Source organism: Drosophila pseudoobscura, chromosome 2 (genome assembly GCF_009870125.1).
Source record: "Drosophila pseudoobscura strain MV-25-SWS-2005 chromosome 2, UCI_Dpse_MV25, whole genome shotgun sequence".
Taxonomy (NCBI): domain Eukaryota; kingdom Metazoa; phylum Arthropoda; class Insecta; order Diptera; family Drosophilidae; genus Drosophila; species Drosophila pseudoobscura.
This window is the reverse complement of record NC_046679.1, coordinates 26,948,654-27,467,177: the sequence shown is the minus strand read 5'-3', so window position 1 is coordinate 27,467,177 and position 518,524 is coordinate 26,948,654. Positions and strand designations below refer to the sequence as shown.

At 44.5% G+C, this 518,524-nt stretch overlaps 68 protein-coding genes, 7 long non-coding RNA genes and 2 other non-coding genes across 168 annotated transcripts; 35 read left to right on the top strand and 42 right to left on the bottom strand.

Moving 5' to 3' along the window:
• Positions 1-14,978: 14,978 nt before the first annotated feature.
• Positions 14,979-17,395, bottom strand: wa-cup (walker cup). The gene is made up of 8 exons (XM_001359729.4): positions 17,011-17,395; positions 16,779-16,948; positions 16,570-16,713; positions 16,293-16,502; positions 16,051-16,227; positions 15,701-15,999; positions 15,493-15,638; positions 14,979-15,420 (listed from the first exon to the last, which is right to left on the bottom strand). Exons 1-8 carry the CDS (start codon positions 17,291-17,293, stop codon positions 15,152-15,154), a joined length of 1,698 nt encoding a protein of 565 aa, XP_001359766.2. The 5' UTR covers positions 17,294-17,395; the 3' UTR covers positions 14,979-15,151.
• An 88-nt stretch (positions 17,396-17,483) lies between these two features.
• On the bottom strand, positions 17,484-19,345 carry LOC4802944 (modular serine protease-like). The gene is made up of 4 exons (XM_033385944.1): positions 19,239-19,345; positions 18,894-19,179; positions 17,764-18,837; positions 17,484-17,708 (listed from the first exon to the last, which is right to left on the bottom strand). The coding sequence occupies exons 1-4, from the start codon at positions 19,297-19,299 to the stop codon at positions 17,516-17,518; spliced, it is 1,614 nt and encodes a 537-aa protein (XP_033241835.1). The 5' UTR covers positions 19,300-19,345; the 3' UTR covers positions 17,484-17,515.
• Positions 19,346-27,537: 8,192 nt separating this feature from the next.
• Positions 27,538-30,522, bottom strand: Ir84a (Ionotropic receptor 84a). Its single transcript, XM_001359728.5, has 5 exons — positions 29,582-30,522; positions 29,338-29,521; positions 29,140-29,270; positions 28,902-29,072; positions 27,538-28,834 (listed from the first exon to the last, which is right to left on the bottom strand). The coding sequence occupies exons 1-5, from the start codon at positions 30,112-30,114 to the stop codon at positions 27,904-27,906; spliced, it is 1,950 nt and encodes a 649-aa protein (XP_001359765.4). The 5' UTR covers positions 30,115-30,522; the 3' UTR covers positions 27,538-27,903.
• Positions 30,523-43,738: 13,216 nt separating this feature from the next.
• On the bottom strand, positions 43,739-44,600 carry LOC13036349 (uncharacterized). Its single transcript, XM_003736822.3, has 3 exons — positions 44,164-44,600; positions 43,974-44,096; positions 43,739-43,917 (listed from the first exon to the last, which is right to left on the bottom strand). Exons 1-3 carry the CDS (start codon positions 44,499-44,501, stop codon positions 43,776-43,778), a joined length of 603 nt encoding a protein of 200 aa, XP_003736870.2. The 5' UTR covers positions 44,502-44,600; the 3' UTR covers positions 43,739-43,775.
• A 23,830-nt stretch (positions 44,601-68,430) lies between these two features.
• Positions 68,431-69,310, top strand: LOC6897858 (uncharacterized). Its single transcript, XM_002137925.3, has 2 exons — positions 68,431-68,590; positions 68,659-69,310. Exon 2 carries the CDS (start codon positions 68,681-68,683, stop codon positions 69,254-69,256), a length of 576 nt encoding a protein of 191 aa, XP_002137961.3. The 5' UTR covers positions 68,431-68,590; positions 68,659-68,680; the 3' UTR covers positions 69,257-69,310.
• A 6,790-nt stretch (positions 69,311-76,100) lies between these two features.
• Positions 76,101-76,666, top strand: LOC6897857 (uncharacterized). Its single transcript, XM_002137924.2, has one exon. It carries the CDS (start codon positions 76,184-76,186, stop codon positions 76,535-76,537), a length of 354 nt encoding a protein of 117 aa, XP_002137960.2. The 5' UTR covers positions 76,101-76,183; the 3' UTR covers positions 76,538-76,666.
• A 1,428-nt stretch (positions 76,667-78,094) lies between these two features.
• On the bottom strand, positions 78,095-79,191 carry LOC4802951 (classical arabinogalactan protein 9). Its single transcript, XM_001359727.4, has 2 exons — positions 78,955-79,191; positions 78,095-78,895 (listed from the first exon to the last, which is right to left on the bottom strand). The coding sequence occupies exons 1-2, from the start codon at positions 79,070-79,072 to the stop codon at positions 78,138-78,140; spliced, it is 876 nt and encodes a 291-aa protein (XP_001359764.3). The 5' UTR covers positions 79,073-79,191; the 3' UTR covers positions 78,095-78,137.
• Positions 79,192-96,191: 17,000 nt separating this feature from the next.
• On the bottom strand, positions 96,192-96,445 carry LOC117183315 (long non-coding RNA:CR44335). Its single transcript, XM_033376768.1, is given in 3 exon segments — positions 96,192-96,285; positions 96,317-96,402; positions 96,404-96,445. Coding segments are annotated over 3 exon segments (222 nt in total).
• A 7,448-nt stretch (positions 96,446-103,893) lies between these two features.
• On the bottom strand, positions 103,894-104,651 carry LOC26533715 (uncharacterized). Its single transcript, XR_004468393.1, has 2 exons — positions 104,051-104,651; positions 103,894-103,999 (listed from the first exon to the last, which is right to left on the bottom strand). It is a non-coding gene; the product is annotated as an uncharacterized lncRNA (long non-coding RNA).
• Positions 104,652-104,748: 97 nt separating this feature from the next.
• LOC4802950 (endoplasmic reticulum resident protein 44) lies at positions 104,749-106,114 on the top strand. The gene has a single exon (XM_001359726.4). The coding sequence runs from the start codon at positions 104,791-104,793 to the stop codon at positions 106,024-106,026; it is 1,236 nt and encodes a 411-aa protein (XP_001359763.3). The 5' UTR covers positions 104,749-104,790; the 3' UTR covers positions 106,027-106,114.
• A 6,174-nt stretch (positions 106,115-112,288) lies between these two features.
• On the top strand, positions 112,289-147,873 carry rn (rotund). 9 transcript variants are annotated; one of them, XM_033380617.1, is made up of 9 exons: positions 112,289-112,808; positions 113,673-114,364; positions 120,973-121,491; positions 126,285-126,386; positions 127,788-127,827; positions 129,648-129,698; positions 129,828-130,132; positions 145,325-146,390; positions 146,467-147,624. In XM_033380617.1, the coding sequence occupies exons 2-9, from the start codon at positions 113,876-113,878 to the stop codon at positions 146,781-146,783; spliced, it is 2,889 nt and encodes a 962-aa protein (XP_033236508.1). In that variant the 5' UTR covers positions 112,289-112,808; positions 113,673-113,875; the 3' UTR covers positions 146,784-147,624. The 9 variants fall into 9 exon arrangements, with proteins under 9 accessions (XP_033236508.1, XP_033236502.1, XP_033236501.1 ...); XM_033380611.1 differs by having other exon boundaries at positions 112,289-112,951; XM_033380610.1 differs by having other exon boundaries at positions 112,289-113,004; positions 113,723-114,364.
• On the bottom strand, positions 133,248-135,601 carry RacGAP84C (Rac GTPase activating protein at 84C). 2 transcript variants are annotated; one of them, XM_015182718.2, is made up of 5 exons: positions 135,385-135,599; positions 135,131-135,322; positions 134,274-135,075; positions 133,993-134,217; positions 133,248-133,919 (listed from the first exon to the last, which is right to left on the bottom strand). In XM_015182718.2, the coding sequence occupies exons 2-4, from the start codon at positions 135,283-135,285 to the stop codon at positions 134,194-134,196; spliced, it is 981 nt and encodes a 326-aa protein (XP_015038204.1). In that variant the 5' UTR covers positions 135,286-135,322; positions 135,385-135,599; the 3' UTR covers positions 133,248-133,919; positions 133,993-134,193. The 2 variants fall into 2 exon arrangements, with proteins under 2 accessions (XP_015038204.1, XP_001359760.5); XM_001359723.5 differs by having other exon boundaries at positions 135,131-135,601.
• On the bottom strand, positions 147,675-150,035 carry LOC6897854 (modular serine protease-like). Its single transcript, XM_002137921.4, has 4 exons — positions 149,895-150,035; positions 149,402-149,696; positions 148,308-149,342; positions 147,675-148,255 (listed from the first exon to the last, which is right to left on the bottom strand). Exons 1-4 carry the CDS (start codon positions 149,932-149,934, stop codon positions 147,982-147,984), a joined length of 1,644 nt encoding a protein of 547 aa, XP_002137957.4. The 5' UTR covers positions 149,935-150,035; the 3' UTR covers positions 147,675-147,981.
• Positions 150,036-150,583: 548 nt separating this feature from the next.
• Syt4 (Synaptotagmin 4) lies at positions 150,584-154,537 on the bottom strand. 2 transcript variants are annotated; one of them, XM_015182717.2, is made up of 5 exons: positions 154,383-154,537; positions 153,638-153,748; positions 152,130-153,343; positions 151,969-152,043; positions 150,584-151,892 (listed from the first exon to the last, which is right to left on the bottom strand). In XM_015182717.2, exons 2-5 carry the CDS (start codon positions 153,678-153,680, stop codon positions 151,773-151,775), a joined length of 1,452 nt encoding a protein of 483 aa, XP_015038203.2. In that variant the 5' UTR covers positions 153,681-153,748; positions 154,383-154,537; the 3' UTR covers positions 150,584-151,772. The 2 variants fall into 2 exon arrangements, with proteins under 2 accessions (XP_015038203.2, XP_002137956.3); XM_002137920.3 differs by lacking the exon at positions 154,383-154,537 and adding an exon at positions 153,864-154,180.
• Positions 154,538-154,960: 423 nt separating this feature from the next.
• On the top strand, positions 154,961-166,639 carry Gld (Glucose dehydrogenase). Of its 2 annotated transcripts, none has more exons than XM_015182715.2 (4): positions 154,961-155,099; positions 162,238-162,420; positions 162,497-162,617; positions 164,727-166,639. In XM_015182715.2, the coding sequence occupies exons 2-4, from the start codon at positions 162,253-162,255 to the stop codon at positions 166,274-166,276; spliced, it is 1,839 nt and encodes a 612-aa protein (XP_015038201.2). In that variant the 5' UTR covers positions 154,961-155,099; positions 162,238-162,252; the 3' UTR covers positions 166,277-166,639. The 2 variants fall into 2 exon arrangements, with proteins under 2 accessions (XP_015038201.2, XP_015038202.2); XM_015182716.2 differs by having other exon boundaries at positions 154,961-155,333.
• A 103-nt stretch (positions 166,640-166,742) lies between these two features.
• Obp84a (Odorant-binding protein 84a) lies at positions 166,743-167,949 on the top strand. 4 transcript variants are annotated; one of them, XM_001359718.4, is made up of 5 exons: positions 166,743-166,913; positions 167,151-167,375; positions 167,439-167,500; positions 167,562-167,688; positions 167,749-167,949. In XM_001359718.4, exons 1-5 carry the CDS (start codon positions 166,760-166,762, stop codon positions 167,841-167,843), a joined length of 663 nt encoding a protein of 220 aa, XP_001359755.3. In that variant the 5' UTR covers positions 166,743-166,759; the 3' UTR covers positions 167,844-167,949. The 4 variants fall into 4 exon arrangements, with proteins under 4 accessions (XP_001359755.3, XP_015038200.2, XP_033235850.1 ...); XM_015182714.2 differs by lacking the exon at positions 167,151-167,375; XM_033379959.1 differs by lacking the exon at positions 166,743-166,913 and having other exon boundaries at positions 167,119-167,375.
• Positions 167,852-168,929, bottom strand: Dtwd2 (DTW domain containing 2). Its single transcript, XM_001359717.4, has 2 exons — positions 168,719-168,929; positions 167,852-168,654 (listed from the first exon to the last, which is right to left on the bottom strand). The coding sequence occupies exons 1-2, from the start codon at positions 168,805-168,807 to the stop codon at positions 167,976-167,978; spliced, it is 768 nt and encodes a 255-aa protein (XP_001359754.3). The 5' UTR covers positions 168,808-168,929; the 3' UTR covers positions 167,852-167,975.
• A 35-nt stretch (positions 168,930-168,964) lies between these two features.
• On the top strand, positions 168,965-170,619 carry LOC4802938 (serine/threonine-protein kinase 16). Its single transcript, XM_001359716.5, has 4 exons — positions 168,965-169,403; positions 169,466-170,060; positions 170,118-170,252; positions 170,315-170,619. Exons 1-4 carry the CDS (start codon positions 169,294-169,296, stop codon positions 170,429-170,431), a joined length of 957 nt encoding a protein of 318 aa, XP_001359753.1. The 5' UTR covers positions 168,965-169,293; the 3' UTR covers positions 170,432-170,619.
• LOC4802937 (G patch domain-containing protein 11) lies at positions 170,537-171,569 on the bottom strand. Its single transcript, XM_001359715.5, has 2 exons — positions 171,441-171,569; positions 170,537-171,389 (listed from the first exon to the last, which is right to left on the bottom strand). The coding sequence occupies exons 1-2, from the start codon at positions 171,485-171,487 to the stop codon at positions 170,627-170,629; spliced, it is 810 nt and encodes a 269-aa protein (XP_001359752.2). The 5' UTR covers positions 171,488-171,569; the 3' UTR covers positions 170,537-170,626.
• A 29-nt stretch (positions 171,570-171,598) lies between these two features.
• Positions 171,599-174,422, top strand: Noc3 (Nucleolar complex protein 3). Its single transcript, XM_001359714.3, has 4 exons — positions 171,599-171,702; positions 171,765-173,389; positions 173,450-174,073; positions 174,133-174,422. The coding sequence occupies exons 1-4, from the start codon at positions 171,694-171,696 to the stop codon at positions 174,353-174,355; spliced, it is 2,481 nt and encodes an 826-aa protein (XP_001359751.1). The 5' UTR covers positions 171,599-171,693; the 3' UTR covers positions 174,356-174,422.
• Positions 174,423-174,502: 80 nt separating this feature from the next.
• Positions 174,503-176,797, bottom strand: LOC4802935 (uncharacterized). The gene is made up of 3 exons (XM_001359713.4): positions 176,647-176,797; positions 175,879-175,925; positions 174,503-175,814 (listed from the first exon to the last, which is right to left on the bottom strand). Exons 1-3 carry the CDS (start codon positions 176,681-176,683, stop codon positions 174,687-174,689), a joined length of 1,212 nt encoding a protein of 403 aa, XP_001359750.3. The 5' UTR covers positions 176,684-176,797; the 3' UTR covers positions 174,503-174,686.
• Positions 176,798-177,670: 873 nt separating this feature from the next.
• Positions 177,671-195,733, bottom strand: thw (chitin-binding domain protein thawb). 4 transcript variants are annotated; one of them, XM_033379529.1, is made up of 6 exons: positions 195,569-195,733; positions 194,839-195,184; positions 183,506-183,553; positions 181,898-181,944; positions 181,565-181,831; positions 177,671-181,508 (listed from the first exon to the last, which is right to left on the bottom strand). In XM_033379529.1, exons 2-6 carry the CDS (start codon positions 194,858-194,860, stop codon positions 178,212-178,214), a joined length of 3,681 nt encoding a protein of 1,226 aa, XP_033235420.1. In that variant the 5' UTR covers positions 194,861-195,184; positions 195,569-195,733; the 3' UTR covers positions 177,671-178,211. The 4 variants fall into 4 exon arrangements, with proteins under 4 accessions (XP_033235420.1, XP_033235390.1, XP_033235477.1 ...); XM_033379499.1 differs by having other exon boundaries at positions 195,605-195,733; XM_033379586.1 differs by having other exon boundaries at positions 195,612-195,733.
• Positions 195,734-201,070: 5,337 nt separating this feature from the next.
• On the top strand, positions 201,071-203,579 carry LOC4802933 (facilitated trehalose transporter Tret1-like). The gene is made up of 7 exons (XM_001359711.5): positions 201,071-201,252; positions 201,319-201,436; positions 201,496-201,607; positions 201,689-201,819; positions 202,126-202,478; positions 202,546-202,958; positions 203,016-203,579. Exons 1-7 carry the CDS (start codon positions 201,171-201,173, stop codon positions 203,211-203,213), a joined length of 1,407 nt encoding a protein of 468 aa, XP_001359748.5. The 5' UTR covers positions 201,071-201,170; the 3' UTR covers positions 203,214-203,579.
• A 2,665-nt stretch (positions 203,580-206,244) lies between these two features.
• LOC117183253 (uncharacterized) lies at positions 206,245-207,077 on the top strand. Its single transcript, XR_004468395.1, has 2 exons — positions 206,245-206,620; positions 206,698-207,077. It is a non-coding gene; the product is annotated as an uncharacterized lncRNA (long non-coding RNA).
• Positions 207,078-209,082: 2,005 nt separating this feature from the next.
• On the top strand, positions 209,083-210,230 carry LOC6897852 (uncharacterized). Of its 3 annotated transcripts, XR_004468399.1 has the most exons (3): positions 209,083-209,828; positions 209,883-210,066; positions 210,129-210,230. XR_004468399.1 is itself a non-coding variant. In XM_033376562.1 (2 exons), the coding sequence occupies exons 1-2, from the start codon at positions 209,333-209,335 to the stop codon at positions 209,972-209,974; spliced, it is 588 nt and encodes a 195-aa protein (XP_033232453.1). In that variant the 5' UTR covers positions 209,083-209,332; the 3' UTR covers positions 209,975-210,230. The 3 variants fall into 3 exon arrangements, 2 of the variants coding, with proteins under 2 accessions (XP_033232453.1, XP_002137955.3); XM_033376562.1 differs by having other exon boundaries at positions 209,883-210,230; XM_002137919.3 differs by having other exon boundaries at positions 209,084-209,828; positions 209,893-210,217.
• Positions 210,231-214,444: 4,214 nt separating this feature from the next.
• Positions 214,445-216,921, bottom strand: LOC4802931 (uncharacterized). Its single transcript, XM_001359710.3, has 7 exons — positions 216,596-216,921; positions 216,230-216,537; positions 215,609-216,171; positions 215,401-215,547; positions 215,236-215,346; positions 215,016-215,173; positions 214,445-214,964 (listed from the first exon to the last, which is right to left on the bottom strand). The coding sequence occupies exons 1-7, from the start codon at positions 216,804-216,806 to the stop codon at positions 214,678-214,680; spliced, it is 1,785 nt and encodes a 594-aa protein (XP_001359747.1). The 5' UTR covers positions 216,807-216,921; the 3' UTR covers positions 214,445-214,677.
• A 2,637-nt stretch (positions 216,922-219,558) lies between these two features.
• lap (phosphatidylinositol-binding clathrin assembly protein lap) lies at positions 219,559-232,109 on the bottom strand. Of its 23 annotated transcripts, none has more exons than XM_033376770.1 (16): positions 231,500-232,109; positions 229,100-229,242; positions 227,824-227,899; positions 227,438-227,473; positions 227,081-227,183; positions 226,883-227,004; positions 226,622-226,815; positions 226,421-226,557; positions 226,084-226,249; positions 225,676-226,012; positions 224,991-225,086; positions 224,273-224,518; positions 222,525-222,852; positions 222,030-222,129; positions 220,750-220,839; positions 219,559-219,993 (listed from the first exon to the last, which is right to left on the bottom strand). In XM_033376770.1, exons 1-16 carry the CDS (start codon positions 231,633-231,635, stop codon positions 219,811-219,813), a joined length of 2,493 nt encoding a protein of 830 aa, XP_033232661.1. In that variant the 5' UTR covers positions 231,636-232,109; the 3' UTR covers positions 219,559-219,810. The 23 variants fall into 23 exon arrangements, with proteins under 23 accessions (XP_033232661.1, XP_033232673.1, XP_033232679.1 ...); XM_033376780.1 differs by having other exon boundaries at positions 219,811-219,993; positions 222,525-222,780; XM_033376775.1 differs by having other exon boundaries at positions 219,811-219,993; positions 225,718-226,012.
• Positions 232,110-232,466: 357 nt separating this feature from the next.
• On the top strand, positions 232,467-234,807 carry LOC4802929 (protein SHQ1 homolog). The gene is made up of 3 exons (XM_001359708.5): positions 232,467-232,867; positions 232,944-233,349; positions 233,405-234,807. Exons 1-3 carry the CDS (start codon positions 232,572-232,574, stop codon positions 234,635-234,637), a joined length of 1,935 nt encoding a protein of 644 aa, XP_001359745.3. The 5' UTR covers positions 232,467-232,571; the 3' UTR covers positions 234,638-234,807.
• Positions 234,808-235,520: 713 nt separating this feature from the next.
• Positions 235,521-257,079, bottom strand: sas (stranded at second). 5 transcript variants are annotated; one of them, XR_004468470.1, is made up of 10 exons: positions 254,761-255,121; positions 243,327-244,651; positions 240,598-240,892; positions 239,704-240,351; positions 239,392-239,634; positions 238,031-239,041; positions 236,684-237,709; positions 236,248-236,472; positions 235,938-236,194; positions 235,521-235,874 (listed from the first exon to the last, which is right to left on the bottom strand). XR_004468470.1 is itself a non-coding variant. In XM_015182700.2 (10 exons), the coding sequence occupies exons 2-10, from the start codon at positions 255,119-255,121 to the stop codon at positions 236,139-236,141; spliced, it is 5,190 nt and encodes a 1,729-aa protein (XP_015038186.2). In that variant the 5' UTR covers positions 255,122-255,190; positions 256,979-257,079; the 3' UTR covers positions 235,521-236,138. The 5 variants fall into 5 exon arrangements, 4 of the variants coding, with proteins under 4 accessions (XP_015038186.2, XP_003736861.3, XP_033232660.1 ...); XM_015182700.2 differs by adding an exon at positions 256,979-257,079 and having other exon boundaries at positions 235,521-236,194; positions 254,761-255,190; XM_003736813.3 differs by lacking the exon at positions 238,031-239,041 and adding an exon at positions 256,979-257,078 and having other exon boundaries at positions 235,521-236,194; positions 254,761-255,190.
• An 8,514-nt stretch (positions 257,080-265,593) lies between these two features.
• On the top strand, positions 265,594-266,570 carry MAGE (necdin, MAGE family member). 2 transcript variants are annotated; one of them, XM_015182698.2, is made up of 2 exons: positions 265,594-265,687; positions 265,810-266,570. In XM_015182698.2, the coding sequence occupies exon 2, from the start codon at positions 265,810-265,812 to the stop codon at positions 266,533-266,535; it is 726 nt and encodes a 241-aa protein (XP_015038184.2). In that variant the 5' UTR covers positions 265,594-265,687; the 3' UTR covers positions 266,536-266,570. The 2 variants fall into 2 exon arrangements, with proteins under 2 accessions (XP_015038184.2, XP_015038185.2); XM_015182699.2 differs by having other exon boundaries at positions 265,613-265,687; positions 265,781-266,570.
• On the bottom strand, positions 266,546-269,523 carry Sas-4 (spindle assembly abnormal 4). Its single transcript, XM_002137917.4, has 2 exons — positions 267,520-269,523; positions 266,546-267,459 (listed from the first exon to the last, which is right to left on the bottom strand). The coding sequence occupies exons 1-2, from the start codon at positions 269,398-269,400 to the stop codon at positions 266,569-266,571; spliced, it is 2,772 nt and encodes a 923-aa protein (XP_002137953.2). The 5' UTR covers positions 269,401-269,523; the 3' UTR covers positions 266,546-266,568.
• A 32-nt stretch (positions 269,524-269,555) lies between these two features.
• Positions 269,556-274,951, bottom strand: LOC4802923 (GPN-loop GTPase 3). The gene is made up of 3 exons (XM_001359706.5): positions 274,832-274,951; positions 274,122-274,780; positions 269,556-269,782 (listed from the first exon to the last, which is right to left on the bottom strand). Exons 1-3 carry the CDS (start codon positions 274,874-274,876, stop codon positions 269,626-269,628), a joined length of 861 nt encoding a protein of 286 aa, XP_001359743.3. The 5' UTR covers positions 274,877-274,951; the 3' UTR covers positions 269,556-269,625.
• On the top strand, positions 269,835-274,031 carry gfzf (GST-containing FLYWCH zinc-finger protein). 2 transcript variants are annotated; one of them, XM_002137916.3, is made up of 4 exons: positions 269,835-270,640; positions 270,713-272,649; positions 273,238-273,385; positions 273,453-274,031. In XM_002137916.3, the coding sequence occupies exons 1-4, from the start codon at positions 270,170-270,172 to the stop codon at positions 274,014-274,016; spliced, it is 3,120 nt and encodes a 1,039-aa protein (XP_002137952.2). In that variant the 5' UTR covers positions 269,835-270,169; the 3' UTR covers positions 274,017-274,031. The 2 variants fall into 2 exon arrangements, with proteins under 2 accessions (XP_002137952.2, XP_003736860.1); XM_003736812.3 differs by lacking the exons at positions 269,835-270,640; positions 270,713-272,649 and adding an exon at positions 272,901-273,005.
• Positions 274,952-276,367: 1,416 nt separating the features above from the next.
• On the bottom strand, positions 276,368-281,518 carry Fer1 (48 related 1). 2 transcript variants are annotated; one of them, XM_033376460.1, is made up of 5 exons: positions 281,218-281,518; positions 280,005-280,382; positions 279,770-279,947; positions 279,496-279,640; positions 276,368-276,860 (listed from the first exon to the last, which is right to left on the bottom strand). In XM_033376460.1, the coding sequence occupies exons 2-5, from the start codon at positions 280,193-280,195 to the stop codon at positions 276,601-276,603; spliced, it is 774 nt and encodes a 257-aa protein (XP_033232351.1). In that variant the 5' UTR covers positions 280,196-280,382; positions 281,218-281,518; the 3' UTR covers positions 276,368-276,600. The 2 variants fall into 2 exon arrangements, with proteins under 2 accessions (XP_033232351.1, XP_002137951.1); XM_002137915.3 differs by having other exon boundaries at positions 279,770-279,935.
• A 1,963-nt stretch (positions 281,519-283,481) lies between these two features.
• LOC4802920 (uncharacterized) lies at positions 283,482-284,439 on the bottom strand. The gene is made up of 3 exons (XM_001359705.4): positions 284,294-284,439; positions 284,059-284,241; positions 283,482-283,994 (listed from the first exon to the last, which is right to left on the bottom strand). The coding sequence occupies exons 1-3, from the start codon at positions 284,369-284,371 to the stop codon at positions 283,584-283,586; spliced, it is 672 nt and encodes a 223-aa protein (XP_001359742.3). The 5' UTR covers positions 284,372-284,439; the 3' UTR covers positions 283,482-283,583.
• Positions 284,440-284,756: 317 nt separating this feature from the next.
• TRNAG-UCC (transfer RNA glycine (anticodon UCC)) lies at positions 284,757-284,828 on the top strand. Its single transcript has one exon. It is a non-coding gene; the product is annotated as a tRNA-Gly (tRNA).
• A 184-nt stretch (positions 284,829-285,012) lies between these two features.
• LOC4802919 (uncharacterized) lies at positions 285,013-288,041 on the bottom strand. Its single transcript, XM_001359704.4, has 6 exons — positions 287,685-288,041; positions 287,459-287,630; positions 286,608-287,390; positions 286,481-286,533; positions 285,987-286,175; positions 285,013-285,931 (listed from the first exon to the last, which is right to left on the bottom strand). Exons 3-6 carry the CDS (start codon positions 286,648-286,650, stop codon positions 285,461-285,463), a joined length of 756 nt encoding a protein of 251 aa, XP_001359741.2. The 5' UTR covers positions 286,651-287,390; positions 287,459-287,630; positions 287,685-288,041; the 3' UTR covers positions 285,013-285,460.
• TRNAG-UCC (transfer RNA glycine (anticodon UCC)) lies at positions 286,226-286,297 on the bottom strand. Its single transcript has one exon. It is a non-coding gene; the product is annotated as a tRNA-Gly (tRNA).
• Positions 288,042-289,401: 1,360 nt separating the features above from the next.
• Positions 289,402-290,640, top strand: LOC4802918 (ELMO domain-containing protein 2). The gene is made up of 2 exons (XM_001359703.4): positions 289,402-289,848; positions 289,907-290,640. Exons 1-2 carry the CDS (start codon positions 289,599-289,601, stop codon positions 290,605-290,607), a joined length of 951 nt encoding a protein of 316 aa, XP_001359740.2. The 5' UTR covers positions 289,402-289,598; the 3' UTR covers positions 290,608-290,640.
• A 158-nt stretch (positions 290,641-290,798) lies between these two features.
• LOC4802917 (secernin-2) lies at positions 290,799-292,579 on the bottom strand. Its single transcript, XM_001359702.4, has 3 exons — positions 292,188-292,579; positions 291,931-292,121; positions 290,799-291,870 (listed from the first exon to the last, which is right to left on the bottom strand). The coding sequence occupies exons 1-3, from the start codon at positions 292,338-292,340 to the stop codon at positions 291,144-291,146; spliced, it is 1,071 nt and encodes a 356-aa protein (XP_001359739.3). The 5' UTR covers positions 292,341-292,579; the 3' UTR covers positions 290,799-291,143.
• A 265-nt stretch (positions 292,580-292,844) lies between these two features.
• On the top strand, positions 292,845-323,697 carry Alh (coiled coil domain containing protein Alhambra). Of its 10 annotated transcripts, none has more exons than XM_033377002.1 (13): positions 292,845-293,156; positions 295,269-295,747; positions 295,807-296,003; positions 296,064-297,541; positions 297,831-297,918; positions 317,420-317,930; positions 317,989-318,379; positions 319,995-320,694; positions 320,760-320,940; positions 321,012-321,170; positions 322,238-322,562; positions 322,637-323,165; positions 323,613-323,697. In XM_033377002.1, the coding sequence occupies exons 1-13, from the start codon at positions 293,122-293,124 to the stop codon at positions 323,652-323,654; spliced, it is 5,115 nt and encodes a 1,704-aa protein (XP_033232893.1). In that variant the 5' UTR covers positions 292,845-293,121; the 3' UTR covers positions 323,655-323,697. The 10 variants fall into 10 exon arrangements, with proteins under 10 accessions (XP_033232893.1, XP_033232890.1, XP_033232894.1 ...); XM_033376999.1 differs by having other exon boundaries at positions 322,235-322,562; XM_033377003.1 differs by having other exon boundaries at positions 322,145-322,562; positions 322,637-322,944.
• LOC26534115 (uncharacterized) lies at positions 298,761-306,086 on the bottom strand. Its single transcript, XR_004468524.1, has 2 exons — positions 305,554-306,086; positions 298,761-298,922 (listed from the first exon to the last, which is right to left on the bottom strand). It is a non-coding gene; the product is annotated as an uncharacterized lncRNA (long non-coding RNA).
• Positions 299,155-304,140, top strand: Mlp84B (Muscle LIM protein at 84B). 2 transcript variants are annotated; one of them, XM_015182695.2, is made up of 2 exons: positions 299,155-299,288; positions 301,754-304,140. In XM_015182695.2, exon 2 carries the CDS (start codon positions 301,828-301,830, stop codon positions 303,310-303,312), a length of 1,485 nt encoding a protein of 494 aa, XP_015038181.1. In that variant the 5' UTR covers positions 299,155-299,288; positions 301,754-301,827; the 3' UTR covers positions 303,313-304,140. The 2 variants fall into 2 exon arrangements, with proteins under 2 accessions (XP_015038181.1, XP_002137949.1); XM_002137913.3 differs by lacking the exon at positions 299,155-299,288 and adding an exon at positions 300,693-300,773.
• A 1,104-nt stretch (positions 323,698-324,801) lies between the features above and the next one.
• Positions 324,802-325,530, bottom strand: e(y)2b (enhancer of yellow 2b). The gene is made up of 3 exons (XM_001359701.3): positions 325,324-325,530; positions 325,117-325,261; positions 324,802-325,055 (listed from the first exon to the last, which is right to left on the bottom strand). Exons 1-3 carry the CDS (start codon positions 325,398-325,400, stop codon positions 324,969-324,971), a joined length of 309 nt encoding a protein of 102 aa, XP_001359738.1. The 5' UTR covers positions 325,401-325,530; the 3' UTR covers positions 324,802-324,968.
• A 1,889-nt stretch (positions 325,531-327,419) lies between these two features.
• Positions 327,420-329,669, bottom strand: alphaTub84B (alpha-Tubulin at 84B). The gene is made up of 2 exons (XM_001359700.4): positions 329,501-329,669; positions 327,420-329,038 (listed from the first exon to the last, which is right to left on the bottom strand). Exons 1-2 carry the CDS (start codon positions 329,501-329,503, stop codon positions 327,689-327,691), a joined length of 1,353 nt encoding a protein of 450 aa, XP_001359737.1. The 5' UTR covers positions 329,504-329,669; the 3' UTR covers positions 327,420-327,688.
• Positions 329,670-330,090: 421 nt separating this feature from the next.
• Mrm2 (Mitochondrial rRNA methyltransferase 2) lies at positions 330,091-331,020 on the top strand. The gene has a single exon (XM_001359699.4). It carries the CDS (start codon positions 330,173-330,175, stop codon positions 330,953-330,955), a length of 783 nt encoding a protein of 260 aa, XP_001359736.3. The 5' UTR covers positions 330,091-330,172; the 3' UTR covers positions 330,956-331,020.
• Positions 330,953-332,737, bottom strand: LOC4802909 (venom serine carboxypeptidase). The gene is made up of 2 exons (XM_001359698.4): positions 332,601-332,737; positions 330,953-332,532 (listed from the first exon to the last, which is right to left on the bottom strand). Exon 2 carries the CDS (start codon positions 332,496-332,498, stop codon positions 331,047-331,049), a length of 1,452 nt encoding a protein of 483 aa, XP_001359735.2. The 5' UTR covers positions 332,499-332,532; positions 332,601-332,737; the 3' UTR covers positions 330,953-331,046.
• Positions 332,738-332,746: 9 nt separating this feature from the next.
• Positions 332,747-334,490, top strand: LOC4802908 (transmembrane protein 256 homolog). 2 transcript variants are annotated; one of them, XM_015182694.2, is made up of 4 exons: positions 332,747-332,880; positions 332,940-332,994; positions 333,054-333,362; positions 334,145-334,485. In XM_015182694.2, the coding sequence occupies exons 3-4, from the start codon at positions 333,108-333,110 to the stop codon at positions 334,286-334,288; spliced, it is 399 nt and encodes a 132-aa protein (XP_015038180.2). In that variant the 5' UTR covers positions 332,747-332,880; positions 332,940-332,994; positions 333,054-333,107; the 3' UTR covers positions 334,289-334,485. The 2 variants fall into 2 exon arrangements, with proteins under 2 accessions (XP_015038180.2, XP_001359734.3); XM_001359697.4 differs by having other exon boundaries at positions 332,768-332,994; positions 334,145-334,490.
• A 362-nt stretch (positions 334,491-334,852) lies between these two features.
• On the bottom strand, positions 334,853-341,912 carry Mrp5 (Multidrug resistance protein 5). The gene is given in 9 exon segments (XM_033377027.1): positions 334,853-335,321; positions 335,323-336,523; positions 336,584-337,077; positions 337,135-338,726; positions 338,797-338,978; positions 339,065-339,267; positions 339,340-339,499; positions 341,617-341,702; positions 341,774-341,912. Coding segments are annotated over 9 exon segments (4,239 nt in total). The 5' UTR covers positions 341,851-341,912; the 3' UTR covers positions 334,853-335,077.
• On the bottom strand, positions 334,853-344,304 carry LOC4802907 (zinc finger homeobox protein 3). Its single transcript, XM_033377043.1, has 11 exons — positions 344,132-344,304; positions 342,811-344,064; positions 341,774-341,912; positions 341,617-341,702; positions 339,340-339,499; positions 339,065-339,267; positions 338,797-338,978; positions 337,135-338,726; positions 336,584-337,077; positions 335,328-336,523; positions 334,853-335,254 (listed from the first exon to the last, which is right to left on the bottom strand). Exons 1-2 carry the CDS (start codon positions 344,193-344,195, stop codon positions 343,145-343,147), a joined length of 984 nt encoding a protein of 327 aa, XP_033232934.1. The 5' UTR covers positions 344,196-344,304; the 3' UTR covers positions 334,853-335,254; positions 335,328-336,523; positions 336,584-337,077; positions 337,135-338,726; positions 338,797-338,978; positions 339,065-339,267; positions 339,340-339,499; positions 341,617-341,702; positions 341,774-341,912; positions 342,811-343,144.
• Positions 344,305-344,332: 28 nt separating this feature from the next.
• Positions 344,333-345,896, top strand: Arc42 (Activator-recruited cofactor subunit 42). The gene is made up of 3 exons (XM_001359694.4): positions 344,333-344,497; positions 344,586-344,795; positions 344,853-345,896. The coding sequence occupies exons 1-3, from the start codon at positions 344,464-344,466 to the stop codon at positions 345,824-345,826; spliced, it is 1,218 nt and encodes a 405-aa protein (XP_001359731.2). The 5' UTR covers positions 344,333-344,463; the 3' UTR covers positions 345,827-345,896.
• A 119-nt stretch (positions 345,897-346,015) lies between these two features.
• LOC6897841 (zinc finger protein 568-like) lies at positions 346,016-348,620 on the top strand. Of its 2 annotated transcripts, XM_033377035.1 has the most exons (5): positions 346,016-346,201; positions 346,318-346,494; positions 346,545-347,324; positions 347,384-347,458; positions 347,518-348,620. In XM_033377035.1, exons 2-5 carry the CDS (start codon positions 346,355-346,357, stop codon positions 347,912-347,914), a joined length of 1,392 nt encoding a protein of 463 aa, XP_033232926.1. In that variant the 5' UTR covers positions 346,016-346,201; positions 346,318-346,354; the 3' UTR covers positions 347,915-348,620. The 2 variants fall into 2 exon arrangements, with proteins under 2 accessions (XP_033232926.1, XP_002137946.4); XM_002137910.4 differs by having other exon boundaries at positions 346,016-346,494.
• A 370-nt stretch (positions 348,621-348,990) lies between these two features.
• Positions 348,991-354,598, top strand: Ask1 (apoptotic signal-regulating kinase 1). Its single transcript, XM_001359693.5, has 10 exons — positions 348,991-349,378; positions 349,451-349,645; positions 349,990-350,156; positions 350,215-351,112; positions 351,171-351,509; positions 351,718-352,520; positions 352,580-352,726; positions 352,788-353,678; positions 353,734-354,006; positions 354,068-354,598. The coding sequence occupies exons 1-10, from the start codon at positions 349,259-349,261 to the stop codon at positions 354,306-354,308; spliced, it is 4,074 nt and encodes a 1,357-aa protein (XP_001359730.3). The 5' UTR covers positions 348,991-349,258; the 3' UTR covers positions 354,309-354,598.
• On the bottom strand, positions 354,589-355,210 carry LOC26533977 (uncharacterized). The gene is made up of 3 exons (XR_001451946.2): positions 354,956-355,210; positions 354,822-354,891; positions 354,589-354,751 (listed from the first exon to the last, which is right to left on the bottom strand). It is a non-coding gene; the product is annotated as an uncharacterized lncRNA (long non-coding RNA).
• Positions 355,211-355,705: 495 nt separating this feature from the next.
• On the bottom strand, positions 355,706-357,933 carry ninaE (neither inactivation nor afterpotential E). The gene is made up of 5 exons (XM_001359692.4): positions 357,725-357,933; positions 357,106-357,666; positions 356,581-356,728; positions 356,233-356,510; positions 355,706-356,172 (listed from the first exon to the last, which is right to left on the bottom strand). The coding sequence occupies exons 1-5, from the start codon at positions 357,730-357,732 to the stop codon at positions 356,046-356,048; spliced, it is 1,122 nt and encodes a 373-aa protein (XP_001359729.2). The 5' UTR covers positions 357,733-357,933; the 3' UTR covers positions 355,706-356,045.
• Positions 357,934-360,372: 2,439 nt separating this feature from the next.
• Positions 360,373-368,446, top strand: LOC4802901 (serine/threonine protein phosphatase 2A regulatory subunit B''alpha). 3 transcript variants are annotated; one of them, XM_015182693.2, is made up of 9 exons: positions 360,373-360,559; positions 361,657-363,248; positions 363,369-363,496; positions 366,653-366,741; positions 366,808-367,041; positions 367,108-367,378; positions 367,442-367,891; positions 367,945-368,103; positions 368,166-368,446. In XM_015182693.2, the coding sequence occupies exons 2-9, from the start codon at positions 361,919-361,921 to the stop codon at positions 368,229-368,231; spliced, it is 2,727 nt and encodes a 908-aa protein (XP_015038179.2). In that variant the 5' UTR covers positions 360,373-360,559; positions 361,657-361,918; the 3' UTR covers positions 368,232-368,446. The 3 variants fall into 3 exon arrangements, with proteins under 3 accessions (XP_015038179.2, XP_001359728.3, XP_033232456.1); XM_001359691.4 differs by having other exon boundaries at positions 360,373-360,797; XM_033376565.1 differs by lacking the exon at positions 360,373-360,559 and having other exon boundaries at positions 361,642-363,248.
• An 868-nt stretch (positions 368,447-369,314) lies between these two features.
• On the bottom strand, positions 369,315-373,808 carry ClpX (Caseinolytic protease chaperone subunit). Its single transcript, XM_015179689.2, has 6 exons — positions 373,037-373,808; positions 370,553-371,895; positions 370,334-370,489; positions 370,053-370,274; positions 369,794-369,997; positions 369,315-369,563 (listed from the first exon to the last, which is right to left on the bottom strand). The coding sequence occupies exons 1-6, from the start codon at positions 373,092-373,094 to the stop codon at positions 369,528-369,530; spliced, it is 2,019 nt and encodes a 672-aa protein (XP_015035175.2). The 5' UTR covers positions 373,095-373,808; the 3' UTR covers positions 369,315-369,527.
• A 38-nt stretch (positions 373,809-373,846) lies between these two features.
• On the bottom strand, positions 373,847-375,045 carry Surf6 (Surfeit locus protein 6). Its single transcript, XM_002136518.3, has 2 exons — positions 374,816-375,045; positions 373,847-374,757 (listed from the first exon to the last, which is right to left on the bottom strand). The coding sequence occupies exons 1-2, from the start codon at positions 374,988-374,990 to the stop codon at positions 373,952-373,954; spliced, it is 981 nt and encodes a 326-aa protein (XP_002136554.2). The 5' UTR covers positions 374,991-375,045; the 3' UTR covers positions 373,847-373,951.
• A 19-nt stretch (positions 375,046-375,064) lies between these two features.
• Polr2G (DNA-directed RNA polymerase II subunit Rpb7) lies at positions 375,065-376,020 on the top strand. The gene is made up of 4 exons (XM_001359688.3): positions 375,065-375,203; positions 375,258-375,578; positions 375,638-375,775; positions 375,834-376,020. Exons 1-4 carry the CDS (start codon positions 375,192-375,194, stop codon positions 375,882-375,884), a joined length of 522 nt encoding a protein of 173 aa, XP_001359725.1. The 5' UTR covers positions 375,065-375,191; the 3' UTR covers positions 375,885-376,020.
• A 139-nt stretch (positions 376,021-376,159) lies between these two features.
• LOC4802897 (small G protein signaling modulator 3 homolog) lies at positions 376,160-379,101 on the bottom strand. 2 transcript variants are annotated; one of them, XM_015182691.2, is made up of 3 exons: positions 378,879-379,101; positions 378,259-378,781; positions 376,160-378,199 (listed from the first exon to the last, which is right to left on the bottom strand). In XM_015182691.2, exons 1-3 carry the CDS (start codon positions 378,948-378,950, stop codon positions 376,374-376,376), a joined length of 2,421 nt encoding a protein of 806 aa, XP_015038177.1. In that variant the 5' UTR covers positions 378,951-379,101; the 3' UTR covers positions 376,160-376,373. The 2 variants fall into 2 exon arrangements, with proteins under 2 accessions (XP_015038177.1, XP_001359724.1); XM_001359687.4 differs by having other exon boundaries at positions 378,885-379,101.
• Positions 379,102-379,215: 114 nt separating this feature from the next.
• On the top strand, positions 379,216-383,364 carry SIDL (SIDL trafficking protein particle complex subunit 10). Of its 2 annotated transcripts, XM_015182690.2 has the most exons (7): positions 379,216-379,379; positions 379,433-379,656; positions 379,709-381,712; positions 381,770-382,381; positions 382,439-382,781; positions 382,878-382,883; positions 383,069-383,364. In XM_015182690.2, exons 1-7 carry the CDS (start codon positions 379,355-379,357, stop codon positions 383,296-383,298), a joined length of 3,444 nt encoding a protein of 1,147 aa, XP_015038176.2. In that variant the 5' UTR covers positions 379,216-379,354; the 3' UTR covers positions 383,299-383,364. The 2 variants fall into 2 exon arrangements, with proteins under 2 accessions (XP_015038176.2, XP_001359723.3); XM_001359686.4 differs by lacking the exon at positions 382,878-382,883.
• On the bottom strand, positions 382,974-384,424 carry LOC4802895 (diamine acetyltransferase 2). Its single transcript, XM_001359685.4, has 4 exons — positions 384,103-384,424; positions 383,989-384,040; positions 383,850-383,925; positions 382,974-383,714 (listed from the first exon to the last, which is right to left on the bottom strand). The coding sequence occupies exons 1-4, from the start codon at positions 384,175-384,177 to the stop codon at positions 383,393-383,395; spliced, it is 525 nt and encodes a 174-aa protein (XP_001359722.2). The 5' UTR covers positions 384,178-384,424; the 3' UTR covers positions 382,974-383,392.
• A 2,577-nt stretch (positions 384,425-387,001) lies between these two features.
• Positions 387,002-405,400, top strand: srp (serpent). Of its 6 annotated transcripts, none has more exons than XM_015182689.2 (8): positions 387,008-387,812; positions 394,800-396,530; positions 400,986-401,442; positions 401,511-401,730; positions 402,870-403,105; positions 403,319-403,483; positions 403,548-403,701; positions 404,297-404,675. In XM_015182689.2, the coding sequence occupies exons 2-8, from the start codon at positions 394,972-394,974 to the stop codon at positions 404,611-404,613; spliced, it is 3,108 nt and encodes a 1,035-aa protein (XP_015038175.2). In that variant the 5' UTR covers positions 387,008-387,812; positions 394,800-394,971; the 3' UTR covers positions 404,614-404,675. The 6 variants fall into 6 exon arrangements, with proteins under 6 accessions (XP_033232430.1, XP_015038175.2, XP_033232419.1 ...); XM_033376528.1 differs by having other exon boundaries at positions 387,009-387,812; positions 403,779-405,400; XM_003736808.3 differs by lacking the exon at positions 402,870-403,105 and adding an exon at positions 402,237-402,409 and having other exon boundaries at positions 387,009-387,812; positions 403,779-405,400.
• Positions 405,401-411,454: 6,054 nt separating this feature from the next.
• Positions 411,455-422,588, top strand: GATAe (endoderm-specific GATA factor). 2 transcript variants are annotated; one of them, XM_001359684.5, is made up of 6 exons: positions 411,455-411,819; positions 419,618-419,988; positions 420,062-420,974; positions 421,039-421,540; positions 421,720-422,050; positions 422,120-422,588. In XM_001359684.5, exons 1-6 carry the CDS (start codon positions 411,778-411,780, stop codon positions 422,226-422,228), a joined length of 2,268 nt encoding a protein of 755 aa, XP_001359721.4. In that variant the 5' UTR covers positions 411,455-411,777; the 3' UTR covers positions 422,229-422,588. The 2 variants fall into 2 exon arrangements, with proteins under 2 accessions (XP_001359721.4, XP_033232463.1); XM_033376572.1 differs by lacking the exon at positions 411,455-411,819 and adding an exon at positions 415,496-416,045.
• Positions 422,589-430,425: 7,837 nt separating this feature from the next.
• Positions 430,426-445,591, top strand: pnr (pannier). Of its 3 annotated transcripts, none has more exons than XM_003736807.3 (4): positions 430,426-431,255; positions 443,363-443,956; positions 444,020-444,296; positions 444,372-445,591. In XM_003736807.3, the coding sequence occupies exons 2-4, from the start codon at positions 443,453-443,455 to the stop codon at positions 445,070-445,072; spliced, it is 1,482 nt and encodes a 493-aa protein (XP_003736855.2). In that variant the 5' UTR covers positions 430,426-431,255; positions 443,363-443,452; the 3' UTR covers positions 445,073-445,591. The 3 variants fall into 3 exon arrangements, with proteins under 3 accessions (XP_003736855.2, XP_033232432.1, XP_033232431.1); XM_033376541.1 differs by lacking the exon at positions 430,426-431,255 and adding an exon at positions 439,475-440,012 and having other exon boundaries at positions 443,363-443,947; positions 444,372-445,562; XM_033376540.1 differs by lacking the exon at positions 430,426-431,255 and adding an exon at positions 439,475-440,012 and having other exon boundaries at positions 444,372-445,562.
• A 647-nt stretch (positions 445,592-446,238) lies between these two features.
• On the top strand, positions 446,239-448,835 carry Jhbp4 (Juvenile hormone binding protein 4). The gene is made up of 4 exons (XM_001359682.4): positions 446,239-446,742; positions 446,827-448,006; positions 448,081-448,321; positions 448,380-448,835. The coding sequence occupies exons 2-4, from the start codon at positions 447,877-447,879 to the stop codon at positions 448,816-448,818; spliced, it is 810 nt and encodes a 269-aa protein (XP_001359719.3). The 5' UTR covers positions 446,239-446,742; positions 446,827-447,876; the 3' UTR covers positions 448,819-448,835.
• Positions 448,836-448,855: 20 nt separating this feature from the next.
• Positions 448,856-450,041, bottom strand: Jhbp5 (Juvenile hormone binding protein 5). The gene is made up of 4 exons (XM_001359681.3): positions 449,849-450,041; positions 449,460-449,779; positions 449,341-449,395; positions 448,856-449,282 (listed from the first exon to the last, which is right to left on the bottom strand). Exons 1-4 carry the CDS (start codon positions 449,958-449,960, stop codon positions 448,972-448,974), a joined length of 798 nt encoding a protein of 265 aa, XP_001359718.1. The 5' UTR covers positions 449,961-450,041; the 3' UTR covers positions 448,856-448,971.
• A 646-nt stretch (positions 450,042-450,687) lies between these two features.
• Positions 450,688-453,379, bottom strand: IKKbeta (I-kappaB kinase beta). The gene is made up of 5 exons (XM_001359680.4): positions 453,244-453,379; positions 451,519-452,996; positions 451,295-451,461; positions 450,837-451,235; positions 450,688-450,773 (listed from the first exon to the last, which is right to left on the bottom strand). Exons 1-5 carry the CDS (start codon positions 453,341-453,343, stop codon positions 450,740-450,742), a joined length of 2,178 nt encoding a protein of 725 aa, XP_001359717.3. The 5' UTR covers positions 453,344-453,379; the 3' UTR covers positions 450,688-450,739.
• A 384-nt stretch (positions 453,380-453,763) lies between these two features.
• Positions 453,764-454,620, top strand: LOC4802888 (methyltransferase-like protein 23). The gene is made up of 2 exons (XM_001359679.4): positions 453,764-453,928; positions 453,995-454,620. The coding sequence occupies exons 1-2, from the start codon at positions 453,797-453,799 to the stop codon at positions 454,607-454,609; spliced, it is 747 nt and encodes a 248-aa protein (XP_001359716.3). The 5' UTR covers positions 453,764-453,796; the 3' UTR covers positions 454,610-454,620.
• Positions 454,621-455,068: 448 nt separating this feature from the next.
• Positions 455,069-466,164, top strand: msps (msps cytoskeleton-associated protein 5). 8 transcript variants are annotated; one of them, XM_003736806.3, is made up of 17 exons: positions 455,069-455,415; positions 457,556-458,315; positions 458,382-458,452; positions 458,769-459,088; positions 459,152-461,682; positions 461,749-461,986; positions 462,061-462,590; positions 463,100-463,177; positions 463,347-463,706; positions 463,772-463,961; positions 464,028-464,281; positions 464,343-464,673; positions 464,742-464,915; positions 464,974-465,121; positions 465,251-465,496; positions 465,602-465,873; positions 465,940-466,164. In XM_003736806.3, exons 2-17 carry the CDS (start codon positions 457,627-457,629, stop codon positions 466,018-466,020), a joined length of 6,513 nt encoding a protein of 2,170 aa, XP_003736854.3. In that variant the 5' UTR covers positions 455,069-455,415; positions 457,556-457,626; the 3' UTR covers positions 466,021-466,164. The 8 variants fall into 8 exon arrangements, with proteins under 8 accessions (XP_003736854.3, XP_015038172.2, XP_015038171.2 ...); XM_015182686.2 differs by having other exon boundaries at positions 465,227-465,496; positions 465,626-465,873; XM_015182685.2 differs by having other exon boundaries at positions 465,227-465,496.
• LOC117183255 (uncharacterized) lies at positions 455,232-456,221 on the bottom strand. Its single transcript, XR_004468396.1, has 2 exons — positions 456,104-456,221; positions 455,232-456,037 (listed from the first exon to the last, which is right to left on the bottom strand). It is a non-coding gene; the product is annotated as an uncharacterized lncRNA (long non-coding RNA).
• LOC26533602 (uncharacterized) lies at positions 462,697-463,347 on the bottom strand. Its single transcript, XR_001451944.2, has 2 exons — positions 462,948-463,347; positions 462,697-462,870 (listed from the first exon to the last, which is right to left on the bottom strand). It is a non-coding gene; the product is annotated as an uncharacterized lncRNA (long non-coding RNA).
• A 377-nt stretch (positions 466,165-466,541) lies between the features above and the next one.
• On the bottom strand, positions 466,542-473,410 carry LOC4802886 (NACHT and WD repeat domain-containing protein 2). The gene is made up of 12 exons (XM_001359677.4): positions 473,281-473,410; positions 472,761-473,170; positions 472,553-472,697; positions 472,273-472,498; positions 471,774-472,215; positions 471,505-471,705; positions 469,935-470,783; positions 469,485-469,877; positions 469,111-469,424; positions 468,940-469,043; positions 467,774-468,880; positions 466,542-467,718 (listed from the first exon to the last, which is right to left on the bottom strand). The coding sequence occupies exons 1-12, from the start codon at positions 473,381-473,383 to the stop codon at positions 466,832-466,834; spliced, it is 5,181 nt and encodes a 1,726-aa protein (XP_001359714.3). The 5' UTR covers positions 473,384-473,410; the 3' UTR covers positions 466,542-466,831.
• Positions 473,411-474,247: 837 nt separating this feature from the next.
• LOC26534295 (uncharacterized) lies at positions 474,248-475,284 on the top strand. Its single transcript, XR_001451943.2, has 3 exons — positions 474,248-474,665; positions 474,723-475,034; positions 475,091-475,284. It is a non-coding gene; the product is annotated as an uncharacterized lncRNA (long non-coding RNA).
• Positions 475,285-477,333: 2,049 nt separating this feature from the next.
• Positions 477,334-510,340, bottom strand: Mhcl (Myosin heavy chain-like). Of its 12 annotated transcripts, XM_015182676.2 has the most exons (19): positions 510,138-510,340; positions 508,709-509,231; positions 508,459-508,646; positions 507,819-508,401; positions 507,620-507,763; positions 501,007-501,471; positions 500,710-500,896; positions 499,824-499,990; positions 498,850-499,760; positions 498,185-498,788; positions 497,925-498,119; positions 486,569-486,703; positions 486,273-486,500; positions 481,717-482,082; positions 481,355-481,633; positions 479,151-480,109; positions 478,684-479,067; positions 478,463-478,624; positions 477,334-477,877 (listed from the first exon to the last, which is right to left on the bottom strand). In XM_015182676.2, the coding sequence occupies exons 2-19, from the start codon at positions 509,174-509,176 to the stop codon at positions 477,658-477,660; spliced, it is 6,645 nt and encodes a 2,214-aa protein (XP_015038162.2). In that variant the 5' UTR covers positions 509,177-509,231; positions 510,138-510,340; the 3' UTR covers positions 477,334-477,657. The 12 variants fall into 12 exon arrangements, with proteins under 12 accessions (XP_015038162.2, XP_015038160.2, XP_003736851.3 ...); XM_015182674.2 differs by having other exon boundaries at positions 507,819-508,646; XM_003736803.3 differs by lacking the exon at positions 510,138-510,340 and adding an exon at positions 509,862-510,109 and having other exon boundaries at positions 507,819-508,646.
• Positions 495,837-513,172, top strand: sxe2 (sex-specific enzyme 2). 2 transcript variants are annotated; one of them, XM_033376667.1, is made up of 4 exons: positions 495,837-496,150; positions 496,236-496,491; positions 496,557-497,213; positions 512,989-513,172. In XM_033376667.1, exons 1-4 carry the CDS (start codon positions 496,096-496,098, stop codon positions 513,155-513,157), a joined length of 1,137 nt encoding a protein of 378 aa, XP_033232558.1. In that variant the 5' UTR covers positions 495,837-496,095; the 3' UTR covers positions 513,158-513,172. The 2 variants fall into 2 exon arrangements, with proteins under 2 accessions (XP_033232558.1, XP_001359713.5); XM_001359676.5 differs by lacking the exon at positions 512,989-513,172 and having other exon boundaries at positions 495,838-496,150; positions 496,557-497,537.
• A 581-nt stretch (positions 513,173-513,753) lies between these two features.
• Positions 513,754-517,376, top strand: Akt (Akt kinase). The gene is made up of 6 exons (XM_001359674.5): positions 513,754-514,614; positions 514,687-514,884; positions 514,952-515,341; positions 515,402-515,635; positions 515,731-515,877; positions 515,947-517,376. Exons 1-6 carry the CDS (start codon positions 514,075-514,077, stop codon positions 516,028-516,030), a joined length of 1,593 nt encoding a protein of 530 aa, XP_001359711.3. The 5' UTR covers positions 513,754-514,074; the 3' UTR covers positions 516,031-517,376.
• The last annotated feature ends 1,148 nt before the right edge of the window (positions 517,377-518,524 follow it).

The following is a 518,524-nucleotide window of genomic DNA, read 5'->3' as shown; positions in this document are numbered from 1 at the left end:
GCACGAGTATCTGGCTCTGGTGATAAGGTGCGAGGGATGTCACATACTCACAGATGTTTCATTTCGTTTTCGGGGAGGATGAGCGGATGTAATTTTGAACATTTTGTCAGCAGTTTGCATAAATTTGGCTAAAAACGTAGCAGCAGGTTTGTGTCACTTCCTCATACACACTCGTACTGGGGGAGTGTACGAGTATAGCCAAAGATTGATTTTATTTCCAATTCTTAATTGATTTTAATGGGATTCGCAGCAGCAGGAGGGAACCTGTCTGTATTCTTGTCTTTTGTGTCTATCAAGTGGAACTCCCTCATTTGCATCTAGATTGTGGGGAGCACACTCATTTAATGGAGTGAAAGCAAATTAGTGCCAATTACTCCAGTTCTGCCGATACCAGATCCAGATTCACATCAAAGCTCAAGCCTATGTATGATAGAGCCACCCAGTCGCTGGGTTTATTACCTCAATTTCATTTGATACATCTTCAATTTATGCAAATTGTATGAGCGTTGATTTTTGTGTGCGTGTGTGTATTTGTGCTTGTGCAAAGGCTCTCTGCAAAGGCACATAAATTATCAGCAGCATTAGACCCCAGCCAATAGCTGTGCCAACCGGATTTCTTCAGTTTTGTATCTTGTTCGGTTTTGTGCGTTGAGATTAATTGCTCAGCAGCCCATTGTCAAGATTCGTGTGGTATTTTTCTGATAAGAAATACCAAAATAGTTTTAATTTCGTATTGTGTTGTGTGTTGTCCAAAGTGTTTGGCTAGTTAAGTGGATACATTTTTCAGCAGATACCAATCGCATTGCCAAGGAGCAATGTAGTGCGCTTTTAGCGGTCTTTATTTAGCATTTTAAAGATTCGCCAGGCATTCGAGAAATAATTTATCAAATGGTGAATACAGTATAAATGTACTCCCAAGGGGTCCACCGTTAATTACTGTATTGTTTGGTTTATTGAAAATTCACGTGCCTCAAATGCATCAAAAGGAAATTATTGATGCCAACCTGAAACGGCTGAATGGCTCCAAGTATTTTACTTACCCAAAAATTGCCATTGCGTATCCGTTCTCTCTCTCTCTCCCTCTGTCGACCTTTTTTATTTGCTCCTGTGGCATTGTGATTGTTTTCGATTGCGCTATACACAGGACTCGATATTCCGACTCCATTTCCCGTGTGCTTTTCCATGCCTCTTATTTATTTATATGTATTTATTTATATTTATGTGTGGGGGAGTATGTATGCGATAAGGGATACCAAGAGCTGTATGGAGTCCTTTGGGCCAGTCGCGTACATTCAATTGTCTTTATGTAAGCCTCTGACCCCAGCATTGGCACTTCTGCTGCTGCTGCTGCTGTTGTTGTGGCATAAAAATCGAAAATTGTTGTTGTTTTACACAGAAGGACGATGCGTGTCAAGGCGTGACATAAACAATGCTTATATATGTATGAAATCGAACCTCAAACTCACCGAGAGGAATGAAAATTTAAGCAAAACAACAGATGTCTCGATGTGAAGACTCTGCTGGTCCTGCTACAAAAATTGATTTGAATATTTCATAAATTGCGGTTATTCCCAACTGTCATTGGCGTAGACATCGGCACCACATACATCATTTTTCATACACAAGTGAAAGTCCAGTCTAAAACAATTGAAGCCTTTAGCATTTTGCTGTTGGCATAATTAATGAAGCCTTTGGAGCTTGAGGTATGAAAGTCCTTGCCTGGGGGCTCTTGAGGAAGAGAATTTCAAGGGCACCCACAGTAAATGATCTCAGAGTCTTTGCCTTTGAGCTGGTTCGTTTTGAAAGAGTACGTTTTTTGGATGGAGTAAGCTACTTGTTGTTTCAAGCCGGCACTTCACAAGCAAACAAGTGCTGTGTAGATGTCGGGGAGAGAGAGAGCGAACTTAAAGGAATCCAAACCGGACTTCCTACCTGCTTGGCCAGAATATGTACTGGCACTTTTGGCCAGCCAGCTCGAGGTTGTTTTGCCTGCCAGTCTGTTTGTCCCTCGGCTCATGGAACCTGCTGCCGGTTGGCTTTGTCTTTTCTTGGAGTCGTCCCTGTACCTCCCTTCCTCTCTAGAGCTGGTGTCCCTGGCTCTCTGGCTCCTTGGCTCCCTGACTCTCTGGTTGCCTGCCTGAATGCCGTTTACAACTTCCTGGTCATGCTTCTGGCCTGGCCTGGCCTGGCCTTGCCTTTTGGCTTGTCGTTGACTCTTTGTTTTTCGCCTGCTTCTTTTTGTAGTTGTTGTAGCTGGTGTTTTGTTGGCCTTTATGGTTATCGTCGCTTTCTGGTTGCCTGTTTGTTGTTCTTGGCCGCAAGTTTGTTTTCGGCTGTTGCCAAGTGGAGTGCGCCGTCCATCAGCGTTGCTTCCCCTGTAATTAGCACAAAAAATCATGGATGGAGGAGAGCCAGAGAGAGAGAGAGAGGCAGAGAGTCATGGATGGAGGATGCACCCCGAAAAATGTTTGCAACTTGAAGTTCTCTCGGTCTTGTTCTTGGTTCTGGTTCTGGTTCTCTCTCTCTGACTTGGGTGCCTGGTCCCGCTGTGCTGCTGCTGTTGCAGTTGCATGATTTGCGGGGCTCCGAAAGTCAAGTCAAACTCAAGGCACTCGCACAGCGCGCACTCGAAAGTCATAAAGTGCAAAAATTGTTACACTCAGGCAGAAATGAATTATGAAAGTTGTTTCCAGTTGCAGTTGCAGGAGAGAGAGATGGTTACGATTCCTTTCTGCCTTATTTGGGTTACCCGTTGCCCTTACTCCCATCTGCCTTTCCCTTTCGAGCCGAGCCCAGCCGAGCCCCAGCGAAAGTTCAGTTTTCAGAGAAAGTTCTGTTTGCGAGTCGAGTGCATATTATTTAATTCAATTTGAATGGGAAACTTAAAAAATATTGCAAACTTAAGAGCAAACCAACGGATAGTTTTTTTGTTGTCTTCTATTTTCATTCAGAAATGCTTACTGGAGAGTTGGCTAAGTTTTATTTCGATTCGAAGCAGCCTCATCGCTCAAGACCCTTGGGGTCCAATGCAGAAATGAATTGGGCTTACATTAATTTTGTTTCTTGACCGAAAGGGTTTGGTCCACCGTCATAGTTTTTAGTTGAAGCAGAACAAATTTTATTAACAGATCCCCGGTCATTGCAGTTGAGTAAATCAAGTGACTTTTCCAACAAAATATAACAAAGAAGATGGCCTCTAGGACCAGTTGGTTTGTTAAAGTTCTCTTTATTCCGCCACTAACACTTTGACCTTCTAATTGGGAGCCTAATTGGCAGATACCTAATTAAAATCCGACTTCAGTATGCCTGCATAATCGGAACCAACCGCGCACCTCAACACCAGCGCCAAAAACAGCAGCAGAGCAGAACAAAAATATATTACGCATTGCGCCTAAAAGCCGACACCGAAAACTTTTCCCTTACCAAATACAAACACGGTGAGAACTTGACAACTTTTCGGGAATGCAACAACTTTAATTAGAAAGTTTTGTCACACATGCAGGATGGCAGGATGGCGGCGGCTATACTATATATAGTGGGTGTGTAGGATGTTGTGTGTTGCCCGAAAAATTGGCCCCCTGTACTACCAACCAGAGCCACCAGAGTCAAACTACACTCTGAAACATTGTGCATTTTTGAAGAGATTTTTCCCAACCCATCCACGCTTGCCAGTATCTCTTCCTGACTCAACGACCACACACAGACAATCTAAACTTTTCAAATCAATTTTAATTACCATAAATATTGTTGAACTTTTCGCTCAGTGCAGACAGAGCAACGTTTTCAACCTGGCCGTCAGTCAGCCAGTCAGTCAGTCTGCCCCGTCACTCAGTGTGTCTGTCATTCCCTGCCAAAAAAAGTGAGGTCGCGTACTTCGTCATTTCTGTGCCGCACTAGGGAACTGGAAGTTTTGTATCTTTTTGTCTCACAATGTATCTGCGTGTGTGTGTGTGTCTGTGTGTGCAATTTGCTTACATAGATTTCTGTTTACTCTGCGCACAACATTTTGCGTTTGCAATTTATTCCCACTGTCATGGCAACATGCGGGCCAGAAAAGGGAATTCCAGAAGGCAGGGCCAGGGCAGGTTTTTGGGGCAGAAGCATTTGAAAAATTGGCTCGAATGACAGACAAAAGTGTTGCGATTGCAAGTGAACTTTGTCTACAGCCATAAATGTTAACCCATGTGCGGGTTCAATAGGTTGTTAGAAGAGACACTCATGTATAGTTTTGGTTTTTGCTGTATTTCTGCACTCGGAATTTTTGGCATTTTTGGGATTTTATTTGTAGTCCTTCTACCGCACTCAACTGAGCAAACGAAATCGAGCAACGCTTCACCTTTTTGGCACCTAAAAGTTTTACGAACTTCTCATCGGCTGCTGCTGTTGCTGCAGCTGCTGCAAATGTGACCTGTGGCCGTCGAATCACGTAGCCACTCAGGTTCCCAATACACAAATGAGTTTATAGTTTTCGTTAGTCATTATTTAAGGAAGGACAGAGAGACGAAAGAACAGGTGCCCCTTTGGACAGCGACAACTCCTTCAACAATGTTGCAAAATTTCATTAAGAACAGACCACTGGGGAATGGCTTTAGGTGGAAAAGGTGGAAAGTTGTGGATTCTGTGCGGTGCTGGGCTGAGTGGATTTTCCTCCACTGACAGACTTTGTTTCCTTCCAGACGACTTGGACTGGCTGGTACTTGCAATTAATAGGCAAAATGTGTTACAATATTTTTGATGGCTTTTGTGCGGTCGTTCGTTTTGCCTGTTTTATGGCACGGCTTATGACTCTCAACTTAACTCAGTTCGGGGCAAACCTCTAGGAGAACGTGCTGAATTTTAATTAGTATCGTTTTAATGGGTTGTGGTAATTTACTTAGTAGGGCGAAGAGTGCCCACTTAAAGACATTCTTAAAGCAGCTCTCAAAGCGAGAATTTGCACAAAAAAAAAACGCAATCAAAGATATCATAAGCAAAATAAATTCCTTATAAATGTCACAACATAATGCCGCTGACCCCAAGGAAGCAAAACAAGAGAGAAGAAAACCAGAAAAACCCTAAGCTGAATTACACGCATGAATCATCAGAATTATCAATCATACTTGAGTGGCAAACAACTGTTGGGCGGCGGCAAAGAAATATGAAACTGTAACCGAGCTGGGGAAAACTGTCAGCGCTGATAGATATACCAGACCCAGATAGAAAATACATGCCATACAGCGTTCTAGATTGCGGTGGGGTTGTGGGTGGAAGTCGTGTTCACATTAAGTGCTCCATAAGTGGAAATCAACAAATATAATCTAAATAAGTGCTTGTTAAACAAAATTTTTGTGTGCTTCCTTTTCGATTTCCCATCTGTGAGAGGGGTTACAAGTAGAAAACAAAAAGAAAAATGGTAAGGAAAGTGGGAAATGGTTTTGTGTTGACATTGTATGAATTTGTCTTTTCACAGGGCTGCTTGCTGTCAACTATAATGGACCCTTCCTATCTCGTCGAGATATATTGGAAATGAGAGTCAAAGCAAGAACCGAAAGGCAAGGGCAAACATCATGCCACCAAATTGAATCAGAAATGCTAATGTGCATATCACGTGAAGCAATCAGCGCCCAACTGGCAAGTAATCAACAATTTGGATTGAAAACGAAACGAAAGCGAGAGCGAGAGCAAATGAAAATGAAAACCTAAATAAAGTGCTGAAAACGCTGAAACGTCCCAACCACTTAAGAGTGGTGCGCAGACGGGGCAGGCAGACGAGAGGCAGCGGCAACCAACCAGGCTTTAAATTTAATGCTAACCATCCAGGATGGCAACGGCAATGATGATGAGTTGGCAAAATAAAACAGGAAATGACCGACAACGTGGCCAGAACAGAACAGAACAGGACAGCAGAAGACCAGTGCACGGCACAGAAGCGTACCCCGGACGGATGGATGGACATGCCACACGAATGAACGGACCCCACCGGACGCAGGCAAGTGGCAAAACTTTCATTGCTTTTATTCGCTTATTTAACACAAATTTTTCGGTTATTTTGCAAAGCGTTTTATGTCATTGTTTGAGTGTGAGTGTGAGTGTGGGTTAGCATAGAGAATTTGCACAAATTTGCATTGTCATTTTGGGACAATTAGTCGCCCAGAAGCAGGAGAGCCAACCACAGCCACAGAGCAGCAAATTCACGTCATCCGTGTCGTATGAGCAATGTTCATGATATTCATAGAGCACAACACAAAAATATAATGAAGCTGCTGTTCATTTCAGTTACGGAGAAAAGAAAAAGAGAGAGAGAGAGGGAGAGAGAGAGAGAGGTACACATAAATTAATTAGTTGGGTAAACTACTTTTGTTCTGCTCTATGGGTTCCCAATCATTGAAAGTCATGGAAACGTCTGGAGAAATATGAGAAGTGATTTAATAAATTTGGAATATCAGCATAATACTAATTTTTAAATAAATATCAACCTGAATCTGTACCAGCATCGTGCATGTCCTTGAGGAAATAGTTAAATAGGTTAATGATCGGCTAATGGAGCGCGGTTAAATGAAGAGGCATGTATGAGAGGGCCCCGCCATGACATGCTTGGTACACTGATTTATCTGCGAGACTGCTAACAAATAATGGATATTTATAGTCCTCAAATGAAAAGCCCCTTTGTGCTTTTGTGTGTGTGGCGGCGACCATCATAAATAATCTCATTTCGAAACATCATTTTGGCTGACCACGAAAAGGGTAGGTAGATATAACAACCAACAAACAAAAATATAAAAGAAGAAAATCAGTTAGTCAGAGAAGAACGTGTTGCGGGCAATCGATTGCAATTTATACCCAAAATTCGACAATTTATTTCGACGAAAATTGATTTTTTCCCGCTGCCATAGTTGAGGATGAGTGGCGTGGCAGACATGAGGAAGGGTTCTAGAGGTTTCAGGTTCAACTGCACATTTTCGATGCCGCACACGTAAAGCGTTCTAACAATTCAATCAGTTAGCGTTGGCGAGAAAAAATCGTTAGCCATAGAAATTGATAATATTTGAATGCAGCCAGCACATTGGAAAAATACTGAGAAATACTGGCACAAAAATTTCCACTGCAATGGCCAGCGACAAAATGATGGTCAGACAGAAACAAAATCAAGACAGCAAAAGAGGAGCAGACGGTGGAAGAGGAACACTTCTCGAAGTATCCAAAAGTGCAATGGCACGACTTCGACACAAGTCGAGCTGAAAATTTCTGTTGAGAAAACTTCCATTTTCGTTGGTTTATTTTCTATTTGTCGGTTACCTGGTTGAGCAAAGTTTTTCCCCGTCAGTTGGCAAAAGTTTTAAATTTGAATTTGAACATGAATTTCTCATGTAATCAGCGCCGTAGCGAAAGAAAAGAGAAAATGTAACAACTTGCCCACACGAGCAGAGCACTTCATTAATGTGGAAAATGGCGAACGGCAATGGCAATGGCAATGGCAATGGCAGTGGGCCCCTGCCAGCGGGAAATGGAAAATGGCCACCCGCCCTGAATGACCAGAGATGGTGGTAGGGGGCAAATCTCTCCAAGGATTGTTAATAAGCGAAGGTGCAGTGGATAGATGCTGGACGCTGGACTCTGGATAGTGTACCGGAAATGGAGTGGAGTGCTGGTCGAAGTCGGGATGCACGTATTGGTCGTGATTTGTGGACGTTTTGTGCTTCGTTAGAAGAGCAAGTGGCGTGGCCAGGTGGCGATTGACCGTTCAATATGCCAAACCACCAAACGAACTTTGTCTGTTGACTTACAGAAAATCACTTGCATATTCCTAGTAAATTGCCAGCAGTGTAGGGACAATGGAAAATGGAGAATCCTAATTGCCATGGGTTTGGAAGAGACAGAAATCGCGTTGCTTTGGAGTATCTCGATCATGCCATGTTCTGCATTTGTAAGTGTTAAATGAGAGTGAAACACTCTCTACTCACTTTCCAGCCTTTGTTGTACTGGCAACAAAAGAAAGAAAAAGAAAAAAAGGCGACAATCACCCAAGACACATGCGACTTTGGGCAAACAAGGGCTCCAATTGCTCACAACTATGCAATTTCCATGCATTTTTATTCAAATTCCGAAACAAAACGTTGAAAAACAAAGGCAAGTTTTAAGCTTTTTCATCGTTTTGTGTGTTGGGCCATTTGAAAACGGAAACCTTTGTCATTATGTACCTACAACAGAAATGTCAAAAGCAAAAACCAAAAAAAGCAAAAAAAAAGAACACCAAAATGGGTGGAGGTGGGTAGGCATGTTTTATATTTTTGCAACAAAACTCACTAATTTTCTTTTATGTGGAGACAGAAGAGACGGCAGGCAACACGAGAGCTCTGGTAGGCAGGCAGTCGGCTGTCGGCGCAAAAAAAAGAAAGAAAAATGCTAAAAGCGAAATGGCAAAACACTGTCCTTTCGTTGTGTGTGTGTGTGTGTATGGGTGAGAGAGCGTTAGTATCTATGCGAGTGTGGGTGTAGTCTTGTGGAAAAGAAAAAGATGGCTGCAGTGTGACACAAAAATCAGTGAAAAGAGAGCAACAGCAAAAGAACAGAACAGGAACAAATGGCAAACGGGAAAACACAAACAAATGTCACTCAACAATTTTTATGAGTCTGACAAAAGTGAATTATACGAATGGACCCGGGGACACCGACGCCCCTTTTTCTAACGCAATTTATCTATGTTAAGCGACAACGGCGACCGGAGTCGTATACCCGGAGTCCGCCTCCTGCTGCCGCAGTCCCAAGTCCCAAGTCCCAATCCTTTTCCTACCAATTCCCTTTTGGAAAAGTGTTGAATATTTGCTGCATTTTGTCGCCATGGTTTGCTTTTAATTCTTCTTGTTTTTTGTTTGTTGTTTGAAGACATCAGAGCAAATGAATTACACTACACAACTCCTTGGCCACAGATACAAAAAGCTTTGACTCATAATTTTCACTGGTTGTGTGGCATAAAAATGGGGCAGTGCAGGCAGCAGCACCAGACCAGCACCTTGCCACCACCGACTGACCCTTGCGTATGTGGGTTGACTTTTATATTTATGTTTTTAATTTCCTTTTGTTTGGATTGTGTTTTTCAGTGCTTTTGCTTCTTCTTTTTCCCCTTTTCATAGTCATGCATATTTCTGGGGCCAATTTCTTGGAGAGCTTTGTCAATGTCCAGCCCTGCATTTCGGGTTGCTTGTCATTTTATGGTTTATTGGCTGAGATTCATTTTATTTTTGTATCTTTTTTGATGAAGTTTTGTTTGGTGAATACTTCGGAGGGTTGTGAAATATGTGTGGGGGAATGGTGCTGCTTTTTTCAGCAATTTCTGAAATTCGATCTATAAATCATTCTGTATTGCATTATCTAAGAATCAATTAAATTGCTCTAAATAATTTTTAATGGTATTAATTCATCGGGCTTATTTTCTTTTATTTATATCTCAAATTCATCATCCAAGTATATTTTTTTCAGCTTTGTTTGAACGTCCGCTGAGTGGTCCATGGTTATTCATTTAAAATATTTTCTGCAAAAAAGGCATCATGCCTTTTAATGGCCTTCAATTGCGATGGCCATCGAAAGGCAAGAGAGCGTAAGCAATGACAGCTAAAGCAATGAAAATAAATGCAAATGCAAATGCAGTTGCAGACCGTGAGGGAGTGGGAGGAAAAGAGCCACTCGAACTGTGACAAACGACAGCCGATGGCAAATTAAAGCAGCTAACAATATAAGCCATGCCATGAAACTATATTGAAATAGTTGACAATTGCTAAAGCGTTTAATTGAAAAATGAGCAAAAACGGCAATCGGAAAAACTGTTTCAGCCATTACGCAATATGCGTGGGTAATTTCCATTGGAAACTCATCAGGCGATGAATACGAAAATAAGCAAGCACACAACATTTCCATTTCCATTTCGGGTGGTTTGTTTGTTTGTTTTTCGTTGTTTGGTTTTTGATAAAAATAAAAACAAATATAAAATATTAATAAAAAGCGAGCGCTCTGACATATGGCAGCCACGTGCTTACGATATATCTTGATGCATACAATTTTTTAGTATCCGTCGAGTAACAGCAGCAGACTCGCTCTCGAGCACTAATGTGTCGGGAGCCGTATTCGGGTGCCGGGAAAACCTTTTAAGAGCACCCATTAAACTTGTCTCGGCTATGAAACAAAATGGCGCTAAGGATACCCACACAATGGCACGGGGCAGCACCCGTACATTCATACATACATACATACACAGGAAGAGAGCCAGCGGGTTATTGCTAATCAACTCACGTTTTCGCTGCTCGTTTGAAAATGTATTTTGTGACGCCATTTTGAACTGAAGTCGAGTCGAAGAACGTCTGCCGCGGCGCCGCCTTATCACCCGGGGCTTATCAAATTCATCGTTATCCCCCAGCTAAAGGTGGGCGGCATAAGGGTAGGGGTCTCGGTTTTGCTCTGGCTCGAGGCCAAGGAGACAGACACACTATTACGTTTCCCTTTTAATAGTTGGGCGTCGCTGCCAGTCGCTGATTAAAATGAAGTTGACTTCAAGTACATCCGTCAGTTGTTCAGTCAAGTCACGCATTGAATTGTCTTTCGTTTCGGGCGTTTTTTTTTTGGGCATGGCATGGCCATTCATTTATAAGCTTTGTCTTTGTATAAATGGGTGGAGCGCCCAGACCAGAGCCATTTGCATTGAATGCTATCTGTCAGCGGCATGCGAAAGCTCATTTGATTTACTTTTTGCTCTTAAAGAAATCAAACTTAAGGACCTGGATGTGGTATGGGGATTGGCTTCAAGGGATGTGAAGTTTATTACTGCTGCACTGCCTCGGAAGGTTCTTTCTGGCTTTTGTTTCAACTCACAAAGAAGCACCGCAGGATATGCCTGAACTACAGTGGAATGCACGGCCTTTTTCAGCGGGGAATATATAATTTCTTATATAAATGAGTTGATATGCTTCCACTGTTCACGCAGCTCATTTGGCAAATAAATACTCGTATGTGTGCATGTTCTTCTGGCATTTCATCTATTTTTGTATGTTTTCCTCCTTCGCTGACACACAATACTCGTACCCCCGTTGGACTTTTTCTTTGTCGCGTAATCGCTGCGCTGCTGTGCGAGTCTCATAAGAAATGCTCATACCAAAATAATCCGAATATGACATCTGAGCTGTCAGGGGACTTTATTATCTAGACATCGTCGGGAGAAAGGCAAGACTCAACCGAACAGAACTGTCAGAAGCAGCCGCATATTCCCTCCACGAATCGAAGGACACCCTACCCTACACCCTACTTTGCATTTACTCTTACTCGTACTCGTCCTACCCTTATATGTGTGTGTATGCATATTTTACTTAATCTTGCCTGTGTGCCTGAGCTGTCCACCTTTTTCATGTCGTGTGACGGCACAGTCTGGGCACAAAAGGAGGTTGAAATGCCACAATTACAATTTAAGAATGCCAGGTCGCAAATAATTTCATCTGGTCACGTGTCATAAATACAGTTTGCAATCCACCCAACAATCGGTTTGCCAGCACGTAGCAGTAGTTTTCGGGGGAGGAGCACTGGGAGAGTGGAATCTAATTTTCCGCAGATTTCCCTGGGATTTTTTGCAGCCAATCCTCCAGGAGTGCATCGTTCCCTTTCCGTTCGAGGCGGCTGTGGCTTAGTTATCCTTGTCGCTTGGCTGGACAACGGATTGGCCCCATTGCTACCTCGCCCGAATCTAATTTGCATGCATTCAACACACAACCCGTAACCCACAACCCACAGCCCACTCTGCCTCACAGTTTAAGTTGTCCCCCAAAGAATTGGCCGCAACAGGGACTCTGGACTGGATTGGGTCGATGCTGGGACATCGTTTTGTGTATGTGTTTGGGCGGTCCTGTCTTCGATGCATTAACCTACAAAATGTAACTACTCGTACATTCACCACTATACAGCCGCCCAGCTGCTGCTTCAGTTGCAGCCATAAAATTGGCTCTCTGCCTGGCAGATTTAAGTGTCCGGCGGTTTGACAGATTGAGCCAGTTTCGGGTGCATCGAATGGATATGAAATTGGATGAGATTGGCAGAAGATTTGGCAAGCAGGATTGCTTCAGTTCTGGTAGGTGTTTTGCGAAAAAGTCCACCCTGAGAATATTCCCAGGGTAATTGTCTTAATCCATTTATTACATGCTAAATATTATTGCTTCATTTTAAACGTTTTCGTGGTGGCATTTATCATTGCCACTGGATCCGAATAGCACTCTCCTGGCGCTCTTCTTCTCACGCTCTTAGTCAGCTATAAATCTTGCCAGCCGGCATTGTCCTGCCGCTCCTGCCATTGCTACTACTGCCTACTGCTTGCAACGCAGCCTTTGAAATGCCAGTTCAACTTGCCCCATAAGTGGCTTAAATGTTGAATTTCACATACAATGCGAGCGGACCAGAGAGAGTGCTGTCCCAGAGGGAGCCTTAGAGTAAGGAAAAAAAAAAAAAAACTAAAACAGGACACATGGCCGCACCGGATGGGGGCAGAACGGAGCTGTTCGCATTGTGCCGAGTGCCAAGTTATGTGCCTGGGCCTCTCTCCCATCGCCATCGCCGTGTGCCATGAATGTCCTTATAAATTGTCTGCAATGTTAAATGTTGCATGTGTCTGCCTGGCCCAAGTCTTCCTTGCGCCCACTCTTTCTCTCCCACTACTCGTATTACTATCATTCTGGCTTGTTCCTGTGTGTGGGGGTGGGGTCTCATCTGGTTTGGTTGCCTTTGACTTTGGCTGCAGTTTTGCCTGCAGCTCAGGAATTTATGGCTCTGCCTCTCTGCTTCCAGGCCCTGCCTCTGTCTCTGGCTCTGGCATTGGGGGTGTGTGTGTGCCTGGCTGTACGAGTATGTGCCACTAATCAGCACACGTTTTAGCAGCCATCCAGTTTGCAGGAAGTGGAAGTTGAAATTGTTAAAAGCAATAAAGCTAATAAGTGATGTGGCAAATGTGCGGCCTCGCTTTGGTTAGGTGTATGTGTATGTGTGTGTGTGTGTGTGAAGTTTCTGTGTGCGCTCATGGGGGATGGTCACACTGTTTCCGTTCTTAGTGATGCAATCGGTAGTTTGTGGCATTCACCCTACCCTTCCATCGCTAGTTTTTCAGACCGTTTCCATAGCCAGCGGCACGGGAAATCAGCAATTAGTGGCAGACAAAACGCCCCAAGCATAAGCAATGGCACAGGCCCAGGCCCACGCCCAGGATACTGGTCCAGGCTTCGACACATACATATACTATATACGTATGCAAGTGCATGTGTGTGAGTGAGGGAGATGGCACGCATTTCCGTCACCGCCAACTGCTTCCGGCGTCTCTTAGTGCACTTCGACTTGGCCACTGGGGAGCCTCCCTCTGTCGGACCACCTCTGCTATGTTTGCCAGACCTTTGTTCGACTTTCTCCCGTCGTCCTGCGTCCGTGTAATTTTATGACTAATTAGTCAGCTAGTACGTCAAGTTGGTAACTACAGCAAGGCAGTAAGGCAGCTCCTGCGACAAGCCAGCTCCTGCCATCTGCAGCAACAGCCACTGACGACTCCGTTTAGCTTAAGTCTATTACAGTTGTGGGGCGTTGATCGTGGGCGTGGCCATTTATTTGCCTTGCTGCGCTTTTAATTGCTTGCAAGCAATTTCTTTGGCCTTTTTATGGCATGCAACAGACCAACAGCAGCCGCAGTGGCAGTTGCAACAAGAGCAACAGCCTCCGGTGTGTCTACAAAGTTGAGTTTCAATTTTAGTTGGCTCCTTGCTGCTGCTGTCGGAGGCTGCTGCTGCTGCTGCTGTTTCTCTTTGTTGCCTGCCTCTGCATTCTTTGTTCTTATTTGGCTTTGTGTAGTTTTGCCTCATAAAACACACAAAGCACAATGCAGACATTCCCCGATGCTTACCATGCTGCCACTCTGATGATGGGGATCTGAACATTTTGCGGTGGCCTTAAAGCTCCTTTTAAAGTGGATAATGAGGCCCTTAGGGTGCAGCGTAATGTCATGGCAAATATACACAAGATAGAGAACAATTTCAACCTACTTAGCATTCAGTATTTCAATCTTGAGAGCTTCACCATGTAATTAATCTCAACCGAAGAGGCAGGTGAAAATATTGCTAAATTAACAGCTGACAAAAAGGTCGACAAATGATTTCCGCTGCTGAATTCTCCACTTCCGTTGCATGTAGCTGTAGCATCATTTGTAGCACGTACATCACCTTCTGCAGAACGAAACAGGGGCCAAAAGTCGAGGAAGAGCGGAAAGTTTTTGGCGTGCCGGATTTAAAAATCCACTCAAAACACACGAAGCCCGAAGCTCTCGGACGATGCGAGGGGAAAAATTTAAATGACAAGCAAGTAATGGGAACTGCCAACAATTTTCAAAGGCAGAGGTGGTGCTGGTGCTGGTGCTGCCAGGTGGTGCAAAACTTTGCCACCTTTTGGCCAAACCTTTGCATCGAAAATCAGCTAAAAACACAACAAATGGCTTCATTTATTTGCGTCTTTTGTGTGCGATGCTGCTCGGAACTTCCTGCCGCCGCCAGGTGGCAAGACACCAGGAAAAACTAGCGGCAGAGAGGAAGAGTCTGATTCACGCTTAGATCCCAGCTTTCCCCCTCTGAAATCCGAAATTGTTGGCAAAGTTTACACTGAAAAGGTTGCCGCCTCCAACAGCACGACGCAGCACGGAATCAAGAGGAAAGTCGGAGTCGGAGTCGGAAAGGAAAGGAAGGCAGTATCAACTATTTATATATAAGAACCAGTTGGCAGAGCAGTACTTGCTCTGCTCTGCAGCTGCACTTTGCTGTGATTGAATGGCCAACACCAGCAGCCGTTAATGTGTTTGAGGTTTCTCTCATTGAGATAAAGTTTTTGGCCTGCCGGAAATACAAGAGGAAAGTCGCACTTTAAAGTTTTTTCCGGCGACAAACTTGTGCCACTAGTACAACCAGACCCCCACAGACCCCCAGTAACTCATTAAGCTTAAAAAGTATTATAAAATAATAGATTACATACGGAATATATTTCCCTGTCACATTTACAGATTCTACAGTTTCTTCTATGTAATTTAGCTGTGACTTTTCGTGGTATCCATCAAGGGGCATTGGCCCGAAGCGTGTCTCAAAACCGGGAGGACATTTAGCGTCTTCTTTAGAATTGCAGCTTAGTCGATACCATCATCAGAAGAATCCCGACCCGACTTCATGCCCGTTCTTCTTATTGTCATCCTCTTTATCAGTAATTCCTCTGCATTGACCTTCATGCATATATCGATGAACAGGCACAGATCCAGGTTCTTGAGGCGTTTGGCCAACTCAAAGGCTTCGGCGAGTACATCCTTCTGGTTCTCGACTTTCTCCATAATTGCGTGCGCCTTGCAGATGACTATCAGACTCAGGAAGCACCACACAATGCTGTTGCATCTGGTGGCCTCTGTCGAACGTGAGATTTGGAATTGGAATTTATATGTATCTAGCTCTAATCGTAATCACACTCCTGACTCACCCTCCATTGCCTTGCGAGCCAGTGAAACAGCCATATTAAATGAATTATTGTTCATATGGGCTAGGGCCAGCTCATGCAGCAGATAGGCACGCTCTATGGGATACTTGGCGAATCTCATGCGGCTCTCATAGCGAGCAGATAGCTTCCTGGAAAAGCAATTAAATAACAATTCAATCAGAGTGCAAAAGCAGAGCAATGTAATACCCACTTGAATAACTCAGTCTTGGGATCCCTCAAATCGGTTCTTGGTACGTTCATCGTTTTTTTCTGCTTCGGATTCTCTTTAAGCGCATTTATATTCATTTCATGGGGCAGTCCAAAGAGTGTCAATAGACGTTGTTTGCCCTTTAAGACGGTCATATCGCTGGGAATTTTGTATTCATTAATGCGGGCCAAACCCAAGTAGTTGTAGACCTCATTAATGAATTCAAATTTCCATGGCATTGTGCGATGCGTCTTAACGGTAACATAATCGCCCATAACCTCCTCAACAAATGTTGACAGTTTCTGGGGGAGGTAGCATTCGAAAAAAGACCCAAAACCAAAAGAAATACTCACATCTAATGAACCGACTTGTATCAAATGCCGAATGCTTCGCAAAATCTTGAACATATTTCTCCTCGTCTGATACTGAATTCTGTATAGATTTTCCTCCTGTTGTTTATGATGCAGTTCCTCGTTGGGATATCGTTGGTAATACTTGGCGTACATGGGGCAACGTGCTTGCAGCATTTTCTATATACAAAAACAATCCGATTCTTAGGAGCACTCAAAATGGATGAAAATGAAAGTGGTCAAACCGTTAAAGTGCGCGCTGATGTGTAATTTGTATCCATCAGATTCTTCAAATAGGGCGAAGATTTTTTTGAGTGTTTCGGCAGCACATTGGGGTTGCCACGCAGATCCTTGAGGTAGGCCATATCCAGCCAGCATTTATCCAGATACGTCTGATTGTAGATATTGAAACATCGCTTACGTCTGGCTTGTTCCAGTGGAGAGACAAATACTTCCTACATTTGAGACACAGAAAACATTAGAGATCTCAGAGATTACATAGATTAATATTAATTGGCTCACCGGAACTTCCAAAATGCTAACAACATCGCAATCATCCGCGACTGGCTTTGGCTGCCTGGCCTGATCGGTAATCATGCGACGGATCAGGCGCTGCACTGCCGGTGAGGTCTCGTCACTCAACATCTCCTTAAAGTTCTCATCGACCTGAATAAGAAGTGAGAGATTGCACTGAGGATTTGGGGATCGGGGATTGATTGTTCTGAGCATACCACTTCCAGTCGGTTGATACTGGGCTTGGCCTGGGCGCCACTGAACAGGCCCAAAGAATTGTGAAGATTCATCTTGGCATCCTCGAAGCGATTCGACTCGTAGAGTGCATCAGAGATCTCAATTCTAACATGTGGATTGGCAATGTCACCCATCGACCATCCCAGGATGGCTGAAGTCACTCAAAAAAACTTAGTAAACGTGATTCTATATTACATCAAAGATCGTTCATACCTTCTGCCTGGGTACAGTCCTTGAGGGCTTCGGGGGCCAAGCCCCTCAACCGTTTGACTTTACTGCGTCTCATTAGAGTATTCGTGTCGTTGGCATTGATGTCCAAGGCTTTATTCAAATAATGAATGCCTTGGGCGAAGCGCTGATGGCGAGTAAAGTACAGTCCCCAGTCTGAGTAGATGCCTCCGAGCTGCTCTTGGGACCAAGCAATCACTTCCCATGGCCTCAGGTGCGGTACAATACCGGCTGTCGGTGCTCGCAATTCAGATGTTATGGATGCCATTATTAATTATTTAATTAAGTGAAATACAACTAATAAAAAACTAATAGCAAAGTAAACGTAAAAAAGAACAATGTAGAACAATTACATGGATTTGTTTGTGTCTAACTTTTTGATAGAAAAATCGGTGATCTATGATTATGGTTTTTAAACGGGGAAATGGAAATAGCCTCGAAATTAGAGATTTCAGAAATTATCTTTTCGTTATATTTTTTTTTATTTATGTCAGTGAGAATCCATGTTTATCTGTTTCAATATTGATTCTTCGATACTGACTAAACTATATTTATTCTGAGTATCCGAAGTAATAGTGAGTTCCGAAGAATTCGTATGGTATTCCCTTGACGGCATGCAAATTGGTCGCACCGACGTCGAAAGTATCAGGGGATTAACCAATTTTAGAAGCGATATTTTTTGGCTGCAAAGATATTGGATTAAGGTTAATGATCGGACTATATGTTTAGAAAGCATACCTATTAAATATACTGGCCACGTTGTGGAGCATATAGGAATGCTCCCCATTTTTCATAAAGCTGGCCAATTGAATTCCTTCGGCAATGGCATACCGCATCGGATTCTCCTCATTGATGCAGAGTCTTACAGCGATAACATGCCATGGACTGACGATTATGCCACGGCATTTGAAAGTATAGTTCGACAATGTGACATCACTTTGAAATATGCTAACAAGCCAGGGATCATTTTTAACGGTTGGATGAATTTTGCCGCAGTCTGGAATGCAGTGTAATCGAGTTGGTTTTATGAACTTCCAGTCTGCGATTCCAGAACTAGCCTGCTTCTCGCATAAGCGGATCTCTAAAGTGATTATATCAGTGGGCTTGTAGCCGGGAGCACAAGTTACAGTGACTGAGGTCCCAATGGTGTTCTGGGTCTTGCAGTTCCTGATCTCATCCTTGTACATGCAGAAAGCCCGAATGGAGAGATCTTTGTTGAATGGTCTGAGCGAGCAGGTGGGAATGCACTCGGGCCAGGGTCCCTGCCAAATGCCATGGAGACAGTGGTTTATATCGTTGCCATTTAGCTGGCTATTCCCATAGCAGCTCAATCGCACCACAACCGCATCGGATATCGATGAGCCAAACGTATAGGGCAGCACATTGAAGAGTGTTTTCAGATGCAGATTCTTGAGGCTGCTAGGAACGATGCAACTACCATTGACGGACGAAGGCTCAGGGGCACTCGAGGCAGTTTTCACTTTTGGATAAACTAACACTGGCGATGTGGTCCGGCTTGTGGTATTCCTTCTCGGGATGTGACTGGGCCACAAATTGCCCTGCGGTTTTCCCCGCATTTCAAAGCATATGAATGGCACTTCATCGGTTCCGTCCCAGCAATCTATTTCATGATCACAGGCCTTCGCATTTTCCAGACAGCCGCCGTAGGCGCACCGAAATGTGCCACTGGGGCATGTAGTAGCAATGCAGTTCCCATTGGTTTCATCGCTGCCATCCGGGCAATCCCTGATGCCGTCGCAGAAATACTTCTTATCCAAACACTCCGTTTTAGAGCATCTACTCTGATTCTCCCTAGAAAACACTATTAATTAGGCGCTTTGCGGTCATCACTACATCGATTTCTTTACAAGCATCTCTCCTGGATAAAAGTCTTCATGGGTTCTGGTTCTGTCATTAGCTCTTTGTTACAGAAGTGTGGATGCTCATCCGTCTTGTCCCAGCAGTCAGGGGTGCCATCGCACAGCTGGCTCTCGCTGAAGCAGCCGCCATACGAGCACTGATGCTCTGTGCAGTTCTCTTTGTGGCATTCGAGAAAGGTTTCATCAGTGCCATCAGAACAGTCTATTCGGGCATCGCATCTCTTGCTGAAGGCGCTCAGCTCTTGTCCATCATTACATTTCCAGGTAGCATGCACTTTGAATTAAATATACATTCAAATGTGCCATTATTGTCTTCACATTTTGTCTACGCACCAATAGTGAAGGTCATGAAAAACAACCAACAAATTAAAAGCAAAACTTCGCAATTAAACATTTTCAGAGATGTTACAACGACCTTCTCTACTCAACGATCACAAGAGTAATGAAATGCGATCGAATGAAAAATCTTATGGTTTGAGAAATCTACAGCACAGAGGGCACAAGCTAAAAGAGCACAATTAATTGTACAGAGAGTCCGTTCTCTTTTCCTGAGAGCTCTTTTACTGTACGATTTTGTATGATGATGATTCTTCTGGCAGTTTGTTTCTTTTCATGTGCTCTGATAAACAACATTTTTGAGCACTTTCGGCTGCAAAGCATGCAAGTCAATAAAAAAATGCATTTTGAATAACCATGAATTTGAAATAAGTGGCTGCCAGAATGGTTGTTGGCCTGCTGAATGCTTTGGCTATGCCAAAAAAATGTGCACCACAAATTGAAGTTAATCAAAGAAATGTTTGCTGATAGAGTCTTTTGCAGACAGGGGCAAATAGTTATTTTCCCCTCTCTAAAACAACAGATTAAGTCCCATAGAGTAGCTGGATAGCCGAATAGCTTAATCGGCTTACATCGCTGTGAATCGCTGTTGATTTTAGAGTACATATTGATGAAACTCTTTGACGACATGTTCGAGTGTTGAATTATAAATTAAAATCCCAACAGCATGTACCAAATGGATAGAGGCAGCAGCAACAACTGACAATGGTATTGTTTTGTGTTCCGTGTTCTAACAAAATGGCAGGCAACATCGACAAATGCAAAGACAGCTACAAACTGCATTCGGTAGGCGGCATGGGGCATAGCCGAAGGGGCGACATGGAGCGAATGGCGGCAACGGAGCACACCAGTGCATTGACAAATGAGCACAAATCGCACTGCCATTCTGTCGGTGTTTCTATATCCTTGATTCCTTCTATATATACATATATATTTTTTTGCTGTGTGTATTTTATGTGTTCACGAAAGCGGCTTCTAGGGAGATGGATAGGGAAATGGTAGCGTATTTGCATTAAAGTTGCTTTGATTGGAGATTCTTTTGTGTTTCTTTCATATGAGATTGTAAACCATATAGACAGAATCTATTAGTATCCTAATCCAAATCAGTACCATTTCCTTAAAAATTACAAAGCTTAAATAATAAAATATAGTATTTATCGTATTGCTCCGCCATTCACAGACGCTCGGGGGTATATGTATACATCCGTTAAAAATGCAAATCCAACAAAGCGAAAACCTTATCAAATGTGACGTAAATTGGTTTGAAGTCGTATTTATCAAGTGAGAGCAAAGTTTTATACTTATGGGAATATGCCAATCAGCGTTGAATTGCACTATCGAGAAAGCAAGAAACACTCTAATCTTGAGACCAGAGTGCTTGCATTTTGGGTCTTTGGAAAAGCAAGATAATCAGGAGAAATTACTCAGGGTTCACCGAGGACATAATCACAGTCTTACGAGATCAATTCCACGGCACCAACCAGAAACCAGGAAAAATGTTGCCTGAACTTTGGGGCTGGCTAACTTTATGGGCCAGCGAGTGGTAGTGCAAAGTTTCGCCTAGCGGGCTCTTATCCAATTAAGTCATAACTCAATATGTGCTGAGAGATATGCACTTGGCCATTACTTAGGCAAAAGGCAAAAATTTGCTCTAATAACTTTTGAGTTTGCGCTTTCTTCCGCTTTCTTCTTTGCCGCTTTGCCAAGGAGATAATTTTCACACCAGAGCCATGTAATTTGCTCTGCTCCTCTTTGGTCTTGGCATGCTGTTGGGGAGAGAGAGGGTAGAGAGGGGAGTGGTTTTTCGGTGCAAACGATTTTAGTTTATGCAGAGCAACAGCTTCCCGTTTGCCTTCCCGTTTGCCTTGTTCTCTTTTATGGCACCAGCGAGACGTTGCCACAACTCATTTGGCATTGACCAGGATTGGACGTTGCCGCAGTCCTCCGTGACTGTGTCTATGGGTGGCAGGAGTCTGCAGTGGCTCCCATTCCCATACCCACACCCATACCCATTCCCATCTATATCCCACATCCATCTGCCGTTGAGAGCGCGCGCATAAATTATTCATTTGTAATGTGCAGCCTCAGTCTCTGTCTGGGTTTCGGAGTCTCGACCCGACTCGACTGGGGCTTGGCGCTTGGCTCTCGGTTATGGGTCTGGCCTGGGGTCTGGTGTTCTGTGTGCACTTTTGGCACAGGATATGACACTGACACTCAGCGCCGGCGCTCGTCCTGCGTCAACAACTTCCTTGGCTGCTCTTGGCGTTTACTTTGGTTTGTAATTTCCTTCTGGAGTTTGTGCCGTGGCTAAAAGAAAAACAGCAAGGAGTGCCACACAAAAAACCCCACCGACCCCAAAGAAATACATACTCGGTCGTACTGTGGAACGGAACAGTAGTATTCCAATTGCAGCTGGACCTCACCACCCTCCTGCTCGGCCCCCCTCTCTCCTGGTTTACCACTTTACATTGGGGAACTGCTGCTGCTTCTGCTGCTGCTGTTGGTGCAAAGTTTAAAGTTTGCTCTCCTTTTTTGTATAAAGCGTGTGTGTGTGTGTGTGTCAAAAGTTTCATTTGTGAATTGAAAAATTATTTTTCGTTTCATATGCAGAGTGTGTCATTTACAGGAGGTTCATGCCACTAACCCGCACTCTAACTCCGACCCTAACTCTGCCTTTTTTTAGCTTTAGCTGCAGCTGCAGCTCATTGACAAAATAGAAAGTTGTTGACTCAGTTTTCAGCTTCTTTGGCTCTCCTTTGGCTGAGCATAAGTTTTCGTTTAGGACGATGGCAACACACCCACACACACATACACACACACTTTTTAATTACGTGCCTACATGCCGGGTTTAGTTTTAATACTTTGTCTGGTTGCTGCCTTCTTAGCCGTAAACTGTGCCACAGGCCCCTACCACATATAGTATGTGCTACATATGAAGACATTAATTAATTAAAAACCGCAATGGGAAAACTTAATGAAGCCAAGGCTTAGGCTAAACCGTGAGGCAGGAAAATAAATGGCCAGCCTCATAAAGTTGCAGGTTGGGCAGAGAAATTGCAGTTGCTAGTGGAGACATTTCCCTGGTAAAACGTAGCATTTAAAAAGTTAAAAGCCACAAAATGGACCTTATAATTAAGTTTGATAAGTTATACAAAATAATTTTGCTAAAATTTATTTTATATTCAATTATTATTTTTGGAATAAATGTGCTCTTGTCGAAACACGTAGTTGGGAAACTTTGAGAATGAAATTTGTGGACGAAAAGTTAAATGAATCGGTTTATTGGAGAGCTCGAAATGTCTATAATTGGTACCTTTTTCCTTCTCCCACATCTTTTGGGTTGACATATCAGCAATTTGGTCACACTGTATTCCTGTTGACTTCAGTTGACCACAAAATTGTCAACAGTCACCCACAATCCCTCACACAGACATGCAAAACTCATGGCCAAAAGCCGCAGACACGCACTCGCCATGCAAAAGGCGGAAACGGAATCGGCAACGGCAACGGCTGCGCGGTCCCCGGGTCCCCCGTCTGTGGACACATGTGTGTGTTTGTATGCGCATGTATGCGCTTGGGTTGTACTATATTGACGTTCGCACAGTCTTTGACAATTATTTAGTTGCAGTTTTTGTATGCTTGTGTGGACGTCAAACGAATGCAAAAGTTTTTTGTTTTTTAAATAAGAAAAAAATACGAATGCGCTTGGAAATACCACTCTCCTAATTACCAGACTTTTCATTGCTATCAGGATAAATTAAAGCTAATAGAAATCAGGTATGTAACTTAATATTAATACAAAACTCTATTATAATGATGGATTACAGGAGAAACTATGTACTGTTTGGCCGCCAATTGCGGCAAGCCCCATTACGGGGGCAGCCAGGAGCAAAGCGATTTTGTCCGCACTTTATTTGACTGGACAAACAGTTGACCGGAAACAGCCGTCAAATCAGAGTCTATCTCTCTCTGCCCATAACCAGAGCCACAGCCAGGGGCTGCTTTTGACAGGACATTGCCTAATTAAAATGGCAAATCGTCAGCCACAACAAGAACGTTGGCAACACTGGTCAAAAAGGAGCGTCCCAACAGGATGAGGAGAAGGAGGAGGGGATCGGCAGAGGCAATGGACAGCAACCAATTGAGATGCAAATTTATGCGCCGCCTGGTCGACAAAACAAACGAAAAATGACCAAAAAATCTCTTCGAAACGAACCATCAAAATTATGCGGACACGTACGCAGATACTCGTACACATGGACACATTTAGATACAGATACATCCAGTGGATGCTGGTATCTGCAGGATTTTACACTGGCTACCATGATAAATTTGCTGGACCATGTCTGCGCTGCAGTTTCGGGCCAAAATACGAAATAAATTTTAATTTGATTAACGATTTTTTGGGCCATTTGCAGCATTCCATTTGTCGCAGACGAAAATTGATTGGTTGGCTCTGCTCTCTGGCTTCCCGTTAACTTTTTTCGGTGCGTTTAACTTTTGCTGTGGCGAAAGTTTTCTGAACTAGTTTGGTAATTAATTTTCATATGGTTGCAAGTGGGTTACGATTCATTAACTTGGTCTTGGACCAGGGACTGGGCCAGGGCTTGGGCTTGGGCGAATTTGCTGTTGGGAGTTTGCAGCTAGCTTCTTTTGTCGGGCGACAGGTTGTTTGCTTTCCATTTCGCGAACAGGTCAGCAGCAGAAGCAGCAGCAGTAGCAGTAGGGCCCTTGCCATCCTTGTCACGTTCTGTGGAATGGACCAAAACGCGTTGCACCCTGATTATCGGCCGGCTGTCGCTGCTGTACTGCTTGTTTACTGGGTCAACATTCCGCTTGAATGGAATGTAGTACCTTCTTGCAGGTAAATGCACAAGCAAATCAGTGCAAACTGCCTTCAAACCTAATCAGTATGATGCTGGGAATGCGAAATCCTGTCGGTTGGTTTTGGTCATCGCAAATTGATTATATCCCAATATCGGCACGTGTTTGCGCTTAGAATACATGGAATATTGGGTAATTGATATGCGATAATCGCTGTCAGTGCAGTGATATCTTAAAGTGCGATGGGTAATGCTCGTGGAACAGCAGCAGAGATCCCTAAAAGTAACCAGCACTATTAAAGGAAACTCTACAGTCAAACACACTCATGGAAAACCCCACACTCAAACGGTTTTTACACCCACATGGACATTGACTAAAGGGCCATTCATGGCTCGTTGGCAGGGTGTCGGTGTCAGTGTCCATGCCTCTATCAAGGGTCCTGCGTGTCCTGGGTGTCCTGCTTCCTGTTTATAGCTGGCCAACACTTGTCATACTCCGTGGCATGCAAAAATGGATGGGTCTTCACTCTGGCACAACCGTAGCACAACGGTGCAGGGCATTTTTAAAGAGACTTTTGGCTGTTTTGGCTAGGGGATACATCAATTTAAGTGCAGCTGGAGCTGAAGTTGGAGCTGTAGGGCACATGTCATACACATAGATCATGTCCAGTGCCAGGGCCTGCCCGGGGGTTCAAGATACGAATAGGTTTTGAACTCCTAATAGAGTCATTCTGTGGCTTGACAATTAAGTCAATGCTAACGATGCTGCCTACACAGATACTAGCACGCACACACACACAGATGGGGCATTCAAACAGACAGTCCGACAGACAGAGGCACATTCATTCTGTAGCACAAAAATTACACAGACAGCAATAATTAATTAGATACACAATAAATTACTCATATGCCAGTGGCAGCCCACAAGTAGAATGAAGACAAAATGAATTTGTGTGTGTCGTGTCGTGTCGGTCTGTGGGTAGAGCATAATGGAGCACACACAGAGTAGATACCCACGTAAAAAATAACTATTCGGAGACTTTCCTTCAATTTATGTAGAGTTTTTTAAGCTTGAGGCAATCATTACTATGTTATTTCATTCCTTGGAGACACTTATATATGAGTAATCAAGCGCAAAAAAGGAGAACGAAAAGCCACAACTATTAAGAACACAAAAGCGAGTGAACAATGTAGGGGAAAAAGCGCAGAAATCACAGAGGTCCAAGAGGGAGAGAGGATAACAACGGGGCAAAGATTGCAGACCAAAGCAGAGCAACAAGAACTATAATTTCCTAAAGGACTTAATTATTTTATAATAAGCACATAACACAAGGCGAGCAGTCCTACGACTGGGGGATGGGACTGAGGACTGGGGACAGAAAGCACGACTACAGGCATTAGCTGTACAGAACGAGACAATTCGGTCTCAGGGAAGGAGGGATGCCGCACAAATGCAGCAAGCGGCAAAAGTTGCAAAAGTTTTTCCTCGATTCGACAATCGGTCAAAAGAGTGGAAAGCGGAAAAGTATTAAAGCGTCGAGAGAAAACCACAGCAGCAGAAATTGTGAAAATATTACAGATTGTTGTTTCGCTTTTCTTTTTTGTTTTCTTTCTTATTAATAAATTTATGGATGAGTGAATTCCAGAAATTAATATTGATTTGCCCGAAGTTGTTGTGGCTATTTGGTGAGATTTTGGTTTGGGGTTTAAGAAGAAAATTTCCCTGGAATTCAACATTTTCCTGCTGTCTATTAGCCTCGAATTAAAGTTGACTTTGTCTTATTTAATTATCACTTATATCAAAATCTTCCCCCTCCAAGTGTTATTTGCATAAACTTCAATCTCTTGCCATTGAAGTGAGGAAATTGCCATTGGAGTATTTCTCTCTTTCATCTGCATATTTCCACCCCAGCCCAGTCCAGTATTAACATTAAGCCTGCATAAATTCGCATTACGCATACGGCCCGGCCCGGCCCGCATACGGCAAGCCAGGCGCTGTGACAAACATGGACAAACATTTAAACACTTCAAAAACAATATAAATTCATTCAGAGTGCGGGCATGCCTCTATCCCCACTATAACCATAAGCAATAAAATACACAGACCACCATGCAGACATCGGATAGGCCACACCAGGATAGGAGAGGACTACAGAGGACATGGACTACAGGACATCGACTACAACGAAGGCAACAACAATGCATAAATAAAGACCAATGCCAAACAATTGATACTTCGACCAACAGAACAGAGCAAACGGCCATCGAACGATTTGTACGAATTTATATAACCAAAGCGGAAGTGTGGGATCGACAGGGGAAAGTACGACAGACAGACAGACAGACAGACAAACACACACAACTAAACATTGAAACAAACATGCCAAATGTGCAGAGGGGAGTGAGAGTCCCAGTGTCAGACCCAAGTCCCAGTCCTTTGTCCCATGCCCCAGTCCCCAGCCCCCAGTCCCAGAGCCAAAACCCCCTCCGGATCTGAAGCAAATTCATTTGAATTGCAAAACAAACACAGGCGGAGACCCAACCGTTGACGACATTGAGGCCTACTTACTCCGAGTTTGGACGGGAGTCCGGCTAAACGAGCTTAATCATGTTGTAAATTTGCATAATTTGACATGTGTATGTGTGTGAGGGCAGGGTCCTTTTCATATTCGTGTGGGTGTGTGTGGAATCGAATAGATATGTACATATTATTGGTTATAAGGTCTATATAAGAAATACTTTCTAAATTTAAATTTTATTGGAATAATTAGGACTACTTACAGCACGACTGCATTTAGGGCTATCCCCCAAAGGAGACTCATTATATTCAACCGATTTATACAAGTCTTATCCGCGTCCTCGGACTGTGTTGCAATTGCTGAACCAGTCATGATCATGCCATTGCACAATCTCGTTCTAAACTACCCATATAGATGTGATTATATTGCTGTAGAAGTCCGGATTGTCCCCTGTTTCATCGTCCCCTAACCGTTGTACCGTTGTCCGTGACTGTCAGACATTATGACAACTTAATTGAAGGTTATGCGTGACCACAGTCAGATGGGAGCTTCTCATGCGTCGGGTCGGTCGTCTCTTGGTTAGCGGTGGGGCAGGGGCAACGACAACGCATTCAAGTGCAACAAATGTGATTACTTTTACAATTAGGTTTGCGATTGCTCCAACAATTTTCTGACGCATTTATTAAGATATTGTAATCGAATGGGAGTGGAACAACATGAGGATTCTAAGGTCAATTACAATGCATTTGATAATATATTATTCATTATATAAGATATTATTCACAGAAATACATAGGTAGATATATTCTTCCATCTAGGAAGCAGCCGTCGAGCGAACCCTTTCCTGGTTAGCTCTTGAATTTCAGGGGTTTTCCCCCCTTAAAAGCTTGTCTGTTAATAGAAAACAAGTGACATTCTCCCACTTCTTCTCCTCCTCCACCAGGCTTCATAATTAAGTCTAAATGAAGAGCTTGCTTCGTGTAGAAAACTTGGCTTGACCCCCATACCAGGGTGATGGGGAGGGCGAAGGATGAGGGTTATAGTGAGGGTGACGGTGATGGTGGCGGGAGAGTACATGCAAGTGTTTGCAGTTTAATGGAATTTTTAATTTCTGCGCTGTTCTGCGTTGGAGAGACCAGCAATGGGAATAGCTGCAAGCGCCCGAAGCTGACATTATTACAAATTTTTTATTATTATTAAAAATGCAGAAAACATTAAAAGCGACACAAATTTGTAGCCGAAAGTCGTGCCAGGACCAAGCCGGGCGCTCTGCAAGCTGATTACGTAAATGGACATCGCGCCTGGCGGCCCACACCCATCTTAACTTGGACGGAAGGGAGCCAGCCTGGAGAACATCAGCTCCAGCAGAAACACCAATGCACTGGCTATCATGGCCAGCACTAGGGCGAAGAGAGCCGGGGCAAAGTGCTCCAGATCCACCTCCACCTGGGAGGCCTTGAAGAGGCTGCAGTCCGGCTTGGGCACCGACCACAAGCGGTCGTTGTACTGCATCAGGGCAGTGGCCTTCAGGTGGAGAATGGCATGGGCCAGATGTTCGCGCCAGGGTGAGCCTTTGGCCATCACGGAGGCAGCCGCATAGGGGGGATTGAACATTATTTCCTGAAGTTCGCAGAACTCGTGCTCCTCCATCCGCATCTCGAGGAGCAGCCTGTACAGACGATCGATGGCCGCATGAAATGCAAAACGACCCTTTATAATCCGCTCGGCTCCCTGCTCCAAGGTGATAACATTGTGCTCTCCAGATCGACAGATCTTCTTGCTGTATACATCTCTTACGAGCTGTCCACTGGTGTTGCCAAACACCGCAAAGTTATACGAGATGTTCTCCATGCCGATGTCCAGGTTGCTCTCGAACAGCGCCTGCAGATTGACAATGCTTCTGGGGCTGTCCGAGAGCAGGGATCCCACAATGAAGGCTCCATAGAACTGCATCAACATGAAGCTGAAGATGCAGCTGGCGCTGATCAGCAAACGGGTGGACATCAGTCGGAAGAGCTCGGTGGCCGGGCCCTGCTGCAGGTAAGTCTCCAGCATGGTGAACCACACAAAGGCCACACGTGTCTCCACAAGATTTCCATTCTGTAGTGCCTCATGGCGGATGAGGAGCACCAGCAGCAGGATGCTGAATGTAATCAGGACCAGGACGCACCACCACACCTGAGAGCTAAGTGGCTCAAAGAATATGTTCCGAATGTGACTGTGCCGCGGATGGCGGAACAAAAAGTGAATGCTGCAAGAAAAGAGGGGGGTTTGAGTTGGACCACCACCTAATCGAAGGATAACAAGTATCTGCTCACGGCTGGGTGTGGAGAACGGGTGAATACTGCACATGGAGCTGCCTTTCGGGTACAAAGCGAATGGGACACACGGCAAAGTCGGCCTCCCCGTTGGTTATCTGACCCATCACACCCGACCATCTGCCGTTGGCCAGCTGCTGGCCCCAGTTGTCCGTGAAGCTTATGGCCAGGCTGAAAAGTTGGCTTATTAGCGCGTACTCTGGTGCACTTTTTGGAGGCCGCTCCGACCCACTCCCACCTGAGATTGTACATCCGCTCGACGAGTCTGAACAATTGATAGGTCTTTCGCTGCATGGGATCCAGTTGCAGGAGCTGCTTATCGTTGGCCAGGTACGCCATGTCATCATAGCCCGAAGGTTTCTCCGTTACCTGTGTGCATTTGGAGGAGAGATGAGAGAAGCCGCTACCCAAAAAGGTGTGCCATAAGTTTGCCTACCGCCGTGCTGCCTCGCAGGGTGACATTGCGAAAGTTGCGCCTTCGAATTATCCAGCTCCTGCGGAAGGTGTCCATCAGCTTGTATCCCCGCGCTGGAGACCACTCTCCTTTTCTCTCCACAATCAGGGGGGCACTTGACACTTGCTGATCAATCCTGTAGACATCATAAAGCCGCCACGAGGTGCTGCAAGTTATCGGAAATATGACCAGCATTCCCACAAAGTTACCTCATTATTTGCCCAACTTATCTCTGGCCTTCAAGGCCACAGTGATATCCACATCAATTCCCATCTTGTAGCCACCCAAATTTTCTGTAATTTGTGCCTCATCTAGTTGGGATGCCCGACTGGTGCCAAGCATAAACCATGCCAGTGAATTGTTGAAGTATCCAGCCTTAGAGGCCACTGTATAGACCCACTGCTTGACAAGACGGTGCTCGAACTTTAGCACCAGAACCGCTGTACGCGGCGCCCCATAGTACATGAGATCTTCGAAATTGTGGGAAATTCCTGGCTGATAATATTGCACACGATAGTTGGCCAACAATTTCTGGTGGCATTCAATTTTCCAGTCGCCATCCTCGTCGCCGTCGCCATCGCCATCTCGTCCTTTGACACGGACTACGAGCGACTGCTGCAAGTGCTGCGACCGCAGAAAGTCCTCGAAGGCTGCCAGCTCAAGGAAATTGGTATTTATGCTTTCAATTTGTGGCGTGCATAAAAATCCTGTTAAAATTATAAAAACCCATGAAATAACTTTCACTTGCAACTTAATCATTTTATATGGCCACTTTCACTTTGACTCAAAGCTCAGTTTCGCTTCTTTCACTCGGCGGATTGTGTTGGCTTTGTGTGTGTGGCGACGGGCTTTCGCCTCCGGCGCTTTTATAGGGTTTCATACTCTGTCTGCATGTGCATAATTTATACACATTTATCATATCAGCAATATATACGTTTATCCTGGACACACACGCAAATTGTGCGGTTGACAAGAAAAGTGTCCTGAAAGGAATGGCGAAAATTGCTGGTATTATTGCTGAATGTGCGTAATAAAAAGTATGAGATTGGATTTAATTTTCTGGAAAATTAAGCGTAACGCAGATAAAGATATTTCCAATATACTTCTGTCAAATCGTCATCAAGTTCCCTTTCCTCAATTGGTAAGCCATTTTAAAAATGAGGGTGGGACAAAGGCACTCTAAGGGCATGCTCCGTAATTTTTTCTTTGATTAAAAAATATCAGTTGCAAAATTTTTGGCAATTGAATCACAGAATAAGAAATCCTCTCGCTATTAAGTAAACCGAGTTTCATGCCATCCAGTCTCCCGCTTTCTTGCGGATCCAACGGGTGTTTCACTGCCTCCATCAGACACATGACAGTATGGCTGTTCTAGATCAGATCAAATATAAGCTTACTGGTTGTATTAAACATGCTGTATAACAGCACAAAAATGATATGCAGAGTTGAGTATAGAAATTATTTCTACAGTTCTTACCTTGGCATGTTTTTGCGCTGTTTACCCAAAAATTACTGAAACAAATATTTGGTATGCACTAGAAGGCAGAGCCCACGAAATGGGGAAATGTTAAAGCAAATGCTCGACAAATTATTACAAAGCCACCACTGATTCAATCTTTCAAAAACTATCGAGTATATTTTTAGCATATGCCGCGATTTCGACTCCATTTCAAACGACTATTCATCAATTTCCCTCCACCTAGAACCTTAAAGTGAGCGTACAGCCGAAATCCAATAACTAGACGCAACATTAAGCAGGACAAAGCTGGTGGCATTAGCGTGACATTATCCGACTGCAGCCAAGAAGCTACAAGAAACGGCAAAAACGCGTGTTAGCATCCACGAAGCGAAGCCAAGGACCTTAGCGTGTGTCCCTTGTGCAACTGTGTATGTATTTGTACCTCTTTGTGTGTGTGTGTGTGTGTGGCACGGAAAATTTTGTGAAACTTGAAAGCAAATCCTGCAGCTTGCAACTTAATTTCGTGGCACGCGGCTGCGCTGCCGCGTTTCATGCAGCGACTTCATTCGGGCAATTTGCTTCACGACAGCTTGCCACGTGCTACACACAGAGAGAGAGAGAAAGGAAGAAGAAGGAGGCAGAAAGAAAGTGCAAAAAATGGCAGCGAGATAGAGTCCTGCAAGGACTTTAAGACTGCTTTGAAATTAAAAGGAATTACATTCAATTTGTTGACATTTTTGCGGATGCGGATGTAGCAGAAGCTGCAGCTGCAGCCTTTATCCTATCTCCTCCCCCCCTTTGTTTTTTTCGGCTCTCTTTTGTGTTCGTGGGGGTGTGGTAATGACAAGAAACATTTTCCACAAGGCCAAATGCAAATGAGCAGCAGCAGCACATACAACTAGTCCACTCAAATGTATTCATTGCAAGAGGAAAGTTTGCCCAACATTTTATTGCAAGATTTTCCCATCGAATACGCGAGTTGCATGCAGAAGACAGCCAGCGATTCACTTTCTCTCTATCTCTTGAGCAGAGAAATTGTGCCATTAAAGCGAAGCCCACACACTCTGACACACACTCAAACGCAGGCGGGGAATCGCAAAAACAAAAAGAGAATGATACTGAAAATTGCGCATACGCCATGCTGCACGCTTAAATATTTCGCTTTTAAATTTTGTGCTGCTTTTTCCAGTCTTGCCGTTCTTTCAATTCGTTTCTTGACATTTTCTCACACATGCCAGACATTTGCACATTTGTATGTGCGAAAAAGTTTCATTTAATTTCTCATATGAAAATATTATTTGTCCATGCCATCCTTCGGGAGGGGATCCTTCGTTCCACACATCAGGGGCACACACACTTCAGAGCTGCAGGTGAAATTTATCTTTAATGTTTTTCCTAGAAACGCGCATTTTGATGTCTGATTTGCCGGCTGACGTGGCATGTTTTGACAGTTAATAAATGCTCAACTGTGCCAACGAAAAGGGAGTGAAAGAAACAATTAAATTACAGGCCGAAAAGGTTTATGATAATGTGTAAATATACTGCGTAATGTTGGGCGTATGTATACTTGTATTATAATTTAATTTCATTTAAATTCAAGTCACAAACAAATATAAAGCTTTATTTCTTTTCTTTTTATATACTAAACATATTTTCTCTACACCCAGAAAATGTAGCTGAAAAGAAGCAACAGAGAATAAACAGCGGAAAATTTTTAATTAATTTCACTCCCAAAAAAGAGGATATTATTGTTATTATTGTATAAGATTCTTTGACAACAACAACAAAAATGAAAAAAATCTTCCTTTTTGCATTTCACGTTGTATTCGTATTTTTCTTGATAATTATTTTTACATTCCAACTGCGAGGGATTTTAATTGTAGGTAAGTATGCTGCCAACCGACAAAACTTGTCCATGGGCCAAAAACAAAAGAAACAAACAACAAAAAAAAGGAAAGAACAGAAAAGGAAAGCGGAAAATCCCCTGCAGCCATGGGACGATGCTCGAAATAAATCCCTCAAAATGGGACGACAATATGCGACTTTCGCTGCTCGTTGGGCAAAAGCCAGGAGCGGGTATTGAGGAATAAAATTTAGTTTAATTAAATAATTTTGGAAAACTTTTAAATTATATATTTTCCATCCGTCCTGTTATTTCCGACGTGAAGTTTTCCCTTCGTTAGTTTCCACACTTCATAGTTGCTTAATGTTGGCGTGAACAGTTTTATTTGCCAACAGCAATGAGCGAAAATTTTCATCTGCATCTGGCACTGGGAGTAGGACAGAGCTTGGGCCCTGGAAGTCGGTCTGGTCCTGGTCCTGCTCCTGGTCTACTGGTCTCCTGGCCAGCATAAAGTCAACTCATTATGAAATTACTGCTAAAAACTAAGCTTTCCCCAAACGGAACGGAACGGAAAGGAAAGTACGGTACGGAGGAAGTGCAAAAAAGAGACGATGACGATGACTGGCAGCGGAGAAAGCCGGCAAGGAAAACAAATTAAATTTAATCGATTTGTGAAAAGCTGCCAGACAACAACTGCAAGTAGTGCTCGGGCTGTGTTGATGGGTTGCATGGTAAATTAAGTGAGGGCGTGTCCGGACTGCGGACTTGGCCAGAAGCACTTGGCCACTTGGCGTGCAATGCCTCTAAGCGCATTCTAAACAAATTAAAATTCAATTAAAAAGATGAAATGCCATTTCAGGGCTTAGAATGCTTCAGGGCTCTGGGCTCTGCGCTCTGACTCTGGCATTCCACAGTTGAATTTGCTTCTGTCTGAGTGAGTTAGTTGCCATTGGAATTGGCGCCGTTGCCGTTGCTGTTCCTATTTCTGTTGCTTCTGCTTAATCTCAGCTAAAAGGCATCTCACATTCAATTCATTTAGCGGCAACACGTTGTCGCAGTCAACCATCATTATCGTCATCCTGCTGCTACTGCTGCTGCTGCTGCTGGACAACAATTTCTGGCTGCAGCATCATTAATCCCTCGCCCGCAACTTAAGTGCGACTCGAGCATCATTTCCAATTACCAGACTTCCGACCAGACGGCCCAAGATGCTTTGGCGGCGGCTCTCTTTGGCGACATTTTTCGTTGATAATTTTTGGTAGTAGTCCGCCTCCATCCTCCCTCTGGCTTGGTCACGGCCATCGATGTGGCAGTGGCAGCTCTCATTATGGCCACTGCTGCTGTTGTGGCAGTGGCCTCAGGCAGTGTAACCGCCAACTCTTATTTGCCATGCTGTCGTTTCTTTCATGCATTAAAATCAGCGCCCCATCAGCGCCTCTCACACCATTTCGCGGATACTCATTCCCGATTCCCTTTGTTGCTTTGTGGGGGGGACGTCCTTTTTTCCATTCAGTAGTCCTAGCTCTTTTCGCTTTGGCATAATGGCTGGAAGCCAACCCAGAGTACATCCCCTATTCCCCCATCTACTTTCTGTAATGAATTGGCTGTAACGGAGAGTCCTGGCTCTCGTGGTTGGCTCACTGACTTTCAAATGGCCAGAGTTCAAGTTGAGGCGTGAAATTGTCTGAAGTTTGTCTTGGCAGAGGCGTTCATTTTCATAAACTTGATTAAAATATAAAGCTGGCAGACAAATATTTAGTATCCATTCCTCTTCAGGGCTTTCCAAATGGCTTAGCAGCCAGCAGAAGCCTCTTCTGGCTGTCCACTTGAAGGACTGATCGGAAAATCATCTCTGGTCCAATTAAAGTCCATTCCTTCTTTCCGTTTGGGTCACTTGAGGCAATTAAAGGGCTTGACAATCATCGCACCGCAAGAGGTATTGGCCCTGGCTGCTCCTCCTGGATGCTCTCCCCCTTTTAGCCAGCAATAAAGGAGCTTAATTTAAAATTTAAACCCTTTTTGCTGGAGGCGGCGACCGCAACGTTTCCTGTCGTCGTCCCTGACCGGTTGGTCCCGGCGATGCAATGATGAAAAAATATTTTCCGCCCTTCTGGGCAACACGGAGACGAGCAACGGCAGTCCGATCAAGGGGCTCGGGCTCCTTTTGCAGGACGACAGCAGAGCAAAAAATTTTCACAAATTATACGCTCACATGCCAACTGCGAAAAAGGAAAGACAAACAGAAGTGGAGAGCAAAAATTATATAGAGTCCCCGTCCCGGTCCTGTTCCTGGGGAAAAAGGGCAAAAATCAGGCGATATCCTTTGGGGGAATGGCAATAACAAGTCCGACCGATGATTGGGTCCGCAGCCGGACTCGTCTCGACTCGATTGACTGCACCAATAATAACTTCAAACAATGGATCGCCCAAGTTGCTCCACCACCACCGTGCTCTCTCTCTCTCCCTGTTGGTCATTTCCGCTGTCGGCCATGTTTGTTTAATTTTTGCCACCGCTGCGTCTTGATTTCCTGCCACGGCCACTGCCGCTGCTACCGCTGCTGCCTTTGCTGCAATTGTTCCAATCGGCCGCCAACTGCTCGTTTCCGCTTTTGTTTTTCGCTTTGGCTTTTCTTCTACTTGGGCAACAAACAGGCTTCAAATTGAACGGAAGCAGGGGCACGAGTTATGCACCCCAATGCCTGCTCCACCCACGCCACGCCACGCCAGTTCAATCTCCACCCACCGCTCATCTCCGGCCCAAGGGCAGAGCGAGAGGCCGAGTCAGAGGCATTGTTCCATGTCATGGCTCCTTCGGCCATTCCCAGCATCTTTTGTTGTTTCTATGGATGCAGGGTGGAGAAGGAGGAGGATGGAGGCTGCCTGCTCCGGAGCCGCCCTTTTGTCGTTGCGCTTCCGCTTTTCCACATTTTTCTGCCTTAGACCAGCGCCCCGTGCCGTTGCCGGTGCCGGCCCAATTTTTCCTGCTGCGCTGCTTCGTTTGATTTGCGCTGATTTCTTTTCCACTGAGTCCGAGTCTGAATCCGAGGTCGGCAGCGCTTCTGAGTGTCCTTTAAAGCTTATTCTTGTTCTTGCTCTGTTTTTTGTCTTGCGTTTTTTTTTTCTCCATCAATTTGATTTTGTTAGTTTCCATTTCATTGAATTCTCACATATCCGCATTCGGAACCAAGCAAGGGATCCCCCGGATCCCAGGATCCCCAGTATTCCAACATCCAGCTAGTTGGTTAAATTGTGCCATTAGTTGGGCCGTTGTCCTTGCTTTCCCTTTTTTTTTTTGTCGGTATTATACTATTCTATGCCACTGACAGTCGAGTCTTTCTTTTTTGTTGCAGCATTGTCTGCCGCGTTGTCGTGTTATCCTCCCGGTGCCCCGTGCCACACACAACAAAAGGGTTTCGGCCATAAAATAACCAATTTGCATAGTTTAGTTAGTTGGGCGCTTCCGCCAGTGACACTTTTGATGGTGAAATGGAACGTGGATGGGGAGGGGAACGACGGTGCTGGTCGCAGGGAGCCGGAACGGCCTATCCTATGCGATCCATGGCATGGCCTGGCCATAATTGATGACTGTTGGTAACGAACAACAACAGGAAGAGCCAAAAACACTGACGAATTTTAAATTGTTTCTTTCTTTCCTTTTGTTAAATACTATATATTATTTGGGATTGTGATATGGAAAATATTGGAAAGAGCTTTTTGAAGAAAAAGTTAATGGAAAAATTTGACAATATAAATGTATTACTAATAGTCGTAGTTTCTGTATTCTTATGTAAAGCTTGCAGTCAATTTTATTGAAATGTAACCAAATTAAGTCTGGAATTAACTTCAGTTTGTTTAAACCAAAAACTTACTCAATTATATTCTTTTTGCTCCATCAATGATTTGTGATGTGATTATGCAAATCATTCATCCTACTAGTAATATATTCATTAATAAATTTCCTGATTTATTTCAATAAATATGTAAATTCCATGGTTAAATATAATTAAATAAGCGCTTTGATTGCAATTTTCAATGAACGTTTTTTCCGCAAAGAGAGAGTACGAGTACTTCTTGAACCGACTCGCAAAAGGAAAACTCTTGAAAACTGTTAGGGCGTGACCTGCGGCAGCTGCCAAAGCCGAATCCGAAGCCGGGTCTGCAGACCAGGCCAAGCCATTACCCCTGAGGTCATTGCGGAGGGTACTGCCAACAATTTTCATAATCATTTAACGGCTTCGCGAGGCATCGAAGCAGGGAAAGAGGTAGAGGATTGGAGGAGTGTAGGAGTGTAAAAGCTTGGGCCAGGGCCTCTCTCAATGGCCATTAAGTTTATCGAAGAACGTTCGAAGAGTGCGCACTCGAGATGTGGCTGCACCTCTGTACCTTCTACCGACCGGCCCGCCTCTTGCCTCTCACCTTTTTGGCCATTTTTGGCGCACACAAAACCGCACACTCGACTCAACAAGGTGGCAGCTTCCACCTGGCCCTGGCCTAATGCGGCTGGCCGGGGCGGGGCAGGAAATTCCAGACTTCAGCCACCAGCCACCAGACTTCAGCGACTGGCCACTTGAGAATCAGTCGACCAAGAAACGCGGAAATGGCACAGAGCATCATCGTCTTGTCGTGGGCCCCGACTTGAGCCCCACCCGGCCGGAAGCGTCAGCGAGAAGTTTGAAGAAGTTTAAAGCACTCGAGACACTTTTGCAACTTTCTTTTCGGGGCGATGGGGAAATGGGAAGACCCAAGGGTTTATCAAACTAACGACCTTTGTTGATGAGTGGCTGCTCTGCCGTCCCTAGCAATTTTATTGATTTTTCTTTCCAATATGGAATATGAAGCCTAAAGAAGAATGCAGCTGCATAATTGGAAGCCATTCAGTGAGTTATGCAAAATCAATGGGGTGCCAGGCTGAAGAGCAGTCTGACACATTAGACGCTTACCAGCGATAAGCCTGGCAAATAAATGGAATAAAACTGCACTTAACGTCAACACATTTGACAGGTGCGGAAGGTGGGAAGATGGGAGGTGGTGGGTGCAGGTGGGCATGTGATCCCGGGGTCCGACAAGGAGAAAGCTGGTTAAACCCTTAAAATGCTTTTTCCCGCCTGCCACTCTCTACACTCTTTTTAAAAGTGGGCTTGGCTCATAGCTCAATCTCTCACACAGCTCTCCCGCGCAGTCTTTCCCTCGTTTCTTTTTTTTGTTATAACAAATTGGATTTGGGAAAAATCGCTCACCTTTCATTTCACGTGGATTAATGGCGTCGAAGCGAACGATGACGTAGCCCTCGCACACAATGAGAGAATGTCGAACGCTAAGTGTTGGGCGGAAGGGTAGGGTGTTGCTACTTCCTGATGCCCGCGGGGTGCGAGTTTCCACCAGCCATCTGGCAGATGTGTTTTTGTGTTACCTTTTTTGTTAGCCCCCGACTCGCGAACGGTGGACTCGTCGGGATTTGGCACGCTGATTGGGCGAGCTGCCAGTTTGGACACCTGTAATACAATGAATAAATTAAGTGGTTAAGGTTAAGTAATTGAAAAGCGATTAAGTTGGATACACTAGCTGCGTGGATGGAGGATTGGACGGTTTTAAATTGGATTTCTTTGTGTAAGCGGGGAATATTTTTAGACAGTTGAAAAAAGTTGATGGCATTACAACAATGCAAAAATAGCGAAAAATATCGAAAGAAATCTGAATTTCCCAAAGAAATTTTCCCTAGAATTGTGACAGAAATTTTAAGGGAATATTCGGGGTGTCCCGCAACTATTAAACCCTTTCCATACTATAGTATAGTAAGCTCTATATATTTATATACTATAAATAGTAAATGACTCTTACAAAAGATGTCGATTATTTGGTTGGCTTCATTTTTCTCTCTCAATAAACATAATTGTCGCCATTTTCACTGCCTGCATAATATATATATTCTGGTTAGATATCTTGTTACTATACTCCCACACACAATGGCCAATATTTTTGGACCAAAAATTTTCCGCTTTTTGTGTGTCAGTGCAGTCCATGCTAATGGCATGGCCGCTCCTGTCCGCTCCCCGTCCACAGCCTTCAGTCATTGTTGTTAGCGTTATTTGCATATTCTGTGTAAAGTGTACTTCCTTTCATTCATTCAATCCCATTGCAAGCGAAGACCCGACTAGAACAAGGCATAGACTATTCAACAAAAGAAGGAAATGACAGGATGGAACTTAGGAGTAGTACTCGCATTGCCATCTAGTGACACAACCCCATCCCCATTCCCAGACCCAGACCCAGTTTTTATTTCGATTTCCAGTACAAGAGGGCCACAATAAACTTTAGTTAACTCTTTTCCCCAATCCCCAAAATGTGAAGTGAAACAGAAAATCGGCAGAGAAAAAGCGGCCCAGGCAATGTGCATAAATAAGCAACACAAAAAGCGGAATTGGGAAAGTGGAAAATCGAGGGGTGAACTTTCTTTCTTACCGTCTAAAGGCACAGACACAGACACAGATATCGCTTCAGTTGCCATTTAATTTTTACATTTTTCTCCCCAATTGTTGCATAATCAAGGCATTAAAACGGAACGCTTACACCAATTTGGCCCTCATCCTCAATACTCAGTCCTCAGTTTTCAACCCAATGGCTTCTTCAATTGGCAACATCAAAGTCTGGCATAAATATTTCCTTTCGCCCCTTCGTTTTGTTTGTGTATTCAGTTTTGTGTTACAGGTGATTGCATTTTCCCTTCCGGTTTTTCCCGTTTTCCTTTTCCTTTCACTCTGTTTGTTTAGGTAACAATATCTTGCCAGTTATGCGGTGGGGGTGGGAGTGGGGGTGGGGGTCTATGGTTTAACCTTTAGGGTTGAAAGCGAAGAAAAGTCATTGTGGAGTTGTCAGCGAAGATGATGGTTGGTTCTTCGGATTTTGCGTTCAAATATTTGTATGAATTATGAAAATTTAATGGTTTACGTGAGAAATTTCATAAATATTTAAACATATACAGATATTTAAGCCAATTTTAAAGTCAGTTAAAGTTTCTTTAGGTTGCCCCAGCAGAGAGCATACATCACCTTGGCAATATATAAATTGCTTGGGCAAAGGATGCAATCGAAATTAAATCCAAAGCGAAAGAGTACATAAATATAGCCACATGGAATGGTAGAATTATTTCCTCAGGTCATTCAGACGCATACACGAAACGATAAATTGCAAGTGCAATGTTAGCAATTGCTGTTAGCCATTACGTATACGCCGCGTTGCACCAAAAACAAGCAGCAATGGAAGCAGTAGCCACAGCAGCAGCGGCAGCGGAGTGCTGTATAAAAAGCACACTTGATTGATGAAAAACCTTTGCGAAATGTCAATCCAACATAATTGAGTCATGTGCCCCATAAAAAAGGAGAAAAAACTAAAAGAGAAAACGAGGGAAAACGTGAAAAGTGGCAGAGCTATACATAAAAAGTAGAAAAGAGAGTGCACTGCGTACACAGGAAGGTTGGAGGATGGATATCAATGCTCTCGGGGAGCGACCATATACATATATAAGCCACGCTGAACATTGGCCAAAACCATCATTACCAACGCCATACGTCGCGACTGGCACAGCTTAAAGTCACTCACGTGTGGCAGCCAAGGCGAAATGCACATTATAAACCGCATCAAACCCAGAGAAGGTCGCGTGACTCACGTGGCCATCGTGCGGGATCTGCTGCCAGTTCGGGTTCTCATCTAAGGTGCTCCATCACGGCCTCAGAGCTGAAAGGTAATGCTAGCCAAGTAAATGTTACTGACTGCAATCCCAGAGGACAGAGGACTGAGCGACCAAAACGATATAGTTGACGATGCTGATGGCAGGACGATGGAACACAACCAATGGAAGGAAAATCAAGCTCTCTCCCTCTATCCTTTCTCACTCTCCACCTCCATTTCTATCCTGCTATAGACCGCAGAACAAGTGGCAGCCAAAGTCGTTTCAAGTAAGTGTGACAAAATATAAATCTTTCTTCCTGTAAGAGTACACTGTGTGTGTGTGTAGTGTGTGTATGTGTGTGTGTGTGTGTATGGAGGATAAAGTAACCTGAACACATAAGCTGCAGTTGGTCAGGTGCGCTCGTTAAAGTGGACAGCCCTGCTCTACACCCCGTACTCCATCGTATACAAGTAGTTGTTGCTGGCAGAGCCGAAGAAGGACGCAGGGGACCGCATCAGCTGCAGCTGTTTACGACCTACACCAAGAGAGTTCTACTAGAGGGCTCTCATTTGTAGAGAGAGTATGTTTTTGGGGCATGGCACTTGTTAGGATTTGACAAAGTTCCATTTAAGGGGTGGAAAATGTACCCAGTATTTGACAAAGAGGGGAAATATTGCTCCGCTTTTCGAAGTTCTTATTTTTAAGAAAGTAAACCCCATAAAAGTTATATGTCTTTATATTTGAATAAGATTAAAACCTGCTCATCGGTAAACTATGACTCTACATCCCAATTGACTTTGCAGCTGGAAATCCTAGACCTAATCTAATTGAGCTCTAATTGGGATTAGCATTCACTAAAAGAGTTCCAGATTCTCGTAAATCCAAGTATAACTTGAACATAAAATATCCCACTATTTTATAGAAGACTCTCTCATGGATGGTTCTGCGCATGCCCCACTCTGCCAATGGCTTTCTCTCGTGAATGACAATTACGAACCACCTCAAATCGGTGGCTAAAATGGCGCTTTCACGGGCAAACATTCTGTCGCTCTCTCGGGCTCTCTCATTTTCGTATGAATTTTCACGAAAGTAAAAACAAATCCAGCGAGGAGCATTATAGCAAAAAGAGAAACCGAGCGACATGGATTTTCTTTCACTACTGATACTTTGCCTCTGTGTGTGGAGCGGTGCCTGTAGAGTTGCAAGAAGCACACACATGCTGTGGCACGGCACTGCTGACTTGGCTTCAATGCATATGCTTGGCACACAAATACACATGGCAGCGATGGAAAGCGACCCAAAGACAGAAATATGCAACGCAATCCCTTTAGGATTTTTGCGGACTGTTTGCGCGCACTCTCAAAAACTTGAATGCACCTTAAACTGCCGCCGACTGCTTGCTGCTTGCTGCTTACTGCTTGCTCCCGCCTCTCGAACTTTGACAATCTAAGCAGTTTACTGTGTCAATATGTTACGTTTGCAGCCCCAAAACTCCGCATAACTTATGCATGCAAATTTCGCCATTCCCATTTCCCCAGCCCCATTCCCCCATTCCCCCAGCACCGTTTCCCCATCCTCAATCCCCCACTCTGTTGACTTCGAAAAGGTAGAAAAGACTAGAGGGACAAAGGGTGAGGACTACGAAATTGTACCAAATGCGGTTATTGCAGCGATTATTTTAATGGCTCTTCTCGGTTTGTTTGATGCCCCCAGAAGTTCGAGGCGGATGGGTGCTTATGCTGTGCATGATTTCCGTGTTTGTTTTTATGCCCTCTACGCCCCACCTCCCTTGCCATCGCTGGATCGGTGACACCATTGCAGGCGTATTTAACACCTGCAAAACTTTTGGCTCCGAAATGTCATTCATGGTGCTTTCCACTGCACTTTCCACTGCAGTTTGGCTGAAAGTCATTTGTCAGCCCGTTTCCATTGAGTACAACTTGGTATCAGTCCAATGGGTGGGGTGGGTACTTGTAGAAGAGTGATCTGCAGGCCGATTTGAAATTCAAATTTTCAACTTGCTGCAAAACTGAAAAGTTGCGGGTGAAAACCGAACTAAATGCTCGATGGCAAAGTTTTTGCGAGCAAGCCAAAGTTTCTGGGGAAAAACACTTTGGTGTAGGGCTATTGATATGTTTTTAATACGAAATGTTACAGATTTTCTCCGCCATGCTTTAAATAATCCCATCGATTGGAAATATATAAAATATGGGCTGGGCTCTGGGTTGGTTTGCCACCAAAAAATATATTTCCACAAAATTAAGCACAGAGCGGAAATTTGCAAATATTTGTGGCACAAATGTGACAACAGACTTCATAATTCACACAAAAGTTCATGCACAATTTCGTTTTCCTCAACTGCTTTCCTTTTAATTTACACTAAATGTTGCAACGTCGTCTGAAGCGACGCGAAACGACACAACGGGGCACAGCTGCAGTGGTTACCCTTCCCCTTCCCCTGGTGACTGGTGCCTGGTGCATGCCACACCAACGATTCTTCTCCGCTTGCTTATATTTTATTTGTGGCTAAAAATTGCATTCATGAATAATTCAGTGAAGTGAAAAATTTGGGGTTTTCTTCTTTTCCTCTCTCCCTCATTGGTTTCTTTTTATTAACAAAAATAAGCCCCGCCAAAAAGGAATTCATTTTTTATTTTTAATATGCAGCTTCCGCTTTTCTTCTTCCTGGTCCGGCCACATCCACTCCTCTCAAAGGACCCCCGACACGTTTTGTAATATGTGCGGGCTATCAACATTTTGGGTTAATATTTAATGCAATTGACAGACAGACCGCCGCGCTGCGGCCAGCATTATGGTCGCGTTGATGATGCCTCGGACCATGGATCCCAGAAGCCCTGTCCCGGATTCCTTGTTCCGTGTGCCGTGTCTGGCAGACTCCTCCCGAAAGTTATGCGCAGTTTTGCATAAAAGCAGAGAAACCAAACCATGTTGGATCTCCCCAAAATACGTACAATGTAAATGACTTTGCCAGGAAATGGAGACTGTTTATGCAGATCGAATATACAGTGAATACTTGCGAATGTTTATGTTCCTGGATTTATGAAACTGTTTTTGCCACTCTTTTCCACTATTTCCACTCTTTCCCTATCTTCCCTGCCTGCCCTGCCTCTTGACTGTGTGGCAAATAAACTCCCAACTATTCTATAAATTATAATTGTAAAAATATTCAGTTTTTTTCAGTGTCTACTACTCGGCAAGAACTTTGCGACATTTTGCATTGCAATGACACAAGGACTGGACTGCACTGTCTGTATGCTCTCTGGGATCTTTGTCTGTGCAATTTGTTTATTTCTTTTGCATTTTACTGAAGTACGAATATTAATGCAATAAATACTGGAGACTCTAGACAGTTGGACAGCAATAAATTGGTATTCGCTGAAGAAAAAAACCTAAGTTTGGCTTCTTTTCTTTAATATTTAAGGAATTACATTTCATTTTGATTTGTACGGCATACCAGTAATTTTTGTGAACCTCTTTTGCTCTTTTGGGGTCAAACGAAAGAATTTCCGAGATGTACTGTCGATTTCCGATTCATTGTGATAAGGTGGCCATAGCGTGGTAAATGCCATTACTCTATAAAGGAAGAGTATTGAGAATAATTATGGCATTGTGTACATTCCATGACTTACCGCACAAGATAGGCTGCCTCGATGGCGGAACACTGGTAGTCAATGAGTTTCCTCATCTCGTTCTTGAACAGACGATTATACCTTATTGTACATTCCTTATATCGTGACAAACATTGGGATTCCCTGTTGACAATTTGTGTGTAAGTAGAGAATAAATGTTTACTATATCCGATACGTTGGGGAATCTTACAAGGGTGATTTGAATTTACTATAGCTGGGCTGCTGATCAATGAAATCAAGTGCATCTGGATCTTTAGCTTTGCATATATAGATGTTATCACTATCAAATTCAGTGCTGTCAAAGTCTCCAATATACTTGGCGTCATTCGGGTGGCGCTTGCATAGACTTTGTAATAGCACATCTGATTTATTTTTATTGTGGATGGGTATTTCATATTTTTGACTAGGTTTGTGGTATGTCGTATATGTGGAACGTCTTAACTGTGTTGTGCGTCGTGGGCGTGTGGACAGTGTTGACAGTTTTCGCCCGTTATCAAAAGTTTCTTCGGTCTCTTTATTTTGTTCCATGGCGAGTATTGTGTATGGTATTTTTTAGAAAAACAAAGACTAAATTTAACTATTCCGTATCATTTTGAGTTAACGTTAAATGAAAGGGTTGCTAGATAACTACGAAATAAATTATCTATACATCGATCGCATAAATCTTTCATTCTGATGATAAAATGCAGCCCCGGAAAGCCATTTGCCGCTGTATTATGTTGCTCCAAACAATATCATTTGGAATCATCAATCAAATTTGCGAATGGTGTTCAGAAAAAGGGTCTAAATCTGGATCCGTGACGATGAGAAAGCATGAGAAAAATCACTGGATCTGTTTGGGTGGAACAGAACCACAAGCACCGTGATACGAGATTTGTATTTATTTGATGGATCTTTTATCCCAGTTTAATCAACATATTCTGCAATAAGCCAAATGACTGAAAGACTACAAATATTTCATGCATCTCAAGTAGCTGAAGAAATCAATAGACACTGAAGCACAATGAAATACTCAACTATCTTGAGTACTCATAACCCAGCCAACAATGACTCCCGATTCACCCTACAGTTTCCACTAGAATAATCCTCCCGCAACAAAGCCATGCCACACAGAGTGGCATACTCGAATGGCTCGCCTCCAGGCGCCAGGCGATACATACTTTGTGCGTTAAAAATATGTAAAGTATTTTAACCGAAAACCTTTCAAAAGATTGGAGAGCAGGCGAATCTGAAGCTGTTCATGTGTGCATACGTGGCGTATGCGTTATGTTATTAAGCGACCCGAAGTCAGTTGTGTGGTGTATGTATGTCCGTTGCTTGATAGCATTGATTCCATCCCCAAGTAAAACCACGAAGATCCCACATAAAAATGCCTTGCCTTCTTCCTCTGGAGGCAAATTTGCTTGGAATTTAAGGTTCTTTCGTTGGGCCTGGAAAGAGCTGTGAAAACGGTGAAGAATTGACAACATGCAGACACTTCATAAACTTGAAAGAGAAAAGGATTGCAGAGGCTTCCTTAGGATTATGAAATTATTCAATCGATGGAATAGCCAAACAACTTTAAGTGTTTTTCCATGAGAGTAAAGTATAATTCAACCGCTCAACTCCTAAGTGGACTATTAAATTATAATTAAAGACGGCGGACTCTAACACTTAGACCTCTCACTTTTTTATTTGTGGCACTATGATCCTTTGCTCTGGTACTACCCCAATTTATGGCTTTAATCTTTGAGATAGAAATTATACTTGTTCTCCCATTTGGTATTAACACACAAAATTCTTCTGTCTCTCCCCCGGTTTCTATTCAAGCTGTGTTTAGGCTTTATGGCTCAAGGACGTGGCGCTAGCGCACATCTCAAGGACCGAATTTGGATTTGTGTTTTCATTAAGAGCTCCAAGGAGGTCTGCTTCCGAATGGGGGCGTTCCTTAGCTGCATTCCACCGAAAATTGAGTGGGGATACACACACAACACACACACAGTGGCAAAAACCAAAACAGAATAAAAATACAGCAAATAAATCAAATTAAATGAAATGAAATAGTTGCGGATTTCGAGGCGCTGACAATGGAATCCTGCCGCCATATTTAAGCTGCCAGTTCTCTTATTTTTTTGTGTGGTCTCTTTTTCCATGGACTGGAGGCGGTACGGCAGCTGAAAGTGAAAGCAAAATCCACCAACCCCCACTCAAATGTGTCCCGAAGTGTCCTTAGACATTGGTTGACATCTTGTCTGTTTATTCCCAAGGACCAAAGGCAGGTCATTCCGTGTGTCCCTTCGCCAAATAGAGGGTTTCTGACTAATAAAGCGACTGCTAAGTGAGTCTGGTTAAAAGGGACATTCCATATGGAAGTGGAAGTGAAGTTTTTTCATATTTGATCAGATTTTATTTCATTTCAGCGCCCATTCGAACTGACATTAATGGGTTAAACATGATTGATTTATTCCACTTTATGCACATGCTAAAATATTTAACACGATAACATGCATTCGGGGCAAATTGTATTACATTACACTGACACTTTTTCACTAACAATCGTTGCTGCCTAAATGGTATCGGGAGAGTGCATTCAGACATGCTCCCACTGCCAGCCCCCCCGCACCATGATTGGCCACGTGGCACAGTTTCGAATGCAATTCTCCGCCAATCGCCCGGCAATTCATATCCTGCTGCTGCACAAACACAAACGCAATCGACACAACGGCCCACATCCACATCCTGGCTGCCTGCACTGACAGTACCAGTACCAGTACCAGTTCCAGTTTTACCCTGCAGGCACCGAAAACATAGCACAAAACACACTCGAGAATATTAAACAAAATGTCAATTTTGTGGCAGTTTTAGTGCCAAACAAGGTCGAACAGAGGAGAAAAGGGTGGTGGGGTGGGGCAACGGCAACGGCAACGGTTGGCAGTGGGCCTTAAGGACCTGTTCAAAAAATTGGGCAAAAATCAAATCAAATTGCACACTTAAGCTGCAGTTGCAGCAGCAGCAGCAGCAACGACAGAAATCAAAGATAAGTTTTTGGGGGAAGGACACGGACATGGACTCGAAATCAGAATGGAAATGGACTATCAAATGACCAGAGGAGGTTCGGTGCCATCATTCGTCCTTTCAGTTGCCCCGTTATGGGCGCAGGGACAGGACGGCACAGGACAGCGCGAAAACGAAGCGGAAATAAAATCAAGCAAATTGAATGCGATGGCTTGGACGTGGGAATACGTGCCAACTGATGTCATAACAACGAGGCAGGACGCGCGGCGATAAAAAACACTTGAGATCAACGGTAATTGCTGCCGACAAACTCATGGATATTCCTCGGGTATTCTCGGGTATCTCCCCGAGTATAGGAGACAAAAGCTGAACACGCGCCACACCGAATCCATAACAAGCCGCCAACAATGCGTGCCAAAGCCATGCGAAATTTTCAAGACATCTCCCCGCCCATCCACCCATCCACCCATCAGCATTCTCGGCGCTGAAGTCCCGGCGCTGACGTATCTGCAGCATGTCACCGCGAGGCGTCCTGGACAAATGATGGTCTTTCCCACTCCAACTGCCACTCTTATTCCCATTCCCATCGGGCAAACTTTTGCCCCCGACAATTGACATTTAGCTACCTACCCATCGTCGCCGCTTCCGTGTCCACATCTATTTGTGCGTCTGCCCGTCTGTCTGTCCACCAAGCTTGTTGTCGCATTTTAGCCGGTTCCGTGGACGTGAACGTGAACGTGGCTGGCACTGCTCTTGCCACCTGCTCTCTTGTCTATTGCCATTCATCAACATCAGGACTGAAATTAGAAATGTTTTTCGTTTGGCTTCCGGCAAGACTCAGACTCGGCTTCAGTACCAGCCCCAGGTTAAGCCCCATCCTCAGACCACCGACATCATCGACAGTGACAACGGCCATCGACATAGTTTCATGCCATTTGGGCAGCTTTTGGCGATGGGGGCAGGCATCGCTAATGTCGTGCCTCTGCCGCTTTCTGATTTGTTTGCCTTTTCAATTGAATTCGTGTTGCGAACGGCGCCCATTTCAATTACACTCTTCCACAAATTGCGAAAAGGCAGGTATGCAAAGCTCTTCCAATATAAAGTCTTTTGCACTAGCCTTTAGTGCCCCACAACTGCTCCACACTTTTGCTGACGAGTGTGTCCTGTGAGAGGCAACGTAAATATCCAGAAACGTGTAGAAAATTTGGCAATAGATAACTACAACTCCATTCGATGGAAGGGGTTCTTTCCTTTATGGCCAGCAGCTAAATGAGAAAGTTCTTCGGCTATTTATGGTTTAAAGAGTTTAAGATGCAGCCGTAAACATACGTCCTGCAACATGGCCAAGACGTGATTTCTCTGCTGGCCACACAGCCACACCGAGCCAAATATATCAATAGCCCCACACAGACGTGCCATCTGCACAATGAGTGGCAACAGAATTTACGGCTATTTCTCTATTAGGCCAAAGTGAATGCAATATTTTTTGGGGACGGGGAAGTCTTCGGGACCTGGGTTTAGGTACCCAATCGACTGACTTGATGCTGACGATTATTGCTGAGTTTTTACGACAATTTGTCTGGATGTGGCTACACCCGAATGGGAATATTTCCCTCCCGGCGGGGGTCAAGGACTTGGCCTTGTCATGCTTCTCCGCCTACGAGCCAACGGAAACAATGCGGAGGCGCCTAGCGCTAGCCTAGTGCCTCAAGGACACAATCGAAATGGCTTAAAACTTTTCCAAGAGCTAAGCGAAACGAAAGCAGCGAATATTTCAATAAATAAGGCTGCTATGCGATGCGATGCGAGGCGAGGCGAGGGTCTGGGGCTAAAGGATATTGAAAATGGCTCCGTGGTATGGCGCTATCGGGTGATCGGATGGGGCGCCAGCATATGGAAACTGTTGCTGGAAACGGCCATAAATAGCGGAAGTAACGTTGTGTGAGCTATGCTCAAATTTATTGCTTTCCGCATAAAATCCTTGAGATTTTTATGTGCAGCCAGCAAGGTGAACGGATTGAGGTGGCATCTCCTACCCCTACCTCTGCCACAGGATCAGACTGCTTTTGAGGACTCTTGCCGTCCGCTGATTGTGGATTATTTCCGATTCCCACTTGAAATCAGAACTTACATTAAGTTGGGTGTTATATTTAAAAACAAACTTTAATCCGGCCATCAATCAATGAGCTTATTTAATGGCTTTTCTGCCGCCCAATGCCTATCAGCCGGACTAAGTCCTTCAGCGTGAAAAGTGTGTCAGGCACATACTTAACTCCATCATGGAATCGAATGGAAAATCCTGGCTAAATTGAGACCTATTTAAGCTGAACAGCTCCACAGCCAGACACACAAACAGACAAAAGCCAGGCAGGCATTTGGTTTTGGTTTAAATAAACATGCGAATTATGACCGGGAGGGAACGGTACGGAACGGAATGCCTTTGCTACTCTCGGGAGCGAATAGGTCCGAGCAGAATGCAAAGAGTGTTGTCTACCTAAAACCTGAAAATCAGGTGAATGAGCACTTTAAGTCTTTGTTTCGGCGAATTGAAATGAAACAACAAACAAAGGCGCCTGACAGCAGCTGAAACAGCAGGAGCTGGAAGAGCTGAAGGAGGGTGAAGGGCAGGCGTACTACTAGCAAAAAGGTAGCTTGCTGGCGTTTTAATAGGATTACAACAACGACAACCAACATGGCAACAAAACTGCCAGCAATTGGCAAAGGCTACAACACACAGAAAAAGCGCTATGCGAAAAGTTAGTGAAACGGAAGCTAACCGCCGCTGTGGTGGTAGTACCTCCTCTCCTATCCCCTATGGTGTTCTTGTTACTGTTGTACCTGTTAGCCAATTGTTCTACTGAATGTCGCCTGTACGGGAGGATAGTGGCTGCTCATCTTGCTGTTGTTGTCGGTAGTCCAGCCCTCTTGTTTGGGGACAAACCGTTGACAGGGAGTCCTTTAGGAAGGAGGTCCATAACAATGAGAAAGACACGCTGTGTGATAACAGATGAAGCTTAAAATTATTAAGGGAAAGCCCCAAACATATCTGATCTTAACCAAACCGATCGGTAAACTAAGGTCTTTCAATGAAGATCATTTGAGAAAGCTACGCAACTCTCCATCCAGCCCTCGCTAAAGTGAAATTTCCAATTTAAGTGGAGGCAATTGGTCAACAACTTGGCCGAGATGTAGTCCATCCCCTCTCTCTGTGTGTCCCTGTGCGGAGCTGCTTTGTTCGTCTGTGAATTTGAATGCTCCACGGAAACGGATGTGTTGATTGTTAGCATTTGGAGAGGGGACCAACAGCAGCAGGAGCAGCAGGAAGAGGGCCTTCGCTTGGACTTTGTTGATCCAACAACTGTGCCTCTGCTGTGAACTGGTCACTGAACACTGGTTACTGGCTTCTGGGTGCTGGACCCCTGGTTACTACTGGGAAACGAAACAGAGACGGAGTTGTCATCAGCAGATGACTATGATGATAATGGGCATCAGAATGAAGCCTGATCATGGTTTACTGACACGTAATGACAGCTAAACTTTCAACACTCGACACAGTTACATTTTGGCAGGCAGGACAACGAAAGCGAAACGGGGGAAAGGACACCATGGACTCGGACTCGGACTCGGACTCGGTAATCGTCAGAGTAGGCCCATCATTAAAATCGCTGTTCGGAGCAGTAGAGGTGGAAGCTGAGGCCCAGCAAATGGCTCGTGCAGGTCGGCTTTTGTCAGTCGTAACTGTAAATGCGTGACTTTTGGCCATTTAATGATGTTTCGACGTCATTGTGCACAAATAAACAATCATCATCATCCGTATCAGAAAGCAGAGGATGAGAACGAGGCTGAGGATAACAACGACAAAAACAACGACGACGATGGAAACAACGATGGGGATGAGGATGAGGTTTTGTCCTGGCTCATTTGATGACACGGCCTTTCAATGGCGCTGGTTATTAATGCGCTTGTTTGTTCCCTTGGCCAACAATAACGCATTTAAAACAACAATAACACAATGAGCAAGTAATAGCCATGAACCAGGACTCCCCCCGCTGCTTTCGAGCCCTAACGAGGCCCGATTAGGCCACGGACCAGAGCGGATGGAACTTTCAGTGAGTGCTCGTGGGCTGGACGCCCACTCCACGGTCCAAGCTTGTGATTTGTATGGCTAATACGCTGCTGGTGACAATTCCTTCACTGGGAAATGCTACAGTTCATTGTTCTGCCAGCAAGACTGCTAAACAACTCATTTGGCCAACAATTTGATGAAATTTGATTGAGATTTGTCTTGCGTTGCAGTAAATAATTTATAGAATATTAAATGCAAAATGTATTCCCAGGCCAGAGATAAAATTTATCTTTAATTACATGGAAATTAAAGCAAAGAAAAAGTGGTTGACATGTTCATGGCACAAAGGTTTTCCTTTTCCGAGTTTCTGTCGCATGATTTATGCTTAATTCCTGCTAATAATTCATTGAAATTAATAAAATATGCAGCTTCCTGCATACGGTTTATAATTTCAACAGACGACACGGATATCCCCAGGACAAGTTTATTGCATTGACAGTCGTGTTCTGGCTGTGCAATCGACGTGCTGATCAACATCCACATTCACATTCACATCCACATCCACTCTCCATTCATTCCATTTCGACCCAGATTTCGGTACTTCATAAATACTTGGCCTTAAACCAAAGGTGCACGCTCCACTAAACGCGCTCAAAAATAGACCCAAAAGGGTCTCTCTCTCAGTCCCAGTCCCAGACACGGGTTGAGTACATTGACTTGGCCTTTGCAGTGAGTGGAGTAGAGTGGAGTTCGAGACTTGGCCAAGAGCAGCTGTTGGTCCGGCCAACTTGGTCCGGCTCTTATTTAAAGTTGAGCGCTGGTCAGTCATGTGTACGGAAGCGAATTGAAGGAGAAGGAGGACCAAGTGCAAGTGGTAATGGTAATGGAAGTGGAAAGGATGTAGTGGAAGTGTAGGTAGGATGTGGCTCCAGAGGCAGCGTTGGACTGCTGTTTAGCAGTTTGTGTCAGGGCCAAGCGCGAGCATTTTATTTCTTAATTTTGTTTTCGTCTAATACTAATTCGATTTTGCTGTAAGCAGCAGATGGAACAGGAACAGGACCAGCATCAGAAGCAGCATCAGAAGCAGCATCACCAAGCTTATTGACCCGTGTCAATTTGGCTTTTACTTTTTTTTCTCATATCCCATGCTTCCATCTAGTTTCTATTTTAGTTCTGTGCATTGCCAATTTGCATTGGGATGGCCATTAGGGCACTGGCTTGCGGGTCAGTGGCAGTCCGTAAGTTGATGTTCTTTATTGTTGTGTGGCAGTTGTGTGCAGCGTCCTCTCGTTATTAGCCGCCCGTGTCAGCCAGTTTGTCGTACATAATGAAAGACATAGCTTTCCATTGCTCCTGCATCTCCAATCCCTTGGCTGTTTGCTGTTGGCTGTGTCCTTGCATCCGTCCCCACATAGAGGAGAGTGCCCTTCACGTCATTTGAATTTGTCCTTTCTGTTGCTGTTGCTGTGGATGCTGATGCTGATGCTATGGCTGGCATTGCATACAAATACGTAATTGAAAAATGCACATATCTCCGAGATGCTTATTGACTTTTATTGGACAGCTAGAGGGCTCTCGCGGGTGGCTCTCGTTGTTAGCTTGTTGGCATGTTAAAATGCTTAGCATAAGTCAGTTTTCGCATGGTTGAAAGTCAATTGCATGGAAATTTAATGCAAGACTTTGTCCGGAAGCCAACGCAGTGTGTTATAATTTAAGAAATCATATGAAACAATTTTAAATCTAACGTTTAAGTATTTGTTTTGGCTACTCCGGATGTAAGGAAGTTGAAATACGAACCAACCAAAGTGTATAAAATCCATTGGTTAAGAAAAACAAAAGGCAGCTGAAGCGAAAAGCTGTATTGGAATTTTGAATAAAAGAAAATTCAATCTCCCACAAAGACATCATGCGTGTGTGTGTGTGTGGTGTGAAAATGTGAATTATTATTGCCATTGCGTAAATAACAATCATTCCAGTCCGGCTGACTGAACCGAGAGAGAGAGAGAGGGCTTCTTCTGGGGGTGTGGGGTGTGGACCTGACCTCTTCCACTCTTTAGGTATTTTTATTAAAAAATTCTACGAGTATGCCCCGCATAAAGCAAATTGCAGCCAGAGCCAGCAAAATGGCTATGGCCATGGCTACGTTGAATGGTTCCTCCGAATGGCCCGGAGCTGACGCGAACATGGCCGGCGCAAAAAACTTTTTGGCCTCTAACTTTTAATTATAAATAATTTTCAACATTTTAAATATGTCGCTGGCACGCAAATCTGTGCAGCGAATGTTAGAAATGTCCATCCACAGGGGCAAAAAATATATATGTACGTACATACATACATATATATGGGAAAGGAGGATAAATGGAAAATACGAAGAGCAGGAATCGAGAGATGTTCTGGCCTGGCCTAAACTGGTGTATATTTTTTGGCAGCGGCTGCCAAATGCAGTTTTTTATGGCTTCGAAACTGCTTGAAATAATTCTTTTTCCTTTTCCCTCTTTTTATGCCTGGGTCAGAGCCATAGCCATGTGAGAGAAGCGAACGACTCCAAACTCTGGTTACGGCTTCAGCTACGACTCGGACTCCGGCTCCGGCTCCGGCTCCGATCCTGAATCCGACTGTGACTGAGACTGCGGTTAAAAGTGCGGAAATACATTGAAATGACAATAAAACTAAAAGTTGCCTGCTGCTGCTTCGTATTTCAGTTTTTTGTGCTGCCTCAATTTTAAAGTTTATGGCCTGACGGCGACCATGTGCAGGCAGCAGCAACAACACGAATACGAGGACGAGGACGAGTACGAGGACGAGGAAATGTTGTCCAAATATTTATTTTATTTTATATTTATTCGTACTGCTCGTATTTTTTGGTCCTGCTCTTGATATGCATTTAGTTTAAATGCGCTGCTAATAGAAATTTGTGCTTGTTCTGATGTTTCGGGTTGGATTTAAATTTTGTCGAATGCTGGATGTTTTTTGCACAAGCCCAAGTGATAAAACTGAAATCTGTTCTTTTTCGAATTAAATGAAATTAAACTTTAATTAAATAAAGAGAAAAATGTAGCATGTATTAAGCTTAAGCAAACTAAAGTGAATGATATTTTCTGTGTTAATATTAACTCTTGTCTTTTTCTTTGACCAATAAAAGTTCTAAGCTATGTTTCTTTGTTTAATTTTCTATGCAATTGCAAACAATTGATATTATTTTATGCTTTATGGTGCCATTCAGACAATTGGTTTGAATTATGAATAGATAAGCAGTTGAATGTGGGTGGAAAGTAAGAGTTTCCTGACTGAAAATCGATAGATAAATTAATGTGAATTCATTGTAAGTTCTAAGTCACTGGCACATTTCTTATCTATATTACAGCAGGGGTCCATATCTGTAGTTAGTTGAAGCCAAAAAATACTATTGATCAGCTTTAATGACATTTTTCATCCACTGACACACTGACCCCCACGCCCTGACACTCCAACGCAAAGCATAAATCTGAAATTTCATTCAAAAGGGAGTGGCAGGCGAAGGACTTGGACTTCCAGGACTTGCATTTCGCCATGTTCTGTTTGCAGGCATGTACAAGCTGCCGCCAGGAGCTTTGATGTGTGTCTGTGTGTGTGTGTGTGTCTATTGAGAGAGACAACAACAGCAGCAACTGTATCAGGTAGCCGACATCCAAGACATGGCCACAATGCAAACATGACTTTGCAATTAAGTTATTGTCGGGTACAAGGAACGGGCTGCACTATCCAGGACCAGGAGCAACCAACAGCCAGCATCATAGCTGCAATCCTTGGAGTCTTTCTTGACCTCCTTCTACCCGCTCAAACTTCGGCTCTCAACCAACTGAAAAAGAAGCTTTCATTTGATTTATTGCCACTTGCATTGGCTGCAGCAGTACCCTAAATCATGGTCCAACTCCGACTCCGTGCTCCTGTTTCTGTTCCTGTGATCCACCTATATCCACCCTTTCATCCTCTAGTGGCAGCTGTTGGCTTGCCTGTTATTTAAACCAAAAATTGTTGCTTACGCATTCACTCAGTAATAATTCCTCGGGAGTTTAAAGTGCAAGAAAGTGATATTTAAATTGAAATGAATTGCTATGCAAATTTTTGTGTCGTTGTCTTAGCCATGCCATGGCAATCGGTTAGGATGCACTCCTGCCTGACCATCCATCCACCCGTCCATTAATCCATCCTCCTACAGCTCTGATTTGAGCCACGGCCATCTGCCGCATCTGTGCCTGTGACTGACGTTTAATTTAGGCTCCATTCCCGTGATTGACACTACCCAAAAATATGCGACTGTTGATACAATTTAATTGCCGAGCCATTTTTTTTCTCTCTCTCTCTCTCTCTCTCTCTCTCACTCTCTCGCACTTTCTGATTTTGTTCTGTTTCTGCGTCTGTCTCTGCAGATCAATTTGGGAAATATTTCATCTCTGTGGGTGGTGGAAATTGCAGGAACGTGTCGTCTGTGGCAGTGGCAGTGGCAGTGGAAACCACAAATTCTTGCAAAATGGAAAAGTATTTTGGGAATGGAAATAGGAATGTGAGAATGGTAGAACTTTTTGTCAAATTTAACTTCGAGTTTGTTTTCGATTTCCTTGGCAAGATAAAGCGAAAATTAAACTGATTTATTTTCGTTATCAACTTTATTTAAATATACATTTTCCATCTGTAATATTACACAAGCAAATAGGTAAATAAATCGTCAAATTTTCCATTAAAATTTAATTCAATTTTATTTGCATTTTAGTTTGTCTCTTGATTTTTTCCATCTCTCAGCAGGATGCCAGTGGAAAATATTCAATTTCTGGCCTCGGTTTTCATTTATTTTTCGTATTGTTTTTTGTTAGACGCGTTGCAACAGAACAAAATATTTGCAATAAAGAATTGCAAAAAATAAAGGCACACAATGCCGTAACTAGCTTTCATATCGGTGGTGCCGGTGCTTGTGCCTGGGACAAACATTTGTATTACGTATTCGCGACGTTGGCTCGGCTCTACAACCGTGTGTATGCCAGACATGTGCAGCATCCGCAGTGTGAGAGAGATAGACAGGGATAGAGAAGGATAGAGAGACAGGCCATGCATTTGATATATTAAACTTTTGAACTATAACTCAACATTTATAGTGAATATTTGATTGTTTTTATTGCCAGCGAAATCAAAAATTGAACAAACTTGTTAGCGAACAAAATAGAATAAAGGAAATTTTTTTGTGTGTCTGAACTCACAAAGTTTCCACTCGCTTCGCTACAGCTTTACGGACTCCACTTTCAATGGATATTTCAGGGAAAAACTAATCGAAAAAGCCGACTTGAATTGGTTTCCATATTGAGCGTCCAATTACATATTTATTCACACTTGCAACAGGGTGAAAGTAGGTGAAAGGTGTAATCGGGGCAATATATGCCCTATATAAATATCCAATACATTATACGCACATGTCCCCTGACCTCAATGAAGTGTTAGGGCTGGCCCCCGAAACAGAAAAAAGGAAAATGTGGTGGGAGGGGAGGGCAAAAAGCTGAGCGGAAATTATTGCAGCTCAATAAAACATGGAGGCAAACAAACAGAAGAGTGAAATTGTAATAAGGGGCACGTATCAGGTGGATCAGACAGTCAGAGGTGGAGCAGCAGCAGAGGTGTAGAAGGAGAGAAGCTGTGAAACAATTCGAAATACATTTGTCAATAACCACACACACGTAAAATGAAGCAGGAACGAGCCCTGCCCCATGGCTCTGCCCCCTGGCATATGTGTGTTCTGTGGCTTGAATGGGCGTGTTAAGTTATTGAGCGCTTGTTTGTGGGCGCAACAACTTGTAAGTGTGGTCAGGGCATGGAAATGACCAGGAAGACAGAAAGAGATAGAGGGAGAGGGAGAGTATCGATGGGACGAGGCAGCATTGTCACACCTGCGGCAGGAATCTATTATATTTCAATAATGCTTCGACTATCGCATAAATAAACAACCGCAGTCGGACAAACACATGGCTACAACATAAATCTGTTTATTCATTTCCATTTCCATGAAACATCAACTGTATCATAAGGGTATTTTTATTTTGTCTTGCAGCATGCAGCATGAAGCTTGCAGCATACAGCATACAGTCTGTGTGCTGAAAATATCGTACTGTCGATAATGGTTTGACAAAGCCAATAAACTGCACGAAATCCTCGTGTGAAATTCATAGAAAAATACAATCCAATAGCAACGAATTGAATTGAATTTCGTCCATGGCTATCGGCGAAATTGTGTAAAACTTTAATTGATTTATTAATTCATATTGATGTAACTTTAAAAATGTACCAAAGCAATTTCAATGGATATATTTGGAAATTGTTTTTATTGACAGTTTTTGCTGCCTTGGATGTTTGCCCAACTGAAATAAATTCCACGCTTCAGCGGCCATCATCATCATCTTCATCATCGTCATTGTCTCTGGCCCACAGTGCGTATACATTATTTTGTTTAGCTTACGTGCTGTCTGCCTCACAGTCATGGTTGACTTGCAGCTGCCTTCAGTTATCGACATCTTTTCGCAAACTTTTGCCGCACCAACAAAAACTTAAAGGCGTCTACGAATTGGCAACAGGATTGGCAAAAAAAAGAAGATTGCTCAATTGAATTAAGTTGCCATTTGTCATGGAAAAGTGGAAAAGGAGTAGGAGCAGTGTACAAGGAAAAAATACAAATTCAATGCCGCGTGGCAGACAAATCGAATAGACCATAAACAAATTGTGAACATTGGGGAAATATTAACAGCAATATAAATATTATTCTCCAAAACAAATAATCGTTAAATTGTATTCTATTTTACATTCGGCAACATCATGTTTAGATAAAGAATTTCCTTTGGTAGTCACAAAAAGTAGCTAAGCGGTGATGATTACCCTACAGGGATTTCTTCGCACAGTTGAAAACAAGAAGAAGTATTCCTGCGATAAAGGTTGCTCGAATTAGAAACATAAGTTGCGAATAGCTGTAGCTCCTTTGCTTGTCCCATACGTCGAGTCAAACCCCTTTCTTCTGTGGAAATTCGCCACAACGTCACGTAGATTACCACCATTCCCTTGGTCTGCTTGGTAGGACACGTAAGAGACTGGCATTCGCATCTGGAGTATGTCCGTGCATCAATTGGTTGAGTCAAAGGGCCCTCACATGTCCTGCTGTGGGGCTTTGCATGTCGCACGCCCTGGGGCTGAAATATTACATGGCGGCATTTTCATTTTCATCTTTGTCTTTGTCTCCTCTCCCGCCTGTTATATTGTTTATCGCGAAAGTAACAGGACATTATAGCTTTTTATGCCGTTTACGTTTTACTTCGTGTTTTGGCACAAAGTAAAGTCGTCAAGGCGATCGACAGCAGGAGATGATGGGGCACTGAAAATGTAGCATTTTCCGTTTTTTTGGGTAGTTTATGACTGATATATGATACTCCTACTCATACGGTACTCGTTTCCGTTCCCGTTCCCCTACTGACCAACTTTCGGTTGCTCTTTGTTTTGTTTTTTTTTTGGTCATTACGGCGCACACGCACCATGGAGTGGCATGGAGCCAAGGAATTTGTCCTCGTGTTTCGTGCCTTTGTTTTATGCCTTGTATCATATTTTTTTTTGGTATGGCTTTTTAATATCATGTGACTCTGGGCGGATGTCGTGGCACGTAAATGTTTTTAATGTCCAATAAAATTATCGTTTCAGATAAAGCTGTTCGGCAGAAACAAAGCACCACCAGACATGTGTATAAATATACACGATACTTAAGTTCAGGAAATTGCGCAATGCTATGACAAGTGTTGATTGCTCTCGTACTCATTCTTATAGCTCTCGCATATAACATTCCTCGAGCAATAAATATGCAAATTCCAGGGAAACCGAAGCGAAATGCTCGCAAATTTGCTCAACTCTTTGCGAAACTTTCCTGCACCTTTGCCCATGTCAAAAGTGTTTTGTGTCAGCCTTGATATTCATTCCTTGACCATTTATTGACCACAGCTAAAAAGTTTTTTACCTTCGGAGAAGTTTAACAAATTGCCAACAAAGTGGAAAAAATCATCCAGGGATAAGTCGAAGTTTACGGTGGATGGAAAAACTTGAACTTCCAGAAAACGATAATTGAATAAATAAAAAAATCTATAAAAATATATGCACGTATATAAAAAGGGGAGCACAAATATTTCCGTATTACGTTTATTAAATATCCAATTAATTTACCTTCAATTCCATTTCACTGCCACACAAAAAACGGCCTTTTTTAGGGTATCCCTGCACTTGGCAAATTGTCTCAAATTTTTGACAAAGGATTCGTAATTCGCCGGCGTTTCCTTTTTTTGTGTTGCGTGCGAGAAAGTTTAAATGCAAACGCAAAACTTTTTTGCTCCTATTCTCGCTTTTTGCGTGCATATCATTTTTCTTTTCCTACACTGACCAACAAAAACACAAAGAGATAGGACAGACACAGGGACGCTCACACATTACGCATGTCGCCTAATTGACAAGGGTTGAAAATGCGGCGGCAGCACAACTTTTTTTGCTGAAATATTTCAAACGTCATGTTTAAAGGGGCAAAAGTTTTTCCTAGTTTCCGTTTAAGCCCTTTTTTGGCATAAAAATGCTGAAATGTTGAGGAATTAAAAACTTATTTGGTAAAATCCTTACCACATGAAATACTTGTGGAAATATCTTTGATGCACAGTTGGAAAAGTCATTTTTGACCTATGCTCACCTGTCTGCAGTTTATTTCGACGACCTTTTTCGACTACACTCTAGAGTAATGTGATATAATGACAAATGTAGCTGAATTACAATGAAAATTTATCAAAATGCAATGCCAATGGTCATTTTCCTCTGACTGGAAAAGCGAGCAACTTGAGCAACTTCCAGCAGCTGGAAACCCAGAGGTAAACAATATTTTTCAGTTCATTGAACGGAATAAGCTTGTTTCCGATAAGGAAAGCCAACCAGCGAGACTAGCAGGGCAACAAAAAACCACACATGGCTAATACATAGACACGCATTTGTGTGCTTCTGGCTCACAGACATTGTTGTTCTGGCTCCGGCTGTCCGCTGTCCACGCTGGCCTGTCTATTGGTCTGTCTTACATTGCGTTCTGTGTTTGCGTCGACCGACGTGAACATGCCACAAGAGCAGCAGCAAGTGGAGAGGATGAGCAGCAGCATCAACAAGGAGCTACTACCGTACTCCAAAAGTAGAGAATTTATCCAAGAGCCCATTCTAAGATACGGGGGCGATTGAGAATTAAAGCTTTTGATATCGGAAGCGGGCTTGCAGTTTCGTAAAACAAAGTAGAAAGCATTTGTACTTTCTATTTTCGACTGGCGTTCGTTTCGTGGGGATCTGTAATTTTATCTGTTCTTTGGCTTTGGCTCCACGGACAGTTGTCAGTGAAACTTGTATCGATTGTGTTTATACACATCGTACGGGTTGTTTATTACACAATTCTTTTGACTTTTCCCAGCCGTTGTTGCAGCGCGGGGGAAACTTTCTTTTTGTTTAGTTTTGTACATTCGATAAATTCGGTCATGCTTAAGCCATAATTTCCAACAGCTGACATCAAATCCTAGCGAGTTATGCAATCTGTACACTAACCAACGAAACAAATCAGTTTGCCGCACACCTGTGTGTTACACCTTAGTTCTCCAACAGCTCTCTCCTTTAGCCCGGTTGAGCTGCTCAAATAAGCAAATCACGTGCTTTTTGTCAGCTCAACTAAACCAAAAACCCCCCAAAAACAAGCAGAAACACATTCCATCCACTCTACAACAGAAATTAATGTGTGTTTGTAAAATGTGCAAAATATTATGCGAGCAACAAAAAGTTCATGGGCACACTGTGCCATAAACTAGAAATTGAGGAGGTATCGTAAAGGATAGAAGACATATTGCAACTCAAATAATGAAAATAATATACGCATATTTATAGAACATTTTATCAACCATTCCCAACATTACCTAGAAGGAGAGCACTCTTATAAAAGGTGGTACAAAAATTTAGCTAACTTTACAAATAACCTCAACCACTGTTGCTAACAGATATATGTAGTATCTGGCTGAGGGAATGGGTGCTGTCAGGGGATAAGCCAACAATGCCGTGGCATCAGAAATAAGTAATAAGCGTGTGTGGAAACTACTTCGGGTACTTAACGTGAACAGATGATGCGACATGTGTAAAATCCGCGACATGGCAGCTGCATAACATATCACTGGTAGGGTGTCATTCGTGTGAGGGTGCTGGAGATAACTAATACGACATGTTGTGCGACTTGCAAATTTATCTGCTTAATAATAGTCGAGCAGCAATGGAAGGTGCTGTGGGGCAGCACTGTTACAGCATTTCACTATTGGAATGGCAGCGACTTTTTGTCAAAGACATTTCTACCAAAATAGTAGAAAGGGCGAAAAGCTTGTACTAACAACGGTGGCACGTCCAACTTCAAATGTCCGGCAGAGTAAGCAACATTTGAAATTCGACCAAAACCATACAAAAAGAGGGACACACACACACACACGCAGGCAGAAAGAGGGCGACTGGGAGCGGATATGTTGTGCTGCACATGTGACAAGTTTTTGTGTGTTGGAGTGCGCGAGCGGGGGGACTTCTGTGTGATGTTGCCGTCGAAAGCGGCAAAAACAGTTCAGCTGCCACAGCTCGAGTCTCGTTCGGTTAGGTTTCCAGTTAAGGTGAACTGCCATTTTACAGTTTGTATATCAAACTGCTAACCCAGAAGAGGGACGTGGGAGGGAGCGCACACAAAAAATTGCCTTGCATACTGCGCGGGGTCACGGCTTCAAATCGTCGCCGTCACACAAAACCGTGAAACTTTTTTCCAGTGCACTCTCTTCGCGTTTTTTTTGTTGGTCACCGCCGAGGCAACTTCCAAAATGCATTTCACTGTGGCTTTCATTTTCGTGCTTGCTGGCCACTCCCACAATGCCACACTATCCATCCCCATGACTCCTTTCGGTGCCGCAGCATCGCCTCGTGTTGGTTATAAATTTAAGCCCTGTGTGGTTTTAATTTTTTTGAGGTTTAGTTTTCTGTTTGTTCTTACTCCTGCTCGTAGTAGACCCTCATCCTCCCATCCCACCCAAGAGCAAATCTTGAGCTGGAGCCCAGGTTCAATTCCCACATGTCCTCGTTGTGTCGCTGTTCGGGTCAAACGTGTGCTCTCGGTTCAGTTGGGGTTTAAACGGTTAAGTGCTGGCTAAATTGTTTCATTCTTTCGTTGCTTACCTTTGGCCCCGAAAAGCAACCGGTTTTTGCTCTCTATTCCACCCCTATTCCACACATTCTAGATACCTTTTGTATCTTTTGTTCGAAAGCATCCGTCTGTCCGACGTGCGTGTCTAAGGTTAAATTGCACATGTTGCCCCATGCGTTTTCCTTTCGCTTCTACATATCCACATATATCCTTGCTGCTCTCTTACTGCCTCTGCTTCAGCTACTGCTTCTGCCTGATGGTTTTGTACTTTCGGGTTTAACCTCAAGGTGTTAAGCTGACGTGTAGCTGCCATTTTTTTCAGGTTTTCCACCTGGCGAGTGTATTGATTCTGCAAGATAGACAAGACTGTCTGTGGGCGTAATTGCCAAATGATGTAGTTGCAATGGCCAAGACAAAGAACGAAGGCAGTGGGGGAGTGCAATGCAGGGAATACAAAAGAGTGCAGGTGAAGCGATTATCTGCAGGAAATCTTTCCAGTGAAAGGAGAATATGCCACTCCCGGCCACCTTTTACTCTTTGTTCGTTTCCCCGTTCTGGATCCCTGCCTTTTTAATTATGAGCACGCATGGTAGGGCCTGCCCAAAGTCAAATAAACCACTGGAGCAGCAGGCAGTAAATAAAAACGCATACGCACCGTTGACAATAGATCGTTGCCCTTGCCCCTGGCTTTATTCGAAACAATACAAAGGCCGTGGGATAGTGCAATATACCATGTTGAAGGAGGAATGGCACTGGCGGCACTGTCTGGTGAAATCCTACTGAATCAGTGGAAGTTGATGAAGCTGCCGAAGGCCACGAAAACTCAACTCATAACCGAACCATTGTGGATTTTGGCTGACTAGAATAGTGCCTGTGTGAGTGCCAGTACTCCAAACTCCAGGCAGAGGCAGCGCCTTTGAGGCCAGCTCTAGTTTTGCAATCGCAGCTGCAGGTGCAGATGTGGAACTGACCCGCGCACACGACAATGTGTCCTGAGATAATACGCACAGTGCCAGCCAGTGGGGATTTTAGCCCGTGGCTGGCCGTTTTTGAAAAATTATTTTCATTTTGCATTCTCCGGCTACACATTGCGCCGCAACAACAAAGAGAGATCCTGGGACTGGCCTATACCTGAATATCTTTCATTTTTGCATATCCACCGCAGAACTCGTGATATTCCACTGGCCGCGCCACTCGACCATGGAATGGATACACGGGGATTGAACTAAACCACTCAGCGAGGACTCATATCCGGAATAGGCTGACAGAGTGGAGTGTAACCAAAGGACCAGCTCTACTATATCCCAAGCAAAAGGATGAAGCTCAAAGATTGGCCCAAAAGGGAAAAAGGATTAATTTCAATATGCCAATCATTTTAATTAGTTTCTCAACATTGCTTCCGTTGCGACGACATTTTGACAAATTAATTTCCGTTTTTTATGCTAATTATCTTATGATTCATTTGCTTAGAAAACAGAACACTGTTTTCGTGTTCAAGAAAATGCTACAAGAAAGTATCCTTTGGCATTTAATTTAACCTTTCAGGTCACTGTGCAATGAATGGGCCTTTTGGTCTGATTTGAAGCGTGAAAAGAAGGAAACGGGAAATTGTTCGTTAAAAACATTCGATTGCACGCTGAGTTGGGTAAACGATACGGATATACGTATCAGAGATGTAACGAGTCAATATCCAAGAGGATAAGGCGGAAGTACGAGTACGTCTTGCTGACAAAAGGGCACGTAATGTGAGGCAGGAAAGCGTACATCATTTGTGAATATTCTTAACAAGTAAGACTGCAGCTTTATAGATATTCTCGGAGATAAATACGAGTTTGTTAAATTGATGAATGAAAATATGCTGTAAAACAGTAAACAACTTTTGAAAAACCTGCAACATTGATGAATGAAGAGATCCGGCTCTTCAGTCCGTTGCTCGGCATCACCATCACCATCACCATCATCGTTATCCCCACCAGTCCCATCTCGTTGCCCATCCATCCTTAACGTTACAAGTAAATCTGTGAAATTAAAACAAAATGTCAAACAAAATGTGGCCCAGACCCACAGACAGACGGAGGCGAGGCTCGTTTTGCGTTTGTTTTGCTGTTGTGGTTGTTGTCGGTGGTTTTTCCCACTCCACATGTGGCAGGGGGCACAGGAACATCCGTCAACTTTTCATTTTTGTATTGCACACACATACGTATGCAGATAAAATATAAATACGATACACATACGGTTACTGCTGGTGGCTCTTGTCATTTTACATGTCTGAGACTTACACCCAAGCAGAGGGATGCGCCCAACTCCTCCCCATACCCATCCTGTTCGCGTATTCATATTCCACGAAGTGGAAAGAAAAGGTGTTGCAGGTGTATGTAATTGGCATTCATTGTATTGACAGCAGTAGAAGTGTGTATGTACAAATGGGTTGCATCAGTAAGATTAATATAATTTTGGCTAGTATTTTTTACTAATAAAGGCCACAAACGACACTTCCGGTTGATGGCATCATCATAATTTTGCAATGACACCTAATCTACCTTTTTTGGGTCCTCCTCTATTTATTTGATTTTATATTCTGCCATTTTGCAGCATTTTTATAGCATTTTTGCGATGGTGTGCAAGCAACGACAATTTCGAGCTCATTAAAAATTTTCAACTGAAATATTTTGCCGGAAGCGTTGTGTGTGTGTGTGTATGTGCACCCTCGACGAGGCACGTTCGCCACATGTGCTTGTTTGCCAGTAGCTACAGTGATCTATAAAAGTATACCACACTTAGATTTTGAAGAGAATTATAAAAATAAAGGATGTACAAATGGAATAGCCATCGTAGAATCTATTTCTATGTAAACATTTCTTGCTAATCTAATGTTTTTAGTTGTTTACCATTTGTAGCCACTGTTCGCATGCAAATGTGCTTGCGTATTTGTATTTTAGTTTTCCCCACATCTACTGGAATTAAACTACAAAATTACACACGGATATATTTAATTAGATGACATACCCCTATTATGTTTTATTTAGGACTTGGTTCCGTGCCCCCCACACACATGTCACAAGCCCCACACACCGACCGCATCACAGACTGTTCAGCAGTTTTTGCAACGTGATTTGTGTTCGAGTCACATCCGCGCAGGTGAAAATTAAGCCACCACATTTAAATGTGAATGTTAAGTAATATTTGTGGTCCTGCGAATGTGCGGCAGCCGACAGTCGGCGTGGGGTTGGGGTCAATGACTCAACCGAGATATAACCGATGCGATGCTGTTTAAAAGTTATAACACCCATACAAGTGTGAGTGTGCTCTGAGAATTCTATATTTTTTGTTGTCTCGTCTACGTCATTACCACTTTTATTGCCATACTCTGTGTCTGGATGGGTTTCCTGTATCGATGGGTCGAACGATATATCAATGACACACACAAGAACCGGATATCCACTATTCCCTCCTCTGGTTTCCATTTCAAGACAACTGGACCGAGTTTTTTTATACGTATAGAAATATTTCTTAGAACTATTGCTTGGCCTGGGGGAGGCGGTGTACTTTTTTCTTGTGCACTTTTTTGTGACATAAAACTCACAATCAGTCGCCATCTTAGTTGGTTGGCTTTTTGTCTGCGCTTCATTTCATTCCATTGTTAACATGATTCGATTTTTATTGCACCAGAAAAAGGATTTGCTCCATTTACCTCAAATGCTTTAGTGCTCACCCCCGCAGCACCCACCACCTCTTGCTCAACTCCTGCCGCCTGCCGGAATGGAATGGAATGGAAAGTGCTGTCGTCTTCATTTGGGTGGCAACTTAATTCATTTGATGCATTATTTAAATTGCAGCGCCAGCAGTGTCCTGGAAATCCGCAAAAGAGCCACAAAGCTTACGGTTCAATTCATTTGTTAGTGTGAACGTGAACCCCGGCAATCCCTAAACTGATTGGTTTCTCCTCCCATTGTCTGAAGGTTAAGCAAAGGATGTGCTAAGCCTCAGGGACTTTGCTTTGATAACAATTACTCATGAACACATCCGAGATTGAAGTGAATCGCACTCGGCCCCCGAAAGTAGTGCATTGAACTCTAGCTTTAAAGGAATTTGATCCATTCCATTCCCCATTAACAACGCGCACAGAAGTGTTTTATGGACTATTTTAATATTTCTGTAGTTTTTCCCTGCATTTTTACTTGAAAGTCTTGAAAAATTCAAAGTGATTTTGACAACACATGACTTTTTTTGACCAAGGTACTGCGTTTGCTCCAAACCAAAACCATATAAATCTGAAAAACAGCCATCAAGTTATCTATGAATGTTGTTTGTCCTTATGTCAATCCCTGGCTCTACTGTTTCCCCACATATTTTCTCATTCCCATTCGGCAGCTCTTAGAGAAAACAACTAAAGTTTTTGTCTAGTTTCAACATTTTTTGTTAAGTCTCAAATTTTTTGTTCGGTTCAAGGTAAACAAACATTTCCAAAATTCCTATAACAAAATAAATTTACTAAAGTAAATAATACAAATTTTTTGGTCAAAATATTTTGTAGAACTTTAACGGCTTAAACATGTGCGGACCTTGCTGTGGACCTTGCGGACCCTGTGGCCCATGCTGTGGACCCTGTTGCAGCCCTTGCTGTAGCCCATGCTGTGGACCTTGCGGACCCTGTGGTCCTTGCTGTGGACCCTGTGGACCCTGCTGTGGTCCTTGTGGAGGCTGTGGTCCATGCTGTGGCCCCTGTGGACCCTGTGGACCCTGCTGCGGACCTTGCGGACCGTGCGGACCTTGCTGATGCCATCGAAGGATCTCCGTCCAACACCTGCCTGCACCATGAACCACGAACTTAAATTTGAGACGACAATAGACAGGGATTAAAGCTTTCAAATTTCGAAAACCCAACAAAAAGGCAACATTGTCTCATTACGGGGTATGTGGAAAGCAGTTGGGGCACTGAGTTAAAGAACTGAATGTGCTTGATGAGTGGATGGGACTGGAGGCAGAAGACCTCATTAAAAAATCAAGCAAGCGCAGCCATGCTAATGGCAATGCGTAGACGCTGGAGTGGGGGCTTGACTTACCGATGACATGCACACAGACAACTCACAGATACACATACACACACGTGGGGTATCCATAGACCAGCACACACTTGTGTTGTTGTTTGGTAGCTGGGCTAATGGCAAATGCCAAACGAAATCGCAAAGAGAGAAGGATCCCAGAGTCCGACAATGGTTCTGCTTCAGGTTGAGTCTGGAAACTTGCAACATGCAACGCACACACACACACACTCAAGTACCATGGGGACAAAGGAAGCAGTTAATTTATGCCAACATGCTCAGGGTAATTGCCCCAATGCAGCTGAAGAATAAAAGTAGTCAAGGCAAGGCAAGAGAGTCAGTCGCAGTCGCAGCATTTAAATTAGCCAACTAGGGGATTTTAATTAGTGTCAAGTGCCTCAAAATAAATGGACGCCCGTCACTGCAGTGGTGCAGAGCAGTGGGCGTTGCAGGGAGCCAATCAAAGTGGATTACAAGTCAAGTCACTCATACGCCCTGTGAGCCCACTCTCCACTGCACAGTCAATTATTAATGGGAGCTCCCACCACTCGGGAGTGCAGTGTGGCAAAAGGGCTGACTGCTGACATCTCAATTCATTCTGGAAATCAGAAAAACCAGGCAAAATTGTTTATTGTATACTTGTATTAGAATGCCAGTGGTAAATGCCTGGGGAACTGATTTTCATCATTCATTTTCCGAGTCGACTTTTCCACTTTCAACGCTGAATTATGAAGGCTTCGCATCCCCATGAAGCCTGCATGTGAGTCAGTGGCCAGAACAAGCACAACTTGATGACGCAGTGCTGGGAATACGTCGAGATGGGGGAAATGTGAGAGATCGACTAAGGTGGCGGGCGACGGAGGCATGGTATCTGAGTGGCATGCAAATGGATTGCCCCATCGTGCAATTCGAGAAGCAGCAGCAGCAGCAGCAGAACTAGCACCAGCACCAGCAGGAGCCAGAAAGGGCTCCAATTTGAGCTTTACTGTGGCTGGGTGGCATCCAAGTCGAAACGCCTAATCAGGGTCATATGGATTTCCACGCGAATGAGCAAACCAGCAATCCGAGGACACCCATATGCCTCATCAATGTTAATTGGACTTGTTTTGGGAATTACATTCCCCAACCAACATAGATATCAATCTACCAATGAAATTCTTGTTCAAACATGTCAACGTTTTATTTTTCTGCCATTCCAGAGGTACGAGTATCTGGAAATTGTAGTAAATTGTCTGTTGTGGCTTATCATCACATCCAAAATTCAATCCGTTTATTTTTTGAATTCTTCTGAAAGGTACGACTGTTTTAATTCTGTAGTTACTGTGTGGCGTATCTTTTTAGACGTTGGTATTAAAATTTCAGTCTGTTGCAAAGTCCATCCCTAATGTCTCTACCGCCGGAAATACATCAAATAGACATCAACGATCGTCGCTACAGAGAACTTATCTCTCGGTATTATGGCGAAGCATTTCTCATGGCAACAGAGGCCTTAACGATTGGCGATGGCCTGCATGTGCGTGCTGGCCGAGGACCAAATTTTCCACCTGAGGAGTTCCGCATTATGCATGAGATCTTGAACTTTGATCTTGATGGGCCAAACGCACCACGCAACTTAGGCGCAGGCGATGCCCCGATCAGACAAATAAACCCCCATTCTTTATTTAACGACATCGACCACCAGCAGTCTGAGCAGGATGAAGTTCAGTTGGAGGACTTCGAAGAAGACGATGGTCCACTCAACTTGGGATTGTTCTCCATGGGCCGCCATTGGGGAGAAGCACAGCCTTACTTCAGTCCCCAACAGATTGCGCCTCGACGCCAGGCCCTGGAGCTGCGATTCACTGTCACGATTGACTTGAACTGGAGCTATTATAAGCAGATCTCCAAAATATTCGCCAAGATGGGATGGTGGGCGGCCTTGCGTTTGTCCTACTCTGAGCTCTTCTTCAATTTAGAGTAGGGTTCCAGCTCTTAACTAATGCAATAAAGAAACTATCAGAGCATTATATTCGAATCGAAAGTTGCCGTCGCTCTGTAAAACCCAATCCCAAAAGACAGCTTCATGCATATGCAGCACATCAGCATACGCCACCCGGCCCACATTATCATTTGTCCCCCACTGGCTTATGCCCCAGAACTCTCGGGGTCCACTCCCGCTCTGCTGCAGGTTACTTTTGTTGTCCAGGATCTTAAGCTACGCCACGGCATTCGCCATTCGCCGTTCGCCGCTGTTGTGCATTTATGGAAATGCCCCTGTGCCTGTGTCCTCCTGTTCGTGCGGCAGTGGGGCAACTTCGTGGCCGAACTAAACAAAAACACAGGAACAAAGCTGCTATTGGAGATAGCTGACTTTTGAATACCCTCACTCATGAAATATTGTATCTGTTTAAAGCCAAATAGAACGGGGAAATCCCCCATTATTCAGTTAGGGTATCCATTTATCGGTATCTCGCTACCCGCGCCTCTTTCGCATGCCGCAACTTTTACACAACGCACCCGAAATAACAAGCGATGAACAGCGCGCACAACACGCATGCATGTGGATACCGCATACACACTGTGGCACACGCACACACAGCACACAGTCATACCACACACACACACATACTCATATGGGAAAGACGCGCTGCGTTCATTTTGCGCCTTATCTGCGGTCGCAAGTGTTGCGCCATCGCAGCCCGAGTGCCTGAAATTATGCTAATTTTTGGGTTTTTATGCAGCCAGCGACGATGCCAACATGGGGCAGAAATCTGCATCGCATCCCCCAGCGTCGGAAGAGCCATCCGCTGCCTGCTCCACCAGCTCCACCAGCTCCAGCAGCTGCTGTTGTCGGTTGCTGCTGCTGCTGGTGCTGCTCCGGCTCCGGCTCCGGCTGTGCATTTTGTGGCGGCCATGGAGAAGAGAACGTGGAAATTTACAGTCAATGGGTGTACGAGTGGGAGTGCGAGGGAGGTTGGACAACTGATAACGCAGCATTAATAACACCCTCTTGGCCTGCTTTCTCTTTCTTGATGATTGAAAATCTTCAGTAAACAGCGCGCCCCAAAGTATGCAACATTCATTTACTTATCAGGCTCAGGGGGCACTTTCTGCTCAGCACAGGCATCGGCACAGAACAGAACAGGACAGGACAGGACTGCCGCTCTGGCTCGGTATTTGTGGTACATTTGGGAGCTAAGCAGCCACAAAAAGATGGGCAAAAAAAAAAGTCAAGCATCTGCTGCCCAATGGCTGGCATTGCCATTGCCACTGGTCTTGTTGCGGCCAGTGTTAACATAAAACTTGTCCAGCGATAAACTCTTGCCCGGCCTCGGACATTGTCCAGCAAACATTTGTTACCCATCCCATCCGCAGCCTCTCTTGCTGCCATTTCTACGATTGCTCCTGCTCGTTGTAGTAGTAGTGCTGTTTCTGCTGCATATTCAACGCCTTTTCCATTTCACTTTGCTCGGCCCAACATTTGAAATTTTCAAATTTCTGTTGCCAGGACTCTCCAGTGGCTACTTAGATACTCGACGAGTGGGTTGTCCTTGTTTTGTATTTTCTACATTAATACCTTTAGAAAAGTCCGATAGTTGTTGCAACCAGCATATTAAACCTTGGTAAATCACTGGCAAAGCAGGATTTCCTCACCACACAGTACTCGATCTGAAGCCAACGGAAGGCCTACAAGTCCCTGATTTTCGAGCATGATTCAGGCTTCATTCATATTCATACATGGGCTCATCTGGCTGCTGCTGCTGCTGCCGTTTCTCTGCAACTCTTATTTTCTGTAAATCAACACAATGGCGGGTAACAAAAAGGAAACTTTTCCCCGAACTGCCAGCCTTATCACTGGATCACCACAGGGTCAAGGGTTAATGAATTTCAACCGTAATTACTTGTTGGCCGAAAAGGGGGAGTGACTACCTCCCTCACGAGCCCTGTGTGCCGCCCCATCTTCCGCCTGATGGTTATTACCGCCGCCGACCAAGGGATCCTTTTAATTATTGTTTATAACCGTCGGATGCAACTTTATCTTGTTTATTTTATTATATTCATTTTTGTTTTTTTGTTTTTGTGTTCGCTTGTTTTTGCTCTCGTTCTGCCATTTAAATATTCAAACTGCGGTGAAAGTTTCGATTGTGTTTGCAGTTTTTCCGCTGAATATTTATACAATTGATATTGTTCCGTTCCGGCAAATTGTACTTTTGTTTTGCATTTATTTATGGGTTCGATTTCAGTTGCATATTTAATTGAAAGATTCGCGTTTTCTCCCTTTTCGGTCTGGTCTTGTTATGCAATTAAGTCAATTGTGGGGAATGCGAAACTTCGTTCTTCGGCGGTTCTTAGGTTCTTTATGGCAGGCCAAAGCCGATAACCTTTTGGGGGGGGATATCGCCCTTCCCATTTATATCCACCCCACAGTGGCGCAACCACCTGCCCTCCCCCTTCTGCCATATTTCAATGCGTCAACGTCTGTGTCTGCTTCGCTTGTCATGCATTTTACGCATGAGAAAATATTTTCAGTTAACAAGTGCGAGGCGAGGGTTGAGAGCCAAACAGAGGAGAAAAAAAACAGAGAGGGAGAGAGATGCAAAAGCAAAATGCACAAGAAAATTCCCATAAAAATAAATCGAAATAAGGCAAAGTTGCAAAACGGTGGCGTCGACGGGTAACAAACGATGCTCCATGCCAACGAGGCCAGCGGTCGGTCGCGCAGTCAGAAAGATTGGGGGGACAGCAGAGACTTCTGGGTTTGTTTATGGCGCGATATGAATGACACGTGACTGGGAGACACACCAGACAAGGGTAGAAGAAGGGGAAGGAGCAACAGCAGCAGGAAGAGCCACAGCAGACGCTGGTAAAAATTATGAAATTTAGCGCAAGCCACAGAGCTGGCTGGCTGGCTGGCTGGCAGGGAAAAAAATATACATTCAGCACAGACACAGATACCTTACACACCCATACACACAGTGACACATCCAGCTATATGACAGCTTTACCATATCGCACCTGCTGCACACACTCTCCAATGCAAGGACCATCGGAGGATGGGTGTGAGGCACGGAGCCTCGACTCGACTCGACTGACGGCCAATGCGCTTAGCACTTTCATTTCGTTTGCTGAAAATTGCTTAACCACAATCCATATGTATGCAGAATGGTGTCTCACACACACACACACCTCTGGAAATGATGGCATTAGCAACGTGAGCTTTACCGGGTTTTTTCCCGATGCCTTCCGCTCCCACTTAGCAAGCAACACGGCGAGCAACGCAACTGTTGCAAGGTGTCGCCACCAGCTGCTGCTGTGCGGCTCAATCCAACAGCTCCAACGGCTTAACACCTAGCTGTTCCTTTTTGGAATACCCTTGAAAAGGGTATTATAATTTTGCGCAGATACTTCGAAATCACGGAAAGAAAAATCTTCCCGCGAACTTGGCAAATGCTTTTTCCAGCAATAAAGAATTCCAGGCAAATGTCTAAATCATATAGCTGATCAATCCGCAAGGGTATAAAAAAGTTCCACCTTACTTACTGGTTCCCTCTGCCTTTTTTATTAGGTTTTCTTTCGCTATACCAACACGAAGAAGTGCCATATGTAAAGCATAATACAAGTATCACTCATTTGCAGTTGCTGGGCAGGCAGATAGACAGACAGAAACTGGCGGAATACTGAACAGTGTTGAATGACAAATAAAAACGTATTTCAATGTAATTAGTCAAAGGTTCGCCTTCGTAATACTTTGTAATTCCCCGCAAGCTTCAAAGTTTACGATACACCCCCATTTCACTCCCAATTTCCATATCCATTCTCTGGGTATATTTTGATTTATTCACAATCCTATTTATTTTCCATCAGCACCGTTTTCCTGACTGACTCTATTTTCCCCATTTGAATCGGCGCATGATGTAATTTATTTCCGTTTTTTCTTTGACTGAGTGAAGGAGAGTATGCGTGTGTGTGTGACAGGATTTCTCTCTTAAATAGGTAACGATTTCTTAGGCAATCCCTGTTGTAAGCTCTTATGCTCTTGTGTTTGAGTGTGTGTTTGTGTTTGTGTAGGGGCGTCCTTAATACGCATTAGTGTAGGTGTATATAGGCTGATTATGCCGCTGTGTATGCATTCGCATAAAATCTTTTATGCTGAAAATTCGCAAATGGAAATGTAAATTCGCCAAAGAACAGCTTAAAGCTCAAGAAAGGAAGGAAATTAAATGGATTTTTCTCTTATTTTATCACTCTATTTTCTTTATGAACCAACTAAACACAAAACAAATTCCCCGGCAATCAATTATAAAAGTTTCTTCCTCCTTTAGTTTCTTTAAACTTTCCCGTTAGCCGTTTAATGTGGAAGTTGCACCCTCCTTGACAAATCGGTATAATCGCTCTTGATTATTATTTGGCCAGTTGGTCGATGCCATTAATACTCGTATTTCCCCTGCCTCCCAGGGTTTGCTGGTGATTATGATTTGTGGTTTCGTGTTGCTTTATGGCCTGCCTGATTGTTGCATCTGAAAGTCCTTATAGTATATCTCGAAAAGTTAATTTCCCAATTTAGAATACAACTCAAGAACACAGCTCCAGCTGTTGGTGTTGACCCGAGGCAGGCCCTCATTTGTGGACTCATTTCGTCATGTGGAACTGCTGAAACATGACAAAGTCACTTAATTATTAGATGTCTGGAGGGTAATTGTAATAAAGTGGAACTGATTATGGTCCCAGAGCGTTTTTCTACTACCCAGAAGGTGACTAACGAATGGAAAAACGAATTGAAAACTCCATAATATATGATGTAAGTTGTACAAATATTCGTTCTTCAGTTCAAGCTACCAGATAACTATTCAGAAGGCCTACCATTTCCACCATAATTGGGTGGAAATAGGAGCTGTTTCTATCAATAAATAAATTCAGCTATAAATCATGGGCCGAACCCAGTTAGAATATAGTTTAAGGAGCCACTCGTAGCTAACCCTCTAAGCTACAGGAAGGAACATGTCAGTTGCATCAGACTCTCGCCTCGGCCTTTGGCCAACCACAGGACACGCTACCTCCTCGCACATGAACAGACACTCGCACAGGTGCCCCTCGAGTCAGGTGCGCCACCCATTTCCCACTCCACAGGACAGCAGCAGCAACAGCAGCAGTAGCAACCACAATGCCATGCCATTCGCACGCAAGCCACTCGCACTTCCTGTTTTTTGTTTCCATGGGCCACAAAGTCAAACGTCGCATATTAAACAACATTTGTCTGTCGCTCTTCGTGCGGATAAAGTGGCAAATGGAAGCAGCCCCCGACTGTGGCTATTCGCCCACATATCCCTATAAATCGTACATATATATTTAGACATCCCAACAGTTTCTCATTCCGCAATATATGTGTACACATATCTGTATGGAAAAAACTTGGAGATGGCCATAGAGTCCGAAGTGATTCAAGTGTCAATTTGATTAATTGAGCGTGCTGTTGAGGGGTTTCCAACGGATCCATTGAACGCGTATATACCATTGAGGAACAAAACATTCAGGCCAAATGATAATTCAATAAAAATGTTGCATAATGTTGGCCTTGCTTTTTATAGAATTTCATACACCAGCCAGACCCTCAGGCCCTCCTCCTCCGCGTCCACTATTTCAATGGCTAAAACGGAAATGAATTTTTCCGCTTGACCTAAATCCCACACATGCATAAATCTGTTGTTTGTGCTAGGATGGGATATTCTCTTGTATCAATTTAAGCTTTAAGTTTCTACATAATTTGAGGTTATTTTTTCTCTGTGCCGTGGCTGTGCCTCTCAATTGCCCCTCGAGTCTCGGAATTGACAGGATAATTTATGCTGAAAGTGTTGAACGTGTTGAGTGGGAACGTGAAGGCTGAAGGACCCAAAGTACACCAACAAATGGCCCTCGAGGATGGGGTACTAGAGAGTTTAGCTAATTGGGAATATCATTTTAATAGTCGGTGATGCCATGGCATTCGTTCCATTTTTGCCAGACAGACAGCTAGAAAGACAGATAGACAGACAGACAGGCATCCACTTGCAGCTGCAGCCTGTTCGCACAGCTGATATATTGTCATTCATATGTTGTGTCAGCAATTTGTTAGCTTTATGGCTGCTGCCACGCCCCCAGCTGCCACAGCCACAGCCACACAGAGCCAGACCTCCACAGAGAGAGCCCCGACAGAGCAAAGAAAGGGTGCAAAAAAACATAAAACTTGCATACATAAATTGTATTTATGCACTCCACACTCTGCATTCTGTCATTTCCTGATTTCCATGTGTGGTGTGTGTGATGTGTGTGATGTCTGTGCCACTACTGATGTTCCTGTCCCTGGAAAAAGGGCGAATTAAAAAGGATAAGCTCCACAATTTCCATCTAATTTGAGATGGCAAGTAAGTATTTTTACAATTCCAATTCCAATTTCCCAATCTCTGGGTTACTTTCCGCATCGATCCCTCACGAATTTTGATTCCTCTTTTGGCTGTCCAACAATTCGAACTCTTTGGAGTTTTATCGTCCCTGTTTTATACTTATACTCGTATGTTCATGTGTCTGTTTGCTACCTTGATTACAGTTCAACTTATTTTCTTTTGGCCCCATGCGTTACGGGGAAAGGGGCGTTGGCGGAGGTTACTAAAAAGTTAGTTTTGTTGGAGTTTTCTCGGTTTCAGTGCAAAATGTTTTTATATGCCAAAGTTTTTTATATTGCAATTTAAGAAAACTATAAATTGCATTTGCTCATAAGTTGCGCCGGACTTGCAACTTCTCTCAGAGCAAATTAGACTGGCAAACAATCAAATATTCGTAAGTCAAGTTGGCTTCGAATTCGAAGCAATAATCATTGAGGAAAATCAAATTAAATTTAAGAATCCTGGACAATATACAAGCTATACAATTCTCAATGCAGGATCCACGCAAAAACGATCTAAAAAAGCTGACCAACGCCATCAGCTTCCTCCAAAAGCGCAAGGAATCTCATGAGCAGGAGCTCCTATTCGAAGAGAATCAACTGAAGAGGATTCTGGCCGTGCAGGATGCAGCCCACAAGAAAATCGAGCAAATGGCAAAGATGCAGGACTTGCAGTGGCTACTGTCACAGGATCGTCATGAGCTGAACAAACTCATGGAAACTCTAAAGACCTTCCTGGACATGAACCAGGATATGCAGGATACAGGGTTCTACAAGGCAGCCACCATCTACATCGACGAGCACTGCAATGAGTCGGAACTTAAGGCACCACAGCTACCGCAGTAACTTTCTTATTCCTGATCCCCCGTTGAGCCACACGCAGAAAAAAACTTGTTAATCTCAGTTCTATGGCCAAAAGTTATGATAATAAAAGAACAACTAAATGGGGTCTTGCTGTCCGCATGGAAACATAAATCCGTGAAGGACAAAACTTCCTGTTGAGATCTTAATTATGCACTTTTTCTGCGGACGGATTACCTTAGAGCATGCACTCTTCGTACTCTTTGGGTACTCCTGGGGACTACCGCTGCCTCTCTCTACTATCTACTATCTCGCTTCCCTGTATCTTTTTCTTGCTGGGCAGTTGACCTGAAAAAAAGTATGCAGCCCGAACCGCATGCTGAAGTAATTTCTACTTAGCCACAACTAACTACGACCGGCATGGAAAAGTGTTGGGAAAAACTGAAGAGGAAACTTTGGAACGCCTCAAAAATTAAAATAAAGTGCCAAGAAAGTGAAAAGCGAGTGCCGGTTGCCGGTCTGCCCCATGCTACTTCGTGAAGCTCGTGCCTCGTGCTACGGTGCAGGACGGACCCAGCAGCATCTTGAAGTTGGCCAAAGCCGCGGCCAAAGCTAAAGCCAGGCCAGAGGCAGCAACAGCAGCAGCGGCAGTAGCGGCAACTTCCGTTCCTGGGGCCAGCCCCAACCACTTCTTGTTTCCATTAGTTTCCCCTTTTTCCCTGCGGCCGGTATGGAAAAACTGTTGCCAGTGTGTGTGTGTGTGTGTGTGTGTGTGTCTGTGTGTGGGCGGTCGTGTCCATGTCCATGCCTCTCTTAATAATTTGTAACTCATTTTGTACTCGGCGCAGCAACAACGGCAAACGCTTCACCTTTTGAGTCCCGCTCTAGTCGTAGCGACAAAGCACAAAGTGAAAAGTGTGGGAAATGGAAAGTTGTGTGCCCAAAAGTCGACGAAATAAATGGGAATTCTTCTGGTTTCTGTGAAAGGACATTGCATTTGGGTTAACAGGCAAATTACATAATTGAAGTGGTCCAAAAACAAGTGCAAAAGTGTGTGAGAATGCATGAGAGCCCTTTGACCTTCGTGGGTTTCCTCAAACATCTCAAAATTCAAATACCAATGCAAGCCGTAACGGCTCAGGCTCAGTGGCGCCGCGACGAACCGAACAGCGTGACGCGGATGTTTCCAAAACTACAAGTGCGCTTCTGGCGGCAAAATTTACTTACTCTAGCGCTATTTCTCCACGTAGTCTAAATTTTTCGTCTTACAGGTTTAGAGCAACTGAAAAAAGTGAACGGATATTGAAATATTGAAGACACGCGACACCTAGTGGCGTACAGCCACCTGTCGTCTTTTCTGTAAGAAATAAATATTGCGCCCTAAGGAAAATAGCGGCAATAAATAACAACCGATTTAGATTCGTAGATAATTTGTTGGTGTAAATGTAAGGTGCGTGTAGATATATGGGCGCGAAGTTCAAATGTGCGGGCCACTCTTGTGATAATTTTCGGTGCTCAGCATGGAACCCATCCCGCTCTGATAAAGATATTTTTAAGATCACAGATGATGCATTATTATTATTATTATTTATTGTTCAAGAGTTCAAAGTTAAGGTTAAGGTTTAATGTTAAGCAACAGGTTAATTCAGAAAGCCTTATAGCTATAGAATATCGCGATAATGACAAGAATTCCCTGGGGAATCATCAGCGATGCGGCCGATGATTTCTTTTTCGGATAGTAGACGGTTTTCTTCGAGAGCACAATCACGTGGGGCGTTTGGCCAGGGGCTGGATTAGGCTGTGCCGTCTGCTGGGAGGTCGGTTGGGCAACAACAGGAGCAGGGGCTGCCACATGTGCAGCTCCATTGTGACCAGGCTGTGCTGGAAGCGCAGGAATAGCCGACGAAGAATTGGAGGAATTGCTAGCGACCGAAGCCGTGGGTGCAACCCAGCCGGCAGCAGGTGCTGGAGAAGGAGCAGGAGCAGCCGTAGCCGCTGGGACTGGAAGAACTGGTGAAGGTTGTGGCATCACCGGAACAAATGCTGCACTCGGCGACATGGCAATGGCAGGAGCCGGCTGATGGGCTTGTGTCAGGGTGGGGCAGATCAGATGCTCGGTTTCCGTGTAGGTTTTCGGGTGGCCTGGATTGGGCTCTCTGATAGTCTGCTTGTAGCAGCCATTGGCATCGGGCTGACCCGTTTCGATTACCGTCAACTTCCTGGGATCGGGTGTGGTCTGCATGACTATTTGGACTGGAGCTGCTGGTGCGCCCGCTGGATAGTAATGGTGGACCTGGGCCACAGGAGCTGGTGCTGGTGCTGAGGCTGCAGCTGGCGACTGGCTTTTGGCAACCGCATGGCCAATCATGCCACCCGCCAGGACGCCACCCAACATGCCCACGCCTGCAGTAAAGGAGAGTTTATTGAGGAGGATCTTTCACATTAAGAGGAAAGTGTCTCACCAAAAGCCCGTTTGCGTCCACGTCCAGGGCGTGCCTGGCTAAAAGGCACCAGCGTCAGTCCGAGGAGGGCTACGAGGAATAAAACTTGGACCAAACGACGTCCAGACATGGTGGTCATTGAAAGAATGAGCACGAGTTCTGCTAGGTATATTTGGCGAAATCGGCGTTCAGACCAGAACTGATCGGAATAATGGAACGCTTCTGACTCAGTGCCAGCCGAAGGTGTCGAAGAATGTTTTTTCCACAGCGCAAATGTTTGAACAGTTGCTTTTGGAAAGTTCAAGAAATATATTTTTGTGATGCTTTAATTGAATTTTATGCGGCACATGAAACGCTCATTACCACGGCTGTGCTGTGTGAGTCTTATACCACTTCAAGGTGTACTTGGGGTTCGATTCTCTTATTTGATTTTTCTATGAGAGGTGTGTATAAGAGTATCGCTTATGTCATCTTATATATATATCTTTAGGCTGTTCACTCTATAGACAAAGATCAGTGTTATTCGCATTCCGAGGGTTATTTGAAGCAAAGAAATGAATCCCGCCTGACTTTCTTCCTCTAAATGAAGCAGAGTACTGTACGGTTATTTCTTTAATGGTGTTCTCCTGTAACCCTCCCAGAATCCATGCATGACATTCCGATTGCCTCGCCTCATCAGAGACCCGTCAGTCCATGCCTTTGGCTGCCATTGTTCTGCTGTCATAAGTCAATTGTTGCCAGTTTGAAGATACATATATCAAAATATGAGCAGAATATGATGCGGCAACAATGAAGTGGCAGCCCCCGTAGTACACATAATGGAGAACGTGTACGTGGCTTAAAGTGGTGTGATTTAAGGCCAAAAGTTGCCAAAAAATAATAATGGAGTCTGAAAAAAGACCAAAACTTTAATTGTTTAATGAGACTCGGTCTGTCCGTGTCTCCTGGTAGACGCCCTTTTGGATTTCTTTTCTGCTGTGGCCAACAGGAGTCGTACCAGCTGGCAGACTGGTTGTTAAGTCCGGCATATGGCACGTGAGGCACCAAATACGAGGACTGCTCCGTTTAATTTTCATAATCTTTGGAGCCAAACGCAGGAAGGACACGCAATATGGTTTTGGTTAAGGAACACAAGGAAATGAAAGGCAACGAATGGAGCGATGGTCTCCTTTCCTTGGCTCTTGGGCAACGGTATTGATTAAATCGGCTTAAAGCTTTGACTAATGATGACAGAAGAGATCTCTGGCTCTAGCTCGACTCTGGCTGGAGGAGAACATGAGGCGTTAGAGCGCATAATTCGCTGGTGGAAAGCGCCAACTCATTGAGCGAAGGGTGGGGCAGCGGCAATCGCTTTGGTGTCGAAATGACCTGCATCAAATGTTCAGGGCAGAGCCATGAGAAATCTCCAGTCATTTGTATTCGGGGGATTTGCCGGCAATTTGTGAGACGCGACTTTAATTCGCTTAATAAATATTTGTTTAGTTTCTCGACTACTCTCGCCCAGGTTGCGGTCATGGGGAAAAGGATCTGCTCTCCGGCACATGCACACAAACACACACACACAAAGGACAATTGTCAATTGCAGGACATTCTTTGCCTTGGGGGTGCGGGTGCGACACTTGAGTTCCACTTCCTTGCCGGCCATAAATCACTCGCTGAACGCTGAACCGAGATGACGACGAAAATGTCAGAGACAGGATGCGCAAGGATAGCGTAGCGAAGGAGGACCGACGACGGTAAGGAGGCAGTGCAGCACAGTTGATGGACATGGACATGAGCGAACGTCTTGGGGCCATAGACCTTCCACTCCCGGAAGGATAATGATGCGCAAATCGCTGGCAGTCATCGCTGTCCATCAGCCAGCCCTCGGCTCTGCTTTGTTTCATGTTTTCGGCTGTTCGGCTGTGGCTGTGGCACTGGCACTGGCTCTTAGCCGCCTCTATTATCCTTAATGCGAGTCACTTTGTTAGAAACGTCAGTCGGCCTGCAAGCGCCATTATCATCATCGTGTTGCCGGACGGCTATCCTGGCTGGAGGAAAAAAATATGATTCGGAAAATGTGCAGACACACTGGCCCCGCCTTGTCTTTTCCTTTTCCTTTGCCTTTTCCTTTACCCCCCATTCTTGCTTTATGCTTTTCCCCAACCGAAAATGCACGAAAATAAAGATAAAACATGACAGGCGGGTTCACATTCAGTCATTTATAATAAGCCCAATATGACCATGTGGCTCCCGCTCCTGCTACTCGTTCAGGCCCTCCCACCCCTCCATAGTTTATATCTGCTTAGCCTCCAGTTACAGTCCGACCTGGCACATAATGCACTGCAGATTGCAGACGGTTAAGCCTGCTGCTGGAAAACCTAATGAAATAATTGATGTGAGCTATTTACAAGCATCTAATTCCGATTCGATGGCCAGTCAATAAAAATATGCCATAATTATATAGAACTGTTGCTGCCTCTCGTCTGACGTCTCCCCTTCGGGCCTGGGCTTAGGTTAACCAGACCAAAACCAGTCCACGGCACTGGCTGCAATGTTAATGACATAATTTAAAAAGCATTTCATTAATAGCTGATGTCAGAGGCCCAGGAAGAGTCTGCACTCTGGGGCAATTAAAATGCGGACAAAGAAAGCCAGAGGACAACGTTGTGATTGGAAATTCAAAATGCTGGATAGGCCAGAATGTTAATGGTAATTAAAAGCTGTTCGAATAGGAGACGAATGAATAAGTTGTAGGCTCTTTAAAGGAGAGCCTCTGAATGAAGGAGGCTCTGCTCCTTTGGCGATGCCTGGCGAGGATTTTTTACCATGAGCAAATGCTTATCTTGAACTTTGGCATCGGCTTGGTGCCGGCGCTGGCGGCGGGTACACAAAATATGTTTGCTATGCAACCCCCCGGAAGGTCCTGAGATGTCGTCCCGATGTCCCCTGGTCTTGGCCACAAGCAAAGAGCATGTCAAATCATTTGTATATAATTCACATCCTTTTGGCTCTTTGTGCCTGCCCCAGTGATTTATGGGCTGCGCTGCTCTTCTGCTCTTCTTGCTGCTGCCATGTTTAGAAATGTTGTTTCGTTTCTCTTGTAAATACCCACGAGTACGGGTCCTCGTCCCCGTCCTCGTGCTTGTTCTTGTTCTCGTTTTGGGACACATTCCAAATTGGTCCGTGCAAATTGTTTGCCTCAGCACTATTATCCTTTTCGCAGGATGTCGCTGCTGTTGCTGCTGCTGCTGCTTGCCTCTCTTTTTAAGTAATTGCTGACTTCTGCCATTTCGGCGGTGAGTTATACGTTTTCGATACGAAAATTTGATATTCCGACCACATGCTGTGATTAAATTGCTTATGCCATCTACTGGTCCTCGCCCGGCCCTCATATCATAGTATCGCATCTCCAGGAGGTGTCCTACGGTTTGTTTTGGTTCATTTTGTTTATTTGGTTCCTGTAATTGAAAATAGTTTTTGGCATTGAGAGAGTGGGAGGAGGCGTGACTGCGATTACAGTTGTAGATTACAATTTGATCCAAAGTATGGATGGGATGATCACTTATAGGGTATCAAATGTGGCACCGCCGCAAAGCTATCTCTAATTGTTTCCTATGTTTTATAATTTTCAACTTTTGAACCCGCCTGCTGTGCCATTTATCATAACTAAAAACAACACTAAAACCTTTATGCAATACTTGAAAATGTAAATTTTAGTAAATTGAAAATCGAGTCTCGAGCATTGCGAAACCGCAAAACCCATCGCCCAATAAGTTTTCCAACCGAGCAGCAGCAGCCCTGTCCGGCCAAAAACTTCAAGACGAACACGAACATGTGCATTTGTCATAAATTAGAAACTGTAACTTGTATGGGGGCTTGGGCTTCGACTGACTGACTTTTTGTGCTCTCCTCTCGGTCCAGGTCCAGCCAACACTTAAATTTATTGCAAATAACTCTTTCCCTTCATAACTTTTTCTGGCCACCCATTGGACCGAGTACGAGTATGGTTTGCATTTGCTTGCTGTTGGGTTAATTTTTTAGCTAAGCAAACTAATCAACGCCCCTAATTCGGACACTGTGGAATGTTGGGTCGCAGATTGGAATGGAGACGGAGATGGCTCTGGGTATGAGGCAATGGCCAGGGGCTAAATGAAGTGTGCACAGACCCCTTTCAATTAAGAGTATAACTACAACGAGTATTCGTATCTTTCTGTGTGTGCACTCAAAAGTGAACAAACAACAAAATCTGAGCCGGTCAACGCATATAAATCTTGGCCTAAGTGTTGTGGTCATTTAGCAAATGTCCAGCACTGTCCAGCCATGCAAATTTGTAACCAACACCCTTACCTTATCGCTTCTGAAGATGGGTGCTCTTTGGCTGTGATTTATAAAATGTATTAATTAAAGTGTCCCAAGTGGCGTACACAAAACAATGGGCGGGGGAGATGGATCGTCGTGGCAAGGGAGAGTCTCGTTTCAGAGAGGAGAGCATTAAAGCCAGCATCTTTTGCCATTTTGCTTTAATTCTAAAATCTTACAAGAAAGATTAAAAATATGGCCAATAAAAATATCATTTATCCGCCTGGGGACAATTTTCCAGACATCTTTCTCATCGCCCACACTTTCTTTTTCTCTACGTCTGTCCCCACTTCTCTTCCCGAGATTCGCTCCTCCTTCCACACATAAACACATAAGTGGTAGTCCTGTCAAAGTCAAAAATAAACGCAGCGACAATAATGATTTATGTGAACCGAGTCGAAAAAGCAAGGATCCTTGCTTGGTGAAAGGAAGCCAAGACGCAGGAATGGGGGCTGGTCTGGGACCCCATATGAGAATCTCGCGGAATATGCTAAAGTAGGACGGAACCAAATTGGAGTTGGAAAAGCGCGACAAATGTGAGTATAATTTGTAAGACAGCAAATGGGGGATAGAGACTGAAACAACAGACCTCTCGCAGTGGGATATTGAAATCATTTCTGTAATTATTAAATACGAATAAAGCCATAAATCTTGCCAAAAATATTAGACCAATCATGAAGACTCGGGAAGTAATTCTCTTTAAATATATTCAACTTAAATAGTTATTCTCTCCATTTCCCCAAGGGTCGTAAGTGCCAATAAAAAGTTTTGCGCCGGACAGGAAAAGTTTTCCCCCTTTGGGTGTGAAATTGTCGATAATATTTGGTCATAAAACGATTTGCAGATATTGACTGTTGGAGCCGAAAAAAATTCTGTGGGAAAATACTTTTCAGAAATGGTATACATCCCAAAACAAATTAACTGCCTTTAAAGAAATTCTTCTGAAAAATTTAAAGCATTTAATTGATTTCCACAGACATTGGCAGAAAAAGTGCCGACAAGCATTACCGAAATTTGAATTTTCCAAAAAGCAAAGCCAATCAGACGGCCCGCGCACCCCCTCTTCTGGCCAGATGCCGTGCCAGTTCATAAGCCACAGATAGAAGGAGGAAGAGAGAGAGAGAGAGAGAGAAATGCAAAACCGCCATAATAAAGGATAATGTCGGCGCATATTAAATAAATGACTTCCGTTCGCCTCTCAGTCGTCGTCGTTGTCGTAGTCATCGTCTAGGTCTCGAACCGAACCCCACAACGTTTACTCCAAAGGGAAAACAAGCGAAAGGATATTGAAATGAGTTGGTGAGGAGAAGGAAAATGCAAATTCATGCCGGGCGGGAAATGACGTGTGCAAAATTTCACAGGATGATGATGGGGCGAATACCCCGTTCGGTTACCCGCTTTCAAGTGCTTAATTAAAAACTTCAACACATTTAAAAGAGCATTAAAGGAGGACAGGAAGTGGCCATCATTCCTCGCGGCTGTGATTTCTTTTTTGGCAAGGACAGGACAGAACAAGGCTTTAGGCATCGCTTTGACCTGTTGCCCCACTAAATGCAGAAGTTCTCACAGCTCCGTCGATCGTCTGTCGCTAATTACAAGCGACCCATGTGGCAGACCAAGCCTAATCGCTGTTTAAGTACACGGTAGTGGCTTTGGCTTAAACGCGAATTACGCCCAATGTCCGCAAAGAACGGCTCGACGCGGATCGACTCCGCAACTCCGCAACTCTGCACAGCGGCACAGCAGTAGACTCATGACCATTTAATGTAAACAATAATTAAAAGTCACAGTCAGAGCCACAGTCAGTGGCAGAGTAAGAGTCCCGGCCAAGACTCTGCAGCCGGTACCTCCCGACTCCAGAGCCGAGGCTCTCTGGAAGAATCTCTCTCTCTTTCTCCCCCTCAGATTTTATGGCTTAATAGCTGCAAAGTGCCAGCCAGGCTGTTTCTGGTGGGTTTCTGTGGCTTGATTATAGTGCTTACTGGCTATAAGAGTACTATGCTTATAGCCATCGCTGGTACTGGCCGGCGCCATATTCAGACGTAGTCACACCAGCGGAACGGAGGAGAGCTCTGACAGCGAAGGGTATGATTATATTACCTGATCTGGATCATTGTTAAGTCAGTGATATATTGGAGTGACATCCCTCATACATAGTCATGATCTATCCATTCTATGTTTGTTATATCTTAGTTCTTGGAATACGTTGGAATGTAGCAGTTGTAGGGTTTCGCAGCTAAAAACCATTATCTATACAATTTGAGTATATCCTTCTATCGTTGCCCTCAAGAAACCACTTTCCGAATCAAGAAAATCCTTAACTTTTTGTCCCATCCTTATCGTGGTAGCAGATCAAGAGGATATTTCATTGTATGTTCTATTAAAATTATACAAAGTATCAATAATAACGTCTCTTCTAAAAACAGTTCAAGATGATAGCTAGTTTTGTATCCTAAAAAAGGATCTATGCAAAGAACTTTCTAAATTGAACTCTTTCTAACTTCCTCTCTCCAGCCACTCTTTGTCGTAGCTCCTCCACCTTCACGGTTCAGGATATGCCTCTCATGCTGATATCAATGTCAACTTTGTTGTTTGCCATTTGCACTGAACATTTTCCAAGTCACTTGTTTTTTGCTGGACTGTGTGGAAATTGGAAATTCGTTTATTATTAAATTCACCCTCCGTTCAACTTGAACTTGTTCTTTTTGTTGCACTTTTTGGGTGAGTGCGACAGGGGCGTGGCTCAACTTGGCAGAGACTTGCGCACCCGAAAAGTTCTCCTCCAGCCGAAGGTGTGGTAGGCGTCTATGCAGATTTTGCAGACGCTGCAAGGACACTCGTCATCGCTCATATGCGCTCTGGGCAACGCCCACAAGGGACGCAAATGGTTCGTGTTCTCTTTGGGGGTTGTATTGGGATTTATTCTGGGGGCAAATGCATTTCGGAAAATTCACTCCGAGTTTTTTCTGCATAAGTTTTGATTAAAAAGTTGATTAGAAAACCTTAAGCCTTTGCTTAAATTTAATTATATTCACTTTTAGAAAACTTATTTCCTTAAGCTCCAACAAGTATAAACCATTTACTTTAAACTCTTTACACTTTCCATACGACATGAACAGACCTTCCGATACCCCCGAAAAACCAAAGACCTGAATACGTGCATTTTATTATCTGGTAGACCCCATGGAATCCCTCTCTCTCTCTCTCTCTCTCTCTCTCTCTGAGGAACATTTATCAAAACTACTCTATGTACGTGCAAAGGCAAGCTCTCGTTGCAGATACGGATGTGGATAAGGCGGCCAGGCCACATCTCTGACGTCTCTGAAGCAGGAGAGCCCAAGAGCCCATCGAGTGCGAGAGTACGAGAGTACGAGTATTTTTCAAACCAAAATATTTTTGCATAAATTACAATAACAGGGAGCCCCAGATCCAGATACAACAATAAGCAAGATGTCTACCAGAAACGGCGACCAGCGAACGAGCACACATTCTTGGCACATAATTTAGTGTCGCTTATGAAATAAACTTATCTAAGCGGAAATAGAAGCCTTCTCTGAGTGTGTGGGTGTGTGGAAAACAGGTTGTTTTCCAGCAAGCCCCTACTCAAACACACACATGCAGCGCATAAATTTCGCTTTGCGGCTAAAAAAGTATCTCAAGTATCTGTGAGATGGCGTGGCGTTGAAATTTAAATTCCTAAGAAAGTCGTAAATTATTTTTAGTGGTTTATAAAGTCAAGGTACATTGTGTATGTGAAAGCGGTTTACAACAAGTTATGTGGGAGTGGATAGAGGGAGAGAGCATCCAAAGGGAGAGCAGACCTTGAGATAGGCTGTTGTTTTTTGAGTTAATTGCCTTGGCGCTTTACTTGAATAACTCATTACAGCTTCCGCTGTTGCTACCTCGAGGTGCCTCGGGCTGCTCACATTCTATGCAGCAGCTCCTTGACAAATGATCTAGCCACCAGGCTAGTCAAGGGGGCACCAGCACCACCACCACCACCACAACATCTCTCACTCAGGGGCGCCTTTCATTCATCAACCATCACTGTGGGGCAGCAGCAGGCAGGCTGGTTGGCAGGCAATCGACAAACTACAAACTGTACAAATATTGCGATGCTCTGGCTAGTAATTAAGGCGACAAACACTCGTCTGTGGGCGTGGCCGGGGCCCATCTGGCATGTGTGATGATGTATGGCCTGCATTTAGGCGCATCTGCGGTGAGATTGCTACCAACTGGAGGCTGGAGACCAGAGACTGAAGTGCAAGCGCCAAGATGAAAGACATATTTCTGTGATTTATATCACTGGAGGCGCTACTGTCGTCTGGGGTAGGACGACAGCATTAATATGAATGGATTGCCTTGTCCACCAATTCTTTTCGTATATCCAAATGAGGCGTATGTGTGATTTTAGCTTAAAAAGATGTCAATCACTTGGCTCTCAATCATCTTAAAACTCAAGAGAGTACCTTTATAAATTGTTTCAAATTCAATAGCACATTAAGTGGCGCTATAAAGACGCCTCATTTAAATCACTTGCCAAAGTCGTCTCCACACAATGAATCCCCCCAAAGAGTCGCGACTCGCGAGACAACTGGCAGACAGTCAGTCTCAACCAGCTACCAGCAACTGCCATCCGTTTTCTGGTAAACTGTTTAACATAATCCTGTCTTGTCCTGTCCCGATCCGAGCCGTAAAGACTGACAAAATGCGTCGGCAATTTGTTTATTGGCGCTGGCTCTCGTCTTTTGTCGGCGAACATGCCGCGCCACAAACTACGCGCTGCAAATAAATCACCAAAAATATTTCAACTACACTCCTTCGCTGCTTGGGAACAGGGTCTCTTCGATGGTGTGGTGTTGTGGGTCTGGTGGTGGGTTATCTACCCACACTGCCGGCATATGTTTTCATGTTGTTCTGTTCCTTGGCCTGTCGGAAGTTTGCAATGTTTCAACAGGAAGCCCTTGATTGTTTGTATGACTTGTTTGCTTGTTTGTCGATTTGTTTGTATGGCTATTTCTGTATAGAGTGGTATATGGCACTGCTCTGGCAACTGTTATTTTGACTTTGGCCTGACACTTTGACTTTGGCATTGAAAGACATGCATTGTATCGCATATTGTGAGTGAACTGAGAGCTAATTCATTTGTCAAGTGGCTCTGTGAATCATCGGTTTTCTGTCTGGTCAATGAACTGTGGAATTTTCGGATAGATATTCAGAGCCAGAATCTTAATTTTCAATCTCCTTTTAATGGTATATTATGGCTGGTTCCATTCCTGACTTTCCACGCAAATAAATCAGTGTGAAATTCTTTGAAGCAAAAAAAAGGTGGCAAAGGAATTTCTGCATTTTCACGGCATTGTTTCACTTTCCCGGCACGCTGTTTTTGTATTCAGATTTTCACTCACCTTCTGTCATAGTAACTTTTGCCCTGGCAACATATGGCACATAAATTATTGGGGAGCACACACACACGGATTGAGGGAAAAACATTTGTAAGCCGCGAGTAAAAACCGTAATGAAAAGAATGAACTTTTCCTTAGAATGGGGTTGAACCTCAGCGGAGCGCTTTTTATTTCCATTTTAATTAATGTGAGGAAGGGTATTCCTAAGTGATAAGCTCCAAAGAGCTTCAAAGATTCCTAAGAGCATTACCTTAAAGTAAACAAATAGGAATAAATCCTGAAGCTTTGACCTACAAAACGAGTAACGAGATTAATGTTTTGGCTATTTTTCCAACTCACAAAATCTGATCAAATTAAAGGTAACAATTCCGGGGCAATCTGTCATAAAGAAGGAGCCATGGACATGGACTGGCTGTCCATCTAAGTATCCTGTGCAAATGATCCAAGGATTAAGATGCGAGTAGCAGTTGCTGCCGGCCATCGGGGGGCTTAATGACCATAATGACCAACAAGAAGACCATCATCTGGGCCACAGGACAACGCCGAAGTCCGTTGATGATGATGATGATGATGGTGGGCAGATTGTCCGACCCCGACCCCCAAAACACACATGATGTGGCTGAAAAATGGTACAAATTACTTTAACCACAACTGCGTGGAAGGTTTTCCTTTTCCATTTGCAATGGAATCATTTTCGTGTAGCATTTCTCCTGTTTGCTTAGGCCCGTCGGGGTCTGCAGGAGGGGTTGCAGGACGAACCTTTTTATTAATGATTCACAATTTTATGTTGCACGTATTTATCACATCTGAGTAGTAGGTTTCACACACACACACACAAACACAACCACCATCGGCGACAGGTATTTTGTAAGCTGAAAACTTGACAGACTTGTTTCTGATCCTTTTTGTATTTTTTTTGTTTTTGTACATATGCGAGTATGTTGTGTGTTGCATGGTGTTGCTGTTGTTATGACAAACGTGCGGCAAGAACAAGGGAGGAAACGGCACGGGCTTGGGCTCCGGCGACATGTTTTGCAGTTTTCCGGTTGACCGCAACAAAAGACAGCCTGTCACGCTGCCTCTGCGAGTGTGTCTCCCATGTCTGTCACCCTCCCCGGCCCACCCGTGGCCTCCATTCGGTGTATGTGTCTTGTAACAGCAGCAACAATGGCAGCGCGCCCCAGGGTCCTGGACAACTTTTGTCAACACACAAACACTCCGGAGTCATGGCTGTGCCTCGGCCTGTGCATGTGTGTGTGTGTATGTGTTTGGTGTCAATTGTAACGTAGTCAAAAGGTCGGACTTAAGTGACTTTATTAAGCGGTTTAAAAAGGGGCAGGTTACACACACACTCTCAGGCATACCTGACATGTCTGTGGCAGGCAGGCAGAATGTCCTAAGCCTAATATTTGAAACGCTTTTGTGGGGGTCTTTTGTGTGTGACAACTGGCTTAGAGCTATATTTCCTGGAGCATGAAATGAACAAATTATGTGGAAATTTTTAGAAATTTGTGACCGCTAGAGTTTTGAATATGCAATAATCCATTTCTACAGTTTCTTTGGCATTTCTTGGGCTATCCCCTTGATGATTCAGATCGGTACTTCAGGGTATTTCTTCTGAGTTAGTCATCGATCAAAACTGGGCTCTATATCAAGGGCATGGTCTGGGTCTAAACAATAGCATTAAGAGTGTCGTGCGTGTCGGTAGACATCAAAGTCAAAGCGGGCCTCGAGTTCAGTCCATAGCTTTGACAATGTTTCAGTTCCAGTTTCAGTTCCAGTTCCCATTGCGATTGCGGTATCAAGTGTTTGATCATAATCGTGGTCATCATCATCTTCATCGTGGGCATCATCGAGAGCATCATTGTCGCAAAATGCTTTTGAGACTGCCGCCGCCAGCAGCAGCAGCTGCTGCTCCAGGGCTCCAACTAATGTTCGACGATGGACTACACTCCACTCCACTCCATCTCTCCAGTCTATCCATTGGTTTAGCCCAGTTTGGTCTACATCTACGCATAATTAGTGCAATGCGAGACTCTGACTCTGACTCTGAGATCGACCGACTGACTCTGGCTGCTCATGATTAATTCGGTTTAATTAGAAGTGCAGACAATGACGACTAAAATTAATTCAATAAAAATGCCAAAGGATCCCTCGGCTGGCTGGCTGGCTGGCTGGCTGGCTGTAGCATTTTTGTCCCAGGCCAAAGATCGCAATCTAATAAATTATCATTTGCACTGCAATCGTCAGTGTTGTCCCTTAGCCTTCAATCAAGTTTGGGGGCCTTTGATCAGCTGCCGTTTGCTCCGTCCTTCGATCTCCTTTGATCTCCTGTGTCCCTCCTCTGGAGCTCGGTCTCCTTTTTGGCTGCTGATCAAAATTCTGTCCACCGTCGACTGAGTGACAGACGTTTACTTAGTTGTTATCATTCTACTCGTGTTGATGTTTTATTGGCCTTTTTGCTGTTTGCTGTATTATATTTTGAGCTCTGGGTCCGCACACATTCCAGGGCTACAGTCTGGCCGACGAAACACCAAAAACCCAATACGTCACTTCTTGAATTTGATGATCCTTTGATGGATTTCTTTCGTGGGCCTTCGCAAAACGCCGTTAGCAACCGCCAAACTTTTCGCTAATCTGAGGGACAAATATTTCAAATATATTTTTGTCTGCCCCGAGAAGAAAAGGAGACAACGTTCGCCGAGCAATGTGTGGCATCCATGTGAAGGGCAAATAACTTTCGATGGGATGGTCCGGATTTTGGCCTTACTCTCCGCGCCCTATTTGGCCCTAATTGGCCAAGCGGCTGGGAGCTCGGCCCTGTTTAGTTCGGCCTAAAAGAATTATGTTTGATTAAACAAATGATGAACAAATGTTTCCATATTGTTAGCACATTGATGCATCGCTGCGTTTGACACCTATTCCTCCCCCCGCCCGTTCCCTCCTTGGAGAGCTGTGTAATTGCAACACTTTCAGCTTCCGTTTTGGAAAATACTTTTTTCTGAAACGTAATTGAAAGTGGTCATTCGAGCGGATAGCCACAGCCATTCAAATACCAGTATTCAAATGTGCGACACGACACGACACGCCACTTTCATTTTCATTCGGTTTCGTCATATAAAAGAGATCATGAGAATTTATTTGTTAATTAGATTTCCGACCATCAAACACTCGATATCATCTCAATTAAATTCCGCTAACAATCAATCAGTATATTTATTGTTTCGAGGGGGGAGCACAAAAACTGGGATCATAACTCAACACTTCACACAGTCCTTTTATAAGCATTTTCCCATGTCAATCTGCCACACAATCTACGAATGCGAATGTATAAGTAACAGTTTTTTGTCAGACAACCTGTGTCCCGTGGCTGTGTGTGTGTATGTGTCTCCTATTAAGCTATGAATTTTCATGTTATTGCAACTAATTTTCATTTAATGCGTTTGTCGCGGACAGCAGGCCCAGTGGTTTAGTTGGCAAGGGGTCTAAAGACGCCAGACTGCAACCCCTTCGTGAACCACAGCTCTGTGTGGGACATACACTTTTAATTGTAGATCATAAACTATCGTATCGCATATGCGTATCGCATCTAATGCCCCGCCGAAACGAGTTTGCAGAGGAAACCGCTCAGACATGGACATTAGATTTGCCCGACTCCCAATAGTCCCCGGTCCCCAGTGCTCAGTGCTCAGTGCTCAGTCCCGGAGCTCCAGCTACAGCAACCACATCTCAGATTCACACAGTCACCAATCGGCAATGTCCGCTGGCTAACGAAAGTGGTTGCACCCGATTCGAGCACCAGTTGTCTACCGTCTGTCAGTCAAGGCACCAGCAGCAGCAGCAGTGGCAGCAATAACAGCAGTAACCATTCAGTCAAACGCTCATTCATGCATGTCGCAGAGCTTCGACTCCAACTCCATCTGCAGCTTGAGCGACTCCGTTTCCAACTCTGGTTGGGGCATAATTCAATTTCCGCTGCTCGGAGTCCGCTCCAGAGTGTATCAGTTACCCATATTGACACTTTGATTTAGTGCTTACATGCACCGTTGGCCATTTGCTACGATATTGATTTATATTTAAAGCTATTGATACATTTATTTTGAGCTCGCTCCATTCGATTGAGCGATTAATGCTGCAAGGAGCTCCAAAGTTTGTCAACTTATGTCAGAGGCCGCTGAAAGCCTTCAATCGTGATAGAAGGGGCTGTGTGCTGTGCGTTCTTTTGTTGCATGCTACTCACTGATTATGCCGCACTTTACAAAGCAACACCTCTGAGCAGCAACTATGATTGGGCCTATGATTATTGCCTGCCTGGCTGGCTGCGTGTGTATCTAACAGCAGCCATCGCGTGCAGCGTGTGGGCTCGTGCTGCCGTGCCTCCTCTCCGCTTGGGTAATGATGATGATAGCTTTTTGATGCTAATGATAGACAACAGATACGATACAGAGAAAGGCCCAACACACAAACTGCGGGAAAGATAGCCACATCCACAGATTCTATGTTCACTTCACTGTAATCCCAATCGGAAGTCCCACAATTGCTGCCTCCGACTGAAAGTGAAATGTGGCATGAGTTTTGCTCAACGATAATCGTTCAATCAATTAAGGTTAATTACAATTGACCAAATCTGCATGGGAAAGCATTGGTCCCTGGTCCCTGGTCCCTGGTCCCTGGCCCCTGGTATCTCGATTATGCAAAATCGAAGAACAACAGTTATGTTCCCGAAACGCGATGATCGGCAGCCAATTTCGTGGACGTTCGTGCCTTGAACCAATTTTATTTAGCGGCGGCAAACCACCAAAAACCTCCGAAATTGCAGTAGCCATCGATGAGCAGAGCAAAAAAAAATTTTGATATTCTAATTTTCGTAGCTGCATTATGATTTATAATTTGAAATTATTGGAGCTACTGGCTTTTGCCCCCGGGGCCATGGCTGTGCCTGTGCCATGCAAATTTTGGATCCCTAACGGGAATGCGTTTTGTGGCCAAAAGTTCAGTGCGTGAGTTAGTTGGTAGCTGATGGCAAATGTATGTGTTTATCTGTCTGGCCCATTTGCATATGTATCAAGAAAAATACTAGTAATTGAGGAGTGGCTTTTGGCTTTGGCTTCAGCTTCGGCTTCGGCTTTTTATGAGTATACTCTCATATATGATATAAAAAGTATGAGGACCGTTCAAGGTTAATCGGGACTTCGATTAGGGTGTGACACAAAGTTGAAGCAGGATATCCAGAGCACTCTTCATTATATTTAATTTAGCAACGCAGCCCCTAACCAAACTTACAATGACTGGCCAAAACAAAGAACAGGATGAGTTCTGAAAGTGCCATAATTTGATGAGTAATTAATGTCAAAAATTTGTAAAGTGGCCTTATCGAGGGGGCCATCATCGTCTCTCTCTTTCTCTTTTATCAACTCGCTCTAGATCTAAGGCCAAAAGTGAAATGATGATACTCGTGCCTAAGTGAAAGCAGCTGTCAGGACAAAACAATTAAACTGTCATCAGTTTTGTGCCAAAAATTGTTGGGTACATTTTTGAAATTTGATTTTAATTGGCCAAAATGTGGGCGCAGCTGTCACAGGAACAGAACGAAACCAACCCCTTGGGGCATTTAGCATAAACCGCTAAAACTAATTTCCTTATTGGTGGTGATGGTGGTGGTGGCAGTGTTGCAGTTGCGCCATTTTGCCACTTAACGCATCATCACTTTGGTTAATTTGTTGCCATTTGCCGTTGGGGGCTGGGGCTGGTGCTGGAGCTGTTGCTGTTGCCCCCTTCCGATACTGATTGCCTCATCGATCTGCCTGCTATGACCTTGGTCAAGCTAATGATGCAGCCAGCAGCCATCAGCCACAGACCGAGCCGAACCGAACCGATGCTGATGGAGCTGTAAATTTGCAACACAAATGCAAACAGTAAACGGCCATGCCACAGCAACCGATTGCAATCAACGGCGCTGCATCTCTATCACAGCGCATTGCATCGAACCGTTGATGCAGCAGCGGCAGCTTGCATCATTACCAATGACTCGGATTGGGGTTCGCGTTCGCTCCTTCGTTGCAGCATCCGTCGTTCCGACATTGGTCTTGGGCTTACTCTGCTTTACGCGCTTCAATGACTTGGTGGCGGATGCCGCAACATGGTCTTGATTCGTCTCTCGGGCTCTGCCTCTGCCTCTTCCCGATTAAACGTATGCAACTCTTAACCTTCGCTTAAATCTGCTCTGATTGACAACATCAATCGATCGAACGAACCAGCAAAACGTTGCAAGATCAATGCTTGCAGACTCAGACACAGATACACGGAGGTACAGAGGCGCAGATACAGACGCGGAATCGGCCAACGGTTTCTGTTTGCCCAGTTTGTAACCCGCTGTTGTAAGTAAATTTGTTTTGCGGTTCACCATGTGTTTGTTGGCTCCTCTCATCTGCTAATTGTGTGAGATGTAAAGCGGAAACTCTATATTTAAAAATTCTATCACACATCATACCAATAAACAGTCTTCATAAGCAATCTCTCTCTCGAAAGGACTTCTTTTTAGACCCATAATTATAGCCCTTGTATGAAGTTTTCCATTAGCCTTTGGCCATGGCATTCGACAGACAATTTAAGCACGTTAAGCACACTTAATTACCAGAACCACCCAGAAGTCTGTCCGTGTGTGTGGCAGCCAAACACTAGTAGCCAGCGTTGGTGCTTAGCACAAATTACCAACTTTAATGCGACAGCCGGTTCGCGCTCGCAGGCTAGGCCTGCAAGAGTTCGCAAAATTGACATGACAACGGCAATACTTCAATACAGAATTCAAAGAAAGCCGTAGCTAAAAAGCCAGTGCGAGACATACTCGTATTTTTGGTGTTAAAATGGATATAGCTGCATTTTATTATGATTATTATGATTTTCGACTGGCGGCGGGCATCGCCGGCCAGGCACCGCGCAGCAGGAAAAAATTACAAATCATTGACGAGTGAGCGGCACTAAACTCATCAGCAGAGGAAGCGATGGTTGGAGATGGGGGTTCCTAGGGTGTGGACGTGGATGTGGCAGGGAGCAACCGGTAGCAACGGTAGCCGATCGGTGGCAAGTGCAAGCGACTCGACTCGCGTTAATGGCCAAAAGCAGACAGACAGAAACGAAGCCAGCGTTTCGGGCAGCTTCTTCAATGTGAATTCCGTGCATTTGCAATCGCACTTGGCTGGCGACTACGTCCGGTCGTGGCCACAGTGAATGCTGTAGCCCAAGAAGAACGAGATTTTAGACGAAGTCATATATCAGCAATCTTCTTGCCGAATCCCCACTGTAGACAGTCGCTTCAGCTGCTGCTACTGCTGCTGATGACGACGTTGAAATCTTTAACGCGTCTTGCGCCCTGGCATGATCATTATCGCTGGTTTCGTTTTACGCAACTCTTTGCCACTCATTTGGCTCTGGTTTCCACTGCAACTGCTACGGCAGCAGCAGCAGCAGCAACGTACGAGAACGAGTACTGACAATGGTCGTCTGGGGCAGCAGTCAGATGGTTTTGGGTGATCCATCAATTGTACTCCCAGTTGTGTCCCAGTGTCCAAATGCAACAGTTGTCCATGATGTATGCTCATTGCATTGGCTCTGCTCTGCTCTCCCGCCCGTTTCTGGACCCCCATTCTGGCTCGTTCTTTGTTGGCCAATTTGATTTGCTACCATTTGGAAGACAAGTTGGCGGCTCCTGATTGCTTGTTGTGGTGGGCATCAAAAACAAATAAAAGCTTAAATTGTTTTCGGATCATAAAGCAAAAAGGGTTTAACCCATTGATTGTACGTTGATTGCCATTTATTGCCCCCCTTTTCGGCGGACGAAGGATGTCTTTGTGGGAAATGGGTGGTTTCCTCTCGTTTTCCTTTTTGGCGGTTTTACAACTTCACAGTTATGATTGCGACTAATGAGTGGATGGAAGCGGCAGCAGCAGCAGCAGCGGCAAATCAGACCCATAATCTTTGGTAATTGTGTGAAACGATTAGCCCAGCAGCTGTTCTGATACAGGGAGACACATTTTCTGAATCGTACTTTCTGCGGAGTACTCAACGAAACTCCTCTGTGGCACAGACATTACGTATACTAGGTGGGCTTGCACTGTAATTAAAATCAACATGATGGAAACAGAGCAGACAAGACATTTACGAGCCATAAACTCTCAAGGCTTACATTGTAACGGGCCACAAAAACTAATTGGGTCAAAAACGAGATGTTACGCACTCGTCCGAGAGGGAGAGAGATAGAGATGGAGAGAGAGAGAGAGAGAGGGTCACGACTGTAGCACCTGTTGGCAGGTGAGCCGCAATGACGTTTCACTTAGGTTGCGCCGCAAATGCATTTGCAATACTCAAATAAATAAATACAATTTTGACAGAAAGATGACACCACAAATGTGGGATCGAATGGGGGAAGATGATGACAATAGAAGTGATGTGACATGGCCGATAGTGTCCCTTCCACACTGCCTTGATGTTGGCCATCTCACAGCACCAGGAGTGACGTTCTGTGGCGCACCTTTGGCTCTACCTTTAACTCTAATTGTGCCAGGCCTCTGTTTTTGGGGGCACTCACTGCCTGGTGTACACTCTTCGTCGTTTTCAGTTGGCAAATGGCATAAATTTAAATTTTAATTTACTGCGTCGTCAATTGAAGTCGTGCTCGGGCACTTGGAACTCGTCTCCATCGCGAGTCCCAGTCCCTGTCTCGGGCTCTGGCTCTGGCTCTTTCTGTGGCTGTGGCTCTCTCCTGGTCTGCTATTTCATTTCATTTATTTATTTTGAGCTACTTGCAAAATAATTGCATAAATAAATATTTTAAAAAAGGTATCCAGCCTGTCTCCAGCTCTCCCTCTTCTCACGCACACACCGCCTCCTCTCTCTCCTTAATTTGTTGTATTTTGATTACAATCGTTCGTCCGGCTGGCAGATGTGGCAGCAGGAGAACGACTGGCAGCCCGCCCGTCAATGCCTCCTCGCACCAGTAGATTGAAGTGCGGTGATTATCTCTGTGTGTGTGTGTGTGTGTGTGTACGAGTACCTGTCCACTGGCCCAGATCTCTCTCTCTCTCTCTCTCTCTAAATCTCTCTGGATTCACATGGGTTCGCATGGGACAATTTATCAATGAAACGATGGATTTGTCGGTGTGAGTGTCTGTCTCTAGCATTAGGTGCATGTAAATTTCGGCACAGATTTGCAAAATGTCAACGCAAATTGGAGGCAAACAAACAAAAAAAACTAACTAAATACATATTTCATTGAATAAAAATATTATTCACCTTACACTGAGAGAAAAATTATAGTTAAAATATACGAACACACATATTTGAATTAAAAATTCGGCTTTTAAATAAAAACATAATCAAATTAAATATAATTCTAATTAGTTTGAACATAAATGTATTAAACGTGTTTTTAATAAATATTTCAGGAAATATATTTTATTAAAAAAAAATATTTAATTAGAATATGAAATATATTTATTTTTAAATATGAAATATATTTAGATTAGATATTTTCATAATAATTCATAATAATGTCAAAATGTTAATATAACCGGGAAGTGATTTTTAAATTTTTCCCTTTTGGTACATATGTATATAATGGTAAGTATAAATATTAAAATCCAAGTGAAGCTATTCAGGACTCAGGGATTTTTCCTCTCCGTGTAATAACCAAGACATTCCCCATTCACCTGTGAGCAGTCATAACATCTAAAAACATCTCAATCCCCCAAAACAGACATCCCAAGACAAATCTTATCTGAAGACGACACCACATTGACATATGCACACACGATTAACAAGTGTTTAAATCACAATAAAACTTTAAATCCCCACAGATGAAGCAATAAAACCATATAAAAAGCCAACTTCAAGAAAAGAAAACCCAAAATAAACCAAACAACAAATCCCGAATTCGATCCCTGGACCGGCGGTGGCATGCAAAAAACTTCCATATAGAAAAAAATCAAGAACTTACGCACCCAAAAATTGGTCAATAAAATCAACGACAAAACTTTTGTTTGGCCAAAGAAGAGTACAAAGGACACCCAGCCACAAAAGCCAAACGAAGATGCTCTGAAGAACAAAGCGAGGGATGGGACATGATCTGGATGGAGATGAAGAGAAAAAAAGTTTTTTTGCGGGGCGTGTGCTCCGAACAAGTGGACAAAAAACATTCCCAGGGCAATAAAAATGACAACAGTTACAAAGTGGCAGTGGCAGTGGCGGTGGCAGCAGCAGCTACAAATACAAATACATAGGAGTATTACAAAAGCCAGAGCAGACAGAGAAACAGTCCAGAGGCACACACAGGCAGGGAGACAGACAGAGCAGTCGCACACTGAGACGGGGATTAAGCCAATTTAACAGATGCTTAAAGTCAGAACACTCGTAATCACATATTGGATTAACGCAGCCTAGTGTGAACCGCGAAGTGACTGACGTATGAAGCTGCGGCATAAGGCACAAGGGGCACAGATATGAGCATCGCATCCAAAGTGAGTCACATTCAGGATGGGAAGAGTCTGGGTGCGACTATCTGCGGATTGGGAAATACCCTGCAGAGTAAGTTTTGTCTTCTTACTTGGATAGAGGAACATGAAAGATGGAAGCTCTTAAGCTAAAGGGATCACAAAATACCTGCTTGGAAAATACTTCAGAATTAAAACATCTTTAGGATGATTTGTTGTATACTGTGCAGATCGACAAATCTGTTCGTATTTCTAATCAAATTCATAACGATTTCCACTCATAATTCTATTCTGTAGCGCATTCCTTCTTCGGTTAGACTCTAGGCTAAAAATCTTCACCCAAAAAGTCTTCAAATTTATTTCGTTGACATATGCGGGCTACCGAATACGCGACTTCTCTTCTGACTTCTGCCGCCACCGCCATAAGCCCGCATTCTCCCTGCATTTATTTCACTTTTATTATTTTTTTTTTACTTTAAAATCGCGGCATAAATTCCCAAATATACGAGATATACTCGTACGAACGAGTATATCCACACACAGCCGTGGTCTTGGCTCAGCAAATTTTTGGGTCTCTCTCCTTTTGGCTTTTTGCTTGTGTCCACAGCTACTTTGTCTTTGCCGTTTGCCTGCCTGCTGCCATGGGGCAAATCCTTTAGACGACGTCGCATGTTTGCCTTTTTTTGGCACTCTGTTTTTATATGATTTCATTTAATTTTTTTCTGCGTTGCGTTTACTTTGGGTTTGACTTTGCCCATTTGCGGCGTTTTGATATGTTACCCGGTAGCTCGCTCGGTGGACCTCTTCTCCTTTCGTTTTTGTTTCCTTCTGGTGTTGGTTTGCTGCCTGCGGCTATGGCTGGGCAAGGACCCACGACCCGTACCGGTACCCATCTCCAATCTGCAATCCTCATACGTTTACTGGTGCTCGTAGCCCCCAAAATGAGCCACTTAAAGCGATGAGATTTTTGGCGTCTGACGGCGGCGTTTATCAAATAAATATCTTTGAAATATATAACAAATAATGAAATGCTGTCGAATGAGTCTCGGATTGGTGTTATTAATTGTGGGCAATTGATTTGATTTGTTTTGTGGGATGTTCCGCTACAAAGGACCACAGATAGAAACCCCATGCATCATCCTTAAAGATCATCTAATGTTATCGCATATGTAAGGACCACCCAGCAACCCAACATCATTAGCAGCAGTCTCTCCCCCTAGACATCTGGGGTCTGTGGGACAAATGAATTAATTGAAACATTACCTAAGCAAATGTTGAGCGAACGAATGAGACCAACCCGAAATTTCTCAGGCTAATTGAATTTCCTTTTCGCTTCTGTCCACGTGTCCCTACCTCGTATATCCTTCGTGCTGCTGTTTGTAGAAAAATGGTTGACTCGCATTTTAAGTGTGGTTATTTTTTTTTGTTGGGGCATTGTTGTTCTGTGTTTTCACGCATAAAAATTAAAGTCCCCAAGCTTGGGACTTCCCCTGCTGTTCATCTGCCTCTGCAACAATTGGCTTTTGTTGTAAATGTTGGCCATCATTAGTTGGCCGGCTTCTAACACGACATTGATGTGGCTTAATTATGCCAGAGATGATTCTATCTGAGGCATAGAAGGAGCTTACAAGGGGGGACATTAGTACGAAGAGAAGTGTAACTGAGAAAACATATACATTTCTGGTTTAAATTACTGTTGAGCTCCCCCTTTTGGCTCCGCCCATGTTCCCGCTTTAATTACATTCAGAACAGCTCGAAACTCTTAGTCGCATACGAGTACGAGAGTCAGATAATTCATTAAACCTCCAAAACTGGCAACAACAGCTTCATAAAGGTTTTGGCCAGCCGGGCCACACCCATCCCCCACGAAAGCGTTAATGATGGTAGACGATTGTGATTGCTAATGTCCCTGGAATGGTTGGATAGATGGCCAAGAGAAAGATAGAATGGAAGAATGAACGAACAGGAGGGGTAAGGGAGGGCGGCATGGCTTTGCCTGGTTGACACTCGTCTCACAGAGTTCAAGTGGCTGCCCGGTGGCATCTCAATCTCTAGATTGACTAATGGAGAATGAGGACGACGTGTTGATTGATTGTTTTTCCATGTAAATCGTGGGACAAATTAATCAATGCTAATGACACTTTTCTCAAAAGCAACTTTGCCTTTGCTGCGTCAAACGGAAATGTCTAGCCAAAAAGATTGAGAGAGCGGAAAAAAGAAGAAACTAAATTGTCTACAAATTGCATTTTAAGCGGATTCATGGTCGTGGTGCGCAATGCAATTTTTCACCAAAGGATTTGGTGTCCTCTTTCTGCGAAGATAACCTTGATTTAGGTTTGTGTTGTTTTGCGTTAATTACCCATAAGATACTTATGCTCATTAAAACAAACATACAGATACGCATTCCGGTACTCTGGCCATTGCCAGCAGAAATTCTTTATCTTAATCATGATTTTATGCTAATGTGTCGCAGCGTCTTGTAGTAGCTGCAAGATTACAAGATACCAAACGGCGACAACTCAACTCTTACCAGCTGGAGAGCGTGTGTCCCACAGATACACCCAGTCGACGACTCTGAATGCATCTCAGACCCTCCACAATTATGGGGAAACCGCGCGTCGGTTTACGCCCACTTGGCTACTATGTTTTTTGTGGGTCGTGCCAACCCTTTTGCAGTACCTTGACTTTGTTTTCCCATTCACCATTTAGCATATACCATTTACCATTTACCAGTTCCCTTCTTTCATTGTTGGTTTGTTAGTTTCTTAGCCATCCGCTGCATGTTTGGGGGTTGCTTTGTCCTGTGTGCGTTGCATTTTGGGTGTGGGCTCGACTCCAGCAGAACTACCAGTACAAGTACATCTATAATTACGTCACCTTGCCTTGTGGCAGTCATGGCCCGAAACACCCAACAACTTGGAAGGTAGAAAGGAGTGGGGGAATAAGGGCTTAAAGGTTTCTCTTTAAAGACACCCTCCGTTTGACCACAACTGAGAGCTGAAGATGCACTAGTTATATCTCCCACATGACTTGTCAATAAGCTGCTTTCTTCTAGAAGGGAAAATATTGCTCAAAAATTTATAAGCGGCTTCCCCGAGCCGAAAAAGGAACACTTTCGGGTTGGGTTGTGAGGACGCTGCCGGCCACAGGCAAAGTTTTTCCTAAAGTTGATTTATATCTGGCACTGGAGTGCCTCTGATGTCGGCTGAAGAGATGGTACCACAAGTTGACACGTCTTGTGGTCAGGCCAAAAGATAATAACGAGAACGGGATGGCACGGCACAGCACGGCACATGTGAGCTTTTCCTTTTCCACAATGGAAATGGGAGCCTTGGTGGGGCGCCGGCAGTTATCAGGTTTTATACCCGATACTCAAAATGAGTATAGGGGTATATTAGATTTGTGGTGACAATGGATGTGTGTAACGTCCAGAAGGAATCGTTTCCGACCCCATAAAGTATATATATTCTTAATCAGCATCAATAGCCGAGTCGATTGAGACCCAAATCTTATTATTATTATTATAATTATTATTATATATGTATGTACATACATTACATAATTATTATTTTTGATTTTTGTTGTATAATTATTATTATAATTGTTATTCTCGATTTTTATGGAATAATTATTATTTTGATTTTTATTGAATAATTATTATTATAATTGTTATTCTTGATTATTATGGAATAATTATTATTTTGATTTTTATTGAATAATTATTATTATAATTGTTATTATTATTCAATAAAAATCAAAATAATAATTATTCCATAAAAATCAAGAATAACAATTATAATAATAATTATACAAAAAAATCAAAAATAATAATTATTCAATAAAAATCAAGAATAACAATTATAATAATAATTATACAATAAAAATCAAAAATAATAATTATACAATAAAAATCAAAAATAATAATTATTCAATAAAAATCAAGAATAATAATTATTATAATTATTATTATAATAAATAATATAATATAATTATTATATTATACAATAAAAATCAAAAATAATAATTATAATAATAATTATGCAATAAAAGTCAAGAATAATAATTATTATTATTATAAGTATTATTTTTGATTTTTATTGAATAATAATTATTTAATAATAAAAATCAAAAATAATAATTATACAATAAGAATAAAAAATAATGATTATACAACAAAAATGAGAAATGTCTGAGAATACGAGAAAACCAAAAACGCAGAATCGTAGAGAAAGGCTATATTTTCTAGACTGCATAAACCAGATCGTTTAATTTTTATAGCCTGAATCAAGAAAACAATTTCATTCTCTCTCGGCTTTGCCTATTGCAAAATGTGAGTTCTTAGATCTCAGAGACTATAAGAGCTAGAGCAACCAAATTTGGTGTCCACACTCCTGTGATATCTAACCTTGACAAGTTTATTTCGAAATTTCGCCACACGCACTTCCGCCCCCGCAAAGAACGAAGATCAGTGACATCCCCAGATCTCAGAGACTATTAAGGCTAGAATGTTCAATGTCAGCGCCGTCTGCCGGAGGAGAGCCATACTGACTAAGTATCGGGTATACAAATGTAAATGTAGAGTTGCGGTCTCCGCAGCAACTCACAACGTTCCCCCTCGCTTTTTCTGGGAAGTTGGCCTCGTTTTTGCTGATTTTCCACACTTGCTTGGGCCTGGTCCGTTGTCCTGCTATTGCTTCCCAGCAACAGCTGGCAGAGGCCAACTGTTTTTCCCTTTTTTTTATTATTAATATTTTTTCCGTTCCTATTTTGGTCACGTTTGATAAGCTCCAACTAATAATTCATGAATGGACACGCGCACGGGTCAAGCTGTTGCTGCTGTTGGATGATTTTTAAATATGATTCGAATGAGTTTATAAGTTTTCTTACTTATTTAAGGAGCAGAGCCGAACGTTTGTACACATCTGATGAAGGCGGTGGGGCAGTCACTGCGTATCCTCCCTTGGGGGTGGTTTCACTTTAGCTTCGGATTGATTGATGTCTTTGCTGGCAAACGTCTCTCAGACAATCATTAGCTTCGGATTGTCGATTCCCTTACTCTTTGGGTTAGGTATATATGTATATCCTACCCTGTGTGCCACGCCCACCATTCGCACAGTGAGTGGCGTTGACAGCTTGCCAAATTGTCTGCTGAAATTCGACGTCGAAAGCTCCAGACATCGTCCCATGACCATGACGCATCATTAGCATCCATCCAATTGCGAGTATCTATGCCTGTATCTGGACAGAGTTTGTGTTTGGATTTGCAATGAGATATTTAATTCAAATTTATCAGTGGTTGAAGCATTTCTTAAGGCAGAATGTGGTAGGAAGGTAAGATAACAATTTTCCAGACATACAATCCCGATTGGAGGCTAAGTAATATAATAATTGTATACCAATTGATTAAAGTTCGTTTTTCTTTCAAAGTGTTTCTTCCTTTTAGAGCGTCTACCATGCCCAGAAGAACAATGAAAACAACCAATATCAAGTTCTTTAAGCACTTCGACTCCCACGTAGACGTATCGAATGGATTGGAAAGCCGAACATAATGCAAATTTCACAGTTTCAATTAAGCAACTTCGCCATCGATTACCGATCAATGGGAAAACATCGTTGTTCAAGTACAAATGGCCTTTAAAAATCTTTCCGGCTGTTGGACTATCCTGCTGATCTTGGGGTGCCACCATCTGGCACCCATTGCTGGTAATTCCGTGACTGTGGGCCAGCACAATATAGATCAAATACTCGAGTCGACCGAATTGGTGCTGCTCAACTTTTACACGGACTGGTGCCCCTTTAGTATCCGATTGGCACCCATCTTCGAGGAGGCAGCCAGACAGATAAATAACACGTTCTGGGAGTCGGGGCGGGTGACGATAGGCAAGGTCAACTGCGACAAGGAGGAGAATGTGGCCCTCAAATTCGAAATCATTAAGTATCCCACACTAAAGATTTTACGCAATGGAATGGTTGTCAATAGTGAATACCGTGGCCAGAGGTCAGTGGAGGCGTTCTACCAGTTCGTGGCACAGGAACTCGCCGATCCCATCAAGGAGTTCCGCACACTCGAAGAGCTGCATGACATCAATGACGACACCGGCTTGCTCATTGGCTACTTCATGGAGAAAAATAGCACGGAGTATGACAACTTTCGCAAGGTGGCGAACTTTTTGAAGAAGGAATGCCAGTTTCTAGCGGGCTTTGGCGAGGTGACGGAGGGTCTGCGTCCAGATGGACAGAATCTGATCATCTTTCGTGCCGACTCCACTCTTTCCAGCCACAGAGAGTACTACAGTGAGTATTCGGGGAATTTGAGTAGCTTTGATGACCTGATGGCCTGGACGGATGACAAGTGCATCCAACTGGTGCGGGAAATCACCTTCAACAATGCCGAGGAAATCACCGAGGAGGGTCTACCTTTCGTCATGCTCTTCTACGACAAGAACAATCTTCAGCACGTGCAGGAGTTCAAGACGGTAGTGGAGACCAAATTATCGAATTCGTCTCTTGTAAACTATTTGACTGCCGATGGACAACTATTCCAGTACCCGCTCATGCATTTGGGTAAATCTGTGGCCGATCTGCCCGTTATAGCCATCGACTCGTTCCGCCACATGTATGTGTTCCCCCGCTACGAGGACATCCACAAGCCGGGCGTGCTGCAGGCATTCATCGACAGTCTGTTCAATGGGAAGCTGCACCATCAGCTCCACTACGGTCCCGAACCATCCACAGCGGTGTGGGAGAACGACACCAGCAAGGCTGACACTGTTCCAGCAGTGGTGCCCGAATCGCAGTTCAAACAGTTGCTGCCCTCCCCGCATCGCTATACATTACTCAACAGAACTAGAGATGAGCTGTAACTCTAAATAGAAATGTTAATTTCCGCAACCATTGAATATTAAAGATTTCCTAGGCTAGATCCCCAACAGCTGAGGCACAGAAGTGAAATATTTCAACAGCTCCTTTCTGGGGGCCAGAGAGCGGCATTCGAATGCCCGTTTCTGGCGGCTGTGACAAATCGAACACCCATCCGATATGGACATTGCTTCTCGGGCTCCAACTCTAGAGAGTCCGACGCGTGCCTTGATATCGATATTTCCAGGAAGCCCAAAGCAGAGGCAGTCCAGAATGGGAGTGGAATGGTCATTCCATTTGAATATTCCTGCCTCTGGCAGACGGATCGAACCATATAAATGCTAATAAACTCATTAGTCAAGCATTTTAGACTGAAATCTCAAATGCAGTGCGTTGCAATGCATTAAGGCAATGCTCGAATATCAGAGAATAAGCTAATTTTGTGGAAAAATGAGTTGTATAATTAGTACCGTTCTGTATTCCACTGTATTCTTGGATATCTCTGGTATGTTTCTGGCAAATCCTCGAGGGAGTGCACCATTCCGCACCACTCCTCTTATGGCATTGCAGCAGACCAAACACTTTTACTCCAATATTGTCATAATTAATAATATTTTTATGGTCTTATATATGTAGACAAACGAGCGTGACTCGAAGCGACTGGAGACTGAAGACTGAAGACTGGAGTCGAGTCGATGCAAGTCGCTCTGCAGCGTGCAGCTGCAGCTCTAATCAGCGTCAGGAGCGCGTGCCAGTCGCGTTGTCACCTGCACAATTATAGAATTTTCCATAGTCGGGCAATGCGCAGCCACCAAAATGGCAAGACTCCAAAAAGGTGCGCCACAACAGAGCGAGCAAGCTCTCTGTCCGCGCGAGAAGTGTCCGCCATAAATAACTGCCAATAAATGTCAACGTTTTTGGCGCATTAACATAACAGCTAAGCCGATTTCGTTGACAGGGGCCTGTCTCTCTCTCTCTCTCTTTCTGTCTGTCTCTATCCTGAGGAGGAGCATCTTCCATCCATCCATCCATCCAGTGCCTTCTACCATCATTATTTCTGTGCACCCATCTTCTGCACAATTGAAATAATCGTCTTTTAATCGCCTACGCCTCGACGGACTGTCTGGGTCTCCAATTACCGCTTCAATCGTTAACTTCTGAGGCTGTCAGAGGGAGAGCGGGTTTTCGGTTGGGATGGGATGGTTGGGTGCCAAGATCTCTAGTTGGAGAGGTCTTCAATGGATGCTGTGATGGTGATGCTCATCAGTGCAGATCGACAATTGCTGCCGCGGAGGAAGTCACGTGCGGAAGTTTTTCGGAAAACTTTCTCAGTTTTAATGGATCGTTGTTCTAAATTAGAGTGAAGAAAACTTCCGTTTATAATTTGGATGGAAAATTTCACTGGTTTTTTAAGGGTACTCGTATTAACCTAGTTTTATAGATTGTTCTGCCCATTTCCTATATCCCAAAAGCAGACACCATGTCTCTTCCGCAACACAAGCACATCCACAATCTGCAATTTCCAGCCTCTAAATGTGTGATATTTCAATTAAAATTTAACGGCGCAAGTCATTAAATGACAAGTACGACTTGCACTGCAGAAGAGCGGTACTAGAGGGGCCAACAAGATGCCGCAAAAAGCTCAAATGTCAGAGCAGAACGACATTTGGACAGACGAACAATCGACAACGACAACAACCATTTGAGAGAGCTCAACATATTCAAAGTTGTGCACGAGCGGGATTCCAATTTCATTTTGTGCTGCTCGATGGCAAAAAAGCAAAAACCGTTTGCTCGTCCAACGTGCAACAAATAAAAAAACACAAACAAAACGTTTTTGTTTAATTAAATTAACAAAATACGCGACGGATGAACAGCAGCAGAGCCAGAGCAGAGTCAGAGGCAGAGGCATCGGCAGCCAGTGGAGGCGCAAAAACTCAGTTATTTTGCACGCAGGCCAACACGCCAACACGTGTTGCAAGGGCCAGCCGCCTGGCTAAGAGAGAGAGGCCTGCCTGCCACAAGGCGCGCTCTCTTAAGGCCAGAGGCTTGCTCACTCGCACCAACAAAAGCTCTTATGCAGTCTCGCTCGAGCCTCCATTGAAACGTCTGTCTCTCGCTCCCACTTTGGGGTAGCGTAGCCATACACCATAACCGTCTCACTCTTTGGCTGCCTTTAGCCCGTTTTGGCCAATCAGGGGAAAGCGCCTCAATGCGCCATGCGCGCATACAACAAAAGGCGGAGTCCGGTTTCGGACCTTCAATGCAGTTGCCCCTCGCGTCCCACACTCCACTCATTTCAGTGCGGGACGGGACCCAGCCCTATAGCCTGCCCCTGCGCCATTGCCGCTTCTGCCGCTTCTTCTGGACTGTCTGTCAACCATTTGGCGTCCATGACCAACCATGACGGCTGCTCTCGGCCTGGCTATGGCTTTGGCTTTGGCTTCACTACGGCTGGCATTTTGACATTTCGCTCGGAGGCAATGAAGTCCATGGCGCCGCACAGTAGCATCTGCAACCGCCATGGCATCTGCAGCAGCATCACTTATCTGTCTGGCAGCGGTTTGAGGCGAGAAATATATATCTCATCATGCAACTGGAGTAGGATTTTGCATGGCATTGCGGTTGCAACTGATACATTTTGAATTTAAATGGATATTTTGGTGTTCACGTGCTTGTTGGAGTCGAGTAATTGCTTTTTGGAGAACGAATTTCCAGATATATGGTCCTAAAAAAGCACAAATAAATGTTAAATATATTGTTTCTTTGACCGCCAAGCATTTCCAAACATTTAAACAGAAGATATGTTACTGATTAACTTTAAAAATTCAAGATTTTTGACTCACACACAGAGTTGGCGATAGAAAATATAATTATTTTCACAAAAAACAAGGAATTACCACATTTTTTGAATCGCAAAAGTAAAGAAAAATGTAGAAGTATAGAAGAGTACAGTGAAAATCCCTGAACCCAAATAGTCAGACTTCGATTTTAATATTTATGCCATTATATATGCAGATATGCAGCCGAGAGAGTAAATATTAAAACGAAAGAGTTATCACTTACATTTTAACTTAAAAATTAAAATATTTTGATCTAAATACGGAAAATATACAGATGTCTTTCATTTAAATATGAAATATATTTCGTAATTCACCAACTGAGAACGGCTGGGCCGATTTGGCTCAAATTTGTTTGCAGTGGCTTGTATTTGACGGAAGAAGGTTTTTACGAAAGAAAATTTTCAGAAAACACACCCGCAATCACCGCAATTACGCAATTTTAGCCGCAGGTTGCGAAGAGCTAATTGTCATAGTCGGAGATCAGTTCCAAACTCGCGGGAATATTCTCCATCGACGAAACAATCCCCTTTTATCCACAATGTGCGCCACAGCGAGATATGGCAGGGCCCGCAAGTAAAATATATATCTTTTTAAAAAGTTATTGCCGTATTAAAAAGACATTCTAATATATATCATAATGTAAATGTCTTCTGGAATGCAGAATCTAGCTTTGGTTGAAACTTTTACAATTTAATCTCACATAAGATACGGTAAAGAAGAGAAGGTGCTCGATTTTTGATGAAAAGAATAAATTGGACGCAAAACTGCATTTCTCCCTGAAATTAGTACTAGTATTCTTTGATGTTGTTTGCATTATTGCCGTTGGGGGGGGAAAGAAAAAGCCGTCAAAAATAAATCTATTCAATTAATAAAACGCATTTGATTACCATACCCATACTCACAGTCATGGCTGGCTCTTATCACATTCGAATCGCTTCAAATGTCTGCTCGTATGCAAATACCAAATGGCATTGATGACAGTGCAAACAAGGAAATTTTGTATGGCACTCAAGTAAATGAAAGCCCGCACGAAGAGCTCATAAAAAATACGAATATACTTCTAAATGACAAGTCATAAAAAATAGTTAATTGCAGTGGTGGGTGGCAAATTGTTGGCATAATCAAATTAGTCGATAAACTGCAACGGAAACTTTCATTTTATGTACATATGTATGTATGTATGTATGTACATGCATGTATATGCAGTGGCAGCCAATGGCCGACCGACCTCCCGCCGGCAGGCCATGGCAGAACAAAGCGCTAAATGAAGCAATTTCCTAGTAATTCAAAAATGGAGAAGACTGCAACATTGTAGGGGCAATGCCTACAGCATATTTGACATACTCCATTCAGACCTATGGGTATTCTGCGGCCCAGGTGGACGACGGGCCAATTGCATTGATTAACTGAAATAAACGGCCTTCCTATGCTGCGAAGCTGCAGGAGCTGCAGTTTAATTTCATGTATTTCGACTGGCTCTTGTGTCCCCCAGGGAATAACAGTTGCAGTTGTCACAGAGCCGAGCCGAGCCGAAAATCGGGAAAAATCTTCCTCCAGGCGATGGCCGATTCCCACCCGCCAGCGACACATGTCTCTGCCCATAAAAAATGCCTTGTCAAAAGGAAACAAAACAAAAAAAATACGTACAAAAAAAGAATGCCAATCCAAAGGCAAGCAGCAGAAAAAGAAATAAACCAAGTGCTCCAATAAAAATTCCACCGCCTTCGCCTGAATGCCGCTACTACTCGCTCACTCGCACATACTCTATTGCTCTCTCTCGCTCTATCATGCTCTCTCTTTCTTTTTGTCTCTCTTTTTTGTGCCGGCGTCTTTTTTAAGAGCGCGTTTGCTTGCCTTGTGGTTTTTGTGCGGCTTGCTCTTGAGCTTGGTTTACATTGCGTATGAGTGATATGCTTTTTTCCGCCTGTGGGATGCCGCCGGTTGAAATGAATATGTGTGCGATTATTAGCTGTAAAAAAATTGCATTCCGTTTTTGTTGGCTGCCTTCTGCGGGGTTTTTGTGGATTTTTAATTTGAATATTACATGTATTAAAAACTCATTACTACGCGTACGATGCGCCATCGAAGTTGGTCAATGGGCTAATGGGCGACGGATGCCGATTTTTTGTGTGCGGGCTTTTTGCTCTTTCGTTTGCTTGAAAATTATGAAAATTATGCACTTGAGAGGGGATGTAGATGTCGAATGTTTTTCTCATTCCACTTTGAAATGGTTTGAAGATAGAGTTTTTAAGGTTACCCAGCACACTTTCCATTAAAACACATCTATACTCGTATTTTTGCTTGGTCACTTCAAAAATTTATTTGATAAAACAATTATGCAATCGAATTTTGTTTACATCAAAATTCAGTCAGCATCCAGGCCACGAAGCTTCCAAAGCAAAAGAATACGATCCCTCGACCCAATTCCCAATAGTCTCGATCATTATGGGGCTCGTTCTGCTTATTCTCGGGATTTTTCTGCTTGTCTTTATCTGAATTTTGCTTCTCCGACGTTTGCGGCTTTGAATCTTCTAGGAGTTGCCGGCTGCCAGACTGAGAGGGTTCCTTGCTAACGGCCGTGGGGGATACCTTTATATTAGCTTCGGAGCCTCCCTTTCCATCAGCTGCGGCCTCTTCCTTCTTCTCGGCTTCCGCTGGGATCTGCTGTGACCCTTCACCTGCGGCATTGTCATCCTTCACCTCATCAGACATATTGAAACAAAAAGATGGCAAAACCGCAAACTAAATTGGAACAAAATTTACGAAAACAATTTTCTGATGTTCTGTTGGTGTTATTTTACGAGAGACTGAAACTTCACTAAAGGAAAACAAACTCCAAGATTTCTTGATGAATATGTTTTAATTCATGATTCGGGTGTCATTTTTTCATTTTTCCTTCATTGAACTTTCATTTTTAGTCATTATAACGCCCACGCCTCCTTGCTATAAAGATTTAGCCATAAAAACAGCGCGGAACATGCTCATTCATGCTCAAAGTCAAGAGAAAAGGAAATCCACTCAAGCAAAAAGACCAAAATCAAATCAGAGTTTGCTCAAGAGACGCGGCACAAAAACCCAAGCAACGAAGCACACGAAAAACCACAAACAATTTTTTAGAGAGACTGAAAGACAGAGAGAGAGAGGGAGAAAAAAGAGAGACCAACAGAGACAGAGAGAGAACTAGTTTTTTGTTTGCAGAAGGAGTAAAAAGCTGTTGCGCATGCGTCGCCGTCTGCCCCAAAAGCTGCCCCATGACTGAGCTGCGAGACTGGCTGCCTGCCCCCGTCAGAGCGAGAGCGAGAGCGAGTGTGCCACTGCTGCAGCAAGAGAGCAGGTAAAAGAGGGACAGAGAGCACTGGAGAGAAAGAGAGAACGAGAGCTGTGGGGCTGCCTGCCGCTGCTGATTCTGCTATCGTCGTCGTCGTCGCTGCGATTTGGCGGCGAGCCGTACCGTGCGAGGCATTTGAATGTTTTTTTCGTGGCCGCACTCAGCATTCGAGTTCGGAATTCTTGCGAGCTGGCAGCAACTTTTTTGCCTGCTGCTGCTGTGCCGCCTTCCAGCCGTCTTCTTCTGCCTGCCGCTAAGCCAAATTAAGCCCCGGCCTGTACGACCTGGCCCGAACTGAACTGAACTGAACTGAACTACTGGCCACTGTCCACAAGCCACTTTCGCGCGCGCGTTACAGCCAAGTGCACTCATCGACGACTGCAGTGGCAGTCTTTCTCGTGGTGCCAGCCCCAGTCCCAGTGGCAGTCCCAGTGCCAGTCCCAGTGCCTGTTTGCAGTCCAGTCCCTGCTTCTGCTTCTGTTTCTGTTTCAGTCCCAACGCCAGTGCCAGTGCCAGTTTTTGCCCCGCGAATCCGTGAAGAATTCTGTCGCAAAGTGCAATGCATTTTCATCATTCCGCGAGTGCAGCTGTTTCTGTATCACAATTAAAAAATCGAGTAAAGTGAAGTTGAAAATTGTTATCACCACACGTCAGGAGCAATAATCCTCAAAAGGGTAGAAAGACCCAAGTGTCAATACACTGAGAGCCGAAAAAACGGGTTTAATAAAGTGTTCAACTGTGAATAAAGTGAATGCAAGTGTATGAATATTGAATATTCTGATCATTCCAAGTGGTCCCCCCCATTCTGAGTGGTACTTATGGGAAATAAATGAAGTGTGGATGAAAGAAAAAGTCAAATGGTTAAGCAATGTATTAGAAATCCAGAAAAATTATAAGAAATATTGGTTAACTAACGATTGTATTAGAATACAGAACAAAAAAAGTGTCGGTCATCTTACAGTACAGACTATAGTTTTTATAATATACAAGAAAACCAATTTTCAGCGCTTCTTAGCTAGAAAACCCTTCTTAGAGTGAGGATAAGTCCAGAACATTCTATAAGGATTGTTTAAACATATCTTGAGGTCGATACAAAGTTGTTCACTATGTTGAATGCCTTTCCTTTATAGGGATCGTTCAACCATATACCAAACTCCATTCGTATATAATTTCTATGGGATAATTTCCATGATAGGCAATTTCGACAGTCCTCCAGTATTTAATGGCGGCTTTTGGTTGGCTTTTTTATACCGGGTGAGACTTCATCAACATAAATGGAAAGCCTATTGAGAAAGAAGCCTTTTGTGGAGTCCAGGTCAGTCGTCAAATAAACTACATAATCAATTAAGGTTACGCCATCGTTTTAGGACCGTATTCCTTTGGGGTTTCTCATTCAATTGCCAAACTTTTCCAAAGATGAACTATGTATTTCATAGGCCAATTGTTTTTGCACTGGTTAACCAATTGACTTTCTCCATAGCCCCATTTTCCAAGCAAATTTCTCAAACAAAGTGATTGCGAACATTCCAGTTTAAATACTCGTATATCAATTTAAGACCAAAACCAAAGCCTAATGGAAAGCTCAATTGAATATTGATTACACACAAGCCAAGAGAAGAGTGCCAGGCGATTTAGTAGGAAAGTGAGCTTCGCTTCACACAACCGCCAATCGAACTTGCTTAAATGATTATGCATGGTACCTGGTACAAAGGACCACAGTTGGCGCATCATCCACACACCCATCACGGAGCAGCCGGCCACAGCCACCACAGTGACTACCATCAGTTTCGCTCGTATCCCTCGTTCGTGGTGACACCCTACCATGATGGACATGCTCCGGGCCCGGCCACGCCCACACCGGCAACGCCCTGCAACATTGGTCCAACAGTTGGAGTCATCGGTGCCTGTCAGAGTGGCGGCGAGGGGCAGCCACTAATCGTTGAGGGGACCTTTGCCGCCGCCGCAGCAGCCGCCGCCGCCGCAGCTGCTGCAGCAGCCACCGTTGCCTCGAACGGAGGAGCCAACAACGCCAACAACAACACGCCCCTGCTGGCCAGTCCATCGATCAAGATCGAGCAGGTCTTTGGCGATCAGGCATCGTCTCTGGGAGCCGTCGTCGAGGATTATTCCCTGAGCCTTGACTGCCCCGTCGAGCATACGCATAACTTTCGGGTGAGTACGCGAACGAGTACGAGTATTCGTAGAGATAATGTTATTATGTTAAATAGGGGGTTAGTACTAGGCTCAGAAAAACCCCATTCGAGCAGCTGCTGCACTTGCACGCACCCTCCCAGCCCCGCACACACACACTCACACCGAACAGGGGGCGTGCCCCAAATCAATTTCCATAAAATCATCCAATAACACTTAAAACTCGAGTGGGGGCAACACAACAGCAAAAAACTCCGACAGACGCAAGTGGGAAGCGAGCAAAAAATACGAAAACAAACACGCCCCCAACACGAAGAGCACATGAAAGAGCACACACACACCCCCCGCTCTCTTATGGGGGAGTGTGTAAGAGTGCCTGAGCGCCAGAGGGCAGTGGAAGAGAGCGAGTGCTTTCGAGTGGCATTTTTCGGGGGAAAAACACTCAAGCTTTGGCGGGGGGATTTTATGGGCTTGCCAAGGATACTTTTTGTCGCCCTGCGTCTGGTTCGTGCACAGGATATGCCATAATTATATGGCTTTCAGAGCTTTTCGCCATCTAATGGCAATTGACTCGAAGGGTTTGCTTCTAATGGTTTGGAGGTCAAGTGGCGAAACGCCTAAAGGACTTCAACAGGTTGCCATATGAAAGGTGTAAATAGGAGGGGGGGGGTGTGCTTACAAAGCTTAGTTATGGCAAGTAGTTGCAAGCAAGCCACTTGTGGAGTCTCCGAATATGAAATGTCTTAGGGAAATACAATTGTAAGAATAGAAGTTCTTACCATTTTTGATGCGAATCTGCAAGAACATTCCAAGGATATTCTTTAGAGGAAATTACCTTTTCCAGCTAAGAGTATCCATTTACATTTACGAGTACATCTTCCTGTTCATAGACAGACCTTTTATCTGTTTAACCCCACCCCAGGACACACACACATCCTCTGGCATACATTTCAATTATCAGCGAAAAGCAATTCCTTTTGCCATATCTTCATTGCACTCCCTTGCATGTGTCTTAAAGGCCAAGACCATTTTCTTTGCTCTCCCGCAATGCAAAAAGGACGCACGTTCCTTACTCTTATCAGCCATTTCACAAGGATACTGCACTCCCACACACACACACACACGCCAGTGTGGTATGTGTTAGTTGTAAAAAGGGCAGCTGGAAATCCTTGCACATAAAAAGGAAAACAGGAAAAACAGAAAAACATATGCTCCTGAACAGGATTTAGGTTCTGTTATTCCCCCGTTTCCACCATGCGCTGGCTTGCTGCCGGCGCAGCGTCAACTGCGGCGCCAGCAGCTCTGCAAATGCAACTCCAACAGAGGTTGGGGCAGAGACTCCCTGCCGTTTGTCATAGTTCCTTTTGAGCAAATCGGCTTAGGAAAATGCATTGCAGGAAAGTAATCTTAGATATACTTTAGAAATCCATCATGTCAAACTGATGGAGTGACCAAGTGATTATAAGATCTACTGAAGATATCATCCTTATCAACCCAGGAGGTATAACAACGTTTTCAGTTAAAGAACAATGACAAACAATTCTGCGATACTATTATCAATTATCAGAATAGAATAAAGTTAGGAATTCTAAAAGCAGACTTTGAAGTATTGTGTTATATAAGATATATCTTTTATAGAGCAATGTTTTCATCCAAAGAATAAATATTTCTCAGCAGAAGCAACATACGTATAATCCGGAAAAACCTTTAAATAATCTTGATCTAGTTTTGACCTGGCAATACGTGACTGATTTTCGATGGCCTCCCCATCTCCCCCCTCGCAAAACAAATCTCGATTTAAATAGAGAAAAAATGCAAACAGAAAATAGGGGAAAAAATTCAGAGGAAGCACAACAGCACACTTAAGGTTGGTTGCATGGTTCGAAAAAAATGGTATGAAGAAAAACGAAAAATAATATAAACAAAATGAAGGAAAAGAAATTGGCGCTCGTGAAATGTTAAGGGACAGGAACGGGGCCCAGGATATAGCGCTGAACAGCGGAACGGAACGTTGGAGCTGGAGCTGAGGACGAACGCTGGCAGCGCAGCGGCGTTGACGACAACGGCGTCGTTGACGTCGGGCAGCAGCTCTGAATGGTTTTTATCCTTTCTTCGATGTGTCGTCGCGGCGTTGCCTCTGCTGGTATCCTCTGTATGTATCGGTGTATGTGTGTGCCTCTATGTGTGCGCCAGGACATCACACGGTTTCGCTTTTCTTTTACAACTTTTTGTTATTATTTCGTTTTTTTTCTCGACGTTGCCCGCTGCCTGCAATGTATTTCTTTCAGTTTGCTGCCGTTTTTTGTGCTTCATGTGCAAGAAAAAATACAATTTTACTTGGGTTTTTTTATGTCCATGTGAATGTATGTGTGTGTGTGAGTGTTTGTTACGGCTGGCGCCCCTGCCCCTCTGCTCCTTTGTCCTACCTCGCCCTGCTCCTGCTGCAGAGCTCTACTTCTTGAGTTTCCTTTTCGCGCGCGCCATTTCGCTGCTGATTCTGCTGCTGCTTCTGCTCCTGCTACTTACAACAAACAGGGCCATAAGTCGCTGGAGCTGTAGCCCGCCCCGCAACTAGCGTAAGTCCCGAGACCGGACCAAATAGCTCGCTTCCGCTGTCTGTTTTCCATTTTTGTTTTTTTTTTTTTTGTCCTGCTCTGCCGCTGCCTCTGCCACTGTCGCTGCTGATGCCGCTGCTCCTGGCAAGACTCTGTCGCAGTCAACGCCGACGCTGGGATTGTTGCATGTGGCACAGCCCGAGTTTGTTGCCTTTGGCGGGAGTGCAACTGTCGTTGTCTTCAGTTCGCCAGGGTTTGGCCAAATCTATTGGTCGCGGTGCCACGTTGCTCGCTCGCTCGCGTTCGCGTCTCCGTGCTGCGGCTTTTTGCTACGTGGTGAACGGTTTCGCGGTTGACAGCAGCAGCTGCAGCAGAAGACAGCACCAGCTGCGGCGATTACACAGTAGATGGCGCCACAAGGCATCTGTAGGCAGGGTTGCAATCGTAATTAATCAAGACAGGACGAGGGGATATCCGTATGATGGAAGATATAAGGGTCAATTGGATTAAGAGGGATTTCGCTTTCAATCTTTGCCAAAGTGAAATGATAGTAGTGGGACTCCAAAGAGAATGGTATTCCAACAGAATTCATCTTAAAGAGGAGATCTGATCACGGAAGGAGTTGTCTCCTGATCCATGTCTGGTTTGGTTTTCTAAAGATCTAAAAGACTTAGATGAAAGCAGATGGAAGCTGATGAAAGACAGATTAAAAATAAAGTTCTTAGAGTTTGGTCAGTGAAATCTAACAATCCTCTAGCAATATATGACGGTTTTGGTCTCAAAATCCTTCAATAACATATTTTCATAGGATTTTATTTTGCACACCATTCATATTTTTCGTAACTTGGCAGCGAATTGCCTCCTGACTGAACTTTGGCTGCCTTTCAAGTCCACCGCAATACCAAAAACTGATTCCGGGGTCACTCAATTGTAAAAGGAAATGTGGCACATGCTGTTATTGTTGTCCACGCCTACGGCCATCGCATCTATAGAATAGAAGGGCCCCCATCACATCTAAAGAGAATCTATACAGAAGGACACATAGAGCTTCAGTTCCTAAAGAACCTACACATACACCTACACTCGCTCACAGGAGCGCAAAAAGAGAGGAATCAAAATAATAAAAATCACAAACATGAGCAAACCGTATAAAAGAAAATCAATCTGTCTTGCAAGAGCACCTACGTTCTACCCTCCTGCCCAACCACCCACCCCTTAGCGTCACTCAGCGTCGCGCAAATTCAGCTTTTATTTTCTTCAATTTTTTCCTCCATTCTTCGTTTTGCTTCTTACAAGGAAAATGCTGCAGTGGCGCGCTGAAACTGCAAATGTATGTCTTTATAACGGGGCAGCGTGCATATAAAAAGGGGCCAAGGGGGAGAATTATAAAATAAAATAGGAAAAAGAAACAGGAGAACAAGCTCTAGAAACAACAAAAAGCAGGAGCAGCAGGACGAAGCAGGAAAGAGCAGCATGCAGCAGAGCTTGAAGGAAGGTTACGGTGGAGGAGCAACAAAACATTCACAACACACAAGAGTCCCCGTTAACACATACACGTTATCTGTGTGTGTGGTGTGTGTGTGTGTGTATGTGTGTTTGTATATACATTTGGTTCGCGCGCGCTCGCAATTTTCTTTTGCCGCAGCTTCCCAGCTTCATGCCTCTTCAGTTGCTTGCTGCTAATGCACTTTGAGTTCCAGTTCGGTTTTTCAGTTGTTGCAAGCTATCCCACGCTTGCTGGCTGCCCCTGACGTAGACGGACGCAGACGGACACACACGGACGGGATACAAAACACACACACACACAGAGACAGAAGCGTACATAATCCTGGCAACAAAATGAGTATCTTTAACTGAAACTACAGCCTCGCCTGATACTATAAGTGAACGAAACAGCAACCGGCTTAAATGTGATATGCAAACCGTTAAAACGTCTCGGCGGGAACGACCGGTACCGTGTCGGTGGCGTATACGCGATGCTCGTTTCTCTTCGCAAGAAAAGATACACCCCATCCACTCTCTTCCCTCCACAGTGGCCGAGATACAATCGAGCGCTTAAATGAAGTTCCTTTATGAAACAAAAAACATAAAAAGAGAATACTAAATACAACTATGTAATCTTATAGTCTATAAATCAACCAAAAATGCAACGCAAAGTTCCTATCACGTAGTGCAAAAGTCTATATTTATAAATCAAATCTACAATATTTATATTTAAAATAAAATAAACACATATCCGTAACATATACGCAAATATATCCAAAAATTATATAAACCAAAAATTGCTAAACAAATTGCAAATATTTAAAAAGAATTTTCCTAAAACATGGTAAACCTCTCATGGGATCACGTTTATTCACTCATCGTGTGACAAATATAACCTAAGCTCCTGCCACGCCACACATCAAACGGCCACAAAATGAAACCATCATAAATGAAAAGAAAACCAACAAACTGACAAATAAAGAACCCATCCGAACAAATAAATCATCATAGAGAGACCCGCAGTTGTTTGTTTGCTAAAAAAAAAAATAAACAAAAAATCCACAACAAATAGGAATAGCAAAATATTCAAAATAATACAAGAACAGATCTCTCCACATGCCTATCAGGGAAACCCCCTCACACACACATAGAAAAATCGTAATAAAAAACTAAGAAACAACTTTTTCAAGGTCATCTGTGGCAAGTTTCTGGTGGTGGCAAATCATTTCCATTTGTTTCAATTTCTCGACGGGTAGAACAAGTTTTTGAAGTGCAATACACCACGTTCTAAAATAAAATAAAAGTTAAGCCAAAATAAAATGACATCGAATTCTGTGGAAAAGTTTTTCCCAACTCTTTTTTGTGTGTGCCTGTGTGTGTGTTTGTGGGAAAAATCAAACAAACTGAGCTTCAGTTAGATAAATTGTTGTAAGCGGGCTTCCCACTACCCGCTTTTCCCCAGCATTTGAAAGTGAAATCGACGGCAAGGACTACAAAAGGAACATAAAAACGGTTGCCTACATTTGGGCGCTTCAGCGCTTGGGCGTTTGTCATGCACGAAGTCATAAGCAAATACAACCATACGAGCCATCCGGACAGGGACATGGACATGGACATGGAGAGGCTGAAGGATCATCTGAAGCGGCACCAGACCCAAGAGGTCACCCACTACATGGGCGCCTCTTCATCCCCGTCCCCTTTCCTGATGCCCGCCGAATTCTACAAGAGCCTGCTGGCCAGCGCCGTTCTCCAGCAGCAGCAGCAGCAGAAGTGCGACGCCATCCGCTTCTACTCCCAAACGCCATCGCCCATCCTAGCGTCGAGTGCGACACCATCTCCGTCCTCCGCCCGCTCACATCTGCCCACCAATTTGTTATTCTCCTCGGCGGCTGCGGCGGCTGTTTGTGCTGCGGCCGCAGAGTCCGCATCGGCGTCAGCGAAGCGCAGCCACCAGGTGAAGACGGAGCAGGATGAGCAGGAGCCGCAGGAACCACAGGGAGATGTTAGCCAGGAGGAGGAGCAGCATGTGATTGAGAAGAGCACTGGACGACAGCATGTTAGTATGGCTACTGGGGTTGGCCAGGCTCTATTTGTATAAAAATGCTAAGAAAAGCCATTTCGGTACCATCTCGAGTGCCTTAAACGCTTAATACTATATCAACCTTTGCTGAACCTTTTGTTGAATGGGTGATAATTAAGAGCTTTGCACAGGCCAATTTCTGTTTTTTATACAGAAAGGTCAAGGCTTCACAGACTCTTTCCAATAAAGTGTTTTGCTGAATTTCAACCACCACTAAGAGCTACTTTTACATACATATACTCGTACTTATATCTCGCCCCCATTTTATCAGCAATTAAAATTACATCCCAAAAAGCCTGATTAGATATGTAACCCTGCAGGAAGTTCTCCAAAAAGGGAAGGTCTAGCCGCCAACAATAATATCATCAAAAATGTTCAACTCCATTCATTCAATTTCATTTTTCATACCCGATACATTAACCAGCACACATCTCTCTCTACGCAAATGTTGAACAAAACGCAAAAAAAAAACCCTTTTCACTAAAACAAGGAACAATTTTTCATTGCAGAAACCCCACAGCAACAACAACAACAACAACAACAATAGCTACTCCTGGTCATCCAACAACAACGAAGTCGTTCCAACAACACCACCAACGCCACCCATCGAAGGCAACGCCACCCAAGCGACTTCAGTGTCCGCAATTAATTTGAATCAGACCCAACCCGCATCACAGACGCGTCCGAACTTTGGCAGCTCCATAAAGTCACCACCAGAACCGGCGAACGCCACCACCACCGCCGCCACATCGGCAGCCGCCACGTGCAAAAGCCAGGAGCACCACTCCGGCTCCGGCTCTGGCTCCAGCTCGAGCTCCAACCCAAATTCGAGGGCCGCCTCTGTGGCCGCTGCCGCCGCTGCTGCTGCCGCCGCCAATATGCCGATCGGCGGTGTTCAGGGTCAGAACCCCACCCAGGGACTGGTCCACTGGATGAGCGCCGTGATGGCCGAGCACATGACGGGCCAGACGCATCACGATCCCACCGCAGCCGTGGGCATGCACTACATGTGGAATGGCAATGTGGATGTGAGTATGAGGATCATAAGGATAACGTCGTCGAAGGCGTGGCACTTGTTAATTCCAGCAACTTTCGACTTGTCGCCAAAGTTTGTCTTCTGATTTTTCTCCCCTCTTTTTGCAAGGACAAACTTTTGGTAGTTAAGGAGAGCGAATGAGGGTGAAAAGTAAGGGAAAAGTTTTATACTTCCCTCTGCAGTTGGCACTTGCAGTTGCCACTCGCTGGCCCGAGTCCAATAAAGGGACTTTCCTTCTCTAGTATCTCCATAATTAATATGCAAGCGGACTTCTTTTGCTAACAGAATTAAATAAGTGATGCATACTAAAAAATGAGCCATTGCTAACGGGTTTTAAGACTAACTTAATATAATTTTAAGATTTTTCTCAACTAGTTTTTGAATTAACACTTTATCACGTTGCTGTTGGATCTTATCAGACTTTGTATCCCATAGCTTCTGCTGCTGCTGGAAAGTTATTCCAAGTTCACTTGCAAAAGACAACGACCTTAACCCTCAGCGAAGTTGAAAGCCCAGCTTCAGGTCAACTCATTACAGAACCCATTCCCACGGACTGGAGACTCGCAACCCTTTTTTCAGCAGCTCATCTATAGCGATTTGTTACGCCGCCAAGTTGGGCAAAGACCCTGCCCAACCACCCACTTCCTCTCCTCTCCCCTTTGAGGCTGCACTTTCACTCGACAAAACTTCGGGCCAACAACTGGCCGGAACTCAAACCATTTACTGTCTGTTGCTACATGCCCAAAACCGTACCCGAAGCTAAGCCAGAGCATCCTACCCCATTCTACGAGAGCCCTTGCTCCTTCCCCTGCCACAGCAGACGCGACGCTGAAAAAAATCCTTTTGAGCAGCGTGGTCTTCCTCCCCTCCTCCTTATTTCTCGCAGTCCGTCTCCTTTGCAGTTTTTCCTCTCTCCTGTTTTTGCCTTCCTTCTGCTCCTGCCACAAAAACTCCTTGAACGCGTCGCGCTCTCTGCACGCGTGCCACGGGAGTAACGGGGGCGGGGGCGTACTACGTTTTTTCTATAGAATTTTTTCTGCGTTTTTCAAGATGTAAACAAGTTTTTCTTTGCGCAACGCGTTAAACATTGTTTTTGTTGAGTTTTTCCCATTTTCTTTGTGTTTTTTTTTTGTTTTCCTTATTTTCCCTTTTGCTTTTCATTGAGCTTCAGCGAGTTTTTTGTCAGTTTTTCCACATTTTTTTTATGGAAGCAGCAGCGAAATTATTGTTTTGAATGGAGATTGATTGTCTCCAAGGACAACGACGTGTCCAGGCAGAAACGTTCACCTTCACTAGCCTCTCTTTCTGACTTTATATTTTTCTATCTTTCTATCTCTCTCTCTCTCTCTCACTGTACCTATCTCTCCTTCTCACTCTCTTGTGCCCCATTGAGTTGACTCGTTAGCAAAGTCTCTGGGAAAAACCATTTAAAAACTTTGCTACACCCGCATGATTCTTAAAGGATAGTTAATTAATTTTTAAAGTTGAACAATGGTCTCTTGCCCTCTCTTTCTTTCCATCTCGTTCTCTCGCTCCTACTTTCTCTCTCTCTCTCTCTCCCTCTGTCTCTGTTGGTTCAACAATCAGGATATTTTTTGCTGTTGTTGTCACTTGCATTAGCGAAATTAGTTAGCCAGTAGAGAAGCAGAGCAAAGTTGGCAGCAAAGCTCACTAATTAATTTTGAAAGCAATTGCACTTAATTTTTTCCCTGTCCAAAGACTTGACTTGTAAGAAATTGGATTTGTTTAGCGTGATTCTATGGGGAAATTCGAAGAAAAGACATTTATTTGTAAAGAAAATCATTGTGTTATATAAACCATAGTTATTTGAGGTTTCAAATGAAATTTTTGAAGAGGAATTTCCTTAGATAGCTTAAACAAGAATCCAATAGACTCCATTAATTAATAACTTCCAAAACCGAAACAAAAAAAGTGTACCCTTAACCACGGCACGTTTTCGAACAAAGCTTTGCAATTAATACTTATGCTTCAATTAGAGGCGAACAGAACCCGTCAATGTGATGCCAAACAAAAAAGTGAAATGCGAAATGAGAAACGAAATGAAAGCCAGTCCATGAACTCCCAAAACTCTGACAGGAATCGTGTCCAAGTCCAGAACGGAGGCTGTAGCTGTAGCTCTGACTAATGGGGCCAGAGTCGAATCGCGGCACAACGAATCGGGAATGGAGTTAGACCAGAAAAAAAGAAAAAGAAAAACGACCTGGGTAAGAGAAAAAGAGAACCGCCAAAACCGCAAGCAACTTCAATTTTTTAAAGTAATTGCTGCAAAGTTCAACACAATTTTTGTGAGACAACAAAATCAGCAAGGACCTATTGCTAACCTCAGAGCTCCCGGCAGCCGCAGGACGCAGCAGTTTGGCGACAAAAAAAAAAAAAAACAAAAGATGAAACACAAGTGCGGATGGTCAAACATTTGAACACAAAACAACAACAACAAAATTCAGTTCTAAAATGCGAAAAAAATCAATAGAAGCAGACAGTGGCAACATGACTAAAAAGATGTGAGGGCAAAAGAAGTTAAATAAAAATGAAATGCACAGAGGAGTGTAAAAATAAAAATAAAAAAAAACCCCAATGCAAAACCAAGGTGAGGGCAGAGCAGGGCACGTCTTGGGAGTATGGGGGCGTGGATCTCCGCAAAGGTCGCTACAATGTTCCCAACGCGCATTGGGGTTTGAGTCTCTGTTAAAGTCTGGACGTGCAATTGCAAAAAAAATTTAAAAAAAGAGGAAGAAAACAACCGAAAAAAGAGAATTTTTCAACGTTTTCCGCCTAATTTTTTGCACTTTTTTATATTGCATAGAAGCAGCCGCCTTTCTGCCTTGCCCTCTGTCCAGCAGCCCCAACTCCCCTCCGTACCACCCAACCATCCAACCATCCTTTGGCTCTGCCCCAAGTCGACGTCTCTGCTCTGCTGCTGCTTTTGCTGCTACTGCTGCTCCCTGCGAAGGGGTTAAAAAATTTGTTTTGATTTTTTTCCTCTAGAAATTTTTTTACGTTTTCGCTGTTTTGGAGCTTCAAAAGGGGAGCAGGAGAAGAAAAATGCCACAGTGTCTCTGTGTGTGTGTGAGGCAGAGAGAGAAAGAGAAAGCTGCTGCTGCGCTGTACCATTTTTTTCTTTTCGAAAATTTTCTTTGGTTCTCCTTCTTTTTTTTTTTGTTCATTTTTGCTGCGTGCTGGAAACCCAAACTCCGGATGGTCGTCGCGGGTGACGGAGTGTATGGGGCCAGGCGATGCCTTCCTATTGCTGGCTGTATGGCTGGCAATGTTGGTTAGAGAGGACTTCCGTCCATGTCCACAGCCATGTCCATGGCTCTGGTCATCTTCATCAGCAGCTGCGTGTGTGCGAGTGTGCGTGTGTGCGTGTGTCTGTCTGTCTGTCTCTGTTTGCATTTTTTCCTAGCCCACCTACTAACTAGTCATGGCTGCAGCTTCACGATGGCCAGAGTGTGAGCGAGAGGGCAGAGATGGAGAAAGAAAGAGACAGAAAGAATGGCAAAGAAAAGAGAGAGGTGAGGTGGATGGGTAGTTGGTCGGTCCCCCATCCGAGAGGATGGTCAACTATGAACCTCCACAAAAGCAACTAAAACAACAAAAGTGCTAACGCTCAGCGGTTCACACCCACACACACACACACGCACACACACACGCTTCGCATCACATATGTGAGAGCCTATCACACACTGGCCAACTCCCCCTTGCGCTATGCACCACTTTTTTTAGTTTTATTTGGTTTTACTCCTGCTGCTGTTTCTTCTATTTTTTGTGTTGTTGTTGTTGTTGTTTTTGTTGTTGCTTTTGACCAACACCAAAAGCCGCCGCACTTTTGCCGGTCTCCTCGGCATCGCCGTCGCCGTCGCTTTGACACCTCGATTGCGTGGCACGCGGTTTTCTATTTCAATTGACACTCACATTTATTTGTATTAGTCTTTCGAGCTTTTGACCCCACTCTTTTTTTCTTGTGACTTCTCTTCCTGGTTTCAAGTTCGAGCATTGGTGACATTTTTTTTTTTTGGGGATTTATTGGGATTTTACCAAAAAATTAGGCCGTGGTTTTGAGTAGATCAATGGGTAAAGGTTTCCATTGTTTGGAATGTTATAAAACAAACACTTGAAAATAGAAACTTTGGATTAATGCTTATGAAATCAGATACATACATATTTGTAAATGATTTGTAATTGGTTGAAGTGGCACAAACACAAGCTGCATATAAAAACTTTGAATTAATTTAGAACTAGCAAAGGGAAAAATGGAAACAATTTTGTTAACCAACTAAAAAAAAGAAGCGAATAAGTAAAGCATACAAAAAAGATCAACTTCCACTATATTTTTTCATATTTTATAGCTTCAAAAAAACTAGAAATTATACCAAGCAAATAAGTTTTAATTTAAATGAATTGGATGGTTGAAATGCCATTAAGATATGTGCTCTTAGGTGTACAAAAATTAGTTGATATAAAACTAAAAATTATTCATTCTATTAATTAAAAAATTAGGAAGGGAACCCAAAAAATATGTCAAAGGTATATCTGAGATATCCTAACTTCTTTAATCATGTGAAACATGAGCAACATCCTGCTGTAGATTTCCACACATCACGCCATGGCGTCTCTTTTGTTTACTAACTCCCAACGAGCATCCCAATCTAAATTGTTCATCCCATATTTCGCTTTTCTATTTCCATATGCCGCCACTAATTGACCAACAAAACGCTGGCCATAAAACAAAACCAAACATGGAAAAAAAAAAAAAAAAAACCACAGCATGCCAAAGACATAAGCGATTACAATCTTTGGCCGCCGACGCCGCGCAGTCATCAGCATGCCAGCGAGCATCATCCAATGTCCCTGAAACAGGAATACGAGGTAAGTGTCCACCCCATATCTGTATGTGCATATAAATATCTAAGTGTGTGTGTGGGTTTATCTATAGATCCGTATCAAAATGTTAGCAAAACAAACGGGGGAATAACTTTATGGCATATGCATACCCCTCCCCGCTGTTCGCCAACAACCACACAGCGGAAAACGAGAGCAGAACAAACAAATTCTAAGCTCGCGTGCCGCCATCGTTTTGGATTTGTTTTGCTCTTCCTTTTATGCAACCTCTCCCTCCATTCCCCCCAGTCGGAACCGGCTCCTCCCTGGCACCCGCCCCCTATTACCACCCCCTACACACAAACGCCTGGTTTATATACTTTTATAGCTGACTGTGTCTGGTCGCTGCCAGACTCGCTCTATGCTTTTGGCCTTCCTATTGTTGCCGCTGCAATATTTGTATTCGTATTTATATTTTCTTGTTGCATTTTAAGGGGGGAAACCCCTGACCCAGCTCTCTTCCTCTAAGCATATTGAAATTGTTTAGAAAAAAAGCCGGCTGTCATTTATTTTTTGACAGCAAGCCAGCCAGCGGCATGCGGCGTTTCATTGGGAGTTTATTTTATTTGATTTCCATTTTCCAGGCATCGATATAGATAGTCCTTCCGTCCGTCTATCCGTCTGTCCGTCCCTCTGTCTGTGTGTTTGTCTGGGGTTTGTCCTAGGTCATGTCCGGTGGCTAAAGGACTTTAACCCATATTCACAATTTACATGCAATCGAAAGCTGTGCGCCATTTTTTCTATGCTACTCGTACTATTTTCTCTGGGTTTTACTCGCATTCCTCGTTTTATCTCTCACTCTCGCTTTGCCGTCGGTTAGAATTTTTATTTATATTTTCTCGCCGGGATTTTCTGTCATTGCATTTGACGGCTCGCTATGGGTTTCACGGGTCTTTGGCTATGGGTTTGATGGGTTCTTTTACTATTCGATTTGATGGGTCTACCAGTTTTTGTCACGCATTCGATTTGCTTTTTCCCCGATTCATTTATCGCTTTGCTGGCGCTTTGACGCGTCCTGACAGCTGGCGAAAACATTTGTTTTGCCAAATGACATTTTGTTTTCCATGTGCAACATTTTTAATACGATTAGCCGAATCATTAGGAAATTTTGTTTAAATATTTTGACAGCATTCTGCAAATTGTTTTATGGCCATTTGATTGGAGCACACTAACGGTGGCGGGGCGAGGGGCAAAATGAATATTTGATAATAATGTTAGGGTTGATGAGGTTAATTAAAAGTGTGTGGAATATTTATGAATTGACATTAAACAACAAGCAATTAGCGGGTATTTGTTGGATTAGACACTACACTAGTCGCAAATCGAATCAATTGAATCCCTACAAAGCCAACGCTTCTGATTAGTCATCAATTATCCTCTCCCTTTCAGGCCAAAATGAACGATCACCACCACAACCAATTGCAGAAAGGTGAGTCATTGCGGAATTGCGGAACGCGGACTGTCCCTTTTAGCGGACTGCGGACTGTGGACCTATCCCAATCACTTGACCTACCCAAAAACCTGACTGACAACAATGCGCTTGTTAATTAATTGCTCAGAAAAACATCGAACGATAATCACGAATTTGCACAGGGACTGCGATCTCAATGGAGTCAGATTCAGATCGCGGCGCGCGAACCAGAGATCTCCACCAGATACCGATCTCAAAGATACTCTCGTACTCGTACTCGTACTCGTACTGAATGCTGCAAAAGGGGCAAGAATGCAAAAGTAAAATTGGAAAACGCGTGCGGGCCGCGGAACAACAAAAGCCTCGAAAGACAATGTACTCCCACGGAGTATCCATAGCCGCAAAGCAGCCCAAAAATTGACCTTTAACAGCAGTTGTTGTTGCCGTTGCTGCTGCTGATGCTGCTGTTGCAAGATGCTTACAAGATGTTTACATAAATTCCTAAAATGCAAACAACATTTTAGTTGTTGCTACTGCTGCTCCTTTTACTGCTGCTGCTGCTGCTGCAACATTGACAGCAACACGCTCCCGTTTGCAGACTGGAGAACGGAGACTGTGGGCCATAGGCTGGAGGAGCTGGAGGAGGCTGAACGCTGGAGGCTGGACCCCCGAGTGCTTGTTGGCGTTGACGTTGGCGGCAATGATCTCAGTCCGATAATGTCAACGCTAGGCAATTGGCCAATAAGGTTGTTGTTGCTGCTGTTGATCTTGCTGCTGCCTCTGATGCTGCTGCTGCAACTGCGATAAGCATCTGGCCACATTGTTACCATCGATGTAGATGTACTCGGATCTGTGTGCGATTCTGTGGCAAACTCTCGATCTTTCTCTCTCCTTCTCTCCTTTCGAACAAATTAACAAAAAGGCAACATTTACCAGTACTATGATGGGCCATGGGTCTACCTACATATACTCGTATCTGTTGCTCATATTGCCAGTGGTCTCTCATTTGAAATGCCGCAAATGGTTGGCGCCACTTGGCCAGCTTTTGTAATTAACACAAGTTTATAGGGAGGAGGATATAGTGTTTATGCCCAAGCAATTATGTACCTGCAAATGTTTTATTAGAGAAATGTTTTTGACATAGCTGCTGGGGCGCCACAAGTGGGGGATTATTAAAGAATTTCCTCATTAACCATTGAGCAGAGCTGGCCAATTATGTTCATAACTAGATGATTGTCCTAAATCCTGCTAAACCCTTGCACAGCACAGCACAGCACAGCACAGACACAGCCACAGACAAACTCATTAACAGATTCACACAATTTTTGCACGCAAATGGCCTAAGCAACCAACCACCGGCGGCCTCAGGCAGGCAGTCAGTCGAGAAAAAAATTCTAAAACCCGTGCAAATGTGAAACTATTTTCACATAATTCCTCACCGCAGCAGCGGCAGCAGCAACAGCAGCAGCAGCAGCACAGTCGAGCGATTTCCCAGTGGCAATCAGTGAGGCCAACTAATGTCTCAGTTTAATTAGAGGCAAAAAGCAGGCAACGGACAACGGAAAACGAGTAGGAGCCAGGAGACGCCACAGTAAAGAGGATGATGTGGTGGCAGCGCTGGTCAGGTGGCGACATGGTCAACGTGAGTGAACGTTAACGTTTGCGGCAACATCAGACTCCGACTCGCGCTGAACCGAACCGAACTGAAGCATAACCAGACTTGATGGACAACCATGGGGCAGCATTAGACGGCGCCACACGGCTGACATACACAACTCGCTCGTCGCGAGTCTCAAGTCGCAAGTCCAAGTAATGTTACAACTCAATTGCCATTGCAGGTCACTTTCTGGATGACAATCGTCTGGAGCATCATGCGGTGGCCGGACAAGGTGAGTTACATGTGGCAGCATCTGTTAAGACAGCCCCATCCAAGAGGGGGAGATGAGTCATCTTCGGGGTTGTATAAGCTCTGGATCACATTTCATTCGGAACCTCTCCTTTCACCGCTTTTGTTGCAGGTGGCCTGGGTCTGGGAAGTGCCGCCAATGGCGGTGCGGGTGGTGGTACCTCTGGCGGTGGCAACTCCAGCCTGGTCGCCCCTTCACATCATGGGAATCATGTGAGCGCCGCAGCCGCTGCTGCTGCCCATCATCACAGCTCTGCAGTGGCAGCTGCCTCGGCGGCGGCTTCTCTTCTCGTCGTGCCCCAACCCATCAATGCCAGCAAAATGGGCGGCGGCCCGGGAGGTGTCGGTGCGGGGACCGGTGGACATGCCCCAGGCGGTGGCAGTGGACGCAAGTATCAGTGCAAAATGTGCCCGCAGGTGAGTCCATAAACGATTATCCCGATTCCCAATTTTTCCCCCACCCCCGCCTGTTGTTGCTGTTTGTATCTTAAGGGTAGTGCCTGCAACAGTTAAATTATGCTGATGCCGATGGCAACCGTTGGTTGCATGAATCCTGGCCCCATTCGGCGTCGGATTCGTGGCCTCAGAGGACCCCGGACGAGACACCAGCTTTTGTTTACAATTTTCCAGTTGATTAATTCGGGGAAAAGTTTCGAATTTCAATACCCCACTCTCATATCGAATTCCCCTTTTTCTCACATTCATTCACGGCTCACAGTGCCCCACGCACTCTTTGGCATGACACTCAAGCCAGGACAAGAGCCAGAACCAGAGCCGGGAGCTGAGCATGGGCCAGGGCGCAGAACAGCTGCAGTTGCCTCGTAAAATGTCAATTATGCATCGGCCCTTTGCATGTGTTGATTGCTGCTAATTGAGCTTATTGTTTTTTAACGGTTATTTGTGGCAGAACACTCGCAAAGGGCAAGGCAGGTGCCAGCTGCCACAGGTGAGAATATGCTGCTGCTCCTGCTGCTGCAGCTGAAAGGAATCTCTGGTAGAGTGTCAGCGATATGCGTGGGACACAGCCTTGGGTGGGCTCAAGATCTGATGAGAGATCACAAAGATCTTTACAGTAGCTGCAGTTTACAGAACAACATAATACCTTTCTGTATTCAATTATGCAATAAAAGAAACTTTCACTGTATGCCACAAAAAGGATGAAACAATAAGAAAGAACAAAAAGTGTATTGTAGTTACAGTTTTGTTGTGCAGCACAACACCAGCATTGACAGAGTACGAATTTTTGGACGAATGATGTGTCCGGCCAGATATGCCACACCCACAATGCCCACAAATTGCGGTGCGGAGCTAACAGAATTTGCAGCGCTGATGAGCGGTGCACACACACACACACATATATATATATAAAAGCGAAAAAGGCTGTAGCAGGGGGCCAGCCTGGGCGGAGAGGTGTTCATTTGTGCGAGACAAAGTGAAATAGCAGCATGCCTAAAAGTATGCTACACTCCCATTTTTTTCTTCTGCCAGCTGCCTGCATGCGTTTTCCTGTGTGTGTGAGAGCTGTCCATTGCGTGCTTGTATGAGTGTGTCAATTTTGCGTTTCCTCTTTGGCACACATACTACTGTGTGTATGTTGCACTACAGAAAATTAGTGCGTTTCTACGCTCAAAAGCGGCTGCTGCTACTTTTTTAATTACCCACACTTTCTTTTTTTCCGATCCTGCCACTGCCACTGACGCCGCTGTTGCTGTTGCTGCTCCTGTAGCTGGACTTTGGCAGTCAGGACTCGGCCTCGGCCTCGGTCTCGGCTCGGTACCCAGTCCCAGCCTCAATTGGAATTACTACACTTGGCACTCTCATCTGCACATTGGGATGGCCGAACAAAAAGCCAGCATCAGCTCTTCGTTTTTTATGCTTTTCCCTGGCACTGGCCACATATTCCGTATGTACCCTGCCCCACGCTTATGTGTGAGTGAGAGCCAGCCTATCATGTTAGTGTGTACTCGGCTCTGCCACTTTCTTTGCATCGTTTTTTGTGTCGAATGAAAATGGAGGGAAGGGGCAGCCTTGCACTGCAATCTCCACCTCTTCTTTTTATGGAGTTGGCCAAAAAATTATGTTCACCATTTTTTGGGGCGCATGTCAGGAGGGTCTTCATTTTATATGTTTTTTGCATAGCAGCGGGAAGCGCGAAGAATATATAATATTTTAAAATTATTTGTTTAAAATAAAAATTGAATCAGAATAAAGATTGAATGCAGAAATTGCTGAAATATAAATACTTTAACCAGGAACAGAAACAGCGAGAGACTGTGCCGAATGGAATGATTAAATGGGCTTCAAAGTGATGGGAATGCCATTGAGAAAAAGTACTTTGCACCGCCAATCCTTTATGCATAAATTCCACACTGTATACCTATGATTTTTGAATTCCATTAGCCATTCAACCTAAGTCCTTTAGCACTAAAATTAATCATGTACTTGCACTAACCTTTTTTTGTAACAAAATATTTGTCTTGTGAACAAAAACAAAAATAACTATTTGGTTAAAATAAAAGGGCGCGCTGTATATGGACCGCATGCCGCGCCCACTTGTTTCGGTCGACCGCCACACGGTTTACATAAAATTATAGAACACGCCTAGCAAAGGGGGCAAAAAAAAACAGTGGAATTAACTGAAATAAGCATAAAAGTATGCAACGGTTTTTGCACCATGTTATTATTAGCGCAACGCCACTCATGTGTCTGTATGTGTGTGTGTGTGAGAGAGAGAGAGAGAGAGAGACTCCTCTGCACACACACCCTCACACATACGCATAATACGCTTTTATTATTTTTAACGTGCATTTTTTAGTTTTATTTGACATTTGCATTTACTTTTTTTCCACCATTCTTCTTTGCTGCACTTTCAACATTTCCTGTTTGTGTGTGTGTGTGTCCAGTCACTAACACGATTACACGAGTGGCCAGCTAAAGGGGATAAGGGGGTGTGAGTGCCTGGTGTGTAGGTTGGTGAGACCATGGGGTGGGGGGGCAAGGGCTCACACTATCAATTAGTGAATTACATGCGAAACAACGATCGTAAAATGCTCTCGACCCAACATACACAACGCGGAAAAACTGCTGAGAAAATAGAAAAATTGTGAAAAATTTGTTGCGCATACCAAAGCAGGGGGTGGGTGGGTGGCCATACAAATGCATAGTCAGAGCAGCACACACATACACATACTCACGCTCTCTCATGTTATGCCTGTACATATGTACTGGTACAATTGTGGCGGCTTGTGTCTGTTATTCCCCTCATTTAATTAACAATAAAAATAGGCTAAAAAAGTCTAAAAAATAAAGTAAAAACTGCCTGCGAATTATGCATGCACACGCACACGCACACACTTGCATATATTGCAATCATGCCATTTGTTAAACAATTTCCCACACGCGCCCCCAAGTAGGCAACGCTTCTGTTGCCGCTGCAGCAGCAGCAGCTCACACATACATTCGCATAGACAGGGGCCGGACTACGGCAGGCATTAAAATTTGATCCGATATAATACATGAATTATGTAAACTATTTTTATTTTTGTTTTGCTTATTTATTTTTCTGTTTTTCTCTTTTTTTTGTTTTGTTATTTTTGTGCGCTGCACTTTTCTGCCACGGTATTGGTGCACGTTGCAGTTGCAGTTGCCCCTGACTGGGTATCATCAGTGTGTGTGCGTGTGTGTGGCATTAGCATTTGGTTAACGTTAACGTGGCAGATGGAGCAACTGCAACTGCAGCCCATTTTTAGCGGTTAGCAACAGAATCGCATTGCACTCTGTCGCCGTCTCGCTTTAGGTTTATTTTTGATTTTATTATACATTATTTTATACCCCTCAATGGTTGTGGTGGTGTGTATGAGTGTGCGTATGGGTCTATTTATGCACTCGTCCAACGCATTCGAGTGCTTTGTTTTGCTTTGCTTGTTTTTTGCATTTAATGGCCACACACACATACAGACATTCCGCATTTTTTGCCAGCACTCAGCAAATTGTTTTTAAAACGCCAAACTAACTTTTTTCTTAGCGCCTTCACTTCTTTCTGTATAGCTTCGTTCCATACACCCATCGGTGGCATAATATTTTACTTTGTGTTTTGGTTTACGCTTCACATAAACATAAATACTCGTATGGCCAAATGGAAATTATTAATTTTTTACATCGCTTTTTGCCCTCGCTTTAGGTTGGGGAATTAATCAACATTCAGCTAAAAAAGTGGAAATTCAATTTAAAATTTTAATAAATGTTTCAATATTCCAAATATATTGTCGATAGCTTACCAAGCTTTGGGCCATGCTATATTATTTATATCTGGCGAAAATGATTTCCAACTGCGTTCTTATTTTATTTGGAAAACTTCATAACAAAATCATAAAAAAAAAAATTGTAATTTAATTTCAAATTTATAGTTTTAACGTAATTTAAAATGATTTTGAGCAGATGTTTTCACGTGTAATTTTTTCGAGTTTAAATTCAATCATTCATCTGATTGTGGAGAGATTCACCTGCAATACAGAATAACATTAATAAATGCTTCAAGGTGCAGACTATATCTACTTACCATAGATCTAAAATAGGTTTTAACATTGCTCCAACGCCTGTTGTGATGGTGATCCCATTGTCTATGTGTATACCGGTCATCGTCCGTGTAATCGCTGGACTGAGGCGCAGGCTGCACCTCCAGAAACTGAACCCAAAAGACATGCGGCAGCAGGAGCAGCTCCTTCAGCACCTTGGTCCAGGTGGTCACATTCTCGACCGTCAGGTCGAGATCACCGAACAGGGTTGGGGCCAATATAAGGGCCAGATTGTTGATAGACATCCTTACATTCGGACTGTCAGCCACACGCTTCCAGTGCAGCATGAGGTAGGCGAGAGTGTCGCGATGGGCCTGCTGCAGCATATGCATTACGTGATAGACCTGCTCCTCCACTTCCTCGGGATTACTGTGGCTCGTGGCCCTCTCAAAGTCGCGCCTGTGGTAGATGGGTATCAAGGGATGCACCAGACGGCGAAGGAACTCCTTGATGCAGCAGCACAGGGTGTTTGTGTCCTTGCTACCAAGATGCGGTGTCCACTTGCCACGCAGCAGCTTCTGCCGCAATTGCTTGCACTTCTCCCGCGTCGAGGACAGTCGATAGAGCCCCTCCTGCTGCAGCCCACGCTCCTCGATCTCCGTCACACAATGGACTATCAAAGCCGGCACCATGGGCGCCACCGTGGGTGCATAATCACTGAGGCTCCCACGCTTATTGCTCATCTGCGGCTGTGGGATGCAGTTGACTGTAAGCTGGCGAGAGCAGCCGATGTGGCAGCGCAGCGGACAGGCCCGACAACGCAGGCAAGCCGTTCCAAAGCCGATCCTATTAAGAGCACAGTGAGATGATGATCTCTCCAGTGACGCGATGTGTGACTCACCTTTTCTCGCAGTGAACACAGTTGCCCACGTGGAAGTAATTGGACTTCACCTTGAAATTGTGCTCACGCAGTAGACCGGAGTGGGACTGCGAGCAGGTGGTATAGCAGTCGTCCAGGCCATCTCTGGACAGTCCATCGCCGGTACTCGGATTCATGTCAATTGCATTGTCCAGCGTCTCAATGGATTGAGATCTGTACATGCGAAAATGTTCGGTTAGATCATGGTAGGAGCTAAACTCCCTCAACAATCCCACTCTGCTCTGCATGGCTTGACGTTCGGGCACCAAATGAAAAAGTCCAAGAAAACGTTCTGAATCCAGCTGTTTGTTGTTTTTCAGTTGTTGCCGTTTACCTCCGATTTGAGTCAGCGGCTGAAAGGTTTTCGTTTCGTTATGCTTCTCAGAATCTATTAGCTCCGAATTGTTTATTTAGACGTTTCGCCGTCAGCCTACTGAAATACACTCCTATGTTTTGTATAAACAAACATTCGTTTGACACATGATCGCTATCTGAGTATGTTTACAGGAAATTTCAAATGTTTTATCCATAATTGGAGCATTGCTTGCTGCTTAAAAGCTGATGTCTTTCATATTTTCCACAGAAATGCCACTGATAAAAATTTTCTGTATATTAAACCAATTGAAATACAGATTTCAAGTTCATTTAAAGTCTTTACAATAAATAGAGAACCAACTTTCCCCTCTTTGCTGGTTCAATGTCACTCTACAAACTTGCAAATCCACCGAAATAAAAGGGAAAACTCCTGTAAAAAACAATTTGCTAAAGTATCAATGAATTCTAAGCGCCCTGAAAATGGCTCAATGGCAACGCTAAATGGATGAAAAATTCATGGAAAAACGTTTTGCGGCCACCAGACAGGGAAAACAACCAGGAAAAATATTGTACGAAAAAAATGGAGTGAACTTCATGGGAACCAAATTCGGATTTTGTACGGATAGATATGTATATCGTAACAGAAAGCAAATATGCTGAAGCTCAAAAACAAAACTAGAAATAGAAAAAACTGCAGGAGAGATAGGAATGGCTCAATCGAAGACTGCGAATGGGAAGGGGAGTCTGATCTTCATGTTAAGATAATGGTTCTACTGTTCCCCATCTATTCAGATCTTTGGGAGTCCGTGGGTGGAGGTATTGAGAGCTGAGAGAGTGCCTGCAAAACGGAATATAATTGTTCAGTTATTCGTATGTATTTTTTTTTTTTTTTTTTGACTGCCCTGCCAGAGTGAAATTAACGAACAGGGCGGGGAATTTGATTTTTATATTTTTTGTAGTCGTTTTTTAGGCGTCAGCTGCTGCAGCGACGCCGCTTCCGTGTCGGTGTGACTGCGTCACGGGGGGTGGGATCGGGGTACGGAGTGATGACTGGGGTGGAGTGTGGGAGGGGATGAGTGAGGAGTGGTCGCCACATTGAATTCGTAGTTATTAATGCGTATTGAAATGCACATGTGAGTGTGAGTGAGAGTGTTGCTCTCTATCTGTGAGTGAGAGTGTATATCTCTCTCTTTCTCTTTGTGTGGGGTATCCAGATTTTCACTTGCATGTGTGTGTGTGTGTGTGCGTTGTGTGTGTGTGTACTATCTATGTGTTCGAGTGACTGTTTTGTTTGTATTCAAAGTCCACAAATGCCAGTCACGCATCGCAATAAGCCCATGCAGTCAGCCCTAGCCATAGCCCCTGTGTATAGGCCCCTCTCATTCCATCTTCTGACCAAAACGTACTTTTTTGTACTTTTTCTACCCATGACCGTTTGCATGTGTGTGTGTTTGTAAATACGTTAGTGTACAATCTGTGCGTGTATGTGTGTGACTGTCCATTGCGTTGCGTATTCAAAAAACAAAACAGCATAAAAAATTCTTGGACATGCAACAAAACATGTGCAAAAAAAAGAAGCAGAGCCGAGCGAAAAACGAATGCTTAAAAAATGGCATCAAAGCACGTTGACAGTGTTGCCACGTGGTGATAATTAATTTTTCACACACGCCAGAGTTGACTTTTGAGCGATCAAAAAAGTTTTTGAACAGCACTACAGCTGCTACAAAAATATTAGATTCCCGAACGTTGTGGTAACAAAAGTACATTTTTAAAGACTACACAAATGGTGCAAATATATGGAATATATTTCAAAAGGTAATTTCTAAAGAAAGAGTAAAATTACCATTGGAAAACAATATCTTAAGGCAGATGATCCTCCATCTGTAATTAACCTAGCATAATTATCCCTATTTCATCATCAAATATCCATCTTAGTTGAATATCCTTTTTCTGTACAACCTTCTGCTACAATTGGCACATTGTTTAACCCAATTCTACAATTTATAATAAATTATATTTTTCAATGGCAACTCTGCAATTTTTTGCAAGATTCTCTTGCCCCATCGAGAAGCGAAACACATGCAGCAGCAACAGAAACAGCAAAAAAAGAGACCTAAAAAACAAAAATCTAAAAGCGAAAATACAACAGCAAATGCAACAAAAGCAGCAACACCACTCATCCCTCTAAAGGGGCCGAGGGAGGTCCTGGGGAAATGGCAGGCAAAAAAATGATTGTGTTTTGCGAATGGGGGGGGGGTCAAAATGCACAAGGCATCCTTGCAGAGCGTGCAAGCGGGATGGCATGAGCTAAAGGAAAAAATTTATTTCCTGTGGCAAGAAAAAAATGGGTGGTGTGGGAAAGAAGAAGGCGGAGAGAGAGGGACAAACTAAAGGGGCGGCTGCGAGAAAAAAATGCACAGCGAATGGAAATGGAAAAAATTCTGGAAAAAATGTGCAAAGTGAGAGAGACCGAGCGCAGGTGGAATGGGGTGGCTGAGAAGAAGTTGAGGCAAGGTTGCAATGCGAAAAAAAGAACTTAGAAATAGCAGGAGCAGGAGCAGCAGCAGCAGCAGCAACGTCGACAACGTCAGACACAAGCGTCGACGTCAGCAGAAGAGTCAGAGTGGGCGGGAGAGTGTGGGTTGCATGGGTGAATGGATGAGTGGGTGGTTGAATGCTCGATGTGAGGTGGTTGCTGTTGGCAGTTAAGCCAACGCGGTGGCTTAGGTCAGGGCGGAGGCTGCCTGAGGTGTGTGCCGGTGTGTGCCAGTGTGTGCCGGGGCTGCTTCCTCCTTTCCATTCTTTTCCATTCTGTTTGGGTTTTTTTTTTTTCCTGCATTTGCATTTGCTCTCAAGTTGTTTTGGGACATTCCTTTTTCCCCAGACTGATTGAGTGCTGGAAAGCGCAACCACAGAAATGAGGCACCGAGTCGCATCCACAGGCAGACAGCTCTGCCTACTTATTGGGGGCACATTTCTGATTAATTTGCCACCCAATGGTAACAAATGTTTTATCTCGAAAATAATTCTGTTAATTGTTGAGCAGCTCTTAAAAAAAATTAAACAAAAAATTGCCAAAAACCAAAACACAATTTGCAAAGTCAAAAAATATTCGCTCTCTCTCTCTCTCTCCATCTGGTTTCTCTTCTCTCTCTCAATAAAAAAAAAGCAAACGCTCGCATCAAAGTCGAACAAAACAAAATGCAAAAAACGAGTGGGTGGAGTGGGAGGTGGGCAGACAGGATATTTGGGGCGGCAAAGGCTAACAGCGAAAAAATTTTCGCTCTGCATTGGTATGAGTGTACTGGCATGTCGGTGTCTCTCTCTATCTTTCTCTTTCTCTCTCCATCTCTCTCTCTCTCCCCCCTCCCTTTCTCTTGCTGTGTGTGTGTGTGTGTGCGTGGGTTTGTCGCCGGCGCAAAAATTCCCCTTTTTATTTTTTTACACAATTTTTTTCCGCGTTTTTTAGAGCCCCCTTCAACCCCCATTCCCCTCTTTTTGGGTTTGGGTCAATGTTGGCGCTCTGCTGATGTTGCTGCTTTGGCAGGTGGCTGCGCTGCCGGCTTCGCAGCATTTGAATAGCGCCAGCATTGGCGCTGGCTTCGACGCCGGCGCCTGCCGCCGCCGCCTATGCAACCAAAACTTTTTTTTTGCCTCTGTGTGCGTGTGGCGTACTTTTTTCGGTTTTTTTTTTTGCTTTTCGCTTAGTTTGTTGTTGTTGCCGCTGCTGCTGCTGCTGCTGCGGCCGCCGCTTTTTTTTACCGCTTGATTGTGTTTGTGTGAGTGGGGTTTTTCCCAATGATGCTGCCTGATCCCCCTTCTGATGTAGCTGCTGCCTCTCTGGCTCTTGTTGTTGTCTGTGTCGGCCGGCGGCGGCCTTTAGTAAGAGAGGCCGCCACACCACCCACCCACACATACACATACACATAAACACATACTCGTACACGTACACAGACTCTGCTGCCGCTGCTGCTGCGTTTTGAAATGCTGCGTTGGTGTTAGTGCGCGTTTTGTCTGTCTGCCTTCTGCGGCCTGTCGATGCTTTGGCCAGCAGCTCTCTGCCGCCTCGCTTTGCATCTCTCTATCTGTATCTGCGTGTGTGTGTGTGTGTGAGAGTTCTGGTGCTGGCGCCCCCCAAAAATATATTGTTTCAGATTTTTTCATCATCGCTTTAGTTGAGTTTTTACATTGGTGACGGATCGTGCTCTCGGCTCCGGCACGCGCTGCCTGCTCCAAAACCGCTCGGCCGCTCGCTAAAGCTCGTCCTAAAGACCCGTCCAAAGGCGCGCCAACAACATTTCCATTCAGTCTGCCGTTAGTTTTTTCTGTGTGCGCAACATGTTCCTTGAGACCGAGACACCGACAACACCGACACCGAGACCGTCAATGATAACAGTAACCACTACACAAACGTCTTCGGACTGCGGCCCGGCCTCGTACTCCTTTACCGCCTTCTCACGGCAGCGTTAAGAAAAAGTAGCAGCAAAAGAAAAAGTGGTGGCAGCAACAGCAGCAGCAAGGCGCAAAGAAAGAAAGCAACACAACAACAACAGCAGCAGCAGCAGCAGCAAGAGAAAGACGATTTTTTTCTTGACTTGGGTTTCGGTTTCCGTTTCCGGTGGAACGTGTGCGCGCTTTTAGACATTTTCCGGCTTCGCCTCCTGCTCTCTCACACCGCTCTCTCGCGCGCGCTCTTTCCATTCGATTTCCTTGCAGTGTGTGTTTATTTATTGTTTGGCCAAGAAAAAATATCAAACGCTATATGTGTGTGTATGTCTGTGTGTAGCTTTCTCCTTGCCATCTCTGTATGTGTGTGTGTGTTAAGGATACGCGAGTTTTTCTAACGCAATGCGTCCTTGTCTTGGTCGTTGGCATCATCGTCGTCGTCGTCACGTGCAGACACTAAGAAGAAAGTCAAGCAGCCAGCAGCTGGCTTTGTTTTGCTTTCCACACTCCCTATGTGTGTGTGTGTGAGGCAGCTGGCGGGCTTTTCATATAAATAATAAATGTACTTCGCCGGTCTCCCCCTCTGTGCCGCCCTGTGTGTCTGTGCGTCTGTGTTTGTACAGCATATCAGCTGTTTCTTGTGTTCAATATCAAGGTCAGGATAAATCTCAAACAGCCAGTGCCACCACCTGTACGCGAAACAGCATAATTTCTTACACATAAATTTAAAAGAAATTTAAAATTGTACACTTTAAAGACGTTCCATCGAACTGCCACTGAGGTCATACATTTTAGTAGGCTTTGGGTATTAAAAAATGCAAAATAATTTAACTTCCATTGTCCGGAACTTCTTTAGAGATTAATTTATACATTTATTTGACTATTTTTTATACTTTTTACTTGACTTCTAGAACCGTTTACAAGTCGAACATTTCTTATGAATTTCATAAGTTTAATTTGGAAAAAATCAATCATTTAACTTGTATTTGTTTAGATTTAATTGAATTAATAGATGTACCTTTTATCACATTCTTTTTTCTGATTTATTTCCTTGACTTTTTCTTAACAATTGACTACTTTTTGATTTCGTTTAATCTATTTCCTTAAGTATTCTGAAACCATTATTATTGATATTACCTTTTATTCCCTACAAGTTCTTTGATCTCCAAAGCTCGCTGACTTGTCACCCCGTTTCCCAACTTAAATTCATTTTGAACATCAAACCCTTGTGCTTAACCCAAACTCTTGTGAGTATAATCCCATAAGCTCGTTGACCAAATATTGTTCTAGTTGACTTGACTAACTCGAGACCCGAGTTATCTGCTCTCCTGGCGGATCCAATCAACTCGAAACTAATTGGGCAGCAGAAAACACCTGATTCCGGAGCTGGTCCAGCCTGATTTTCGGGCAACCGATTCGATATTTGATATGCTGAGAAGATCTTTTTCGGGCCCACACCGCAAGAGCAGAGCAGTAAGATTGGCATAAACGGCTGCTCCCAGGGAATGAGCCGTTAGTGAAACCCTTTTGACCAGCTGTTGGCTGTTCGCTGTTCGGTGTTCGCTGTTCCCTGTTCTGGCCATGAATTCGATGCTCTGGCCTCGTTTGAGCGATCAGTTTATCAAAGACTAGCGCGCGGTGCACATCGTTTACGCGGGTAATCGGGGCAGAGACGGACGTACGCTTCTAATAGGCTGCAAAACATAATTTTTAATTAAGAGACAACACGGAATATTAATTGCATATTTTAAGTGATGTGAAATTAATTAATGATTAGTGCAAACAGGCAGACAAAACAAACTCCAATCGCGAATGTGAAATTAAATATCATTAAAATGCATAAGAAACCAGCGATGTAAAAAAGGATACTGGACGCAAAAATACAAAAAAATAAAAATTATATCGCATAACATCAAGCCAATGCATTTTTCATCTACTGTGTGCAAAAAGTGGCAGAAAAAGTGTAAAAATGCGGAAATATTTTTAGTGATGCCGGTGCACATAAGTTGATACAAAAACCTAAAGAGTAGTGTGAAAAATGCATTAATCAGAATTAAACAAAAACCAGAAAAACGCAACAACAAAAACAATTATGAATAATAAAAGAGCGCGCAAATTTTTTACACATTTTTCAATTAATAACATCCCACGCAATGCGCGAGGAAAGAGATGGGAATGTGCACGGGGACGGGGACGAAGAACCCCAGTGAAAATATTGCCAAACCACTAAATGTTAATTAGTTAAAAGCCCCAAACTACGCATTAACACAGCCCTGATGACCCCAAAGAGCCCAAACTTCAACCCCAAAGGAACTCAAACCCGAAGCGAAACACCAAAACTCAAACCCCCAATGCAAATGCAAACACAGACAGAGAGCATCATAATTTCCCCAGTTTTATACAATTTTTCCGTTTTTATTTTTGTGATTTTTATGCAGTTTTTCCTTTTTTTGTTTACGGGTTTTAGGCCTGGGTTACATTATGTATATGCAATCCGCTTATATACTTTCCCACACACTGAATGTTTGCTCAGCCTGCTATATAAATTAAATGGCCGTGTCGTAAAAAAGTCAATATTTAGCTAACCAATAAACGAGGAAAGAAATCGCTGTCCAGCGATTGGGTCCAGACAAAGTGTGGGAATAGATTTATATAGGAAGTTCTTTGGATGGAAATTGAATGAAAAATTGATTACCTAATAGCCATCGATTAATGCTTTGAAAACCACTACGATCGAAACATATTACAATCACTATTTCGTTAGAAAGCACTTTAAAACTGTACTAATATAAAAAGGAACTCCATGCAATAAGCTATTAATTAATTGCAGGAATTTAACGAAAAGAATATTCATTAAAATTCTGTTCACATTTCACAGACTCGTATTTCACACAGCACAGCAATTCCTCCTCCACTTATGTATTACCATGTCAATTAAATCTCAGAGAACCTCTCAACTCTTGCATTTCAATTCCATAAATAATTTGTTAATCATGCATTAACACTTGTTATAATTAAAGCAAAGCGCAGAAATTGTGTCCGCCCCCAATCTGCATGTCAAATGCCAAAACTGTTGACAAATCTAGTTTGTTTTTTCTCCACCATTTTTCGAAATATGCTAAATCTAACCCACAAATCACCGTTCAAGGTCAATGTTGTGCATGGACACAAAAAATCCGTCTACAAATTCAATCTAAACGCTACACAAAAAGCAAACAAAAACATTCAAATAAAAACAAATAAAATACTCCACAAATAAATGAATAATTTGTCGCGCTTAGAACTAGAGAATCTCAAATTGGAGCATTACAAAATGGAACAACAAAAACGGGCCAACCATTGAGGACTTTCACCTGGAAAAGTCCACAGGATGTCTGCGGCATGTCTGCGCGCCGCCAACGTGTATACAAATATATAGAAAAAATCTAATCGAAGCCAGCAGAAAAAGATGAAAAAACGCATAGAAAATAGAAAAGCTGAAGAGCGGAAAACGCGTGCTAAAAAGTCAAATACAAGTCAAATTCGTGTGGAAAAAATACTTCCGTCGCGCCAAAAGCGTTGCGGCAAAAAAAAATATGTGAACAGGCATAGCAATTGAAAATGCGAAATAAAAAGTGAACTCGGTGGAAAAAATAGCGGAATAGCGTTAGATTTAGGAAAACAAAAGCAAAGACAAAAAGTCCTTTCCGGCTTCGCGGTGCAGCCAGCCGAGACCAAAGCGTTTTTGTGGTCTCGTCTCACAGGTTTCCCAGCCCTCTTCTTTTTTCTTCTTTCTGTTATTTTTCCCTTTATTTAATATTGGCTTTGGCAGTTGTGGCAGAATGTCAACAGAGAGTTAAAAGATATTCAACATTTTCACGCTTCGCTTTCTTGTAAAGACTGTAGCTTTTAAATTGTTTGGGTTTTAGGGAAGATTAGCGATAAATTCTGGTAGAAAAATATGAGATTTGAAAGAATATTAATGGATATAAATATAGGTGATTTTTAATCGCCATCAATATATTTTTCTTAGTACCTACTTAAGTACATAAAAGCTTTGAGCAGTGTAAATGAGTTTTAAATTAATCATGAAGACACAAATAGATAAAAATAAAACTAAAGCGACCATACAAAATATGTTATCGAAAACAGATCAAAGTTAGGTATTATTTCAGTCATAACAAGTTTTTAGGAATCTTTTTAAAATTATCAAACTTTTTTTGTGTCGAAATTCGTTTTTTTTTTCATTACTTTTTCAATACTTGAACTCAACAGAACTAAAAAAAAACTGTGTGTTTTTCTACTTTAAATCAAAAAAGTTGTAAAAAATCTCAAAATAAAAGCAAAATATCGTCGATATCACGTATACGCCAAGTAAGCCAACTGATTGTAGTGAATTAATTTTTCAGATATCATAAGTGCTTAGACAATTAATAAAAGAATACACCAGATTCAACAAAAAAAGTGATAAAATAAAAAGTGTAATGGAAGGACGTCTAATAGAATATCGACCCATTGGAGGGGGCCTCGATTACCATCACAATTCTCCCCTCATTGGGGAGATACCACCCGCTGGCGGAGATTACTCCCATGCAGTTCATAGATCCATAGATCATTTGCGAAACAGTTTAAACGAACGAGTGGCCTTGGGTCCGCTTAGTGTATTCTCGAATACGGCCGATTTAAGGAGCTCCGTTCTCAGCTATAGTCAACAGCCACACCAGCCACACCAGCCACACCAGCCTCACCATCAACCGCCGCCGCAGCAACAGCAGCAGCAGCACCAGCAACAACACCAGCAGCAACAGCATCAGTACCACCTGAGTGGCGGTGGAGTGGAGCCACTGGTGCAACAGCCGAAGCCGAGCATAACCACTCTAGAGAGCAGTGGTGTGCCCTCCTCCGCGATATCGGGCTCCAACAGCCAGAAGCACGTGAACGATGCTGTCGTGAGCAGCAGCAGCGGCGGTGGCGGCGGCGGCAGCTCCACGGCCACCGGGAATACTCCCACGGGATCCACTCGTGGTCGCAAGTCACGCATCTATCCCAATCCCAATCAACACATCATCGTGACGAGCAATAGTGTGGACAATGGCGGCATCCGGATGCAGAATGCAACTATCAATGAGAGGAATGGCCAGAATACAGGTGGAGTGGCAGTGCCAGGAGTAGCACCTGTTATAGCCGTTGGCGGTGTTGTACCCACAGCGGCGGCTCCTGGTAATGGCATCTCCTCCTCCACCAGTTCGCCTCATCATATGACACAGTTGGATGTGAAGGATACGAAGGTGAAGGGAGGGAAATATAAACTTTTATTTGCAGATTTTCTAGAATTAAGAATCGAAACTCTCCTTCAAACAGCAACAATATTCCCTGCCCATCTTTGATTTCCCCATAACTTACCTTTATTCTGATCTGCTCCATGCTTTTTTCCAGATCTTTAGCTCCAAGGCGGACCTGCAGCTGCACACCCAGATTCATATGAGGGAGGCCAAGCCGTACAAGTGCACCCAGTGCTCAAAGGCCTTTGCCAACTCGTCGTATCTGTCGCAGCATACGCGAATCCATTTGGGCATCAAGCCGTACCGCTGCGAGATCTGTCAGCGAAAATTCACCCAATTGTCGCACCTGCAGCAGCACATACGGACCCACACGGGCGACAAGCCGTACAAGTGCCGCCATCCCGGCTGCCAGAAGGCCTTCTCCCAGCTCTCTAATCTGCAGTCGCACTCGCGCTGCCACCAGACGGACAAGCCGTTCAAGTGCAACTCCTGCTACAAATGCTTCTCGGATGAGCCCTCGCTGCTGGAGCACATACCCAAGCATAAGGAGTCCAAGCATCTGAAGACACACATTTGCCAGTACTGCGGCAAGTCGTACACGCAGGAGACCTACCTGACGAAGCACATGCAGAAGCATGCAGAGCGCACGGACAAGCGGCCACCGATTGCGCCGGGAAGTGCAGCAGCCATTGCTGCCGCTGCTGCAGCCGCCGCTTCGGGCAGTTCAGGAGGGGGGCCCACGGGACCTCCAACGGCCAGCAATCCTGCCCAGCACCAACGCAACAATCTGGGACTGCCACCGGTTTCGATAGCCCCCAGCGAGAGTAGCTACTGGCCAAAGGTGAGCCCTGATTCGGCTGCCGCTGCCAATGCCATGGAAGTGATGCACCAGCAACAGCAGCAGCAGCAGCAACAACAGCAACAACAGCAGCAGCAACAACAGCAGCAGCAGCAACAACAGCAACAGCAGCAGCAACATCAGACGCATCACCATCATCCGCAACACGGAGTTCCACCGCAGCAACATGTCCCGCCACAACAGCAGCAACAGCAACAGCCCCCGCATCATCACCATCCGCAGCAGCAGCAGCCGCCACCGCAGCACAGCATGGAGGGGCACTATGTCCAGCCGACGGCGCCAAACAGTGCCCAAAGCAATGGCCATGGACCAGAGTTGCAGCCACATCATCGCATGCCCGATCCGGTGAGGGAGGATATAGGTAAGACCAACCAACCATTAATAGATAATTCTTGAAAGCATCCCATCATAAGTTGCTCTCTTTTCCTGCAAAACAGTCTCCACACCCAGTGCTGTGGGTCCATATGATGCCGCATCCCTGACGAAAACCACCAGCAATTCGGCCTTTACGCCAATCAACTCAATGCCGCCGCACTTGAACTCGCTGAGCCACCATCCGATGGCCCAGCGACCCTATCTCTACGATGCCATCAGTTTCCCCAATAAGAATGTCAACCAGAACAATGCGAATGCCTTCCCCAACCAGCTGATCTCGCTGCATCAGATCCGCAACTATGCGCACCAGCCGGCGGGTCTGATGGCTGGGGAGCATCTGCTGGGCGTGAGTGTCGGTCCGGGGAAGGAGAAAGGGTAGCTAGGGTCCTACTTTTAAGTTTGGTAATTATCCACATTACTACTCAAATTAATTGTATCATTTGACGAGGCGTGCATTCCTGTACAGTATTGATTTGTAGTTAGTCTTAGCGCCTAAGCGAAATTTAGATCTTATATTTGGTTTAAGTTATTTGTGAATGGCCAGCGATACGTATTCTTACTTGAATAACACCGTCCATACCTAAGTTTATACTCCTGACTCTAAACATACGGATTCTGAATCTTTTCAACCATCCAAAAGCTTAGTTCTCTTTTCCACAGACCTCGTCGATTGCAGACCATGTAAATATAGAATTGAATGGAAAATGTATTTATATTTGAATGCACAAACGGATCTCGCAGTCTTGAATCAAATAGCAACTGCAAACTAAAACCGATATATATGTACATATATATAGAACCTAAAGGATACTTATTCCAAAACGTAATTTACATTCATACATATACTATATATTTGTTTAGGTGTATTTCCGTATTGAATACAGAAAGATTTCTGAAAGAAACTTTTCCGACATAAGTATATAAGAGCACACACAAATTTCACGAAAATCAAATGTGTTTACAACTATAGATGGAACTATGCGATAGATACAAGAAAACTATTTTGAAAGAACTAATACATTTTCTAATTATATGTTGGCAATTGCAAAAAAGAAAATAGAGATGTTGTAATACTTTTTGGAAAGACTGAAGTGATCAAAATTAAAGAAAAAACCAAACAAACCACAAACCAGACGTACATTGTAGATGCGAGAGAAAAAAACGTTTTTACAGCAGTTACTAAGCAAACTGAATGTGTCCTATAAAAAAATCATACTAAATGGCAGACAAAAAACTAAAAAACTAAATCTAAAATACGAGTATAGCAACATCAAATGTAATGTATTATTTAATAAAGTAATTGTAATTGTAATTTAAATTTAAATTTATCAAGAAATAACCTACTAATAGATAGTGTTTAACTCCAGAATGCAATCTCAATGTAATGAATGGATCCAGGCAGCAAAGTGAATAGCGAATCGAAATCGGAACACATTTAAATAGAAACATTAAACAATTGCCTATAAATACATACAATATACGAGTATAATTGTCAATAGTAGGTGTGTGTTTCCTTCAGTTGTACATGTACATTGATTTCTGAGTAACCACGAAAACGCAACCCATAATAAAGTGAATTAAATGTTTCCCCTCTCTTGGCACTCGGCTATATAATTTCGTATGGGTTCAATGAAGTCACTTATGTTATACTTGTCCGTTTTGTTGCCCAAAATTTGAGTAAGTTTGTATCGATTGGACTCATCGACGCTGACGATCGCCTCACCCATCATCGTCCCATTAGTCTCCACCAATTTGCTGGGCGTTTCACTGGACAGGCAAATGGGACGCACTCGCACACTAAATTCCAGCGGTTGCAACAACTGCACCAAGGCCAAGGAATGATTAGTTTCCCTGAAAGATGAGAATGTTAGAAATCGCTAAGGTATGGATATTTCTCTCCTACGTGACGTTGTGTATAAAGGATACGTTGTGGAGCTTGTAGCCATGTTCGTCGTTTGTCCAGAAGGTGCTCGAATAGGCCTGGCCCTCGGCCACCGTATAGAGCACTGGCTCTGTGGCTAAAGCAAACTTGATCGTTTTATGTTGGAAGCATTCCGCCGATGTAATCAGTACATAGTGTGACAAAATGGTGGCCAGGCATCGAAACTCAAACAGAGGCTCAACGCCGCGCTGAAAAATGCTAACCATCCATGGGGGGGCCTGCTCCTTGGCCTTGTCCTTCAATTTCCACACACCACAGGTGGGTTCGCATTTGGGCAACTCCTCCTCCACGACCCAACTGCCATTTCCATGACACACTTGTACACCGGACTTTTCATTCGCCTCATATCCAGAGCTGCAGGAAACTACCATTCGGGTCCCCATCGGCAGCACGGCCTGATCACAGTCAATCAGGCGTCCTTGGCGAGTGCACTGCCCCTCGTGCAGGATATTGCCGGTTTGCTGGCAGTGGGGCACGCATTTGGCCAGCTCGTGTTGCCACTTTTCGCCAATGCAAATGTTCTTCTGCTCCCCGATCAGGACATGGCCGTAGGAACAGCTGAGAGTCACTACGGTCTGGTCGCGAACCGTCGAATTGCTCTGATAGGTGGTGCTGCCCACGTAGTTCTTCGCAATCAGGGATCCCGATTGATCCTCTAGCCTGCAGTGCCTCACCTCCCACGTAAGCGTAAGACCCTGCTGCGTATCTCCTGCTACTTCTGGCCCTCCTGTTGCTTCTGGCCCTACTGGAGGCTCTTGCCCCATTATTTTGACACATATTCCTGGCAGCTCATCAGAGGCATCAAAGCAATCTGGTATGTGGTTGCACAAGGCAGCAGCACTGATGCAGCCGCCATAGAGGCATCTGAATGATGGATGCGGACAGTCGATTTTTGAACACAGAGTGCTATTCTCATCAAGACCATCCTGGCAATCGATTTGGCCATCACACACCTGACTCCAGTTTACGCACTTCTCCTGGCAACTGAGTTGGCCCCTGAAGTTAATTGGATTCAGACATTATACATCCCCAAATTATCCCTCCTACCGACTCACTCGCAGTCTTCTCTCCTATCTATCTCATCGTAAAGTGCATTCAAGTATTCATCGTTCTGGCATTCCAATGGATTTTCATCACTGGAATCCCAGCAATCAGTGATTTGATCACATTTTCTCGCTATATCCAAACAGCCGCCGTAGGTACAGCGAAATAATTTTTCATCATCGCAGGTGTTATTAAAACACAACTCGAACATTTCGTCGCTTTTATCCACGCAGTCAATAATTCCATTGCATATCTGAATCTCCTGAATGAGTTCATTGGTTTTGGTGAGGCATTGAAATGCGAATCCTTGCGAAATCATTAAAGAAAAAATGGACGTTAAAAAATTGCAATCATTGAAAATTCTCTATCAGCAACTCTATTTAAAGAACAGCAGCACATAAATGTATGTGTATTCCAGCTGCCATTAACCGCATAATGATAACCTTTGCTATTCAAGAACACAATTCAAGATATTCGCAAGCACTATTCCATATTCCACCCTACCTATGAGACATAAAAATGACAAAACGGTAATCACTTTCATAGCAGATATCGTAGCTTTATCTAAAATATATAGAATATATTGAAAATGAACAACAGAACAGCAGTATTATTGGTCCGATCACGACGAGAGCTAAAAACGAACTGATAAGATGAGATGAATACGCGACTTAGGATGGAATTTGTATGCTATCAGTAGAGAATTACAATATATATAGAAAATTGCTTCCTTATTGCAAGACGCTTCTCAATTGTATTTTGTATATGTTTTTTATTTACTGAAATTAACCATTTGATGTTTGTTTGCTTACAATTACTATTTCATTATAATATAGAATTATACACATCTCATATATACGAGTAAGTTGGGGGTTCCATGACATACATATGAATCGATTACTGCCACCATTAATTATTATTGTTTTCCCTTTTAGACGAATTGAAGTTTTGAGTGGACACAAATTTAAGTTATATTTTCTATGGTTGTATATCTTTATGCGGTATGTAAGTATGTAGATACATCTATGTATAATTGGGAGTTCATGCTCGAGCATTCATCTTACAAAATATACGGTAAAAGCGCAGGCTGATGTCTGTATAGATCTATCATAGTATAAGTTGTTCATAATTTGCATTCAGTACGCTGGATAATGTGTGTGGTGTGTCGCATTTTCTTCAAGCTATGCTTTGTCTTTGTGTGGGATGGGATCTTTATAAGTAATGCCAAGAGATACACATTCGAGTGATTATTGCATTCGGTTTTTGAGCTATTCGTGGGTTTTATGTATACTCTAGAATACATATGCTATAAGTATTTTTGCTTTCTACATGTCCTATGTTTTTCTTAAATTATTGTATCGTATTGTGTTTTTATTTGGTTTCTCTTCGTGAATTTCCGTCGCTTTTTTTGTTTTTTCGTTTGTGGGTGTGTGGATTTTTGTATCTTTTTGGTGCTAAGCATTCAGCTGCGTGTCCGTCTCTAGATTCAATTAGGTTTCATCATCTATTTTAATCTTTAATGTTTTCATTTTTTAAGAATACGTACGTATAAAGTGTTAAGCAGTAAGCAATTTTTTTTTGGATCGATCTACCATCTGGAGACACTTTGAGAGCTTTCTGTCGGTGCTGTTTCGGATCATTATTTCTTTACAATTGAACAGAAAGCCGCAAAAAAACAAATAGTGAGAAAAAAACAGTGTACTCAAAGAATTATGCTTAAGAGTTAGGGGTATTATATCATAAATATATTATACATGTTAATATGCCTGGGGATTAATATTTTGTATCATGAAAATCCAATTTATTTTCTCGATGCAAATGTCTTCATGGTGGGCACATTTAATGGTTATTCTTCAATCGATTGATATGGAAAACAATAGCAAACAATCCAGATTTTTAAAGCGGAGAATTCAGGTTCTATACAGCAACATAATCGGTGTCCATTACACATACACATATACGTAGGTTGACCTGTTTCCTTTATATATATTACGATTAAGATGTCGTGGAATTATCTTACACTTACATGCATTTTTATGTCCTAAACATTTTCTAATACATTTAATTTACTTGGGGGTTTTGGGTTTTGGTTAATATTATAATTATAATTCTGCTCCACATCTCTTTTTGGGTGTATGCCTCGCATACAAACTTAAGCGATTTTAAGGGAACAAAATTTTTAACAAATTATAAAAATAAAAAAATATATAAAATTATATGCTATATAGAAAACGAATCATAAATGAATAGCAAGCGAGCTCATACTCATGAATCGTATGACTCTCGGGTCCGTTTTCCTGCTTGGCTTCTCTTCTCCAAAAATGGCGCCAGCGCCGGGGCTGCACTCGTTCCAGGCGGTGGTTGTAGTTGCACGCATCTCAATTACTCGTTTAATTTGTGCCACTCGGCAATCTGGCGGCGTGGGGAGTTGCACACCTCGTTCCAGTGATTCAGGGCGGTGCTGCTGGATGTCGGTCCACCCAACTCCAGGCGACCAATGACCTAAGCCCCAACAAGAACCCAAGCAATTAGTTTGGCATTAGTCAGAGAACGAGTCCGACCTTAACCCTGAACTTACCTCATTCTTGGTCACGCGATCCCAGTCGAGTAACATCAGCTCCAGGGAGACGCCCTCCAGACTGGCGCCAGTGCCCTGGAATGTCAACAAAAATACATTTACATGTTTAGAGTAATGTAAAACTCCCCTCTCCCCATTTGTACGAGTGTTTCCTGACTCACCTCTGCAGCGGGAATATCAAATGCGAAACTCTCGTTGAATACTGGGCTCAGAGTGCGCTTCTTTACGTGCGTCTTCTTCTTGGCAATGCGCTGACCATTGTACAACAGATAGATCTTCACGTAGGGATCGGCCAGACCTGTGACATCCATACGGGGCAAATTCCGGGCCTTGAGCAACACCACAGTCAGGCGTCCGGCAGCCGGCTGCCAGCAGAGAGAGATTAAAAGCTCGCCTCGTCCCTGGGCACGTATCTTTAGGCTGCGCGGCTGGATCTCCTTGCTGATGGAGAGGGCCTCCTTGGAAATGTCACCGATCTCAATGGAGGACAATGGGCAGACCACTTCGCCAATCACATCGTCCCGCGAATACCGATCGAAGCTGAGTATGACAAAGTGCAGCGACATGTTCTGCAGATCGTTGATGTTCAGGCCGTAGAATGTAAAGTCCTCGTCGTACACTGGATTCCGGGTATTCCGCACCACGCGGGTCTTCACTTTGTGCTGCTTGTCGGGCAACAGTTGCAGCTTCACATAGGGATCGGTGGCCGCCTGCGTGCGTCCGTTCATGCCAGTGGGTATGTCGCCAGTGCCGCCCGATCCGCCTTTGCAGGGCAATCCGCGGCAGCGAATGATCGAAACCATCAAGGCATTCCTCTCGGCCAGATAGCGTAACTTGAAGTAGATCGTTCCCAGTTTTCCATACTGATCGGCTATCACGAGCTCCTTGCCGTTGGTCAGTGCATGGTCGTCCAAGGTGATTGTCACATTCCCATTGGCAATCGTCTCCACCGGCGAATGGTGATGATTGTGCAGCGACTGCTTCATCCCGTTTCCATCCACAACCGTCAGCTTGTTTCCCATCTGATGCTGCTGTGCCTGCTGCTGTTGTTGTTGTTGTTGTTCCTGCTGCATGGGTACCTCATCCTCTTCGGTGTATTTCATATTCGGTGGTGCTGTCGGTGAGGTCGACTGGTCCTGCATGGGCGACAGCAGACCCATCTGCTTGCCGTTCGTTGGCGATGGAGACTTCTTCAGATAATGCGGCGGCTGGCCGCTGGGCGATCGAACTGCGGTCGGCCGTCGGGTCGGTTGGAATGGGAATGAGGCATCATGATGGTTCTGCTTCTTGTTCCGAATGCGCATCTGTTTGGCACAGATGCAGGCCACCGACGACAGGACTGCAGCTGCCGTCAGTCCCAATATGGCGGGCAAAACTAAAAGGAAACAGAGCACAAGATGTTAGGGAATAAATCGAAAAAATTCAACACCACTGCATAAAAACTCCTACATGTCTAAGTACTAACAGAAAATCCCACCTCTATTTGTATGGCCTTCCATAAAAAAAAGGTTACATCAACCAGGTCTCTCCTTTCTCTTCCTTATTTTATTATTCATTAAGGAGAATTGAAAAAGTTTCAAAAAAAAACTTCTCGCAACTCTCAATGAAACTTCATAATGAGTAGATTTGGAAAGGGACCTCACAAATAAAGATGCAATATGTTACTTACTTGTGTCCATCATGCTGACATCTGGTATATATTCTTCAGCCATTTTTAATGGATTCGGATTCGGCTTCAGCCTCTCTTGGATTTTTCTTCCCTCTGGAAGTTGCTGCGTAGCTGTGTGGAATAACAATTAGTCACATTTTGTACGAGGAAAGTTGGTAAGAAAACTTTTTTTTGGTGTGACTGGCTTTAAGTGTTTTTTTTTGTGGCACGTGAAAAATTTTCGTACATCGATTTTGCGCACAAATGTATGCTCTTTTCATCGGCAGTAGGTAGGTAGCAGCTGCCAGGTTATGCTTGATGATGGTTGGGTTTTGTTGTTATTTGCATTACTTGAAGTTGCCAAAGAGAGAGAGAGAGAGAGATAGAGAGGGAGATGATACTCTTCCTGCCATACACACGCACGCTAAGTACATATATGGGTGCTCTCGTCTGGGTGCCTGGGTGCACGCATGAATCATCACAGCCCCCGCATATTCACTGGGGTTCACTTTTTCTTAATCTTTTTATATCTTTCGAGTTTAAATTAAATTATGTTCTTTTGGAAATCCACATAAAAAGTCGAATTCCATTCGTATTAATATTAATATCATGAAGCACACCAAGAGTTTTCTTATCTATTTGTTTTTTTTTTTTCAAAGCATACATGACTCTACTTTTCTTTGGTTTCATATCACTTTTTGGAAGTTCTCAACTCTCAAATACAAAGTATATTCTTAACTAGTATTATTACATATTACTATCTTACTTTTTTATCAAAACCTTTACAAATATTTTTCCACTTTCAATGCCCAGGCTTGGCGAAAACAACAATACTAGAACGTAGTTCCACTCAGAGGTACTTTATTTTACCTCTGTTCGGTCCGCTTGGAAATCGTTAAACCAGCGCAGGCGCTCTCCGCGGAAACAGTGCCTTTTTGTGTGGGCTGTGTGCTGTCTGAGAGCGGGGGTTGAAGAAACCTGTGACGTCTTATTGAAGCATGGGGGTGGTTGGCTGCCATTATCAAGAATTTTGCAGCACTGTCAAAGCTGTATGAGTCATCAAATATTCAGTAAAGTTCTTATAGAAATAAAGCTTTTAATGCATAGTTTTTATTTTGATTGTTATTTTTAGAAGTTGTAGAATGAATTGTATTTGTATTTACAAAAAGAAATCTCTCTTTTGATTAACAACAAAACCCAACTTAACGAAGCCAAAGAGCGCAGCGCGCAAGCAAGCTTTCTAACCAGCTTTAAGCTGTCGTTTCGTCAAATGAAACCTTCGTTAAGCCAAAAGCTTACCTCAGTGGCGCAGCGCGGCTTTTGGGAAGCTTAAAAAGCCTCGCGCTCGCCGGCCGGAGACTGAGTCGGTAACGGTCTGCGTCTGCGCGCAGTTCAAAACAGGTTGAAAAAAACGAGGCCCAGTGCTTAAAAGAAGGGAACACTAAAAACCCTAGAAGGCAGCCCAACAAATACCGTTGTACGCGTGAGTGTCTTTGTGTTGTGTCCAAGAAAATAAGAAAAAGAAGAAACTGCAACAAGAAACGTTTAAATAAATTGTTTACAATTGTGCATTTTTTACGAGTCGAACAGTTCGTTTTTATCATCTCCATGCCATTGAGCAATTGGCCTAGAGGCATTTCTATTTTCAATAAGGAATAAATAATTAAATTTTCAAAAATTTAACAAACAGAAAAGGAAACCTGAACCTACATAGACCGTAAGTTGATGCAATCGCCTGATGCCCGATACCTGATGGCTGATGCCTGATGCCTGAGTTTTTCTTTTATTTCGCTGATTTTCTGCGGTGTTTCGGCCATGTCCGTTTTTGGCATTGAGGAAGCTAAACGAAAACTGTTTTGGCCAGCCTCTGCCTCTTGGACTGCTGGAAATTTTACCATTGTCATAAGCCCAAGACCCAAGAAACGGAACTTCAACAGAGTCTTGTGCTGTGTCTATTGGTCTTCTGATGCCTCATGGCGATAAATTGAGTTGCACTTTTATTGTATTTTTGTTTTTTGCAATAGCTCCAATTCCAATTCGATTCGTTTTGTTTGCCGTCAGTCAGTACATGTCTCACGATTTTTCTGCCTCTAGAGTCTAGACACGTTTCTAATCTTAGTTGCTGGTTTCTTTTTCCACACACATCAAATCGGTCACCCATTGTCTGGTTTTGCCTTCCATATGATCACTAATCTGTTCGATTTTTGTGCTCAATTACATGGCGTATTATTCGTATTCGTACTGTGAGTGTGTCTCTGTGCCACAGACTCTCATATTAAGGTGTTTCACGATGCCAGTTCATTAAACGTTCATTACTGTGTAATAGGAAATTAGCCCGGTTTCGTCGCCCCACCACAAAACCAGCCTCTGTTGCATTTCCACCACATTTGTTTTCGACGGAAGCCCGTGGTATTACGCTTATTTATGGTGGGTACAATTCGCCTTTTGATCCAAAATGAATGGGAATATCCGTTATGCGCTGGCTTTTCTTTTCAAGCCCCCAAAGGGGAAATCAGCTTAGATTTTCTTAGAGTTTTTAAGCTGGAGCCAAGTCGATGCTGGTCTGGTGATATGTTAATGTTCATGAGGTGAAAATGGGCATACAACCTTTAGAAATATGGTCATGAGGTATGAATATTACGGGAAATGATGGCATATTAGCCATGAGGACAAGAAATTTATTATTTAATGTGACTTTCTAATATCCAAAGAAATTACAAATTTCTTGCAAGAAAATTAACATCAAAGTTTTTGTCATAAGGGTATGAAAATAATTCCATCAAAAGTGATTCCCAAAAACCCAAAGAAAATACAAATACTCGCAAATAATTCCACGAAAAATACCAAAATATTTTGCCAAATAAGGATGACTCTTTCTTGAAAAAGTGATTCCCAAATACCCCAAGAAATTACTAATACTAAAATAAAACAAACACTGGCTATAATTATACAGTGAGCAATATTCCTAGAGTATGATTAAAAACCATTAAATATCTCCTCATAAATTAGAAGCCAATCAACCAAAGAAAGTGCCAAAAACTCATCTAATCTGTCAGCTGACAAAAACTCAAAGTAAAAGCAATCAAAGCTCAAACAATAAAGTTCAGCAAATCAAAAAGAATTTCATATTAACATTTGCTCTGCTCTGATTTCATGCATGAACTCATTAAAAAACAACAAAAAAAAGAGTCATTCGAAAGGCTTGCGACTGCTGTGAAGATAATTTTGTTCGATTTGCATATCAAATTTGATGTACATTTGGAGGAGATCTTTTTAATTTTTCTACCACACAAAATTTCGTTGAGTGCAAAATTAAAGTAGACGGCGATGATCCATCAAAATTGGTATTGAGGGCAAACAGTGGCCAATGAGCATTTCAATATAAAAATTGGTATTAATATTCGTAGCTACCTATGTATATGTGAGGGGTTTCGGTGGGCGGCAGGCAATGGAGAGCAGAGTGCTTTGACCGGCTGACACCCACGCCCAGGGGCCCCGCAGCGCTTTCTTTTCTGTAGCACACGAAAAAAAACCTCCAAAAACGGCAACGAAAACTATTTGCACACGAGTCCCCGTCCACCCATAGTCCCATAGTTGAAGTCATGTTCAAATGTCAGCAGCAGATAAAAATTTGTATGTCTCCATGTTTTGGGAGCGTGCTGTCGCCGCTATATCGTATCTCGTGTTCGTTGGGTTTGGGGGGGCCCTGGCTCTTACCCTCTGGTATAGAAAAGATTTTGCCTTTTGTTGCTCCTCTTCAAAGACATCGATTGACTTTTGCTGCCTGTTGTTTGTTTTTGTGTTGTTGTTTGTTGTTTTGCTCCCTTTTTTGGGTTTTGGCCATTCGTTCATTCATTCAATGCTGCAGCATGTGGCGATGTGGCGAGTAGTATGTTCGTTCCCCTTCGCTGCCTTTTACTTGCCTCCTTTTGTGTGTCTCTTTATGTGTGTCCGATCTGTTGCTTGGGATCTCTGCCATTTGCCATTTAAATGTTGTTGTGCTTTTTTATTTGTTAACAATTCGTTATGGCACATTTGCAGGCCAAAAAGACAGCCGTTGGAACGTGAGGGGACAAAATTTTCATAAGAAGTTGATTAGCATATTTGGTGAAATGATGGACTATCCTACAGACTATCCCATTGCCACATAGAAGAAGAGGTATCTATCGCCAGCCCCTAAGGTGTCGGCTATCCTTTTCGCAAAGCGTGAGAAATTTTGGCAAAACATCAATTACGGCCACGGCGACTACAAAACCCTGTTAACAAATTCACTCATTTAGCAATGAAACTAAAAGTGTTGTTACTGTCCCGAAGAGCCCCGAGGAGATCGCAAATCCATGGAACGGCAACCCAGTTGACAGGCAGCTCCCGAACAACGTCGTTGAGTGGGCTCCGCATCCGCCTCGGGGGCCACTAAAGAGATGCTGCTGCTGCTGCTGCTGATGTTGCTGATTTTTGTTTCTTACCTTATCCAGCACGTAACCAGCGATCAATCACGGCACAAAGCCAGCCTCATCTGGCGAGTCTTTGACAATCGCCCGAATGATGCGCACAGCTCACCGCAATTGCAGAATTTCACTTGAAACTTAATTGTGTGGCTGCCACGTAATTGGCAAACGCCAAGGGTATTACATGCAGAGTTGCCGCAACATTTTGTGTGTTTTCTTTTTTCGGCGAAATGCAACAAAATGTTGTAAATATTCAATCACGTATTTCGTGCAACATAGGATCCACACAAAAAACACACTAAATTTAAATAAATTTTGTAAAGCAGTTTGGTTTTTTTCAACTGCTGCTGCTTTCGAAATTTTCTACAAAAATTGTAGCCCCACAGCTTGGGGCATTTCCGTTTCTGTTTCTGGGAGAGTGGAAATATCCATTCGAAAATCGTGCCGGCCAATGCCATCTAAATAAATTATAATGCGCAATTATCTGGAAAAATAAATAAAAATACAATTACCAATCAATGCAGATGTACACGAGTTCCGTTTTTATTGTTTTTCCCCCCGAGTTTTATTGATCTTAATCAGTATTGAAATGGACTTAATGAACAATGGAGCTACAAACTTTAAGCACAGGGGATATAGCACAAGTGCATTGCTAGAATTCAGTCAATAAAAATCTTGGAAATCTCGGACAATTAAACACCATCATTGTTGGCCATAAAACATAAAGCAAAGTGCATTAACCAAATATTGCTATGATGAGGCAGAAGACGATGAAGCAAAAACCAGCAACAGATTCTCATACAACAAAAAATATTCGCACATTGTTGACAGAGACAACCCACAAGGAAAGAAACTACAAGAAAAACTAAAGAAAAACTACAAGAAAAGCCCAAAGTGGGTTTACAGTTTGGGCAGTAGATTTTGTGGCTGTTGTTGCATTTCTATTTGCCGCCACGCGCATGACGAATGAAAGTGAAAATAGGAAGTCAAGAGATGGCCAAAGAGCCATGAGAGACCGGCAATGGTTGCAGCAGCAGCAGCGGCGGCGGGAACAACCAAATGCAACATCAGCCTCAGACTTTGAGTCAGACATTGGCCAAGTTGGCCAGATACAGAGACACAGAGACAGACATTGCGAGGCAGTTTCCTCTCTGACTATTGCCAATGCAATTGCCGCCGCTGCCGCCGCCAGTTGCAGGTTGCACGTTGTAGTTGCAACTTGGAGCTCCACACTCTTTTGATTTCTTGGTCTTGGCCAATTTCTAATGGTCAGAGCACACTGTGAGCGCACTGCGTAACGTCAATATTGTGTTTGCATTTGCAGCCTCGTTATCCTCTCCATGGGGGCACCCGAGGATGGATGGTGTTGTTGCTGGTGTTAATTTATTGCTGCACTCTGTGGAAGACCGGCGGCAACATGTTGCACCTACATTTTCGTACGTGCTTCGCTTTATTTATTAACTTTTTCCCTCCTCCTAATCGCCCCACTCCTCCCCATTATCTATTTACATTGTCTTTACCCGTTTTTGCATTTGGCTCTTTCGCGCTAATATATTCATACGCATTGCCAGAGAGCTCTTGTCAATTTGATGCTCGAACGTGCAAGACTTTATGGCCAGTGTTTTATTTTGTCTCTTTATTGGTTTTTCTTTCTTTTTGCTACTTTTTTGCTCGTTTACAGTTAAGATTTAGATAGAAAAAGCGGATAAAAGCCGTACAAAAATCAGACCAAAACCCGTTCCAGTTCATAGTTGGAGGTCCATTGGCCAAATGAATGACTACAATTTGCCGCAATGTGTTTGAGCATTAAATTTGCTATAGTTTTTATCCACTGATTATGTTCGAGTTTTTAAGCGGAGGGGAAGTTGAAAATTGCTGGTCTCCAAATTGACTCCAAAGTAGATGTGAAATTTCTTGAAATGATGTGAATTTTTCTCAGTTTAATTGAATGATGGATTGCCAATGGATGCCAATGAAGTTCTTCAAATTATTGGGTGTGAAAGTCTCACAAATTTTGTGAATTTGATGGGGAAGCTATTATTATGACAGGTCCAAAGATCTCACCCCATCCAAAGAGCCAAAGACAGAGCCCTTACACAATCCCCGCACTATAATCACATGGTTTTATCTGGCGCCTTTGTCATGGCACGCATAAATTGCATTACTTTATGATTATAATTCTAATAAATGCACAGTTCCCACATTAATAAGCGCCCTCGCCCTCCCCTACTCAGAAACCATAGCTAAACATATGGCAAGGAGGTACAACTACAACTTCAACCAAACCCAAAAAAAAACTCTATCTCTGTCTGCGGTATTGTTCACACCCCTGAGCACAAGACCGACTTACTGACTGACTGACTGGCTGACTGACTGACTCACTAACTGACTGATTGACTGACTGGCAGACTGGCAGACTGGCAGCTCAAAGAAACCTTCAAATGCAACGGCAGCAATGAAGACAATGCCAAGCGATATCAATACAAAAACCACAAGAAGACAACTGCAACGCAACTACGATTATAATCGACATGCGGGATCGGATCGGGTTGGATCGCTTCAGTGCACAAGATATTATGTACATCCGATAAAATTGTTAATACAAAAAAAACAAGCTGTTCATAATTATGAAAAAAAAAACTCACAGATAACATTGTTGTCGCAAAAGGAAGTGTGAATAGGCCAAAGAAGAGACACAAAAAGTGTCATTAATTAATTGAATAATTACAGAGACATGACAGAGAGCAGCACTTGCTTAGGATTTCCCTTTAGTTTTCCATCGATTTCCATGCCACAATACTGGAAAAACAAAACTTGTCCCGAACAACTTTTAATTTTCTGATTGCTGCACGACTTTTGCACGCGTTTTTCTTTGGCTTTTGTGAAGTTCGCCTGTACTTGTACCCGTAGCCATAGCCTGCCTGGAAAACTTGTTGCGAGGTCAACTGCCTCTCTTTTAGCCACAGTTGCGTATGCACTCTGGCTTTAGTTTGGCTTTGCTTTACTTTCGTGGAATCCTTCAACTTTAAAACAAGAAAGACACCAAAATCCCATTCAAATTGAATGAAAAATCGTGTTTCAAATGTCAAATGCGAACACCAAAGAAACAAAAAAAAAACAGACGAACTGTAGCAATTGTAGCATGATCTTCTCTGGTGATTCTCTGGCTCTGACTTTTTGGGTTTCATTTTCAGTTTCGGGCTTTGGTGGTTGTTTTTGTTTTTGGCTTCCACTTTTGGTTTGGTTGCAAATTGCAATTTGATTGCTTTAAGCCGTTTCGATTTAATTGAGGTCAAAAACGTTGTCGCATTCTTCCCAAAAATGTGCTGATTTGTGGGTTGGGTTTTGGGATTTAAAAGTACATATTTGTCTAATTGTCATGCCTGGATGTGGTGTGTAGCAACTTTATCGGTCTCCCCAAAACTCTCACTTAAAAATCACTCAAATCTCACCCGCCCAGAGGTCATCAAAACGTTTGCAAATGACATAATTATAATGGACATTACTCAATCTCTCATTGCTTCTGTTTTAGGCAGTAGGCCCCAGCAGAGAGTACGAGTAATTTTGAAATTTCAAATAGGAAAAGAGCCAGAGCCCGAGCCCCTCGTCTGGGGCTAAGGTCATGTGAAACTATGTAGCTGACTGAACAAAAGCCAAGAGCTAAGACCCAACCAAGATGATGAGCTCTGTCTGTCTGACTTGGCCTTTTGGTAATTGCCAATGCTGCTGCTGCTGCTGGCGGCAGTTGCCGTTTGCCAAATGCCCAACGATATCAAAAAAGTATCTTTTTCTGATTTTAATTCCATTTTATTCAGCGTTTGTTTTACTTCTTCGACTGCGATGACGCCCATTGTCTGCTGCGGTTGGTACTTTTATTAATTGCAGTACTGCTGCTGCTGCTGCTGGAGAATTACTTAGATGATTTTTTGTCTTTGTCTTCCATGCCATGCCCCATGGATCGGCAAGGTTAAACAGAAGTTTGGAATTGCGGAATTTGGAATTATATTTATGATTTTGCCCTTTGGCTTTGGTTTTGTGTTTAATCAACGGCAAATTATTAAAACAAACAAAAATACGAGTAGATACATTTAAATATTGAATTATAATTTCTGAAGATTTGTTTCTCAAGTTCGTTTCTTAAATCTTTCGTTTTCTGCTCTTTTCATTCCACAGCACAGCCTTATCATAATGGCCACCAGTCCATCCTCCTGCGATTGTTTGGTGGGCGTACCCACGGGGCCCACCCTCGCCTCCACCTGCGGCGGCAGCGCCTTCATGCTCTTCATGGGCCTTTTGGAGGTCTTCATACGCTCCCAATGCGACCTCGAGGATCCTTGCGGACGGGCCAGCACGCGGGTAAGCCAAAGATCCGTATATGGTCAAGACGTGTGGCTAACCAGATCACATTCAATCCAATCCATTTTGTTGGCAGTTTCGTTCGGAGCCGGATTACGAGTACGATTTCATTGTCATTGGCGGCGGCTCGGCCGGCTCTGTGGTTGCCTCACGTCTCTCCGAGGTGCCCCAGTGGAAGGTGTTGCTGATCGAAGCCGGTAAGTGTTGTTGTTTCGTCTCTCGCGTGTGTGTGGGTGTGTGTGAGTGTTGCATGCAACATGTTGCCAGCCGCACTGTGCTCACGGGCAATTAGATGCACGTTATGTATGTGGCATTTGTTTAGAAGTAATTGAAGCCTAACAGCACCAGCAGCAGCAGAAGCACCAGCAGCAGCTAAGACTTGGGCAACCGCAACTCTGCCACGAGCATTATGTAAACTAAACGAGCTGCTGCCACTGCCACCTAGAGCAGCGGCTCCATTGCTGCCCCCAAGGCAGTTCCCCATGCAAATGTCTTCTTGCTATATAGGATTTGCTGCATGCCCCCGCCAATGCCTCATGGAGGTTTTTTACGTTCCGCTTGACTTGACTTTTTTGCATTGGAATAATTGTTGGTTTTTTGTACCTTACATTTTTTTATGAATGAATTATAATGCATGAACAATACGGGGAACGTGGAACTTCGGAACGAGTGTGTAGGGCATTCACTTTTCCTTAACGAGAAGCAAATATGCGGTAAACTCTGCTGAAGAGGCTTTTTAGCACTGAATAATTTTACATTTAATTTGCGAAATTTTAAAACTGGATCTATAGCACCAGTTATTAGAGGAAAGCATTAGCAAATCACTTAAATCATTTATGGAATATATTACAATCGTTTAAAAACCAAAAAAACAAAACGAAAATCCCTCTATTTGGTCGGAGCACCAAAAAACACCTCATTAAACATCATAATTTTTCGCCATTCATCACTAATAACTTAATTAGTTATTCAGGTGTCTAGAAAATCACTTAATACCTCTCTCTATCGCTGGGAAAACATTCTCATAGATCCCATTAGACCCGTCTTATCAGCATTCTTCTTTCTGGTTGGCTTACTTTGTGGGTTACCGTCTATTCGTCGTTTTCAATTGTATACGTGACAATTTTTATGCCCAGTCACTAATTACACTAATTGCATAATGAAACCCTCGAGGAAAGAGAAACATTTTCAAAGTTGTCAATGCGTTGGCGTTACTTATACAATGCCCCAGTCAGGCTGCAGTTAAGTGCAATTAGTTGTGGCCATTACTTGGCTTATTGTCTATGAAAACTACACTTTCAAAGACTCCAAACTCATGCTCATCACAAGTATGGTTTAATCTTGGGTTGACATTAGACATGCAATTCATCAAATGTTTAGTCAATGTCAAAATGAAACCGGAAAAATGAAGGTACAGCTAAGCAAGTTCTTGTCTTAAAGAGATTTGCATTAGGCTGATAGAAATGACCCTCAATTGTGATGGCTAATGGCTTAATTTTGTGCATAGTTTGTGCGCTGAGTTTTTTTTTAAGACAAATATTAAATGTTTTTAATTAAAATTAAGAAGGTGGTTTGTTGGCTTTTAAAGATTGTACAAAAATAAATCTACTAAAGAGAAAACATTTCTGTGCTGTGTTGAAAGTCAATGTTAATGGTTTATGATACCGCCAATCGTTTGTTACTTTCTTAAAAAAATAAAACAGCATGCTCAGCATGTTTATACAGATCATATATATTTAAAGATGTTTTTATCTTGTTTATTGTCTTTGAGGGGGGTTATATTCTCAGCTAATTAGAATACGTCTCGCTGCGGTGCTAATTGTTGTCTCTTATTTCTTATTTCGTTTGTTTTTTGGCTGCTGGAGAACAAGTTATGAACAATATGGGGAACATATATAACGCTAATACTGAATGAATCAGACGGGGTATTGGTTATTTGCTATTTTCTTGAATTTCTTTTGTGTGCGATTTGTGATTTTTGCGGCTACAACTTTCGGCTCCCACGCTGTGGTTAAAACAATCAAAGATTCCATCTGTGATTGGATTTAATTAATTACGAGTCGTGGACTCTTCGAATCGGAAATTCTTTCGAGTAGAATGCTGATTGGAGCAATACAAATTATAATCGATTAGCCAGGGGTTAAGCGAAAGCGTGCCTCAGATGTTGCAAGCATCTAATTGAGATGCCACCCAGACGCAGAAGGTTACTGAAGTCGAGTTTTAAAGTGACTCTTAATCGGGGGGTGGATACGGTGTCTGACTCCTCACGACTAAACCAAAAATTCGTATTGTTTGTACCATTTCAGGTGGCGATGAACCGGTGGGTGCACAGATCCCCTCCATGTTCCTGAATTTCATTGGCAGTGACATTGACTATCGCTACAATACGGAGCCCGAGAGGATGGCCTGCTTGTCCTCCATGGAGCAGCGTTGCTACTGGCCTCGTGGCAAGGTCCTAGGCGGCACTTCGGTGATGAATGGCATGATGTACATACGCGGCAATCGCGAGGACTACGACGATTGGGCGGCCCAGGGAAATCCGGGTTGGTCCTACCAGGATGTCCTGCCGTTCTTCAAGAAATCAGAGGATAATCTCGAATTGGATGCCGTGGGCACCGAGTACCATGCCAAGGGCGGTCTTTTGCCAGTGGGCAAGTTCCCCTACAATCCGCCACTGTCTTATGCCCTGCTGAAGGCCGGCGAGGAGATGGGCTTCTCGGTGCAGGATCTAAACGGACAGAATTCGACAGGCTTCATGATTGCCCAGATGACGGCCAGGAATGGCATTCGCTATAGCTCGGCCAGGGCTTTCCTAAGACCCGCTCGCATGCGTAACAATCTGCACATATTGCTGAACACCACAGTGACCAAGGTGCTCATCCATCCGGGAACCAAAAACGTTGTGGGTGTGGAGGTTAGCGATCAGTTTGGCAGCATGCGCAAGATCCTTGTCAAGAAGGAGGTGATCGTCAGTGGTGGTGCAGTGAACTCGCCACAGATCCTGCTGCTGAGTGGCGTAGGACCCAAAGAGGATCTGCAAAAGGTGAATGTCCGTCCAGTCCATCATCTCCCGGGCGTGGGAAAGAACCTCCAGAACCATGTGGCTTACTTCACGAACTTCTTCATCGATGATGCGGATACGGCGCCCCTCAACTGGGCCACGGCCATGGAGTACTTGCTCTTCCGCGATGGCCTGATGTCGGGCACTGGCATCTCCGATGTCACCGCAAAGATGGCCACCCGCTGGGCCGATCGCCCCAATCTGCCCGATCTGCAGCTCTATTTTGGCGGCTACCTGGCCAGCTGTGCCCGCACCGGACAGGTGGGAGAACTCCTCTCGAACAACTCTCGAGCCATACAGATATTCCCGGCTGTACTCAACCCCAAGTCTCGTGGTTATATTACCCTGCGCTCGGCCGATCCCCTGGATCCCCCCCGCATCTTTGCCAACTATCTGACGGATGAGCGCGATGTTAAGACCCTGGTGGAGGGCATCAAGTTCGCCATAAGGCTGTCGCAGACGTCACCCTTGAAGCAGTACGGCATGCGGCTGGACAAGACCGTGGTGAAGGGCTGTGAGTCGCACGCCTTCGCGAGCGATGCCTACTGGGAGTGCGCTGTGCGCCAGAACACCGGGCCGGAGAATCATCAGGCGGGCTCCTGTAAAATGGGTCCCTCCCACGATCCCATGGCGGTGGTTAATCACGAGCTGAGGGTCCATGGCGTGCGGGGACTGCGCGTGATGGACACCAGCATTATGCCCAAGGTGACGGCGGGCAATACCCATGCACCGGCGGTGATGATTGCGGAGAAGGGCGCCTATCTGCTGAAGCGGGCCTGGGGTGCCAAGGTCTGACGCGTGGATGCGACGTGGACGTTGCATAGAGTAATTTAATCAAATTCCAACGAAAATTACTACAAATTCAAATTTAAGCGAAAATTATTATTAAGGAAGCTCTGAACTTTTTCTATACCTATTATAAAACCTTTTTGGCCCGATCCAATCCGATCTGAACCCATGCCCCACTCTAAGCACTCTGCGTTGCGCAATCTACGACTCGACAATGCTCTCGATAAGTTTAACCATCTAACAGTACTATTATTTAAACTAATTCTTGTTAAAAACCCATTGAAATATCGAAATTTCGAATATCACTCTTTCGCTATATAATTCATGTATTTATTGTTCGATTAAAGTGCAACAACTATTTAGTTTAAATATTTAATGATCTCATCAATTGGAAAACATTTATCACATGATCACGGCTCGAAAGATCATATAAAAGGGGTGCGTATATCTCCAAAACCAGTCAGAGTATCTCTGGGTTGCAGTTGAAAAATGTTTCGTACTATTTTTGTGATTGGTTTTTTATCTTTGATACTGGTTTTTGGCCAGGATATAGTGACCGATAGTCCTGAAAAGCAGCAGGAAATGCATGCATTTTTCAAAACGATCAGGGGGCAATGTGCGGATGAGAACTTGATTCCATATGGTAAGAGAGGCATACAAATTATTACAATAGATGATCTTTAATTGAGCAATCTATGGAGGTGGAATGTGTGCTCTTTTGTGTGTGAATTGTAGGGCAATTTCAGCAAATATTATTCAAAATTATTGCAACAGTGCATTGCATGTTCGAAACCATCAAAATATTTCCTATAAAAGGGCAGCAATCCCTAGCCAAAACCAAACCAGAAATCATTTTACTTCGAAATGCTTTCAATACTGTTCAAAACGTTGGCGGTCGTTGCTCTGTTGAGCCTCAGTTTGTGTACTATAAAGGCCCTGCAGGATCATGCCAAGGATAATGGCGACATATTCATTATAAACTATGACAGTTTCGATGGCGATGTGGATGATATATCCACTACGACAATAGCCCCCAGGGCAGCTGATTATGTGGATTTTGATGAAGTCATGCACTACTGCAATGCAAGTTTTATCACACCAATGTGTGAGTCAAGGAGAGGGAACCAAAGGATGAAGATGTGGGGTATTAATATATTGACTCTTTCAGCGAATGTCCTGCAGTTCAATACCACTGGGGCTCTGCCAGATGAGAATGATAAAACGAGCATGGTAAGGGCGACTCAACGCACACTTTTGATTGAGATTCTATGTGTTCCAATGCTTCTTCTAGTGCTATTTCCATTGCTTCTTTGAAAAAGCCGGCCTAATGGATAACTATAAACTAAATGCGGATCTTGTGCGCAAATATGTTTGGCCAGCCACTGGAGATTCCATCGAAGTCTGCGAGAATGAGGGAAGTAAGTAATCCCACGCAGAAAAAGTGATCCAAAATACATTAAAAACTTAAATTCCCATAGAGGACGTAACGAATTCCTGTGGGAGAGGCTTTGCCATCATCAAGTGCGTTGTCCTACGCGCTCTCACAGATGCCAGGAACAATCCCGTTGTGTAATATACTCGTTTTTGGGTATAAAATTACAAATTATTTGTATTAAATGGCTAAATATTGCTATGGCCGTGCACAGAAGCTCACTATAAAACTACGTAAAAAGCATAAACCACACTGTTTACCGGTGTCTCTCTATCACGTCTCCTTCTCCGCGGATCCACAAACTGTTTGGTTGAGCAGGCGACTCAATCTCTTGCCAATTGGCTTGGGATATTGATTGGTCTTCATCAGGAACTCCTTCGACTGATGCTCGACGGCGCCGTTGTCTAGTTGATATTTGCACAAGGCGTGCAGTGGACGCACCAGCACCTGTCGCAGATCTGGCTGTGCTTCCAAAACGGCCAGACATTGAGCCGCCGTCTCCAGAGTGCTCAGACAGCCCTCCGTGGGCTGGGTGCGTATAATATAGTCGCTGGTGCCCACTGATATGAGCTTCACCTGACGCAGGCGGTGCAAGGCGGGACTGCTAGCGTAGATCGCCTTTGCCTGCGGCCAGGTTCCATCGATGAGCACCAAAGTGTAGGGACCGCCACTGCGATCGATCTCCTCCAAAGGCACAGAGTCTTTACTAGGATACAGGACCAGCGTCTGTGGCGAATCAAAGATTTGCTGCAGTTCCGCATGGTTTTTGTGATTGGGAAAGCGTTTCCCCTTGTAGACAACACATTTTCCCGGCTCCAGGCCCAGCTGGAGCATCAGGGCAGTGCGAAGGGAACGCTTCTCTTCGGCAGGGTGCTGTAGTATCACGATTTGTGAGGCCACCGCCAGCGGCGGCTGCGGTAGGGCGGGACACCAGCAGACGACAGCAGGTCGCCTGCAGAAAAAAAAACACCACAATTGTGAAATTTCTCATGAATATTAAGGCACCTCCCACACACTTGCACTGTTCGCACTTGTCGCGTCTGTCGGGCGGATCTGCACTAATGCCAATGAGATCCTGCCAGGCGTCATCCTCCATTGTTGTCATTGATTAAATAAAGAAAAATTAAATAATTGAATGGTCGACAATGCCTTTAATCAGCTGTTTTTGTCCTACTCTTGTAAACCGCTCACGTTGACAGATGTTTCGTTATCGGTTGGCAACGCTCTGCAGCCACATGTCCATAATAACAGCCCTGTCTTTCAAACAGCTGCAAAGCGCGAATAGGTTTTCTGGTTATGCGTTTGCATATTCATGATTTTAGAAAACTATAATTAATCATCCTCAAAGAAGCTATTTATTAAAGAAAATACAAACAATTCTACCAAAAGCAATACTGCTCAGCTTTAAGTCATACAAATCATAACCAGAAAACACAAAGAACCTTAAATCTAGTTCACAATCATTGATTATAGGGAACATTGCCACGCATAAACATGTTAATAGCTCCGAACTGTTTTATTAGGTTTTGTATATGAATTAAACTAGTTGTTAAGCTTAAAATTATCAAGTAAATAGTGTAATAGAGACAAAATGCAAAGCATTGGTTGGACCCTGATTATGAAACGTGGCTGCTTTTGCAGAAAAGAGACGCTCAACATCAATGGCTCACGATATACGATTCGCGAAAGGCTGGCCCAAGGGTAACAATCTCTCTTTTCGATGAACCTGGAAATATCTTATCTATTCCTATCTATCTGTGCAGGGGCTTCAGTCTAATAGACCTTGGGGAGAATCCCGCCACCCGACGGAGCTACGCGATAAAGCGCATCACCTGCCACAGCATCGACGACCAGAACATTGCTCTGCGGGAAATTGAAAATTGTAGAAAAATCGACTCGGAAAATGTGATCCGGGTCGTTGATTACGAGCTAAAGGGTCAGGCAGATATCGTCATCAATACAACGAGCACATTGTACATTGTGCTGCCGTACTACAAGCATGGCGCACTCTTGGATCATCTGCAGTTGCGGGCAAGAAAGCAAGACCACATGCCGGAGGCACAGATCGTGCAAATCTTTTTGGGCGTCTGCGAGGGTGTCAAAGCCATCCATGAAGCTAAGCCTGTGCCCCTGGCCCATCGTGATCTGAAAACAGCCAATATATGCTTATCGGATTCGTTTGAGCCCATTATAGTGGATCTGGGCTCCATGACGGAGGCACGCTTGCAGATTGTTAGCCAATCGGATGCCCAGCGGCTGCAGGATGAGGCCGAGGAGCGCAGCTCAATTGTGTATCGAGCCCCGGAGTTGTTTTCCGTGAAAAGCTACTGCACCATTGACGAAAGAACGGATATATGGGTGAGTAATTATTTCTGATGATAGCTAAACATTTGAAAATGCTATTCTCCATTTCAGAGTCTTGGTTGTGTGCTGTATGCCATGTGCTACTTCAACTCACCATTCGATCCCATCTATGAGCGTGGTGACAGCGTTGCCTTGGCCGTACTCAGCGGCAATATAAACATTCCCGAGGATTCCATTTATACAGAGGTTGGAGGAAACCTTCTTAAGCTCTGCTGCTCTTTTCTTATTTTTTGTATAATCTTTTTCAGGACATGCATGATCTGATAAACTATATGCTGCGCACGGATCCCATGGAGCGGCCGTTCATCTACAGCGTCATCGAACGCACTCACGATCTGATACAGAAACTAGAGGGTCGCGTATAGCTTCTCTGTTGCTCATTTAACACACACCAAACCACCACATCGATTCCAACTCGTCTATAGAACCCTTTCTTGTATACAGTAACCGAACCCTAACACACCGCTAAATGTTTTTTGACTACGTATTATTGTAAAATACTTGTAAAAGTGCAGAGATTTTTGTGAACTTATATATATTTACTAACTCGAAATGTTTTTTTAATGATCATCGCGTGTGAGTCCAGGGCAGTTGGTCTCCAGATCTTCGCCACTTTCGTAGCGTGTGCCACACCAGTAGCAAAAGGAATAGGCAGTGCGAAGATAGCCCGTAAGCAGTTCCAGCTGCTCGGAGGCACTGTATAGCTCCTCCTTTGGGAGTTCCTCATCTTCTTCAGGCAAGTCCTGCTCTGCTTCACTGCCGCTCTCCTCCTTCTCCTTTGGTTTTGGTTGCCAGAAGAACTCCAGATCAGGCTCCTGAACATCCGCGGCAACATCTAGGGATTCACATGTCTGCTGGCATCGCCTTATATCATACTGAAGCTTGCGTTCCTCTGCCTTTAGCATGGCTCTCTTTCGGTATGCCTCTGTGCTGATCTCTTCGCTCGAATCGATGCCCGCCCTGTGCAGCAGATGAGCTCTCCGTAGCTCCTGTCGCTTGGCGGTTAGCTCCGCGATGGCTGCCTCTCTTCCCAAGCCGCCGCGATCGTTTTTTATGGTTATTCCAATGGGTTCGAGGCGGGCATCCGCCTGTTTGCCAAGACCACTGCCCGCCTTGTAGCCCATTTTGGCCAGCAGCTGGAATCCCTTGTTATCCGCAGCCAGGGGCTTATTGAGGTCCTGCTGCAGCCGTTCATTGTTCAGGTTGGACCTGGTCGCAGCAGTCTCTCGTTGCCGCTTATGGTGTTCCTGCTGCTTGGCCTGGACTTTGATGGCGCGTTTTTTCCCGCGATCTTGCACTAAGCTGGGGCGCACATCCTGCAGGCTGTGGGGGATCATTAGTTTCGGGTTGCAGAAGTGTTTGGGTCATAGTTACCCCGCCAGGAACTTGTCCGACATGTAATCCTCTTCATCTTCAGACATAATTTTTGTTTTGGTTTGTTTTTGTTGTTGTGTGACACGGAAACACCGGACGTGGTGGCAGCGCTGTTTACTTAAATTAATCGATCTGGCAGCACCCACAGCTGTTGCACTTCTCCGCAGAGTGGCAGCCCCATTTATTTGCCATGTGCTCACAAATCAACATTTAAAATTTGTATTTACGCGTTTTATAAATTAAATAAACTATAATGGGGGCTGTAAGTACTTAACTAAATATAATTACCCTCAAATTACTCAGATGCAACTGTTCTACCCACAGAAAAAGGTGAAAATAAGCTCGGTGAAGCGTGCGGCACATCTGAAGTCCAAGAAAACGCCGCTCACCAAACAGCAACAAAATAAAATTAAACAAAAACGTGATCAAGTGAGCTCCAAACGCGAAAACGGCCCCAGTATATTCTCCCAAAAGGCACGCAAGCGTGATAATTTGGCACAGCGCAAGAAGCACAATAAATTATCATCCTTGGGATTGGATCCTCTAGAGGCGGACGACGACGACGGTGACGATGATCTGCTGCTTGATAATATTGCGGATATGCTGGATGGCGATGATCTGGCGCTGCTCAATGAAAACAAACGCAAAAGAAAGGCCAAGGCAGTCGAAGATGTGGATGATCAGCAGCAATCTGTGGGCCTGGAAATGGCCTACGCCACGGCCAGCAAAAAGGAAGAGGAAACGCAAAAGATTAAGGTGAATCTGCTGCCCATCAAGTCCAGGGAAGGCGAGATTATAACCAGGACCACAGAAGTGGACTACGTGCCCAAACCGAAGCTGCAGAAGCAAGAGGAGGAGGCGGATTCGGATGTGGAGGTTAACGAAGAGGAGGACGACGACGCCAGTGTATATATGGACAGCGATGATGATGTAGTCAACGATGAAGCTGGAGTGCCCATACCGGCCACAAAGAAAATGATTTCAACCACAGATCTGCTGATTGCCCGCCAGCAGGAGCTCGAGCGTCAAAAGTATCGCATCGGAATCATCTGTTCGGGAATGCTGGAGAAGCCAGAGGACAAGATGCGCAATTTTCATGCTCTCTACGAGCTCATGGATGAAATAAACCCTGCCAGTGGGGTGCCCAACCTAATGCCTGTGCGTAAGCTGGCCATGATCTCGGTTACGGAGATCTTTAAGGACATCCTGCCCGAATATCGTGTGGGACAAGTGGATACCAAAATGCAAACGGTGCGCAAGGCCACGCTGGAGCGTGTCACCTTTGAAAATGCCCTCCTGCAGCAGTTCAAGAAGTTTCTGCAAAAGCTGGAACAGTTCACGGCGCAGGTGAACAAAAGAGGAGGCGTGAAGAACCCACAAACCGTGAAAATGGCCACCGTGGCCGTCCAGTGCATGTGCGACCTGCTGGAGGCCCATCCGTACTTCAATTACGTTCAGAACATTGCCCAGCTGCTGGTCTACATGCTCAACTGCCACTATGGCACCATGCGTCAAGCAGTCAATAAATGCTTTCGCTCGCTTTTTGCCAACGACAAGAAGTTGGACATGAGTCTGTTTATTGTGCGTCGCATCAATCATTTGATCAAAACGAAGCAGAACAATGTCCATGTGGAGTGCATCACCTGCATGATGGGTCTCAAGATCAAGAATGTCAATCTGGATGCCGAGAAGGAGAACGAGCTGAAGCAAAAGAAGCTGGAATCGCATCGCCAGCGATTGATCAGCATGTCCAAAAAGGAACGTAAGCGGAGAAAGAAGCTGACGGAGTTGAACAAGGAGCTCGAAGAGACCCGCGCTGAGGAGAACAAGCAAGTGAAGCTACAGAAGCTCACGGAGATCATTAAAATGGTATTCACCATCTATTTTCGTGTGCTAAAAAATGATCCCACATCACGTGTTCTGAGTGCTATACTGGAAGGTCTAGCAGAGTGAGTTTTGCTCTTAATGCCACCCTTGAAGCCCACCTAATCTTTTGATTTCTCTTTCAGATTTGCTCATGTCATCAATCTGGACTTTTTCTCAGACCTTATCAACGTGCTCAATAAGATACTCGAAGAACAGGACGAATTGGGCTATCGGGAGCGTCTGCACTGCATACAAACCATCTTTGTTATCCTCTCTGGACAGGGGGAGGTCCTCAACATTGATCCTATACGTTTCTACCAGCACTTTTATCGGAATATGCTGGCCGTGCAGGCGGGCAAGAATCACGATGATTTTACCATCATTCTGCGCACTCTGGACGAGGTGCTGGTCAAGCGGCGACGCAACATGAGCCAGCAGCGTCTGATGGCGTTTGTGAAGCGTCTGCTCACAGGCAGCTTGTATCTGCTACATAATGGCACTCTGGCGACACTGGGAACCATCAAGCAGACATTCCAGCTGACTTCCGTGCTGGATGCCCTGCTCGACACGGACTGCACCATTGGCTCGGGTCGCTATGATCCTGAATTGGAGGATCCCGAGTACTGCAATGCGGCTGCAACGTCGCTGTACGAGCTCACCATCCTGGCACGTCATTATCATCCCACGGTGCGACGCCTGGCTATGCATATTGCCAATGGTGTGCCCGCATCGGGTGATGGAGCACTGCCCACGGATATTGGCAAACTGTAAGTGAACCATGAAATGTTATTTTCATTTGATTTTAACCTTTATTTCCTTTTTCTAGCACCTCGCATGAACTTTTTACACAGTACGACAGCACGCAAATGGCTTTTAATCCAGCGATAGCGCTGCCCAAAGCAGGACAACCCAAGCTGAAAAAGGGCAAGCCCATGTTTATCCGGTCGGATTTCAAACAGGAATACAACAAGCTGCTGAAAGAAGGGAAATTGGCCCTCTCTAAAGACAAACAAACATTGCAATTGGATTTTCTGAGTGCGCTTCAATAAAAACTGAATGGAAAGCAGTAGAAAAAGATTATAGAAGGTACTGTAAGAGCTAAAATTAGAGAATTTATATGCGTTTTGCTCGTTTAAGAGGAATGCGTGTATATCATCGTTTTTACATCAAAATCCTTCCAAAAAAGGTACAAACAATTTCACAGTAAAAAAGATTCTTTATGGTATATTTAAAATGGAATGGAAAGTACAACGATTCTGATACTAAATTGTGTATGTTTTGGAGCTCCTAACAATCTAGTAAGATGTTGCAAATGTCGCTAAGCCTAGGGATGCACAGTGTCTATTGCCATATAACCGGGTACAGGTGCCAGAGGGTCTCCTACACGGCGCCTCGTTGACGCTGTCCAGCGTTCGCTGGCGGCAGATATTCTCGGTTGCCACCTGCCACAATCGGTTGCTGCCCAAAGCCGCCCACCACTCCATTGTCGGGCAGGACACCAGCGGCTGTGGCCAGAAGACCGGCAGCTGCGCCAGTGGGTGCCAGACGATTGGTTACCGAGGAAGCCTGGACATTGCCTGGTAGAATGGCTGGACGAATAAGAGCACTTGTCCCATACGGAGATTGAGATTGAGCCGTCGGCGTGGGTGTGGGCGAGGGATAGGATCCGCGACCGGCATTGTAGCCGGCGACCTGGGGCACTCCAGTGGCTCTCAAGGCACCGCCACCTGTTGCAGTGGCCGACACTGGAGCTCCATATGCCGTCGTAGCCGCGACTTGTCCCTGACGATAGCCTTGATTCGCATTGACATTGGCGCCACTGCCTCCGGAATAGTCGTATATGTAGGCATTGTTTGCATACAAACTGGGGGCCGAGACGCAATCGTACTGATTCCACCACACGCAGACGAGTGTCTCCTGGCTGAAGACCGTGCCATTGGGGCAGAGGAAGGAGTAGGTCCGGTTGAGGGCGCAGATGTGGAAGACCTGACACTGGGCTTCGATATCCGCATAGTATCCGGGCAGTGGCTGCTGAGTGCAGTCGAAGTTTGTGCGTGGCACTTGCGCGTAGACGGGATAATCCACTCCCGGCGTGCCCGGAATGGCCGAATAGTCGCCATCTCCATCGCTGTAATCGCCTTCGCTGCCTGTTCCACTTGACACACGTCCAGCGGACACTTGAGCATTGCCGTACTGAGAGGTCTGTGGTCCATAGGGTCCACTGCGAGAGGGCGCCGTTGGAATGCCTCCTGGCGAGGGTCTCCTGGGGAGACTTCCTGTTCCGGGAACAATGGCAGGTGCTCCAAAAGCAGTCGTCGCCTGTCCGCTTGGCGTGTAGCCCACAGCGGGAGAAGGGAACAAACCCGCTCCATAGGCTGTCGTGGCGGGGGCGGGGGTCAGAGGCAAGGCTGTTCCTGTGGGATACGCGCCCGGAGAGAGCCGTCCCCCGGCCGTAACACCTCCGGCACTGGCCAGCTCTGGTCGCCCATAGTTGTAGCCACTTTGCGCCTGCTCAACAAAACACATTTCATTGGTATGAGACGTATGCCAGGGGACTCTTTTACAGACTCACCTGGACTTGCAATTGGGCTAGGCTTCCGCTCCAGAGCAGCACCAGAACTGGAACAAACATTAGAAAGCGATTATCGTGAGTGGGAGTGGAAACTCTGGCTAAGATCTGCTCCGTGCTGTGGGCCAGTCGACGCACCAAATCGAAATGAACGCCACAGCCACACATCGACAGCAAACCGAAGCGAAGTGAAGATTTTCGTGTCCGTATTAAGGCCAAGTACGTTGCGATTCTAGCGTGCTGATAGCGCGGTCTTAGACGGTTCTGCATTGCGATCTTTATTTATCAGCTTCCTACTCAGCCAGAGGCACACAGTGGTACAAGAATTATTGGAATTTTGGAAGGTTTTTTCTTTGGAGAAAGAAAGATGGTAACTATCCAAAGATGAGTCTCGAAATGAGAGGAAAAAGAACCAGTACTATGCCTCCGATTACTCTGTAATTTCATAGTGTAATGCATCCTTTACTAGAATTGTATCTTTTGCGTAGAATCAAATTCCACTGTGCCTATTGCAACAATAACGCACTCCAACATCAATTGGCTGCCAACAACAATCTCCAGAGCTCTGAGCTCTGCCCCAAGACGCATGCATCGTAAATATGCAAGGCAGCAAAAACTTAGACAGACAGACGCCCTCCAAAAAGGAAGTGCTAATAATGATGGGGCGGACAGCCGATCGCTCGTCACTGTTGAGTACCGCCCAAGCCCAGGCCTACGGGTGAACTGGGAGTGGGTCTGGGTCAGCACAACGCATTGGCCAAGACTACTCACCTGCCAAAACGCCACAGCAGCAACGATGGACTTGCATAATTTCGTCCAAAATGAGGATGATTCTGTGTGATTTGATATCCTTTCAATCCTTGGGTACGTGGCTCACTCTGGCACTCGTCGACAGCAACTGTAGGCGAAGCAAGAACGTTGTTAGAAATTTATACCAATTTCAGAAATTCGCTGCAGTTCTCAGCCAATGCGATGGATGCTGCATCTTTGCCATATTTATGTGGCAGCTGCCCACAGACCAAAGACGACGACGACGACGACGACAGTTCGTCAGTTCGTTTGGTGACTGCGCTTTAGCAGATTTATGACCCCTGGATTATCCATTGTTGTTATGGGGGCTTCAGTTTACCAGTTATCAGAATTCATATATCACCGACCGGACCCTATACCATTTGTACAGGCAATAAAATGCATTACGTATACGTAATATTTACTTACATAGACGCCGCGATCAATTGAATATTATGGCCATTTCAAGTGCAATACAATTTCAATCTGATTCGGCCTGTCCTTCAACGATTTTTTAGAATGGATGCTGCAGAATTAGTGTGTCTTGCGAAAATGACAAAAATATTTAAATTTCGTTTGATTACATTGTGGATTTGTATGACTTTTGTTCTGTTCTGACCTTCCCGATACGGCGTCTTCAAGATTTATATTAGAGCTGGGAAAAACAGCAGCAATCACACTCGTATTTGTGTCAAGGAGACATCTTTGGATGTGTTTCTTTGGGATAACAGAAGAGGAGTAATGGCAAGTTCTGACTAATATGGTAATGGTTTAATCAGTTCAGTGGAGGATTGTCAAGCTTTAAAACATTCCGATTGTCCTAAATTTCTTCATTTATCTCTCTTTCAAGAAATATTTTCTTCAGAGGCCTAAGAAGTAAACCGCTTTGAAGGGTTTTGGGTTTAAACAAAGTGGAATTTTCTGAAGCCCAATTCTTCCATTTATTTATTTCACACACGCCTCTCAATTTCTCAGACAAAAGAAACCTTGTATTTAATATATTTTTTCTTTATTTTTATATGTACTTTATTAAGTTTAAATAAATATTTACAAACAGAACAGCAAGACATACAGATAGTTCAAAATAGATCGCTCATACTGGATACTGGATGGAAAAGTGGTTTGTTTTTTTTTGTTTTCTTTAGTTAAAACTAAAATATGAAACTAATTTAATACATCGCTCGATTATATAGTAAATTGTATACTTAATACGGAAACTGCTTGGCTGGGCATTCAGGAATAACCAAGTCTATGCCTCGAGTATTTCAGGGGAGTATTTCGTTTCATTTCATTTCGTTTCGTTTCGAACTTTTACATATTTACAAACTAATATTTGCGAAAATTGCATTGGCTAAACGAAATTAATTAACAAGAGAGTGGAAAAGTGTGGAAAAATCATGAGGAAAATCGTTAGAATTAAATTATAAAATATCAAACTGAAAAGTGGAGAAAGGATGGAATGTGGAGTGGAGTTGACTAAAAGTTAGGCATTAACTCGCAAAGTTTTCGCATATCGCTAGGAACCCGCCAACGATCTCCGGCCCGGCCTACCGCCTGCTGCTGAACTTCGATGCCAGCGAATATAATGACTTGAGCAGCTCCAGGGCCCGTCGATCCGAGTTGCCCTCGAGAGGCAACAGCGTGGGTGCCATCGTTGTCGCCGCCGCCCCCAAGTCATCCTCAATGTCCTCGACGCGTATCTCGAATTTGGTCGTCTCCTCGTTGCTGCCCGACCCCGTTGTAGTGCTGAACAAAGGCACATCTGTCGTGGTGGTGTACCCTGGCGTGGTGCTGGTAAAGTACTCGCCTCCACCATTTCGTCGGAATGTAGTCACCGGAATGCGTGTGGTGGTGGTGGCCAGCCTCTGCCTGGACGATTTCCCTGCCGCTGGCACTTTGCTATCAATATCGATGAGAGCATTGAGCAGATGCTTCCTGGATCGCTCCAGCGCCTTTCCATTGTGATCGTCGCACGTCTGGATGAGAAGCAGCAGCAGACTCAACACCTGGCGATCGTGCTCCGCCTTGGCCATTACATTGCGCAGATGCAGGGCCTCCTGCTCGTTGAGGCCCCCGAACAACTTGTTGGCAATGCGCTGGAGGCCGCTACTGGAAGGCAACGCATCCCTGGGGATGTCATAGCTCCTGAAAATGTCCTCCCACTCAAAGCGCGAGGGTGTGGGCGTTGTGGTTCCTACGCCCGATAGCAGCCTTGGAAGGTATGTAAATGGTGCCTTGGTTGTTGTTGTGGTCGTTGTGGTGCGTTGCTCCTTCATCAGACCGTCGTTGATGGTTAGAGGATCAAGGAAATCGGTCTGAGACTTCAAGGCCCAGGGATGCTCTGTGGGTTTGAGGGTGGTGATCAGCTTCTGGGGCCTGGAGTCCTTCAACAGATCATTGCGGGACTTCACAAAGGACTGGGTTTGCTGTTGCTGCAGGAACTCGTCTCCCTCTCCGGAGTCCGCACTGGGCGGGGAGAGCTCTGCTGAAAGTTCCAGTTCCTGTCCACGGCTCGTACTAATCTCGTACAGCTCTGTCGTGGTGGAGTACTCTGGTGCCGGTGTCGAATCGAATTTGTGATTGATTTCCACCGCAATGCTCTGTGGCGTGGGTGTGGTGGCCACGGGTATGGATTTGGTGGGCAGATAGTACTTGGCCGTGCCATCGCTGAAGAGCGAAGAGTCCGTGGTGGTTACTGGCTTGAAGTTGGGCGTAACCGGTGGCTCTGTGGGACGTGCACGGGCCGCTAGTTCAGCGCGGAATGTGGCGGGATTATCCAGATAGCTGGACAAGGCATTGGAGAAGATCTGGGCAATCTTACGCGACTCCGGCTTCTCGGCCAGAGCACCAATGGAAGAGCCAGTAGTGCCAATCTGAGGGAACTGCTGGTACTTTGAGCCCTGCTCCGATTCCGGCAAAGATTTCGTATCATTTTTATTGGGCGAGAGCAGGCCAGAGCTGATGTCCGTCTCCCCAGCGACACGACCCTTCGCGGGCTTCAATCCAAAGAGGCTGCTGTATTTCTGAACTGTGTTGTCACTCAAAAGGCTATGCTTGATGTCATCCGCATCCTCGCTGATGGCTGGCGGATTCTCGGAGGTTGTCAGAATGGCTGTGGTGTCCGATGGCTTGGCTGTTGGCAGCGGTGGTGGCTTCACTGACAGTTTCGTCTTTGTCTTTTCAGGTTTTGCGGACTTCTCTGGCTTTCCCAGGGCATTGCTCGTTTCGTTGTGTTCCTGGGCGAAATATTTGGCCAGAGAAACCAAGGCATCTGGTCCGGATGAGGGTGGTATCTCCAGGCCAACTCGTGCTGGTGCCGCTGCCGCTCCAGTCAGCTCCACATCCTCAAACTGATCTTTAAGCAGGTTCATGGTCTTCAGCATCTCCTGCACATTTCGGAAGACGGACTCATCTTTCACTGGATTGGGGGCAAAGAGCAGGGCATCTTCTCCTGCTGCTGCTGCATTTCCTCTGGGGGATATGGCGCTCTTTGGCAGATACGTGGGTCCACTGCTCGTGGCCGATGGCGATGGCGTCGTTGGCAGATAATCGCGACTCTCGCTGGGCTTGCTTGGAGGTCGGAACTCCCCGGAACTTGCCACATCATAGTGATGTCTCATACCAATAATCACCGGCTTGTAGGTGCTGTCTAACTCGATGCTCCCACTGGATGTGGGCTTGATCTTAGGGGCCACCGACGATTCCAGGAATATAACAGAGCTGGCGCCTCCAAAACGATTCGGATTTGGTGTCGTGGCAGAGTGTCCTCCCTTAATGTAGTTCAGCTTTCCCTCCGTGGTCTTGGATTTGACCAGACTCGGAACAGTGGGCGTGTAGAAGGGCGTGGATTTGCTTGGTTCAAGGCGACGGGCGGTGGAGTAGCTTCCAGCCGTGAAGTAAGGAGTCGTGTGTTGAACGGAGCGCGTGGAGTGGGCCTCGTAGAACTCTGGTTTGTCCTTCAGTTGGGAACTGGGCTTATCCTTCAGTTGGGAGCCAGAGATTGGTTTGTCCTTCTGTTGCGAGCTGGCGGTGGGTTTCTCTTTCTGTTGGGAGCTGGAGGTGGGTTTCTCTTTGAGTTGAAGAACGGGCTTTTCCCTCTCTCTCTCCTTGCTGTGCTCTTCGCTGCCACTTTCCCTCCATCTATGCTGCCCACGCTGTCCATTTCTTGCCCGCTCTGTGGATTCGCCACGTGGTACTCCTCTTTCCTGAGAGGCGGCCAGTGGAGCCCTCTCCTGTGAGGCCAGAGGTGCCCTTTCCTGTGATGCCTGAGAGGCCAATGGAGTCCTTTCTTGAGAGACCAATGGCGTCCTACTCCTTGAGGGTTTCAGCACAGTTATATCATCGTTGCTGTTCCTGTTGGAGTCGCTGCCTTTGTTGTTGCGACGCTTGCCCGAGCCGCTCACAAAGGAGGAGCTCTCGGCGGTGATCTGGGTCTCATGATCGTTGCTATTATTATCGATGCTGGGCAGAACCTTGCGCTGTTTCTCTCCGGAAACATCGTCAAAGTCCACGCTCTCCACGGAGGCGGGCACATCCTCCGTGGAATCGATGCGTCTGTCGGGCTTGCTCCGTGGACCAGCTCTCGCTTGACCAGCGACTGGAGTGACCTTAGGCTTGATGTTCAGGCCGCCGCCGACAATATTGAATCCCTGGACAGGCACTGAGGGACGCACTCGATGGACACGCTGCTTGTTGAGTATTTCAGAGCTCTCTGCATAGTAGCCCGAGGATCCCAAACAGTTCACCTTGAACCACCAGTCGCAGGTGAGTTCGCTCTGCTGGAATATGGTGCCATTTGGACAGAGGAAAGAGATCTTGCGTCCCTCTTCGCAGATGTGAAAGACCTAAAATGGGAGTAAATTAATCACAAGACTCTCTGAGGCCTAGTTGCACCACTCACCTGACAATCCGTTTCCATGTCGGCAAAGTAGCCATTGCCAAAGGAGCGACAGCTAAAGGAAGTCTTGGGTATCCTTGGATAGATGGGAAAATCAATGCCAGGTCTTCCCACCACGCCCTGATATACCTCATAGTCCACATCCTCGTCGGAGGCGCGCTTCTTCAGATGATGCTTGTGCTCGTTGCAGTTCGTGTGCGTCTCGTAGCGCTCCTCCTCGAATTGTGTGGCACCCGTTTGCTTGGCCAAAATGCGGGCAGGTGTGCGGTACTGAAACCAGAACATAGACGATATGTTTACGGATGTATTGGATATAATTGTTGGGGATATTCTTACCTTGGACTCTGCGCTTGTGTGGCCCAGAAATGCCAGTAGGAGAAGAGCTGAAATAGAATCCAAGGAATGCATAAATGAGAGCAGTACATAAACGGTACCATAATTTCTAGAAAATAATACAACTTTTCTTCCTACTCGTGAATTATTTTCATAGTTTCTGAGACTTTAAATGAACAATTATACGGATACTTTAATTATGTCTAGTTCATCAAGTTTTTAGCTACGGATTCTCCTTCTGTTTAGAATGTCGACTAACGGACCTTGACTTTTCCATTCGAAAAATCTCATATGCAGACATTGCCAAATTACGCAAGCGGTGTCTGTGAATGGAATGGGGATGGGGATTAAATGTGACTGACCTTAGGTAACCGTCTACTCTACGAGTATTCCTAGTAATGCAATAATTAAATCTTAAACCATAAAAACAATTAAAGAAAGAAACAGAAATAAAAAGTCATGATGTAGCCGCCAGAAGAAGATGTCAGCGACACCACCAGATGCACAGACTGTCCAAATAAGAGGGGAGGCTATTGAATAACCAAAATAACCACCACAGATTCAAGGTCCACTTGATGCATAATCACAGTGATTATATGAATCATCGGTGGATGGATGGATGGATGGATGTACGGATGTATGGGATGGGAGACCCCGCGAACGAAGAAGACGTCGAGGGTGTTTGCTGTTGCTGCTATTGCTGCCTTAAACAAATTAAACAATTGCCCATAATTTATGTCCGTTGATTGGCAACCGGGTCTCAAAATTCGATTCGGCCCAATCGCATTAACCATACGCCACACAGCACATCAATTCGGGGTATCTTTCGGTTTGGTTTCTTCGATTCGTGAGCCTCACAGCGGGTCACACAGCGTATGGTCTTGCCAGAGCTTAATTGAGAGGCGCTGTCGATGGGCGCGTAATTACTCACAGACGGGGCTCCAAAACTATCGGACTATTGTTGACTTTGCCTACTCTGCCACTCACGGGAGATGAGCTGTCACTTATGCGTCTGGGGCCGATTCCGATCGCTCTGGCATTTGGGTCTCGGCCGCTCCGCCAATGTGTCCGTGTCCGTGTCCGTCCTAATGAGCCGTTAAAAATTGCATTTCTCAAGCATTCATCTCGTCCAATCCATTAATTCAAATCAAAGTCACATTTAATCTAAGTCTCCCTCTACTTTTTTTGTTCCAAGCAATATTTGTCGCACGCCAAAACAAAACAGACGAAAAACTAAGACACGGCTAAGACAGCACACGCAACTGCTGGCTAAGACAAAGGCATATTAACGCAATCTTGGCCGGGTTTGTGTTTGGGTTTGGGCCGCAGCCGCCCCCGCCATGGCACACGCATGCGGCCAAAATGCGTTGCGTTTGGCTGTCAAGAGCGAAGAGTGGATGTGCCATTGGGTGGAAGATCTATCATGGGAAAAATTATGAGACCTGACAAGGTCAAGGATGTCATAGTTTATGTCATGATAGAGTTGGGAACGATTTTTTCTTTAGTTGTATTATCAGTTTTTACAAGTTTCTTGACGACAGAAGAATATATGGGAATTTTGTGAAAACAAGAAAATTGATTGGTAAAAACTTCTTAGCCATAACCACTTACCGCACAACAAATTGAGCTGCGTACACCGCATTTTGTATTTGGAATTGCCTGGAATAGAAAGAAGGAGAAACAATAATTTAGCTGGTTAACAAAATTATGAATATTTATTGCACAAGATCGTGGGAGAAGCCGAAAAACGTAAACAAAATAAATAATTATTAGCAGAAACACGTACACGCCGGCAGGTACCTTATTGGGCAATAGAAATTATACAAACAGAAAATAATAAATGTACTCTGGGGCTTGCACAAATCAGAGAAGCAAGACCAAGAGTTGTCAATGTGCCGAACGCAGACGAACAAAGCGAAAAAAGGCTCACAGCCGATTGCATAATTTGTGGAGAGAGAGAGAGAGAGAGAGAGAGATACACGCCCACAGACGCATGCAGAAGATGCGAAATTTATGGCAGAGAGCTAGCGATCTCTACACCTTATATAGATAGTCGGATGGGCAGATTGGGCAGGGGAGATATGCAGATTGGGAAGGGTAGATATGCAGATTGGGGGAGATTGCATTTTGGGTACGGTGTACCACAGGGCGTATGCGCTATAAATTATTACATTTTAGGTCTGACCAGGAACTGCAGGCAGCTGCTATGCCTCCAACTAGGATTGCTGGATGCAGTCCAGCAGTCAGTCAGTTAGTCAGTCAGTCATTCAGCCATTCAGCCATTCAGTAAGGCAGTCAGTCAATCCAGTCCCCTCCTCAGACATTCACTTTGGGGTATCGTATCGCTGGCTTCCGTCAGCTCGTTTCTGCAGCTGTTGTTGTCGCTGAGTTTGTTGCCGCCGCCGCTGCTGCTGTTGTTCCCGTAGTTTCTGCGTACTTTGCATAATTTCATATAATTGTTTTAATTTGCACAACACAGCAAACAATATCAAAAGTTGGGGAGGCAACACGAGAGATCAACACCAACCAGCGAACCGAACCGGCTTGGCGCCCAGTGACACTCTTTTGATTTCAAAACATTTTCAATGGTTTAAGTCATTTATTTGCTTTACGTAATCCCACAAATAAACACGTAGCTATATTTTCAATAACAATAACATCAATCGAACAGAAATCTCGAAACGAAATGAAACATAAATTTAAATTGAAATTAGCTACAGCGGTGGAGGAGGAGGAGGAGTGGGAGTAGGAGTAGGAGGAGGCTGCTGCTGAGATTCTGCCTTTCAGCATTGTCTATCTGTTGGATATTCTTCGGTTGCCGAAATTGCTTTTTGTATTTAAATTAGTTGATTGCCTTGGGGGTTGGGGTTTGGGGCTGGGGCTGGGGGGCATTGCTTCTCTTCAGCATTGCAAATATTCTCACACCTAAATTTAAGTTTCATCAAAATAACGTAACGTAATGTACACAAAACTAAATTGCGGCAGTGTCGTCATGCAACGGCGTTGCAGCAGACTTGACATTAAAATTTTAATAAAAGATGGTAAATTAAGTCGATTAGCCCAAACATTTAGTTAAAGTTCAAGAGTTTTTGCCTCGCGGACTCTCTCGTTTTGTCTGCTCAGATTTTAATTTCAATTCACGATTTTCAATTTGCAAATTACACGACCCAAAGAGGGGCTTTTTTGTCATTGTCAAGGCTTTTGGGCATTGAATGGATTTAAATTGGCGATCAATTGATGAAGGTTGAATCGGTTGGAGTGGGTTTATGGTTAGAGAAATCTATGGAAATCACAGAAATCCATGAAAGAAGTTCAATCATCTTTGGAAAAACTACACAGAGAAGGCCACAGAAGAAGTGCAATCAAGCTTCAGGGAAAGCAAAGAGCGGGAAAAATTTCGATGCTCAAGTTACAGGCACAAAAAATTGTCAACGACAACAATGACAAATAAGGAAGTTTCTCCGCTAAATCTACCAGCATCATCGCCAGCAGCAACACCAGCAGCAGCAATAGCAGCAGCAGCAACGAAAAAATTGTCAACGCCATGGCATGGACCATGGCAACAGCAGGTGTTGGAGCGAACAACCAATGCGGCACCAACAAAAATAATAAGCTAGCGCCAGTTAACTGTCAGCAACAGAGGTTGCATTTTCCTTGAGGCATGCCGCACGCCGAACGCCACCGCGCTGAGGGTCTCTGCAATCAAACATTTGGTTCCGCCTTCAACACATGCGCCATGCCATGCCATGCCTTGAGCAGATATCACCCAAAGACAAAGTTGGGGGCAGCAAATGGAAGCTGGAAAGATGGAGATATGAAGAGATGCTGAGCTGAACTGAGCTGAGAGATGGATATGCTAAGGACGCAGTCGATGATGCACCAGTGGATCAGTGCCTGGCTCTCTCGGATTGCAGCCAAATGTCTGTTAAATCGTTTTAACCTTTTTGTCAAGTTGGCGCTTAACCTTTACGGTCGCTGGAGCTGACATGAAGGAAGCATTTGTTGTACTTTTTTTTGCACATTGTCTTGTGGCACACACTCAGAGAGTGGAGTGTTGAAACCCGTACAATCCACAGAAACTAAGGCAAAAATTTGCGGGATGTCGTATACGTGTTATTCCAAGATTTGATTTATTTGTTTTAGCTTTTCGTGTTTTCGTATTGTTAGGGGCTTATCCGGTGGTGGTTTATTTGCCGAAAGCCAACCTTTCTTGCACTGACTCTTGTGTGGCCTTCTCAGCAGATAAATACTCCTACCCGTAGTTTTTATTTTATTTTATCTGTAGCTCGTGTGCAAGGAAAATTTCACCTTTAGCGAAAATTCATTATGAAACGGCAGGCAAAGGCCTGGCTCCCTGGCCAATTCCTGTTGCATAAAATTGCATAAAGTCAGCCGAAGCGCATCTTCAAACTAAACAAAATCTAAAACTTGATTGGGGGGACTTTTTCTGTGTGTGGTTTTTTGTTGGCGACTGGGAGTGCCATGCAGGTGCGGATGGATATGCTGGTCATTTGGCTAATGGTGGGAGAGAAATTTCGAAAGCAAGTCAAGTGGAGAGGCCACTGGCATCCTTGGGAACTCAAATGTTTGGCGATATCAAATGAATGATATTCAGAGAATGGTTTTTGCCGGTTCTGCTCAGCCCCTTTCCAGTTTCCTGTTTCTAGTGTTAAACTTTGACACAAGCAAATGTTATGCTAATTTGTTCATAATTAATTACCTATCACCAAAGTGCTACCTAACATTCTGGCATGGCATACATTTCCATAGACTGAACTGGAATTAAATTGTTAAACATTTCAAATGGCAAATGCTACAGCTAATGCTTTTTTTGGCCGAATAAATTGTGTGAAAAATGTCATTATAAATGCATAAAAGTCTAGGCAAATCACTCGGCTTGTTTTCGGCCTGCGTTTCCCATGGCAAATGTTTTGAAAGTGCCGTGCCGCCCATTGTGCATTTTGGGCTTATTTATTTTACAGCAGATTTGGCAAGCAGGGGCATTTTGTTTGCTTTTGTTATTGTTTCTAAAATTGTTGCGCAGCAGCAGCAGCAGCGGCAAGCAATTAAAAGCGTATTTTATATTGGCACATCCCAGGCGATAGAGATCATTTTTTTCGGGACAGCTCAAATGAACCCCATTGTGGGGCGGGACCCATAGATCATTCGAATGACGTGCGTTTATGTACGATTATTTGCACAATACATACGTATAGTATTTCGGGGCAGGTCCAAATAAATTAATAATGGGATTACTGAATAAATATCTGAGTGAAGGTACCTGCATATCGCGTACGAAAATGGCAGCTGCTGTGGGCCCTGGAAAATGGGTCGGCAGCTTTATCACAAAATAAAATGATAAATTTATGACCTGATGTTTCGCTGTGACATTTCGTTGTTTAAACAATTAATCAGAAACTTCAAAAGCATTTAGTTATCCCTCACAAATCTTACCCCCGCCGCCATTAAAGTTCATCTGCGGAGCAATAAAAAAAATCATGAAAATCCCAAGTGTGAATATGCGTCAGAGAAGAAGACATGTTAATGTTGCAATAACGTAACTTTTTGTAGCTCGTGTTGTAGTTTGGTCTTTTTTTTCATTCAGAGATTCAGCCAAAGGCCGGCAGATAGCCAGGGAAGGCACCCAGACAGAAGATAGACCCAGACCACGGCGTCGACAGCGTCGACGGCGGCGGTTGCCTCTGATGATGCTGCTGCTGCTGCTGATGCACTGACCTACGTGTCGCAGATGCACTCAGACATGGGTGTACACAACTCTTAGTGGCAATTATTGCCGCAACATCACAGTTTTTCGGGGGGGCCTTAAAAGCAAGCAGCACCCCTAAGGGGGCGCGGCAATGATTGCATTTCATAGCCGCCAGAGTTCGACGTGCTAATAGATTTTGAGGTCAAATGCAATCGTTTTCGGCTGCAGCAGCAGCAGCAGCTTCTGGCTATTTTTTCGCCCTCGTTGATACAATTTTTCGGTTAGTTTTTTGCACAAGAATTCTTGTGCATTTCCGTGAAGCACTTTTTGTGGGCTCTGCTACTCCTCATTTGCAATTTGTGTAGTTGTTAGAGCAGGAACGTAGGGGCAGCAACCAAAAAAAAATGCTACCTCTGTGGCAGCTAGCTGGAGGCATAGCCAAAGTCACTTTGACGCTTCGTGGCAGCCGCCTGTCAACTGTTTCACACTTGGCCACAGCCCCAGACCGCCCATTGAGAGCGGACTGGATGAGAGATTGGGGACTGGGATTGGAACATGGGTCTTGGGGTAGACATTCCATGAGGCTAGGCATAAACGGAACCCAATTTGTTGGGTGATTTGTAGCACCAAGTGTGTAGATGATTTTCGGGGTTTTCTTTATGGGCACATATTTTTGATTGTTGCGCCCCAGCAATTCTTCATGCAAGAGCTGCTACTGCTGTTGCTGCCGCGGGACATCGTCTCCCGCTGATGTTGGAACCTGCCCCAATTCATATTCATTTGCATGCAGCAGGTAGCAGTCAGCCAGCCCCGAGGGGCGGCACTTGGATGCTACTTAATTATCGGTTAAGCATATTTTCTGTTTGGTTATTCAGCAGTTCTCCAAAAAACACTATTTGTCTGGCTGATTCATAAAAAGCTGTTGTAATAACAAGGGTTAGCCTAGTATATCATTAAATTTTCCAAGGTAATTGCAGAGTTTCATGTTACGAAGAGCCATAACGAACCGGAAGCTGCACCCACTAAAGCCAATTCAAGTTTGTGTGGGTACCAAAGTATGATACTAGAACCCGATACGCATATCTAATTTCTCCATGCTAATATTATTCATTGGCATTTATCAAATGCAGCAATAATGGTCGATTAAAAGACTTAATCTACCCAAGAAAAGATGTTAAATTGTCATCAAATGACTAGCTAAACCGGAGCATAAAAATTAGATTATTGAAAAGATATCAACAAGAAATCAAAAGGAAAGATTGAAACAAAAACTGAAAGAATTCAAGGGGAAAGATTGAAACAAATCTCTGAAGAGTCGAATGATTCAAACAAAAGAATTAAGACACAAACTTGTTTTCGTGTGACGCTAAAAGTTCTAGAACCTGCACTTACTTAACCTCCCAAAATATATATTTGAATGCACCGTTAAAATGCTAATGTACTTCAGATCAGGGGGATATATATCTCTAAAACAATTGCTGCTCTCAAAATTCGATTGCTACTCGATTGCTTTCAAAAAACAGGTCCCCATTTGATATCAGATTGTAAGAGTATTACTAAATATAACATTCAATGGAAGACGAACCCTGTGTAAACCAGTTTCCATCTTCTATGCCGAAAAATGCCTATTCGAATGCCAATTTTGCGGTGTCACTAAGGCCATTCACACACGCGGAAATAAATCCCATGCCCCATCTAGTGCTCACATAACAATTGAGTTGTCAATAAGAAGATATATCTTTTGGCTAGATGATGTGCCAAAAAAAAGAGAGAAATATCAAAAGATAACAATTGAAAATGCCGCTCAGCCAGTTTCAATTGATATGAGGCAATATTCGTGAGTGCAATTTATGATAGAGATAGAGTCGGAGTCGGAGCCGGAGTCGGAGTCTGGGGCGGCGGCAACAAAAGTTGCAGCAGCACCAACAACTACAAACAAGAGCCAAACGAGTGGCAATTAATAGGTAATTGCTGTTGACGCCACAAGTGTCTGCCTGCCACAGAAACTTCCACGGGGGGAAACTGTTGCAGTTTGTCTGGATTCTTTTGTTCAACTCAATTCCAAATTACGCATGCCGCAATATTTGGGTCAGTGTTTCTTATCAGAGCGGTGCATATTTATGTCACCTGGTTAAATAATCCAGGTGCTCCCCGCCTCACTGGGAGGAGGCTCTAATTAGAGCCAAACAACAATGGCCAGCTTTTCACGTTGCTCGCTGCTTTTCTTTTCACTTTTCCTCTTCGCGATGGCCTTTTTATGATTACTTCAGCTTGCACTCATCTTTATGCAGTCTCTGTTTATACATACATATCCATATACATACATACATATACGTACGTGTATATGTTAGCCCCTAACTGAAATGAAGCTGCGAATTAGTCGCTTATTGTCTGGAGGAGTAATTGTTTCTTGTTTGTGTGTGCCGCAGCCACGTAAATGAAATTCACTTTTGATTTGGTTTTTCTTACGATTCGGTTTTGGTTTCTGTTCAGCGTGTCAGTGGTAAGAGTTCAAGCGGAAATGGCTAGGAAAATTACATTTTTTGTTTGCTTTTTCCAACGATAAAACTAAGAGTTGGAGATATTAAACTAATCATAGCTCCATTATACGATTCTAGACAACGATTTCAACAAAAGACTCAGGTAACGAACTTGACTTTGACATCCACCAAAACTCTTTGTGCTGTAAGCGACAACAAGTTTTCAACATATCATAGAGTTTTTTCTGCCTTTTTTGTCGAGTATCATAGACTATTATGACTTCTGAAAGCTCTTGTCATTTTGGCTGCCTTCAGCAGCATTTTGATTGTGCTTGAAAATATCAAACAATATCAAGGAATTAAATGCGGAATTTGTTATTTTAGCTTCAATGATTTATGTTTTGATTTCTCAGAGTAAGCGTGTATGTATCGAGGCGTCTCTAATTGCCTGTCGGCTGTCTGAAATTGATATCAATCTGTAGTGCCCCAATAGACACACGCTTATTGACAGTTTCTTCTTATTTGTTTTCATGGGCAATAATCGCTTAGAAGACGTTGAATGATGGCAGCTTTTAATGGCCTAATCTCAGTGGGAAATAATACATTTTTCGATCATAATTTTATGGCCCAACCGTCCCGCTGTGAGAACGGCAGCTCGAGATTCTAGCCTTGACTGACACCTATTTATAAAACACATTAGTATCTTCATATTTTATGTATATAAACTTTATGAATCATCTATGGAACAACCTGTTTTCTGATCGTATTCGGTGAGCATCCTTTACCCAAACAAACCCCCATATGATATCATTTGACCAATTTAGATCCTGCCTAAGCCCCAAGCAAAACGAAAACAAATATAAATCGGAATATGCTGGAAACAAGTTCTCAAGCAGCTGTACAATACTCATATAAAATATCTATAACTCTGAACTAAGATAAACACTCAAAGAAAGCGCAATAGAAACCTCGTTCTCGGAGATGGCTAAATGCGTGCTGAAATTTAGCCGCTTTTTCAATGTTTCGCTGAATGGGAATATGGCACAGCGATAATTAAGATTATTTGCTATTCAAATCGAATTTTAATTCTTCAGAATTGCATTTGTTTCACCTCAGAACTGATGCCCCACACAAATCTTTGAGACAACATTTTTTCACAACCGAAACCAAATTGAAGCACTCAAAGAGTTTCAAGCTATAAAAGTGATATATATGCCAATGAATGCCTTTCAATTGCCAATTTTGGCAGCTCTTTGCAACGAAGTTCATGTGGGGGCCAATGCAGCCGTGGATGCAGATCAAAATGCCATTCAACAGGCAGCCCTAAAATGGCCTAAACGTTGCCTGTCAGGCCATGGAGGTCAGCATTTCGGCCTGACATTTAGCCTCCTGCCGACTGGCTCTGTGGCCATATATCAAAGTTGGCTATGGCTATGGCTATGGCTATGCCGGAGTCCATCCGTTAAAGGCTGACAAACGCCACGCGCAATTCGCGACGCACGTGTGTCGTTTGTGGCAGCAATTTCAGAATCTCCAGCGATAGCACAGCTGGCATTTAGCTGGTAAATGTTGCTTTGATGATCATATTTAAAATCATGATGTAATTGAACAGTTTACGCATTCGAGTGGATAACTATGATTAAGGAAGAGCTTATAGGCATTTCAAATTATCATTGCTTCGAGGAAAAGCCTCAGGCATGTACCGTTTTCCACAGCTTAAGTTATTGTTTCAACACTTCAGCACTGTTTTCATCGAGTCCCATTACACTATCAACACAATTCCTTTTCAAAAAGTTCAAGTTCGTTGTCTCAACGGTTTTTTGTGTGACCACCAAAAACCGAAACTGTTGAAAAAATTGACAAATGGTTTATTTATGACTGTAGTGCACTTGGCTGACATTTGGCCAAATGACAATACGGCATACAAAAACTAAGGTTTAGCTGAGGTTTTTATCTGCAGTTTTATGCTTTTGCGGCCAGCAGCAAGTTCGTTGTCAAAGTCTTTTGTTTTTACAGAGACTGCTGCTGCTGTTGCCACAATAAGCTCCCTCGATGAACACCTTAAGAACAGGCACTGAGGTGATGATAGATCGCAGCATTAAGCCGGAGGAAAAACCCCAACTAAGTCCGCCTAGAATATGTATGTTGAAATCATGAGGTTGCTTCGAAAAAAAACAATACAAAACATCAACATTATTTACACTTCATTAATCACTAAAGATGGTCTAACAAAAACAACAGCAAGCAACAACAACAGCTATTGTAAGGTTGTTTGTGTGGTGTTGTCTACAAGGAATCGTTGTGGGGTACTTTTACTTGGGGGCTCCACGGCGTCTTGGCTCGCCTCGTCTCATCTCGTTTCGTTTCGTCTTTCAGTTTCGGCTCATTGGGTTTTCAGCGATGCGCACGCAGCGCCAGTTAACGCATCAACACTTGGAATGGAGTACAAGATACATCGATATCAATTACAACAACAACAATTTCAACAACAATACCAACAGAAATAACACCAAAATGAATACCAACAGTAATAACGCCAACTGTAACAAATACAATAAAAATACCAACAATTCCAATAACAAAAATTAGAATACCAGAAATATCAACAACAATACCAATAGGAGTTACACCAACAAAACTACACCAACTAGTTTCCCTGTGCAACGACACAGAGAGAGAGAGAGAGACAGAGAGGGATTCATCCTCCTTTTGAGGGTATTGTTGCTTGAATGCCTTTTTAATTTATTTGCCATTTCTTTCGCTGGCAAAACGTTAATGAGCAGACCAGACCTGGCCAAGATCCGAACCAGACCAGGGCCCGGTGCCCAGACGTAGACTTAGACCCGGTTAAGACAACAACAACAACAACCATTCGCATTTTGAACTTTTATCTGGCCATCTGCAGACTGGGACAGACGAAACAACAGGCAAAAATTATATTGTAGCATTCATTTTGTTACATTTTGGTTTATTTTCCAGCTGCCTTTCGGCTGGGGAGACTCGTTTCGGTCTCTCCCCATTCAACTTTAACCCCCTGCCACATAAAACACAAAGTACGAGTGTACGTACATACACATCCCTATCCCTGGCCCTTGTTTTCTTCCGACCCGACCCTGTTATAGGTGTAGGTGTAGGTGTGAGTGGGTGGATGTGATGTGATGTGAAAGACGGTTAAGTCACACATTTGGCCTAAATTTTGTCTTTTCTTTTGGCCCGGCTCGCTTTTCTTTTGTTCATTTGCGCCACGAGACAAGAAGAAAACAAAACTGTGGCACCTCTTGACATTTAAGGCGCGCGCATTTCCCAATTCCCTGCACTACTTTCTGTGGGTCTCTCTCCCTGTAATCACAGAGCGCACACCAATTGGAATTATCTAACACAAAACAACCAGAAAAACTCTTTGCAGCTGCAACAGCCACAGCACTCCTCCCCCAATTCCAAGGGTCTATATTCTGAGTGCTACTGGGTCCGCGTTCATCCTTGAACTGTGTGCTCAGCCCAGCCACTGAGCCACCCAGCATTATCTTAGATTCGTTAATAACAATGCCAAGACTAGGCAACAATTGTGGTTGCAAATTTTGCAACACAAAATTTATGCAGTAGAAAAAAATTAGAAAAACACAACAAAAAAAACAACCGAAATGCATGCCGGCATTTTGAGGCTTTTGCGTGGCTTTTAATTGTTGTATCTATTCATCTATGGTAACCAACAATTTTGCAAATTAATCATCGAGCCAAAAGTCGCCCCTGGCGAATGCAAAATTTATGGAAATTGTCCATCATTTCATTCGCCTAGAACCGATTAATATTTACGTTGATTAAGAAGAAAACAAGAAGCTAAGCCAAAGCTAATGCTAATTGTTTTAATTGTAATGACTTTGATGGACTTTGTGTGCCAACTTAATTAAGTTATTCGACTTTTAATTAAAAATGTTTGACAACAAACGTTTTTTGTGTTCTGATGAAGTCTTCCTGGATTGGTTTTTACAAGGTCTTGTCACAGGAGAGTAGAGTATTTTATAGCAGATTCCCTAGGATTAGAGTCAAGGAATATGCTGTGTGCGTTCCTGAAGGAAGGCACCCACAAAAAGCTGGGAAGATCTCACAGATAGATATCTATCTACTGCATCTTTTCCTTCATACATTCCCAAGAAGGCTCTTAAAGTCGTATCATAAGTGCCATCCAATGTACTACATTTCAAAAAAATCTATTTTTACGAGCTACAAAAAACGTAGCTATTTAGAAGAGTACTTCTGTGGAACCTGAAACTCAATTTTTTCTAAAGATATTCAAATGGAATACCTCTAAGAATTTGCCTTCACTTCCTTTTACTTTTCAAAATCTTGGTCAAGTATCATAATTTAGTTGAAATTTTGTATCTTGGCCTATGGTGCATCTTAGACAAGCGGCAAGTGGTCGGGGACTTGCATAACTTATAGCCGTAAAAGAGCCACCATAAAAAACTGTCAGTCCAATATTTAACCAACACATTGACATTTTAGCAGGCGTTATTGCTGCTTTGCCTCTGGCGAGTCGGCCAAAAACAAGTAATAAAATTAAGTACAAAATGTATACAATAAATCTAAGTAGGATGAGGTTTTTGTGAAAGGAGATGTACATAATTTTTGTCCATTCATGCGTACGAAATGCGTTTGGCATTTTATTAGAAGCTGGCCATTCAGCTGTCGATCTGTGGAGCTGTCGGAATTCCTGGCCCAAACGCATTCAGTATTCAGGGGTTCAGCGCCTCACTCACCTTTAAGCGGCATCAGCGGCATCAGTGGCAGCGGTGCTCTGAATGTCAGTTTGTGTGGCAGCAACACTCGCCAGTAACTGAGGCAGTAACTGTGGCAGCAACTCAATCTTCCACAGCTTCCTTTTTGCTGCTTTCGGTTTCGTGATGGAAGTAATATGTAGGTTTAGCTATAAACTTATTTATGACAAAGTTTTCCGCTCTCCAAGTTGATGTGTTTTTTTTTTTTTGTGTGTTTGTTTTCTGTTTCGCTTGTGAATATTAGCTATAATGTTGCACTTTTTCGTGTAACTGTTGTGGCAATGTTGTCTCACTATTGTCGATTATTTGGTGTATTATTTGTTTCGGGCTAGAGAGGAATTATGTTATAATGCACAGATATCACGATTTAGTTGATGGTTTTTCTCGCTGGCAGCACAAAATCACTTCAAGTTTTTCATCATGTCAGCGGTATGAATATATCATTAGGAGCAATTTTTTTGGTAATCTCACAGTGGAAAAAGGGAATTGATTTAATTTAATGGGTAATCTGGGGATTTGGGCCAAGTTCATTAGCAGTTAGATGGTAAAGACTGTGAAAAACTTGAAGTGATTTTTTATATTTTTGTATGTTTTATAATCCTTTGCTTTATCGTAAGTTCCTTTAATAATTAATTATTTTCTTCCTTAAAAAATTGCAAAAAATTATCATTTATGAACACAAAATGTTTAAAAATTCCATCACTTGAATCACTTTTTAAGATTTTTATCCACATAAAATTATCTTTACAAAATACAGTACGAGGGATCTCAGAGCCAGAGTCGGAGCCAGACGAACAGAAGACGTCTTCACCCGTACGATATTCACATTTGAATGTTTCAATTGGCAAATGCGGCGTCCAACTTTAGTAGTAGTTGAGCGGTTCGTGGGGCCCCCGGACTCGAAACTCTGTTTAGCGAAAAACGCTCTCAAAGCCGCGGCGCAAAGGCAGAGATCAGAGTCATCGTCGGCGGGCGCCCCGTCGTCGTACCGCAAAACGAAGATCTTTGCCACATCTTCCTCAAAGCCCAAAAGCAGCAGCAGCCGTAAAGACAAAAACCAAACACAAAATGCCTTTGCAACCGGTCGCAGCGGAAGAGAGAGGAGAGAGATAGATAGCGTTCGGCAGACAACCGAAGCTTAACAGAGCTATAGGCTTTACGACTGTTAAAGCTTAACATTGCGGTTCGGGTACTGCTGTCAAGGTAGCTGTTAGATTTGAAATATTTTATTTAATTGTTGTTTTCAAACGTGTAATGTATGTACCAAAGCTTTGGAATTCATCTTTAGGAAGAGAACAGCGTACGTATTTTTACCTGTGTAGCTATTCATTTTTATATCACTGTGTTTTATACGAATTAAGCTATAAATAGATTTAATAATGATTTATTTCAGAGTAATTAATTATAAAAGAATGATATACGACTTGGTTGTGTACTTTTAATGTATAAATGTTCTACTAGGTGTGGCCTCCAATGCGTGCAAATACAAATAATAATAAAAAGATGGATTTTTTGAGACTATTGGTAGTAAATGAATAGAACATAGAAAGTATTTATAACTAGTTTATGAGAAAAGAGACAGTTTAATAGCTCTTTGAAGGTTCAAGAACCTTCTTATTACCACTTAAGCCAAATAGAAAGAAATAAACTAAAGGAACCCCTCTAATTGCTCAAAATAATTTGTGTGTCAATTAGTGCTGTTGTCTTGGATATGTCAAAATTTTAAAAGATTAACCCGCTTTCTCATAATTTCCCATAAAATTGCATAAATATCACAATTGCATTAAATGCTGATCACATTCAATTGAAATAGATTTCAATCAATCAGCGGGATGACAGTTTGAAAATCCATCAGCGCTTAATGAGGAAGGGGAAGCACTTGTAGGGTTTCCAATGAAGAGTTGGCATGGCCTCCCTGTAGTGGGGGTGGGGGGTCTGTGGGTCGACTGCTCGATTGCCCGCCCGTGGAAGGCAGAGCACACAAAAACATCGCAAATTAAAGATTCGAAATGCTCGCAGTGACGACTTTTTGACTTGAGGCGTTTCTTGTTTCTTGGCTGAGTTTGATTTTGTTTGTTTTTTTGTGTGTTTGTGAACCACAAAACAATGGGGCAAAAGGGAAGACAGCTGAGGAGTTGACAGTGGACAGTTTTTATGATGATTTTTGGCCAGCTTCTTTGCGGGGCCCACAAACAGGAGGGAACCTGGCGAGCGATCGACTCGATTGCATAATAATTTTGTTTGATTTTCGTTTGGTTTTTGGATACAGCCGATGCTGATGCTGAGGCTGAGGCTTCCTCCCTCTTCTTGGACTCATCTTGGAAGCAACTTCTGCTTCCTTCTCCACACGAAGGCAGCAAATGCTGATGCAGATGCCGATGCCGATTCATTGGGCCTGCGATTATGGTTTTGGTGTAGCGCAAAAATGCTTAAATAATCGCAGTCACAAATATTCCCACGAAATTTTCCACTAAGGCCTGCCATAATGGTATCTCTATCCAGTGATCCAGCGATGGTATGAGTAGTTCATGTAAAATTAACATTGGATTCTATTCAAAATCAGAAGTGATGGTCGTAATGGCCTGGCCTGCCTCCTACCTTCTGCCAGTTGCCTGCTTAACGTGATTTTAATGGCGATTCGGTTCTCAACTTTGGCTGTTTGACTCCTTTCCATTATTAACTATTGACAATGTTTTTGTTTTTTTTCCATTGCTGCTGGGGTGATGCAAATGACATTGAGTTAGCGGCTTTTGCTCATTAAGAATGGCAGGCTGCATGCGATCATAATGAATTGCTCAATTGATAATGTTCAACAGAATTACAAGAATTAATAGAGTTTCTCTATAATAAACATTTTATTATCATAGTGTCTTCCGCTAAAGGTTCTGGCATTGAAGATTACTATCAGGAATGTTGGAATGCTGGGAATCTTTGCATAACTCAAGAGTATCCAAGCCCTCCCTAATATTTTCAAGGACATTTTTCCCCTTAAAACTCACTGAAAATGGCATGCCAATTTGTTGGAGAAAATCATTGCCACAACTAATTGATTTTGTACACATTTTTGGCCCAAAAACCAGCGTACACCAAACTAAAGATCACATGAAAACAAATACACGTACAAATCCTCTCTGACACCTTGTGCAACAACCTTAAAAGGTCGTTTCCCCATTTTGTTGTTGAAAAGTAATTCAGTGGAAGATCGGGCAAAGTGTCAAATCATTGTAGAAGTATCTCAGAAGTCATCTAGCCTATATTTAACCCCAAACTATCCATCAGAGATGCATGGGATGGTGGCCCTAGGTGCAATCTTGTTTCGTCTCAGCCTTTGCCTTTTGTAAATTGAAAAACCATTTAACTCCCGTTAATTTTAACGCCTGTTTTCTATGCCAACCCCAGTTAGATTGCCACACTGCCACACAGCCGACGTAGCATCCACAGAGCACCAAAGCCCCAAAGACCCAAAGCCGAAAACAAAAGCGAGAAGCAGCCGAAATACGTAATGCAAGCGATAATTATTGCCTACAGGCCACCAAAAACGTCTCCAGACAGCCAAAAAAAAAAACAAAAATCCAAGAAGAAGAAAAGAAATAACAAGAAATAACAGAAGCCACCGTGGTCTAGTCGTGTAGATGATTGAAAAGCGAAGAAGATTTGCATAGAAACGTGCGATTTTCGCCATGGCTAGCGGCCCGGGCCCCCATGCTGTGCTGCCGAAAGTTTCTGCCAGATACGCCACGGTATGTTGCACCCACACACACGGGGTGGCAGCAGCACACTGTCAACGTGCTCACAGCATGAGAACAATACTTTGCTGCCTTCAATTACTCATCCATTCATGCCGTCATTCATTCAGCACTTGGCTGCAGCATGCCGCTTCTTCACTGGAGTTCAGTGCAGTGGCACCAGCAATTTGTTGAATTTATTGTTCATTTTTTGTAGGATTTCAACTATTTTGCCGGCTGAAATATAGGCATGCTTCTGGGGAGTTAGCCAACATTCCTGGCCCTTCTACTTATACGAGCATGTTGTCGTGGACGCTGATTTTCAAATGTGCTTTTGCACTCGACCCACATTTGTCAAGATCAATGATACAGATAAGCCCCATGATTAATGGTCGGGGGTTATGTGTTTTTGGGTAGCTTTGATAAATGTTTCTCGTGTAGCAGAATGTTTTTAACATTTTTTATCATTTTTAAAACATTTTTGTACATATCTCAGAATTATTGAAGGTTTCTCAGACTTTCTAAGAGGCAGAGAACTTTTATTTTATTTTTATAATGTTAGAGTCAGAAACATCCCATTAGGTTGGTCTCTAATTCTTCGAATTCTAAGCCAACTTCCCACTTTACTTAAATTCTTTTTAATGTTTCGTAAGATATTTATTTCACCAATAAAAACCCGAAAAATAAATTGCAATGATTCAGACAATACAGCATCGTTAGTTGACAGCCAAATCTCTCCGATTGGCAAGAATAAAACTGGAAACTCCACGACTTTTTGTCACATCATCCACCTGGAATGTGAACAAAAAACAAGTATACTCGTAAGATAAACGAGTGAAAAGTGATTTCAATGCCAAAGAACCCGCGCCACTAGTCTGTTAGAGGCGTGCAATCTATCTCAAACGACAGCTGAACAACCCAAAGTGATATCTTAGCATTTGGAATTATAAAACAACAATTGTGTGCTAATGATGAAATACAGGCCGGGAGGATTTTGGCCACCAGAGAAGCTAAGTACTATCATCCGTACGAGGGTGGTGATGCATTCATTGTCTTGGCTGTGTCAAAGATCCACAGACGAGGGGATACGATAATATAATATGGTCACGGCTTGCAAAGGCAAATGCAAATGACACAGAAAAAATTTGATATTTTTTTTATTGAGCATTTTACAAACTGCACAACAAACCTGAGGGCATGACCTCCGACCGTGCACAACTCCAGCCACGAATACAGACGTCTCCTCCACAAGGAATCACGATGAGGCAGGGGCACAGCACCAGCATCGGCACCAGCACAGCCTCCGCTCGATGCAACCGAAGATTTATGTAAGAGTTTGCCGAGAGTTGGTAGCACAGGAACCCATCATTATCGATCGATATAAGCAGCCGAGACTACGACTCCGAGAAGACAGTCGATGAGAGACCGACTGGGGCCAGGGAACTGCCAGATAATAACTTGATCACTGGAAAATCATTTATTGTGACACGATCGCTGATTGGGGCCCACTCCAGAGACCTCTCTGCAAAGCCCATCGTCAACTTGTTGTCATGCTGTTCCGTCTCGGGTTTTCTATTTTCTTTTTTCCTTTTATGATGAAACATGTTAAATTGCTGCTTGATAATCACTCTGCGGAAGGCAAACAACTTAATTGTTAAAAGATAAAACCTTTGCTAGTTTCAAAACCTCATGAAATATGCTCTAAAAACGCCTAGGTGTCAGAATCTTAGCCAGCATCAAGGTAGAGCATCACCTCTGATATATTAGTTAGTTATTTGTTATTTGCATATTAGATAAAAGGTTGGTAGCTGGTTTTATGATCTGTAAATCTTATCGAAGATTACTTGAAGTGGCATTAAACAGGTGTCAAAATGCTCTACAGATCAAAGAGGCTTTACCAACAACCAGTATCATATGTGCAGTATTATTATTGAACTTTAATCGAATTTGAAAGTTGATTAATCTAATGAAAATTTTGATTTTAAACACGCGAATCCTCTCTCTCTCTCTCTGTAGCGCTTTAAAAGTGAAAACTAAATTACTTTGTTTAATCTCGCAAACAAACGTCTTAATACGATCAAATCCACTGTTTAACCTGATTAATTTTTACAACTTTATGACCCTCAAACAATGACTTTGCTAATCTTTGCTTAAATTCAGTCAAAAGCTATACAAATTTACATTTTCTTATCAAAACCAGAACATAGTTGAGTGTAGCTATAAAAAAATTGCCAAAAATCACGCATTTTGCTTGATATATTGTATACTTAGTTTTCTTCTCTTTAAATTCCGCGTTGCTAACTAAAACTAGCACTTGGACCTCCTCCAAAGCAATATGTGTAGTGTATTAATCAGCATGCAACAAATTTGAGGAGGCCTCTGCCACAATCTAATCTTGAATAATTTTATAATCATTATAAGAGTGTTTACATCACCAAAGCGATTGAGGTAGTACATATCTGGATGTGATTTTCACTACAAAAGCGTCTGCAACGAGCGGTGGAAGCTCTCAGTAGGCAAACGGCAGCCTTACCAAGTACATTACCCATTCTAAATAAAGTGAAGTGCTAGAATATTAAAAGACACAAAATGATTTTGAATGAAGTTCCACCGAAGAAAATTAGTATATTCAGTGCGCGCTATCGATGGCAGCTTATTGCCACAATGACGGGTGGGTAAATCTATTCGGTTGTCCATCAAAAACACGCACTAATCAATAACTAACTATAACGCTTAGTGCACATAATGACGCTGACGCACGGCCTTGCGGTGGGCTGGCTGTCGCCATCTTTGAGACTTCTGGGCTCCGAAAATAGTCCCCTAGGACCACCTTTGACCATTGTTCAGGCCTCTTGGTATGTGGATTACTGTGAACCAAAGAGGGCTGCATTCTATATAGTACTATATTCTATAGGGTTGGCTCTTTGATCGGTCTGGGCTCTCTGTCGGGCAATATAATCTTTGGACTGCTACTCGATCGTATAGGAAGGAAAATGTGCATGTATATTCTGGCAATTCCCAATATGGTATGAGTACGAGCTGATAAAGCACTCTATGGAGGGGGTTTCCTCAAGGTCTGATTCAGATTAATTTCTCTTTCTTTCTAGGTATATTGGATCCTTATCTATACAGCCCAAGACGTAACCTATTTATATGCGGGACGATTTCTCGCTGGCATGTCAGGCGGCGGTGTTTATGTTGTCCTACCAATATTTATTGCAGAAATTGCCGACAATGAGTGAGTAAAAGTAAAAAAGTGTGCCCAAGAGGAAGTATAATATATGATTTGTTGGTAATCCCTGGCTGTTGATTAGTTCAAGTACTACGTGCAGACGATAAAGACATCAGCTCCAGCAATACCGGCTAACGTTTGTCTACTTGAAGTGATTAGATTGAAGTGCTTCGGAGAAATTCTTCCTATTTGTGTATTACAGATATGACATTTATAGAAAAACCCAGAAATCGGGGATCAATGATGATTTGCAGAGTAGTCAACAATTATTCTATAGCTCTTAATTGAAGCTTCCGTTTTGGCTCTTTTCAGCGTTCGTGGTGCTTTATCATCCATGGCCATGATGTACGTTAGCATGGGAATGATGATAGGCTTTGCACTAGCCTCCTATCTCTCGTACTATCTGATGCCTTGCATTATCATCGCCCTTCCTGTGATATTTATGGTGTCAGTCATTGGACTCCGCGAGACGCCCCAATATCTGCTGAGGCATGGTCGTGATGGGGAAGCTGAAAGATCTTACTACTTCTACAAGAACCTCACGCCACCAGCCGCCACAAATATGGAGGTGGCACACCATGATGCTGCTGAAATGGAATTTGACACGTTCCGTATCCAAGTTCTCAGTGGCGGCGTCACACAGAGCATTACCTGGAGAGATTTCTGTGAGTGATATTATCTCTAATTTATGGGGGAGACTCCGCTGAACATGCTCCAACTATCTTTCTGCAGTCAATGTGCCTACCATAAAGATATTCGGCCTGATCTTTGTGCTGATCATCTGTAATCAGTTGTCGGGCAGCTTCGCCATCTTCAACTACACATCGCACATCTTTGCGGAGCTGGGCAACAAATTGGATCCGAATACCTGCACCATTGTGGTGGGGGCTGCCCAACTGTTTGGCATACTCTGTGCCGTTGTCCTGGTGGATCGCCTGGGACGTCGTGTGCTGCTCCTCACATCGATGGCTGGCATGGGTCTGGGAGAGCTGGCCATTGCTCTGCTGAAGATTTGCTGCACACCGGAGTTTCTGGAGGAGAATGGCTGGCTGCCGCTGGTGGTGATGTGCTTCGTGGCAGTCATTGCATCGGTGGGTGTTATAGCCCTGATCTTTATCATTATCATAGAGCTGTTGCCAGCAAAGGTAGTCTGCAAGTTGATGCCGTGGAAAGTGTTTATATTGACATTTAATCCTTTTTAGATCCGCTCCATTGGCACCTCTTTGAGCATGGCCACGTTCAGTGCCTTCATCTTCATCGCGCTGAAGATCTATCCCACCATGATCTACGATGAGGGCCTGCCCGCCACCATGTTCATGTCGTCGGGCATGTGCCTGTTTGGTTTCATTGTCTTGGGACTCTATCTGCCGGAGACCAAAGGCCGCTCCATGACGCACTGATGCCGATTGTTGTCGTGTGAAAATCAATGATGTCTCGACATCAACCTCCGGCCACGCCAAAACTGTTTGCCTGCCTTTTGTTGCAAAGCCATTACATAAGAGACTCGACAATTTGTGGCTGCTCATCCTGAACTCTTGAACTTAATTCAATTTTGGAGTACTCGGTTTGGGATGGTTTTGCTTTGATTGTCTGCGGGATCATCTGGGTATATTTTGTAAATAGAAATTTAATTTTGTTAGGGAGAAAGTCTATCGGGTCTGTGATCTTGTGATTGATATGAGCTCAAAGTGAAATACGTGAAATAGGTCTAAGTAGGTTGTTATTATTAGTTGATTCAATTACGGATAATAAATCAATGAAATCGAGGCATTGCTTTCATCCTCTTTTATGGGCAGTATATAACAAGCAAATATTTAAAGGAAAACTCTTTCCCTATCTATTTTCCCTGCGTTGAGGCAGAATTAATGAACTCGCGAAATCGTAGAAGATAAAAGACTGTAGTCCGAAAGCCAAACATTCAAACAATGACTCATAAATTCACCAACAACAAAAATTACTTCTTTTGCTGGTACTCTGCATTTTCAGTGAAAATTAAGCGGCGGAGAGTTGTGCTCAAAAGAAAAGAAAATTTGATCTTTATGACAGGACACACAAATCTCAGATCTCCCTCAGATATCCAGACAAAGCCGCAGAGACTTCAAAATGGGCCGCAGACCTCAGGCCCACAAAAATCCACAAAGGCACAGACAAATGCTCACATTTTGGGCTGGGGAGAAGAGCTCTTATTTCGGGAGCTCCGTCCAGCCATCCATCCACTTAACCGAATAGAGGTTTCATCAAAATGCAATTTCATAATTTTCACACGTTTTTCTGTCACTCTGGAAAATGGGAACGGGGGCCCCTACTGACAAGCGGAAATTTGTAACAGTTTTCCATTTTTAGCTGCACTTTGTTAAGTGCAAATGCAGAGACGAGTACTGCAATTAGCCGTTTTCTGATTATCAACTGAGAAGTACATATCTGGATGACTTGTCGGAAGTGGTGGTGCCCCAGGGCACCATCAACATCATGTGTGTGTGGGCCAACTGTTGCAACCGCTCCCAAAAAAAGAAGGCCCAAACAATTGTGGCTAATGCGATCCAACGATTGCTCTTTGTTACGATTACGAGCATTTGATTTGTGGCTGCAGGGAATCCAATTGTTTGCCTTTGATTTGCTGAAAGAAAGCTGCAGCAATATCCATTGTGTGCCCTCATGCTGGGATGACGATTAATACGCAATTTTCTATATCGAAGCAAAATGTCATTCGATAGCAGACCAGACCACAGCACGGTAGCAATTCCAATTCCCATTTCGAGACCCCATAATTTACAATTAGCGCCGTGCTGTGTGTGCCACTCACCCAGTGATCTCCATTGATAACATTTTGCGGGGATGACAAGAGAAATTGTTTCTTGATTTTATTTATTTGTGTCATTGCAAATATTGATTTCATTTTTATTTCATTTGTGGCGATGCTTTCGAGTTGCTATTGTTCCGAAATCGATTTCTGTAATGGAAAAAAATGTATTTCAAATATTTATCTGCTCTAATTTTTTGAATGGTGAATGGGTGGTGTGGTTATGAGAGAGCTTACCGAATTCCGCATTTTCTATTCATCAGAAAATATTATACAATCAGTTAGCTGAAGGGCATACAACACGATCGAATGAGTTGGTTCTTTTTATTCAAAGGAAAGTTTGCAGTTTGCATAATGAAAACTATCTTTCAAAGTTGATTGAACTTTTAGCAAAATAGTAGAAACCTTAATTTATGCATCCACCAATCGATTTGCATTTTAAGCATGCTTCAACATTCAACATACTCGTACATAAATGCTTAAATATTCAAATAAAAACCTGACTTTTGGTGTGAAAATTTTAAGATAAACGAGACATGAAAAACAAGTCTTGACAGCAGAAGCTACCGTTAGCCCAAAGGGGAGACTGGAAAAATCTCCCATACATAAATATATTAGCCATGATTAATTGAAAGGTCAAGCGGTCGCCCGAGAAGTGCGTGAATGCTGGCTATAAAGATATCAAGAGCTGAAAATAAACACAAAAAATTTTTACGACTCTGCTGAATATGTATTCAAATAATTCAAATGGCCTTCAAATGTAGAAAAAAGTAATGGCCAAAAGGATCAAAAACGGGTTACCGAACAATTTATAAAAATTAGACAAAAAATTGCATGAAATATTAAACTTTAATTAGCGGCAACGGCAACCGTCAGTGAAGCATTTGTAAAACGTCTGCCAATAATATAATTAATAAGTAGAAGTCTCACACGTACCCCAAAAAGGTCATTAAGTCGACCTCAACTCGTGGTAAACATCATTTTGCACAAAGAACCACAACGCCATAGAAGTATTTTTCGCCATGAATTATAAATTTATGCTAGAACATTAATTTAATGCCCCAGACACTAGGCACTGGGACGAAATTTCGCCACACAGCCCGAAAGATTTATGAAATCCAACAAGACATGGCATAAAATTAGCCAAAAGAATGGTCAAATGTGTGGATGGATGCTGCTGTGGCGAGGGCAAAAACACCATTTGGTAGAGGAAACCTTTCTATTTTCTATAATACTAATTTATGCTACCACTGACAGCTTTATTTCTATAATTATTATGTAAGAAGGCAAAAGAAGAAAACCCATTAATAAGGAATTAACTTTTTCTTAAGATCTTTCATATATAAAAAGCGCAAAGGCAGCTGACGCAAGAATCTGTTTGAAACTGAAAGATTACACAATTTCTGGGCATAGTTTTTGACGGTCTTCTATTCTTAAAGATGAGGTAAAAGTTCTTCTGCGAAAGATTATTGAAAGAGAAAGAATAATGCTTAAAGAAAAGGTTCTTCTTTGAATCAATCTTTCCGAAAGATGATGTTGAAGATTCTAGAATTGACTTCGGAGTGATTGATGATCATAGAGAACTTTCCTTGGATGGTTTGTAAGGGGAAAGTTCCAAGGCGAGAGTTGGTGTTAAAAGTGAATTTCTCTAAGGCATGCTTTTTTCACTCTTTCAGGAAGCATCTACTGCAAAAATTCAAATCACGCCAATCTGTTAAAGGGAATTGCAAAACCGCCAGACAGGTGTTTGTTTAAAGAAAAGGTTTAGCTATGTTTTTTTTGTTGCCTTGCTTTTCCTGTCAGCTAATTTCCCTGACGTCTGTGTGGGGTCTCTGTCTCTGCCGTTGAAGGCTGCCAGCTGTCATTGATTCGCATGGGGGGATTGGGTATTGCTCTTTGAAAGGGTATAGGCACTGGTAGTTCTGGAAGTGGTCCTCCATTGACAGCATTGACTTGGATTGGATGCAATTATGTTGAGTGCATGTTTAGCTTCTTTTTTTTTGTGTGGTAGGTAGTTGATGTTGTGGCAAGTTGTTGTAAATTTGGTTATAAAACAAACACAAATGACATTATTCGCACGAAAGGCAGGCAGGATGGCTGCCGTGGCAGCAGCTGTTGTCGCACGACTTTCCTTAACTTCTTCGGCAGAGGGCACCACCACTCCTGCACCACTCCTGCACCACTCCGAGACCAACAATCAATTCGACAGCAGCGGCGACGACATTTGCGCAGGCGCGCAGTCGCGCAGGCGCCTTTTGTTGCGCTTTAACTTCCGGAAATCACGTTGTAATGTTGGGATTTTTCTTGGCTTTGGCTTTTGTTAAGGAATGGAATGGGTCAGAGGCAGAGCGAAAAGAAATGTGCACGCGAGCAAAATTACAAAATGCTCAACAGTTAACATAAAATTTGTTTGCTTAAAGTTGTTAAATTTTTTCAATTATGCAAAAATAAAATTTTAACACAATCTTGTGGTAGCGTCGACTGGTGGTGGGTGAAATGAAGTCATGAAGACATGAAGACACGACAGACCGAAAAGCCGAAAAAACCGAAACTAGTTGCGAGATGAGAGTACATTTTCGAGGAGTTATAAAATTGGCCGGTTACACATTCACCAAAGAAAGGGGTCGCAAGCGAAGGGGAAAACGGGATTCCCCCGAAATGGTGTACATTCAAAGACCACCAACAATAGATATTCGTGAAAATCCCCAATTGTTAGCCATGGCTCATCACTTTTTCATAGTTCTTTTTCACAGTCAATCAAAAGTTAATAGGATTCTTCTATATATGTAGATGGATACTCGCCGAATAATCGACTGTCTAACGCGAATTTAATTGATGGCCAACTACCGAAAATCATTGTAAAATGCCTCGCACGCCAAATTGACACCTTGTCGAGGGCACTCCCCATAGAGCGGCGGATCTCTAATGTCAGACAAAAAAGTCCGCGGCCCATCCGTGGCACCTAAATCATAGCAAAGACGAGCCGCAGACCGTGGACTGCAATTTGAAAAAAATATTCTTTTGATTTATATGTACGAAGACATCGAAATGGCCTTCTCAAGTGGCAATCAATTCTGGTTGCCGAGCCAAAGCCACAACTAGAGCCATAGACACACAACTAGATTTGGAGCTAGAGCCAGACTCAGACACAGACTCAGACTCAGAGACTCGTAGCCAGAGGCATGGAACCCTCTGCACGTGTTGACTCCCAAGTTAAAGTCGATGATTTAACTCGACTCGTTACCTCTCAACGCCATTTGACCCCGCGGCAATTGTGGTAGCCACGTTTCCTCGACAGTCGACTCTAGTTGACTCCAGTCGCTTGGGCCTATTCATTTCTTTGGTTATCAAAAAGCCAACGATCTCCACAATATGTTTTCTATATGCCTCATTTTCTGCACAAATCGCTTGACCTTAAGCGTTTGCTTGTAATTTATTTGTCGTTGTCGTAATTTCCCACACACAAACACACACACACACAAAACTCGGTGTTTTCGTTTCTTTCTTCTCTTAGAAGCTGTTAACTGTATTACGTTGATTTTTCACTAGTTTTCACGGGGAGAGGGGGCGTTGGGGCTGGGTGGCTGAGACTGCTTTTGTAGGTTATTGTGCCTGGTTATGTAATGTCTCCGCCGCTTTGCCATTGTTGAGCTTTAGGTTTTTCTTTCTTTGGCTTAAGGGGGAGTCAGATATCAAAGAGAGAGCGAGAGAGAGAGAGAGAGAGGAGGAGGGTCTTATCAGTACACAAAGTAGATTTACAGCCTGGGCGATTGTATAACGCAGTAGTTGGTGGCGGGCATTTAATTGATCGCAAGCCAAAGATTGGAGGAAATCGAATTTATTAATCTACAGTTGCATTGCTTAACTTCTTGAATCATTCCTCATTTATATAATAAGTATACCCAATCCCTAATCAAATTACAGTCCCATGCATCGGCTCCATCATGTATAACACTTCCTGACTAATGAAGTGCCAGTGCCAGTGCCAGTTCCAGTGCCAGATTCAGAGTCACTTTCTGTCTCTCGAGGGAAACATCTTCATTAGCACTGACTGAGTGAGTGATGTGTATGGCCAGAGATGTGTTGAGGTTCCTCCAAAACGGAGGAAATGTGTTGAAGCCTCCTACAAATGGAAGGAATGGAAATGCGGAGAGAGTCACAGTCGAAGTCGAAGCCTCGAAGCCCCTAGGTCCAAATGGATAAATGCGCTAAAGAGTCGAGTCTCCCTACGACTTTGCCGCCCATTTAAGTGTCCAATAATTCAATCACATCCAACGCCATGTTGATGGGCACCAAAGTGCTGTTAAACAGTTTCAATTACACCAATTTCCAATCGACTTTGGGAAAGTTGAGAGCCCATCATGAGGAAACCAAAATCAAATCAGTCCGCAACATTTTTCTAAATATTTAGTAGGCCATGATTGTAGTAATCCTTTCTCATGTTTATACACCAAATGAGAACTACATTTTCCAGTCATTCAAATTGGTTTGTCGAGCAGTCAACAGTCTTTCGGTCTTTACATTTTTTGGCTGAAAACAAACACAGTTTTGTGGGGAAAAAATGAAAATTAAAATTTATAGTGATAAAAAAAAATACCAATTGAAAACCAGTACACATGAGAATAATCGTCAGATCAAAAAGTTGTAGGGAACTACAAAAAAAAAAGTAAAAAATTAAAACACTTACAAAACTTATACTTTTCAAAATTATCCTGCTCAATGGATCTTTCGAAGGCTGAAAGGCAAACTCCTGAAGGGAACAATCGGCATGGCGGTGCGGAATACCTGAAAGGCCTCCTTCAGGACTTTCTATGCTTCCTCATCATCATCTTTGCGGCCCTGCTCATCGGTTGGGGCATCTTCTTTGTGCTGGACGATAGTAACGAGTGGAAATATGGGCCGCGGCCGCTCAGCAGTTCGGTGATGCCGCTTCAGAAGACTTCAACGGTTGCAGAGCAGCCCTGCTATCGTCCTCGCCAATGGATTCAGCTGTACATCTTTCGCAGTGGGAACTCGCAGGAGTCAGACCTGTCCCCAGAAATGGCAGAGAAGCCAAACACAGATACGGAACAGCATCAATCCGCTTTGGAAACGAAAACGCAATTGCCACAAGTAGAGGAGCAGCCACAAGTGAAGTCGCCTCAGGACGATCTACGTGTGGATACGGATCCTGCTATCAATCAAGTGGAATCGATGCCATCGAGCAGATTAATGGGTGAGTAGTCCATTTGTAATACCACATCAAATTTGAGCCTTACGACCTTTTCAGACCTATTCAGACGTTACATACTCGGCCGATTAGCTGAAGACAATGTGTTGGACTCCAAACCAAATACCATAAAATTAGACCAAACAAATTAAAACCGCAGAGCCCGCACACATGAAAGATGTACACATTCGATGAAGTTCGCCAAGCTCCGAACTATTGGGTCTACCACCTATAGTTTCGTGCAATCGACTCATTCCAGAGTAAGGGACCGCCGCATGACGTGGTCGAAGGCTCACACAAAAAAATAGAATAATACACTGAAAACTATGAAACAACAAGAGCTAATGGCCCAAACTTCACGAATTGTACTTAATCTTTTTACACAAACACTGCTAGTGTAATAATAAATGATTTAAATACTGAAATAATTTTTGTTTCATTTCTGTGCTCAAAAATATTGTTCACACGGACATAAAGTTAGACACTTCCTCATATCATGGCCCCCCATGCAAATGAAGCCATTGTCAGACCTGGTAATTGCTTCAAGTACTCGAGCGGAGGAACCTTTCAATTATTTTTGCGAGAACTTTTAACTGATTCACGACTTGATGGCTCCTCAATGCCGAAGGAACCCGAAATTGTGCTATCTTGGATCTCGCAAATTGTAGATCGACGTGTAAGTGTTGGGGAGGGAGGGGAGGCTGTGATAGGCATCTTAAAGCAATGCCAAAGCAAAAGAAAAACAAAAAGCCACAAAACAGTAGTTGCGCATGCGCATGATGGTTTAATTGAGGCATTGAGGGAGACGCCATGTCTAAAGGCAACCCAAATGAAATGAAGTGTATAATGTTTGCCTAACTGAACAATTGCAGTGAGAGAGGCCTGAAGGGCAACTCGAGGGTGGGGCCTGGGCATGGGCATGCCTCTAAGGTTGTCTAAGGTCGAGCCATGTTCCCCGATAACTGCAACTGCAACTGCAGCTGGTACGAGTACTCGTATACTTAATTATATAGAGATAAGCATAAGGAACATTTGCATAGACGCAACGGCAGCTGGCATAGAACTTAGAACTAGGCAAACAATTGCATGATTACTATATTCCTAACACAAAGCAAAGATAATCGTACTTCTTGTTTTTGGGCATTTGTTTTGCCATTGGCATGTGGGCGTGCGCTTTTGTCTTTTTGGAAATTAATTAAAATAATCTGTTATTATGCTGACACTCTTTCACAGGCGCAGGGCTCTTGAGAAATCCATATTTATAGAGAGTGATTTCAAAACCCCAGAGCCCCAGACTTAATGGCATCGCAGCACGAAACATTTTGCCGACTCACAAAAGGAAGAGAAGTTCTGCTTATCTATGATTCTCTTTTTTCGGTTGAATATTTATGAAGCTCATTTAATTAGAAAGATGACATTATTACAGTGTGCATGCCACGTAAATTTACAGTTCCACAGTTGGTCCTAAAACTCTTCAGTGGGACAGTGGGAAAGTTACCAATCGCCAAAAACTTGTTCTACACTTAGAACCGAAACAAGTTTTCTGTTCAAGTCTTTTGCGCTTTTTTTTTTGTTGTTTTTGCTATTCTTTAGCATCGTTTTTGCTTGCGTGTTTGATATTTTCATTTACTCCTATAAATTGCATAATCTTGAATGATTTGAGGTGTATTAATTTAACGTCTTGTGTCTATTGTGTGTTGTGGCTTTTGCCAGTGACACAGATTTATTTATAAAACTTTTGTTCTGAAGCCGGTCTCTGGGCCAGAGAAATGGGTGTGAAAGACTAGTGATATAATAGCCCAAATTGGCCATGAATTCAATATCTCCCCAATTAATTTTGAAGAGATTTATCTGGAGCAAAACCAATTTATATATTGTATAATTTCTGTAGAAGCATTGACAATTGGTTGAGCTTCATTTAATGATTGCTGGAGCAGGGCCCCTGCTGTTGGGGCAACATGTTAGGAAATTGTCTACGCACCCATTGACCGAAGACAAAACGTTTGGCCCTAAAAGAAATTACCAATTGCATGGGGATCGATGGATGGGATGGACGGGATGGATGGTTCGCTGGTTCGGATTTTAACTCTTACATGTGTACTCAATTTAAGGGGTTTCTTTCTCTTTGTCGTTTTTCCTTTGGCAATTAAATAAAACATGTTGAAATTTTGCAATGGATACTCGTATATACTGCTGCTTCGCTTCTCCTGTTGCGGCTCGCTGCTTATATAACCATATGTAAATTATCCCAGCAAATGAAGAAGAAATATGGCTGCGATCATGCGCTTTGCAGGAACACACCTTAAAAACGATGGAAAAAAGGGAACTACTGCCAGTCCCCCATGTCCGTGCTACTGTCCATTCCAGGCGGAGTTTGAAGTCAGAGAGTCAGGCCCCATAGAGACCCCAAAGCGCAGGCCATAGCTGGACTGCAATTGAAGCCCAGCCATTGACAAGATAATTTCCTGGGGGTGCACCATGCAATGGCCAGTAAATCCTGCATTATATACCCTTTCAAAAGGGAACTCTTAGCCACTCAACGGAACTACAAATTAAGACAGAAATTAAAGCCTACTTTCCTTGAAGGATTTCACCTTACCATTCTCTTAAGAATTGTACAGATACTTTAGTTTTTGGGTTAGAGCATTCGAATATCGTTACGGCCACACTACAACCTTCTTCCTGCTTCTCCCTGTAGTTCGTCTTCGTTTTACAAATTGTACAAAAAGAAAAAACCAAAGAGAGAAAAACCTTTGGCCACGACTCGGGCCAGCAGAAAACGGCTCACAGAAATTGGCTAGTTTCGCAGACCGCGTTAACTTGACTGACTACCAATTGTTGTTGCCACGACTGTTGGATCGCAGTTGGATGCTGGATGTTGGATACTGGATGCTGGATACTGGATGGATACCGGGGCTACTCCACGAATTATTTCAAACACAAACTGCCGCCAACAGCCAAGAAGGTTCATAATTATTAAGCGAACGTTTGTGGCTGCTGCTGCCTCTGATGCTGGTGGGCTGTGGCTTCTTGAAATGTTGCAACTTGCAACCGTTTGAGCGATGACTACAGGAACTGCAGCTCCAGCTTGAGCTCCAGCTTGAGCTCCAGCTTCATCGTTGCTTTTCAGGGCAAGAGTGCCAAGTGGCGGGTTAAATAGGTTTTGACTACTCGACAGACAGTTAAAAGCTGCAATGGCAATTGCATTTGTTTCGGTTATGAAGATTAACGATGGCCAAATGAGGCATGGCATTCGAGAATAAGAAGAGACGCCCCTGACTTTCCAACAGACAACAGACAACAGATTTTTGATAATTGACCGTAATATTTACTAAGCAGCAGGAACAGCAACCCACATAACAAATTCATATTTGTTGGACCATAATTATGCTCATTGATCAATGGGATTAATTGATGTGCGATATTTCCGGGATCATCTGACTAATTAGAATCATTTGATGAATGTTTTTTTAATCGAATTATACAGGAAAGAGCATACAACATGAAATAAATTTAGAGAACTCTAAACAACATTTAAACATCAAATTAAACAATTTGATCATCTTCATTTTATTTACTCAACAAATCAGCCACAAAAATGAATCAAAATATTTGTAAGACAAATCCCATTCATTTGCAAAGTGTCGAAAGTTGACCACAAAATTAACTTTTAAGGGCAGACCCCCGAAAATATCATCACCAAAACACTTCCAGTGGCTAATTTGTCTGCCAAGAGGGGGGCGGCATGAAACCACATGAATATGTTCGAGTGAATGCGAGTGTGGATATGAATAAACATGGTGGGGAGGCACGAGTGTAATGTAAGGCTTGCATAACCCTCATTTGTGAGAGGCTTATGGAGGCTCGCGTGCTCCCGTGCCCAGGTTTTTCGGTGGCTGCGGCGGCGTGATATCGTGTACGCAGATATAACTATAGAGATAGATAGGCAGACAGGTAGGAAACAGGTACATACCTACACAATGTATGTATGTATGCATAAAGATTGAACTGAAAACGTGTGTGCACTCCTCTGACAGAAAATGAATCCCATCTCCAGTCAAAACTTCCATTTTTGGGGAGCAGTGATGATTTTCCATCCATCGTCCGTCGAATAAAGTTGTAACATTTTTATGACAACGATTGACCTTTTTGATTGCGGCGGCTTGAATGTATGATCGAGCACAGAGAGGAAGTGGCTTTGGAGCTGTGGAGTGGCCAGGAAATGATTAATGGGCTATTGATGCATTCGAATGCGGAATAATTGATAGAAGGTTAGCCTCCAAAAACTCCCCACAGATTTATCTCAGTCCCATCATCACACTTTTGGCCAACAGCAAACAGCAAACACACAAATCAAACTGAGAAAAGCTAACTGAAGAGCGAAAGAAAACTCCAGCCTCCCCACCAATTATGTGATGTGGCAATGGAACAATAATTCTTCCTAGCCATTATTTTTACTGTTGGCAACAGCGGCAGCCAAACGAGAGCTACCGAAACTGCAGGGCGTCGTCGTCGTCGTCGTCAAAAGGCAAAAGTTGAAGCAATCCGATCCGAAACGACCCAAGAGATCCCCAGGTGAAGCAAACGTTTGCAGCAATTTCAGATCAATTATATGAAGGCGCTTCCATTGTTCGGCTCACGATTTATTCATTTTTCTCTTTTGTTGCGCTGCTATTTATTATGGCCTAAAAGAAGACAACAATTATGTGAAATTGATTTGCATTTTTCTATCAGGACACCGAAATATTTGAAATTTGGAGGCACTTTCATTTACTTAACAAAATTTGGAGCAACGGCTTTTGGTCCTACTTTAAATTTCTAAAAAAAAACACGTAAATAGAAATCAAAACAAATTCTATTCATCTCGCTTGGATAACTCCTCCACAAGCTTGGCACTCTGGGCCTTAATCTGCTTGCGATTGGGCACATTGGCCATTGTTTTGTTCTCCTGGAGGAGATCCTCCTCGGGCGCTGCCTGCTGCTGCTCGTCATTATCAATGGGTTCGAGCATGTCGAGGCTGGCGAGGTAATCGGCATGATATTCGTCAACATTACGCTTGATGGTGGCTCGGCGAAGCTCCACAGTATAGCCCTTCATCAATTTATAGATCTTGCGCTTCACCATGTGCATGATGTTGTCAACTGTAGGAAGAAGTTTAAGAACGATTTGCATAAAGGTCTTCTTCACTCAACTGTTCTCCTCGTAGAGTTCAGGTGCCGCGGCCCTCATGTTCAGCATCTCAAATTTAAGCAGCGGCAACTTCAAGTAGGAATTGGGATACTGTGCACGAAGCAATTTGGGCTGCCGGTCCACGTGACGCAGTATTTCCACAAGATTCCAAATTGTCAATCTAATAAGCCAGCAATCTATTCATAAGCCATACATATATCATAAAGATCGTTGCTAACTCACCTTAACAAAACATAGGCATCTGCACGATTCTTGAGATGCTGCAGAGTATCCAGCTCGAATTCCTCATCTTTGCGGAGCATTTTCTTCAAGTCCTTGATACGCTCCAGACGGCTATAGATATGGGAAAGTTTTAGGTATGGTTTCAGTTTGTTAACAACCACCTACTTTATTTCTTCCTCTGAAAGATTATTGACCAACACTCCCTTAAGAACGCTGGCACATTTCATTTTGGTTTCCAGCATTTCATGGGCCAGCATATCGTTGACAATCATGCGATGCAACTTGTCATTGTTGTCCACTTGGCTCTTCATTCTGCAAAGTTGGACAGCATTAAACTCGCTTTCTCGGACTGGATTTCCATTAAATTCGTTACCTTGGATATATCTCCTTGGCCTGAGAGCACAATGTCACAAACTTCACCTCTTTGATGATCTTCTCAATCGATTTGAGCTCCAATTTGAGTACCAGCATGCTCTGTGTCTCTCGCACATAACGTTTCAGATTCGCGGTGGGCGGTGCCTCCTCCTTGTTCTTCGTGTGTACCACAGATCCCGCCACTGGCGGCTTCTTCAGCGAGGCCAACATTTGCAGCTTCATTTGGAGATTCTTGCGTGACTTGTCCTCCATATGTCGATACTCATCGTTGAGCTCCTTAAACTTTGATATGGCCGGCATTCCAAGATACAGTATATGCTTGATAAAATTGGATTGATCTTCCATATCACCGCTCAGGGAGCGTAGAATAGGCTCATAAAAGATCTCATCATGTACCAGAACTTGTATCATTTTCTTATATGTATTATTGATGGTCTTTATGGCCTTGAGACGCACATTAGAGTTCTCGATTTTCTTGAGGAAAACCCGGGACTTGAGCTCTTCGTCCAATACAAATTCATTTTGATATTTGATGCGATTTTCTAACACAGCTCGTTGTAGCTACATAAGTGGAAATTTTTAAGTGTTTAAGGATTTTAAAAACATCGTGAATATGTACCAGTAAGTCCCTGTAATGCTTCTTCAGTTGATCCAAACGGAACTCCAACCGATCTCGCTCCTTGCGCATCACAAAGGTCCGCTGATTGATGTTGTCCACCACCAGATGAATGGGCATCTTCTGGTACAACCGTTGCATGTCCTTGTGGTTGATCAGAAAATTCCGTATCTTGTGGGTATTGTCATTGGTCAGAATATTCTGCAGCTTTGTGCGTCCATCGCGACATTGCATCTTAAGGCGTTTATTTTCGCGGAAATAACGCAAGCGATTGGCCTTCGATTCATGATTCTTGAACACCAAGCGTCGTGCTAAAGAGCAGCCAAGGATATAGGGACATATCATACGATCGTGATGTGTGGCACTTACTCAACAAGTCGGTCATTCCCTTGAACTGCTCTGTCAGCGAATTAGGTGTCCAGCGGTCATCGACCATCACGTGCTGGCGGACATACGACATGCCGAAAAATCCATGGAAGCGCAAGGCACGCGGATGCACTGGCTTGGGGGCCAGGACATCCTTGTCCTTGTTGCGACGTGGCCGATAGGCCAGACCCCGCTGTCTTAAAGTGCAAGGCATGGCGAAGATATCTGTATCTCAAAAATATACAGAAGGAATCTAACGAGCAGGTGACGATTTCACTACGAATATACTTTTTAATGAAGCAAAATGCTTGAATTAATAGATAAAAACTACTAAGATCTTTTATTTTACACATTTATTTTGCACTAACATTTCATTTTTGTTTTGTTTCTGAAGGTTTGTTCTGTTTTCAACATAAATTTTATACAATACACAATATATATATTTAATATCTATGTTTATCCGATGACAATGTGTGTGTTTGTGTGCATATACGTGTACATACCTAAATAGTTTTCAATTTTAATGAGAATTTACTTGAGTAGAATTTTGAAGACGTCATCGTGATAAAATATCTTATAATTCTTGGTGTTTGCAAATTTAAGCATCAATAGGGTTTTTGTAGGAAAACAGCCTCCTAAACTAATAGAAACACAACATTTTTTTGATTGAAATATGTAGAGCTCATAGGTAGATAGTACATGTATAATGCAATCTCTAAAGATACAATTCTAAGCTTAGTTCATTGGAAACTGTTCGCATGTCGTATATTTCATATTCTGCTCCGCCAGATCCCCCATTCCGAAGGATCATTAAGTGGGGGCAGTGCTCACATCATTTTTTTGTACCGGTACAGATGCATTAATGCTTCATGTACGGGATATATCATTCGATCATTAATTGGTTGACCTCATCTTGGTTGCGCGTAGTAATGTAATCAACTAATAGAAACACAACATTCATTGAAATATAAAGAGCTCATAGGTATATGATTCTTTCTCTATTGCGTGGCCTATAGATACATTTCTAAGCTTAGTTCATTGGAAACTGTTCGCATGTCATATATTTTATATTCTGCTCCACTAGATCCCTCATTCCGAAGGATCAGTGAGTGGTCGCAGTGTTCACATCGTTTTGTTGGGCGCAGCGTACAGATGTACAATAGAATAATATTTGCAGTTTGTATGTTAGTTAGATCCTAAGTATGAGTATCGTTTTAGCTCAAACACCAGCGTATAAATATTGTCATGAAACATTTTTTGTTTTTGTAATTATCTGATTTGCGTTTTTTGTATGGTTTTTAAGTATTTGGTTTTAAGTGTATAATTTAGCTAAATTTACATTGATTCAAGGGGGTTTTGCCTTACTGCTTTTACATTTGCTTTAGCTTTAATGACAAAATATCATATATGATTGTTTGCTTTGAAATTTTATTGCATTTTGCGGTGCTGTATACTCGACTTCACCCTCTGCTCTTCTCTTTGAATAATTATCCCTAGATCCTGGTTAACATAGACGTAGATATTCATTCATAAAAGAATAACTTTGCTACAAAATGTCTACAGCCCCCAACGACATGTCTCTCTCTCTGTGACTGCATGACGCTGCGTTCGACTCAATATTTAAAAAGATTTTCAATAGATTTCAAATCTTCCTATTTCTGAAATGTTGGTTCTATATTTCGATGCAGATCAGGAATATACTATAAAGTATTATGTACGTTTGCGAGCAATGGGGAAATTGCCTGTGGACTTGTGCAAAAATATAGCCTACTTTTCAGCTCAAAACGTTGAGTATTTATACATTTGGTAAGTACACGCGTGTAAAAGCGATAGATACATATCTCAGCTTTCAAAAGATTCACTGATCCAGTAAGAAAACGTTGAAGGTAGGAAACTGTCTTTCACATAGCAAGCAATTTTGGGAAAGGGCGATAGTAACGATAGGAAAGCGGGTTGAAGAAACCTTTGGAATCATCAGAAAAACTATTACACACTGAATGGAGGTGGTGGGATAGATATAATGAAGGTTTGAATGGAAGTCATTTTGGCATGCTCCATCCAGGTCCACATGCAGAAAATAAAGTAAATAATAAATAACAGAAAATACCGTGTATAATTTATATGTAAATGTTTATTTAGACATAGTTCAGCGTGTGGGTGGGGCAATAGGAAAAAGCCTACGCACACGCCTCATGCTTTCTGTTTGTATATACACAATCTTCAAATGAACTACGTATCTTGATGTGTTGTCGGTTTTCGAAGCAATTAAATAAATGGCTCTAGAGTATATAACACATACATATTCAAATATATGCCGCGGTTTACATATCGCATCTAAACATAATCGTATCTTCAGCACACGTTTCTACATCAATTTTCAGCGCTGCTTTAGAGTTTTTAAATAATACTTAACAATAAGAAATGTTTTAACTTTTGCAAATTAAATTTGGACAAAATTGAAACTAGCTTGGAATGCTTTTACAATAATTTGAGTTACAAAATAGAATTTACTTAACAGTTTTAAAAAAACCTAGTACATATATAGTATATTTAACCACAAATAACAGAAAAAACTATAGATTTGCATATAGACGGATTAAAATATTGCAATTGGGTATCGGGGGACCAGCGATAGGCTTTAACAGAGTGTTTTCCACTAGTATTTCATAATTTAGGTAGTTCAACGTGTGATTGGCGTAGGACACAACTACAGGGTTTTGCTTAGACTTATCGTAGAGTTCTCGTAGGTATAATTCACATAGACTACTCTTCTTCCTTTTTCTTTTTAGCTATTTACGGAAATTGTTTCGTTTTTCATTCGTTCTTTTTAGCATACATAGTATATAAATTGGTGTATACATATAAATAGTCAAACTTATTTGTTGGTTTTTCTTTTTTTTCATTTAAATAGTAATAATATAAATATATATATATATATATACTCATATATATTGTATGTATATAGCTTTTGTTTGTTTTTTTTCGTTCAACATTATAATATAATCTTTTCTTTTCCGTTCTTTTAGCTTTTAGTGCCATTTCCATAAACATTTTTTTTACTTTAGCATTTCTGTGTAGCATAGTATAAACATTTTTAGATTTTTCAATATATATATATATAATTTATAATATTTTATTATGTGTGTGGGTGTTTGTCTGCTTTCTATGAGGTTAGAGCGCTTAAAGTGTGGGTGTGTGTGGCTTGGATGAGTGCCGCTTTATAACGCACCAAATGGATCCAGTGGTACGCTTTTATTGCCGCTGCCATTCTGCGTCGGCTGCATGGGCTGCATGATGCCGCCCGTCGCTCCTGCTGCTGCTCCCGTTGAGGAATTACTTTGCGCCGACATCATCGTCGGTTGCACCCCAGTCAAAGGGGCTTGCCCCATCACCGGCATCCCCTACAAGAGTCATTCAAAAATGGGAGTAAGTAATACGAATACACTGAGAATCGAATCAAAAGAACTGCATGCACTGGTAGGGAGAGAGAGAGTTACATATATACTTCTTAAACTGCTAGGACAGACGCAACGGCTACAAAGTATATATATATATATATCAGTGGTAGAGGGTAAAGATACACAGTTCTCTTTCTTTTAGTAGAGCTTTAGGCCGCCGTGAGTTGGTGGGGAAAAACAGTGGTCTACATACGGAAGTTAGTGGAGATTCTACAGTAACTCGGTTGTAAAACTGAATAATTCTACGGGCAAATCAAAAACAATAACTTAATTATTAAGGAAAACACAAGGGAGTGCAACACTCTTAGAGACCAGTAACAGGGAGAAGAGGATAGTAGAGACAGAACACACGCTTGTGGCTTTCAGAGGATAGAAAAGATGGTTTTTGCTTCGAGAGTTAGGAGTTAGGAGGAGATTAAACTGGCGTATAGATCGCTTTCTTCGTTAGATAGTAGTGCTGAAGATGTTAGATATTCGATTGATAGTCAAGAATGGGAAACTAAAACATTGATTAACGAAATAATAAATAAAAATGATCAAATAACTAAAAAACGATAAAACGGCAACTCAGGTCGAAATCAAAATTATATATATACTATATATATATTTTTGTAATATAGTTGGGTTTTTTTTTTTTGTTGGGTTCTTTATAGTATGTTGATTTCGTTGGGGGGTATTTTTTTGGTTGCATCATCTTACCTGCATATAATTTGGCATTACAGGATAACTAGCTTGTATATACGGATGATTGATTGTGATTGGCGCAGGACTTACGGTCATGCCATGTGCCTATATTAATATTGATTGATTGATAGAATATATATTGACACACACACACACAAACACACAGGCGGAGCGTGAGATTTGTTGTTTGTTGGGTTTCAATATATATTTAATTCGATTTTTAGTTGTTTTTTTTGCGGTATGCGTTGGGGATAGTTGAGAATATATAAAGCAAACATAAAATAAAGAAAAGAAAGTAAGTGATAGTTCATATTTTAAGGATACATATATATATATATAAATGCAAAAGAAAAAAGTGTAAAATAATAAAGGGAAATAAAAAACACAGAAAGTATGTGGTTTCTTGTGGCCTGTTTTCATGTTGTGTCTGTTTTTTTTTTTTTTTTTTTTTTTTGGGTACTCTTCGACCTACACTTTCCCGGAGATGTGCCACAAAGTTACAAGTTATAGATAGCCCTAGTGCTTGCTTGGTGTTCTGGTGCTGTATTATTGTATATGGTGGGAGGGTGTATGGGAAAAACCTTGGAAAAACCTTAGCCAAGATTTCAAAAAGAAAGTAGAAACACTTACAACTGCCGCAACAACTTGGTTTTGGTCCTTTTGTTGGATATTACAACATACAGATTTGGAAATAGGATTTTGCAAACAAGCCAAGGAATATTATTATTAGTATTATTATTATTAGAAAACTTTCAAGACCATACACAGGAAATCAAAGAGAACCAAGTAGCTGAGGCTGTAATATCGCAAATTGCATGGTGCATTTTTTTTTTTAGAAAATAAAAGGGAAAATCATAGAAAATCAGAAATAATGTTGGTATTGGTATTACATGAAGGTGAATGCCTAAAGTGTTGAGGGTGACACGAAAGTATTACACAAATAAAGACGATAAAAATGTACAAAAATACTTGTGTTTTTCGATTCTATACATTAAAAAATTGTCATGTGTTTTGTTGTATCGTTTGTTGATTTTTTTCTGGCATTCGTTTTTCAATTATTTATTTGATTTTCGGCACAAATTCTCTAGTGTGTATACGAATTATTACAGTCGATTTCGATTGAATTCGATTCAGATTTCAGATTCCAGGCAAAAGTGGAGTTTTTGCAACTTTCTTTCTTTCGAGTAGTAGTACGAGTACGAGTAGTATTTAGTAGTTTGTTTTTTTTTTTATTTAGAGTAGAGTTCGGACAGTAGAGAGTAGAGTTTTTAGAGAGTTAGAGTGGCATAACTCACCATTGGACGATAGCCAGCACCAGTTGTAGCCGCCATTGGTTGTGGTGTCCAATTAGCACCTGGTTTCGCTGTATTTTTAGGTGAATTCCATTGCACAGGTCTATGAGAATAATGGGGTAAGAGAGTAATGGATATGAACACGGCATTTCAAATGTATTTCTCTATACACATTCTTCTAAAAAAATTTGTTCTCTGCGTGATTTCGAACTATTTGGAAGTTTTGTTTTGTTTTTGGAATATGGATGGATACTTTATGTACACATAATGGAACATGAATAACGAATGGGGGTTGGGTGGCTGGGTTGTTGGGTTCTTTGGATCAAGGGAGAACTTTTACAGCTCCAAATGGTAGTGGGGTTCGGGCAACAACAAATGAGATTATGTTTTCTGTCTGTTTTGGTTTCACTTTCGAACACACGCACATAATACGAGTATGTAGTATAGATCGTTTTTGTTTTTGTCTCTGTTTTTGTTTTTGCTCGATGTTTTACTCACTTTGCACTTGCCGTTTTATTTATATTTAAGTTATCAACTAGTGACATTAGTGAACTATCCAAATCGCCGGTAATTATCTTCCCAGTGCCCGCTGGCTGCGGCTGTTGCGGCTGCATATGCATCTGCTGCTGCTGTAGCTGCTGGAGTTGCTGGTGTTGCAGTGGCACTTGCTGATGCTGCTGCTGCCCCAAGAGGTACTGCTGCTGCTGTAGTGCAAGGATCGAGTTGCCGCCGCTGTTGCCGCTCGGATAGACACCTGTGGTGGCGACAACGTTCATTTGATTGCTGGCTGAAGCTGGCTTCAGTACATCGCCCAAAGCATCGAAACCTTTTCATTTTTGTACACACAATTCACACGATGGTTGATGGTTTGTTTTTTGTTGTTGTTGTTGATGTTGTTGTTGTTGTAGATAGCCAATGCACCGAGTTTTTTAAATAGCAGACATTTATACACAGAGACAAACACATTTTGTTTTGTAGATATATATATATGAATATATATATGAGGCAGATATAGACAATGGAAGCCGATGGATGGGAGCCCAGGAGTAACATAGTATTTTTTGTTGAGGATGATGGTTTGTCGAGTTATCGTCGGAGCATTCCGTTTTCCCGTTTTATGTTCATTTGAGGTTTTGATTCGTTTTTTTTTTTGCCAGCATAAACACACAGATTGATGTTTAAGCGTTTTTTAATAGATTTATGTAGATTAAAAATGTTCGTATATGGATTTTTGTGCCACCAACATTAACATGAGACAATGTGCGGTATGTTTTTTTGTTTTTGTTTTGGTTTTTTAAGTACATAAAAACATAAAAAAGAGAGAAAAAGAGAAAAAATAACATTTACAAAATAAATACCATGAATTCTTTTTTGCATTTTTATATAGAATATATATATCAATATTTGGTTAGTCGGTTATTCCTAAATAATGGTTTGCGTTTTGGGATTAGTTATGCCAACCACCATAGCTTCAGATATTTATATTACATGATTTATGGCTTAGATTAGATACAAAAAGCAGGCGAAACACAAAATGGGGAATGTTGCAGGATTGTTAAGCGTTGAAGAGATTCGATTTTTTAGAGATAAAAACAAAATCGTACGGATAGCAAGTTTTTGGATGGTTCAAATCTCTTTAAACATATCTTTTTACACAAAATCAATAAAAATATGTTTCCTTAGCAATATTCTTGTACACAAAACATATAATTATCGCATAAAAACATTAATTTCATTTAAACATTAAATACACAAAAATTATTCATTAAATACATGAAAATACTAACAAATTCATTCAAATAAAAGCAACATTGAATACAAATTACACGAATACATTTATAAAACTATAGAAAAAAAACTAAAAATATACTCGAACAACAACGCAGATTGGATACGACTTTGATCCTAACAGAGGATGCCATATTTGACAGAGCAACAGAGGATCTTCAAAATTCAATGGCAGGACAATCAAAAAAACTACTCACAAAACACGAGGCGATCAGACGAGCACGACAACAACAGTGGTGGAGGGGAAAGCGTGTTCTTTTGTAGATGTCAATGAGTGTCTACTGTACAGGACAGAGCTTGAAGGCTGAGACAGTGCTCTCTGCGTGTGCGGCGGCGGCAGCACTACAAGCAAGAGTGGCAGGTGGAAAAGCTTTGTACAGACAACCAAAGCCTGGCGAATGGTGGGAAAAGAGAGATGGCTTGGCTTTCGTTTCGTGGCGAGAGGACAAAGGTTTCACCTGGTGGAAATTCTTGCTGTTGCTGTTGCTGCAGCCGCTGTCGTTGTTGAAGTTGCAGCTGTTGCTGTTGCTGCAGCTGCTGCTGTTGTTGTTGTTGCTGCTGTTGCATGTAGAAGATTTCTTGCTGCTGCTGATGCTGTTGCTGCTGATCCATGAAAATGTTCTTGCCGCCGAAGGGTGTTGCAGCAACAGGTGCAACAGAGACTGCGTCATCGAAAAATGGATTGGGGGGCAACGGCATCGATGCTGAATAAAGTCCAACACACAGACATTTTACAGGATAACGATTTTAAATAAATATAAAAAAGAAAAAATATATATAGAAATAATATATATACAAAAAATATAAACAAATCTCAAGTTTAAACCAACATTTAGGGTTTCAATTTTAACAGAAAATCTCAAAACTAGCTTAACAGAAATTTAACCTAGCTTTTTGTGTGGAAATTGCTTTTCAAACCCAAACAAAATCGTTTTAAATATTACATGCTAACATTTAGTTAATTTCACTTTAAAACACACACCAATAATAACCAAAAATATGTTAATTTTTAGCATAATTATAGTCGCATTTCGGTTTAGTATTTTTTTAGACGTAAACCACTCGAAAATTAGTCAATTTTAAGCGTATATTTGTATAAAATATTTTATAGAAGAGCGGTGGTTGCAGTTTTAGTAATGGAATGAATGATTATTGGATGGCCATTGAAGGACTTACCTGTTGGTTCCGTGTTACCAAAAACGGATGAGAAATTACTATCGGAAACGAATGCATTTGTTGCAGCAGCGGAGGAGACTGAAGCGCCATTGAAACCTATTTTTTTTCATATTTTTTGTATTGGTTTTTGTAGGTGTTTTTTTTTTTGTGGCGGCGTGTACATTGCGATATTTTGATATATTTTGTTTTGGTTTGTTATCGATTTGTATCGAAGAGTTGTATTCATTATCGGTAATCGGTAATCGTTGTCGTTGTTTGTATTCGGGTTTGTATTTTGGAAAAGAAATAGTGATGGAAAAAATGAAGAAGTAACAATACATTAGACAGAAATTCATAAGAAATCAAAAATGTAAGCAAAAATGATCGATATCAAGAAAACTTATACGACTCAATACGGAAAATGATTACTAAATATATGAGAGAGAGAGAGAGAGTAAATGGTGCATGAAAGTCTTTGGTGCAATATACAGAAATGGGGGGCGGCGGGCGTCTAGGACGCGCCACTAGGAAAAGTGTGCGCTCTCCTCTTAGCTCTGAACCATTTACGGAGGATACGGATACGGGTACAACAGAAGTACATACTACACTTACACACTGATTCGTATATGTATATACAGCATTATAAATAAAAGGTTAACTCTAGTAAAAACTTAGGAAATAATAAGAGAAAATTATAACATGCTACCGTTATTATGCATCCACAAATTATTGGCATTAAGTGTAGCACCTGTGGCACCTCCTGCAGCGTTAGAGCCGCCGCCGCCAGCACTGGCACTGGCTTCAAACATATCGGCAAAGGGATTGCCCAACTGCAACAAATCGTCAGAGGCCTTGGTGGTGGCCTGTGGCGCCTGGTGGTGGTGGGACGCTGCTCCAGCAGCAGCGGGCTGTGCCGACGCGGCACCAAACAGATCAACTATCGGCTGGCCAGCCGATGAGGCTGGCGGTGACGATAGGAATGGATTTGTTAGTGCAGCGCTTGAGCCAGCAGCACCGCTACTAGTGGGCGACGATACCTTGGACTTAATAGAGAAACAAACGGGGAAATATATTAATCTTTGTTCATGTATTCGGATTATTTCATAGAACTTACTTTGTACTGATTCATGGCGGCCTCCTCTTCGGCCAGAACCTGTGCCTTAAGCTGCTCATCAATCCCATTGGTGGCATCGAATTTACTGGAAGCGGCCGCAGTGCCGAAAGCAGAGCTGGTAGAAGAAAGGGCAGATACAGCGGATTTTACATTGCGTTGATGGCTACTGATCATCGAAATCGAAACCAAAACATGAAACCAAAGGAAAACAAATCAAAGAAAATAACAAAATATTAAAAACTTGTCAATTTTAAACAAAAAATAAAATAAGAGTTCAACAATTCCAATACGAAATAATCAGAAGATCTAGAAATACTCCACTAGATGTCGAACACACCTCGAAGACTGCGTGGGCGTGTTGGCGGCAGATACTTTACGACCCTCCAGCGTGGCCAAATGCTGCTCCAAGGCATCCAAAAGAGAGCTTGGGGCCTTGGTCAAATCAGGTATGTCACCCTTATCAATGCCCACATTCTGCAAAGCAAGTAAAACAAACATTTAATAAGGGGTTCTTTCATTAAGGAAGACCGATACATACCTCTGCCACCTTTAAAAATTCCCCCACACGATCCATGCGAACCAAAAACTTCTTATAGAGATCCAATGCATCGCGTGCAAGCTTTTTATTCATATCAAAGTATTTCTCCAGTAAATTGATGATGCCATCGTTATAGCAAGCAAACAGACGGATGAGATCGCGAAATAAGAGCATGAAACTCATATTAATGACGCCTAAAAACACACACACAAGAAATATATCATTTAAATAATCCATATATATAGATGGGTAATCCCTCACCATTGGACAAGTCATTGGACTGGCAATCAAACTCTAAAAGTCCATCCAATTGTGCCTGCAAAACTGGCAAAGTCTTTAAGAGTTTGTCCGCATTCATGCTCCGCAATGAGCCCTCCTCTTTGCTATAAACAAAAATCAATTGGCCATGCAGTATATGTATGCAATATGAATTATATTATATGTTATAGTTGTAGTTACCCTCGTTTGACTTTACAAAAGTCAAAGGCCATGGCTCGATAGGAGAGCGACTTTTCATTCAAATACTTGGCGTAGCGTCGTATGAATGGGGACATATCGTAACCTGTTGAATATGGATAGACATTTAATACATTTGTTGTAGAACATAAAGAGAGGGAAAACACAAATAAGAGTGTATTAAACAAGGTCAAAACAATAATTAATTTTTTGTTTAGTAAATTTTTGTTTTTTTAGCTAAAAAACGAAAATTAGTCACACAACCGGGAAACAAGAGAGTACGAGAGCCCCGCAAAAAAATAAGTAGAGTATTTGAAAGCCAATTTTCCCACATAGCAGAGCTTGTTGCAATATACTCACCCATTCTGCCACCTGGAACGCCCATGCCACCATCTGCTTTTGGAATATTTAGTTTTGATATTTTTGTAGTATTTCGATTCGAGTTGTTAGCCAGCAAATGTTGTTGTATGTTGCATGTATTGTTTTTGTGAGTAAGCGACGCATTTTGGTATTTTTGTTAAGAATTTTAATTAATTTTGTTAAAAGTATGTAAAAAAAAAAAATGAGAAATGAGTAAAAGCCAAACGTTTGCGCAGCATGAGAGAAGGAAAGAGAGAGAGGAATACAGAATGTAAGCTTTATTTTATAAATTTATATGCATTTTGTTTTGGTTCAAATAATGGAAATGGATATGGAAATGGTTAGTGGGATTTTTTGAGCATTAGTTAAGGGCAATATCTTTATACCTTGCACAGTTCCTTTGTCCAGAAAGGAGCTGAGATTGAATGTAGAATTGCTTGATGCTAAATATTGCATGAAGCGCTGCAAAGATACAAAAATTGAGAGAGAATGATGATTAGAGATACAGAATGATGATTAGGAAACATCATCAGAGAGATACTATAGAAACTATATACTAGAAATACTATATAAGATAAGAATACGGCTTATCTCGGTTTAAAACCATGTAAAATTGTCGACTAGGAATTTACTTGTTTTGGAAGCTGGAGGCATATTTTGTTTCTTATGTTATCTCCATAGCAAAAATTCTCCCTTGTTTAAATAATCTATACAATGGTTACGTCCCATTTTTGAAAATAAAGTATTTGCTTCTCCTCCTTTCCTAATCAACTAAAGACATAATCGAGTGGATAGCAGGAGAAAGGTTTCCCTTTTTAATACTAGAATCGATTCTCCTCATAGTTCTTCCCAAATATGAATCAAACAAATCTTACAAAATCCGCTTTAAAATCAAAATTATAGTGGAGGCCAAATTTTATAACAAAAATCCTCCAAGCACACAAAGAATTCTCTTTTAGTGCGAAATTCTCTGCGTTTTTGGGCATAAGGTATGCCCTCTGGTCATGTAAATATTGTACTTCTATTCTTAAGCACATATTTACATACATACATCCCATCGGGCATCTTCAACTTTTGGGTGCAAGCCCTCCGGCAATCAAATTTCATTTGTGGCACAATCTCTCACTTGAGCTTGACCCTCCCCCCTTCCCGAGCTCTCCTCTGCCATATGGCTGCCCCTCTGAATGGAAGGAAGCTTGCAATTATGTCGCCAAATAAACACCACAAACGAAAAGACTGAACAAATAAAACCACAGAGAGAGGAAAAACAATTAAAGATAAGCTCCGAGAAAAAAAGAGAGCAAGCAATAATGGCAAGCGTGAAGCTCGAAGCAATCGCTGAAACATAAAAAAAGAGAGTCAACAAAAGGCAAAGACAAAAGCAAAGACGTGACCTTTTGAAATGGAAAGAATATGGCCCCGCAATGATATCAAAGCGGAATACTTAGAGTTCGAGACAATAAGTGAAATGAAAGTAAAAATAACTATATAAGTAGGACCCCTGATCCATTAGGGGACTTTTATCGCTGCACAAATGTGGCCACAAGCGAAACAAACAGATGCCATTCACGGTTCCCAGTCGGATGTAAATCTCCCGCCAATTGAGTGTTCTATCTGTATAAAACGCCCCCTCTTTGAGGACTGATAAGACGAGATACAAACCTCATTGCCATATGCCATCAGATGATGTGTGGTTATCAGCGACTTGTAGACCACCACCCAGTTGGCGTTCTGTGAACGCTCGATAAGTAAATTGGCCAAATGAGGTATCGATACATTCGGCTCATTTGTGCAGTGCACCAAATCTGCAAAGAAATAGAAAAAACGAAACAAATGTTAGAAACGTTTGAAGAAATCGTTTAAAAAATATACAAAATCCAATTAAAAATTGTCGTATAAACAATCAAGGCTCTCTTATCGGTCGCGACTTGTATTTCGTATATTGTGGCGCTTATCTTTCGCTTTCACGCTGAAACACAGACTCAAACCCCCCGCCACACACACACACACACACACAGCCGCAAAGCCAAGACGAAACGAAACGGAAAAGCTTTGATAAGAAATGCCATAATTTCTCTCTTTCTCTGGTGGTTTCCCATTTCATTTAGCAAAAACTCTGAAGGAAACAATAAACAAATGCAATTGAAAGGGGCGTTTACATCCAGATGTTTGCTTGGCTTTTGCTATGGAAAATCAACCGAACAGACGACAAATATGATTCATAGAAAGTGAGAGAGAGAAGGAGATAAAGAGAGAGAGAGGGGGAAAATGTATAACAAATTAAAATGCAATGGAAAATGTATCAATTTACTGGTGTATTTTATGCATGAGAAATGTTTGATTTTTAAGGGGAATGGTTATTCCTATTGATTCATTTTATTGAGAATTAAGTGGAGAATAAAAGTCAACATGTAATGGAATCCAATATATGATTACCCTTCCTTTGTAGAAAATTTAATGAAAGTACACTTTAAATAGGTCACAGCTGCATTTCCCTATAAAATGATCAGACTGCGAGACAGGCCCCCATTGATAGCTAATTTAACACGTTTTTTCCCTTTGTTAAGAGCTCTTTCTTAACAGCCGTTTCTTCTACTTTAAGGTAGAGTCTCGACTTTACTTCTTTCCGTTCTTGCTGGTTCTGTGAAATCTTAACTTGTTTTATTTATAAAGCTTAAGAATATACGGACAGAAAGAGAGACAGGGAAAGAGAGAGAAAAGGTAAAGCAAATAAAGTTTCAAGCTGAAATTCTACCTGTTGTAGGTCTTTACAAACGAGCCGGTACTATCGCATATAAAAATCAGGTTTAAGCTGAGAGAAAAAAAACGATTGATTACAAAAGTTAAGCTTTCAAGAACTTGAGCTTTAATTTTCAATCGCTTTTCCCCATGAAAATGTCCCCAAGGCGCAGTGAGGGAGGCCCCAACTGTGTGGAGGATTTTATGTGGACCACAACTGGAAACCATTTATTTTCTATCGTTGACATATTCTCCAATCAGATAATGCCAAAGAGAACAGTCTGTGGCGGCGGGTGGTGCTGAGTATGTGGCAAATAATGATATTGGCCTCTTTTTTCGTTATGAGTCATCAGTTTTTGCAAACGTGCCCAGAAAACAGGTCAAGACGAGCATAGAGCCAAAAAGAGAGCCCAAAATGAGTTCTAAGAAAACCAGAATTCAACAAGAATGTCATCAAGTGATTAACAGCTGATCGCTAAACATAAGGGGAGAACTAATTAGAAGTATGTGGATGTCAGCCGATGGATGCTGTTGTGGAAGAAAAGTGGATATCATCTTAGATGTATGCTTTTGTGGATGTCTGTCTTATCAAAAGCAAGATAATTTTCCATTATTGTTTAATCACAAGTAATACAAAATGTAATCAGAATTATGGCCAAATTAGCAACAAACAAAAGTGCACGAAATGAGGGAAAAATTTTGCATAAATTTACAAGACAATGACACCGCAAAACCACTAACAATTGCGGCTTTTGTAGGCGTTCCACACACACACACACAAACACAGGCACACACGTGCAGCCGTGAGAAAGTGACGTAACACTAGAAAGAGAGCCTAGCCTAGAGAGGGAGAGGAATGGAAACGTAACATTAGAAAGAGATGCGCCTAAAAAGTGCGAGTGGAAGGGAGAGGAAGAAAGAGGAGCAGCTAATGCTGAATAGAGCCCACAAACACAGCTGTGCAATACAGGTGCATTGGCAGAGGGGATGGTAGAGGCAGCCAGAGCGAGCATTAAAAGGGCTCTTGGGGGAATGGGTATATATTTTTCGCCTTGTCACATAAACTTTTGGCACTCACTGTAACACAAATCCCCCAAAAAAATTGTGGGAGAGAGGAGTTGCTGGGAGAGGGAGACTGAGATTATGTGAGTGTGTGAATGAATGGCAAAGACACATTTTTCTACTCTGTCCTCTGCACACGCTGTGCGTGTGTGTAACTGTTGTAACTAGGAAATGTAACGGTGCTTGCTTATCTGCCGTCAGCCTCTTCTCCCCTCGTACACCATCTTCCCCTTTCCCATTGTATCGTTTGTATGCACTTACAATCCAAATGCTTCTTCTTCGGCCCAATGCATTCCTCAGTGGTGGCCTTGCATACGGACTTGGCCAGTCCTTGGCCCGCAAGGCTGTGACGGGCTGCTAGCAGCCTGTCGTTGATTGTTTGCCCTGCCATGGTCATGATGAAGCTGTTCTTGCACGGTGGCTGCTCTTCTCGGTTTCAACACGTTGATTTTTGATTTATTTGATTAATTTAATTATGCACCCAAGGAGTGGACGACACAACACTACACACGCACAAACAGAAAAACACTGACACACACACACACACAAAAGCACGCACGTACAGCGAAAGACAGGGCAGAGAGACAGAGAGAGCGAGCGAGCGAGAGAGAGGTATTGATTGATTGAGAACTGTTATAGAAATTTTTGCTACGCGAACGCCACGACCGACACAATTGAGGAGGAGGACAACAGCACAGGAATCTGATTCGATCAGCAGCAGCTGGGCACAATTTAACGCCGCGTTCTTGATTGCACTCTCTAACCGGTGCCCTTACGCTGCAACGCGAGGCTTTTTTTTAATTTTAATAATTCTGTATTTTTCTTGTGCCACAAACAGTGTGACCACGCGCGGACCTATCGATGCAATATACGGTCTACCATTAGGAAAATACCGAAATATACCTTCTCATGTCCAAAATATACCGTAAATATACCGATGACAAACGAACTTAACCCTCTTAAGCCCCCTGTATTTAGGCAGGTGAACAGATTGGGTAAGCCGCGGAAAATATCACGGTTTGTAAGTTCGTCTCGTAGATCCACACCTTCTCCTTATATAGACTTTCATAGTTTTCGTGGTGTATTTTATTACCCATTGGCCTGTTATGTCAGTGTTGCGAAGTATTCGTGAAAATTGTACCTAAAAATACTCAAATTTTTTGTATATTATTTGGTGTTTTTGCTTTTACGGTCACACGGAACTCTAGTATTTACATAACGCGTTGTGCGCCGTTTTTTAGGTTGTTGTATACGGGCAGACTGGTCATTAAAATAAATAAAATTATACTAAAAACAGTAGTTAAAACGTAGTTAAACGTATTAAAATAAAAAGATGTTATATGGACAGATCACACACAGCTATAAGGAGAACACATGCACCCTTGTGATACCGCATCCCCATGCCAGGGAGAAGCCATCGCACTCGCCCACAGCAGCAGAAGCAGCTGCAAAGGGAGCACCAGCAGAGGCTGAAGCAGCAGAAGCAGAGACTGGGCGCGGGGTCGTGGTTGCCTTGGCACAGGGGGGTGCGGGGTGTGCGGAAGCATTACATGTGGATCGCATAAGAAACTGCGATATATTTGTTGACTCGCATGATTTGTACTTTTATGCCGATGTCAAGCTGTACAAGTGAGTCATTATCCAATCATTTATCCATATCGTATATGCATGTATGGCATTTGGCATTTCCTTTGTATTTCCCCAGATTCCACAGCCGACGCACATTCGATTTGCGAGAGCTGAAAACACTGCTGATAAAATTCAATCCAGAGGATAATCATTACCAGCTATGCCTACGCTGCCTGCCGCCTGCCACTGCGGCCACCACTCAAGATAGTTCATCAGGAGGTGGAGCCTCCTCTAGCATTGGCGATGCCCCGAAACCAAAGACCGTGCGCAAGGAGTACATTGCCACCTTTTTGCGGCTGCCTACACTGGCCGATGCCCTGTATCAGCCAGAGAAGGAGTCCCTTGTCCAGGAATGGAAACTCAAACGCATCACCGATCAGTGCCAACTGCAGCTCGAGGGAAACGAGCGCATATACAAGTTAACAAATCATTTCGGCTATGGCTATGCCAGCAAATACAGTGGACCCCCGGATATTAGCCTTGTAAGTAGAGTATATTGAAACTAAACTTTTAAGTCAATATGTCATCCCTCTTCAGGTGGATAAATCCACTTGTCGTGTGTTGGAGCCCCATCGCCTTAGCCCCATTCAGCGTCTGCAGGATCGTATTGTTGTCGAAATGAAACGCTTTTCACGCGACCAATACAAAATGAACTTTGTGGAGCTGCAGGTTCCGTCCGGGCATCAGAATCCCCTGCGCTTCAAGCCCAAAATCTTTGAAACTTCCATGACCCAAGAGCAGGCCCATCTGTTGCATAATCTCAGTCGAGAGGCGTTGCAGAAACAGCAGAAGGATGAGGAGCCCGGAGATGAAGATAGCCCCTTGGAGAGGCTCAGACAAAAAGAGATCGACTGCGGCCTCATCAGCATTGTGCTGGCCATTTGCTACGATGTGCGGACCACCAATAACGATCCCACCTGCGAATCGGCCTGGACGCGCAGCATACTGTGTCCTCTATTCTGCTACTACGAGCAGTTCGACAACTACAGGGATGTCCTGGTGGCCTTCCTTCGTCGTGCCATAACCTATCCACTGTTCCGCAACTTTGAGCTCGGGCGCCAGTGCGTTCGGGATGCCATCGAGGTGCTAAAAGGCGGTCGGAACTGGCTGATTAATCAGCTTTTGTTGACGCACCAGCAGTTTGCCAGCGGTGAGCCGAGCCGCGAGAGCTACAACACCTACTACCTGGAGGACTATATACGCTATGTGACCAATGCGAATGTCTGCAGCGATGAGCATCTGCGTCTGCTGGCCCGCAATGTGAAGAATGTGCTGATGGATGTGACCAAAAAGCATCTGAATCTGGGCGTCACCGAAATAGAGACTGAACTGATCCAGGAGCTGATGCAGGAGATGCGTCTGACTGCCGGCGGGGAGTCGCCGTTGCTGCAGCAAGGAGGGGGTGGCGATGATGAGATGGATATGGACAACGACACGTCCGGCCAGGAGGATGAGACAACGACTGATGATGACAGTGTCATAACCGATTCATTCGATAGTATGGACATGGACATGCGTTTGATTGAGAATGAGGCGGTCTATGCGGCGAACGACGACAACGATAACGACGACGACGACGACGACGATGATGATGAAGACGATGATGAGGACGAGGATGGTGATGAAGAAGGCGGTGCGGATGATGATAATGAGGATTCTGCCTCATCAACGACAACCAGCAGCGAGGCGGAGGGCAACAGCGTCATCGAGCAGTGCAGCAACAGCGAGACGGCTGCCAGCAATAGCATCAGCACCACCAGCACCAAGTAGACATCGTCATGTCCTGTACCAGCATTCTTCATCCCCCCACCCCACAACAAAAACCACACCACAACCAACTTAATGTCAAAGAACGGAGGCTAAACAGTGATTACTTTTACCATTTAAAAAATACACAAAAGAAAAATACAAAATAGAAAGAAACAAAGCAAAGAATTACTAAAAAAAAAACCAAAAGCAAGAAATTAAAAAATGTCTACTTACATATTAATTGTACAATAATTTATATATCAAAACGAAAAAAAGCAAACTCAAAGATTTGTTTATGCCAAAATGAGCAAGAGTATTTAAAATATCCTTTTTCCTTTGCTCTACAATAACATTTGTCTATAATTAACACGTAAAAAATACAAAGAACTTTAGCATTTAGTGTAAGAAATATTTGAATTTTGAATTCTGAAACAAAAACAAAAAAACGCGAAATCTAGTTGTGCATTTTGTATATATACAAAAAGATATATATATATATAATATATCTAATGGTATATATATATATATATATATATACATAGATATACGATATTAATATTGTTGGTGCTGTAAGCAAAAAGAAAATAAACGAAATTATGGAAAAACGAAATGTGGAAATTGAATGTGAAATGAAAAACCAAGAAATGGGCGAAAGTCATCCATAAAGCTTAAAGTTAAAGTTGTATAAATGTCTAGAAAGGTCATAAAAGTCAGGAAGAAACACACGTCTAAATTATATTAATAAAAAATTAAAATATATTTTTGTAATAAATCCCCGACAAATGTAACTTTTTTGGAGGTGAACGGATAAGTAATACTTACTTTTAAATGCTACCTTTGGCTATTTTATTCCGTTCTAATAATTTGTTAGTTCTTAAAACAAAAACACTCGCATTTATTTTAATAGTTTTTATAATTTTTTCTTTATTTATTCATACATACATACGAGTATATGCATATCTCTTTACGTGTTTTTACGAGCTACTTTTAAATATTTATGGACTGTTAATTGAAAAACGCATCATCGCTTTTGTGGCTGTCTTCCTTTAGTTGTTGATTTGATTTATGCTCCACGGATGATGAGGCGCCTTTAAATTACGATAGGTGTAAAGCTAAAATTTACAAGTTAAACTAACTAAACTCGTATGCATCTTGAAATCGCTAGAAGAATCAATGTGCCCGGGGTTTTTTGTTGTGTGGAGTTTTTGATCAATTAGTTCTTCCATAGGGTATCCTCCTTGCTTGTCTCACTCTCTCTCTATATACACAAGTCACAAATTGTTTAACAAAAAATTGTGTAGATTACTTAAACACTACGTACAACATGGCGGCCGAATTCCACATTTGGGACAATTTTTTACTGATCTTGCGCCGGCTTAAGAAAATTATTTTCTTTCCATCGTTTTTTTTGATTACATAATTTTTACTGACACTGAGTTTGAGTTTTTCCATTACTTTTCCTTAGTTTTTCCATCCTTCCTTTCGTTTTTTCTTTAAATATTTACAAGAATCTGTTTTAGAACTAAGTGTTTTTGGCAGATTCGTGAGTTACAGATCTGGAAGGAGGGGATTTAAGTACTTTTTATTACAAATTCGTATTGATTGAATAGATTTTATCTTCTTCTACTCACTCATAGTCTCCTGTTGGATCTCCACTTTGTATGAGGGATTGTCATAGGCCGCATCGCTCTTGCGTGGAGGTGTAATGGACGCCGTTTGATGGACTCGCCTCCGGGTGATGATGAGGAGCAGGGCCAGCGTGGACATAATGGCCAAGGCGGCGATCACAGAGACCACAACCAGGGGACCGTAATAGTCACCCACAGGTTGATCTGTGCCTGCTGTGAGTAGTTTTCCTGTAATAATGAAAGATAGGGATTAATGTGAGAAGTGATTAGGGTTCTTAGATCTAAAACTACGACAGAGCCAAGGCTTTTTTTGGTTTACCAAATATCTTAAACCCCAAATATATCCTTTCAAAAAATTGCAAGACTTGAAAAGGAAATGATAATCCATTTAAGATTCCTATCAAAACTCTTCTTAGAGATATTCTTACTCGACTCTTACCTGTTTTTCCTGGCGTGGCCGGTCCTCCTGGCTTCGTGATAAAGTTAACCACATTGCTCTTCTTGGTATTGCCATTCGTCAGATACATCTCCAGCCAAAGGCGGTACTTGGTGCCCGGCTTGAGGTCCATAATGAGAGTGCCTGTGGTGCTGTCCCGCTTGGCCACCTTGAACACGCTCGAGTCCTCCTTCCCAGCATCGCTCTGGTAGATGGCGCGATAGATGTGCACGAATTTATCCTCCGGATAGGGCACACCATTCCAGGAGATCTCCACGCTCTGGGTCTTCACCTTGGTGACATTCACAGTCACATCGAAGCCATACACATCGATCTTGGGCGCTGTGCGCACCTTGATCATGTGTCCGGCACGCAGCTCAGCCCCATGGCCGGGCAGAGGAATGTAGTAGAGACCGATCTCGTAGCCCGTATCCGGCTGCAAGTTCTGGATGGTGTAGCTGGTGAGGGTGCGGTGTATCAGTGGGGATGAGGAGTAGATCATGCCCGTGAGCTCCTTGTAGCGCAGCTGCACTCCATCCACATACTCCATCTGCTCGTCGCCGAGCTTCTTCCATGTCAACTGCAGCCATGTGGCATTCGTTTCGCTGACATTCAACTCTGCATCCTCCACGGTCTTGAAGATGTCCTGGAAGTCCGGCCTGTAGTCGGTGAACGGCGGAGGTGGTGTGATGGTCCTCTCCGCTGGTAGCTTTACCACATGCACAGTGCTCGACGGTTGGGAGTTGAGATCCCTGAGGATCAGTGTGATCTTTACTTTGTATAGGGAATTGGGCTCTAGATAGTTCAAGTCGAACTCCATCTGCGAGGTGGCCAGGAGATCCTCTGGCGGTGCAAAGATCTGTTGCTCCCAGGTCGAGGTGTCATTACTAGGTCCATTCGTGTAGCGCAGTTCGATGCGTCCATGGAGATTCACATAGACCTCGGGTACAGTGAAAACAATGTGAATGGTTCGTGCATCCAGAGCCTCCAGAGTATGAACTTCGATGTCTGGCTGCAGTTTGCTATTGCCTTTTTGGGGAAATATATGAAGTTTTGGTTAGTTTTCAGCGACTAATTAATTTTTAGAGATTAGTATTTTGTTTGCCCCAAAAAATAATTAACGGATTTTGTTTGGAAAATCGCTCAAATTTCGGATTAGCGTAAAAAGCATGACAATGATGGATGGATCTATATGAATGTGTAGATGCTTTTGTATCTGTGTGAAGAGTAGCTTGTGTTTGTGTGTGGGTCGGCAGTTAGTACAGTAAAAACCCTGTCGCAGTGTTCTGTTGTGGCTGTTGTAGAGATCTAAGAGTGTTGGGTAGCTATAGAATAATTTGTTGGTTCAACCTGGATTGGATTGCTGCTGCTGCTGCTTCGTTAGCGTCTCCTGATTCTGGTGCAGACTATGCTCACTGGCTTGGGTGGACAATCCTGAAGTAGTGCTGGAGCTGGGCAGGATTGTGGCCTGCTGTTGCAGTGGCTGTTGCTTCTGTTGCTGCTGTTGCTGCTGCTGCTGATGGATTGGTGGTGGCGGCACTCCCAGGCCTGGTATCACCGGATAGCTCTCATATGCCACGGGCTGGCCATCGACAATGGCTATGCCATGTGCTGGCGGCGGTGGCGGCAATCCGCTGTGCACAATGGGCACATAATGTCCGGGATTCTGCTGCTGCTGCTGTTGGGGATTCTGCTGCTGCTGTTGGGACGGTGGGCCGCCTGGTACGGTCTGCTGCAAATGCTGGAGAATCTGTTCGATTCTAACTTGGGAGGGCAGATTGTGATTATCCTTTTGGGTCTGCGCGGGATGTCCATTATGATTGGGATGCCCCTGATGTCCTGGCTGTTCTGCTCCCAGTATATTAAACAGATCCGATTGACTAGTCGGCACTGGTGGTGCCTTGCCTTGGGGCGTTCCGTTGGGATTAATGTCGTACGGCTCATAGGGATTGTAGTCCTCATAGACAGGCTTCACAGGATTGTAGAATCCAAAGGGTCCTAGGTGCTGCTGGTGCGGATGCTGGTGACCGAATTGGAAGGGCACAAAGCCGCCATTCTGCTGCAACTGTCCCTCACGATCATCGAAGATGACATCGTTCTGGTGCTGCTGTTGCTGATGCTGCTGTTGCTCCTGCTCCTGTTGCTGCTGCTGCTGGTGTTGCACCTTCTTGTGTCCTTTTTCATGGCCCTTCTCATGATTTTTCTCTGTCTTCTCAAAGATGCCCAGGCCTCCTCCAGTGGACTTTGGTGGCTTGCCGTCCAATGTGGGATAGAAGGCACCTGGAGATGAGGGCTTCTTCTGGGGCGGCATTTTGCCAGTGGTTGTTGTACTTGTCGTGGTCGTCGCTGTCGTTGTAGTTTCTGTTATTTTGTTGCATGTTGAATGTTGTTTGATTATTTACAAAATGCATAGCGTGAATATATTTATAATTGATGAAAAAAAGTAAAGTAAAAACGAAATTAAATAGCTTTCAAATGCAAACACAGAATTGTGAGAGGCAGCAGAAAGAAAAACAAGTTAGGCAGCAAACTAAAAGCGCAAAAAAGTTAATTAATTTCCAATAAAAACGAATTGAAAATGATTTTCAAATGAAAAAAGCTCAAACGAATGACATGGAAGTGGGAAAAACGTTTCTTAAAAACTTCTATATTGCATGCAGTTCCCCAAAAACAGGAAAGGATTAATCTCAAGTCATGCAAAATCTATTTACCATTGGAAATCGGAGTGGATTGCGTTGACGATTCTTCGGGGGATTCCTCCTGCCCGGCAGCCCCGATCTTTGGCACCAGCGGTGCACAGCTCCATTGCTTGCAGCACTCGTCATCGGGTATCGGAAGGAGGCGTGCCTGGGCCGGATGGCAGGGCAGGTCCGCGGACGGCAATGCCAGCACTGGCGGACACGCCGGACGGCACTCCACACGCCCATTCTCGCAATAACAATGCTGATCACAACCTAAGCGGAGATCCAAAGGGTGGCATGAGGCGACTATATGAAGGGAATGATTGGATGTATGGACTTTACCTGAAAGATTCGCTGGAATCGGAGCCCAGTTATCGAACTGCAATCCCTTGTAGGTGCAGGTGCCATTGTCCACACATCGCATGCTCTCCGGACAGCAGTTCGGGGGAATAGGCTTGAAGTCTGCGGGCACCGGCTCCCAGCGGATGCAGTGCGGATCCTGCACGTCCAATCCGAAGTTCGAGGGGCACTCCACCTTGGCGCAGTGGATCCCCTGCTCATTGCAGATGCACAACTGTTCGCAGCCATCGCGGAACTGCTGTCCCACCTCGTACTGGGAGCCCTTGAAGGTGCAGCCAGACGTGGCGCCTCCCGCATCTCTGGCCTGTTCCTGCAACCCATAGAGATGTTCCTGTTGGTGGTGCTCCTCCTCCGAGTCCTCGTTCACACTGTTCTGGGGCGGGGACTGCGGCTGCTCGTGATCATCCAGGGTGACATCGCACAGCTCCAGCTGGCAGCACACATCCTTGGGATCCTTCACATACACACACTTGTCGGCCCGCGTGTGATTCCTCTCCGGACACCGTGGACGGCAGTCCATCACTCCACCCTCGGCACAGTGGCAGATCTGATCGCAGGCGATCTCCAGGCGTTCGCGGAACTTATAGACGCCTCCCATGTAATGGCAATCATTCTTCGGCTTGGGCGTGGCTATGTGGGTGCAATGCAATGGGAGGAATGCAGTCGAGTCGAGAGTGTGCGGCGAGTGTTTTTGTGTATGTGTTGTGTGTTGGGGCATGAGGCACGTTTATGGAATGGCATAGAGAACACAGCATGTTAAAAAGCTTTGGCCAAAAGGATCGACATGTAAAAGCCACAAATAAAGCCATAACAAAAGCTACTACATCTGCTTCATCTTCCTCAAAGTCGTTTTCTAATGATTAATGGAAAACTCACCTTCATCATCGGTGCTGGAAATGGTAGTGGCTTCCTCTTCCACTGCTGCTGCTGCCGTTGCTGGTGCTGCCCCCTGCTCGGATATGGCCACAGTGGGCTCTAGCAAAGGTTCATTGCATTCCATCATCCGACAGCACTCATCCTCCTCCACCACACGCTCTCTGCAGTTGGGATTGGCCATGCTGCGCTGGCTGCCACGGGGATAGCTCAAGCCCTTGCAACGTGGCTCACACATCCAGTCGCCGCGGTTGCAAGTGCAACGCTCATCGCATTCCCTCTCCATGGTATCGCCATGCTGGAAAATGTGGCATTTATTTAGAATATAAATAACATGTGTATAGGGATAAATATTCCCATCAATAGAGCATCTCTTTGGGTATCCAATGGCTTTAAAATGATTCCCAATATTTCCCTTCACCCATTCAATCAAAACCTAATCAAGTTTTTTCCTGATATCCGTTCTAAAACATTTCCCACCACTTTCCCTGTCTTCAATGGCAAAAGTGCAAAAGTTCTATCATCATTTATTTAGGGAAATGACGGAAGATCGACCTACTGTGCCAGTTCTCGCTCTTTTCGTATCCGCAAAGACATTTTGCTGCCAATTTTTGTGTACTCTGTGAAAGCTATTTGCACAGAAATTACGTCAATTTGTGGCATAAGGCAAACGCTGATGTTTTGGAGTGGATGATCATCAATCATGCGGCTGTTGACTCAAGGCAATCATGAGCTGAAATTTCCTGCTCTCTGTATGGAGTGCTCCAATAACCAAATATGTCATATACTTCAGCCAACGCACGCACGCGTAGACACAAAAGTTCGTGTCTCGAGTCTTTTGTTTTAGCGAGAAAGCACTTTGGGCAGTCGTTTGTTCTTTTAATTAAACGTCGGGGACTAGGGTTCTATGCTGTTCTCTCAGCCATTTATATGGCTCTCAGGTGCACAAATTCACGCCCAAAGCTTTTTATGGTTCGTGCCCCTGCCACCTGCCACTGCCCCCTGGTTTTATGGTGGGCTAATGAGCACAATTCTTGTGAACTTTTGAGGCCTCGGGCGGCCCATAAAAACGCCCCCTTTGCCACATTAAACTACTGGAAAACCAAGCTAAAATATCAGCTAAGCTGTGCAATTTACTTTATTAATACATATATATTTTTCTTTGCTATTTGGCTGCTCACTTGAAAAACATTTGCGGCATGCGGCTTGGCATGTTGCACGTGTCCGACAATCGATGGCAATTTATAAGAAATATCTGATGGGGACGAGGGTGGAGTGAGGGAGGTGGAGGAGGACCGTCTATCGGCAACAATTCATTAAAAGTGAAAGCAAAAATTATTTCATATCGAACGCGAACCGCAAACTCGATTATGAAAACGACAACACAAACAATTTAAAAGATTAAGAAAAAAATTGAATAAAATAAGGAGGGAGGGAGGGTAATACCGAAAAGGGAATACTCTTTTTATGGAAATTATAAGTGCTACTAAGTACAACAGACATTTCTTATTTATCAATGAAAAAAGTATTCCACTTTCGACAAGATCTCTTTTTCAGAGACAAACTTTCAATTATTGAAACTCAAAATGCCTTACAATTTGCCAATACCCCTCTATTGATTAGGGTACTTGAAAAAGAAAAGCCAAACGCTCGTTTAATTAAAGCAAAATCAACACTCCAGACTCAGACTCAGACTCAGGCTCAGGCTTCAGGCCCAAACGCAGGCTCCATCCCAGAAAAGTGGGTTGGGCTTTGGTCAGTAGTGCCTCATTCCCCAGCTGCAGGCATTCATTGCACCAACTGCACTATATATGTGTACGGTATATATCTACAACCGATGTAAGCCATGAGTAGCGTTCATGATTGGAAGCCATTCCGTGCCTCTCGGGGGCCGAGTGCAATGTTTGATGAACACGTCACAGTTGGACAGACGCACAAAGGCGTGTTGGAAATGATTGAAAATGCTCGTTGGCTGTTAATTAGATGAATTATTTTAGATGAAAGATAGAGCCATACAACTGTATGCATTGTTTAACCAAATAGTTCTAATGCAAATCATTTATCTAGTGATTTATCTGAAATGCTAACAATTTACACGTTGCTGGAACTATTGATTGGATTCCTGGACTTGAAATGGGATGGAATTTTCATTTGAGAGTGTTTTGGAATTGTATCTCCCTCTCGGATCTCGCATTGCCGTTTGTATCTCCCTCTCGGATCTCGTACTGCCGTTTGTATCTCCCGCCTTTGGCCAAAACCACAAAGGCGATGTCAACATCAATCACAACCCAGCAATTTACTGGAATTTTCTTTGCACGTTTTTTTTTTTTTGTTTTTTTCTTGAAATTTGTTTCTACATTTTTCTCTCTTTTGATTTTTAAGGTGCGCAAATATTTTGCATAATTGCTGCTTGGTCGAACAGCGACAGCGGCTCACCGAAAATATGGTGTTTTTTTTGGAGTGCAGCAGGAGCAGCAGCAGCTGCATTGGGGATTGAGAGTGAGACTGAGTCTGGAATATAAGGCCCAGTGCTCTGACCGGTTTCATTATGAGCGGCAGTGGACCCAAAAACTTGTTGGCCATTATGCAATCTCCAGGGTGACGACAAGCTCCAATTGGAGTTGCGTGCCAGGAAGTGGGCTGGCTGCCAGACGAAAAGGAATGATGATGGAGGCGTTTGCGCTTTCTCTACGGGATCAAACTTCTATATTTTATTTTCTTTGCATACTAACCTTGTAGCTCTTGCTGTTGGCCAAACATTCACGTTGCATCGTATCCCCGCTGGCGGTGATTTCTACTATTTTGGGCATTTCCGTTTCCGGTTGAACAGTGGTCGTCGATGTTGATGTTGTGGTTGTGGAAGAAGTACTGGTACTGGTACTGGTACTGGAGCTACTGCTACTCTCCTTGGGATCCTCATCCATGCTGACATCACTCAGATCCATGAGCTGCTCATGTGTTGTGGCATTGCGATGCAGGAAGAGCTCCTCCACATCATCATCGCCGGCACCACCCGCTGACCGTCCCTCGCCGGCAAAGGCCACAAATGGCGATGGCTCCTCTGTGGTGGTTGTGGCTGGCGTTGTGCTGGTGGCTGTACTGCTGCTGCTGCTCTCCGATTCCGACTCCGACTGCGACTCCTCCTCCTGTTTCATGTGTTGTCCTTCAACAATGTTAATCACTGGACCCGACGACGATTCGTTGTCTGGTGGCATGATTGTGGTGGCAGCCGCCGCTTCGATTTCTGGCTCCTCATTCATATGCATGGCGCGTGCTCGAGATGTGGTTGTAGTTGTAGTCGTCGTACCCTCAGTGGATGTGGATGTGGATGTGGATGGCTCGGCAGTCGCCTTGTTCTCCAGACTGACAATAATACCTGCATCAGAGCCACTCTCTGTGGTTGTAGTTGTTATAGATGGCTCTGACGACGACGAGGACTCCTCGGTGCTGGTCGACAGCATTTGATAATCTTCGTGTTCGGCCAGGCGATCATGATTCTCGGACAGTATATGCACATGATAGGGATCCTCTTCGCGCTCGATCTGCTGTGTTGCCTCTGTCGTTGTCGTTGTTGTTGTTGTTGTACTGGTTGTTGTTGTTTCCTCTGTCTTTTCACTTTCATTTTCATTGGGATTCACTGAGGAGTCACTGCTCTCCTCGCTGTTGCTGTTGCTGTTGCTCGCCGTGATCAGCGTCGCCGGATGTCGGAAATTATTCAGATCCTTGACCACATCATCGTTCTCATTGGATATTTGATTGAGCAGCTGATCTTCTCGTGGATCCTTCAGTGCCTCGGTGGTGGCATCAGCTCCACTATTCTCCGCGTGCTCATCCCTCAGGGGTATGTGCTGGATGTGGGTCTGATCCGCCTCCGTGTGCGAGAAGATCAAGTGCTGTTCGGGTCCATCACTCTCCTGTCGCGGCGTTGTTGTGGGCTCTGTCGAGGTGATGGGTTCAATGCTGGTAGAACTCACAGAAGAACTACTCATTGTGTCTCCGGCAGCTGTGGGCAGGGAGCTGCTGCTGTTGCTAGGTGGAAGCGATGTTGTGGTCCCATCTGGGAAAAAACGAAAGGAATAACATTAGAATCTTCAAAGGAAAAGGAAAGATTGGGATTACATAAAAAGATCTCAGTTCCCTCGAACTCCCTTGGCATTCTTCTTACTGGAACCATCACCACGCCTCTTCTCCTTAGGCATCCGTCTATAAATATTCCCTTCCTATCAATACTGACTCATCCTCGAATGGGGTAAATAAACTCTTAAGACTTTGTCCCACATTTACGGTAACTGAATGGAGAAAAAACAGAACTTTTCTTGCGCAACTCTAGCGGAAATATGGCAAATCGTATTGGAAATATCTCACGCGTACCATCATCATCATTATCATCATCATCTTGAGGAACAACAACCACATCATCCGCAATTCCGCATTGGCCATGCCATCATTGAAAGGTAATTTCTGTTTTCAGTTCTCAATTCTCGTCTCGCGGTTCTCGCTTTTTTTTTTTTTTGCCACACAACGAACCGAACCCCAAGCATCTTTCAAGCAGCATCAATTCCTCAAAATCTGCAAGGTATTCATTAAGCTCCGTCTGCCTGCTGCCTGTTGCCTGCTGAATCATCGGATGGTCGACCATTCTTGGAAGACCCAGTGGAGGGACAAGCCCCAAACCAAAATATCAGCCCAGCCACATCTTTTATGATATAATTCTTGTTTCTCTTTGGTTTTTGTTCTTTTGTTTTTTCTTTGACTTTTGAAGCGCTTCGGAGACGATGTTTTGGGGCCTGCCAAAGATGTTGTTCTTTGGGCTTTTTTCCTTCATCTTTTCTTATATAATTACATTTATATTCGGGCATTCATGTCATAAATAAATGATGACCTTAGTGGAGGCCCCAAAAACACTTGTCTTGCCCATGGCTTCTGCAGAGAATTAAGATTGTTTCTGACCAGAAAAACATTCAATTAAATAGTTAATTCATTAATTGGAACTTGAACTTGAACATCAGCGATAATTGTAGCACTTTTTGGATACTTCTGAAAGGGTTTTCAAATCTAAATTAATGGGGAGCCATCCATCAAAGTTCTATTCATAATTTTCCTTTATTAAATCAATCAATATTCCTGATATATGGACATAATTATGTTTGATGGATCTTAAATAGCTCTAAGAATTTCCTGAATTTCCCGACCATTTTCACTAATAACTCAAAATGGTTTGCTGCCTGCAATTTTCATCAAAATGTGCACACCCCATCATTGTGGACTGCAGTCGAATGGAAAAGTAAATAACCCTTTCCATCATATACCATATATACCATACGTTTACTCCGCTGACTCATGGACGTACTTTTCTTTCTTTTCTGAAGAGGGGACAGGAAAACACCCGCTGACGATCTCTCTCTCTCTCTCTCTCGCTGTACGAAATGCTACCCCATGGGGGACGGCATTTATCCAGTCAAGTCCTACGCCTAGACAGGCTCTAGAGGGGCCCTGGAGTGTAGGTGGATGGGGGAGAGAACGGCGACTAGCGACTGGCGACTGGGACTGTCATGCATGCGTGGTAATAAGCATTAAAGCGGTCCCTAGACCCCAGTTGTCGTCGCTCCAATAAGAAAAAGGTACAAAATATACGCTTGGAGGCAGTCAGTCAGAGTCAGAGTCGGACTGAAAGACAGAGTCCGGAGCCAGCATGCAACGGACGCCAATTTAGCGCTAAAAAAGCTAAGAGTCGAGAAGTTACATAGAACGAATGGGGAATGCCCTAAAAGAGGGTTCTAGAGATGAGGAAATTGAATGAAAAAGTAAGATTTATTGGCCACAAAGGGGATTTAGAGCATGTGAATGGAATGGGGATAAATATAGGGACTTTTTAATAACAATTTTCCTAAAAGATGTAAAAAACCCAGCCTTCAATGGGTATAACTTTTATACGTTTATTTCTATACTATTGGAATTCCTACAAAATATTCTACCAAAGATTAGAGCTCCAAATTTCCTTCCAAAAGTTATGGTAATTGGAGAATGAGTCACACTCCTGTTCCCAAACCCAAAATAAAGGTCAACTTATTCCCCCCCAATAATAAGTTAGGGTATAAAAACGTATAAGAACTACCGAACAGTTCGTTAGCCCACAGAGAGAGAGAGAGAGAGAGAGAGAGGGAGAGAAAAGAGTAGGAGAAAGAGACCCTAGCCGACTTCCACAATACGAATATATAGACAGAACAGATCTTTATGTGTGTGTTTTATGTTTTAGCTGTTGCTTTTATTGTTGTGTCAAATGGAGAGAGAGAGAGAGACCAGAACTCTTAGGGTTACTGACATGAACCTTGAATTTCAGTTCGTTATGCTGCTGCTGTTGCTGTTGCCTTTGCCTTTGTGGCAGCCTCCAGCCATAGCTCCAGCTCCAGCTACAACTCCAACTCCAACTCCAGCTCCAGCTTGGGATCTGTTGCTATTGCAGCTCTTGGTTGTTCTGTTGACTGTTCTGTTCGGTTGGGGTCTGTTGTCACGGTTAGCCGTTTATAATACGCCAACTGTTCGGAGTTCTGGCGGCTGGATCGCTGGCTCTCCTTTTGTTTTGTCTGTTTTTACTTGGCGCACAATTTGTCTTTTACTGTCATTGATTTTCATTTTTCACTCGGCACTCGTTAAAGCCAGCCAAGGCATCTTCAATTTATTTTGTACATATAGTATATACATATGTATCTATAGAATATATATTTTATGTATGTGTGTACATCCCTTATGTATTCCGCATAGATGGAGGACTTGTTTGGTGGTCTTTCCGTTATGCAAGTCTCTTTTTCTGTGCTGTGCTGTGCTGTGCTGTGCTGCCTTCTGCATCTGCCGTACAAAAGACTCAGACAACGAACTTGAGTTTCTGTATCTTTTATACGTTTTGTCCTCCCTGTTGGCCATGCAAAATGGGTTTTTGGTTTAGCATAGTTTATGACTCAAAGCTAAGCCGGTCAGCCAGTCTTGATTATGATATATATATGTTCATATGCATACGACAATGAATGCCAGCCACCAGCAACCAACAACAGCCACAAGACCAAACCACTTATGCAGAAAAATGCAAAAATGCCTGTCCGCTAGTGCAAAGCAACACTCATTTGCGGTTTTTCTAAGTCGCCGCACGTTCTGCGGCTCACACAAGCAAACAAATGATCGTCGAAAGGAGTGGGAGGAGGTACCCTCCTTGGATACAGATAGAGGGGGAGTTTGGGGCCTGCTACGAGTATACATAAGTGATGTGCTTAGAATTGACAAGCTGCCATGAAGCGTTGCAATGCAAACCGGATGTCTTTGTTAGGTGGGATAGTTGCTGTTCTGTTGTTGTGGATGGTCTTGATCTACAGTTGATGATGGCCCAAAGTGTACGTAGAGAATAAGGGTTTCTTGGTCAATTGAGCAGCTGCAAAAGTGAGCAGAGAATGAAGAACCGCTTTGAAAACTCTACCCTCTTGATTCCTTACAACCTGATTTTGGTTTCGATATTCTCTAAAGAGAATGGAAAGGATTGATGGCTAATCCTAAATTTTAAGCCAGTATTCCTCATTGTGGTTAAACTTTTGTCAAATTCTAAAGTTTTCAGTCATTCTTTCAGTTTCTTTTATGCATAAAACAGGCATAATATTCCATTTATAAACATTCTTAAACGGTTCATTATCGGTGCCCCTACAAAAACACTTGTATTCTTTTTTCCCCCAATTTCCGTATCTATAGATTTTTTTATGTTTGGGCTCTGGGGCTTCGACGCAGCCAACCGGAAGCAGAGCTTCATAATGAAACTTGCCTAATGAGCATTCCCCATGCCCCACTCCTCAAAGCGTCACCACTCCCTCCCCACCATCCCACCCATTCCTCACTCTATTGGCCGCGTTTTGTAACGCGCAAAAAGTGTCAACAAAACGGAGCGGCTCCACCGATCGGAAAAGGGTAAAAATGGGGACTGGGGGGAAAGGTCTGACCATTTTTTTTTTGGTCACTGTAACGGTCATGCCTCAGAGTGTGTCATGAATCCATAATATATATACATACATATATATATATATCCGAATTGTATTATGCAGCTGTGGGTCCGGTTTTGACTTCGAATTATAAACAAATTCGAAATTGATTACGCAATTTGGATGTTTTTGGCTGTTGCCTGCAGTTTCAGTTGTTTCTGTTTTTGCCCCTCTTGGGTGTTAATTTTGATTATCTTTTTTTGGTTTAATTAAAACCCGAGTTTGGAGGTTTTTTTCTATTGTATTTGCTTTAGAAATTTCGTGCTGATGTTAATGAAATTTCATTGTGATGGCTTTTGTCCATGAAGATGATAATCCATACACACACGAAGAAGTCCGAGTATGGAAATTTGTGAAACCAAGTGTTAAATTTCAATAATGAATGTTGGAAATGGTTCAGATGTGATGAGAGAGTGAATGGAGTTACCGAAGAGGTTGATGTTTTAATTGAGGAAGGAAATCTTAAAGGTATCATTGTTGTTCTTAGATCCAAAATTACTTTTATGGAGCCATCAATCTACAGCTAAATGCTAGATCATTTACACTTTTGAAATACATTGAAACCCCGTTTTCTTTTACAACAAAAGAATCCGAAAAAAATCTACTAAGTACACAGTACTCTATCATAAATTTGTATCTCAATTGCAGTTAACCGACTACGCGTCTAACCCAAATGCGAGGCATTTTATCGGCCTTTCTATCTGGCTAATGACAGCAAAAGAGTGCTCAGTGGAAAGGCAGGGCAGACGAGAGAACACACGTATAAATGCCCAGCGGTCAGTCATTCAGGTATTTCTGATAGGGTAGAATTCCACTCGACAGACACCATTAAAACCCACAGACACCAAACCCCGAACCCAGCGAAAAGGGGAAGACAACTCAAAGCAAAATTATTTCCCAACATAACACAGCATTTGACCTTTTTCAACTCGAAAGTTCATGTGCATCTGACAAACAACAAAAATGCAGTTTGACCTGGTGCAAAATGGTGGGGGGACTGCAGAGGGAGTAGTACGTATCTATGGGAGGGCGGATCGTATCCAATGCTATGACGGCAAAAGAAAAAAAAAACACGTTTCAAATGCTGCGACGACGAGGCTCGTGTCATTGTCCATTTAGTAGTTGGAGTGGAGTACTGTTAAAGCCAAGACAAAGACCTCTGGCAGAAATATGAACAACTAAACACTAAGCCCCTTAACTTTTGTATAAATATTGTGCCGAGTAGTAGCGAGTGTCTGTTGTATCTGATCTCAATGGAATGACACCCCACAGACACACGGAGAGTCTTTACCCAAGTGAACGCGAGTTGTTTGGCCGGCCATGAAATCGAATTGGATTTGGAATTGGAGTTAGCCATGTGAGAGGTTTTGCCGACTAGCTCTGTAACTTTTGTGGTGGCAAGTGGCAAGTGCGTTTGGAGATTGAAGGTCAATTGAATGGCACAGGCAAGCGAAACTCACAAAACATCAAATGAGTTGGAAATAACATTCATGGGGGATAAAGGGAATGGTGTGTGTAGCGAAATAGGGGCTATCAGTGGGCTAAGGTATGCAAAAGCTAAGAGTAGTAGAGATGAGCAAAAGCATGAAGGAAACTTTCAGTAAAGTATCGTAATCGAAGTATTTCAAAAACTTCCTCTTTTACCGGTTCTAGCCAAGCAAAACTTACTCTCAATACCACCTCTTCTTTCCTATTCATATCAAGATATACATCCATAGAAATTGGCCCCTTAAAACACTAAGACCATGCCCCGATTCAGTATAAATATGAACCATTTAACACCTAAACCAACCAAGAAATAGCACGAATAAAGACTCCCCGATAAACCATCAGAATCCGAATCGAATTGGTTTAAAAGTTCTTTGAATGCGTAGACATAAACTAAAACGATTTCCTTCCGATTCCTCAATCCTTTTACCCTATCATTATATAACAGATATTTCCTCCCATTCAGTAGCAGTAACAGTAGAAAAATATTCATAGCATATAATTAAATTAATGTTCATTCTTTATTATCTTTCACCCAGTTGAAGCCTGGCGGCACTTCCTGCCAGCGTTCTCTTTCCGACTCCTCAGTATCTGTATCTTTGTATCTGCACCGTTCAATGACACACTTAATTGCAGCAGTATACACACACACACCGCACACACTAAGCCACAGAAGTATGTGCAATTAAAATGCATTAATTAGCCGCACATTGGCTTTCTGTGCTACATTTTTCCCACTCGTATGAGAAAAATTTGCTTTATATATATATATGAAAAATTATCTAATTCAAAAAAATGCAAGACAGCCAAGACGCATGTCTAGACCCCGCGAGAGCTAGAGGCTAGAGAAGTGGTGGAGGAATTGCATGATACGTGTGTGCTCTAAGTGGAATTGATGCCATTGCCTAATGCATATTTCAAACGAGTTACAATTATACTTAGTTTTACTTTGCTTATTTATGTATTTTGATTGGCGCCCCTGACACAAATAGGAATGAGATTAAGATTGAGGCCGGGCTGCCGCCGGGGCAGGTTTTCACTTGTGTAAGCCGTTTGGTTCTATTCGAATTTGGAGAGTTTGATGTCTCGGAGAAAGCCCACAAAGCCAAGGCCAAAGCCAATCCATGTGTCATGGAAAACCCACCGAAAGTTTACTTTTTTTTGTTTTGGTTTTGACACTAAAGTTCGAAGTATCTGTAAGCCATATTTATGGCCAAAATGTTAATTGTTTGCTCTGTCTGCACTTTCACGCATCTCTAACTCCCTCTCTAACGATGCTGTGTGTGGAGTACAACGCCATAATAATAATGGTTATAATAATAATAGTAACGGCCAACAATTAACAACAGTTTTCGGTGTTGGTGTTGTATCTGTCACTCCACACATTTGGAAAGACTTTGGTTGTGTGTGGCTTGTTGAAAAGTCTTTTCTTTTTAAGCTACTTTTACTTATCGGTTCATTATAGCGGGTCGCCAGACAAAAATTTTGCCAGCTAATCGAGCATGAACCCCAGCAAAGCGAAAGGTACCGCGAGACACGCACCGAACTCTGGGGCCACACCCTCTACAGAGTATATATGTATATCTCTGGCATATTTCTCACACTCTGCACTCTGACAACAAAACTTGTATCCTTGAAAACTCCGACGAAAACAAAAGTCTTGTCTGCCTGCCTGCCTGGCTTTTTCTGCAGAATTTCTCAGTGACGCAGACAGAAAACAAACATAAAAAAACAACACACAAAAAATCAACAGAAAGATGGAGAACTCCCATGGGAGTCCGTGCACAAACAAAAGACTGAGGCAACAAACTTGAAGAGGCATCGTCTCCATGGGCGACTTGGGGCATATTTCATTCATGCAAAACTTGATGTTTTCGTTTAAATGTTGACTCCATCCTAACATCCTCTCTCGAAATTCACGACTATCGTGCCGCAAATATGTAAATTTCACTCTGCTATGATTTGTAAAAATAATAAACAATCAACAGGTCCACATAATAGCAGGTCACTCAGCACTTTTCGTTTTTTTTTTTTTTTTGTAATTTATGATTATTTCTGTTTTTTCTGCCAAGCTGAAGATTTTCCCTTGAAGAAAGTAAATCTGGTAATTGAGGTCGTTCAGACTCGTGTTTTTTATATAAATATACAAGTATATTGTGCAAGAGAGGGACCTTGCTTGTGTATATTTTTGGCAACACCGTATCGAGTGCAGGGCCCTGACTTGCATTGCCAACGCATTGAAAATTGCTCAATAGGAATTTTTCAATGGAAGGCCATAATTTTTGCACTCAGTGATCAATTGGGAATAACCGCACAGTGGAAAAATTAACATAAATGATTTATGTACTCGACTTTCAAGTACGCCAGCCACCATGCTCTGCAATTTTCCAACTCATTAAAGTCGATCGGTCGGTCGGTCTCGTGTTTGCGTCGATTTTCCTTAGTTAGCAAACAATTTACTGGCCTCTGGTTTCGGCTTTGGGTTTTTTTTTTTGCACAAACTGGTTGGCTGTCTGTCAAACAGTGAAAAAGCATCGCTAATAGCTTTTGTTTACACTAACTGGGGGAAAATCCACGAACAAACAAGTAGCAATTTTATTGGAAAATATTGAAAAATATTCAATACAATTTTATAGATTTTATTTATGAATAAATTTATAGCTTAAACTTCTAGGCAGGAGCTATTTGAAGTTCAAAGTGGGCTCTCCCAAAATGGAGATTTCTGGATTGCATATCCGCTTGGGCTGTTCGTTGATGAATCATTCGGACAGACAGCTTTTATATATAGAATATATATTTCAATTTATACATATAATTGCTTGATCCATTGACACTTCAAAGCCCCATTTAAAGACTTGCCTCCAGTGGCTGCAACTAAAGCACAAACCCGTTTTGCAACTGTCCAAAGTCTTGCCCATTAATTGATTCGTAAATACGTAAATGCTCGTATTTTTAGATATATATTTACATAACGTAAGACCTTAATCTGATGGTTGACTGCCCACTTTCTGACTAATTAATGAAGCCACTCTCTTCGGCAAGGGGGAACACATCAATGGATTCCCGAGGCTGATCAGCAGGTGTGGTGTGTCTTTTGCATAGTTTGTGGGTGTTTCAACCCAAAAACCAAATGACTAATTGCTGAATATATTTTTCTTGTTAACTTTTCGTGGTACATCTTTTTATAATTAGCCCCCGCGATACAGACATTCCACTCCCAAAAATCCGTGAGGCTAAAACAAACGAATTTTTCGGCTGCACGTAGGTTAAGATCATGAATCATTGCAATTCCCTAATTTGCATATAAATTGAGTAATTTGTGGAGCTCTAGCCCAAAACCTTATTAACTATTCTCTTGGCATTTAGGGCGACTTGTGAAGGTCCCAAAACCCATCGAGTGTTTCCACTTTTCTAAGCTGAAACAGATCTGATATCTGTGTGTGGGCCAACCCTGGGCCCCATTTTATCGAGTCATCAATGGACCAACAAGATGAGAAGTAAGAAAACCTAAAACCACAAAGGAAAAGTACAACAAATTGAAGTTTTTTTATGAGCCATGTCGTTCTCAACGTGACGCTTTTGATGTGCATCTGACATTAAACCGACAAAAAACTACACTCAAGCTAATTATAACATGATGGCCCCAAAGAACCGAAACAATTAAACTGGTAACCTCCTTTTCTGTATAAGAAAAACTTGATTGGTTTAGAAGATATATGAGTACTCAGACGAATGGAGCCTTTCACTTTTGATCTGGAAAAGTTCTTGTCTCAAAAGATTATCTCAAAACGTGTGGGAATGCTTCATTAGAAATCAATTTTATCCTCTAATCAATTTTTGTATAATTTTTCTTAGTTTATAAATTAATTTAAATCTTCGTTTTGTTCAGTTTCTTTGGCTACAAATATTTATATGCTGGTTTTTCTTGGGTCTAAAGTTATGCATGTTTTCCCTCCATTGCCTATTCATATTTTCTAATATCTAAAATATTCTTTGAATGATTGATTAACCAGAGAAAAGTTATACTTCTGAAGATGTAATACGTGTTGGAATGTTGCCTTCGGTTATAGACTCACATTAAAAGTTCATTTTCTCTCTCAAGAAATACTTAAATTATTATTATGATACTTTCCCATTTCAGGCTTCAACAAACTGGAAGTCTCTGCCTTTTAGCTTGCGGTCAAAAGATGTTCAGATTTTTTCAAAAATTTCCCTTTGATATGCCGCACAATTAACTAAGTAATTCAACAGGAAACAACTTGTTGTGGCCACAAATACAAATATATTCTACCAATGATTAATCCCAAAAGCCACGAAAATTTCTTTTGGTTCGCTCCATTTAAGCGAATCCGAAATAATTATGGAGAAATGTCTTACAGATCGAAACTAAATTGGTGGCAGGGCAGGGCAGGGCAGGGCGGCAACAGCACACCCAAGACACGCACTGGCTCACGATGTGAGGAGGCCTGGCCGTTAATTGGTGGCTCAGAGAATGAAATTTGATTATGGCCCAGAGAGTCTCTGAGAGTGAGCTCCCAGAGCCCAGGTAAGGTGAGATTAAAGTGTCTGGCAAACGATCTGGGGGCCTAGACAACGTCATCGCCATCGTTGCGTCTTGCCGGCATCTATAATTTTCATGGCTTTTGGCTTTCGTATAACTCACCAGCTTCGGCCGCATTCAATTTGTTGGACGTTTCTGTAGTGCTTGAAGTCGTTGAACTATCCGCTTCCTCAGTGGTACTGCTGGTGCTGGTGCTGGTGCTGCCGATGCTGCTTTGTTCTACGCCAATTGTTGTTTCTGCCGCGGTAGAGGAGACTGTTGTAGATTCTGTTGTTGTGGCATCCATAGGTGGTAGTGGTGGTGGCATGGTCGTTGCTGCATCTTCCTCGCCTGCAGGCGCAGACGCCGCATGCTCAATTTGAATGCCAAGCAGCAATAATCCCAAGAGACTGGCCAAACACAGTCGTCGCCACGAGATCGTGGCCGTATCTCCTCCGGCTTTTCTTCTTCTACACGTTTGCATTTTTCAACTTTTATTTTTCTCACACGTTTGCACTTGTTTATATTTTTATTGTTAATTTATAATGATTTTCTATAAAAAATGAAATTTGCAATAAGTATTATATATCAACTTTTTGTTGGTTAAAGGTCTCAATCATTAACTTTAGGGCACTCATTGCGGTTTTTTGTTTGGGCTTGCTTTTGTTTTATATTTTCGGTTTTTTTTTTTCGCGGTTTTTGCGTTACACGATATTTATTTTGTAGCGGTTTCTGTTGGTTTGGTAACTCCCCAAAATGCTGTCATTTCCGTTTGAAAGTCGGGTTAAATAATGCTTTTTGTGTGATGTCAAGTGCTACATTTTGTCAGTCAATTTGATGGGTGATTTGTTGGGCGCTCACATTTGGTTTAATCTCACTTGGAAAGTTGCAAAAATATTCCACTTGTCCAATGGGGGGAACTTTGCGAAATTTCTTTTTAGTGATACTTCAGTTTTCCTGAACTGTTTGCTAAGCAAATGCTATGACTTATACTTCAAAGGAACTGTGCATTTAATCATTTGTCAACCATTACAATGTAATTAATGATTATTGCAAATATTTGCTTAAAGTCTCTTGGAATTGAGTTTTATGAATGCAAAGCTGTGGTTTATTTTTTAAGGGAATTTTAAGTTTAGTCATCATTGAATAAAGTGATAGTTAAAAAATCTTCTGCAACGCCTCACAACTATCCAATCCCTCAAGCAGGTTTGTGTTCCAAGTCTTTTGTGCGTTGAAGAAGGTGAAACCTTTCTTTCCATTCAAGCATATACCACAAGTCTCTCGAAAACTGTAGTTGATGGATGACCTGAGAATATTTAACCCTATTTAACATTTTTAAGATGGATTTACAGCTCTCGAAACAATGGTAAGGCAAGGGCAAACCCATAAATATCTTTAATTTGTGGCCATAATATTTGTTTCTCACCAACTTCAACCAAAAAAAAAAACTGTGCAAAAAGGCCACAGAAACCTAGGCAAATAACCCAAGAAACCCTAAGATAGACAAAAGCCAGCAAATTGCCGAGGAAACTATGCTCATGCAATTGGCTTTAAACAAAAAAAAAAACTTTAGACCCAAATTGCAATAGCGAAAATATTTGAACCGGTTTTCCAGCAGCAGCCAGCAACTGGGAAAACGGCTGCAAGCCGCAGAATGCACTCCAGTGCCTTTTTGGCCAAGTTTCAAGCCTCAAAGGCAATTAGACAGAAGGCGGGTTCTAAGACACAGCTACCACTGCTACCATATCTATTGCTATTTGTTATAGTTTTGTTGTTGCTGTTTAAACAAATGATGTCATTGTAAAAGTTATTGGGGTTATTGCTTGGGTCGGAGGGGGGTCTGGTCTGTGTGTGTGTGCTGCTATTTGCACTGACATTTCACATTTCACTCTCACTCCTTGTATGTAGAAATGGCAAAAAGGCAAACAACAAAAGCAAATAAGAGGGGAAAGAAACAGAGAAACAGAGAAAGAGAGGGAGAGATCGTAGAGAAGGAGAGGGGAAGATCGTTGAGTGAAAGAGAGGTAGATAGCATGGCGAGAAAGAGAGAAAACTTGTTTTCGGTATTTTAAATGGAATGTTTTTTCTGTCCATCGATGTTGCTGTTTCCCCCTCCCCTTCTGACCATTTCACTTGTGTTTTTTGTTTGTTCAATAAGAAAGCCGCAAAAGATTAGCATAAATCGGTGAAAATATCCAACGAAATATCACTTGAACTGAAGATTAGCACCAAACCGGCAAAAGGTTATCTGTTATCTGGCCACGTTTATAGACCCAGAGAGAGAGCGAGAGAGACACACAGGGCAAGAGAGAGAGAGAGCGATTGAAGCGCACACACAGACCGATAGATAGAGATATATTTTATACACGTTCGCACCGGGGCCAAACCGCTCCGTCTGAAGCACGTCCACCAACTGATCTCTCCGCTGGCATGGATATGGAATGGTAGCGTGATTTTGATATCCCACCACAGTCGTGTAGACCACGTTTAGATGTCTGCAGAAGGATGGCCAACCGCCCAAACAGGTAACTGGTTATAGCCGTGTTGAGTTTCAGCTCAGCTGAGCAAAGAGAGAGAGAGAGAGAGTGCCAGAGAGAGATCTGTAGGAGAGAGATCAACAGGTATGGCTATGAGAGAGGTAGATTAACAGGTATGGCTTTGAGAGAGGGAGAGATCATCAACATTTATAGACCTCTCTCCACAGGTAAAAGAGCGTAAGCTCTGCTTGACATAATAGTTGAACGCTCTCTCCCTCTGTCTCTCTGTCTCACCCACTCTCGTCAGGTGTGTCTGGTGATCTGCCATCTGTGGGTGTACCGACCGTCCTCTCTCTCTCTAGAAGTCGCTCAAGACAGACGACCATGATGCATACAAGACTCTGACTATGGTTTTTGGCAAGGCAACTCTTTTGGAGTCCAAGCCTAGCAATTGTCAATCGGCTGACAAGTGAACTCAGCGAACTATTTGAACTGTCCAATTGTTGTGCGGGAGGGGAAAGGGGAAAAAGACTCAATCCCATTGAAAAAACCCCAAGTCAAAGTCTGGCATTCATTGGTACGATTACGCCTACAGTTTCGGTTTCTTCTACTTCTTTGTTGCTTGGTTGGGGTCTCTTGAAAGATCACAAAAGTCATTTCGGATCAAAGCAGAGGCAGGAAAGTACTTAAGGTTCAGGGCTACTTAGGAACATCATATTCTGAAATGCTTTATCTGGGATATACAAGCTTAAGGCAGTGCAGAAACCAACCCAAATCATAGATACAAATCTTTAAGATAAATTCAACAAGAAATACCACTTCCTATCGAACGAACCCACATAACGAAATCCCAGAGAATTCCCAAGGTTTTTTTCATCTGCAGAGCTGCTGCTCCCAAAATAATAATTCCGCTGATCAAACCGCCAGCCATCAAATGCCATCAATGCAAATATCAATCCAATGCCTCATCGAAGAGACGATGCGACGCGCCCAGAAACCGTCAGCACACATCAATGGCCAATCACATTGGTTAACCAATATTCCATATGGAATGGAATCCATATTCCATCCGTCAAAAGAAATGTGTGTTCAAAGAACTCACAAAATCCGACTCACGTCAAAAGATACGAATATCAAATGTGCAAACAGTGGAGTGTCTGTTGGGTCTGTTTGTTGCCTTTGTTACTGCTGGTTCCCCTTGTGGTGGTTGCATATATTAAAGTGCAACGAAAAAATCCGATTCAGAAATGAATGCGCTTTTCGGTGTTGCACAAACAGTGCCGCCGCCACTGTTGCATTGTCTCTGGTTTTGTGTGCTTTTGTTTGTTTCTCCTTCTGTTCGGGCCTTATCGCAGCTGCTGCTGGATGCCACAGAATAATATACAAAATAAACACTAAAAAAAAGATAATAATAATATTGCAACTTCAGTTTATGCACTGCCATATCGTGAATGGAGCAATATTTAAGTTTGCAGCAAAAAAGAAACTACAGAAAAGGGCTATAACGAAGGCTCAGATACACCAAATGAAGATTGGAGATCTATTTACGATTTGATTAAGGTTTGAGATACTTTGCTAGGCCAGAAAAAGATATTTGAGAGCATTCAAAGCATTCTCCATCATCACAAATCTTTAGGAAATGAAGAATAAACTTCAGTCTCAATACAACCCAAAAGAAATCAATTAAAACTACAAAATCTTTTCTTTACGTTACCCAAAAACCCCTTCCACAATTATCTGTGATGCTGCAATCAAAGATACAATCTTAGAAAGAGACTCGAAGACAGTATGATTTACAGACAAACCTGATTTGTGCCAGTGAAGGGTTAGGACCCCTCCAGCACTGAAGACTCTTACAGCATCCAGCAAAATGTGACCAATTTTAAGGGGGCATGGGCAGCATTCCCTTTGGCATCTCCCCACAAGCTAGCGGCTTGCACCAATTTGCCACAGACATAAGCACCCACTTCCCCTCCTACTCGAACTCCAACTCGAAAGGGGGGCGATGAAGGAAAACCTGATACTTGTGTGATTTGTTTTTAGTTATTCGCATGCAACTGGATATCGAGAGACTCGAGACTCGAGGGGCAGCGAAAGTTGTTCAATAATTATAATTGGCTTTAATTAAGAGTATAATCTACATAGAAATTCGAAATTAGCGAAAATGCCAAATCAAAACTGAAAAATTCATTCCGACATTATATAAAAACGCTAAAAATGAAGATTTTCGGATGCCATTGCATGTGTTACATGAAAACAGAGGCCAAGTTTTCCCCATGCGGGGTAATGTCTTCATTCGCGTTACACATGAAATTTTCATGATGATAAAAGCTAAGAGAGTTGGCAAAATTAAGGCCATGGCAGCGAATGAAATCTCCCACAAAGCCTATCCCAATTTCGACTGTGTTTCAAAAGATGCCGAAACAAAGTTTCGGTGCGCGTTTTAAATTGGTTTAGTTTTCCTTATTTGTTCATTTAAAGCATTTAACCAATTTGCTTTGCTCTGCAGCTAAGTGTTGCGTCAATATTTGGGGGTTTCGTTTTCTTTTTGGGTCTTGGGTATAACTTTTATTATTGATTATTGGATGATTAAAGTCAAATAAATCAAAGGCAGGTGGGTCATAAATAAGTGAATTATAAAAGGTGTTTAAGACCCAAAGATTTATGTTTTTGAAAGTAGTTTGGGAGGCAATTATTAACTTGATTTAGAAATGACAAAAGGAATTTTAAAGCCATTCTGTGGCAGATATTTCCAAGAGGAAGAGGAAGAGCATATAAATAAAATCGATAAAAATGTGCGCTTTAGGGATCATTTAATTCCTGTCCTGGAATTTAAACTTTCTACAGATCTTCGAGTTTCTGAATACATCTCCAAAACTCTTTTAATTTCAATAACCCTGCCTTCGTGGATTATTGCCTCATCCACACAGCTGTTTGGGTACAAATTTCCACCCGTATCTTTCGCAATTTATACACTTTAAAATGGCTTAATTGAGCAAATACTCGCACAAATCAGATGGCCAACGATCGTTGGCCCAAACCCAAGAAAAAATGTGTAGCAGCTGCCATTGTTGTTGCTGCTGCTGCTGTTTATTGTCAAAGCGGTTAAGCGACATGCCACCAAAAATGATTGACAATCACTTTACAAACCGTTTTCATTGCAGCCCCGAGACTTGTCGACTCGCCTCGACAAAAACCAGAGAGAGAGAGAGAGATCCCAAACACACATGCAACACGCTTCCCCATTGAGAGGCAGCGGCAGCACCAACAACTTGTGGCAGACACTCGCCAACCAGTTGCATATGAAAGTAAAAGTAAAGCAAATGTAATATATACATATATAGATACTATACGAAAATGCATTTAATGCAAAGATGTAGAGGTGGAAAGAGAGATATATACACCATATAAAACAAACAAAAGACAAGTCCGGAGCCGGTGCGAAGACAAGCCGCAGCACACACCGGTTGTGAATGCAGACAAGACACCATATACCAGACACCAGACATATATCAGCCTCATATATATACATATATATATATTTATATATACATAAACCCGCTAATGAAATGCGTTAAAAAAAGCCGCTGCGCCTGTTGGACCGATACTCAGATGCTGATAAACAAGCAAAAAGAAAACAGAAATTAAAAAAAAAACCCCAAAACTCAACTTCATTTCGAAGACATCATGATGTCATAGGCCAGGCCACTGGCTGCATAATCTTCTCTGAGAGATTTAAGTTGGACTTAAGCAGCATTTCTTTGAATAATCGGACGATATATAGGGGTATTCGGAATGACTCAAAAAGGCGTTTGGCCTGGGAATTCTGTGACATAGGAAATATTTCAAGGAATTGTTTTGAGAGATATTAAGCTTAGATATTTTATATGATATTTTTCGATCTTTATTTCTTGTTCAACTATCCTCATGGAATATCAATTACGGAAATACAAAACAAAACCAATAATTCATACTGTTTGGATTGAAATGGCAAGTCCGTCCCCGTCTTGGCCATGACCATGACTCTCGATGAGACTCTCTTCCCACGATTTTCAAAGTTAAATCAACGAAATTCATCAAATTGATGCATGTGTAACACGACATCAGGCTTCATAATAATAATTATTATAAATTATTTGCCTTTGGCAAAAATGTGTCTTGTGAAAGTTTTTCACACAGGAAACGGGCCACAGATTTATGCAACAATCTATGGTTATTAGTTGTGTTTTTTACCATGCAAAGTGGGATTTTTGGGGGGGGGGGGAGACCTGAGTCAAGGCTGCAGTTGACAACGTTTGCCGACTGCATACAAATTTCGCGAAATTGTGATTCAGTTTGCGCCCCATGTGACGAACAACTCGTACAGTCGCTAATCGACCTTCACAAGGTAAACCGAAAACGTCACCGAAATATATTTGTGTTCCAGAGAAACCTAATTGACTTTTTATGAACCAATTGGCAGCAATCGACATTGTCTATTTAGCATTTACTTAGCGTAGAGAATTACGCGGAACATGACTCAGTGATTCGGTATTTTTCCAAGGCATTCACTAATTTTGGACAGCTTCGACTCATTTGTGTATGTAAAAGACATTGAATTTAACTCCTAAGTGTTTACAAAACGGCATGGCTATTTATGATATTATTAATATATATTAAACTGTAGAGTGATGTGGGTTTCTGTTTCCCACTTCAAAGCCATCAAATCATGGGGTTGTACAAATTAATAAACCATTTAGAATACCCCAAAAACGAGATATCGTATCGTGAATCGTGAAGAGCAATAAAAACAAATAAAAGAAACCTAAAGACAGTAAAAAGATCAGGTTGAAGACCCAGAAAGATTCGAAAGAAATAAATAAAAACGGTTTTCAAGATGACCTTCAACAAATCTGCTCATGCAAAAATATTTGAATCAAAAACAAATAAAATAGAAGGCAATACTCGTAAAGGTATTAGTCATTGAAATAAATTAATGGCTTAAAGTTTGGTAAATCCTGTTGCTTAAAGGAATCTTCTCAAGTCATAAAACGTAATCTCTAGATCCGTTTGGCCATTAATTTTGAACATCAAGAACTGGAACCCCCCATTCATGGGTTGGATTTCATCATTCATCTCCAGTCAGCTTCATTCAACAACTTTCAGAGCCTATAAAATTCAGTGCGTTTGTGCGATTTGTCACGCACGAGTAATCTTGGCCCCCAACTAAAGTCAAGTCATTCCTCATTTGTCCGTCTTTAATTATGACGATTGTTGCAGCCGTTTGGCAAACCGTTTTGATAAGCCTTTAATTTGATTATCAGCTTGGAGCCGCCATCTGGTTTGCATCGAAATTTATTAAGTGTTAAAGGTCGACGAGGCTCGTCTATTTTAGGCCATGGTCTTAATTAGGAGGCCAATGGCAAAGAACAAGCCAAGTCGTTTGTTTTTAGAACTGAACTTTAGCCGCCTCATGAAAAGTTGTTAATTGTGAAACCCATTGACATTTATAGGAGAGTAGAACTGGTTGCTTAGAGAGTAGCTGCAAATCATAATCTAATCGATGTGCCGGCGTCTGGGGACCCGACTTAGCCACGAGCCGGGCACAAGCACCCGGTTCGACAAGAATGCCAAACCACTCCGCTGAAGGTAGTCCACTTTTGAAGGAACGGCACGCAGCCAGCAACCAGCGACTGAGTCAACGACAGCAGGCTATTGTTGCTTGGATTCTTGATTTCGAAAAACTGGGGATTATCGGTACACTCTATCAGGTTGTAACATATGAGAAAGAGAAGGGAAATAAGCCATAAATATTGGGAGTAGAATGGACTCTTTGTAAACCCATATTCCTCAATAACATATCATAGGGTGTCCAACACTCCCCTACATTCCTTGGATAGCTTTCTTTTTTGTGTGGCCTTTTCTTGATATTCTGTTATTAATTTATTAATAGTTTTTACCACCATTGTGTGAGCCCAGCAGCAGCAAAAAACTGGTCGCTGTCGTTACTCTATTGGCTGGTCATGGGTTTTTGTTTATCATGAAAATTCTAAATGACTTGCTCCAGCCATTTGCTAATTTTTAATGGCCACAAAACGTCTCAAAAGCTGGTACAGCCAGTTCCCAAAGACCTTGACTTTCTTTTCAGCAAAAGCAACAAAAATACATATTATATGAGACATTTCTTCAACTCTGCCGGTATCCGACTCTGACTGCAGAGTACAATTAGCCAGGCATAAAAAAAATGAGTCGTGGTCTGAAGTTTACGTTACAATGCGCATTTTGAAAGCAAAAATGTTTATCTGTTGGTAGAAAGTCAAAGTCAAAGTGTTGACAATGACTATTTGTTGACTCACTCGCAATTTCTTTGAGACACGGAGACACATTGGGGCAGATGCCAGATGCGGAGATGCCTCAGATTTGTGGGGAGTTTGTATGCAAATTCTAAAGTTATTACAACCCCTGGTGGAGCATAAAATTGCGCACCTAAACGGATATCCATTTCAGTTTCAAACTTAACAAAAGACTCGGGCCGCATAAATTTGTGAACTCTTTGAGATTGGGGTTTTTGCTTTTGTTTAAGGCGGAACAATGGCAAATCAATTAAAGCTTGCCGCCTGGCCAGTCAACTTTTGTCTGTCTTCCGCCTGTAGATTTATTATTTATGGATAGAGCAATTCACTGTATGCCGGCTTACGCAGTCGCTGGTAACTAGTTTTCACCTCAGCCACCTAAAACACACATTTCAAGGCAATAAAATCTGCGGTGCGGTTTGGCCTCAGTCTGCGTTTGCGTTTGCTTTTGCATTTTGCGTCTGGTAGTGCACTCCTGGGCGCGTGTCTGCACAAACTGCATTACCATTTCGTCGTTTTGTTTGTTTTGTTGCCTCGAATCTCTGCGTCTCTGCGGCAAATGTTGACCGTGCATGTCATTCGAGTTTAGTTTTGAAAGTTGTTTGCTTCCTGCAATCCACGTCGCGGCAATTTTACCATTTTAATTAAAAACACATCACCTCCAGAGACGCTTCAATCCTTATGCAAAGTGCAATTTTTATGCTCATCTCATCGGTTGGAAAAATTGGAAAGAAAAATCTCTTACAGCGAATAATGTCTTTCTATCGAAGGAAAGGCTGTTGGGAAAACTGAAAGTGAAATGCATTGAGTGACAGAGGAAAGGCTGTCTGTCCAGCATAACGAAATCAATCAATAGTAGCCCACTAAAGGATGTGCCACTTCAGGCATGCTTAACCCACTTTCGTACGTCCTAACGAGCCAATTGAGTGCGCATTTGCACTTGAATAGCAATAAAAGCAGCTGTCAAGGGTAGTCGGATGGAGAAGGGGAAACATAAAACCATTTAGTTTCCAACAAAAACAAGTGTCCAACAAATTCAAATTGAATTTACGCGCCACATTTGGCTATCGATGCATAGATTCCTGTTCATCGATAGCTATCGATAAACGCGCCACCTAGCGCCTTTTTGTCGCAATTACATGTACAGCGCCACCTAGCGCCATACAAATTTCTTGAATTTATTTCGCATCTTTTTTTTTGTTTGACTTATTTCGCTAAAACCTCTTTTTGCGCAAAATGCAATAAAAGCAAGTATTAAGAATACACCAGTTAAACAGAAAATTGATTCATCAATCGTATAAAATTAAGTGGGCATGGCTAAATGGTCTATATAGATAGTATTATTCAACGGAACAAAGAATATGAGGAATTGGTCGTTTTTTGAATTCGCCGCAGTTCGCCCCAGTTCGCTTTAGCAACAATGAGTCTCATTCCATACACAAATGTTGCGCATTCCATACACAAAAGTTGCTGCAACATTTACTTGAAAACCGTTTTTTGGTCAAAATAAAATACACAAAGGTAATTAAAAGAAGCGATATTGCAGAAAATGCATTTATCTATGATAAAGCTAAATGGGCAAATCTATATAGCTTGAAATATAGGCGATACCCGATTCGCCGCAGTTTCGCTTTTGCAACAATGAGTCTCATGTCATACACAAACATGTTGCCAATTCCATGCACACATACCCTGGGGGAAATGGATGTTATAGAATTGTGAATACGTTTGTCTTCCAAGGCTCAGTAGGCATCAGGATCGAGATAAATATATACAAGATACTAATAATACTCATGAATAAGTCAAAAACATATCAATTTGAGAAAAGGTCTTAATAAATTACGTCTGATCTTCATATAAACTTAACGAAATAGGGTATAAAAATGCCTATACACGCATCATGTCTTAAAATACCAGCAACATTGCGACTGATTTTTTGTTGAACTATTTCGTTTAAACCTTGTTTTAGCCAAAATACAATAAAAGCAAAGATTAAAAACTATCCAATCTTGTAGAAAATTTATTCATCAATGCGATAAAATTATGTGGGAAGAGCTAAAGGTTTTAGTTAGTCAGCATTATTCAATGGAATATCAAAATTGAGCAATATGAACGAATTTCCTTTTTCGTTTGTTTTGATTGACCAATTTCGCATCTTTCTGTTTGACTTATTTCGCTAAAACCTCTTTTTACGCAAAATGCAATAAAAAAGCAAGATACACCAGTCAAATAGGATTCATCGTATGTATAAAACTATGTAGGCATGGCTATATGTGTAAATGGCCTAGAAGATTCTTCCATTGTAAATAAAAACATAGAGTCACATTCAAACAGTTTTTTGTTTGTTTCTTTGCAATTTAAAGATGGCCAGCACCTCTCGTGCCGGCAGGGCTGGCACCTCCCGTAGTGGCAGGAAGGCCACTCAATCTTCTCAGTCGCAGCAGCCTGAAGACCTCACGGAAATTGACGACAAAGTGCGCACTATTTTGAAATACATTCTGGATCACTCGGCGGCAAAGATACCAATGAAGGAGAAGGACTTAGTTCCACTAGCTGGGACTAAGCCTGAGCTTCACAGCCGCCTTCCGGTGGTGGCCAAACAGTTAGCGGAGCGCTATGGCATTCGACTGCACCAATTGAATGACGCCACCAAGATGTACATTTGCATGGCCGAGGCGCCCATGGCCTCCATTCACGAATTGACGACCGAGCAGCGTCCCCAGCTAACGCTGCTTTTCCTTGTACTGATGTACATATTTCTGCGCCAAATGCGCGTCGAGGATACAAAGCTGTATGCAATGTTGGCCATGCTGGGCATCCGCGTGGACGAGGATCACGCCTACTTTGGCAGCAATTTGCGGAAACAAATCGAGGATACCTTCGTCAAGCAGCGGTATGTAAAGCGAGAGCGCTCACAGCCGGATAGTGCTTACGAGGAGGTCAAAACCTACTTCATTTGGGGCTTGCGCGCCAAGGCGGAGTTCACCTACGAGCAGATTGTTGAATTCTCTTCACAAATACTCAAGCAACACCCCACAAACTTCTCCGAATTGCTGGAGATTGCCAAGTCGTATGATAATAACAATTGAAATATGTATGTACATTAAACTGAAATTTGTTTTTTAATACTTTGCATAGTCGGTGTCCATTATGAGTTTGCCATCTTTATCCTTGAGACGCACGCGCCCATTGGAATAGCGCGTTTCTTGAGAGCCATCCGGATAGACCAGCTTGACAGTGCCATCGGGATACTCGCGTCGCTTATTCAGCTTTGTGTGTATCTCCTTCTGGCCATTGGGCAGATTTAGAACCTTATCACCATTTCGGAGCTGCACGAGACGCGTGCCATCCGCATAGCGCCACTCCTCCTGCACCTCGGCATCACTGGGATCCACCATTTTGATGGTATTATTGGGAAAGCGTATCTCAATCGTGCCATCTTTGTGACGATGCTCTGTCTGGCCATTGGGAAACTCCAGTATTTCCAGGCCATCCAAATAGGTTGTGTGCCATGTGTTTGTCTCCGCATAGTAATACTTGACGGTGCCCTCCCTGATGTCAGACTCCTTTATGTCCTTGTTGAAGTACAACATTCGCACGGTCATGGCATCGGCGCTGATCTTCTTGAGGTTTCCATTGGGATACCAAATGTCCTTGCTGCCATCTGCATTTACAATCTCACGCTTGAAGTCTGCAGCCGCTGCGGGTTCGACTGTGGATTTTGCTTCAGCTACTGCTTGAGTTTCTGCTTGCGGCTCTTCCTCATCTTCGTCATCACTAGCGCTGCTGCTGGGATAGCTTTCGTCCACAACCTCTGGCTTCTTCTTAGGTGTTCGATTTCGATTTGGTTGTCCATAGCCACTGCTTTGACCCCTTGTAGGCACATTGCCACTGCTCTGACGACGGCTCATGGACTCGCGCTGCTTGGCTGTCCCTTTAGAAGGAGGTCCATCCAGGGACTTGGTGCGCCGTCCATTCTCATCGATAGGCTGAGCTGAATCCGTGGGAGGCAGCTAAAAGAAAACGAATTAGTTCATAAATATGACTTTGATTTTTATAGTTTAAATACATACCACCTTTGGCGCCAGTCTAGCAATGTTTCGGTTGATTTCCTGCAGCATTTTGGAGTTGTTCTCGCGCGAGACCTTGATCAGCTCCTGCTCCAGACGCTTGTTCTCCTTGCCCAGCAGCTCAATCTCATCGCGAAGAAGGCGTTGCTCCTTCTCCCCGGCCCGCAGTTGGGCTCTCAGGCGTGCCTGCGCCGAGATATGGGTCTGCTCCTTCTGCTTGAGCTGCAGCTCCAGCGCCTCTACCTCCTGCTTGAGGGCTGCGATTTCTTTCTTTTCTTTGCTGTTGACATTGCTCTTTTGTAGACGCATCTGCTGATCAAACTTTCGCCGTTCCTCTTCGATCTTCATGCGCTCGTCATGCAGGTAGATCTCCGCTTGGATTTTCTCATCGTGGACACGATCCATGGCCTCCAAGTGGTCTTGAGCGCACTTGGCCTTTTCCAGTTCATGCTGTTGCTTGAGACGTATTAGTTCCATATTTTGTTTTTTGAATTTGCCTATCTCCGTTTCTAATTCCTCGAGACGAGTACGCACAAGATTGGCCTTCTCTTGTAGTTCTTTAGTGAAGGGCTCGTCTGCTGATTTACTTTGAGCCGTGGACTTATTCTTCTGTTCCAATGCCTGGAACAGAGCGGACTTGAACTGCTCGAAGAGTTGGACATTGGAGCCATCGCCAAGGGTTGTGTCATGCGTGTCATTGGAGTCGGAGAAGCGTACTCGCACTTGATTTTTCCCAACTTGCAGGGGCGTCATTGTAAGATCACTCGTCTGATCCTCCTCCACCTCGTCGTCGTCGTCGTCATCATCGTCATCGTTTATTTCCGTGATCTGGGCCACCTCTGGCTGCAAATGCATTTGCCTCACCTGCTGCGTGACCACAATCTGATCCGTATCGTCCGCCGTCTGACGGCGCTGCTCCTTGCGCGCCATGAACGTCCGTATGCAACTGGAGTTCATGTCAAAGTTGCCCTCCAGTGCCTTTTGCTCCAACAGCTCGAATATGCTTACATTGCTGTCATCATCGACTCGCAGCTGGGCGGTGCGTCGTTGGATGAGGGGCACTGGCTTGATGCTTTGTGTATTCAAAACTTTGGCCCAACACACGCCAGTTAGGGGACTAGCCTCAGAGGAATGCTCATCGTCGGCAGCATGCTCTCTGCTTCTCTGCTCTGCGAAACGTACTCTGGGCGACACGCTGGTTGTGCTTGAGGATGCGTAGGAAGACTTGAGGTCTGGCGTGGAATTGCAGGCAGTTTTAGAGCTGATAAGAAGCTTTTGGAAACGCTGCTCATTGGCGTCTGGCGGATAGGATAGAAGAGCAGGAGCAGGAGCAGGAGCCTGTGTAGGTGGCTGTGCAGTGGTAACTTTTTTCACCTCCTGACGCGTCTTCAGAATACCCTTCTTCTGTGTGGGCGTTCGGAACTGTGGATGCGCGTTTGCGAATTTATAACGAGGCAAATTCCCCAAGCGCAGCTGATCAGGATTGATCTTAAAGCGTTGCTTCAAACCCTCGCCACGACGCAGAAAAGGACGCTTGGGCTTTGCAGGTTGCTGACTGTCGCCCATTGCGTCGTCGCCCACTTCCTCCTGATATTCTGTGTGTCGGGGCATTTGTATGGACACATGCTCCTCCTGCTGACCGTCATTCTCTACATCGGATTCTTCAAATACACTACTCTCCGCGCTGTCCACTTCCTTGTGAACCAGTCCCAACAATTGGTACATGTTTCGCTGTTCCATGCCCAGCATAACGCGCTGGTTGTTTTGACGCTGCTCCAGCAGGCGTTTCTGCTCGTCCTGCCAACGATTCAGCGCCTCCAAGCGCTTCGTTATATCCTCTTGGCTAGTGGCAAGGGCAATGGAATTCTCTCCATCGCTCTGCATAATTGTTTCACATTAAATTTGCTTGTTTTGTTTTTGTTTTGGACGCTGTACGCGTATTGGAATTCAAAATTGTGGAAAACAGTGCTGCAAAACGTCGCTGAAGAGTGGCAGCACCAGCCAGGGATGGGATTTGGAATTAATGGAATTCATTTAAATTATCTTTTTTTTCTTATTTTTATTTACAGTGAACAATTCACAGAATGTTATTCCTATAGACTGAATCCTTCACATATCTGGGTCCCTTTCAATAGCATCAGGCTCATCAAAGTCACGAACTTGGACATCGGCATCTTCTCCGAACTGCAAAATGTTGTCAATTTGCAGCAGCAGATCGCCAATACTTTCCTCATCCTGAGTGTCCAACGGGAAAAACCGCACCAAACTGTAAATAATGGAAATGAATGGAATAAAATTGAAAACATTTAAATATTTCTGTGTCAAAATTGACGGGTGGCAACTCCGCACGTAGCCCAGCCCTGACACCTCGAACAAAAGGCATTTTTCGCATCACGAAAGTAAAATGTGCGATTTAACTAAAAACAATGTGAATCTATAATAATTAATAGTGCGTGCTAAAGGGAAAAACTAAAATTTACATAATCGTGTAACAATTACAAAAAGGCGCGCCATAAATTTGCTAACAAAAATACCACCAAAAAATCCCGTGCATCCGGACAAAAATCGCCTAAATTACGGTACAACACTTTTTTTCGGGCAAAATAACGCTGAAAATCCGGTCAAACAAATACCGGTACTAACATTCAAAAATATGGACGAAGGCAGCGGCGCCGACCATGGCATGGACCTGTCCAAGGTCTCCGTGGTCCGCTCCGCCAAGGGCGTTGATATGCTCTGTGTGGACGATTACCTATACCATTTCGATCGCATTGGCAAGAACAACACCTACCGATGGCTCTGCAACCGGCGAAAAGATAAAGTAACTCCCTGCAAATCGCGAATCTGCACCATTCTACCCAATGGACTGGACAAGACGAAGCACGTTGTTGTCGATGTGCCCGTCAACCATATCCATCCCCGATGCAGTGATCATGAGGTTAGCAAGGTGGCCCAGCGCAAGCGTATCGCTATTATGAAGAAGAACGATGCGTACAGTTCCACACAGCCGAAAAGAGCTCGACTGTATGAGCGGGCTTCGGGGTCAATGAGGCCACCCGAATTGATTTCAGGCAGCATTAGTTCCTCCTCTCTGGAAGCTCTCCCCTTTCACGTTGACTTCGAGGTACAGGCTCTCTCGATTTAAGCCCCCTCAAGCTCGCCACTAAAACTGTCTGTATTCGCTTATATTTTGCAGGAGAAGGACCGTGTGTACATGCTGCGACGTCGCGATGGCCGTGTTATGGTCTGCATCGATGGACATTTATATTATTTGGGCGGCAAGTCATACAAGGGAGAAATTTACAGATGGACATGCGTCCGGAAGCGGGACATTGAGTGCACGGCAAAGATATGTACGGAGGCCACTTTGGATGGGGGACATCGTCTGCATTTGATCGAGACGGACTCTCACATACATCCACACTACTCGGCCGACAAGCTGATGACCATGTTTTCGAAGCACCAAATCGTTTTGGTCGAGGACGACCAAACCGTTGACGTTCTGCAGGAGTGTCCCAATATAGAATACTTCCATCCGGAGCAGTCGGCTATTCAATTTGACGATCTCGATTCGATGATTATTGAGGATTGTGAGGAGAACTATGATGTGTACATGGACGATGACCAGAGTGCAGAGATTTCTGCCGACTTGGAGGAAATTCAGACTGAAGAGGAACAAACGGTGGAGGAGGTGTCGCCGTCACGGAAACGAAAAACCAGTGGCTCTTGGCCAGCGGCATACGATGTCATTGCAAACTATGTCCCTCCGCCCGGCTATAATCCACTGACAGAAACCGATTTAACAAAATTCACATTTCTTCCATCGGCCAAAGGCCGCAGAGTTCTATGTTTGAATCGATTCCTGTATCACTTTGACTCGCAGAGTCGCTCCAACGGCCACATGTTCTTCACATGCATCATGCGACGCACCAAGCATCTGACCTGTCACGTGCGCATCACTTTGAATCCAGTTGGTCCAATGGTGCTGCGCATCAATGGAAAGCATACCCACGGCATAGACCACAAGGAAATCCAGCGAAGACTTTCACAGCAGGCCAAGCTAGATCTTGAGAATCCCCCAGAGCGTCAGCACAATTTGGTCAATACAGAGCTGTTCGAATATGAAACCGAGGACGAAGGTGAGCAGCAGAGTGCCGATGGCAGCTACGAGCAACTGGAGAGCCACTTGCAACACGACGATCAGGAGCCACAGGGAAATATTGTAATGAAAAAGGTAATCGGTATCGATGGCGCCATCAAAATGGAACCCACCAACAAGTCAGTGATGGTTGAATATGTTGAATATGGTTCGGACGATATAAGCTCCAAGGTTGAAATAGGGACCAATGTCACCGAACACAGGACCAATACATCCACACCGTTGCCCAAGGTACCGCCACAGCCAGAAATCACGAATATACGTCGCCGTCGAGATGTCGTAGAGCCCGCCAAAACGGAACTCCATCCGGACATGGATTTAACGAAAATCTGCACTTTACGCTCGGCCAAAGGCAGCGAACTGTTGTGCGTCGATGGTTATATATATCATGCAAAGAACCGTGGCGTTATATCCCGAAATTATTGGGTCTGCATCAAGAGTCGCGATCCGGAGATCAATTGCAAGAGTCGCATATCCACAGCCACGCAAAAAGATGGCTCTATACGTGTCCTACGCGTCTACAACGTTCACACGCATCCATTCAGCGAGGCCGACATCAAGCGGCGCCTGTTCAACGAGATCAACAAGAAGAACAACAAGAAACTCAAGTTTCGGCCACTCCACTTTATTGGCAAGTCGTTGGACCAGATACAACAAGAGTACGGCGACCTGGCCGTTGAGCGTCTGAATGTGTCCAACCTCAGTAACGACATTATGGTCCAAACAAAGCCCAGAATTCCAAGTCCCAGTAAAAATGACAGTAGCAGGGCCTCAGTGACATCCACAACCAAGTCCGAGGCGCTGGAGGAAAATGAGTTCATAGATGTTGTGGTCGAAGACGAAGAGGGGGAGCAGCATGAACAAGTCTCCCTGATAGATGGTCAGTACATAGAAATGGACCATGACAATACGGATGCCATTATTGAGGTTGTGGAAGAAGTTGCCGATGAAATGGAAAGCTACGCTCCCATTGAGTAAGTATTTACCAAAACGGGGGAGGTATGACCTCCAGGGATTAGAGGTAGACTCCTGTAGATTCTTCAGAGTGCCCTGCACTTTATAGGGGTGATCCACAAAGAGTATTTTATCTTCGTATAAATATTATTTGTGGCTTGGTTGAAACTTGTTTGAATTGTCATTGAACTGGTGATGGCAGCGTGTCATAGCTATGCTTCAAACCCCCACAGTATACAGAAAGCGAACCACCTCTAAACTGAACACCTGCAATATATAATACACAATCTTTCGAGCAATAACCGGCCCGCCATCAGTAGTGTTTGAAAGCTGCGCGAGCGCACTTTGAATAATTTTGTTGTGATTTTCGATTGAGGTAAATTATGAATATGCAAGCAAAGAAATGCCACAAACTGCCAGCACATCGAAAAAATCGAGTACCAAAAATAGCTACCAGCAAAAACGCCTCCGAAAATAGATAATTCATTAGAAATAAAAAGAAGCCCACTCTAGAGGCAAATTACTTTCACTTTTTGTGTGTAAAAGGGAAACCGGTTCAGAAAAAATAAAAATTAAAGAAAACTAATACTTAATTTATTCCAAAACAGACCCGCTTATACAATGAAACTGTATGCCGTATCCGATGGACCGCCCTCCCTGGCCGTGCGAATGACTTTGAAAGCCTTGGATATTGAATATCAATTAATCAATGTGGACTTTTGCGCCCTAGAGCATCGCACCGAGGACTATGCAAAGGTAGGGTATATACAACAAAAAAGGTTCGAAAGAGTTGAAATAATCCAAAATGAATGCTGTATTTCAGATGAATCCTCAAAAGGAAATACCCGTACTGGACGATGATGGTTTCTATCTGTCGGAGAGCATTGCCATTATGCAATATCTGTGCGACAAATATGCGACACCAAATTGTACGCTTTATCCGCAGAGCGTGATCCACAGGGCATTGGTCAATCAGCGTTTGTGCTTCAACATGGGCTTCTACTATGCCCCCATTTCGGCCCACAGCATGGCACCCATTTTCTTTGACTACGAGCGCACGCCCATGTCCCTAAAGAAGGTGCAAAATGCCCTGGAGGTGTTTGAAACATATCTGGAACGATTGGGCTCCAAGTATGCCGCTGGCGACGATGTAACCATAGCTGATTTTGCTTTAATCTCGGCCACCATTTGCCTGGAGGCCATCGATTTCGATTTGTCCCCATATCCTTTGGTCAACAAGTGGTACACAAACTTTAAGGAGGAATACCCGCAGCTGTGGGAGATTGCCAACAGTGGAATGCAAGAGATAAATGCCTTTGAGCACAATCCACCAGATTTATCAGAAATGGACCATCCATTCCATCCGACGCGCAAGACCAAGGCTTGAGAATTATTAATAATTATTAAATAATTTAAAAAAATTATCTATGCTAGTAATTAAGTGTTTAACATATTCAATACATGTGAATATATGCATATTCTTTTAACTCACCTGAAATCCTCAATGAGCGAACCAATGGCCTCTGTAAGCTTGCTATATTTCTCACCAAACGACGACCCAATGGTCAGTTCTCCCATTAGATTGTGCGCATCCGGCTCCAGGTACAGATCCAGCTGCTTTCGCGCGTCAGCACTCAGCAGATCCACTTTGGTCAGCACATTCACATGGGCCTGCTCCATGTTGGCCATCACACTGAGGGCGGCCATCGTGCCCGATATAAATTTGGCGCCATCCACCATAAACTGCGAATCGAGGCAGAAGACCACACAAGTGCGAAAGTTCCACGACTCCAGCAGCTGTACCAGCTGTTTGCCCATTTTCAGATGAGTGAACAGCTCAATTTGTCCGGGCATATCAAAGAGTATATAATCATCGTCCGGCTCTCCCACCATCAGCTCATCCTCGCCGCCACACAGTTGCGCTTTCAGCCAGTCCTGGTTCTCAATGAGGAACTCCAGGCAAAAGATTAGACCACCATTGGGTCCGTACTGCAGCTCGTCATCCTCCATGGCATCGTCCAGGTGTATCAGCTCGCGTATATCCGCAAGAGGACTGTAGGTAAAGTGTTCGGCTGCCGGGTCCAGATTGACAACTTGAATGTTTCGTTTGGCGTCCATGGCATGCTGCTGCATAAAGCTGCAGTACGTCGACTACAAGTGAAAGAAATGAGATATCGTACACACAGCATATTCCCCACATACCTTGCCGCTGCCCGCAGGACCAACAATTATTTGTGCGAACCGCATGCTGTAAAATTTGTAAAAACCAAAACAAACCAAAACAAAACAAACGTGCTGAGTGACTCTCAGAAATATACCACAATATACCGTCACATCTTAAAAATATACCGAAAATATACTAACGAATTCATGTTATATTTTACATATTCCTTGTTTTTGATATTCCGTGGAATATTACCATCTATATAGAACATTTAGCCTTGCCCACATAATTTTATCCCATTGATGAATAAATTTTCTACAAGATTGAATAGTTTTTAATCCTTGCTTTTATTGTATTTTGGCTAAAACAAGGTTTAAACAAAATAGTTCAACAAAAAATCAGTCGCAATGTCGCTGGTATTTTAAGACATGATGCGTGTATAGTCTTTTGTACACCCTATTTCGTTAATTTTATATGAAGATGAAACGTGATTTATAAAGATTTTTTCTGTAATTGATATTCTTTAGACATATTCAAGTACATTATTAGTATCTTGTATATATTTATGTCGATCCTGATACCTACTGAACCTTGGATGACAAACATTTTCTCAATCTATAACATCCATTTCCCCCAGGGTATGTGTGCATACCATACGACCAATTCTTTATTCCGTTGAATAATACTATCTATATAGAACATTTAGCCATGCCCACTCAATTTTGTACGATTGCTGAATTAATTTTCTACTTCACTGGCTTGTTTTAAATACTTGCTTTTATTGGATTTCTATATAACTTTGAAAATGAAATGCGAAGCGCCTGCGCTTTTAAGCTTACTGATTTCCCCCATTTCAACCCTATGTGCGTTATATTTATCAGATTTGAAATTACAGATTATCGATGACTGCAGCTGTGTCCGCCCTCAGTTAATTAAATCGTTGACCACAAAAACGCAAAACAGAAGGCATAAATTTACATATGATGAAATTGATAGATCAAATGGGCTAGACACAATCAAACCGCTCAATCACGTCATCACCCGTAGCAACCCCCGGCCCCGGGCTAATCCTAATTGCTGATAAACATCTAAATTGTTCAACCAGACGCGCGTCTCTCTCGTCACGAGGACAGGACAACATCTGTCCGTCTAACGACTGACAGTCATAATGATATTTTAAATGGCACACTGAAAACGCTTAAAAATAATAATTTTTCATTTCGTTTTTAAAGAAAATTCTTTGGCGTGTGTGCATGCATGTCGGAAGACCGGAAATAATTTTCTAGTACCCCGGTATTGCACACCCACCCCCAAATGGTGAAAAAAACTGAGCTGCACTTGTACTATATGACATTTGTCTGTCTCACCGACGATTCTCCCTCTTTTTTTAATGATATCGACAACAGGGACACACAGTTATTTCAGGGTACGAGAGGCCGAGGCCACGAGGACAACCAGGGGCCAGGTGTTCAATATATTTTGTGCTGATAACTCTATAATTTAGCTACAAATTGCTCCTTTTGCCCCCGGCATTTGAACCACAACAATTACTGATGATGATAACGGTATGATTGTAGATTTGTTTGAAATGTTTATTCGATTTAAACTAAACCACTAAGTATAACATTTAGATATTAGCGAACTTAGAGCAATTAAATACCACAGAACATGTTTTTTCTCATATAATTATTAAACTGATTAATATGTTATAGATGCAATGACTAGCAAAGCTTGACTAGTTGGATGTTTCCTTTCTCTCTCTATGAGGATTGAGTGCCGTGTCTGTACCTGTGCCTGTGCCTCCTCCTCACATGCCATTGCCGCTGCCATAGATGCTGGCCCCGACTCCAGGATCCGACATATCGGTGGAGCCGGCACTGCCATTGAAATCATCGCTGCTTTGATTACTATTTTGATTTTGATTCGAGTTGGTGTTGTTGTACAGCGGTTGGATCTGTGAGATGGGGCCGCGTGGATCCTCTGGTGTCCAGGTGCGGGCATAAAGCTTGCTGCCCGGATATCGATCGCCCTTGCGATACCAGGACAAGGAATGCGCCACGCCGCCTGCTGGGAAGAAGAATAGTTTCAGAGAGTGAGTAAAATGGGGAAAAATGTATCTAGAAATGGGAGCTAAGAGCAGTGTCTTTCTTGACACGGCTTTCCCTCGATTTCCAGACTCTAAAAGATATTTTCCCTAATACCTACGAATACAAAGACACCCAATCAAGAGTCAAGAACCGCCCAAACAATTAAAATTGTTGCCAAAAACTGAGGAAATGCCATTAGCGGCCACATTACAAGCCCATCAGCGATGCAGAGCAAACAAGCAATGGGCTAAAGGGTTCGGATCCGTTCCGTTCCGCATTCGATACCTTCCTTCTTGTTGTTGCAGCTGCCGCCCTGCTGTGCCGCACCGCCATTTCCCTTGAACAAACAAAACCAAAGCCCAAAACCCAAACCGGAACCCAAAACCCTACCCCAGCTAAGTCAGGCGTCCAATCAGCTTGCATCCCAGACAGAGAAAAATCCCACCCGGGATGGGCAATTTGTAGCACTCCAGGATTTCAAGTGCTTTATGCGGGTGTTGCTCAAATATTCGACACCACCCCACAGCTTCCACCATGGTCTTGTTGCAAGTTGGTGTGAACATATGCCAGGCGCGTGCCACACTCCCCCCCATACTGCCGCACTGCCTCCTTTGCACCCGTTTAAATGGGCGTTTCATTGGGTAGTAGCCCCCCGAAAAGTTTCCTTTTTTTTGTGCGATTTTATCTACGAGTATATACGGTATATATGTATGTATATATGTATGTATGTATTTTTGTTTTTGCTGCAACATTTTTAATGCCCGTTAAGCATGAAAACGCTTTTGCCATCAGAGCTCCATGGCTCTGGGGTCCTGCGTCCTGTGCCCGGGTCGACATTCACTTGGCCTTTAAGCGAGCACCGAGCACCGAGCACCGAGAACCTTGTCGACGAAATGGATGGCGACAGTAGACATCTGCTAGAGTGTAACGAATTTCTCACGCTATGATTATGTCGATTGTGCTTTGTTGTTGTTGCCTTTGTTGTTACTATTCTCCGTGTATTTCCCCCCAACTGTCGCTCTATCTATCTGTCCGTTTGTCTGTCAGTCCGTCTGTCTTTCTGTCAATGGTTGTTGGGAGAGGGCAAGGTGTATGGCCATGTGGGGGGATTTTTATCAGGAAAAAAAAACAAATTATACATCAGCAGAGCTTGCTTGCATGTTCATTTTGTTAGGGACTTTATCAGGAGTTCGTTCTTAACCTGCCTTAGAAGGAGGGCAACCAATAATCACAATCAATGCGTTTTTATATACTAAGGAGACGGGTTTCTCCTTGGGTTTGAAAACTGTGGGATTACGCAGCCCGATATTAGCCTTAGTCCATATAGTATATTAAGGTAAAAACCTATTATTATTTGCTACTTGCCCACTGTAACCCATCCATATACATATGCTCCCGCACGGCACCTTCGTGCGACTAGAAAAGGTCTTCAATCCGACACAGTCTTGAACCGACCTCCACGTCTGCAATGGACACCGTCTTGAATCGATCTAATCCTCTATCGCTAATAATTCTATGGCTATCACATACGCACATTGTCCTACTGGAAGTTATTGAAAGAAAACTTCTTTCCTTAACATCAATCCATTCAACAATTATCGGATCATTTTCTTCCCTTGTCGCTAAAAAAAAATACCATTCCTTGGGGATCTCCCATGTCCATGTGAAATATAATTTAGCAGATATATACGCCCAATAAAGAGATCCATAAATAAACCTAATTAATACAGAATATTTGAATTTCTTGAAAAAAACTCCCAAATTCCCAGAGCTCTAAATTTTAATATAATTTAGGTACCCCCTCAACCACTTTACATGATATATTTCCAACAGAAAAAAAAACCCGTTCATGGACGAACTTTAACCATTCAAAATTTCTGTTTTGACATACATTGGTCGAAAAAAAAACCTATAAAAAAAAGTTGGGAATAGTTTTTAGCTATGCATAACACTCAATGAGGAATCTCGAACCCCTTTTTGCTAGACGCGTAACCCCACATCGACACCCTTTTAGGGTACCAAGTGCCTGGGCTATTAGTTATGCAGATGCTGTGGCCGGAACTCGTTGCAGGCCAGTTGCAGTGTCATACATTTTGAATAGAAAAATTATTAACCAAAAAAACCGTGACTAAAGCAACTTTTATGAGCTGGCACACACACGGAAACCCCTAATCCATAGCCTTTGTTTCCTCCCGAAACTTGTGGAAAACCTTTCCAAGCCACAGCCACAGCCACATCCAACATCCAACGGCCTACATCCCGAGTGATCGATGCGACGGCAATGAGCAAAACAATTTCCTTGACTGGCAGTCACGCAAAGCCCCGCAAAGAGAACCGAACCGAACCAAACCGAACTGAACCCCCCGTGCGAGAAGTGTGAAAATTCTAATTAGTTACACTTAGGCAGAGGCAGAACAGACCCAGAATCCCAAACCATAGCCATGCATCCCCTGTACGATCTGTTGTGAACGACCCAGACCCAAAAACCAGCCACCTTCCCATCGATGATGGCCTTTGAATACGCCAGACAGTCGCCCCACCCGTGCGAATTATGTTATTAAATGTGGACTGAACCCACACGATACCGTAGCACTTTTGATTGATTGACAACTTACTGCGATCCTTGAGGATGATTTTCTTGGGCGGTTCCTTTTGGTAATTACGCTGCAAGCTCAGTCCTGGCTCGTTTCCATTCTTATCCTTCTTGACCATTTCGCTGAGGAATGTTATATAGCTGATGGCCAGCTTGAGTGTATCGACCTGAAAGAGGGGATTGCATTTGAGAGGTTATTAATGGGTGGGAATGATAGAATGATGGCATGCGAGGGTGTATAAACGCTTATGAACGCTTCAGTAATGATCATCCCCGATCCTTCCCCGATTGCTTACCTTACTCAGACGCTTCTCATATGGCAGCGTTGGAATATGAGTCCTCAGTCCCTCGAATGCCTCATTGATGCTCTGCATCCGTCTGCGCTCTCGGAGATTGGCCGCCTGCCGCTGCTGGGCCATCTGGGAGGCGCACTTCAAGCGACGCGGCTTGTGGCTGCGCCGTCTAAACGAGAAGCTGGAATTAATTAAAGCCTTGCCCATCGATCCCCCACCTAAACACTCCAATCCTTACGTCTTCTCCGTGTTCTCCTGGTCGCTGTTGAAGCCGCTGCTATAGGCATCGTCCTCGTCATCGCTCTCCGAGCTGTGCTCGTCGCCAAAGAAGTACTCGGAGCTCGAGGTGGAGGCATTGGTGGCCTGCGATCCCTCAAAGAAGTGACGCGCCATGGTGGCCTCCAAGTCAAAGTTGTCCATGGAAAACATCTTGCGCCCGAATGCTATGGAATCTGTTGCACACTAATTGGCCGACAAGTGCATAACGGTTAAGCTAACACTTCCGCTTCCGACTGGCCCTGATTGCCGACGCGTGACCAGCACGTGCCGTTCTTCTGGGGAGTGGGTGAACAAATGGGTGACAAGTGTCCTTCTCGACTTTTGATTCTCCCTCTCTCTGGAAATGACGGAATATTAAATAGGGGGTTTATTTGTAGGCTTCTGCTGTACTTGTTCAGTTGTTGGTTTGTGATAATAAACATGTTAAACAGTTTTTCCGATTAGATAAGATATGGTTTTATTGCTGCTAATAGATATGATAGGTGTCATGTTACATGGATAAACATTTCAGTTACAAATGGGATTGTTCAAGAGTGCGAAAGATAAGTGTTTATCAGTCTGATGGGGATTTGAATCACACTTTTGGATGTATCTATATAGTTAAATATATGCAGAGTTAAACTTAATCCTAACGAAGCCATAGCTGAAATATTTTCATAGGAAGTAAAAGGCTTTCCCCCTAACATTTCATATAAACTAACAAAAACAACGGATGTGAGCTATTGCATGACATGTGACATGCGGTACCTGGTTATAACCACAGATCTTCGTACTTTTATAGATTCTAAATGTAGAGTGGAAAATTTACATCATTTGGTGATCCTAAGAACAAGAGGACACATCTTTTAAAAAAGATCGATTTCGCTTCTTCCTTGCCTTTTACAAGGATCTCGTACCAGGTACAACAATCTCTCATCATTCAGTTTCCGATGAATCAGGGTACCGATAGAATACCGATGGAAGTATTATATAATTCCAATGGTATAATGTGGTAACGAATCTAACCTTCCCTACTCTTTTGGAATTCTGTATACCAAAAATATGAGTAGACAATCCTTGATTTTACACAGATACCAGAACATTAAGACAGTGGGTACTGATTTCAATCACTTATGTATATATCCATGTTCCTGCTATCACATATCACGTCAAGTTATAATCGCCTAACTTACCTCACAGACACACCCAAAATATATCCAATGATCGTTTTGACTAGATTGATTTCCAATTTTTAAAATCAATTACTTTTAGACGTATTAAAATTGCACATCCACTTAAGCACTAAATATTTCATACACACACGAAACGAATGACTTTTGCGAACCCCCTAGACCCTAGATATCCCCTGATATAGATGGAACGTTGCTCAATGCACGGCGGACACTGACATCGAAGCGCGTCCTCGTTGCGAACTCAGAGACAGCCGGAAAGCGAATGCCAGGACTTGTCTGATAAGAAGCGTTCTACACACACCCGAGGGGTTGCAGATACACAGTATTCCGTCTCTATCAATGGCGGTGCGGGCGGAGTTAAATGCTCCGCCAATCGGAAGCGAGGAAACCCAAAGTTTCGGGTGGCATTTTAAGGGTTGCTATAAGCTTATTAGGAAGCCCGTTCTCTGAAGGTGGGTTGGGTGGCTAGTGGAGTTTTTCAGGCCGTGTTCACATTAAATTGTTTTTTGATTCAGTCGCTCGGTTTATCTGTTTAAGCGGAATTATTGCCCAAGTGCTTGACAATGGAAGAGGTGTTGATATTTCGATGTAGACAAGTGTTTCGCCTGCGGGATTGTCGCACGGGGAAGGAAGGGGAGGGAGCGGATGGTTGTGGCAGCTGCACAAGTTCCACAATGATGTGTCGGAATAATCATCAGCTTGGTGTTCGTTCTTTCACACCATGTGGATTAGTATTTCCTACAGGCGCCTAAGTCTAATTAATGATTTGTTTCAACCGAACACAAAACTAGTCAAACAAATGCCCAACATAAAAAAAAACAAACGCACACAGACCCATCAAAAGACCCAATGGAATTTGTCAACCAGCATAATTTTTAAGCATTAGCGGAAAGACATTGGCAAATATTTGCACTGTCTGGGATTTCCACTTCCATTTCCTCAACGGGTAACAGCTCCATTAAAATGCGTTTGGGTTTGCAATATTTGCTGCATATTTTACGGAGCCCAGAACCATAGACAGGGGTGTCAAAATATGCTTTTAGAGTGCCTCACTCGCCCACCCCTGAATGGCTCTTCCTTCGGAGCTCTCTGTTTGTTGTCCTTTTTCCTGCGCGCCTCTCTCCTGTGTGTCGTGTCTGTTGTTGCCTCATCATCAGACAACCTCACTAGGGATACCATACCATGATAAACAAATTGTTTTTGCCTCTGCGCCCAGGGTCCTTACCCTTAGCCCTAACATCCAATCCATCCGGCCCATCCGTATTCCTGGGCCTTTCTCTGGGCCTTTGTTTCTGCGTTGTTATCGTTGCTCGGCGTTGCTCGTTTTGTGCAGCTGTATAAACAAATTAGTTTCCAATTTTATCAAGTTGTCTTGCGGTGGCATTTGCCTGGGCTGAAAGCTTTAGTTTAGGGGTTTGATCTAAGCCTTAGATAGACCTCCTTTGAGCCCCATGACCTTTAATCATATAGATTTCATTCAGATATATATTAAATGTATTAAAAATAATTTTAAATATAACCCATATTTAATTTAAATATGAAACCACTCTCGGCTGCAAATTAATGGCATAAATATTTAAATCCAAGCATAATATTGAAACATCAGAGCGGTTTTCCAATTAATTTACGGCTTTCCAAGTACCAATTTTGCTCATACCATACCCTCTCTAAATCAACCTGCTTTAGCTTTCTGCAGGCATTAGTTCCCACTAAAGAGCCCGTACATATACTTGGCTATATAATTAGGCGCCAGCCGTACAGAAAATAAATAAAGTTCCCTACTAAACTGGCCTCGGCACTCGTCGAATTATGCACACGTCATATAGCACAATCAAGCGTAACCGCCTCGACGACCGACAACCCCATATAGTAGTTGTACCTCCCATACTATACATATGATCTACCCGATATCATTACACGCAATTGCCCCTGCCGCAAAAGGGGTGGCCGTTGCCCTTGCCAGTGCCGCCTTTTTGGCAAAGTCTTTCTCAGTTTTTTTTTTTTGTTATTCCAATTCTAATTAAAAACCCAAATGCATTGTTGAGGCATACAGACAGAGAGGTAAAGTAGGATCGAAATGCTTATCACACTGCTCTCGCCCCGATACCCTGTCTCTGTGTGTTGACACTGAGCATTAGGGAGAGCGGACGGATCAGGACGAGGGAAATCCTCTTGAGTGCATGCCTCAACGAGCACTCGGTGGATGGGGATGTGGATTTTAATCTCATTTGAAAAGTTTTTTTATATATTTGAAAGTGCAAAAATTGAAATCAACAATGGAAATAGATTTTAATAAAGGGGTTGAGAACAGCACTAAATGGATTAAAACTTTTGAAACGTTTCAAAGAATCATATTGAAGGTTATATTAAAACTTGATCGCCTGAAGCTCTACGACTCCCCAATCTGATATTGGCCATGTCTTGACTATTTCCAAGCCCAATTTGTAACCACATTTCCTGCTATAGGGCGATGTGAGCATTGTCATCACACCCTTTGGTATTTCCTTTTGCATATCCTTTAAAATTAGGTCCGATGGCAGCTTTTCCTCCGACATAAGTCGCGCAAAGTCAATGGTATGTTTGAACAATTGGAATGCCAGGCCGCGACACCTAAAGTCGAGATGCGTTGCCAAATAAGCAATTTCCAGAATCGAATCCATTTCCCACTCTTTGTAGATGTTGTAGCTGACTTCGAGATCCATCCAAAGCTTGTTGTATTTGATCATTTTGGGACATCTGTACTCCGTCAATTCATAAATGCTATACTTTTTTTCGTTCTGGTTAGAAAGGATGTAAAATAAAAGAGAGATCTATCTACCATCGAACCAGAAGAAGACTCACAAAGATTATATTAGCAACTGCTGACACAATTCTACCACTGCACACGTGCCGTATGGCAAAGGAAATGCCACAGGACAGGACATGTCTAACTAGTGCACGGAGCTCTGATATGGCTACAGGTGAATCTTTCAGTTTGGTTGCCAGGCATGTCAATTCATGGTTCACCGATAAATCAGTCAATAGCTGCGGAAAGAAATGTTAAGTGGATGCAAGAGCCATTACAGAGGATGCCTACCTGTTCAGTTTCATCATACAAGTCCGGCGTGACACGCAGAATCTGATATTTTCCGTCTAAAATGTTTATACAGTCCATGTTTTTAGAACACTGATTTGAAAGCTGTACCTCGACAGCTAATTGTAAATGTATTAATTATTTTCGATTTGCTTCTCAAAGCGTTACTCAGCATGTTCCGGTTTTCTGTTTCTCTAAATGTATTCTAATAACAGAGAGTTTTTGACTTAGAAGAAGTATAGTCACCGATAAATTCAAACCCGAAATTATAACTCCGTTATTACAATAATTAATTAAAAGCGGCTTCACCGGAAAACAATTCAAATTCAAACTCAACGGCAAACTCCAAGTGTGACCGTAACTACAGCTAAAAGATATCGAGTATGTAACCTATCGAACAGCACGACATCTGTTGGCTTTCATCAGAAAAGTCTCAAGAAGGCAAATGCTAGCCCACCTCCGCATGGCGTCGGTGGTGTAATGGTTAGCATAGTTGCCTTCCAAGCAGTTGACCCGGGTTCGATTCCCGGCCGACGCACATCTAAATTTTTTGTTTTAATTTGCAGTATTCGACGCTTGTCGTGCCTTATTTATTGGAAATATCAACAGCTAACTCCGAAATAACAGCCTAAAACTAGGCCGTACCACATTTCGATTTTAAGATCTGGTGTGCTTTGATAAAGCCAAAGCCAAAGATTCCTACCAGGGCAAAGTGATAGTTCCATGCCGTGGACGGAGAAAATATATATCCCCAAGCCAAAGTTATTATTCGTCTCGTAAGTGATTATCATGAAACAAGTAAGCCATATGAAAAACATGCATGTGCGGTAACTATTTGTTGGTCTTCAACCATGATCACGGTATTATACACGTAGTACTCATACACTTGAGGGACTTGCCATATACCCGGTTTTTGTCTGAAGTTTAAAGTTTTAGTGTTCCTATAATGAACACGTAATCTAGTTCTTGCACATTTTTGTATATTTAAGATCATTATACCATACCTCGCCTATGTAACCTTTGCCTGAGCTCTAAATTGGTAGTAAACTGCCTCCATGCCCACACCCCGCCGGCCAGAGACAAAATCCGAAGCCAGCGCGTGCTTCCTACTCCAGTTTAGTTTACTCCTAGAACCTGTACGTTGTATACTACAAATTTCTTCAAGATTTTTTAGAACTTGTATATGACATGTTCGCAGGTCTTATGCAAGGGACTTATGCGCTCGCTAAAACGCTTGCCTTCGAATTCGAAGTCCTCATAGGAAACAGAATTAAGAACCTTGAAATTTGAAGCCCGGCCAACTTTTTGTGAGAAACTCCCGCTCCATAGGGCTGTCACAGCCTCTGGACGTTGGGAACGCAGCTGCTCATCAATGTCCTCCAGACCCTTACCCTCCGCAAGCTCTTTAGTGAGTTCTATGGTATAGCTGGCCAAAGCCCGACCCAGTCCCATACGCTCATGGGAGGGCAAGGTGGCCAAAAACATAAGCTCACAGAAGCAATCCATATTGTACATGGCGCAAACATCAATCCTCTCGTCGACTTCAATCATAAAATCCATCAAACGACGGGCCTGGGGACTCTGAGCGACCTCATTGCGGAATTTCAAAAAGAAATGATCCTCGCCAGGCGCTGGGGGGTACTGGAAGAATTTTTATTTTAGGAGCTACAGATATAAAGAGAGTCCACTTGCTTACCTGTATTTTGTTAAAAGACACTGCTACAATCCGCTCCGTAGCCACCTCCTTGACCAAAAGAGAAACCCCATCCTTGGCTGTAATATTGCATAACTCTCGTAACTCTTGGCGGGCCTGAGCATTATGCGGTAAATTAATACCACAAGCAATGCAAACTGATTCGTTAATAAAAAATGAACCATCAAGAACCTACAAAAAAGAGAAAGCTATTAATATTCAAATTTTGCAAAAAAGCGAGCTGCGTCGGCCGGGAATCGAACCCGGGTCAACTGCTTGGAAGGCAACTATGCTAACCATTACACCACCGACGCCACGTGGGTCTGTCAGCCCAATGTAGATTTCGTGCTGCCGAAGCAGAGGAAGTCTTCAATGAAATTCCTACCCACAGCATCACTCCATCGCAAAGACGAAGATTTGATAAGAGCTTGGTTCTTTTTTTTTATATTGTGACTTTTGCTCCCATACGACTTTACGGTATATATATTTTTACTTACATCAAGCGCCTCTTCCAGATCAGCTTCGGTTACACTCTGGACTTTGAATTTGCCTAAAAACACAATCAATTATCATCAATTGAATCAATTGTTAATGATTTACGTTATTTTTGCGAAAAGTACACACCATCGTGCAAAGTTCCCCAGACTCTTCCATTATATGCACGCATTTTCGCACTCTTATCGCTTGATACTCGACGCCAGGCAACCAAAAATATAGAAACAGCTTCGTCAAATGCTGGTTTATAACTGAGGCCGATACAGGTATTTTACTGTTTACACATGCACGCGGCAACAAACTAAACGACGGCTGGAAGTCTATAAAAGATACGAACACATATGTATGTACATAGGTACCTAATCTAATCGATACAGCACGCGAGCTACCGTTGATTGCCCTAGTATAACCTAGTCCCTCATATTCAACGAATCTTATGGTCAGAATAAGTTCAATGTCTTTTAAATTTCTGGCTCTTTTCTTGTTTCCTTTCTTTTGCGATAACAGAACATACGTATACCAAAAGATTATCAAGTGAATTAGGACGATAGGACGGATGTGGATGTATGCAACACGCATTTTCGAATTGAAGAATATAAAAAGAGTAACCCTTTTACAATATAGGAAGAATTTATTTTCGAGACAATTACTTGTTGTTCCAAACAACTCTGAGCCAAGACTAACCTAACTATTTCTAGTCAATAAGGCACGACAACTGTTCATACTGTATTCATTCATCTGGCCACAAGATCTTTTCAAAATCAATTTCTGGCTCAAAATGGGCCTGCGCTTCTTTGAGTTTTTTCCTTGCATTCGAATTATTTTTACTTTTACGATTCTTATAGGCACGAAATACTGCTCTAATTTCTGTCACATAATCATCTTCTGTATAACCATCAACCTTTTGGATTCCTGTGAAAGAAACATACCAAACCCTACATTAGAGAGATTATATAGAAATCGAAGTAAAGTTAACGTACGATATATAGCATTATTGAAGTTTTTATACTTCTTGAACGGATATTTGTTGTGGATGCCATCGTAGTTGAATTGGACAAAAAAGTCCGCCTTCATTAGCAGATGAAAGTGTCTTCTCAGACCCCCAGGACGAGGCTTATTTTCGGGCTTTATAATATCCTTCATTGTTTGAAACTGCAAAAGAGAAAGCTATATATACCTATTGTTGTAACCCACTAAGGCACTTACATAACGATTATCCGGATCATTTAGCGCCTCCTCGACTATGTCCAGTTGCTCGATTTCAGTTAGAGGAAATTTTTGTAGCTCTTCTTCTTCAATCAGTGATTCTCGCGACTCGTCCGCTTTACTGCCGCTGTTGGTCAGTTTTCTCAAGGTTTCTATGATCTGCTTTTGGTTTTCCAGCACCATGTCCATCTGCTCGTTCAATCTGACGATCTGTTCGTCCACTGTTATCCGTCCAGGAGGGCTCTTTTCCCTTCGAAACTTGCATATTGTAATGTGGTTGCTAGTGGATTCGCTAACTCGTTTCATATTTGCACATTTGTACAGTGCAGTGTTGCCATTTTAGCCTATTTAAGGCTAGATCTACTTATTTGAAAACGGAAAGGCTTGAAAAATTATGAAAATGCTTATAGCCTTAAATCTAGCCTTTTTTAATTTCACTCTGTTTATGTTTGCCTTTTTGTATCCTACATATATTTTTAGGCAAATCGAACAAAAAGTATATTTGTTGTAGATTTTAAAGCTTTGGTCAGAAGTACTGACTTATAAAGATGCTGGCAAAAACAATCCTCTTGAAGAAATCGCTTTATTTGCCATTGAAATTTTAAGTCTACCGTGGTCAAATGCTGCCATTGAATGTGTAATCAGTCAAATAAATATCGTTAAGACCAAGCTTAGGAACAAAATGACTGTTAAATCCTTAAACTCAATATTAAATATAAGGTTTGTTTTAGTAATATTTAATTGTCTGATGAATACGACTATAATTCTTTTGAATTTTACAGATATGGATTGCGCCGTCATGGCAAATGTTGCCACAACTACCAATTACCGGAGAAATATTTAAATTTAATACGTTCCAGCGATAAATATACCGATTCGAGTAATAGCGAGTTGGATAAAATAATAACACAATTAGAAATGTGTTTATCTATGTGTTTTTTTTTATTTTTATTTTTTTCCTGTTTTTTACAATTTTTAGCTTGTTTTAGCTTGTGTTTTTGTAAAATCTAGCTTATTTTGACGCTCAAAATCTGGCAACACTGGTACAGTGGTAAACACACGGTCTGACCCTCAGAAATATACCAAAATATACCGTCTAATTTTAAAAATATACTGACGAATTATAGAAGTTCCATCAAACATATTCCCGGTTTTTTATATTCCGTCGAATATTACTAGCTGGATGGAACCCTCAGCCCTGCCCACATAATTTAATGTCATTTATGAATAAATGTTCCACAAGGTTAGCTATTTTTAAGTACTCATTTTTATTGTATTGTATCCAAAACAAGTCTTAAACAAAAAAGGCCAACAAAAAAACAAAGAAAAAAAGGTGGCAGCGTAAAATTGTTGATAAAATATCAACATACCGTAAATATACCGTCTGCTCAATCACTAACCATACAGTATATACTGTATGGTTAGTGGCTCAATTTAGTTCACATGTAGCAAGTGTGTAGTTAGCTTGTAGTTCCCATGTAATGAAATGAATTTAATGGACATTTTTGTTGACCGTTTTTGTTTAAACCTTATTCTATAAGCAAGGCAATAAGATGAAAACTTAATTTTAACCAGTCTTTTAGGAAATAGATCAGGCAATCGGATTAAATTATGAGTTCAGGGCTGGGGGTTTTAGCTAGCTGGTAATATTCAACCGAATATCGAAAACTAGGAATATGATGCAACTTGAATATGTCAGTATGATTATAGTATATTCTGAAATTTATGAAGTAGCTTCGGTATATTTGTCAGAATTGTTATTGTTGCAAGTTAAATTTAAACAAAAGACAACTTGTAAAAAAGGGGATTATAAAAAATATTCAAAATCATTGCGGCCACGTTGCCTTGGCAACGAATAGGCAAACAAACGAATTCGTAACTTTGACGATTTTCAGAAGAAGTCTTATAGTCATAATGTTTTTACTAGACAGATTGTTGCCCTTTATATTTAGCTATATAAGGCCGTTTATTAAATGGTTTTTGCACGCCTTTACCCGACTATCGGAGCTGCAGAGAGTCTGCTATGGAGCCCGGGCGGGGGCCAGTCGGACGCGACAAGTGGAAAGATCCCTGACATTGTCCAAATCGTATGAAATAAAGCGCATGGTTCACGACCTGGATGAGGTAGCACCCTATGCTGACAACAGGAATCTCCTGGAGTTCTGTAAGTCTTTAGAAAATCTCTGGTCTCCATTTTTCTAATCAATTTATGCATTATGTAGCCTTCCGTGCCGCACGCGTTGTTATGCAGGCAAAGCGCATTAAAAACAATGCCCATCCGGACTTTTCCCGACTCTTTATCAATTGTGTGTCCACCATTTGGGGCTACAGGCGTCTGATGTACCAGATAGAGCAACTGCGGGCCGAGAAATACGATTCGGATAACCCCGAGCACGAATACAAGCTGTTGGAGCTTTGGCAACTGCTGATGCCAGAGGCGCCGCTAACTGGACGCGTAAGCAAACAATGGCAAGACATTGGCTTCCAGGGCGATGATCCCAAGACGGATTTCCGAGGCATGGGCATGCTCGGACTGGAAAATTTGCTGTATTTCGCCAGCGCCTACAACGATGCCGCGAAGCATGTGCTGCTCCACTCGATGCATCCCACACGCGGTTACACTTATGCAATTGTTGGCATCAATCTTACTTCGATGGCCTACAATCTAGTGAAGACCGGCCAAGCAAAGACACACTTCTATAATGTGGTGGCCCTGCATAAGCAGGACTTTAACACTATAGAGGATTTCCATAAATTGTATTGCTACCTATTCTTTGAATTTGATCGATTCTGGATGGAAAGCGATCCGCGCAATATAATGGATTTTCGTGAGATCTATCAGGCGTTTGAAATCACCAAATTAGAGGCCCTGCACAATGAGAATACAATTTTTAAAACTAATTTGGTTGTAGAATCCGTCTAAAAAATATGTGTAAATATATGGCAATGAAGTAGATGTTTGGTTTGTTTAAACACTAAAGGGATTGTGTCGGGGAAAGAATGAATCAATCTCTAATACAGATGAACATTGGTTAATTTATTATTGGAGTTCTTGCTCAGTCCCCCAAAATACCGATTAAGGCCCAGTCACTTTTTATTATAAATGCAGATTTATGCGTTTATTTGAGAGCCATATATTATTATATGTTTATATGTGTATATATATTTAAATATTTTAATGCAAGTTTTAAATGAAACTAAGACTGGAATGTCACATAATAATACTCGTTTTCAAAATTAAGTCAAGATGAGAGATGGGTGTAAATAAATAACTATTTAAATATCACGCAAAAGCATAAAAACTAAACGAAATTAAAATCGATTGAAAGATTGCACAAGAGAGTCATTTGTTTTTGGATATAGCCTATCAAAAATGCATCAGAGTCAAATCCCAAGGCTCAATAGAGGCGCTTGCAAGCTAGTTTTTGTTTTTTGGAATATCAATATTTGTAGTATCGTTTAGCGATAGAATTTAACCTCCGCCTCGACACAGTCCTTGAGCAGCTCGTCCAGCTCGTCGCTCGCATGATCCTGCAGCGAAAAGTAATTGTTCAACTCGTCCACACAAGAGCGCTCCAGACTGCGCAAGTGCTCCAGGGCCGCTGGCTTGCGCTGCGAATGTAATTTGTGTAGGAGCGTTAGTTCAGCCTCTGACTGTACTGCAGTAAGTGGCGAGATCCGAGGCTTGGGGGCGAAAACGAACGGCTTGAACACAGATTCGGCTGCATTGGGCGTGGCCGTAAACCAATGACAGCATATCCCCTTGGCCGAGAGCACAGAAACAGTGGCCGCTCTGGAGCTACTCTCGTTGCTGGCGGCGCGCAGCGTCTCGAACATATCGTGTTGAGTGTAGGTGCCATCGCCCGATGGCTTGGGGCCGCACCAATCCTCGGCTGGTGGCTGTGCCTCGGCATCGTGGGCCGCTGCAAAGCTGGCCTCTGCGTCCAGACCCTCACTGGACTTGTTGATGGTGGTGGTCACAGTCAGACCGCCACTGGGCAGCCGCAGAAAGCTAGACTCCACCTTCTCGGCGGCCCAGACCTTTCCGGCACAGCTGATGAGCCAGGCGGCAGTGGAATCACACGCTATAAAATTGAGCTTGGTTTTATCATGGCCGTGGGTAGCAACCAGCAGCCCAATACGGTCCACGGCAGCCTCCACATCGCTAGACACGGCCAAAGTCAATCTAAAACGTTCATGTATCATTTAAAGAGAGCTTAGAAAGAGAGCCTGATTTGAAACATACCGTACTATATCCGTGCCCAGCAGGCTATCGTTGTCTTTGGCATCCTCCTCGCCATCCGTCCAGGTGAGGCCTACGGCCACGCCGCGTTCGTTGGCCCCGAAATCACCGCCCCATAGACCGGGCTTAGGTTTTTGCAATATAACACGCAAGGCGTCTTCGTTGCTCGATTCAGCAGCGGCTCCGCCATCAGTCTGTTAACAGTGCAAATGAGGCGTGAGTCATTGATCGAGTTCGAGTTTCAAGAATTGAAGTTTTACCTTCCCCTCCCCTATGACGTCGCTGACATCATAGTAGCATACTTCTTCTGCAACGCCAACAGATGCCTCGTCCTCCGCATTGCGGCCAACAATTAGGGTACCAGAGACACAGTTGGCAGGCAGAACAACAAAGCACTCGCCGTTAGAGGACATTTTTACGGGTTTTTAACGCTTTAAAATGCACAGAACCAGAAAACAGACGACGTTGGAGTTGCAAAATTGATTTTTCCCCTCAGCTGTTTGGGAGCTTTTCGACCGAATATGCGGTCCGACCTTCACAAATATACCGTCTCATTTTCAAAACATACCGTAAATATACCGATGAAAAAACGAACTTAGCCCAATTGAACCACCTTTATTAAAGACGTAAAGGACTTTTATGGATTTTTGAGCTAAAATCAGCCGAGATAAAATCACTGATGTAATTATATACTGTCACACTAATTTTTTTGCCACCATGTCTAGCTCCCACACCTTGCCAGTTTTATACTTTTTATAGTATTCTCCAGCGTTTTTTATCACGACTTATGGGCTTCACCTTCTTGTCCCATGCACCAATATAGAAATCGTGAGTAAATGATGGAACTTGAATACAAATAATTCATCAGTAATTTACTGAATATTTTGGAACTGTGACGTATTTTCGGTATATTTCTGAAAGTCAGACCGTATATCCATCAATTTCGCGGTCACACTGACGGTCGCGGATATTAAGTAGCAAAAAAAAAACGTATCGAGCCGAGAGTTTTCTCGGGAAAACTCCCACTTGCAGAATTATAGCAATTAGAATACCGCAATCTAGTTAAGGTGGCTAACAAATTCGCGTTGTTGGTTTGTTGTTACAAGTATCGCGCATCGATAGGGAAAATCGTCTATTGCATTTGTATACAGAGCAGGTGGTGTTGTCTCTCTCAGGCTTGCACGCTCGCTCCTGATGTGCGAGCGAAACAACAACAAACAAGTTACAAGGTGTGTGTTGGTGTTGTAAATACAGTCGTTGTTGTTGTTGTTGTTGTTGTTGTACGGTGCTGGTGGATGTTCAGCGCCTTTTTTTTGTTCGTGTGTTGATTATTTTACTTGCGTGCGTTTGCTTCTCGTGGGCGGCTGTTGGGACGATAAAACCGTGAAAATATTTGGGAAAAAGTAAACTAACAGCCCAATAAACGACAAGTGCACGACCAGCTCGATAAGGCTGGTTAAAGTTCAGCTCAAGTGTCAAATTGGGTAAAGAAAATCAATATTCGCTGTGTGAAAAGGTGTTTTGTTAGCGCCCCAATCAGAAATCTACATATTACTGTGTGAAAATAGTGTAACAAAAAAAGAGTGGAAAGAATTTCAAGTTTTTGGTGAACCTCCCTCCCTCCCCCCAACCGACGCTCCCAAAAAAAAGAGATATTTCTTTATATGCGTTGCTTGACCACTTTTGACCGCGCGCATTTTGCCCTCGCCCGAAACTAGTTTTTTTATACAATTTGCCTTTTGATGACGTTTTAAAGCCGTGTTTTTTGTGTGTACGGTACAAATTTAAAGCAATTTTCCCAAAAAAATCAATAAATTCAAGCTTCGAGTATACACACATTTTCCGTTTGGAGAAATTTAACATGCTTTAAGCGAGAAAAACGGATGTGGGAAACCACCCTCGCACTCTAGCCGCCCCATTGACTCCACTCGCCCCCCCCCTCCATTGAGAGCATCTTTAGAAGGAAGAAAATATATAGAGTAGAGTGCCATGTCGCTTATATTCCTCCCCCAAAAGCACCTAACGCGCCCCCTTTTGCGGCATTTTATATATGTACAGATGTACGCATATATGTAACATCTTCTGTATATGTGTGTTGTATGTTTGTGTGTATGTATCTGGCTATGTGATCTGTAGGCGTGCTCCGTGGAAAGTGCATTGCTCCCCCTTCTCTATCCGTCGCCCCATTATTGTAAACATTACAAAAGCGGCGTGCAGAGCGGCGGCCTCGTTTCATGCATAGAGGTGTGCGCGTGTGCGTGTGTGTGTGTGTTGTGTGCTTTTACACCGTTAAAGTTAAAGTTCTCGCGCAGTCGGTGTGTTTTTCGGCAGTTGGCAACACGTTGACCCAATAACGGTAGAATAAGAACTTCAACTCTCGCTCACACGCAAACACACACACACACATACTAAAGAAAGCCCATATGCATGAATGAAGCAGAAACAGCGCCCGCATGCCGTTAATACTATTATTGTGAAATCTCTGCAGATGCTGCGGCGGCGACCCACATAATCCCGCTACTTATGTTCCTGTGCATGTATGTATGTATGTAGCTGCTGCACAGTGGAACCAAAATTAGCCCCTGATTTGTAATGCAGCGTTTTTCCTGTTTTATTTTTGGTGCTGCCTTTTGTTTATATCGAGAGAGCGATTTTTCGTTCAAGTTCAATGAACCAGCAACCAATGGAATGCCTCGGGTGTTTAATGTGTGTGTGTGTGCGTACGCGTAGGTTTTTTTGAGTGTGAGTGAATGTTACCAAAATTTGTTGACCGTTTTTATCACCGTCAATAAATTAAATATCAATATGCGGTGGCAACGTGTGCTGAGTTGTTTATGGTCATTTTTATTTACATAAATGATTCAACAGAAAAGAATTGCGTGGCTTATTAAAACGTCGGCGAAATTACCTTGACATTGAGAGATTTTCATGTACAACAGTGCCATTGTGTGAATGTGTGTTATTGCGTGTGTCAATATTTTGCGAGTGGAGCCCATGCCCCAAGGTATCTTAAAGTGAAGGTAAGGCATGCCTGCTCTTCGGGTAGCCTATTTTACTACCCTCTCGCTCTCATTGTGAAGCTCTCGCATACCGAAGCAGGTGTGCAGGACAGTTGTCTGACTGCCTTACCTTCTTTGTTTGACACCTTGCCGTGTGCTATCTCACTCTCAGACACTTGTATTGAAGGCCACCAGATTTTAATTGCATAATGCTCGAATTACACTACACTCCATGCACACTGCAATGCGACACCTCCGTCAATATCGATAGCTTGGCGCCGCTTTATCGGTAAAGAAACCGGGAATAATACGTATATTTCTTTCTCCTCATCCTTTTTGCAGTTCCAACACAATTCCATCTTCATTCAATGCAAAACTGGAGCTAGACTCCAGCAAAGACGACACCATTCACTCCGCAAACTTGAACAAAAAACTCGTCAAGATTAAAAAGTTCAAGCTGGACGATATGAAGGAAATGGTGGGCGGCTGTTGTGTTTGTTCGGACGAGCGGGGGTGGCCGGAGAACCCGCTCGTCTACTGTGACGGCCAAAACTGCATGGTTGCCGTGCATCAGGCATGCTATGGCATCGTGACGGTCCCCACCGGACCCTGGTATTGTCGCAAATGTGAATCCCAAGAGCCCGCCTCCCGCGTCCATTGCCATTTGTGCCCCTCAAAGGACGGGGCGCTCAAGAAAACAGATCAAAACAAATGGGCACATGTGGTGTGTGCTCTGTATATACCCGAAGTGCGATTCGGTAATGTCACCACCATGGAGCCTATACTCATATCGCAGATACCGGAGGAACGCTTCCACAAAGGTGAGTGGAAATGGTGTTCTTTAGAGCTGGGATTTGATATAGAATTTGGTATTTTACAGCCTGCTACATTTGCATGGAGATTGGAAAAAGTGGCCGTTCCACCAAGGGTGCCTGCATGCAGTGCAACAAATCCAATTGCAAGCAACAATTCCATGTCACATGCGCCCAGAGCCTGGGTCTGCTCTGCGAGGAGGCAGGCAACTATTTAGATAATGTGAAGTACTGCGGCTATTGCCAGCATCATTATAGCAAACTGGTGAGTATGTGGGGGGAATATAATTATGATCTCCACACTAATATGATTGCAACTTTGCAGAAAAAGGGCGGCAACGTCAAAACCATACCGCCATACAAACCCATACAACATGACACCTCATCCGATTCGTGTTCGTCGCCCGAGAAGGATATTGACTCCACAATGAATGCATCAGCTACCTCGGCAACGAGCATTAAGATAACCAGCAGCAGCAGCGGCTGCAGCAGTGCCAACAGTAGTGCCTTGAACGCCAGCTCTTTGGGGGCAGTCTCCGGAGGCGGCAGCGGCAGTGGTGTGTCCTCATCGTCCAAGCAGCGCAAGAGCAATGCATCGGGCAAGTCATCGAGCAGCAGCAGCAGCAGCTCCTCATCATCATCCACGGGAGTGGTGAATCCCACCTCCAGTTCCGCAGGTTCGGGCGGAGGCAGTAATCTGCCAGTCGGAGGAAGCCTACTACCAGCGAGTAGTAGCACTAGCAATATTAGTAATAGTACCAGTACCAGTCTGCCGGCTGGCACAGGAGCAGCAGCAGCTGCTGGCGGAAACGTGGCCGGTGGCAGCATAAGTGCAATAAATCTACCTTCCTCCGGCAGTGGCTCTGGCTCTCAGAAGGCCGCCGCCACCAGTCAGTCGACAACATCGGCAGCCACCACAACAAAATCCTCGGCCAGCAGTTCGAGCAGTAGCAGCAGCTACAAGGACAAGCATAGCAAAAGCTTGAGCAAGCAATCCAATTCAAGCAAGGAAAAGGATAGCAGCAAGGACAGCGGAAACAATCCCCCTAGCAGCAGCACGAGCAGCAGCTTATCGAATTCAACAGCCACCTCAACATCTACTAGCTCCTCTTCGTCGCGGGAGAAGTCTTCGTCGAAGTTATTGAAAAACAAGGACACCACACCCATTCAAATGCCAAGTGCCACAAGCAGCAGTTCGAGTATCAGCACATCCAGCAGCAGCAATACCCAGCCGAGCAACAGTTCGTCAACTCTAACAGCCGCCATTGGTTCTGCCGCTGTAAGCAGCCCTGTGGCTGCCCTATTCGCCGCTGCATCAGCCAATATCTCGAATCATGCCCAAAACCTAAGTACGAATGGAGGAGCAGGCAGCAATGTGAGCACTCATCTGAATACCAGCAGCAGCCGCAGCACGGGTTTCGGTACAGAACTACGTCCGGGCAGCAGTAATTTGAATGACTCTTCTTCGGTCATTGCGGCAAGCAGCAGTGCTGACACTTTACCAGGCGCTGGTTCGTCTGCAAGTAATCTGACTGCAGGCCTGGGCCAGGGCTTAAGCGGAGGAGGAACAGTCTCCTCCACTGTGGCCACTAATTTGACCACAAGCAAGGCCTCCTCATCATCTGCAGCAACCTCGTCGTCGTCTTCCGCCAGCAATCCCACACAAACCACGAGTGTGGCATCGAAAAAGCGTAAAGCCGATTCGGTGAAGCAGTCAAGCGGCAGTGGCAGTGGCCCACCACTCATCGCTCCATCAGCCTTGGACGATAGCAATAGGTGGGCTACGAGAACGGCAAAGAAAAGGTCTTTTATATGTTACAATTTTTCCAAATTTAGTTTAGAAAGGTTTCCCAATGTCCACTGATAAATGATACGCTTACCAGCGAACAGCGGAATGCCTATACCTCCGATAATTATCATTTTGTAATTTGTTTAATAGTTGTAAACGGCTCTCAACGGAGAACCGAGTTTGTTTAATTGTAGAAATTATCAATCGAATCGACTAACATCGTATGAGACCTATTTTCTTACCCAAAAAATCAATCATCTCTGTACAAAATATTTATTGATTTCTGTTTCTATAAATCTATAGTTCATTTCGCGAATTGATTAAGGATACACACGTGACTCTGACGGCACTAACAGATTTTGAAAAGGAAATAGAAAAGAGCTCCAAGAGGGTAAGTTTTATTCCAACAAATTGTTTACCTTTAAGTATATACATTTGTTCTATAAATATACTGATAAACAATCGAATATATAAAGAAAAGAGAATGGAAAAGCTTTTCCACTCTTGAGCTGTAGATTTTTGTATCTCTTGAGTGACTTTTCGGTATATTTTGCGATCTCTGTCGAGTGTTTCTCCCTCTCTTTCTCTGGCTAAAATGTTGCATTTTGAATGATGTTTTACACTTGTCTCGAGCATGTCATGTCCACATTGTTTGCCAGAGAGAATACACTATAATATTAGTAATAGCAAATATCTATATATTCGTTTCACTTGCCAAAAGTTGAAGGCGCAGGCGCTTTCTACCGCTCTCGTATCATATTTATAGGTGGAAGAAAAAATGCAATTATTTTTTGAAAAGAGCAAGGTGTGCGTGGAATTGTACAAAGGTGGGATCTCAAAGGAATTCCTTGTTCTTCCATATTACCCTTTAAAGTATTTTGTGGGGGGATATAAAATTTGGGATTCGGAGAATCCATTTTGCCCAAACTATTATTAAAATTCCAAACATGAATATTAACATAGAAATGATTATGGGCTCTCATTTTTATTTCCTGCTTATACACTACCGATTTGGATACACAGATCACCGCGTAATGCAGCATATCTCAACGGTCCTTCAGCGTTTCGTTTCCCCCTTTCTAAATGATGGGTACCTTACAGTCTCATAGTATCTCTTTCCCGCTTGTCTACTTATATTTTCCCCCATTTGATTGATGTACATTCGACGTTACCCCCATGCCCCATTAATTTTCTGTTTGAATCACAAAAATGCATGGCAAAAATACCATTGAATTGAAATTTAATTAAATGCAAATGTGCATGTTAATTTATTGATCGACATCGACTTTGAGCCAGACAGCAGGCACTACCACATTGTTGATTCAATAGAAAAACTAACAAAAATACACGTCTCTTTTTGCCTTGTCATGAGAAGAGCCTCCACCTGGAAAAATTCTGAAAAATTCAGAAAGAAAATGTTTCATAGATTAAATTTATTGGAATATATACGCAAGTATATTTTGTGATTTGTTGGGTTTGTTGGCTCATTTATTGTTGTTTTTTTCTGTTCAGCTGATGGTAGAATTGTTGTCTATATACTCATCCCTATCGTGTGGCTCTTGGCGACATATCGCTGTGGTTGTCGTCGTTGTAGCCGTTGTGCCGTGTGCAGACAAAGACTCATAGGCAGCGCCACAGCGACAGCATCGAGAATTATGACAATTTTGCAGAGCGATCAGTCGAAAATCGTTGTTAATCGAAGCTAAAACTAAAATTAAGAATACTTTTTTCCTTTGCGAATCTTATTATTACGAACGAAAAGTAAATATTAGAAACCATCATGGATTAAGGGACAATCACCATACCCCATCCGCAGCTCATATAATCCAAATATTCCAATAATTCAGTGCCTGTGCAAAAATATCGGTTAAAGCAATCCAGTTTTGTCCTCAAGTTTTCCAGTTTAATTTTAGAAATTGTGTGATATTATGGCTCACATTTTTGTGACCCACAAAAAGTGGAGGAATGCTGTGTGTGTCTCCACAGAGGAAGCAGCGCTGATTCCCACTCCTACTCTTATTTATAGATTTGGATATTTTTTAGTGGAAAAAGCCTACACACGCAGCTGTCTGACTCAATGAAATTTGAATTGTCTATGGGGAGTTTTCTATATTTCGGTAGAAAATATTCATTTTCATTTTTTATAAATCAACAAAAATTGGACTTCTAACAAATTTTAGATCATGGAAATTTGACTCAATCTATATAGAAAGCTAAAGGAAATTGGTGTACTAAACACTATCAAAAACACCTAAAGCAGTTTAGATCAAAGAATGGATCTCCGGTTTCAGTCTTAATTAAAATCAGTAAGAATTTCTTGTACTAAACCCTAAAAGGAAGACCTAAAGAAGTTGATCACACAGAAATTTGTGTTAATAATCAATCTATCTTCAAATGAACAAGAAATTCGTATACTAAAAACACTTGGAGACTCGTGAAACAGTTTAGATCATGTAAAAAAGACTAAGAAAAACACAATCCGCTTGAAATTATTTTAGTACAGTTAGAAAACAAAACAAAAATGATAAGAAGAAATGCTGAGGGGAATCCAAAAACTTGATGTTGTCCATAAATTCCACATCGGTAATGTTCTAAAAATATTAAATCATTGAAATTTATACCCCAATGAGTTAACAAACAATTTAGTTAAACGTTTCGTATGATTAGATTTCAGTATTTATCGTTTAAATTCATAGAAAATATAGCCTAGGGAGGGTATAAACAAATTCCCAGATGCTTAATTACGTTGATTATTGTACGTGTACTCCCAACGAGAAAATGCAGCGACCGCAAACTTTATGATCTTGCGCCCTCCACACCCCAGGGGGAAAACATTTTCCCACAACATTTTTACCCTCAAAAACTAAGCGAACATAAAAAACACAAACTGAAACGGCAAGAGGCAAGAAGAAGCGATTGTAGAATGTGAAAAACACAAAAAATACAAGTTGAAAACCGCAGAACTGCTGCTGCTCCCCAATACAATCATAATATTTTCCATCCCACTCTCTGGGCGAGATGATATTAGATGAAAAACTGAAAACTGAAAATGAAAACGAAGGAAAAGTGCTCCGTGTTGCTGCTGTTGCCGCATCTAAAGTTTCTCAACTCAAAAAAACTGTGAGCAGGAAGAATCATCTCGGACTCGGCCGTGCCGTGTGCACTCAGAAATATATAGATTAGTTTGCTTTGAGCAATCTTCCAGTTCAGTACTCGGCGCTTCCGTGTGTGGTTTTAGTGCGTTGTGTAGGTTCCCGTCTCCGTCATATATCTATATCTAGACACAGCTTTTAACCGATATTTGCACACGTCTGTAAACTGCACCAAAACCCCGACCTGCATTTCCGACTCTAATCTAAACCATCCCCAACGATCCCTAGAAATCATAGACTGTGGTGATTCAGATCTCAAAAGTGTTTTTAGTACACAGTCTCACACACATCACATCCATATATCTGTCATAGCTTCGCGGTCACTTTTTTGTGTGTTTCTACCTGTCTGGGTTTTATTTTTATACAAAGATATTCTGTATTCTGTATAGATACACATTTATTGCTCATGTTTTTCTGTGATGTTTAAAGAATTTTCTCTGAATTTTTTCCGAGAAAAAGTGAGAAAGATAGAAGGGAAAATCTTCATTAATATTACGTGTACGTCTGTGGTTGGGTTGGGTAATTTTTCTAGCACCAGGCGATGACGTTTTTGACGACTGACAGATAAGGTTTTTGATAGATGATCTACAAACTGTAAATTGAGGGATAAATTAGTGAAAAGATCATTTTGATTTTTCAATGAACGCAGACAAGATGACCCAGATGAGGGCCACCATTGGATTTCAATTGATTTAGATCATACACTAAAGGTGGAAGAGTGTTTAGGTATTTATAGTATGCACTGAAACATTTTCAGTCTTTAAAAAACAAATTTGCATAAAGAAAATAGAGTTTAATAGTGATCTAAAAATTTAGATATGTGCTAAAACTTATTTTCGCCATACACGACCGATAAAAGGGTCTTTTATTGATTTTAGTACTGGTATCTTGAATTTAGACATGTGCTAAAACGTACTAAATGTACTAAAACCTGTTTTAACCGCTAACAACTGAAAATCCGACACCTTTCATCGCTTCCATCACCCAGCCAACGCTTTTCGTCCCACAACTCCACGCTAAAGCACCACGATTCGATTCTATGTGTTCTCTTCTGCTCTCTTTGTGCACTTTCAGATAATAAGAATAGTAATTTGTACTCTCGAGTAGATCCTTTCGATAGCGAACACACACAGAAAACGAAAACAGAAATGCCTTTCCAACCGATCGAGGCCCCCAAATGTCCGCGCTGCGGCAAGAGTGTGTACGCGGCCGAGGAGCGTCTGGCCGGTGGCTATGTATTCCACAAGAACTGCTTCAAGTGCGGCATGTGCAACAAATCGCTGGACTCCACCAACTGCACAGAGCACGAGCGCGAGCTGTACTGCAAGACCTGCCATGGACGTAAGTTCGGACCCAAGGGCTACGGATTTGGCACCGGCGCCGGCACACTCTCGATGGACAATGGACAACAATTCCTGCGCGAGAACGGCGACGGTCCGTCGGTGAGGAATGGCGCACGTCTGGAGCCCCGTGCCATTGCCCGTGCCCCCGAAGGCGAGGGATGCCCACGCTGTGGCGGCTATGTGTATGCCGCCGAACAGATGCTGGCCCGCGGTCGTGGCTGGCACAAGGAGTGCTTCAAGTGCGGCAGCTGCAAGAAGGGTCTCGACTCGATCCTCTGCTGCGAGGCGCCCGACAAGAACATCTACTGCAAGGGCTGCTACGCAAAGAAATTCGGCCCCAAGGGCTACGGCTATGGCCAGGGCGGCGGTGCTCTCCAGTCCGATTGCTATGCTCATGACGATGGTGCACCGCAGATCCGTGCTGCCATCGATGTGGACAAGATCCAGGCGCGTCCCGGCGAGGGTTGTCCCCGTTGCGGTGGCATGGTCTACGCCGCCGAGCAGAAGCTGTCCAAGGGTCGTGAGTGGCACAAGAAGTGCTTCAACTGCAAAGACTGCCACAAGACGCTCGATTCGATCAATGCCAGCGATGGACCCGATCGCGATGTCTACTGCCGCACCTGCTACGGCAAGAAGTGGGGCCCCCATGGCTATGGTTTTGCCTGCGGCTCGGGCTTCCTGCAGACCGACGGCCTCACCGAGGACCAGATCAGCGCCAATCGTCCCTTCTACGCCGCAGACACCACGTCGATCAAGGCGCGCGAGGGCGAGGGCTGCCCCCGTTGCGGTGGCGCTGTCTTTGCCGCCGAGCAGCAGCTCTCCAAGGGCAAAATGTGGCACAAGAAGTGCTACAACTGCACCGACTGCAAACGCCCGTTGGACTCGATGCTGGCCTGCGATGGACCCGATGGCGACATTTATTGCAAGGCCTGCTATGGCAAGCACTTTGGCCCCAAGGGCTTTGGCTATGGCCATGCCCCCACTCTGGTGTCGACCAGCGGCGAGTCCACCATTCAGTTCCCCGATGGCGGTCCCCTGAACGGAGCGCGCACCTCGGGCGGATGTCCACGGTGTGGCTTTGCCGTGTTTGCCGCCGAACAGATGATCAGCAAGAGCCGGATCTGGCATAAGCGTTGCTTCTACTGCTCGGACTGTCGCAAATCTCTGGATTCGACGAATCTGAACGACGGGCCCGATGGTGATATCTATTGCAAGGCCTGCTATGGTCGCAACTATGGAACCAAGGGATGCGGATATGGTATCGGCGCGGGCGCCTTGACAACGTTCTAAAAGAAAACGATTTATGTCTGTGAACCGTTCCGTTCCGAATTTTCTGTCTAATCTAACTCCCCCCCTCTATCTATCCCCTAACTGTTTTAACTAACTTTTAAAGGAATTAGCTAACTTAGTCTTCGTTTTCTTCCAACGATATTTCGATCAACGATGCAACAAATCTATTTTTCTTTTAGGTTATGTGAGAATAAGCTTAAAAAATAATAAAAAACTGAAAAAAAACCGCAACCAAAAGAACTTACGAATCAAAAAGCGAAACTAACCATCGAAACCAATGACCTAACGATCTATTACGACAAACCAACGGCAGAGGCCCATGAAAAAAGGCTTAACTTTTGTGAAGGTGCAGTCCCAGCGAAAGCACAGGACTTATAGGAGGACTTATAGGGAAACGAAGCGAGCCAAAAAGTCGTTTATATTTATTTTTTGTACACAAAGCAAAGTATGTTTCATGCTCCAAAAAAAAAAAAAACAAAGAAACATACTTTGAAATATTCTATATACTACTCATGATATGATAAAAGATAAACATTGATACAATGAATGATGAAATGATGAAATGAAGAAATGATGATTGATATATGACGATGATGTATATTTAGATGAATTTTAGTTCTTACGATACTTATATGCTTATGAAATCTTGATTATTTATAATGATATATTTTCAAACCCATTTCTCATCACTCTTTAATCTCTTGAAAGAAATCGCTCTGATTTGGATATAGAAAAAAAAATACTTATATATCATACAACAACACACACGCACATAACATCCAAATAATATATATGCCCCAGTGGGTTCCATGAAAACAAAAACAACAACTAAGAAAACGAATTTCGAAAATGTTTTTCGTAGTTTTAATTGATTTAATTGGGTGCAACATACCGCAGATATCTCTACCTGTACTGTATGTTGAATGCCCCCATCTAGTGGATGGACGCATAGATGGATGGAATGGATGATGACCTGGTGCTATGGATGGTGGGTGGGTGGATTTCGGTTTTTTGAATTGAGCCACCTCATCGGATCTATATATAGATTCTCCTCGATTCGGTTCTCGACCGACTAAACAGCATGAAAAATAATTTCTCAACCATACGCACGAGAAGAACAAGTTCTCTAAATATACATATGAATATACAGCAGATCTCTAGATCTTTGAGAGTAAAACACATTCGAAAATGTTCCATAATGATTTTCTAAATATAAATATGATGCTGATGCTCATATCCTCAAAAGCTTTTGCTTTTCCACTCAAGAGAAGGATTCAACTCTGAAGAGAGAAGAAAAACTCTTAAATCTTTGAGGAAAACCTCTTGAATCTCTAAAGAGTTTCTGAGTGAGAAAATATTTTCAGAATGTGTTTATAAGGAATACTTTTACCACGTGCCTGATTGATAATGGTTGTATAATAAGTGAATCACTCGAGAGAAACGATCCTTAAGTGAAATACCATTTAGAATAAAGTGCATTTTCGTGTGACGGAAGGTCGCAAATATTAGAATTAATGTTCTTGCACTTAAGAACGATACTATTCGTGTACACCCACCACCGAAACCGAAACAAACCTTATTCACATTTCTATTAATTCTTTTTGGCATTCTATAGGGAGGGCGGCAGCTCTTCATGTGACGTTATGTTGCCATGGCTGGTTTGGGGGCCAAAAACTAAATCATTTATTTATTATTATTTATTTTATAAATATTAAAATAACTGGCAGTTGCGGGCCAGGTGTGTTTTTGTGTTAGTTGATGCGGATATTTATAGAATTTTGATTTTAGTCAGCGTCTATTTTCGATTAGAGGGATTCTGTTTTTGAAATTGTTTCGCATATGACACAGCACTTGAAATATTGATCAGAGATTGTTGTTGCTGCTTGTGGATGCTTGATGATCTCTAAATATACTACGATATATATTTAATTTTTTATATGGCTTTTCTACTGTTTAATTAAGGTTTTATTTGTGCCCCGTTCAATGGCGCGAATAGATTTATGGCTTGTTGAAATATGCAACTATTTGTATACTCGATTATGACTTTGGGATTTAGAACATGTGCTTGTATTTGTGTGTTGTTGTTTTTTTGTTTTTGATTACGGAAGAGATTTTGCAAGGCTTTAAGCCGATTTGAGATGTTGCAGAAAAGGAGATGTTTTCTCCGGTTGAAATGATTAATTCAGGAAGTGGAAATGCGCTCCAAATATCTATCATATCTATTACATTTACGTGACTTACATGCATTTAATGGGGGGCCACAGCTTATTGATTTCCCATTACAAATTGTCGGAACAAATTGGTTGGGGGGGAAGTAGAGGGTGCCCAACCGAGTGGAACGGAATGAACTGAAACTCTAGAACCCTTAGCCACAGAAACAGCTAACAGACTACTGCTGGGGTTCGCATTTTGGCTGACAAAATTATAAATTCTAAATTGCGATTGCTATTTTTCGTGTTTATTCCTTATAGAAGACAACCCCTCGGTTGCAACCACATTTATTAGATCAGCGGGGGGTGCAGTCGAAAATCAAACTGAAGGAAAGGACCCCATGCTGCCTGTTTGCTGTTTTGCGGTAGTGTGTACACACTGTTTGTCGATAGTGGTGGAACGAAAAAGATTCGCGCAAACGGTAGCGTTTAGAGTTAGGAATGGGTAATAACTCATAATTTTGTTCCTCTCTTGACTGTTTCAATTATCAGCGGTAGTCCAGAAAAATCCAACGGGAAGGAGAGAGAAAACACCACGTGCTACCATGCACTACCATTCTAGGTACACATATATGTATATCTATAATAAAAACATATTTTTATAAGTGTACTGAAGGCAGGGTTTTTATGGCATTGCCTCTGTAAGTCGCCTCTGATTTGGGTGCCCATCTGCAAAGCGGTTCCCTTTAAATGACCATAAAAATCATTTGGACAAATTCGTTTTTCCTAAAGAAATTAATTTATGAGTTCCTTTTATGATTGGTCGAGAGGTGAGGTCCACCATACAACACCTTGTTTGGGTGTTGGGCTTGGGGTGTGCTGTGGGTTCTCGGGTTCGGCTGGGTCGCGTGTTTCCTGAATTTGTCATATTCATGGGCCCGACACGTGGCCCGTTATTGCGTTTTATTGCCGTGACTCTTTGTCCCGAATAATGTCCCCACATTGATCTCAAGTACAGTTACCGTGGCTGTTAATGCTTTTGCTGTGTATATCAGAATGGTATTAATGTTTCCTTTTGCTAGATATAATCTAAGTGATTGTATGGTAGAGTTATAAAATGGGCGGAACTCTTAATTAATTTATAACTTCAATTTTAATGGGGAAAGCGCTGAAAATCGTTTCGATGATACTTGATACCTACAGATTATTCCACCTTAACTTATCATAGATTACAAGTTTTTTTTAGGTACTTTTAATGTACCCGTAATAAGTAATAGATTCAATAATTACTTAGACCTTAACATAGAGCTGAATCAGCTGTTAAAATCAATTGCAACCCTGCCTCACCCTCTCTCACACGCACATCTCCCTGCATATTCTCCCACGATCTGGCAGCACTCCCACCCCAGCCATCACTTCCTTCGACCAACAGTCCTTTTGACACTTGTTCAAATATTTGATTGTTGACAATTTTTTGGTACGAGTATTTTCATTTTAATTTGATTTTTGGAAACGTATTTACATACCCTTTTATGTGCATTTGTGCACACTTTTAGGATGAGATCAATAGTGCGTACGAAATGGATTTGTTTAGTGGCGTGTGCAAAGTTAAAAATGTGCACGGTTGACGGTTGACGGCAGTTGCGCCTGTCCCAATATTTGCACATTTCATTTTATGCTTTAAGCCGTGAGTGCTTGCCTCTGGGAAACCCTTTTTTCTGTAGACAGAGGGGGTTGAATGAACCCAAACGAAGTAGAAGAAGTCTTAAAAGCATCAGGCACCTGTCTGAGCCCTGGGATTGCCTTAATTAATGCATGTGGCTTAATATGCTTTATGTTCCAGGGTCTGTTAATTAGGCATGCCAAATTTTTGAAGGAGCTGTCGCGTCGCACAAAGTTATGTTTTTCTTTTTGGTCTAAAGAAGGTGTTGATACGCTAACGGATCTACAATTTCTATGGTGGTAATAAAGCTACAAAGGAATAGAAAGCCCTTTAAGGGCTACCCTTTCTGCATGGCTAACCTCTCATCTGTATCATAAATACCCTCTTCAAAAGGGTATAAACACAACGACGATGTTAACTGCATATTAAAATTAATTATCCCGTTGTCGGCGACAAAAGACGGCGCGCCATTGTTGCCACCTTTTCTTATGATTTGATTATGGAAACGAAACGGTCGGTCGGTCAGGTGATGTGTAAGGGGGATGGGGAGATGTGGCCACGGCAACATTAGTACCGTTCCTATGCAGCGGCGGCGCTGTCAATTTGTTTTGTTTGTTTTGTAAAACAGGCACGTTCACCCACCCAACCCCGCCACCCCCCCGTCCTGTTTGTGGTATCCACTGCCGTCGCCAGGTAAATGCCACTTAACGTTCCTCTTTTTTGTGCTTTGTTTTATTTTCTGCACCATGATTTTTTGGGCTCTGGCTTTGGCCACATTCCCCATTTATTTGCATCGCAAATTATGCTCGCGATGTGGCTTCTTCTTCCCCTGCCCCTGCTGCTTCTACCAATTCCTCTGGCTACTCCTCTTCTTCTTTTCGTTCCAGCTGCAAACAATCTTCTTCGTCTGCTGGTGCTTCTTTTTTTATTTATTGCCAATTGCAAACGTCTGCGGCGGCGGTGGTTCCTCTGCTGCTGCTGCACCTCCAGTCTGTGTCTCTCTCTCTCTCTCTCTGTCTCTTTCCTCTCCTGTAAATATTGCCTTACAATTCAATTATTTTTCATTTTCCTGTTTTGTCTTCTTGAATCGCTGTCGCCGCTGTCTGGCAGCAGCAACAAAAACCACAAGGGAGTGAGAGAGAGAAGAATTAACCTGCATGCAGCGGCAATCGTCACCCGCACACCCCTGCCGACCGACCGCCCTCGTTGACAGAGCCATTGCATAAAGCACACACACACACACTTGCATATATATATCTACATTAATGCTGAGAGCAGACCACCGCTACATTTGCTGTTGTTTTTATGTTGCAATGCTTTTTCGCTCTCACACTCTGATAATGCAATGCTCTCGCACCGCTCTCTCACTGCTACGTTACGTTCTCTGGCTCGCTTGCTCTCTCTCCCTCTCTCCCAGTCTGTTTGTCTAGCCAAAAAACTGTTCTCAGGAAAATGTTAGCCTGGGAACGGTGGTTCTACCACCAGAAGGATGATTTTAACGGATAAACCTCTTCAAACCCATTTTCGATAGGGCTCATAAAAAACAGATGTTGCAATGTGCTGGAAGGTACTTGAATTTAAAGTATCTTTTACGAGTATGTCTGCCTCCAGTTGATTCTGGACAGGTCTCGTATCTCTGGTCTAGACTTGTTTCGTGCCCATTGATTCCGTTCCCTCTGCTGTAAGTCAGTGTCTCCCCATTCTCTCAAGTCTCCTTTCCTCTCCTTTTAGTCTCATTCTTTGTCACATTTTGTTTTGCTCAGCTTTTCCTGTCTCCTGTTCTCGTCATCGTCATCGCTCTTCCTGGTCTGCATTGATAACATTGTCGTTTTCGCTGTCTCTCTCTCTCTCTCTCTCTGTGTGTGCTTTTTTTTATTACATCAACAGCATTACGAAATGCACACTGCAGTCGTTGTCTTGCATTTGAACCTTTGTTTGTATTTGTATCTGCTTGCTCTTGTGTGTGTGTGCGCGCTTGTGAAAGATTCACTTTTATGTGTTCTGCTTTGTGACGGCGCGATGCACAGTAAACATTTTGGATGATGGTTAAATGTTGGGCTGGTTTTTATACCCGATACTCAAAATGAGTATTGGGGTATATTAGATTTGTGGTAAAAGTGGATGTGTGTAACGTCCAGAAGGAATCGTTTCCGACCCTATAAAGGATATATATTCTTGATCAGCATCAATAGCCGAGTCGATTGAGCCATGTCTGTCTGTCCGTCTGTCCGTCTGTCCGTCCGTCCGTCCGTCCGTCTGTCCGTCTGTCCGTCCCCTTCAGCGCCTAATGCTCAAAGACTATAAGAGCTAGAGCAACGATGTTTTGGATCCAGACTTCTGTGATATGTCACTGCTCCAAAAATATTTCAAAACTTTGCCCCGCCCACTTCCGCCCCCACAAAGGGCGAAAATCTGTGGCATCCACAATTTCGACGATACGAGAAAACTAAAAACGCAGAATCGTAGAAGTTTACTATATCTTCTAGAGTGCAAAATCTGAACCAGATCGTATAATTATTACAGCCAGAATCACGAAAACAATATCACTCTTTCTCGCTCTGTCTCACTCTAACACACAGGTTTCATGGTCGGTTTTGCCAATTGCAAAATATGAGTTCAAGGATCTCAGAACCTATAAAAGCCAGAGCAACCAAATTTGGTATCCACACTCCTGTGATATCGGACCTTGACCGTTTCCTGTCCAAATTTCGCCACACCCCCTTCCGCCCCCGCAAAGGACGAAAATCTGAGGCAACCACAAATCTCAGAGACTATTAAGGCTAGAGTAACCAAATTTGGTACACACACTCCTTTAAGATGTCACTATAAAACGTATATCTCAAAATTTTGTCCCACCCCCTTCCGCCCCCACAAAGGACGAAAATCTGTTGCATCCACAATATTGCAAATTTGAGAAAACTAAAAACGCAGAATCATAGATAATGACCATATCTATCAGATTGGTGAATCTGGATCAGATCAGATCATTTTTATAGCCAAAAGGAACAAATCAATTTGCAGTGGTTACGCAGCGCGTAGCTCAGACTGATTTTCTGTCTCTCTCGCACGCACTCTTTGTCGTGTCGTTTAATATTAGCGGCGTCTGCCAGAGGAGAGCCATACTGACTTAGTATCGGGTATAACCGTAGAGTTGCGGTGTCCGCAGCAACTCACAACGTTCCCCCTCGTTTTTAACTGTAGTCACTGCACAGTCAACATTTTGTATGCAATAAAATAGGGAATCTCATATAATTTTACTGTCCTCCTAGTGTTAAGGCTCAGGTGGTTTGATGTGATGGTGTTGGAAATTATGCATTTAACAGTTTTTTAGATGATGTTTCCACCTAGAGCTACTACGTCTTAAATAAGAGTGGCCCAACCGGGTTAATGCTCTTAGAAGATGCATAGCTTTTAAGCCTTACATTATTTGCAATCTCTTAAATGGTGCTAATTGCTCACTAAAACATTGTCTAGGACTTCCTCTCACTCTGTGTGCTCACTGGGTGACGTTTTTCCAGTTAACTTTTGTGCCTCCGTTTGTACACCTCACCTCCCTCACCCGCTGACTATAAGTATGTATGTAAGTATTTATTTTTATGCTGTCGCCGTGTGTTCTTATGCTCTTGGTGCTGTTGTTGTTGTTGTTGCTGCTGCTGTTTCTTTTTGTCTGCACACCGGTGGACATGTGTTTGTGTTGGTGCGTGTCTGGCCTACGTGCAGACATAGCACACACTTATATACTCTTGCACTCTCAAAAAATGTATACATACATACGTACGTTTCAATAATCCCCAACTGAAAACCGGCTGCCACGACAGACGATGGACCATGGTATAACTGGAATACAAGGTTCGGTCATCCCTCGTTCTCTCGCTCTCTGTTGCGCTGCTATAACTGGGCTTTCTTTGTTTTCCCTTACCTTTTACGATTCTACCTTGCGACGGACTGCCAGCAACAACAGTGCACAGTGTGCCGTGCTCTTTCATCGCACTCTGAGAGCTGCGCTCTCTCTGGCTTACTCCCTGCAAAACGTTTTTGGTGCGTGCAACGCTTCTAAGCAAACGCTTCAAGGCAGCAGAGTTTAATGTTTAATACAAATTCAACTCCGAACGGCCGTGCAACAACGCTGCTGCAGCTTCCGTGCATGTGCAGCCAGCCCCTCGAGTGGCAATTGTTGTTTCCTCTTAGTGAAGTGAATTTTTTTGTGTCTATTTGTTGTTGTCAATTTAAAAAGCGCGCAAACCAATAATATGTGGCTTTTCCTGTCTGGGAAAATTAACTAATATTATAAATCATTCACGTTTTTCCTGAAACAAAAATTAAATCATTTACGTTTTTCCTGTATGAAAAACTAACAACATTAAATCATTCACGTGGCCACACACACATGCTCCCAGAGCTGTCGAGAAAAGCCCACATAAAATATATAGTCGCAAGTTTCCATTTAAAAGAAATTAAATTTCTGTGAAAAAAAAACGAAAAAGTTTAAACGCTGCCCGAGAGCGAGCGCGAAACAGTGAAAGAGCCTAAAGAAGTGAGTGAGAGAGAGGGAGAGAGAGCGAACCAGCCCAGTCGCCGCCACGCAAGTTATTCACCCCAACAACAACAGAACAGCTACTCGCCAGCAAGAGAGTGGTGAGAGAGAGAGTGAGAGCGCATGAGATTGCGGAGAGTGGAGGTGGAGGCGGTTGGTTGTTCGGTTTTGGTTCTCACGTATGCGCTCTGTGATTTGTGATTGTGTGCGTGCGAGTGAATACAAAAGACAAGAAGCAAAAGCAGCATACAAAATAATAATATTGAAAGAGGAAGACAGAACGTATTTGTGAGAGACAGAGAGCCTAACAGACTGAAAAACTGAGATTGGAGTCCAACCTCTGGGGACGACTATGCCGCCGTCCAGTTAATTACAGACCACAAAACAAAATTGAAGCTAAAAGAGCGAGCACAGCGAGAGAGAGAGAGGAGAACGAAACCAAAACCTGGCTTACGGGCCACAGGGCCAATAACAACAACAACAGTAGCCCAAAACGGAATAAGAATAAAGAACAAAACGAAGAATACAGGGCCAAAAGCAAAGCAGCAACAAAATGATGATGATGGACACTATGGACACCACATCCCAATCACAGCCCATGGATGTGGCACCCGCCATGGCGGTAGCCGCCACTACCGTAGGCACTACCGTGGACTTTACCGCCACAATGGTCTCCATGGCCGCCACAGCGGAGAGCAACAACAATCACATCGATATGGCGGAGTACAAGGAACATCGCAAAAACAAAAAGAAGAAACGCGACAAGAGGGAGAAGGAGGGCAAGGAGCATCGCCATCATAAGCACAGGGATCGAGAGCATCGTGAGCATCGGGAACATCGCCGGCATCGCGATCGGGAGCAGCGGGAGCGGGAGCGAGAGGTGGTATCGTCGCATCATCTTCACAACAGCAGCCAGCACTCGACATCCGCCTCGTCCTCGCCCTCGTCCGCCTCCACCACACCCTCGGCGACCATCGAATATGTGGGTGGTTCGGCGTCTGCATCCCCCTCCTATTTGGGAGCTGCCACCACAGGAGGAGTCAGCGGCGCCAGCGGAGGAGCCACCACAGCCACTGCCACCACCACATATCCGCACAATTTAAAAATACGCTTCCTGCTTTCCGGGGTAAGAAACGGCCGTAGATCTACTCTAGAGCGCCTGGCAGTCGCATCTGTCCATGCCAATCCCTCAAAATCTATTTCGAGAAAATCCCTGGAGGAAGCTGTCTGTCTTTTTGTGGCAGAAGAAGCGGATGGTGCTGTCTTCTTGTGGCAGATATAAATGTGGCGAGTGTTCTTTGCAAGAAAAAGATATTCCTGGATCCTTAAAGGGAGGCGTACTTCTGGAACGGTTTTCAAATCATTCAAAGCAAAGAGCTAGAAGATTCTTGAAGGGAAGGGAGAAGCAACTGGTGTGAAGTGCATGCGACATTTATTCCAGATTGAAGGGAATGATAGAAATGAGAGAGAACTCAGTGGAATATCCAACTATTTTTAGAGTACAAAATATCTCCAGGGTGCAGGGGAAGATGTCCCAAATGAAGGCGTTCTTCTACCTCTAAAAAGTTCACTTGAAACTCAGATATATTGCCTGGAGGGCCAAGGATATATTCTACAACATTCTACCCCTCCACCATTCCAGAACAAATCTTGGTGATTACACTGGTGATTGATCTGTATTTTCCCCCAAATCCTGAAGATGTTTATCCTTCATTAGGATCTCGTATTGTTTAAAGGATATTCCTATCGGGTAATGGAAGCAACCCCCATATTGCGTTTCAAATTCGATTGGCCATGTCTTTGACACTCCATCAATTATTTAACCACATTGCTTATATGCCACTTGAGTGCGCTGTGCCACATGCACCTGCACCACCACCACTTTGGATGTCTTTGGAGGCGGTGAGAGCAAGCCACCTGCCACACGGACATAAAACAAAAGAAATGTTGTGGAGAGAGGGGGAAAGACACCTTCAATTATGCCCGGGGAATGCCCAAGCCCCGCCTCTGCCCGCATTCATATCCACACTGAATGCTCCAATTGTCGGGGAGTGCATACATTTATCGGAAAGGGAGTTTTTATTATTGATTAGTGTAAGTGCCTACCAAACGGGGGGAGACAGCTGTTGTGCCACGCATCACGTAGCCTCTTGTTCCTTGAAGGTAGTGCGAAAAAAAAACATACATATTGCTCGTGAGCCGAGGGCCGGTTTGCACTCGCTATATCCTTGGATCGGATAGCCCTCTGTATTGTTGGCACATTTGCGCCTAGTTTACGACAGCTGCCACAAGATGCTTCTGTATCTTGTGCCTCTCTTACCTCATGGCTGCTCACTCTTTCCCTTCGCTCTGGAGCAGCAGCCTACCCTTAGTTTTTTGTACTTGCTGTTGCTTCCTGGGCGGCTGATTGATCCTTTCCTTCCATTCGATCTGGTTACAGCTGCTGTTTCACATCCTACCTGAGGACAAGGTCTTGAACTCTGGCTGCCAGGACGACGAGTCGTGTCTTTCTCAACTCTTGCTCTATTTGTTATTTTAATTGGCATTCATTGTTTCATTTACCTTTCGTGTTTCCAAGGAGAGCTAAGGAGGATTAGAGCCAAAGAAGATATCTCTGTATAAACTTTAGATGGCTTCCCTTCTCTGTTTGGGATTATACAAATTAAAGATGTTTTCTTAATGCTTTGTTGGTGGAAGACCTTGAAAAAAACACTTGCCATAACAGATATATGGATTTCCCTGGCTTCTAGTATCGCAAAAATAATTTCAACAGGAAATCCTACATAAATCACTTCCCCTTGATGTTTGATGATTTGTCCAAAGATAATGGTATCTTTTACGAGTGCTCCCAACCTTGTTAGGCATTTTTCTTTGTTAATTCCTTGGAATCTCTAGAATTTCTTTTGATATTTCGCGTTCCCCCACCAGTTGTCTGTCATTCGGGACAATGGTGCCCCCCCAAAATGAATGAATTCTCAATTGAATTTGAATAATTCTATCGTTCTATCGTTCATTTGTTGTACGAATCGTCTCTCATGTCTGTGCGAAATTCTTCTTCTGTACCGCCAACAAAAAGGGGACAAGGACAACCCTTTTATGCGACCATTAACCCACAGCATTGTTGTGAAAGGGAAGTACCAGCTCTATAGAGATGGCGGATGGGGATGTGTGGATGGGGGAATGTCCCAGACACACGCTAATATAATATTTATAGTTGGTATTTTATTTCCGGCTACCGCTCGACAATTCTTCTTATTGAATTTTGTTGGAAATAAAGTTGAAATGTGTCGCGGAAGCAAATTCCCAACAAACCAACAAAACAAAAAAAAAGGGGTTGATTGTGCATTGCGCTCCTCGTCTGCGTCTGGGTCTAGATCTGGGGGTTGTGGGCCATTAGCTTCAGCAACAGGATAATCAAAGCGCGCGCCTGAAACCTCCGCTCCGCCATTGTTTGTCCGACAGCTGCCCCCGAAGGGAGACTGCCAGAGACTGGGATACGTGAGAGAGGACTATGCGGGAAACTGCGAAAATCTTGCAGGAACTTGGCCATGAAATGGTAGTAGTAGACGAAACTTTTTATCACACCCCGAACGGCAGTACCACCAGAGGGTATTATAATTCCCAACAGATGTTTGACCAGATGCAGAACAGGAGGCAAGCCCAAGCCCGCTGGGCGGACACTTCCATAGACTTTGATCATTTGTTGCTGATTAGCGTTGACCGTCTGTCTTCCAGTGGTCCACTTGTTAATCTCTTTTTAAATGCCATCTAGTTTCTCATATTTCAAGAGTACAGAATGGCTTTTGCGTGTAGCAAACGGTAGAGCTCTGTTTTGGATTACTATTTCATACAAGAACAGATGAAAAATTGGTTTTATTTAAGCTTTATAGAAAAACATCTGGTAAAACTGATACAATTCATATCATATTACTGTTGTATCCATCTTCTAGGGCATTTAGGGTCTCCATTTCTTTATAGGTACTCTCAAAAAGGACTTGGCCACACACACCCATAAAAGCATGTAGCGTGTATTTCTTCCTTGTTGGTTTCCCCCTGTAGTATCTCTTGACCCAAATCTAATGAGCCATGAAGGTGTTTCTTTTGGTTGGAAATTTGACACTTTTTAAAATGTCATTCGTGTGCGACTCTCTCTCTCTGTCTCTCCAGCAACAGGCTCTTGGGCTAGGCGCTGCCAACTTGTTGGAAGCAAATGTGAATTCAATGGAACAATTCCTATTGGAACAAATGTCATCAGGTGGCAACGCCATTCATAGTTTTTGTTGGCCTACGTGACCGAAAACTACATTGTAAATGGGGGTACATACAACGTGCAACAACAGCAGCAGCAAAAACGATGGAGCGCTGGAAGCCCCATCCCTCCCCAAAATTGAAACAAACAACAAAATGAGAGGAACATTTCTCTCTCCCTCTATTTCCTAGACTGTTCCCATAGAGAGTGAGAAGCTGTTCACATAATGAGTGAGAGACTGTGATATAGTGAGCAAGAGAGAGGTCACAGTGGGAGAGAGTTTGGGCTGTGGAGTGGAGAGCGGGTGGGTGTTGTTGTGCTCTCTCTCCCACTCTTTTGGTCTCTTGATTGTTTTGTGCATTCGATGCATGTAACATTTGTTACACCCATACATGCACACAAACACACACACACACACGCGATACATATATAGAGACAGAGAGAGAGCGCTGCAGCGGTGCAGCATATGCCAACCACAGAAAAAAAAAATAAAGAAAACTCGCCTTGGCCCAACATTTGTTGCTGTTGTTTGCTGTTACTGCAGCTGCATGCAGCGCTGCTGCTGCCTGTTATTGCCTTGCATTCTTTTTGACTCTTCTGTGACTCATGTTGCATGTCGTTGAATGTTTTTTATTGTATTCAACAGCAACAGCAGGCAACATCAGCGATAAGAGCTTTTTGAGCTGCATTAATGTGTCCGTCCCTTTGGCAGCTTTTAATCTATTTGGAACACATGCGGCGCCGTTGAATCCCGCTACACCTACCCCTCTCCCTCCATCACGGTCCCTTCCGCTTTGCCCTGCTCTCTTTTGTTCACCCTACATCTGTTCCTACTCCTCTTTACAGGGCTGTTATTCTTCCTTCCACTGCTGTTAATCCTACTGTTAATCTAGATGCTCTCTTCTAGGGTATCAAAAATCTACTCTCTAACATTTAACAGCTCTTCTGTTGGAAGGAGGCCACTGTTAATGGTGCTGCTCTCCCCCTTGTCCGCTGCTTTGTACTTTTGTGTTGTATTTGCTTATTCTTTTGGTTGTAAACATGTGTTTACACGTCTCACCATCAAAAAACATCAACCATTTACCAGAAATCCAGCAACACACAGCCACCGGATGTTGCTAATGACCGCAAAGCCAAAAGGCAAATCTGAAAGAGAATCGTTCGGCATTGGATTCACACCGAAACGATGAATACACTTTAAAAGAGAATAAGCTATATTTTTGGGAGGGAAAAGCCTAAGTTTCAATAGGTTTGAAAGGCAAAAGTGAGGTTTAAAGGAAATTCTTGTAAATATCATTTCCTGCCCCAATGTGAGAAATACCTCATCAAAGCCCTTGACAAAGTCATTTTGTCATGGCTTTTGCTGTTGTAACGTGAAATATGAACCACTTGATGATCGTTTTTTATGATCGCCCGCTTATCTGTCGAGGGCGCTTTATCAGCTGTGTGGACTTACTTGTAAATGAATCACAAAAAACTAACTAATAAAACTCTTTGCCTCCTCTTTGCAGCAACGAACGGAACTTAGTCCGCCGACCCATCAAACATCCGCCACTGCCGAAGTGAATGCCACATTAGCACCCGCCATAAGCGCCACAATAGCTGCCACAGCGAGTGCAACAACGGCAGCAGTGACATCCGTGGCCGGAGGAACCACAACGGGCAGCAGCACTTTGAGCAGCAATGCCACAAGCAGCAGTACAGCAGGGGGAGCAGGAGGATCGGCAGCAGCACCAGCTGTGGGCGGGGCGGCAGGAGTGGGAGCCAGTGGCTATCCAAAGACAGATTCGAGTAGAGCCAATACCAGCGGAAGCAGCAGCAAACACAGCAGCAGTGGCAGTGGCAGTGGCGGTATTAAGGAGAGCAGCAGCAGCAATCCAACGCCACCTGCGAGTGGGAGTGGCAGCAGCAACAGCAATGCCCCCAGCCTTTACGTCTCTGTGCCGCTGTCGACAGCCAATGTACCTGGAATCAATCTGCCATCGAGCAATAGCAACAGCGCCGCCACGAACCCCAGCGGTGGTAAGTTTTTATTTTAATCCACAGATTAAAGACAGAACTAATCATCCTTTCTTCACAGATCCCCATGTGACGGCAGCTTCACGCAGTACCCAACAGCAGCAGACGAATCAGTCAGCACTGAGTACTGTAGGGACTGCAGGAGGAGCGTATGCAACAGCAACAAGTGGCGGCGCGGCCTCAACGGTTATTCAGCATCAAAGCGGAAAATCATCACCAGCTCTCGGCGGCAGCGGCATCGGTACCCTAGTCAGCGGTAATAGCGGTGGCAGCATCATCTCCGCCAGCACCGGCAGCAGCAGCAGCATCGGCAGCGGCGCCCTGTCCACTGGAAATCTGACGGCCACTACCACAGAGAGTGGTAACCTAAAGATCAGCTACGAGAAGCAGACAACGCGAGTACAACAGCTGCAAGAGCAGGAGGCACCGCCAGCCACGTCGCGCAGAAGCAGGTATGCAAAGTATTGCGAGAAGGATGAGCGACGAGTATCTTCATGAGTTTTTGCCTGTGCAAGCTGCCTTTTAGTTTATAAATCACTCTTAAACGATAGAGATGTATTCCTCCATACCTGGATTGATCTTTGGTTACCTGTAAAGTGTGTTTCGTTCCTTGTTTTGTTTCCCTGCTTCTGTGTTTCATTTGTAATCAATCATTTTGCACCTTCCACCACTGCATCGGGGAGGCTGGACTGGGCTGATGTTCATTTTGCTTGGTTTTTTGGTTCCAAACGGGCGGCGGCAGCACTTTTTTGTGTTTCATTTAAAAAAACATAAAGCTGCGATCTATAAACAAAATTCTCTTTTCTCTTCCAATCTCTATCTCTCCTTCGATTTGCTTAATGTCTTCCCATAACACAAAATCACATCACAATGTCGAATCCCACACCCCCACCCACACCACACAAGTAGATCGCGCTCTGGTGAGAGCAGTAGCACGAGTAGTCATCATCACCATCATCATCATCACTCGCAGAACCACCACCACACGAATGTTGTCCCCCCAAACCATCCAACACAGGGGCAGCAACAGCATCTGACGTCGCTGCAATCGTTGCACACTGCCGCCAGCGTAGGCAGCACCTCTTTGACCACCCCCATCGCACCCGTCAGTAGCTCTGCCAGCAACGCATCGAACACCAAAACCACATCAGGTGGACGTTCGGGTAAAAAGCGTGGAGCGGCACTCAATAAAAACGAAACCAATGCCCCGGGAGCTGCATCGGCAACAGGCAATGTTGCAGCTGCAGCAGCAACAACAGCCATAGCGGAGAAGCATAGTCGTCATAGTTCGCCTCATCAATCGCCAAGTGCTGCTGGTCTGCCTGGAGGCATTGCATCGCCAGTGGTGCTGACGCTCTCCTCCTCGCAATCCTCGATAGATTCGCCACCCGCCGTGGCACCCACAACGACACCGACTCCTCCAAACAGTCGAAGCACGCGCAACAGCAGTAACAGCCTCCTACTGCATAGCAATCATAATGGCGATCAGACCTCATCCTCGAGCTCATCCTCTACTTCGTCCTCGTCCATGTCCTCGAGTGGGGGTGCCTCCAGTGTCCCTGTCGTAAACCTTCTGGACTCCCCCGTCAATATGTCGACCAGTGTGCCGTCAGTGGGTTACAGAGTTGGGAACACGAGCACGAGCACGCCAACTGGCAAGGGTACCACAACTTCGGATGGGAACTATGGCGGAAGCAGCAGCAATGGCGGTGGCACCACCAAGCCTTTGAATAAGAAAATGCTACGTGCACAGCAGACGCAATTGTTCCAACAGCAGCAACAGCAACAGCAGCAACCACCACAGACATATGCACCAATAATCCCTGCTAGAACCACATCCCCCACAAATCTAACCTCTGCCTCACCCTCCTCCTCAGCATCAGTCCCAGCCACAGCCACAGCTCCAATTCAGGCAAACTTTTTGCATTTGCAACAGCCACAGCAACAGCAGCAGTCACAACAGCAGAATCAGCATGAAGATCTAGAAATATTACAATTCACTAATTCGATTCCTACCAATCCTTCTTCCACCTCCACGACAACAACAACGATAACGAAATCGAACAGAACTCCGGATCTTGCAACGACATCGGCCGCAACGACATCATCACTGCCAAGCACAACAACGCTGACGAGTCAGCAGTCGAGCCAATCGATGATGCCCCTTGTGGGTGGCCTCAAGTTCTCGTACGAGAGTCAGACGCAGCACCAGCTCATGGATGTGGCCATGCTGCCGGTAAGCTCCATCAAGGACTCGCCGCCCAGTTCGCCAGGATCCGAGATTGGTGGCGCAACGCAGTTGCACACGACAGCAGCATTGAGTGCCACAGCTGTGGCTGTAGCCGCTCCCCAGCCTGGAAATGTGCGCAAGCGTGGACGCAAGGCCAAGGACACGACGATAGCTGCGGCAGCAGCGGCGGCAGCACAAGCAGCAACGGTAGCCGCAGCAGCTGCCACAAACGTCCAGCATCAGCCAGATCTCAAGGATGTGCGCATCCTGCAAAATGGAGCTGCCAGTAGTAGTTCATCGAGTGGTCCGATCAGTACCCCCACGCCGCCGGCAACACCCGCAGCAGCGTCCGGAGCGTCGGCGAGCTCGATCATAGCGCACACGGCCACCCACATGCTGGGGAATCATGTAAATCCCAATAGCAGTGTGGCCCAGAAGCTGTCGGAGCAGCTGCACATGGAAGTGCAGGATCATGCCATCTACACGAGTGATGCCATGAGTTCGCAATTCACGGGAGTGCCATTCCCTGGCAAACAGGTACGTTTCAACTTATCTTTTTGTCGAAAAGTTTTATAAGAAGATATTTTATCTCTTTATCACAGCGAAATAATACCAGCGCCGCCTCCATGAATGCCGCACCGGCACCGAATCCACTGCAATCAATGTTTAGCGGTGGCGGAATGAATAGCAATATGTCGATACCCCAAAGCTTAGAGCAGCTGCTGGAGCGCCAATGGGAACAGGGCTCACAGTTTCTCATGGAGCAGGCGCAGCATTTTGACAGTGAGTATGAGTCGCATTGAGGATGCCCTGTAGCGAATTTCTAATCTGTATAAATCCCCTCCTAATTGCAGTTGCTTCCCTGTTAAATTGCTTGCATCAGCTGCAGAGTGAGAATCTGCGTTTGGAGGAGCATGTGACCAGCCTGATAGCGCGACGTGATCATTTGCTGGCGGTAAATGCCCGCCTGCAGATACCACTGAATCCGATCGCCAACAAGTCCGAGGCGCATGGTAAGTAGAGAAGGCATAACAATACAATGTCCGATCTCTCTTGCACTTGGTGTCGGTACACACGCACGCACACAAACACACACACACATATGACACACGGCACATTGCACTAGAGGAGGATCGCCGTGCCAAGCCATCCATCCATCCCACAAACACACACCCACACACAGCCACTGATAACAGACCAAATTGATACGTTTATTATTGGAATATTTTTTTATAATTTCTTTTTCTGTTGTTCGTATCCGTTGTACATACAAAATGCACCTGAATCTATCGATATGTATAGTCTTAAGTTACTCGAGTTATTCCTAAGTTAACAGTCAAACTTCATATTAAAATGTATATAACCTACATATAACCTACCTACACTGCATAACATAGTCAAGATATGATCAGATAATTGCCTCATTTAAATGCATTTTTCTTTGCCATAAAACACTCTTAAGTTATTTATAATTATACATTATATACATTTACATAACATTAGACATTTATTATTACCTTATACACCAATATATTTACGAGTATATGTATCTATACTTAATAACTAATCATTTTCGATTTTATTTATTTTAAAAATGAATAAAATGTTTAAAAACAAATCAAATTCAAAATTTATTTCTCTAAGTTCAAACAAGCTTAACCCGTTTACGTTTTCCAGCACTGGCTGGTTGGTGCTGCCAACTAATATTTTCTGTGCAAAAAAAGATTCAAAGAGCATTGAGATCCTGTTTCTTTTGGTTAATGTTACTCTCTCTCTCTCTCGTCTCTCTCTATACTCTCCCGATTTGAGTTTTTTGATAAGTTTGTTGTGTTGCATGCCACACCATTACCGCAACCACCAACATACTCACATACACACGCGCACACACACAAACTAATATATTTTTGGGTAAAGATGGTCACAACAAATGGGGGAGGGGGCAGATACCGATACTCACAATCTAACAAAAACAAAAAATGCTTTACAGCTGCAACCACAACTTCTACTACTACTTCAACAACAACAACAACAGCAACATCATCAACAACTTGTACAACTTCTGTCCTTTCCACATTAGCAGCTTCCAACATGAGTGCCCTTAATGCGGCAACAACAATAGCGGCAGCCGTCTCCCTGGCTACGACAGCCATCAATACGACCACACCCACAATGGTTAACAATCGCCCCACTGTGGCGCCGGCCAGCTCCAGTGGTGTACTGGACTATCGGGGCACGGGCACGGCAACGGGTGGTGGCAGCAACAACAATGGCAACATGAGCAATAATCCTGGCGTGGTAGGAGGAGCAGGCGGAGTAGCAACATCCTCCTCGAATGTGAGCTCGGGCACAACCACCCCCATGTCTCTGAGCGGAACAATGAGCAATGCAGCCAGCCTGGGATTGAGGTGAGTGTCCACCACCCCGACAAGTGGTAACAAAAGATATCTCTAATTCGTAATCTCTTTTCTGTTCCCTATAGACACGTCTCTGCGGTCCATGCAGCATACAACAACAGCAACAGTGGTAGTGGCAGCGTAGGCAACAGCCTCCATCAACATCCCTCCCAGAACCAGCAGCAGCAGCAGCACTCACATCCGTCGCAACAACAAGTCGTACAGCAGCATTTGCAGCAGCAGCATCAACAGCAACAGTCGTCGTCGTCGCATCATGCCAGCGCCGCTGTTGCCGCCGCCCATATGCTCGGTGTGGGTGTGGGTGTGGGCGTGGGCATGGGCATGGGCGGTGCTGGCGGAGTGGCGGCGGCGGCTGGTGGCAATATTGGACGAGGTGGGTCAGCGACAGCTCTAGCTGGTGCAACATCAACAACAACAACAACAACTACATTTACAACAACAGTGGGCATGCCACTCCGCGTGGGCGGAGTTGGCGTTGGCGGCATTGGCCATGGCGTTAACCTTGGCCTGGGCGATTTAAGTAGCACCACCACCACTTCCACCTCCTCCTATGCGGCGCATCACGCGGCGCTCTACAGCACGCATCATCAGGTAGTTGTGTGCGTGCGCGCCTGTATGTGTGTGTGTCTGTAACTCTGTGTGTGTTGTGTGTGTGTCTCTATAAACCATGCATCCCCCGAGGCTTTGTCCAATTTTCATTAATTTTGATTTTATGCTCATGATTCATATGTGCCCCACATCTCTTGCATTCATTGCGAATCAAACAAACAGTCATTCAATCAATCAATCAGTCATTGCCCCAAAGAAATTTCTAAACACACGCACACATAATTCGTATCCATCCGCTTAGCCCCCATTCCTTTTTGCATTATAAATATCTCATTTCACGGCTGATAGCACCAAAATTCTATGTGGTTTTTTGTGTGCCAGGATGAAAGAGAAGTCTATGATAATCGTTACTGTATACAAAAAGAACCCCATACGATATGTGGAACCCCTCTTGGAATGCAACTCATATTTGGGTGTTTCTCTGTTTTGCAGTCCCAGCTAAGGCGCGACGATAACCTCGCCAAAACCAGCTGAAAGTCATACCGTGAGCAAATGCAGCAGAAGCAGAAGCCACAGCCGAAAAAGAAACCGATACTGGCCAGACGCGGAGGCTGCAACAGCAACAGCAAATTATTGCCACAGAAGACGATGCCCTACTACAGCAAGCCGAAGCCAGCGGAGGCACTTAGCTTTCAGCAACTACGCGATAAAAATGATGATGATGTGAGTAAAGCCGAAAAATCAATTCGAATGATATCCCACAAAATTAACTAAACAAAACTCAAAATTACAGCTCAGTAGCACCAGCAGCAGCTCTTCCACGTTTTCCTCTTCATCGCCACAGCAGGAATCTTCGGTAGACTATGAGGCTGAGGATGAGAACGAGGACAAACAACGAAGACCCAAGCATAAGGACGAGAATGAGAGCTTGTTGCATGTACAGAATTTTCTAAAATGCTTTGGACCCAATGCCTTATCAGCAGCCACCATAACATCAACACCAGCAACAGGAGGAGCAGAGGCGCCAACTCCAACAGGCAGCCAGAAAGTTGTAAAATCGCCAAGCACAGAACTGCGTAGCTGGCGTCAGAATTATCGCAATACAATCCAATTAGTACCCACAACAAACACAATCGCATCAATAGCCACCACAGCAATAGTGACCGCAACCACACCCACGCTTTTAAAAGCCCAACCGAATCACAAACCACAAAAATTTCAAATAAACACTAAATTTCTGCGAAAGCCACGGAATAAACTAATGAAAATGCTACCAACAACAACAACAACGGACAATGGAACAACAACGACAATAGTTGTTCAGGATGAAGAAAAACATGAAAAACAAACAAGGGAAAAACTGCAGCAGCAGCAACAGCTACCACAGCTATTTAACGATGATTCCAACGCCAAATTCAAAGACTTTTCAATTGACTCGCTATTGAATAAGTAAAAAAGAGGAGAAAAACAATTGAATAATGAAGAAAATTACGAAATTATTACCTAAAATTTAGCCTTATAATTTTTTTGTAGAACAATTCAACGAAAGAAAGAGCCCAAACCGCGTTCCTAATTTACCCCACTGCCAACCCACCCTACCCCCTAAAAAGCAAGCACACAAATTTTGTTTTAGCCAATCATACCGATAACAACATGAACATATAGCAACAACGTATTCTAATTACATTACAATTAGGCTGTTTATTTATTACATACATATTGTACAACTAGTGGCGCAGTTTCATAATTAGCCTAAGCATGTAAATATCTACTTAAATACCAGATAATAAACGACGGAACACATGTGCTAGAATTTAAGAATATACGACTACATTTCACTATTGGGCTTTACTTTCGAGGCAGCGACGACTCCAAGGCCTCGCGCACGCGTAACAACATCTCTTTGCGCACATACTCGGGGACCATGGCGCGGGCCTGTGCAAAAGAAATATAAGAATGATTATATAGAATACAATCTAATGGAATAAGCACCTACTTTCGGCGCAATCTCGGCTTCCAGTTCTTCGCTTGTTAAGGTCTGCATGTCTCGCTCTTTTGCCGCGATTATTTCTCGTATATTTTGTTCAACTTGTTTACGCCAGCCGCATTCATCAAGACGTGTCTGCAAAAGGTCCTTCAGGCTACCGAGGGTTTGTTTAAATGTAGAAAAAATCGAATCTTAATAAGTATTCACAAAACTTACGCGACGCTTTCGGTGTTTGTTAGTTTCACATCTTCCTTTGCCTGGGCATCCGTGCCAATTTCCTTGCTGGACGACATGATTGTATTTTATAGAAATATTTGTTCAGTTAGTTGCTGTTCATTTTTAGTTTATTTGAAAATGATTTAGGTAGCTTAGCTCATGTCAGTGTTGATGTTTACAGGAACTTGATTTTTGAGGTTGGTCCGATAAGTACTTAGCCTCACCGCCAGATGGTGCCAGTATCGCAAAAGAGTTGTACTGTGTGGTACATTCCTGTATAATGTCGAAATTTCTGGCATCTCAATAGCTCGCGTTTGCTTACTCCGGACAACAAGTTCAACGTGAGACTGTCTTACTGTTGAAAAATAAGTCGCCACTCTTCCAAAAATGTTTCTTTTTTTTCTTTGAGGATTAGTACTTATCAAACCGCCCTCGTATTTTTTCAAAACAAATTTTGGCGATGCCACATCGTTAAAAAATGTCATGGTAGAAGTACTCGGCAAGGACCGCGGGTTTACTTTTTACCCCGTATTCAGTTAATATATTTAGATTTATGCAATTAAGCGAAATTTGGATTTTTGGATGGCTGATTCATCTCTAATAGTCTCTGAGATCAAGGCGGTCATCAAGTCAGACAGACGGACAGACTGATATTTAAATATCAATTTGGCTATTTATGCTGATCAAGAATATATACACTTTATGGGTCGGAAACTCTTCCTTCTGGGTGTTACACCACAAATATAATATACCCCTATACTCTTCGAGTACCGTGTATAAAAACTGAGTACATCTTGTTGTCCCACTCATGCCCATTGCAAAACCAGGTCGGCGGCTCAAGAGAGCATATGTACATATGTATGTATTTCTATGTACATGCATATGTACTTATTTATCTATGCATGTATTAAACAGTCGAAATATTCGCATTTTCATTTTTATTTACCATTTCTTTTATTGATCAAACATTTTGTTGATGGAAAAACTCATTCAAGCGTTTGAATGGTGGGTGTGGGGCCTTGCTGTGTGAATGCGCCAACTGGCATCCCACACAACTTATTCCACACCAGCATTAAGCTTGATGTTGGGGCTTGTCGTCATCATTGAATGCGTTGGGTTGGCCCCTCAAGTCTATGCACAAATATGGTCTGACGGCATCGCAATCTGTTTTGTTGGCTCTGGCTTCACAAAGCCAGCAGCTGCTACTCGATTTCGGCTGAACCAGCTTCATTTGCTGGAAATACCGCTTGAAATTCGGCTTAAAACCTTGAATTTTCAGTGAATTTTACGACAGGATTAGTCCTGGGTAATTTACCTGTCTCAAAGAAGAGGAAATCGCTTTTCTTTGCACATCTGCAGTAAATGGCATTACACATAACCTCAATCGAGGTCGCCGGTCTCTGCCGGCTGTTGTATATATGTATGTACATATGTATGTATGTGTATGTTCATGTGAGTGGCCTGGGTGGCCCTTTTCTTGCATTTCCTGTGTATTTCTGGAAATTCAATAACATTTGCAGCAGCTGCCGGTCTGCTTCTCGAAAATGCCGCAGCGCAGGCAGAGGTTGGGGGCCTTTACAACAACAAGCCGGTTTACCTAGGCTTCAATTTTGTTTTTGGAAAAGCAACCCCCATATAAGGCACACGCACATTTGCGCGGCATACCAGTATGTACATCTGTGTGTATATCAGTTAGGAAATGAAGTCATCGCATGATTTTGCTGTGTTGGCGTCGGTATGACGACGACCATTATTATGCTTCCACGGCCCACACTAACTTCGCCCATGCGGCCTCCTCAAATGACTCATCAGGCGACTGCAGGATCGATACATATATGTATGCACTCTTCCCCCTAGCAATTCAGCTGCCCCCTGCTGCAACAGTAAGTGCTTGCCGCACCCTGTCCTGGTGTACAGTCTGCACTTGCCCCATGCAGCATGAAATGGAGCAAATTAGAAAGCGCCACTATTATTAGACCCAGAGAGCGGCGGCTGGTCCGCTTTCACGTAATTATAGCTCCTCCGTTCAGTGAACTCTTTGCTGCTGGAAAAGTTTGAAAAGAAAAAAGATGGGAAAAGAAAAACAACGAGAGAGATTTTGTTTTGCTGTCCAGACTGCATTCAGCCGATTTTATTCTTTTACACAATTTATCGCATTTAGTTTTCTTTTTGCATCTCCACTATACGAGTTGTCTGTCTTTGTGTTGAATACTTTTTGGGTTATTCTTTCTTCTTCTGTTTCTTGTTAGCGTGTCTTCTTGTGTTGCAGTCCAGTTCCTTCGTTTTTGGGCGTATACACTGGTTTCGACGAAGGCTGGGCCCCCGTCCACCAGTGACGCCCCGGCTGTGCGGATGTGTGAAGTGTTTAGTACTCTTCGGCACCCTCGCCCTCACCATCGCCAGAGTCCATGCCGACCTCCTCGTAGTCCTTCTCCAGAGCGGCCAAATCCTCTCGGGCCTCGGAGAACTCTCCCTCCTCCATACCCTCACCGACGTACCAGTGGACGAAGGCACGCTTGGCGTACATCAGATCGAACTTGTGATCCAGACGAGCCCAGGCCTCGGCAATAGCCGTGGTGTTGGACAACATGCACACGGCACGCTGCACCTTGGCCAGATCGCCGCCGGGCACAACAGTGGGTGGCTGGTAGTTGATACCGACCTTGAAGCCAGTGGGACACCAGTCCACGAACTGGATGGTACGCTTGGTCTTGATGGTAGCAATGGCGGCGTTGACGTCCTTGGGCACAACATCACCACGGTACAGCATGCAGCAGGCCATGTACTTGCCGTGACGGGGATCGCACTTGACCATCTGGTTGGCTGGCTCGAAGCAGGCGTTGGTGATCTCAGCAACGGACAGCTGCTCGTGGTAGGCCTTCTCGGCGGAGATGACGGGGGCGTAGGTCACCAGGGGGAAATGGATACGTGGGTAGGGCACCAAGTTGGTCTGGAATTCAGTCAGATCCACATTAAGGGCACCATCGAAACGCAGAGAGGCGGTGATCGAGGAGACGATCTGGCCGATCAGACGATTCAGATTGGTGTATGTGGGGCGCTCAATGTCCAAGTTGCGGCGGCAGATATCATAGATGGCCTCGTTGTCGACCATGAAGGCGCAGTCAGAGTGCTCCAGGGTGGTGTGGGTGGTCAGGATAGAGTTGTAGGGCTCAACCACGGCGGTGGAGACCTGGGGAGCTGGGTAGATGGCGAACTCCAGCTTGGACTTCTTGCCGTAGTCCACGGAGAGACGCTCCATCAGCAGAGAGGTGAAGCCAGAGCCAGTACCACCACCGAACGAGTGGAAGATCAGGAAGCCCTGAAGACCAGTGCACTGATCGGCCAACTTACGGATGCGGTCCAGCACCAGGTCGACGATCTCCTTACCAATGGTGTAGTGACCACGAGCGTAGTTGTTGGCGGCATCTTCCTTGCCGGTGATCAACTGCTCGGGATGGAACAGCTGGCGGTAGGTGCCAGTGCGGACCTCATCCACCACAGTCGGCTCCAGATCGACGAAGACGGCACGGGGCACATGCTTGCCAGCGCCAGTCTCGCTGAAGAAGGTGTTGAACGAGTCATCACCACCGCCCACGGTCTTGTCAGAGGGCATCTGACCATCGGGCTGGATACCGTGCTCCAAGCAGTACAGCTCCCAGCAGGCATTACCGATCTGAACACCAGCCTGGCCAACATGGATAGAGATACATTCACGCTGTAGACAGAAGAGAAAAGAAACGAGACGATGATTAATTACACGCCCAACAAAAATCAATAGTCTGCAGAGCCGCGCCCAAGATGATGCGGGCCTGTATCTCCCCACATGTGTATGTATGTATGTGCAAGTGAGACGGCAATATGGTATACCAAAAAAATTTCTTTTGCCGACGCCGCAGTTTTATTTTCTGTATCCAAAGATTTGTCATGAAACTACTAGAGAAAAGTGCCGGTTTTCGCTATAAATAATATTACTATTCAATCTTCCCAACTTTTCACACATTTTACTTCTTTTTTACAACTTTTCTCTAGTTTCTTGGCATGACGTCATCTTTTTTTTTTACTGAACGTGGGTGCGGTGGCCATTTTGCAAAAACTTTGCCGACACGACGCTTGACTTTTATTCAATCTAAATGCCTGCTTATACCCTATTAACTTAAAACAGTGTAAAACAACTTACCATATTGAGTTTTTTCTACTTTACTTTCACACACGAAAACAGGAAATTCACAAAACTAGTGATTTAGTACTGACTTGGAAAACGCTACGTTCGAACTGCCGGTTATGAGGCTTCACAAACATAAACGATTGAAGGAAAAGGCGCAGCGCGTGCTTTTTATATTTAATTTTGGGCTTGGATAGGATTAGCGATGTCAAATTATTGATATATGAAAATATCGATACATATTTTTCAAGACAATATATTTGCGGGCGATATTTTTTGGACTGCAGAAAATGCTAATGGGAATCATTTTGTCAATAATGTCAATATATTAATCAAAGGAACTAATTTTCTGAATTTTGAGCATTCACACTTATTTTCTGTTTTCGTTAGATCAGAATACCAGCGACTTTTGATATTCATCGATGTCTTGCAGAAATATCGGAACATTCGTGCGATAAGTGGAATTTGGCGGAAGTCATATTACTCGATTTTTATATTCGGTTTCATATTACTAGCTAGCTAAGACTCTCAGCTGTAAAAGCATAATTTTTCACGGTTGATGGGTACATTTTCTGTAAGATTGAATGATTTTAAATAATCCTTTTCATTCTATGTTTGTAAAACAAGGCTTTAAAAAAAGAGGCCAACAAAAACCTCCTCATTTTGTGGTAGCATCGGTACCAGCTGATGAGATCTATCGATAGGTCGATACACTACAGAATGCGGCCGCTTTTAAGTAATTATTTATATAAACGCCTTTTTCGTACGGATAACGTAGGAAAATATGCCAAACAGCAGCCGCGCAACCTCAAGGGCAAGAGCAAGAGCTCACAGGAGTGGCTGACACGGCAGTTGGCCGATCCCTATGTGGAGAAGGCCCGCATGATGAACTATCGCTGCCGGAGCGCCTTCAAACTGCTGGAAATTGACGACAAATACAAAATCCTGAAGACAGGCGATGCTGTCCTGGACTGTGGAGCTGCCCCAGGCAGTTGGACCCAGGTGGCCGTAGAGCGGACCAACGCACATGGGAAAATGGAACGGGCGCCAGTTGGGGCAGTATTCAGCATCGACCTGTTGCATTTTCATGCCGTGCCGGGTGCCACAATATACGGCGGTATGGACTTTACCACCCCCCTGTCACAGCAACGTCTGAGAGAAGCACTGGCTGGCCGTCAGGTGAACTGTGTCCTCTCCGACATGGCTCCCAATGCCACGGGCGTCCGAATGCTGGACCAAGAGAGCATCACAAATCTCTGCTACGAGGTCTTGCGTTTTGCTCTGGCCATGTCCGCCCCGCAGGCTAATCTGGTGGTCAAAGTGTGGGACAATGGAGATGTGCCTAAGCTGGAGAGGAACATGTTAAAGTTCTACGAGAAGGTGAAGCGTGTGAAGCCTCGCGCCAGTCGAGGGGATTCTGCCGAGCACTTTCTGGTGGCGCGTGGATACAAAGGAGCGACGGCAGCGTAAACTCAACTTGATTTATTTAAAATAAGATCATTAAAAATATAGAAATCTACATATTTAAAATCTGATTTCAAGTGTTCCCGTTTAAGTAAAGCTAATGCTTGTAGTGCGTGAGATGATTGATCATCTCGTAGAGCCACTTGGGCTGATCGTGAGGCGCCATATGCCCGGCATTGCGCACCATTATCTCCACCAGATGCCCAGCATGCTTCACATATCCAGCCACCTCTTCGCCAATGCGCCAGATCTCACGAGGAGCCACCTTATACCGATCGGAGCCAGGGAATTTCAGGTGATTGAGATAGTTGCGGGTCAAGGGATAGGCGACAATGATGTCCAGCTGGCCACTGTAGATACACACCGTATAGTGGGCCAGGAGTTCGGCTATCCAGGGGGCCACACTGTCCATCACGTCGTGCTTCAGGTGGAGCTCGACTTTGTTCTCCTTGTCGAGATCATGGAAGGGCTTGTTGCCCACATGAATGGAGCGACGCGTTTCACCGGCCTGCAGGAATTTTCCCAGGTTTTCGCCCGAATTGTCGTGCGTTTTCAGATAGTTGTAGTACCAATTGAAGCCCGTGAGGTTGCTGAAGAGAGAGCCGTTGGTGAGGTCCCCGTTAATGAGGGAATCAAACACATTGAAGGCACACTCCATATCGTGGTTCTTGATGCAGGTGGCACCCTTGTCCTCCGCCGCATGGAAGCTCTGCAGGCCATTGTCATCGATGAGGCCAAGCTGATACAGATAGTCCCCGTACTTGAGCTGATGCAGTGGATCCGACAGCCCGTTGCCAATGGCCACACCCTTGAGCGGCACATAGACACGCGTCTCGATGGCATTCTGCACTTGGTGGATGTGATAGGCCAGCGCTGGGACATATTTGCCAGCGTAGGACTCGCCAGTGACCCAGAAGCCACTCGAATTGCTCCACTCGAAGAGCTCGTACAACTGCATCACGGCCTCGTGAAGATTGCGACCGACATCCTTTTCGTTTTTGGCATAGCCTTCGTCTTTGTCCGTGAAACTAAAGCCCGTGCCCACGGGATTATCAATGTAGATCAGATTGTGGGTCTTGCTCCAGGTGTAGTTCCTCTTCTGCAGCTTGCTATGGGCATCCAGCTCCAGTGGGCCGTTCTCAGTGAACAGGCCGAAGAGGGACGAGGCGCCAGGACCCCCCTGGAGCCACAAAACCACCGGGGCATAGACTGCATCCTGCTCCGCCGGGAAGTACCAAAAGAACATGTTCGAATTGAATCCCTTATCTACCGTCAAATAGCCCGAATAGCTCTCTACGCCATGATACTGAGAGCCCACGACGCGGGCCAACTTCTGCACATCCTCCTTCGGGATCGAGGCATTATGGATGAGTGGCGTGAGGAACAGTGGCTCGCCGGGATCGACACCATCGTCGAAGAACTTGTACCGTGGATACGGGTTGATGAAGCTACGTCTATAGGGGCGTTCCTGTTCCCCTCCGCCGGCTGCACTGCTGGCTGCGACAAGCGCGACGATAATTAAAACTGCGCAATGAGTTGCACTTTTCATTGTTGCTGCTGTTCCGTGCTCTGCCACCCAAGAACTGGACAAAAATTGATTATAAAAGTTTTGCTTGGTTGCTTGGCTCAGTCACGCCCCCAGCCAACTCACCGCTCTACTGATAAGCAAGTAAAATCAGCACTTGCTTTTTAGTTCGTTGTTTTTCTTTTAATTTGCAGCGAAAACCGGCAAAAACAAAACTGATTATCGAATAAAACGGATTGAATTGGAAGTGTGACCCCAGCTAGCCAAAAATATCAAACAAAGGAGGCGCGCACAGTGCTGCTTTCGATACAAAATTCACAGGTTCTGCCACCCCTAAAAGCGTCAAAAGTTCTGTCTGTAAATTTCAGCGTCAGAATTCGGCAAATCGGCAAATTCGGCAGCTTGGGTAACGTTAAAATTATACAATTACGAAATGATGGACACATTGGACTACATCACCCTCAGCAATCCCGTGAGCAAGGCGGTTATATATTCGGGATCGGCTATCTTCCGAGCCCTTGTAATTATCCTCCATTCCGCTTACATTGGCATTCCATTTACCGTTGTTGTTTTTCCCAGGGGCTGCGTCCGAAACAGTTGGTTCCGAAGGAGACCCAGACAGTGCGTCCGGTAATGACTCAGTACATGTCGCCGGGTGCTGACTCGCTGCATAATTTGGCCGGCCGGTACTATCATTTCGTGCGATTGGCTGGCCTAGGCGGCGCTTCGGCTATATTCATGGGAGCCTACTGCAAATACGTCCTGAAGGAGATCAAGAACGAAAAGGAGCAGCTGGACTCGCAGGCCTTTGCCGATGTCGCCAATCGCATACACTTTTTGCATTCGTTTGCACTGATGGCCATGCCACTGGCCCACTATCCCATAATCGTAAGTCTGATTTATTCCAGGGGACTCCCCAAAGTATAATTAGGATTTTGAAGTGTTTTCTGGTTTATTCATAAAGCTTTTCGGTACTTTCTTTTTTGTGTAAAGTTTACGATTTCTGAACGGAATTTACAACAACTCGCGTTACGGTTTCGAATGACAACATGAATGTAAATCTAATCTGATACTCTTCTCTCTTATAATTGACCTTCTAGTGCGCTGATTGACATTCTTTCTCATTCCTTGTTGAGCTATGAACAAACATTGGTTTATGCTAAGCGTTTTCCATCCACTCCACTCTGCTATATATTTAGTATAGTACATGTATATGTATGTATATTGTGTATATGAAATGTTTTCCAAAGCTAAAGCTAAATGTTCAACAACCACTAATTGCAGCTTACAAAGTAATTTTCAATACCATTTTTGGGGATATGGATATGGATATGCAGGTTCATTTAGTTCATTTATCTGATATGGTATGGGGTTTTTCAGGAACAGGAATATGGAAATTTACATTCGATTTGTCTTTCTTTTAAAAATGTACCAAAAAGGCATCGGCTTTCATTTTGTTATTCGGGTTTGGGTTTCTTGTTGTTGTGGTTATCATCAGCCTTATTTGATAAGTAAAACGTAGGAGAGCCGCCATTTGCAGGCTCTACTCTATTGTTCGGGTCTTTAAAGCCAACACAACTAAAGCTAACATCAAAATATGCACACACAAAACTCCTGCCTAACGTCTAAACTTAATCTATGACTATAATTGATATTCCCTTTCTGTGTAGACGGGCTCTTTGATGACCACTGGCACACTGCTCTTCAGCGGCTGCATGTACTATCGTGCATTGACGGGCGAGAAGCGCTTCCAGCCGTTTGCCACCGTTGGAGGCTTCTGTCTGATAGCCGCTTGGCTGACGCTGATATTTTAAGATTACGTTTAAGTCTACGATTAAGTGCTATAGGCAACGTAAAATCTAAGTCGAAAGCTAAAGCCTAAGCCTGGTTTGAAACATGCATAATGAATTTTTTGTCGCTGAAGCTCTATAAATATATATAACATACATATATCTATCAGTATGTGTATCTTAAGGACTACAAATAAATCTCTAGGAGGCCTGGCATCTAATGGAAGATACGTTTTTGTTTTTTTTTTGTGTGCGTTTAAATGCGTTTAAATTTCTTAGTGTATACATATACACGAAATGCATTAGTTCTAGAAATTAAAAGTTAAACAAACAAAAATGAAGAGAAAACAAAATAAATTGTTACATTTATTGTATACCTGCACACATTAATAAATTACTATAAAAAACACACACACATATACATATATGTTAATACTAGGCGTAACATTTCATAGAATTCTCTTTTCTTCCTTTTTTTTTTAAGTTTTTTGTTTTTTTTAGTTATTGTCGTTATTGTTTTACTGGAACACATAATACAAATGCAAAGCGACCTTTTGAAGGTCGAAAATGCACAAAGTTTTCTGTTTTGTTTTTTTTTAGCTAAAATTAAATGTATTGCACATATAAAAAACAGTCACTCCTCCTCCTCCCTACTATATTCCTTCGTTCTTATTGTCCTGCTGTTTTGATTTCTATAACTCCTAGTTTTTCGTCTAACAATTAGTTTGATTTGTTTTTGTACACAATTTGTAGGGGGTACGGGGTAGGGTTAGTAAAAATTCATTCAGTGATTGGTATCCTGTGTATCCTGTGCTATCCTAATAACTTCTGCTTGGAGGCCTCCGCAAAGAGGAAGGTCTTCTGTATGCGCGCATTGGCCGCCGGATGATTCGTAATTGGTTCCAGTATCTTAAGTATATAGTCTTTGAAGGCCTTCGGTACGGCGAAATGTCAAGAATCCTTCTTGAGCCGCAAGTTATCATCATGGGCCTTTCGGGGAGATAGAAGAATACACCATTAAATACCAATAGAAAGACAAATATTAAGAATGTTCTGGCCCTACCTTTTGTGCCACTTTGAGCAGCGCATCGAATGTCGAGTCTCCCGTTTGCTTCACCATCGAATGGAAAACCTTCTTCTCGCTGGTCGTCAGCAGCTCGAAGGGCGATCCAAACTCCACCGCCTTGCCGGCATCCATTACCAGCACCTTGTCCGAATCCATTACCGTGTGCAGGCGATGGGCAATCGTCAGCACTGTGCAATCCTTGAACTTATTCCGAATCGTTGTCTGAATGAGGGCATCCGTTTGGGGATCCACATTGGCGGTGGCCTCGTCCATCACCAGAATGCGATTCTCGCGGAGAATGGCACGCGCCAGGCAGACCAGCTGCCGCTGTCCCACGCTAAAGTTGGTGCCTCCCTCGGATATTTTACTCTGCAGGCCGCTGGGCAGATCCGCGACGACTTCCTTGAGTTTCACTTCCTCCAGGGACTCCCACAGCTTGGCATCGCTGTACTCATCGAAGGGATCCAGGTTGTAGCGCATGGTTCCAGAGAAAAGCACCGGCTCTTGGGGTATAATGGAGATCTTGCTGCGCAGATCGTGCAGTCCCAGATCGTTGGTGTCGCGTCTGTCAATCACAATGGATCCCTCGTTGTAGGAGAGCCGGAACAGGGCATTGATCAGCGAGGATTTGCCTGCGCCAGTGCGTCCAACGATGCCGACCTTCTCGCAGCCCTGAATGGCAATGTTCAGGGATCGCAGCACATAGTCGGCGGCCTTGTCGGGGAAGTATTTTAGCGAGAGATCATCGAAAATGATCTTTCCCTCCTCTGGCCACTCCTTTGGCGGTTTCTTATTCGGTTTCGACTCAAAGTCACCCTCTGGCTCCAGATCCTCGTACTCCACCACACGCTCCACCGCTGTCATGGTGTTCTCCAGCTCCGCGGACTGTCGCATGCCCCACTGCACCATGCCCGTCATACCCATCGCTTGGGTAATGGCCAGACCCACATCGCCGCCATTCTCCGGGGAGAAAAGGAAGAACGAGAGCGTAATGACGGCTATGTAGACGACACAAACGCAATCCAGCCAGTAGCCAAAGGCGCGACTGGTGGCCAAAAACATGTAGTAGCCAGAGCTGTGCATATCCTGGTAATTGTCAAACTCTGCAATAAGTTCTTTCTGCGCTCCAAAGGCACGAATCGTTGCCAAACCATTCAATGAGGCACTCAAATGGGAGTAGATCGGGGATCGTGCTGTAAAGAGCGAAACATTAGATGATATGTCCATGAGATGCAGGACGAAAAACCACTCACTGACTGCCTCCAAACGCTTGACATCTCTCGAGGTATTCAAATAAAACGATCGCAGGACATAGAAGACGACACACAGGAAGAAGGTGGCCAAAATATACCACACATTGATGATGCAAAGGACAACGACTATGCCGAGTATCGCTAGGAATATCTGCATCACATCCATCATCACGGAGGGCAGTATCTCATCCACTTGTCCCAGATCCTTGGAGAAACGATTCAATATCCGGCCAGAGGGATTCGTATTGAAGAAATGCATTGCCGCGCGGGTCACACCCTTGAACATCGTATTATGGAGCGTTGTGGAGCTCCTCATGGCCAGGTAAAAGAAGAGCATGCTTCTCACGAGCGAGAAGACTATCACCGAGACATTAATGCCCGTAAAGTAGTAGATGTCCTTGGGATCTGTGTCGGAATTGATGCGCGTTTCGGGAAAAGCGCGACGCAGACGAGCCATAAAGGTGTCCCGCTCTGCTTCACCGTTTTTGTTGACCCTGAAAGAATTATTCATTAATGTTTGATTTTCCTGGCTTCGTGCTGATTTTACTCACCAATAGGACAGGAAAATGTCACCGCCCGAACCGAGGATCTGTGCACCAACACAGAAGAAGGCAAACACAATAAACAGACCATAGCCATTGGCCCCGAAATACTTCTTATACAGCGACAAGCCAATGCGTCCCTCCACGCGCGCCTCCTGCGTTTGCATGGGCGAGTCCACGACCAGAGACTCGGCAGCCGATTCCATCGAGGAGATGCTGCCATGACGATCGCGCAGCTTGCTATTCTGCCGCGACAGATCCTTCTTCTTTTCGGCATCGCCACTGGCACCCTCGTCCTTTTTGCTTGGGTCCGTCAGCATCTGGGCAAAGTCGAGGCCACTCTTGCACATCGACTCGTAGGTGCCCATGGCACTGATCTTGCCCTTGTCCATGATCACAATCATATCGGCCTGCTCCAGGAACTGCAGCTGATGCGTCACCAGGAGTACGATATTCTCGCGCAGGAATCCGCGCATGCACTGATCGAACAGGTGGCGTCCCACGTGCGTGTCCACAGCACTGAGAGGATCATCTAGCAGATAGATATCTGCCTTTCGGTAAACCGCTCGGGCTAGACTAATGCGCGCCTTCTGTCCGCCCGAGAGGGAGGCTCCTCTCTCGCCCACAATCGTCTTGTCGCCGTACGGCAGCAGCTCGAAGTCCCTCTCCAGGGCACATTTCTTGACCACAGTGCGATAGCGGTGCTTGTCCATGGGTAGGCCAAAGAGTATGTTCTGTCGCACGGTGCCCGTAAAGAGCCAGGGCTCCTGGGAGGCATACGATAGAGTTCCATTGACTTTGACAGAGCCCGCATCCGGATTAAGCTCTCCCAGAACCGCCTGAATGAGACTGGACTTGCCAGAACCCACTGGACCGATGACTGCCACCAGTTGGCGGGGCTTGAACTTCAGCGTGATGTTGTCCAGTGTATTTTCGTTGCTCTTTTGATCCCACTTGGCCTTCAGTTTGCTAATGTTGATGGTGGGCTCTGCCTCGCTGGTGCGACGACTGTTGGGCTTGAGGACGCCCGTGGCCTGGGCTATGGGTTCCGACACGAGTGCCGCCTTGCCCTGTTTCTGCTCATCCAAATCGTCCGACTTGTCCCGCACTCTGGTCTCCTCGTGCAGCATGAAGGTCTGAATGCGGCGAATCGACACGAGGAGCTCGGCAAACTGGGAGATACCCATGGGGAAATACACCGTCATGGTGTTCCTCAGGATGTTGTAGTACGCCGTGATCACGAAGGCCTTCTCTGCGGTCAGGAGCTTGCCCAGCAGCACGAATCCCACGAGGCTGACAAACACCGATATCCGTGTGACAAACATAATGAAGCTCTGGAGGGTGCCGCGTATATAGTTCACATTTCGAATGGCATTCATCTCCTTGGTCCGCACGTAGTTGATCATTTTGCTGAATGGTATCTCCCAGGCGTACATTTTGATAACTTGAATGCCCGATATGATCTCGTTCATCATCCGCACACGTTCGTCTGTCCTCAGGGCGGTGCGCAGGCGCAGCACGGAGGTCTTTTTGCCCAGATACGCTTGCAGTGGGATAAACATAAGCATCACAGCCACGCCAAAGAAAGCGGACACACCAATCTAAGAGATAAACCAATCGAAAGGGATTACAATGAGAGTGTTCTACTTGAGGATGGTTGATGTTCCGTACCTCTCTGTACATAAGATATGTGATAATTCCAATCTCGACTGGGCCCAGCCATAAATAATTCATGTGTATGACCGACAGATCCAGCCGTCCCACATCGTTCGATATGAGATTAACCACCTGTCCGATTGTCGTGTCCCCCAGCGCTGTTCGACTCAGACGCAATGCCTTGCGATATATCATGCCTGCAACAACAGGAACGGAGAACAGAGAGATGATCATTTATCAAGTGCTTCCCTTCCTCCTGTAGGGGCCCGCTCGTTCCACTCACTTGTCATGGCTATCCTGGCCTTCATGCCCAGATGGAACATGCCCAGCATATAGGGATGCATAAGCAAGACGTTGAAGGCGCTGCACAAGATCACGCCCAAGGCGTACAGATAGGCTTTCGTTTGGTTCTCGCCATCGCCCTCCTGGTTGCTCGAATCCGCATAGAAGGCCACCAGGCCGCCCAGGAAAAGAGGTTGAGTGACGCTGTAAATAAATAATCATACAATAAAGGATCATAAATAACTCTCCAGTGTGTGCGTGTGGGCGTGGTCTTACCGGAAACCAATCTCCAGTATGAACAGCACTACGCCAAGTCCCGCCAAGCGCCAGCCAAAAACATCCACGGAGGCCTTCAGTAGGCTGGGTGTCTTCTTCTTTTTGCGTTTCTTCTCCACCTCCCGCTCCCAGGCTTCGCTCAACTGGGCGCCCAATGTGTCTGTGGGGCATACAAGATTAAGATATCAGAAAAATAGACTCCAAAAAGATGGAATGGCAGGGGGTTTCATTAAATTATTCGCGATAACAAACAACGTCGGAAAAAGAGTTTACTTTGTGCTCGGTTTTGTAATTGGCAGATGCGACAGATTGTTTATTATGATGCCACGTACAGATATGAGATATACCCGAAAGCCATAAACAAGGTCTATCTAAGAAAAATAAATGATAAAGAAAACCACAAATGCACCCGAAATGTGTGGAAAACCGAACAGTTTTTCAATGCAAATTGAACTTAATTCGCCATCTGGCAATTAAATTTGTTTAGTCTCTGTTTAAATTTGGTGGGTGTTTTTATGGTATTTGAACATGTTTTTTTTACCTAGTCATTTTCCTATATTTAAAGCTATGTTCTGGTATTTTATTAAGAATTTTTCTGGAATTTCTATTAGATTTCTAAAACAATAATATTAATGGGTTTATTTGTACTCAAGGGGTAAGGGGTAATCGTTATCTATGGAGCTTAAATCCATTGAAAGATTTTAAAACAATAGCCAAAGATTAAGAACTATAGACACTAGCTACCTAATCTTTGATACTAAAAGTCATTGTTTATTGCCATTTAACACCTTATAGAATCTCCATTGCCTATGATCTGGCTTCCAATCGTGAGTTATGGCTGGCAACAAAACCAAATCCCGACCACCTGCCAGCTGCTTCTATCAGGAAGGGAACCATATGACCAATCAGTGGGAATACCTTTTATATATGGAACTTCCGGAAAGCTTCGCCCTCGAAAGGATTAAAATTCCAAGGAGATTATTTAATGGCATATCAAGCATGATCATTCATTTCCCAGAGATATACGCCATTGCATAAGTCCCGCAAGCCAAACCACTCAACGGACTATCTATCTCTAGGAATAAGTATATAAACCACAGAGATAGCTAATTGTATTATATATGTATAGTATCTCCCTATCAACTAAGAGGAGTATAGGGCATGCTATCAATTATATTTAGGCAGAAAAGCAAATTAATTGCGGCAAAACGTACGCCTGTCAAAGTTATCACTCGTCAGGCGTCAGGGGATATGTCACATTTCTCGAGACAGTTTCGAAAGATTTAAATAGTGTGTGTGAAAACTCAAAGGTCTCTCAAGGATGATAGACGATAAACGTAGCTTGGATATAAGATAAAGATAGTGATTATTTTATTCAATGAATGTGCATAATATCCCGCAAGGGACTATCTTATCTGTCGCGAGGATTAGAACGCCGTTTAGGGCACCCAAAATGAGCTCAATGAAACTGGCTTTTATAGGGGGGGACATAAAATGATCCTTCAAATTCTCAAACGGCATAACCAAAATGTTCCCAAACCTGAAACTGAATCACTAAACTACATTTTCCAGTGATGGGGCACATGCTAAACCGCTATCTAATCGTAATCGTCGGTTGTGGTACCTTGAAGTGCCCCTGCTGTCGGTCTCTGCACTTGATTTGGGAAATGCTGTCTGCGAAGAGGGAGATAGTATTGTAAAGGTGCTTATAGCCTTTTAGCCCGCATTTGGAGAAGTAAGGAAGTGGGTCGACGACAGCCAATTCGATCCACTTCATGGCATTGTGGGATTACTCAGCTCTTCAGAGCACGAGGGACTAAGATCATTGAACATGACACCCAATGAACATTGAACTTAGATACGATACGGTCTATTGGCCTATTAGTCTCTGGAGAAGTCTCTTCAATTGATTGCCCCATCTATTGACCAGGTATTGGGTGCCACCTGACGTCACGTACACTATAAGCTTGCATACGTGCTGATAAGAATTTTCTCCTCTGTTCTCATTCTTCATTTCGTAAAACTCCTATCAAACGCTCACGCAATGGATTTTCATTTCCTAATTAAATTAAAAAAGATAAAGATTATTTATTGAATGGGCCCCTGAAAGCTTTCCATCATTATAAATGGCCATAAATTATGTATAAGCCCATTTATTATGCAAGGCGCACTCCACCGCACATTCGATTGTTCTCTTTTTTGTTGGATTTTTGTGGGATAACTTTCCGAAATAAATGACTCAATTAGTCAGAAATCTGTGAATATTAAAACACTCACCCGATTTGTGCTCCTTCAGTGCTCGATAGAGATCGTTTTCATCCAGAGTTTTCTTGCGTCCCTTGAAAAATGTGGGCATGGCAAAGCTTGAAAGGGGAGCACAGTGGTTAATAAATAATTCAATTTAGGAATTTATATTTAAACGAAAAAAACTCACCAGAACATCAATGATGAAAAGATATTCGAGGTCTCGCGCGGATTCTCCGGCAGCTCATCGGCTTTCATTGACTGCATTTTGTTGGTCTAATTCTATCACTTCCTGGTCATTGGTCGGTTCTCTTCTTTAATATGTGTCGCTATAAAATGGATTTAAAAATTAGTGTTCCTCCAAAATTTGACCCATATCTGAGGGTATTCCTATCAAGAATGTGACAACACCTAACAAGCAACAGAATTTTTCTGATTGTAGACGAATGATGGCTTGATAGAACATTTTTCTGGTCTAGTGTTTTATTTGGACTATTAGTAGATTAGCGTTGTTTTTTATTCTCGTTTAGTTTCGTTTACTGGCGATAAAAGTGACGCGTTTTGATAGAGTTTTACGATCTGTGGCACAACACATTCCCAACGATTCTTCTAATGATCCTTCACTGATTTCTGATCACTTAATTTCCACATAAATATTACGACTACATCCGTTTTAGAATTGGTTCAATTAATGGGAAAAACCCGTTGATGGGCAGGGCTGCCACTCACAGAGAATTGACACTTGGGCGGTGGGTATTGCGGCGGCAGCTTCTCGCTCACTCGGCTAACGGCAAAAACTTGGCTCGTGGCCAGTTGGGCCAACGCTTTTATAGCCAAAAAGGGGGAATGAATGCAGCACCGACTGCCGACAGGTTCGTGAGCGTCTTATCGGAATCGATGGGCGCGATCGTGCAAGTTGGGAGCGGGTCCAGCCAGAGAAAGAGAGAGAGCAGGCACAAGGTACGACGCACGAAGGTGAGGCGCTCTCCTGGTAGCTTCTCACTGTATAAGTTTCTGCTGTTTGTTTCACTTCCTTCCTGCACGAACATGCACAGAACACGTTCTCAACTAAAAGAACATCGCTCGCTCTCTCGTCGTGCACCAACATGTAACTGTTGTGTTCTGTTTGTTGTTCCTACAGATGCTACTGCATCTCTCTCCCTCTCTATCTCACACACACGTACACTTTTGGCCGCCTTTTAATGTTTAAATTTGTTGCACACTTACCACTCACTCGCCTCGGCGGGCGGCAACACGATTCGAAAGAAAACAAAACGCAAACAAAAAATTAACGGCAGAAACAACAAATGGGAAGAACTTCAAAATTGACGGCAAATCAATAAGACAACAAAATAGGATTCCTATTGCAATGCTTTTTTACACGGTGTGCAAATCACTCAAGAAATGTGGGCTGGTGGTGTTAGTTACTGTTCAAACATAATTCAATGCTCTATTTATTTTTTGTGCTTAATTTACAGTTTATGTGCAGAGAAAAACATAAAAAACGTTAAACAAAGTTTCCCAGTGCGTGCGCGTGAAATCTGCGCAGAAAAGTGCTCTGCTAGTCGTTGCTCAACACTATGAAGTAATGTTGCTCCTCGCCCGTTTCCCCTTCGGGCAAATAAATGATCTCCTGGAAATCTGGTTCCTGCTCCACCACCACTTCCTCTTGCACCAAAGGATCGTATTCAATGGTCTCCTCGTACTCCAGCTCCTGTTCCTGCTGCACCTCCGGCTCGGAAGTTACGAAAGTGTCAGCATCCGGTAAACTGTCAGACTTTTCTTCCATATCCTCGATTTCCTGAACTCTTGCTTGGTGCTTTTTCGACTTTTTGTGGCGGAGAAAGCTATATCGAGTGTTGGTTTGGTATTCACAAAGGTCGCAGTAAAACGGCGCATTCCAGGGCAAGACCTCTTCGTCCTCAGACTCTGGCGGTGTGTATTCTACTTCGTCACCCTGCGCCATGGGTCCGGACGTGATGATTTGATTGTTCTGCTTCATGATATCCATTATATAGCGATGCTTTCGCTTCGTCTTGTGCAGCTTAAAGGATTCTTTGCGGTGTGTTGTGTATTCGCAAGCCGCACAGGTGTACATGACTCCATCGGATTCCTGCGATGATGTGGTGTCACGGCGCGCCGATTGCAATATCTTAACTTTCTGTTTTCTCAGTAATGGATCCCCTTGTGACTCCACCTTGCATCGATGTTTCGTCGACATATTGTGCCGGTCAAAACAGAATTTCTTCGCAGTCGTATACGAACACAAGGGGCAGTTGTACAAAGGTCTCTCGAAATCCGAGTCCGAATCGGTAATATTCGCCATGTCACGGATGTGCTTCTGCGAACGACGATGTCGACGCATATCTCGTCTCCTGTCCGTCTTGTAGCTACAGCCCTCAATCATGCAAACGAGTCGTTTGGTTTTATTCACCGGCTTGACTTCTTGTATCGGTTCTTTGGGTTCGACGTCTATGAATGCTGCACAATCACAAAGCAAAGTGATACATATTATTCGTTTGCCAACTGCCTGTTGCCATGTACTCACATTCCACCTCATCGTCGGTCGCATACCCGAGCGGTTCTATCTCGAGGAATTCCTCCTCGCTCATTCTGGCTTGGCTTTTCTGCCGATTTGTTGATTTTTTTAATAATAAAAGGAGCTCCCACGCGAGCCAGTGTTACCAGCAACAGAAAATACAAAAATACTGAGGGGCCACCTATCGGCAAAAAATACCATAACAACAATCTGTTGCTTCACTTTGGTCACATTAATTATTTTTAATTTTAATTAATTAACAAGTTTTTAAGTCGTTTTTAGACTGGTTTTATGCAATATTTAAAAATTATAATTAGTTGAAAATATAACCAGCCGCCATCATGCAGTCTGTCCTCAGCCGCTCCTTGAATATAGGTATGCTGAAGTGCCCATGGACTTTGATCTCGATCGGTCGAATCGGCTTTTTATATGCAAGATCTTTAATGATAATGCTCTCCCCCAGCACGCAGATCCGTGCCGATGCGCCAGATCGCCTCCATTGCCGCACTCCCCGACACCCATCAAATGCTGCAAAAGACCTGCCGCGACTTTGCCAACGCCGAACTGAGTCCAAATGCAGCGAAATTCGATCGAGAGCATCTGTACCCGGCGCAGCAGATCAAGCAGATGGGGGAGCTGGGCGTCATGTCGGTTGCCATACCCGAGGAACTAGGTATTTACTGTGGGAAAAGCCCTCTATAGAAGCTACAGGTTGTCTCTGGCTCAACAGGTGGCACTGGATTGGATTATCTGGCGTATGCGATAGCCATGGAGGAGATCTCTCGCGGCTGTGCCTCTGCTGGAGTCATCATGTCGGTCAACAATTCCCTGTATCTCGGTCCACTACTGGGCTTTGGCAATGCCGCCCAGAAGGAAGCCTTCATCACGCCATACACGACGGGAGAGCGAGTTGGATGTTTTGCTCTGTCGGAGCCGGGCAATGGCTCGGATGCCGGTGCTGCCTCCACCGTAGCCACCGAGAAGGGGGATCACTATGTCCTCAATGGAACCAAGGCATGGATAACGAATGGCTTTGAGGCGGGAGCAGCAGTGGTATTTGCCACGACGAACAAGCAGCTGAAACACAAAGGTATCTCTGCCTTCATTGTCCCTAAAGGCTTGAAAGGTTTCTCGCTGGGCAAGAAGGAGGACAAACTGGGCATCAGAGGATCCTCCACGTGCCAGCTGATATTCGAAGACTGCGAAATCCCCAAGGACAGCATGCTGGGTGAGCCGGGATTCGGTTTCAAAATTGCGATGCAAACATTGGATGCCGGACGCATTGGGATTGCCGGCCAGGCATTGGGTATTGGTCAGGCCGCTTTGGAGCTGGCTGTGGACTATGCTCAGAAGCGTCAGGCCTTTGGAAAACCCATCTCCAAACTGCAGTCCATTCAACAAAAGATTGCCGACATGTCGCTGGCAATGGAATCGGCGCGACTCTTGACCTGGCGTGCCGCCTGGCTGAAAGACAACAAGCAGGCGTATACAAAAGAGGCGGCAATGGCCAAATTGGCAGCTTCTGAGGCGGCTACCTTGTGCTCCCACCAATGCATTCAGATTCTGGGCGGAATGGGATATGTCGCAGATATGCCAGCGGAACGCCATTATCGCGATGCTCGCATCACGGAGATCTACGAGGGCACCTCTGAGATTCAGCGTTTGGTTATTGCAGGCTCCATTCTCAAGGAGTACGCTAGTTAAGTGAAAAGATCCGATCGTTTTTTAATCAAGTAAAACGTTTTTAAATGTGGAATATTTTGTATACAAAAAATTGTGCTTCTTATTTGTCCATTTGTCCTTTTATTTAAGTCAAACTTCATCAGGAAGTGAAAAAGCTGTAGCTTTAGAGCTTCCTTATTGAAGTGTATCATCAATTTCAATTTGAATCTTTCGATAGGCACCCTGTATTCGCGCCGCAATTACTGTAATGTGACATTGATCACTGTATCGCCCAAATGATCACCAATCAGCTGAGTGGTGTAGTGCTGCCAACCTGTTTAGTGTTGTTTGGAAAAGTGCGCGTAGTTTTAAGACCGTACAAAAACCATCCACAAAATGCATTAAAAAACCTCCCATGTGCGTTAGTTTGTGCTTTTATCATACAAAATTAACAAGATTTATAGATACCTTTTGTATTATTTGAATAGTAGAAACTGGCATACTTTAACCCCTTATACCGTTTTAAGCTACAGCTGAGCATATGGCCTGCAGTCGGAAATCAAAAAGCGCATGGACTCATCTTTTCTGCCGGAATTCACAAAAACAAGTGCCACGGATGGCGAAAGTGTGCCGAGTGTGCCTGGATTCATAACTGAGTACCACCTGAAAAGACATACCACCAGTCACAAGACCAACCAGACGGCCGAAATGTAAGTACTTGGCTTCTAAAACCGAATCATTGCTAATTTTCTCATTAAAGGAGCAAAATAAAGCCTCTTGGAAGTAAGAACACGTATCGTAGACCGTCGCAGCAAAATAAGACTCTAGAAGACCACAACAATGACCGTCCGGAAAGCATTTGTCCCAGAAAAATTCGTAGTACCGCAGAACTTTTGTGTCCGCAATGCTATAAATGTTTTGACTCACAGTACAAGCTCGAATTTCACATTAATAAGACGTGCCATAAATGTCCCCAGTGCTCACGCTTTTATGTAAACGAACGTAGCCTAAGAAGACATCAACAAAAGCACATGCCACTGGCAGCCTTAGAGTGCACGCGCTCATTCCCGAACATGAATGAGGCGATGAAGCACGGTGTCAAGCACAGCGGCGTTGGCCTGTTTAAATGCCAAGAATGCAATGCGGAATTCATCGACATCCTTTATCTGCAGATCCACAGTAAAGAGCACTTTAATGAACATGGTAAAAGCAGTCTATTGAGACATACCAAGGACGAAATTCCAATTGCACCCTTAGAGTACACGCGTTGCCCGCACTCATTTCCGAACATGGATGAGGTGATGAAGCACCGTGTCAAACACAGCGACGTTGGCATGTTTAAATGTCAAGAATGCAATGCAGAATTCATCGAGATACTTTATCTGCAGATCCACAGTAAAGAGCACGCTGGTGAGAAAGGCCAACTGGAGCGTAGCCAAGGAGGTACGCCTCCTAGTGCTACGAAACAGATCGACTCGGACTCCGAGGAGATTGATTGTGAAATGCTCTCCTGCAGTGACAGTCCACCATTGGTAAAGATGTAGGTTTTCAATCATCGTATGATTAAATAGACATTAAATACCTTTTTATTCACATCAGGATGAAGCTCACTGACCCCGAACCAGCTATATCAAACCCCACAAAGAAGGACTGCACGACCGAATCCTTACCAAAGTGAGTCCATCTTTTCCATTATGGATTTTCGTCTTAATGTGTATTTTATCCCCAACCAGAAAACGGAATATTACGTGTCAGGAGTGCGGTATGAAATTTACGTATAAAAACATGACTAGGCATATGCGTGTTCACACTGGCGAGCGTCCCTTCGAGTGCACGTATTGCGAGAAGAAATATACGCGCAAGATTCACCTAGATGAGCACAATCGTATTCACACTGGCGAACGTCCTTACGGGTGCTTGACTTGCGGCAAGAAATTTATTCGCAAGTATTCTCTGGTTAAGCACATTCGGGCCCACACTGGCGAAGGACTTTTCGATTGCTCGCAGTGCGACAAAAAATATAGAGATAATTACGCGCTAAAGCACCATTTTCGTAATATTCACAGTGGCGAACGTCTTTACGAGAAACATAAGCAAGGGTGCTCCAAGAAGAAGGAGAAAAGGCTTTGACGAAAGTTCTTAACTTGAGATACGCGAAAAAGGCGTCGAACAACAGCAATATGCCTGATTGTGTCCGATTTCTATTGCATCTTTAATTTTCCGTTTGTCAAGCTTTTTGCTGGTTAATGATGAAATGACATTTATTTAGAAAACACTTAAGAACTTGTTATATTATTGAATAATTCTTTTGTTATGCTTATATTTCCTGTTTTTGTTAAATATTCTTACAAAACATAATCTATATGCTTTACATTATAATACTTATATGTAAATATTAAATAAGGACTTAAGTTCCAATTATTCCTCAACATGGCGCGGATTGTGCAACATTTGCATACCCTGTGGAAATGGATATTATAGAATTGAGAAAATGTTTGTTATCTCAGGCTCCATTATATGCAGAAACTAATCAGTCTCTGTTTTAAAGTTATTTCAACGATATTTTGAAGGTTTTGGTCTTCTTACAGAAACCAAGAACCAATATCGGGATCGAGATATACTTACAAGACCTTAATCATATGCATTAATATGTCTAAAACATAACAATCTGACTTAATTTCTTAACTAATTGCGTTTTAAAACAGTTTCTTCATATTATATTAACCAAATAGGGTATACCTACACTATACACTTACGTGACCACTGTTTTTTGTTTGCCTTTTTTGCTTAAACCCTGTTTTATACACTATACAATAAAAGAGAGTACTTAAAAGTAGTCAATCAGGTAGAAAATATATTCATTAATGGCCTAAAATTATATGGATTTGAGTTAGGCAGCTTTATACAAAGGAATAAAGAAATTGAGCAATTTGAACGATTTTTCTCTTACGTTTTATTACTTTTCATTTGATATTTTTCGCTAAAACCTTTTTGTACGCAAAATGCAATAAAAGCAAGTATTTAGAATAAGCCAGTTAAGTAGAAAATTGATTCAATAATCGTATAAAACTATGTGGGCATTGCTAAATGTTCTATATAGATGGTAATATTCGACGGAATATCAAAAACGGGGAATATGTAAAATAGAATTTTAGCTCGTCAGTATATTTACGGTATATATTTTTAAATGTTTCGGTATATTCCTAAGGCTGGACGGTATATTTGATCGAAAGTCACATTTCTACAAATCTCTTTATTTATTGATAATTTTCGATTTTTGATTTAGTTTTCGTTGCACGGCAATTAACACAATGCAATGGCCACAAGTATGTGGTAATGAAGGTGTTTACAATTGAAGTGCGCGATTTCGGCCAACAGAAAGTACCTTAAATACGCCCTGATTGCGGCAGCAAGACCCCCGTCCATCCATCCGTCCAGCCATCGGTCGATCGGTGCCAGGAATAGCCCGCAGCTATGGACGTTGTTTGTGTAATTGATACCGTCGTGGGCGATCATCTGGAAGATCGCATCTGTGCCCTGGAGGAGGTCAAACGGGCCGTACAGGCGGCCGGGGCTAACTTTCAGCGTGTCCAGGTGGGAGTTGGTTGATCTGTGGGAAATTCCTTACAAATAAGTTGAAACCAAATTGGTGCCGTTTTCTTGCAGTTTGAGAAATTGGATTTCGGCGAATCGAATGTGATGGAAACATTCTACAATGCCGATGTTGCGGTGATAGATTTGAGTGTTTTGGCCCAGCAGCGAACGCTTTCGTATCACTATGGGGTGCGGGAGAGTTTTGGCATGAAGGAAATCATCTTAATCTACAACGATGTGGAATCCAAACAGACGCTCAGCCTTAAGGTGTGTATTATCTCGGTTTGAGGTTGGTGTTGGGACTGGGAGAGGTGTTGTGTGCCCTGTGTGCCCTCTGTGGCAGTCCAGCCGCAAACATCTTACTGCGAATGATGCAACGGAGCGACGGGGGCATTTCCGATAAGATAAAAATGTTAAGCAATATGTGTTTGAAACGGCAGCAACAAGTCATGTTTCCTCGCGATTGTTTGTTGTTTTTCTATTTCCGGTGACTATATAGCTCGCATTATTGTTATTTTTAATCGCCCACCCACGCAAACATCCAACACTGACGGGCACACCTACACTGGCGGTCATTAAAATGTGTACACCTCTCCCTCTCTCTCCTTTAGGTCTCTTGTGGAAATTACTTGTTTCTCAGCTACAAACTGAATGCAGAGAGCAACAGCTGTCTTTTGACCAATCAACCCAATAGCAAAGATCAACCCGGAGACGGACGCGTGAGCACACTGCAAGGTCGTCTCCGTAGAAAGCTTCAAGATGTAGAAATCCAATCAAAGTAAGTGGATGTCTGTCTGGATGTTTAGTTTCTGCTGCTAATCATAACTCTTTTTCAGAGCACACATGAGGGAAAAGTTCTTGAGCGATATGCGGACAGCCAGGGATACGTATGCCACCAATGGAGCCAAGCTGCAGAGCATACTCCATGAGATGCGCAAGCGTCTGGATGATCCGCATGTACTGTCCGGCGAAGTGGTGCACAGTTTTATGTGCTCGCTAAGGGATGTGCAGGACTACGATGCCATGGTGCGGCTGGTGAATGATCTGAAGAATATACCAAACACCCGCAAGTTTGTGGAGGCGGGAAACATGAGTTTCCTCTATGCCTTTGCCCTGAATCGCAGAAACCGCAAGGGGGATAGGGAGAAGGCCCTGGAGTCATCACTGAAAGCCCTCGAAAAGAAGGAGAACCACTTCCCGGACATGCTGTGCCTGTGCGGACGCATCTACAAGGACATCTTTGTGGAGTCGGATTACACGGACGCCACCAGTCTGGCGCATGCCATCAAATGGTACCGCCAGAGCTTCGAAGTGCAGCCAAATGAGTACGCGGGCATCAATCTGGCCACTCTGCTGGTCATCGAGGGCAAGGAATTCAGCAACACGGAGGAACTGCAGCACATTGGCATGACCCTGAACAATCTCATCGGGAAAAAGGGCAGCCTCTCGACGCTGAGCGAATACTGGGATGTGGCCACATTCTTTGAGATCTCTGTGCTGGCCGAGGATTATGCCAAGGCCATTCAGGCGGCCGAATGCATGTTCAAGCTGAAGCCCCCCAATTGGTATCTAAAGTCAACGATTGGCAACATTTCGTTGATCCATAGGTTCCGTAAGAAGCCCGAGGATCGTATGCCCCCCATCGAAGAGCAGGTCTTTCAGTTCTGGATGGATTTCTTCTTGGAGGCCACAAATACAGAGGAGATTAAGAACAGCATACGATTTCCCATATTGGTGAGTGTCTCAAGAGTATCATCTAAAGATCTTCGATAATCTCTCCCTTTCCGGATAGATCCTCGAGCCACAGAAGATCTATATGCCCAGCTATGTGACCATCAACATGGATGCCGATGAAAAATCCATACAGATTGTGAACATCTGTCTGGCGCACTCAAAGAACACCTGCAAGAAGCTCCACGATTTCATCTTTGTGGCCTCGAAAATCAAATCCGTGAGCCTGTACAAGCGCGATGATCGTTGCGCGTATCTTTATGTCCATCACAATTCGGATGACTTTCAAATCTACTTTCCATCGTCCGAGTGCCGGCAAAAGTTTTACGATTTGATACTGGAAATGACGGCCGATCAGGAGGTGTTTGTTAATCTCAGCAATGACGATGCACAAATAGAGGTGAGTCTTGAGTGCTAAAGTGATTTTTTTCTGATCAAATTTCATCGATAAATTTTGTGATGGTCAAAAATGATAGAATATGTAATCATTTAAGGTTTGATAAGTAATCGAATATTATCGCAAAATATCGATAATTATCGATATCGATCGATTAGGTTAGGTTCCCCTAAAAACCACCAGTAAATTGTTATCCCAATTTTTCTTCCAGTACGAATACGATTACGATGAGCAGAATCGCAAGATGGTCCTGGGGAAAGGCACCTACGGCACAGTGTATGCCGCCAGGGATAAGCAAACGCAAGTGCGGATTGCCATCAAGGAGGTGCCGGAGAAAAACTCGCAGGATGTGCAGCCACTCCACGAGGAGATCAAGCTCCACTCGCAGCTGCGTCATCGGAATATTGTACAGTATTTGGGCTCACGCTCGGAGGATGGTTTCTTCAAGATCTTCATGGAGCAGGTGCCGGGAGGATCGCTATCCGATTTGCTCGAGACCAAATGGGGTCCGCTCAAGGACAACGAGTCCACCATGGCCTTCTACTCCAAGCAGATACTGGAGGGACTCAAGTACCTGCACGAGCAGGACATTGTCCATCGCGACATCAAGGGCGACAATGTTCTGGTGAACACGTACAGTGGTGTCGTCAAGATCTCCGATTTTGGCACCTCCAAGCGACTCGCGCGCATCAATCCCATGACGGAGACCTTCACTGGGACCCTGCAGTACATGGCGCCCGAGGTGATTGATCAGGGGGTGCGAGGCTATGGCCCGGCGGCAGATATCTGGTCCTTTGGCTGCACAAATGTGGAGATGGCCACCGGGAAACCGCCGTTCATTGAGCTCGGCTGCGCCCAGGCGGCCATGTTCAAGGTGGGGTACCACAAGAAGCATCCAAATATACCCGTAGAACTGTCCACGAATGCCAAGAACTTTATTTTGCGTTGCTTTGCCATAAGCGTGTTGGATAGACCATCGGCCTCGCAGCTGCTGGAGGATCCCTTCCTGGCTGAGTAAGTGGGGCAGTCATTGATTTATTCCTTGATTTTACATTCTCATTTGATTGGTGCAGCAAACCACGCAAGCCGCGACCTGGCTTACCCATCAATACGGACTTTGGCAGGAGCATTTCGGTGCCAGCGGATCGCCTGGTAAATAAAACGACGCCTCCATTGACCTACAATACCACCCACAATACGCCCACCACACCAGAACTGGAGTAAGTCGCACACTCAATCCCCCTCATTCACAGCCAATCTAATGTGTGAGCTCCTCTTTAGCGTTACTCACTCATCTTCTGTGGATATTGATGAGCTGCCCAGCCTGCTGGAACGCCGCAACTCTTCCGGATTTCTGCTCTCTCCCGAGATTGAACCCTCTACGCCATCGCTGCGCACTAGCATCAGTGAGACGAGCGAAACGGATGGCTTTTATAGGCTGAAAAAGGACTCGCAGCGACGCACCACTCTAGCGAAAGTCCTCGCTTTGGATGAGTCCAAGATGTGTGACATTTGGCTGAAGAAAATCGACGCGGATCAAAATTCAATTGCCATCCGGAAGAGCGATTTGGAGGTGCTGATACGCGGATTAAGGGACTACATTATAAACGAGAATGAGAAGCATTTGGAGGCAACGATCAATGAGCTAAAGCAGAGGCTAAACAACGATGCAGTGGCCTTGGATCATCTGCATTTGGCTCTGTACTCCTTTCAGGATGTAGTCGTCTGTGTGCTGAGGTACCACTGCATCAAGCCGCATTGGATGTTCGCCTTAGATAATCTCGTGAAGCGTGCGGTGCAGGCAGCCGTCACCATCTTCTCACCGGAACTGGGGGCCAACCTGGCGGACAAGGATATATCTGGCAACGATGATGAGAGCGTACAGACCTCACCGCTGCAGCATGCAGGCTCCTCGGACAGTCAGGAGAAGCAGCAGTGCCTGGAGAAAGTCCTCCCCTCCATCAGTTCTGGCGGCGTGCTGCCCTCGGACTCTGGCTACGATGGGGCACTCCACAGTTCTGTGGAGTATGTGCGCATATTGCGTGACATACGTGAGAATCAGCACAAGCTGCAGCGCCAGATGATGGAGCAGCAGCGCCAGAGCATGCGGGCATTGCACAACATAAGCCAGGAGCTGGCCCACATCTACATGGGCGGCAGGAAGAGATTAAGGTGCGAGTTTTAGAGCTGTTTAATGTATATCTAATCAAAGAATCTCCCTCCGTAGACGCACCATCAATGGATTCAACAAAAAGTGCCATAGAATGAGTCCCAATGCAGCGGCAGCCGGGGGAGCACGTCCAGCACTCTCTGGGAATCCCAGGCGACAGCTTAACAAGCACAACTTTGGTCTGCACGAGATAGACGAGCAGTTGGAGCAGTGGTTAACGCAGCAGGATATTGATGAGTTCTCAAAGACACTCATACTGAATGAGGGCTTCACCTTTGAGGATTTCATCTACAATATGGAAAAGCTGGATCTCATGCGTCTGGGATTGCGGTGGGAATAGCCTAGATACCTCTCATTCGAAGCTCTTCTAAATTTATATTCTCTCTTCCAGCGTTGGCATTGAGGTGCGTTTGTGGAAGCTCATCATCCAAGAGCGTGTCTGCACTTCATCCGATTGTCTGGATAGTCCGCCTAGCACTTACCACAAGCCCATTGGTGGTGGTGGCTCCTCCCTGAACAACAATACCCTGGCATCGCCCACCACCACGACACCGGGAACACCAGGAACCTCAGGGAGCATCAAGACGAAGATCAAAAAGAGCGAAAGCGAATATGATTCCTGCAGCGAGTGATCCCATCCCCGCCGCCGCCGCCGCCCGAAAGCAATGCCTTAATTAATTGTTAATGTTAATGTCTCATGTGCTACTAACAGCTGTGTGGATGCCCCCCATTTACAGGGTATCCAGCAGTGCGCCTTAATGGCAGAGATTCTTCGTTATCTCTCTTTTTACTTTGGGGAATGTCCCATGCTTTTGTGCCTTCCCCTACCTCCCCCACCCCTCACATGCATGTTAATTTATAAAACAAAATGGAATTTAAGTGCCTTAATTTAAAACAATAACAAAATAAAAATATAACATCACTAAGCGATTTTATTTCGAGATCAGCGCCAGAAAGTTACAATTATCGTCGAACAATCCTACAAGAAATCCATGAATGAACATCCAGTGGAATGATTTTAGTTCTGCCAAAGAACTAAAGGTCTCGACCTTAACGTGCAGCCAGAAATGTAGACCTGCACGGGGGCAGTGAGCAGTGTACAAGATTAGCGGAGATCTCCATCATGGACCTCACTGGATACTTACAATATTTTGTTTTGAAAAGAATACTTTAAAAATTTGGATTTCTTAGTTCCAAAGCTTGATTAGTACAGAGCTAAGGGAAAGAGCAACGATTACGTTTGGGGGGTTGTTTCACCCATGGACACAATGACACTCACTGTAAATACCGCCTGATTAATCTCTGCTGCGAACAGCACACAGCATCGATGGAGAAGAGTAGTGTGGGGTGAAGGAGAACGCGATTGAGAAGCCAAAAGGTAACTTTGTAAAAATTACACTTGCTTTAAAATCTTCTAAGAACTACAAACGTTTTTTCGATTTTTTAACACAAAAATTTTTAGTAAAACAGAAAATTTTGGAGCCTCGTTTGAACTGTTAGAAAGAATAGAAAACAACTGAATAAACGCTACAAATTGAAAGGAATACCAATGGATCGGAAAATTCACAGATAACTGAGATTACAGTATTTTGAGGAACCGAAATAAAATGTCTCTTCTCATTTTTTTAATGCTTATGCTTTATGCTTTATGCTTTGATGATTCCTTCTAACTTTTTTTAAAAACGTAATAGAGGCAAGAGTTATGTGAGTGAATTGTTGGAAGGGACAGGATATCTCCGAGAGAATTATTATCTTTTGATAGAAAAATAACCTATGGATCGAAACATCATTTTGCATTCTGGAAGCCCCTATGGGCCCCTATGTCACAAAAATAAGCATAAAATCGAAAATAATAATCTTATGAAAAAAATATACCATATCTTTTGGGGTTCGTTTAAGAACTAAAAAAGGATGGCTGTCTTAAGGGTATTAATCTCAAGAAAAATCCATGGTATTATCAAATTTCTAGACAATCTTAGGATCTGCGAGTGAATTATTTAGCGAGAGAAGAAAAGCACACATTTTCCGCTTATAACTTTTCTAGTTCGTTTGCATTTATTTTTTTTGTTTAAGTTTTTTTTGTTTGTTTCGTCTTTAGTGACATTGCAGAAGTGTTTTTTAGATAAAGATTTGTTGCTTTTAGATATTGGAGGCAAGAAATTTGTAAATGAGGAAATTTACACATTTTTCCATAGAGGTGTTGTTCTATTTTTTGGTTGATGTTGTTAGTATTCGAAAGCGTTTCGTTCTGTTGCTGCAGTTGTTCTTGTTGTTGTTGCTGTTCTTGTTGTTCTTGTTGTTGTTGTTGCTGTTGTAAGATGTTGCTTTTGTTGCTGTTGTTTTAAGAGAAATGTATCTTTTTTTCCTTTTTATGCCTTGGATTCGGCCTCGCTGTTGGTGGCCTGCGATTGGGCTTCGCTCGATTTGCCATCATCGACCTTGCCAAAGACACAGCAAGGGCACTTCTCCTTCAAAGCCAGGCGATACTTAGGATGGCTATAAAACAGAAGATAGGATCAGAGATCATAGACGAAATCGTAAAGGATATAGACCCACCTAATGCCATAGACAATGGGATTGTAGCAGGCCGCCGACTTGGCAAAGCAGGCACCCCAGATGGTATTTAGTGGAGTTAGACCCTCAAATTTGAACAATCCCATGCAGTTGATCACCAAGTATGGAGTCCACGCCATGAACCACAGGGAGATGGTGACCAGAGCCACTTTGGCAAGCTTGCCCTCAGCACTCTTGTCGGCATCCTCGGAGGAGCGCAGGGACTTGACATTCATCTTCTTGGCCTGCTCCCTCATGGCCTTCTCGTGAGCGGAAACGGCCTAAACAAAATAACAGTTATCATAGAGGATATACTAAGTGATATAGGGGTCTGTCTGTGTCTGTTCTTACAGCAATGATGAACCAATAGGAGTAGCAGATGAGGAAGAGCGGGATATAGTAGACAAAGATCGAGTAGAAGATCAGGTACGAGCGTGGATTCCAGTCGCGTTCCAAGTAGTCAATACCACACGATGTCAAGTTACCCTCCGGCACATACCTTGAGAAATGGATAAACGAAGATTTTACTAAAATATATTTTAGCTATAATATGCGTAGAGGTACTTCAAAGACACAGCATTCTGATTGTTGAGTATTTTCACCACTGAAATTCTCTCTTAGAACAGCCTATACTTGAGCCATTCTTTCACTAGCAGACAGTTTCCATAGCTGCAACACAGCTTTTTCGCTTCAAAACACTTTTAAATCGTCTTTGGATACAAGTGTCGCGCGTCTGGCAGCACCTCTCCTCGGTTGCTTTACATTTCTGCCTGTGTTGACCATCGTTTGAGAGACAACTGTCTCCCTCTCTATGGAGGAAAAGTCCCCTGCTTTTCCATTCCAGAAACCCCTTAAAATACAAAGAATCCTTCTTACCTGCTCCAGCCGAAGACGGGGGCCAGGCACCAAATGCTCGACATGAACCAGATGTAGGCAATCTTGCCCAATGCCAGTGGAATGGTCATCGGTCGTCCAGCCATGCCCTTGACGATGACCTGGTAGCGATCCAGGGAGATCATGCACATGGACCAGATGGAGCTGCAGCCAAAGGCAGAGCCCAGACCCGCGTAGATGTCGCACATCATGGGTCCGAGGACCCAGGTCTCAAAGTACAGATTGATGCCCATCATGGGCGTGTTGGTGATCATGATGCCAAAGTCGGAGATGGCCAGGTTGATGACCAGGAGGTTTGCAGGAGTACGCAGTGACTTTGTGGTGGCAAAGATGTAGATCACCACGCCATTTCCACACCAGGAAATCATTCCAATAATAATCATATAGGCCGTAAGGATCTTGGCCCAGATGGGGTCCATGGCGGGGAACTGATTCCAGTATGGGCTGATTAGATGTGCCATGTCGGGGGTAACCTTATCCACCACCGAACCATTCGAAAGGGCTGCGAAATGCGGCCCCAATTGTGTGGCTACTGCTGCAAAGCTGCAACAAAATAGGGTATAGGTCATCCCATCATCTACGAGTATGTAGATCTTCCTACCTATCCATTGTGATTTTATTTTTCCCAGTTATTTGTGTGTCACTATAGCCCGCCTATAAATCTCACTCTTTCTACATAAAAAGCTTGCAAATTCGGTCAGATATTTTTCAAAAACTTTTTACATTAAAGGATTCCCTAAATTTATTTTGAATATTTCACTGGAGCGGACTATTCGCGGCGATTGGTCGTTCGAAACCTGCAACGTCCGCTGGTGGCTCTGGGGCTTTTATAGTTTTCCTTGCAGATTCTTAAAAGAACCCCCTCTGGTAGGGTTCAAATTCAATTAGCCAAGACGCCAGTGCACCTAAAAATATATACATACGTACATGCTACAAAAGTGCAGACAGCTTTTGGCTTATAATCATAATAGCCCATTGCAATGGGCCAATGTCAATAGTTAGACATTTCAGAGGCTTCTTTCAGCACCTCTCGATTATGGGTATCTATGGGTCTCGTCTCTTTGACATTGTGCCCGAAAAAAAGAGGCGTGGAAAGTCAACGATTTAATGTGTCAATGCTTAAGAAATCGATGGGCAATACGTAACAGGAAAAATATAATGGAAGCATGAGAAGAGTGCGTATCAGACATAGAGGCACCTTTAGAACTATTTTCAGTATTTCTATCAATTTGGAACTCTGAAAGTTCACTAAAAATTATATATAAAGATGAGTAGCATTTGTCCAAACATCCATTATTCATGTTATTGATATTCCACACCCAATGTCCCAACGGAATGTCTGATGTGTTTGCTTTTTGCCTTCAAAGTCACGAGCCATTAGAAAAATGCCCAAAAGCAAACACACTCTTCCGAGTCGAGACTGATCCCCCGCTTGGGCTTCGGCTCTCTGACTATCTGACTCTCTGCCGCTAAGCTGCTTATAGAGGTGCCTGCCCGGGCCCCCCTCTCTGTAGCGATTGATCTATTCACACTTCCATTGTCACGCTCGGGGGTCCGATTGTTTGGGCGTCTGGTCGCGGACACCCATTTTCCGAATAGGTGTGCGTGCGGGGGTTGCTTTTTGTGGATCCAAATTTTAGCATAAAGGCCTTTTGTTTTGCTCGAATTGGGTCAACTTTTTAGCTAATCTCTCTCTTAACCCTTATATGGTTTTATGGCAGCGACAACGTGAGTACAGTGAAGTCTGAAGGGATGGAGCGGACGAGCTCTTGATCGAGAGATTACGAAATGTTGTCCATCAATCGATACCTGTCACTGTAACTGTCAATTTGTATGTGAAAATTTATGTGACAGTCGACACATGTTAAGGTTGGACGATCTTTTGGTTTAAAGCAATTACACACCGCAAGGCATCCAACCAGAGATAGAACTAAAAACCATAAAAACGACATCATCGTGTGATAAATAAAGCTGTATAAAGTTAGACGGAGATCATATAGATCAAAATCTAAAATAAATACCAAATGCGCAAAACCGGAAGCTGAGCTCAGATCATCATTATCTTCATAGTTGTCGTCATCGTCGTCATTATTATTATATCATTATCATGCAGTCAGAGCTGTGTTTTTGCGGTTTACTGTTTCTACGGATATCTGTATATATGTAGGTGTAAAATCTATCAACAAATTGTTGAAATCGTAGGGTATTTAAAAGGAATATCATTTTCGAAATTATGCGAAAACATGAATCGCATTTCAATTTACTCAACATTTATTCGGGTTTCTTTAAACAAACAAACACAAAATTCGTATTGCTCGCCCACCTGCAAAAAAGGTAACATAAACAAAGCGGGGAAACAAAACGAGCTACAGGTACAAACAAAAGCAACAACAACTGCAGCAAACATTTGCGGGGGCAGAGCAGCAGACGAAGCAGAAGATGGAACGAATAGAAGAAGCAGAAGATGGAGATAATTTAGCATTAGCAAATAAGCGAGATAAATGCTTCGATTTTTTGTTGTTGTTGTTGCTCTTGCTGCTGCTGTTTTCCTGTTCAATGAGGCAGACACGAAAAAAACTTGAAGAAACGTGCAACAAGAGCCGTTATTGTATGCCCTGCCATTGCTTAAGCCTTTAATTGTTCGAGTTCGAATTCAAGTCAATGATGTTCGAATGACAAGATACGTTGATGGCTCTCCTGCTTCCCCTCTCCTTCTCGTACTCTTTGTCGCACACTTTACAAACTACATGCAAATATAAGCAAGTGTGCTTACGGGGGCTATTACCTTATCGTTTTGTTTGCCAAACTTCATCGTTATGCAGTTATACCCTCTGTCCTCTGTAGGACAGTGTATAATTAACAAACACCTATGATTTGATTTTTGTATTTTTTTATGTTCGACAATGGCTTGGCGCTTGCACGTGTATAAGTGTGTGTGTGAGCGTGAGTGGGTAAACGACGGCAAGTGTTCTGCCGCTGCCCTCTGCCGCTGCCTATTCGTGTGGGGGTAAATGGGAGAGATAGAGAACGCCAAAGTAATGGGACGATGTTTTCGGCCTCTGTTCTCTCTCTGGCTCTCTGCGCCCGACGATCGAATGGTTGGGGCTTGGTTGGGGTCGTGTGTGGGAGCGCTTGTTCTTGGTGGCTGAGGAAGAGAGTGTCATTAGTATAGTGCAGCGGCAGCAAACAGCTGAGATCACCTCGGACACACACTCTCTCTATTCGCTATGGCTGATGTTATTTTCAGCAGCGCGGCTGAGGGATTTACAGTAACAAACACGAACCGCTAAGCAGCATCGGGCAGCGTCCGCGTGCAGTTCGCTTGGTTTTCGCTCTCGGATAAAATTTACATTATTTTTGTTCAAAATCTGTTCTGTTTTGCTGTTAAATTTAGACACTCGTTTAAAGCGGAAGCCTGCCAGCGTTTTTCCAAAAAGTAAAACACCCATTTTCCGCCGCGTGTGTTTTTCTAATTCGATCATAATTGCAAATATTCGCCAAATGGAACCAAACCAACACGAAAGCGAAATGTCAACCCGCAAAAAATCTATTAACCTTTGGTTTGGTTAATTAATTAATGACGAAATCCGTCGCCATTGTCGTCAGCACGCGCGCCTCTGAGGCATAAATGCAATTAAATCATTAATAAAAACCAGACAAATATTCAAATATATGTATGTTAATGCACACAGACACACACACCGAGCACACACACTTAGCGAGTGGGGAACAGACAGTCATATGTAAAGTGCATTAGAAGGCGGAATGAGAATGAGTGTGCGTGCGGTACTTCGAAATTTATTTTCGAATAAATAGTACAACGTTGAAGAGGAAGCAGTAGGAACAACCGCCGTCGACTTAGCCTCTGTCGTCGTCGCAGTGTGCAGCGCAGTCTCCCGGTCTCATCCTCATCCCGTTTCCATCCCCCATCCCATCCCGCCCCTCACACGTAAAAAAAACGGCAAAGGCGGGCGGCATTTATATATTTCTTACGCATGCACAGTGGTACGAGCTGCGTTTGTGAGGCAGTGAAATTGATTCAATTAGTTCAATTGATTAATTGATTGTTTTCCCACGAATATCACCGAATCGAATCGAATAGAAATGAGAGAATGATTAAACTTGACTTGATAATTGCTTGGTTTTGATCTTGCAAGGTGTGAAAACATTAATTAATTGAGTGATACGATCGATAATTGTTAGTGGCAGTGAAGAGATCAAGATAAGATATTCTAATTGAATATCACCTCCTTCCGTTTTCATCCAATTTACATTCTCCCACAACCACTGTGCCGCCGCCGTGTACGCGTTGCCTCTCGATATTCTCTGATGGGATGCGATGCTGTGGCTGTGCCTGGGCCTGGTCCCGTTATCCGTGTATATTTTCGTGTGGTGCGTCTTCTCCTCTCGATCCCTATCCATGTGTGTTCGTGTGTGAACGTGTGTGTGCCTGTCTGTTTCTGTTTCTCTTTCGGTTTTCGGCGTCTGAAATAAACGAAATAGGAAATTTTGGTATATTCCATTTATAAATAGATTTCGCCATACCATACGCAGCCTACGGTGGAAAAACTCTGAAGTGAAGACGATGTGAAATGTGAAAAGTGAAAAGTGAATGAAACGCATGTGAATCTTCTCCCTCCCCCAAAGAAAACGCTTGAATAAAAAGCTGGAAATTGAATTAAAAATTTCATAAATTTATTGGAGAAAAAATGTGAACGAAGGAAAATGTGATTTTTCGGCGAAAGTAAATCAAAAAGAACAAGAAAAATATCGAAACACAAAAAAAAAAACAAAAATGCAGGCCTCGAGCACCACCACAACAACAACCACAAAAACGAAGAAGCTGAGCAGCAGCACGGGTTCGGGGGCTCCGAACATGATCAGCTCCGTGGCGGTGACGAGTGCCACAAAGACGACAACCACCACCCGGAAGCCGGCTGGAGCCAGCCCCAAGTCGCCAAAGGCATCGACGACGGGATCAGCGGCTGCCACAAGCAGTGCAAGCGATCCCGAGATTGCGGAGATTTCAAAGAAAATCAACGAGCATGCGGATGCCATCTACCGCAAGTGGAAGATGCGCGGGCTGCCTCCGGTGGAGCTCTTGGAGATGTATACAAATGCCGCCGGCTCGAGCGACTTTGCAGAGGTGGCAGGCGCCCCCACAGCTGATGCGGAGGGGCTCCAAAAGATGGTCACCAGCTTCGTGAACAAGGACAAGGAGCAAAGGGGAAAGACTGCTAAGAAATCTGAGGGACCCACCGCCAATGGAAAAGTGAAGAAGTCAGCGGCCGCTGGCCCTGCAGCCGCCGGGGGCGCCTCCGCCTTCGAGCAGGCCCTGCAATCCCCAAAGAAAGTGGCTGCCGTCAGCAAATCCCTGCCCGATGTGAATCTCAACTACGACATCAACCTCCATTTGGATATGAATAATCTGTCCCAAGAGCAGACGGCGCATCTCCTGAAGATCAGTGAGATAATCCAGCAGCAGAAGGAGGCGACGGCAGCCAATCCTCTGAAGAAGCGGCAGAGTGGGAGCAGCAGCAGCAGCGGCAACGGCAGCAGCGGGAAGGTTGCCAATTCTGTAAAGGTAACAGCGGCAGCAGCCGCCCCAGAGCAACAATCCCCCACCAAAAAGCAGACCAAAGCCAAGAGCGGGACAAGTGCCGTAACAGCAGCAGTTAGCATCGATGTTATAGATGCCCCACAGCCCCACAGAGTGGCAGAGGCAGTGAGTGATAAGAGCGCCGAGGCGACGGTGGTGGCCACAAATCGCAAGTCAAGCAAAACCAAAGAGAACAGCGCCGAAGGGAAGCAGCAGCAGCAGCAACAGCAACAGCAGCAGCAGCAGCAGCAGCCGGCAACCAAAGAAAAACCCGCAACATCGGTAGTAGCTACTGCCACACGCAAATCCACAAGAGGCAGCAGTGCCACTGATAACAGCCACAGTTCAAGCAACATTGTGTCCAACGCATCTTCTGTGGGAACATCCGCACCAGCGACAGCAGCAACATCGATGGATGCAACATCCGTCAGTACAACGATGCCAACGTTGAATAAAGTGAAACCCACTAGCGGGGCACGGCCAGCCCTGACCAACGGCAGCCAGGATCCCACAAAGAACAAGAATGGTACGATTGAAAATAGTAGATCCCAGAACCCAACCAGAGTACCCCATACCCGTAGTAGTCCCCGTTCTGCCAGAAATCTACCAAGAAATCCACGTGATGATGATACGTCATCTCTTCTAGCGGGTCTCCTCACACGCGGATCGGTGGCGGAGCGTGTTCTGATGTTCGAAAAGTGTCCGGACGTGAGGCATGCATTCCTCAACATCAAGCGCCCCCAGGCCGACGTTGCGCCCAAGAGTCTCCTCAAGGTGAGTCTCCTCTGCAGCCCCCAGTCCCTCGTTCCCTAAGGCCCAGAGGCCCTAATTGAATGATATTCATGAGGTGGGGCTGGTGGATTTTCCCTCCCGCCGCCGCCAATTGGATGCCACCCATGCCCATGCGATTGTTATCTAACAGTTGAAAATGCCAGAGGAAAATGTGAAAAAGCGACAAACTATAGCAACAAATTGAGTGCCTGTGCCGCAGGCCCCCAGGCCCCTCTCCGATCTCCTCTCAGACAATTGCATTTGTTATCGATACGAGAGGCAGTGGCAGCCAGCGGCGGCAACATTGATTGATTTAAGGTTAACCCACATGAGAGATGAAAGCATGTGCCAAATCACTGACTAAATTCAGCGAAAGAGAAAGAAAGAGAAGCAGAAATGTGAGGGGATTCACATGGAAAAGGTGTTAATTTAGGTCTGGTTTTGATACGAGATCTACTTACGTATAACAATCTACAAACCGAGAAAACTGTGGGGAATACTGGGATTTGGAATACTAGGAGAGAGACGGATCTTTGATCATTGATTTCTTAGAAGCAGGGGAATATAATATTGAATCTCTATTACTCTAAGTACGAGCATATTTGTAAAAATATCCCCCAAAGATAACTTTCTGAACACTCTTCTGATACGCTCTTCTGTCAGTCCTGCGATGGATCCATTAGCTATAGAAATATTAATCCTCGGTCGAAGCACACACGAAGTATATTTTGTTATTGCCTTCTCGGGACCAATCTTCTTTCGCACCGCTCTGGTCTCGGGGGAGTAGGGGCGTGCCGAACAGAACAGCTTTCGAAATCGAAAGTGTAATCCGTATAGGAGGAATAGGGGTGTATGCCTATAACTTGGCGAAACCTCTTATGTTGCTGTTTCTATTTGGATCCCATTTTGGGGATGGGCTCGCCAATCGAGTGCCCCTATCGATAGGAAAGGTTGGGGCAATGCGAGTGCTCTTGCTCGTGCTCGTACGAGTGTGCATATATTTACGTACACAATACAAACAATCAAATCAAGCATTTACGATCAAGCATTGGCTCTCGATCGTGCACACAACCAAAAACAAAGAAAAAAACAAAGAAAAATCAAGCAAAACCAAAAACACAGAGTAGAATCCCCCGCATGTGATCATTATCAATTTTTAATTTGTGTGTTTCTTTTTTTTGTTTTCTGTATTTTGTACTGGTATGAATTGCAATTGTGTTTTTGCTGTGGATTGTAGCTTGTTTTTAGCTGTAGAATTGTTTAATTATTTAATTACAAGGGTGTACAATATTCCTACCAAAACAAAACAACAATCGAGGGAGAGAGAGCGAGAGAGAGGAGGGATCATTCCAAGAAACACTTGAACTTTTTGTTGTTGAATTTTTTGCCTAACGACGATTGTTGGCTGCTGTGAAATTCCTCACTTCATCGAACGTTCGAATCGGTTGGATCGGTTGGATCGTTGAATTGTTGGATCAAAGCAAATAAATCGTCTAAAAATATAATCCCCACGCCACTATTTTTTGCAATTAACTTTTAGGCAGACAAAAGTTGAATTTAATTTTGGTTTCTCTCTTTCTGAGAGATTTCTGCTCTCTCTCTCTCTCTCTGTGTGTCAGAGATTTCTCTATTCCTATAAATTAGGCAACAATGCGTATGCGTAATATTTGACTATAAACGATTGTGTAGAAGTAGCAGCCGGGCGTATACGTAATAGACTCTTGTGCGCGCACATGCCCCGAGAGTACGAGTATTTCGTGGATTGTTTGCTTTTTTTTTGTGTATGGATGGATGGACGCAAAGATTAATATTTATGTGTTCGTTGACAGTTTTAAAATCATGAATGGCCATTGGGCAGGGGGCTATATAAATGATGGAAGTTCGCTTAAGACAGAGAAAGACAGGGAGGGATTTACTTGTACAGAAGATGGGGTTAAGGTTACGATAAACAGAGAGAAATAATACAGAAGCGGGAGGGGAATGAACGAAAATTTCCAGTGGGCCTTGAATATCAATGAAGAAAACATGTTTACAGTATTTTAATAGTAATTTAATAGCCTTAGAAATCGATGAAACAGAAACATTCCCGGTATTTTAATGTCCTTTGAGGATGGATGAAGAAAACGAGTTTCCAGCTAATTATTCAATACATGGAAACCCTTTATGATCTTAGCGTTCATTCTTTAGCAAATATTAGAGTGGAAAATCTATAGTTGTCATTGATGATTCAATCTTTTAAACAAATAAATTAATTTCGAAAGAAAAAAGTACTTGATTGATTTCCGCCTATTTAAAGCAGATTTAATTTATTTATAAACCCTCCAATATTTTTCCATTCAGTCCATCCATTCACAGACAAATAATTCCTGTGATGTTTTTCCGTAGCTGCCAATTAAGAATTTATCGCACAAGATGTGCCCACCTTTCCGCCCCCGCCCCAAAAATTCTTTAGCTAATTAGAAGATTCGCCACATAAAAATCCCACCAACGTATCGGATCGGAGGGGAATTATCATAGTCGTACTCGTACTCGTACACATGTTTTCATTTCACGAGTACTTGCCCCCAAAGACGTGTAGCGGCTCTACCCTAAGAAGAGGAGGGTGCTATGGACTCTGTTTGGGGGTTGGCAGGGCAGAAAAGGAAGGGGTTTCGATCGTGTAGTTTATATATTAGGCGAATCAACAGGAGAGTCCATAAAGACAGGTCTTTCGATCTGTTTCTAGGCCTTAGGGTTCCTTAAATATTAATTTGCTCGGTCTGAGAACATATTCGGTATACATATTCGAAAAAGATCTTTCCAATCGATTTTTAAAAGGGTATCCAAGATCTGCTTCCTTTCACATTTCTTCTGCTTCTGCATTTCCCCCACTCAATATCAATGCTCTCGAATTAGACAGCAAATTTTGTTTATGTTTATTTAAATGGCCCACATTTCATAATAAATTAAAAGGTAAAGGGCGCAAAATACCCCGAAAAATAGGGCGTGGTTGGGCCTGTCTGCGAAAATTCCGCGGAATCTAAACAAAAGGCACGAAACCAAATGCGAAATAAATAAATTCGTAATTTTATTGAGTGGCGGGGCATCAGAAAAGTGTAAACAACTCGAGAGTTTTTCGTATGGAAAGATTAATATGGTTATAATTTATTATTTATACAGGTCAAGTTGCATGCCACACCGCCACCACCGCCGGACACGAATCTGCTGCAAAAGGAAATACGCTCCACAAAGAGTGTTTACATACCAAGGTGGGGCAGTGCTCTTAGAAGATCCTACAATATTTATACTCTAGAGAGTGCCTTCTCCTTCTGCAGATTCTACTTTCCACATGGCAAGCCACAGCCAACGATTGCCATGGAGCGTGTGGTCCGGGGTATACTCTCCGGCTTCGATAGCTTTCCCAACAATCAGGTGACCAAAGACGATCTGCCACGGATCCTGAAGCTCTGCGGCATGCCCTACTACTGGCGGATGCCCGTGATGGTCTTTTGCCAGACGTCCAATTCGGGTCTCGTCGAACGTCAGAGATTTGTAGAGTTCTGGAAACAGTAAGCACATTACTTATACGCCCTCCTAATGGATCATGGAGTAATATATGTATTACTCTCTTGCAGAATGAATATATATTGCCATGAGGCTGCGTCCCGATTCGTGTACATCCTGTCGCGTGGCCAGCGATTTCGCTCTTACATTGTGCCAGAGGATTTGGTGCCGATGGTGCAGGATGTGGTCGATACACATCCCGGACTGGCCTTCCTCAAGGAGGCCACCGAGTTTCATTCCAGATACGTGCACACGGTCATCGCGCGCATTTTCTATTCGGTGAATCGCAGTTGGAGCGGCAGGATCACAATTGCAGAGCTCAAGAGATCTGATCTCTTAGAGGTACGTATCTTCCTTCAAGATTGTAAAAGAATGGACTGCTTAAAGATCAATTTTATCCCTCAGATGATTAGTCTTTTGGAGGAGGAGGAGGACATCAATCAGATCATGGCCTTCTTTAGCTATGAGCACTTTTATGTGATCTACTGCAAGTTCTGGGAACTGGACAAGGATCACGATCTGCTCATCAATCAGGAGGATCTGGCCAAGCATAGCGATCATGCACTGTCCTCCCGGATCGTAGAGCGCATCTTTTCCGGCTGTGTTACGCGCACGGATAGCAAAAAGGGACCCGAGGAAGAGGCCAAAATGTCCTACACAGACTTTGTTTGGTTCATACTCTCCGAGGAGGACAAACGCACACCGACGGCCATTGAGTATTGGTTCCGCTGCATGGACATCGATGGCGATGGCGCCCTATCCATGTACGAGCTGGAGTATTTCTACGAGGAGCAACAGCAGCGCATGGAGGGCATTGGCATCGAGTGCCTGCCATTCGAGGATTGTCTGTGTCAGGTGCGGAGCCCTCTTTTCTATCTGTGCAAGACTCTAAAATTCTTTTTCTTTAGATGCTGGACATGATTAAGCCTGCGAATCGGGACTGCATTACGTTGGGCGATCTGAAACGCTGCAAAATGACGCACGTCTTCTTCGACACCTTCTTCAATCTGGAGAAGTATTTGGATCATGAACAAAGAGATCCATTTGCCTCGCAGCGTGATGAATATGTGAGTGTCATGCAGCAGTGCCCGTCGGTTCAGACTTTACATAGCCTCTCCATTTTTTATAGACCTCCGATTGGGATCGGTTTGCGGCACAGGAATACGAGCTCCTCATATCCGAGGAGAACGATTGAGAGGGATGGGATCGGATTGCTTAAAGATACACACATATTTATTAACATACAAATTTTTATACAAATTTATACACTACATAAATGAAAAACTGAAAAAACTGAATGAAAAACAAGGAAACAAAACAAAACAAAACAAAAAGAACGAATGAAAAGAAAAGGAAATACTTTTAGTCCCATATGTGCAATAAATTCGATTTATTTATTATGAGTTTCTACATATTTTAGTTGAATTTTAATGACGAATAAAATAAATTAATTGAAAATTATAACAAATGTTCCAATACATAGAAAATTTGCCGGCTCAAGGAGAGCCTTTGGATTTAATTGCCATCTCATTTGTTCCGGCCATTTGCCAGCGATGAACATCTTACACTCTCATGCTCTTTGTGATATTTTCTCCTTTTCCAAGCCACTGCATATGAAAATCTTTCAATTTTTACTTCTTTACTCGTATCTTTTCTTAAAACTTGCTTTTGTGATACCCATGATCCTGAACGTATTCTTACTACCTCAACAAAAGACTGTAAATCAAAGTACTGAGTCATGCCCAAGCAATGTTTATTGTTTCTTCAATCTCGAGTCTCGATCTACGTTGTGCGTCGCCAAAGAATGTGTAAACGAGCTGAGCAGTTCCTAGAAGGAAGGCAGCAGGCTGCGGTCAGAGGTGAAGGATAGCCCGCGCCTCATGCAACATCTTGGTCTGTGATAATACGTAAATGATCTCCTATGGATCTCCACATGATGCCCCTTCTACTCGTAGCTTCCCTCCACAAATCATATACCATTTCTCTTTGAACTTTTTCATTTTTTTTTTTATTATTTAATTTGTTTTTGATTTTTTTTATGTTTTCAAAGTTTAACTTAAATGTAGTTAAAAATATAAGTTTTTCCCGCTTTGTCGTCATTGCAAAACGCTACCAGAACTCATGTTGAAACTCGCTTTTAGACTATGCAAACAATTCGCCTAAATATATCGTGTGTATATATATAATTGGTATAATGGTAGAGAGAGGATCTCAGGATCGCCAAACAGGACCGACCGACCACAATTCAGATTACAGAGAGGTACAAATTACAATTATGTATTATTTAAAAGGGATTTAAAGGTTTCTTTTATTAGTTATTCCTGCTTTTTAGGTGCTCTTCTTTTCTTTATATATATATATATTCTGCTTACAATTGCTGCTTGTCGTTTCATGAATCACAGATGCATATATTGGGATTGAATATTATATGATATATATTATGCGTCGTTTTCGGGGGATATTTTGTACAGGAAGATAGAGGGGGGAAGAGCTACGACGTGCCAGCCAATGTATCATTCACAAACGACTAAAAAAATATACATTATTAATATTTATATGTATAAAGGATATTAAACATTGGGCTGTTCTGTGTTCGAAGCAAGCAAGTAGTTTGGTTGTAGAGTAAGCAGCAAATACATATAGAATACCGACAGATATATATGTATCTAGAAAACTGAAAGTACTATTCGTTTGTGGCTCTAGCTCTGTTTTTTGTTTTGTGGTTTCGATGTTTGCTTTCTACTGTTTTACGCGTACTTTTTCACTATCCTCAAAGCTCTTATCATTATCGTTGGTGCTCTCCGAGTCGGAGGAGGACCCACCACTGTTGCTGCTCGCCGTCGCATCCGTGTCGCGATTGTATACGGGTGTGCTCTGTCCTCTCACACATTCGCCGGTAATGTGCACGCCCCGTATGTCCGAGCCTGGCACTATGAACATGGGATCCAGCAAGAGTTGCTCCTACAAAAGAAACATCATTTAGATATACATTTATAAATTAAATTCACTTTCGTACCATTATGGAGCGCAATCCTCGGGCACCTGTATGTCTTTCCATTGCCAGCTTGGCTATTGATTCCACAGCATCCTCATCGAAGGTTAGATCAACATCATCCAGACCCAGAAGCGCCTTGTATTGAGGCACCAGAGCATTGCGAGGCTCGGTGAGAATGCGCACCAGCATGCTGACATTCAAACTGTGGAAGGGCACAATAACCGGAAAGCGTCCAACGAATTCCTGAAACACCCACAAAATTATTAGAAGAAATCAAGGGGAAAAATCGGGTCTACACTCACGGGAATCATTCCGAACTCGACGAGATCACGGGCCTGCACTTTGGTGAGGCATTTATCACGCTCCTCCTGATCATTGTCCATGGGGGCAGCCACCGATTGCACGGCTCGACGATTGCCAGAGCCGCTTGACGAAGAGGGCATGCCAAAGCCCAAATACTAAAAGAAAAACGAATAATAAATGATTATAGAAGCCACATCTCTACAAAAGAGATCTCTCACCTTCTCGTTGAGGCGTCTACCAATGAGCCTATCCAGTCCCGTGTAGGCGCCGGAGGCCACAAAAAGGATATTCGTGGTATCCACCTGCACCGTTTCGCCGCGCAGTTTTCGCGGGGAGTTACGCTCTGGGACATTGACGACCGTGCCTTCCAGCATCTTGAGCATGCCCTGCTGGACACCTTCGCCGCCAACATCGCGAAGCTGATGGATTCCAGGGACGGCACCGATCTTGTCCACCTCGTCGAGGAACACAATGCCCGTCTGGGCTCGATCCACATTGTAGTTGGCATCCTGCAGCAGCTTGGAGATGACGCTCTCAATGTCCTCGCCCACGTAGCCCGCTTGGGTGAGGGTCGTGCAGTCGCAGATGGCAAACGGGACGTCCAGGCAGCGGGCAATCGTTTGGGCAATCAGCGTCTTGCCCGATCCCGTGGGCCCGAGCATGATGATGTTGCTTTTTTCCAGCTTCACGTCCGTGGACTTGTTGTCGAGTATCTCGGAGCCGGCGCGATTGTCGCCGCCGCCGCGTCCCGGCTGATTGCCTAGGTTGCTCCCCAGACTGCCGCCCATGCCTCCGCCCATGCCCATCTGTGCGGGCTTGGGGGGGAGTTCGTTGCCCGGCGAGCTGTTTAGGGTGTGACCAATGCCCGTGATGTGCAGGAGATCGGGACGGGGAATGCCGTCCATGCCAGTGCCTCCCTGACCGCCACTCTGCTGCTGCTGCAGCTGGGGCAGATTGTGGTGGATGCGCTTGTAGTGGTTGTAGACCGCCACGGCGAGCACTTTTTTGGCAAAGTCCTGGCCCACCACGTGCTTGTCGAGGTACTCCATGATCTTCTGGGGCGGCGGTGGGGGTTTTCGCTGGTTCTTCGGCTCATCCTTGACCCGCTGCTTGGTCTCCACCTCGGAGAGCACCACAAAGAAGTAGTTGCACTTGGCGCACTTGACGAATCGCGTCGAGCTGACGAACGTCTCCACCTGAGTGCAGGCGCTGCCGCATTTCGGGCACGACAGAAACTTGTCGCCACCGCCCGGCGGATCTCCACCGCTCGTTGTGCTCGCTCCGCCAGCACTCGAGCCGGTTCCAGGGATCTTTGAGGTGCCGCCACTGCTGGCGCTGCTTCCGCTGCCGCCGCTTGAGTCCTCCGGCGTCTGTGTCGTTCCATTGGTGATGTCAATGTACGCGGGTATATTCATGACGGGCTCCAGCACAATCTGCCTGCTGGCAGCGCAGTGGCGTGTGGCCAAGTGGAAGCGTCGTACGCCGCACACTCCGCGTCCCCCTCCTCCTCCTGTTGCTGCTGCGCATTTTGCTGAGTGCTGTGTGGTTGGTACTCCGGCACCTAGAAAGAGCCACACAAAAGAGGAATCAGTGGGATGCTGGCATTCAAAGGAAATTCAATAAAAGAATGGAAACATTGACCCTGTACTTTTCAAAGGTTAATAGCATCGGAATCCATACAAACGAGAGATAGCAACGCAGAGAGGGAGAGACGGATTTCAACCGCAAAATACGAAGCAAATAAAGGCCAAGGCCAATTAGCACCTGCCGATATCACAGATCACAGATGACTGTCGAAACTATGTATCTTTATCGCACTCTCAGATTATTGTCGCCTCAAAGATCATCTTTACAATAGCTTCCCTAAATTTTAGAGGATCTACCTCCAAGAGTGGCTAATCCAGTACTTTCTCTAAGTGTAGATTTCCCGCCATCAACTTCCGCGTAAGATCGCTTTCCCTAGCTTACCCGTAAGCCCACAAATATAATAGCCTGGCTATCAAATATAACAAAAATTATTCCGCCAACGACCAAAGCCATGTAATAATAAAAAAAATCATTGCGTCAGACGCCAAGCAGAGCATAGGCAATAGTAATAATACAAGCTGTTTTTTAAGACAATTCAAGTTCAGTCCAAAGACCAACCAAAAACAAGAAAGGTGGTCTTTTTTCGGAAGCGCGAAGACGAAGCATTTGATACTCTTTTGCAAATCGATTGGTGATCGGGAATCGATAGTTACAGCGAATCTGGGCTCCAACCTCTTCTAGTAATTACCATAACCCCTTCGAGGGTATTGCAACGGTGCATAAACGTGGTCTTATTGGGCGGCCTTCAATCCCGCATATTTGGTTTATGTAAAATCAAAACGATCGAACGTCTATCGATAGCATTACAGGTTATCCCCTTTTGAGAGACGCCCCTGTGTGGGATGTTGACCGCGAGAGCAGCTTTTTTTGATATCAAAAGAAGACGACCTTCAGGTAGTGGCCCAGAGGCGCAGCGCAGAGCTTGGCGCCGTTTGTGGGGGGCCTGGCTAGAAAATTCTGATAAGCAAAACAGGTAAACGGCAATCGGAAATGCTCCAGCATTGCATTGGGATCACAGCACTGATACGAAATCAGCTGCTGCACCAGCAGGAAATGACGCAGTTACGTATGCGATGATTTTTGCAGCAACAATAGCCAGGGTGAAGAAGACTTACCCTTTGCCCAGACGCTGTATTTAGGGCCCAACAAGATTATCCGCCGCACCATGCTCATAATGGCTGCTGCCCGCTTCACTTCACTTCAGTGGTGCTATCCACTGCCTGGCCTGCGGAAGTCTCAGCTGAGCACTGCTTCTCCTCTGTCCTCTGCTGATGCTTCTTCTTCTTGTGGTGCTGATCGGTGAAGTTGTTGGTTCGTTCAGAAGTTGCTTCTAGACATTCAGCCGGAGCTGTTGGGCTTTTTACACAAACTTAAAACGCTTTGCAGCCTGCTTGGTTTACGACGCAATTGTGTTGATTTTTTCGCCTGCCACTGCGATTTTTTTTGGTGGAAAATGGGGGGAAGGAAAGAGATTGCGCTCGGCACGTAATGTGTTTCGCTGTGTGCGTGTGTCGATTACTTTCTGACTTTGATTGCTTCTCCACCTTTCGGTGCTGTCCGTCTATATTTGATGTGCGTGCTCACTGCTGCTACTCTATGTCGCCCAAGGTAGCTTTGATTATTGCACTTGTTTTCGGGTAAAAGTTCTACTAGACTTTACTAGATAAAACACAAATATTTTGCCAGCGGGCTGTAACAAGAAAAATCTCCCCACTGAACTGTGCTTTGATGCAATCGATAGTTCAATCGATAGACACAAACAGCTGTTCTGCGTGCCTCACTTCTCTTCCTCTTTTTCGTCACAACGCACCATGGGCCAAGCACAACAACAACTGGAATGAAAAGAAAAGGGAACAAGAAATTTGGACTGTTGTAAGGCCAAGACGAATGTGAATTTCGAAAAAAATAATAAAACCACTGAATGCTGTCAGTTTTGTAAGACATTTCTATTTCCATTTGAGTAGATTTTCAATGGGAGTTTTAAACTTAGTCTATAGCGATACAGTGGAGTTGGTTGGTCTATGTTTCTATTAGTAACCGGCTATGATGCGACCCTTCTTGCTGGCCTTCTTTAGCTTCCTGTTCTTCTTGTCCTTGCTGCGCTTCTCCAGATTATCCTGCCGCTTCTTCTGTCGCTTGTCCTTGTCGTAGTCCACCTTCTGCTTGCGCTCCGACCACTTTGTCTTGGCCTTCTTCTTCTCAACCTTGCGCTTCTTGATGGACTTCAGCAGGAGCTTGGGGTCATCCTTCACCTTTTTGCCGGCAACCTTATCGAACGCCTTCTTCCACGCAATATCCGTCTGCATTTCCGCCGCCTTCTCCGTCTCGCCCTGCTCCTTCAGTTCGTTGATCTGTTTCTTGGTGTCCTTCAGCTTCTTTAGGATTTCCTTGGGATTCTGATGCGATTTTTTCTGCTTTCCGCCGGGCGTGGCGGCGAAGTCCACCTTGGAGTAGACAATTTTTCCATCTTGGTTGTAGACCGGTTGCTGTTTCACGGGTTTAATGAGTGCCTTAGAATCCTTCGTGTCGCCGTCTTCTTCGTGCTTGACCACTCCATTGGTCAACTTTTTCTGCTTGACGTTTTCGTTCTTCAGGTTCTTGGCCGAGGAGAGTATCAGCTTCTGGACACCCTTGCTGCGCTTCATCTTCTTGGCCTCGCGTCGCTTCTGCTGGCGCTCTGTGGTGGGCCCCTTTTTCTGGCGCAATTTGTTCTTCATTGATGCCAGCCGCTCCTCCAGATCCTCATCAGCCTCACCTGTTGCCTTTTGTTTTTTGCTCTTTTTCTTCGGCGCTTCTTCAGTGTCCGACAGCAAGTAGTCCTCGTAGGTGTCATCATCTGCAAGGAAATTGACACACAATAATGATTGAATTTCATTTGCAGTTTACGTACGAACCTTCCTCTTTGGAGTATGGCACGCCAGCGGCTGTCAGCAGATCGAGAAGGCGATCACGATACTCTGTGTACTCCGTCAGTAAAGTTTCCTTCTTTTTCTTTGTACTTACTGGCTTGACGGACTCCGGGAAATACTTTTCCCTCATTTCTTTTAATATTTCTGAGGTGGGCCTCATTTTGTTTTATTTAATTTTAACTTTAACTGCACACGTGCAGATACATATGTTGCTTATCGATATGTAACGATATATCGAAACTGTCTCCCTGCAGTGCTGTAAGGTGCGTTTTGCCGGCTGTAATCGACCCCGATAACGATGATAGGTTTTTGAGCGTCGTATGTGTTTTTTTGCTATTTTTTTGTAATTATTAAAATAAAGATGTTTTATCACGTGAGTTTACCTAGTTTAGCGTTTATTATAGTAGCTAACCGTTTCATTCCCCAGATATCACTGGAGCATGAAATTCTGCTGCATCCACGCTACTTTGGGCCGCAGCTGCTGGAGACGGTGAAGCAGAAGTTGTACTCGGAAGTGGAGGGAACCTGCACGGGAAAATATGGTTTTGTGATTGCCGTCACAACCATAGATCAGATCGGATCTGGTGTCATCCAGCCCGGACAGGGCTTCGTGGTGTATCCGGTCAAGTACAAGGCCATTGTGTTTCGTCCGTTCAAGGGGGAAGTGCTGGACGCAGTGGTCAAGCAGATCAACAAAGTCGGCATGTTCGCAGAAATTGGTCCCTTGTCTTGTTTTATATCGCATCATGTGAGTAGAGATATGTTCACCTTATAAAGCAGTGTTATATTTGATGGTTACTCTTTCAGTCTATTCCCGCTGATATGCAATTCTGTCCGAATGGCAATCCCCCTTGCTATAAGAGCAAAGACGAGGACGTGGTCATCTCTGGGGAGGACAAAATACGCCTCAAGATTGTGGGCACGCGTGTGGATGCCACGGGCATTGTAAGTCGCCCCTTTAGGGATCTTCTATGCCTGATATTAATTGTTCTTTTGTTTGTAGTTTGCCATTGGCACTCTGATGGATGACTATTTGGGTCTCGTTTGCAACTAGAATCCCCTCCAAATCGAAGCCAATCCTTTGGTTGGTGTACCATTTAAATATATATATATATTAAACTTTAATGAAATGCATTTAGACAGCTAAATATCTATGTGTATATATAGTAATAAATATGTACTTTATAAGATTTGATTTCGATTGAAAGAGGTACGTTTACATTTGTGTGCTGCGTGGAAGTGGAGTTAAAAATATGGATGGATACAAATGTTAATTAAACAAACAGCTCTCGAGCTATACATAGTGCATATACATAAAAGTAGTTATAGTACAATTCTAGTAGAGATATAATTAAAAGCTATATGTATACTCGTACGATTGGGGTCATAGGGTGGTAAAGCACTTAAGTACATGGAAAAAGCTGAAATCTAGAGAGTCTAGACTGTGATTGCACATAGGGGGAAAAATCATACATATAGAAATACGCGGCGAATGAGATATTCTTTTGTTCAGATTGGTTTGTATGGAATGCAGGGTTAAGCCTCACAGATCCCACGAAAAGAGATGATGCTTCACGAGCATGTCGCGCACTCCATCCTTCAGCGGCTGCGACTCCTTGCCCCGCTTCGGCGGCAGCTCCCAGTCCGGATTCAGATTGAAGGCAAACTGCGATAGAATCCTTAGCTCGCATTTGATCTGCACCCAGCCCGGGGAATCGATGAAGCTCCAGGTGTGGTACCACTTCTGCACCACCTCCTGGCAGGCGCACAGCACCTCCAGCCAGAGATGCAGCACCTGTTCGTTGAGGCCCAAGCAGATGAGAGAGCGCAGCTTCACATCCATCTGGGCATGGGCATCGTCGTGCGTTTGATTGATGGCCTGGACGCAGCGATAGAGCAGCTCCTCGGGCGTCAGCACCTTGCCATCTTCGTCCAGACGATACGTTTTGCACAGCACCAGGCGACTGTAGACGGATTCAAAGTCCTTTTCCACTTCGCGGGTGGCCGCCTCCTCGATGTACAGCCACGGGTGGATGGGTCCGCCGAGGAATGTGGGTCGCTTCATGCCGTGCTCCAGAAAGGCCTTGATGGCTGGCGCCAGTGTGCCACGCACCAGATCCGTCACCGTCTCCGAGATGGCGTCGTCTCCGGCCGAGGTATACAGCTTGCTGCGTTCATCCAGCAGCTCCACGAATTTGGCGGGAAACCAGCCTCGCAATCCGTTCAGCTCGCCCACCCAGCAGTGCTCGTCCTTTTGGCTGATAATGGTGATGATATCGTTGCGCCTGAACCCCAACTCATCGTCGTCGTGTCGCTCAAAGTCATGCAGTGCCTTGGCGCGGCGTTTTCGCGTTCGCGCCACATTAATGAAGTTCTCGTGGTCCTTGGCATGCGATTCACTGCTGTAGTTCGCCGTCAGCTGGATGTGCCCCGCCAGCTTGGGCTCAATCGTGATGAAATGGCGTCCCACTTTGAGTATGGCTTCGCGCAGATCCACCAGTATCTCCGTTTGCCGTATGTTCTTGTTCTTAAGCTGGTCCGCCTCGGAGCCGTCGCCGCGGAACAGAAAAGCCTCCAGTATGGATTTACTTTTGCGCACTTGCCGACGGGCTAGCTGCTGCTTGGGCAGATTCGATGTGGCCTCGGGATTGCCTATTTGATGACCCTGGTCGGCCATGAGGTAGGCCAAGTGGCGACGTCGATGCGTGTCGATCACCGTTTGACTGAGGGAGCCGCCCACCTCCAGGGCCTGCCTGAAGAGCACCTCCACGTCGGTGACCTCGCCGGGAATGTCCGAAAGGGAATTGAAGATCTGGGCAGAGTTCTCCAAGTGCTTGAGCTCCTGCTCTTTAACCTTTAGCATGCCTAGGGTTAGCTGGAAGAGCACAATGGATCCCTCGTAGAAGAACCAGTCCCATATCCGGACGAGAATCTTCATGTGCACGACATTCGCGAAGACCGTGAGAAACCAGTGCAGCGTAATCAGCGACAACTCAATGTCGTGCTTCTTGAGCGACTCATCCACGTTGGTCAGGTAATTGGCAATTAGTGTTTGCATAACGCGCTGGTCCGCCTGGATGCCGAGCAGCGTGGAGCTGTAGTATGAGGCGGGCAGCAGATCCTCCACAATGGTGGCCATCATCCAGAAGGCATTTTCCTCCTCCATGAACAGCAGCAGGCAGGCTACAATGACGCCTGTGCCCTGGCAGTAGCCAATGTCGGGAAAGAGCCACGCAATGCCCCGAAGGATGCGACGCAGGCGGGGAATGCCCGTGCCGTTGGGATTGCTAAAACACGCGTTTGTGGGCAGGATGCGCAGCAGATCCTTCTCGATCTGCTTTGATGTCATCAATTGGTCGTTGCTGGAAGCTGGAATACAAAGAGTTTAAGAACAATTTCTCAACCACGATATGTGGGGGTATCTGTACCCTTGACAATGTCCTGGTAGCTCGTTTCGCTCTTCTGCTTCTTGGCCAATGCCCCAGAGAGTCGCATCCACATCTGGGCCCGCAGTGTGTGTGGAATGCCCTGCCGTACCATGTTGCGCAGCTTCTCCGTGCGCGGCAGCATCACATCCACATGCTCCCACGTGAGCTCTGTGGCCTCCTTGTTGTGGGAGAACTCCAGATGGGCTATCCACTGCAGTCGCTGCTGGGCATCCTCCACAAAGGGTATCCCAAGCAGTTTATTTGAGCTCTGCTCGGGGCCGTCCTCCTCCTCAACGCGAAACCCAAACTCATCGAAACGATACTCGGGCTGGTCGTTGGGCCCAGAACCCAGCTCAGCCTCCCCGCCCAGCTTGGCGAGGATCTCCTGCGGCCACATGGAGGCCGTGAGGGCGGAGAACGGTCCTCCAGGATTCGGTCGCAGGCCATCGGCCACGCTCAGTTCTTCCATCATTGGCGGCAGCTCGCCCAGATCGTCTTCCGAGCCCAAGTTCTGCAGTTTGCGCTGTGTTGGCAGCGAGTAGAGCGTGGAAACGATAAAATATAATTAGCTTGATAAGCAATCTTTTCCAGTTAATTAGAGAGCGCTACGCTTCCCCTACCCGTACCGTATGTTCTGCACGGCCCACGTAACCCTCGTGGTCCCGGCCGAATATGCTCCTGGCCATATCCATTCTGCTGCTCAAACTCGTTGTAGCTGCCTTTTGATTATGATATTTTAAGCATTCAGTTTACAGTGAATTTCTTTTGTAAGTTTAAAAACACTAACAAAAATTTTCACTTTGCATTGTTTTTGGTGTCAGTGATTTTTTGTTCACAGCTGTTCGATAGGCGATTAGCGATAGGTGGTAAAATCGATGCACCTGTTGAGTAGAAGAAAAACAACATTCTTTAATTAGTTTATTGATTATTTTACAGAGCAAATTCAATTTCGTACTAAGATTTCGTAGTTTATTTCATAAATTTTGTGTTTTTATTAGTCGATAACAGAACAGCTGTTATCAATCGATAATCAGCTGCTGAAATCTACACCTTTCTTTAGCCAAATGCTGAAAAACAACACAAAATTAGCATAATAATGCAGATAAAACCAATTATTACATGTGAGTGGCACACAATACTACTTTGACCATTCATTGATGTTGATTCCTTTTAGATTCTGGCTCGTGCCCGCTCTTTCGCTCGCTGGAATCGCAAATACTGAATGCCATACCTTTGGACACCTGCGAGTGGCGTCGGACCTTCCAACGCCCCACAAAACATGTTCGCCTGGAGGCCCAGACCCTGCAGTTCAATGTGGCGCCACTGGAGAAGTACAAGCAGGGCGACTGGAGCATTCTGGAGCATCCTATTCTGCACATCTTTGTCACGGAATGCAATGTAAGGCAACGCCTTAATATGAGTGAAAGCTTAACCATTCTCCCTCTTGCAGGACGTTGACACATACAAGGCCACCATTAGGGAGGAGATTGATGCCTGGCTAAAGGTCTTGACCAGCTATGGCATCTCGGACTGGATGATTCTGCTGGTGGAGACGCTGGACATGCGCAAGACCAAGAATTTTATGCCACGCACCACAGTCCTCGATAAGATACGTCTCGATTTTGGCACCAAAAACGATGATCGCTGTATCTCAGTGCTGAATCCTGCCAAATTCGAGCAAAAGTCCACGGAATCCTTTCGCTGTTTGGTCCAGCGCATACGCTTCCTTATGCTCACGAGCTACAATCGGAATATTGTCAAATATGAGGAGCTGATACGCAGCAAGCGGGAGAAGCGCAACCACGAGGGCTGGGATTTCCGACAGTACTTCTTCATGCAGGAGGATCTAGCTCTGATATTCGAGAAGCTAGAGCTGCCCACTGAGGCGCTGATACAGTACGACGAACTGGATGCCATGTTCTCGCAGTTCATCATGCACACGGGCTTCAACGAAAAGCAACAGTGGCTCAGCCATTTCAAGCGTCCGCTGAGCGCCTTCCATGGCATCTGTCTGACGCGTCTGGATAAGTTTGAGATGCGCGAGAAGATCCGCGAGGAGGGTGTCTCTCTGCTGGAATTCCGCAACTATTTGTTTGAACGGCAGGCCTATCTGCTGCTCACCAGCAATGAGATCCCGGAAATAGCCAAACGATTGCTAGACTTTCTCTTTTCCACGCTTCGCGAGGTCGAATTCATCAAACTGGAGTGCCAGGAAGGAGCCCTGTGCTGCTGGGAGTTTGTCTGCGCTTTGGAGGTGCTGCAGCTGTGCGAACAGGCCATGGAACCGAACGAAGTCACCTGCTTCCAGCACTGTGCCCCCATCTGGAACCTAGCCAAGGACAAGCTCTATGAATTGGGGAAACTGTGCGGCCTTCTGCCCGGCTGTACACCAACCTCCGAGCAGCTGCACATCGTCGTGCAGCTGTCGTCGGGCATTGGCGATGCCCCGCCAGATCAGCAACAGCAGTTCCTGCAGGCCACGCCGCAGCTCAGAGATCGTTCGCCCAATCGCAAGCCCAAGAAATCGGCGGCCCAGCAGCTGAAGGAAGCCTTGGGCTCGAATCAGGCATTCCAGAAACTCTACCTGGAGCTGGCGGAGCTGGCAATCAGCACGTACAAGCATGTGACACGCCTGCGCTCGGCTCGATTGGTGGGCCTGGATCTGGGAAACTTCTACTGTTCCCTCAATGAGCCGCACAAGGCGGTGGGCTTCTTTACGGATCTGCTGAGGGAGCTTAAGGCTGAGAACTGGCACATGCTGAGCTCACAGACGCTGCTGGAGCTGGCCAACTGCTATCGGAAGATGGGGGACTCTCTGGCCTACACAAAGACCTGCAGCTCCATCTCGTGCTGCGTGGAGCTGGAGACTCTGGTGCGCACGTTCTATTTTGATGAGTTTCTTAAGTCTCTGAAGACCCTCAAGACCACACTCTCCGCCCAACCATCGTCGGAGAATGCCAACTTTTGTGTGCTAGAGGATCACTTTCGCATCCTGGACATTGAAGTGCTCAACCAAAAGCCCATTATACAGGACGATCATGTCTTGGTGCAGCTCAAAGTGGAGAGTCTTTATCCCCGAGGGATCGTGGCGGAGACCATCAAACTGTGCTACGAGCTGCAGGCCACTCCCCTGGAAGTGGCTATGGAAAATGTGTCCCTGACAGCCGCTCCATCAGCCCCGAAGGTGAAAGAGTCTGCATCGCGGCTGAAGGTGGAACTGCAGTTGGTCTACAAGCAGGACAATCGTCTCCACTCCGCTTCGGTGGCGTGTGATATGCCCAAGAGCAAGCAGCCCGTGCGACGCACCAGCAGCACCAAAAGGAAGCTCTCCCCAAGTGTCCAGGGGGACTTTACCAACTTTGTGCAGGCGGAGAATATAGCCCTCCAGCCGGGCGTCAATTGCATTGAGCTGAAAGCCAAGGCGACGCGTGTGGGCAACTGGCAATTCAAACAGGTCTCGTATTCCGTGATTTCTTCTGCAGATAGCTCGTTTAATCTTCTATTCTTGTAGCTCTGTGTAAGCATGTCCAGCCTGGAGTTCCTCTCGGAGCAGCTGCCGTTTGCGGCGCCCTGCTTTGAGATCAGCACCAAGCCGGCCAGTGCTTCGCTGGAGTTCAAGACCCTCATTGCGGGCATTGTCCAGCCCATTAGCCTGAATGTGTCCGGCGGGAGTTTCATCTTTCCGCCCGATGCCAAGATTACGCTGCGCTGCTCCAAGAATTTACGCCTGCGACTGGCTTTGGATACAAAGGATACGCCTCCTCGTGATGATGCCACATTCGAGAGTCTGCTGCAGGTGCCTCTGCTCCAGTTCAAGTCATTCGAGGAGCGAAGCATAGCCCTGGAGGTGCTCACGGATATGCCTGGCAGGAAGGTATCCAAGCATCACGAGCTTCACATTGCTTTGAGCTGTCCCTGGTCGCGCACTGAGCTGCAGATACCCATCGAGTTCCAGCCGGCCATGGAGGCCACTTGTCGGCTGCACACGTGCGGCACCCAGAAGTTCCTGCAGGTCATAATGAAGGGACTCGATGCGCATCTGCTGCTGCACCACGCCAAGGTCAAGTGCGATGTGCCTGGCGTTCAGCTGCTGGACCTCAATCCCGTGCCCCAACAGCCGATTGTAAGAGCGAATCGTTGTGATCGTCGAATGCACTATCACGTGTTTTTTTGCTTGCAGGAAATCTACAAATCCCTGACGGTCACGTATCTGTACGAGATCCAAGTGGAACCCCTGAAGACAGAGCACGAGCTGCCCATCGTCAAGGTGCACTTTGTGATCAAATATGCCACGCTCACCCAGCCCGAGGTGTGGCGCAGCTACGGCTGTGCCTTCGATCTGGTCGACTACACGACGCTCTTTAAGCTGCAGGCACAGCTGGAGCCCAACGAGCTGTGTCGCCTGCGGACGGTGTGCAACATGAATCTGAAGATCAGCAAAGTGCACGAGAATCCCTACACGGATCTCATGTACGAAGTGCTCAACGATCAGAATCTCTGGGCGGTTTGCGGTCGCTCTGCGGGTGAGTGCGGTTGTGGTTCTAATGTTTGCTTTTTGGTCGTTTTTTTATGATTATGATTTAATTCTGATTTCTCTACACACGTTTTCACACTTTAAGATATGGGTAAGTTCTTGGACACACACGTAGAAAAATCCCTAGCAAAACTAACTCCCACCTTGGGCTAGATTCCATTCCATTTAAAAACCAATGTAGTAAATTCTAGGCTTTCTATTAACCACTAAATGCTGCTTTCTGTAGATTTAAACACTATATATATTTTCTGGCTAATCCTCTCTGAATCCTTTTAGGTGTCGTCTCCATGAAAGACGTGGACAGCCATTCCATATCCCTGGATGTGATGCCCTTGAGCACTGGCTTCCTGCCCATGCCCAGCATACGTCTGTCCAAATACACGGCGGGTGGCAAGAGCAAAACCGATGCCCACTCCAAGGTGCATCCCTTTCCACCCGGACAGGTGTACAATTCCACGAAGAGCATGCAGATCCATGTGATTGCCAGCGTGGCGGAGAATCTGTAAATTATGGATATTTCTATAGCATCTATGCCCCAGGCCATAGTATTATTATTTATATGTATTATAAAAGTAAAATAACTCCAAAATCAACATAAAACTATGACTTGGAGGCGGACAAATCGTTGGCCAGTTTGGCCAGCTGCTGCTGCTCCACGCGGTAGTAGTGCCAGCCCTCTCGAGCGGTCAAATCTACGGCGCCCAAGCTCTCGTAGAATTTGCGAGCGGGATTCCACTCGAGCACATTGAACTCCAACCGAGGACACTTCAGCTCCACGGCCCGCGCAGAGACCTCGAGGAAGATGCGCTTGCCAGCGCCGCGCTTGCGGTGCTCCGGCTTCACGTAGATGTCCTCCACGAAGAAATAGCGTCCCTGCCAGGTGGAGTATGCCTTGTAGCAAATGGAATAGCCAATGGCCAGGCTGGGAAAGCAAATAAACAGAAATTATCAAATTTGGAAGGGAGGGGGGAAATGTTTGCCAGAGTCTAACAGATTTCGTGTTTGCTTTTGCCTAATTTTGAATGCTTATCGCATCTCTTGGGTTTACTTTACTCACTTGTTGGCATTGTCTATGAGCACATAGACTTCACAGTATTCCTGTTCACCCGAGAGTCCTGAATCACGTATGAGATCTGTTGGAAGAATTGACTTTTGGTAGAGTGATCGTTGTTTTAAAAGATATTCGAATACCTTACCAGCCTCAGTCAGCTGTGGGCCATTGCTCATTTTCTCAAAGTCCGCTAGTTCCTGAAGATTATTGGAAAAAGTGTTTCATAAGAGTTCATAAATTAAATCCAATTGATTCCCACCTGGATCATGGCTAAGACATCTTTGATGTCCTCCACTTGGGCACGCCGGAATATAAATTCATCGCTTTTTGACATGGTCTGCTGCTCTGTTGTACTACCGATGTGGAAAATTCTCTACCAGTCTTTAGTAAGGGCGCTTATCTTCCTTATCTATTCTTTAAATTCAAATCGTTGTTGGTTTGTTGAGGTGGTTGTAAACACCTTAATACGATTGCGATGAGCGATAACCGATAACCCTGACTGCTTTGTCTCAAAGCGAGTACATGTAACCATCAACAGATGTCGCTAACTCTTGTGTAGATTTCATGTGGCAGAACCATTTTTGTTGTTAAAATTTTAGACCTTTATGATTTAAACATTTTTTTTAAAATAATTCAAGAATAGTTTATCCTTTCACAATTAATCAATATTGTAGAAAATGTATTCATTTATCGTTTGAAATTATTTTTTCTTTAATGGGAAGATTGAAAGAACATTAAAACGTCATTTATTTGTAGGTGTCGTCAACCTTATCAGACCTGCCCATACAAATGTTTGCTAAACAGATTTATTATTTGAGTGAATGCTCGTAGTAGTTTTCCCAGTAAATATTTATCCCTCGTTTCTTTCTCTGAACAATTTCGGTCTTATCAAGTCGATGGCATTTGAAAGGTATTGTCTAAGTGATCCTCACATATCATACATCATACAATCTGATCAATCAGAAATCGATTTTGTTTTCGAAATGGAATGAACATAATATTGGGTTGTTCCCTGTCTGTCTGTCCAACATGTGAACCCAGTACCTTGACTGTAGGATGGGGTTATCACTGGTGACATCCTACCCCATTAGAATGGTGCCTCCTCCCATCCCGTCCTCTCTCATCCGTGGGGCTAGTAAATACTTATAGTTTGACCTCTTGCCACACAACAGACACATAATATTTTCAATTTTTGTTCGCTTCTCCGCTTCTCTTATCTGTGTGCTCCGTCACGATGATGTGGCTATGGATTATGGATCCAGCATATAGCATATAGCATCCATCCATGGCATAGATTATTTATGTGTGCGATCCATCCACAATTGAGCCTGGCTGCATTTCAATTTTCTTAGAGTCCCAAGGCAGGATAGGCTTATCTTTTACCCCTTCTTTATGCGATTCCTTTCTCATTATATTATTCCTTTTAAATAGCCATTAATATGTTGTATTTAAATGGCCACAAACAAAATAAAACCAAAGTCGAGCCAAAGCGAAAGCGGAGCCCAAGGGCTGATAAAGTCGGTCCAACTTCAACTCTGGGGCTTATCTTTTGGAATACAATGCATCTTCCGGACTTTTACCCAGAGAGAGCTACTGCTACTGATAGGCGACACCCGCACCCGTCGTCGTCGTCGTCACCCGCAGGGCCTTACATACATATATCTTTATCGGGTTTCTACTACTACTTCCCCTCGCCCAATCTCTTTCTGTTGATCCCATGCTCTGGCGCCTGCTTAAAGTTGTTTCACTCCGTTTTCAGGTTGTTTACATTTACCTCCTTATCGCATCGTATTGTTCCCTCCCCTCCCTCGTTTGTGTGTTTTTATCAATGTTTGCAATATGTTTTTCTTCTCTGTTTATTCTATTATTCTTTTGTTTTTTTTTGCTCTTATCAAATCCGCATGACGTCACAAGAACCGGCATTTTCAGTATTTTATTGGAATTTCTTGACACTTTTTTGTTTCTGTTTTTTGTTTTTTATCGTTTGTATATACCTACTTTTTTTTAGGTTTTTGAACGGACCCAGACACCATGGCATTTCCTTGTTGCCTGGTTGATATGGTTCTGTTGCTGGATAACTTTATCGCTAAAAACACTGGCGGGGCAAAGGGGGAGTACGTCGGAATGTGAGTCAGTAAAAAAATATAGATAGGCAAGGTCGTGTGCTGCTTGGCTTAGTTATCAGCCCAAAACAGAAGGGCCAGCATAATCTGGCATTATCTGAAGAGAATGTACAATATGAAGCGGGTTTATGTATTTCTAGATAGAAGCGATATTCGTGCGAAATTCTTGCGAAACTCTTAGGAATTTTCAATTATGGGGTGTACAAATAGGAAATTTTGTAGTTTTGTGGTAGGATTTTTATCCTCGATTAGCTTAGAGAGAACTGCAAAATTGGCATTGAATTCATTTCTTAAATATGTATGGAAATCCTTCTTATATTATTTCCTTCTGGAAGATCACTGAAACATCTCTGGAATTGCTGGCTGTAATATCGACATTCAAATCCATTTGTTATTACAAATTCGTCTACCTTTTTTTCAGTAAATGATCTTTCGAGTCGACTTTAGATTTGAACTGGACCACTGCCTGATGATAGTTTTAATCAGGTCGTTGTGGAAACACACACTGGCACTATTACTGGATTGTTGATAAGGACACCACAGTGACACAGACAGTGTTCGGGTAGTGTCGGAGTGTCTCCCCCCGATAAGGATAGTCGCGCGACTGTCGCGTGATGCAACTTTTAATCAAATCGGTTTTTTTTTGGTATCGCTCCCTGGTCTCTCTCTCTCTCTCTCTATCTAGCCACTGGCTTTCAGTGGCGTCAGTGGGGCTGCTTGGCTACTGGATGTTCCGGTGACGGTGTCGGTGCCTCGGCCGCGGCCTGTGGCTGGCTCTGAGATAGCCATATCTTGAAACGGGCTTCCAATCAGCGGACGGAGGGACAAAACTACAGCCAGAGTACACGGCGCGCAATGAGTGTTCCCGCTCCCCCTCCGGACGGACAGGCGGCCGATAATAAGTATAATCGTTACTTTGCCGCTGTGGCTGCCGTTGCCGCTTCTGTTGTTGTTTTTGTTGTTGAAAAGGTGATATGAAATGTGGTCTGATAAGTTTTAATCAAGAGTATTTTTACTCGTATTTTGCTGCTTTGGGCGGCTGGGGCTACTCTCACGAGTAGCATTTGAAAAGTTGTAGTAGTAGGTCGGAGCGCGGATCGGATCGGATGCGGGTCCGGGTCCGGGTCCGGGACTGCTCTGTTTCCGTGGGCTGTGCCGCCTGATAATCACGTTCGAATCTCTTTCCGCTATCTGTGGGCAGAAAGAGAAAAACTCATTTAATGTGAAAAAATTGTAAGGAAAGTTGCGCCGGCGCATGGAAAATCCTTTAAATATGTTTAACCACAAACGTGACGGGAGTTTAACCAACACAAAAGCCGGTTCCGGGTCCGAGTCCGGGTCTGAGGAGGCGCCGCCGCCTGGCAGGGAATCCCCCCGTGTGTCCCGAAGCGACGCCCACTCCTACCTCAGGATAGTCCTCCTCCCTCCTCCGAAAGAGTTGTGATCTGTGTGACACTTTCATTTGGTTGTGTCAACGCCCCCCCAACTACACGCACACACACACAGTCGGTCCCAGATTCCAGATTCCAGATTTCAGGGGCGATTCCCTGGCAATCATCGAAATTGAACGGTTGCTTACGCGCGTGTTATAGTGTGTGTGTGTGTGTGTGTTGCCAGATGCCGTTGCCGATGCCCCGAAGGTTCGGTCATCATTCCGATCGATGTAAGCCACATGTGTGTCAAACGCCCCTCATAATGACGCGGATCTACACCCACGAATTTCTGCACCTAAACGGCGAGCTCTCTCTCTCTCTCGTTATCCCATGGATCGCATCTCTAGCGGCTGGAACCAAAAGTATTCCCCATTGAACTGGGCTATACGATGAGACACCGTCTGGTCCATTTGGTAAGTGTCCCCAGAGTAAAATTAAGGGCCTTCTGGGAAAAATACGGAGTGTACTATATGTATTCTACAATTCCATTGGAGAATTTTAATGGGGGTTTGAACCCACCACATCTTTTATTCCTACCCTTCTTTAAGCTCTATAAGCAACACGGATCTCAATATGGTAAAGATCACCAGATATTTCAACCAAGATCTATGGAGAACCTCAACAGATTCCCTTTCTGTATTCTAATTTCCATACTCTTCTACCCGTATGGATAGTATATGGTGACTCAATCAGACAAATGGAATTTCCACATTAAAAACCAATCCAAAATAGATGAAAAAAGTAGAGCACTACTGTCCATTCATGCCAAAATGAATCACTAGGCTGGGAATTTCCCAAACTGGAAACCGAATTTATGAATGGAAGAACCAAAAGGAGTTCTATCGTAAACTCATTAATTTTTATAGGGAGAGAAGAGAGTGAAAGTGAGTGGACAGCCAGAGGGACAGTGAGGCAATTAAAGTTCCATATAAGCAGAACAATGCAAGTCCATGACTGCAGTGTCTGTCTGGGATCGGGTCGGAGCCAGGGCCAGGGCCAGGGACAGGGCCAGGGGTCGTGGGTATATCCTGTCAAACACACATTACATTGGGAGTAAGTGTTTGGGACAGGTAGACAGAGATACAACAGGTACTCCCAGTCCTCCAGACGACACGCGCTGATACAGAATTACGACTACGAGACCACGAGGAGTGCCTTGTGGATGGGATGTGTGGAGATGTGCCGTGCCGTCCGTCGTCTTTCTATATTTACTATATATTTGGTATGGGAGTAGGTGCGGTCTCTTTCCTAGACTTTGGCGCATGACTGGAACTGGAACTGAAACTGGGATCGGGATCGGAAGAGGGTCACGGGACACGGGACGACTCAGAGCAATTAACAATTAAGACAAACACCGTGTGTACTGTGTTGTCTGTGTGTTGTGTCTTGTATCTTGTCTTTTTGTACGTTTGTTTGTCTTTCGGAATTTCACAAAAATTCCTTTTATACCACAATTTGTTTCATGTTCTGGTTAATGTTTAATGTATGTGACTGTCTGTCGATGTTTGTTCTTTGGTTGGTTTTTTGGTTTTGTTTTTTGCGGTATTTGTTATTGCGGTTTCCATCCATTGTTCCTCCCAAAAGTAAAACCCACTGTTTGCAGATGCATTTCGATGCCTTTTTGGAGAGGAGATGGTGCACGTGTCTCTCTGCCTCTGGGGGAATGGGGGGCGGGGTGGGGGGTGCGATGTGTGGCGATTTCCTTGGAAAATTACTGGGCAAAACGACTTTTGTTGTTCTCAGATTTGTGTGAGTTTTTATTTATAATTAATTTCCAATATGGCGACCTATGATGGCAGGAAGTCATGTGTACGACTTTATATATACTTTTTTTATACATATATTTAATTCTTTTGTTTTGTGAATTCTCTTCAACAAAATGCTTATTTTTCTTCAATAATATATATGTATATAAATTTGTATATATTTTTCCCCCTCCCGTATGTATGTCTGGTTGTGGCTGATAAGGCCTGTCGGTCGTTTGTTGTCGTCGTCGACTCAACGACCGCTGAGGCAGAGCCCAGAGGCACATTGTAAGCGGCGGACGGACACTCGAGAGGGAAGGGGCACAGGGCAGGACAGGGCAGGGGCAGAGCTCCAACGACTCGCATTTTGTTTTTCTGTTATAAGTACAAGTAATGCTCATGCACACACACACACATATATGTACACCACGGTCTTATGTGGTATATAACCACTTGTTTCTGTGACAGCAGCAGCACCGTACTGATCCCCATTCCACTTTCATTCCATCCAACGCACACGATCCCCCATCGAAGTCGAAGGAGGGCCCCGTTTCTGTGTGCTTTTTTTCTGGTCTCTGGAGCTCGGTTCGACGATCGTCATGCTGGTTTCTTGTAATTCTCATAATTCTTATTTCTCCTATTTTTACTTATTTTACTTTTCCTGGCTTGAATGCTCTTTCATTCGTTTCTTTGTCTTAAGTTTGCAAATCTAAAGGCAATTAGTCATAGGAATGGGTATATTCAGAAGCTTCCCCTAAATCCATCAACTATAATGATTTTCGCACAAAAACCAGAAGTTTCTTCCTCTAGTCTCTTTCTATAATACAAATATTACCCGATCTCGGACCCATCTTTCCAATTTCTTAAGTCAATTAGCCATGATGAGGCGGCCATTAAAAAATCATCAAACAAACATTGGTCTCCCTCAAAAAATAATATACATTTATGCCTAAGTGCCAAAAGGACGACGGCCTAATTAGAAAGCGCCAGCGGCAGCGCCAGGTACGTGTCACAGGACACAGGATACGTGAACGTAAAAACATATTTTCCGGACAAAAAATTATATAACCCAACAAAAGGGAAGAGAAAATAGAAAATATTGTCAGCAAAACAATATTCATAAGGAAGATGTGGTGTTGTTTGTTTGTCCAGAGACAGGACCCTCAAAAACAACTATCCAGCAGAGACAGAGAGAGAGAGTGCATGTCCTTTTTGGTCATGATCAATTTGTATCGTGTCGGCGCGTGTTTCCATTTTGTTTGTGTTTACCTTTTGCCACAAATTGTGGCCGGCCGCGCTTACCTGATGGGGGAATGATCTACCTGTGGCATCTTGTGGCAAATGGCAGCCGTCTGTGGCTGTGGACTGCTGCCCGATTAGCACTGATCTGAGCGGCTTAATCGTGGCTTCTTGACAGTTTTCTTTTCCCAATATAAAACTCTATTTAAATAGGTTCAATTCTGATGTTTGTTTGGCTGTGGGAAAAGTTTTTCATGTGCAGGAAATATGTTACGTGGAGGATCTAAGAGTCACTTAGGGAATATTGCATCAAATCCTCCAGCTCGAGGAAGTCAAAATGTTGACTCTACAAATTAGCCGGGGAATGTTTTTTCTGTTTGCATAATATTGAGAAATTCTGGACATATGGAGACTGAGATTTTACTTCCTTCAGTCCAAATATATTAACTGGAATCCATGTAGATCCCTCTAGTAATATCAAACACACCGCTCTCAGTGGATCATTCCCCCTATTTCTAATCCAATCTCGACCCTTTTAGATCCATTGAAGGACCCTACAGATAACAACTGGCCTCTGGTTATCGTAGCCCTAAAAGAGTGTTAAAGACATGTTCTTCGAGGTCGTTAAATGGGGTTTTTCTTTGATAAGAAACCAAGAAGCCAATTGAAGACCACTTGAATCAGATGCCCGTTCTTTTCTTTGATGTCATTTTATTGGAATATTCCTACCACATAACGATGCTGATAATTGGCGCTTAAGGAGTCAAACGACTTGTATCCGAAAGATAGCGAGAGAGAGCCACTAGGAAAGACGAGATCTCGAGGAGTATTGGATTACCGAAAGTGTAATATTTATGGGCCGAAGTATGTACACGAAAATATTAAAAATGCATAAATACATCAGCACTGGAACGGGAACTATATAGTGTATTGTATGATCGTTCCTATGATACATGAGACACTTTGCCACACAGTCTCGAGTCCAGTCCACACTACACTTGTTGCAAGAGCAAACCCATTTTGTCGTGGCATCCATAAATATGTCAAAATAGTTCCAGAGCCAAACCCAAACCAAATAACTTTGTGTTTTCCTGGGTCTCGTGGGATATACAAATACCAAGGATGGTATTTAAATTGGCCCTCGGTGGTTTTCATTTGTGTGTATAAAACTAATTATATTGCTTTTCGCCATAAACATTGTGCAGGCCATTCGATATGTTCCACATTGGAGTTTTGGTATAGCGCTACGGCCCATTACATTTGGAGTTCGAGTGTGAAACAGGGCACCACCTAGCCCGCACCCGCACTGGCACCCGCACCCGCAAGACCCACAAAGATTATCCTTTTTCTCAGGATTGTAATAAATCACATCATTAGCATGGCTTGCTGGATGATTTATTGGTTCCACAAGAGATCTCTCTTTCTCTCTCTCTTCATGTTTGTTGACACTCCACGCACACTCCAGTTCGGTGTGCCACACACAGGGGCACGGGGGCACTCAGCCCTGACTCACATGGCGGAGTGGCAGTCGTACTCCTATTCCTCTATGACAGTTGGTGGGGCTTTTGAGGTCGTCTACCGTTATTTGCATTTGTACTCAATGCATTTCGTTTATAGTAGAACCGAAAACTTATCATCGGACTTAACTAAGCATAACATTTGTCGCTTTAGGATCGTAGTCGGGTATCCCAGGGGGTGGACTGTGGAACGGTAGCTGCCAACATGAAGGTGGAACCACAAGTCAAGTGTGAGAAAGTTTACTGTCAAAGAACGTAACGAAATAGAGGTAGGAATGGAATCTATTTTTAAAGAAACATAGGGATCCTTTGAAACACGGCAAAGGAATACATAGATAGGATCCTTATGCTTTTGCTTATTGAATCTAGAGTTTTCCGATTTCTATACATTTTTCTTTGTAGAAATTTGTATATTTGAAATACTTTGACTCCCGACATGCTCGAATGGCGTGTTATATACCCAAAAGCCCTCGGACCAGGCGCCGCCGCTGGGTGACGTCTACTGCAAGTTTTTCAAGCTGAGTTATTTAATAAATTCAAGGTTAAAGTTCCATATAAATCACTGACACATGCAACCCACGAGCAATCGTATTGAAAATGTCTAAATATTTCATTTTTTCACTTGTTTTTGTATTGAAAACTTTCGTTAATGAGCGAGAGTGTTGGGCTCTACTGTGCTGTGGCTGGGGCAACCACAATATATACAAAATAAAATATTATATAGAGGAGACCTCATGTGTCCGCGGGACTAGGGAAAGGTCCGGTACGGACGGACAGGGACGTCCCCCATCCCATTCCCCAGGCTGAAGCACGTTATCAGTATTTTTTCTTCGTTTTTTCATCGTTTTTAATATAATTTTTTTTAATGGCCACAAAGGTTAACAACAAGCCATGTCTATGTACTCCCGACGCGTACGAGTATGTAGAATTTAAATTCGAATTTAGATTTGTTTTTGGAACGAACCGCGCCGATCCGTATTGAACCTCCCGCCGCACCGAGCGACGAGCGGCGACCCACTTGAGTGTCGCCGCCTACTTTTCCCAATTGACCATCCATCCATTCCATCGATCCATCGGATCGTAAAAGTCTTCTCAAAATGTCCAAACAGATCGTTGGTGCCGCCTATTCAAATGACGATAAAAATGCCATAAAATCTCCGAGCGAGGAGCCTTGTCGTTTTACGACTCCTCGTCCTGGTTCAAATATAACAATTTTTTAATCAACCATTAGAACCGATCTCAAGTACAAAGTGGAACATTTTTACGATCGTTTTTGAATATTTTTTGGCGCGCCGTCTGGGGAATTTGCAAAAGAAAACGTCGTCTTCTACGGGAAAGACTTTCCCTTTGGATTTTTCTCACGGCGACGACCCTTCGATCTGGCTCCAGCGATCACTTGTCGCTCCGGAGTATGTCCTTTGCCCCGATTCTGAAATTCTACACGCGTCTCCTATGAAAATTTAATGTTCACGTCCTCGCGATAGGCATGAAAGTGTTTTCTGGCTGTTTTGGCCCCGGCCCCGGCTCCGGCACCCCATCCTATACGCTTGTTAGATGAAATTTTAGAGAACAATTTGAGTGTTCTAACTCGGGGCTGATTTATGGAACCATTTATGTAGGATTTTCAAAAGTTACCATGAAGGAATAGAGAGGTTATTGGCCACAACGAAAGGAGCGTTGGACTAGAATGGGGATCGATCTATTTTTGTTAATGAAGTGCGACTAAATTTTAAAATTACTTTTGAAAAATATAGAAATAAGATTCAAGGGGAAGTATTTATGAGAACAACGCCACGCAGAGATCGGGTTGATATAATCATTGTTTAATCGATAATATATCACGTCGCATACGTCACGGTAATTTCGTTTCAATTAATACTTTTCCAGGAAAAGTTTTCCTTGTTGTCGTACTGCCGATAATTCATCAATACTCAATGGGGAATAAGGAGATTTGATGATAATAAAAGTACATAGTACATAAATAATCGTAGAATTATTTATTCAAAGTTTTTATCTTATTCCTATAAGCTTCGTATTCTAAATTATTTTAGTTTAAATTTTGATAAGTTCCGCTGTAATCAACAAAGTCGCTTTTTGACGATCGCCTATCGATAATGCATCACAGAAACGCATATCATCCCTATACAGCTTTCATCAAAGCTGTAGATCGTGTTATTAACTCCAGGCAGTGTTACTATTTAGTTAATTTGTTGCTTGTTTTACATACTATAAATACATATGTATGCATAAATGTACATACATACATACATATACGTATAAGTGCTCGCTGGCAACAGCCAACCACAATGGAAGCAATAAAACCAAAAGCAACAACTACATAGGTGGCCCCGCTGCCTTCTGCCCCCTCTGCAGAGATGCCTGCTGCTTGTTGTTGCTGTTGTAATTGTATTAAGAGGCGTAGCTAAAAACTGGCAAGCAACCAACGCATTGAGGGCCTGCTGAGAGAGCGAGAGACAGCGAAGATACCGAACAGCTTGGGTGCGACAAGGTCCGCTGCAGGCAAAGCAAGCAACAAGTCCACGAACGCAGTCGCAGAGCAAAAACAGCAAAAGGAAGAGAGCGCTTAAAAGCCAACAAAGTAAAGAGAGCTTAAGCTTTTGCTCTTTGCTCTCCGCTCGATTTGACAGCCGTTTGAAGCTGTACATGATGACGATTATGATTGTGACTCGTATAACGGCATGTGGAGCAAAGCGCAGAGCTGACAAAATGTGTAGTTATGTCTGTGAGTGTGTGTGGGGGATGAATGGAAGTGGAGCCAGGGAGAGGAGAACTTAAGCTCTCTCTCCTCGCATGTAGTGTGTGGAGGAATCTAAAAAACAATTTTTTTATGATTTTTACTCGACGTTTCATTTGTGTCCATGTTTTCGAAATATTTAAGTGCTCGCCACAAGCGCAACAAAAACCCCGAGCGCCCCAGTTTGTTTGAAAAACTCGCCGGACACGGACACGTACGACGGATCAGAGTGCGGATCGATTGATTAGTGAGAGACGACGGGACTCTGGACGCGCGCGCGAATTGTGGGGGCCAGAGAGAGGGGAGTACATAAGCGATGACCAAGATCACGAAGCCCAAGGACAAGGAGAAGGCACCGCCAACGCCGGCGCGTGCTTCTACCAATTTGCTGGCTAATGCGGCCAAAATGAAGATCACTAAAGCCCTGGCCAATGCCAAGACGCAGCAGCAGAACAAGCAAGGACGTGCATCAACGGCAACAAAAGAAACAAAAGAGACAGCAGCAACAGGATCAAATGCAACAACAACAACAACAACTGCAGTCGTACCAGCCGCAGCACTGAAAGAGACGGCTATAGCAGCTGTTCCGACCGAAACGGAGCCTACGACAGCGGCCGAGACAGAGACGGAGACGGTGGCCGCCGCCGCCGACGACGACGACAATGAGGCAGCGACGACGTCGACGTCGGCCACAAATTTATCGTCATTTGAGTCCGCGCGTTTGCAGGCTCACACTTCAGTTGCAGCGAAACTCACAAACGAAACGGTTACCACCAGCGACACGGCGACAGCCACAGCGACTACTGCAGTTCTAGCACTAGAATCAACAGCATCAGCTACAGCAGTTACAGTGGAGATCGAGAGAGATCCTAATCGTGTAAACAACGGTACTCAAGAGAGCAACGCGAGTGAAAGTGTCGATAATAAGATCAAAGTAATAAACTATGCGCATCAGCAGCAGCAACAAATCTACGAACATCAACAGCAGCAGCAACAACAACAACAACAACACCAGGAACAGTTTCTCAGTCAGCAATTGATACAAGAACAACAGCACCAGGAGCAACTGCAGCAGCAGGAACAGCATTGGTTGGCCTACGATTTGACCAGCGGATCAGCAGCAGCGGCCGCAGCAGCAGCGGCGGTGCAAGCAGTCCAAGCAGTGGATCAGAAACCCCCCGATTTGTATGCCTTGGCGGCCTCGCATCATCATTTCTTCGGACACCTGAGCTACCCGCCACCGCATCCACCCGCACAGCTGTACGAGCACTACCAGAGCATCACCGGCGCCAGCACGGATCCATCCATAATGAGGAATAACTTTGCGCTGTACAGCGTCTATGGCGGGGGAGGAGGAGGATCGGCCGGAGGAGTAGGAGCGGGAGGAATGCTCACGCACGATCATGTGGTGGCAGCCGCCGCAGCGGCAGCAAATGCCCACAATACGCCCAACATTGATGAGGTCATCCAGGACACACTGAAGGACGAGTGCTTCGACGACGGGCATAGCACCAGCTATCACATGCTGACCTCCGTATCAGATTTGCATTCCCTAAAGGATCCCAGTCCCACCATTTACTCACTGACGCACCAGCAACAGCAGCAACAGTTGCAGCAGCAATTGTACCACCACCAACAGCAGCAGCAACAACAACAGCAGCAGCAACACCTCCAGCAGCAGCAGCAGCAACACCAACAACAGCATCACCATCACAACAACTCCGCCAGTTCGGTCGGCGGGGATTCCCCATCGTCCTCCTCGCATGCACTGTCCACGCTCCAGAGCTTCACGCAGCTGACGAGCGCCGGCCACAGGGACAGCCTTTCGCCGGAACAGCATGGGGGCTACTTCAGTCCCAGCCTGCAGACAACCAGGTGAGTGTGGAGTGTGGTGAGTGGAGAGTGGAGTGTGTTTGTGTGTGGCACCGACCGACAGACCGTCCCGCGTGCTACTCGAACGAGAGTATGAGCTCATTATCACGATCCATATCGCACGTGCCTTAACCGAGCTTCGAGCACCGCGCAACACCGCCAAATGTCATGATCAGAGAAGCGCATTCGTTGATTCATATTTCCCCCAACCCCCCAAGCCCCCCCACCCGACAGTCGCGACTGTGACTATGATTTTTCCTCAGTTCTCTGTGTTGTTGGGGTTCTCCAGTTCTCCAATGGGTTATAGGTGTATTACTTTTAGTCATAATTGTTGCTCATTGTTCCAGGTTTTAGACTTTGCTCTCAAAAAGTATGGGATCGATCCCTCCTCATACACACGCACACACATTTCCGTGTTCTGTGGCATTCTCAGGTGGTTTATTCGCCCAGTGGAATGCCTATAAAAACCTGGTTGCACGGTTGAATCTATTTTGTGTGTTTCATGTCCAGAGGAATGTGTGTTTTTCTGCATTCAAATGAAAAAACATCCATAAAAAACAGTTGTGATTTTGTCGCCATCACAGATGTCATATGAACAATGTGCGAGCCTCTAGAGTTTGTGTGGGTTTTAGTGGGTGTGGCAGTGGCAGTGCCAGTGCCAGGGAGTGGGTGTTAAAGGTTGCAGAACTGATGGATGGAAGAAAGGGAAGGTAATCGAGTGGGAATAAACTGTTTAGATCATGTTTTTGGAATCTACAAGGAGAGTTTTCTTAAAGAAGATATGCGGGATCTATAAAGGACGCTCGACATTTTCGATGGATGCATTTTCCAATCATCTAGCAAATGAGAATTCCTCCCTCGACTTACGGACTGTTATGTTATGCTATGCCTGTATTTTCCTATATGCAAAACACGTTTTCAATTATAAAAAATAACAAACACAAACAAAACGATCCTAAATGAAGTGCAAAATGTGGAAAAAATAGAGAAGAGAAAAACGAGTCAAAAAAACAGAGGAGAAAAACAAGAGCCAAAGGCAAAAGCTGAAACGAGATCAATGGAAAGACGACGAACGGGCGGGCACTCATTGTGCGGGTTGTACGGGTCTGGGATCCCACCCTTTGGATCGTTAGAGCACCCCCAGTGCTCCTCCTTTATGGAGACGTAAGGGGTATGGGGTCTTTTGAGGCTGACTCAGCAGCGGCTTTGAAGCTGCTTTCAGAGTTTGGGTTTGGGTTTGGGTTTCGTGTGGCGGTTTCTATGTCACGGGATGGCTTTGGATTACCCCCCGAGAAATACAGAACCACCTTCAGGTATCCTACTCCTCGAATAGAGAGCTTTGCAATTGGAATACGCCCCGATCCGACCCGATCCGATCCGATCCGAGCCAGCAAACAAGCTAGAAAAATGCGCTACAATTGCATTTTGGAACTGCCGATCAAATGCGGGTCACGCCCCCCTTTTTTTTAATGGTTTTTCAGAGCGGCACGTGCCTAACTTTTTTTTGGACACGTGTGTCGCCACAACTCTTGGCCACAAATGCTGCTGGTAACACCACACCCCCTCTTTAGGCCAAAAGTTAGTCAAGCATTTCTTTGGGCCACTCCATGAGTCAGAATGTCCGAGTCCAAGTCCGAGTCAGAGTCAGTGCGTCTCCCTTACGTCAATAATTGGAGACATAGCATATTTTCTTGTTTACGAAATTTGAGCAGCAGTACTTTTTTTTATTTTTTTGCTTTTCGCTGAGCCTCAGAACTCAGCGACAGCCACAGCCACAGCGACAGCGACAGGAGGAGCAAAGCGGAAGAGAGCCTGAAGCAAGTGCGAAACTGTATTTATTGTATGTTCAATGTTTATTTTGATCTTCCGAAAGGTTGAGACTTGAATACTTATAATCGAGATTTTGCAACAAGATATCCAGGGCCCCAAAACAGCGCTAAAGATCACAGAATAAGAATCGGAAACATTTTGAAAGATTGAAAGTCGGCCTACTGTTTGAGAGGTATCGAATTGGAGATCTCACAGATCGGCAAAAGATCATAGATGATATATCGAATTATGTTTAAAGAATCTCTTGAGAGATCTTCGGAGAAAAACAAAACTATTTTTTGGCTCAGCGATGACGATGACGAGATGCTCGGAACATTTTGTATGTGACTTTTTATTCATTTTGTGGCGGCAGTGCGAAAAAATCAGAAAACCAGAAGAAGATATCACAACGCCCGACATTCGTCGAGAGCTCACATACGAGTACGAATACTCGTAGTTTGTGTGGAAAAACAAGAAGTCGAATCGAATGCAGAAAATACTCACCTGCAGAGAACAGCCACACAGAGCCGACAGAACCGACAGAAAACTGAAGCGATGATAAATTATATCGTTGTCGTGCATTTTTTGTTGTCATTCAGTCTACTTCCTATATATATTGTATGCTATTCTCTATATGGTAGAGCGTAGGTACGAGTACCTATGGCCAGAGATAAAGATATATTGTAGCATCTCTGAAAGTTGAAAATTGAATTTGTTGTTGGGCGCTGACTGTGTTATCAGAGAGCGTGCTTCAAGACTTTGGAAAGACTTTGTTTTATGTTCAAGAATAGCTATGGCTCTACCGTTTTTGGTAGATAATAAAATGCTACAGTGGTTGCTCGGAATGTTAGCATTTCGATGGTTTTAGAGCCCTGAATCCATTCCCAATCTATCCTTAAATAAATATCCTTTTTATTTCATAACTGAAACGCTTGTAATTTGTTTAAAATTACATAGAAATATGCAGTTTGCACTCTTCGAGCGATCACTGTACCTCGATTTTCGTGTGGCTTATATCCAATTTGTATTTCTTACAAGTTTTTCACACAATTTTATCACTTATTTTATGGCTTAAACTCCCCGCCTGCGTCTCAGCCAAAAGCAAAAGCAGCAGCAGAGGCACAGCAACAGCAACAGCAACAGCAAAAGCAAAAGCGGTGACTGCAACTGCAAGTGCAACAACTGCAACTTCCACTGGCATAAAGTCCAAAACCCGACGTCAAGTCATTATGCAAACGCGCGTGCCCCGTTTCGGTTGTGCTTTCGGTCTCGTTCTCGTCTCCAGCTCCAGCTTCAGCTTCATCTTCAGCTCCAGCTACGGGATCGATCTCCTCCGCGCCTGCTCGAAAGAACCGATTCCCCAATAAAAATACAAATATATCAAAATGAAACTTACATTTAGTGAAAGAAAAATATCGTCGAGTGTTACGGCCTGTGCCTGTTGCCGAATCAAATCATAATTGTATTTCCAAAAACAAAGAACAACAAAAAGGGTTGTACAAGACTTTAGAGAACTTTAGAGATCGTCATTGAGTGTCCGTTTAGTGGAGTGTGTATGTGTTTGCAGCATTTAAGGATCCATTCTACATCTATATTTTGAGAGGAAATCCTTGAAAGTGGAAGAATATCATCTTTATTGTCCGTTAAGCGGAATATTCGAACTTGCCAGTGATTTCCATTTTCAATTTGATCCTAGAATTTCCATTTAGTGGAATATTTGTGAGTGCGGATCTGTTGAAGATATAGATTTTGGAAGGAAATCTATTCGTTTTCACCTGTTGAAGCTATAGTCCCTGATTCCTAATAAATCGTACATCTGCCAGAGATCTTTGCCTCTAAGAGACCCTTGCCTACGCTGCACTTGTGGTTCCTTTTCTTTGTTTATGGAAAGAACCGTCTTTTGGAGCCGTTGGGGGAATAAATATTTGCACAGGCTACTGTTTAAGAAAGAGAGAGCGGCAGTGGGACACAAAGAGAGAGACAGAGTGAAGGAAAGAGAGAGTGCGATCTTAAGGGAAAGAGATTTTCGGTCAATTTGTAAACAGTGTAGCAAACACTTTTATTTTTTAATTAAAAGTTTTATGGACACACACATACACATACCGAAATATGCACCCAAACACACACACACAGACAACACTGCAAAATGTGATCCGCTTTGGTGGTCCAAAAGCAGCACAAAACTCCAACAACAATCTTGTAAAATAAACAAAAATCAGGAAATGTTAATAGCAGATTCATTCCTTTTGGCCCTAACAGAACGACAGAAAGAGAGGGAGAGAGCAAAAGCAGAGAGACAGAAAGAAAGAGAGAGCAAGTGTAACAGTAACAGTAACAGAAACAATAACAGCAGCAGTAACAGCCACCCCAACAGACCTGTTAAGTGGCTAGCGGCTAAAAACGCGCGTAAATTTGTGCCAAGCGGCTTTAAACGCATCAAAACAAAAACCGAAGCAAACGCGTGTAATCTGTAATCCCCCAAAATTGTGAAAATTTCAGAAAAAACACCACAAAATGTTTTTCTCTAATTACAATAATATGTATTTGAAGAACTATTGCTATAGGTACAACCATACAAGTGAAATATTTAATAAAGTTTCTTAAATGCCATAAATATATGTATTAAAATGTATCCTTTTGTCCTTGCAGTTCGGTGTACGCTGGACCCCTGCTCACCCAAGCGGCCAATGGGATGCAGTATGGCATGCAGTCGCCCAGCCACGCCCATGCGCATCTCCAGCAGCAACAGCAGCATCCCCACCAGCAGCAGCAACATCCCCACCAGCAGCACAATCCCCACCAGCAACAGCAGCAGCAGCAGCTCCATCAGCATCACAATTCCAGCAGCAGCAGTCCGGGACCCGTGGGTCTGGCCTCTGGAACGACTGTCAATGGCAGTGGGCTCCTGGACGACGGCTATGGCTCGCCAAAGAGCAGCCACAGCGGCGGCGGCGGCGGTGGCAGTGGAGGTGGCACCTTGCCTGCCTTTCAGCGCATTGCATCGGCGACCAGCGGCTACGGCAACGGCGTGGCCAATGGCTCTTCGGTGGTCAGTGGAGCCGAACGGTCCGCTGGCTATGCATCGCTGGCCAATTATCGCACTCAGGTGAGTGTTTGCCCAGGGAATCCCTCCTGATTGATTCCCGCCTAACACTCTGCTCCCTCCCCCTTCAGAGCGATGCCTGGACGGGTCATTACGAGCCAATCAGTTACGCAGCAGCCACCGCATCCGGTGTCCAGACACAGCTTGGAGGCGGCCTTGGTGGGGCCGGGGTGATACGCAACGGACGAGAGATATATGCCGCGAATGCAGCAGCAGCGGCGGCGGTAGATGGCGCCGCAGGACGAGTGGATCCAGGATCCTATCTAACAGCATCCGCATCGTTGTCAGCAAGTAAGTGTTCGCCTCTTTTAGGATATAGAATATAGGATATAGAACACACATTTGGCGCAAGAGAGCGTTGTCTATGTTTGCCTTGCCACAAGAGGAGGAAGGAGGAGGCCTCTCCTTAGGTAGAAGTTCGCGCCCGCAGGACTATGGACGATGGATATTTACAGAGCCTGAGCAAACGGCTGAGACCCCGAAGGAACTGCAACTGCTGCTGCCAACTGCTGTTTTCCTACGCAAACAACGCACGCTACATACTTTTTTGAGCCCAAAAACAAAAACTATCGCTAGCGTAAACCTATCTCTAAGTCCTACGTCTCTATAATAAATTCAATTAATTTTACATCCACTCTTGAGCTTACAAAAATCAATCCAAACCACAAGAAACCACAGAAAACACCACCACAAAAAGCAAAAAAAAAAACACACACAAAAACTCCCAAACAAAACCAAAATTTTGATGATAATTTGTATGATATTTTCCATGTAAACGTTTCGCATCCTTTTTGAAGCATTTTTCGATGCCGATTATTTCACTGAGGGGCGAGAGTGCGTCAATTGTGGTGCGATCCAGACACCGCTGTGGCGACGCGATAACACGGGACACTATCTGTGCAACGCCTGCGGCTTGTACATGAAAATGAACGGCATGAATCGTCCACTAATAAAACAGCCTAGAAGATTGGTAAATGTCTCTCTCTCTCTCTCTCACACATGTCCTGTCTCCCCTCATCTCTCTCTCAAAAAATCTCAATCCTCTAATTATTACTAACCCAAAAAAAGCTTTTTTGTGTGGAACAAAATTTTTATTTGTATTGTAAACGAAAAATGGGAAAAGCTTATAGAAATCCAAGCCGCCAGCCTCTGAACCAGACCCAGAACCCTCTCTGAAAATCAATCCCCATCGGAAAGCCATATTCCAAACGAATCTCAAAGAGAGTACAAAAATTAATTGAATTTATTATTAGTTTTATATACAAAAAAAAAAAAACAAAAAAAAAAACAACCAAAAACAAAACAAAAGAATGTGCAAATTTCTGCTACTCTTCTACTCCTTCTACTACTACTGTTTTGCATACTTTTTGCCTACTACTTTTTTGCTGCCTTTTTGCTCAATCAAAAATCTTCTGATAATATAATTACAGTGGCCGCTGAATCGGGCGGGGATTTCTATAAGAGCTACCCATTTAATGTGAACGCCAGCGGCAGTGGCCGTAGTAAGGCCAACACCCCAACAGCCGCGGGCACAGTCATAGCCACTGCTGCTGCAACTGCTGTTGCGGCGGGGGCAACGGCAGCCCCAGCGACAGCTTCGACGGCAGCGGTAAATGCAACAACGACGCTTGAAGAGCACGTTAGTCGCGCCAATTCGAGACGCTTGGTAGGTCGCTCATTAATTAACAAAACAACAAAACCAACAAACCCCCCAAAGAACAAATTCCCAACAACTAACAAACCGAAAACAAAACAAATCGAAAGAGTAAAGTAGAAATCCCAGAAAATATATAGAAAATATTGTTCCACATGAAAGGCTCCAAGGAAATGTCCAAAAGTTTACTAATTAATCAATATTTTATTCCATTCCTCGATGAAGAGTGCCTCGAAGCGCAATGGCCTGTCGTGCAGCAATTGCCTCACCACCTACACATCTTTGTGGCGCCGCAATCCTGCCGGAGAGCCTGTGTGCAATGCCTGCGGGCTGTACTTTAAGCTGCACAGCGTCACGCGTCCGTTGGCCATGAAAAAGGATACCATTCAGGTGAGCAAAGAGTAGAGAACTCAATAGAAACAAAATTCTATATTATGTGATATTTCTCGTTTAGAAACGCAAACGTAAACCCAAGGGAACGAAGAGTGAAAAGTCCAAGAAAATGAAAATGGCACTGAATGCCAATATAGAGGGAGGTTCAGGCAATGGTGCAGGGTCTGCAGGCTCTGGCTCCCACAATGTGGGCCTGAGCTTGGACGTCAACGAAGGTAAGTGTCTCGTGAATGATCCTACGCTCTGTGGGTGCATGCCTAATTCGTGTGTCTGTCTCTCTGTCCTGTCTTAGATATGAAACCATACATGCCATACACCACAACCACATCGCAACACCACCAGCAGCAGCAGCAACAGCAGCAATCACAGCAACAGCAGCAGCATCATCATCAGCTCATTGCTGATCAGCAGCAGCATTCATCGGCTGCCAGTTCGCCTCATAGCATGGCCTCCTCCTCACTATCCCCCTCAGCCACATCACATTCCCATTCGCATCAACAACAGCAGCAGCAACAGCATCAGTTGTGCTCTGGCCTGGACATGTCGCCCACGTCGCCCTATCAAATGTCCCCCATCAACATGCAGCAGCAGCAACATTCATCCCATCAGCAACAGCAGCAATCCTGCAGCATGCAACAGCATTCGCCCAGCACTCCCACCTCCAGCACGGCCTCTATTTACAATACACCATCGCCCACCCACCACCATCAACACAGTATCCATAATAACAATAACAATAACAATAGCACATTGTTCAACAACAACAACAACAACAACAGTAGCAATGAGAATAACACGAAAATTATACAGAAATATCTGCAAGCTCAACAATTGAGCGCGAACAGCAACAACAGCAACAGCAACAGCGGGAGCGGGAGCTCGGATCATCATCTATTGGCGCACCTGAATGCGAACTCCATTACGACGGCAACACTTGCAGCAGCGGCTGCAGCGACGATCAAACCAGAGGCCACATCGTCCACAGCCACAGCCACAGTGACGGGATCAACACCGACCACGGCATCGAGCACATTATCCTCACTGAGCCTCAGCAACAGCAACATTATCAGTCTGCAAAATCCCTATCAACAGCTGGGGCTTGGACCGCAGGCGATGGCATTGTCTAAGCCAGGAGGACGCGCCGCCTCCCCGCTCTACTATATCACGGAGGATGAGCAGCACATCAAACTGGAGCAGATAGAACATCAGCATCATCAGGAGCACCAGCACTCCCATCAACAGCATCAGGGAGAGCTAATGCTCAGCCGATCGGGCTCGCTGGACGAGCACTACGAACTAGCGGCCTTTCAGCTGCAGCAGCAAGAGCTCCGTCTTCAGCAGAGTCTGCTCCACGAGCAGCAGGTGGCCAGCTATGCCATGCAAGCAAAGCAACTGCAGGAGCTGGAACGCAAGTACGGCGTGGATCGGGAGACTGTGGTGAAGATGGAGTAGACGGTGAAGATATACATGGTGCACTGTAGCATGACCAAAGATCCTGTTGTTAAATCTCATAGCTCCAAAGAATTTTTAGCGTGTATACCCAAGAGCAGTTCTCCAAGAACCCTCCTCTAAACTCTACCCTCTATTCTCTACATAAGATTTAAGCAAATTGATTGACATTTCCATTAGGCCACTCTGAATCGCGCATAACTCGAATTTTTCGTTATTTAAAACCTAGTTTAATTCTTAGAAAATTGCTATATTATCGAATGCAGAACCTAGTTTAATCGCCATCCAAAGCCCTGAGAGAAGTTCGTCGTGTGGCATCTCTTTGGTGTGGCATCCATTTAACTTTTTTTATTTGTTATCAAATCGAATGAATACCTTTTGAGATTTCTCCTACAATCAGATCCCACTTAGAAATTAGAGCTCTTAATTTTAGTTGCGCAACAAAAAGCGAAAACAATGAAAAAACGAATAACAAGCGAAACAACCTACAATCTCATTCAATTTAGTTAATAATTTAATTATATATTTTATGCCACTATATATAGAAATATTTAAATCAATTTAAGTTTTAGTCTCGTAGCACACACACACACATTTTTACATCATTTTGCAATATTAATTTTATTACTTTTTGAACAAATAAACGACAATTGTCTATTAATTTCCCCAAATACATAATATTTAACTAAATCGCCATGCATGGCGTATGCGTGATTTGTTCAGTTTCATAGCAGCGAGATGTTTAATGTCTGCTTAAATCAGTTGTTAGTTCCAAAGGTGACCAGTGCGTGGCGCATACATCTTTCAGGTAAGTTACATGTATTTTACGCATGTACATGTATTCTACATAACTTAGAAACACAAATTTGTGTAGAAATTCAGCCACATTTTAATTTTAAGGTCGAACGAGAGAAGAACTTCAGGTCTGGGATACCAGGCGAACAGAAATCAGCAGCAAGAAACTTTAGCAAAATTCAAACAAATTCTTGCATACTTTTGGGAGTTCAGAAACGTTCCTTGTAAAAAGTCACCGACCTTCTGCTGATTTCTGTTCGCCTGGTATTTTATATCTGAAAATCGAAAAATCTCGGTGTTGAGCGTCACCATATTGAAAGTGGTTGTTGTTCCTGTGATCGGAATAACATCCTTGATCAGATGAAGTCCTCTTCAAGGGCCAAGGATGAAGGATATTATCTCCAGACATATACATCCTGTTTTCTCCCTTATTTGTGGGCCGATCTGACCCATCCATAGGTTCCTGTAATTGGAAAAATATCCTTGATCCATTGGTAAGGACTCAAGCCACCCCAGCCAGTCATATTTCCCCGATTCTTTGCAAGGATGATTTTTCAATAGTTTTATTCATCAAAACGTAGCTTAGTGTGAATAAATAACAAGTGGAAAACATTTTTATCATTTTTCCGACCGCGACCGCGATCGCGTCCGCGGGCACGCAAGAAGTGTTCCTGGCCTCCGGATGGGGCGACCTGCTAAAATGAAAGGAGCTACATAAAGTAAATTATTAAATAATAGCTGACGGAGTAAGAGGAAGAGATCGCGGCATAGTAGTGGCCAGAGAGCGTCCAAATGCTGGTGCGATGCACGCGATCGTACATAGGTGCAGTATCGATCCCGTAAGGCCGTCACCAGAGCGCCGGAGGACACGGAAAAGTGAAGTTTAAAGCCTCGGGCCGCTTATCCGGCAAAATATATCATGAAATATCCTTTCAGAAATAATTTGTAATCTATATTTAGTGCTGGGATCATCCCAGGATCTTCGGCTCTGGCGCTTAGCCACCGCCGCGCCATGAAGAGCCAGCCGGGCTGGCTTTGTCATACTTGCGCATCAAATTTGATCTATTATTCCCGCTTTGAATTGAAGCATAGACTTTGGTATGATTTCATCAAATTATAATCCATTTTATTGACAGTTTTCATGTGGACGGTGATCTATAAAAGTGTAAGCAGGTACCATCCAATACCATATCCCGTAGCAACAACTTTGGTGCCACAGACGGGAACGTTGCCAATGGTAGGAGGGTGTCTCTATATGTGTATATACATATGTATGTTATATAGTTGAATGTGTGTGTTTGAGGGGGATGTACATGTGTCTGTATGTCTGTGTGTGTGTGTGTGTGTATTATTTTATATTGTGCGCCGCCATTTACGAAAGCGACATTTTCAGCGATAAGATAACGTCGCATTGCTGAGGTCCCCTCTCCAAGTCCCATCCCCCTCCCAGCCCCTCCCTGGCCCTGTCACTCTCTCGCAAGTTACCCATCCCCCTTTCATCAGTACCCCTCCCCCTTTTATTTTGCTCTATTTTTTCCTTGTTTTTTTTAATAAACTTTGTTTTTTATGGGAGTCACGCGTTACAAAACGACAACAACAACAAATCTGAAAGTCATTTCATATGGCAAAACGGTTTTTTTGTTTATTGCTAGGGTTGGTTGCTGCCCGTGTACAGAGGGGAAGGCTAGTGGGGGTGGGAGGTAGCATAAGCGCTGCGCCTGTCTACGTGACTGTACCAAAGTGCCGTATGTCGGCTCGTGGATTCGTTCAAGTGCCACCGAATGGGTCTGCGCCACGATCCGCGTCCACTCTGATTGATTACACCGGAATCCTCATTCTATGCCCCTCAAAATGTATCCCAAACACAATTTCATTCAATAGCTTTCAGCCGTTTCTCTTTTTGGATCCCTCTAATCGGTCATTGCACAGATTTTTCGGCTTTGCAAAACTTTCACTCAAACACTCAGCCGGAGAGAGATTGTAAGTTCTTTTATTTTGTATTTTTTGGGTTCTGGCTGGGTCAGGGTTTTCCTATCAACGCTTTTGGCCAGATAATGGGATGATAATGCCAGTGGTATATACATATAGCCTTGTCTTACATGATATCGCATCATACACACAAGCATAAGCGTGATAAGATATAGAAAGATATGGTCTTGGGCTTTGATTTCCAATCATTCCCAGTAGTCCCTGCCCGTCTGTATATAGAAGTTTCTTAGTCGAGATCCGTTGTTGGGGGAAGAAGGAGGTCATCCAGGGGTTTATTTTACTAATAATGATTAAAAGTATGATTGGAATAACAAGTAGAAAGAAATATCTAAATGGATCACAGAAAGCAGAGCCCATTCGGTGATTTCTTAGAGCTCTACAATGTCAAAGTTGTATCCACATTTGCTCTTCAAGTTTCGTAAGCTCTTCTAATGAATCATTGTTTGTAGATCATGAAATGAAATCCATTGTCTGAAGCTGTTTACCCAATTCCATGATATTTACTGCTAGCAAACAAGATGGTTAATTGCGAAACAAAACTGGGCTAGAATCATATAAGAATCGTGTAGGATTATTTAACAAGAGCTTTAGGCAGAGAATGAACAAGATATATGTTTACAGAAACCATATAAATATTGTGTAGAAGAGAATCTATGCATCAGGGATGCAACCATACCAAACATCCAGGAATTATGAATAACTTCTGAGGCATCTTTTACATAAGAAATATACCCCAAGCCCTATATGAACGTTCTTTTCTTCCAAATAAAGTGTCTAAAAATACTGGTCGAAGAGCCAGAAATAAATTTAATCATGCTTGTTAAGCAGCAGCTCCTTATCATTTTATTTCTGGGAGAAAAACAAGCGTGGAATGAATGGAGAGAATTATTCATGCACTGACTACGCATGTGGTTTTCCCCATCAAGATCCGCGGAAATCGTTGTCATTGAGGGCGGGGTACTTAGCACTCAGTTTCCTCCTTTCGTTTCCTTCGAAATGGTGCCACAAACTGTCAGAGATTCACTGTAAGGCCCACTTTGTTGGTTTAATATAACTATCATATATTGTACTGGGTACACACACTTATAGTCCATGCCATAAAATGCGATGATTTCATGCCCGACATGGCTTTTTTATGGCTCTTTTTTTACAATACTCGTAGAACCGTGGCACCATTTGTTTTTCGGATTTGTCACTTTACGATCTCTCTCTCACTCCCTCTGTCACGTATACTTTTGGGGCATTATAATGCATTATAATTATATTATATTTTCATAATTACTCTCGACGGATCGGATCGGAACGTGTTTAAATGGAAAGTGCAAAACTTACTGGCAGACAGCCAGCCAACGAAATAACGAAGCCGCCAGTAAGATATCTGTGTATATATGATTTTTTTTACATGCCCATTCCATAGATAGGCAATCTGTATCTGTGGCACGATAATGCTTATAAATAAGATAATATGATTTGATAATGGTATTTACCATATGCAGAAACAGAAACAGAACACCGAGAACCGAGAACTCTACAGGAGGTTTTATGTAACCTGAAGTCCGCTTTCTATATATTTAAAGTACATGATTTTCTTACATTTTTCTTTAGGGTATGGTTTTCCCCCTGCTGCTGCGGTGAACCTAATTAAATGTTTGACATTTGCCTGATTTATTTAGCGTGAAAATGCTGAAAAAATTCCCTCTGATTCTTGGTATATATGTATATAGAAGGTAGTTTGGTTTCTTTGTGGAATTGTGTGCAAACAGATTGCATTTAGAGCATTCCATTCCATTGCGCGGTTCCTTCACGGTTCTGTTCTTTTCTGTTTGTTGTTGACTTGACTGCTTTTTGATGTCTTCCTTGGGTTTGCTACCTTCCCCGTGTCCCCGTTGCTGTTTCTTATCGCCAACTGACGTTTGTACTTCAAAATGTGTACTTAAGATAATGAAAATGAGGAAGAAACAGCTATGGGCCATGGGCCATGGGCCATGGGCCACGACACGAAGGGGGGTCGGTGCCGCAACACATGGCATGGAAGTATCGCAATGCAGACATATCCACAAGACATCATCAGACATCAACTCAAATCAAAATGTATGTACAGGCAGGAGTGGTAGAGACTTGTCATCGCTTGACAATTTTCCTGTGCTTTTGAATGGTGGAGGGTACAGGGAAAACCTTAGAGATTGAGGTCTTCCAAAGTGTCTTTCACTGACAGAATCTTTACTCAATCCTTTGGGCCTGAGAGGTCTTCCCCCTCCATGAGGTGCTCTTCCCCTTTTTGGCCACAAAAAACCAATTTCATTTAAGCCAAAGATCACCACTGCGGATAAGGTCGAAAGGTGCACTTGATTTGGGCCCACTTTCCCTTGGGCCGTTTCTGGGAATTCGTTCGTTTTGCTATCGCCTGGCACTTAATAAGCATATTCTAATCTAATCAGGGGATCATTAATTAACTTCCAAAAGTTAGCTTTCGCCTTCTCAAGTGTTACTTGAGCCGTTCGATGCTTTTGGCAGTTGGAAAATTTATACAAAAGTCCAGTGATATCTTATCGATGTGGGAGCCAAAGATCACCACCACAAAGTAATGTTGCAACTTATTCCATGAGGAGAAGAATATAACTTGTAAATGAACACTGGTATTCCACTGATCCATGATATGGATTTGTTCTTTGATCGAAGATCTTTCCGATAGTTCACTAAACACTTTTCCCACTCTGTTCGTCCTGGGGAACTTGAGAGTTTCCTTCACTATGGTATCTTTCATGGGTCGTATCCTTGTGGAAACTCCCTATTTGTCGGACGCGGACATGAAACAATGTTTCCATGTTGAAAATCCCAGTTACACTCACCAACTGTGATTAGATTCCATGCCGTTGGGCCGTCCAAACTTAAGGAATTACTGAAAAATTCAAATTATTATCGCTTATTATCTTGGGACATTATCAGTTCAAACACTGATATACTGATACAGAGCCAGAGAGCCCAGAACCCAGAACCAGAGCCCAGAACCCACAGCCAGAGGCCCAGAGCCACAAAGAGAGAGAGGACAGAGAGAGAGCACAGCCCATGGAGGCACAACTGGAAGTGGCAGTGGCAGTGGCACCTCATGGCGGTCCGGTTGCAGATACCCCAAACTGATACCGATATCCTACCAGGCTGGAGGAGGGCAGGAGGGGGGCTCTACAGCAATTGATAGCAAATCTTCATTATCTTATAAATACAGTTGCATGTGTATTGTATTGCTAAAAAGCCAAGATTAGATACTTTTATCTAGCTGTGGGTCAAACCACAAGAACCCCCCAAGAAATCAGCTACGTCACGATTGGGCCAGGGGCTCCCTTGTGGCATTATCGCTCTCTCTTGGAGGATAGGATCCCTTGGAAGGAGGGGGGCTCGACACCCAGTCTGTGTGTTCGTGGGGGAGTCGGAGTCGAAATCTCTCTCTCTCTGCTAAGATACGTTAACTTATCTAAGGCCACTATCTATTCTCAGATATTCGATATGTTTCGCTTTCGCTATATATACTATACATATGCCACACATATCTGTAGGTCGTGTATTATATGCGACGAATGTACGATAGGGAAAATCACTTGTGTTGATAGGAACAATCGGATGGCTGAAGTTCTTTTCAGCATTTCCTCGGGAGGAGGCAGGAGGCGCGGAACGTGTGGGTCCGCGGGGATCTTTTTTTGGTTTCTGTGAAAGTTCAAGTGTCGAAAAGAGCTCCCGTTACCGTTACCGCTCCCGCTCCCGCTCCCCGTACTCGTAACTATTTATCTCAACAGCAAAATGTCAGTGCTCATAAGTAATAAATAATGTACACTGCCTACCCAAAAAGCCGCACTCCCAGAGCCACTCCAAGTAGCGATTCCAATCAACCCCAGTAGCCATGATTGTTAACGTTAACGTTAATGGCGTCGGTGTTGTCTGCTGTCTGCTGTCGGCTGTCGTCCCACGTTTACCTCCGCTGGCCATGCGAAAACAATGCACAATAAGCACAGCACAGCACAGCAACCTTATGGATTATTATGGATTGCCAGTATTAATACTGACTCATGACACGCCGTTCCATGGCCTGGCCTCATTGGCAAACAAAGGTGCGTATTCACGAGCCCACAAACGAGACGAGTGGAGTGGAGTGGTGTATGTGCCACATTGGAGACGACACTCACCTCCACTCGAAAACATATTGCTGCTGCCAATCGCAGGGTTTGCGGTATCTCAAAACCAGTATTAGATCTCTATAGATGTTCTAGTGCTGCATTCAATCATCATCACCATCTGCAGAACTTGTAGTATTTTGTCAAGATCTGCTACCATTGTTTTGATGATGAATTTAAAAGAATAAAGAATGTATTTACTTCTCAATTCTCAATATAGTACGAATATACATGCTCATTTATACAGGAAAATATGTTGAAAACGAGGGCTTTGGTCCTTCAAAATTAGATGTAAAGCATTTTATTCAATGAGATATTATTTAAAGATCTACCAGAGTAAATATGATATATAATATATATGCTATAGGTCTATATATAATATTCCCGATCCTCCATTTGCTTGGGATATTCCTAAGACTTCGTTGGATTAGAATTTGCTCATGAATACTCCTTTAAAGAAACCCCACCGACATTTCAGCTTTGGCTAACCAAAACTCTTTCCTGACTCATCCACTGGGGTTATACATCACTTCTTCCAGTAACCAATCCATAAATACACGACTGAACCATTCATTATCCCAGTGACAAAACAAAAGAAACCTTAACTCCTCCTTCATTTCGAAGGAGACAAGCCAGACCCTTGCCCCAGCGAATGCGCAGTTCCATTTGCCATAACTCATGTCCGCAAAATGTCGGTAGCGGATGATTTATGGGCCCCAAAGCCCTGGCGGGTTAATAGAATTTACTTGAACCCAAAATGCTTTCAAATGCAGAATGCAGGAACGAAACCAGTGGAAGCCGGGGAATCAGGGTCAAAAGTAGAGTCGAAGCACTTCCATTTGCCATCCAGTTTTATGCGATCGAACCACGCCATGGAGCTGATGGCTGATGCCTGATGGCTGCCTGTGCCACACACGGATTGGGCAATGCTTCGGTTTCGGTTTCGGGGTGGCAGTGGCAGTGGCAGCTGGTGTGGTGTGGGCCGGGGGTTGGGGGTTGGACCCACCCTCGAAACGGATGGAGGCTATAATTAAAACTATGGCGCACGCCTTTGTTTAATTTCCCAAAGAGTTCTTCCCCTTATCGCCGCAGACGACCGCCAAATACGCCACCGAACATGGAAACAAAAACAAAAATAAAATAATATTATGGCAGCAGAACAAGTGACGAAAATTGTACAATATATAAATTAAATTTCCAACCGTCATTCCACGGCGCAGCGAAAAAAACACAACTGATCGCCCATAGCCGATACTGTCAAGATGGGCCAAGAACGAACGAAAAGTGTTTCGAGTAGATAGTGCTTCGATTTCGTGGAGCCCAGGTCTTTTGTTTGGTGGCGCACTAGCAGTACTTGAGACTGTGGACATGTTGAGGGGTGTTTGATTCCTTGGGGAAGATATCGACGGCCAGGCTATGACAGCAATGGTCAGCAATGTTAAGTCCCACCCTCCCGTCTGTTGTGTCTATTCTGTTCTGTCTGTTCCGCCGCCTCCTAAGTCTTGCGTCTTAAAGACGGGGGGGCCGTAAATTCAGTTAGAAAAGCGCCTAAGCCCAGGCCAAGGCGGTGCCATCAATTAGGGTATTAATTGCACGACTCTACAGACGAAAGACGAAAGCCTCCTTCCTCCTGCATGAGCCCATGAGTCAGTTCTGAGTTCCAGTTGTTGTTTGTGGCACGGGGAGTGGACTCTCTCTGTCGTATTAATCTCTTGTAATGTTGAATTCGTGTAGCGCCATTTGTAAGGCGGGACTCGGCTCGGAGGCTGTCTGTCTGTCAGCTTTTTGAGTGATTAATCACTGAGCTGATATTTTGCGACACGCAGCAGCCGCACACACAGCCAGTCGCTACTTGCAACGGAGCCATAGCCATAGCCATAGCCATAGCCATAGCAAGAGGCTATTAGATACTTTTTGTCTGGCGGTGCACCATGATTTATGCACCACATGAGTTGCAACAATTAAAATTATCGCACTAACCGATTTCCCCATTCATGGGGGCCCAGAACGGGAGAGCAAAAATGCCAGTAATGTCAGCATTATAAGCGGAAAGCGAGGGGATTCTCCTCCTCTTTCTACGTGCCTGTTAATGGCCCTCATATATCTGCTTGGTTTATGACTTTAACTATAAACAATTTATGATTGGCCCCAGAACAGGACTGCTGGGATGTCTTCTATGATAAGTGTGCTTTTCTTCAGAGATTTTTGCAATATTTAAAAGCAGTAAAGATGGATGATGGCGACGGGTTAAACGTCTCAAAGAGGAGAGCGTATATTTGTTAGAGGTTTAATTATCACAGAGGAGGAATAATAATGTAATAGATTTCTAAAGAAAGAGGTAGCCTTTGAAGTACTTCATGTAAGGATTGTTACCAGAACGAACCTAGAATAAAGAGAACTGAAGATTCGATGTACCGAATCTTATCTGGTTATATCTATCAGATGTTTAAGTGACAAAAACCAAGGCTTGAAGATCGGTAAAAAGGCAGGAAAAATACAGGAGGGATACCAAATATTATTTATCTATGTTGCGTCAAAGGAAATCTCCTTCTGGTACCTTTAGTACCCTCCATAGTTGAAGTTCAATAAAAACCCAATGAATCTATTGCGATCGTGGATACGTTTTGTCAGATCTCTGATTAGGCATTCCTCCACTCGAACAAAAAACTTGAACAGAAACAGAAACAGAAAAGGCAGAAAGACACTTCACCCCAAAAAGGAAATCAGAAAATTCAATCTTTGCTGACAGGTTTTTAGAGGTTTTTGCAATATTTACAGCACCTGATCCTCGACCACGTGTGTGATCGTCGATCGTGGAGTGTGTGCCTCTCTGTCTCTCTGTCTCTCTGGTGCCCTGGTGCTCTGTCGATTTTCATTAGTTACAACACTTGAGAGCTGATTGTGAAGTGGGGAAGTGGAGCTGCGCCGTCAAAAGCGGCCCACATACGAGTATGTAGGGGATATGGTCATATAAAGTTTTTGTTCACGACAGCGCGACAGGTCTCCAGGCCCAGGCCCAAGCCCATGGCCCAAACGAGCCCAAAGACCCAATAGACCCCATAGACCCATTCTGTTGACGTTGACTAACGCTGGCCCCATGTTTATTAGTTTGCCAGAAAAGTGTTTTATGAGTGCAATTAGAAAATGCGCTAGACTAAATTGCACAATTGACAAATAGCCAAATGGTGGAGAGTCGAGAGTGGGGGTGCCTGGTGGCTGGTGGCTGGTGCCTCTCCATGGGCCACACCAACCCCATCCCCATCCCCAACCTGGTGGCAGTCGAGTCGTCGTTTGCTGTCACACAGAACTGTGGCTGGTGGTGGTATTTGTATCTCACGGATACGACAACGAGCACTTATCGCCCGTCGACAACTGTACTCGCACACACACACACACACACTCCCGTAACCGTACCCTTATCGCTGCTGCCCTGTATCCCTGTATCTGTGCGATAAGATAACCAATACCACCACTGCCAAAATATACAGCTGTTCATGTGTGCGAGTGTGTGTGTGTGGATACGCATAGGAATAAATCATAACTCACCCACACAGGGAGAAGGTAACACCCATACAGGTGTGTGGAGGTAAGTGCTATATGGCACGGTGCATCTGTGTGGGTATCTAATTGGGCGGCAGGCAGGCAGACCGCAATGCGTCGCGTCGCCTCGCCTCGACTTCGTTGTTGTACTCCGCTGCTGCTGCCGAGTCCCAGGCCCAGACACACAGACCCGCCACAGAACCGCAACCACAGACCTGAAACCACAGCCAGAGCCGGAGTCGGCACCCAATTAATTGTTACTGTTAAATGCACCGCGGAAATCGAAGTCTGAAAGTTCCTACCAAAAAATAATATATTGTACTAAACACCTTTTCGCGCCACTTTTGAGCCACGCCCGTTTGCCGCCCCCTAGCTCTGATAAACCCCCAACACACAGTGGACGGACGGTCAACCAGTGCATGTGATAATAATTTTCAAAAAAAAAAAGAAACAACAGAAATCAAGTGATAAAAGCGAAACTTAGATAAAACATTGGAACACCATCCAAACACTAGACTACACTTCACCCCCGAAGAGAGCTTGCAAGGAGGAGAGCAGAAGGGAGGAAACGCACATTGATGGTCTGCAAAATTATCTCAACGAATGTCAAGATGCAGCTGAAGGTGGGTACAGCACATATTTAGAGTCTAACAGGTCATAGATGATATAGAAAGTGAAGTGATGGAAATGAAGGTATAGAATCAAGGGATATCATAGGAGAATGACTGCTTCCAGAAGGCAGCTGTTAATGGGATCAAAATCTGCTAAATTCAAGGAAGTTACTGTGTTGAAAATTTGCCAAAATTTAATGAAATATCTAACTGAGAAATTATGGGATTTTTTTCAGTAAATCTACAAGATATTAATGGCAATTTAATGCCTTTAAAAGTGTGACATTAAATGAACAAATTTCTGAAAAAATATAGTAGTACTTCCATTTAAAAAGGAACCACTTTTGATAGAAGTAACAGTCCCCTAACAAGCATCCAAATAACATTTGAAAGCCAGAATAAATTAAGCAACTAAACGAGCAGACTTTTGAGCACATTTTTATACCATTTTTGAAGATCAATTTACGAGATCTGTATAAGCATATCTATCATCTGGAAAACATTGTGGTAGAGTTGAGAGATCATAAAAATGTTGTTAACCGTTTCTCACACAAGTTCATTAAGCTAAATAGACGGCTATATAAGACCATATAAACCAGGCTCTAAAAATGTTTATAGATCGGCCATGGAACTCTATTAAATCAGAGCCTGAGCTATAGGAACTCTATTAAATGGCGCTGTGGTTTATAAAAATATTAAAGCTTTAAAAACTGTAAAAAAAGGATGGAAGAAAAACACATTTAAACTTAATTTCAAAAGTAATTTCGGGGCATTTAATTTGGTTCAAACGGCAGCCAGACCTGGCCATAGACAGCGGGGCCTCGTCAAGGAGATAAGACAAATTGATTTATAATGAATGACTCATCTTTGGGGATGCAGCGGCAAAACTGCGACACTTTCTGGCTTTCTGGGCCACTCAAAGGAAAAACCCCGAAACAATCCATTAAGAAAAAACGAGAGAACGGACCGTAAAAAGAACAGACACTGAAACTGAAACTGAGACTGAGTTAAATGTGGAAAGATGGCTAATCTTTATGAGGCCTGAAATTCAGCTGGCGATCGGAGGTGGCGTCAAAATACCTTTGACAAAAATACAACAAAAATTTGGAAACACGCACATTTTGACTCTGTCTTCGTTTCATTCATGAAAAAAAAAGGAAAAGAAAAAAGGACACTCTTCTCTTGGCTAACGCCAGTGCGGATAATGTGAAATTTATGTCAATCTTATCACCTCGCTTTGGTCCTGGTCCTGGTCCTAGTTCTGCTTGCCTTTATCGCAGGGGATGGAGCAGGGTTTATGAATGAAATTGCCAACCCTTGTCCGTATGTTTGTCTGGGGGTTGCCGCCGGAAGTCCAGGCCCGTCGTCCAATCGTAATCGAGAGTCCCTTAACAGTTGCTCAATGGCGGCATCGGCATCGGCATCGGGCTCTGGATCGGATAGTTGCAGTTGCAGATACTTTTATTAGACACGCGTCGCCTCGCCCGATGGCCGATGCCTGATAGGGGTAGAGTTTTCGATTGATGGCCCTTTAATAGAGCTGTAAATGCAGCTGGCAAATGGTTCGGCCTTATCGCACTTTCATTAGTGCCCAACGCTGCAATGGACTTTAATTAATCGAGGGATAATCTAACGATCATGGAAGGGGAGAGAGGGAGGAAGATAATAAAGTAGTCATCAAAGGTTCCATTACCAGAAAATGTTTCATTGAGGTATTTTCTGCTGTCTCAACCACAAGCCTCAAGCCCAGAGCCAGACCCCGGCTCAAGCTCAAACGAAAGCGAAACGAGTGGCGATTGTACATATTTAGCATATACATATGTATATGTATATGTGATATCTGCTGTTTATATAGATAAAATGAGTACGGCTGTGGGTGTGACTGGCAGATTTCATTCATAAGTTGAACCACTCCCTTGAGCACCTCGAACTCTTGACAAATAGCACATGCCACATGCCACTTGCTCAACTTATTGTAATTCTACAATGCTTATACGAGTATCTGTATCTGTTTCTGTTTCTGTATCTGTTCCTATCGATGACGTACTCCACGGAGCAGGTGGGATACAAAACCATGACCTCTCGTTGGAGTCCCAGCAGCAGCAGCTACTGATTATGTACATTGATAGCGCCTCGGATAAGATATTGTCCGTATCGTTCGGCTGTAGTATCTTAACTTTTGTCGCGGGGCACGTGTACATACCTATCGTACTACTCAAAAGTCGCATGTAGCCTCCCCGGGGAGTCCAGGTTTATCTGCAGTTTGTCAAAGTGACGTTTTGCACCACTTTATCTCTCCCGGCATCAGGAGTCCGGAATCCGGATCCCCCCCCGGATTCATTGAACTTTGCCCAAGAAAACGCATACTCGGATTAGTTTTGCCTAGAGTCAATAGTGGAACCACTTCCCCTCGGAGACGGACCTCTCAACTTCCTCTTGACCTCTATGCGCTATTGCATTTCTTCTGACTTTTGGACTTGGACTTTACACTGTGCCAAAGCGGGTAATTTTTCACTTTTTTTATGACTTGTCAACCATGAATCATGGCCTAAGACTTAGACTTGTGGATCAATCATTTGTGGGGCACAAGTCACAAGTAAATTCCGCGTAAAATGAATCAATTATACTCGTAATTGTGTGGAAGGTAAACACAGAACATCCGTTGTCTTCAAGGGGTGGCGCTTCTTCGAATAAAACTTGAGGGAACAAGGAGCTGTTTTAGATATACTTGAACTATCCTTTAGCTGCGTAGCTCTTCCATTTCTATCCTCTTTCTATTCTCTTTCTCTAAGTTTCCACCTATAAAAATCCCACCATATTGTTCATCCATTCTCGATTGCTAGTCATCCTTGAATACGAGTATGCTTGTGCCTATGGATTTCCCCATGCAAATAAATAGTAGATACATATTGTATTTATAGTTTATGGTGAAACCCGCCTCAAAGCCTTTGCATTATATGGCACTTGGGGCACCTGTCGGAGGTGAATCAGGTGACAATGACGATCGAATGTGTTGACACAAGTTTGGGGGAGAGGTGCAGACGGTACAGGCGGTAGTACATGGCCACCCCCAATGGAATCGAGGAATGAGGTCATAAACCAAAATCGACTGAGGTCTGACGTACATATATAACGTATAGGAAAACAGCAAAGCGATTTCTTTTTTATGGACAACTTTTATTTCCGTCCAAAAAGGAACTAAAAAGTAAGCAAATGAAAACGAAACTAAGCCGCGATCTGGGCTCTGGGCTCTCGGGTGTGAGGTTCCGAGGTTCTGTATGCAAACATTTCTGGAATAAAAGTGAAAAATGTGTACGACAGTGTTGACAGTGAGAGGTACGTCTACGTCCCACTCGGGGTCCCCCGTCAACGTCTTCTTGTAAGGTCTTTGAGGTTGTAGGCGACAAGTTGAGCCGCCTTTGAAGTTGCGAGACGGCTCTGGGTCTCTGTTGACTTTGGTGGCGGAAATCGAGGCAACCAGTTCGCACATTTGTGGCCGGAACTGGAGCCACACTTTTGACGTAGCCACACACTTCTGACCGAGACTTTTGAGGCATTCATCATTTGTCGCTTGTCCATTGCAGATGGAAACGCAGACAACGCAGCAGCAACAGCAGCAGCAGCAACAATTGCAACAGCAGCAACACCAACAGCAACAACAGCAGCAGCAGCAGCAGCAACAACAGCAACAGCAGCAACAACAGCAGCAGGTCCAGGTCCTGACCAAGCAGCAGATCCCATTGATAGACAAGATCAAGCTAGAGGCCAGCAATGGAGCCGAGCAACTGAGTCAGCAGACAGCCAGCGCCCTGGAGGAGCAACAGGAACAGCAGCAGCAGCAGCAGCAGCAGCAACCAGCAACATCCGTGGGAGGAGTCAGCAGTGATCCTGAAGAGCAGTACGTGGTGGTGCCACGCACCCAGCAGAGGCGCATCCTTACCACAGCGGGAACACTGTAAGTTTCAAGGGAGAAGTCTCCTCTAGAAGTCCACTCACGCACAATCGCTTTCTCTTGCTCTCGCTTTCAGAGAACTCAACGAAGCTCGGGAGGGAGAGCCCAGCAGTGGGAGCTCTGGTTCCGCCTCGGAGGGGCACATCGTGTACCAGCGCAGCTCGCACCATTCCCCTGGGGCTGCACACGCCACGCACTACGTCCAGATGGCGCCGCGCAATGCCGAGGTGCCAGAGGTGCCATCAGGTGCGCCACCGGGCACCCTCTACGCCTATCCCTCAGGGCAGATCATCTGCAGCGGCGAGGATGTGACGGCCATCAAGATAGAGACCGTCGAGAAGGGCGAGGTGCCAGGGGAGTCGCAGCAGCTGCATTCCCACCAGCAACAGCAGCAACAGCAATTGCAACATCAGCAGCAGCAGCAGCAGCAGCAGCAGCAGTGTCCCACCCCCAATGGAGCCGCCTATGGGGAGGCCATTGTGATCAGTCGAGAGGCAGAGGCACTGCAGCATCACCACCAGCAACAGCAGCAGCAGCAGCAGCAGCAACATCAGCAGCAGCAGCAACATCCGGCATCAGCGGTGCACATCGCCAGCAGTTCCCATGGCGGTACCGTGCGCTTTGTGTCCGAAGACGGACGCTTCTCCACTGCTGTGCCTGAGGCGTCCGGCTCCACGCTGTACTACGATGTGCCCGTGGTGGATGCCAGTGTCCATGCCAACGAGTCCAAGACGTACGCGGACCTGGGCAACGCCTATGCCTTCCCTCCGAGCTCCAGTTTCACGAGCAACAGCTACGCGGCCACCCTGCAGCAGGGGAACACCATCTACACAGTGCCCGGGGGCCAGTTCTTGGCAAAGTCCGAGGCGAGTCTCAACTCCCTGCGGCAGACAGGACCGACGACCTTTCTGAACCCCTTCCCAGACGGCAGCCAAGCCATCGACCTGTGGACATCGCCCGCTCCGCCAGAGTACCAGAATACACCATTTGTAAGTGTGAATCCCTCGGAAATCCCTCGAGAAATGCCTCACTCCTCTGATCTTCGCTCTGCAGACTAACTTCCATCCGCAGGTAATGGACGAGTATGCCTCCAGCAACATGACCACCACCCACTGGTCGCCCGCCAGCAGCATCGGGCAGTACGATGGCAGCCTGGTCACAGCCTCCGCCACATCCTCTCCGAACCACGAGCTCAAATGCGAGAGCTGTCATTCGCCGTTCGTCCGCAAGGGCACGGACTTCTTCTGCCCCAATTGCAGCTTCATACGCATGACCCCACGCATGCCCCCGCGGCAGGCGAAGCCAAAGACCCCTGCGGCACCCAACAATCGCCGGAACGGAGTGACCTGCGCCAACTGCCAGACCAACTCCACGACTCTTTGGCGGCGCAACAACGAGGGCAATCCCGTGTGCAACGCCTGCGGCCTGTACTTCAAGCTGCACAGCCTGAACCGGCCGCTCTCGATGAAGAAGGAGGGCATCCAGAAGCGGAAGCGCAAGCCAAAGAACAATGGAGGAGCGCCCATACACAGGCACGCCCAGGCACCACTGCCAAGTGAGTAAAAGATGCATTTGCTCATTCGTAGAACTCCTTTCCTCAGAATAAGGATACATTTGATCATTCAAACTAAAGATAATGGAAATGGTGGAGTGTCCTTTGGATAGCTCTGGTTTCAATGAGATCTTGCAGAAATTTTTCTAGTTATTAATCCCAAAAACCCTATCCATCCCCAGGCATGTCGCAAGGTGTCAATCTGATGGTGAACAACGCCCCTCTGTATCCATCCCAAGTGCCCATGAATATGCTGCACAGCCAGCAGAATGCCAGTCCCGAGCTGCACGACATGTCCACGACGGGACCGGCCGGAGGATCACGTGTGGTGGCCATTCAGGTGCAGAATGCCACGGGTGCAACGCCCAGTTCCGAGGGGACTCTGAATATGTCCGCCCGCCACCATGTGACCGGTGAGAGCCATTCGCCGTACAGCCAGCAGACGACACCGTCGCAGAGTCAGTCGCCGCATTTACCCAGCCCCGTAACCCTCAATCGCCAGATAGTCCAGCCGTAAGTACCGCCAGAGAGATCTGTAGAGCATTGAAAAGAGAGTGATTGGATTGGGTTTCTTTCTTATAGAGTACCTGCCATTGAGAGCGGTCGCAGTTCCTCCAACAACAACAACAGCGAACTCCCACCGAGCGTCATAACGCGCACTGGTTTGCCGGAGCGATCATCGAATAACTAAACTTTAAAGCGAACTAAAAGTAAAGCAAACCAAAATGTCAAGATTGCCAAAATATTTATTTAAGCTATAGCTTTAAGATCTACATATGTACTATATCTATTGTGTAGTAGTATCCAATGCCCCAGTTAGGAGGAGGACGAAAGGAAGGAAACTTTTGTTGATCAGAGGAATACTTGAAAAGTTTCTGGATAAACCAATCAATCAATCATACCGTTTAGTCAATCATTTGAAATGATTTGTGGACCCGTATTCCGAGCACTCTAGAAGTATTTTAGCGAAAAACAAAAGCACGAGAAGACCATAAAGAAGCCTACGATTTTGTATGTTTAAATCAAATAAATAAATAAGTTGTAAACGCAGGAGGGAGAGACACTTAAGACTTTGATGACTCTACTCCGGTGGAGCGCCCTGCCCTGCTAATCCACGAGCCAGGATAAGGATACTGCCATTGTCCGGAGTGGACTGGACTGGACTGGACTGGAGAGTGGCGGCCCTCGTTATATTTCATTGTCAACAATTTGGCAGCAAACCAAATTGATCCAAATTAATTTTAATGACCCCCACAGACCACAGAGCGCGAGACCATCAAATCTTAACAAGATCCCCAGACCCGAACCCGAACTCGGGCCCAGACCCAGACCCAGGGCGATCCTCAAAGCGATCCCCAAAGCGAAAGAAAGAAACCCCAAAGCAGTGTCTAAATAGCGATTTGGTGTCATCGCTTAAAAGCCTGTCCGACGCACAATGCCACCACCGCCGCCGCCGTCGCCGGAGTAACGCCACCGCCTGATGCCTGATGCCTGATGCCTGGTGCCGCCGCTGCCTTTGATCTGCTGTCGATGGTATGGCAAAAATGCTTCAACTCCGAGGCCAGTGCAAGCCCCAAGCAGCCAGGAGGCGGCGCAAGCAATGCCTGGTATAGTATAGTAACGCCTTGAGTAGCGGACCCCGAGCTCTGCCTCCTGCTCCTCTGTGGATCTTCTTTTGGTTTCTTTCGCTTTTTTTTGTGGCGTACGCTCGATCAATTAGGCAAACTTGTTTTACGACCGCTTTTATTAGCATTTCGCGGACCAGCGGCGGCGCTCCAACTGGGAAACGCAGCGAAAGAGTGGAGCTCTCTGCGTGGAGCTCTGGGACTTTGAGCTTGGAGTGCGAATGAGTAATGGGACGGCGGCCCCAGCACCCAAGAAACCAGCACACGGCAGCAGCTATGGAATGTGTTGGCAAAAATTATGTGCAGCGTGAAGTTTGTGCAAGTGGAATGGATATGGATATGGATATGGAATGGGTGTGGAAGAGGCAGCCCTCTCTCTCTCTCTCTCACTCTCGGTTTGAAGTGGAATGGAGTAATAAAGGAAGTCCATTTCTATGGCTTCCGATGGGGGAAATACGGGAGTGAATATGATCTAAGGTAGTGAGATAATAATTCCCCCACAAACCATATAAGTAGTAGACGTTTAAGCTGGCTCTAGCCAGCTTTTGGATATCTTTTGCTACTGTAGACATTCGAAATGATCCTAAAAGTACTTCTAGTTTTCCAGTCTATCCAACTCTTTCGACCAAGGTCCCACCTTTCCTCTCGTTTCCACCGAATATTCCATTCAAATCGATTGAAATTCGATTCGAATCTCTAGACACATAAAGTATATCGGAATGGCAATTGTATTTATGCTTAAGGAGCACTCCACTCCACAATTACGAGTAGTGTGCCAGTAATTGCCCGCCGCACCTGTACGTGCCTGTACTATCCTCCGATGGAACAAGAAATTAAAACATTAGCGTGTTCCAACCTGTTCCACACTTCGGGGGGAGGAGAGGACTTGAGGTTGTGGCAGGGAAGTAGAGGAGAGACCGTAAAATAATAATTCAATGTGACAGGCAACAAGATACGACACCGGGCGCCATTTTTCAGATGCCACCTCTCCCTTCCCGAGATCTCTTTCTCTCTCCTTGTGGCACACTTGTTGTGGCGCTCTCTCTCTCTCTCTCCGTCTCGCTCTCTGACACTATCTGTGGAATTATGACAGACGTACAACTCGGAGTGGAATGAGGAGCGATCCGCTAATCTCTGGGGCCGTGCATGCATTTGAATTTCTATTAAGTTAATTGCAATCCTCAAAAACGAAGGGGGGAACGAGCATTTGCTTGCAATTTAATAATAGATACAGATATTGTACTCCATTGTTCTTCAGATATGATTCGGATCGGCGTAAAAGCCAACATAAACTGAAAACTGTCAACATTGAGCACACTCCCATTTGAGAGTCTCTGCATTTAATTAGCCATCAACCAGCGGAGAGGTGACCACCTAGCCAGGCCTCTTGAACCCGCCACGAACCCGAAAACCCGTAGCCCGTAGCCCGTAGCCAAGCCCAGAACCGGGTCGGGTCCGAGGCGCCACTTAGTCAACTTCAAAGTGCAGCCGCTGCTCCAGGTTGAAGCTGTTTCTGGTTGGCGGTGGATCTGCCCCAGTCTGGGGCTGCAACTTAAGCCACCATCATCATCAGGCCTCATCGCTGCTGGCATTACAAATCGACAAACGACACGAAAATGCGCTTTAACATCGCGCAGTTAAAATAGATAAAAGCCGATAGTCAGACGCCGCCAGGAGGCCGAGGAGGAGCGAGGAACGGGCCAAGAGGAGCGGAAAACGCAGGCGGATTACGAGTATCATGGCCGAAAGCTTTGAGAGAGCACTACTACTCGTGTAGGATTATGCTAATAAATTGTATCTATTAGTTAGTTGTGTATGCATCTCTCTGAGAGCTGTCTGAGATGGATCTTCTAAATATGTTTCAAGCTTAAACTGAAGCCATTTAAATGTCTACTTTTTGGGCACCTCTTTTCAGCCATGATCCATGAAAGATTTAGAAGGATTACAATCAAATCTGAGAATTATTATTCCTTCCCAAATGTATTCCATTCCCAAACGAGTTCTTAGAAGGCTCCGAATCCCTCTCGAGATTATATTCTTCAGATGGCCATTCCTTACACCTTTCCTTCCAATACCTCTATTTCTTCATTCCCTTCCTTCATCTTTCTATATTCAAATATCTTCTACACCCACTTGCAACACTCTCCACCAAGAAGAAGACACACCCCAAGGCATCTCGCCTCTGACGTCACATGCGGCACAAGCAGCAGCTAAAGAACTTGACCGAATCCGAGTCCGAATCGTTTCAGGTTCTAGGAAAATCAATCGAAATTCCAAGAATTCACACGAAAGACAAAATGAGATTGGCTTGAAAGAGCCCCGCACATATGGAGGACAGACAGAGACACAGCAAAAGCAGGAGTAAGAGACAGAGACAGACCGAATGGGAGAAAGAGATATTGTAGCCCTCTATAGAGGGATAGGGGCAGGCATGCATAAGGTATTCCCTTGTCTCTACGGCCACGGCTACGGCTCTTATCACAACTCACGCGCGTCTCGTTCCATTTCGTTTTTTGTGTGTGTGTGGATCGTACCCGAAATCACATTATCTCCATTCGTGCCTCCATTCGTTCCTTCGATGGCGACGTAGCTAATGGATATGCCACAGCCACAGACCTGAGACCCGAGACACAGTCGCAGTCGCAGTCCCAGTCCCAGTCTCTTCCACATATCACAGATGATGATGATGGTGATGGTTGCAGACGCCGCCAGGAGGAAGATTGAAGATGCGGCGCTTATCGAGGAAGAAAACGAAGAGAACGAACGAACGAACAAAAAAAGATGAAACCCGAAAAGAGTTCAGGCCAGGTTCCAGGTTCCAGGTTCCAACTCATCTCCTCTCAGCATATTTCTGTGTGTCTTTGCTTATCGTTCGAACTGCAGACTTTTTGTTGCCCCTTTGCATTTGCATCAGGCCATGCAACGTTGGGGCCGAGGCTGAGAAAGGGTTCTCGGTCTCAGAAATGTGGCGCCAAAGGAAGCGTTGAAAATGGTACTTGATCTTGATCGCGATGACCGCCTCGCCTCGCACCGCCTCGCACCGCGCACCACACCCCTCCTTACAAAGAGAGCGATATGGCCAGAAAGAGGCTCGACTGTGCTCGATCTTCTTCTGGCTGGTGAGTGTAATTTAGACGGCGCCTCGTTCCTTGTTTCACACTAATGCACTTGCAGCTTTTAAATGTCACCAGGAACACAGTCTCAAAGTCTTATAGTCTCCTCCGATCATCAGATCTCTCTGTTTGGTTGCGAGGCCACTTTGTGAACTTGTAATCCCCTCCAGCTCCTCCAGCGACTGATGCTCTGATGCACATCTCTGGCAAGACTCTGGTGTGTATTCAATTGGAATAATTACCGATACCATTAGGGATTCGTTTGTGCCAAGGAGAGGATTATTATTAAGCAATCGATAGAGGGATTCGATCAAGGCGTGTCTTGAATGATTGGATCGATCTTAAGGGAGTATCCCAAAATGCAACTAGGTGCAATGCTAGCCCCAATAAATGCGTAAATCATCCACCAAGTAAGCTCCTCTCAAACGCAAAGTAATCTCTATATAATCTACTGGTTAAAAGCATTGCAACTAAGTGTTACATCGAAACCCAGTGTAAACAAGCCATAAACCAAAATAAGATATGAACCAATCGAATGCTGATTCAATTTGTTGGCCAACTTTTTAAGTGCCATTTTGTTAAGATCAGTCAACAGAGAGGCAGCGAGCGAAGCCATCGCCAAGACTGGATGTCAATGAGCCCATAAGCGATAAGTTTTACGATCGCAGCAGGAAAATGGAACAACTTCCCCCAGGATATTGGCCATAACAATTACAATGTATGGGCCGAGAGAATCGGTCATATCGGTAGGCCTATGACGACTGGCATCCTCTTCAATTAAGTGCGCGAGAAGATCTCCTTTCCTGCAGCTTTTCATTAGTTTATCGCTGTGGCAGTGGCTGTGGCAGTGGCATGGGGCAAATATTTCAAATGCTGCCACAAGAAAGCAGGGGCCCAAAACCAGTTGCAATTAAAGGTCTCTTTCTTCAGGTGGCGCCGCTTTTTTTCCGTCGACCCTTCAACGTGAGAAAATTCCGCTCGATATTATATAGGGAAAATGTCTCGTTATCGAACGGCCAGGCCAGCATACCTGAGCAAAAATGTATGTGCGTATGCTTGAGATAGTGCCACAAGGAGCAAGCTCCACAGCTCCACAGCAACACAGCTCCACAACAAAAAGCGTAAATGTCAAAATGCCAAAATTAATTGCAATGGCAGTGCCTTGGATAAGAGCCAGAGCCCGGAGACAGGGCCAAAGACAGAGCCAGAAACGGCCATGCTGCCACCTCAAGGAGCCAGAGAGCAAGAGAGACCACGGGCCACAGGCCACAGCCCACTTTTGGGGCGCCACAAAGCCGATTATGGGCTGGATGAAAGAGTGGATCAAGGGTGGAGTTGGCAAGGAAATAAAGGGGTATTTATGGGGAAGTGTAAAGGCTGGGAGTATCCCTAAAAGAAAATAATATTTTGCGGGGCTTAAGATTATTTTTAACAAAAACCCTCTTCTCGGAGACGCCCCTGCCTCTGTGGGCTGCAGTTCCTTTTTGCCACACTTGGGCCACCATTACAAATTCTACCACTTTTGGCCCTAACCAACCTCGGCGGCCTGCCACACCCCAAGGCGACGACGGGGCGCGATTCCAGTCTTGCCACCAAAAAACCAGACCCAGGGCCAGGCACGCATACGGCTTATGCCCAGCGCCGTTGTGGCAACTATCAGACGGGGCAATCAGGCAGGACGCCGTTGCAGGCTCTGACGTCTGGGCTCTTGCAGCAGAAACTCGTTTTCGGGTGCCACACAATGCTGGTTCCCCATTTTTAAGGTGGAGTCAGTGTTGCGGCAGCAAGGCTTCGATTGGTCAAAGACTGAGAGAGAGATGGGAGACCCTCATGCCACATGGTGTCCTCCCCTCCCTCGCCGACAGAGTGCCTTCCCCTCTTTGGGATTTTCATTAAAGTTTCGCATAAATTTTGTTGCATGTTTGTGGCGTTTCGTGTCCGTCTGTCCGGGGGCGGGGGGGAAGTCCAATGGTGGGGTATCGCACGGCTACACGCATTTCAGGTCCAATTCATTTGCAGCTAGATTTGTTGCCCCACCTCCCCTTCCCCTGGAAAACAGGTAAAGGCAAACGCATTTCGTGCCCGTGTCTTTGGTTTTTGTTTTATGATTTTAGTGCTCGTATTTTTTGGCAGTTCCTATAAATAATTGTATATTATCGCCCCGCCAGCCCGTTGCTCGATTAATAAATTTAATTTGTGGTAATTGAACTTATGGCAGTGACTGTAGCCAGACACGGACACGCCACGCAATGAAATTCCGATTGAAATTGCTCATTTTTCAAGGCTGTCGCGTAATTAACAAAAGAATAAAAAAAAGGGGAAGTCTCTGCAGAGACTGGGGATGGATGATCGTATGTGTCATGCCCCATCCAGCAATCTCATTCTCGCCCATGAACTGATTCTGCATAATTTACGACTATTTGTGCGATGGAGTTCCAGAGAAGAGTGAGAGAAGAGCGCCATGGCCAAACTTATCTGCTCCCTGGCTCTGGAGTTACTCATGGGCTCACTTCCGGGTAAGTGTCTGCCTTAAGGATTGTTGTATTTTTGTTAGTATTATTCATTAGCGATTTAGTTGGAAATTGTGGTATTCCAGGATGGCGACTTTTTCTGACCTATAAATAAATATAGACCTATGTTCCTCCTAAGGCTACCATTTTGAGATCTAAAAGCCCAATGGAATGCTATTTTTGGTTCCACTATTTCTTATCTCAAGAAGAAAGGAAATGCTGGAATTGTGTACTATTTCCTCTCTAAATCCATGATAATTATATGATAATAAAGTTGAACAAATTTAATCTACACAATGCGAGAGGTATAAATTAAAGTTTTATAGAAATAAATCACTTTAACAACCGATTTCTCTAGTTGTACTTTTTAAAACTATAAAGCAAACCTCTAAAACTAAAATAGATTAATGATCTTTACTTTTTGATTACCGAGCAAATCTCGGAACGCTAAGAAAAGTCTCCACAATTTTCCAGATACAATTTTTGAGGGATTACAAAACTTCTGGATGTGCTCTTTAATATGAATTTATGTATCAAAGCACAGCATAGACAGATAGACAGACAGACAGATACCCTTATCTTCATTGAGACAAATGAATGGCATAACTAATTTGTAAATTGAAAGGAAATTGCTGATTCTCCCCACCTGCCAGCGAATGAAAAAACGCTTAATGAAGACATTTATCTGATAAATAAATCACGGGTAGGCGTTAAATTTATAAATTGCAAGCACAGGTACTACTACTAGTGCAAAACAAAATATAATTTATTTCCCTCAATTGTCAAGGCGGGGAAGAGTTATGACACGAGCGGAAAAAAGCCAATTAAAATGCACATAAAATGGCAGCATAAAAACTTTGGGCCATGGTTTATTGCTTTAACATTTTGGGGTTTCGTTTTTGGGATACCCTTCAAAAGAGAGCTATTGGGACTCTAAGGAGATGTTGGAAATTCCTCTAAATTATATATGATGTAGATAAGCATCGACAGAAGAGGCATGTGCTTCTATAAGAGTTGCTTATATTTAATTTTTCCTGAAGACAACTTTCAAGTCTGTTCAAGTTCTTTCATAAGATATCTCAACCAATTTCTAGAAGCTATCTTTTCATGGCAAAACACCAATTGAATGATATATATTTTCGCAGGGTATCTGGGTATTCGTTGAGCGTTTTTACCCTATCTTTCTTGTCATTATTGCTTTATTTATTATCGAATATTATATGCTTTTAAATGGCGCGCGGAAAGACATTGCGCATACGCCATGAGAGCCGCACAAAAGCCATAAAGTGGGCTGTCCCCCAAGAGGCGCTTGCTCTCTCTTTCTCTCTCTCTCTCTATTACTAACACAGTCACACACACGCACACTTATAGTAGGAATATCTAAACAGCAAATCAAGCAAACTTGAATATGGCCACATTACCCGATTACGAATGTGGGAGAGCGACAGAGTCAGCTGGCGTGAAAGCGAGACGGGGAGCCGCGGGCAACACCCACTTTCATAGTGCGATAGGGAGCTCGCTCTCCCTCTCTCTCGTTCTGTGTGTCTGTGTGTGTGCTTGCGTGAAACCCGTTTGTTTGAACACGCAGGGGAAAGGAGAGCGGAGCGCCACAAGCATTGAACAGCAGCAAAACAAACGCCAGCCTGCCTGCCAGCAGTCGCTCTCTCAGTGCAGGTCCAACCGGAAGCCCAAAAAACGAAACGCTCGCTCGCTCCCTCGCTCACTCCATCTTAGTTGTGTATGCTCCCTATGTGTGTGTGTGTGTTTGGTGTATCTGTGTTCCAATCAGAATACACACAACAACAAGGAGTGAGTCCGTGTCGGCATCGGATATTCCTTTGCCTTCAGTTGGATTCGGATCGGTTTATGCGCGAAACGCGAAACGCAGCAGCGAATGGAAAAAGCTGAAACGTGAATTTGCCGTCGCCAAAAGGCAAGCCAATCCGTACCAAAAGTATCTCTGGTCCACAAAAAACTGGTAACTGGTAAACTAACTATTTTAATAGCCGCCTTGTGATTAATTAGCAACCGAAAAAAAACCAACACGCGTCGCGTGATTCCTTCAGTGAGCAAAACTCGAATAAATTCCATTGGCTATCGGCTGTAAGCCTTTGTCTGTCGCGTGTGAGTGTGTGTTTTGTGTATCTATGTTTCATTTTTTGCCAACATTATGCAAATGTATCTGAATTTGTGAATTGCGTGTGATTTGTGGCATCCAGCAGACTGGCATTTAGCCCATTCAAAATCAAATCAAACCACAAAGAGCACAAAACGTTTGGCTTTACAGGCAGTTTACACAGGACAGGCAAACAGGCCATTAAGTCCCCCCCAAACTGCCAATTGGCATACGAATCTTCATTTGCATACATCAAACAACAGATCAGACAACAGACACAAAAGCAATTGGTCGAGGCAGAGCGACGACACTCTGGGAGGCAGGCAAAGGGAATCCGAATCAGCCCACAGTCAAGTAAGTTGAAATCTGTATTAAAAAGTATTTATCTTTGTTTTTATTTCGACGCGGATTTTATTAGGTTTAATGATACAAAATGGGGGTTTGAATGGTTCATAATGATGGATGTACAACCCTCTTATTTCGTTTATTTATGAACCAGAAGAAATATGTATCTTTACCCACATAATTTTCCATAGAAACCCACTACTTGCTATCAGAACTAGAGTCTCCATTGACTTGCATCGGCATGGATCTTTCATAAGGTGTAATATAGAACCATTCAATGGTCTGATAGCCCTGAAATTATCAGTTCTTTACGCTATTAATTCTAAAAAATGCAAATAAATAGGGATATGTTATTCTGTAATCAAGATATCGTTATCCTCATGCAAAATCTCATCTTAACTCTCATCTTAATACGTTTCCACCTATAAAGGTGTGTATATTTGACTCCAAAGGGTACTATATATGATTCAATTTGATTCTAGTAGTTACCTTTTGAAATATCCTCCTACCACTCCTACCACCTCCATTTCGGAACTGGTTCCCCAACTCTAGTTACAATCATTAGAAACACTCATTAGATGCCATTCGATAATCGCAAACAATCACAATTTAAGATTTATACACTAACAATATGTTTCCTGGTATCAATTAGCTAATCCCGCGATCAGTCAGAACACAATCTTTATGGATCAACAATGAAATTAGCATGGGACTAATGTTGGGCATGTAAACGCTAGATTGAGATAGATAGATTCAGATACAGATCTACCACAGAGGGAGCGGGAACCCGTTTGAAATGTGATATCGGGGGCACACCATGATTAGATTAGATCGCAGTTCTTTTGTGGCACAACATGCAGTGGCAAGTGGCAAGTGGCAGCACGAAACACACGGAGCACAACAGAAGCCGTGCACACAGAGAGGTTGAAGGGGCCCATAAATTTTGGCAACTAAATCATTCTCGATTATGCCATTAGGCGGTGGCGCGGTGGGGCGGTGGGGCAGCGGTACAGCGATCTTTTATGGCTTTGTATTATTGTATTATTGTTGTATTGTTGCCATAAGTTAATTGAATTGTAATTTATGCGTTCCCGGGGCTTGTATTCCAGGCATAAAATGCCATAAAATATTGCAAGAAAAATCCATAAATTTCTGAGCAACTTTTGAGCTGTCAGAGACTGGGGATGGAGGGGTCATTGCGGAGGGGCAGATACGAATCCATCTATACATATATATATGTATGGCTTGATATGAACCTGGCAGTCCATTGGCAGTTGACATGAGCGCAGTTTTGTTTTTGTGTCAAAAATCTTTCAGCCATTGGAGTAATTGATGAGAACAACCGCCAGCAGCCAGCAGCCAGAAGACAGCAGCTGAAAAGCAGAGGAAAACATTGGGAAAACAGGAATGGAATTCTTTCATGCTTTTATCAACAGTCAACACTCCACACTCGACAAACACTCCACACAGTAGTTGGCATAATTATTCGCACAATTGCATTGTAGATACATAAATTGCGGAACCCCCCATCCCGATCCCGATCTCGATCTCGATGCCGATCTGCGCGCTTTCAACCCTCAACAAAAGACTCGAGCACCGCAGCAAAGACACCAAACACAAGTCATTAAAATTAACATTAACATTACTATATGTAATGCCATGCGTTTGACTATTCATTAGGGTCTGTGCCCCGCTCTGGACATGGTTCTAGCTCTCCAGACTCTTTGCCCATGCACATAAATTAGAGGCAAGGTGTAAGCTGGCTGACACGCCGAGTGAGAGCTTCAACAAATGGAGACTAGAAGACTTTTCCTTCATTGGTTTGTTAGTGGAATTAGTGGAAGATATACGACAAGACATATTTCTGTCCTTGACTACTTCTGAGCACCCCTTTCTATCAGTTCATCAATCGCTTAGCCTTGACAAACGCTATTATCCTCGTCCAACCCTTTGTTACACTTTCACTCCTAGACTCGGGCGTTTATCCTGGCCATATTCTGTTCGAGCAATTAACTGCTGGCGCCACCACTAACAGGACAACAACTGGGCTCAATGGATGGCCCAGACAGGCCGTGTGGTAGGAGAATAACCTCCCATGGAGCCTCGGAACAGAGGCTACAATGACACAACATGACATGAGAGTCTCGTCGAGTGCTGTAAATATTGCAAAAAGTGTCATAAAATCATTAGCTGGAAAAGTGTATAGACGCGTCCCTAGGGCCCGTAAAAGAAGGCCAAACGGAGAGGTCCTGGCCGTGACACAAAGGCGCTGCGTGTGACCAGTGGCACAGGTTGCAGGTTACATGATACCTATATTTCAACAACTACTATGTGTATAGGGTATATATAGGAATACCTTCGCTGTATTACGGATTTGTGTGCGTGCCCAAGCGCCTTTTAATTTATGACACATTTTATGAGACCCGCAAAGCAATAAAACTGAAAATTGGCTTCAAACATCAGCCAGAAGGCCAGAAGGCCAGAACAAAACTAGTTAAATGGTTCTTGGCTTTTGGGCCAAGAGAGCAGGTTTTTGGGACAATTGCATCATAAATCTCAACCAAAATCGTTTAGCAGAGGGCAGAGTAAAGGTCACTCACAAGAAATTAATTTAGAGGAAGAAAGGCAAGGCTTTTCTTTTAATAAAGTCCAGAAATAGAGCCCTTAGGATAACTTTTGTGTGGATAAACGAGTGGGAGCGTTGAGAGCTGCGGCAAGGGCCAAGGCTCTGCGTTTTTCGAACTAACGAAGAGTGGAGCAGAGGAGACCACTGACAGCTGATTTAAGAAAGTCAGAAACAAACTTAATATACCCTTCGAGCTTGTCATATTCCCAAATGTTAAACCTTCCTTTCTCTCCCCGCCATAGCCTGGCAACTCTGCTGCGGCAACCCCCCCAGACACACTTGACTGAAAATAGAAACAAGCTACAAAAACCCAAGCTAATTATGCAATTTTAACACTCGCTTTCGAGGCTGGCTATAACCCACACACAAAACTGCACTAGAACCCAATACGAACCCGTAGCCAAGTCAAGTCCAAGCCATATTCATTCAGGTAGTAGCTCTCTGAAAATGCAACGCACGCAAGTGGAAAGGAAAGTGTCGCCGAGGGCAGAAGCAGAACGAAGCACTAACTGAAAATGATATATGTGCATATGCACTTTAAGCAGGTCAACGGGGGCCACAAACAGAAACTGAAACATGGCCCAATAGGAAGTACCAGGACAGGGAAGGACAGGGCAGGACAGGGCCCGAAGCAAAGAGCGACCCATTGACCCAAGGCTGGAAGTCCTGCCGTGCGTTGCGAGACGGGCTCTAATTGCATGTCAGAGGTCCAAGAGACAGGAGGTTACAGAGGTTGCAGAGGTACTGGGTCCAGTTCTCGGTAGCACAGGACATGGCGTCAGGAGTCTGAGTGGCTTGCTGCGAGGGTTATAGCTGCTTTGGGAATGAGGCAATACTCGTACTTTAGATTTCTAGATTTTGTTGCCTCAGAATTCAGGAACCAAAAAGAACAGTTCATAAGCTATCGAAGATAGTTTTTTGTTTTCCCAATAAAATATATGTATATAGCATTAACTCTCATTCCCCATTATATTTACATTCTTTGTTCCCTTGGAATACGATCTACATCAATCTCGAACTGCAATCCCTATCCGCTATATTGTTTACCCATTGCGCTGATAAAATTCCTGCCAGCAACCGCGATTGCATATAATTGTTGCCCTGAATACAGAGAGAGAGAGAGAAAGACAGAGATATGTGTAAAGTCCGGCTCGATAAGCTTGCCTTATTCATGGCGATATCGGAATCAGAGCTCCGTGGCATGTGGAACCTTCGCGGAGGAGGCGTAATCTCTGGACTTATCGCCGGGGCCTAGAGGAAGCTGGGGTCCCGTCCACCATCCAGCATTCGCCCCCAGTGATAAATCTTCGACTATAATTTCTGTTATGATGTCTGATTCGAGACTGCTTTTGATACGTGATTCCGGGTGCAGTTACGAACTTTATCTCATTGTTTCTCAGGTTTAAAATCCCGCCGGCGGCGCCAGGGAATCGTAAAAGAAACTTTCGAAATCTCCCATATCGCCCCGTATCCCCCCTGGCTCTTGGCCACACATTTTTGTGGCCATAATTAATTAATTAAAGACTAGGAAAAATTAGGCGACATCTTTTCACAGTCTTCACGAACGAATCTTGATTTTTCCACAGCAATTAATTCTGTCTCTCTCTCGCTGTCTCTCTGATCTCACAAATGTAAATGTCACTGGAAGAGTGGGGCGGCGGCGGAGGACAGAAGAGAAGAGAAGAGAAGACATAAGCCGCACCGACGCCAAGACACTTAAAAGCTTTGGGGCAGGGACAGATCGGGGCAGCACATTCCCTTGCCACAGAGCCAGCCATGGAATTTGTCTGCCCGCGTGCCGAAAACTTGTCACCGTCAGAGAGAGGGAAGGAGACAGACACACCAAGAAAGAGACCCTGCCCTCTCTGTCGTATCGGCGGAGATCAAACACAGGTCTCCGTGGCTTAATTTAGACGCCATCTATGCCACAAAGGACACACAGCCACAGCCGAATCGAGTTCGTTGCTTAAGTCTTTCGTTTGTTCACACGCCCCAATGGGCACAGAGTGCCCATGTGTCTGCCCCCAAAGCCAGCATAAAAACGGCACAGATAAACAAACCGCCTATCGGTTTAGTAATTAATTATAAAAAAAAAAAACATTATCGCTATCAGCGTAGCAACAACAATGGGAGCACAACTATTGCAATAAGTCACCATTTCCGCCATCAGCAAAGTCTTTGCCCCTGCCAAAGGCAGTCTCTGATAAGCGGAGCGCCTCTATCCAAAACGATGTTTATAGACTGACACTGTTCTGTGTCCCACCGACCCGACAGTGTGTTTTCCACTCAAAAATCAGCGATTGGAACAATCATCGAAACGGGGCCTGAGGGGTAGTTCGGCTTATCTGCTGCTGTTGGCATTATTCAAATGCTGCAGAGTTCTGTTCCTCGTTCTGTTGTCGAGGAATTTGTAAGTAGCCTTCCGTCGCACTTCAGTTTGCTTTTTGTCAAGTGGCTTTTGGGGAAAGGAAAGCAAATGAAAGGAAAGGCTGTGGCACGGCAGGGGCACCAGTAAGCGTATTGTCGCATGAGTAATTGCTGTGGGGAAGAACCCACTAATGGCAATGCGATAAGACATGTAGATCGTTACAGAAAAAACAACGAAAACAATTTGTGAAGATATAGTGTTATTCCCATAGGAACTTTAAGGCCACTTCAGCGATATTCGTATTGAAGCTCGAAGAAGGGAAAGCCACCTTTGATGTTTATGGATATAGGGCATTATTTAGAGAGGGTTACCGAATGCTCTCAACACTACTGTCTGCCATTATTTGCAGTTCAACTATGAAAATATTAAAAACACTCCCTTGTTTTAAATCTGAATATAACTAGACGGAAACACAAAGAACCATCCGCTCGAAAAAACTCTTAAGAACTTTGTTCTCCCTTTTTCCATCCCAAAACCAATTGATCGAAATGTCATCGAAGAACCCAACCCAACCCATCTATACTCTGCTCCGACTAGATGCATTTGCGACATTAAAGATGAACCAAAGTCCATAATTACAAGCCTCAAACGGCCTAAAACACTCAACCCTCAAGAGAGTGAGAGTCGATTCGAGAGACGAGGGACCATGTATGTCTTCGTCTGGCAGAGACGACAGCTGAAAGATTCTCATAATTACGCATAAAGAAAGAAATAAACATACAAATTTGAATAAAAACGATATAACCGCAGAGATCCAACCACCAGAAGGTGAACCAGAGACTGAGGTTGGACCGCGGCTGGAAATGGGGATGGGGGCTGCCTGGCGCACTTCGGCATTAAGAATCGAACCACAAATCCACTTAAAATCACTACAAAAACCAATAAAGATTGCTTTCATCTTTGCCGAGAGCGAGAGCGAGATATCGAAACAGAGAGGAAGAGAGAGAGAGAGAGAGAGAGAGAGGCCAGAGCCCGATGACGATCAATGGAAATTGTGATCATCGAGATGCAATGCATCCGAGTAAGACTTCAACGGGCTTAGGGGCCTAGAGAAGGAAAGCCAGGAGACGGGGACGGAGGGGACACTCTTTCAAGTGGATGGCAGCGGTGACGCCACTTTGAAAATTCGGGCGACATTTCTCCATTGAGAGGGGTTCGTATTTTTGGGCAGCAAAGGATTAGAGTGGAGCCAGAGCAATTATCATTTGTCTGCTCGTTATCAGCGGCTCAATATGTGCATGAGAACTGCTCTCACTCTGGCACTGTGGCACTCTGGCACTCCCTCTCACTCTCTTGAAGAGATGACATTTCCCTGGCATGGCAGTTTTTCCATTTTTCCTGGAAAGCGCGTGCCAGTGCCAGTGCAAGTTCTTTGCGGTTCCATTCCATTCCATTTTATTCAGCGATAAGCTCCATAAAACTTTATCTCCCACCTTCGAAGCGGTTTCGGGGCTTCGGCCCAGAGCAGAGCAGAGCAGAGCGCAGATCGTGTGGATGATCACATTAACGGTCTGGCGCATGATATATAAAGCTGTTCACAAATTAAGGTCCATTAGCGCAGCAGGATGTGTCAGCGCGGATTGAAATATGCGCATGTCTGCCCCCGAACGAACCCCGAACCCCGATCTGTCCCTGGCTCTCCAATCCGATCCGTACCATACCTCTGACGCGCCTTGCGGTTTCTGTTTTGACATCTTTTGTACCTCACCTCTGGCTCTGACTCTGGCTCTGGATTTCTGACTTTCTGACTGACTTTCCTGCCTTTGTTCTTCTCGTTTTTTTCCTCACTTTTGCTTTGCATTTTAATGGAGCGAATTTGTCGTCCTCTTCTCAAGAGAGAACCTTTTTTTTGTTTTGGTTGATTGGCCGAAACTAAGGCAAATTGCTTGATTAATGATGCCTCTCGGCTGGGGACTGTTTTTGGCCGGGGCGTGATTTGTGGTCGAGCTGTGGACTACCCGAATAGATCGAGAGGTTCGTTTAGGTAAGAAGTTTCTGGAGATAGATCTTAAAGTAAAGAATGGATTATAGAGTTGTATGTGCTATGAGTAGTAGGAGGTGCATTCAGGCCAGAGAAGAGACTTGAAGCAACTTTCTAATACGAATCTTTTATAGATCTTCAGTTCCAATATTCATACACTTCCTCTATTCTAGATTGGAATCGTTTGTATGTTTTCTACAGTTTTCAATATGCTCATATCTTAGAAGTAACTCTTCAAAGGGATATATCTATTCCATATAGCTAATATTCTTTCTTAAGTGACACAAAATTAACAATAATAGGGTTTATATCTTACATCATTTACCCCAATTACCTGTGAAGAACATTTTTCTCCAAGAATACTGAACCCCATTGCCACTATTTCCACTGAATTATGTGTCATGCCCTTTCCTAGTTGCAGTTTGAGTCATCTTGGATTAATCGCCTTCCATTAAGAGCTATATAAACACACAAACACATTCAAAATACCACTACTCCTTCCACCAAGCAATCAATTAATTGTGATCCTGCGATCCTTTCCTTTCCTGGAGACACACACGCCCATCGATTTAATGAGCTGCTGACAATGGGCCGGTCCCGGAGATGCCCACAATCTCGCTTCGGCTTCCACTGCTCCTTGGGTTTCAGTTTCTGTCGAGGATCTAGAATCGTGAATCGTGAATCGGGAAAAGCGGATTAGAGGGCTTAGGCCAGTGTGGAGAGTGCCTACCGCTCGTCGGGGCTCTCAAGTGCGGACGGGACCTGTACTCAAGTGCTCAAGTGCTCAAGAGAGGAAGAGGGTACATCATTTTTCAGAGTCTTACATGAAATTGACTAATTTTTCGGGTACTTCTGCTGCCGCTGCCGCTGCTGCTGCTACATCGTTGCACCTACAAATTTTTACCTGTCAGCAGTGCATGTCTCTCTCTTTCCCTCTCTATGTGGCTGTCTCTTTTCTGTGGTGGCTGTGTGTGAAGGCGACGCCTGCAAAGTGACACTCGAAGGGGAAGACCGAGGGACAGAGACAGAGACAGGGACAGAGGAGGGCGAGAGGGAGAGGGAGGCCCATTGATGAAATTGACTTTTTATGTTGTTGCCGTTGCCGTTGACTTCTTTTCCGATTTTGCGTGGCACACACAGTCGCTGTCGCTGTCGCTGAAGCAGTCTCTGCCGCTGTCTCTGCCTCCGTCAGCGCTGACGTCGGGAACTGGATCTGGAAATTTGGGATTAAGTTTTTGTTTACTTTGTGTGGCGTTTTTTAGTTTGTTTGTCCGCCTCAAGGAAGTCGGTTCGCTGTCGCTGTGTGCTCTGCCGAACAATAAAACTCCCCCACAACAGAGACACAGAGAGAGGGAAAATCGGTTAAGTGCTCGTAAATGGATTAAAGCCGAAATTTTATTACCTTATAAACCACATTAATCAAATGTCTTACAACAAGACCCCATAAAATGCCATATAAATAATAAGCCGCTCCGTTCCGCCGTGTAAATGTGCCGTAAAACATTTCTGAATTTGTTGCAATTAATTTGAATGCATTTGTGATACATTTATTTACATTTCCCATAACCCATCAACATCGAATAAACGTTGTATATCGTATACCATATCCGAATCGGCTTCAACCTCGAGAGTGGTGCGCGTGCAAGCCGCATAAATCATTCTAAAACGAGACGCCGCGAAACGCGAATTATTCGGCCATAAATCATGGGCATCTTGCTGAGTGATGGCGATGTAAGTTTTACCCCTCACATTCTTATCGATGAACTATGTTTTATCGATTAATTATGCTTGTAAATATACCGTTGAACATGTGATTTAAGTGGGGATTGCTAAAGGAGCTACCCATAGGTGAGGAAGGTCAATAAATGTGATGGCAATTCTTCTATATTGGGAACCACTTAAAGTATCATTAACTAGATACATAACTAGATTTCTTGCGTTTCTATTATAAAAGATCGACATTAATGAAGGATAATCGATGGATTGTTTGGTAAAAGAAAGATAAACCAGTAACGGACTATCCATTTGATGGGATCATCATCATCGTTGACACTTTCATCCTCTTCATCTGTTCAAAGACCAACCAAGTAATTAGTTATCTCATTAGTACACGGTTGGAGTGGAATCTCTTGCCATCTCTTGTTGGTTATAATTTAATAATCCAAATCATAGTGGTTTCCCGCCACAGGTTGTGGGCTTATTAGATGCCTCTTGACAGTCGGCGGCGGCGGCAAACTTGAATCGATGGCAACTACAGCTAACGCTTAAAGTAAAACAAAATCAAAGACTAAAACAAGCATCCGTTAGAGCCGGAGAAAGAGTGAGAGAAAGCAACGATCGTGGCCTAGAGATCGGTGAGTGAATCAAGTGGAGTGGAGAGACACTCGAGTGGAGTGCAGTTTCCAGTCTATGGGAAAACAGGATCCGCCACTTGACGGACAGAGCGCCATCCAGATCTGGGATGGCAAAAGCAGAGAAAAGAGAACAAGAAAAGAAAGACAGAACCAAACCACTCAAAGCGCCGCTCATCTTCAGGGCTCTCCTCCACTTGTACCCTCCCCCCACCTCCTGCATCCTACTCCCCGCCCTTGCTTTCTGCTTTGTTGTCCGAGATCCTCTCAAGTGGTTTTCTCTGTTTGTTTTTATTCCTTCATTTGCGGTGACAAATTATTAACGTTCTACTCATCGCCGTGTCCTCAGATCTCTGCCATCTCCTACTCCTACTCACGGCTGATCCCTTGATCACTCTCGGCTCTCCTTCTTTTTTTTGTGAAATTGTTTTTTTTATTGCTGTTTATTTTAATTCCTCGCCTTCGCTTGGGGATTTCTTTCGATCGGATCGGATCGGATCGGTCTTTCCTTTTGTTTTTGTGGATTTTTTTTGTTCGGCTTTGTGCCTTTTGCTGATCGCATTTTAATAAGCGCCCAAACCCAAGCGCCTTCTCAACCACTTCCAAGCGAGGATCGTCTCCATGATCTGCATGGATCTCCTGCTCTGCTCTCCACCTTTTCGTGCCTCCCTGCCACCAACTGCATCTTGTTGACAATTTTTCGTGTGGTCGCCGTCGCCGCCTTCTTTGATCTTCGCGCTCTCTTGTGCTCGGCGCTCTCTTTGATCGAGTGATCTTCTAAGGGGAGCGACATCATTATGCACGCGTGGTCAACTCTTTGATAGTTTGGAGGTTGTTCTTCTTCGATCTCTCTCCGATCTCCGATCTCCGCTCTCCTTCTTCCTCTCCCTCTGATGCTCTGCTGGAATTTGAAGAATTGCATTGGTATGGCATGTTATGGCTGCAATTGATCTTCAATCTTCTCTCACTCTCAATCTCTCTCTCTCTCTTCCGATTAACATGTTTGGACATGTGCGTGTTGGTTGGGGTCTTAAATATTATTGCTCATACGTCATCTTACACTCAATCAATCAGGCATTTAAGGAGCATTTTTAGGGCCGCTTTGGCAAGAATATTTAACTGCGATTTTATGGTAATTCTTCCGGCAAAAAATCATATTTTATTTGCGGTTTTATTTATATTCTCACTTTCTCATTTGTTGGGAATATTAAAAAGTACTTTAAAACACGTATAAATTCGTTATAAATTTAATAATTTACTTATGCATTTTTTGGATGCTGGTGTGCCAAAACTCATTTGGAGTTTATTTTATAGGTTTTCTAAAGATGTTTATTTGATATATGTAAATATTTTATATAAGCTTTTCTTTGATTTTGGAATTGTTTTAAAGACAGATGACTTTCATCTAAACTAATCTACCGACGGCACTTTGATTCTTCGCAAAACATTTTTAAAGATTTTTCTACAAATTAGGGGAATTTTTGTAGAATATACCATTTAGTAAATATAATATCATTCAATGAACCCTCTCTTGCCTGCCTACCACCCCTTTAACAGCCATCTGCTTGCAACAGAAATTTATTTGCATCTTCCCCAGAGACCGGGGGGCGCTTCATCGCCACAGCCATGGAGAAAAATTAAAAATTTCATACATCATCGCATTAAATTTGTGGGATAAGATAAAGACGTCAAATGGTGTTCCCCCTCTCTTATTTTTGTTGCTGTTCGATTTGTTTCGGCTGTAAAGGCAATTTGAAAAAATATTCCAAATATATCCGCATAAATAAAATATGCAATTGGCGCCTTAATTGAATCCGATGTGAGGCACAGATTTCGTTGATCGTTTCAGCTGTTGTTGGCTGTTGAACTTTTGTAAAGATACAAAAAAAAAATCAATTTTGTGCGGGAAAAACCAGCGGGCACTTGAAGACTTTTCTCATTCATTTGGTGCAAAAATGTTGAGTAAACAATGAAAATTTTTCGCTGTGGAACCAAAAAGGAAAGAAGTGAAGATGCAAATTTAAATGTTGAATAAGTTTCTGAGTATGGCGAGGATTCAGCTATTCAGCTATCTTGAATATTAAAGAAAGATATTTTTAGAGTCATTTTTTGTTATAGAAACTATTATTATTATCCTTTCCAATTTGCTTTCCATTTTTTCTTCTATCTCTTCTGCTTTTAATCGTATAACGAATCCTCGAAATGCGCATATACATATGTATATCCAATATAAGTGCAGGCTACCCGTAAATAACACTTTATGGCCATGGCTCTACAGCCCACACCACACCACCTTCTTTCTGCTGCCTCTCAGTTCCCCCCAAAGCCCACGCATCAGATAAGTGCTGAGATACAGATGCACACACTCGCACACACACACATAGCAATGCAAAGATACAGATACACAAGCAGAGAGCGATGCAGAGAGCGCCATTAAATGGAGTTGGCAGCCGAAAAGGGCGCAGTCTGTTGGAAAAAACGAGTTCCGATCACAGCTTGAGGCAGGGTTTTGTGGCAGGGGCAGTGGCAGGAGAGGGATGAAGAGCAGATGAAGAAGGAGACCAAAATGGCTTCCAGAGCCAAAGGGGAGTTGCCCAAAGAGAGAGTGTCCAATGGCAGCAAAGAGAGAAAGATGGAAATGGGATTGGGATGGGAGCTGGGGAGATGCAGTTACCTTCACACCTTAAGATCCCAACTAATTTAGTATCTTCTTCCGCTGACTCTTTCCAGTCCACATCGGATCAGCAGTCGACACGCGACTATCCGCAGTTCAGCGGCGAACATCAGAACGTACCGCCGCAGGTTGCGCCCAGCGTCAAGATGTACCACAGCAGTGCCGTGGCGGCCTACACGGATCTGGCCGGAAGTGCAGCCAGCGCTGGAGTGGGGGTGGGTGTCTCCGGCTACCACCACCAGCAGGCCGTCAATGCACCCGTCTACGTGCCCTCCAATCGCCAGTACAACCATGTGGCGGCCCATTTCGGGAGCGCGGCTGCAGCGCAGAATGCCTGGACCACGGACAGCTTCGGATCGGCGCATGCGCAACTGCCGGCACAGTTCTACACCCAGAATGCGGCCGTGATGATGGGCTCCTGGCGCAGTGCCTACGATCCGACGGGATTCCAGCGATCCTCGCCCTACGAGAGCGCCATGGACTTTCAGTTTGGCGAGGGACGCGAGTGCGTCAATTGTGGAGCGATCTCGACGCCGCTGTGGCGACGGGACGGCACGGGGCACTATCTGTGCAACGCCTGCGGGCTGTACCACAAAATGAACGGCATGAACCGACCCCTAATCAAGCCCAGCAAGCGCCTGGTGAGTGCAGTGAGTAGCCCGCCCCTGATCTTCTCCGGTTATGCGAGACTAAACGATCACCTTCCCTCACAGACGGCCACGCGGCGCCTGGGGCTCTGCTGCACCAACTGCGGCACCCGCACCACCACCCTCTGGCGGCGCAACAACGACGGGGAGCCCGTCTGCAATGCCTGCGGCCTCTACTACAAGCTGCATGGCGTCAACCGGCCGCTAGCCATGCGCAAGGATGGCATCCAGACGCGGAAGCGCAAGCCCAAGAAAACAGGCAGCGGATCGGCGGGAGGCACAGGAGCGGGAGCTGGCGCGGGTGCGGTCCTGGAGTCCATTAAGGAGTGCAAGGAAGAGCACGGTAAGTGGTCCTTAAACCTGCGAATGTAGAGAAGTGATCCACTAAACAAACAACATTCAATTTGCATCCCTACAGATATCAAGCCTTCGCTTAGTCTGGAGCGTCACAGTCACAGCCTCAGCAAGCTGCACACGGATCTGAAGAGCAGCAGCAGCAGCGCCGGCCTCATGGGGCAACATCATGTCCAGCAGCAACAGCAACATCAGCAGGCCGCCCATCAGCAGCAACAGCAGGCGCATCAGCAGTGCTTCCCCCACTACGGACAGGCCGCGTCGCAGGCGCAGCAGCAGGCGCAACATCAGCAGCACGGCCACGGGATGAGCACTCCGACGGCGCAGTCGCAGCTGAGTGCCAGGCAGATCCATGGAGCCACTGGCTCCCAGCTGTACACGCCCGGCAGCAGTGCGGCAGGGGCAGGATCTGGCGCCTCGGCATACACCTCGCACAGCGTCGAGACGCCATCGTTGAGCAATGGCACGCCCTCGCCCCACTACCAGCACCATCACCATTTGGGGAGCTCCCATGGCCACCATGTGGCAGCTGCGGCCCATCATCACCTGCATGCGGCTGCAGCGGCCGCCGCGTATGGCGTGAAGACGGAGGCGACAGCCACCAACTACGATTACGTGAACAACTGCTACTTTGGGGGTTCCTTCGGAGCGCTGGGCGGAGCAGCCTCGACCGCCGCCATGGCGGGGGGAGCGGCCAGCGAGTTGGCCGGATATCACCATCAGCACAATGTCATACAGGCGGCCAAGCTGATGGCCACCTCCTAAGGGCCATCCCTTGTGGCTCTGTGATCTCCCATCCCCCACCACCCATCCGTGTCCCCCTCTCCAGCAGCACCCGCACCAGAGAAAGTTCTCGTTGGAATCGCATTGAAAAGACTTTAGACGTTAGTCCTCCCATTCTTAGCCTAAGATTAGTTACCCCCATGTGCCCTGTAAATAACTACATTAATAGCAAGTCTTGTTGTACAAATCTGCATCTATATCAACGCTATAGAGCTATAATACGATAATGTGTGTGTACAGATATTATTGTGGTGTATTCGATTCGTTTTAGCTTCTTATTTTAATGATTATCGTATGGTTCCACTAGCTTAAATATCCCTAACTATTCCTATTCCTTGTGTTACCAGCACGGCGCACACTCCCCTCATAGACCCATAGACCATTTGGCAGTAGGCGTAATTACTAGAATAGTATTATTATTATGATTATCCATTTAACAATCTATTCGTAATAAAACTGTATTCAAAATGTGTCCCTTTTGGACTTGCCACTCAATGTTAAGTCGGATATTCAAGCTCTTTTTGCTCATTGACTTAATCGGATCCGGACAAGTCGTGACATGGTAATTTCATCACAGTGGCGCTATGTGTCTAAATTAGGAACTACAAGAGCAACAAAATTTACTGAATACTTTTGAGGGAGTTCATGTAAAAAATATTTTACATTTAAAGTCAGTGATGCTGCTTCCACACAAAATATATTGGTATATATTTGGATATATCCCTTTGGATCTTTATCTGCAACAGGATTGCCATTGAAAATACTAAAAACAAATCAGTCATTAAAGTTTAAATTATCTTTTGGGGGGGTGGCTGCTACATGGACCTGTAGTACGTATGTAGAGTAAGTCTCAAATGACACAATTCGATAATCGATAGAATTATCGACTTAAGGCAATCAATTTCAAACCGCAATTGAAACAAATGGCTAATATAGCCAAAATTTCTTGACCGACTAAAGACCCTTTCACAACGCATGTTGATGGATGGGTTATTCGGTCAATGTCAACTGGTGTCAGTAGCCAAAGAAACATTAAAATAGAGTGTAAACCGATAATACTCGATGCGTGAGTAACATAATAAATTAACAACTGAAATGCTGCGAGTAGAGCTATTGAACTTTTGCCAGGGAATGCACGTGACCAGGGCCGGATTGCGGTTATTTAGTGGAAAGTTTTGGCTTTGCAAAAAAATTAAGAGGGGAAAAAAGTCGGCTGCATTACGTTGAAGCCCAACCCTCTGCCATGAGGCTGGAGGTAGAACAACATCTGTGGACTGGAATCGGGGAATGCGCCTGCCAGTGAAGTGTGAAAATAAACGCCAATAAAACGTGAATCAACACGAAAATAAACCGAATCAAAGCTGGAAGGAAAATGAAGCGAATGAATACTGGATTAAACTCGTTCGTTTACCGATGCCAACGTGCGATTCCGGACAGTTTTGGGGGCCTGTACAGCAGTTCAGTTTCTGCCTGATTTAATTTTTGATGGGCTTGTCTTTCGTCGGGGAAACAACTACAATTTGAGGTAACGCAATCTACAGAGGCTGCGACTGTTGCCACATTTCCGCACGCGACTCTCTATAAAGAAAGAAATGTGGAGAAGCAGGGAACGCAACATGCAACATTGAAACAGCCACACGTTAAATGGAAAGGTGGTTATTAGTCACATAATCATTCAAGCTCAACTTTGCATATTTATGTATTTTTTATGAACGATAAATGGCACTGCAATGCAGGTCGATTGGAAAACTTGATCGATTTTAAAAGAAAGAACTTCCCGTCTATTGTCTCTCAATCCTGGGATCCTCTACTCCTTGACGCCTCTCCCACACCACTAAAGCAGAAGTCACGCAACCAACTCTTGGGGGGAGAGCAACGGTAATTAAGGCGACTGCGTAACGAAAGCCAAAAAAAAACTTGCAACCAAGGTGCACGCGACAACCGCACCGCTGTGGCGACCACTGGCCGGCGGCCAGAGGCATTGGAGCACAAAAACTCAAAAGCCAAAGAAAATGAAATGAAAACCGGACAACACCCATGACAATGAAGCAAAAGGCAACATGCAGTGGCAACCAGCAGCAGCAGCAGTGGCGGTCTGCGTAATACCAGAAGTAGTCAACAGGTGAACAACTCTTCCAAGGGGAGCTGGAGCTTGCCCCGAAGCAGGCCAGGGGGACGCTGTGGCGCAACGAAACGCAAAGGCAAACAAGTTGGAATGGAATCGGGTGGCGTTAAACGAAAGTAAAATTCAAAACAAAATAAAAATCCAAATATTATTAAAGCAAATAACCGATACGGCCAGAGGGAACTGGATAAAGCACTACAATTGGTAGAAAGAGATTCTCCAAAAATGGAAAATAATTCGGTAGATTTTTGGTACATACTTATTTTGTAAAATGTTTCGTTTTAAATGTTAAGCAAAATTCCTCCACCTAATGATTGTAGCGCATGTCAACCTCTACTCTTTTTATTTTACGACATTATTTTTCCCCCTTGGGCGATGAATCGCTGGTCATCTGGAAAGTGGACAGCGGACACCGGCAGATACCAAATTGCGGAATTCATACCACGAGTGTACGAAAAAACTGGCCATAAACAAAACACAAAAAAAAAAACCAACACCAACTATTGTCAATGGTTTGGTTTTCGTCCAACATTTCTCCGCGATGGTCCCAGCACTTGGTCTCCAGCCAGCAACGGAAACGGTTGGGTGTGCGGATCGCAGATCATAGTTTGAATATCTTTCGCACTTCCATCCAAGGATTTACTTTGTTGATTGCTTAAACATGTTGGCTTTAACAAACTGGAAATTGGCAATCAGTTTGTGCATTATCGCTGCGGTTTATGTGAGGCCAGGCTCCTGCGGCGCCTATACGCGAGAGATTGTGAACGATAAGCCACCGCTGCAGGAGAGACGTGAGTACCCACCATCCCGATAGGGAAGTGATTCAAAGATCCTCTCCCTACAACAATCTTCATATATGTTTCAGCCGCCTGGCTTAAGACCTGCAAGCGTTCCAATCCCAATGAGGACAAGTGCTTCCGTCAGCTATTCGAAGGATGCTTCCCAGCGCTGGCCGCTGGCATACCAGAGATCGGTGTTAAAAGCTTCGAGCCGCTAAACATCGATCAAGTGTCCGTGTCGAAGGGCAGTGGGAATCTAGTGCTGTCCGGCGGATTCCAGAACCTGGTTATACGCGGCCCCTCCAATGCGACAGTGCGAAAAGCCAGGTAAGGGGAATTAGTGGCTCAGAAAGGAGATATTAATGAAGGTTCCTCTCTCGTTTAGTTTGGATCTGGAGCGACGTCTGCTGAGCTTTGAACTGGTGCTGCCGCGTCTGCGGATACGGGCCAAGTACAATCTGAAGGGAAACATTCTGCTTCTCCCGCTAATTGGCAATGGGGATGTGGCAATGGCCTTGAAGAACGTGCACACCACAGTCTACACGAGGATCTCGCTTAGGAATGAGACCCGGACGGGAGATGAGATCATCCACATTGACGAGATGAAGGTCAGCTTCGAGGTGGGGGCCATGCGAATCCATCTAAAGAATCTGTTCAACGGGAATGATATCCTGGCGGCCTCGATCAACACGTTCTTGAATCAAAACGGCAACGAGGTGATAGCCGAACTGCGGCCAGATCTGGAGCTGGGGCTGGCCGACATCTTCCATGGCCTGTGGAACAATGTCTTCTCGAAGATGCCCACCAAGCTGTGGCTGGTCTAGCAGTGGCGTGGCATCCACATTCTGTCTGTCGTGCACCTGTATTATTATGATAATTTATTTCGCATTTAACTGTGTGTTTTATCTCTAGGTTAACTTTTGCACTACGATTAAATCATTAGCTAGGATATATATCTAGATGTCTACGATCTAAGATCAGTTGTTCTTCTTGGGCATCAGCTCGTCGTAGCTGTATTCCGCGAACATCTTATCGACAGAGGCGCGCAGGATATCCACCAGCGCCTTGGTCATCAGCGGTCGCACCTCCTCGGCCAGGGATTTCCAGTTCTCGTTGAGAAAATCGTTCATCCGCTTGCCCAGAGCCTCGTCCCCATTGAAGAGATTGTCTAGCTGCATGTGCACATTCGAGAGACTGTACTCAACCTTCACGTCGATGATCTTCAAGTGGGTGGCCCCATTCTTCTGGTACTCCTGTCCGAACAGCTCCGTCTGCATGGTGATGTTCGCTGGAAAGTGGAATCAATCGTGAATATCCAACACCGAGAACAGAGTCTTCCCACTTACTCAAATTCACCTTGCAGTGGCCATCCCCCAGCAGCGGCATCATCATGATTTTGCCCTTGAATTGAGGATTAACGAATCAGATATCAACTTAGTTATGGATTCATTCCCTCTCTACCGACCTTAATGCTGTACTCCGCCTCCATGAGCAGCTCTGGGAATGTCATGGAGACGATAAACTTCAGTTTGCTGGGCTCAATCCGCAGGTCGTTCAGCGTGTGCTTGGAGATGCCCGAGATCTTGACGTTCTTGTACACAGAGTGCAGATAAATGGCCCCCGAATCCTGGTCCATCTTCACCTCGGGCACTATCAGTGGCTCCATTTGCGGGATATACATTTCCGGTATGCCGTCCATCAGTCGGGGCTTTATTGACTTGAAAGACTTCCTCGCGCATTCATTCAGCGTTGGCGAATCTCGATAGCAAACCGTAAGGAAGGATGCTTTATGAAGAGAAGTGAAGGTGTGATTCTCTGTCCCAAAAACAGATTCGTGTTTGCATTTTCACTCACGCAGGCGACTCTTCCCCTGCGGCTTGGCCTCTGTTCGTTCCGGCTGCAGTGCCACTGCCAACAGGAGCAGCCCCAGCACCAGCCACGTCTTCGCTATCCATTTGTGATCCATTTTGTGGCGTGTTTTCCTTGTTCTACACCTCCAGTTTGGCCTCTTTCTTCACTGGTGGTTGTGTGGCGAGTGTTGGCTTTAATGGCTGTTCGCATGGCTTTTATAGCCGAATCTGTCTGGGGTCTGGCTGACGCATTAGCTTCTGCAGCAGTTTTCTCGTGACATTGCAATCCTCAGCAGTTTTAACAATTCTCAAAGCCAAGCTGGTTCCCCCTTTCCACCTGGCTTGCACCTTCGCTTGTGATATATACCTACTATATAAATATTTTGTTTTGTTATATGCAAAGTAATTGTGCAGGCAGCTTGGCTGTCATTAAGTTCTGAGAAGGAACACTAAAGAACACTCATTTTGCACCCAATTTTCCCGATTTATTTAGCCAGATTTTAAAGTGCCTAATAGCAGAACAGCTGCTAGTAGGCAGTAGCCAAACGAAGGCTTCGGGTTACGAACAAAAACCAAGTGATTTTTTCACTTTCAGTTCGACACTACATTTATTTCCATTGGGAGTACAACGAGCATCACTTAATATCAAAAGGAGAATGAATTAACATTTGTCATGTTTCGTTTTTGGTGCAATATACAAACAAAGAATTAATAAAAAATAAACATATATTTAAAAACTACAAATGCGATGCACTTCAAAGTTTCATATTAAATACTAAAATAAAAAAACTATAAATATCGATCAAATTTTAACTAAAAACAATTGTGTGGCATCGTGCGATGCTTTTGATTAAATATCTTCTGGCAGTATTTGCTGAATCCTGAGCGGGAGAAACTATAACGAATCGATTTCCATGTCAGTTCTAAGCCTGAAAGAAATAGAAAGAGAACTCTAACAAGAGAAAGTGTCAAAGGAAAGTGATTGCACTCACATCTCAATGAGACGGGCTGCCTTGTCGATAACATTGTTCGTTGTTAGAGAATCAAAATCCGAGCTGTCGCCCATTGAGTTGGCCATTGTCAGTCGACCCATGGATTCGTTCAGCAGCAGCATTGAAGATGGGCCGGAGATGCCGATAGATGCCGATGCAGCGGTGGACAACATCTTTAAATGCAATTGAAAGATCTGCTCTTTGATTTCGCTGAATTTCATCATGGCTGTCCTCATAGCCCCCTTGGTCTTGATGAATAGCAAATTCAGCTTATCACAAGGCTTGGACTCGGTCTTTACCAGTTTCTCCTCATCTGAACTAGTCGTGATAAACAGCTTGACAGCTTTGCGGAAGTGTGCGAGGGATATTCCACCCAAAGAATCACGTTCAAAGGCAGCCCTAAGGAGAGATCTTTAATGATCAGTAATCATGTTTTGACTGTGTGAAATCGCACTTACAAACCAAACACATCGCTTTCTACATATCGATTTAAAAGCCGACTGGTGGTCTTCAGAATTTCGCGGGTACCGCTCAAAACAGATTCGAAACGCTCCTTGATGTGTATGGCACTGGCGTTCGTCTCCTGGTAAGTGTTTACAAGCAGCTTCCAGTCGTTGTCATTTACCTAAAATCGAAATCATTATTCAAGCACTCTAGAGGATTCTTCTATCTATCTCGATACCTGAATAGAAAACTTTTTCTCTTCGACAGCCGCTGTGCGCAGTTTCTGGAGCATTTTATATGCATCCGAAGTGGTGAGTATTGCATCGTTAATGGCCGCAATGAACTGGTTGGTGACAATCTCATGCTCCACCAGCAGGGCCAGTTCACGGAAGCCCGTGAGGAACATTTCCAAGTCCTTCTGTTGTTGCATGAGCATGTAGTGCATGTCCAGCGCAAGGCGCTTCAGCAGCCAGGGCTTGTCCGTTTGGAAGCTGCTCACGTTGCAGATCAAAATCAGCTTTGAGACCCTCGGTTTGCAGACGTCATAGACACAGTTTTCCGTGGCCTGGAAGACGAACAACATCACAGGGGGTGGGGGTATTTCGGTCGATTTGCGCGTCTCTCTGCTGGTGTCGCTCCACTTCTCGACATAGAGATCCAGGGGCTTGGTGGTTGGCTTGATCGTCTCGTACGGATGATAGGTAGGCAGGACAAAGTATACATCGTCTTTGGCTATGTTTGTGTCTTGACAAATCAAAGCTTTCAAGTCCTGCATTGTCATGTCCTTCGTGACGACGTACTCCAGACGCTTAAAGCAGTTCACAGCGAAAATGGTGAGCACGCGTATCTGAAGGAGACTGTCGAGTGTGGAGAAGACGAGCGGAACGAAACCCGAATGTACTTCATCAGATGCCAATTGGCCGCGTCGCTTGTAGTCGGTGTCGAGGGCCAGGCGGAGCCACATGGTGAACTCTTTGGCCCATGGCTCTGTCAGATGGTGCTCATTTGGCAATTCTGTTTGGAACAGAAAGCGATTAGCATCCTGCGGATCCTCCGTAATGGCAATGCAGTCTGGCGTCTTCTTTAGCAGATTTACTAGTATGTTCCTGGGCGTCTGGTGGGGTATGAACGGCACCTCTCCGGTCGCCAGCTCATAGGCAATGATACCGAGCGACCAATAGTCCACCGCAGTGTTGTACATGCCCGTATCCACCACCTCGGGAGCAAAGTAGTGCCGTGTGCCCACCATACTCTGCAGTATCGTCTGGTCGGGGGCACCGCGTGCTAAACCGAAATCCGTGAGCTTGTATGTCTTCGATCCATCCGTCTGGCGGTGTATCACAATGTTGTCGGGCTTGAGGTCGCGATGGCACACCTTGCACTCGGAATGCAGAAACTGCAGGGCTTGCGCCAAGTCCCTCAGTATCTGCCGCACCTCGAACTCCGCCAGTCCGTTAGCATTTTCGGGCCTCTGCAGAAGCTGGCGCACATCTCCGCCGTTGCAGTACTCCAGGATGATCACGGGCAATTGGCAGATGTGATTTTTATTCAGATAGGCCACGAAGGAGGCATCCTCATTCTTTAAGCAAACGCCAGCAACGATGTTTGTGAGTTTCTGTATCGATCGCGTCCACTCCAACTCCTTCATCCATCGCTCTTTCAACTTGACTTGCTGATCGGCCCCCAGCGAACTCACGTCCTTGATATGTTTTGTGGCTGCAGAAAATAAACAAATGAATAGTTTTTATCTCCGAGACGCATTCGACATGACTCAGTCTCAGCCGCGCACGTAGCATCCTCTAAGAAGTTAGGTGGACGTCAAACGGAACTTTGATAACACAGCCAGACGAGCGTTATCAGCTGAATTTCCAGGAATCAGACTGTTTTCACTCACACATGCGCAAAAAACATATCCATATATAGAAAGTGTAGTGCGCAACTGTTGGGTTTCGGAAAATCTTACCTATTTGTTGGCCCGTGTTACTATTCAGCCAGTGCAGGACCTCGCCAAAGCCGCCCTGGCCCAGTTTTCCTTTCAGTTGCCAGTTGTCCCACGACCTCATTTTAATTTAATTGCTCTTCACTACAGCTCCAACTGAAATTCCTCCCAATACAAATAGCCGCAAACGATTCGTTAGAGATGAGCGAATTCAGGGATAAAACTGTGACAAGTAACAGGTTATTTTTCAAAATTACTCACAATCACAAATACGTGAATTCTATTATTTTAATAAATTACAGACCTCCTGTTTATCACTTGAAAGTTAAATTTTAAGGTTCTACCAATCTGGATTTCTCCCAAAATCTCCTCATTATCCATTTGATTGTTACTGAAATTGTAATTGTGTGAAATTGTTTGTGCCACGGTACTCCTTGAACCCGAGTCATCGATATGTCTATCGCTTTTAATACACCATCTCGAATCAAACAGGTTGTAAACAAAAACTGAAAAATTGCAATTAACAATACAAAAAAAAAAGAATACCCGTCACCCCCATCCGCATGCTTGTGTTAAAATGCGTTTCCACATGAAGAGCGGCAGCGATGACAACGACATTGTGGCAGCCACAGCTACTGCCGAGCATATACGGAAATTCGTTTTCACCAGCAGCCACGCCGCCGAGCGTCTGGAGATCAAAATCCCCGAGGTGCGTATAATTAAACTCCAGCTCTGAAGGCCTTGCCCATTGAGTGCTTTGCTCGTGCTATTGCAGCTGCTCCAAGGCGCTTATTCCTTCTACACATGGCCCTGTGCACCGGTCTTGGCCCATTTCCTGTGGGAACGGCGACAGACACTGGCCGGAAAGAGGATTCTGGAGCTGGGCAGCGGCACTGCTCTGCCGGGCATACTGGCCGCCAAGTGCAACGCCCAGGTGGTGCTCACCGACAACTGCATTCTGCCCAAATCTTTGGCGCATATCCGCAAATCCTGTCTGGCCAATCAACTGCAGCCCGGCGTGGACATCGATGTGGTGGGCCTCAGCTGGGGCCTGCTATTGAATTCTGTATTCCGTTTGCCACCGCTGGACCTCATCATAGCAGCCGATTGCTTCTACGATCCCAGCGTCTTTGAGGACATTATCGTGTCGGTTGCGTTTCTGCTGGAGCGGAACTGCGGGGCCAAGTTCATATTCACCTACCAGGAGCGAAGCGCCGACTGGTCCATCGAGGCCCTGCTAAAAAAGTGGAAGCTGCAGGCGCTACCCATCAACATGGACGACATTGGTAAGGAGTCAGGCGTGGATGTGCTGGAGTTTATGGGCGGACACACCATTCATCTGCTCGAGATTACGCAGTCTGAGAACAGTGCTACAATAAATACAATATAATGATTAATCAATTTGGTGTTCAAAGCATTTTCTTGTATCGATTTTCGCGCCCTGGCGTTATGTGTATCGCACAAAAGTATCGTTATGTTTTTGCAAAAAAACAATAGGGACGATTTTTCTCATAAGTTTTTTTTTGGTAGACCTTTTTCGTTAAAACTCTTTTTTACGCAAAATTACGCAAAAATTGTAGGATATACAAAGGCTATGCGCGCATATTGTCGTAAAATACCAGCAACATTGCGACTGTTTTTTTTTTCATTTTTTTGTCTATGCTTCGTTTTAGCCAAAATACAATAAAAGCAAGGACTAAAAACCAACCAGTTAAGTAGAAAATTGATTCATTAATCGGAAAAAATTATATGGGCTTGAATAAATGTTCTATATAGTTAGTAATAATACACGCAATATCAAAAACGGGGAATATGCAATATAGAACTTTAGCTCGTCAGTATATTTATGGTATATTTTTAAAATGAGATGGTATATTTTATATTTCGGCGCGGTCACACTGCGAGCGACGGGTCGCTGCTTTTAATATTGTATTATTTGTTTAAAACTTTAAATTTCAAGTGAATTGTTTGTGGCGAAGCGTGGCAGCAAGTGTGCAAGACCTTCGTTTGGATTTTAATTATTATTTATTATAGCTGCTGCCACAAAAGCGCCTGGTTGGCTTGTGCGTCGTGAATGTTTAGAGAGTGTGCTCTGCAAGTGTGTTTGTGCTTTGCCTGTGAAAAATCGAAGTTTTTGCATTGCGCAGCATTTTGCCCTCCCCTCAGCCCTATTTGACAAGGAATTCCACGCTGATGGTGAGTCCCAAGGAATGAACTTGAGTGCATCGGTATGTTTTAAGCTTTGTTGTATTCCGGTCCGGCAGCTGCTGATGCTGCTGCTTCTGTTGCAGCTACATCTGTAGGCGTCGCTTGCGGTTGCCGCTTTGGTGGCGTGAATTACGTCTTACGACACTCTGCTGCGCTTTTACAGCTATCAAATTGCATTTTCTGAAAATTACTATTTGTCCAATGAGCTAGTGGAAGGAACAAACGGTAAACGACGGCATTTTGTTGACGCACAGCCCTGAGAGGCAAACATTTGTTGTTACAATTGATCCGTTAATTCGAATGCGGCTGCGCGTCAGTGAGTGTTGGTGTGTCTGTGTGTGTGTTTGTTTGCGTGAAAAAGGGAGAGTGAGAGAGACGCGCTTTGACGAGGTCATAGCCGATAGCCGACTTGTGGAATGCTCTACTCTACTGAAACGTCATAGATAACGTAAGGAAGTACCGTCGTAGAGGAGGCCATTCTCGAGGACTCTGCCTTACCTTATATCCAATATACTTTGACGTTGACGCAAACAGGAGCTTGCGTGTGGAAGGGATGATATACATATGCCTGATTTATGCCCTGTTGGTGCACTGGCAACCTGAACTGAAACTGAAATTTGATTAATTTTAAGTCAAATATGTTTACTTTATTTGGCATTGCTGTGTTGCTGCTTACAGAAGACAAATACGAAATGATTTGAAATTAAGCGATCGATGTTTTGCAAAACATCGATGCATCGCTCAACAGCGGTACCAGCAAAAACACCGGAAAACATCGGTAAACATCGGCAAAAAAACATCGATGCTCGATGCATGTATTAGTTTGTGGCAAAGCAAGTGTGCAAGATTTAATTATTATTTATTATAGCTGCTGCCACAAAAGCGCCTGGTTGGCTTGTGCGTCGTGAATGTTTAGAGAGTGCGCTTTGCAAGTGAGTGTGCTTTGCAAGTGAGTTTGTGCTTTGCCTGTGAAAAATCGAAGTTATTGCATTGCGCAGCATGTTGCCCTCCCCTCAGCCCTTTTTGGCAAGGAATTCCACGCTGATGGTGATTCCCAAGGAATGCACTTGAGTGCATCGGTATGTTTTAGGCTTTGTTGTATTCCGGTCCGGCAGCTGCTGATACTGCTGCTTCTGTTGCAGCTACATCTGTAGGCGTCGCTTGCGGTTGCCGCTTTGGTGGCGTGAATTACGTCTTACGACACTCTGCTGCGCTTTTACAGCTATCAAATTGCATTTACTGAAAATTAATATTTGTCCAATGAGCTAGTGGAAGGAACAAACGGTAAACGACGGCATTTTCTTGACGCACAGCCCTGAGAGGCAAACATTTGTTGTTACAATTGATCCGTTAATTCGAATGCGGCTGCGCGTCAGTGAGTGTTGGTGTGTCTCTGTGTGTGTGTTTGTTTGCGTGAAAAAGGGAGAGTGAGAGAGACGCGCTTTGACGAGGTAATAGCCGATAGCCGACTTGTGGAATGCTCTACTCTACTGAAACGTCATAGATAACGTAAGGAAGTCCCGTCGTAGAGGAGGCCATTCTCGAGGACTCTGCCTTACCTTATATCCAATATACTTTGACGTTGACGCAAACAGGAGCTTGCGTGTGGAAGGGCTGATATACATATGCCTGATTTATGCCCTGTTGGTGTACTGGAAACCCTACCTACGCTGCTTCATTGTCTGTTTTTTGGTCGATGAACTCATGCCTCAGCCACCGCTAACCGTCCTGGTGCCTCGTCATCGTCTGGAGACAAGCCCAAGAAGCGGCGGAACTTTGGCTAAAAACTAATTTGCACGCCCAATTCTTTTTCTGAGGCAAAAAAAAGGCAGCTTCTAAATATGGACCGACCTGATGTCCGACCCATTTAAATGTTGTCGCTTCTCCGCCGTCGCCACAGTCGCAGTCGCTGCCGCAGCCGGAGGTGCAGTCGCTCAGGCGTAACGGATGCTCCGGATGATACATTCCATTCCTTTGGCCGGCCCCAAGTTTTCATCCACAATTAAGCTCAATTTTAAAACATTAGCTTTGATTGCTCCTGACACCCGACAAGTTCTGCTTCATTGGGATTTGGAGTTGATTTTAGAACGCTGTGTTACATTTCGCTATTCTCTGCTTTAATCGATAGATTGCCCATTGAGACACAAGGTTTCCAAATAAATCACTGAGAAGAAACCCCAGGCAGACCGACCCCACATCATGGCCGAGGATACGGAATACAAGAAGCTGCCGGTGGAAGAGCGATGCGTGCACAAGCTTTGGAAGGCCCGCGTCGATGGCTACGAGGAGGCGGCCAAGCTCTTCCGCGAACTGGACGACGAAAAGTCACCGGAATGGTCCAAGTTTGCGGGACTCATCAAGAAAATGGTTGTGGACTCGAATGCTTTGGCCCAGGAGAAGGGTCTCGAGGCGGCGCTTATATTTGTGGAGAACAGCGGCCTCGCCGGTCGCACCGTCGGCGATGTGATGTCGGGCATTGTCCAGAAATGCATTGCCGCACCGAAGACCAAGACCAAGGAGCTCTCGGTTCTGGTCACGCTCATGTACGTGGAGATTGAGAAGCAGGAGGCTGTCGTCGAAGAGCTAGTCAAGGGCATGGACCACAAGAACCCCAAGATTGTGTCGGCCTGCGTGGCAGCCGTCACATTGGCTCTGCGAGAGTTTGGCAGCAAAGTTGTGGGCGTCAAGCCGCTGATCAAAAAGCTCGCTCCCCTCATGTCCGAACGCGACAAGGCGGTGCGCGACGAAGGCAAGCAGCTGGCGGTGGAGATCTATCGCTGGATCGGGGCCGCCATGAAGGCACAGATCGCCACCTTGCCACAGGTGACACTCAAAGAGCTGGAAGATGAATTTGAGAAGCTCAAGGGGGAACGGGCAGAGCCCTCCAGGTTAGAGAATTATGGAAACCCCGTACCATTGAATATTCGTATAATTTGTGTGTGTCTTTTTTGCAGATATCTCAAGTCACAGCAGGAGAAGCAGGCAAAGATTGCAGAGACTGCGGCCAGCGAGGATGTGTACAATGGTAATGATGCCATTTAGAATATGCTGCTACGGTTTGTCCGTTTTGTTTCCATTTGTTCTCTGTATTTATCTGGCTCTGGTCGTTTTCCAAGAAAAATACTTTTAAAAATGTTTAATGTTTAATTTTCACCGAATTTTGGACTACCTTTTGTTTGTTTTTTATGTCTAACACTTTTGAATTCTTTGTTTTCATTTAAACAAAAATGACACCCAAAAACGTTGGTATGTGTATAATTCCTGCGCTGCATATTCTGCAGGGGATTAGGAATAAAGTAGGCAATTCCCCTTCTAATCCCCTATCGATATCCCCCTTACAGAAGAGGATGGAGATGCTGGGACTGAAGAAATGGATCCCATGGATCTGCTTGATCCTGTGGACATACTATCCAAGATGCCCAAGGACTTTTACGAGAAACTCGAGGAGAAGAAGTGGACTCTCAGGAAGGAGGCTCTAGAGGCTTTGGAGAAACTGCTCACAGATCATCCGAAGCTGGAGAGCGGCGAATATGGGACTCTGGTGAACGCCCTGAGGAAAGTGATTACCAAGGATTCCAATGTGGTACTGGTGGCCCTGGCTGGCAAGTGCCTGGCCATGTTGGCCAAAGGATTGGTCAAACGTTTCTCCAACTATGCATCGGTGAGTGTTTCGAGTTTCGAGGGTTATCAACCATTATAATCGGGGTTTCCCCTTCATTCGCAGGGCTGTGTGCCGTCGCTGCTAGAAAAGTTCAAAGAGAAAAAACCCAATGTGGTGGCTGCTCTGCGTGAGGCCATGGATGCCATTTACATGTCCACATCGCTGGAGGCCCAGCAAGAGGCCATTGTGGAGTCCCTGGCCAACAAGAATCCGACCGTCAAGTCTGAGACGGCTCTATTCCTGGCCCGCGCCCTGTGCCGCACCCAGCCCACGGCCCTGAACAAGAAGCTGCTCAAACTGATAGCCACCAATCTGGTAAAGACCCTTAATGAACCGGATCCCACGGTGCGCGACAGCAGCGCCGAGGCCCTGGGCACCCTCATGAAGCTGGTGGGCGAAAAGACGCTGGAGCCACTGCTAGCCGATGTGGATCCCCTCAAGATGAGCAAAATCAAGGAGTGCTACGAAAAGGCAGAGATCAAGGTGAAGATTGTCGGCCCCAAAAAAGAGACGCGTCCAGCCTCTGCCCCGCAAACGAAGGCTGGGGGAGCAGCCAGACCCACGGCAGGCAGTGCGGCACCAAAGGCAGTGGCACGACCCGCCACTTCGGGGGCACGCAAGTTAGTCAAGAAGAATCCTGCAGCCGCAGCTCCGGCTGCTGCCGCTGCCTCCAAGGCAGCAAATGCCAAGGCGCTGGCCACCGAGCGTGATATGCCCGCGGAGGAGGTGCAGGACAAGGCGGAGGAGATGCTGCCAGCCGAAATACTCAGTGGATTGGTGGACTCCAATTGGAAGACGCGCCTGGCTGCCGTGGAGCAGCTGTTGGGCGAAATCCCCAGCTACGATGCCAAGCAGCCGGGCATCTCCCAGGTGCTGGTGCGCACCGTCAGCGGTCGGAAGCCCGGCCTGAAGGAGATGAACTTCCAAGTGCTCAAACTGAAGCTGGACATTATACGCAGCGTCGCGGAGACCTATCCCCTGACCACCATCACCGTGGATCATGTGATCAACGAGATCACGGAGAAGCTGGCCGATGCCAAGAACGGACCAGTCGCCGGCGATGTCCTGTCCGCCTTTGCGGAGGCCACCAAGCTGGAGTACGTTGTGGGCAAGGTCCTGGGCTTCGCCTTCGAGCAAAAGTCCCCGAAAGTGCAGTCGGAGGCATTCAATTGGGTGGCCAAGGCCATTACGGAGTTCGGCTTCCAGATGCAGCCGAAGCTGCTGATCGAGGAGGTGCGCAAGGGCGTGCAGAGCACCAATCCCACGGTGCGTGGTGCCGCCATCCTCCTGGTGGGCACCATGTCCATGTACACTGGCCAGTCCCTCATGATGTTCTTCGACGGCGAGAAGCCCGCCTTAAAGGTACAAATTCAGACGGAGTTCGACAAAAATGTGGGCGAGAAGCCGCCGCGTCCAGTGCGTGGAGCACAGCGTGGGAGCGGTGGCGCTGCCGGCACTCCAGATGGCGGCGACGACGACGACGAGGCTGGCGGTCAGGATGAGGATATGGCCTGCAACATGGCGGATCTGCTGCCACGCGTCGACATTGCACCGCAGATCACGGAGGCGCTGCTCAAGGAAATGTCCGACAAAGACTGGAAGATGCGTAACGAGGGACTGACTAAGCTGCAGACCATCATCTCGGAGGCGCGGCTCATCAAGCCATCTATCGGAGACCTGGGCCCCGCCTTGGCCCACCGTCTCGTGGACTCGAATGCGAAGATTGCCCAGACGACGCTCTCCATCTGCGAGCAGCTGGCCATCGCCATGGGCTCGGGGTGCCGCAATCACGTGCGCACCCTCTTCCCGGGCTTCCTGCATGCCCTGGGCCATGGCAAGGATTTCGTGCGGGCCGCCGCCCTCAGCTGCATCAATACGTTCGGCGAGAAGGGCGGCTACAAGGAGTTCTTCGAGAGCGAAATGATCGCCGATGCCCTCAAGGGCCCTTCAACAGCTCTCAAGGTGGAGCTGTGGGCGTGGTTGGCGGATAAACTGCCGGGAATACCGCCCAAAACGATTTCCAAGGAGGATTTGAACTCCATGGTACCGCAGCTGTATGCCCACATCTGCGATCGAACGGCGGATGTGCGAAAGAACGCCAACGAGGCGGTCCTTGGGGTAATGATTCACCTGGGATTCGAGGCCATGAACCGGGCCCTCGACAAACAGAAGCCCGCCTCGAAGGCGGCCATACTGGCGTCCCTCGAAAAGGCGCGTCCCAATCTGCCCGTCAAGCCGCTGCCCAAAGGCAAACAGCAGGCGCCAATACTCGAGGATTCCGTCAAGAAGACAGTCCGTGGAAGAGGTGCCACTGGAGGGGCTGCAGCCCAGAAGGCGCCCAATGCCAGGGCCACTGTCGCAGGCGAGAAGGCGGCGGTCCCATCGCGAAAGAAGGATGAAGATGTAGACACGTCGCCCCTGCTGGCCGTCAATACGGCCAAGAACCAGCGACTCCTCGACGAGCAGAAGATGCGTGTCCTCAAGTGGACCTTCACCACGCCCCGCGAGGAGTTCAACGAACTGTTGCGCGAACAGATGACGGCAGCGAGCGTAAACAAGGCTCTAATGGCCAATATGTTCCACGATGACTTTCGGTAATAGATTCTTCTGGTCTCCCATTTGGGGATTTGTCTCTAATTTGTACCCTTTCCGATCCCCAGCTATCACTTGAAAGTCATCGAACAGTTGAGCGATGATTTGCCCAGCAATGGCAAGGCCTTGATCTGCAATCTGGATTTGATACTCAAGTGGCTGACGCTGCGCTTCTACGATACGAACCCTTCTGTCCTGCTCAAGGGTCTCGACTATCTGATGCAGGTCTTCCAGATGCTCGTCGAAGTGGAATATATCCTCGGGGAGAACGAGGCCGCAAGCTTTGTGCCTCATTTGCTGCTCAAGGTAAGCCATTGCTTGATTCCTCTAGAATATCCCTACAATCTCCCTTCTCTCTCTCTCGCTCTCTGTGTGTGTAGATTGGTGATCCCAAGGACACTGTACGGAATGGCGTGCGTCGCGTCCTGCGTCACGTACTGTTAGTCTATCCTTATTCCAAGATCTTCCCTTACGTTATGGACGGCCTCAAGTCAAAGAATGCCCGCCAGCGCACCGAGTGCCTGGACGAACTCACCTTCCTGGTCGAATCGTACGGGGTGGGAATCTGTTCGAATGCCTCCATCAAGGACATCTCTCGCCAGATCTCCGACCGCGACAACTCTGTGCGCAATGCGGCCCTCAACTGCATGGTGCAGGTGTTTTTCCTCACAGGCGAGAAGCTCTACAAGCAGCTCAACCATCTTAACGAAAAGGATCTCTCAATGCTGGATGAGCGCATTAAGCGGGCCAAAAAGACATACAAACCGCCATCGACTGCACCCGCAGAAATGCCAAGCGGTGGGGGCAAAGTGGCAGCCCCGACTCGCCCCCAGCGGCAGGAGAGCATCGAGATCGAGGACGTTGTGGTGGGCAATGGCTACGGGGATGAGTTGCCGCCGCCAAGCGACGGGTAAGACCCAAAACTAGGAATCATTGTTATATTCGGATGGAGTTTTTTTGAATGTCGTCTCGCACGCTCTCTGTGGATGGGAAACTACTGGCAAAAGGAGGAGGGGTCTCCAGAGCTAATTGACTGTGAAGTATATTTATGTACATTAAAGCAAAAAAATCGGAGAATTTTGCATCTTTGCTGGAGCCCCATGTGGAGCCATGTGCCGTCCAACCAGTAGTTTCCATCAGTGTTTGAAAACTTACATTAATTTTCGTTGTTCTCAAAATATTAGAAGTCCCTGCAGTAGTCAGAGAAACTTTCGTTAGAATTCTGTACTCGCTGTAGCGAGAACGAGGTTGAAGCAGCGAGACGAACTTTAAAATATTTCCTGCTCCTACTGTTACTTTTCAAACACTGGTTTCTCCATCCTCTGGGGCGGCATCCTCGCAGTAGTTTGGATTCTTCTTTGATTTTTCGTTGATTATTTTTTCGTTAACCATTCATTCATTCATTTTCCATTGGAACAGCAAGCAGCGAGAGAGCAACCAAATGGAGGGAAATAGCACGAATGTGGCGGCCTATTTAAACTCTCTGACTCGACACGCGTAAAATGGCTTTTCTTTTATACTTTCCTTTAAATGTCTAGTGTTTGTTTTGCTTTGCTCTGTTTGTCATTGTTTGAGTTTTGTTTGCTTTTGTTTTATCGTCGCTTCTGTGTGTTTTGTGTGTGTCCTGCCAGAGATCGGCTTACATATGGTTTCGAATCCTTTGCAGCACCTTCGACCGGGCACCGTCCTCACAGCTGCTCCAGTTGCAGCAGCAGTCCCAACAACAAAGGCCCAGTGGACCCTTTGGCTTGGACCCGGAGGTGATGGCTGAAATCGAGAAGGATCGGGTGCGCGTGGATGATATAAAATTCAAGCAGCTGCCGTCCGTGGACATATCGCTGCTGTACGAGCCCATCAAGGTAATTCCCACTCGCGAAGGCGTCTATTATCCACAGGATAGGTTCGAGCGCCTAATCACAGGCCAGCTCTACAATGCCAGCATGGCCAGCGGTAATTCGCCCTATCGCAGTCTCCTGCGCAACCAGCAACAGCAGCACCAGAACCACATGGAGAACCATATTCCCAAGTAAATAGAAGCATAGATCTAAGTTTTAGGAACCTTTTTTATTGGTTTGTTCCTTTGTTTCGCAGCCTGGCTTATGTCCTGCCCAAGCATGATCCACAGCTGGTGAAGGTGATCAAGGCTGTCAGCAGCATGGACACCATGAAGGCTCGGGCGGCCATTAACGAGCTGGCGGACATTATTGAGTCGCCCGAGAAGCAGGCCGTCCTGCGCGACTATGATGACATATTCATACATAACGTGCTGGAACAGCTGAAGGTGAGCATTGCCAGGAGCTCCCTATAGCCGGTCCTTTATTTATATTTGCGTTATTTTTGTGTGCAGCATCTTTCACAGCAGCCAACGGCGCAGTCTTTGGTGATGTACCAGCCGCTGTTGTCCATTTTGTACACGTTTTTCCATGCCAACATTCTGGGCAAAACACTGGGCGTGACCTACATCAAGCATCTGATGTCTGCGCTGCTCCATTTGATGGCCGATCCCAAGTTGGCCAACGGCCAGGACGGCGAGTACAACAAGGTGATCAATAACATCTGTTTGAAAGTGCTGGACAAGGTTAATTTCACGAATTTAAATTGGTAAGACTACCCTTCCCTTGCTTATATGTACCCCGATTAATGGCGCTGCTATGCTCTTTAGTGCTCTCATCCGTTTGCTGCGTGAAACCTGCCCGGTGGCTGGACTCCCCAAATTCACGGATCTGCTGATGAAATGCATTTGGCGGACTGTCAAGATGCTGCCAGAGCGCAGCAATGAGCTGAACTACGATGACGTGATATTGGAGGCGCACGAATTCATGCTGGCACTGCCCAGCACCTGGTGGCAGAACCGGCCATCGGACACGCCGCTGCGCACAGTCAAGACGATTGTCCACAACATTGCCAAGGTGAAGGGCAATGCCATACTGCAGCATCTCAATCAGATACCCGTACACTCGGAGTTGCACACGTATTTGATACGCATCCTGAAGGTGAGAAAAGCTCCCTCAATCGCTATTCGTTAGATGCGATTAATGGGGGTGGATATGTTTTTCTGTAGAATTTCCAAAAGGATGGCTCTTTGGTAGGGACGGGTGCCTCGCCACAAAGAGCCAAGGAGATTGCTTCGAAGCGTATCTCGCATCAAACCCATGACACAGTATCGCAAATCTTTAAGCTTATCTCCGACAGAGACACCAAGCAGCAAGGACTGCAGAAGCTATACGATTTTAAGGTAAATTCTAGGAGATCCTTATTGATGTTTTTCACTCATTGAAACATACTTTCTTTAGCAACAAAATCCAGATATAGATCTGAGCACCTTCCTGCAGGGCTCCAGCGCCACTTTTCACAAGTACATTGAGGAGGGTCTGGCAGAAATCGAGCGCAGTCAGAATGGAATGTCCGGCTCCGCTGGACAGGCGCCGGACAATCGCTTGGGTAAGTGTGCAGGCCATAAAACACAAACGATTCTCTCCATCCCATACTAACCAAAACATATAACAAAATGTGGCCATGTATCTTGTATTTCGACATTCCCAACAGCTGCTACACGTTCTTATCTCACAGATGCCAATCATCAGAATCTGAATCAGAATCAGAATGCTGCCGGCGACCGTGATGCCGACTACTGGATGGACCGACTGCAGAATTTGGTTGGCCGTCGTGTAGATATCGGTGTCAGTGGAAAAATTATGTCCACGCGCCATACCGCAGACGATGGCTCGCGCGTGATGGACAATAAGGTGGCCGATGAGAATCTCTGTCAGAATGGAATGCCCGGATCCGCTGGACAGGCTCCGGACAATCGCTTGGGTAAGCGTGCAGGCCATAAAACACAAACGATTCTCTCCATCCCATACTAACCAAAACATATAACAAAATGTGGCCATGTATCTTGTATTTCGACACTCCCAACAGCTGCTACACGTTCTTATCTCACAGATGCCAATCATCAGAATCTGAATCAGAATCAGAATGCTGCCGGCGACCGTGATGCCGACTACTGGATGGACAGAATGCAGAATTTGATTGGTCAGCGTGTAGATATCGGTGTAAGTGGAAAAATTATGTCCACGCGCCATATCTCAGACGATGGCTCGCGCGTGAAGATGGACAATAAGGTGGCCGAAGAGAATCTCTGCTTAAACTCGGGCTTGGGCTCCCAGAAGGCTTCGCTCATTCGACGAGAGGTGACATGGGGCAGAGATGTGCAGTATTATGGAGTTATATTCAATCAATATGAAAATCCCTTTCAGAAACCCGATGTCTCGCCGAATCGCTTGCAGCATATCCAAGCAAAGCTGGCACAGATCAAGAAGGAGAGCCACGCCCAATAGGAGTATTATACCACACTCCACACACAGATACACATATATGGAGATCTATAGCTATAGAAAAAACATGAACAGAGAGAGATTGAGAGAAGAAAAAAGATGACGTCGTGATGACCGTCTTCAATTAAATGAATCATTATTATTTAACATTAGTTTTAATATGCGCTTATGCACACACCGCACCCGATATACATATATATTCACATACACATGCTACAGATACAGAACAGCAAAAGGGCAGCAGATGTAGATTCAAAGGCAGGTTAACAAGTAACAATTAAGAATAATTAACAGACGCGTACTACAACTACTACTTACTATTTACTACAATAATCCATGGATCCTCCTGCTACATCATAAAGCCACATACTATATATATAAATTGTACTTGTACTAGCGCTTTCGATTGGAATTAGATTGATTTGTTGGTGAGCTGCAGCGCGAAGCAAAATAGCAACAGCAGCAGCATGTTTAAAGATTTTAAAACCTTGTTTTGTTGCCTCGATTAGGATCGATTCTTGTTATCGTCTGGTTACGTTTTCTGATTCCATAATCCATCTGTTTCCGACCTAAGTTATACTTTTAAATCTTAATTTTTAGCCTGTAGCAGCTACCATTTAACCAAAATTTTAGTTTAAGCTTCATTCAGCTGAATCCCCCAGTCACACACAGTCACCCACCCCCGATCCCCCCATCACCCCCGATCATCGCACACTCGTCAGGCATAGCACGCGCGTGCGTATTTTTGTAACACAAAATCCTCTATCCTATCCATGAATTATATGCGAAAATAAATGTTATATTTATAATTCAACTAATCCATGGCCACGGGCACCACCTCTGTTATTTCGGAGAGCAGCTCCCCCTCCACATCCTCATCCTCGCCCCTGTTGGGCTTTGCATAGCGCGAGGAGATGGTAGCCACGCGTATGGCGGCCTTAAAGCCCACCCGTGCCTTCATTTTGGCCAGCTTTGCCTTCCAGTTCTCGTCGCGGGACGGCAGCTCGTTGAGGTACTCGATCATCTCTTGCTTTTTGGGATCCACAATCGCCAGCACCGACATGCACCCATCCACGGTGCCCAGGACAATGGCTCGCCCGTCCTTGCTACTCTTGATGGCCGTCAGCTCGGCCTGCAGTCGGTAGTTGGCTATCATCTCGGTGTCGCCAGTGCGGAAGACGCGTATGGTCTTCCGCCCGCTGTGATAGTACGCCACATACTCGTCGTTCTCCGTGAAGATGCAAATCACCGAAAAGACGCCCTCGGCCACCTTTGGAATGAATGTCTTCACAGTGGTGCCCTTGCGCAGCTCCAGCATCTCCAAGCCGCCACGCGTCGGGGCATACAAACCGCACTTGCCATCCCGCGTAATGCTGCCGCCCCACTTGGCTATGGAGCGGATGTGCTTCTTGGTCTTGATGTCCATGACGCTGCCCTTCTCACTGCTGATGACCGCCACCTGATTGGCCTTATGGGGCATTGGCACCAAAGCGAATACCTCCTTAATGGAGCACCCCTTGAGCATGATCTTCGAGACGAAGGCCCCGTTGGTGGCGCTGTACACGCCCAGGCAATCCTTGTTCAACTTGTCCACGGTGACCACAACGATGTACGCATTATCCGCCGTCATCACCGACTTGCGGAAGGGCATACCCGTGATCATACGAATGGGGAATTCAAAGCGGAACAGGATGGTGCCCTCTGCAGAAGAATTGGTTCAATGGTGAGCTCATTAAATATATTTTCTAATCCTTACCTGGCACTGATCTCAATGTTGTTATAGCCGTCAATCGATTGGCCTCATCCGCCGCCGCCAGGATATCCCGCTGATTAATGTTGGGCACCGAAACCGTCAGCACCTTGTAGCCATAGTCCAAGAGGGTGATCTGCTGTATACCAGGCTGATCGTCGCGAAAGACCACCTGTTCGGAGACGCGATTCCAGACCAGAAACTTACCCGTCTCCGAGGATATGATGTAGCGGCCGTCTGGTGTGATCTCTGCATGTGTGACAATGGCGCCCAGGGCACTGTCGGAGAGTTTGGCCAGCAGACGGCCCGATCGTGTCTCCCAGACGCCGACACAGCTGCGGGTGACTGTCACGGCCATGTCCACCTCGGACAGACTGATGTCATCGATCTGGAGCTCGTGGCGATCGATGACGTGCACCTTCTCGAAGATATTGTTGATGTTCCAGACCTTGACCGACCGATCTATGGAGGAGGTCACGAGGTTGTTCCAGTTGCCGATCGTCAGCGGCTCCAGCTGTATGATACGCCCAAAGTGGGCGTCTAGGACCTTCGCCAACTGTCCCGATGGCAGGCACCACACATACAGATTCTTGCGAACTCCGGCGACGGCATAGTCCAGCCGGGAGCTTACCATAATGGAGTTTGACTGCATGATGCGGGTGGTGATGTTCCGCACGCCATGCGGGAGCGGCAGGTACAGCGCGCCCTCGGTTAGACGGGACTCTGTCTCGTCCTTCAGTTTGCTGCCAAAGTCCCAGATCACAAAGCCCTTGCCGGCGGTGCCCAGCAGCATTCGATCGTGCTGGTCCAGGCGCAGTTGAAGCAGCATCTCCTTGTCGTCATTCTCGAAGCGCGACAGGCTCTCCACCAGGTTCCAGCTGATGGCACCGCTCTCCTCATCCTCCACGAAGTCAAACACGGAAACTTCAAAGTTATCTTCATTGGCACAGCCATAGGCCCGCGAGCGATGCTTGTTCATGGCCAAGGCACTGAAGAATCTCTCCGAATTGGAGTAGTTCCCTCCGCGACAGGAGTCCAGCCTCAGGCGCATGTCATTGATGGAACCCGACCAGAAGACCACATTGTAGTCCGTGGGACTGAAAAACTCCATGGCTGAGAAAAAGATGGGTAAGTAGTTGAGTGAAGGAATATCTAGGGGTCCATGCACTCACTTAAGATCTCCCAATCCTCGTTCTCGCCAGGCACATCGAAGGTGTCCACCAGATTGCCACGCATATCAAACTGAGCCCAACGCAGCTTGCAAGTGATAAAGAGACTACACCCCACAGGATTAGATTAGAGGACCCATATGCTAAAGGGAATCGGGGTGCAGGAAACCTTACCAATGATTGAGCAAATGGAGACCACTGACCGGACCATGGCACTCCTCGAAGGGACTGTTGATCACCACGAATTCGCTGGAGAGCATGTTGAGGAGCACGGTCTGATTGTTGTTCGAGTATGCGGCGGCCCACTTGTTGTCCGGACTGAGGACCAGCTGCTGCATGATGCCCTCAATGCCTGGATTAACGTCACGCGTCAGGTCCGATGTGGACAGATCGAAAGTGATGAAGTGCGTGGAAATGGAGACCATGTAGCGCATGTCGCTGGTCAGGCAGAAGGCAAACACTGCAAACTGATGACCCTCCAGGGAGTACTAAGAGGATTCCAAAAGGAATAGAGATCCCAAACGAGAGAAATATCTAAAATTAGGTACCTTCAAGGGCCCTCCTGGAGTGTGCAGGCAATGATTGACCGGAATAAGAGCACAATCCTTGGGTCCACTGCGATCGCAGGCCCGCAGCAGCATCTTGATGTTGGGATTGCCCCCAATCTCGGGCAGCAAGCGTCCAATCAGCTGCGGAGCCAGCATATTAGGATAGATGGCCAGGATGGCGCCGCCCAAACGCAGAGCATCGGCTACGAGCATCAGCTCGCGCCTGGCCTCCTTGTCCTCCGTGTTGGTGGAAGCATCCTCGAAGTCCGCGAGCACCGCCTGCAATGGACAGCTTGAGAGCTTAGCGTGAAGCCAGTCGTAATTGAAGAGGACGTGCTCGAACAGATCCTTGAAACGTCGCGAGCGTACAAAGTGGAAGGGCAGCTCCCCAAACTGTTGGAGATTCAAATGATAAGAAAAACCACTAGATAGGTGAAACCATCAAGGTACCTTGCGCAGATTGTACCGCTTGGAGAGACCATCCTTGCTGCTGAATACCAGCGGCTGGATGGGAACCTTACGATCCGCTGAGCCCTCCTTGTCGGCCAGGCCGAAGCGATGCCGCTGGATCTCGGTGAACTTGAACGGCTTGGGCACACCGCCACCCCAGATGCCCAGATAGTAATCGGCAATCATCGAGTGGAAGTATATGGCCATGTTCATGTTCTTGAAGTAGCGCTCTTTGGCGGTGTCCCGGAACTGTCGGTGATACCAGTTCATAACATTCACCCCGTCCGCCTCTCGTTCGCTTAGATAATTGGGCAGATCGTTGCGTATACGCGTCCATAGAAGCGGCGGAATGCGACGAACTGGAGGCATATGGTACTGATAGACATCGTCCAGCACCTTGTCGTCCAGCGAGATGAGATCCTCCAGTTCGCTTTCGGAGAGTCCCGACTTTGAGGCCGTGATGTAGGCCAAGGCGTGAAAGACCAGGATACGGCCATGCTGCTTCTCCACGCGCTCAAACAGCAGCATAATGGAGTCCATAACCGTGTTGGCCAGATGCGTCTCCTGGGGCCGTGTGTAACTCCGCCAGCGGCAGATCTCGGCAAACACAAGCTTCACGAAAATGGGCAGGGAACACTTGCTGATGGCATTGGCCACCAGACGCCACTGATAGTTGTTGAGATCCCGGCACGCCGTCTTCGCCCACATCTTGATCACGTTCATGGCCAGGTCTTCGCCCAAGGCCGTCACCTCGATGAAGTTCTCCTCCACGTCGATCATCTTGCAAAGGACATGGTACTCGTGCGACACTGTCGGATTCGCAGGCTCATTGGCGCACGAAATGATGATCTGTAAACAGTCGAATGAGTGTATCTCTTAGATATGTTCGTGTGGCATGGGAGTGGCCGAATGGCGGTGGCGGATACCAAGAGAGGATTGCCTCATGCAGAACGGCCATCCTCTAGGCGTCGTTGTGTGTGAGGTGTGCCTTTGGATATCATTGGTTTTTTTTGGCGAGTGATTTTGCTTAGCACGCACAAGTCAAGCAATTGGAAAAACTTACACGATTTCCCAATAGAGATTTGGGGGGAGGGGGGCATGCATTATATGTACATATGGAAACTATAAACATAATTCAGGTATGTTTCATGCAGTGCTAGTAGAGGATATTCTTGGTATATACAGATCGTAGGATGAATGAGGGTGGAACTTGTGATTCAATCAATGTCTTGTAAAGAATTCATCACATTGGGACTGGTTTTTCAGAATATTTGTGCTAGAAATCGTTGGACTTTGAAGCGAGGACAATATAACATTTCTTTGGTACAGACATACGAGTATTCTTAAGATAAAGTGAGAGAGGAATCATGCAGAATTTTGTACAGTGTCAGAGATATGTAGTATAATCTGTAGATTGTATACCGAATATCAAATATCAATATCATGCATAGGGAAATTAGTTAAATATTTATAAAAGTTAAATGTATGTATGTACAGTACTGTTCATACATATGTACATGCAGAGGACTGTGGCTAGGAGTACCCTCGTCAGAATGGAGAGATCTCTCACCTTACAGTGCTTTGGCAGACGCGTGGGTATCCAGGATACCTTGTTCGAGTCTTGGGTGCCCGTCAGCTGGTCGACCGAGTCGAGGTAGAGGGTGAGCGGCTGGTTGGGGCTAGCATAAGTTAGTAATTGCTTAAAGTGTGCTGTTAAGGGTACAAGATCATCGGGTATGTTCTCGAAGGGTAGCATATAGTTGTACGAGATCTGCTTGGTTGGTTTTGAGAGCGGATTATGGGGTTAAAGGATTTATTTAACTATTGGATGGATATCACCTGCTGGCAGATGGAAATCAGGGTGGCCGTCAAGGCACTGGAGTCCGGCGTTGTGCCCAGGAATCGGATGACATTGATCGGCCTGACATGGGCGAACCATTCGGTGGCCACCAGGGCAGCGCTCTTCGAGAGTAGCGAGGTCTTGCCGCAGCCTCCGTCGCCGAAAAGGACAAGTGGCTTATCTGAATCCCCCAGCATATAGCGCTTGATACGCTCGCAACTCTCCTCCCGGCCGTAGAATATCTTCACCGAGTTGTTGCAAGCGTGCAAATGCTGAAGGATCTCAGTTACTATCTGCCCCTGTGCACTGGAGTCTTCTTTGCGCATCGCCCTATCCACCAGCTTCACCACGTTCTTATAGAAGTGCGATATGAAATGATTCAGGTACTCCTCGTGCGTCTCAATGTCCAGGCCCTCGCGTCCAATCCACTCCACAGTGTATCTAGAAAGAACCAGTTGGGACTACACTCCATCTAAGGATTGGCACCTGCTCTCTTACTTCTGGGCGTTGCTTGACTCGATCTTCGCTGGAAGCCGAGTGTCCCTGAGGTCTCCCAACAGCTTGGCCGACTCCGTGTCCAGACTCCGGTTGATGATGTCCACGAAAAGCGAGGCCTTCTTCAGGTTCTGCAGATTGATGTTGTTGATGTACCGCACATAGGCCAGGCAATGGTTCTTCGTGTTCTTCACATTCAGCACGCCATTGATCACCTCCCTCTCCGTCACTAAACGGGGATTGATCTTCAGCCACCGCTACAGCCACCAGATACTACGCTTACCCGACATGAAGTAGTTGTGGACATCTTCCTTGGACATCTTGTTGCTGGCCCCCAAAGAGGCGGTTGCCTTGCGCAGCAGCTTCTGCATTTTGTTGAGGGTGTCCCACCAAACGGCCTGATCCTCCGCCTGGAGCTTGGGCACGCGCTGAGGTTTGCGTTCGTACTTTGGTAAGTCGTTCCTAAGCCGAAAGAATGTATTGCTGCTCACCTTATTGTTGAAATTGATGAGTATCGATGAAATTGGCTGCAGCACGGAGATTGGGGGCACCGCATTGCTGTCCTTCTTGTACCACAGATCAAGCAGGGCCCGGTCCACGCCCATCGAGGTCAGCTCTTCGCTGATCAGCGCCAGCTCAGAGGACACTATGTACGTGGGTATGGGTCGGTAGCCGTACTTCTGGCCCAGAAACACAATGAAGTTCGGGCCCATCGACAGCCGCTGACAGTTCTTGATCTCGCGCATGCACAGCTCTGTAGTCATGTGATCGTCGGTGGCCTCGTCGCGCACACCCCATCGCATGTCCACCACTTGAAACTCCAGGCCGTGCTTCTCGCGACAATAGTCCTTGATCCTGGGATAGCACTTGGCCATCAGCGTGTTCCTTTCCATGGTGGTGTCTGATGGTGAAAAGAATCCGCAAATTACGTAACTATTCTGTACACTTTCCCACATGGGTCGCACCCCCCCCCGCCCTCACGGAACATTAGTGATTGATTTGTTGACCCACCCGTGAACGTGGAGCTCGTGAAGATGCGCACAATCTTGGAGCTAACCGGTGGCAGGGCCTCAAGGGAGCCCAGAAAGATCGAGTCAATGGTGCGGTCATCCATGGCCACCTAATGCTAGTGTGTCTTTTGCTGGTTTGGTTTGGTTGCTGCTCGAGCAGCTTCTTTTCTAGGACGTTCCGCAGCCGTTGAAATCCAATATGTGTCTGCGCCAAAAACGGAGACCCAGAAAGTGGCGTAAAGTTCGCTGCTGTTTGGTCGATAATCGCCGGATACGTGCGGCACATTTGACAGTCGCCTAGTTGACGGTTGTTTTTGAGTTCAGCAGAAGCTCCACTGACGTGGCATATCAGAACACCTTCATGGGGAAGGGAAGGGGACTCCCCAGGAGGAAGCACTCTCCGGGCAGCTCTAGTACCGCACCTGTTGCCCAACCTGATTGAAAAGCCATAGCCATAGCGTTGCTTTATGGGATGTCAGCTGCCTGATTGATGTCTGAGACCCGCTTTGACATACAAACAGGTGTTTTCAAGTGCTCAGGACCTGCCTCGGCCCCGTGGCAGACATTTCACTTGCGTGCTTGCCTCACATTCGTGTCCAATCCCCAATCCCCAATCTCCGTTGCAGGCGTAGGCGTTGGATTGCGGCAGTTTTCAAAGTCGTCGACTTTGGATGGCAAACGGTGCCACTTAATGGGTTCGGATTGGAGTGGGTGGGGCCCCTATTTGGGCGTAAGAGCCTCCTTACACAGTTGACCTCGACCTAGGCACGTGCGTGTTTACTCAAAAAAATTAAGAAAGACGGAAATAAATGGGCTTGCTCTACTTTAAAGTAGAGAAGAAAGGCAGTGCTTGTTTTCGATGTGGAAATGGTCAAGATGGGACGGTCACAGAAAACTTTCGAATGTTTGTTAAATTCCTTAATTATTTAAAACGTTAAACGTTTTAAATTCAACATTTCAACGTTAAATTTACGGGTCCACATGAAAGTCTGTTGGGAGCCAACAGCGTCTCCTCTGGCTGGAAGAGTATGTCAGTCAGCTCACCCAGACGTTCGTACAGGGAGCGGCCGGTGATCAGATTCGGGATGTCCTTCAACCAGGAGGAGATTCGCGGGGGCAAGGGCGTCAGCTGGAATATATCAGCCATATACTGGCAGCGGATAACCTCGCGTTCACCCCCAGCAGCTTCTTCTCCAGTTTGGGGCGAGCGATCAGATTCGAGATGACCTTCAACCAGGAGGAGATTCGCGGGGGCACGGGCGTCAGCTGGAACATATCCTCCATATACTGGCAGAGGATAACCTCGCGGTCACCCCCAGCAGCTTCTTCTCCAGTTTGGGGCGAGCGTGTTTACACAACAAAATGAAGAAAGACAGGCACAATTGGGTATGCTAGACATTGAAGTAATTGGAGATAAATTCATTAATTCGAGAACCTTGGCAGAATCGGCAGTAAGCCTATGACACGGGCGAAAGTCGGCGAGGATTCACAAGTCCCGGGGGCTTCATCGATGATCGCGCACTCGATCGACACTGTTCCTGCGCTAATTCTCTTCACTTCCTCCTCGTTCTCTTCTATCATCGTTGATGACGGATCTCTTCGTCCTCGTCCAGCTTCTTGCGGAATCTTCTACGGATCTCGTTCATGGTTGCATTCAGCAGGGAGGTGTTCCAGGCCTCCGCATCCCTCAGACAGTGGCTCCACGCCCGTTTATCCTCGTATCGCAGATCACACGCTGGGCTTCAGCTTCGAGACGTAAGTGCATCAGTATTTGATTATGGATACATTTTGAAATTTATCTTCTTTCACAGATAACTTATGTAACCTACGCTTTGCCAAAAAACCAAGTCGGAAGGGGCTACGCGAGCTAGATAGATAGATCTCGTTGTGGTTAGATTTAAGGATATATAAGGATTTAGATTTAGATAGTAAATATAAATGTTTTCCAATTGTGTCTTTACTTATACTAAGCTTAATTTTGATGAATAAAAATATTAAGAAATCATCCTTGAAGTGTCCTGTATCAACGAAATTATCCTGATTACAAAAAGGCGTGGCACGCCCAGATTGGTTCACAAATAGCGGAGAAAATTATATATTTTTGATTGGGGAAAATGTCCTTGATCCTTGCAAAGGACTCCATCGAAGCAAGGACATTTTTCCGATCACAGGAAGCCATCGCACACCCAGATCGGACTTCAAAAAGCCGAGAAAACTGAATATGTATTCTTGGGGTTGTTGGAGTCCTTGGCAAAGGATCAAGGACATTTTTCTTATCACGGCGGGCCATGGCACGACCCGATCAGGCCGTAAATAAGGGAGAAAACAAGATATATATGCCTGTAGAAAATATCCTTGATCCTTGGTCCTCGATAAGGACTCCATCAAGTCAGGGACATTTTTCCGAACACAGGAAGACGTCGCACGTCCCGATCGGCAATCAAATAACGGAGGAAAAAAACTGGTTTGTAATTGTTTGCGAAAATGTAGTTCATCAGATCGCCGATAGAGGCGCCACCGTACAAAGAAAAAACCTCGCGTCAAATGGCTAAAATACCAGGCGAACAGAAATCAGCAGCAAGCAACTGAAGAAAATGCAAACAATTTTGTTGCATACTTTAGGGGGCGCAAATTTTTAAAAAATCAGTTACCTTCTGCTGACTTCTGTTCGCCTGGTATTTTAGCCATTTGACGCGAGGTTTTTTTCTTTGTACGGTGGCGCCTCTATTGGCGATTCCATGAACTACATTTTCTCAAACAATTACAAGCCAGTTTTTTTCCTCCGTTATTTGATTGCCGATCGGGACGTGTGATGTCTTCCTGTGTTCGGAAAAATGTCCCTGACTTGATGGAGTCCTTATCGAGGACCAAGGATCAAGGATATTTTCTCCAGACGTACATATATATCCTATTTCTCCCTTATTTACGGCCTGATCGGGTCGTGCCATGGCCCGCCGTGATAAGAAAAATGTCCTTGATCCTTTACCAAGGACTCCATCAACCCCAAGCATACATATTCAGTTTTCTCGGCTTTTTGAAGGCCGATCTGGGTGTGCGATGACTTCCTGTGATCGGAAAAATGTCCTTGCTTTGATGGAGTCCTTTGCAAGGATCAAGGACATTTTCCCCAATCAAAAATATAATTTTGTCCGCTATTAGTGAACATATCTGGGCGTGCCACACCTTTTTGTAATCAGGGTAATTTCGTTGATACAAAACACAGCAGGATGATTTCTAAGTAGTTTTATTCATCAAAATTTAGCTTAGTATAAGTAAAGCCCAGCATTTGATTCCGCGTCGTATGAATGGGGGGTTGCTGACATTATTTCCCGGCTCCCAGTCGAACATTAGTCCCTGCTGCAGTGTTTGTGACGCCACATTGTCGACTTAGCGCCAGTCTAGCGCCGGTCTGGAGTGGCGAAGAAAACAGTGTGGGACGCAAGGAATAGGGCCATTGCAGTGGCCGGACCCAAAGCTCGCCCAGGCCAAAGGCCACAGCTCGAGGAATCGTGGCCCCGTGCGCAGGAGCCGGCGGGGAGCTAGCGATGTCAGCCGGTCAGGCGCCTGGAGTGGACAGCCGTCATCATATAGTACACAGAGACACACAGCTTTTGTTTGAGTTTTATAACAATATATTTATTTGTTTTGTTAGTTCTTAATACGGGGGTTTTCATGAATCTTTTCCGTTGAATATCATATAATTATGACGATGAAGATGATTTTATGATTGATGATGATGATTTATGATGATTTTTTATGTTTAGTTTTTCTTTCTTTAGTTATGAATGAGAGTGAGTGCGTTGAATAAAGCTAATGAATGAATGAATGCATTGTTATGCAGAGATGATTTCGTATAAGAATAGGAGATGTTTCTCTATGCGATTTAGTTCGATAAAAGATTCAAGTTAATTCTGGATTTTGCATACACTTGCCTATGATTTTGAAACGCGTTTAACTAATTTCATTTAAGTTAAGTTGGCTATAGGATAGGTGGACTATATTCTATATAGGCTATAGGGTTAGTATCCATTTTTGTTTCATTCTTTCTTTTTTCGTTTTTCCTTGCTTTGAGAGATAAAAACATTGTTAATCACTTGGTTTTGGTTTTAGGGACTGTCGCGCAAATTAAATTAACTACGATTGGGTTGGGTTGGTTCGGTTCTCATACGTCTTACTGGTCATACTCGGGTCGGGTATCATATATCATATTATAGGTATTGTATATCATGTAGCTATATTTCGATAATAAATAGTTAAACATATTGAACTAAACAGTAATCAAATAATAATCATAAACAACTAATAAATAATCAAAAAAATTAAAATACAAATTACAAACTACAGCCACGAGAGCCACAAACAAGGGCGAAGGGTTCATCTACGGCTTCTGGCCATTCTGTTGAACATCCACCGGTCTTAGAGTCATCGTCGTCGGTGTGGATGTTGCCTTTGGCCTCCAGATGGTTGTAGCTGCTGCCGCTGTTGTTGCTGTTGCAGTTGCTTCTGCTAATTTTGTGTCCGGTTTGGTGGCCGGTATGGCTTTGGCCGCCAGTGCCATTTTATGAATGTGTGGCGACGACGGCGACGTCACTGTTATTCTACAATAAGAAAAAGCTAATGGTTTACACGCACACACACGCGGAGGACGGGCGACGGGTCGGATTAGAGCAGGGCGGCAGGAGCGGAGCGGAGTGTGGAGTTTAGGGCGGGCGGGATTTGTTGCATTAACGCATTATTTACACGCATCGTTTGTTGTTTTTTGGGATGTTTGGTTTTTACGAGTTTGTTTTTTCGGTTTTAATGGCAGGAGTCGTTGCAGGAGCAGGAGCAGGAGCGTTAGCAGCGGCGTTTTGGTTGTCGGTTGTTGGTTTTTTTTTGGGTCATTTGTGGAGGTGGATGTTGGCGGAGCGGAGCGAATGGTTTGCATGTATGATTTAATTATTTAAATTAGAAAAGCCGGCAATAGCAAACAGACCTTACAGACTATCTAACTAGCGATATGGGCATAGTATTAAGCTATCGAGCGAGCGAGCGACAGACAGATATAGAGATGGCATGGGATATAGATGGTTCGTGGTGAGTGTGAGAGAGAGAGAGCTACGTGGCGGTGGTGGTGATGTGCTTAATGCTTGTGCTGCTGCTGCTGTCTGCTGCTGTTCGAGTTGACTTCGTTGTCAGCGTACCTAGGGCTGTTGTCGTCCTTTTCGCAGACCAAAGTCCTTGTGTGGCTGGGCCCCACAAGGCTACCGCCGTTTAAGGACTGCTGCGAGCTGCGCTTCACATGCACCGGTCGCAGTCGGTCCTCCAGGTCGCTGATGGAGCCCACCGAACTGATGCTCTCATCGCTGCAATTGCACAGAACAAATTAATTATCAGAAAAAAACATATCCCCGCGTTCTCCTACCTCTCGCTTAACTCTTCCTCGCCCTCTTCCTCCATGGCCTGCTGCAGATCCGCTATCCGTTGCAGGGCCAGGCGCAGATCGTTCTTTAGGGCCGCTCCCTCCGACTCCATTTGCTCCATTTTCTTCTCGAGATCCTTGCGACGCGTCAGCGACTCCTGCTCGCGACTCGAGACCGTGTGATACTCCTCGCGCATGTCGCGCAGACTCTTCTGCGACTTCTTGAGCATTTCTTGGGCTTGCATTTCGCGCATCTTCGACTGGGTGACCTCGTTCTGCAGCTTCTCCAGGGCCTCCTTGTGACGGTTCACCTGCACCTCGAGGCGGGCACGCGTTGCCTGCTCCAGCTCGAGGCGGGACTCCAGCTCCTTGGTGCGCAGCTCCAAGCTACAACAGAACAGAACAGAACAGAACAGAATGAGATAGTGACATTCATCGAATATATATATGTTTGGTACTCCTCTACTTACCGCTTGGACATCATGGCCATGGAGGGATCACCCAGGTTCTCTACATTATCCAGCCTGTGCTGGAGCTCTCCCACCTGCTCCTTCAGATTGTTGCGCTCGGCCTCCATTTCGTTGAGCTTGAACTCCGCCTCGGACACATTGATCTGCTCGGAATTCAGCTGCTTCACCGTGGCACTGTACTTTTTCATCAGTTCGCTCAGCTCCTCCTCGTTCTCCTCGATCTGGGCCTGCAGCTCGGCCCGATCGCGATGCGCCACGTTGGCTCGCTCCTCGGCATCGTTGCGCGCCCGATGAGACTCCTCGAACATGGCCTGCACTTCCGTCAGCTCGGCCTCGGCCGTCTGGCGTGCCTTCATGGCCAGGCTGCGGGCGGACTCGGCATCCTCCAGCTGATTGCGCAGCTGTCGAATCAGCGTCTTGCCGGGCGTGTCTGCTTTGAGTCGCTCCAACTGCGTCTGGGCATCCTTCAGCAGGGCCTTGTATTTGCGCAGGTCGCGGCGCAGCTTCTGGTTGAGCGCCTCCTCGGCATCGCGATCCACACGGTCGCGGTCCTCCATGGAGGAGAGACGCCGCTCCAGCTCGTGCTTCTCGCGCAACAGCAGCGTGCGCTCCTCGTGCTCCGTTTCCAGCTGGCACTCCAGCGCCTTTATCTTCTTGTAGCCATTGCCACGCACCTCCTCCAGCTCCTCGTCGCGCTGCTGTGATTCTCTGCGTGCCTCTTTGCGCATCGTCTCCAGCGTCATCTCCAGACGGAGTTTGGCCTGCTCCAGCAGCTGTATTTGGCCGGCCATCTCGTCCAGTTCCTCTTCCTGCTCTTTGGCCCGTCGCTCAGTCTCGTTCTTGGATCGTCGCAGTTGGGCAAACTCCTCCTCGGTGCTGCCACCGAATGTCATCTCCTCCAGTTCGCGCTGCAGCGAGGCAAGCTTCTCCTCCTTGAGGTCCAGATCCAAGCGTGTGTCCTGCAAAAACACAGAGATATGTATTTCTCAGATGATTCAGAGATCTGTGACTGGGATTTTTAGTGCTGCTGTTCTCATTCCGAATCAAGACGGACGTACTTGAATCATTCGCGTAGCATAACGGAAACTCATGGCTGTGTAATTGGTTTTCGGGGTTGGGCTGGGGTTTCTTTTCTGCTGGGAATTCTTTTCTTTCTTTCTGTATTCTCTTCGGCCCGTATTCCGTATCTAAATCGCAGCGGACAGTCGGTCGTCGTTCAGTTATCACCCTCCATGGGCTTTTTCCAGTTAATTATAAGTATCGAAAGCGCGTAATGAGGACGCCGTAAATGTTTTAATTTCTTTTCTTTTTTTTCAGGCACACAGACAGATAGAACTGCTGCGGGATTGTCTTGTGTGATATGTATGTACTCCAGTTATCGCGCATTGACGTTCGTCGAGCTACTGTCGTAGCGGAACAGAACAATGAAGAAAGCAGCAAAGCAGAGATCCACAAATGTGTGACCAAGCAGTCGGAGAACCACAGACAGAGAGAGAGAGAGTCATCCGCAAGAGAGAACCTCAAGTACAGGCCGATAAAAACACGAAAAACACCAAGAACCGAGAGCCGAGAACCAAAGAAACAGCGCGCATGGAAAATCTTGAAATGGGAATGGAGTACCTATGCAACATGCCGCACATGCGTACCCAACCCATGTGTCTGTCTATCTGTCTGTCTGTCGTGTGTCGAGTGTCGTGGGCAGCAGCAGCAGCAGGCTCTAGGTAGAGGCCAGAGCTGTGGCTGTGGCTATGGCTATGCATGGGCAAACAAGCCGAACAAGTTTCCCAGTCTCTGAGTCTCAGATATGCAGTATCTGTATCTGTATCTGCTGCAAAATGTGCCGCCGACGCCGCCACTTGTTCAAACACTAAGCTACAAAGGCATTTTTTTGTGCCCAGAACTATTCTTGAGCTAATTATAAACGATAATCGTTTTTAAAATGATATTTAATGGGAAATTGAATGTCAAAGACAATAAGAACTGTCGTTATTGGTATCTTTCCTAAATAGATCATAATTGTAGAGAAGCCACATCTGCGAGTCCTTTAGGTCTAAAACAACAAACAATTGGTAGATTGAAAGAAAATATCTTCTGTTGATATCTATAAAAAAGAACCCCCTGTAGCACAGTGTAAACTCCAACACATGTTGCCCCAGACCTACATCAACAAGGAATATCCTCTCCCCTTCAACGCTAGTACGTACCGCCAGTGTTTGCTCTAGGGTAAATTTCTCCGCTTGGAGGACATCCTTTTCGCGGCCATAGCGTTCCTTGGCCTGGCGCTCCTGCCTGGAGGCATCCTGCAGCGATTGGCACTCGGCATCGAATTTGCGCTGCTTCTTCTCGAGCAAATTGTTACGGGCATTCTGCTCCTCGAGCAGCATGCGCAGATCGTTCATCTCGTTGGTCATCTTCTGTGCCTTGCGCTTCCATTGGCCCACAACCTGGCGTTGCTCCTCAACTTCCTCGTAGGCATCCGAAAGCTACAAGCAGAAAGGGATTACAATGATTAGAGAGAGAGAGAGAGAGAGAGAGAGAGAGTCCCAGGCAAAACGATCAGGCATACCTTCTTCTCCAATTGCTTCTTAAGCCCGACCAGCTGTTCCAGATCGTGCTCGTGCTGCGTCTGCAGACGCCGCTTCGTGAACTCCAGCTCCCGGGCCACGCGCTCGTACTTGAGCTTGTAGACGCCACCGCTTCCCTCCTCGTTGTCGCCTTCCTCATCCTCTGATATGCCATTCAGATCGGACTTGGCGCAGATCAGCTCCATCTCCAGCTTCTCTGTGGTCTCCTGCAGGTTCTTCACCTTGCCAGCCTGCTCACCGAGCTCCTTCTCCAGCTTCAAACGCTCGCCGGTCTCTGCCTCCAGGCGTTCGGTGGCAATATGGGCCGTCGATCGCTCCTCGGCCAGATCCACCGTCAGCTCCGACAGCTGCAACGAAAATTGGGGGCGTGGGCCAATGTTAGTGCAAATATTTGAGAAAATAGTGTTTCATTTAATTCAAAGAAATTATATTTTTGTTTGTTGTGTTTTTTTTCGAACATTCTCTCGGATTCCGTTTCCGATTACTGCCTGCCATATGTCGGATATTTATTTCCACAGTAAACAAATGTCTGGTGGAGATTCTAGGAACCATAATTTTCGTATATTCCGCAGTGGAACCCAAAGAATGGGATCATGGCTGCACGAGAAATTTAGTAGCTCTTAAAAAGTCTCTTAAAGTTTAATTTATCTACAAATTCTGCCACAATTTTGTTGAACATGATTACAATATGAAACAAGGCCCAAGGACCACACGGAATGCTTTCTGTAAGACCTCATGATACCAAGTACTTCGTTACCAATCATGGAAACTAAAGAAAATACTTTTTAATGACGAATCATTCACGGATCCCAGAATATCTCTTCATAAGATCCGATGACAGAGTCACTAAACATATCCTCAGAGATCCCCCATAAGTCTGAAAGATCTCTCATTCATAGATCAAAGAATTACTGTCAACACTCTCTCGATTACTCAATGGATGCCCATGACACCAAATTGAAAAACTGACTCAATGAGTGGTATTCCGTATGGTATTCTACAGATTCAAGGTGCTCCACTCTTCGCAGTTCATTGGCCCCTCAGGAAAAGTGTTGAAAACATTCTCCAGTTCTATAAAAATTTCCAGAACCAGCCCCAAACAAAACAAAACATTCAGTCCCCTATGGATATATGAATATGGAATATTCCCTGCCTCCAACTAAAAGAATTCCTCGGCATGAATCACATAGTTTACGGATCTAAAAATACAATCTATATCTACCATATAGAGGGGAGACAGAGCAGGGAAGAGAGCGAGAGAGGATTACTGCTGTCAATGTCACCGCGCAGCATGGAAGCCCCTACCTGTCTGCCTCCCGTCTTTAAGAATTTCTAATTTATGGACCCATGGAGACATCATCACCCCCACAGCCATTACGGAGGCGTTTAGAAATTGTGTCAGAGAGAGATCAAGGTTAGGCGGTGGCTACCTCATCATCCTCCTCGTGTATGGTGCGATCATCGTCGTCGTCATTCCCATTCGTCGCGATGCTGGTGCTGGCCACCGAGGACTCGCGCTCCCTGGCCTGGGAGTTGCCCCGTGATGTCGGAGTGTGTGGCAGTTGTTTTGCCAGCTGGAAGGCCTTCGTGAGGATGTTCTGGGAGGATCGAGTGCGTCCCACGGACCCACAACGCTCCATGCTGTTCCGTTCGCGTTGCCGCTCGATCAGGGAGATCGTGTCGTAGTCATCGTAGCCGGAGCAAGTGCTTCCTGGAGTGGTGCAGCGGCTGTCCGCGCCTTCGCCACGGCTGCTCCTGCTCGTGGTGGTTGTCCGGCGCGTCCTCCTGCCCATAGCGGTCCACTCCTCCTGCACGTGATCGGTGCGCTTCAGGAAATTCTTGATCTTCTCGCTCAAGTACGCGGACGAGGTGCGCGGATCCTCGAACGAGGGTGAGGCCCTCATCGTCTGATGCACGGGTTGTCGCTGGCAGCCGAGCACAAACGACAGATTGCCATCAAAGACCACCGGGGAGCTCTCCAGCTGCCGCATCTCGTAGGGATCCACGCCACCCGATCTGTCCCGCGTGTAGCTCTGGGGAAAGACGCGCCTTGGAGGCGTCTGCAGGCGCGAGCAATTGGACACGGAGGAGGAGACGGCGGAGGAGCGCGAGGAGATCGAATAGGCGGGACTTGGCGAACGGTTCACCAGTCGCACACGATCCCGTTCCCGCTCCCTCTCCTGTGAGGCCGCTGTGGAGGATTGGTTGAAAGGCAGTTTCAGCGAGATCTCGTAGTGGCTTTCACTGTCCTCCTGCTTCAGGTTCAGGTCCTTACCCAGCAAGGACGTTGAAAGCGACGAGCCACCGCCACTGCTGCTGCTGCCACGCTTGGAGGAGGTGTAATTGTTGTAGGTGTGGGTGGAGCTAGTGGTGTTGCTAGTCGTGTTGTGTCTTGTGTGGCCGTGGCCATTGCTCAGGACGGGACTCTGCTCCCGCTGCTTGGGCAGCAGTCGGAGCTGCTTCCGTGCCTGGCTGGTCGGCGGTTTCGGGGGTCGGGCCAATGGGACAGAGGTTGAGCCACTCAGAGTGGAGTTCAGCGAGGAGTTGCTGCTGTTGTGGGAAATGGTGGCAGTCCCACCGCCACCACTACCGCGTGTTCCATTCATGGCTGCCAGCACTCGTTCGAGGAATCGTTCCTTCTCCCGTCTGTCCGACTCTAGAGGCGACTCATGGCCAGGATGCCGGAGCTGGGTCTCTGGGTATGGTACTTCCTCGTCTGCCGCAGCTGCAATGTCAGCATTGGCCTCATTAGCAGGCGACAGAGGAGGCATTAGGATTAAGGGACTAGGAATAGGGGGTCGTGGGGTGGGTTAGTAGGGGATGCAGAGAGGGTGGGGGAGTGGTCCTTGGCCAATTTTTATTCTAATTTTTCGTAGCTAAATTTCAAAATTTTCGGTGTCGTATGGTGTCGTTTTGGTTCGTTATTTCAGTCGAGAAATGGTTTAGTTTTCTCTTGCGGTTTACAATATATTATATTATGTTTTGTGTGTGCAGGGGATGAAGGGGAGATTGTCAAAAACTTGAGACCGTTGAATGCAATTTTAAATTTATCTTCGGGCCTGAAATTTTTGTGTTAGCACGCGCTGGCAATAGCATCGAATTGCCAAAAGAAAAAAATACGACAAGAATTTCCTTTGTTTTTTCTCACTGCGGATTTTGTTTTTTTATTATGGTATTATGGCTTTTGGCACCCGTTTGTTCACACACGCACGAAACGGACGGATAGATGGATCGTCTGGTATCGTATCAGATCGTATCGAATCTCTCCCGAACGTAGACGGCGCCACGGTGGGGCCTCAGGCGTGCGCAACGTTTGCTCGGCGACTAAGTGATGCGTGTGCTCTGGGTCTTGCGTCTTGCCGGGGTTCGTTTGGTTCTGGCCAAAAGCTCTGCCGGGTCTTGTGGCTTTTCGGCAAGCCAGATAGAGCGAGAGCGAGAGCGAGAGAGAGGGCGAAAGACCACAAAAGATCGGAAGAGAGCAGAGACGCCGCCAAGTCAATTGCAACATTCTGCCACACACATCACATAATCTTTTGGCCAGACAGAGTCGATTTTCGGCCAACTGTTGATGATCCCATAATTTGGCAATCTTTGCTGTGGGTGCAGGGGAATTATGTAAAATAAACCCAAGCAGGCAGCAGATCCCGAACCAATACGTTCCCCCAAAGAGTGTATCCCCAGCTGCAGCTCAATTGTAGCGCGACAAAGTATTATTAATGATCTTTTAGAGCATTTAAAAATACATTCTGGCGTATCTATTCTGGTGGCACGATCTGTGCGAAACATTGGTATCCATCTCCACAGAAAGACACACACAAGAGGCACGGTACGGCACGACACTCACGAATGACTCTCAGAAGAGTTTCAGAGTCAGTTGGTGTTCAATGCCCAAAATGCGATGCTATTTATAGATCCCTTCAGAACAAGAAAAGAAAAGCCAACGCCAAAGGGATGGAAATCTACCAGCGAGACGGGTACTAAAATACTTATAGCCACAGATCGATTAGACGACAAGGGAATTTGCTCTCGAAATCGATAAAGACATATTTTGTAATGGAATCTATTAATGAAGAAAGCCGAATTGAATTCTATTCCATTTAAAAATGTTTTCTTTAAGACTTGTGCATCTCTAGAGAATTGATCTTGAAATTGATAGAAAGGAAATGTATCCACAGATTTATTTGTTAAGCAATGAGAAAGCACGAATCTTGTGGAGCTTTCTAATGAGATTTTTATCCTATCCGCTCTAAGGACATTAATTCCTATAAAATTTGTATTTATTCATATATTACCCCTAATTATTTCTATATTTCTCAGATATTTTATCTACCACAAATAAAATCTATATATTAGACATTCATTTTCACCATCTTTCGCCATCTTTTGGCGACCCAAATAGTCGAAACGAAAGCCAACGCACAGACATAAGACGTGTGGTCACAGATGACATGTCATGTCAGCCCAGGTTCTTTTTGTGGCTATGCTATTTTAATTGGACACCAAATCAGACGCAACTTGTCCATCTGCAGACACTTACCTTGGCTTCCAGCTTCTGATTCTCCGCCTTGACCTCGCTGCGATCGCACTCGATCTTCTCCAGCTTGGCGCGCAGCATCAGTAGCTCCTCATTGGCGGTCTTTAGCTGCTCCTCAGTGCGATGCACATTGAGCAGGGGCGTCACTCGAACCAACAGACGCCACCAGGGCCAGTCACGAACGGCCAGGAAAGCCTTGACATTCCTCTGAATGCAGCGTACAGCGAGTTCCTAAAGAAATAATAGAAGATTTTAGTTGTTTTCTGTTCAGATGTTTCTGTTAAGGGTTTCAAAGTTACCTGAACTCTTCGCTGTGACATCTTCTTGCGGGCCAAGTAGCCGCGACAGAAGGCCTGCAGCTGTATGATGCGATCCGAGAGCAGGACATCGCGTTTGGCCTCCAATTCGCTGAGAACTCCAGAACGGAAGAGGATCTGAAATAAAGTGAAGGTTTCGACTATTAATATTGGAAAATTAAATGGGAATTGGTACAATTTTAAGGGCTTAAATCATGTGTGTTCTATAGAAAAGTCAGGAATCGTATTTTATGAGCACCTGCTTCAATCTGAAGAAAGATATACATTGCAAAGCCTGATGGAACACTCGTAAAAACATGTAAGAAATAAATCCATAAGTAAAACCCCTTTCAAAATGCTCAAAATCCCCTCTGCATAGATATATCTTATAAGACCCCATCTGTAATCCAGTCTGCACGTGCAACATCATTTGGAGCACAGACGCAAAATGGAAACCAAAATAAAGAAAATCAAATTAAATTCAAGGAAGTGAAGGTCAGGGTGGCCCTGACTTTGGCCCCCTATCCACAGACAATGCTAATGAAGGCGCAGAGGCAGATGTTCGGGATGGGATGAGATCCAGAGGTTATCGCGGGGTAAGAGCCATGGCAATTTGAACACCTGTGGCAAAAGCAGAAAACAGATAGAGATGCCAGAGCTCTCGTCTTGACAGGTGTGAAAGTGAGAAGAGGGCAAATAAAAATGAAATTGTAAGCAAGATATTGCCATTAAGAAAAAAAGAGAAACAGCACAGCGATACTCGTACAATGGGAAGCCAGAGCCCTGCTAATGGTAGGGGTTCATGCAGGTTGCAAATGCAAATGCTTATGGGCCAGATACAATAGCATAGTGCTCGCTCGTACGGGGTTCAGCTACCATAGCACCAGCTACCAGGTTCCCATACAAATTAGCGACTGGCGACGCGGCGCGACGCACCTTCGAGGTGTGGCCCCACTGTCTGTGGCTGTCTCTTTTCTGTCGGCATTTGTCTGTCCCCCAAATTTGCGACTTTAGTCGAGAAACTATGAGTGTTTTGCTCTCCCTCTCTCGCCGTCGCGTAGAGACTTTAATTATGCCCCGCACGTAGACAAAAATGAAAGTAAACCAATGTGAAATGGCAAACTAAATGGTCTTTGGAGTGTGCTGGGCTGCGCTGCTATCACATCACAACGGATCGGATCGTATGGTGGTGCGGCACGGTTGTCGGGGATACCATCGTCGGGCTGGATACAGGGTTTGGCGTGGTGTCTGTCGTTTGGTCGTAAAATCTAGCCACAATGTATCACATTTCAACGATCCATAAACTCTAATCAAAGTTTGACAGCGCATAGGATACGAATTTGTAGAAAGTTGAGGAAATATGTTTCGTTCTTGTATGAAAAGGTATGCAGTATATCGATATTTATCGGTAATTATCGATCCCCATTTCGATATTGATAAAAAGCAACTAAATCCACCATTTTATATATGAATTTAGGCAGGTATTTCGATATTCATACTTTCGATATTCAGTATTTATCGATAAGAGATTCAATTAACAGAAGTACATTCGGGAGACAGTATTTATCAGATTTTCGAGTAGCTATAAGATTAAGAGAGACATAAAATCATATTTGTATATTAAACATAGGAAATATTCCAGTCGATAACTTATCGATTGGTTTCTACAAGCAACGCAAGCGGGAGAACAGCAGGTGTTTATACCTTAAAGAAAGAAATCTTCCAAATAACCAGATATAAACAATTCAAAGTAGGACTTGATATAAAGCCAAAAGAACAGAACCGATGAAAGCAAGTGTAAGTAAAGTAAAGGAAGATAAAGGTACAAAATTAAGGGTAGATAAATTAAAGCCAAGGAAATTTTAAAGACCGTTGGGGAAAAGGGAAAATATAAGCCCAAAAATAGCAAATGGTTTTTTTTACAGTAAATATTTATTCCATTAACAGCAAAAACGTTAGATATAAAAGATAAAGTTAGATGAGGCAAAGCACAATAGATAAGTAGATACATCTGAGAGTTAAGATGGGATCTGGTGGAGGCTTGGATGCACAGCTGGGATATGCTGGGTACTCGTACCGGGTGGCAGTCAGTGCAGCCGCATAGTTACCTCTTTCGTGTAGGTGGGATAGATCTCCACCTGCGTTTGGATGCACCGCACCGCCTGCACCTGTGCCACCACCTTGGTGGCAATCATGGAAGGGGCAGAGGCATGAGCAGCATTCGATTTAACAGCTGCCGCCGCTGCTGCCACTGCCTCGAACTTTTGCAGGAGTTCTGCGATTTTGTTGGACTTTTTCACTGCCGATGGTTCTTCGGCTTCATCGCCCTCCGATTCGCAGAGGCTGCCGGTGGAATTACAGGTGGAAGTGGAGGTCGAGAGCACCGTGTTGCTGATGTGTCCCGAATCATCCGAATCGGAGGAGGGTTCCTGCTGTCTCTCCTCATCCTGCTTGAGGGGCTTCTTGAGCGGCAGAGAGTCCTTTGCCTTTGCCTTTGCTTTTGGCTTGGTTTTTACCTCCTGCACTACCTTGACCAGCAGGTCCTGATTCTTATCCGATGTCTCCCCCAGCTTCGGGGGTATAATCTTGCAGGACTCGAGCTTTGGCTTGCCCATCTTCTCCTCGTTCGCGTACTGCAGCTTCTGCTGGTGCCTCTTCTTGTTCCTCGCCAGCTGCGAGTGCTCCTTGCTCACCCCCCGACTGCTGCTTCGCTTCGGCTTGGCACTGCTGATGTTCTCCACTTGGCGGAGGATCTCATGGCCCTTGGCCAGGCACTTGACCAGCAGCTCATCGCTGTGCGCAGTCGTGGCTCTCAGCGTGGAGTTGGCTCTCCTGGGACCCGGTGGCCTGCTGTGCACCTGTCGCCGCTCCAGCGTGGAGTTGGCTCGCTTAGGTGGGAGTGGCGCTGCAGCGGAGGAGGCTTTGGCTTTCACTGGAACTGCAGCGGTGGCTCTGGCTGTCGCTGGAGCTGTGTTTCTGGCTGGAATTGAAGATCTACCAGTGATTCCACTGTTCAAAGTAAGCATCGATCGCGTGCGTTGCTTGCTGCTCCTGTGATTCAGCGGCTGATCCAGGCAGAAGCTCTCGCTTCTCTTCCTCAAGCTCGAGTGCTTCGAAACGGGTATCCGGCTGCCATTCAGTTCACTCAACGAATTGTATCTGGAGTTTGCGTTGGACGTGGAATCGGATCTCCTTAGGAGCATGGAATTGGCCAGTTCTGGCGACTGGTAGATCTGCCGCTTGGCCCGGCCCATACTGAGGCTGCTGTGGGATTTCGAGAGCAGCATCTGGCGATCGCAGAACTCTGCTGGCGGGGCAGGCAGCGGCACCTCCTCCGTAGGCCGCATCTCTCTGATCGACTCCACTGGTGGATATTCGCTGAGGATCTGGTCAAAGCTCTGCAGCACTTCGTTCAGCTTACTCTCGTCGTGGGCCACCTTCTCCAGCTCCGCAAAGATCTCATCTTCCAGCGACTGCTGCGTCAGACTGAGGCTCAGGCTTAGGTGACTCTCCTCGTCGCTGTCCACATAGCTGCAGATGCTGCTGCTCATCTGTGGCGGCACCTGCTCCATCATCTTCAGGGGAGTGGCCACAGGTGGGCCCACTGCTTTCGGGGTATACTTGCCACCGATGCAGCCACCATCCACCTGCAGGCTGAGGGCACTCATCGATCTCGTGTGCTTGCTGCCTTTGTAGTACAGCTTTCCGCCCAGTTTGGGGCTCAGGTTATCCTCGATTTTGTGGCGAATGTGTGAGAAGAACTTCTTGCCTGCCCCCAGTCCATGTTTCGGGGATGTGGGCGTCGTTGTCGCTGCCGTGCCAGAAGCTGGCGGCGGCTGACTCCGGGCCTGGGCCAACCTTGACTTGACCGTGTGCTTGTACATCGAGGATCGGGCCGTGCCGTGCTTCAAGATGATGTAAAGCCAGCGATCAGCGATCAGTGATCAGCGATCAGCGTACGGACGACAAGCAAGTAAAAGTGCATATAATTTGTGTGCAATAAATTGCAGTTTTCCTTCCACTTTCACGGCTCAAAAGATGGCGAGCGGAACCTGGCGCGTAACTCTCGTATCTCGGTATATCGGTATTCGTGTGGCGTGGCGTGGCTTTCTGGCGTTGTTTTCTCTTTGAGCTCGGCGACGCAACTGAATTTGTTTTGGCCAAAGAGCTCGAGTCAGAGGCCCCCAGCCGCAGACCCAGAGCCCGCGACAGAGCTCGAGCCATGCATTCGAAAGTGGCTTATCAAGCAGTGGACACTGCTGGGTAGGGGGGTACTCTCTGAGGTTGAGGTTGCCACCGTAATTGGTGGTGGTAGAGAAGGAGAAGGGGCATGGGGCATGGGGCATGGGGCCCGGGCAGTACAGAGGTGAATGCAACCGAAAGACCAATGGACCAACGGACCAACACCTGGCAACGTGTTCGATGATGCTAATTGCCACAGCCAACAATTGGTCACCGAACGAACGGACGAACACATGCCCGATTTATGCTTTGTGCCCCCCAGAGAGCATAATTAGCATTTACCATCATCATCATTATTATTATTATCATCATTCCATCATCATCATCACCTCTGAGGCGTTCAAAGAAAAGTGAAACAAGTGAGGCCATGCGGAATGGGGGGCTCTGGGGCTCTGAGGGCCCTGCGGCTACTTATTTGTGCTTCCACTTTTGTGCCTTTTCATTGCCAGCAATTGGACTTGGACAAACGGCACACAAAAGATTTAAAAGAAAACAGACCTACTCGTATACGCAATGGCAATGCAATGGCACTGGAAAAGTGTCAAACAAACAACGAGTGTGGCAATCATAGAGGAATGACAAGAGTCGCAGTCTGGAGAGTGACATCCACTGCAGTTGAAAGGTCATTAACCGCAGAGCGGGTTCTACTAAACCCAATTGGGAACTGTACTTTGACAGCACATCCCAAGCCAAGCAGAAGAAATGCAGTCCAATTCCTTACAACCGAGGGGTACTGCTGCAAGACGCGTGACATTAAGAAGTATTTATGGAGACCACCTGATCTTACATTAGAAATGGGCTGTTGATGAGAAAGATGAAAGATCGACATTGTTGAGGTAGGACCAGCACTAAGAACCACTTCCACTCCATAGATCCAATAGAAAGAGCAGAGTACCATATCCAGAGAGAGATTTTCAGGCATGCATATGTATATCATATAACCTGCAGGGGTTTTTTGGCAGCCTTTAAAATCCATATTTCCCACAGAAATCATCTGCTGGAATTGCGCCATCAACAAGGGGATTATCCGATAAGTTATCCCTTCTGTTCAGGATCAGGAAATCCTCAAAAAAAAAAACCCATAATTATCCTTGACTGCCCATCACCCATAAGAATGTCAATGGGGGAATTGATGTAATTCCAGTGCAAACGTCAGTGGCGATTACAGAGCCCTGCTGTGCGGCCACGAAAGTCATTCGGAAAACGCATCTGGCTTCCTGGTTATTGTTTCATAATTAAAAACTAGTTTACATATGCTTAAAGCCCTCGGTTTTTCGGTAAAGACGCGCCCCCTTCCACACACACACACGCACACAGGGAGCGAGAGAGGCGTTAATGAAGTTTTCGTGTTTTTTGGAGGGGGGGGAGGGGCCTTTTGTTTTGCAAAGCCAATTTAAAAAGCATTTCCCTTTGGTCCACTCTCTCTCTCCGTCTGTCTCCGCATCTCTTTATTGATGGAGCGATGACAGAACCCGCCCCAAAACCTCAAAAACGTATTATATAATCCCGAGATATAACCAGGTTGGGCAAACCAGACAGACAGGCGTGTACGCGACCGACACGGGCAGGGGCAGGCACTCCCTCTCTGCGTCCGCGTCTGCGTCTGCGTCTGCTCGAGCATTTCTAATGAAAGCGAACGCTGGAAATTTCACTTTGGGGAAACAATTTTAATGTGCATTGGTCAAATGTGGTTTTCTGTGGCTTCGGACTCGCCACTGACTGCGCGGCTGTGCGACTTGCGACTCGCGAGGCCTATGGCGAATGCAGGTTGCAACGTCATTTTTGTATACATTTTTTGTTGTTTTGTTTTTGGTGAAAGTCTCTGCTTCGATGTTGTGTAGTTGTATGTGTTCGTAATCATAATCGGGGATATTTGGAATTGGTTTTGGATTCCGATTTTGGACACTTTCCCATGTACGTACAACAGAGCGAGCAATCAGGCAGACCGTGGCACAGACTATGGCCAAGAGTCCAAAGATCGTGTAGTCAGGCGGTGTCTGGTGGATCCTCTCCATGAATATCCCCAAAAGGTAATCACTGGACAATCGGGGGACACTCGCGTTGCCGCTCGAGAGGCACACGGGCGGCTGTGGGCTTTCGTTCGACAGCCACATCTCGTCGAGAGAGATTCGTCGTCAGGCGATTTCCATTCGTAAAAACCAACTGAGCCGCTGCCCATCTTCCCAGTCTCATCGGAGATCGTAGATTACATCTGGGGGGAATTCTATACCACAGAGACAGAGACGAGCAACAATGGACTGTGGCGTGGCACGACGTGGATGAACTTGACCGTGAAAGTCGTCATCGCAGAGACAGAGACACAGCCACAGTCACAGCCGCACAGAGGCACAGAAGGGAGGAGGGGACCGAGGGGGAAACTGGACTTGCAACAAGTGACGTCAGTAAGTGGCTTTATTACGATCACTTCACTGACCATCCCATCCATCTACCCACCAGAAGCGGCACCAGCACCAGCACCAGCAAAAGCAAAAGCACAGTTCGATTCACAGTTGCAGTTGCACGTCGATGAGAACAGGAAATAAAACACCCAACGTGCAGCCAAGCGGAACCCCAGAGATGATGCTGCATGCAACTGATATCTTTGCAGCACACACTCGCGGACAGCAGATTAGAAGCAGGGGATCGGATATGGTAGGAAAAGGGATCTTTCAAGAGGACAGATCAATGTTTCTTAGGCGAAAATAGGGATTATTCTTAAGTGATCGTTCCCGGAGGGTAAGATCAATGTTTCCTAGGAGAACTGGGATCTTTTGCTGGAAAGGAGTGATTATTTCTAAGGGAAGAGCGATCAATCATGGGAGAAGAGTACAAGGACGAAAGGAATCCATTAAGATTTGTGATCTTTCTTAGGAGAAAAGCCATGAAAACGTAATATTCTTATAGAATAGTGCTCTTTCCCAGTTTTTAATATTTCTTGGACGACTATGGTTACTTCTGAGAAGAAGAGGGATACTTTTCAGAGATATTTCATCCTGCAAAAGAGATAACTTTCCCAATATAAAGAATGATCTATTTAAGGAAACGTTTATCTTTCAGAAGTGTGATTCTCCAACTAAACGATTATAAAAACAAAAGTGATCTTTCAATTAGAAAGTGTGATATTTAATCCAGAGAAACAGTCACGTTTCCAAAGCAAGTTCTCGACCAAATCTCGACTTGGGTTCAACAAATTGTTAATTATGCATTTTGTTAGCACATTCATTCACACACTCGAAAGAATTCGCACTTCGATCACTCAACGATCATTTCCAATTTGAATGAACTGTTTTAGGCCTTTTTTAAAACAGAAACTGGAATTTTGCATAGGGAAGTAGTAGGCTTCCCAACAAATTGAGAATTGATCTTAATTTTCGATCCATCCATATATTATGCAAAATCCATTCTAATTAAACTATTTTTTTTAAATGAATGAACAGATATAAACAGTCATGCTTACAGAAGACAAAATATTTATGTTTTACCGCTGATGAATAACCAGTTCTGTGTCTGGGGTGGTGTTTCTCCAAATGTGGGCACAGCTGTAGATTGGTAGGCTGGTAGGCTCGCCTCGGATACGCATCGAAAGATGCCGAATGGAGTTCCCATTTAATGCAATAATTGCAGGGTGGATGGCAATTTAATGAAAGGATATCTTCTTGGGATTGTCAGAAACAATTAAACGAAACTGCGGATGCAACCAACAAAATTTCAATATTCGTACCGTGGAGAGCGGACTCAACGGAATTCCAAGGTAGTTTCTCGCTTAGATTGAAAGTAACAGCGAATTTGTAAGGCAAATAAAAACATGCCGTAGCGAGCAGATGAGGTTTCGTTTCATGTGGGATAACAATAAGCTTACATTATATTGTATTTGCTTTAAGACGTATTTAAATCCTGTCAATAAACATTTCTTTGTAACAACTCGGCGCGAAATTCACACACACACGACACGACACGAGGGGTTTAACGATCTGTCCGAAATGTATATGTATATCCAAAAAAAAATGCCTCAGCACGGGCACTCATTTATGAGGCTTCTTCCCCAGAAAGAGGGAGAGAGAGAGAGATTGGTAGGGGCAGAAGGGCCAGAGATCGTGTCAAGTCAAAAGCTAAAGACATGCTAAATGGTATGCAAAACAGCTGCTGAACCCTATAATCAATTTGAGAATATGCCCCGACATGTCCCTATATCTCTCCCCTCGTATCTCTCTGACAATCCATGGAGATGATCTTCGTTCTTTGAAAGATCAATGACTCGTCATGGCTTTCTGTTTGCAGATATAATTAGTCATCTATCGAAAACCCCTAATTGGATGTGGAATTGGAGTAAAACGATCGTGGATCACAGATCATAGATGGTATTAGTTCTTAAGTGAAACATTAAATATGATTCATAAACAATTACAGCTCTAAAACGGTCTGATCTCTGACAATCTCTGTTGTTTGTTTATTTTTATAGGCAATTATTTAATTATTTTTTTATAGTTTCATAATTCCTTGCGTTTCAAACAATTTTCCAATCAATATCTATGAAGCCTTAGGCGTACAATCTCTTATATAAGAGAGCTCTTCCGAAACATTATGGATGAGCGCGTATCTGTATCTCAGGCCACAGATACACTCGTTTGCGTGTCGTTGGGGGAAATTAATAAAATAGTCAATGAATAAATGAATATCTTAAACAACACACAAAGGCCCAAGAGAAAGCCTTAAATTAGCATGGGATATTCAGGTTCTCTTCTCGGATATAGGCCTCATTTCGGCACCGATCAATTGATCAGGGAGTCGGCAAGTGTTTGCCTGTACTTACGAGTGCACTTACCACAATTGCAGTGGCAGTGGCAGTGGCAGTGGCTGGGGCTGGGGCTGGGGCTGGGGCAACATCATCAAGTCGTTCATCATGACAGTGACCGGGACCGGCCGCCGGCTCGACAGCGTCGCCCTTGTCTCGTCAGAAGCAACTGCGGGCCGAGAACGGACCGAGAGACAGCGAGTCAGAGACTTTATTTAACCAAGCCTCCATCTAGAATCTTGCCATACTTTTGCTCAGAGCTTGTAACACTTCGGACGGTGTCCGCTCAGGTCTCTGCTCCGCTCAGAAATCCGAAAATATTCGCAGGTTCTTTTAGTGAGCGGCGGGCAGCGTGTGTGATACAATTTAGTTCGAAAAAACAACAGCCTTAAACCCTAAGTTTAAGTGGGTTTTAATTGTGGCTGGCGTTGACATCTGGTTTTATTTTATATTGTGTGTGGCAATTTTACGATCGTAATCGTAATCCAATCGTAAGATGCGAAGCCGAATACTCCTATTAGCTGCTGTGTTGCTGTGTGGCCCACTGGGAAGTGAGTGTTGATCTGAGTGTGATCTTTATGTTCGATCTCCGAGTGCCATGTGATTCCACCCGTGTTCATTCTGTTTCCTTTCCAGTGACCAGTGCCCGTGGCCCCCAGCGGTTGTTTGCCTATGAGCCAGGAAAATGTGCGTTAACCATCACAGAAGTCTTCGAGGCAATGTTCAAAACAGAGGTGGGGCTGCTCATCGGGGCACGGGCTCGCCTGTCGCAGAGCCACTTGCTCCATTATGATCTCTACACTCCACTGAATCCCCAAAAGAGACAATTCCTGCGAGCAGGAGATCTGGGAATGCTCAGGAAATCTCATTTCAATCCCGAATGGCCAGTGAGGTAGGGGATTCTCCGTCCATAGATGCCATCCCACTCCTCTAACGATCCCGAGTTCTTATTTGTAGAATTTCCATTCATGGCTGGTCGGGCCGCAGTGAGTCCTGCTCGAATGCCGCCATCAAGGATGCCTATCTTTCACGAGGAAATTACAATGTAATCATCTTGGATTGGAGTCGCCAGGCAATGGACATCAGCTACCAGCGAGTGTCTACGCAGCTGTCTTCCATTGCCGCCAATGTGGCCAAAATGCTGCGCTTTCTGCACGACAGCACAGGCGTGCCCTACGAGCAGATCTACCTGGTGGGCCACAGTGCCGGCAGCCACATCTCCGGGCTGGCGGGGAAGCACCTGCGCCCCCAGCTCCTGGGCGCCATAATCGCCTTGGATCCCGCTGGTCTCACGCAACTGAGTCTCGGACCGGAAGACCGACTGTCGCCCCACGATGCCATGTATGTGGAGTCCATTCACACGGATCTGACGCTCCTGGGCAATCCAAGCGATCTCCTGAGCCATGCCTCCTTCTTCGTCAACTGGGGCCTGGGGCAGCCGCACTGTCCGAATGCAACGGCCGCGGAGTTTGCCTTTGTTTGCGATCATTTTGCGGCCTTGTATTACTTCGCCGAGTCGATACGTCGTCCCAGATTATTCCCCGCCTTGCGATGCGACTCGGGGGCAGCCATACACTCGGCCACCTGCCACTGCCGCAACAGCACCAGCAGCAACAGCACCAGCTCCAGCATACACGCCATGCGACAGACATGCCATGGCGATCAGTTCATGGGCGGTGAGCCAGCTGTCCAAAAGAACGGTGTCTACTACCTGAGCACACGGCGGCAGGCGCCATACGGCCACATTGATGGCATGGTTCACATGAAGCCGCCAGTGAAATCAAACGTTTTTGAGACGGGTGGCCCACGATTTTGGCCGCAGTAGGCAGCAGCACCCCTCGAGGCAAGGCACTGCGAGTGTCCAACAAATGTGATTTATCCAAATGTTTAAGTTTAGAACTAAAGAGCCATTAAAATCCAAAGCATTCCCCCTTAAAATTAGATGTGAAAAATACATTTACATATATCTGTATGTAGGGGATCCAAGGGGGAACTGAGTTTCATTGAGAGTGCTAGTCTTTTAGATGTAAATATAGATGGAAAAGGAGGTGTCTAATATCCCAAAGAGTAGAGGAACGGGCCCAGGAGATGGCATTCGAAGTAGTACTCCTACAGAAGTAGCTCCCGATTAGCATTGTAATGTAATTAATCAATTAGGATCATTGATGGATCGAGTAAAGCAGCAATGGGCATTCTCCTATTCACTTTCTTGTGGCAGAAGCCTGGCGCCGGCAATCGAGGAACACATCTTGCATCCCCAGCTGATGCTATTAGAAGTGTTCTTTTTTCATTCTTTACTTTCCATACAACAAAACCACGACTCACCTGACTAGGACCTATACGATAGCTAGCCACATCCAACTCGTTGATGGCCAGTATCTGCTCCACGCTCACATCCTTGTTGTTGGCCAGTTCGCCGGCCAAGAGGCCAAAGCGACGCACAAACTCCAACAATGGCACAGATTCGGGGAAGCCCAGACGATGGAGACGCGCTGCCTCCAGCACTTGAGAGCCACGTAGCTAAGAAACAGAGAATCAGAAAACATTATGCCTGCCACTTGGATATTTCTAGTGTCTTCCGGTACCTGACTCCTCAACAGTGGCACATTCACCATCTCCTCCTCGCTGGCCGTCTGACCCGCCGCGGAGTGAGGCGAGCCATTGGCCGTGTATTTGGCCTGCTTTCCGGCATTGTGCTGTAGCAGATAGCAGTGGACAAAGTGGGTGCCAGTGCGACGCAGGGTGTCGATGATCCCATCCACAGTGAACTTCACCTGCAGCATAATGGAATTGCGCTTCACTCCTGCGGTAGTGAAGGATCGCCGAATGCTGGACACACGGCGCAACGACTGGGTGCCCTCAAGCCCAGCAAAGGAGCCACAAAAGACCATGGCGCCGGAGCCACGCGTCAGGGAGCCAATGTACAGGCGATTGATCTCCTCCCGACTGCTGTCCTGCAGCAGGGACACTGCATTCCGTATGCCTGGATGCTCGCGACTGTTGCGCACCCATCCATCGACGGCATAGAGCACGGGATTCGTGCCCTGGAGATGGTGCAGGACAAACTGCCGAGGACCGGCGCACTTGCGCAGCAGCGAATGGTGCTCCCGGTCGCCGTAGTGCGAGAACAGACGCTCGAGGAATGTGTCGTCGTTGGAGTTCGGATAAATAGCCTCTTCGTCCAGGAGCCTAGGGGAGGGAAATCAAAATTAACGAAAGGAAACGGTAAGGAATCCCAGAGAATCCTCACCATAGCATCCCTCGACGATCGTGCTCGCGGAGGTCGCGTTGGGAGGAGCGCACCACATGATTCTGCGGCGCCTTGTCGATCAGCGAGATCAACGGACCCGGGTGACACTCCGAGGCCTGATCCGCCTCGATCTCCACCAGCTCCTGGGCATACCGATCACGCGGCGCCACCAGGGTGGTGTGATGGAAGAGCATTTGCAGCCGCTCCTGCAGATAGTTGTGACGCAGATCGGCCAAAGTGGCCCCGAGCTGCTGTCCACAGCTCGCGGGGTTCTGGAAGCCGGGCGTATCGATCAGCATGATCGAGGCAATCGTATGAGCGGAAGTACAGATCTGACGATTGATCAGAGCCACCACGGCGGCCAGGGCCTCCGAATACAGGCCAATGACCAGCGCCTCCAGGCACTCCCAGGCCCACTCGTGGCCATTGTCGGACGTGGGCGACTTCGAGGGACTCAGTCCGCCATTCGGAGCATTCGGTTGCGTGAGGCCAAAGGCAGCCGACGACAAATCCTCGAGGTTCACGCCCAGCAGCCCTGCCGCCTTGCGTGCCGCCGTTGGATTGGCAAACTGCGTACGGGCCGTGGATCCGGTTCCCAGCTTGGTCACCCCTGCAATTCCCAGATGGTAGATGGCCGCAAGTATACTCCAGATCCCACGCACCGCCTTCGCATCGATGTTGAGCGACTCGAAGGCCTGCACCGTGCGCATAAAGTCATTGGCCGCCCGATGCCGGTCCTCCAGCTTCTGGGAGAGCGATATAAACGGATGGCTATCCTCCGAGGTGATGTTCTCCAGATGCAGCTCCTTTTGCAGCAGCCCAGCGGCCCCTGCCAGCAGTCGCGTCATAATATGAAAGCTGTGCTCGTGCGCCAGCCGTCGCCCAGCACGCTGTCGCTCGGGTAGGAGTACCTGAAAGAGGATTACCATTGCCATAACCAAGAGTGTCTTTTAGTTGTTTTTCCACACACTCACCTGCAGCGAGGCGGAGGCTATCTGTCCCGTCTGATCAAAGTCCAGGCTCAGCAGCTGCGTCATGCGTGTGGCATTCGAATTGAGGCAGGTTCTTGTATTGCCAAATGCCTCCAGAATGGTGCACAAGGCATTGACCTTTTCGGCATTTATGAAATTGTTGTAGGCACCTGTTAAAAAGAAAAGGTTTTCAAAATTTTTTTCGGATGAGGAAACTATTTTTATTTCTAGAATCTATTCGAGCCCCTAAAGATATCTGGAACAAAGACTGAACACCATGAGCTTCTTGTGTTTTTTGATTATGGGTATAAAGAGGATCCTATTGTAAGGATAATATAAGTCTTTATAAGACCCTAGATCAACTTTAAACAATCGTTTACCATTGAAATGTATGGGCGTTATTCATCTTGCTATTAGATTGTCTTTGCTTATTCTATTCTGAGCATTGAATAGTGAATTAGGCTACACTAGGACACATTTCGGATGTGGTAGATACAATCTATAACTTTAAGTCTGCTTTTGGGGTTTGCTTATACACATAACGACTCTACAACGACTTCTAATTTGCCTGGAAATTATTTTAGAGCAAGAAGAAAATACTACTGAAATGCTACTCTACATTTAACTAAAAGATACTGGTGGAATCCATTTCCACTTTGATTCCCTCCGCCTTTCTGTGGCACTAATGGAGGTAGGCTTGGGCTTGGGCTGGGGCGACTAATTGCAGCTGCATTTTCTTGGCCAACAATGCAAATGAGCAAATCGAATGAGCGAACACATTCTGTTGGCTGCCACACAGCCCAAAAACTGGGCCAGCCTACAGCCAAATGCAGTTGCAGTCGATAGATAGACACAGACACACGCGACACACGGGCCACACGACACATACCAGCGGCCAACGCCAAGTAGTTTAAAGCATGCTTGAAGCTTGTGGATTTGCCAGAACCAGATCGGCCCATGAATATGAGGCTCTGGTCGCGTCGCGTCTCGACCAGACTCCTGTAGGCGGTCTGGGCCAGCGAGTAGACGTGGGGCGGCATGTCCTCCGTCTTGCAGCCCCGGAACATGGAGACAACCTACCGGAGGGAGGGGGAGAGAGAGAGAGAGAGAGAGAGCAGAGCAGATAAATAACCAGATCGCACACATAGATTCAGATCCAGAGTCAGATTCAGCGACCAGTTGTTACCTTCTCGGAGTAGAGGGACAACGGGGCCATCGGATTGACCACGAGCAGCGTGGGCCCCGCCTTGGTGTGGATGAGGTTGCTCGCATACCGCTGTCGCAGGCAATGCAGCACCGAGGCCTCGTTCAGATACTTTAGCTCGCAGATGTCCTCGCATAGGTCCAGGGCGGGGTTATTCTGCTTCTCCACATCGTCCTCGTCGACGGTCAACTGCTCCCCGTTGTGCAGCAATCGCACCAGCAGCTTGTGGGGCTCCTCATGGCCTCCTCCTACGGTTGTTGGCTGTGGCAGGCGTATGGCTGCAGTGAAACCTCCGCGATGGACCAGCCACAAGCGCTCTGGCTCCCGCTCTGCTTGTACGGTCGCGACAGCATCTGTCCTATCCGTTGCATCCAGCTCCCCTCCGCCAACAGCTGTTGGAGAGGTGCCTCCTGCTTCTCCGCCTCCATTGCTATTCTCGTGGCGGCTCTGCGAAAAAATTAAAACCAAAAATTGACGTTAAATTGGGGTCAACATTTTGTCGGGTGGGCCGCCTCGCAAAAACTTCAATACAAAGCAGTTCTTTCGTTGTTTATTTTTGTACACTCTCGAGGCAGATTGGGGGGCAGCATTTTCACGCATTTATTCCATTTATTATCGTATCGTACTCCCTGCTGGCAGATGCGAAGTCACGAAGACGCAGCAGAGTTTCGTTTTTGGGGTTTATTTCGGTTGCATTTCTAAATTTGATGATGTTTCTAAATCCTAATTAGCCGCCCAGACGCCGCGCCAAATGCTATTCGGCTAGACACCAGAAGCCTCTGCCTTCGACTACTACTACGACTACGACGACGCGGATGTGGTTGCACGGACATGAGACACGGGACGCGTCATTATGCAACGTTCTCTACAGCGGAGTCGTTCTCGAAGTCAGTTCACATTTTGTGGCTATAAATGGAGCTGCTTTTTGGGGGAGAAGTAGCAGTGCTGTGATGCCGCAGCATCTCCTTTTGAATTATGAAAACTACTACTCGTATATTGTGCAAGGTTCAATAGCCCTCAATTAGCACTCGGGGAAAATGTTCTCTAGAGGAAGTTGTGTTGGGAAAGTCTCTCCTCGGACACGATCAGGTTGGGAAAGTATCTCTACGGATGCGAGATATAAACAAATTTAGTCAGCGATTTGTGTACGAATTAATTGTGTTACAGTTTGGAAACACTTTTGAAATAGTTTGTGAATGGGAAGTGAATGTTTAAATTATAATTTAATGAATTTCGGTTCGAGATTTGACTATGTTGTGGCTAATCTATACGACAATCTACTACAGAAATCCATGCCAAAACGGAACATTGAAAATCCTAAACCAACTTTATAGATCCCTAAAGTCCCTAAATATATTTCTTAAATAGTTCTGCAACGTTTCGAAATCGGTTAAATGAACGTTCTATTGTATTTTAACCGTTTTCTACAAATTCATAACCCAAATGCATATTCCAACACGACAGCCTTCTCTCGAAACAATTTTACAGGTCCATGAGGTCATTTAATATATTCTAAATTACCTAATTTAAGCGAAAACCCCCTTATTTCATGTCTAGTTTTTCTTGATTTTCCAACAAGATAGACCCGCTCAAATAGCTCCCAAATTGATCGCTCACTTCACAGTCTTGTAGTCTTGCAGTCTTGTAGTGCATGTTTTCCACGCATATCCATCCATCCATCCATCGCTCGGTGCGCGGAACTTGTTTGAAAGAATATTTAGATAAACACAGAAAAATACGCGTCTGGCGCATGTCCACTGTCAATCAATGCTGCACTCCAGAATAGAGCAACGGAGCAAGAGTGCAACGAACTCCGCACAGAGGAGGCTATGGCTATGGCTATGGCTATAGCTATAGCTATTGGGGGATGGGGCACGCAAACGCACACACACAAATTAGATATAGAAGAGGCGGCGGTGTGTAGACAGCGACACCGCGAGAGACCTGACTAATTAACATGGCTGTGGGCATGGATGGTAGGGGGTGTGGGGGCACCGGCACTGGCTAGAAGTACATACATATATAAAAATGGAAAGACAATTGGGGATTTGCTAAAGCTTCTGTCTCGATATCATATCATATCCCCCCTGCTATCCGTTCATTGTATTATGGAGAACCTCTAAATAAGACAGACAGCTACGATACGGTCGTACGACGCTAACTCCGTTCCTAAATGAACACTTCCGCTCATTGGAGGGAGCCCATCGCGGCAGTGGTGGTAGTGGTCGTGGTCGTGGTCGTTGTCGCCGCGGCACCGCAGGCGTATTGAGCCATAAAGGCCAGCCATAAATGCAGCAACAAGACAGCGGGCCATACCACACCATACTATACCATACCCAAGCATACCGTAAATTATGAGACTCGGGGATTGTACAGCCCACGCACCGTCCAAGCATAATAATAATAAAAGGTCTAACAACTAAATCGTACATTGGGTCATGGTTCGGCGATCCGATCCGATCCGATCGATACCATCTTTTGTGTCCACTTCATTCGTTTCATTCGTTGTTGTTGCCTTTTATTGCATCGATCGATCGATCGGTTGGAGAATTACTAGAAAGTTTTTCAGATACGAATGCAGCACTCCAGCACACTGTTCAACAGGGTTTTGGGTAGGTTTCCAAATAAATTCTTTACACGATTTGCGATGTTATACAATTATTGGTAAATATTCTTGAAGTTCAAGAAATGTACTTAAGGAATAACCCTTGTAATGTGTACTTCGAGTGCGATCTTCCTTAGGATCTTTCAAATGTTAGAATTATGAAAACTAATAAAGGATCGAGAGCTAGTTATCCTCTTTTATACAAATCTCTCATAGTTCCCATAAAATATCATTGAAATCATATGATTTTTCTTTAAAGTGTAAACCAATAAATTCCAGTAGAATTTAATATAAAAGAGATGTGAAAGATATGGTATGAATTTTAGCTCTGCTTTAGTTTCTGTTCCACAAGAAATTCTAAATAGATTTACATATTATCGGGTATCATTAAATTCCCTTATAAATTCGCATAAAATTCCTATTCAGGTCAGATCAAAATTCATGTTCCTTTCATATGTTAATTCGATCTCTTCTCTTGCAATTGGATCTCTTTTTTATCCCCAATGCTAACATTTTTTCTTGCTGCTTAGTGTAGGTCCGTTCTTCATGCCGCTTCATACGATACCTTTTGACGCTTGACGCTGGCATCATAGTTTTTGTAGTTGGCGGCCAGCGCAGTGGCCCAAATGGCCGGCCATTGGAGGCCAATGTTTTGGGCATCGCGACGTCTGCGGTAGGAGCTCCGTAGGCTCGGAATGGGGGACTGGGGAGCACTGGCAGCAGCGGCTGCATACTTGGAGGCGGCCACAGCAGAACTGTTCCAGGGCGGACGGATGGATGCGGTTGGCGGAGAGGCTTCTGCCTTGCTGCGGAAGCTCCTTGACCGACTGATGGCCCTCTCGAAGATCGGTGTAATTGGCAGCGGAGGGGTGGGAGTAGGAGTAGGAGCAGCAGCGGCAGCCGCTTCCTTGGCCTTGGTGACCGCCAGACGCGGCGGCTTGGGCGGTGGCACTGACCCTCCTCCCGTGGAGGACGAGGGCCAACTGTTGGAGTTCTCCGATCCGCTCTCGCTGATCGTCTCCGAGCTGATGCTGTTCTTTCGCTGTGCCTTCGGAGTGGCTTTCGCGGAGGGCTTGCTGGGTGCTGGTACTTTCTGGACTCCGGATTTGTTGGTGCCACAGGCATGCGCCTTGCCCGTGCAGCCCTTGTGGAAGGAGGGATTCAGTCCGGAACCGGGTGCTGCCGGCACGGCAGGCACAATGCCGCCCCGCAGCGTCTGCTCAAAGCTCTTGGGCTTGAGGAACATGGCTAATGCTAATCTTCTGTCTCTTCTGTTACGTGATCACTGTTTGTCCACACCGACAATTGTCATGGCCAGCAGCTGTGGCAGCAACAACAGCAGCAGCACTTGGAGCATGACCAGAGCGTAGGACAGAGCAGATCTCTGAGCAAATCTGAGATCTCCGGACCGAAGCGGGACAATGGCAGCAGCAGGGAAGTGAATGAGAAATTGGAGCGCGCGTTGAAAACCTTGGAAATGTTTGCTTTTGTGGCTATCGGAGCACTTAGCGCTGCTTTGACATTAGACAAAATTACTGCCTGCTGACTGTTGCCTCAAAATGGCCAATCATCGATCAGTCGGACATTCGGATAGGTCTTTGAGTATCGGTTTATGCTGTTTTGCTGTTTCTTTTCTGTGTGTTGTGTTGTGTTGATTGATTGATTGCACTGCACAAGACTCAAGTCACGAAATCCGAATCCGAATCCGAGCCTCGTCTGGGAGTACAAATTATGAATTAAAGCCAAACTCGAATGACAGCCAGAATAATCGTCACGGCATAGAAAACATTAAAATCAACTTCGGGCACAGTACTCCGCCACTCTGCCACTCCGCCACTCTGCCACTCGAACAACAACAAATTTCACTGTGGGTGTATGGTGGAGCCGTCGCGTCGCTTCGTCTCGCGGTATTTTGTTTTTGTTTCTTCTCGATCTCCCGTCGTCTACCGAACCTGGTCAAAGTTTTCAGCGTACTGACGGCACGGCCCTGCTCCCAAGCAAAGCAGCAAGCCCCATCGAGCCGACCGACCAACAACAACAACAACAACAAACAGAAAACAAGTCAGAATAATGAAGGGGATGTATGGACCTAGGGCGTACCCAAGAAACCCAAAGAGTGTGTGTTTTGTTGATAGATTCTGGGGACCGCCCATTATATGGATCGATGGATGTTCACAAATTACCGATTTATTCGACTCTTCTAGAGATCTATTAGAAAAAGCAAAGCGAAAATGTATATTTAAAGACCCTTCCTTTTGCCTATCCCAGAACCCAATATACCCTGCGTACGCTGGGTACCAAAAGACACACAGTCAGACGCAGGCAGAGGCGAAGCCTGCGTTGACGTCGCTGCTGCTGCTATTTGTGTAGGCCGCCGCCGCCGCCGACGTTCCAAGTGGGTGTAGAAATGCACACACAGCTGCAGTCTCCCGAAGTTGCAGTCGCTGTCAACGCTGGCAGCGCCGCCCTGGCTGCTTATTGCCCAAGGTATATAAACAGGAAGGAAAGAGCTCCGACATTGAATGCAAGCGAGAGAAGGAGAGAGGGGAGCATGTCTCCCCCAAGAGCGGAAGCACCCCACCTTATATGCTATATGCCCTGCCATATTCGTGCTCTGGCCCCAGGCGTACTACTGGGCTGCACGAGGGATCGCTGCTGCTGCTGCCATCTGAAAGACGCTTTGAAGAGTGGGCTGGCTGGCTGCTGCTGCTGCTGTTGGCATGTTGCATGGATGAATGCTAAAACGCATACCCAATGCAGTTCGAGTTTTTCCACAGTGTTGCCAAATCGGTTTATTTCTGTAGCCGCAGTCTGCGCCTCCGACTTCTTCTTGAATGGATGGTAAGAGAATGAGTAAGGCGCTGAAATATGTCAACGCCTTAGAGGCCCGGCCCAACCCAGCACACCGCCACAGATCCACTACGAAAATATTTATAGAAAGGGACTAGCCCCCGCCGAACAGACTGGAGAATAGCAACAGATACAGATACAATACAGATATGTAGATAGTTAGATGGATGGCTGGATAGATCGACGGGGAGGCGGGACACCCAACAACTGTCAGTTTCACAATATTTGTGCGAAAACTACGGAGTAAACACGGCGAGAAAATGTCAAACACGTTTCCAGGCATAGTCAACAAGTCAATAAGAATTGCATCCACATCCACAGGGTGGCTGAGTGAGTGGCAGGGATGGGTATATGACAATAAGGGGATACCCTTTTGGGGTATTGGATTCCAGAATAAGATAGGTTCCATTTCGAAAGAACATCAACAGTAATTTATAAAAGCTATTAATCTACGATAAGTAAGCGATTAAAGGGGAAGAAAAGATAATTCGATTATGGACCTTGATCAATGAGAATTAGCTCAATAAGAGGTCCCTATAATAGCCTATCGTTTTTGCTAAAAGGCACACCTTTTGATGCATATTCAGTGCAATACCGGGAAAACGGAAATACAAATACCACATCTTATTGTCACAAATGTAATATGAAAACATATTTCTAGTTGGAGACTACATATACTATCTGATTGGGGAACTACTACTCATGACTAACTTCCCTAACACCATTCAAAAGCTAAAACATTAGCACATTCCTTGGAACTAATGAATCACATGATTGCATACCTGAATATTTTTGAATTACAATTGGAGATGGAATTCAAAAAGAATACTTATAAAAACTCTATCGAAAGAGAACCCATAAAGAATATTTGAATCCCTATTGGGAATGGAGAGACCAAACAAAAAGCGAATAGTTTTGTTCGGTTCTCAATATCTCTAATGTTTCTCCCCACTCGTTTTAATCAATCACAGCCGCCCCATGCATACTAGTCGTACTAATGGGCAGTGTCGTTATGGAATTAATGTGTGGAGGGGCTCGGTTCGGTTCATTGCAATGCTGCTGGGATGGCAATAGCGATGCCGATGTCGCTGGCTCCATCAATCATTGATCTCTGCTAACGATCGAGTGCCCGAGACTCACCTGACGCTTGAATCGCTTGCTGGCACTGCGCCGGAGGGTGTTGCAGTTGCCGTTGGTAATGGAATGATCGATCTCCTCCACGGTGGCCGTAATGGGTGCCATGCATCGCTTGCTCAGCTCCACCAATTCGGCCACAGGCTGCACCTGGAGATGGGCAGAGGCATTAGATGGCTACTTAGGAAGGAAAGATGGTACTTACCTCAACGGTGACAGCGTCGCCGCTGTTCCTGATCATCTCGATGATAATCTCCCTGGACAAGTCGCCCACGGGCGTGCCATTCACTTTGATGAGGCGATCGCCTGGCAGCAGACCCGTGGCGCCGCCTCCAGCACCGGGCTCGGCGAAGATCACCGGCCGAAAGATGGGCGACGTCAGCGACTCGGTGCGGTCCAGGCAGATGGCCTTTCGCAGGCTGAAACCAAAATCCTGGCGCGGCGACTTCTGCCGTCGAATGACCAGCTGGCGGGGCGGTGGCAGATGCACCAGCTGCACTGGGGGAAGGGGCAGCAGAACATCCTCGAAGGCATGCACCCGGGCCCAGCGATCGATGCCCTGCGACTCGCCAATGGGACTCAGCGAGAAGGGGGGCGTGGCGAACGAGGAGTTTGTGGTATCTGTGAGACTGTCGGCGCTGGGCGACGGCGATGTTAGCACATGGAGCTGCGGCACCTGCGGAGGCGCTCCGTAGCGGGCATTGGCCGGTAGGGTCATAGCTCGCTGCTGATGCGGTTGATCGCCGTCGCTACGCAGGCTCTCGACGGAGGTGAAGGAGGTACCGTGCTGACTGGAATTGGAGCCAATCGAACCGGCTGCTCCGCGTGCCGCTCCCTCGTACAGCAGCTCGTTCTGGATGGTGTTGCGCATCAGCATTTCTGGTGTGCCACCACCAGTGGTGACTCCACCTCCGCCGCTGCCGCCGCCCGCTGGGAACGTGAGCTCCTCGTGCACATTGGTCATGTTGCTGCGGGAACCCTTCAGAATGCCACGCTTTGGCGGCTTTGGTGGCACAGGCGGCAGAAAGCGATTCTAGAGGAAGGATAAGTCATCAATTAGGACTGAAATCTTCAGCAGTACTCCACTGGACTCACCTTTAGGCCACCGGCAAGCAGGGAATGTGTGACCTCGCTGTAGTTGACACTGACCCCAGCGCCGTTGGACGAGCGACTCTCGATATGCGTCATCACAGATGCTACAATTTCCTCATTGCCACGATCTTGCTCCGATCCGCCAGCAGTTCCAGGAGCTGCTGCTGTTGCGCTCCTGTTGGCCACTGCATCTGCATTCAGGGCAGCAAAGAAATCCGCACTGTAGTCCGCTGTGATGCCGCTGGGCAGCTTCTCCTTCTCCTTGCGCCGGCCACGGATCTTCAGGGAGCGACGCACCTCGTCAAGCCGCAGCAGCTCGTCGGTGCTCATGCTGCCGGTGACGCCACCAATGCCGATGCCGCCACCGTTGGTGCCTCCGCCGATCCCTTTAGCCTCTTTGCGGAGTTTCTTTTCGCGCTTGCGGCGCTCCTTCTCCTCGTCGCCGGCGCTCTTCTTCATGAAGTTGAACATCTTCTGTGGTTGTGTGGGTGGTTGGGTGTGGGTGCGAGGGGTCCTTAGGTTCTAGCTGTGGGATAGGGATAACGATAGGGTTAAGAATGTTCAATGTGTATAAGTTCAAGGGCGTGCCCAAGGTATATTCAATTGGAAGGTAAGTAAGCCGGCCGGAGAGAGAGTGAGAGACAGCTGCACTGCCCTACCTTCTTTTCAATATATGTACTTGTCATGCCCCGTTAGTCTGAACTAATTTGATTTGCATTTTTCTCTGCTGTCTGCTCTACTCTCAGTCCCTCCCACTCTTTCGCTTGCGGTTTGCGTTTTTAGTTTTCTCACACTCTCTCTATCGCACTCGCACTCTCGCCAAGAAACCCTGGAGCAATGCACCCACCCGCCCGCACAAACAACAGTTATCTTCTGCCAGCCAGACTGCATTCGTATATATGTTCATGTGTATGTGTCTGTGTGTTTGTTTGTATATTTGCAAAATCACATAAACAATGGCATATTTTTCGTTGATATTGCATTTTCGCTTTGCTTCTGGCTTTGCTTTGTCATTGAGTTTGTTGCCCGTTTGCCCTGTTTTTGTTATTAGTTATTCAATTATGCGCTTTCTTTTTTCCATATTTATTCCATGATTTTGTTTTGTTTTCTCATACACGAGCACGCACACACACACACAAACACCACACTCACTCACTTTAAGGGGGGCTGGGCATTGGTATTGATTGCCCCAGAGACTCGTCTCGCTCTCATTTGATTTATGTTTTCCACTAATTTAATGCAGAAACTCTTCTAATTACTGATACAATCTGCATGTTCTCTCTTTTTGATCACTCCACGCCCCACCCAGAAGCAAAAGCGCAGAAAAGAAAGTCACGGGAGTCAATAACACCTTTGTTTTTGCAGTTTTTCTACGTCTTTTTTTATGATAACACCAATGCACACACACTTATTCGCCAAGGCATTCACTCACACGGGCACAACCATATGCATGATTCCTTCTATTCAGAAACAGCAGTGGCTCCTTTAATGGATAGTTGATTTGTTTTTAATCTAATATTTTAATTTAATTTAATTTAAAAGTCTACTTCTATACAAAATTTCACCGATCCGACCGATGATGACGATAACAACAGGCTATCGATAGTCGGTGTGGTGAGACAACTAACGATAGTTGCATTGCGAAGATGGTCATACTATTTATAGCGTGATGTCAAGTTACTTTTACATGTAATCTACATGTAGAAATTGGATTCAAATAACTGCCGTTTCGAATTGAAAAGGAGACGATATATTTCTGACGGTGGAACGGTATATTTCGATTACGGATGTGTTTCTCACATTATATTTTATAAAAGCATGAAACGGTCGACCGGGAAATTTGTATGCATTTTTTCACCAAAATTGTATGGTCACTCTGTCTGTAGTAACCCCCATGTAGCAAATGTAGCGACATTTAGTTTTTTTTCAAAGTTCTGCAACATTAGTGAAAATGTCAGCAACATTTGGTAAATTTTGTCAGTTTGGTTTAAAATACTCTGAAATACTACAAAAAACGTATAGAAATATGCAGGGTGTGTGACCTTAACAAATAATCTGTGTGTTTTTTCCATACAAAAGCAATATGTAACTGTAACTATGACTTGACTCTTGACCGTTTATTTGTTTAAACCTCATTTTAGGAATAATCCAATACAGATGAGGAATATGTAAAATAGATCATGAATTCGTCAGTATATTTACGATATATTTTTAAAATTAGACGGTATATGTCTGAGGGTCGGACGGTATATCTTACACGCGTCCACACTAATCCTGAAAAAAAGTGAAGCGTAAAAAACCAAAATTTTGACGTTTTAACGCTGTGTGCGTGTGTTTATGGAAAATAAGTTTTCGACATTATATTATGTGCAGCAAAGCCGTGGGAATCGAAATACGTTTACTAATTGGCACGCGCGTGGCGATCTCGCAGTGAATTTAGTGTGATTTCTGTGTGTGGCGGCCGCCTTGCCTTGTTTCCGTCCTGGTCGCACGCACAATATAAGCGACGTTGTCGCGCTGCGTCACCGTCAGCAGTGTGTGCTCTGCCCAAAAACAGAGGTCGGTATAAAAAAAGGAGAATTGTTTTTAGTTTTTTCATCAATGATTTGTGTTTGTGGTGGTGGATGGATGTGGATGGAGGGGAAGCGGCAGCAGAGCAGCAACATTTATGCCAAATTCCAATAAACAGCCGTGGCCTTTGTTATGTGTGTTCGTGTGTGTGTATGTTACAGACATCAATGCAAATACATATGTGTATGTATGTTTGTGTGCATGTGTACCCCCCACACACCTCTTAATTCACCATAATTATAGTGTTTGAAAGTGGGAAGGGGGTGGGTGCCTGGACAGCGCCATATCGATGGAAAAATAAGTAACGCAACGGCGAAGGATCCAGCGGAAAAAGGATGCTGTGTTAATTAATGTCAATTAGCTCCAATTCAGGATGAATTTATGATTCCCGTTCATATGTGGAATATCCATTACGAATCGGTATCAAATATCTTTCCATCTGCAGCTCTTAAAAGAGAAATATCAATAGCAACTTTTTTCCACCCAACATAGAATCTACTGCCCCCACAGTGCCCTGACCCATAGGATTCTCTATCAGTGACTATGATTACTAGTCCCCCTGTCAGAAGTGGGCCCAACGTAATATAGAGAGTAGATCTTTACGGAAGACGATTACTTTCCAAATCATATTCACAATTGTTGTCTCGAGTACCTTTAGACGATAAATCAGATTCAGATTGCTTAAGGATCCCTCAATACCCTGTGAAAATACACTTGTAGGGTATTCCTCTTTCAATTGGATCGAATCTTAAGTCTCACCTACACACACACATGCACAAACAATACATTTGTACATTTCCAAGAAATCTGCATTCTCATACACCCTCCCCCGGCCCCTGTGTGCTGCGATGGTAATCTAATGTACAATTTGATAACTGTATTCGTGTCTAGACATGTTGCGCTGCTTGATCACTTGCTGCACCCCCTGCCCCTGCCCCTCCCTTCCACTGTCTGGCCGGCCTCGCACTTTGCAACACACTCATGCATCAGTATGTGTGTGGCGATGTGTGGTTTGTGCATTTTGTCGATTTTTATTTTATGTACATTTGTTGTTTACAGTTTTAGATAGCGAAAATTTGTACAGCCGGCAGCGACAGCAGCAGCAGCAGCGGCGGCGGCGGCGGCCATCCATCCCTCCGTTTGTCTGTCTGTCACTCGCCCTGTCCCTGTGCCCGCCCCTCTGTTCGCGCCCCCCTCCCTTCGACGATGACATTTTCGCAAATTGTAAATGAATATGCTTTTGCACTTGTGTGCGTGTGTGAGTGAGTGCGTACGGTACGTGTGTGTGCTTACGTTTGTAAGTGTGTGTAAGTTCATGAACAGCACTTCGCAGTCGCAGTCGTCGTAAGAATACCCTTTAAAGTGAAAGTACGATGTGTTTAGGAGATGTTTGGCATGTTTTGTGGTTAAGATTCCAAAAACGATTCGGTGTGGGCATACCTTTTAGGGTTTTTAGGGTATGGAAGATACCTAAATACCGCGGCTGAGTATATCCCACATCTGCCATAAGAACGATCACTCTTCGAGGGTATTCGATGGTTCGACCCCTTGGAAGCATAGCCTTCCCTTCTTGTTTTGATTTAATTTCGCGGTAAATGCAATCGCGAACAATTTTTTGCTCGGTGCTCAGTACTCGGTACTCGCGGTACTGGCGGTACTGGCGGTATCGCTGCGTAACATGTCGGGGAATTTCGTTTGAAGACTCAACGTACCAGCACCAGCAGCAACAGCAACAGAAACAGAAACAACAGCAACAATTGCGACAAACCCAATCGCGACGCCAATGCTGGCGCCTACAGCCACAGCAAGAGCCACTCGATGTGCCCCTGCCCCTCCGTGCCCCCAGGGCACCAAAAGCCACATCTGCATGTGGGGCAATGACTAAGAGGCGGCCCGCAAATCCCTTTGGGAGCGGAAATGCCGTAGATATTTTGCACGATCCAATCCAATACATTTGTTGTGCTGCTTTTGTTGTTATTTTTTGCCATTTTTTTTGGTTCGTCAAACCAGCTGCAGTTGTTGCAGCTGCTGACGCAAGCGCCAGCAACAACAATTTGCGGATTTTGCCATAAACATGCAAAATGACAATAACAATTGTTTTGTACACATGCCCCCTCCCCCCGTTCCGATGATCCGTGGTAATGATGGATCCCAGAGGCGGTGTGTGACATGGGGGGTGGGGTGGCTGAGGGGCGTGACAATCGGTATAAGTGTGCGATAAGCGTTTGGGTACGGGAGGGGTAGACCTCGATAGCTTGGCTGGCTCCCTTTCTGCCTGCCTGCTGCACTAAAGAGTACGATAGTGTTGTCGCTCTTTGGAGTGCATTTAAGGGAGTCACTGATAGCGAGACTCCGTTGTGGTTGAACTGTTGTTTGTTTGCTAATCTCTAGCGAGTAATTCCCCGCTCCAACGAGTGTTGTATCGCTTTAACGAGTTGTCTCTTTACTTTTTTCAGCCCCAAAAGGATATTCTTTGATTTTCGCTCGCGTTTCGGAACAGCCTCAACACGAATTACCTACCATTTGCCCTACAGAGGCGATTGACTGTGGTTGCCAGCGCCGCTGCAACAGGTTCAGCCTCCTCCTCGTCCACGTCCACGTCCACGCCCTCGCCAGGCCACCAGTTGGACCTTAATTCGGCTAACAACAACGGCAGCAACAACAGCAGCAGCCTAGACAACATCTCGAGGATACAACCATCCTGGCTAGACGGGAGTCAGCAGCAGCAGCAGCACCACCACCCCCACCAGCAGCAGAAGAACCATCCGCAGCAACAGCGTTTAGCCACGGACGGCAGCATGTCGATGAGCGTCACCTTTGGCACCCCCAACACACCCAACATGAGCATGGATCTGGCGGCACGCCCCACAGTGGTCAAGGAGGGCTGGCTGATGAAGCGGGGCGAGCACATTAAGACCTGGCGTCAGCGCTACTTTGTGCTCCGCTCCGACGGCAGTCTGATGGGATACCGCAGCAAGCCGGCGGACAGTGCCGTCATGCAGCCGTCGGAGCAGCTGTTGAACAACTTCACGGTGCGCGGGTGTCAGATCATGAGCGTGGACAGGCCCAAGCCCTTCACATTCATCATACGCGGCCTGCAATGGACAACGGTGATCGAGCGGACCTTTGCCGTTGATACGGAAATGGAGCGCCAGCAGTGGACCGAGGCCATACGCAACGTGTCCAGTCGCCTCAGCGAAATGGGAGAGATGGCCATGTCGCCGTCTGTGCAGACAGACATGGCCGACGTGGACATGGCCGGCATCGCCGAGGTGGAGCTCTCCGAGCAGTTCTCAAGGCAGGGCACCACCTGCAACAGCAGCGGAGTCAAGAAAGTGGTACGTATTCGATTTGATCCGTTTATCCGTTGAGTGCGTGATTGAAACGAAAACCCTTATCTCTCGTTGCAGACTTTGGAGAACTTTGAGTTCCTCAAGGTGCTCGGCAAGGGCACCTTCGGCAAGGTGATCCTGTGCCGCGAGAAGGCCACCGCCAAGCTCTATGCGATCAAGATTCTCAAGAAGGAGGTCATCATCCAGAAGGATGAGGTGGAGCACACACTCACCGAGAGTCGTGTGCTCAAGACCACCAATCATCCGTTTCTTATTGTAAGTAACATTCAGGGAGGTTGCTCGAGGTTTCCTTTAATGTAACATCCGTCTCCTTTCGTTGCAGTCTCTTAAATATTCATTTCAAACCAACGATCGGCTGTGCTTTGTCATGCAGTACGTGAACGGCGGAGAGCTCTTCTGGCATTTGAGCCACGAGCGCATCTTCACCGAGGACCGGACACGTTTCTACGGAGCCGAGATCATCTCGGCCTTGGGCTATCTCCACTCGCAGGGCATCATCTATCGCGACTTGAAGCTGGAGAATCTTTTGCTGGACAAAGATGGCCACATCAAGGTCGCCGATTTCGGCCTGTGCAAGGAGGACATCACCTACGGCCGCACAACGAAAACATTTTGCGGCACACCCGAATATCTGGCTCCGGAAGTATTAGACGATACTGATTATGGACAGGCGGTGGATTGGTGGGGCACAGGCGTTGTCATGTATGAAATGGTGTGTGCAGCTACTTACATCTTTTTTGTGGATATTCATTAACCATCGTTTCTTTTGTAGATCTGCGGTCGCCTGCCGTTTTACAATCGCGACCACGATGTGCTCTTTACATTGATATTGGCGGAAGAGGTGAAGTTCCCTCGCAATATCACAGACGAGGCGAAAAACCTGCTGTCCGGGCTGCTGGCCAAGGACCCGAAGAAGCGTCTGGGCGGCGGGCAGGATGATGTCAAGGCAATACAGGATCATCCCTTTTTTGCGAGTATTAATTGGACAGATCTGGTGCTAAAAAAGGTTGGAAATAAACCTTAGAACTTGGGGATATATATATATATATATATTATGTAAAATGAATGTGAAGCTATAATGGTTTTGCTCTTTATGTTCAGATACCGCCGCCTTTTAAGCCTCAGGTTACATCCGATACGGATACGCGTTACTTTGACAAGGAGTTTACTGGAGAGAGCGTGGAGTTGACGCCGCCGGATCCCACTGGACCGCTGGGCTCCATAGCCGAAGAGCCGCTTTTCCCGCAGGTACGTGCGATATCTCTGGGACTTTGCTGTTTCCCGTTTTGCTAATCTCTCTTTATATTCACCTTGCAGTTCAGCTACCAGGGAGATATGGCCACTACACTGGGCACCTCGTCGCACATTAGTACTTCCACAAGTCTCGCATCGATGCAATAGAACAACGTCAACGACGACAACAACAGGAGTTAATCAACAACGTAACGTAATGTAATGTGACGTAGAGTAACGTTCTTACAAGCACACAACCCCCACAACCACACATCATGTTCTGCTTTCATCACCTCTCCCTATAAAACTATATCCCTATATACCTATAGCATATAGAAATGGGCAAAATGAGAAACACGCAAAACAAAACAAAATAAAACAAGAAAATATTAAATAATAATACAAATTATGTAATACATACACACACACACACACAAGATAAAGGCAATGGGGGCAAAGGAGGTTTGTTCTCGCTACACAAATTAATAAGGGATTTCAATTGATAGTAACTTATTTTTGCATTCATAATACAATGAAAAGGGAAGGCAGAGATCGTAGACCGTCGAGGCAGAGAGGAAATAATTTACCACATATGATTATACATATACATATATCTATATATATCTATATACATACTTATACATACATGCATCTAATAATATAACACTTGGGGGGGCGGGTGCCTGCCGCCATCGGGGGTCTGGAGTGATTAGTTAATTAGTTACGACAACCACAACAACAACAACAACACCAACCATTTATTAAGCAAAAAACTGAAAGCCACAACACACACACACCAGGAGACAGCAGACAGACACAGACATAGACACACTTATAGGATATAGCGAACATGAACGTTAAGGCAACAACAAATCGAAATACACACCAACACTCTACATACATGCATATATACACACTCGTATCGTATCTATACATTATTTATACTCCAAAGAAGAAAAACCACACACACAACACACACAACAATTACGAGTACTATATATAATGTTAAAAATTGCCTCTAAAGTGCTGTGCTTCGTGCAAAAAACAAAAACCCCACAACAAAACACAGAACAGGAACGAAATGGATAAGGATATAAATCAATGGAAATGGAAATGGAAAAATTGCAGTTTGAAAGGCGCCAAACATTTCAACAATAATTACAACAATTGACGCCATTTTTTTATTATAATTTTTTTTTTACCACAACAAAATATATTTGTACATATTTATATAAAAAAAAAGCAACGTAAAAAGAAAAAACCACTTTAAAAAAAATTACACAAAAGTGAAAAGTGTCGCGTGGACAAATGGTTTAACCTTTGACACCCCCAAACAAAAATATATACTTGTATAATTCAAAACATGTCATTTAATTTTTGGCATTGCAAAAAGTTCATAAAGAAAACGTTTTGTATTTGTAGAGCAATTCAGGCGAAAAAACAAAAACAAAAAAGAAAGATGAAAATCAACCACAACAACAGACTTACACGTAGTTCCACGAGGAAAACTAAAAGAAAGATGATATATAAAAAGAAAAAAATCTAAAAAATAAAGAGAATTTTTGATATTTTTATATGCGCAATAAAACAAAAAAAAAAAAAATTTAGAAAAACTAAAAAAAAAACGAAAAAAAAGAAAAAATTATTTTATATTTCGAAAAGAAAAAAAAAAAAATTATAAAAAGCAAAGAATATTTTGTAAATAAAAAAAAAGAAGTTCGGGCATTTCAAACAGAAACCAATACATCAACAACAACAACAAAATGAAAGCATAATCTCTCTTCTATAGCGTGTTAATGAAAACCCTATCCTATCAATCGATGCAAACAATAACCAAGAAAACAGAAAACGAAATGAAGAGAAAATGAAACGATATGATGCCAAAGAAGCGGCAGAGTTATAGAAGGGAACTCGTAGAGTGGATAAACCCATAGGTCGGACAGAGCCCAGTCTTGTGTTAGGACTTGTGATGATGATGATTCCGAAAGGCAGTAGGAGAACAGAGAGATATCAGATATATATACATACCCATATGTATCCAGAGGAGGCAACAACAGCTTGGCGCTTTTGGCCCGACATCTAGGCTAGCCAATATCAATCTCAGATCGATCAAGCAATACATAGACACAATATAGAACCCTCATAAGCATGGCTTACTAGACATACAACCCCAAGAAAACGACTCGTCGTCACTGACTCTTCGACCCCAGCCCCATAACCAACAATGGATGGGGCTCAACTGAAATATAAAGATATTGAACCATCTATCTTTAGTGTATCCCATAACCGAATCGAAGCAAAGCATTTCCCCGAACCGTACAGGCCTGGTGGGTGGGGTGGTGAGGGGAGGGGAGGAAAATAATCTATAGAAATAGTTGACTAAGTTTACTGATTTTTGTAAGAGAATTTTTTGATTTCGATTTATCAACAAAAAACACACACGAACTGCAAAAACTACAATGTGTTCTGAACGAAGATGATGGTAGAAGGAAAAACATGGTTTGAAAACTTGACTATATATGTATATGTTTAGGGAGATGTATCCAGTCAGATCTTAGATCAAGTCGAGCAACTTGAGTTGTATTTTGTATTGTAAAGAGAGAGAGAGAGAGAGGAGAGAGATGAGATGAGCAAGAGACATAGAGAGAGAGTGGAGAAATAC

Excerpts from the sequence above, each read along its gene's own strand:
- msps (XM_015182685.2), top strand. The coding sequence starts at position 457,627 with ATGGCCGAGGATACGGAATACAAGAAGCTGCCGGTGGAAGAGCGATGC. Across the intron at positions 461,683-461,748 it reads ATGTTCCACGATGACTTTCG|CTATCACTTGAAAGTCATCG; the intron begins GTAATAGATTCT and ends TCCGATCCCCAG. Across the intron at positions 463,962-464,027 it reads ACGTGCTGGAACAGCTGAAG|CATCTTTCACAGCAGCCAAC; the intron begins GTGAGCATTGCC and ends TTTTGTGTGCAG.
- LOC13036349 (XM_003736822.3), bottom strand. The coding sequence starts at position 44,501 with ATGGAACAAAATAAAGAGACCGAAGAAACTTTTGATAACGGGCGAAAA. Across the intron at positions 44,097-44,163 it reads AGTAAATTCAAATCACCCTT|GGAATCCCAATGTTTGTCAC; the intron begins GTAAGATTCCCC and ends AATTGTCAACAG. Across the intron at positions 43,918-43,973 it reads GAGGCAGCCTATCTTGTGCG|AGTAATGGCATTTACCACGC; the intron begins GTAAGTCATGGA and ends CTTCCTTTATAG.
- LOC4802920 (XM_001359705.4), bottom strand. The coding sequence starts at position 284,371 with ATGGACTGTATAAACATTTTAGACGGAAAATATCAGATTCTGCGTGTC. Across the intron at positions 284,242-284,293 it reads TGTATGATGAAACTGAACAG|CTATTGACTGATTTATCGGT; the intron begins GTAGGCATCCTC and ends TTCTTTCCGCAG. Across the intron at positions 283,995-284,058 it reads CAGTTGCTAATATAATCTTT|AACGAAAAAAAGTATAGCAT; the intron begins GTGAGTCTTCTT and ends CTTTCTAACCAG.
- sxe2 (XM_001359676.5), top strand. The coding sequence starts at position 496,096 with ATGCGAAGCCGAATACTCCTATTAGCTGCTGTGTTGCTGTGTGGCCCA. Across the intron at positions 496,151-496,235 it reads GCTGTGTGGCCCACTGGGAA|TGACCAGTGCCCGTGGCCCC; the intron begins GTGAGTGTTGAT and ends TTTCCTTTCCAG. Across the intron at positions 496,492-496,556 it reads AATCCCGAATGGCCAGTGAG|AATTTCCATTCATGGCTGGT; the intron begins GTAGGGGATTCT and ends TCTTATTTGTAG.
- Sas-4 (XM_002137917.4), bottom strand. The coding sequence starts at position 269,400 with ATGCAGAGCGATGGAGAGAATTCCATTGCCCTTGCCACTAGCCAAGAG. Across the intron at positions 267,460-267,519 it reads CTAGACTGGCGCCAAAGGTG|CTGCCTCCCACGGATTCAGC; the intron begins GTATGTATTTAA and ends GTTTTCTTTTAG.
- LOC4802917 (XM_001359702.4), bottom strand. The coding sequence starts at position 292,340 with ATGTCCTCTAACGGCGAGTGCTTTGTTGTTCTGCCTGCCAACTGTGTC. Across the intron at positions 292,122-292,187 it reads ACGTCATAGGGGAGGGGAAG|ACTGATGGCGGAGCCGCTGC; the intron begins GTAAAACTTCAA and ends CACTGTTAACAG. Across the intron at positions 291,871-291,930 it reads CTGGGCACGGATATAGTACG|ATTGACTTTGGCCGTGTCTA; the intron begins GTATGTTTCAAA and ends TGAACGTTTTAG.
- Ir84a (XM_001359728.5), bottom strand. The coding sequence starts at position 30,114 with ATGATTAAGTTGCAAGTGAAAGTTATTTCATGGGTTTTTATAATTTTA. Across the intron at positions 29,271-29,337 it reads CCCTGCGAGGCAGCACGGCG|GTAACGGAGAAACCTTCGGG; the intron begins GTAGGCAAACTT and ends AAATGCACACAG. Across the intron at positions 28,835-28,901 it reads CCCGTTCTCCACACCCAGCC|CATTCACTTTTTGTTCCGCC; the intron begins GTGAGCAGATAC and ends CTTTTCTTGCAG.
- LOC4802938 (XM_001359716.5), top strand. The coding sequence starts at position 169,294 with ATGCAAAGCATTGGTTGGACCCTGATTATGAAACGTGGCTGCTTTTGC. Across the intron at positions 170,061-170,117 it reads ACGAAAGAACGGATATATGG|AGTCTTGGTTGTGTGCTGTA; the intron begins GTGAGTAATTAT and ends TCTCCATTTCAG. Across the intron at positions 170,253-170,314 it reads AGGATTCCATTTATACAGAG|GACATGCATGATCTGATAAA; the intron begins GTTGGAGGAAAC and ends AATCTTTTTCAG.
- LOC4802933 (XM_001359711.5), top strand. The coding sequence starts at position 201,171 with ATGATTTTGAATGAAGTTCCACCGAAGAAAATTAGTATATTCAGTGCG. Across the intron at positions 201,820-202,125 it reads GCAGAAATTGCCGACAATGA|CGTTCGTGGTGCTTTATCAT; the intron begins GTGAGTAAAAGT and ends GGCTCTTTTCAG. Across the intron at positions 202,479-202,545 it reads CATTACCTGGAGAGATTTCT|TCAATGTGCCTACCATAAAG; the intron begins GTGAGTGATATT and ends ATCTTTCTGCAG.
- rn (XM_003736819.3), top strand. The coding sequence starts at position 119,936 with ATGCACGAAGTCATAAGCAAATACAACCATACGAGCCATCCGGACAGG. Across the intron at positions 121,492-126,284 it reads TGTGGAATGGCAATGTGGAT|CATGCCAAAGACATAAGCGA; the intron begins GTGAGTATGAGG and ends AAAAAACCACAG. Across the intron at positions 146,391-146,466 it reads TCCGGTGAGGGAGGATATAG|TCTCCACACCCAGTGCTGTG; the intron begins GTAAGACCAACC and ends CCTGCAAAACAG.
- Fer1 (XM_033376460.1), bottom strand. The coding sequence starts at position 280,195 with ATGTTTTCCATGGACAACTTTGACTTGGAGGCCACCATGGCGCGTCAC. Across the intron at positions 279,948-280,004 it reads CAGGAGAACACGGAGAAGAC|CTTCTCGTTTAGACGGCGCA; the intron begins GTAAGGATTGGA and ends AATTAATTCCAG. Across the intron at positions 276,861-279,495 it reads AATCATCCTCAAGGATCGCA|CAGGCGGCGTGGCGCATTCC; the intron begins GTAAGTTGTCAA and ends TCTTCTTCCCAG.
- lap (XM_033376770.1), bottom strand. The coding sequence starts at position 231,635 with ATGACCATGGCAGGGCAAACAATCAACGACAGGCTGCTAGCAGCCCGT. Across the intron at positions 229,243-231,499 it reads GAAGAAGAAGCATTTGGATT|ATTTGGTGCACTGCACAAAT; the intron begins GTAAGTGCATAC and ends ATTTCTTTGCAG. Across the intron at positions 227,474-227,823 it reads GGACAAAGGAACTGTGCAAG|CAGATGGTGGCATGGGCGTT; the intron begins GTATAAAGATAT and ends ATATTCCAAAAG.
- pnr (XM_033376540.1), top strand. The coding sequence starts at position 439,986 with ATGGGCATCTTGCTGAGTGATGGCGAT. Across the intron at positions 443,957-444,019 it reads GCAAGCGCCTGGTGAGTGCA|ACGGCCACGCGGCGCCTGGG; the intron begins GTGAGTAGCCCG and ends CTTCCCTCACAG. Across the intron at positions 444,297-444,371 it reads GGAGTGCAAGGAAGAGCACG|ATATCAAGCCTTCGCTTAGT; the intron begins GTAAGTGGTCCT and ends GCATCCCTACAG.
- LOC6897854 (XM_002137921.4), bottom strand. The coding sequence starts at position 149,934 with ATGAAAGTGATTACCGTTTTGTCATTTTTATGTCTCATAG. Across the intron at positions 149,697-149,894 it reads GTCATTTTTATGTCTCATAG|GATTCGCATTTCAATGCCTC; the intron begins GTAGGGTGGAAT and ends TGATTTCGCAAG. Across the intron at positions 148,256-148,307 it reads TCCTTTATACACAACGTCAC|GGAAACTAATCATTCCTTGG; the intron begins GTAGGAGAGAAA and ends CTCATCTTTCAG.
- LOC4802901 (XM_015182693.2), top strand. The coding sequence starts at position 361,919 with ATGCAGGCCTCGAGCACCACCACAACAACAACCACAAAAACGAAGAAG. Across the intron at positions 363,249-363,368 it reads TCCCACAAAGAACAAGAATG|CGGGTCTCCTCACACGCGGA; the intron begins GTACGATTGAAA and ends CATCTCTTCTAG. Across the intron at positions 367,892-367,944 it reads TCGAGGATTGTCTGTGTCAG|ATGCTGGACATGATTAAGCC; the intron begins GTGCGGAGCCCT and ends CTTTTTCTTTAG.
- Mrm2 (XM_001359699.4), top strand. The coding sequence starts at position 330,173 with ATGAGATCTATCGATAGGTCGATACACTACAGAATGCGGCCGCTTTTA.
- MAGE (XM_015182698.2), top strand. The coding sequence starts at position 265,810 with ATGGCCAGCACCTCTCGTGCCGGCAGGGCTGGCACCTCCCGTAGTGGC.
- Mlp84B (XM_015182695.2), top strand. The coding sequence starts at position 301,828 with ATGCCTTTCCAACCGATCGAGGCCCCCAAATGTCCGCGCTGCGGCAAG.
- LOC4802897 (XM_015182691.2), bottom strand. The coding sequence starts at position 378,950 with ATGGATATGGCCAGGAGCATATTCGGCCGGGACCACGAGGGTTACGTG. Across the intron at positions 378,782-378,878 it reads GTGCAGAACATACGGTACGG|CGCAAACTGCAGAACTTGGG; the intron begins GTAGGGGAAGCG and ends CTGCCAACACAG. Across the intron at positions 378,200-378,258 it reads CTACCAGGACATTGTCAAGG|CTTCCAGCAACGACCAATTG; the intron begins GTACAGATACCC and ends TTTGTATTCCAG.
- Ask1 (XM_001359693.5), top strand. The coding sequence starts at position 349,259 with ATGGACGTTGTTTGTGTAATTGATACCGTCGTGGGCGATCATCTGGAA. Across the intron at positions 350,157-350,214 it reads GATGTAGAAATCCAATCAAA|AGCACACATGAGGGAAAAGT; the intron begins GTAAGTGGATGT and ends ACTCTTTTTCAG. Across the intron at positions 351,113-351,170 it reads GCATACGATTTCCCATATTG|ATCCTCGAGCCACAGAAGAT; the intron begins GTGAGTGTCTCA and ends CTTTCCGGATAG.
- LOC6897857 (XM_002137924.2), top strand. The coding sequence starts at position 76,184 with ATGCAGGATCCACGCAAAAACGATCTAAAAAAGCTGACCAACGCCATC.
- LOC6897852 (XM_033376562.1), top strand. The coding sequence starts at position 209,333 with ATGGATCTTTCGAAGGCTGAAAGGCAAACTCCTGAAGGGAACAATCGG. Across the intron at positions 209,829-209,882 it reads GCCATCGAGCAGATTAATGG|ACCTATTCAGACGTTACATA; the intron begins GTGAGTAGTCCA and ends CGACCTTTTCAG.
- thw (XM_033379529.1), bottom strand. The coding sequence starts at position 194,860 with ATGCCGCTGATGCCGCTTAAAG. Across the intron at positions 181,832-181,897 it reads ACACAAGCGCAGAGTCCAAG|TACCGCACACCTGCCCGCAT; the intron begins GTAAGAATATCC and ends TTCTGGTTTCAG. Across the intron at positions 181,509-181,564 it reads ACATGGAAACGGATTGTCAG|GTCTTTCACATCTGCGAAGA; the intron begins GTGAGTGGTGCA and ends CTCCCATTTTAG.
- Polr2G (XM_001359688.3), top strand. Across the intron at positions 375,579-375,637 it reads CTTGTTTTATATCGCATCAT|TCTATTCCCGCTGATATGCA; the intron begins GTGAGTAGAGAT and ends TTACTCTTTCAG. Across the intron at positions 375,776-375,833 it reads GTGTGGATGCCACGGGCATT|TTTGCCATTGGCACTCTGAT; the intron begins GTAAGTCGCCCC and ends TTTTGTTTGTAG.
- sas (XM_015182700.2), bottom strand. The coding sequence starts at position 255,121 with ATGCAAACGTGTAGAAGAAGAAAAGCCGGAGGAGATACGGCCACGATC. Across the intron at positions 239,042-239,391 it reads ATCCACTCCGATTTCCAATG|AAACTACAACGACAGCGACG; the intron begins GTAAATAGATTT and ends ACAAAATAACAG. Across the intron at positions 237,710-238,030 it reads GCAGCAGCAATCCAATCCAG|GCAATAGCAAACTGCAGCCA; the intron begins GTTGAACCAACA and ends TTCCCCAAAAAG.
- LOC4802888 (XM_001359679.4), top strand. The coding sequence starts at position 453,797 with ATGCGTTTCCACATGAAGAGCGGCAGCGATGACAACGACATTGTGGCA. Across the intron at positions 453,929-453,994 it reads TGGAGATCAAAATCCCCGAG|CTGCTCCAAGGCGCTTATTC; the intron begins GTGCGTATAATT and ends GTGCTATTGCAG.
- SIDL (XM_015182690.2), top strand. The coding sequence starts at position 379,355 with ATGCAGATAAAACCAATTATTACAT. Across the intron at positions 381,713-381,769 it reads GCAACTGGCAATTCAAACAG|CTCTGTGTAAGCATGTCCAG; the intron begins GTCTCGTATTCC and ends CTATTCTTGTAG. Across the intron at positions 382,382-382,438 it reads CCGTGCCCCAACAGCCGATT|GAAATCTACAAATCCCTGAC; the intron begins GTAAGAGCGAAT and ends TTTTGCTTGCAG.
- RacGAP84C (XM_001359723.5), bottom strand. The coding sequence starts at position 135,396 with ATGCAGAGCAGAGTGGGATTGTTGAGGGAGTTTAGCTCCTACCATGAT. Across the intron at positions 135,076-135,130 it reads TGTGTTCACTGCGAGAAAAG|GATCGGCTTTGGAACGGCTT; the intron begins GTGAGTCACACA and ends TGCTCTTAATAG. Across the intron at positions 134,218-134,273 it reads AAACCTATTTTAGATCTATG|GTGAATCTCTCCACAATCAG; the intron begins GTAAGTAGATAT and ends TCTGTATTGCAG.
- gfzf (XM_002137916.3), top strand. The coding sequence starts at position 270,170 with ATGGACGAAGGCAGCGGCGCCGACCATGGCATGGACCTGTCCAAGGTC. Across the intron at positions 270,641-270,712 it reads CCTTTCACGTTGACTTCGAG|GAGAAGGACCGTGTGTACAT; the intron begins GTACAGGCTCTC and ends TATATTTTGCAG. Across the intron at positions 273,386-273,452 it reads GCACCGAGGACTATGCAAAG|ATGAATCCTCAAAAGGAAAT; the intron begins GTAGGGTATATA and ends GCTGTATTTCAG.
- Alh (XM_033376994.1), top strand. The coding sequence starts at position 293,122 with ATGTGCGAGCGAAACAACAACAAACAAGTTACAAG. Across the intron at positions 320,941-321,011 it reads GCAGGCGCAGCATTTTGACA|TTGCTTCCCTGTTAAATTGC; the intron begins GTGAGTATGAGT and ends TCCTAATTGCAG. Across the intron at positions 322,563-322,636 it reads GCAGCCAGCCTGGGATTGAG|ACACGTCTCTGCGGTCCATG; the intron begins GTGAGTGTCCAC and ends TGTTCCCTATAG.
- LOC4802944 (XM_033385944.1), bottom strand. The coding sequence starts at position 19,299 with ATGTTTAATTGCGAAGTTTTGCTTTTAATTTGTTGGTTGTTTTTCATG. Across the intron at positions 19,180-19,238 it reads TTTCATGACCTTCACTATTG|TGCATGCTACCTGGAAATGT; the intron begins GTGCGTAGACAA and ends TTTAATTCAAAG. Across the intron at positions 18,838-18,893 it reads TTTATCCAGGAGAGATGCTT|GGAGAATCAGAGTAGATGCT; the intron begins GTAAAGAAATCG and ends AGTGTTTTCTAG.
- wa-cup (XM_001359729.4), bottom strand. The coding sequence starts at position 17,293 with ATGGCATCCATAACATCTGAATTGCGAGCACCGACAGCCGGTATTGTA. Across the intron at positions 16,714-16,778 it reads GTATCAACCGACTGGAAGTG|GTCGATGAGAACTTTAAGGA; the intron begins GTATGCTCAGAA and ends CTTCTTATTCAG. Across the intron at positions 15,421-15,492 it reads GGCTCGCAAGGCAATGGAGG|AGGCCACCAGATGCAACAGC; the intron begins GTGAGTCAGGAG and ends CACGTTCGACAG.
- GATAe (XM_033376572.1), top strand. The coding sequence starts at position 416,001 with ATGGTCTGCAAAATTATCTCAACGAATGTCAAGATGCAGCTGAAG. Across the intron at positions 419,989-420,061 it reads CTTACCACAGCGGGAACACT|AGAACTCAACGAAGCTCGGG; the intron begins GTAAGTTTCAAG and ends TCTCGCTTTCAG. Across the intron at positions 420,975-421,038 it reads AGTACCAGAATACACCATTT|ACTAACTTCCATCCGCAGGT; the intron begins GTAAGTGTGAAT and ends TTCGCTCTGCAG.
- LOC4802918 (XM_001359703.4), top strand. The coding sequence starts at position 289,599 with ATGTTTTTACTAGACAGATTGTTGCCCTTTATATTTAGCTATATAAGG. Across the intron at positions 289,849-289,906 it reads CAGGAATCTCCTGGAGTTCT|CCTTCCGTGCCGCACGCGTT; the intron begins GTAAGTCTTTAG and ends TGCATTATGTAG.
- LOC4802908 (XM_001359697.4), top strand. The coding sequence starts at position 332,908 with ATGATGGACACATTGGACTACATCACCCTCAGCAATCCCGTGAGCAAG. Across the intron at positions 332,995-333,053 it reads CGGCTATCTTCCGAGCCCTT|GGGCTGCGTCCGAAACAGTT; the intron begins GTAATTATCCTC and ends TGTTTTTCCCAG. Across the intron at positions 333,363-334,144 it reads TGGCCCACTATCCCATAATC|ACGGGCTCTTTGATGACCAC; the intron begins GTAAGTCTGATT and ends CTTTCTGTGTAG.
- Dtwd2 (XM_001359717.4), bottom strand. The coding sequence starts at position 168,807 with ATGACAACAATGGAGGATGACGCCTGGCAGGATCTCATTGGCATTAGT. Across the intron at positions 168,655-168,718 it reads GACAAGTGCGAACAGTGCAA|GCGACCTGCTGTCGTCTGCT; the intron begins GTGTGTGGGAGG and ends TTTTTTCTGCAG.
- Noc3 (XM_001359714.3), top strand. Across the intron at positions 173,390-173,449 it reads ATACTGGAAGGTCTAGCAGA|ATTTGCTCATGTCATCAATC; the intron begins GTGAGTTTTGCT and ends TTTCTCTTTCAG. Across the intron at positions 174,074-174,132 it reads CCCACGGATATTGGCAAACT|CACCTCGCATGAACTTTTTA; the intron begins GTAAGTGAACCA and ends TCCTTTTTCTAG.
- srp (XM_033376528.1), top strand. The coding sequence starts at position 394,972 with ATGACCAAGATCACGAAGCCCAAGGACAAGGAGAAGGCACCGCCAACG. Across the intron at positions 396,531-400,985 it reads CCCAGCCTGCAGACAACCAG|TTCGGTGTACGCTGGACCCC; the intron begins GTGAGTGTGGAG and ends TTGTCCTTGCAG. Across the intron at positions 403,106-403,318 it reads GCGCCAATTCGAGACGCTTG|AGTGCCTCGAAGCGCAATGG; the intron begins GTAGGTCGCTCA and ends TCCTCGATGAAG.
- LOC4802895 (XM_001359685.4), bottom strand. The coding sequence starts at position 384,177 with ATGTCAAAAAGCGATGAATTTATATTCCGGCGTGCCCAAGTGGAGGAC. Across the intron at positions 383,926-383,988 it reads CCCACAGCTGACTGAGGCTG|ATCTCATACGTGATTCAGGA; the intron begins GTAAGGTATTCG and ends TTCTTCCAACAG. Across the intron at positions 383,715-383,849 it reads CTCATAGACAATGCCAACAA|CCTGGCCATTGGCTATTCCA; the intron begins GTGAGTAAAGTA and ends TTGCTTTCCCAG.
- ninaE (XM_001359692.4), bottom strand. Across the intron at positions 356,729-357,105 it reads CCCGTCTTCGGCTGGAGCAG|GTATGTGCCGGAGGGTAACT; the intron begins GTAAGAAGGATT and ends CCATTTCTCAAG. Across the intron at positions 356,511-356,580 it reads CCTATTGGTTCATCATTGCT|GCCGTTTCCGCTCACGAGAA; the intron begins GTAAGAACAGAC and ends TATTTTGTTTAG.
- LOC4802935 (XM_001359713.4), bottom strand. The coding sequence starts at position 176,683 with ATGCAAGTCCATCGTTGCTGCTGTGGCGTTTTGGCAG. Across the intron at positions 175,926-176,646 it reads CTGCTGTGGCGTTTTGGCAG|TTCTGGTGCTGCTCTGGAGC; the intron begins GTGAGTAGTCTT and ends TGTTTGTTCCAG. Across the intron at positions 175,815-175,878 it reads TAGCCCAATTGCAAGTCCAG|GCGCAAAGTGGCTACAACTA; the intron begins GTGAGTCTGTAA and ends TTTGTTGAGCAG.
- LOC4802909 (XM_001359698.4), bottom strand. The coding sequence starts at position 332,498 with ATGAAAAGTGCAACTCATTGCGCAGTTTTAATTATCGTCGCGCTTGTC.
- LOC4802937 (XM_001359715.5), bottom strand. The coding sequence starts at position 171,487 with ATGTCTGAAGATGAAGAGGATTACATGTCGGACAAGTTCCTGGCGGG. Across the intron at positions 171,390-171,440 it reads TCGGACAAGTTCCTGGCGGG|CCTGCAGGATGTGCGCCCCA; the intron begins GTAACTATGACC and ends GATCCCCCACAG.
- Jhbp4 (XM_001359682.4), top strand. The coding sequence starts at position 447,877 with ATGTTGGCTTTAACAAACTGGAAATTGGCAATCAGTTTGTGCATTATC. Across the intron at positions 448,007-448,080 it reads GCCACCGCTGCAGGAGAGAC|CCGCCTGGCTTAAGACCTGC; the intron begins GTGAGTACCCAC and ends TATATGTTTCAG. Across the intron at positions 448,322-448,379 it reads GCGACAGTGCGAAAAGCCAG|TTTGGATCTGGAGCGACGTC; the intron begins GTAAGGGGAATT and ends TCTCTCGTTTAG.
- Obp84a (XM_001359718.4), top strand. The coding sequence starts at position 166,760 with ATGTTTCGTACTATTTTTGTGATTGGTTTTTTATCTTTGATACTGGTT. Across the intron at positions 166,914-167,150 it reads TGAGAACTTGATTCCATATG|TCAAAACGTTGGCGGTCGTT; the intron begins GTAAGAGAGGCA and ends TTTCAATACTGT. Across the intron at positions 167,689-167,748 it reads AGTCTGCGAGAATGAGGGAA|AGGACGTAACGAATTCCTGT; the intron begins GTAAGTAATCCC and ends AAATTCCCATAG.
- Akt (XM_001359674.5), top strand. The coding sequence starts at position 514,075 with ATGTCGATGAGCGTCACCTTTGGCACCCCCAACACACCCAACATGAGC. Across the intron at positions 514,615-514,686 it reads GCAGCGGAGTCAAGAAAGTG|ACTTTGGAGAACTTTGAGTT; the intron begins GTACGTATTCGA and ends CTCTCGTTGCAG. Across the intron at positions 515,342-515,401 it reads GCGTTGTCATGTATGAAATG|ATCTGCGGTCGCCTGCCGTT; the intron begins GTGTGTGCAGCT and ends TTTCTTTTGTAG.
- LOC4802950 (XM_001359726.4), top strand. The coding sequence starts at position 104,791 with ATGGCCTTTAAAAATCTTTCCGGCTGTTGGACTATCCTGCTGATCTTG.
- LOC4802886 (XM_001359677.4), bottom strand. The coding sequence starts at position 473,383 with ATGGATGACCGCACCATTGACTCGATCTTTCTGGGCTCCCTTGAGGCC. Across the intron at positions 472,698-472,760 it reads TCATCAATTTCAACAATAAG|CGCGTGCCCAAGCTCCAGGC; the intron begins GTGAGCAGCAAT and ends CGCAAACCTCAG. Across the intron at positions 469,878-469,934 it reads AGCGGTACAATCTGCGCAAG|TTTGGGGAGCTGCCCTTCCA; the intron begins GTACCTTGATGG and ends AATCTCCAACAG.
- ClpX (XM_015179689.2), bottom strand. The coding sequence starts at position 373,094 with ATGAGCATGGTGCGGCGGATAATCTTGTTGGGCCCTAAATACAGCGTC. Across the intron at positions 371,896-373,036 it reads ATACAGCGTCTGGGCAAAGG|GTGCCGGAGTACCAACCACA; the intron begins GTAAGTCTTCTT and ends GGCTCTTTCTAG. Across the intron at positions 370,275-370,333 it reads TCGAGTTCGGAATGATTCCC|GAATTCGTTGGACGCTTTCC; the intron begins GTGAGTGTAGAC and ends TGGGTGTTTCAG.
- LOC4802919 (XM_001359704.4), bottom strand. The coding sequence starts at position 286,650 with ATGCGTGCATATAATGGAAGAGTCTGGGGAACTTTGCACGATG. Across the intron at positions 286,534-286,607 it reads CTGGGGAACTTTGCACGATG|GCAAATTCAAAGTCCAGAGT; the intron begins GTGTGTACTTTT and ends TTGTGTTTTTAG. Across the intron at positions 286,176-286,480 it reads ATCTGGAAGAGGCGCTTGAT|GTTCTTGATGGTTCATTTTT; the intron begins GTAAGTAAAAAT and ends TCTTTTTTGTAG.
- Arc42 (XM_001359694.4), top strand. The coding sequence starts at position 344,464 with ATGCAGTCTGTCCTCAGCCGCTCCTTGAATATAG. Across the intron at positions 344,498-344,585 it reads CAGCCGCTCCTTGAATATAG|CACGCAGATCCGTGCCGATG; the intron begins GTATGCTGAAGT and ends GCTCTCCCCCAG. Across the intron at positions 344,796-344,852 it reads TGCCATACCCGAGGAACTAG|GTGGCACTGGATTGGATTAT; the intron begins GTATTTACTGTG and ends CTGGCTCAACAG.
- Gld (XM_015182715.2), top strand. The coding sequence starts at position 162,253 with ATGGCCACCAGTCCATCCTCCTGCGATTGTTTGGTGGGCGTACCCACG. Across the intron at positions 162,421-162,496 it reads GCGGACGGGCCAGCACGCGG|TTTCGTTCGGAGCCGGATTA; the intron begins GTAAGCCAAAGA and ends TTTTGTTGGCAG. Across the intron at positions 162,618-164,726 it reads GGTGTTGCTGATCGAAGCCG|GTGGCGATGAACCGGTGGGT; the intron begins GTAAGTGTTGTT and ends GTACCATTTCAG.
- LOC4802907 (XM_033377043.1), bottom strand. The coding sequence starts at position 344,195 with ATGAGCGAGGAGGAATTCCTCGAGATAGAACCGCTCGGGTATGCGACC. Across the intron at positions 344,065-344,131 it reads GACCGACGATGAGGTGGAAT|CATTCATAGACGTCGAACCC; the intron begins GTGAGTACATGG and ends GTGATTGTGCAG.
- Mhcl (XM_015182674.2), bottom strand. The coding sequence starts at position 509,176 with ATGTTCAACTTCATGAAGAAGAGCGCCGGCGACGAGGAGAAGGAGCGC. Across the intron at positions 479,068-479,150 it reads ATGGCCATGATGTCCAAGCG|CTTGGAGCTGCGCACCAAGG; the intron begins GTAAGTAGAGGA and ends GTTCTGTTGTAG. Across the intron at positions 478,625-478,683 it reads GAGGAAGAGTTAAGCGAGAG|CGATGAGAGCATCAGTTCGG; the intron begins GTAGGAGAACGC and ends GTGCAATTGCAG.
- Jhbp5 (XM_001359681.3), bottom strand. The coding sequence starts at position 449,960 with ATGGATCACAAATGGATAGCGAAGACGTGGCTGGTGCTGGGGCTGCTC. Across the intron at positions 449,780-449,848 it reads GCAGGGGAAGAGTCGCCTGC|CATCCTTCCTTACGGTTTGC; the intron begins GTGAGTGAAAAT and ends CTCTTCATAAAG. Across the intron at positions 449,396-449,459 it reads AGGCGGAGTACAGCATTAAG|GGCAAAATCATGATGATGCC; the intron begins GTCGGTAGAGAG and ends CCTCAATTCAAG.
- LOC4802929 (XM_001359708.5), top strand. The coding sequence starts at position 232,572 with ATGTTATATGGACAGATCACACACAGCTATAAGGAGAACACATGCACC. Across the intron at positions 232,868-232,943 it reads GCCGATGTCAAGCTGTACAA|ATTCCACAGCCGACGCACAT; the intron begins GTGAGTCATTAT and ends GTATTTCCCCAG. Across the intron at positions 233,350-233,404 it reads GACCCCCGGATATTAGCCTT|GTGGATAAATCCACTTGTCG; the intron begins GTAAGTAGAGTA and ends ATCCCTCTTCAG.
- LOC6897841 (XM_033377035.1), top strand. The coding sequence starts at position 346,355 with ATGGACTCATCTTTTCTGCCGGAATTCACAAAAACAAGTGCCACGGAT. Across the intron at positions 347,325-347,383 it reads AGTCCACCATTGGTAAAGAT|GATGAAGCTCACTGACCCCG; the intron begins GTAGGTTTTCAA and ends TATTCACATCAG. Across the intron at positions 347,459-347,517 it reads ACGACCGAATCCTTACCAAA|AAAACGGAATATTACGTGTC; the intron begins GTGAGTCCATCT and ends ATCCCCAACCAG.
- LOC4802951 (XM_001359727.4), bottom strand. The coding sequence starts at position 79,072 with ATGACCACCATGTCTGGACGTCGTTTGGTCCAAGTTTTATTCCTCGTA. Across the intron at positions 78,896-78,954 it reads TGGACGCAAACGGGCTTTTG|GCGTGGGCATGTTGGGTGGC; the intron begins GTGAGACACTTT and ends CCTTTACTGCAG.
- LOC4802923 (XM_001359706.5), bottom strand. The coding sequence starts at position 274,876 with ATGCGGTTCGCACAAATAATTGTTGGTCCTGCGGGCAGCGGCAAG. Across the intron at positions 274,781-274,831 it reads GTCCTGCGGGCAGCGGCAAG|TCGACGTACTGCAGCTTTAT; the intron begins GTATGTGGGGAA and ends TTTCACTTGTAG. Across the intron at positions 269,783-274,121 it reads TCGCTCATTGAGGATTTCAG|TTTGGTGCGGTTTTTCCCGT; the intron begins GTGAGTTAAAAG and ends CATTATTTACAG.
- LOC6897858 (XM_002137925.3), top strand. The coding sequence starts at position 68,681 with ATGTCTCTACCGCCGGAAATACATCAAATAGACATCAACGATCGTCGC.
- LOC4802931 (XM_001359710.3), bottom strand. The coding sequence starts at position 216,806 with ATGCCTTGCACTTTAAGACAGCGGGGTCTGGCCTATCGGCCACGTCGC. Across the intron at positions 216,538-216,595 it reads GGGAATGACCGACTTGTTGA|CACGACGCTTGGTGTTCAAG; the intron begins GTAAGTGCCACA and ends GCTGCTCTTTAG. Across the intron at positions 214,965-215,015 it reads TGAACTCTACGAGGAGAACA|TTGACAACATCATGCACATG; the intron begins GTTGAGTGAAGA and ends TTCTTCCTACAG.
- Syt4 (XM_002137920.3), bottom strand. The coding sequence starts at position 153,897 with ATGAAAAGAGCATACATTTGTGCGCAAAATCGAT. Across the intron at positions 153,749-153,863 it reads CATTTGTGCGCAAAATCGAT|CTACGCAGCAACTTCCAGAG; the intron begins GTACGAAAATTT and ends TATTCCACACAG. Across the intron at positions 153,344-153,637 it reads TGTCAGCATGATGGACACAA|TTTTGCCCGCCATATTGGGA; the intron begins GTAAGTAACATA and ends GTTTCCTTTTAG.
- IKKbeta (XM_001359680.4), bottom strand. The coding sequence starts at position 453,343 with ATGAGGTCGTGGGACAACTGGCAACTGAAAGGAAAACTGGGCCAGGGC. Across the intron at positions 452,997-453,243 it reads TAACACGGGCCAACAAATAG|CCACAAAACATATCAAGGAC; the intron begins GTAAGATTTTCC and ends TATTTTCTGCAG. Across the intron at positions 451,236-451,294 it reads GAAAGCGATGTGTTTGGTTT|GGCTGCCTTTGAACGTGATT; the intron begins GTAAGTGCGATT and ends ATCTCTCCTTAG.
- Surf6 (XM_002136518.3), bottom strand. The coding sequence starts at position 374,990 with ATGAGGCCCACCTCAGAAATATTAAAAGAAATGAGGGAAAAGTATTTC. Across the intron at positions 374,758-374,815 it reads GCCATACTCCAAAGAGGAAG|ATGATGACACCTACGAGGAC; the intron begins GTTCGTACGTAA and ends ATTTCCTTGCAG.